Source organism: Gossypium hirsutum, chromosome A02, assembly GCF_007990345.1.
Source record: "Gossypium hirsutum isolate 1008001.06 chromosome A02, Gossypium_hirsutum_v2.1, whole genome shotgun sequence".
NCBI classification, from domain to species: Eukaryota; Viridiplantae; Streptophyta; class Magnoliopsida; order Malvales; family Malvaceae; genus Gossypium; species Gossypium hirsutum.
In genome coordinates this window covers 107,619,569-108,141,443 of record NC_053425.1, presented here as the reverse complement: position 1 = coordinate 108,141,443, position 521,875 = coordinate 107,619,569, and the positions used below count along the sequence as shown (strand labels likewise).

Here is a 521,875-nt window from a genome sequence, read left to right as displayed (position 1 = left end):
ACCAACAACACCCCAAACCCACACAGCTAAACACACCACACTCCAAACCAGAGATGAAAAAAGCAAAAAGCAAAAAGACAAATGTTGAAGCAGATTCATACCTGAAATCAGTCTCCCATGAAGCAGGGGTTAAAAAAATCGGAACAAAGAAACGGCAGAGAAATGAACCCACTGAAATAGAAGTAAAAAAACATTGATTGGAAAACAAAATAGAAATCAAAAGGCAAAGACAGACAAAGTCAAAGTTAAGGATTCATACCCCAAAATCAGTCCCCGATGAAGCAGTCGGTTTCAAAAACCACAAAAAACAGTGTAGGGTGTGTTTTTTTTTTTTTGGCCTTTTGTTACCCAAAGCTAAAAAAATGAGAGGAAAGAAATTGAAAAGTGACCGAGAGAGAGAACCGGTAAAGAAATGGGAAGAGATTTGGATTGAAGAGATATATTTGAGGATTTGTTATGAAAACAGAATAAATGAGGAAGAAAAAGAAAACAAAAGAGGGAGACCAAGAGACAGAGAGAGAAAGAAACGGATAATAAATGTGCATAGATTGAAGAGATATTTAATAAACGGCTAATAAATCAGTTTTGGGCCATTTTAACGGTCACTTAGTATTTTATTTTGATTCCCTCTTTAAGATATTAAAAACATTTAAGTCACCTGTTTGACTTCGGGGAAAATGCAGGATGAACAGAATTTGCCAACTCACACCGAACCGGGGTACTAAAAAAACCCGAACCGGGGTCCTAAAAAACCGGAACCGGGATATCAGAAGAATGGGATATCCCTGGGTAATACTGAACCGGGATATCCCTAGAATGGGATATCCCCGGCCGGAATAAGCATGACAGGTAGACCGGTTCAGACAGGAAAAAAAAGCTGAACCGGCCACTAAATCACTTAAACCGGGGGCCAAAATCTCTAAAACCGGAATAAGAACTGGTAGGATATCCTTGCAATACCTTATTCCGAGACGGAATATGACAGGGATAAAACTGGAATAGAATAAGACACAGAATTAACTACAGCAGAACACTTAAAAATCTGACAGGACAGAAAATTCTTAACGACAAAACGGAAAAATCCAAAGCATAGTTTTCAAATAACATAAAAGCAGGTTAGGATAACGAATTAATATATATATAAAATTAGATTGGTGTCAACGGTAACATTTATGGTGATTAAGATGTCAACGGTAACATTTATTGTGATTAAAACATTCTTTAAATCAATAAAATTGTTTTTGGGAAATTAACAGATACAGAAGGCAATTCGAAGCTTCTATCAAGGGATCAACTAAAATTTGTTCAATATTACAGTAAGAGTACAAAATTTTCGAAATAAAGAACATTGAACTCTCCTGTTTGGCTTCCGGGAAAATGCAGGATGAACAAAATTTGCCAACTCAAAGGTGGATTTCAAAAACCACAAAAAACAGTGTAGGGTGTGTGTTTTTTTTTTTGGCCTTTTGTTACCCAAAGCTAAAAAAATGAGAGGAAAGAAATTGAAAAGTGACCGAGAGAGAGAACCCGTAAAGAAATGGGAAGAGATTTGGATTGAAGAGATATATTTGAGGATTTGTTATGAAAACAGAATAAATGAGGAAGAAAAAGAAAACAAAAGAGGGAGACCAAGAGACAGCGAGAGAAAGAAACGGATAATAAATGTGCATAGATTGAAGAGATATTTAATAAACAGCTAATAAATCAGTTTTGGGCCATTTTAACGGTCACTTAAATGTTTTTTAATTTTGATTCCCCCTTTAAGATATTAAAAACATTTAAGTCTCCTGTTTGACTTCCGGGAAAATGCAGGATGAACAGAATTTGCCAACTCACAGGTGAATCAGAAATTTCCCTCGATTTTCCTCGATCAGAAACCAAACAGAATAAAAACAGATGAAGAAAAAACAAGATTTTTTTTAAAGAATCAAAATTTATACCATAAAAGAAAGGCTAGCACTACCTCGACTCACTCATTCGGAAAAAGCTACCGCTGATCATGAATTCAAACCTTTTCTTTTCCTTTTTCGAGAGAGAGAAAGAAGCTAATGACAATGGATCTTGATTTAACGGAGAGAAACTTTGGGTTTTTATTTTATAACATAACAATATTATAATATTTTTATTTTATTTTCATCGGTAAAATAAAAATATTTAGAGGGTAGAGAAATGTAGATCCCTTTTCATGAATGTCAAGACAATGAGAGAACAGTGAAGGATATAACAAACCTGGTTGGCGTAACAGATACCCATGTTTGCCCAAGCACGCACATAGTTTGGCTTCAAATCTAGTGCCTAAAGATCCAGACATAGACCAAAAGACTAAATTCAATAGTGCTGAAAATATGGCCACCACAGGTAAAGGGAAGTTTATCATCAAATAATTTTAAATGGACAATCTCAGTAACAGAGGCTAAACAAATCAAACTGCATATGCAATATCTGAAAGCATTAAAAAGGGCATTTTGAAAGAGATGATCAAGGGTACATGTAAATTGAGGAAGTGCATAATCAAATCATCTAAATTAACAAATAGCTTCAACAAATCAAATAACTAATTACATGGAGCACATTCCCCTCTTTATTGATGCTTGCACAAGCAAAAGTTTATCATTGGGCAATAATCAGCATATTGTCTATGCATAATAACATAATTAATTTAAATATTCTGTTATTGTTTTTAAGCTGCAAAAAAGTTCAGAAAATGAATGGAGAAGCAAGCATACAAATATTTGGTCAACAACTTTTTTTCTCTTTGCGAATCAGATAGTGAACTCAAAACTTTCCCTTCAATGAGATTAGGCTCCAAAGTGTCCACATCTGACGGTAGTATCCCACGTACTCTAAAGCAATTGCCTTCACTGTTTTAAGATTGTCACGTACCACCTATGGCACACAGATGGAAAACAAAAGTCTCTAATTGATCGTATTACGACAAATATTCAACCTCCAACAACATAGACCACAAAGAGACCAATTGTTCCAGTGTGAGCAAATTGAAAAGAAAGCAAAACAAAGCAGAATACCGCAAGCAAAAATCATCTTCAAGCATCATTAAAAATTAGGACAACATGAACCTTTCAAATGAGACCGAACTACCTTCCTGCTACAGCACTCTTTCAGCAAAGTTCTTGCAATACTAAAATGCAAAAGCAATAACTCAATTAAGTTTTATGAACCCTCAAAAACAGTCCAGTTTAGAAATCAGATCAGGGCTTAGGCAAATTAGATTTTAATTGCTAAATAAGCAAAGATCCCAAAAATATAGAGATGCGAAATGCTTTATCCTACAAGAGCACTCACTAATAATGAGCTTAAATCCCTCTCTTATAACAAATGAAACTAAACCGTACTAAAATGCCCCTATAGAAAAATGAGCCTAAGTCAAAATTAAAGTGCAAAAGTGAGACGCATAAAAGCAAAATAATTAAAAGAAAACAGATGGTACTCGCAACAACAAAATACACACAAACACAAAGGTCATATGCATTGGAGCCTCTGGTAGTGTAAATAAAATCATAAATTCATAAAATTTCAGGCAAAATATGGAGATAACATAATTGGAGGGATATCCATTCATCAATTTTATTAGGCATAACACACAATTTTATTACCATAACAAATTGTACAAAAGAAAAAAAATCAAAGTCATTCACCATTATAGAGCCCCAAACCCGAGCCAGATTTCACTGTGTCGATGGGGTTGGAGGTTTCCATGTGGTAGTCAGGAAAACCATCTACCATGATCTCACAGATATTATCAATCTCCTTACTCCGACATGGTTGCTTAGGACTCAAGGCAGAAGAGTAGCAATGAAGGCTAGTTCCTTTTTCTGATTCAGCCAGTAAGACATTTTGACAGTCCCTCGTATCATGTAATCTTGAAGGAGGATGTCAGACGAGTTTTTCCCACATTGATGAAAACGAATTAGCAGTCCCGGCCAAGGTGCTGCCAGACATAACTTGAGCTGTATTTAGCATCTCATGAGACTGATTCTGCTGTTTTTCCACTCTCTGGAACATTGATTCTGTAGCTCCAGCATGGTGAAGTTAGTTAGTCACTAATAATTGGGTATATAATACTTGTATGTAAGCATCACAGCTAGGGTCAGCATTCATCATTCAAATCAGGACAAATAAGTATTTAATGGTCCATGTTACAAATGATCGGGTGGGAGCATCAGATTCAGCATGGGGAAGGGAGGGGAGGCAGGGTTATAGATCCCAAAATCTATAAAATTACAAGTTAATTCATGGTGAAATTATAGTTTGACCCTCAAAATAATGAAATTTTGATTTAATCATTCTAAAAAATATAAAGTTATAAACTAATATATTTTAGCTCATACAAAAATGTGTAACTTAGTCTCGATCCCAAAAAAATTCTGGTTTCACCCCTACGATCCAGAAATGTGTCCATTATAGATATGTTAAATCATTTTCAAGTTTAGAAACTACCCGACTTATTGCCAAAAGAATTGTCACAATCCTCACAGTGGCATCCTTAGCCTAAAAATAAATGAAGAATGTTTGTGCAGTCGGATTGATTAGAGGTAATTAAGTTCATACACTATATCATCTTAACAAGTTGACTTTTCATCCAAAAAGGAAATAAGATGACAACCATATATTAAACACAAACTTGAGTATTGTCAGTTTATGTCTAACACTGATTTGTTCAATAATTTAAAGAGTTTATTTATACACTTGGAGAGTCATATAACATATCTATATCCAGGTGTATATTACACATGGATCTTGAATACAAGTTCTTAAAAATAAAAAAGGAAATTGGGAGCAACATAAGTAACATGGAGCTACCAAGTTAAAACATACCCGATAGCACTCGCAAACTATTTTAGGCATTTTGACTTCGTGTATTTGCATCCGCTTTTGTGCCTGGCTGATGGAGTGTTCATCAAGTTTTCATATTTTCTCATGTCAAACACTTAAGAAATTACACAAATTTAAAGGGAAAAAAAAATGTAAGATTATAAAGTTATAATTACAGTAACATTAGGGGAATCATTAGGTGGGTTAACAATAGAAATGCGAGAGGGTTACGCAATTCAATTTGATGTCGAATATCAAGCACAATATCCTCATAATCTGGCGTGTTCAAACAGTTATCACATGCACAACAATCCTTGCAGTAAATCCCTGCTGCAAAGCACTCACAATAACTGCTGATCACAACAAACAACAAAACTCAACAGATGTTCCAAACATCTTCTAAACATCTTCACTTTTTTTGAGCACCCTCTGAACATTCGGGGTATCATATTCCAAACATCTTCTAAATACATGAAGAAAACTTAAAAGAAAACTAAAGATAGCGATCTCGGGTATATACTTAAACCAAGTCCGAGTAACAAAGTACTTAAGTGAAATGTTCTGTCTAGCATGTGAACTTACAGTGTCAAACATCTGGATCTTCTACAGTTGCAGCGTTTACAGGCTAAAGTCTCATCTGGGAATGTTTCTCTATTCCTGAATTCAATAAATCCCACAGCTAAGAAATCAATGTGAAAATCATTCAAGTAAAAAAGATTATGTAAACTTGCCTCTCCCCTTTGGAGCTATCTTGGGATTTGGAATCTATTAACAATCAAGTCATTACTGGAATCCTCGTCAAAAAGATCTGAGAATAGTAGGAGGTAGGGAGAAGCCATGCTGCAATTAAAGCATGGAAAGTTGAAAATCCCCTGTACAAGATAAGGCTATCTAGATCAATGTTGCAAAGAAATTTAGGAAAGAAAGTTATATTTTGAACAATTTTTTATACAAGAAAAAGGAAAAGAAGAAAAGAACATAGGACAAAATTGCACCGATTGTTCCATTCCACTTTTTCTTTATCACTTAGTTTTCCATATCCTTTGAAACAAAAAGGGCTGATAAAACCTGTTATATCATAGACCTGCAAGAATAATATCGAACATATTTAGAACTTAAATAGAGGGAGAGAGACTATCTCAAAACAGTATTAAAAGGCTGTTACTTAGAATCGAGGGTTAGTGTCAGATATAATATAAGGATGCGTCTAACATGGGTATACTAAACCTTTTAAAGTTCTTCCATATATTTAGATCATCATACTTTAGAAAAAAAAAAAAAAAAGAAGAGTCTAGGTAACATAGTTTAAAAAGACAGATAATAAGTTGCATTAATCTCGAAAACATTTCAACTATCAAAAATTCCAACAAATAGACCCAGAAAGAGAAGTGAAATTACCTTTACCATATAAAAAGGAAATTCTTATGCAGCTACTCAATTTACTTCTAAAGCTAAAGCCAACTTATGATATTTAATGATAGAATTGCATTATGTTTCCAATGCATGATTCTTTTGTTTGGAAAGTTCAAATACTCCCAATGTAAGAATATCTAAATATGAGTATCAGAAATTAGATAAATATGTACATTCTGTACTCTAAAAGTGAAATGTGAATTCCGATGTATTGATGACAAATCTAATACTGCAGTTCTAGGCAGTCCTAAATAGATTAACCTAAGATCAAGTGGTTTAAATCTAATCTTCAGGGGGTTTCGATAATTTCCCTAAATAGTCCACAAACTTGGCAATTTAGAACAAACCTAATAAACTACTCCAACTTGGGCATGGACAGCAAATGTAGATATGGACAACTTTGACCCAAAATTCAAAGATACATGTCCAAAAGTGGAACCACTACCAAGGTCTTTTAGTCGTCAGTGTGGAGCTGTCTTATCCTAAGTTTCCCAAACCCTTTTATGCTTCATTTGAGGTTAGAATCTCGGGAAGGCAGGTCTTTTATGAGTGTTAGCACAATTTAGTTGCATCATTGTTGGTGCCAAACCATTTTTTTCTCAACCAACCTATTCTTCCTCTCTGTTTTAAGGTACTATTCACGGTCATTCTCTTTTTCTTAATTGCCAATTTCAAAGCCTATTCCTAAATTTTGGACAAAAATAAATGGTAGAAACTGGCCGAATATGATTCTAAGCAATTTTATACTACCATAACTATTACCATTCCCAGAAAAGAAAAAAAGCTACCTATGGAGCTAATCTATCAACAAGATTTAGGAACAAATTTTAAGTAACACGAACTAGATAAGGCAAAGGATGGTTTACTGAGTGCCAAGATTAGAGTGAATTGAATTTATAAAAGATGGAAATGAAAAAGAAGATTAATAAAAGCCATTGAATTTGACCGAAATCTACAAAGAAGAGAGAGCTGAAAAAAGTTCCAATCCACCAAAAATGTCGTTGATGAAAGCAAAAGCATATTGGACTACTTACTAGTTTGCAGGTGATGATGTCCCAAAAGCATGATGCGAGCCAATTAAATTCTTTAGCTGAAAATGAGCGCAAATCCGCCATACTGCTGGTAGAGAAAGACAGTGTAAGACGAAATTGAATCAAAGACATGCGCAAACCTATCTGCCAGAAAACAACAGTTGCAAAGTCCTGTTCAAATCAAATAATTACCATAGGATATATATAAGAACATCATACTAGTAACTCAACCAAGTAAATTGAACAACGGTTTAGCAACAAGCATAAGAAATGGATGAGAAAATGGAAATTAAAAAGAAATATCCAACAATGTCCTTAAAATTTTTCCATAAAAGAGATGAAAACGGTAACAGAGACTTTGAAAAGAAAAAGAAAGGCAGGCAACACAGAATGCAAATTGCTAGCAGAAAGAGACGGCCTTACCTTTACAAACAAATCCAAAGGTAAATTGAGAAGATACTTGGTTATTTACAGAGAAAGGAAAGGTGAGGAAAAGTGGGGATGTTGGCGGGGAGGTCAGAGAAGAGAGGAGAAGACTTTATTATTGATGTTGGGTGTCTCTCCTAACCGAGATAGGTGTTGCTCAGTTTTTAATAAATCGTCTCTAGTAATACATTTTAAAAAGTTATCATATTCCTCGTCAGTAGTTGATGGTTTCTCTTTTACTGATGGTTGTGGATCTTCATCAGCTTCCACAGCATATTTAAACCGCATGCCCCTCAAAGACTCCTTCCCAGCAATGCTCATATCTGCACATTCAGCAGCATTTACCATGGTGAGGCCAGTAGCAATTGAGGTTGCCTTGCTAGGAGGGGGATGAATGAAAACTAGTGACTCTACATTACCTACTCCAAGATTGGATGACTTCCTTGGTTTTCTTGTCCCATATTCTTCAATGTGTTCAGATTGTTCATGACAAGCCTCATGAATGATGCTATGCAAATTATCTGCTGAAACAATAACAGCTTCATTTGGATATGTTTCTGGAACAGTTTCACATGTATCACTGACGTCGTCATATTCATCCAAGTTATCACAATCATCTTTGTATTCAAACTCATTTGGTTCAGTATAGCAGGGGAGCTCATCCATTGGTGAAACTTTAACTTTCATCTGCTCTGGCAAGCTTGGGCAACTAGCAGAAGGATTTGTGTATTTGGTTGAGAAGTAGTTTACCGTGATGTTCAAGCTGATCAAACAACAATATAACACATTGGTTAACCAACTATTGACCTAAACAAAACAGGATTTATCAGGGATAAAAGGCAAGTATATACCTCTGCCAGGCAGGGAGGGCGAGCATCGTATATGCAAGTTTTATCTTATTGGTGAAACCAGAGAAGGATTTAAATGTTGCAGCTGCTTGCCTCACAGCCGCTGATTCTTGAGGATGCTGCCAGGCCCACTCAAACTGCAGGCATCAACCCATCAGAAAACATTTATATATCAGTAATAAGCCATGAGTCAGAACAGTTAGTGGAAGTATTACATATAATAAAATCAATTAGCTCAGAAATTTTAAATTTTGGAAGCATTCTTCACCAATCAAGAATGTCTCTTCGAGTGTCAAAAAGCTGCCTTTTCGGCATTTAAAAAAAAATCCGGCATTCTCTATCTCTTGTTGCCTTATGGCTCAATTTAACATACACATTTATATGTAGCACTTCATCAACTAAGCATGGACAACATAAGACAATTAAATTTCACAATAAAGTAGATAAGAACCCAAAAAATCCCCTAAACTAAAGGTTTCCTGCCACAGCCAAATCTCATCTAGAGTGAGAAGATATTCATCTGCAGTCGCTGGAATAAGTTAACCAAATACCATAAGAATAAAAAAGATGATACAAATGCATGAAAACTGAAGGTAGAATATAGCGGTTAAGCCCAACAAAATTCCTTGTTACAACAAGCAAGCTAGGATACTGAGCGCATGTATACAAGAAATCCTGGATTAGCACCTAAAATAAACAAAACAAACAATGTTTGAATTTTGAAGGTCTCCAGGAAAAGAAATGGGATTTGATTAAGTTGTTGATATTAACACACCATGATGACAACAAATTAATCTACATGTATGAGAATGACATTTCATGAAACTAAGTTCTGAGTAGTGATTATCTCCACAAAACTCATCGTGAAGCAACATATCAAGCATGCAAAAGTAAAACATGTTTCTTTGCCCAAGCTTTAAAATCATAAAGGCCCTCACTTGGTTAGATATAACCAAAAGCATTTGTTTTTAAAAGAAATGGTAGCTGTTAAAAGCCTTCATGAAGGTTCTTAAAAAAATGTTACTAGATATTGAAGCTCGTAACATAAGCGCCTATGAAAAGGGAACATGAATGAGATTCAAATGTTAAAGCAGACTATTCACTAGGAAAATGAAACATTAAAAGACGACTTTCCTATTAAATCTTCTGAAAAACTTCAAATAAGCATATATCTAAAGATAAACATCAAACACAACTTTCGAATTTTTAGATCACCAGAAAACTTTCAGTTAATGAACAAAGTACTTACTGGATCTTCCCAGGTGATTCTGGCTTGACATTGGGGGTCACTGCATTGTCAGTGGACTCTGGCTTTACACTAGTTGTTACAGCACTATCGATGGACCCTCAATTCACACCGTGGATTCCTGCATTATTCACAAACTTGCATTAGTTCTTAAATTTGGCCATTTTGGAACCACAGAGCAAAGGTCAACTTCAGCTAGAAAACATAGGTAAAACCACTTAGCTCTGTTATTTTCTGTTGACCTGAACTTGAGTGGAAATACACATTGGTTAAATTCGCAGTGGGTTTCCAATGACATAAAGCTCAGTATGGATTACTGAACAGACCAGAAAAGCAGTGTCAATACTGCTTATATTACTGAAACAAAAACAGAATTCCAAATTTATCAAACCGCACTTGTACAAGGAAAGTGGCCTTAAATATATCAACTGTAGATTAAATGAAAACAGCCAAGTGTTCAAGTAATTGAAAACTATTCCCTGACCTTAAATATATATAAACTGTAGATTAAAGGAAATCGACCTCATTTAACACTCAAGATTAAATTTATCTTTACTTGTTAAACTTACCAGTAAACAGAGAGTAGGCTTCCCGTAACATACCTAAAACTTGATAGTCCAGAAAATTAGAACATAAGTTTTTCACATTGTCCTAATCAAATTTTCACATCAACCATTAACTCACTAATTCGGAAAATTTTGAATTAACCCCAAAACTCCACAAGAAGATTTTTCAAAGAATCAAATTCATGCAAACTAATACGATGAAAACCGAAGTCATTAACCAATGGCTTAAAAAAGGAAAAGTGACCTCAATTTTGTTAGTTCCTTCTCCTTGGCAGGAGCCCCTCTCTTAAGTTTGGCTGCTTGTACAAATGTAGCCGGCCTATGAATTAAGTAGATCTATTTATCATGCAGTTCTAACTGCTAATCCCATTAAATAGAACTGAAAAGGCAAAAGACAAAGTTAAGATTCATACTTGAAAATCAGTCAACGATGAAACAGGAGATTTCGAAAATCACATAAAAACAGAAACGACTCAGAAAACTTAGGTTTATCTCTCTCACGAAAACTGTTTCCCTACTGTAGCGGGTATGTGTTTTTTTTTTTTGGCCTCTCGTAACCCAAAACTTAAAAATAAAGAGAAAAAAGTTGAAGAGAGAGAATCGAGAAACAAATGGGGGATGTTTGTTTGGCCTCTGGTTACCCGAAGGTAAAAAAGAATGAAAACAATAATTTGAAAAGAGAGCGAGAGAGAGAATCAGGGAAGAAAAGGGGAACTCTGGAATGAAATGATGGGGAAGGAAAGGGATTAGAAAAGACTGAGGACAACGGTCATCTTCTTCTCGGAAGACTTTATAAATCTCCGATGTATATTTAAGGCTTTTTTAAATTTTCACTTTTACACCCTGAATTTATGAATTGACATGTAGAAAAATTTCTATTTCTCTACATATTTGTTGGCCTTTGTTTTATGTATTTTATACTTAATATATAAATTTTCAATATATACACTCTTTAAAAATTATTATATTCTTAATATAATATTATTTTTTTTATATTTTATATTCTTAGCCACGACTTCATAACTTCAAAACGCCTCAATGCATAACTTTAAAATTTCTCTAAAAATTTCTAATCTTTCAATTATCAAATTCAATTTTAAAAATTTCTTTCAAATATAATTATCAATTTGAGTTTTAAAATACTCAATTACTAAATTTACTTCCACCTGATTTTTAGATTCTTGAGATTGATTGGCATAAGAGCTTAATTTATTTCCCCTCGCTTCCACCCGATCGTTGGGATCGATTAGTATTAGTATTGAGAAGTACTTATGGGAATTGGTTTTAAGATAACTCCAGTACTAGTAGCTGTGGTCAATAAAAATTAAAGAAGGGATTCTCAGATTCTGTTTTGTTGTGTTGCTCTCTGTGGATACACAAGATAATTAGGGTTTAATTAGATTTGGATTCAAGATTCCTTCTTCATCGTCATTTTCCTAAGGAAGCTACGGAGCAGGCAAGTCATTCTTTCTTCTTCGTTGCACTTTTTCTATTTAATATTTGCATTATCTTTATGCCATTGCAATAAAATTGTAAAGATTGTTCTTTGTTTTGGGGACTTTTTTTCCGGCTCATACTTTTGTTAAATTTTAAGAGATTCTAACCTACCTGCTAAACTTGGGGCCTTCTTCTTTTCCCCTTTCATTTTAGCTGTCATTCTGATTTCCCATTCGCTTTCATCTTCTTACCTTTCTTCCTTTACCTCATCTGGATGTTGTGGTTTTCTAATTTACTGATTCGCTTCCTTGAGAAAGAGGACTGCTCAGTTGTTAATTCACAACTATTTTGTCCTTTCTTCATGTTTATAAAAAAAGAAAAGGAAAAGAAATCTAAATAATATATGGATGTGTAGGAGGAGTTTTCAACCTTTCATTAATGGAATTCGAGATAACTGACACCAAGGAAAATGAAAACAAGGAGCGCGAACTAGTTGTTCCAGTATTAGGTGCTTCTAACTTGAACGATGGAGATCGTCCTGTTAGTCCACCGCTTCAGCAACATCCTTCCTCTCCTTCCCCCTCCCCTTCCCCCGTGCCCATGGCGGCTAACTCCATAACCTATCACACAGGGCATGCCAATGCTGATAGCAACATACAACCACATTCTACTCCAGCTCACCACTCAACGTGCTTACTTCGTGTATCCAATGATCAATCGTCACTGAAGCCTGATATAGAAACCACAAGCAATGTGAAATCTGAATCGTCTTTTATTTTTCATTTCAAGACCCACACTGATTCTACCTCCGATCATATTCAGGCTGCTGAAGCTACAACTGATGTCAAAACCGAAACCTCTTCTGTCTCACCTCCTAAACTCACAGAAAATGCCAAAACTGAAACTTCTTCTGCATTAACTCAAAGCAAAACGAATTATGATTGTAACCCCATACCAACTTGCCTTGATGAACCTGAGCCACTTACCCCTTCTCCATTATTTTCTGATATGGAACTACTGAAGGAGAAAGTGGAAGATTTGAAGAATGGGGATAATAAAACGGAGTTGCCTACAACCCCTGTTAATGGGAACAACAATTCTGAGCTCTCATTTTTTTTGGATGACATTCATTTTTCCGATGGCAATGAGTCAGGAACAGAAGAGGAGCAATCAGTCTTCATGAAGCAACTGGAAATTTTCTTCAAAGAGAGAGGCATGGAATTTAAGCCTCCTAAATTTTATGGGGAAGGGCTGAATTGCCTTAAGTAAGTTTATTGGTAATTGCATTACTGTTTTCATTTTGCAATTGCGATATGTTGGGAAGTTTCTATTCGACTGACATTTATACACCTTTATGGGGATAAGGTTGTGGAGAGCTGTTACTAAATTGGGTGGCTATGACAAGGTATGTGTGTTTTGCCTTGATTTACTTTTAAATTTATAAATTTAACATGCTGTGTACCATTTTACTTCAATGAATTGTATATGGTTTTAGGGTGCCAAGTTAAGGAATGCGCTATGATTAGACTCAAGTGGAATAATTTTAATTTACCTTGTGCTTGAAATATTCAGTCTTGGCTCCAATTCATTTCCTCCAGCAAATTTCTTTTATATTTGGATCTTGTTTAGCATTTTGTATACAAACTGTTTGGAAGGTACATATTGTTTTGACAATTTGCTGTTTCAGTGGAATCTTAGTCCAAAATCTTCTTTTTGCTATTTTATGTGGGTTAAATTCTACTCCAGAGAATTGTTCTCTTGCAAGTTATGCAAGGTCTTTGTTTATATTAGATGAGTCATTGGCAAATGCTACATTTCTACTTATATAAGCCATACTTTTTTGAGAACTTAGATCAGGAAAGTGCATACAAAATTCAGCATGGTTTATTGTACAAAATATTCATTCTGAACTCAGTCCTCTTGGGAAACACACGCGCGAACACACACGCAAATGCACCTACCCACCCACACCCACACACATGCACTCACTCACATGCACACACACGCACTCGCTCACATATACACACGCAAACACAGACACACTCACTCACATGCACACATGCATGCACATGCTCATTTTTAAAGAACTTCTCTTAAACTGTATGCTATGTATATCATGCAACTGTTTGTTGTGCGGAACTGTGGACTTCTTAGGTAACAACACTCTATAAATTTAACTCTTCTTACGTATTATTTTTCTGTTGCAAATGTGGATTAAACAACTTTTTGCCTTTGGATAGGTAACTTCATGTAAATTGTGGCGGCAAGTTGGAGAATCTTTCAAGCCCCCAAAGTAAGGGGCAAGATGAAAAGTTATTTTTAGTCTTGTGTAAATATCCGTATTTAAGAGATTGATAATGTGGTTAAATCAATTACTTATAAAATCATTTATGAACTGTAGTTCTTAAAAATATTGCTCATTAAGTAGTGAAGATGTTGAATTTGCTATATTGAGTTCTCCCCCTTCCCCCCAACCTAACCCCGAGTATCAATATTTATATCTTTTCTGTTTCCATTTATGCAGGACCTGTACTACTGTTTCATGGACATTTCGTGGTTTCTATGAGAAGGTATTTACATTGCAAATCATGCATGCTTGGGCAAACAGTTTTACTTCTCATCTTTTGTTTGTTTACGTTCCCTAATGGGTCTACACCTTTAGCTATACTGCTCTCTGTACTATGCAAATCATGTTATATGGAATAAAAGAAAAAAAGGGGGGGGGGAGGCAGGAACTTCCTTTCAGTATCTTCCTGCTCCATTACTGGCAAATCGAATGGAGGGCCTTTTTGGTGACATATCTTGGCATGGTATGCCATGTTATGAGCAGCTTTGTGACATCATAATTTACTTTGTGACTCACATATATTCTATGCAGGATTGAGTTTTAAGCCTTGTTCCCTTCATATAATTTAGACAGGTCTATGCCTTGTTTTAATGCTTGTTCAGGCACTCCTTGATTATGAAAGGCATAAGACTCGTGGGGGTGAGCTTAATATACCTATTTCATCGCAATCAGAGGCTATGAATGTTGATAATCAGGTAATATGAACAATCTTGTCATCTCAATCAGAGTATATGGATGTTGAGAATCAGGTAACATGAACTTTCTTTCACCTTCATATTATTATTTCATTAAAAATAAAGAATTTAGATTGTGGTAACTATATGTGAAATTTGTATGGTGATATTCTATGCTATCCAAAATTTATTACAAACTGCATCCCCATTTAGAATAAGTTTTATGAGGTTTATCTTTCTTAAGTATTCCTTTCAACAATCTTTTTGGTGCTCTTTGTAATTAGGCTTCAGGGTCTGGTAGAGCACGAAGGGATGCAGCAGCACGTGCTATGAGGGGTTGGCACTCACGTCATTTTCGTAATGGTGAAGTCTGTGAACCAATAACTAAGGTGTGTATGAAAATGTGGTGAGTAATCCAAACCCCCCCCCCCCCACACACACACACACACCCACACCCACCCTATTTATCCTTATAGTCGGAAAAAGATGAAAAGAAGAGCTGTGCTTCTATTTCTGTGCGTTTTCATGTGTAATCTTTTGATGATATATATTGCAATTTATCTTTTTCTTGTAGGATAAGAATTTTATTTCTCAACAAAAGCGTGAGAAACAGCTTAAAAGCCTGGGTATATCATTTAAGTCCTTTAAACTGATTTTTCTTTCTGGCTGTTTTAAAGCTGGATTCTTGCATATTAATGCAGGCCTGCTTAAACGCAAGAAACCGTCGTATTTGGACTGTGCTGTCAAGGCTTCATGTACTAAAGTATTGAAGGCACAGTTAAGATCCATGTTATGTTTTATGGGTTTTTACTTTCTACCACGGGCATTAACAATTGTTTGAGGTGAAACAATTTTGTGTAGCTTCTTTGAATGCAACATGTTGATTATATTTCTTAATTGGCTAGTGTGGAGACAGCAGTGGTTGATATTGGATCCCCAGCAGATTGGGTTAAGATCAATGTGCAGAAAACTGTAAGTTTCTATGCCCCTGGTCTCCAGAAGTGGTATGGTTTCTGGTTTTTTAAAAGTTTAACTTGTTTTGGTTATGCAGAAAGATTGTTTTGAGGTCTATGCTTTAGTTCCAGGCCTTCTTCGTGAGGAGGTCAGTGAACAAACTCGTAAAACTATGTAATTTTCATTTTCTTCTTGTGCACATGATATGAACCAATTCTACACAAAAATGTCTTGCATTGAAACAATCGCCATTCAAAGATTGGCCTTAAAATGCAGCTTTACTAAGCATTTGGCTTTATGGAGCATGTGAATGTGATGGTGCTGCTTTGGGACTTATATTTCATGGTAGTAGCTAATACCATTTTCTAGGCAATGAAGCTAATGCTAAATTTCTGCACTGCCTAAGGAAGTTCTTATGTGGTTATCTTGCAATTTCAGGTGCGTGTTCAATCTGATCCTGCAGGACGCCTGGTAATAAGCGGTGAACCTGAGCATCCAGATAATCCTTGGGGTGTCACACCATTCAAAAAGGTGTGTTCAAGAAGCTAAAAGAAAATAACGTATTCTAAGAATATTGTTACAATTGCTTTACTGACTGAATAAACTTTCCTTTGCATCGTTATCTAGATTTTCATTATCATGAATACATCAGCATGCAATGTTTTGTTCTCTTCTTTTAGTTTCACATCCTTGATACTGAATTTTCTCTAAATAATAATTATATGAATGAAAAGACTTTAAAGTTGATTGATACCATTTATTTCATATAAAAGAACATTTTTAAGGTATCCTTGTTTCCTGTCTGCTTGTTCAGTCTAGTATTCATCAAAATTGATTAAACTTGAAATGCCTCTAATACAATGACCTTTCAAACTTCCCGACAGCTATTTTATTTTGATTCATCTGCATAGGTATCTTTATTTCATTAATTAAGCTTTTATTTGAAATAATTTGATTATATGTTCAGCTTCTAAAGTGCCATTTAAGAAATCAATCACTATGTTCATTTATATGACCAGTCAGACTCAAAGCTGCTATTATAGCAAATGTTAGGTTAGGGACAATCTAGAACTTTTTTTCCAAATTCTTTATTGAACTCAAATTTTATAGTGGCCACAATGCACTAATTCATTACTGCTGTTAGTCCACCATTGTAACTTGCATCAAACCAGCACCTAAGTTTTTGTTATTTTACCATTGTTACTTTAGAATTTTTGTTAGAAGTAGCTGCCGAAACGGAAGCTAGCACCTAAATGTTTCATGTCTGCACATCTGCTTTCACTTTATTTGTTTATTTGCCTCATTTTAAGGGTTTTCTTTTTTTTTTTTCTTTGTGGTGTTAGGTTGTCAACTTGCCCTCGAGGATTGATCCACATCAGACATCAGCGGTTGTAACCCTTCATGGACAGTTGTTTGTACGTGTTCCATTTGAGCAAAGCTGAGTAGTGGGGGTAAGGTGTGGATGATTGAAAGCCAGTGGCTTATTTGTGCGTCCGTCCATGTAGTGTTTATTCTCGTTTTCAAAGTAGTGTAGTTTCACTTGTGTCGTCATTTAGTTGAAGCCCTCTTTATAGTTTCCATTATATGAGATACAGATATTATGATCTTAGGGGCCTCTGAGTCACGGAATTTGAGACGTCTGTTGAGAATAGGATTAACCCCTCATTGACAAAATTCCATTGTCAAATTGACATGACGCTCCTATGTGTTTGATTGTAATGGACAAGTAACCACGGTATATCTATAACAAGAGGTAATCTATATAAAAAAATATAAGTAATTTATCTTTAAAAGGATATAATTTTTTTTCTGGGTTACTTTTGATTTAAAAAATAATTTAGCAAAATTTAATTGATTAAATTTACTTTTTACTAATAGTGAAAATTTTAACAATAGTGATTATTTCTCACGATTATCTTATTTAAAGTAACTAAATTTTTAAAAAAATTTAAAGTAACCTAATACAAATTCTAGTTTAAAGTGACCATGATGTAGTTTATTCAATTTTTTTTCGGACCATGAAATTGGGACTGATGTTTTCATGTTGGTTTATAATGTAATTGAGATTATATTTTATTTTAATTTTTTTGTGACGAGGGTGAACCATGGTTTAAACGTGAATGAGAACTTCCATTTTTATAATGAAAGAAAGCGGACACAACAATATGAATATGGTGATTCTACAAAAGATCTATAATGGAGTTGCAACAATACAAGCTGAACATGATATATCTGACATGTGGAGGTGAAGAATAAGTGTGCGTAAAATTCGATTTTATTTAAAAAATTTAATTTGAAGTTAATCGAATTGAGTTATTTAAGTCAACTTAAATATAATTCGAGTTTTAAGTTTTAGTCGAGTTTAATTTTATAATTTGAATAACTAAAATAATTTGAATAATAGATTGATATAAATCTCATTTAATTCTTGTTAATTTTAAAAATAAACAAATTGATCTCTCTCAACAAAAATTATAAAAAGAAATTCAAAATAATTTTTAAAATTCAAAATTTTTTATAAAAATTTCAAAATTTATATTTTTTTGAAGAAATATAAAAATTAAAAAATTATAAACAATATAAAGTTAAAATTCTAAAATTTTTCTAAATTTTCTAAAATAATTTTTCTAAAGAATATGAAATTATTTATACTTATTTTAATTCGACAAATTTTAAATTTTTTTAATTTAACTCAAATAATTTTATTTATTTTAACTCTACTTAAATTTCATCCCACTTTATACTGGTTCTGAAAATTTTCAAATCAAGTATAAAATATGATCAGTTAACTTAATTAACTTAAAATACCAATAATGGTGAGGAAGTGTTTTTTGAACCTATATACCTCATTGTTGGTTTTGTTCCGTGAAACTGGAAGGAGGTGGCTAGCTGGTGAGCAATTGTGGACCAGAGAGGAGGAGAGCAGTAGCAGTACGAGGCAAAGTTAAAAAGTTAAAACACAAGGAAGGTAACAGGAAGGAGGGCTTGAATCTCTTAGAACGGGAAGGATCGATGAAGATAAAATATTGCATTGCTTTGGTTTGTTAAGATTTTGGATGGTTGGTCCAAAGTCAGGGACATGGACACCTGAATGTACTGTAAGAAGATGCTTCATACTTGTGCCACTGCCCACTGGGCCACACCAACTGGTAACTCCTTTCTCTTTCCCTCTTACCTACTTTATCGTTTCTTGTTTCTGATATGCTTCATACTTGTGCCACTGCCCACTGGGCCACACCAACTGGTAACTCCTTTCTCTTTCCCTCTTACCTACTTTATCGTTTCTTGTTTCTGATTCTAACTTATTCAAATCATCCAAAAATGTTTTATCAACCCACTTACTGTCGCTCTGAATCCGATACTTTCATGTTTAAGCAGCTTAAGCCAATATAAATGCTTCAAAAGGTCGGCAAATATTTGTCTATACTATGCTAAATACACCCTCCAGCCCCGCTCTGTTCACCACTTCACCTTCAAACTTGTTAATTTTATTTTCATTCCAAAGTCCACCCGTTATTTCTTCTTTTTAAATATTGTTTCTTCATCCCCAAGCCTCTTATTGTCTCCCATAAAACAATGGGGGGGTGAAGAAGAAAGGTGTGGTGGGTGGAATTCGCGCTTTTCTTCTTGCATTATCCACTTTTCCATCTGTTTACGGCCACATTATATCAATCGGTACGAGGCATTTCACAAATTTTGGTCCAATATAGATAAATTCAGAGCAGCATTTAACTATGACCACTTATCTCTGCTTCTCTTGTACTTTTCAATGGATGTTGGTGATAAGAACAAGGGTTACAGTATTCCTATTCTATTACAAAAGAAAAAAAAAACTTTAACTCTTGTGTTAAAGCCTCAGAGGTGTGTGTCTACCGCCATAATTTCTAATATTAGATCGATGTGCATTACTGACTGTGATCCTGAGAACATATACAATTAACAATTCATTAAGGTCTAGGTCTCAGGGATACCTCGAGGTACCCTCATGTAAATCAAGAAAAGTACAAGTAGTATCCTAGCTCCAAAAGATGGTGGGGGTGCCTCATGGGCTTAGCTTAGTTGTTACATTGAATGTGCATTGTTAGGGTAAATGACCACTTCGGTTAATGGGCTAGAAAGGGCCACACTTGTGATGCAAGCGCCCCCTTAGAGGAAAAAAAAAGGGTTATTTTATTGTAGGATCCTTTCCCGGTTTGCTTAATTATGTATAAGGCTTTGTTTAGGTGTGCAAATTTACATGTAGCATAATTTAAGTAAATTAAAATTTTCATGTAGCATAATTTAAGTAAATTAAAATTTTCATCCTTGAGCAGGAGTAGTGGCTTGTTTTTGAAAAATTTAGAAGAGTCGATACGATGAGGATTCTAGATTTGTTTGTCGTTGCTTCTATGCCAATTATGAAGGTGCTCATGCTGACAGCACTTGGTTCATTTCTTGCCTTGGATCGTGTAGATGTTATGGGGGAGAGTGCAAGGAAGCAACTGAATAATGTAAGTGAAAATGTATTTGCTTTAAGATTTCCGTTGTATGTGTAAGATTTGTCACCGAATATGTGATGGGAAAAGTTCAAAATGATTTGTTAATCTGAGGAACTTTAAAACCAAGAACCACGCTTTTGTCTTCGATGATCAGGTTGTTTTTTTCGTGTTTAATCCTGCATTGGTCTCTAGCAGCTTGGCCAAAACGGTTACCTTTGAGAGCATTGTATTGTTGTGAGTACATCTATATTTATTTATAGGGTAGTAACTATTTGCTTCCGGTGTTGGATAATTTTTCTTCTTCCGATTCAATTTGTAAAGCGCAGGTGGTTCATGCCATTCAATATCCTGCTTACATTTATTATTGGCACAGCAATTGGATGGTTACTAGTAAAAATTACAAAAGCTCCTCAACATCTAAGAGGTCTTATTCTGAGTTGCTGTGCAGCAGGTATGTAATATACATACAAAGTCATACAAACAGCATATATATATATTATCTACTTGATTTTAGATATACATGTTGAAGCTGACTGACACTCTAAACTGATTGACAAATATGTAATGGCCAAGGCGTCGTGTGCATGGGTTTCCTACAGAAATCATGTGTCGGTTTTATCTTAGGTTGTTTTTGTTAGTATCGCCTTTTTTTCACACTGCACAGATGACACTGGAGGGAGAATTCAGGGAAAAACAACGCTTCAGAATCAGTTATTAGACACATTAATTTATACCTTCCATGCACAATTAGACCTGAATCACGTTCTATTATTAATTTTACTTCCTTCACATAAACCCTAGTAGTTACATTTTGGGTTAATTTTAAATTGAACAGGAAACGTGGGACACTTGCCCTTAATTGTCGTTCCAGCAATCTGTAGGGAGAAAGGCAGTCCCTTTGGAGCTCCTGACATTTGCCATACGTATGGAACGGCTTATGCTTCACTTTCCATGGCGGTATAATGATTATTCATTTATGGGTAAACTACCAAAATAGTCACTGTTTTTTCCCTCAAGTTACATTTTAATCACTTATGTTTAAAACGTTACGTTCTAGTCACTTTCGTTAATGTGTTGTAATATTTTAGTTACTGAGCCATTAATTGCTATTAACGGTATAACAGTAAGCTGAAGTAGCACATTAAACTATCATTTCGAACAAAAATTTTAGATTAAATTATACAAGTTATCCCCACATTTTTTCATTTTGAGCATTTTTTTTCTTTTATGCGCTTTTAACTTTCCTTTTTTTTTCTTTATTTTCCATTCTCTTTTACTTCTTACTCTATTTTCCTCTCTTCTCTATCTCTTTTCATGTAAAAAAAAAATTAAATTGTTCAAAATGAAAAAGAATTAGAGACCGATTGTTTAATTTATTAGAGACCAATTGTTTAATTTAACCTAAAATTTTCGTTTGAAATGATGATTTAATGTGTCATGTTAGTTTACTGTTACACCATTAACGGAAATGAATGATCAGTGACTAAAATGTTATAACACAATAACATAAGTGACTAAAACGTAATATTTCAAACATAAACGACTAAAATGTAACCTGAGGAAAATAAAAGTGACTATTTTGATAGTTTACCCTTCATTTATCTATATCTAATTATCTGCTTTTATTACTTGCTTTTGTTAATTCGGCCATAGCCAAAGCCATTAATTGTCTCAAACAGCAGTTATCTGCGTGCTGGAACTGAGTAGTTAATTGGCGTGCATGTGCGGTGTGCCTACCTTACTGATGTCTCACTGCTCCCAATTCCACCACCAGACTACCGCTAGAAATTAATAGAAAGAAACACCAATTTATTAAGTTCCTTTATTTCTTTTTATATTAGTTCTTTCTGATACTTCCAGATTGGAGCCATTTACTTGTGGTCAGTCGTGTACAACGTTGTCCGAGTTTCCTCAGCAAAGGTCAACAAAGAAGTTAACGGAGATGATTCAACTAGAGTTATGAAGTCTACTGGCACAGGAGGCATGCCATCGCCAACCTTACCTGATCAACAGAATTACACCGAACCTCTTCTTCCTTCTAAAAATTGCTCCATCTCTGTGTGTACACATGAATTGTCGTTTTCATGCGCCAAATCAAAGGGAACTGTCAAGGTTACTTGCTAGCTCCTATCTATCTATCTGTCTATCTATCTATCTATCTATCTATCTTTATATTCTCTAGCGTTATCCGTTTCTATCGTTAAGATGCTTTTTTTCTTTTTCTTTTTTGGCTCATCATTCTCCATATATATATAGTCACTGATAATGATATCAAATCCTACGTAATCTGTTCATGAAACCAATTACAATGTTCTCTTACCACCCAACCATGTTTGAAATCTATTTTTCAAGATATGACAAGTGACGAGTGTGGATGCGGAATACATACATGCATTGACATGTATATATGTGCTAGAAAAATCACGGAATGGGGATAAAATTAACCGAAATATGTGATAGAAAAAACAGAGAATGCATAACCATGCATGTTGTTTACACCATGAACTTGACCATCAACTATGATATTATTCTTTTCTTGATAAACCAGTAAAAGAGAATTAGGAACAACTGTTGATACCATTACCAGAATGCATGCTAGAAATTTGAAAGTGATGCTATTTGAAGGTACCGAATCTTTTACATTCGGATGTATAATCTTGTACCAAAACATTCATGCAATACCTATTCATGCACTGCACGGCACTGAAAGAGAGTCGAATTTGAAATCCTACGACATGACAGACTACGGCACTCTGTTCATTTAATATCTGGAAGATCTCCCGTGCTGTACGTTGTCAGTTGAGGAGTTTCATTTTTATCTATCTGGATCACAATTTGATTTCTTGTAATATTTTGTTGCAGGTATCGGATTTCGACAAGATCTGGCAGTATTTAAGGATAATTTCTCGAAAACTCAATTTGAAGGCTATATTTGCACCTTCAACTACTGCTGCGGTATCTTATTGAACGCTTTATTAGTTCCAGTATATTTTCTGTAATCGCCTGTTCTTTCTAGTTGCAACTAATATAACAAACATAAATATTACTCAAGTAAGATATTCTCCTATATATCCGATTCTAGTCCATGCAATTCATGGCTCTAGCTAGCTAGGGACTACTTTGTTTCATTAGATCCGGAACATGGAGAAAAGGTTGACAAGTTGTTGATTGAATCTAGCAAGGAGGTAAATATAAGATAGCAACTTTCTTGGTTTGGAGTCACCTGTAAATAGCTATGATGACTAACGCTTTCCTTAGCTGAACAACTTTAATTTGATTTGATGCATATTGGCCATCATATATATACTTAGTTGTATGGGAAAAATAGTATTATATTTGATGTATACAATGATTTACTATTTCCTTGATATATCATGTGAAGGAATCTTGTGACTCGCTGACTTCCTGGCGTTGTTGTTTCCTTGCGCAGTTTATTGGGTTCACTATAGGTCTAGTTCCCCAAATTCGAAATCTAATAATTAGTGGTAACGCTCCCTTCCATGTGGTTCAAGACTCTGCTTTGCTGTTGGGGTATGCGTTATCTATAACTTCCATCATTTACTAAGCTGATTATATTACATCATCATTATGAAAAATGTCAGTCTTGTCAAGCTTGTAGAAAAACCTTGTCTTGTTTGATTTGTATTTTGATGCTGTCAATCTCTAAATGCAGAATTTTTTCCCACTTAAATTTCATTTCTCGACCTTAACTCACTCCCTTCTTTTTCGCTTTGAACGTTTGATTTGCAGGGATGCAGCCATCCCGATCGTGACCCTGATAGTGGGAGGAAACCTTCTAAGAGGCAAGTGGTAGTTCGATCACATGATGATATATTATAGTTGTATTGTGTTGGTCAACCATATCCATATTCGTACCAATCGACCCGCATATATGCATGTTAGTCTGTTTGTAGGACTGGTCCCAATTTAACTTGAATTTTTGAGTGATACTGATCAGGTTTGAAAGGACCAGCTGGTATTTGCATGTCACTGGTAATTGGAGTAATTGCTGTTCGGTATGTTTTGCTCCCCTTGTTGGGCATTGTCATCATAAAGACTGCAGTCCGGTTTGGTTTGGTGCACTCCGATCCATTATATCAGTTCATTCTTCTGCTACACTACGCACTTCCACCAGCAATGAATATAGGTAGGTAGGGAAGCAGATCAGTTCAATTGGCTGGAGTTGATTTGATCTATATAAGTAATACAAAATTAATTTTGAACGAATATATTATTAAGAGGATAATTAGTGTGCAACCACATGCAGGCACAATTACCCAATTATTTAGAGCCGGAGAGAGCGAATGCTCTGTGATAATGCTGTGGACATACGGGTTAGCCTCAATTTCACTTACGCTCTGGTCGACTGCGTTCCTATGGTTAGTGAGTTGATTAAATTGGTAGTTGTTCTCAAAGTACCCAATTATTTTGGAGTTGTAAGCTTGTTATTGCTACCTAGCTAATTACATTTGCTTGAAATCTGCGACGTATCGTTATCTTTACGACTTATTATGACTATCTATCCTCCAATTCTGATGCCAAACTCCAAGCTCTATCCTAAACAGTGGCGTCTTTTATGCATTTAATACATGTTATTTCTACTTTAATGTTTCATTAGAAAATAAACTAAAATGGTAAAAATATTGTAGAGATTGCATTCCATTTTAACTCCTATTGAAAATATGGACAAATCCATCTTTATATGTTAGATGAAAGAGCAAAATAATCCTACAATTAAACTCCTCCACAGCAAAATAATCCTACAATTAAACTCCTCCACAACCCTTAAATGGTAGGATAAACGTATTTTAGCACACTCGAATCATATCTTCCTGCATTGATAACAATGTCAAAATCGATCAAGGTAAGGCTCAATTAATTTTATAATTAAATGTTTATTTTGATATTTTATATATAAAGTATAATAACTAATGCTTGACCTTTACGTTTTTATTTAAATTAGTCCTTTTAACTTTACTCTTTTATTTGAGTAAATTGGTGTTTTATACATGATCAACAACTCCGAAAAAATACAGTTCAATCAAAATGGTTATTTACATTTTAGTCCATTATTTTATTTTTTGTTTTTCATAAAATTTTTAGTTTAACTTTTCAGAAACACCGAGTTTATATATTAAATAAAAAATGAATTTATTATTTTCTACAGAATAAATATATGAAATTTATTTTCCTATAACTTTAAAAAAATTCTATATGATAATTAAAGACATTTTTATCATAAAATTAGTATTAAATTATAAAAATAAATATCACATGAATAATATTAAAATTCATTAGTAAAATAATTATTTAATATGTAATTTTAATAAAATTTAATTAATTATTAATTGTATAAATATCAAATAAATTGAATTTTTTATTATATGCATAGATTTTAATTAAAATAATAAATAATCTAAATTGATTATATAATTAATTAAAATATTTATAATGAAATATCAGAAGATATATTTTAATATTTTATTAAAGAAAAATAAAATAAATACAAAATTTATTATTATATGTTCTATTTCTATGCATTTAGCTTTCAATTGGAGGAGTTTCATTATAGACGACCTCTTAGCAAGGTGGAGGTATGTATAACAAATCTATCCATTTGGGTAATGGATAAATATCTTTGAATAATTGTATTGTTTGCATGCTTTTGGTTCCATTTGGTGATGTATAAAATATCTTTGAATAATTGGAGCTTTTTCTAGTATGAATGATGTATAACAAATACATTTATTTGATTTTTGAAGCATGGACGGCAGCGGCAAAAAATGGAAATGAATTTGTTTTCTATTGGCCGTTAAACAATTTTTTACTTACATCCCATTTTCTATCTATATAATCTATAATTTTTCCATATTATATATAAAAATAAATATTTTTTTTTAGGAAATTGGATTTTTAATTTGTTTAAATATACTTTTGCTAGTTTTTTTTACAAGCTTATTTAAATTTTTATATACTATATCAATTCTAAAAAATTTGAAATATAACTTTTTGCATGTATTTTTTCTTTTTTTCTTATTGTTTTCGTATTGTATTATATATTACTTTGAGTATTATCTTTCATGTTTTATTGTTTCATATAACCATATAGTCTAAAAAGTTACCAAATTATAATTCATCCCAAAATATTTCTAAATAATTTTATTAGGAAATTTGTTATTTACGTTATAATTAAGTTATTTAAGTCAAGTAATTGAATAAAATATTTCTCTATATTCACATCCTTTTCATTTTGTTTTAATAATTAAATCATGGATAGTGTATTTATTTTCTCAATCAAATATGAAAAGGTTTTTTTTTAACGTGCCACGGTGTACGAACGTTGAGCAGAGAATCAACATAAAATTATCAAAATTTAAAGCGGCTTATCCGTAAATGTGACAAGCTAATTGAAATATTTATATTACAACTAAAGTTGTCCATTGTTCGGGTTGGGCCCTAACAAAATTTTAGGCTCAATTGATAGGCTCGGGTTTGGCCCAAAATATAGCCCTAAATTATTGCACAAGTCTAGTCTGAACAAAAATGCTAAAACTCGAGCTCGACCCAGTTCAACCATATTAATTTAAAAAAAAATCATATAATTTTTTAAACAAAATACAATACACTAAAAATATTAAAATAAATGTTTACCAACAATTTTAAAAAAAAAATTTAAAAAGTCTTTATACTTAAATAACACTAAGATAAATGCAACTTAATAAGCAAATGGTTCTAAATTAATAGCAAAATTTACAATAAAGCAAGTGTTACAAAATATTCAAATATTAACAACAAAATAGTAATAACATAATTGTGAAATGATAACAAAACAACGGCAAAAAGTGGAAAATAGCAACAAAACTATGAAAAAAATAACAGCAAAACAACAAGTTTTTTTTTTTGCAAATTTGAGCCAAGTCAGGCAAGGCCTTGGCTAAAAAAAACTTACTTGAGGCTCGACCCGTTTTCTAAATTAGTCTTATTTTTTTGTCCAATCCCATTTTTTTACTTATATTTTTGCTCAAACTCTTCCATTTTTCGGGCGAACCAGCTTGACCTATAGATAACTTTAGTTACAACGAAATATGAAGTATTCCATGGTCCCACTGCAACAATTAAATAAAGTAAATTATTATGTAACATAAAATAATTATAATTATGCAAAATTTTAATACATAGAAGCATAAATTTGCATACTTTACTAAATCATGCCCATTTTCTCAATATAAACAAAATTCACCCAATTAAATATCAAATATTCGATATTAACATAATTTTTTCAGTAAAAAAGGTGCCAAAAATAACTATAAAAAATCTATATAATTTAAAGTTTAGAGATAGAAGCTCAAATGGTTAAAACGTCACTTCTTCCCCTTTTTAGCACAGGATTGATGAGTTTATCTGAATTATCAATATTCTGTATTACTAATTAATTGTGATTTATTCTATAATTTGATATTTTGCATGACTTGTCTTGTTTGCATTGGTTTCATTATGAGAGAACTCACACTGAGCTTCATAGCTCACTCCTCCTTTTATTTCCATATTTACAGATAACTCACCAGGTTAGGATGTAGACGCAACATACAGAGGGCTCAAAAACATTTCATTTTTATGAAAGTATTATTAGGCTTATTTTTATGATATCTATTATTTTGGAATTGTACTATTTTATTTATGTTGTGGCATGAGACTTGTAATTAGGATTTAAAAATTGGTTTTTATTTGACTAATGTATGAAATATAGTTTTATTAAAACCAAGTAAAAATTACTTTTTTGGTACCAAATTAAAAATAAAAATTGTGAATAATAAATACATGAAAAATTAACTAAACTTTTATTAAAGAAGTCATGGTTACTTAGGAAAGTTAAACTTAAACGTTTTGTTTATAACTCACCAACTTGTTTGAATATAGACTAAATTTTCTTCTAAAAAAAATAAATGTTTTAGATTGACTATTTTATAAACTTCGATTGTACTAGGTTCTCTCAGTGGTCGATGCAATTTCTTGAATTTGAGTCTAACGTCTAAGTTGGGTTGGGGAGGCTACAAACTCTAAGTTATTTCCGAGTAAATAGAAAGATTATTATTTTATATCATGATATATTAGTAAGATATAAATAACGTTAAATTATATGTCCTATCACGTGAGTTTCTTCAAATGAATAAATTCTAAAGAGTTTATGAAAATAACGAAAAAATTGACACTTATTTATAGGGTGTGAGCTATGAGAGTATCTTCTAATTAACATAGGATTAAAAATAATTTTTAATTTCTTAAAGTATATCTAAAAGTTTGTATCCTTTTAGTTTATTAAATTATTTTTAAATAAAAAATTATATTGAAGACATAATAATTTTTTATTTAAGAAAAAGTAATACTAAATGATTGGATTTTAAGTTTACTCGTAAATCATTATGAGCTAATGAGTTAACCATGATAACTGCGTAGGTGCAAATGTTAGGAAAATTGGTTGGGAAAGTTGGAAGTAATTTCCAAATCAATAAAATAATATTATTTTCATCTTTCATATAATATAATATATTATATATATAATAATTTTAAACTATAAAATCAAATGAAGAAATTCAAAAAAGCTATAAAGAAAGACTTTTCATATTATATATATTATTACATATCAATAATATGTTAATAACTTTAAACTATAAAAATTTTCTCATAAAATTATTTAAATGAAGAAACTCTAAAAAATTATGAAAATAATAAAGAAGTTAACAACTATTTATAGGATAAGTGTGACTTATGAGAATGTTTTCTAGTTGATTTGAGATTAAAATTAAATTTTACATTTGTTAACATGTATTTATTCTATTAATTTATTTGTAAAATAAAAAAAAATTATTGAGGATAAATGGCATAATAAATTTTTTTTTTAAGGAAAAGGATAATGGGGTAAAAATTATTATTTTTGTAATATAATTAATATATATGGTTTAAATATGAATAAGCATTATTCACCAAAACAAATGAATAAAGGTTAATATTAGGGATATTAATATGGAAATACCGTTTTAAATTTGGTTTAAATTTGGGAAAATTTTAACGCTGACAAATGTCAAAAGTCTGTAATGTGAATTTAATTTTTTTAACTACTTTTAGGAAGTTAAAAGTTTTTTTTTTCAAAATTATCTTTAATTTATTTCTTTATTCTATAATATAATTAAATGATTTAATAATTCAATAATCGTTTCCCTGAAAACAAACTATTCTAAAATTAGAAAATGTATTATGCTAATTTCATCCCAATTAGATAAATCGATTTTGAATTTAATTTGATTATTTGATAAAATTTGAATTTACTTTTAAGTAATAATGTTGCTATGTGATTCTAAATTAGAAAAAATAATTAAAAATAAATATAAATAATTTTTAATATTAAAACTAAAAGTTTTGAATTTATTGTTTTAACATTAAATTTAAAAGTTAATAGTTAATTTAATGATTTAAATACATTGAAACCATAATTAACATGGTGGTACACATCTAAATTGGATTAAACTGAAATTTAAGATATTTATATAAAATTTTAAAGTAATCCGATTTCACTTTTATTATAATTTAAATTATTCCATTTAATTAATGAGCAATATTTTATTGTTTTAAATTAAGAATAAAAACACAAAAAAATTGTAGTATACAAAGATATGTTAGCATAAAGCAAAAAGATATGAAACATTTTGTTATTATAAAGCAAAGAGGTATGAAATATTTATTTTATAACTAAAATAATAATATTATTTAATACATTGATAATATCATTAAGATTAAAAATACTAGAACTGAATAATAAAAAATATAAATTTGCAATACATTCATCTTTGTTATTATAAAGCAATGAAACATTTATTTTATAAATAAAAATAAAATAAAAATATTTAATATGTAGATAATTTCATTAATTTTTAAAAATATTAAAACTGAATAAAAAAAGTATAATTGCAATACATTCATCTTTTAAATATATATATAAATACTTAATTATGATTTTTATTTTGACTATTATATGTTAATGATGATTATCAAATAAAAATAATTTATTAAACAAAATACATTCATTTGAATTTTGATTTTTTGAAATCCGGACGGCAGCGGCAAAGATGAAAATGAGTTGTGTTTCTACAATACACTCATTCAAAGTGGTTGATGGTTATGATATTTACGGCCGTATTTATTTAGTTATTTATTCATTTATTCATTTATTTTATATATTATTGTCCATTTATAACACTCTCGTGACTCTCACCATTGTCTTCCCTTTTCGTTTTTCCATTTCCTTCAGCTTCGGCCACCCCCGCTCAGGCCCAGCTCAATACTCACCCATAGATCTCTCTTAACTGTTTTCTGCGCCTTGGCCCTTGGGTTGCAATGCAGTGCCATTGCCAGGTACCCTCCTTTATATTCTCTCTACTCCACCCATTTTTATCACTTCGATGATTCTGATTTCTGTCATCTATCCTCCTTTCTTTTTCAATCTCTTAGCAAATTTGCGTGATCGATCCAAGAATTCTTTGCCCTGTTTAAACAATAAAATTAGTGCAGTAGCAATTTGCAGATTGCCCCTATTATCACCCCCATTTCTATGCACTTCTTTTGAGTTGATCTCCGTTTTTGTTTTTGTTTTATCTTTTAATTCTTTTTCTCGCTGTTCTCGTTTTACTGTAGACTGTAGTTGATTTGGGTAAATATTATGGTTAGGCTTGAGTAGTGCAATCCCTACTCAGAAATCAACATTTTCCTGTAGTCCTTATATAATTGAGGGGCAGAAAGGAACGAGCAGAGCATCCTTGGTTTTAGTCTTGCAGATTCCCGTCAAATGCCCATTGACACGCTGCCCTCCATGACCCAAAGTATGAGAGCAAGTAGGTCTTCCTTTAGCTCTAGCAATGGGCATGAAGAAGTTCCTTTTCACAGTGCTGCTTCTGTTTCAAATGGGGACGATTACGATAGTGATGGCTCCAGCTTTGCACCTTCGTAAGTTCCCCTCATATATACCTCTCTCTTTAGTATTTTATACCGAACTGTATTTTAGAATTGAGCCATTTCTGGGGTTAGCTTGTGACCTTTTATATCTTCCATATTTGTCGTATCAGTTTATCTTATACTTCATTTCACACATGAAAGTAAGTCGCCAACTTCAACAACATGTTGTATTTATTTCTCTGCTCCCCACTAACTTCTACTCCCTTGAGAACTGAAAGGAGGAAGAATCAGAGATATTCCTTTGTTGTTTACCACACACTCGTACATAATTATATGTGTATTCTTCGCTTATTGAGAATATTTTTATTTTCCCCTTCTAACTGTTTGCATTCTGTTTCTTGTTTAAAACAGTACACCAAGTGCATTGTCCATGGCAGTTCCTGCAGAACTTGCTGGTGCAATACCCTTGATTGATAGGTTTCAGGTGGGCAACTACATCTTCTAGCTTTAAGCATTTTCTGCAAATGAAAAGGCATCACCTTCTTTTGATTATGCTTGAAAAACATGACCAGAATTCATGTCAGGATTATAATTCATTTTGGATAAGTGCTTCTTGAAATTCTGATTTAATGTCAATTGCATAGGTGGAAGCATTCTTAAGAATGATGCAGAAACAGATTAATTCTTCTGGAAAGCGTAGTTTTTTCTCTAAAAAGTCTGTAGGCACTCAAGTTAGAGAAAAGTTCACATTCGAGGATATGTTGTGTTTCCAAAAGGTAATAATTCGCTCTTTTTCAGCAGAATATTTCTGTAGACCAAGGGGAACATCTAAGTTAAAGGAATTTGCTATTACAGGATCCTATTCCAACTTCACTACTTAAAATTAATAGTGACCTGGTAAGCCGAGCAACGAAAATGTTCCATATGATTTTGAAGTACATGGGAGTTGATTCATCTGAACGAGTAACTTCAGTAGGCTTTGATGAACGGGTTGAGCTTGTTTTGAAACTATATAAGCAAACTTTGAAGCGTGCAGAGCTTCGAGATGAATTATTTGTTCAGATTTCCAAACAAACAAGGAACAATCCTGATAGGTATCCTTATCCTTTCTAAGATATTCCTTTCTCTGTATGTGCCTTCCTTTTGGCTTGCTTGATGCCAGCTATCATCATCGGTTTGGTTGTTCCAGGCAAAACTTGATCAAAGCATGGGAACTGATGTATTTATGTGCATCTTCCATGCCTCCTAGCAAAGACATTGGTGGATATTTATCTGAGTATGTTCACAATGTCGCCCACAGTGCCAATGATTCTGAGGTCCAAACACTTGCATTAAATACGTTAAATGCTTTGAAGCGGTCTGTCAAAGCTGGCCCCCGCAATACAATACCAGGACGGGAAGAAATTGAAGCCATTTTAACTAATCGAAAGCTGACAACTATTGTGTTTTTCTTGGATGAAACTTTTGAAGAAATAACATATGACATGACTACAACTGTGTCTGATGCTGTTGAGGTACTCATGTCCGTATTATAACATTTTTCGGTCAACCCTTTATTGCGTGTAGAGGTACTAAAGTCCCTATCATCAGTATAGGTGTAATTTTGTTATAGGAAAATAAATTATCACATTTTCACTCGACTCCTATTGTGTATAAAGGCCAAGACTATGCTGTCATCCTCTGAATACATTACTTAAACTCAGGACAAATAGATATGCTTTATTATAGAATATTTATTGAGCTAAAGAGTGATAAAGATGAAAAAGAACTCATTTTCTTTCTATTTTTAGTGGAAATGGAATTCATTTTAATTGTTTTACAAATTAAAGACAAGTACATTGCTGTTTTTTTTGTACAGTGGTTGGAATGAGCGTTGTGTTTCTACTAGCTGATGGAATAAACTGAATCTGTTTGGTTAAGGTTTAGTTGTATGAATTTTATGGTTGGATGGGAGGTTCACTTACTAAATCTTGCTACCTGTGCATTTGCCCTACTTAGAATTTAGATTTAAGTTGATGAATGATATGGTAATCTCTTGCTGGCTGCATTGAATCCGTGAAACTTAAATTGTGTTTTATTCCTTGGATTGCTGGTAATTTTCTTAAGCAGGTTTCTTGAGCTGATGTGGTTGATGGGAATGGTTTCTTTTTTTCTTTTCAGGAGCTAGCAAATATAATTAAACTATCAGCTTATTCTAGCTTCAGCCTGTTTGAATGTCGTAAAGTTGTTAATGGTTCCAAGTCTGCTGATCTTGGGAATGGTATCTATTCTACTTCTTGATAATTTTTCTACATAAAGATTAGTTGACATTATCATCTAATGCTTACCTACTGCCGCATAGAGGAATACATTGGGTTAGATGATAATAAGTATATTGGTGACCTGCTGGCGGAAATCAAGGCAGCCAAGGAACGAAGTAAAGGGGAAATATTACAATGTAAACTCATATTTAAAAAGAAGCTCTTTCGGGAGTCCGATGAAGCTGTGACGGATCCAATGTTTGTACAACTTTCCTATTTTCAAGTATGTAATCTGGTTTGAATTGTCCTCGACAGCTTTAACAAAATTGGTGTATATTTAACTTTTATGCTTTATGCAGTTACAACATGATTACATTTTGGGCAATTATCCTGTTGGAAGAGATGATGCTGTGCAGTTGTCTGCATTACAGATCTTGGCTGAGATTGGGTTTGTTTGTAGCCCTGAATCGTGCACGTAAGTTTTCTTATGTGGGCTTCTTTTTGTTTAACATTTTGACCTTCCAATGATTCATAACTTTTTGATCTCTTAATGTTTTTGGTTTCATAAACATTGGAGAACTTTTGTTTTTTTTTTTTGAGTGGATTTGAGTTATAGAAAATTTTGCTGATTAATGTAAATATCATCTTAGTGACTGGAATACTCTCCTAGAAAGATTCCTTCCTAGACAAATTGCACTTACTCGAGCAAGACGAGAATGGGAATTGGATATTCTTTCTCGTTACCGTTCCATGGTCAGAATCTCAAATTTTAAATTCTTATTCATGATTTTATTTAGTTTTCAAATCCATGTTGCTGTGGAAAAAATTTGGTCTGATTATAAATTATTCTGTCAAATCATCAAGGAACATCTTACAAAAGATGATGCAAGACAACAATTTCTTCGAATATTGAGGACACTTCCTTATGGGAGTTCAATTTTCTTCAGTGTTCGCAAAATTGATGATCCAATTGGACTTTTGCCTGGACGGATAGTTTTGGGTATCAACAAGCGTGGGGTAAGTTTTGACATTTAAAAAAAAAGAACTTTTTTCAGAAATTCAAAAAGTTCAGTTGTTTCTGTTATTACAATTCAATTTTCTATAGCAAAACATTAATCGATTCCCTCATTCATGTAGGTTCACTTTTTCCGTCCTGTTCCCAAGGAGTATTTACATTCAGCTGAATTAAGAGACATAATGCAGTTTGGCAGCAGCAATACTGCTGTATTTTTCAAGATGCGAGTTGCTGGTGTTCTTCACATATTTCAGTTTGAAACTAAACAGGTTTAGACAACTCTTTCATCTTCCTCCTGTGTATTTCTTTTCTGTTTTTAGACAAATTCAATTAATATTCCATCAACTAGATTAATAATATGTGGTCCAAGTCTTTAAGTAGGCACTATAATGGTTAAATCTTGAGGTGTTGAACTTGTAGATCTTAGGTTCAAACTTAGGGTGGTTATGAGTTTAGAGATGAGTATCACTCATTTTGTATTTTTGCAAAGAAATGTGAAATAGGAGGTTCTAAGACACGTTCATCTTTTATTTTTAGTTTTATATTTTTTGGTGAAAAGTGAATCTTTTTATTTTGTGCAGGGGGAAGAAATCTGTGTTGCTCTTCAAACACACATAAATGATGTCATGTTACGTCGTTACTCAAAAGCTCGATCTGTTGCTAATGGCTCTGTAAATGGAGATGTTTCTAACAATTTTAAGCCTCCTAGTCTAGAAGTGTATGAGAAGCGTGTTCAGGATTTATCAAAAGCTGTTGAAGAATCTCAAAAGAACACTAATCAAGTAAGCTTGAAAAGAGAATTATTAATTGATATTGATTCCATATTTTCCTCATCACATTCTGTAGTGCTTATTACATCTTTCTTTTTCTTGCAAACTTCATTGGAATTAATGAGTTACGTACTTGAATTTAGTTGTTGGGAGAATTGCATGAGAAGCAAAAGCAGGAGTTGAAAACACAAGAAGAATTGGAGTGTCTTAAAAATGCCTTGAGGAAAGAGAAGGAAGACTTAATGGAGGTTATGTTGGACCGTGATAGAATTAGATCATTATGTGAAGAAAAGGATACTGCTCTTCAGGCTAGTCTTATATTTAATCTTTAAAACTGGTGTTTAATTATTGTTATATTTTTTTCTTGTACCTTACATGCTTTTACATTTGAATATTGTAGGCTGCTCTGTTAGAGAAGAAGACGGTGGAAGTTAGGTTGGCTAAGTTAGGTAATCTAGCTTTAGAGAACAATGCCAAAGGGAACATGGCTGTAACAGTAAATGAGGTAGGACTTGTACAGAGAAGTATGGTGCCAGTAAATAACTCTCTTTCTCATCTTTTTGATTTTACATGTGATAATTATATATTTGTTTACTTGGTTTGTAATTGATGAACCCTTTTTCACTACGCTTTATTTTACAGCCGCTGCACAAGCTCCAAGACAAATTGAAACTTCGTAATGAGGAGTTGCATATGGCTGTGGAAAAGACAAAAAGACTAACAAATGAGAAGGTCATTTTGGAACAGAGAATTACTGAACTAGAAAGGAAGAAAGATGAAGAGGTAGTATTGTATGAGTAGGAATAAGCGGTTGATTTTACATAGTAATGGGATTCGTGAATTGACTATTGAGTGGTGCTCAAAATGTAGGTGAAAATTCTGAAGAAGAGCTATGAGCAAGAATGCAGATCCTTAAAGTTTCAGATGTCTGAACTTGGAATGAAGTTGGAAAGGGTTACCAATGAGTTGGCTGTTTCAGAGTCAACCCTTGCAGTTAGAAATGCAGATTTTTCTGCCCTGCAGAATAACTTAAAAGAATTAGAGGAACTGAGGGAAATGAGAGAGGTACATGTCCTTTTTAGTCTTAGAATATTTCCTATGTGAGTGGGAGTTGGATATAAATTTGCCAAAATCCTAGAAGGAAATGTAAAATTTATATCCTCATGGCACAGAATTTCATTTATTGAATGCATTTCTACCCGTTAAGTTTTGTTTTACTTTCAGGATATTGATAGAAAGAATGAGCAAACTGCTGCCATCTTGAAGATGCAAGGGGCTCAACTTGCTGAATTAGAAGTGCTTTATAAGGAAGAACAAATTTTAAGAAAGCGATATTTTAATACTATAGAAGGTTGGAATGAACTGATAAATTCTTCAGTTAATTTTGAAATTATCAAGTTGAAGCTGTTTTAGGACATTGTATGTCACAATATATGGCACATAGCTCCAGTCTATTTTATTTTAAATGATAAATACATGATTAACCATTGTTTAAACTACAGACATGAAAGGCAAGGTTAGAGTGTTTTGCCGCTTAAGGCCTTTAAATGAGAAAGAGATGCTTGAAAAGGAAAGAAAAGTGCTAATGGGCTTGGATGAATTCACTGTCGAACATCCATGGAAGGATGATAAAGCAAAACAACACATGTATGATCGTGTCTTTGATGACAGTGCCACCCAAGAAGATATCTTTGAGGATACAAGGGTAAGCTACTGGTTAGTTTATTTTAAACTAACTAGTCATATGACATTTAAATTTTGTAGTTGTTTTAAGTTACTATATCTCCTTCAGCCTTTCCTTTCATGGTTTGATGCAGTACTTGGTTCAATCAGCTGTAGATGGGTACAATGTCTGCATATTTGCTTATGGTCAAACTGGTTCTGGAAAGACATTTACAATATATGGATCAGATAACAATCCTGGATTGACACCTCGAGCTATTGCAGAACTTTTCAAAATTTTAAGGCGTGATAGCAACAAATTCTCATTTTCATTGAAGGTAATTATTTTGATTGTATATTGATATGCATATTGCATAACAGTTTTTCTTTTCCCAAATAATTTGGGTACTAAACATGTAATTCGCAAGCCTTTGTACTTGCTCTTATGAGTGTGGATGACTTATCTGAATCTGATATTATATTCAATCCATATAGTTTAAAACTGTAAGGTTGATCTCACAATTCTTTCAAGGCGACAAGATCTTTTGTTTGTCCTAAATTGACAATGATCCTGCTAATAAATTTTGAAAATCAAATTTTGTATCCTATCTCCTAACTATTAACATTCATCATGACATGACAGGCATATATGGTGGAGTTGTACCAGGATACACTTGTAGACTTGTTATTACCAAAGAATGCTAAGCGTCTGAAGCTTGATATAAAGAAAGACTCGAAGGTATTATTGCTTAAAGTGGATAGGTTGTGGGTTTTAATTTTAGTGATAATGCTTATTGAAAAATTTATTTATCTTATTCAATTTTTTTGCTATATTATATTCTCCGATTATTGGGTCTCTAGCTTAGTGTAAACATGTGCTTAATATGATGTCTGTTTTATAATTTTCAGGGCATGGTTGCTGTAGAAAATGCAACGGTTATTCCTATCTCTACTTTTGAGGAGTTAAAAAGCATTATTCAGAGAGGATCAGAACGAAGGCACATTTCTGGGACACAGATGAATGAGGAAAGTTCAAGATCTCATCTAATACTTTCAGTTGTCATTGAGAGTACCAATCTTCAAACGCAGTCTGTTGCCAGGGGAAAGGTATAACAACTTTTTTAGTATATAATGAGTTGACACCTATTTGAATTATACGAAGTAATATGTACCTTGCCTAGTTTAAGTTTTTCGGTATTGACACTAGTAACAACTCTTTTTTCATTTTTCAAATAAAAAAAAAGAACACCCCCTCCCCCCCCCCCCAAAAAAAAAAAAAAAACATTTGCACTTGCATGATTGTAAATACAGTATAATCTAATGATCTGATGTGCAGCTAAGTTTTGTGGACCTTGCTGGTTCTGAGAGAGTGAAAAAGTCTGGTTCTGTCGGTGATCAACTTAAAGAAGCACAGAGTATCAACAAGTCACTTTCTGCTCTTGGGGATGTCATTAGTGCTTTATCTTCTGGCAGCCAACATATTCCTTACAGGAATCACAAGCTAACAATGTTAATGAGCGATTCACTCGGTGGTAATGCGAAAACACTCATGTTTGTTAATGTCTCTCCAGCTGAATCAAATTTGGATGAGACCTACAACTCTCTAACGTATGATTTCTTTACAACTCTACATAAAAGTACTTGAGTTTCCAAGTATTTCTATGATATTTATACTGAAATAGTTAACATACAACTGCGTGGTTCAAAATTAGAGAATATTCACTTGTTTGGATACGTTTGTTAAGAGTAGTTACTGTTTGAGATGATTATACTATTGAGTTTCTTTTGGAAGTGTAAGATTTTCTTACTGGATGTTCAGTATGAGCTTTGCGCACAAATTTCTGGTCTACATACATGTCCGTTTTTCAATTGGAGGGTCAAAGTTTAGTTTATGTTTTACTACGGGTAGGTTGAAATAATATTGTTAGCAAGTTGTTCTAATTATACCAGTGGTGAACTTGATTCAAATGATTTTCTTTGTCGAATCTGATATTATAAATGCATATGTACTTGGGATAATTAAATTGGCTATATTGCTGTTAAGGATAGTGTGCCTTTTCCAAGTCTGTAATGTCATCTTTATTTATTTTTGTTTTCCTTGTTACTTTAGATATGCATCAAGAGTTCGGTCCATTGTGAATGATGCAAGCAAAAACATTAGCTCAAAAGAGGTGGTTCGATTGAAAAAGTTGGTTGCATATTGGAAGGAGCAAGCTGGTAGGAGGGGAGATGAGGAGGATTATGAAGATATTCAAGAGGAGCAAACAAGAAAAGACAGGACAGATGGTCGTCACTCAATGTAGAGTCCATGCCTTGTGAATTGGATTAAACTAGAATCTTCTTAAATACAATATTTGAATTTGTTGTACAAGAGCTTGGCATTGAATTTGATTAGCAACATCTGTTCACTAACTGTTACCTTTCTATATTTGTAGATGGATCAAAAGAGTTTTCTTGGTAGCTTTGTATTTGAACTATATATGTATTTAGTCTAAATACAACTTAATTAAACATAAATTCGCAAGATTAACGCGTATATTTTTGATCTAATATTTAAATAAGCCCATTTTCATACATGAAATGCGGTGTACTTAATTTCCATCAATAATTTTAATGGCTCCCATCCAAAAATTTGGCACCTCCCCCTACTGTAGGAGGGGGGATGGTGGGGAAGATGGGGAGGGGGAGGGGGAGGGGGAGAGCGAGAGAGAACCAGAGTAGGGGAGGGATGGTGGCGAATGGTGGCGAAGAGGGAAAACAGTGATAGGGGATAAAAAATGGTAGTTCCATTAAGTATGTTAAGTATGTAATGGAAAATGGTAGTTTTGTTATGTTTGTAAAGGAAAATGGTTGGTGGAGATTATTTTGTTATATTTCAAAAGTTGATTTAATTGAAATTTGAGGGACTGTTTTATATATTTAATTAAATTGATGACATAATATTCATCAAAATAATAAAATAAGATTAAAAAGTTGAAGAGAGTATAAAGTGGTGGATATTAATTTTGAAATACTTTATTATACCTCATGTTTGCTCAATTTATTTGCCTTTGGATATGATGATGATTGTCAAGTGTTTTTACTGGCTTTGCTGGTAACAGTTGGTTTTCTTGAATTCGTATTTATATGATTATTTAAATTTCTGACTGAATTAGTTTCACAAGTGAATCGGGAGAAATTGTGGAAGTATTTTTCCTTAATTAAAATAAATTAGCACTGTCTTTCGCTCTGGGCTTCTCTCGCTCGCTCTCTGCATTCTTTCAAAGCTCACATATCCTTTATCTTGAAGCTCAAATCATTCCTCGACAAAAGGTATTCTGATCTCATCTAATTGGTCTCCTTTTGATTCTTATAGTCATAGTATTTGATTGATAGGCTAATTACCCCAAAGATCGTGCCTTTCAGTTTAATTTGTTTTCTTGAATCTGTTATATATCTTCATCTTTATAAAAGGGTTTTCGGGTTTTCCTTTTTTGTTTAACTGGTTTATATATATATATATTTCCTTTTTCTTTCTAATCAATGCCTTGTTTGATTTTAGATGTAAAGAACTATGTATATGCTTTCAATCTTTAAGAGAATTGTCTTTTCAGTGATGGGTTTGTTTGCTTACTCGCTTTAGTTTTATAACTCGGGAATTGCTTGAAACTTGTTATTATAATATTGAAAAGTTCAGCAGTGAGCATTCTTATAGAAATTATTAAATTACTGTTAACACAAACATTACTTGGACTAATAAACTAGCTTTATGGTTAAAAGGGTGTGTTCCTTACATCTCTAAGTGTTCTTGTTTTCTTTATGTGAGTTCAAAGTTGTTTGGAGAATCCCATGTCTTCCAAGAGGGCACCTTACCTGCAAAAAAATGGTTTGTCATTTTCCGTTAACAAGCAACTGGTTTTCTCGGACTTTGTGTAATTCATATTTTAAGCAGCTTTTGGAAGATGCTGCTTCCTTTTTGCAGTAAGTGATTTAAGTAACATTGAATTCTATTGAATTAGCTTAGCAGTCAGAACTGCATGATAAATAAATCTACTTAATCGATAGGCTGTCTACATTTGCCAAGCAGGGAGGGCTGCTGCCAAGGAGAAGGAACTAACAAATTGAGGCCACTTTTTCTTTTTAAGCCATAGGTTAATGACTTGGTTTTTCATAGTATTAGCTTACATGAATTTGATTCTTTGAACAATCTTCTTTTGATGTTTTGGGTTTAATTCAAATTTGTGCCAAGTGGATTAATGGTTGATGTGGAGGTTTGATTAGGACTATGTGAAAAAGTTTATGTTCTAATTTTCTGGACTATCAGGTTTTAGGTATGTTAGGGGAAGCGTACTCTCTGTTTACTGGTAAGTTTAACAGGATAACCTTAATCTTGAGTGTTAAATGAGGTCGATTTCATTTTCTACAGTTTATAAATATGTAAGGTCAGCGAATAGCTGTTTTAAATTACTTGAACTTTTATTAGGTTCTTTCTTGTTTTTCATTTATTGTTCATATGTTTTTCTCTTTCAAGAAAGAGAGCATCATCTCATAAACACCCAAACCTTGTTTACTACACTCTAGTTAGTTTGATTTTTCAGCCCTTAAGTTGTTTCTGGATCACCTGTACTGATAGAAGAAACGCTTGGATGTGATCAGGCATAATGACCAAGAGTTAAAGCTGTCTTATGATTTGTTGTCTGCTTGTGTATGCTAATTCTGGTTCTGGAACAAACACACCCTTCTCTTTAGGGTCATTTCTCTGTATTTCTTTTACTTGTTTGTTCCATTTCCTAGTTGTTTTGTCATTGAATTGAACTGAAGCTAGCTTTTTGTTCTGCTCTTATGTAAGTATCAATCCAGTTTGCCCTTCTTTACCATCGAAACCTTTATCACTCGATTTTTATTAAGTCCTTTTATTGGGAATCTTTATTTTGGCTTTTTATAAATATAAATAGTACTGATAGTAATGGAAAGGCCAAGACAAAGGCAGTTAATTTGGATTCAAGATTTGAAATGGGGAGAATGAAAATTTCAAATTAGGGTTTGTCATGTATAACTCTTATGTGCACAACAGATGGAAGAAAACAAGGAAGGATCCTCAAAATTGGAAGCCCAGGATGAGACTAGGAAGCGACCGTCCATTTTCATCATTGGATGTCCCAATGTTGGCAAGCGCACCCTGATCTCCCGTAACTCTCATTTCCTCTTCCAATTCAATTGTTCTTTACTGTTATCATCATTGTTTTTTAACTAAAAAAAATCTACCAAATACTACTGACTGTTATTTTGTTGGAAAAACATGAGTCATGGTTGCTATGCCTTTATCAAAAGTTCTGGATATTTGATCAGTTTTATTTTAAAAAAATGCAGGGCTTGCCACTGTGGAGTTCGAAGAAGAAGAAGAAGATAGCTCCCAAGTGGTTGTCCGTCGGTCTGAACGCATTCTTTATATTCACTTTTAACATGGTTGTTTGTTTTAGTTAATTATACAATGCACGGGCCTTTTTTTACCAATCTCTGATGACTGATAACTCTACCATCAACAGCTGGACTATGAATACCAAATACTACACTGCTGATGTTTCTCTGTGTATGGCTCATCTTCAAGATGGATTTTCAGCTCGAACCCTCCCTATATTTAACCATTCAACTGCCTTGGTCATGGTTTTTGATATGTCTAATGTAATCATCTTACTTTTCCGAGTTCTTGTTCAGTTCTTTCTATTTCTGTTGCAATAACTTTTGCGACATATTTATAACTCAAGTACTATTTCTATATAAACACACACATATATATTGTTCTATACCCTCACCTTCCTTTTTTGACTTTTTTTCTTTCTCTCTCTTGCAGTTGTCAACTCTTTCTGCTCTTTGGGATTGGGTATCTTACACTGATATCCAAAACTTTGAGATTTTACTCTGCATTGGAAACAAAGTTGATCGAATTCCAGGTCATCCTGTCCATGCTGAATACACAAAACGCCTACACAAACTTGATGATTCCTCTACTCATCCTTCATCTGACTTCACTCAATATGGAATTTCTGAAGCTGAAGGAAGCAGTCTATTGGGAAATGAAGACCCATCCTCCAACATTCGCAAGAAATGCTTGGAATGGTGCATTGACCACAACATTGAGTTCATTGAAGCCTGTGCTTCTAATGCTGAATTTGACAAATGTAAGCCCATGTTTAGCTTCTGCATCATCATATCCACTTCACTTTGTTTCTACACTGTCTATACACTGAATTACTGATATGGAATAACATGCTTTGATGTGACATTTCCAATATACGATCATGGTAAATTGTATTAATCATGACATCCTGCTCAGAAAAATGTATTTTGCCTAAAAAAAATAAAAAAAGATGTGCACATGTATAATTGTGAAGTTTTACTTGATATCTCCACCATGATCTAGCAAATTTTTACTTTCCTAATGGAAAGGGTATCAATGCTGTGACAATCAAAACTCACAATAATGAATGTTAAATAAAGGTTATGTACAGGTTGGATATTGGTATGCTTATTATTGCTAATGTGAAAAAGAAACTGGTCCTGGCAGGTTTGTCGGTTGATGGTGATTTACAAGGAGTTGAACGACTTTATGGTGCTATTTCTGCTCATATGTGGCCTGGAATGGTTCTGAAATCTGGTGATATGATAACTGAACCTTCACTACCTGAGAAAGAAGGTTATATGTGATACCTTGGTTTTTCTAATAAAAGTTCTTCCTGATTAATTAATTGCTAAGTGTCATTATTGTCCCTGTCCAGATTCATCGGAAGAAGAACCTGATTATCAGTTTGAATATGAAGTGCTATCTGCTGGTTCAGCTGAACTAGGGAATGACATGGTTGAAGAATGGGTTTCTGCAAGTCCAGCTAACACATTCCTGGATATAGCGAAATCAGTTGATGCGGGAAATTCTGTTACAGAGTGTGCTCCAGGGAACATAACCGTTACAGAGTGTGCTCCAGGGAACATAGCTGGATGCAAAAAAGAAGAGTCGCATGCTTTTCTGACATATTCTGGTTTAGGGGAGAAAATTGACAGAATGGAACCCAATGCTGAAGAAGCTGGTCTAGCTTCAGCTTCAGAAGTAGATGATGGCCCACATTATGATTTTGAGGATTTGGAACAGTTGATGTCTGAGATTGGAAATATTCGCAGCAACTTGAGGTTAATGCCTGATTTTCAAAGGAGGGAGATGGCCGCCAAGCTGGCTATTAAAATGGCTGCCATGTTTGGAGGTGACAGTGATGATGAAGACGAGATATGAGTTACTAATATGGGTATTACTCGATCATAAGAACTTTTAGATTGATCATGGTTCATTCCTTAATCCCGACTGTTGAGAATTTCGGAAGTCACTGACATGTAGCTTAAATACAAAGTTAACTAAAAAAAGGAGCCTTCATGGAAAATGTTTGGTTAATGTTTAGTTTTATACTCCATTAGCTACAGCTTGCCAATTCTTTTGACCGCCGCTTTCTATTTGCCTAGTTGGAGAAGGCCTGATGCTGCCAGTGCCAGCCAATATGTACGCAATGAATGAATCAGATGCAAGTATAACGCGTCTTTTTTTTTAGGGTAAATAAGTTAAAATTAACGAATTTTGTATTTTATTTAAAGTAATTTCATCAATATTTCCTACGATTTTGACATCAAAGAGTCTTGAGTCAAAAAACTTAATTACGGATAAATACATTAATTTATTTTACAAGTAACTTGACACTCATGTTGAGGTCTGTCAGTTAATAATTGCATAATAGTTATACAGATTCTAATAGATGATGAAAATTTAACATAATTAACAAAATTTTACATCTATAAATATTGAAATACTCTTAAAAAGTATATTCTAAAAACCAACTTTTCCATAAATTCAATTTTGATAAATAATAAAACATCCCACGACCACAATATTGTTATTTCATTTTTTTTGTACAAAGAAACCTAATTAATCTAATTTCCTAAACCTACCATGCATCAATCCTATTATTCTTCAAATTTCCTAAACTACAATCATAGTCTAAGGTGCTCTCGCTAATTTGACCCAACTTTATGCTAAATTATATTGTGTTGCCCAGCATAATGAAATCTTAATAATTTCTAAAAAAATTCCAAGAAAGACTCTTGAAAGACAAAAGAAATTTATATTCTTCCATATTAGTCATACTAGCAACCTAAAGAGGGTTGATCATGGGACCCCATTCCTTAATCTCCCTCATGAATTCCAATTTGTCTAAAATATTTTTTAGAAAAATTATGCTAGGTGATTCCTTCGTACGATGTTGAAATCAATAAATGAAATGTTTTACTAATCCAAATTAAAGAAATTCCATTAATCATTTGAAATCTTAATGACATAAGAATTTTCAATTTTTTTATTAAAAATAAAATTAGATAAAAAAAAGTATTATTGCTTCAAAAGAAGTTACATATATATTTAGATAAATACCGTTAACTAAGTAGATTAATTTCATTAGTTTTGTCTCGTAGCTAGCTGCCGTAACAAATATTTCTCATAGTGTTTGTGTTTGATTTTGCATCTAGTTGTAGTTGGCGTTGAAAGTAGAAGAAAATTCCAAATTGTGATGTAAGGGATTCCATCAGCACCAGATTATTATCATTATAATTGCAAATTGCAAGTAAAAGTTGTATTCCTGCTTATAGTACGTAATAGATGGATGAATTAGACGCGGAGACCTGCAAATTGTTCCAACCTTAATCTTTAAAATAAATCATAACCCAGGTTAGCTCATCTGATGATGCTTCCACCTATTATATATTCACCTCACCTTAACTTTGGTAAAAGGTGAAGTGAATAATAATAAAGAAATGCGAGTCAGCAGCTTGTCCCCGTTGACCATTGTCCGCAGCCGCCATCTTGAGTTTTGTAATCAAAGTAACACTAATCTACTCACATGATTCATGTTTGTTTTGAGTTGTTCTCTGGCTTACCATTTCGCTTGGTTTTTTTTTTCGATAATGGCTGCTACTTTCATGTCTTAATGGCTTGGAACCCTGCACATGTACACCAAAAACTCTTGCCCTTATTATTTTTGTGGGAGGATTGGAATGCAATTTGAGAGGGTGAACATGATTTTCGTTAATTTTTAATTTTTTTGAGATGCGTGAAATAAATAAAAAATTTTGAGTTAAGGGTAAGTTTAAATTAATATAAACTTTTAGGGTAATTTTATTTTGAAAGATATATAAACTTTAAAATGGGTTGAAGAAATAATAATATACAGCTCCTAATGCTGCTAGTTAGAGGTAGGGTTTGAGAGAAATTAAACTAGTTTGGAGGAAAAAGAAACCCGGTAAATAACATGCACATGCATTGATATGGGAGGGCAATGTTAGGTTTCTTTGGTGTCTTTGCCTCTGACCTGGTCATTCTCAAGATTTGGACTTTTTACATTAATCATAGGCAAGGCAAGGGCATCCCGCAAGCCATGACCAAAACTGTCTCACTTCCCTTTTCTCAAGTAATCCAATCATCACTTTTCGACGGTGTAAATAGAAAGAAAGCAAGAGACAGGGTGGCCCACTCGTTACATATTTTACATGCATGTATATTCTAAGCTAGGCCTACCTTCGCCTTTCTTTCCTCCTCCTCATATTTATATTCTTTCACATATCTCTTTGGAATTTCAATCTCCTCTTTTTAATCACATGTTCCTGTCCTTTTTAAATCTTGGCACTCGCTCCCACTTCCCAGGATCTTGATTAATTTCCTCTTCTCTTTAGCCTTGGATACACATTCCTGCACAGTGATCATCAACATACTTGAGACGCCAATTTTATATTTCTGTGTATCCAAAAAACAAGAAAAGGTATATCTAGCTAGCTAGCTAGCTAGCTCTAAAACATGGGTTTCTGGACATTGTTTGAGGTGGCTTCCATGCCAATTTTACAAGTGCTTATAATAAGTTTGCTGGGCGCTTTCATGGCAACTGATTACTGCAAACTTCTCCCAGTAGACATCCGGAGATCCTTGAATAGGGTACTCGTTAACAGTTTTCATTTTGTGTACTCTTATATGTTAATGTTGCTAAAAATCTAATATTTACATATATGCATGTTTAATATTAATCTCTAAGATTCGTTGCATTTATCATGTTGTTTATTAACCCGTTGGTAGGTAGTCATTCTTATTTATCCGTCTTAAATTCAGTCCACTATGAAAACATCGATTTATGTTCTGTAACTAACGCAGATCGTGTTCGTCGTGTTTACCCCCTCGCTCATGTTTGCAAGTCTTGCCAAGACTGTCACGCTTCAAGACATCATTTCATGGTGAGATACAATACTTCTTTCTCTCTCTCTGTATATATATATATATGTGTGTGCATGCGTTCTCACTTTAATTACCATACAAAGTTGAAATTAAAAAAAAAAAAACTGAAAAAGTACTCGTTAAGTATTGATATGAGAGATGCATCATATAAAGTTCTCTCTGTATCTATTGATGCAAAGGCTAATTTTTGAACCCTCCACTAAAGGCAAAAGTGCCGATTAAGCAGAGAAAAAACACATATACTAATGAAAACTTTTGTATCAATGTGGCTTCGTTTGAATCTGATCATTAAATTGACAGGTGGTTTATGCCTGTAAACATCGGGCTCACCTTTCTAGTGGGAATAATTCTTGGGTGGATCGTGGTTAAGATACTGAAACCAAAACCCTATCTGGAGGGTCTTATCATTGCTACATGTTCATCTGGTAAGGTTGACGCACACACCTTTAGTTTTGTTAAAGCCCCCTTCAAGCTACTCTATACTTAAAAAATAAATTCTTGTTTGAATTAGGGAACTTGGGAAATCTTCTCCTTATAGTTGTCCCTGCAATCTGTAATGAGGATGGAAGCCCATTTGGGGATACTACTGTTTGCACCAGAATTGGACTTTCATATGCATCTTTCTCCATGGCGGTAATGTGATATCATATTTTTTTATGTACAGTAAGCGTTCTGCTGCAGGAATTAGTTGTTTAATCGTTTTGATCAATCATATTCATATATATGCTTTGGATGCAGCTTGGTGGTTTCTACCTCTGGACTATCACTTTCCACATGATAAGAGCTTCATCTTTGAAATTGAGAGATGATGAAGCAGCTGAGGATTTCAGTTCAAAACAACCCAACAAGAACTTGGATGCTACACCCCAAAGTCAGCTTCTGAAAGGAGAAAGTGAAGAGCAAGTGGCCATATTGGTGGTAAGTATTACTAACTACCAAAGTGTGTTGAAGATCCTCGGAACCCAACAGAACAATTTCTGTTCTGGTTCTGGTATAAGCTAGAGACACAGGATAGGATATAGTAAAGCACCACTAGATTACTGACCTTCTTGGCCTTTGAAATAACTCCAATCGCAGAAGGCACCCCAAGACACTAGCCCAAAGGCAAAAGGGAATGCACCGTTGTGGCGTCAGGTAGTGGGATTTCTTCATCAGATTTTGGAAGAGCTCATGGCACCGCCAACACTTGGTGCAGTAAGTTTTTTAGATGAATATAACGTTTCATCTGTTATTTTCTCCTCCAATTTCTATATGTTAACAAAGTTCGTTACTTGATTAATCAGATTTTCGGTTTCACCTTTGGAGCGATCGACTGGCTGAGAAACCTTGTAATTGGTCCGGGGGCTCCACTACGGGTAGTCCAAGACTCGATTAAACTGTTAGGGTACGCTACTTCTCACTTAATAATTTTCTCATAAAATATAAACATTTGGTCCGTTGGTAACTGATTAGTAAAAGCATCTGCATGCATGCAGGGATGCAACGATCCCCTGTATCACCCTCATACTAGGAGCCAACTTGACTCAAGGCTTGCGTTCGTCAACAATTAAGCCGATGGTTATCATGGGAGTGGTGTGTGTTCGGTACATTATACTACCGGTTGTTGGTATTTTTATTGTTAAAGCAGCTGGGGACCTTGGGTTCCTACCGCCCGACCCTTTGTTCCGCTACGTGCTCATGGTTCAGTTTACTCTGCCACCAGCCATGAATATTGGTAAGTAACCAAACCGCTTCAGTTCATTACATTACTTAATACTATACGGGCTCTTAAAAATGCATAATAATTGCGCTCAGGTACCATGGCCCAGCTGTTTGATGTGGGTCAAGACGAGTGCTCGGTCCTCTTCCTGTGGACATACTTGGCTGCTGCTTTAGCACTCACGTCTTGGTCAACAGTCTTCATGTGGATCTTGACCTAATGAAGATACTACTCCGCTCTTTCCAGTTGCTCAAAAAACCCTTCTATTCATATCAAATAGTTGAACTCGGGAATCGATTTTTTGTACCCTCTTATTCTTTTATATAACACATACATGCTTGTGAAGTGAGAGATGAGCGATTAGACAAGAATTAGGAAGATCTTTTGTCAAGTAAAGAAAGAAGCCTTGTTTATGTTGTGTTTCTGGGTTCTGGCCCTGCGGGAGGAGCAAGTACATTTCGCATGGAATTTGAATGTAAAATTAATGTAATAGCTACAGTTGTGTGGTATTCATTTCAATATCATCCTAGTTGGATTCTTTCATTTTTGGTCCTTCTTTCGACAATTCGGGATTGAATTTTTTTTTTCAGAATACCTTACCCATAGGAATCAGGATGAGGACCCTGCTTATTGCTGGGGACCTCTGCTTTTTGTCACATAGCTGGCTCTTCTCGTACCATCTCTCTTAACAATACCAGAAAATGACCAAATCATGCTAAATTTCTCTAAAAAAAAAAAAGGTTACAATATGCGGGGTTCGTCCACAGTTGAAGAATTTGTTAAAAGTGACACCATCATATTCTAGTGTAAAGCAAGAACAATCATTAGGCCATGTTAGGCATGCCGAAACAATGATATTGAATAATAAGTGACATTTTTAGCAAGATTAGATTGGTCCTAAGAGTCGTACCCACATACATTTAAACACAGCAAAGATGAGCATGAGATGGGGAATTTGATTGATTATAGCTGGTTGACCGGGCATGATGTTGGGAATAGAGTTTTTGCAGTTTAGGTAGAAGGACCAATGCTGAAGATGCTTTACCATGCCTATCTAGCTACTGCTACATGAGCAGCAGTTCTCACTATCTCCTTAAGCTGAAGCTTCCAAGCCATTAGCTCTAAAAGAAGTTTTCCAAGTTTAAACTCTTTAAGAATTGCCCCCGTCATATCCTTAATTTGAGCTTTTCAATTTCAACACGTTCGTTTACCCTTTCAAATTCTAATCAGGAAACTCCAGACCGTCAGCTATCAACCACCACAAGAAACGGTATGAAGTAGTATTCTCCTGCGCAAAGAACAGATTTGAGGGAATTAATTCTCTAGGAGAAAGATGAAAACAATTTTCAGTGTTAGTAAGAGAAGCTTAATTATACTAGAAAGTAAAGTTTGAAAATTAGCTAATTTGTGAAAAGTAAGGAGGATAGAAATTTAGAATAAAAGAATCAAAAGGCAAGACTTTTACAGTTCAAAAAAGAAAACCCCTAAAAGCAAACCAAAAAAACCAGCCACTCGGAATCCTTGAATTGCGGATCTTTCTGAGCAAAACAACTCTTTGTCTTGTCTTGTCTTGTCTTGTCTTGGCTTGTCTTGTCTTGGTCTTTAAGTAACCTAATCTAGCCGCCTACAAAAATAAAATTCCTCAACCAAGTCCGTTTAATATCTCAGAAATGAGGCTGCTTTTTTTCTGTTTCTTGATTCTCCTATCCTCTGCTTTCTCCACGCCCATCGCAATTCATGTGCCGGACGCCCAGAGCACCGGAATCCTGAGAGCCGGGGGGAGATCGCTCTTGTCTCTCTCGTGAGTTTTCTTTTCTTTTCTTTCTCAGAGTAATTTGTTTGTTATATTCCAATCAGACAATCATCATGGACTACAAGGATTGTTTAAATGCTTTGCTACTTATTCATAATATAGTAATAATCATAATTATAATGAATCGAGCTTTAGAATATGGGTTTAGAATTGTGGCAGTAGAATTTTCGTTTTTTTTTATTTTATTTAAATCTTTGATTTCGCTATTTTTGGACTGCCTGTTCAAGGTAGTTGCCCGCCTCGTCTTTTTCTCAGCTAATAACTTAAACCTGTGTTTCATCAGTATTCGTATGAATGATGGCCTGTGATAAGATAATTATGATATATATGCATGTACTTCATCGTTTTACAATCGCATTGTTATATGCTACATATTAGCATTGTATTTCTAAAGTATTACTACAGCTGCTCAATACTTGCTACGGCTGAAACAGTGAGCAAGAAACAGAATTAGCTGCTAGAACGGATGGTACCATTGTTTTAAGGACTATAAACTCAAAGAGAGTAATCTGGTCATTTGCCTCCGGGTCTCCCATTTACTCTTCCTATCAGGCTCCTCCGACATTGGATAATGGCAATGAAGCTGCCTCCCGACCAATCACTGCTTTCTTCATTGATTGTGGAGATGATTGGGAACTCTACGCGCATGCAACCCATTCTAATAAAATGGTATGTGCTAGCTTTTTGCTTCAGTCTTTTTTCCTGATGTACATGTAGGTTTTGCCTCTCAAAATTTCTGTAACATTGAACCATGTTTTGAGCTTTTCATAATATTACTCTTTCTTTTGCCATTGCTCAGAGTCAGAGCTATCTTAATCTTTATCTTGTTGTTGGACTTGCAGAAACTTCCTGTAACTGTTGAAGAATTTGTCAAACACATGCCCCATGTATCCGAGGAAGGGGCAATCACTGTTGGCTCTAAGAGGACAACTGTGTATGTGGTAGATGCTATGACTGGAAAGCTACTGCATGTTTATAGGTCACCTGATTCTCCATCTGCGCTGGAGCCCGACAAAGAGGGGACTCCTTTATCGGATAACGGTAATGGTAATAAGGAGCTGTTGAATTCTGCTGCTTCTAGTATTGCTCAGCGGTGATTTCACATCACAAGGACTGATTACACACTGCAGTCTTTTCATCCTAACTCAGACAAGGTTTCATGGAGTCTAATGGTTTCAGAAATTGGGGCTGCTTTACTTTGCCAGGATGTTAAATATACTGTGAATTCAAGTTATGAATTTCCTGAAATTGGCAATGACTTTGTTTTGCCATTTCCATGTCAATCAAAAGGTATTGTTATTCGAGAGCATAATACGACAGAATATACAAGCACTTCTCATCATGATGATCCGATGCTCCCATTGTCTTCTTCTAATGCACCTACTTCACTGGCCAAGCCTGATAGCACATCAGATGACCGTCATAATAGGAAAATGCTTCTAGTGGCAGCTCCAGAATCAAAGCTTCAATTGCCACACAAAGTTGATAGATTATTGAACTTGTCTCAAGACAATGAAAATGAAACAAGTGTCCCTCAGCCTCCTTTGGAGAATAGTGATTCTAGAATGTTTGGTGTACATGATCTGAGAACACCTCATGCTGATGGGCATGGCAAGGCCATTTTTTCCAAATATCCAGTAGTATTTTCCTTTATATTTTTCATAATTTTGGTGGGCTTTGTCATCAACCACGTTCTTTTGGCTAAAAGGCTTTCTGCGTTAAAAGACCAGCCTGTTGCTAATATAAACATTGGATCCTCCAACAGAAAGAAATCCCGAAGATCAGGGAAGATTAATGGTTCTATTGAGAAAAAGGATCAGCACACATCATCTGGAAGCGAGGATGAATTTTCACCTGTTGGTGCTGACAACGAAAAATTGCTGGACCTTAATAAATTAGTTGGTAGCTTTGATGGACGTAGAATAGGTAAGCTAATTGTATTAAGCAAAGAAATTGCAAAAGGAAGCAATGGTACAATTGTCCTTGAGGGATTCTATGAAGGCCGAGCAGTTGCTGTGAAACGTCTTGTCCAAGCTCATCATGATGTTGCTTTCAAAGAAATTCAAAATCTCATTGTGTCTGACCAGCATCCGAATATTGTTAGATGGTATGGTGTGGAGTATGATCAAGATTTTGTGTATCTTGCTCTGGAGCGTTGCACTTGCAGTTTAGATGATTTGATTCAAATTTACTCAGATACACCTGGAAACTCAGTCCTCAGCAAGGACCCAGCAACACGTGCAATGGTTGAGCATAAAATTCACCTGGATTTGGTGAAAGGTGCCATGCAGGATCTTAATTTGTGGAAAGCAAATGGCCATCCGTCACCGCTCTTCCTAAAACTGATGAGGTTAGTGTGGGCTACAGTTAACTGTTAAATGATGAGGATTGTTCATTTACTTTCGGATTGATAATTTACTGGGTGGACTTTATCGTAATCTCCTACCTTGGTAACTTTCAGATTTGATCTAGTCCAACTTCTTCTTCATCCTCCATTGTTGTATCTGTACACAGGGATGTGGTTTCAGGTCTTGCTCATTTGCATGATCTGGGAATAATTCATCGAGACATAAAGCCTCAAAATGTGCTAATAATTAAGGAAAAAACAGTGTGTGCAAAGCTTTCTGATATGGGCATTAGCAAGCGCCTTCTTGAGGATAGGTCTTCCTTGGGTCACCATGCTACTGGTAAGCATCTTTAATGTTTACTTTATTCATTATTCTCATAATTTATCTTCATTTCTTGAAATATATGCTTCCTAGTGGTACATATATTCCCCCAGGGTTAGAATTTAAGTTTTTCCAAATATTTTATTGGGTCATTCTGGAATTTGTAACCAATGAAATTCAGCTTATGATTTCTTAATGTGCTCTGCTGCCTATTTTAAAAGTTTGACTGTAGAACTTTTAACTAGTTATTTGTGCTAAAGTACTGTTTGATGATATATAAAAATTTTATTGCAGGCTGTGGTAGTTCAGGTTGGCAAGCACCGGAACAACTTCTTCTTGGTCGCCAAACACGTGCAGTTGATTTATTTAGTTTGGGTTGTGTCCTTTTCTTCTGCATCACTCGGGGTAAGCACCCGTTTGGCAATCATCTTGAACGTGATATCAATGTTGTGAACAACCGAGTGAACCTTTTTCTAGTGGAGCATATCCCTGAAGCTGTGGATCTAATATCTTGTTTATTGAATCCTGAGCCTGAATTGAGGTATAATGATTGTTTTCTTACCGTCAAGTTCAGAAAATTTTCTGAAAGTGCAATAAACTTGATATTTGCTGTGCAGTAAACTTCTCTTTTTAATGTTCACAAGTATTTCTAATTTACTGCCAGACCAAGCGCATTGGAGGTGTTGCGTCATCCTTTATTTTGGAGTTGTGAGATGAAACTGTTTTTTCTTCAAGAGACAAGTGATAGGGTTGAATTAGAAGATAGGAAGGTTGACTCTGACATCTTGAAAGCATTGGAGAGTGTTGCACCAATGGCTCTTGGTGGAAAATGGAATGAGAAAATGGAGCATGCATTCATTGCCAACATTGGGTATTACCGTCGTTATAAGTTTGACAGTGTTCGAGATCTGTTGCGAGTCATGAGGAACAAATCACATCACTATAGAGAGCTTCCCATAGAAATTCAGGTTTGAATCTAAATCTAGCAGTTGCTCATTAGAATATGCTTGTTAATTGAGTTTGGTTGAATAAATGAAAGGTATCTGTGATATAGTGTGGCAATGAGTTGTGTCAGGTATTAGATATATAAAAATTTTACAATGAAAAGGGAACCTGATTGTTTAAGATGGTCATTATCTTGAACTCAATTAGTAAAGGTATTCGTTCCTTTAAGATATTTAAATATTTTACATTGAGGCATTCGTTCTTCTGTTTATCTTTTCCTCTGAATTAATTTTTGAAGCTGTGTTTTTACTGAATGATACAAAAACTACGTTATTCCAATAATCATAATGATTTATATTGGATAAAAAAGCAATCTGGCACGTTTGGAGTGACATGGGAGATGCAAAGTTACCTCTTAAGAACATGAATGAAGTGCCCTGAACATTTATTGCTTGTGGTTAAGAAATTTTCCTTTGCTACTGATTGCAGGAACTAGTAGGGTCGGTTCCAGAAGGGTTTTATGGTTATTTTGCCAGTCGATTCCCGAGACTCTTTATTGAAGTATACAAAGTTGTTAGCAGCCGCTGCAGGGAAGAGGAATGCTTCCAGAAATACTTTTAAAGCAATGTTATGGTGTTTAAAGAGGTCTTTCAAAAAGTGCTACTTATAGCTGGCAGGGCCGACAATGTTTCTAATATCTCATTTCCCGGTAGTGTATATATAATTATGTAAATAATAGCAATAATATGTAATTTGTATCTTTGTTAGTTGATCTTTCTTTCTTTCATTTGCAATTTGTTAGTGGAGCTAATGAATTTTTACTAAAGACCCTATGAATAAATTGGAACCTTTTGATTGGTAGAGTAGGTAACACCCCATATCTGACCCGGTCGCTGAATCAAAGTATGAGGATGTCATATTTATTGCCAAAGTAACTACTAAAAATTTCAAATCAATTTATTATATTATTTAATTAATGTAGATCATTAACTAAATTTTAGTAATAATTGAATTTACGATACAATTAATTATGAGTTGAGTTCATTAAAATATCCAGAATTGATTAAAGGACAAATTGTAAAGCTTATAAAGATTTTTGAACTGTCCTCGTGACGGTAGGGTTTCCACGTTGTGACATGGCGTATTTGTCATCGTGACGTCGTTTCTATTTTCTTATAAGTTTCACGCTTTATTTTTATTTATTTATTTATTTTATATCATTACCTAAACTGTATTCAGATGTTATCATCACCACATCATTTTACATACCATCCACTTACATCTATTTCTAAGCTCAAGTCCTCATAAAAACATGATATTCAATCAAAGGTAACAAAATTTATAAAATTAACACAAATATTAAAGTTTTACAAATAAGACCATTGGAGGACTTGCACTTGCAAAATTAACTTACCCATTTATGTATATTTCATATTTATTTCTAAATTGTGTCAATCAATTTAATTCTTCATAAAAATTTAACAAATAATTCAATATCACATCAATTAATAATTATTTACTTATTATTTTATCAATTCGTTTAAAACATACTTACATGGATTAATCATTCCATCACCTATAACCATTACAAAATATTTCAAATTCATCTACTATATATATATTCATATATTTTTCCTCCTCCTCCTCTCCATTCCACATCTTTTATGTATATATTTGTTAGAATCTTTAGCTTTTAGTGTATAACATGCTTATATATAACATTATCTATAATTCTACTATTTACTTATGTCTTTATATCAAAGCTGTCCACTTGAGTCATAGTTACTAAATTATTTATATTTTGAGCTAAAGAATTCAAAATTCTAAGAATTTATAATTTAACCAATAAGTATAGTAAATTCTTCAAATTTGTCTCTATTTTGCTATTTGACAGCTTCGACCTTTCTTTACTAAAAATTAATTATCTTTTGGTACGAGGTTTAGATGATGTTTCCATTTGTTTCTTTTAAAAATAAGCTCCCATTTGTTCCCTTAATCATTTTTTTACAATTTTTTATGATTTTTCAAAATCAGAATAGGTGAACTAAAATCAATATGAGATTGTCTCACAAAAATTCATATATCTCATAATATGAAATTCTTTTACTTATATCGTTTTTTTCTATGTAAAACTAAACTCAATAGGCTTTAATTTCATACTTTAATTAATCTCTAATTCAATTTCTACATTTTTTGGTGAATTTTTAAAGTTAGACTACTGTTGCTGTCCAAAACTATTTTAGTACAAAATGTTGATAACCAAGTCTATAACACATTTCTTTCCTTTTTCTACAATATTTCTCATCACTCCCTCTTAGTTCTCTTCACTAACATATTAAGAATATAAAACTTTATATAAGAAAACTCTAATTTAACATCAATTTCATACTTTTTCAATAATATCAAATTTAAAAATATATTGAAATATTGATGTTCTTACCTTGTGCTATTGATTTCAAACTTTAACTTGATTTTCTCTCTCTTCTAACTTTTATTTTTTTGAATCCAAGGTGATTTTATTATTCTCCATAATCTCCTTATCACTTTTCTCTCTTGGTGATTATGAAAATTCTTTGGAATTCTAGGTGAAAATGGTGAATTTTTAGTAGGAGGATCAAATTGTAAAGACAACAAAGTTTTCTTCTTCTCTCCCCCTCACTCATGTTGGAAAGATGGAGGATCCTCTCTCTTTTGTTTTTCCTTCATCTTTCTCTCCTTTTACTAGCTATTTATAATAAAATATTAGTAAAATATCTTTAGCATTATTATTGCATTTTAGAGTTCTTTCTTTTTCTAATTGACCATTTTTCTCTTTATAATTTTTTAAAATTTTATCATTAAATCATCACTTAATTTAGTAAAATTACAATTTAGTACATTATACTTTTTTTACTTATTCAATTTGTTCCTTTTTAATCCATTTTCCTTAATTTCTAGATCTTCCTACCTTTAAGATATTTGCACTATTGACCTTTCACTTCAACTTTTTTATATTTATAATTATGCCACAAAATTTTTCACATATTTATAATTTAATCTATTCCTTAATTTAATACATTATATCTTACTTCTTGATTTAACTTTCTTTTGATATCTTACAACTTTCGTTTTCATTGATCTTATAATTATTTTTTCAATAAGATTTTATCTCGTATTATTTACTACAAAGAGGATTTTGAGGATGTTACAGAGCAATGAAAAATTTAATAACCCACCTTAAAAGTCAAATTTATGAAGAAAAAAAAGGAAAAAGAAGCCTATACAAGCAGGACATATACCCTTAGCCTTTATGTGCTGAGGCTGATTGATTCTTACATAATATGCCTCCACTGCTTCTCTAAATTGATTTCCTTTTTTCAATATCTATTTTTTTAAAAATAAAATCATGCGGGGGGAACAAACATTACCTAGACTTCACCCGTATTAGTGGTAGCTCCAAGGCTTTTGTTTGAAGCAAATTCACTATTTCTTCTGATGGAGTAGCTAGTGCTAGAGTAGCTAGTGCTATTTGATCCATCATCAGTCCGATTAGAGGCTCTCTCCATTTGCCTTCTCTTGGACCGACTTTTAACCTCCTCTTCCTTTTCATCAACGAAGGAAAGGAATGTCTGAATGCGTGCAGATCGAGAGCTTTGGCCTGAAAGATCGGATTCCTCAGCGTAGTGACGGCTGAACTGCCTTACCATTTTCAAGAAATACAGAAAGAGAGCTATCAAGCAAGCTAATCCACATATGAGAAATAGGCCCCAAAAGCTTCTAAGCTGAAGCCTGTCCACTTCCATCTTTGCACCTTGATAACTACATGCACGTCTTAACAGCCATTTGTCATGGATCCTTTGGAGATCTCCATTCTCTGAAAGTTTGAGAATGGCAGTTGACATGTCCACTGCTAGAGGAGAGTCCCGTGGAAAGGCCTGCCACATCAATACCATTAATTTTGTGTGTAAAACATACAATTACCAACAATATTAGTGCATTACAAGCACCACCACTTACAAATCCCCATCCATTTTGGTGAACTCTTGGCCTACGATACTGAATTCACATCTGGTGGAGAGAAAGAGCTCTATATAAGCACGGTCATCCACCATTGCAGCCACACCACCCTTGTGGGGCCCATCTTTCAAAGCTTTAGCACATTCTTCCGGGGAATTAAGTGCAACCAGCCGTGATGCATCGATTTTTAGGTCGTCAATTAAATAATTTCGGGCAAATGATCCCTGCTGGTAGCCAATGGGATCCTTGCTTGATACCAAAGTTTCAATGCCCTTGATGGGAGAACTAAGTTGTTGCACTGTAAGGATTGAGGTAAGGCTGGCCGTGTAGCTAGAGTTGATTATGAGAACCACAAATAGCCAGATGATAAGAATTATGCGACCAAGTACACTGACAGTATTTTCTCCTGAAGATAACAGAACAAAACCAAGTAGCATAAACTTTTGCAAGTTCAATATATGGTACATCAATGGCTATTATGTATAGCAAAAACTGATTACGGTTACGTATAGTGTCACTTACTGTGGGCGAAGAACCAAGTTGAAAAACTAAACCTGCAAAAGGAGTTTCAAATACAAAGTTACTGAGTAACTCAGAAGAAGAAGAAGAAGAAGAAGAAGAAGAAGCAATCCCCCTCATGGCTTATTCATTTCAAAACAAAATGCAACCAAAATCAGATAGCACTAACCATAAAATAGTAACTACTTGTCTTCTTGGGGGGCCTCTGAACTCATCATTCATCCTATGCTCCAAAATCCAAACTACTGTTCCCACTAGCAGGAAAAAGATAGCTGTCACTGCCCACATCCTTCCTGTGAACGGCCTCAGAAAGGCAAAAGCATTAGAATTCTTCCTCCAAACTGGGGCTACCACAACTAATCCAGACTCAATATATGGCTGTGTGAAATCTGCCATCTTTGTTCTGTTAGTGATGATTGCAATGTCGCCTATTGCCGCATCGAATACCTGAATCATGATAAGAAGATCAGAACTTGATGATTACAAATGAAAGGAACCAACCAACCACTTTAAAAGATTTGGTTCATGGAACTTACACCTGCTGTGATCAAACGCACCAGCTCAGTGCCACTTGGGTTGGTACGGCCGTCCCCGAAGGGAATTAATTTGTATGGGACAGCATAGGGCAACAAATTGAGAGCAGCAGTGAATACATCAATGCAGTATCCTGTAATTACATCAGGGCCTCTTACTGACACAAATTCACGGTAACTAACACGATGAGGAACTCCAATCTTCAAATGTCTTCCACTGTTTGGAAACACCCATCCACGGGGTTTTTGCGTCGTTTGTCCTGGCCAAACAACGCCGTGTAACATTTGGCTTGTGCTAGAACGGTTAGGCGGTTTTTCCCAAAGGGTTTCTGGAAGTGCGGTTGATAAGCCAGAATGATTGGACCAGTATCCTACTCTTCTATAGCCAGTACCAATCACATTAATGATTTCAAATGCAGGATGAATGAGATTCCGATCACTAGTAAACCTGAAATCCCCTGTAACACCCTTCATATTGACGTTCAAAATGTTGTCAAGTAACAAGTTCCCTCCTTGAAACACGCTCAAAGCATCAAGATGTAAGTTCCCTTCACTCAGCTCCGATGCTCTAGAATTATTTAAAAAAGAAATGTTTCCTCCCTGATTGAAGAATTCATTGATTGCATGAGCTAGCAACCAGACTGTGTCATAGGCGTACAGACTGTAAGTGTTGAGTCCAATTGGCTTTCCTCTGGTTAAGTTGCTCCACCTTGAAACAAATCTCCTCTTGAGTTGTGAATCTGGAGTGTACATCCGCAGCGTAACAACACCTTGAATATCATCCATAGCATCTTGAGATAAGGGGGAGTTGGTTTCCAGGACGGTAGATAGCCAATTAGTAGCAATCCAAACATAGCCAGTTCCAAGCATTCCTAGATACTGAGCCACACTGAACACTTTCAGACCCCAGCTACCAGGAACATGTACAACCAGAATCCTAGACTCCCTCAAAGCCACCTTCACCAACACGTCAGTGATTTCATCCCGGGTGGGTTCTGGGCTTAAACGCGCTTTGTAGGAGATCCTGCATCGTCTTTCGGCCAGTTTATCCCCCAAAGCAGCAATCCCATTTCTGCCATGATCGTCATCCTCGTAGATTGCTATGACCTCTCTCCATTCATAATGGTCTATGATTTCAGCAATGGCAGACATCTGATACAAATCGTTCTGAGCAGTCCTCACAAAGAATGGGAACTGAATTGGAGACAGGGTAGGATCTGTGGATGAGAATGACAATAGAGGGACTCGCAGGACATTGGCAATATGGGAAATCACATGAGCCGTCACAGAAGATTGGGGACCAATTATGGCTACAGTGTCTCTCTCCATGAACAGTAAAGCTGCAATTCAATCAACGATGAATCCATAGAGAAGGAGAAATTCTAGAGCATGCAACTGTTAGTCTTCATGATAACAATAAACAAAAAGGACGTACCTTCCACTACTGCCATAAACCCACTGTAATTGGAGTCCTTCATCTGTAGTATTAATTTAGTTCCTGGAAGGATATCTGGGTTTGAATTTACATCTTCTATGGCTGTTTCGATTGCAATTTTTGCAGCTTTTCCGATAACAGTTTTGAATGAAAAAATAGCACCAATATTCACAACTGCAGGCCTTCCAGAAACGTTTGCGTTCAGTGGAAGACCATTGCACACGATCATAGACGCCAGAAGCCATAGGATGATATTCATGGTAAATTGCTGCTGCTGCTTCATTAGAGTTGCTCCGACTCTGATAAAAATAGATCAGCAGAAAATGATACGTTGACTAAAGCTAAACCACGACAAGGCAATCAAACAATAGAATTAATAACAGCGGATCTGAAATAAGAAATCAGGATGAGGAAAACATAAGATCTTGTGCTCCGCTAATTTGCAAAACGCAAGAAAGGACCCAAGAAGGGGAATAAATAAATAAAACTAAAACTGACAAAGCAAGTGCCAGGCAATCTATCAAATCAAATAGTTGTAGCAGTAGTTAACATGAAAAAAAGAGGTTTAATTCACGTGACAAGATTGTAGAAGAAGCTTGGTACAAATATGAAAAGCAAAAACGACTTTTGGACCATAACTCACAGTGGCAGAGTAGGTGTAGCGTAGCAGCCATGAATTTTAAGTAAGAGACCCTGTCTGTTGTGATGATTTTAATGAAGGTAAGACTAGTGCAAACAAAAAAAGAAGAAGATAACAATTGGCATACATTTAACATGTGCTGAAACAACTGGGTTGCACTTTGAGATTGGAGCCATTACTGAGCTTCATGAAAGGTGGACAGAAGCAACTAAAAGGATAACATGCGTAAGTTGGCGCCTAGTGTGAATTCCTGAGGATGAAAATTAATTTGATAAGGAAAGAGGCAGGAATGATAAAATGACGCGGTGGAGAAACATATCATTTTGAAGTTGAAATGACTACGAGTGGTCCCTTAGTGGTGGTCCAGTACTGTCAAAAATTCAGCAGCATGAATGATTATTAGTATCTTAATATGCACTATGGTAATGCTAAAGCTGGATCTGTGGTATTTCTACTCAACCAATGGAAGAATAGGTCAACTCACGCCATAGTCGAACACTCCATTCTTCCAAAGAGTAGACACCCAACCTAAACCTAGTATAGAAAAGTGAACACAGACCCCACCCCTTTTTGTAAGTGGCCTATGCTATCAAGTGCTTCTTCCACCTCATTAGCATAATTTGTGCATTTCTTATATCATCCATGCGTTTGCAATTGCATGCTTATTACATTACTTGCTGCCTAGACTAGAGTGCCATTGGTGGATGATACGTCTACAACTTTCAGGTTAATTACCACTGCTTCTAGCTCCTTAAACTATGTCGTACCATATTCACCACTTTACTTTCGAAATGGTCATAAGTTCATACATTCTCTTCAATGTTTTCTATAATATATATCATACAAGTTGGTAAGGCTTTTCAGTCTGGCCCTCCTAATGAAGCAAGTGATGGATACGTCTACCTAACACTATACAAGCTCTAAATGAATGTACCGATTATGTAGATGTAGCAGACTCTTAAAAATATGATTATATTACTAAACAAATTAAAGGAGACAAAAGCAATGGCTCAGCTCTTCCTTGCATATATGTTCAGACACTATCCAATTTTATATATGATCATGCAGCACTACTTTTATGACTTGCAGCTGTGGGGAATATATGCCTAATTGATTACTCCCCCGCCCTGCTAAGTCCATATTCCTTTTCTTTTCTTTTCTTTTATGGGTGAGATATATTTGTTGCTTTGTCTAGTGTGGACTTAACTTATTATATCAAAGGATTCAAATATTCTTTCTTATCTCTAAACCTTCAAGCAATGCTCATTGAAAGAACCTAAGGTAAACCTAAGGAATATTAAGAATAAACTCATATATTGAATTCTCAAAAGCTTCCTCTCTTTAAGGAATACAAAAGTATTTATAGAAGATCACTACTGACTGTACTCCTGACCACTCTCATTAGCGTAACTACTTATTTGCACCAGACTAACAACTTATAACAACTCATAACAAACTAACTACTCTAACATGCATCCATCGTCTCAATCGGTAAGACCCGAAGGAACTGGCGAAACCGAGTAAAAACTGTATGCGAAAGAGGCTTGGTGAGAATATCAGCTACTTCATCACAGGCAGGTACTTCACCAACAATAATAGTACCAGCGGCAACCCTCTCACGGACAAAAAACAGATCAAGTTCCACATGCTTGAACTTGGAGTGAAGAACAGGATTGGCAGCAACTGCAACGGCACTTGAACTATCACACCAAATAGTTGGAGTATCAATAGATGAGACTTGTAACTCTTGAAGCAAAGAGAGCAACCAAGTAACGTCACTAGTAGCCGCAGCAAGACTACGATATTCAGCCTCAGCGGTAGAGTAAGAGACCACGTGCTGCTTTTTGGAGCACCACGAGACTGGTGACTGACCAAAATATACACAGTAACCAGACGTGGACCGGCGATCATCGAAATTCAACCCCCAGTTAGCATCAGCATACCCCACAAGCGACAACCGGGAAGAAGGACAAAACACAATACCATAATCAAGAGTACCACATAAATATCGCAATATGCGTTTCAAAGCAATCATATGAAGAGTAGTAGGGCTGTGCATAAATTGACAAATACGGTTAACAGCATATGCAATATCAGGCCGGGTAAGAACAACATACTGCAAGGCCCCAGCAAGACTCCGATATTCAGTCGGATCACTCAGCAAATCGCCATCATTTTTGGACAACCGATGTGAACTAATCATAGGTGTATGAACTGGTTTTGCATTAGAAAGGGAGCTACGAACAAGAAGATCACGAACATATTTCTTCTGACATAAGTGAAGACACCGAGTAGACGAGCGTGTAACCTCAAGCCCAAGAAAGTAATGCAGATCACCCATATCTTTGAGAGCAAACTTAGCATTCAACTGATCAACAAACCTGGCTATAACAGCTGAATCATTACCAGTTATGATTATATCATCAACATATACCAGAATATATAACACAACCTCGGTTGTATTTCTAATGAAAAGAGAGGCATCAGACTTAGAGGTGATAAACCCAATAGACACCAGAAACTGCTTGAGTTTATCGAACCAAGCCCTAGGGGCTTGGCGAAGCCCATACAAAGCCTTCTTCAGCCGACACACAAGTGGCTGCCCAACCGAATCAAACTGTACAAAACCGGGCGGCTGATGCATGAACACCTTATTACCCAAATCTCCATTAAGAAAAGCATTATTCACATCAACCTGACGAAGAGGCCATCGCCTTGCCACCGCAATAGACAGAATGACACGAATAGTAGCCGGTTTAACCACAGGGCTAAAAGTTTCTGTAAAATCACAACCTGCTACTTGCGAACACCCTTTAGCAACCAACCGAGCCTTTCGGCGACTAACAGACCCGTCAGGGTTCCTCTTAATCTTGAACAACCATTTACACCCTATCACTTTTCGTCCAGAAGGAGCAGGCACAAGTTCCCAGGTCGAATTGGCCAGGAGTGCATCAAATTCAGCTTGAGTAGCAACTTTCCAATCTGGGTGAGCAAGCGCCTCATCAATAAAACTTAGCTCAAAATCAACAGCTTCGGCGGTCAACGCCTTTGGTTTGAAAATGCCTGCTTTTGACCGTGTAACCATAGCATGTATATTTCCCAAAGACACACATGGCACTTGACCCTATATCAGATGCTTAGAGGAGAGTAGAGGAGCAGATTCACTGTCACGAAAAGCTCCTGAAACATCAGTGTCAGGCGAGGCGGTCACATCTGCTGGTGACACGCAAGTGTCAGACGCCTTTGGTTTGAAAATGCCTGCTTTTGACCGTGTAACCATAGTATGTATATTTCCCAAAGACACACACGGCACTTGACCCTATATCAGATGCTCAGAGGAGAGTAGAGGAGCAGATTCACTGTCACGAAAAGCTCCTGAAACATCAGTGTCAGGCGAGGCGGTCACCTCTGCTGGTGACACGCAAGTGTCAGACGAAGAATCAACCCCAGAGTTAACAGCAGCACATGCAGAATCAGAGACAGGAGAGGGTGTGGAAGCAACATGTAGAGGAGGAGTCTGCGAATTTAGTGAACGAGAAGGAAAAACTTGAACAACAGGAACATACGTAGCAGATTGCCGAGAATAATCACCATGATCTGATAACGGAGACAAAGATAAAAACCGATGCTCATCAAAAACAACATGACGAGAAACAATGACCCGCCTGTCTGGTGTAAGACAAAAATAACCCTTATGTTGAGACCTGTAACCTAAAAACGTACATGGTTGAGGTCGAAAATCCAGTTTATGACCAACGAACAGGCGCAGATATGGAAAACAACAGCAGCCAAAAACTCGGAGGTGACTATATTGTGGGACACACCCATATAACTTTTGATACGGTGACTGACCTTGAAGGACAGGAGTAGGCAGTCTATTTATAAGATGAACAGCGCTACTAAACGCATAACCCCAGTGTTTCATAGAGAGATTTGCCTGAGCAAGCAACGTGAGCCCCGTTTCCACTATATGCCAATGCTTCCGTTCAGCGACCCCATTTTGCTCAGAAGTATGAGGGCACGAGAGGCGATGAATAATCCCTTGTTCAGCAAGAACAGAAGCAAAAGCATGAAACTCTCTGCCCCAGTCGCTTTGAAACTTCTTAATATGCTTCCCAAACTGAGTAGCTATCAAGTTCTGAAACTGACGAAAGCAATCTATGGCTTGAGATTTCCGTTTAATCAAGTAGATCCAAGTAAATCGACTACCCATGTCCACAAAGGAAACATAGTACAAATTCCCTTCACATGCCACAGAGGCAGGACCCCACAAGTCAGAAACGACTAACTCAAACAACTCCACATACTCAGTACTCGAACTAGGAAACGGCAGTTTATGGGGCTTGCCCTTCTGACATGCAACACAAATATTAGAAAGATTCTTATTATTAGACACAATTCCACATTTATTTAAAACATCAGTAACAATCCTAGCTGACGGATGACCTAGTCGATTATGCCATAGTGTGAAGTCATCAGGAACCAACTGAGAAGCTTGAAAACCAATATTATGAACCTGAGCCACCTTAGTTGACGACCCGGGTGATGCAACGGAGAAGTGATACAGTCCATCACGAACTTGGCCCCGCAACAAGATTTCCTGCGTCTAGATATCCTTTATGACACAGTAAGACGGGTGAAATTCAAAAAACACACTGTTGTCCTTAGCAAACTGAGACACAGACAACAGGTTCTTCCGTATACTTGGCACACACAACACATTAGTCAACTGTAACAACTTTGAATTTGTAGAAATAACTGTATCACCAACAGACAAAATTTTAGTAGGAAATCCATTCCCCATTAAGAGTTCAGATGTACCTGAATAAGGAGTAGTAGTATTTAAATCCGCAGCGTTCTGGCATACATGATGCGATGCTCCAAAATAGGGATATCAGGACGAAGACCCACCTTGTGTAGGCACATGACTCGAGTCAAATTGAGACGAGTCCGAAAAATTAGAGGCACAAAAATCTGGAATACGAGGCAAACCAATATTTTGAGAATTATCAACATCAAAAACTCGAGCACGTAGTTTGGTACGCCACGGGGCCTTAGGTGGAGCAGTCGGGACACCCACAAAATTCGCTACAGGTGAACCAGGAGACTGTTGGGACACGTACTGAGTACCATGAGTCAGCCCATTTTGCTGATCAATTTGGCCAAGCATGTGATCTGTCACATTCGGCCTAGGAGCAGCAGTATAAAACTGAGCTTCTGGGACCACAACAGGCCTGCTAGGATGAGCATAGGCCCTAGGCGCATAAGCACGAGGCGCTGACATACGGGGTGCATGAAATGCACCAATCGGTCCAGTTGACAGACCAACCCAATTGGGCTGTGGATAATCACGCACAACAGGTGGGTGCTGCCATACCCACTGCCCACCTTCAGGACGTGGCAGTGACTGATAACCACGCGCACGAGCAGCTCCACCACCGGCCACAGCAGCCGCATCAGAAGCACCATAATCTCTGTCAAATCTATAGTAGCACCGCTGTGCAACATGTCCCAGACGATTACAGATCTGGCACTGAACTCTCGTTCGAAATCCACGACCGCCACGAGCTCCAGTCGACGATCTCCCACCATGCACACCTCGCAAATCAAAATCAGCAGGAGTTTCGACGACATGCGCAACCATAGGAACATCATGCACAACCCTCGTTTTCCGACTCTCAAATGCCATCAACACATCCACTAGCTTTTGAAACGGCAAAGACTCCGACGAGATCGAAACTAACATGAAAACTGAATCAAACTCAGGAGGAAGACCACCTAGGAGAACCTCCACTTTCTCTGCCTCAGAAACTTCAGATCCCGAAGCCTCAAGTAGCACACAAAGAGTTTTAATCTTTGAAACATACTCTTTAACTGTAGATCCACCTTTCCGAACGGCATGAAGGTCATGCCAGATCTGAGCCACTTTCTCAACAGAAGACGCTGCAACCAAATGACTAGCAGCACTCCAGATATCACATGCAGTTTTAGTGGAAATAAAGTAAGAGAGAAGAGAGGAGTTAACCGTGGATAGAAGCCACGATGCAAGCAACCGAACCTGCTATGTGAACAGAGCCGTATCTGAATTCGGTGCAAGAGTACCGTTGGTCATCGTCACAACCTTCGGCGGACTAGGAATGGAGCCATCCAATAAACCTTGAAGGTCATAGCCTTCAACAATTAGTCGAATCTGAAATTGCCATTGAACGAAGTTCGATTCGTCGAGCTTAACAGTGTCATGACGCGAGAAGCTATGGATCAGCCGAGACTTGGAGAAAGAAGCATGAGCAGCAGCACCAGTCGGAGATTCAACAGTCGAATCCATGCAGACGGAGCGAAGACAACCACCAGGATCTAGGCGAATGATACCATGAAAGAACCTAAGGTAAACCTAAGGAATATTAAGAATAAACTCATATATTGAATTCTCAAAAGCTTCCTCTCTTTAAGGAATACAGAAGTATTTATAGAAGATCACTACTGACTATACTACTGACCACTCTCATTAGCGTAACTACTTATTTGCACCAGACTAACAACTTATAACAACTCATAACAAACTAACTACTCTAACACTCATTGTTATACAATTTTAATTCCATTTGCATTTATGTATGTTTGTATGTTGTACATATGTTTTTTCTTTCCTTTTAAGAGTATGTGCTGCAAATGATTCCTTGGGGACAGACAGCTGCATTATGGAGTTTAGTTAATTTTATTTTTAAGGTTAATATTCAATGAAATATTTTAAGTTCACCATTAGAGTTCAAATATTGTAATATTTTCTTTTCTTTCTTAGATTTTTTATTTTTTTATCATATCATGTGTCACTCTTAAAATCTTACTACTAAAGTCTAAAAATTCAATTGGATCACTTGCGATGTGATTTAGAATTTACAACCAATCAATTATAAAAAAATTTAAACCGTTAATTTTAATTTAATATAAAATTATTTATTTAAAAGGTTTCATCCACACATTAATTTCTAATATAATTATTGTTATACATAGATAATAAATTAATTTAATGTTTGGTATGTATATGGATAATAAATTTGTTTCCAATCAATATAATTTTTTAAAAACGTTAAGTATTGACATACAGTCAAAAAAATATTTTTTATTTTTATTTTTAAATGAAATATCTAAAATGATTGGTTTAAATAAATAATAATTGAATAATTATAAAATTACTTAAATAAAAAAAATGAAAATCCCCCGGCATGGCGGGGGGAGACAATGAATAGCAGTTGCAATTATAACTGTAAAAGTGGTTGAAGCGTGTGTAGGGAAGGCTGCTTTAGCTTTGAAGATGGTAGGTTTTGGTTGGATGAGTGATAGGTGATAGAGAGACGTTGATTGAAATCCAAACCAAGGGAAAGGTCAACGATGAGGAAGTGAAACACGTGTCAATAACCCAATCCCCTTTCAAGCTTTACCTATAATGTAGTGCGCAAAACTTGGAATCCCATAAACATATAATAACAGACTTCCGTTCCTTCTCTCTCTAAACGGTCTACTTCCATGCTTTGGTTTTGCATTTCTTCTTCTTCCTCTTTTAATACTATTTTCTTCTTCTCTTTTACGTCCTAAGTTTTGTTTGTTTTCTTGGACCTTCATAATTACACACATATAGGGTGTACCCAACCTGGCAATGGGGCTGCTTTTAGTTCCTCACACCAACCAATAAATTTTCCAACTTGCAAAAGAAAAAAAAAAAAGAAGACACGCTTTTCATACCATACGTCTGGGGTGGAGTGCATCTTGAAGAAATTTAGGTAAACTAATGAAATAAAATGTGTTTTCAATCTGAAATTATTCTTGTTAAGCTGTTCAATACAGTGTTAAATGTACATATTTATAGAAGCAGATAACCACCTTCCTTAACAGATTAGCTAATTCCTCAGCTCATTCTAACTACCTCTCTAACTGACTATTATTTCTAACATGCATCCACCTTCTCCACTGAAAAGACTCGAAGAAAATTTCTGAATCGAGAAAAACACGAAACTGAAAGAGGCTTAGTTAAGACATCGGCAACTTGATCGGACGCAGGTACTTCCCCGACCAAAATAGAACCATCGGCAACCCTCTCACGCACAAAGAATAAATCTAACTCCACATGTTTAAATTTGGAGTGTAGAACAGGATTGGCAGCAACTGCAACTGCACTGGAACTATCACACCAAATATTAGGCGGAGAAACAGGCACAATATGCAACTCCTGTAGTAACGAAATCAACCATAAAACATCACTAGTGACAGCAGCAAGACTACGGTATTCAGCCTCAGCCGTAGATCGAGACACCACTTGCTGCTTCTTCGATGACCAAGATACAGGATTAGACCCAAAAAATATGCAATATCCCGTAGTAGATCGCTGATCATCGAAGTCCAACCCCCAGTTCGCATCCGAAAATCCAACCAGAGACAAACAATCAGATTGACGAAAGATAATGCCAAAATTGAGAGTACCAGACAAATACCGTAATATCCTCTTAAGAGCAACCATATGAACTGTGGTCGGACAATGCATGAACTGACAAACCCTATTAACCGCATATGCAATATCAGGTCTGGTAAGAACCACATACTGTAACGCACCAGCCAGGTTCCTATATTCAGTTGGATTCGACAAAGGATCCTCGTCATTCTTAGAAATATGTGACGAGCTAATCATGGGCGTATGAACACTTTTAGCATTTGCCAACCCACTACGTTTCAACATATCCCGAATGTACTTATTCTGACATAGATGAAGACTCCCAGAAGAGGATCGGGTAACCTCAATACCCAAAAAATAATGCAACTCACCCATGTCTTTCAACGATAACTTATTATTCAACAGCTGTACAAACCAGTCAATAGACGATGACAGATCCCCAGTAATAATTATGTCATCAACATAGACAAGAACATAGAGAATAGACCCTGAGTGAAATCGAACAAACAGAGAGGCATCTGACCTCGAACCAACAAACCCAACTGTTAGAAGAAACGTTCTCAACTTCTCAAACCAAGCTCGTGGAGCCTGACGCAAACCATATAAAGCCTTCTTTAAGCGACAAACCAATGGTCTCCCATCAAACCCAAGCTGAACATATCCCGGAGGTTTCTGCATAAACACTTCACTATCCACATCACCATTTAAGAAGGCATTGTTGACATCAACTTGTCGAAGCGACCATCCTTTAGTAATCGCGATCGACAAGATAACCCTTATAGTAGCAGGTTTTACAACAGGACTAAATGTTTCTTGAAAGTCACAACCTGGGACTTGCGAGTAGCCTTTTGCAACCAAACGAGCTTTATACCGGTCAACTGTACCATCCGGATTTTTCTTGACTTTAAACAGCCACTTGCAACCAATAACCTTGCGACCTGATAGCATAGGGACAAGTTCCCATGTACCATTACGAATCAGGGCATCATACTCAGTTTGAGCCGCAGTCTGCCACTCCGGGCTAGTGAGAGCTTCTTCAATCGTAGACGGTTCAACAACTTCAATAGCAAGAACCTTGGGTTTAAAAATTCCAACTTTTGACCGAGTGGTCATGGGATGAACATTCGTGGTAGGCACAGAAATTTCTGGCTCTGTAGAAACAGACGGAATCGTAACAACATGTGTGGGACCCTGATTTCCAGAGTGCACTAAACCACTATGAGAACTACCTACTCCATCACGAGGAACCATAGACACATCCAAAGTCGGAGTATTATGACAGTTAGAATTTGTAGGAGTAGCCCCTACTTCATTCTGAGGATTCAGAGTCCCAGTCACAGTATGCGGACAAATAGGATCAGCAACTGAGTTCCCTTGACAAGAAGACTTTTTCTCAACAACAGGAAAACAAGGAGATACAGTACTCACCTCCCGAGTGGACCGTGACAGAGACATCGGAGACAAAAATTGGGATTCATCAAACTCCACATGACGAGATACAACAACACGACCATCAGGCAAAAGACATTGATACCCTTTGTGACAAGGACTGTAACCCAAGAATGTGCAAGGTTGAGAACGAAACTCTAACTTGTGACGCTGAAACGGGCGCAGATACGGATAGCAGCAACATCCAAAAACACGTAAATGATCATACGTAGGTTCACACCCATAAAGGACACTATACGGAGTCTTACCATCTAACATTGGCGTGGGAAGTCGATTTATTAAGTGAACTGCACTTGTAAACGCATATGCCCAAAATTCCATTGACAGTCCGGCTTGAGCTAGAAGAGTAAGGCCCATTTCCACAATGTGACGATGTTTACGCTCGGCGACGCCATTTTGTTCAGAAGTATGCGGGCACGAAAAATGATGGACAATGCCTTGAGAAGCTAAAATTGATGCCAAAGCTCGATATTCCCCACCACCATCACTCTGAATCTGCTTTATGGTCTTGCCAAACTGAGTGTGAACAAGTTTCTGAAACTGAGTAAAACACGTGACAACCTGAGATTTTTGCCGAATTAAATACACCCAAGTAAACCGAGAACTCATCTCAATGAACGACACATAGTACCAATTGTTACTAGAGGCAACTGACGCAGGTCCCCATACATCCGATACAACCAACGAGAAAGAATCAGTATATTCAGTAGTGGAAACCGTAAACGGCAACTTATGAAACTTGCCCTTTTTACAAGCAGTACAAACATCACTAAAGGCAGTTTTATTCATACGAAATTGACATTTATTTAAAACATTCTTAACAACATTCGACGACGGATGACCAAGTCGCTTATGCCATAGCGAAAACACTTGACTTTCATCATGTTGAGTAGAATATTCTACTTGAGCAGCAGACGGATGAGACATACGAGGAATAGAACCATCAGGCAGAGAAAACTGATAGAGTCCATTATGAATACGCCCCTTCATCAAAATCTCCTGAGTCACGTTGTCCTTAATCACACAGTACGTAGAATGAAATTCAAAAAATACCCCATTATCAGTTGCAAATTGTGAGACTGACAATAAATTTTTTCGAATGGATGGAGCACACAAAACATTAGATAACCGAAGCAACCTAGACCTTGTCGGTAACACACCTTGACCAATAGACGATATCATAGCAGGCGTACCATCGCCCATTAAAATAGAAGACGTACCTGAGTAAGGAACGACATTATGCAGGGCTGAAGAATCGCGACACACATGATTGCTGGCACCAGAGTCGAGATACCAGGATGACGTCCCAACCGTTCCAGGAACCGGCGAGTCAGACTCATCCCCACTCACTCCATATTGAGTAGAATTTATGTGCGAACCCGAAATGGACGGATCAGAAGAGTCAGACGCATGAAGATCGCCCAACCGAGGAAGCCCAAAACATGGATTTAACGCTGAAAACACCCGAGCACGCGGCTTAGTGCGCCATGGAACTGCAGCATTGCCGGTCGGTGTAGATGAACCAAGCTGCACATGATTCAACATAGGATTAGTGGGCCTAATAGGAGCATTCGGTCCAAGGGGAGCATTTGGCCCAATATCAGTGGGACCAAAACTGCCATTAATTCCATCAGGTGACCCAACATCATGCGGCCCATTAGTAGGTGGTCTAAACTCACGACTACCTGGCCTGAGCCATCCATGTAGCCCAACATTCGGTCCTGCACAATTATAGCCATCAGCACACACATTTTGACCAGAAACACAATTAGTTTGACCACCCCTAAATCAATTTTGACCAACATTATTTCCTGCACGTTGTTCCAGAAAACCATTATAGCCATCAGCACACACATTTTGACCAGAAACACCATTATTTTGACCAACCCCAAAACAATTTTGACCAACATTATTTCCATAATAATTTTGACCAAGGTTGGAAATCCTAGGTCTTGTATTCGGTTGTGAAGACCAGCCACCATCTCCAGAACCACGAGGGTTCGGCAATTGAACCTGCATCGACGATGAATCATCACGGTGGTACCGATAATAGCACCTCTGAGCGACGTGACCAAAATGGGAGCAGATCTGACATTGGAGACGCGGCCGAAAGTTCCTCCCACGGCCACGCAGCCCCGAACGACCTCCTCGTGTAGAACCTTCCATGGACGCATCTTCCACCAGGTTAGCAACGTACACCACCTCTTGAGTTGTTTGAACATGCCGATTCTCACACTCAATCAAGGCTTCCATCAAACGCTGAAACGGCAAAGGAGTAGAGGACAACGAGGCCGAAGATACAACACCTTCAAATTCAGACGCAAGGCCCGCAAGTAACACTGCCGTCCGCTCCGCCACCGAGATGGTGGTTCCAGACGACTCCAAGAGAGCACACAAACTTTTTAGTTTTGCCACATAGTCGCGGATCGACAAGCTCCCTTTCTTGAGAGAGTGAAGATCATGACGCAATCTGGACTGTCGTTGATCTGTATCGGCCGCGAACATCGCCAACGCTGTGTTCCATACATCAGATGCCGATTGAATATCCATAAAGGAAGACACAATAGTCGAACTTATGGTTGAGAGGAGCCACGAAGTAAGAAGATTATCTTGTTGTTGAAAAACAGATGCCGCCGGATTGAGCACAAGAGCACCATCCGATGCTTGCACAAATCTCGGCGGCGCAGAAGTAGATCCATCAAGAAATCCAAACAACTCATAGCCATTAGTAATAAACCTAACCTGTTGCTTCCATTGAAGAAAAGTTCCTTCATCAAGCTTCACTACTTCATGCCGAGGAAGCGAATTCACCACCCGATCCGCACCAAAAACAGAGCCATTCACTTCAACCGAGTCAGAAGCAGCAGAATTTGTTGTTGCCATGCTCAAGAACGCCTAGCGACTGATACCATGAAGAAATTTAGGTAAACTAATGAAATAAAATGTGTTTTCAATCTGAAATTATTCTTGTTAAGCTGTTCAATACAGTGTTAAATGTACATATTTATAGAAGCAGATAACCACCTTCCTTAACAGATTAGCTAACTCCTCAGCTCATTCTAACTACCTCTCTAACTGACTATTATTTCTAACACATCTCAATTGAATCTTTGGATCAGGTGCTTCACCTTTTGGGCAGTTGATTCATGCAAAAACATGGGCTGCCTGTTACCCAATCTGACAGGCACCTTTTTTTTCCCCTTTGAAATGATGGGTTAGTGTTATTTGTGTTTTTTTCATTTTTTGTGGGTTGTGGAGGGGGATCAATGGCTCCAGCGACAGATGTATCTCCACATGCAACAAAACTAGAAGATGGAAGCTTCAAAAGTGGTTTCAATTCAATGGAGGATGAAAATGAAGACACATTGGGGAATATGACCCAAGCCAGCGCTGCCAAACCTCCAAGAAGCCTCTCTGCTATGCGCCATTGCTCAAGCTCTGCGTGGCTAATCGAACATGTTTGTCTTATCTGCCTTTTCTTTCTTCTTTAAAGTCCTCGGTTGCCTTTATGCTCTTGAGTTAGATTTCCAATAATTCAGCTGCATGATCAAATTTAACCTGTACATGTGTATTTACATTAGCATAAACTTGGGGTGAAATTTTCTTTTGAAGAACCAAAACATAAACTTCCTTTGGTAAACTACATTTTGGATTGAACTAAGCTCACCAACTCATGCTAAGAATTATATTGTTGTTATTTTCAGTCTATGTAAAAGCTTTATAACGATTTCAGATTTCACCTAAATTGTTGCTTTTGTTTCATGGGATTCATTGTGAATTATTAGCCTCCTTTTTGATGTTCCCCTCGTTTACATTGTCACTCGAGTTGATGCCTGCTGCATAAGTTTTAAAACAAATTTCATGTAAAATAGTTCTTTTTTGGGTTGATGTAGGAATCAGTTATGGGTGCTGCGGGCTTGAAGTCACCACCATCACGTGAAGATTCTTGCTTTCTACCTGTATTCCGTTCAGGAAGCTGTTCTGAGAAAGGACCAAAACAATATATGGAAGATGAGTTTATATGTATTGATGATCTGTTTCAGCATCTTGGCCCGGCTGCAAGCTGTCCTTGCCTAGGAGCATTCTATGGGGTGTGTAACTTTTGTTAGGTTAGATTACTTAAATTCAGGACACTGTTTTTGTAATTTCAGCGTATGGAACAATTCCTTTAGTCACCAGCCACCTTAGTACGCCTGTTTCGTAAAGCTTTGCACAATTATCAGATTTATCTAGCTTTTGATTATATATATAATGTAGAACTAAGGTTCTGCCTTTTTTTCCTATAGGTATTTGATGGGCATGGTGGTCTAGATGCAGCATCCTTCACCAGAAAGAACATTCTCAACTTCATTGTTGAAGACGCTAATTTTGCAACTGGAACAAAAAAGGCAGTTAAGCGTGCTTACGTGAAAGCTGATCATGCACTTGCAGATGCTAAATCTCTTGATAGGTCCTCTGGCACCACTGCTTTGACTGCTCTCATTTTGGAAAGGTAAGAAATCTGATGCTAAACATTTACTTTTTTAAAACATATGCATTGTGCCGTTGGACGTTGATATCGTAAGGTATGGCAGTGTGACATGATTTAACTATGGTTGTTTCTGTCAGAACCATGATCATTGCTAATGCTGGGGACTCTCGAGCTGTATTGGGTAAACGAGGAAGAGCAATCGAGTTGTCTAAAGACCACAAACCCAACTGTACATCTGAAAGATTAAGAATCGAGGAACTAGGTGGTGTGATATATGATGGCTACCTGAATGGCCAGCTTTCTGTAGCACGTGCTCTTGGAGACTGGCATATTAAGGGCGCTAAAGGTTCGAAGAGTCCCTTAAGCTGTGAGCCAGAGTTGGAAGAAATTTTGCTGACAGAAGAAGATGAGTTTCTGATAATGGGGTGTGATGGGCTTTGGGATGTGATGAGTAGCCAATGTGCTGTGACAATGGTGAGGAAGGAGTTGATGCAGCATAATGATCCTGAGAAGTGCTCAAGAGCACTTGTGAAGGAAGCATTACAACGCAACACATGTGATAATCTAACTGTTGTTGTAGTCTGCTTCTCGCCAGACCCACCTCCGAAGATTGAAATTCCGAGATCGTATAAAAGGAGGAGCATATCAGCAGAAGGGCTGGATCTCCTCAAGGGTGTTTTGAACAACGAATGACCGAGTGATAAGAATTGTCTGTATCTTGTACAAAAAAGAAGAAAACAATGGAATTTAAACCAATCGGAGAGCCATTTTTCTGAATAACAACTGGTCCCTCCCACTTGCTGTGACGTGGATAGAAATAGTTGATGATTTCTTGAATCCTGGATGGTGTCCGGTGTATACATTTTTTTTTCATTTTTTATTAGTATATTTTTTGAATTTGAGTTGGTAACATTTGAGTTACAATCTGAAACTGGTAATAAGTTGCCTGGGGCAACCTCAGCAAGTTTGATGTTAGTTGCAGGGATTTTTTTTCAGGGGCAATTAAGCTCCAAGTATGAGGTAGCACTACAAAGTTATCTTATATTTTAATTGTAACAATTTATTTACTATTAGACACATGAAAAACATCTTACTCCAGAGAAAGTAGAGCTTATAAAATTTGAGATTGAGATTGTTAATTTTTAATTACTTGCAATTACCTATGTTGCTCGGAATCTCTATCTTCTTAAAGTCCAGAGGCCATGTAATATCATATAGCATCTACGTTGATAATGCTCTATCCATGTGTAGTTTGGCAACGGCATCCAACATGGACCAAACTTTTAACCTTAAACCCAAATCAGTGAAGCCCTATATTAAGTTTAAGCCTACAAATACAATGGACTGGAGTACACTATATTGATCGAGCATAGCCCATTGGGAATTGCATCATTAAGTTTATATACCAGCGAAAATGCTTGTGCGTATCTATGGCCTATAGATGATTTCGTTAACAGAGAATTGCACCAAAAATCATCACTCACTGCTCGCTCTGCTAGAAACAAACAAACTAACTAAAAGAAAGGAGGAATATGTATGTATGTATGTATGATCCAGGTTCTTGTGTTGGTCTCTTCAAGTATTCATGCCACGGTACAGAACACACAGGGGAAAACCAAACCCAAAAACAAAATAATAAAGTCAGCACAGGCCAAGAGCCAAAAAAATCTTACTTATATCTACGATATTTCTTCGTATCTTATCCAAAAGAAGTGAAGAAATAGTTGAAGGGGGTGGCAGTGAAATTATGATTTGAATTTGGATGGGAGGGAGGGACAGTTTGGCAAACACAGAAAGATAATGTGGTCTCAATCAAACGGCCCACAAAAGATTATGGAGAATCATACGTCAAAGCTAATAATGGGGCCTTGCTTAAGCGGCAAACCGACAGTGGCTGCTGAATGATAGCCTTGCTGGCTTTTATCTTTTTCTTTATTCTCATCTGCTTTGCGTGTTTAACTTCAACTTGTCTACCCACTTCAACTGTTGAAGATTTTTTTTAGATAGGTTGCTCGGCTTATCCCATCTGCCCCTCCGAACATTCATCTCACCACATGTGCATTTGAGTTGGTTGTCTGTTTGTACTTTATTACTTCAAGTAAACGACAAAAGAATCGAAAAGGATCATTAAAAAAATCTTAACGTGCCCCATCCCCTACATTATTTTACAAATTCTGCTCCTCCTTTTGCAGAATGCATATTGTAAAGTGGTATTTTCTGCTCCCATTTAGATCTCTCAAACGCCAACAACTTGCACTCGTCTGTCTGTCTTTATCTAATAACAAGTGAAGTGAAACAACATTCCCATCTATTCTCATCTCCTCCGTCTAAGAATTAAAACATCCTAAGTGCCCAACCAATCTACTCTTGTTTTTCTTCAAAATCTTACACTCATCACTCTTTTGGTCTAGATATGGGGTTTGATAAGGAAGCAAGCTCATCCTCGCATGTGCTGCAAGTGCCACCTCTCCCAAGAGAAGATACCCCCTTGTTGGGCCAACCACGTCGCCTGTCTTCCCAGTCAAAGACCTTTGCAAACGTCTTTATAGCTATAGTTGGAGCAGGCGTCCTCGGCCTTCCTTACACCTTCAAGAAAACTGGCTGGCTTATGGGCTCCCTCATGCTCTTCTCTGTTGCTCTCCTAGCCTATCACTGCATGATGCTTTTGGTTTTTACTCGCCGCAAGCTGGAGTCTATCCATGGCTTCTCCAAGATCAACTCCTTCGGTGATCTTGGCTTCGAGGTTTGTGGCCCCCTTGGTCGCTTTGCGGTAGATATAATGATAGTTCTTGCCCAAGCTGGTTTCTGCATTAGTTACCTCATTTTTATTGCCAACACTTTAGCCTATGTCTTTAATGCTGACAATCAGGCAAGTATTCTTGGGCTCAGTTCCAAGACTGTGTATCTGTGGGCTTGTTTTCCATTCCAGTTAGGTTTGAATTCAATTGCAACGTTGACTCATTTGGCTCCTTTGAGTATCTTTGCGGATGTGGTAGATCTTGCAGCTGTGGGAGTGGTGATGGTAGAGGATGTATTGGTTTTCTTGAAGAATAGACCCGAGTTGAAGGCTTTCGGTGGTTTCTCTGTATTTTTTTATGGCCTGGGGGTGGCTGTTTATTCTTTTGAAGGAATAGGGATGATACTGCCATTGGAATTAGAGGCTAAATACAAAGATAAGTTTGGGAAAGTATTGGCCTTATGCATGGCATTCATTTCTCTGCTGTATGGAGCATTTGGGATATTGGGATACATGGCTTTTGGTGAAGAAACCAAAGATATAATCACTACCAACCTGGGAGCAGGGTTAATAAGCACTCTGGTGCAACTGGGTCTATGTGTGAACCTGTTTATAACATTCCCGTTGATGATGAACCCAGTTTACGAGGTGGTGGAGAGGCGGTTGTGTGATTCTAGATACTGCTTATGGCTAAGGTGGGTAGTTGTTTTGGGGGTAAGTTTAGTGGCACTGCTGGTCCCAAATTTTGCAGATTTCTTGTCTCTAGTGGGCAGTAGTGTCTGCTGTGCTCTGGGGTTTGTGTTGCCTGCTGCTTTTCATTTGATGGTATTCAAGAAGGAATTAGGGTGGGATGGATTGATTTTGGATGCCATCATTGTGGTTCTGGGTGTGATTATGGGAGTCTCAGGAACCTGGTCTTCGCTCTTGGAGATATTTGCGTCCAAGGCCTAATGATCTCCTTTCTTTTTTCCTCTCTTTAGGTGAGGTGATCATATGAACGACTGTTAATTCCAATGATTAGACATACAACTTGACCATGTACGATGCCCATTTAATTCCTCGAGAAATTGATGTATTTTCATAACAGTTCAATCTTTGTGTTTGTGTACATTTTTCTTTCTCCGTGCTGCTTCTATTGTCAAATCATAGCAAATTGCAACTTGTAATCGGCAGGGTGAACGAAATAATACTATTCGGCAAAAGGAATACACCAGCAAGTTGCACTGCATGAAAAACGAGTTTATATACAATTTTATATTACATATCAAATGCTAATCACCTACGACCAGACTCCAATAAAATATATAATGATTAATCACACGAACACCCGAATTAATTGCATTTGTTTTTTTCGCTTTCACTAAAAAGCACTCCGGTAATCAGAATCTTCCCTCGGGACTCTGGCTCTCCTCTGACGTCTTAAATGGCCCAGTACAATGGTAACTCATGACCATGATCAAATCCTCTACTGCTTCGTGTGGAACCAAACCTTGCTAGCGAATGTTGTGCATCAAACCAATCATACCCATAACCAATATCAAGCGAGGAGAATTGAAAGAGTCCATTTTCTTGAATGCAGAATGAATCACACCCAGAGCTACTATCAAATGACTAATCTTCCCATCCTTCACAAAACTTCTGGGAGCTCCCATAATGATAAGCAGGGGTACCCGGAACAGAATCAACAAAAATAGACGAGCTTTGCCCCTTGAACAACTTATCCGCATAGACAGGAGAGCTTGGAATATATTCTGCAAATATGGCCGAATTCTTCCCCATGAACATGTTATCTGCATAGGCAGGAGTGCTAGGAACAGAATCTGCAAAAATAGATGAGCTTTTCCCCTTGAAGATTGTTTTTATAAGCAGGGCTGCTTGGAATAGAATCCGCAAAAATAGACGAGCTTTTCCCATGGAACATGTCACCTATGTAGGCAGGGGTTCTCGGAACAGAATACTCAAAAGTGAACGGGCCTTTCCCTGGGAACAAGTTTTCTGTTTGGGAGGACTGCGATCTTATGGGCTTTATGTTGAAGTCACCAAGACAAAATATAGAGTTATTATCATGCTCATCAGGATCCATTGTCTCCTGCAAGGACGTATTCTTTAGACCATTTGTGGTTTTCATTACAATTCTGACAAATCTTCTCATCAAACAAACAACATCCATTCGGGAAAAGATTAAATGAAGACAAAATACTAGAATTTTGATATCCACAGAAAGTGATTAAAAGAATATAAGGCTTCCTTTGATAAAAAGACAGCACCACTACTGTTTGTCACATAAGAATCCTGGAATTCTTGAGATCGCTTATCTTCTGTACTACTTATAGCTGGACTTCCAGAGGGACTTTCTGCCAGGCTATCCTCTCTTTGCTCATTTGCCAAGTCTCTCTCATGGATCCATTCGCTTGTATTAAGAATCTTACATGTGTTAGCGCCAGCAGCCGTTTCCTTTTGAACTTGTAAAACTTTTGGTTTTGGAGGGGCTATGACATTTTGTATATCACGAGTGAGCTCCTTTACAAATGTGAATTCTAAAAGGAGAGTTAGTGACAGTTCATCAGAATTGTATTAAGATTACAGAATAGTCAGAAGAAAGTACCATGTTAATTTGATACATTACAATCAACATTATGTTAGGGACATGCAAAGTCCATTACTAAATGCGGTTCAGCAAGCACTCTAGTTTGGACAACAAAAGATAAAAATGCCCTAAAGGTACATACTTGTGTCTTCAAACTTGTCACAATTTTCATACCAATCAGCTGCGAGGTTTGCAAAAGAGTTCTTTCATTGTGCGAGGTTCGGAGGTCAGTTACACGATGGCAATAAGAATTGCATTGGGCTATTGAGAAATTTAAAGGGAAGATATTGTTGATTGCTATTCTTAAGGTTCCATGGAATGTGCACATTTACTTGATATGCGAGAAAGAGAAAATAAATTGTTGAAACATTTTCCACATATATAGTGTTTGTTTTTATCCCATGTGCCAACATAATCAGAAAATAAACTGTATTGAGAGTAATTGATCAGTTAAATAGTAAAATAGAATCTCATCTTTACACGTATAGGTAGTTTATAAGATGACCAATAGCTGTTCAAAATGCAACTTAGTGATCCACCAGTTATATCCATGCAGATATTGCATGACCAACATGATATTTCAAGGACAAAAAATATTTTAACCAGCATAATTGAGCTAGCAGTAGATAAACCAGAAACTGACAATCAACCAATCATAGACTACCTCTAAGGAGCCTCCAGCTTAAGAACAGATGGCATGACTGATCACCGGTAATTGTTCCATCTCTATCAGTGTCAACTTGTACAAATACTTTTGTGTACTTCTGTAAATCAGATTGTGTTATCTTATGCAATGGGGGCTGAGACTGAGTTGATTCTCTAGAAGCCAAGTTCCCAGGTCCAGCAGGAAATCCAGTTGACCCAGAGACGGCATTGGTTTGGACTGTAACCTGCTTGTTCAGTTTACTTGTTGGATGACCTGTATGATACTGACCACCCACAGGTTGTTGAGAAAGTGTACTCAGCAAATACTCGGTTGGCCTTGGCTTTAGAGAAGTACGGGCCCTGGTGCTGGAATGGAGGTCATTGAGACAGTTGAGCTAGTTGCAGGTGATGCGGCCGCCAAAGAAGTTGCTTTGACTGCAATGAAGTTGCAGAGAAGTCACCAAGAAAGGAATCAGAGACAAACCCCTTTCCCGAAGCCACCAATTCTTTGGGATCCTTTTCTGTTAACTGGCTGGATGGCATATCTTGCCTTTTTCAGTAGTAGAGGATATCTGCCCAGGAGCTGATAGCGGTCTTGGTTGCATAAAAAGTGTCAAACCCAAAGATGTCTGTCCAAATCCATCTTGGCTCGTAGAAGGACCAAAACCTTGGCTATGAACTTGGTTATTAGCACCACCTATAAGACCACCCCGAGTTTCTACTTTGCCAATTAGTTGAGGAGTTTGAAGTTGGAAGACGAGGAGCCACAATGTTACCTCCCATCAGCATGCCTTGTGCAGCAAGAACTTGTTCTGTCTGTGATGAAATGCTGGAAGGCATTGCTTGGGTTGGCCTCATAACCTGGTTTTGCTGTGATTGGAGATGCTGATGATTTACACCTACATTACCAAGGCCAGGTGTCCCTAGTGTTGCTAGATTGGACTGTGGTGTAGGTACAGTTGCAAGGTTTATCTGGGGAGCAGGAATTTTAGCTGAAGCAGGGCCGTACAGTGCAGTATTTATCATATCTGGAGTCAAATCTCGCTTAATTTGTGCCACAGTATAAAGTTTAAGGGCATTATAAAATTCTTGTCTACCAAGATAACCTAGTTTCTGCTGGTCAGCATCCATCAAAACCTACAAATAGAAACATCAATTGAGTGCGACAAAAGGAATAAACCAAACAGATACATGAATTCTCCACAAGGAGAAGAGATGTAAAACAATCTACCGAACCCCTAGAAGTATTAGGTACCAGTTCTTTCCGAGCATTGCACTGCTAAACAACATTTAGATGTTCTCCATATGATATTTGAACAAAAAATGATACTTAAGAAAAATAATAAAAGCACGTCAGTAGTGGCTCATACATAATATCGCTACAAATTAAAGAAGAAATAACTTGCTAAGCTGAGTGAAAACCATATAACAATTATGTGTTGTCGTTCTCCTTTTATCTCAACCAAAACCAACGAATGGGAAAAAGAAGTCAAACTAACCCCAAAAGAAAAAAAAAAAAACCCACTGAGCAAAGAAGAAAGGTTCAGTATGATTTGTAGGAGAAACAAAAAGGCAAGAGGGAAATGACCTGAGAGAGAACGTTCTGGGACAAAATTGGAGCCTTGAAAAAAGGCAACAGCCTCGGCTCCACTAATCTGGCGTTCCTAGAATAAGCAACGAACAGATCGGTATTGTTAGGAATATCCCGCCACCGCCAAGCTGGAATTTAAAATTCCAGGATTGGAAGAAACGTCAAGGAATAGAAAATCAGATGGGAAATGGATACATAACATAACCATAAATCATCCAATTCCACAGACGAAATGTTAAACAAGACTAAACTGATTGCTTGCACCCGACGAAATCAGAAATTAGAAAACTTCAAAAGGCCACCTACGATGTTGATTGGCTTACTTAGGCGGGAAGCGACGTCGTTTGTTTTATTGACCGAGTCGCACACAAATTACATACTGCAACTTGCGGCCTCAGTCAGTGTTATAAAAGGGATTATAACACTACTGGTATTAATACTTGGGAAAAAAAGTAATGATACTATAGTTGAGCAAAAAAAAGCAATCATGTAATTAGCGATGATGCATTAGATCTCATCAGAAACCAAAAAGGGCAGGTGGCAGATGAAACTAAGTCATCGCTCAAACCTAAGACAAACATCACCCCACCTACTTACCTACTAGGTCGCTAATGAGCCAGGTGAGGATCATTATATGGGCTTCCGGGATCATGAAAACCAAATGCAAATTGCCCAAAGCCCAAGCCAACATGTCGAGGGGGCAAGCAAAAGAGCCTTATGTTCAAATGAGGATGACGCAGCAGGGAGGGCGGCACCATAAAGCGAACATGGGACGGGACACCTGTTGCATTATTTTGCACCGTTTCTATTCAAAGCCACACACAAAATTAACACACCCCCCCGCCCAAAAATAGCAAACCATAAAAAAAGCACCCGGCCACAACAAAAGGGAAAGTAAAAAAAAAGGATAATAAAGCAAACAAATCGCCAAATATATAAACAAAAAACTAAACCAACAATCAACGAAAAAACAAATTCCGTTTTTTCGTTAATTTCCTCCCAACGCTGATCCGATCACAGTTGCCGACATGTCTTGTTCTTCATCATCGGGTTCGGAGGAAGATGACGAGGGAATCGACTCTTACAGGAAAGGAGGATATCATGCCGTCCGGATCGGCGATCCATTCGCCGCTGGTCGTTACATCGCTCAGAGGAAGCTGGGTTGGGGTCAGTTTTCCACTGTTTGGCTCGCTTACGATACCCAATCCTCTGTATGTCCCTCCTGTTCCTTCACCTTAGATTTTCTTCTGCTTTTCTTATGATCTGGGTCTTATTTCATTTTGCGCCTTTTTTTTTTTAACTTTTGTTTGTTCTGGGTCTTATGGGCTCTGCTTTCCGTTTAACCGTTATTGTCAGTATCCCCTTTCCCGCAAGTATTCATTTTTGGCTTTTTCTATAAAGAATCTCTACGACATTATTATCCGTTTCGTTTCTTATTACTCTTTTTTGGGATCGGCGATTGATGCCTAGATATTTTGCTATAAGTATATGGTCAGATGTATGCAATAATAATCAGGTTGATTAAACTTTTTAAAGGAAAAAAGAAAACCTGATCTGAAATCTGAATAGTATTTCTTGTATGAGTTGTCAAATTCTTTGCTTTTTGTAATCCTATGCTGCCTCTTGATAAAAGATGTTGATTTTTGGAAATTTTCTTGAAAAAAAAGAAGAGAGGGTATCCCTTGATTTTTATTGATTAGCATCATTGTATTATCTAAACCATTTCTCTTTTGAACCAGAAATATGTTGCTCTAAAGATCCAGAAAAGCGCACAACAATTTGCACAAGCTGCACTTCATGAAATTGATGTCCTTTCATCTATTGCTGACGGAGACCCCTCAAACTCGAAGTGTGTGGTGCGCCTGATTGACCACTTTAAGCACAGTGGTCCAAATGGCCAACATCTATGCATGGTCCTCGAATTCCTCGGTGATAGCCTACTTCAATTAATCAGGTTTAACCGTTACAAAGGGCTTGAATTGAATAAAGTTAGGGAGATCTGCAAATGCATTTTGATAGCCCTGGATTACTTGCATAGGGAGGTTGGTATAATCCACACGGATTTAAAGCCTGAAAATATTCTTGTCTTTTCCACTATTGATCCAGCCAAGGATCCAGTTAGATCTGGTCTTACTCCAATTCTTGAAAGGCCTGAGGGGGGCACCCTAAATGGTGGATCTACCATGAACATCATTGAGAAAAAATTGAAACGGAGGGCCAGAAGAGCAGTTGCTAATATAGGTGTTAGAAGAGATTCAATGGGAGTAGAAGCTCCAAAATCTGCAAGATGTCTTGATGGGATTGATATGAGGTGCAAGGTTGTGGACTTTGGAAACGCATGTTGGGCTGACAAACGATTTGCAGAAGAAATTCAAACAAGGCAGTATAGAGCTCCTGAGGTCATACTTCTATCTGGGTATACCTTTTCCGTTGATATGTGGTCATTTGCTTGCATAGCCTTTGAGCTCGCTACTGGTGACATGATGTTTGCTCCCAAAACGGGACAAGGCTTCAGCGAAGACGAGGTATGACTGTTCTATGCATCACACTTTGGAAATGGTTTTCCTTGTCCTTTTTTTGCGGGATATGTGTTTAGAAAATAGGAATAGGGAGTAGCTCAAGGAAAACAGTATTTTCTATTTGTCTGGCATGATGCCAGATTAGGATCATCTTTGTTCTTCACCTATTATATATTTAGTTATTCTACTTGCATTGCAGCTGTCATATTACCATTTTTTTCATCCTTCCCCTCTGATCCTGCCATTATAGTGTGATCTGGTTTCTTTTCTTATAGGTATCATACCAGAAAAGAGCTATAAAAAATAACTGTGCTGAGTAGAAGGCAGGCCTGCATCATAGTAATCATGTTTATATTTAAGTCAAATCAAATTAGTTTTTTCATATACACATGTGAAGTGTCTCATGGTTTTAACAGCGGCACTAGCTACGGAGATTTAGTTATTGTCTTTGATTAGCATATTATTATGAATTTATTTATATGCCTACTATTTTTTGTTTGTTTGTTTGTTTGTTTATGGGTCATAATAATAAAAAATAATAACCCTATAGATAAATGGAGGAAAGGACCACTGGGAATAATATTATTCATTTGGTTGCTTCCAGGATCACCTTGCTCTCATGATGGAACTTCTTGGAAAGATGCCTCGGAAGGTAAAATTATTTCTATATTAATGTCCTTTCCTTGTTATAAAATTGTTGTGATAGAAATGTTAATATATGCATGTGTAAGCAGATTGCTGTTGGAGGAGCTCGATCAAAGGATTTTTTTGACAGGCATGGGGATCTGAAGAGGATTCGGAGACTGAAGTTCCTGCCACTGGATCGATTGTTGGTGACTAAATATAAATTCTCCGAGACTGATGCACGTGAGTTTTTGGAGTTTCTTTCTCCTCTTCTTGATTTTTCCCCAGAGAAGCGACCAACTGCCCAGCAGTGTCTGCAACACCCATGGCTGAACCTGAGGAGCTCAGATGGTCAATCTAACACTGGAATGAGCAAACTTAAGATTTAAGGTGGGCAAGAGAAGAAGGGATTAAAGATTCCTCCCTCCACCTGTACGACTATTGATTGTGTTTGTTTTAATTGTTTTAATTTTTTGGGCTTGTGGCATTTTCAATAAGATTCTTTTTCTTCTTTTTCTTCTTCTTCTTCTTCTTCTTCTTATTTTTGATTAATGGTTAACAAAGTATAAAGTAATAACTATTGTGAGGAAATGACAAGGGAGTTTTAACTGCGATAACTGAATGTGTTGTTCACATTGTTTTCAAGTTAATTATATACCAGTTGCATATTATGGTTGGAACACCATTACCATCCAGCTATTCTACTCCAAGTTTTCTTCAGTAATGATTATGAATCACACGTCTATGTGTTAGATAGTGTTGAATGAATCCTCTTTTTTGTCATCATGTCATGATTTGGATCAACCACTTTGGTCATCAGTTATTGATTCTTCTTCTTGTAGAAAAAAGGGGTTGTTATATAGGTTTCCAAGAGCAATAGGTGTAGTAGATAAGAGTGCTGATTTCAACATTATTTCTATAGATGGGATTTTAAAATTGACAAAAAAGTGCTCACATTTAGCTATTGAGAGAGTAAAGAGAGAGTGTTGCACATATAATTGTGCGCCTCCCTTTTTCTCCTCTCTATACACAACCAAATATCCTTATCCAATTTTTGGTATAACTTGGGAGAGCCGATCGCAAACGAAAAAAAAAAAAAAGGCACAACATTACTACACTTTAGCAACTGTCAGCAGGTCCTAGATGAATTCATCAATATTTACAGCAAGACATTGAGAGAAAAAAAATGCGTTCACGAATGCCAAGATCTATCATAGTCTTTAAAAGAAACGCCATGGTTAGATGATGGATTGCTAGGTCAAGGTGTAAATATGTTTCAGCAACCTCAACTTCACTGGTATCCTTCATTAAACTCGTTAGATTATGAACGTGTTTCTGTATCCATCAATCATGCATCTCATAAACAACACAAATGCATTTTATACGGCCATAATTAAAAATAAAGGAGAACCACCCCAAATTGAGGGAGAAGAAAATAATGAATCAACTGCTGAAATAACAATACCAAGGGCAGTAAAGTTTCAGTACATCTAGCATCATCCAAGAATGCGGGATGAATATGCAACAAAACAAAAACATCTAAATTTATTGCATTCCTCTTTATCTCAAATCCAAATATTGCTATCATTCTATGCAGCAAGCACTATTAGTAAAGTGTAGAGGCAAGCAATTGAACATTCAAATATACATTCTGTCAATTCAACTTCCTTACAAAACCAGTAACGAGCAAAGAGATAAATGGAGTAAAGTCGTTCCTAATTTCCTATAAAAGAAAATTATGAATCCTACCTCAGCTATTAACTTCAACCCTTGAAGCAACCTGTTACAAGAACAGGATTTGAATATTATGATTGCACGACTTTGTTTTGTTTGATACATGCAGGGGCCTTGAAATCCTGGCATTTCCGCATACCTTCGATTGAAATAACACCATCATCAGAGGGCTCCAAAGAATAAAAGGTCTTAACAGCAGCGGTAGAATTATCCATGTTCTTTTCAGTCAATGGAGAGCTCTTAGTAATCATATCTTCCTTGGGATTCACTCGATCCCTAAAGGAACAAATGCTTAAGGGCAGCCTCTTTAACTTCATTCTTCCCCTCTTTTTACTAGGAGTTACATCGTCACAAGCTTTTTCCTTCAAATGGCTTGATTCTGCTTCACCATTATCCAACTCTGATTGCCCAGATTTATCATATTTAGCACCCTTTGCCTCTGCTTTAACTGATTCTTCCATTGAGTCCCCAGAATCAATTTCATCTGCTATAGTACCTCCATTGCATGTAGAAGATGGGCTTCCTCCCAATACAATACCCCCATTGGAAGCTTTTGTTTTCTCAAGAGTTGGCATGATCTTAGGCCTTTTATGTTTATGACCTCTCCATTCAGAAGTTGGTGAATTCTTTGAGATTCTTGGGGAACTGTTGATTGCTCGGTGCAACTTCCGGGCTAACTCTTCATCTGTCCTAGGACTCTCAATTGGTTCGTGTTTCTTGTACAAGAGTTGAACAGGGACATGTTTCTTGAGCTTATTCTTTTTTAGGTGTCTTTCCTTATTAATCGAGTCTTCAGAAAATTTTGCTACCATGTCCAATGCATTCTTAGCTGCAGCAACAGCTTTAGCTGCAATTGCTGCCTTCTCCTCTGCAGCAGCTCTGGCAGCCTCAGCAGCTTTAGCAGCAGAGGTAGCTGCTGCTCTTGAGGCCTCCAAAATCTCCTCAGGAGAAAGATTTGGGTTATATAAATGGGAACTCATCAATAAATTTTTTAGATGGTCATTAACATCACTTGAAGAAGCAGAAGGCGAGTGTGAGGGTGAGGGTGAGGGTGAGGGTGAGGGTGAAGGTGAAGGTGAAGGTGAAGGAGGAGATGAAGAGGAAGAAGCCACTGCAGGCTGATCTGAAGCATCATTGGCATTGGATGCCTGTTTCTTAAATCCTGCAAGCAGACGCTTCCGAGGAGGCAGGAGGACATCCGCATCCAAGTGATTGATGTCACAAATGTTAGCCTCCATTAATATCCCTTCTCCGATTTATTAAAATCTGAAACACCAAAGCACAAGTAATTTGTCTACATAGATAGTCTAGCCGCTCGAATCACATCCACGTTAAAACATCAATAATCATAGATTCCCGATGTTAAATTGTAAACAAAACCCAAAACAAAATCTGAATTCTCATCACAGTAATAGTAACAGCAAAAACCCATCAAATTTGGAAAAAGAAGATGAGCAGATTTGGAAAGCAGCATAAATTCAAGCGGTTCTAATAGATAAATCGGAACTGAAAGACGTTTCACGTGTTGTAAATGACATAAACAACGTAAATTTGAAAACCCTACCGGCATATTCGGTTACACAAGAGCTTCCCGTAAAACCAAAAGAATAATAAAGACAGAAAGTCAACAAAAAGATCATCATGCAATGGAAATGAATAGCCAAGTTAAAGATTATATCGGAACAGGTAACATGAAAGAAAGAAACAAAATTAAAACGTAAAATAGGTTGATTGATAGAAGAAAAATGGAAAATTACAGGAAAGCAAACGCAACGTGAAGCGAAAATGCGAATCAACAAGCTCTGATCGAATGAAATTATGAGATGTAACTGAAATTAGAGTGAATTAAAAGAAAAAAAGGGATGAATTTTGATTCAATACCTGATCATTTATGCAGGGGGGGTTTGCTGCTTGGTTGGTTGGTGTCACAGATAAAGAGAGAGTTTTTGTTTGTTTGGATTGCAGGAAAAGAGAGATGATTTAAGAGATTTGAGAAGAAGGAAATTAGGGTTTTTTGTTTATTTATGTCATATTATTATATAGGGTACACATTTGTGTTAGTTTTGAAGATGAGAGGGAGCGAGCGAGAGGGTCCAGTGTAGGGAATAAGGAAAAGGAAAAACGAAGATCTTATGTCGTGTTACCAATTACTATACTAATGAAATTTAATTATTTAGGATTATTTAGCTAATGCTAATACTAATACTAATGCTGTTGTAACCCAGCCCAGCCCACGAAAGTACCAAACTGAAAAAGTGAATTGCGAAACGAGGGAAAAAAAAACTGAAATGCGCGAAACCAATGCTGTAAACCCTAAACCTTATTTGTTTTCTCCGTAATAAAAAAATTTTCTTAAGAAAAGGCTTTCCCAATCCTAATTTGTTGCTAATTACTCGTTTTCCCCCGGAGTACTCTTTTTTCTTTTTGGTGTATTTAAAGCGGATTGGTTTTGATGCGTATGTTTGTTTAATTTTCTACATGAGCTAGGTTAGGCTTGTAATGGGGAGTATTAAGCCCTTGCCAGATGCTGTTCGTAGTACAGTGCGTTCTGCCACTATCTTGTTTGACCTCACTAGGGTTGTGGAGGAGCTCATTTTCAACAGCCTCGATGCTGCTGCGACAAAGGTCGTAAATTTCAACAACTAACTCGTAAATAATTTCTACGAAGGGAACTCTGTGTTAAGAGTCGCCGTTTCTTTATTGTTTCAGGTGTCAGTCTTTCTAAGTGTTGGGAGCAGCTATGTCAAAGTGGTGGATGATGGTAAAAGCTATCATGCCTTTCGTTGCTAACACCTTTAGTCAATTGTCACGTCCATCCAGGTTTCATGTTTGATTTTTTTATTTATTTGTTGCTTATATGCTTTCAGGGTCTGGTATATCTCGGGATGGATTGGTGCTACTGGGAGAAAGATATGGTTAGCTTCGTAATATACTTGTCGATGATGCCTTTTATTTCCTGATTTTCTGTAATGCCTTCAATTTGTTTTCTCACTAACTCACAGTGCTCGCTTCATTTCTCTTTATGCCAGTAACGTCCAAACTTAACCATCTTAGTGATTTGGATGCTGCTGGCAGTAGCTTTGGCTTTCGGGGAGAAGCTCTAGCTTCTATATCTGATGTAGCTTTGGTAGAAATAGTAACAAAAGCTTATGGAAGACCAAATGGATACCGCAAGGTGATAAAGGTATCTGCAGTGGCTATTTTGTTATAAGCTTCTTTTTTCTTTGCTAATCATTTTGATATTGGCTGCAATTAAATTTCTCTTGGTTCTTTCTTTCCAGGGGTCCAAGTGTTTGTATCTTGGAATTGATGATGATAGGAAAGATATGGGCACAACAGGTAAGGCGTTATCTGGCCACTGCATTTGTTGTTAGCTCACTGGTATTATTGCTTGACTTGAAGATCTGTTCTTGTCCATTTAATGTTGAAATTCCTTTGCGTGTTAGACCAATCTTTTTGCCACATTTTCTCAAAGCTTTTGGTGTTTAGCCTGAAGAGAGCAGATGTTATTCTAGCTTTGAAGTTATATATAAAAAAGAGTACAGCTAGGTAACCTTAAGTATTAGGAGAAGACTCAAATCGGTGAGAAATCACTTAAAATAATAGGAAAAGAAGGCCTGTTTTTCTTTCAATTTTTTCTTTTCTTCATTGACTAATGTCTTGATTCCATACAGTTGTTGTGCGTGATTTATTTTGCAATCAACCTGTTCGGAAGAAACAAATGCAATCAAGGTTTGTCTTTTTAATCTCCAATTTCTTGTTTCCCTTATAGTTAAGCATAGTTTATGAAACTAGCTCTTGGTTGCACCTTGTGAAATCTCTACCATTACACTGAATCGACGCACCTGTGATTTGTAATGCTGAATTTGAAGCCCGAAGAAGGTGTTGCAGTCTGTTAAAAAGTGTGTATTCAGAATTGCTCTTGTTCACCCAATGGTTTACTTCAATCTTATTGATATTGAGAGGTATGTTCTTGTCAAATTTCATTGTTGGAACTGTGTCATTCATGTTCCTTTTCCATTTCTTTTTTTTTTTTTTAACTTTATTGTTTGTTGAATTAAGTGAGGATGAGCTTCTCTCTGTGAATCCTTCCTCTTCCCCTTTGCCTCTTCTGATGAGTGGTCTTGGAATTGAGGATTGTGCCTGTCTGCAGAAGCTGAATGCTAGTGATGGTTCCCTCAAGCTTTCAGGCTACATATCTGGACCTTGTGATGATTTTACTTCTAAGGTAGAATAATTATTTTGATTAACTGCATAAGTGTCTTCATAATTTTTATATTCTAGATTCCTCCTTATGATATTTTTTTTCTTTTCTGGCAGGCCTTTCAATATGTCTGTATCCGCTGAATATCTGAGACCACTATATGGCTAGTCAATATGAAAACATTGTTTATCATCAATTTCGTTTTGGACCTTGACAATGTCAGATATCAATTCAAGACTTGTCTGCAAGGGTCCCATTCATAAGTTGCTGAACAACTTGTCTACTAGTTTCGAGTCTTTACATCCAGAGAAGGCTAATAACTGGACCAAGAACGGAAAAAGGAGTAGATCTCAAGTGGTTCCATCATACATAATTAACATTAGCTGCCCACCATCTTTCTATGATTTAACCTTTGAACCATCAAAGACATATGTCGAATTCAAGGTAATATGCAGTCTAATTGAGAACCATGATTTAGTTTGCATTTGTATTGGTTAAAACATTTTCTTTTCGAGAAGGAACCTTAGTATCTGGTTCAAAATAATGTTTGTTCAAAACATTTGAAGACTACTTTGAACTTTTTTCATTTTCTTATAACAAACGTGGAATTGCTTGCTTCTATTGCATAGAAGTATGGCCAGAATACTCAATGCTGCTTTCTATGATAGTGAAGTGTCACCTTTGGCCTTTGTATGTCATTGTGTTTTGTCGCCAGCTCCTTGTACATTGTGGAACCTTTCAATGTGGTAAAGTACCTCTAAAATGTGTAATGTAGTATATGTACTATCATTCTGTGTGAAAATCTAGCACCCTGTGGTTAACAATGTTAACTAAAACAGCTGACGTGACCTCCATCCGATCACATGTTGATGCATGAGAAATAATGCCAATTTTTTCTACTTTCTCTCCCGTCCCCCTTTTCTCCTCCAATCTATCAACTTTCTTATGAAGCCTAGCTAGTCACTGGCTAGATCTAGCCTGAGGGTCAAATTTGCAGTGAAACTGGCCTGTTTCAAGCCTATTTCAACCTGCCAATACTGGTTCCGGCCTCCTGTGCCTATGGTTTGCTGGATTTGGTCTGAAAGTTGGGAATAATGTCATCCACCTTAACGGTGTTAACCCCTAGTGCCATTTTAATAGACTAATGGTAGTATAGATGCCATATTACACACTTTTAAAGTACATATGCCACATTGAAAATTTTCTTGAAGCACAATGGAATATGACATTATTCCTTCAATAATAAATGACAGTGTGTATGATGATCAGATGGACTTTGCACATAAGTTGGACATACTTTACCTTTTTTCCCTTTGGGTATACACTTTATTCATTAATTGTAGGATTAAAACATTATCAATTTGTGTGGTTACCTTTAAAAGTCATCTGCCAAATGTCGTAATTCAACTCTTCATTCGTTTAATCCTCAGTGGTGAGTTTATTTTTTCCTTTTTCGAAAAACAAGAAATTTTGGGCCCTTAGGGTTATTAGGAACTTCAGAAAGTTGTTAATTCAACCTCAAATCTCTCTCTCTTTCTGTTTCTTTCTTGCCAGGATTGGAAACCTGTATGTACCTTAATTGAGACAGCAGTTCAACACCTCTGGAGGAAAAATATTAGTTATGGTATGCTCTCAGCCATACAGAACAAAGTGCTTATTATGGTTGTTTTTGTAATGACTCCTGAAACTATCAAGTTATAATTGGTTTCTTATCTAGTCCTTTAACTCATGCAGTTGATGGATTAGGACAAGCAGAAACCCTGAAGGAAGATGTAAATATTTTAAATGTTGCAGAAGGTGCCCTTCGATATGTTATTGGCCAAACATTTTCTTTGGACATGATGTGAATGAATATCCAATCATGCTTTCACAGAAAGTTATTGCTTTCTGCAATGCTATCTCTCTTGCATGCTTCATTTGTTTTTTCAACGTTTGTTCTGTAGATTTTTTTGATGGATCATCAGTGGACTTGGAATTTGCAACGAGGAAGAGGACTAAAAAGTATCAACCATCTTCTTCATTGGACAAGCTAACCATAGATAATTTGTTTCATATGGACCGTGAAGATACGCCATTTGAGGAGTGCAATGGGAATACTGCACAATTTAAAGATCAGCAGAATGATATGAAGTTTGTTCATTGGACTGACTATTCTTTTCAAAGTTTGGGTGATTCCCTTTCCAAAGGTGGCTCCGTAGTAAACCAAAGGAGTGATTGGCATCTTTGGTCATCTGATAACAATATTTTAGCAGAAGATCACTTCTTGGAAAATAGATTTATTGCTTCAGGAAGACCAAACTATCATGTGAACAACAATAATATAAGTTCAAAGTTAGGTAATGAATCCCTCAAGTTTGAGAGTTGTGTGACCAATGAAACAGTTAGGAGTGTTTTTCCTTTTGATAGTCGTGAAGTTTGCAATGACATGCAGTTTAGGAAAAATATCAGCAAACCTTTTATGCAAAGTTGCTCCTTCCAAAGAAACCAGCCACTTGACAGGGAGTTGGTTGAAAGTGACGTAGGAGTTGACTCACCAATTGATAGCCTTAAGACAAAAAGGAAGTGGGTCTGCTCAAATGATGGCTTCAATATGATGGAAGTTGATTTCAGTGACCAGACATTTGATCACCTTTCAAAGACCGCATGGCAGGATGGACCCAAGCTTGTAGGAACAGATAACATTCCTATGGATTGTGATGTTTTAAGAGGAGCTTCTGCAAAGTTGTTTCTGTCATGTGGAGATGTTTCTGTTGAAGAAAATGGCCTAGTATCTGGTTCAGTCATGCTAGCTGAAAACTTTGCCTCTAGTCATCAGTTCTTAAGTTTGGGATTGCGTTCGGGAACCTCAAACCTCTTTGCACAATTTAGTTATAAGAATGCAATAGAAGGGAGTTTCAGATCTGAGAAAAGGACTAACTTTGGTCATTTCTCTGATGGTGAAGACAAGGACAACCAATTTGGTTTTGATCTAATCTCAAGGGGCTCCAGCCAAGAAAAATGCATCCATGATTTCCCAAACACTGAACAAGGAATTGACTATGCTGAATCCAGTAGGGAATTCTCTGAGCACCTTCAACAAGACAATCTAAAACATAAATTTTCTCCAGAACAATTCAACGTAGTAATTGAAGACGGAGATTGGCCTTGTTCAGACTCAAGTATTAATGAACATAAAAGGAAAAGAGATTGCTTTCGTTATCAAGATTTTGGAAAAAACTTTAGTCCTAAAGAAAGATCAAGAAGAAGCCAGTCAGCTCCTCCTTTTTACATCCGGAAGAGGAGGTTTATCTCCTTACATCATTGTTTGCAGACGTCGGAGGAATCTACTTCTAATGAAGTCCGTGGTCCATACACCTTTTTAGGTGATTATGTGATGTACATCTCAGTTTAAAGGATTGGTTAATGATGTACCATATTAATATAAATGAATTTTGCAGAGACTGGTGATAAGAAGCCTCCACAACATTCTTCTGGTTTGCACAATCGATGCTTTGAACCTAATTTTGGGAAGAATAGGTATGAGCAATTTTGTTATCTCCTTACAGAATTGACTTTGATTTTGCTGCTGAAACTTGAATTTTCTCTCTTTCTTGGTTGTTCACTTTGGCTAAATACAGATCAAATATGAATAACAAACCAGACAAGGTGCATGGTCCCATAGTTCAAAAATGTGATAAGATTGAACAACCTTATTGCCGAGAGGATCCTGAACTTGTTCCAGTGCAAGGTATTTCTGTTCTTTCACCAGAAGAAATACTTGTATTTAAGCGTAAGTTCTTACAAAACAATTGATATTGATTTGGTATTGGGTGAACTTGAAGAGGATGAGAGTTTATCAACATTACAGTAGAGTAATAGACATGGAATGCAAAATCCTTTTTTTTCTCCTTAAATTTACTTAGTTGCCAAAGAAGGAAAAACTTTAACTACATATCAACAGATTAACAGCTCTTGTTTGTTCTCTCATCTTTCAGTATTTCCCTCATATGGAAATCAGGATCCCCTAATTTCTGGAACCAAATGGAGAAAAACAGTTGGGTATTTTGCAATTTTAATAAACCGTATTTGCTGCTTCTGAGTTTTCAGCTCCAGATGCATTCACTAGTGGTCAATAGTATTTACTGTATTGTTAATGCAGAGGAATAACAAATTATATGATGCTGACAATGAAGATACTTTACTTGATATCGCTTCTGGATTCCTTAACCTTGCTGCTGAATCATTGGTTCCTAAATCAATTATTAAGAAGTGTCTCACAGAGGCCAAGGTTCTGCAGCAGGTGGATAAGAAATTCATCCCAATTGTAGCTGGTGGAAAACTTGCTATCATTGACCAGGTCCATTACTGGCTTAAATTTCTATAGCATTACCCTTTTCTTGTCATGCATTTTCTGCTCTAATTATTGCAGTGTAAGTTTTCAGCTGAAAATGGTACCTTAAGTTTATGTATGTACTATGAATTGCACATATACGGGGTCTTGGATATACCACTTGTCAGATGTTGGTCTTCAAAAGATATAGTGATTCCTTTAATAACAGCTGACTGACTAAAAAGAGAGGTTAATTAGTCATGGTGAAGGTCATCAGAAATTCTGATCTTAGAAGACAGATTACACATGACAACAGTTGGATGAATAGTTGATGAGAAATGAGGAGAAAACATTAGTTGCAATGATCGTTCAAATATGTCAAGTATACCATAATTCATACATATCCTAATCCATGGATTTGATGCCTATACAACAGCCTTGTATGCTGATTTGGACATACAAATGATTACATTAGCATACATCCTCACATAAATGCTATAGAAATTTTGGCAGTATGATTAACTCTAGTTATTGTTATCTTCTGCAGCATGCTGCAGATGAAAGAATTCAACTAGAAGAACTTCGTCGCAAGGTAAAACTATTCTCTAGTTCAAATTTGTCGAAGTAGTGATTTTTGCTACTAATTTGACATGTCAAAAAAACTAGGTCTTATCTGGTGAAGGGAAGTCAGTCGCCTATTTGGATACAGAGAAAGAGCTGGTATGTACAGTTTAATGTATGAAGCTTTATCCTGGAGCTTTGGCAATGATGTTTTTTTTTTTCTTTGTGAATCTAGGTTTAACTTATTACTTGTTAAATAACAGATCCTGCCAGAGATGGGATATCAGTTGCTGCACAATTTTTCTGAACAAATAAGACATTGGGGTTGGATCTGTGACTTTCACACGCAAGATTCAAGATCCTTCAAGAAGTAATTTGTTTTTTTCCTTGGTTTGAAAATATTACGCTCATATAGTTTGCTGTGTGATAAATAATCCTGAATGTGGATTTGGAGGCAAAAACATTGTTCAAAGGTGCATATCTCTTACCTATAAAGATGTTAGCAGGAGTTTCACCATTTTGTGTTTCATTCCTTAATGTTCCATTCATTGTCTTCTGATATTCATTGCTATTAATCTTATTATATATCCTGATTTTGCTTCTTAATTTTAATTACTATCCAGGAATTTGAACCTTATTCAGCGTAAGCCAGCTGTTGTCATACTTCTTGCAGTTAAGCTCCATTTCACTTCTGTTTATATTGATGGAAGCTAAACCACCGCCCTTACATCTTTTGCTTGAGCATTACTTACTGCTTTTTCGTAAGTTCAATGAGGTTGGGTCAAAATTACCTGTTTTATCATATTTTGAAGGAAATTTTGGAAGCTTATCCCTGAAATACTGTGTCCTTGTTTGCTTATCATGCAAATTCAAGTTTGCCATTTCTGTTCTGTTAAAACTTCAATGTCAACAACATTTTATGGATAACATGCAGGTACCTTGCATTTTAGGTGTCAATTTATCTGATGTTGATCTATTGGAATTTCTTCACCAGGTAATACATGGTTTGTTGCTTATCAGAACATTTATTTCCTACTTCTCCTTTCCCTTTTACTTATTGGTAAAGGTTTAATTTCTGACTCTCAGTTTGTATTTATAATACGTAGCTTGCTGATACGGACGGATCATCAACAATGCCCCCATCTGTTAGTCGCATTCTTAATTCCAAAGCATGCCGAGGTATGTCTAATCTCACATGGTTATGGCAACTGGACGAATCAAATTCAAATATGTGGAAGTTTTATGATTTATCTAATACTTAATTAGAGTGGTTAGTGCAATAATTATCTGAGCAAATAATATATATGCATAGGTCAAGTGAGACTTCTTCACTGTGGCTGTTAAGATATCTTTTGTCTCTTTTCTCTCTTACGTCTATTTATAGTTCCAACTCTGCTACTTCCATAACCTTCGTTAATATGTTGATAATATCTTGTCCTTCATTGCAAGTTCTCCAACTTTGTGTAACTTCCTGTCATGCTTTCATCATTAAGGTGCAATTATGTTCGGAGACTCCTTGCTTCCTTCAGAATGTTCCTTAATTGTTGAAGAGCTAAAGCAGACCTCGCTGTGCTTCCAAGTGAGTTGAACATATACCACACCAAGAATTCTTTTTGCAGATTCGACTGCTGACATTTTATGAATGTATGCATTCATTTGCACGTGTGTGTGAGAGAGGGAGATTCTTATGCTGCCTTAATAAATGTGAAAATGATAACATGCAGTGTGCTCATGGGCGACCAACCACTGCCCCGCTTGTGAATTTGGAGGCATTGCATGGGCAGATAGCTAAGATGCAAGTGAGGGATGATGAAGGCAGGGAGTTATGGCATGGGCTATGCCGACAAGGAGTGAGCCTTGAAAGGGCCAGCTTGCGGTTAAGAGCAGCTGCTGATGAAAAACCAAGCTAACGTGTTAAGCTGAAACCACGTCATAGTGTGATTGTCTAAAGGTGACTGGACCCATTGTTGGATTGATTTTACCTGATCTCAGCCTGCGAGAAGTTGGGCTTTCAGGGAACCAAAGCATTATCCAAGATGGGTAATTGACATTCTTTTTCACCCCATAATAATAATTGGGTGCTACGAGATGTGTTATTTTTCTTCCCTCTATGATGTATTCTCAACTCATAGGGTGATGGTAGTAAACTGAATTTACGGCAAATTGAACATAAAAGTATATTGCAAACATTGTACTACATTTGTATTTCTCCGTGCATTAATTCTTGGTTGTTTGCTCTCTTCCCCATCTCCCCAATTAGCAAGTAGAATCATTTCCTTGGTATAAGCTTAAGGGTTCAGGCCTCTTGTTTAACCAGTGTGGTAATCAATTACGCTAGCACACCCTTGACATTTCACAGCCCGATAGCAGCATATGATCGCATGGCATACTGAAAATTAAGTAAAATGCATTCCATCGACCTTAATGGCGGAATGTTTATTTGTTTCTAGTTGAATTCTCAATACCCTTGCCTTGTTCGCAAAAGTCGCAATTTAGATCCTCACATCTGAGCATTATCATTCTAACTCGTATCCCATACATTGGGTGAAAATGATGCAACATTTGATTTACTTTTTTTTCCTCACATACAACTGAGTCAAATCCCAACCCAGTTTAACTGTATACCATTTCGATATCAAATGAAACCAACAAAAGAAAAGAAAAGAAAAAGAAAAACATACTAAAAAAGTGAACAGACCAACAAATATGCATATTGTATCTTGGTTAATTGAGTTGGAAAGCTCATCCATTGTTTGTTTCCTTTAGCAACAGACAGCTTGCTGATAATCTCTAATGCTCATCCTCTTCTACAAAAAAGGACTAAATTGTTTTTACTCTGACGAGAATGCATTTTACCCCTATCTCTTCTCTACGCTTGCAGCAAGCAATCCACATACGTTTTCTTTGCTAATTGATGTGTTTTCATATATTCCTCTTTCTACTTTCACGGCCTTGACATCAGCCACCTTCACCTTCCCCACATGTGTCTGGACCTTCTTTGTTGTCAATGCTAGCACACAAGGCCTTCCATATGGGAAGCAACATCTTCATTGGAGGGTGTAGCTCCTTCACACATAGACCAAGTTTCACGCCTCAATTAAACCCAATACTACTTACTATATTAACTTATAATGACAGCACATGCATATACACTCTCCTATTGTTACTTGATATCTTCAAAGTAAGGGATTGACCATCCTGTTTAAGATATACGGCAGTATATCTCCCCCCATATGTTCTTAAGCAAATAACAGAGATTGAAATTCAGTTGTCTTACCTTGAACACCAACACTAGCTCTTCCTTCCCACGCACAAGTAAAGAGAGGCTCCAGTAACAAGTTACGGGGGTAACACATTCTAATAATACAGGTTTCAAAATCTCACCGGCAGGAATGAATCTGCGGATGATTCTTCCACTACAACAAAAGTAAACAAACAAAACCAGATGAAATAATAACATTGGTTATAGTGCTAGTACAACTACTTATTTGTAAAAGCTCGTGACTAAAAAATCTAAAGGATTTATTTATGAAAATTGATTAAGCTGCTTCTCTAATAGTGAGCATGTCTATAGAAGAAAAGCTAGAAAGGATTGAGAACCACTTGCAAATCCAAGACAATGCAATGCGAAATGCAAAAAACTGGATGGAAGAACAACTAAACCCTAATACTGATTAATAACCTAGAACATCAAATTTTGATAGAGTGACAACAGAAGTTTCCCCTTCTTAGACAGTCTTATTTTAAAAGTAAAAGAGGAATTTTGAAAATCAAATCAGGAAAATTATCCGACCATCAACTTGCAGAACTTATAGTATAGAAGAAAAACAAAAACATAAGCTATGTTTTTGCATATTCATGGTATACCATAAAACATGTACCTACATAGATATTTAACACTCATTCTCAAGAATTAGAGGTTTTAGTAAGTTACCTCGTATAGTGGGTTTCAAGCTGAACTCCAAAGGCTGGCATTATGATGACAGACTCTGAAAGCTTAAAAATAGAAAACTTGAGAAAAAGGATTAAAACAATATATCTAGCAATCACATTGTACTTGTTCGAAATTGAAAAAAATAGCACATCAAATAACAAAGGCAACCGGCTGAAGAAGCTCTTACCTTTGTGAACAGGGTTCCAAAGCAATAATAATAATATGACAAGAAGTCCACTTAGCTGAAATCTCCACAAAATAAGAGTGGCTGAAATTTCCTGTTATATCATTTACGCATTGTATGAGATGCTAAAAGCAAACAAGGAGTTAATTTCCAGAGGATTTCTATTCAAGCAAAAAAAAAAAATCCCATTTTAACACTAGAACTAGAAAATTATTTAGGTTCCCAAAAATCATGATTAGTCATACTTACTTCCCCATCTCAGTCATGGTACAAAAGGTAGTCAATTGATTCCTAAACAGAAGAACATATCACTAAAGGAATTACAGAAAGATAAAAGAGACGAGTATAAGGACCATACCTTGAGAGATAGGAAAATGCAGGCAAATGGTATAAGGAGAATAGCTACAAAGACAGCCTTTCGAAGACTCTTTTGGATGATGTGAATATCAACTGACCCAGGAGGCCATTTACCCTCATGTATATAAGCTATTGAGATCCTCCCCATCCGTTTTCTTTTTCCTTTTTTTCTTTCTTTCTTTTTTTTGGTTTTTTTTTTTCTAAAATAAGATTCTAACTCGAAACTTAAAAGGTTACCAATTAAATCAATTCTTCAGACTGGAATTAGGTCCGATGATACATCAACAATCAGCTGGCGGCGGAGATGGGAGGAAAGGCAGTGGTGCTGGCTGGAGGAGCCAAGACCTTAGAGCGGTGGTTAAAAAAATAATAATAAAGATCAGAAACACCAAAGCACAAGTAATTGTCTAAGTAGATAGTCTAGCCGCTCGATTCACATCCACGTTAAAACATCAATAATCATAGATTTCCGATGTTAAATTGTTAACAAAACCCAAAACAAAATCTGAATTCTCATCACAGTAATAGTAACAACAAAAACCCATCAAATTTGGAAAAAGAAGATGTGCATATTTGGAAAGCAGCATAAATTCAAGCGGATTCAAGCGGTTCTAGTAGATAAATCGGAATTGAAAGACGTTTCACTTGTTGTAAATGACATAAACACGTAAATTTGAAAACCCTACAGGCATATTCGGTTATACAAGAGCTTCCCGTAAAACCAAAAGAATATTAAAGACAGAAAGTCAACAAAAAGATCATCATGCAATGAAAATGAATAGCCAAGTTAAAGATTATATTGGAATAGGTAACATGAAAGAAAGAAACATAATTAAAACGTAAAATAGGTTGATTGATAGAAGAAAAATGGAAAATTACAGGAAAGCAAACGCAATGTGAAGTGAAAATGCGAATCAACAAGCTCTGATCGAATGAAATTATGAGATGTAAATGAAAACATAGTGAATTAAAAAAAAAGGGGATGAATTTTGATTCAATACCTGATCATTTATGCAGGGGGGGGGGGGTTGCTGCTTGGTTGGTTGGTGTCACAGATAAAGAGAGAGGTTTTGTTTGTTTGGATTGCAGGAAAAGGGTGATGATTTAAGAGAATTGAGAAGGAAATTAGGGGTTATTTATTTATATGTAATATTATTAAATAGGGTATACATTTGTGTTAGCTTTGAAGATGAGAGGGTCCAGTGTAGGGAACAAGGAAAAGGAAAACCGAAGATCTTGCGTCGTGTTACTAATTACTATACTAATGAAATTTAATTATTTAGCTAATGCTGTAGTAGCCCAGGCCACGAAAGTTACCAAACTTAAGAGCAAATCAACTGCTTGGTTGAATGTAATGGAATAGAGGCGTAATAGTAAAACTGTGTTTGGTTGAATGTAATAGAGGTGTAATAGCATAATGGAGAAAACTAAAATGACCAGAATACCCTTAGCATAAATTTGTTTTGGTAAATGATTATTGTTATTGTTATTTAAATTTTAATAAGATTATTTATTATCAAAATAAATAATTTAATCATATTTAAACATAATTATTATTTAATATATTTTAATTAAAATATATAATTTAATAAAATGGTTAATAATTAGCAGAAATTTGTTTTGGTAAATTATTTTATTTAAATTTTAATAAGATTAATATCAATAATAAATAATTTAATCATATTTAAACATAATTATTATTAAATATATTTTAATTAAAATATATAATTTAATAAAATTCTTAATAATTAATATTCTTATATGAATTTACTCAAACCATAATATATGATACTGTAAAATATAAATTAACATAATTATTATTAAATATATTATAACTATATTTGCTGCAACATCATAGAAATTCAATACCGTAAATCACTCCAATTTTCCTATTTAAACTCTATAACTATATTTGCTGCAACATCATAGAAATTCAATGGAAGCAAACTAGACTAAAAGCAGATAATAGCCAAATGTTTCCATTTTTTCTTTTTCATGTTTTTAAGATGCAGGCATACATTGAAAGCAGATATGCACACTTCAGGCACAGTATTCATCATACAATTTGAAGAAAAACACTGCTACAAACAACGGCTTTTAGATAAACTTTACAAAGGTAAACACATCATTAGCACAAATTCATAGCGGCCACCTGTTGGAGAGATCTTGGCTGATGATCCGATGACCCAGAACCAAGCTATGACTGATCCTGATGCCAGACCAACTACTAGAAATAACACCATAACGATGCCAGAAGTCTCTGCGTGTTGTATCTGGACAGATTTGGGAGCCATGATCATTAACACACTTGTCAAGTAGCCATTAGTTAGACCTAGATTTGCCATTTCAAACTAAAACAAAATCCCATGATTTGCCACAAGTTAAAGACCAAGTCTCTCAATAAGTGCCACTTCAAGATCTCATTTTCTTTTGACATAACTCTTAAAATTCATTTTTACTATGCTTTTCCTTTCAAAACAAACTTTAACATGTTTCTGCATTCCTATTTGTTTAAAAGAAAGATCCATGCAATTTCCTTATTAAAAATAATTCAGCTTCGCAAAACACTGGTTCTCATGCAATTGATCAAAAACATGATTTACAGTGACCTGCAATAGGTCAATCCAAAATGCATTTAAGGTTAGCAACCTGCCTGCAGTAGCAAATGACCATTTACATGCAAAACTATGGCATATCAGAGTAGATATTCAATGGCAAGAAAATGAAAAGTTTCTAACAATAACCAGTACGAGAACACACCCTAAAACCATCGGTGTGAGTATATATAAATAACATTAGAAAGCAGCAAATACAGGAACCATCACAAGTGGATGTGCATTGTGCATAGTGTAGAGACTGGAAACAATGACTAACAGTCTAAAACAATCAACTACAATGTTGTCTGTTGTATTGAGACAGTATTGGAGTTATCCAACATAAGACTCGATTATTGCGAAGTAAAATCTTACAAACTGCTTAAAGAACCAATTTCATGAAGAAATACGGGATTATGAACCCAAAGTACATCAAAGATTTGATATGTGCCCTCAACTATACAAAATTTAACAATTAAGTGCCCACAATAGACATGGATACTTCCTCGAGCTCTTTTAAGTAAGGAACAACGTATTTCTCTCTGAACTTCTTGTCAGGCATCTTATAAATTGTAGTCATGCTAACTTTCCTTCTTAGCGAATTCTTACTTTCCAGAGTCTCAATAACCAGTAACCGAGGCTTCAGCCTACGCTCAAGGCTGCAAATAAGCACCATTGGGTGGCTTATTATAAATGAAATACCTACATTCGTTCTATTAAGCAAAAAGTCAGTGACTTGCTTAATCTTCCTTTCAGATACAGCAAACACCTGTGGTGTCCTCCTAAAAGTAGACATGATATCATCTTCAGAGAAACCCAATTTCCTAAAAAGCTTCAATTTGAGTTCCCAATTCTCTTCACTCATTGAACTCAACATCCTAATAGCAGCAAGAAACATATTTGACTTCCTATCGAACCCCAAGGCATCCGCCCTTTCAACAAACTGCTTAATGCTCTCAGGTTTAAGCAAGAAAAATCTAGGAAAGCTGAACACATATAAAACAATTTGCGATGAACAAATCCCGCAATTTCTCAAGAACTCTATATTAGGCATCATAGTCTTTTGCAAATCAGATTTGAGAAACCAAGCAGAAGTTTTCAATAACTTAACAACATCATCATTCGATCCTAAAACAGTCTTTAAATCGGAAATAGAAGGTGCAATCCTATCATCCACGCTTCTAGTCAAAATCCAGGGATCACTAGCTACAATATCAGCAACATTATGTGTTGAAAATCCTAAATCCTGGAAAATCTTGAACTTGGGTTTAATGGTTTTCTCAAGACTAGAATATAGAAGGTTAGGCTTTCTTTTGACCACTGCTTCAATATGGGATTTAGAGAAACCGCTTTCTTTCAAGAAGGAAATTATAGTATCACACTTACGAGGATCCTTCACATAGGTTAGGGAAGATGCAGTCTTGACGGCAAGTTCAGGGGAAAAGCTGTGTTTCTCAACCAAAAATGGAGTTAGACCTGGGTCAACTCTGGAGTTAGCCGAGGCCCTTGTTGGTACCGGAAACCGGAGGTCACAGACCAGAACAATACTAAACAGCTAAATTTCTGAGCCTTCAAATAATGAAGAACAAGTTCCTTAGAAATAGACCAATGACTCCTTTAAGTACCAATCTAATAAACTTCACCAACTTTCAAGAATTCATGGATCAACAAAATTAAATTAACATCCATATCTACAGTTAGTCAAAAAGTTGGTCGTTAAATTACCAGAACCGCCGGATCTCGCAACGATAGCCTGCATGTAGCGTTCAGGCAATTCCCCAGCCACTCCAATGAGCCCACCTTGAACAAGCGCATCGCCTATACCCGCCAGAGCGAGAAGACCGACCGTGACGTAGAATTTGTCATACAATCCGACCTGACCCTTAATATAAACCGCATCCATAACAGGCACGACGAGCAGGGAAACCACGAAAATGCCCAAACCAACATTGATCCGCATGTAAGCTTTACTCTTGTGAGCATAAAATACAATGACCAAGAGGCAAGCGAGGCCGACGACCATGTAAACGACGGCGAAAACACGGTGGACGGAAGCTTCCGGGTAGAGGTAGGAAAAGTAATCGACGGCAGTGATGAAGCTATTCCATGGGAGGAGAAAGCCAACGCCCAAAGTGAAGTAGATGATGTAGCCCAAATTGAATTTATCTTCTGGTTATAGGAATGTGCGGAGGAGGAGGGCAGATTCAGAGTCGGGTTTCGGGCCTCCGCCGATTGCGGATGCATCGGGGAAACCCATTTCTGTTTTTGTTTGGTTTTGTTTTGTTTTTTTCCACCAAAATGCAACTAGGAGGAGAAATTATGAGGATAGAAGAGGAGAGGGTCGGGTAGGGAGGGAGGGTAAAACAGAGAGTTGGGGAGGGAAGCCAGACGTAATACCTATTACTCGATTTGGGAAGGGATTAGAAAAGCAGGGAATTTGGGGATTAGGTCGGGATTGTATTACGCCCGTAATACCTATTACAGCGAACCAAACGCCGGATTAGGGGCGTAATGTAATAGGCGCGTAATCGGTCAGTAATGGATTACCTAATACATTGAACCAAACACAGCGTAAGTGAATTGCGAAAACGAGGGGAAAAAAACTTAAATAATGCCAACTTTTTCTACTTTCTCTCCCCTCCTCCTTTTCTCCCCCAATCTATCAACTTTCTTGCCGAGCCTGGCTAGTCACTGGCTGGATCTAGCCTGAGGTTTAAATTTGCAGTGAAACTGGCCCGTTTCAAGCCTATTTCAACCTGCCAATACTAGTCCGGCCTCCTGTGCCCTGTGGTTTGCTGGATTTGGTTTGAAAGGTAGCAATAGTGTCATCCACATTAATGGTGTTAACCCCTATTGCCATTGTAATAGGCTAATGATAATATAGAAAGTTGAAAAAAGTATAGCATTATATTGTGAGATATATCCGAGGTATTGACTAAATTATAAAAAAGTGAAAAGTGATGAGGTTAAAGTGTGAATATTTTAAAGTTTAAGGTTTAAAATGTAAATTTAAAAAGTTAAATGACTAAAAGTGAAAATAATCAAAAGTAGAAATGACATAAATGGAAATATAAAATTTGATTGAGGACAAAATGGTTATTTAGCAAGAAAGATAATTTTGATAAAATTACTAAAATGCCTTGCATGTGTGGATGAATTGTGGACATTAGATTTGTTTAGCCTAGTATAAAATATGGGCCTTTAGATTGTAATTTTATATTATTTGATTAGTTAATTATTATTTTAATAATATTCTATATTATTTTCTATTTAAAAAAGCTAAATTTTAATTCGATTGTCATGAATATTATTATTAGTATAAAAGAATATGAATTTGAGTATGTTGAAGTAGATTACACACAACAAATACCAATAAATTTAATGGAGCCTAAAGAGTTTGAGTAGCAAAACCTTGAATTACCCAAAAAGACAACAATTGGGGATTATGGTAGGAATTAAACATAATCATTAGTGGTGGGCTCTGAATACTTATTAGTGGAAATAGTAGTAACTTTGAAGGCTGGAATGTTGTGGGTGATATGGCTATGCCAGCATTGGGTTAAAACCACCACCTACTTCATCCTACCTGCGATTTTAATCACATAACATAATATAGTTTTCATGTGATTGATTGCAATGATTGGATTTGGAGGAATACACCAACCCACATATACTTAATATTATATTAATATGTTCACAGTTTACCATCAAACATTCCAAATCAAGCACTCTCTTAATTTCATCAAAAACCTGCCCAAGCACATTCCTTTCACTTCTTCATATTAACAAATATTAATCAAAAACAAAAGAAAGCCAAAAGCCTAAAGGGCAGTGTAAGATTCAAAGCTTATGTATTAGCTTTACTATGTCAAAGCATGCATGCTATGTAGTTTCTTTGCCTCACTCATTCACTCACTCACCCTGCCATGCTTGGTCATAAATGTGGTAGCTTCCCCCCATTCTTTTAGCAGACATATGGTCATCTCCTACACCCAAGAAATGCAGTTGAGAAGTTATCTCTGGGTTCTGAAAGCACACATCATGATGTTGACCTTGACCCTCTGATACAAGCAGAAGATTCTCTGGTTTTGTCTTTGGTGACTCAACTTCTGTCTCTACCTCTGATTCACCTGCATTATTATGATTATTGTTGTTATTACTGGAGGATGCAACCATTACTTGTTTCCTTTTAGACCTAGCTCGTCTGTTTTGAAACCAGTTATACACATTGGTTTCAGAAATGGGGCCATGCTGGCTTAGTTCTGAGGTTATCTCTTTGATCTTTTGCTTGCTTGGAGTTCCAGTTCCTTCATCAAATATACGTTCCAGTATTTGAAGTTGCACAGCGGTTGGTGTCCATCGTTGTCTCGCACTTATTTTGTGCCCACCCGATGTCATTAATGGGTCACAATACAGATTTCCCAGTCTCCCACCTGCCATCCATTCATATTAGCATTTTTCAGTAGCCAATATTGACAATGACAAACTGCTAGTCAGTCCACACTTATATTTCAACCCTAATCTACTCTACAACATTATCAGTTTAATTTCAGAATCTGAACATTAATGGCTTCCACCTATATTGCTTGACAAATTATTCTTTCTGGTTTTGTCTAAAGTTAGGTGGATTTCTTACAAACAAGAAAAATATACCGTCGTTGATAATGGGAAGAAAAACAGATAAGCATCAATGATCAGTTGGTTCTTATTTTAACTTATTTTGCAATAAAGAAAAATATAGGTTAAGCTAAGAAGAACACAAGTGAATGAGCCAAATCGACCACCCAAATGAACCCAACACGAAGCGCAGCACAACAGTGTTAATTTGTATACAAAGATTTTCCTCATCCTTTTGTTCAACCATAGACAGAAAAATGATTTTTCCAAAAGCTAAAACAGCGGGAATTCACTAGTTTCAAGTCCACCAACACTTGACTCAGACTGAGAGGGTAGATCCAAGGTAGACGATGATGGATCAGGGGCAATACATATTTAAATATCAGAAATAACAGGCAAGCAATAGGTGAAACAAAAAAAGAATCCCATTAGATGAGCATGAACAGAAAGTGGAGGAGCATAATATACAAGTGCGGGTGGGGGATAGAAGGTCGACCTACCTGTAAGATCTTGCTGGGCAGTGAGATTCTTGTGCATCTCAACAAGTTGCTCACAGATAGAGGCATAAACGGCAATCTGCTTCCGGAGAGTCTCCAACTGCTCATCTGTCATCACCTTCACATACATTACTCCATTGTTCACATTGAGATTCACACTATCTTCTCTCTGGTTTTGGCTTTGATTCTCTTGCTGTTGATCCCATTCCATTATCATCATCTTACTTAATTTTCACTCATTTCCTACCCCTTATCTTAAATTCTTTGGAAGACAGAGAGAGAAAGAGAAGAAGTTTGAAAAAGTAGTAAGGAAATGGACAAACCGACAGCTAAAGTGTAGAGGCGTGGAATATGGGACTAAACAAAAACAAAAACTATTAAATATTAAATATGGAATTGGATGTTAAATAATTCATTATGCTGTTGGGTAATACTTACTAATGCAGGAAGGCAGGCAGCCAGGGTGCATAGTGGGCTTCCATGCGCATGTTAGCAACAACACGCGCCTCGTGGCTTGGGCTAATTTGTATTAAATTTAAATTAGTCTTGTTTGTTTGTATGAGAACCGACCCTGTTGGACTTTTTCTTAATTATATAATAATGCATTCCCATTGTGCAAATGCATGTACTGTTAATATTGATGAAATAGAAATCCATGTTCAAAACTAGTTTGGTAACAGTTACAGGTAGCATGATAGTAAAAACTAAAGACACCAAACCACTAACTGCGGGGACTGACAGTGAGGTTGGTGCTGTCGGTAGTATAGGTAACCGGTTAACTGCTACATATAACATTCTGAAACTCAAATGAATGTCGTTTAGTACGTAAGATGGAACTGGCAGTTGCTTTTCACTCCACCAACCAAATAGTCGTTTAGTATTTCTTCCAAATTTACTTTGGGTAGTGTTTAACTTGTTTGTTTACGAAACTAATGATAGATATCTCTCACTCTGACTCCACAAATATCGTAAGCAACTCATGTACATGTATCTAAGTATATGACAATGAAGTTATTTGTACTGTAGGAATGGCATGTGCATCTCCCCGCTAATTCAGGCGATAGATGGGAGTCAAACAAAAGTGGGTTCCATTCATTACCGTGTAATGTATGTTTTTGGTCAATATTTTTACATTCTTGATAAATACGGTGACTTAAAAGTTGAAGTACAAACATCAAAGAATCACCCTCTTCCTTGCTTTAAATGCCAACAGGTATATTATTCACCCAATACAGATGAATGCAGCAGTAGTAGTAATGAAAATACTTGGATATCACAGCTTTTGGTTTTTCTTTGATTGGACAATACTATTTTGTTCGGTGTACCTAACAAAGATTTCCACAAATGAACAGTCAACACGCACATGATGTCAGTGGGGACTCTTCCTTTGAATTTATGTCTTCCTTTCTTCACCCTTTACTTGCGCTTTTACCTACTTTTTTCGTGGTAAAAACAGGAAACTTATCCCCCTTCAAATCAATTATTTGCTGACCTTACTTTTCTAAGTTGGAATATTTAGTATTTAGGTGATGTTAACTGTTGTTCTTAGTATCAGCCCGATTTAAGAAATGTCAATACCATATTAAACTCCAACAGACCATGTCTCACCCCTTCATTCGTGAAAAAAATAATTTTAGGGGTGAAATAGTAAAAATATAAATTTTAAAATATTAAATTAAAATATTATTAATTTTAAGAGTTAAAAATTAATTTTACTTTTATTAATTTAAAATTTAAAAATTTTAAAAGATCAAAATAAAAAAAAAATTTATTTTAGTATTTGCACCTAACAGTTGTGCTTCGCAATAGATTTTCATTTAGTTGAAATTAACAAGGTAACCCCTTATTAAGAGTTAAATTATATTTTATTCTTTTTATTTAAAAAATAAATAAATTAGACTCTATACGTTAGATCAAACAGTAAATTGATCATTTCTATAAACTGACGTGACTATTAGAATAACCAAATAGTTACATATGACGTGCTACATATACCTCATGCTGAAGTACATGGACCGATTTTTAATAGTAGAAATTGATGAAATTTTTAACAGAAAAACCTATTTACTTTTTGATCTTATGTACAGAGACTAATTTGCTCATTCTTTTAGCAAATAGGAGGGAATATAATTTGACTCCAATAATAAAGTTCTCTATAATACTTTTATAAAAAATATTAGCGTACTCACAGAAAAATATGATAAAAATACCAAAGAAGAAAAGAAAAACCAATAATATATGCTCTCATTAGCAATCATATCAGTTTCAATGCCAAAACAGGCAACTGAATCAGAACCAAAAAGTTACATTTATTAGTTTCTCTCCATTGTAAATAAAAATTCTAATAATACAACCAATCAATCATGTACAGTATGTATAAACCTGATCAAACTTAACCTATACGTTGCAAACCCACCCGGCAAAGAATATGTACATGGACGGGGAATCTCCCACCAATATTCACCTTTACAAGCAAAGCAGGGTTATCTCCATGTGTATGCCACTTCCCTACATTAGATTTAATAACCAGCAGCCAAAACCTCGTTAATGTATGCACCATCATTAATGCATGTCCTTCACAATTTCCTCAACCAGGTTGCCTATAATGTAGCATTCCACCTCTCTTACCAAAACATTAGTTTCTTCATCCATCAAGCTAAACCAAGGGGTTGAACCAAGATCCCGGGCCACCATGCTATCGAGCGAGTAGTAGCATCTATCATTTGGAGGATATAAATTGGTTTGGATAATTCCCCACACTGAATTCAATAACTTCCTTCCTCGTGGATGCGGCAATATGGAGGAACCAACAAGCTTTCTCCTGAACCGAGAAAGGGTCACTGGGGGCCCAAGTATGGTTGAGAGTGCTTCATTCAACAAATCGAGCAACACCTTTCGATCTACCTTCTTATCATTCTCATCATTTTCCTTGCCCAACTTTCTATATGATTCTTCCACTTGTTCAAAGACAGCATCACCAATAGGCTTCGCTAACGGGTCCCATCTAGATAAGGATTTGTCACATGATCCACCATATAAACCAGAAGCAACAAGCAGGTCCCTAACATAGCCTTCTGCTTGGTCCTCTATATCCCCTATTTCTGATTCAGTAGACTCCTCTTCAATTGATACGTCATCCACTCCATCAGACTCGAGTTCATTAAGTTGCCTCCTCAACTCTGGTAATCAATCAATAAATAAGAAGATTGTCATATATTGCATTAATATCAAAAGGTAGTTGTTCATTATGTGGACAGTAGCAACATTGGACTGGAATGATCAGGTGCCAGATCTAGACAGAGATTATGCTGACAGCTATCCATTATATTAACAATAATATCACTCACGTGTATGCAAAACAAAAGTGCTCCTATACAGCAATTTACATCTTTGAACTGTCTCTCCTTTCCACGTGAACAAAAAAGAAAGTGACAAACAGGTTGGGATTTTGTTTAAGTAGTACAATAATTTTAACAATAATCCAAAGAAAACAAGAGCAAAATGCTAGTGATCAAGGAATGTAGTTATGTCATATTCATTACACTGTAATATATGTCATATTCAATACAAGAAATGTAGTTATGTGATCAAGGAATAGAGAGCACAATCCTTTTTGTAATTTTTCATAGACCAAAGTTTGCAATTAAAGGGAAAGTTGCATACCATTCAAATTAGAACTGATCTCTTTGAAAACCTGTTGTACTGCATTTTCTTCTCCTAAAGTCACATCAGGTGTTGATATCGGGCTGGGATAATCCACTTGCCTCCAAAATTCTTCATTTGTGCTGCTGCAAACAGATGCTGGGCTGGGAGGCACCTCAGTAGAATTCTCCTAAGACAACAAAGATATATTAATTACAAAACAAAATGGGAAATGTATCTAAACGAGCTCTTAATTTATAAACAAGAAACGGGAAAAGTGCCCTTACATGCCTCTCGCTGAAGTTTATAACTGTTGGTCCACTCAATATATCTTTTACAGGACCATCATAGGCACCATATGTGTCCACCATTGACTGAATCTTCCTGCCAAATAGCCTCGGTCGAAGTGTCAAACCATACTTGATATTAGAAACTTTCTCTTTCAAATTGAACTTTTCTCTCTTCCTTTTTTCAACATCCACTTGTACATTCTCAATGCCTTCATGCTTCCTCCTAATCTGACCACCAGTTAAAATATGGCGGTCCTCTAAAAGCAGCTTCCCAAATGATGTTCCTGAGACTGGTGCTGACAAAGACCTAATCAGATTTCTTGTGGACGATTCCCTATTTTGCAACCCAACATCATCTCCATGCCTGAAAGATCTGGTTTGCATTTCTTGTTCATCTTTAACAATTTCCCAGTAGCTCTGGTCATTTCCAGACTTAGGGAAATCTTCTATTTGCTTTAGCCTGTCCCTTCCATTCTCAAACACAGGCAATCTACATCTGCCAGTGGAAACAATTGGTATATCCAACTGTGTTTCTTGCCTTTGAACATTCTTTAGTCTCTCTGACAAGAATGTTCTTGTATCTTTGTTGATGAACTCTGGGGAGCCTGGTCCATTGAACTGAACTGAACTTCTATATGATTTAGTTGATTCTGATCGAACTAAATTCATTTTAAGATCCTTACTAACATTTTCCCTGACCTGTTCTGCTATGTGCTTAGCAATTTGTCTTGGATCAGATGGCTTTTCATTGAAAGTGGTTTCGATTCCACTTCCTCTGATCACAGAACTCTTTTTAAGAGTTTTACCTTGCAGTTCTAGTTTTAGTCGTTCCCTTACCTCCTCAAGGAAATCTTCTATACTAGCTCTTTCATCAAAAGTCCCAGAGGAACTGGTCCATGATTCTTCATGGTCATATATCCTATCAGGACCAGGCTTTAAGATCACTATCCTTGTTGGAGCAGCATCGACTTTCTCATTATAATGTATCATAGGAGGTAGCTGAAAATCCTTATTTGTGCATCGGCTTCTTGATTCTTTTTGCTCAGCTGTAAAAGGTTCTGATTTATGTCTGCGATGCAAACCCATCTCATACGTATTTTCTTTTACTGCAAACCTCTTAGATTCCAAAGGCTTCTCATGCTTTGCTCTTTCAGAACCTGCATAATGTGCCATCTTTTCCTTGCTCAGTTTCTCTTGAGCCATAGAAATGCTTCCAACATCAACAACCTTTGAACATTCTCTAAGCCTGGCTGCTTGCCATGCCTCAAATTCTTTCTTAAATTTTTGCAATTCTTCCTCCTGAGGATGTTCACGAGGCCTTGGCTTTCCAAACTCCTGGCCGGTGCTCCATCTCTCTGCATCTCTGTCTCGACTACCATAAATTGAGTCAACATCCATTTTCTTCGAGTAATTTGAGTTAGAAGATAAATAGACATCTGAACCCTTTGCATTTTTTTCCCTTTGCTGACGATCATTGTTTTTCTCAACTGATGGAACTACTATAGGTTTTGAATCAAATGGCAATGCATCCATTCCCATAAGCCGGGCAACAATACTAGGTGTATTTTGTCTGGTGTTAGATTGTTTGGACATCTCCTCATTAATCAGTTTCTTCATTGAAGCCTCAGTTCGACAATAGTTCTTTGCTGCCCAGTCTTCTTCTGCTTGATAAGAGCACTGAAATTCACATAAAATGCCTTTAGCGGGGAGAGAGAGAGAGATGCCTAAGAAATATTTAGATGATAATGTTATTTCAGTTTGAGTTAATACTCATTGTAGCATTAGTCTGACCCCAACTATATAGGAAATTAATGAAGGATGATCAAAGATTTTAACCAAAAACAAATGTTCAAAACATCGAAAGCTAGAATACTGGGAAAAGGAAAACCAAAATCAAACTGAAAAATACATATAACTGCACACTTGGACAAGACTCGGCACCGCTTAATGGTGAAGTTCTTCACAATCACTCTCAAGACAACCCAGTTAGACACTATCATCAGACCAGAGTCATGCAATACAAAGAACATAGTAACATGGTATCAGATGTTTAAAAAAAAATATTATGTGTCTTACATCTACGATGAGAAGTTTGATGGAAAAATTACCGGCAGATCATCTACAGCGCAGTAGTTCTGAGAATTTTCTAGTTGCAGCTCCAAGCTATTTCGCGGTGCTTCTAGACCTGCAAAGTGGCAAAATGAACTGCATTACTGAATTGCATTGTAGAAACTAAAACTAGAAAGAAATGGAAAGTTATCATGCCATTCCCATTTTAGGAGGAATTAACATTCTTGGTACATACCCTCTTACCACTTAAGAATATGATAATCTACAAAAATGACCCTAGCAATGCTTAAAAGTTAGTATACTAGCTCAACCATGAACAAAAACATTTTTGCTGACAAGAATCTCGTGAGTTTCTTCTTGCATTACTTCCTGGCAACGTTATTACTGATATAGTTTGTAAAATTGGAATGGAAATATAACTAACAGATGCAAGTGTATCTTCAATCACGAGAAGGATCACCAAAAGATATCTAAATTCTGAATCCAAAGCAATTTACTAAAGAACTTTTCCAATGAATTTAAAAAAAAAAAAAAAGAAAAGAACAATATTTACCACCAACGTGTCTCTTGTGTGCAAGTATTTTTCTGGCCATGTTGCTATGGTTGAGCTCAAAAAAGTGAAATAAGCCTCCCATGGAGCCAATGGATCTACCAAATCATTTGCATTTACTTCTTATCACTCCCTACATTGAAGAAAATCACGCACTTGGATAATTTCCTGTAAAGCCAACAAGAAACTTATTGCCAAGAAATCAATGAAGACATTGATTATACTACCTCAACAAATATGGCTGAACAAAAAGCTTATCACATATAAGAAGAATGGACTCCAATCCATAGTATTAGTGCATTACCCTTTTTGTTTTAATGGGGTATGCAGAGATTTCACAGAATTTAGCCCAGTTTAATCAATTTCTCATAAATCATAAGAGCTAATAGCCATGGAAAGAAGGAAAGAGGAAGATGTACACAACTCATGACAGCTGAGCATAAAGACAATCATGGAAAAGACAGAAAATTAACACCCTTCTTTTACTAAAGCTTAAGCTAGCACAATTCATTAGGATGAACAAGGCAACAGTTCTGCCTAAATTAAGGAGAGCTTTTTGTTTTTGTTTTTTCAAGTTTGAACAAAGCTCTGCCAAAAGATTAGATAACATCATCGAGTCAAGACCACAAAACCCAGTATTTTCCCATTGTTTAAGACTCCATAAAGCTAAAAACTGGAACCAGCTTCTCGATTCATTCCCCATGAAACCGGAAGCAATTCAAAGCTTCCATTTTTCAGAAAGAAGCATCTGAAACGAAGCAAACTGAACTAAAAAAAAAAACGTACCCTTTGTTTTTCAGAGAGAAGGGATTAATATGAGAGAGCGAGCAGAAGCCATTGTTGAATGCTAAGGAAGAAGTGGAGTAAAATGAAGAGCAATACCATGGAAACGGTGTCGGGTGGATGATGGAGATGGAAATGAGGAAGGAAGCTACACAGAGGGACAAAGGGAATTGAATAAGAGCTGGAAATGAAAGCTAAGGTTTGAATGATAATTGATCATGGCAGAGGCAGAAACAGAGGCGAAGACTTAATAATCAAAATTGATAATGATGATGATGATGGTACAGGAAAAGTTGTGGCAACTGTTTTTTTTATCATTTTATTAATAAAAAGTATTATTCCTTAATGATAAATAAATAAAGGGAAGACGGCATTTAAATGCATTATTCATTAATGATAATAATCACTCATTTTTCTTTTCTTTCAATGCCTGTGGGCTATGCCTAAGGGTGGAGGATAGAAAAGAAAGACCCAAAGTACTCCAATTATTAATACCCATTGCTGTCAATTGCAGAGTATTTTTTTTTACAGAGACATTCAGACATGTTTGCTTGGTTGCTTCTAACTAAATTCTGATTCTATAACATCGCAAGTTCTAACTATCAAGTTTTCATCTTTTAAGGAATACTTAAAATTCCCTGTAATAAATAAAAGAGATGAGATCTAATCTGGTATATATTTAATGATTGAGAACTAAATGGCGAATCTCATCTCCCTAACAGCTCATAAACACCACACAATGCTTGCTGACCTCACCAAATTAGTACGTACAACCTGCTCACCCAACTAAACCTTTCAGTATTTCCTTTAAATTTTATTTTGGATATATAATCAGCTTTCTAATTTTGTAGACAGTTGAAGGGTAATGTTTACATCATACACCATACAAATCTATCTTTTTCCCTCTAATTTTTTATGATAAAATAAAAGAATGGTTAAATTAATTATTGTAAGAATAAATTGCTTCTTTTATTAAAAAAATTAGTTGAAAGTTTCCCACTCTTGACCCATTATCCTAACTAGAAATTGAAAGGTAGAAGAAGAGTTGGTTTGAGTATATTATAGTACTCACATCACATGAATATGTAAAGAGATGATAGCAATGCCTTTCGGCTACCCTTTTATTCCTCATGACCATTTATCTTGGTTAATTACATAAATAAAGAAAGTTGTCAGTCACCACATTCCGTTTCATAATGAATCAACCTTTTTTTTTAAAATAAAATAAAATAAAATAAAAAGAGGAGGAAGCAAGGAATGGGTGATAAAGGCAGAAGCCTTACAACTCAAAGAAGATGATGACATAGAGTTGTGTTGTCTACTTATCTAATCATTCCATGCATCAGTTTGAAACCAAAAGCTTAATTAAGTCTCGTTGGGCCAAGACACGTGTTTTTCGTTTATTATTATTTTCATCTTTTGGGGGTGGGATAGGGAAATGGGAATGGACTAGTACTCATTTTACTTCAGCTGCTGTGGGCCACTGCATCTCTATCATCCACCATTTTATGTTTAAGTATGCTTCGTTTAATAAACATATAAAACTTCTCTCCATTTAGTGACACATTTTTCTATTTTGATGCTTAATCTTTTTATTTAAATTTTTTTATCTAATTTGGTATATAAATTTATCAAATGTGATACAAATTTTTGTGAGAACACTAATAATATTTTTTTTACGAGAACACAAAAAATAACTAATGTATGACTAATATGTGGCAAAATAATTTGTCAAATTCGAGTATCACATTAGACAAAAAAAATTTAAATATCAAATTAGGAAAAATTATCTGTACTAAATATTAAATTAAGCGTTTGGGCCATAGTTTACAGAGGTGAAGGTCAGGAGGAGTTCCATCTGCAGTGCAGGCCACCTCACTAGGGCATGGGCATTCAAGACCCAACAATCAGAATCTACGAGGCTACAATGGGCTTTAGCTGTTAATAAAATCAAGAGCCCATCCCATTGACAAATTTGGAAAGGAGTTTTTAGGTAAAATAATTAAGAGGAGAATAAACGTTATGATCGGTATGCATATAAATAATTAAAGAGTAATAGAATAGATAGAGAGTTATTTTTGTGTTAAGAAATTATCTTTATTTGCTCCACTTAACCAAAATGACATGCATTCTTCTCTTTTGGATATTGCAAAATTATTTATTTAAATAGCAGACGTAGTTTTGGTTTGAGTATGGGCAGTCTCATATTAACAACCCCATAGTGATTGCACCACGTGTAGTAGGAAGTCAAAGACAAAAAGACGATCCCCCGCCATTAATTTACTGTCCAAAAACAAAAATTGAGAGAAGCTAATCAACCTCCTCCACCTAGCTAACGTTAATAATAAAAAAAGAAACAAAACTCGTCTTGATTTGTCCGCTTTAAAGAAACTGTAATCAACCGTCCCTCCCCTCACCTGACCTCATCAATCACCTTTCTTGGAAGCCTTTAAAAGTCGGTTATCTCAAAGGAGAATTTGGAGTTACATACACTTTACTTCTGCAATTGGCCTTGGGATTCAAACGCTGTTGTTGGATTAGGAAGGAGCAAGCAGGGGAATCCATGTTTGTTAATGTGAAGAAGCTGCTAGTGGAGAAGGCTTCTATTTCCAAGAAGGTAATAGCTTCACTCAATCTCTCCTCTCTTTCTTTCTTCACGCACCCAGATGGAAAGAAAGAAAATCAGTAGGATTTCTTTGCTTCTCTTCTCTTCATCCTCGGCCTTTTTCTTAATCCTACTTATCACTCAATAATTTTCGACATTGTGCTGCCCTCTTCTTTTCTGATAGTATGTGTTTTCAGTTTTCTTTTTAGATTCCATAGTTTTCGATTCTCCATTTTTCTTTCTTTTTTCTGAAATAAAAACTATAGTTTAAGCTACTGAGATTTCGATTCTGAGTGTTCTTTTTATAGTTTAAACTAATTGCAAATCAGCTATAGTTACAAGAACTAGATGCACTACTGTTTTTAGTATATTTTTTGTCATAGTAGAAATTTGAGAAAGTTAAAGACGTCGGGTCCCCCCCGCCCCCTTTTTAGTCCATCCTCCCCAATCCCATGTTAAGAGCTTTGATGAAGATTCCTTGCTAAATGTTAGATCCCCATGTCAAATCCACAAAAATTGCTCGTAATAATATAAGTATACAACAAAAGAAAGCTTGTCCTAAAACGTTTGGTGCCATGTCTTTAGCTGCTGGGGCTTTGGATTTAGGCTTCTCTCGTTTCTATCCGAATGGATACTTAGAGTAACCAAGTAATTAACAAAACTTAGGATACTTATCTTTGATTTGGTGGGTGATAGTTAAAGAAATAAGCAGTCAAACCTGTCCATGTGATGGGCGGTGCTGTCTTTATTGCAAGTAAGATCTGATGGGGCCTCCATCCCATTCATTTTAATCTTAATTTACTTTGTTTTGTCTGCTAGGGACCCACTCAAAAGCAACTTTATTTATTTATTTACAACAAAATTGGATGAGATTAGTGGCTGATAGAGCTTGGGTCAAGATGACTGTCTTATAACTTCATGTCGTTGCAGAACTACTGAATTATCCGTTCGTTTAACAGTTAGCAAGTGTGACTAGCTTATGACTCTATGACTGTTTCTATTGCAGCCTGGAGTGAATTCTGATGGTTTGAAAGCTAGTGATGTGGACCCGCATTTGGTATTTCATTACGGGATCCCATTGGGTTGTTGCATGTTTGCTTATGATTCCATTCAAAAGATACTTGCAATATCTACTACGTAAGCCTCTTTTCCCTCTCTTGAATGGCACCAAAGAATTGCTTGCTTCATAAGTAATACACATTTTCATGAAGTCACTTTTCACTTCATCAAAAGGGTAATGCTTGGATATCCTTTCTCATTGAGCAATACTGATGTATCTGAAATCTGATTGTATGGAAATAACGATATCCTACAAGTTTATTTTATTTTAAACAAATTTTCATTTTTCAGGGAAGGCAGAATTAAACTCTTTGGGAAAGATAACTCTCAAGCTCTACTTGAATCTGATGACACAGTTCCAAGCAAGTTTTTGGAGGTCTTTTGTGACATTCAATTGTGGTTCTTCTGATACACATCTAATTATCCTTAATAATGCTATATCAGTATTTCGTTTTGCCTTGTAAAACCTATTTTCATTTTAAATCAAGTTACCCAGAGTTACTAATATGAATCATACTTTGTCTTCAGTTCGTCCAGAATCAAGGCATCCTTCTAAATGTAAATCTCAAGAACCATATCGAGGCAAGTTACTTGCTGAGTCTAGTCAGCTTAGTTATGACAGTAGTCTACAGTAGTCTAATCAGTATTGACTACGTTTGCTTGCTCTATATTTTTCCTATAAATATGTTTTCTTCCCCCTATGGGGATTCATTTTTCTTTGGAAACTGCAATGTAGGTTTGGGACTTGGAAAGGAGGCTCTTGTCTCATGTACATGTCTTTAAAGAAGAAATTACTTCTTTCACAGTTATGCAAGCTGGTCCCTACATGTAAGCCTATTTTAGGCTCTTAGCTCTACTGAAGGTTTTTTCAACTTTAAGATATGCAAATGCACCGTTTGAATATATCTGAATTTGCAGGTATGTTGGAGATTCTGAAGGAAACATCAAGGTTTTTAAGATTGAACAAGAAGTCTGCCATGTTATGCAAATGAAATACACTATACCTTTCTCAGCTTCTCATGGTAAAGAGTACTACATATCTGCTTAAGATTTGAAGTGTGTTGTTAAGCATAATGGTGCGGCATAATCTTTTAACAAATAAACTTGACTAGGTTCAAGTGTTACCTTTGAGATGTTCTTGTTTACTCTCTGCAAGGCTTGGGTGATAGTGACATCATTATGATGTCCCTGATAACAAAACACTCTGGAAGGAATAAAGCATGCTACTTGATGCACTTGGAATTTACTAATGGGTCCTTTCCTAGCTACCTAAAAGAAAGCTCTCTATCCTCAATATCGACCCTCTCTAATTACAGGACATACTTTTTGATGTCTTAGTTCTGTTGCTATTGAACGTTGTTTGCAGCTATTCTGAGAATTCTGAAAGTTTACTTTGTGGTATCTTGTCTTACATTAGTGGTTTAGTTTAACTTGATTAACCATCTTGTTTAGGAAATCCAACGGAAGTTTTAGCTGATAGGGCTGCTATCTCCATACTTCCTCAGCCAACAGCTGAAAGCAAAAGGTACTTTTACTTTCTGATTCTGTTAATTTTCGTTTATAACTTAAGTTCTTGTGAGATGCCAATTTTCAAGTACCGTTGACTCCTATAGTGAGGATTTCCCGCCTCTAAATGCATTTGTGTTTCTATACTTCATTTCTTTACCTTTTGTTCAAACTTTAATGTGTTATGTTAGCAGTCAGTATTTTCTCATGTGTGGCTCAATTCTATACAGAATTCTTATAATATTTAAAGACGGCTTTATGACTTTGTGGGAAATTAGAGAATGCAAATCTATTTTGGTTACTGGTGGAAGTATGTTCCAATCAGTGCATAATGAAGCAAAACATGTGACTTCTGCATGCTGGGTGTGCCCTTTTGGTAGTAAAGTTGCTGTTGGTTATGATAATGGAGAAGTTCTCATATGGAGCATTCCTACCTCAAAGCAATCTGAAATTGGTATTCAAAATACTCCCATTTGTAAACTCATTCTTGGATTTAAATCAGAAAAAACACCAATAGCATCTTTAAAATGGGCTTATGCTGATGCAAAAGCCACTCGACTGTATGTCATGGGTGCCTCTGATGTAGCCTCCACAAGCCTGCTGCAGGTACTTAGATGTTTTGTTATCGTTATCTATGGATGGCAATACACTTTATTCTTTTAATAGTTTGCTTGAACTTTTAGCCCAGTTAAGCTATCCAGTCATTTTAACTTGAAAAACCTTAACTCTATTATTGGATGTAATTTTTGACTAGGTAATCTTATTGAACGAGCATACTGAAACTCGCACAACTAAACTTGGGCTTCATTTGTCTGAGCCTTGTTTGGACATGATGATCACTTTAAGTACTACTGAGCAAAGCAAAGTTAAACAAGATCTTCTCCTTCTGATTGGCAAATCAGGAAATATTTATATGTATGATGATTGCTCAATTGAGAAGTATCTTCTGCAATGCCAATCAAGGTCTCCACCCTCCCTCCCAAAGGAGGTAATGGTAAATATGCCATTTGTAGATTCAAGCATCACCGTAGCAAAACTTATCACTGACAACCCTTATGCATTAAGTTCGGATGAGGTAAGTTAATTAGAATATTCGTTTTCTGTTCTGCTGCCATTGTCATTTCTCTCTTTTAAAGGCAACTTTTCTAAATTTGGTTGCTGCTACATATGCATTTTCTCGGGTCTTGCAGGATTACATTCTAGTTGTCAAGGATATTCCATCACTTGTTCCCTTGGAGACAAAGTCAAAAGATGGAGGTCATTCAAACTCGTACCAATTTAGTGGATTTGGGAAGATAAAAAATCTGTACATAACTGGACACAGTGATGGAGCCATCAACTTTTGGGATATATCATGCCACTTTCCCATACCAATTCTGTCATTAAAGCAACAGGTAATATTGATTTCTAGTTTCCATGCTGCATTAAGCTTGCAAGCTTGCAGATGGATTGTTTTAATTAAAAATATTGATTTCTAGATTATTGCCAATTGGTTACGTGGTGTTTTTGCTTGTTTTTATTTTACCTTTTTTCTTAATGCAGAGCGAAGATGATTTTTCTTTAAGTGGTATACCAGTGACCGCACTATGTTTTGATGGAAACTCTAGGATTATCATTTCTGGTGACCAGAGTGGAACGGTAAAATCAACTGGGGATAGTTTCATTGAAGTAAATGATTTCTTCTGTTATCTAACTATTTTTTTCTCCTATTATGAGTACTTCAGGTCCGCTTCTTTAAGTTTAAGCCAGAGCCATATACAGCAGAAAACAGTTTCATCTCTTTCCAAGGTATAGTTAAGTATACCTTTGGACTGAAAGGTTTTGAAGTTGGGTTTAGCTGTTGTTTTTGGATACATGGGTCATCTTCCTGCTTTTTTTCTTCATCTGTATGAGCAACAAACTAATCTTTTCCTTTCTTTTTTCTTTGATCTTGAAACATAAGTATGAATGAGAAGTAGTTTAGTCATTTATGAGAAATGTCGTTCAGATGTTCTATCAAGTTTTAGATCTCCATAGCTAACTTATTTTCTGCAATTAATATTTCCTAAAAGTGAGCACCATGATATGTCTCTTTTTTTTCTCTCTGTTCAATCTTTTCTGGTTCAGGAAGCACAAAGAAAAGGAATAATCATATCCAGAGTGTAAAGGTCATTAAGGTTAATGGTTCTGTACTCTCTTTAGCCATATGGCAGAACACAAGACATGTTGCCATTGGAAATGACCATGGAGATGTAAGCTTATTTTCTTTCGATTCTTAGTTGTTTTAAAACTTTTGGACGTTCAGCTGATATTGGATGAAATAACAGTGGCGTGTTAGTGTAATAATTTTAACTTTGAACTCTTATAAACAGGTTTCACTTGTTGACACTGAAGGTCTCAATATCATATTTCAAAGTCATATTGCAAGTGATATCAGTCCTGGCATCATCTCGATGCAGTTTAAAACCTGCAGTCTGCAAAATTTTGAGAAGAATGTTTTGGTGGTTGCAACAAAGGATTCATCAGTTTTGGCCTTCGATAGTGATTCTGGGAACATGCTGAGTGCTAGCATGGTTCAACCCAAGAAACCCTCAAGAGCACTATTTATGCATATATTGGGTATGTGCTACTTTCAGTTTGCTTCCTAAAATAAGTACTAGATGGCATAATCCATTTAGTTCTGTATTTTTTTGTTTTTTTTTTGTCAAACGTCATAGAACTTGGTGAAAAAGTAATTCTTATTTACATTCTGCAGATTGGCAGGATATAGCAGTTAGAGGAGCAAATATATCGACTGGTAGTCCTATTGAGGAAGGCATACCAAAGCAATCTTTCATACTCGTATGCTCTGAGAAGGCTGCATATGTCTATTCCTTGACTCATACCATTCAGGTAATCAGCACATTATTTTTATACGTACTCGTCATTTTTGCCCAGCCTCACCCTGCCCTTCAAAACAAAATGGGGTATACTTAACACCTTTCTCTTTGACTCAGGGTGTCAAAAAAGTTCACTACAAGAAGAAGTTTCATTCCACTTCTTGCTGCTGGGCATCAAGATTTTATACTGCTTCTGATGTTGGCCTTATGCTCCTTTTCACTAGTGGAAAAGTTGAAATAAGGTGATGGTCATATATTAGTCTGGGTTTTTATGAACCGATTTATGCCAAATAAAATAAGGTATTTTTTGCAAATTTATTTCTGGATTTGGTCTCATGCATGTCAACATTGTGCTGTGTAATATAAGATCCTTGCCAGAATTATCCTTGTTCAAGGAAACTTCAATCAGAGGTTTCAGATATTCTGCACCAAAACCAAATTCATTATCTGATAGCTCAATGTGCTCTTCAAATTCTGGAGATTTTGTAATGGTACAACATAACTAATAATTTTACTACTACATGTTCATATAATTTTAACTTTGAGGATATAGTTTTGTTTTACTCTTTTACTCCCTTTAACAGGTGAATGGTGATCAAGAATTCTTCATTCTCTCAGTTCTGCTCCAGAGGGAAACTTTTAGGTATATGTTCCTTTTAGTAGTCTATGCGATTATCTTATCTTTGTAACCATTTTTTTCTGCTATTTACTGACAAAAGGCTATCCCTACACCCTACTCGGAAGGAGAACACTCTTATTCCATAGCTTTCATAGGAAATTTAAACATGCAAATAGAGCCACTGTTATCATATTATTTTCCATTAAAAAAATCGTCATTTTCTTCATGTTATGCTTTCTATTCGTCTAAATGTTTATGAAACTAAAAATGGGGTTCAAAAAGACTCTTAAGCTTCCCCTTTTTCTTGTCTTATGTATCTGCATTAGCATTATGACAAGGATATAATTCAGTATTAATTTGTTTCATAGGAATTTGGACTTTATCAGCCGTGTCTATAGGAAAGATCTAATGCTTACTCAGGAAGTGCCTGCCTCTGGAGCCACAGTTCAGAAGGAAAAGAAAAAGGTAGATTATAGATTGCACTGCTTGGTCTCTGCATTCTAGACAACCTTCTGAAACTGAAGATTGTCCCCAAATTGTTACTTATTTGGCATGTCAGGGACTTTTTGGCTCTGTTCTCAAAGACATAACTGGCAGTAAAAAGCATGCACCTGAAATGGAAACAGAAGATACTAAAGAAAGTATTGGAGAGCTTTCTACCATCTTTTCGACAACTAATTTTCCATGCGAGGTTGAGAACAAAGATAACCAGGCTGTGGATGAGGATGAAATAGACTTAAACATAGGTAAATGATATATTGCATACTGTATGAGTTGGCTATGCGTATGGTGATTGACAAGTTCTTGCATCAGCTTAATCAATTCTTTTTTCACTTTTTGGTTTCCCTTCTTTGAAGATGATATTGACCTTGATGATCCTGGAGAGAAACCCAAAGAACAGAATATCCTAGCAACTCTTAATAAGCATAAACTTAAATTTCAGGCTTTCACAGCAGGTCAGTGTCATTTTATGTTCGTGAATCAACAAACCCCCATCAGTGTATTCGCTTGACGATAAATTATTTCATATTTTTCAGGTAAGCTGAAGCAGATGAAGGTTAAAAATGAGAAACCCATCACCAAAGAAGAGCAGCAGCAAGATGAGAAGTCCAGTGCTGTTGATCAAATAAAGAAAAAATATGGGTTTTCTTTGCAAGGTGTAAGTATTTGCTAAATGCAAACATCCTGAATGTGTTTGATTCGTTAGTTTCCACAACGTCTATAGGTTAGCTTGAGTTTTGATGTGCTATCGTTGTAAAACATAGTCTTCAAGTCACCTTGGATGTAGTACCTGTGTTAAAACAAGATAACCATGATTGTCCTTTTATCCATGGGTGCAGGAATCAAGTGCAGCCAAAATGGCAGAAAGCAAGCTGCAGGAAAATTTGAGAAAGTTGCAGGTACTGTTTTTGTGTAATGATGAAGTTTTTGAGGAGCATAATTGATTGATATTAGTGATTTATTCATGACTTCAAATGGATGAAAAATGTAATGAAATGTTGTAACATGGGTTGGGCAGGGAATCAGCTTGAAGACTACAGAGATGCAAGATAATGCAAAATCATTCTCTTCCATGGCAAGAGAACTGCTGCGCACTAAAGAAAAAGAAGATAAATGATATCTCCTATATAGCCTATAATATTGTTTTGGATTAAAAAGGTTTGATTTTTTACATATATGTCCATGTTTGTATAGCAGTGAAAATCAAGAGTACTTGACTGAAGTGAAATATTCTCTTCTCTTTTCTTTTGTTGGGTATTCATTTTGTTCATAGGATACACTTTAAAACTTCAAAGGAATGTATTTGTGCACTTTTTCCTTTCCTTATTTATTTTTTTAATTTTTGACTAAATTTGAAATTGAGTTAACTTTTAAATGGGTGTCAAAGCTTTCTTGAATTGTTTTTTCCATTCACAACATTTAAATTTATTATCTTATTTTAACATAATCAAATTTGTTACCATTCGACCCTTTAAGTCACTAAAAGAAAATTATTTTTAATTTGTGTATCTTATAATTAACCTTATTAATAGTAGAAAAAATTTAGGAGGAAGTTCGGTTAGATTTGATAGTTTTTGGTATTCATTCAACCAGATAATTAAGTTGAATTGTTTTTTTTCTCAAGTTTTGGCTTTTTAATTTATTTTGAAAAAATAAATTTCGTTTTCATAATTATTTCTAAGAAAATAAGTTTTCATAAATATATTCTATATAAAAAAATTTCATCATAAAAAATTAAAATAAATTATTAAATAAATAAATAAAAACTCAACAATCGGGACAGGCCTGGCCTTGCCTAAGCCGAATCCGAATGGAGGATGTGGGCTGGAGCCACTTAAAGAAAGAAACCCATGTTGGATGGATTAGGCCATACCAACAACCCATCAACTTTACTTTCAAAAAAAGAATACCAACCCATCAACATTGAATCCCGCCATCTCTAAAGTGTGTGTCCTCTCCGGCGCTCTTTTTTATTTTCTTTTTTCACGGTCAGAAATCTTTTTTGGTTGACTTACCGGTGATTTTGATGGGGCATGAGACCGAAGACCTATTGATATTGATTTTTTGAACGAAAATGATTTACAATTTTTGCTTGAAAAGAAAAAAAGCCTAAATTTTCACGTGAGTTGTTTTTAGCTTCATTAATTTCCATTGTCCATTGATTCCCTTTTCCTGTATAAATGGTCTTCCATCACTTATTTCCATTTTCATGACTGTTTCCTAATGCTATACCCATGGTTGTTCTTAGATGGAACTGATGTATGGTTTTATTATTTAGGTGTTCAAAATCTCCTTGGAACTAAAAATTTGGGGATTTAATGCTGGTTTGTAACAACTCATGAACATGAATGATCCATGAAAGCCAGAAAGTAAAAAAGGAAAAAATATCATTTAAAATTAAGTTTATGTAGGGAGTTAAAGTAAGATTTCATCTACCTTGAGTTGCCTTTTGAAACAAAGCTGACAAAGTTTATTGTTAGTAAATCACATGCTTTTGTTAAGAGGAAGAATAAATGCTTAGTTCTGCAACTGAACAAATACCTGTAGTTAGACTTGAATAATGGGAGAAGGAGAAATCCTAGAAGAAAGATGATTCCAGGCAGCTCCTCTCATTTTATTCCTTGTCATCATCTTCCAATTTGCCACCAAATGGCTACATTTAAAGAAGGCACCTAAATCCCCTCGAAGATTTGTAGATTATGTTGCAGATTTTCAAATTGTTGATTAGATTTTCATTTTACATGGTTAGGGAGCATCCAAGACTGACAATGAAATCCAACTTTGTGGAGAGATTAAGCAGCTTTTAAAAGATGCTGCTTCCTTTTCGCAGTAAGTGATTTAACATTGAATTTTATTTATTCAGCTTAGCAGTCACAATTGCATGATGAACAAATCTATTCAAATTCATAGGCCGTCTACATTTGCACAATCAGCCAAACTTAAGAGGATGGCAGCTGAATGAACTTGCAAATTGTTTTGCATAGCCATTGGTAAATGACTTATTGATTTTCTCTTCATATTAGCTAATATGAATTTGATTCTTTGAACAATCTTTTTGTGGTGTTTTGGGTTTCATCCAAATTTTGTGCCTATCAAAGGATAGATTGTTGATACAGAGATTTGATTAGGATTTAGGCTATGGAACAAAGCTTATGTTCTAGTTTTGTGGACTATCAGGTTGTTTTAGGTGTATTAGGGGAAACCTACTCTCTGTTTATTGGTAAGTTTAACAATCAAGGACAAATTTAATCCTGAGTATTGAATGAGGTCGGTTTCATTTGCTGTACAGTGTGTATATATATATTAAGGTCAGAGCGTAACTGTTTTCAATTACTTGAACTTTTATTAGATATTGTTTCTTGTTTGTTTATGGTTCATATATTTGTTATTTTCTCTTTCAAGAAAGAGCATCATTTCATAAACACTAAAACCTCGTTTGCTATACTCTAGTTATTTTGCCCCCCCCCCCGGCGGCCCCTCAAGTTGTTTCTATATCACCTGTACTGACGGAAGAAACACTTGGATGTCCAGATCAGGCAGAACGCAGCCAAGAGTTGAAGCTGTCCTATATTTGTATCTGAAAGTTTTGTTCATCTTGAAGGTGGTTCTGTATTTAATGGAACAGTCTAGAAATTGTGTATGCTTGTTTGCTAAATTAGTGTCCTAAGAGTTTTGTTGTCTGCTTGTGTAGGTCATAACTAATGTTGTGCTAATCTTCTGGTTTTGGAGGTCTACTGTTGCTTCCATATCTCAAAAATTTGTGCAACCAATTGGTAATGAACTACAACGATTGTGGCAAATTCTTGTGTTATATTTTACCTCTTTTTCCTCTCACTGGTTAATAACAATTTGTCCAAGCATGCATGGGTCATTCCATCATATACCTATCAAGTTTGGTAGGGCTGTAGACATGCTTCTTAGTGACATACTCCAGAAATTAAAGTTTTTCCTTGAGGTCTGAAATGATCAAATTAAATAAGAACATCAAGAGTTGACAAGAAGCAATTGGATTGGAGGATAACACAAAATTTAAGAAAACCAGTTGTGTATTAACTGAATATGACAAACAACCTTTTTGCAGGTAAGGTCTATCCTGGAAGACACGGGATTCTTTAAACAACAATATCCTGGTAAAAAATATCTTGAACTCTAATTAAAATTTTAATTTCGATCTCATGTGATAGAATCAGGAATTGAATTCTCCTCCGGGTTTTGTTTTTCTTATTTCGGTTGTTTATAATGGGGCCTATCTCCAGGGTCAAATTTGCCCATTACTTGTATGGGATAATTGGATACAATAATGGAAGGATAGATTTTGATGAGTTTTGATTGGTTTTCTGATTAAACCTCCAAAATTGCAGGTTGGAATCATATCCTGGTTGATATTGTGTACCAAGGTTAGCAAGTTTGTTGGTCGACTGGTCTAGAAGAACCAAGGGCTTATCCAGCAAAATAGTTTTGTATGCACTGCCTCTTCACTTCAGGAACTTTGGAATATCATGTATTGTAGAATTCATTCATTTTATTTGTCAAGAGACAAAAGTGATAAAATTTGATGTGTGTTTTTTTTTTTTTTTTTTACTTTGCTTGATTATTCTTTTTCCTTTGGATACCAATTTGGCAGTTATTTTAGTAGATTAACATGCCCTTCCTCCTTGGAGAACCGTGAGAATGATGGTGGGTGAATGCAATTGTTCTCTCTACTTATTGGAGCATATCCATCAAACAATCATGGATTGTTTTTCCAACATTGTGCTTAAGTGATTGGAGGATGCTGCTGTGATATCTAGTAATCATCTATTTGTACTTGTAGTGATGAAGAACAAGGCAAAAGACCCAAGGGGGCATGCAATTCCAAAATATGGACACATGGCAGGGAAGCTAAGAATTTTCTTGTGTAGGATATGGTATTTACAATAGCATACTTTTTATTTACTTGATAGAGAGGATGCATTTGTTAAGACAAAATTGACTGTATGACTGACACAAGTCTCTATTGTTAGTTTGAGCCTTTAAGGATTATTATTATTATTATTTTCTTTTGGTCTAAAGGAAAAAGAATGAATAAGAAAAGAAGGAAGGTTGTTAAAGGTTACTTAAAAGCGGGGCCCAATTCTAACTACCTATGCCACTTCTCAGACATGCGGCCAAGGTAAATTAAATACCTTCGTTGATTTAAAGTGGCGAAAGCAGAGATTGGTTGGTCATTGCCGCCCCCTCGTCCTAGCCTTCTCCATCCTCCAACACAAGAAAGAGTTGGGTCATCTCATCTCTTACGTAAATTTTGGCCCGTGGGGGGGGGGGGAGTGTGTTGTTAATGGTGTTATGGTAATTTTACACAACATATAACATCATCAAAACTCTAAAGGATATTCACCATGTATTTACTATTCAGATGCTTTTACATTATTATTATTATTATTATTATTATTATTATTAATTATACAGTCCAACAAATAATAATAAAATAGAACGTAAAACCATGGTCCAAGACTGACTGGGAGACTGTCATGCAAACTTGTCCATCTTGACCGTAGACCTTCGGTTCTGTCTGCCTGCCTGCCTGTCCTTTTCTATTTCTTCTACATCATCCCACATCTGATTCATGTTCTCTTCTTCTTCTTCTTCTTCTTCTTCATGGACTTGTCACAGGGCCCTTGCCTGACAACTCTCGTAGTCTTTGAAAATACCATCAACAAAGGTAATTAATCCCATACCCTCATCAAACCAAACCAATGCTGCTTTATGATTAAATAATTGGTTTTTTGTTAGATTTTCTTTTCTGTGCTTGGTTAAAGCCTCTCTTGGATTCTTTTGGTGTTGTTTGCAGAGTTGATCAGAAGCTTGCATGTATACCGATTGGAGAATGGAGAGGAAAATGAGGTTGAGAGAGAGTTTGTGTTCAGAAAAGATGGCCCCTACGTGGAAACTGCAGCAGCCCCTCTTCTTCTATTGCAGGGGGTACCGGCCCACGAGCTTTTCGAAGGCAGAGTTATCGGTTTGTGGCTCTGCTCTTTTGCTTTTCATATCCACCGTCTTCCACGTTTCTTCTTCATTCCTTCTTTACTCTCCATTTCCAGGTACGCCGTTTCCACATTTTCTCTTTTCAGCTACTCATTTGCTCGACTGATTGGTTCTATGAATTGGGATCAATTTTATTTCTATGCCTGGATGATTGATTCGTCTATCACACGTGCATGCAAAGTCCGGTTTTTTATTTGATCATTTCAGTGCAAGACAAAGCTGTTTAATTATTTGGAATTTTAGAAGAGAAATGTTGATTAAACATCAGAATAAAAAATCAGAAGAACCAGATTTCGTGCTCAGATGCACATTTTTTGCATCCACATTGCATTTATTGTCACATCATTGTTGAGCCTTCTCATCAACTATCATGTTTCACTTTGATTGAGAAAATGTCTCTTGAAACCATTGTTCTGCAATAGTTGAGGCATCTTAGCATTGGTTATTTTCATTTTCCTTGTTCTGCTAGGGGCATTGTTTTGTCATATTGATGTCTAACTATATTAAGAATTAGATAGAGATATTATTTTTCTTCCTTTGCTTACAAACTTTTAATGGAGCTATTTTGTTCTGAGTGTCATTTATGTGAATTTTGTTGTTCCAATAGGGTCGGAAGCGTGTAAATTATTGTACTAAAAAATCACACAAAGTTCAATTCTCAGGGAAGAGAGGTGGATCACATGAATCTCTTAAATACCAAGTCTTTCCTTAGACAGAATATCCCTTCTATAGTAATTTAATAGCACAATTAAATACTACTATTATACCCTCAAATATTGAAAGAAAAATAGGACAAGAAAGAACACAAGAGATTTAACGAGGTTCGGTAAATTATACCTACGTCCTCGGGCACTAACACCAGATGATAACTTTACTATCTCCAAAGTATTACAAACAAATAGAATTCCTTAAGAATTCTCAAATGGGAGAAGAGAGAAAACTAAGAGAGAAAGATTGGTTGGGATGAATTGAAATGAGAAATGAGAAGGCCTATTTATAGTTGAGGTTTAAGGACCAAACAATAAATAGCCCATTATCTCAAGGACCAAAAAAAATTATCCCATGCCACTTTTTCAAAGTCAACTTTAGGGTGCTAAACTTGCACCACTTTGTATTGTTTGTCATTAATGTTGTCTCCCATTAATGTTAACAATCTCCACCTTGAAGATTTGATTAGGATAATCACATCTTCACACACTTCCTTCAACTCCCCAAATTCGATAAAGTTATCTTTTGTAGTGCCTACAAATGCACTCTCGAGCGCCATACACCTGAAGGTGCTCAAATTCTCAGGATGTTAATCAAGTTCAAACAATGATTAAACTTGATTGTTGTTACCACCTTGGTCATCATATCTGCGGGATTATCTGCTGTCGGAATCTTCTGAAGTAGAATTTTTCCTTTTTCAAAGACTTCCCGCACAAAGTGATATCTTACGTCGATATGTTTGGTTCTTGAATGATAGACTTGATTTTTTGCTAAATGAATAGCGCTTTGACTGTCACAATATAAACTTATGTGACTTTGAACAACTCCTAAGTCTTTCAACAATCCATTAAGCCAAATAGCCTCCTTAACAGCTTCTGTAATTGCCATATATTCTGCCTCTGTAGTAGACACAGCTACTGTAGACTGTAAGGTAGACTTCCAACTCACTGGGGCTTTCGCAAGAGTAAAGAGATACCCCGTAGTTGAACGACGTTTATCTAAATCACCAGCAAAGTCGGAATCAACATATCCAACTACAAACTGACCAAGTGCTTCATCCTGTTCAAAAATTAAACCAACATCTATGGTTTTTCGAAGATACCGTAGAATCTATTTCACAGCTTGCCAATGTCCTTTTCCAGGATCATGCATATACCTGCTCACAACTCCAACAGCTTGTGAAATGTCAGGCCTCGTACACACCATCGCATACATCAAACTCCCAACTGCATTAGCATATGGAACTTTTGCCATATATTCTCTTTCTTCTTCAGTTTTCGGAGATAATTGAGCACTAAGTTTCAAATGAGAAGCAAGTGGGGTACTTACATGTTTTGTGTTTTCATTTACACCAAAACATTGTAATACCTTTTTCAGATATTGCTTCTGATTCAAACAAAGCTTGCCTCTCTGTCTATCTCTACTTATCTCCATGCTGAGAATCTTCTTGGCCTCACCTAGATCTTTCATCTCGAACTCTTGATTCAACTGGGCCTTCAGCTTATCTATCTCTTTTTGGCTCTTCGAAGCGATTAACATATCATCAACATACAAGAGTAGATAAATGAAAGATCCGTCATGCAGCTTCTGCAAATACACACAATTGTCATATTTGCTTCTTGTGTACTTCTGCCTTCTCATAAAGCTATCAAATCGCTTGTACCACTGCCTCGAGGATTGCTTCAATCCATATAGCGATTTGTTTAGCTTACAAACCCAATTTCTACCACCAGCATCTGTGTATCCTTCGGGCTGAGTCATATAGATCTCCTCTTCTAACTCACCATGCAAGAAAGCCGTTTTAACATCAAGTTGAGCTAGGTCCAAATTCAACTGTGCTACTAAGGCCAACAAAATTCTAATGGAGGAATGCTTCACAATAGGGGAAAATACATCATTGTAGTCAATTTCCTCCTTCTGAGCATAGCCTTTAGCTACCAATCTTGCCTTGTAGCGAATATCCTTCTTGCTAGGAGATCCATCTTTCTTTGCGAATACCCACTTGCATCCGATTGCCCTTTTACCTTTCGGTAATTGCGCCAACTCCCAAGTATTGTTCTTCCGGAGAGACTGCATTTCTTCATTCATGGCGCTTTTCCATTTATCACTTTCTAAGCTTTGCATTGCTTCTTGATAAGTGATAGAAATATCATCAACAACGGGAAGGGCGTAGGCCACCATATCAGTAAATCGAGCAGGTTTACGAATTTCTCTCCGTGGCCTTGCAACTGCAACTGGTTCTGGTATACTTAGTGGTTCTTGGGTCAGAACCTCTTCAACCTCTAATTCTTCCATTGTGGCTGGAGAATTAGACTTATTAACTGGGCAAATCCCCATCTGCTCAAACTCCACCTGTTTTGGAGTACACTCCACCTGCTGTGGAGTATTGCTCGTCTGAATATCTTTATCTGCTACCTTTTCAATGTGGCAGATTCATCAAAGGTAACATCTCTGCTACAGATCATTTTCTTTGTGCTTAAGCACCAAAGACGAAATCCCTTCACTCCAGAAGTGATTCCCATAAAGAGAGCTTTCTTTGCCCTCGGATCTAACTTTGACTCCTTCACATGGTAATATGCAGTGGTTCCAAACACATGTAAGGAATCATAATCTGTAGCCGGTTTTCCAGACCATACCTCCATAGGAGTTTTTCTTTCTAATGCAGATGATGGCAAACGATTAACAAGATGGCCAGCGTATGTCACAGCCTCAGCCCAAAATTGCTTGCCCAACCCAGCATTGGACAACATACATCGAACTTTCTCCAGCAATGTTCGATTCATACGCTCTGCCACTCCATTCTGTTGTGGTGTATCCCTAACTGTGAAGTGTCGAACAATACCATACTCTTGGCACACATCGAAGAACGAATCACTTTTATATTCCCCTCCATTGTCCGTCCTAAGCCGCTTGATTTTCTTGCCAGTCTGGTTTTCGATCATAGTTTTCCATTTAAGAAAAACTCCAAGCACTTCATCTTTATTTTTCATGGTATACACCCAAACTCTTCTGGAAAAGTCATCAACAAAAGTAACAAAGTAGTGTTTTCCTCCCAATGAAGGTGTCTTGGAAGGCCCCCACACATCTGAGTGAACATATTCCAAAATACCTTTTGTATTATGGATAGCAGTACCGAATTTCACTCTCTTTTGCTTTCCCAGAACACAATGCTCGCAAAATTTTAATTTGCAAGCCTTTGCACCTTTCAACAATCCTTGCTTTGCCAGAATTTGCAAGGATTTTTCACTGGCATGTCCCAACTTCATATGCCACAACTGTATTGAGTCCAATTCTTTGTTGCCGGAAGCTGCAGCGACTGCTCCAATAACTGTACTACCTTGGTAGTAATACAAGTTATTTTTCCTGATGCCCTTCAATATCACAAATGCGCCAGATGTCACTTTCAAAACCCCATCTCTCATAGTAACAACTGAACCATTGGATTCCAAGGCTCCCAATGAGATGAGATTTTTCTTCAAACTGGGCACGTACCGAACATCAGTCAGAACTCTGGTTGATCCATCTTGATTCTTTAATTGGATTGAACCTATCCCAACAGTTTTACAGGCATTGTCATTGCCCATATAAACAACTCCTCCATTTAGTTCTACTAAATCAGAGAACCACTCCCGGTTAGGGGACATATGATAGGTACAACCCGAATCCAATATCCACTCATCTGAATGGAACGACGATGATGATGCAACCAGTGATAGTTCAGAGTCACTAGTATCATGCTTTGCAACACAAGCATCTACAGCAGCTTTTCCCTTATTCTTCAGCTTTGGACAATTTTTCTTCCATTGGCCTTTCTCATGACAAAAAGCACATTCATCTTTCCCGAGTCTGGACTTTAACTTTGATCTCCCCTTTTGAGTTTTCTTCCGAGTGTATGAACGACCTCGGACTACTAAAGCTTCTGTATCTCTGATTGAGTTTTTCTGTTTGTCCTTCTTTCTCTGTTCATAACTGTATAAGGCCGCACAGACTTCGCTCAGAGATATATCACTCCTGCCATGAAGTAGAGTAGTTTCTAGGAACTCAAACTCCTCAGGAAGTGACCCCAACAGCATCAAAGCCAAATCTTCATCTTTGAATGTCTCATCCATATTCAGCAAATCAGTGACTAACTAATTAAATTTGGTGATGTGATCATTCATTGTGGTACTTGGGACGTATGTGAAGCGAAACAGTCTTTTCTTCAAGTGGAGCTTATTTTGACTGTTTTTCTTCAAAAAATTTTCTTCAAGTGCCACCCACAACTTATTTGCAGAAGTCTCCTTTGAAAAAGCATACCTCTGTTCTCGAGAAAGGCATGATCGAATTGTGCCACATGCCAACCGATTGATCGCCTTCCAATCTTTCTCCTGTACATCATCTGGTTTCTCTTCATCAATGGCAATGTCTAGACCCTGCTGAAAAAGGGCATCTAGAACCTCACTTTGCCACATACCAAAATGGCCCGTGCCATCAAAGATCTCCACGGCCAATCTTGCATTTGCAATTGTCGGTCTTGTCCACATGGACGATGTTGAAGCTCCTACACCGACCGTTTTCTCCATAATCTTTCAATATACCTAAGGAAATCTTTTCTGATGTGGAAGATCAGTTTAAACTGCAACCACAGAGCATACTACGATTAACCTTCGGCTCTTGATACCACTTGTTGTTCCAATAGGGTCGGAAACGTGTAAATTATTGTACTAAAAAATCACACAAAGTTCAATTCCCAAGGAAGAGAGGTGGATCACATGGATCTCTTAAATACCAAGTCTTTCCTTAGACAGAATATCCCTTCTATAGTAATTTAATAGCACAATTAAATACTACTATTATACCCTCAAATATTGAAAGAAAAATAGGACAAGAAAGAACACAAGAGATTTAACGAGGTTCGGTAAATTATACCTACGTCCTCGGGCACTAACACCAGATGATAACTTTACTATCTCCAAAGTATTACAAACAAATAGAATTCCTTAAGAATTCTCAAATGGGAGAAGAGAGAAAACTAAGAGAGAAAGATTGGTTGGGATGAATTGAAATGAGAAATGAGAAGGCCTATTTATAGTTAAGGTTTAAGGACCAAACAATAAATAGCCCATTATCTCAAGGACCAAAAAAAAATTATCCCATGCCACTTTTTCAAAGTCAACTTTAGGGTTCTAAACTTGCACCACTTTGTATTGTTTGTCATTAATGTTGTCTCCCATTAATGTTAACAAATTTATCAAGAGACTTCTGCCTATCAAAACCAGGTAGGCAAAATCAAGGTAAACCCTTCATTACCAATAGCATATTGTCCATATGTCATACTTTGATTTTTCTGTCCCTCTGGGGACATCCGATAAAATTGGATCGATGCTTTGATTTTTCTTAGTTGGACTTTTTCTCACCTGGGTTTTCACTGTTAAAGACTATTAATGTGAGAACAAGGTCCAGTCTACACTCCCAATCTGGCCCATGCTTGAGTAGGAAGTGCAAATGTCTTTAACTTCTTCCATTTTTTTCCATGTCTTTTCGAGCAAGTTTTGACATTCTTTGATTGACTTCTATTTTGCTTTAATGATGCTTTAATGACTTGAGTCATCATGCAGAAACCCGAAGTTGAAGTCTATCCCGACACTTACAAATGATCTTCAATTGATTTTCCAGAGGGGATGTGGCACCGAAGATAGAGGACCATCTAGGGAGTTATCTAAGGAAACTTGTACGAGGGATGGAGATAATCATTACCACTTGAAAAGAAGTCTTCTTGTACTTGATCAGGATCTTAATTGCCTCCCTAATTCAAGCGCTACTTCTGAGTTATTGAAATCTCGACAAACCGAACAAAATGCAACAGGTTCTTTTAGAGCTTCTTTTTTTTGGTAAATGCACATGAATAAGAAGTCGTATGTTCTGTGAACAAGGATTTGGTTTGTATTTGTTATCTTCATAATTGCATATACCAAATTTCTCTGGACTCTGAATTGGATTAATGTTGACCTATAAACACGCAGTTTATTGTTAATATGTACGAACATGTGTGGAAAACAGGTTTTTCATTTATATGTCCCTAAAAAATGTGAAAAGGTATTCCATATGCCTTTATTTCCCCATGACTTGTCATTCTCAGATTCATTAGTTGAAGACTAGCAGCTATTCACATTGATGAATAATGGCTGATATATTTGTTCTGCATTTTTCTAGCAGATTAGCTCCTTTTGTGTGCATTCTTTTCTAAGATCTGAATTTGTCTGCTATTTATGAAGCATAATGTCTTCAAAATTGAGGGAAAACTGCAGGTGTTGCAGTGAAAAAGAAAAAAGAGCTGATTCTAAGGATGTAGCCAGAATTGCTCTTGAAGATCTTGCAAAATACTTCGATCTTCCTATAGTGGAAGCTTCTAGAAATTTGAACGTTGGTCTCATTGTCCTAAAAAGGAAATGCAGAGAATTTGGTATTCCTCGCTGGCCTCACAGGAAGATCAAGTCCCTTGATGGTCTAATTCGTGATCTCCTTTCTCTTTCCCTTTTGCTGTCATTTTGCCTCAAAAATATATATTTACCGAGGGAAGGGCGTTTGGTACTATCGTATACCATCCTGATGGTTGAATTCAGCTCTCATTTTTATTTGGCTGCAATTTTCTTTGAAAGAAAACGACTGAAGACACAAATTATGCAGGAAGAGGCAGAGCAGCGGCAGCAAGACGAGGCTGCAGCCTATGCTGTAGCAAAGAGGCGAATGATGTTGGAGACAGAGAAAGAAAGTATAGAGAAGGAACCTTTCATTGAATTAAAGAGCGAGACGAAGCGGTGTAGGCAGGACATTTTCAAGCGAAGACATAAAGCTAGAGCTCTTAAAAATTAGCACCTATCAGTTTTCAGTGATCAACTTTCTGAACTAGATGATTAATATATTTCTTACTTCACCAAGTCCTACTTAAGGACTCTAGTGAGATAAACACTTCCTTATGTATTGGAACCCACCATTGTTTGAAAAGTCAAATGGGGTGGGCACCGAAAGTAGAAAGTAATATTGGTTGGCAAGTTGGGTTAAAAGTTGGCATGGGATAATTGCAATTTTGGTCCCTAATTGTATAGGGACATTGCAAGTTGATCCTTGAACCTCAACTATAAATAGGCCTAACCATTGCTTACTTTCTTCATCCCATAATTGCCATTCTCTATTTAAGGCATTATTCTCTCTCTCTATTTGTAAATTTCATTTGTAATTTTTGGAGTGAAATATATTTGGTAGTGCCCGAGGACGTAGGCAAAATTTGCTGAACCTCGTTAAAATTCTGGTGTTCTTTATTATTTGTTTTGCATATTTTGTAAATGTGATTGTAGTGATTTATTGTGCTATTAAATTACGATAGAGGGATATTCTGGCTAGGAAAGACTTGGTATTTAAGTAATCTTCGTGATCTACCTCTCTTTCCTGGGAATTGAACTTAGTGTGATTTTTCAGTACAATAATTTTACTCTTTCACACGCTTCCGCGCAATAATTGGTACCAGAGCCAGGTTCGTACTTGGGGAATATGACCGTTTACGGTACTATTCACGTATACGGTACTATTCATGTATACGGTACTATTCACGTATACAGCACTATTCACGTATACGGTACTGTTCACGTATACAGTAGTTGAGATTGAGGAGAAAAATGGTAGCAGCATCGTCATCAGCAAGGACTACTGTGACAAATACAAAATTTAAAGTAGAGAAATTTGACGGTACCAATAATTTTGGTATGTGGCAATGTGAGATCCTGGATGTCTTATGTCAGCAAGAGCTAGATATAGCCCTTGAAGAAAAACCTGACAAGATGGATGACAATGAGTGGGCCAAGATCAATAGACATGCGTGTGGTACAATCCGCCTATATTTGGCCAAAGAGCAGAAGTACTCTGTCATGAGGGAGACATCAGCGAAGAAGTTATGGGATACACTGGAAGAAAAGTTTCTAACGAAAAGTCTTGAAAATAGGCTTTATATGAAAAAAAAACTTTATCGATTCACGTATGCACCCGGTATGTCGATGAATGACCATGTGAACTCATTCAATAAAATTTTAGCAGACTTGCTAAATTTGGATGAGAAATTTGAAGATGAAGACAATGCATTATTGTTGTTGAATTCCCTTCCTGATGAATATGATCATCTTACCACCACATTGCTTCATGGAAAGGACACGATCACATTTGATGCAGTCTGTAGTGCGTTGTATAGATCTGAGACTCGAAAGAAAGATAAAAGAGATCACAAAGATACAACCGCAGAAGTCTTAACAGTAAGAGGTCGTTCACACAGCAGTAAATCTGGTAGAAGGGGAAAGTCCAAAGGGAGACCCGCCAAAGATGAATGTGCCTTTTGCCGTGAAAAAGGGCATTGGAAAAAGAATTGTCCTAAGCTACAAAAGGGCAAGGCTATTTCTAATGCATGTGTAGCGGAGCATGATGAGGAGTCAGGCTTTAGCTTGGTTGGCATGGCAATGGCATGTCAAACGGATGAGTGGATTTTGGATTCAGGATGTACTTACCATATGTGTCCTAATAAGGACTGGTTTTCTAGTCTTAAAGAGCTAGAAGGTGGAATTGTTCTTATGGGCAATGATAGTGCTTGTAAGACAATGGGAGTGGGTACAGTCCAATTGAAGAATCACGACAGCTCAATCCAAGTCTTGACAGATGTTCGCTACGTACCTAGCCTGAAGAAAAATCTCATCTCATTAGGTGCCCTAGAATCTAAAGGGCTCACAATCACTTTGAGAGATGGATTACTAAAAGTAGTAGCTGGGCAACTGACGGTGATGAAAGGCACAAGAAGAAATAACTTGTATTTTTTAAATGGAAGTACAGTTATTGGATCAACATCAACAGTTTCTACAAAAGATGTAGATTCAGAGGCTACCAGATTATGGCATATGCGATTGGGACATGCTGGTGAAAAAGCTTTGCAGACATTGGTGAAGCAAGGCTTATTGAAAGGTGCAAATTCTTGCAAAATGGAATTCTGTGAACATTGTGTTCTGGGCAAACAGAAGAGGGTAAAATTTGGTCCAGCAATTCACAATACGAAAGGAATTCTGGACTACGTTCACAGTGATGTGTGGGGACCTACCAAAGTAGCTTTTTTGGGAGGTATGCACTATTTTGTTACTTTTGTTGATGATTATTCAAGAAAAGTATGGGTGTATCTAATGAAAAGAAAAAATGAAGTTTTGGATGCATTTCTGAAATGGAAGAAGATGGTGGAGACTCAGACTGGTCGAAAGGTCAAACGACTTCGATCAGATAATGGTACTGAGTACAAAATGATCCATTTCTACAAGGATGCCAAGATGAGGGCATTGTGCGACACTTCACTGTTCGGGATACACCACAGCAAAATGGGGTGGCAGAACGAATGAATCGAACTATACTGGAGAAAGTTCGATGTATGTTGTCCAATACTGGATTGGGCAAAGAATTTTGGGCTGAGGCAGTTACATATGCGTGCCATCTAATTAACCGTTTGCCATCAGCTGCAATAAATGGAAAAACTCCTATGGAGATGTGGACTGGTAAATCTGCTACTGATTATGATTCTTTGCATGTATTTGGTTCCACTGCATATTATCATGTAAAAGAATCTAAGTTAGACCCAAGAGCAAAGAAAGCATTATTCTTGGGTATAACTGATGGAGTAAAAGGATATCGTCTCTGGTGTCCTGATACAAGGAAGATTGTTTTCAGTAGAGATGTGACTTTTGATGAATCAATCATGTTGAAGTACAAGGATTCACAAAAGGATGACAAAACCAGTAGTACTTTGCAGCAGGTGGAGCTTGAAAAGGTTAACGATGATCCAGCTAATATTGAAGGGACAAATGATGAAGAGGTTCCTACCCAAGAACCTCTACAGCAACAAGATTCAATTGCATATAGAAGGCTAAGAAGAGAGATTCGTAAGCCTGCTCGTTTTGATGATATAGTGGCCTATGCACTTCCAATTATAGATGATGATGTTCCTTCTACTTACACAGAAGTAATAAGTAACCCTGATGGTGTAAAGTGGAAGCAAGCAATGAATGAAGAAATGCAGTCTCTTCATAAAAATAAAGACCTGGGAGTTGGTGACACTACCCAAGGGAAAGAAGGCAATTGGATGCAAATGGGTATATGCAAAGAAGGAAAGATTTCCTGATAAAAATGAAATTCGATACAAGGCTAGATTAGTAGCAAAGGGTTACGCTCAGAAAGAAGGAATAGACTACAATGAAGTGTTTTCTCCAGTTGTGAAGCATTCGTCTATTCGGATTTTGCTAGCCTTGGTTGCGCAATATGATCTTGAACTAGTTCAGCTTGATGTGAAGACCGCGTTTTTACACGGTGATTTGGAAGAGGAAATCTATATGACTCAGCCAGATGGATTCAAGGTTGCTGGAAAAGAAAATTGGGTTTGCAAACTGACAAAGTCGCTTTATGGATTGAAGCAATCTTCGAGGCAGTGGTACAAGCGATTTGATCAGTTCCTGAAAAGGCAAAGGTACACAAGAAGTAAATTTGATCATTGCGTGTATTTTCAGAAGCTACAAGAAGGAACTTTCATATACTTACTCTTATATGTTGATGATATGCTAATAGCATCTAAGAGCAAAGTTGAGATTGAAAGATTGAAGACTCAACTAAATCTCGAGTTTGAGATAAAAGATCTAGGAGAAGCTAAAAAGATTCTCGGCATGGAAATATGGAGAGATAGAGCTCATGATAGAGTTAGCTTGTCTCAGAAGCAGTATTTGAAAAAGGTACTACAGCAGTTTGGCATGAACGAGCAAACAAAACATGTAAGTACCCCGTTGGCTTCTCATTTCAAGCTTTCTGTACAACTATCTCCTTCGACGAATACGGAACGAGAATACATGTTGCAAGTTCCGTATTCTAATGCAGTGGGTAGCTTGATGTATGCAATGGTGTGTACAAGACCCGACATTTCACAGACAGTTAGTATAGTGAGCAGGTATATGCATAATCCTGGAAAAGGACATTGGCAAGCTGTGAAATGGATTCTACGGTATATTCAGAAGACCGTGGATGTTGGATTACTGTTCAAGCAGGATAATACACTTGGTAAATGTGTTATTGGGTACGTTGATTCTGACTATGCCGGTGATTTGGACAAGCGAAGATCAACCACCGGTTATGTGTTTACACTTGCTGGAGGACCAATAAGTTAGAAGTCTACACTACAGTCTACAGTTGCATTGTCAACCACAGAAGCCGAGTACATGGCTGTAACAGAGGCTGTAAAGGAGGCTATTTGGTTACAAGGTATGGCTAAAACCTTGGGGTTGGTTCAGGAGCATATTAATGTGTATTGTGATAGTCAAAGTGCTATTCATTTAGCAAAGAATCAAGTCTATCATGCACGTACAAAACATATCGACGTACGATTCCATTTTGTGCGGGAAATTATTGAAGAGGGGAAAATTTGTCTTCAGAAGATCAAGACTGCAGATAATCCCGCAGATATGATGACCAAGGTGGTAACAGCAACCAAGTTCGAACATTGTTTGAACTTGATTAATATCCTGCAAGTTTAACAGTTGAAGAAGGCACTATCAAGTATTGTTGTCAAAAGCAGAAAGAATTGTGTGAAGATAAGATTATCGTAATCAAATCTTCAAGGTGGAGATTATTGGAACCCACCATTGTTTGAAAAGTCAAATGGGGTGGGCACCGAAAGTAGAAAGTAATATTGGCTGGCAAGTTGGGTTAAAAGTTGGCATGGGATAATTGCAAGTTGATCCTTGAACCTCAACTATAAATAGGCCTAACCATTGCTTACTTTTTTCATCCCATAATTGCCATTCTCTACTTAAGGCATTATTCTCTCTCTCTATTTGTAAATTTCACTTGTAATTTTTGGAGTGAAATATATTTGGTAGTGCCCGAGGACGTAGGCAAAATTTGCTGAACCTCGTTAAAATTCTGGTGTTCTTTATTATTTGTTTTGCATATTTTGTGAATGTGATTGTAGTGATTTATTGTGCTATTAAATTACGATAGAGGGATATTCTGGCTAGGAAAGACTTGGTATTTAAGTGATCTTCGTGATCTACCTCTCTTTCCTGGGAATTGAACTTAGTGTGATTTTTCAGTACAATAATTTTACTCTTTCACACGCTTCCGCGTAACATTATGTGAACTTTTTGCCTGGCCAATATAGTCACTAGTCACTATGCTCTAGGACTATGAGCAAATGCATTGTAAAGTTCTCGTTACAGGCTTCATATATGTATGGGTCCTTTAAGTGGTGCTTATTTAAAACTTGTAAATGATCTTTTTTACTTTCATTTTAAAACAGTTTTCATATTTAATATATTACTAGGCATTGATTAACATTTTCAGTTATGTATCAAATATTGAGTCTTAGGTAGTGTTCACTTTACCTTCATGATGCTTAATTGTTCCTTGAGTAATCATCCTTAGAGGTAAAAATACTATGGAAGCCCCTATGGTAGAAGTTAAATTACATTTTCTCTTATACTAAAAAATTGACAATAAAAAATTTACAATTTAGGCTTGTATGTTAAATCAAAAAGTAAATTGGTACTTTCTGGTAAAACTTGTAATTAATGGAATAAAAAAAACACGTTGTGAGCCACATATACCTCAAGTTGGCATATAAGAATTAGTTTTTAATAGTAGAATTTGATGAAATTTTTAACAAAAAAATTAATTTTCTCTTTGATCTGACATATAAGTACTAACTTACTCATTATTTAAATAAAAAGGATATAATGTAATTCAACATTTAGTATGCAAGTTTCAGTGTGCTTTTACCCATACTCGGACAATGTAGCTTGAAAGAATAGTTAGCTTAGATGTTATTATACATATAAAGTACACACGTATAGATATGAAGCGTCTGCTAGAACCGAGGTTGAAATTTCATAGCTTTTTGTTCCCTCAGTGGATTTCAGTTTCATAGGTCCCATTTTCATCTTTTTATTTTTTAAAGCCCCTCTCTCTGATAGGCTTTTATGTTTTTCACTTTTGGAAACCATCACATGAGGCAGCGTAGGAATTTAATAATAATAAAAAAGGGTCATCCAATGAGACAATGGTCATAAAAACCGAGTATGAGTAGGAATGTTATTATGTTATTAAATATAAGAGAGGAGTGATGGGTTTCATTTTTTTATAAGTGCTGCTCTATGCGTTTCCACTTATTTTTGACCACACATTGTCCTACTACGTGCCCTCGTTAATTCCATTCCCATTCTGAATTCAACCAACCAATTATTCATGTTCATATAACCACTACCTTCTGCATTAACTATAAATAAACAAAAAGAAACTTATTCATGAATAATGAGATGATGATGTTATTCATTATCATCATCTTTTCATTCAGAAAGTTGACGTTACTTAAGTTCCCATCTCCACCTATATGTTACAATCAAAGTAAAAACAGCAGTCCAGAGGGTGCTGCCATTGCAATATTCAAGTCAACTTTGGGTAAATTACATGGTTATTTGATTTCAAAAATAATTATTCAAAAGTTTTTATTTAAATCATTAAACTATTTAAAAAATTTTATTTAAGATACTGAGTTATTAATTTTTTTTAAAAGTTCAACTAACATGTTTTAAGCGATGATTTGATAATTAATATAATAGATCAATGCACATCAACAAGTAAAATAACAGAAGACAATATAGCAACAGTATAAATAACTCAATGAATTAACCAAAAACTTTCAAACACTCAAATGTGAATTTTGTAATTTTTTAAAATTAAATTAACATTTAGTCAACTTTATTACCCATATTAATTAATTAATCTATTGCTACGTCATGGTTAGTTATCACGCGCCTATACTCAGCTTCCATGGTTGGTGAAGCTATAGTGTTTTAGTAAACGACAATATTAAGAGCAGAACTGTAGCAAAAATATTATTACATAAGTCACGTTTTTTCCTATCCATTATTTTTATATTCAACCAAGCAAGAAAATTTGATTCTTTTTCTGCCAAGGAAACTGGAAAGTTGATTCCTTGCAACAGCCAGGAAAGCAAGGGGGCCATTCTAAAAGCATAGAACAAAACACATACATACACACAAAAGAAAAAAAGCTTGAAAACCCCACCTTTTTCCACTACCTTTGATTTATTATATAAATATCCAAATGCGTTTTTATCTACAACTTTAACAGTTCTAAATTGTATTGCAAAGGATGCTGTTTTTGTTCCCCATACAAGGCTTTTGATAAGAGAGACTTAGCAGAATTTGTTGCATATATCAATATGGGTAATTGCTGGGGATCTGGTTCTTCCGATAGAGATGCTACTAGTCATGTTTACAGCTCCACCAATCTTCCTACTACCCCAGGTTAATTACTTGTTCTTACCTTAACTGTGTTGTGTTGTGTTTATGCTAGTTTTCTTTTAGTCAACGGGCTTGTTTCTCTGCAACAGGTACATCAAATAACTGCAGCAACAACATGGAATCTTCAGTAACCAGTAGTATTAGCAACAGCAGGAGTCAATTCTCGGTATCAGTAAGTGAAATAGTGGAGGAGGAAGTACCAGATGGGCAAATCCTGGAAACATCAAACTTGAAAGTCTTCACTTTTGCAGAGCTAAAGGCTGCAACTAAGAGCTTCAATACACTGTTGGGCGAAGGGGGATTTGGTAAAGTTTACAAAGGTTGGTTGGATGAGAGAACTTTAACACCTTCCAAGGTTGGCTTTGGAATGATTGTTGCCATTAAGAAATTGAAGCAAGAAAGTGTTCAAGGCTTTGAAGAGTGGCAGGTAAATGCATAAATTTCTCATGTTAGTGTTTATCTTCAATTTCATCTTTATCTTGTCCTTCAAGAAACGAATACCGGAATAACAAAAGGCCTTAATAATTTAGCGGTCGGCCGGCCGGTAGATTCATGGGAAAAAAAGAAGAAAAAGCAAGATGCTTTTAGCTTTGTCAAATTAAACCTTTATTTCTTAACCCCACCAAAGAAATTTTCTAACTACATGATGGCAATGCGGGTTCCACGTCTCATGTCTGACCTATTTTCTCATAGAACCATTGACTATGATCTGCAGCTCTAATGACTTATTATGTTTCTGTATGATGACCGTCACTTTCTTCTAGCTGTATTTTTTGGCAATTCCTTGAATTTAACAGCTTTGAATAGTCATATAAATTCAAGACTCCGTCTATCAGTGCCAGCAATTAGTGTTGGTGCAAGAGGCAGCAGCAAGCTGTTTCTGGCCTTGCTTGAGTAGTAAGCCTCGAGGCTTGGTGAAGAAGCAAACTCGGAAGCAACAACAAAAAGATGAAGCTAGCAAGTGAAAAACAAAAAAGAGAGAAAAGATTGAATGAAAATGAGCTGATAACTTTCATTAATTTTCAACAAGGCATTAAGCCATTACATATATCAGTCAACTAGTAAATCAAACAAGTAATCACCTAATCAACTACCTAACTCCACTAATTTGCATTGAAACTTACAAGATTAGCTTGTACAACTTGCATTGCTGACTTTTCAGTCAATCAATATCAAAACATTTACCTACTTAGTTCAACATGAACTAGATTACAAAAAGAAAACGAAATGAAACTAAAACAGCAAATAGATTGGCAGCTTCAAACTTCAGTTGCTGCACACCATGGCTCCACTGCTTGCTGCGATTCCAGAAGCTTGACCACCTTTGCATGTCGTGTATGGCCACCTTTGCATGGGAACTAAACTTAACACTCCTCCTTAGTTTCCATGCTTGTAACACCTAATTCCCTTTTGAATTTAACAAATTTAGACACATTGAGTGCCTTTGTGAAGATATCAGCAATTTGCACTTCTGAGTTGCAATGAATCAGCTCGATTTCATGAGCTTGTTCCATCTCCCTTATAACATGCAACTTAATATTGAAGTGCTTGGTTCTGCCATGAAAAATGGGATTTTTTGCAATTGCAACAGCAGATTTGTTGTCACAATAAATCTCTGTTGCCTCCTTTTGGTTTTGGTTTAAATCAGTCAAGATTTTTCTAAGCCATATGGCTTGGTTCACAGCAGATGCAGCAGCAACATATTCAGCTTCTGCTGTTGATTGTGCCACCAGACTTTGTTTCTTAGAACTCCAGCAAAACATGCCTGAGCCAAGACTGAATGCATAACCGGATGTGCTTCTCATGTCATCACTTGATCCAGCCCAGCCACTATCAACATAGCCTATTAGCTTCATGCTTTCAGCCCTTTTGAACAATACACCATGACCAATGGTGCCTTTGATGTATCTCAGCACTCTTTTAGCTGCTCGAAAGTGCTGATCATTGCAGCAATTCATGTATCTTGATAGCATACTAACAGCAAACATGATATCGGGCCTTGTGGCAGTCAAATACAACAGACTGCCAATGAGACTCTTGTACATGGTCTCACAAATTGGTTCACCACTTCCTTGCCTTGAAAGCTTCACTCCAACAGCCATTGGTGTGCTTGTTGGCTTGCAGTTCTTCATAGAGAACTTATCCAGGATCTTCATAGTAAAAGAACTTTGACAAAGAAAGATTCCCTTTTCTGTTTGGTTCACTTCCATTCCAAGGAAGTAGTTCATTCTGCCTAAATCAGACATTTCAAACATTTCCTTCATTTTTCTTTTGAAATCTTCCAGCATTCTTCCATCTCCTCCAGTTATCAGTAGATCATCAACATAGAGTGACAGAATAAGCTGAGTTTGAGCTTGGTTCTTCTTCACATACAGTGTTGGTTCACTGGGACTTCTCTCAAATTCCAAACTGAGCAAGTAAGAGTCAATTCGAGCATACCAGGCTCGAGGAGCCTGTTTCAGGCCATATAAAGCCTTTTTCAGTCTGTACACCATGTGTTCTTTGCCAGTGATCACAAATCCTTGAGGCTGCTCGATGTAGATCTCTTCTTCCAGGAAGCCATTGAGAAATGCAGACTTAACATCAAGTTGATGAATGGTCCACTGATGTTGAGCAGCCAAGGCAACTATCATTCTAACTGTGTCAAGCCTGGCTACTGGTGCAAATGTCTCCAGATAGTCCAGACCATACCTTTGGCTAAATCCTTTGACAACAAGCCTGGCTTTTAGCTTGTTCAGACTGCCATCTGCATTCTATTTTACTCGATAGACCCATTTTACCCCAATGGTCTTCTTTCCAGCAGGTTTATCAACAAGTTCCCATGTCTGGTTCTTTTCAATCATGTTGATTTCATTGACCATAGCTAGTTTCCAGCCTTCATCTGCCTCAGCCTCTTCAAAACTGCTAGGTTCTGCTATTGCAACCTGTGCCCTTTCATAAATATCATCAAGGGGCCTTGTGCCTCTCACAGGCACATCATCAACATCCATTTCAGGTTCTAGCTGCTCAAGTTCAGCTTGATTAGGCACTAGGTTTTCTGAAACTGCTTCTGGCTCATTTTTCTCCCAATTCCAGTAGGCTTTTTCATCAAAGATGACATCTCTGCTCACTTGGACTTTGTTTATCAAGGGATTCAGAACCCTGTAGCCTTTCTTGACTGAGCTGTAGCCTACTAGAACACCTGGTTGAGCCCTTTTAGAGAGCTTGTCTCTCTTTGCTGCTGGTATTTGTGCATAACACAGGCAACCAAACACCTTCAGATGTGCCAAGGAAGGTTTGAAACCAGACCAAGCCTCGAAAGGTGTCTCGGATGCAAGAGCTTTAGTAGGAAGCCTGTTCTGAAGGTAAGCAGCAGTGTTTACTGCCTCAGCCCACATGGTCTTGGGCAGTTTCTTCTCAAACAGCAGACATCTGGCCATATCCATCAGACTTCTATTCTTTCTTTCAGCTACCCCATTCTGCTGAGGTGTGTAGACATTTGTAAGCTGATGTTTGATACCAGCATCATTGCAAATGGCTTGAAACTGAGCTGAAGTGTACTCAGTGCCATTATCAGTCCTTATCGATTTCAGCTTGCAACCTGTTTCTGTTTCTACAGCATTTTTAAACTTCACAAACACTTGAGCTACCTCAGACTTGTGTTTTAAAAAGAAAATCCAGCAAAACCTTGTAAGGTCATCAATAAAGAGGATGAAATACCTGTTTTTGCTGAGTGATTCAGTCCTCATCGGGCCACATACATCAGAGTGCACCAGCTGCAGTCTTTCAGTAGCTCTCCAGGTTGAATTTGTAGGAAATGGCAGTCTTGCCTGTTTCCCCATTTGGCAAACTTCACACACATCATCATGCTCCACTAAGCTGATGAAGTTCTCTGCCAAGCCCTCTTTGGCCAATCGAGCCATTGATCTGAAGTTGGCATGTCCAAGCCTTTGATGCCAAAGCTTGGAGTCTTCAACAGAGGCTGTGTATGCTGAGTTTGAGTCATTTGCCCAGTAAACCTCAAAGCATTTATCAGTCATTGTGACTGTCATAAGACTTGATCCACTTGGATCAGTAATATGGCATTGTTTATCCTTGAACACAACAGAATAACCTTTCTCGAGCAGTTGAGCTATGCTGAGAAGGTTTCTGTCAATCTGTGGTACCAACAGCACATTTGGAATGATCTTGTTGCCTGTGGGAGTACATATCAGCACTTCTCCTCTTCCTTCAGCCCTTATAAACTGACCATTTCCAACCTTGACCTTGGTTTTATAACTTTTGTCCAAGGTTTTAAACAAGGAGGCATCTGGTGACATGTGGTTAGTGCAACCACTGTCTAGCAACCAGCTTTTAGAGCATTTCTTTTCAGAAGCTACACAGGAAACAGCAAAGACCTGTTCTTCTTGGTCACTACTGTCCTCAGCTACTCGAGCTTCAACCTTTGACTGCTGAAATTGATTCTGCCTTGGCTTACTTCTGTTTTTGCAGACCCTTTCAACATGGCCCTTCTTCTTGCAGTGTTGGCATACTGCATCTGGCCTAAACCAGCATCTGTCTTCTGGATGGCCAGGCTTCTTGCAATATCTGCAGGGCTGGTCATTGCTCCTTGCAGCATCAGGCTTAGGCCTGTTTTTCCAGGGCCTTTTGCCTCTTTGAGCATTAGTGCTCGAGGTTTCTCTGGCCTTGGCTTGAAATGCACCTTCTTGGTGATCTTCAGCTCTGCTAGCTCTTCTTTGTTCCTGAGCATAAAAGGTGTTGATTAGCTCAGTCAAAGAGATGCTAGCAAGGTCTCTTGAGTCCTCTAGAGAGGATATCTTGGCCTCATATCTCTCAGGCAAAGTGGAGAGGACTTTCTCCACAATTCTTGCCTCATCAAAGTGCTCACCTAGGAGCCTTATGCTGTTAACCACTGCCATAATTCTATCTGAGTACTGCTTCACTGTTTCTTCTTCCTTCATCTTCAAATTCTCGAAGTCCCTTCTCAAGTTTAGCAGCTGCTGTTGCCTTGTTCTCTCAGTGCCTTGAAACTCCTCCTTGAGCTTATCCCAGGCCTGTTTTGGAGTCTCACAGGCCATGATTCTGGTGAAGATGACATCTGACACACAGTTCTGGATGCAGGACATGGCTTTGTGCCTTTTGGTCCTCTCATCAGCATGTTGCCTAATCTGAGCTACTGTGGGATTAGCCCTCAGTGGTGCTGGCTCAGTATCTGTGTTGACAACTTCCCACAGATCGAAGGCCTGTAGGTAAGTCTTCATCTTGACCAGCCATATGTGAAAGCCTTCTCCATTGAAGACTGGTGGGGCTGCTGGTGAAAATCCTGAAGAAGCCATCAAGTTCTTTGTTTTGAAGCAACAGGTCCACTAAGACAAGAGCTCTCGATACCAATTGTTGGTGCAAGAGGCAGCAGCAAGCTGTTTCTGGCCTTGCTTGAGTAGTAAGCCTCGAGGCTTGGTGAAGAAGCAAACTCGGAAGCAACAACAGAAAGATGAAGCTAGCAAGTGAAAAACAAAAAAGAGAGAAAAGATTGAATGAAAATGAGCTGATAACTTTCATTAATTTTTCAACAAGGCATTAAGCCATTACATATATCAGTCAACTAGTAAATCAAACAAGTAATCACCTAATCAACTACCTAACTCCACTAATTTGCATTGAAACTTACAAGATTAGCTTGTACAACTTGCATTGCTGACTTTTCAGTCAATCAATATCAAAACATTTACCTACTTAGTTCAACATGAACTAGATTACAAAAAGAAAACGAAATGAAACTAAAACAGCAAATAGATTGGCAGCTTCAAACTTCAGTTGCTGCACACCATGGCTCCACTGCTTGCTGCGATTCCAGAAGCTTGACCACCTTTGCATGTCGTGTATGGCCACCTTTGCATGGGAACTAAACTTAACAATTAGTATGGCCTTTTTGTTTTTTCCGCATTTAATTCGTTAATTTTTTGCAGTCAGAGGTGAACTTTCTAGGAAGGTTATCTCACCCCAATTTGGTTAAGCTGTTGGGATATTGTTGGGAAGATAAAGAGCTGCTCCTTGTGTATGAGTTCATGCAGAAAGGAAGCTTGGAAAATCATCTATTTAGAAGTAAGCTTAAGACTTTCGAATATAAACAAGAAAAAAAATTTCATCTCCATGGATTTGCTTGAAATCTCTAAAAAAATCATCTATTCATGTTTGATTTGCTTGATTATTTGTTTATGCAGGAAATCCATCAGTTGAACCTTTATCTTGGGAAACCAGGCTTAAAATCATCATCGGAGCTGCTCGAGGTCTAGCGTTTCTACACTTTTCTGAGAAGGTCATTTTTAGAGATTTCAAGGCCTCTAATATATTGCTTGATGGGGTTAGTCCTTATTTGCCTCATTATGCTCCACTAGATTTCAATGGATATATAGCATTTGAAGTAGACTGATAGAGCTAAAATTCAGTGATCATTCAATAGAACAAATGAATATTTGCCTGTCTTGCTACATTTATAATAAAGGAATCCATAATGTTACTTTTCAATCATAAAGTAATATCCCCATTCCGAGAGCAACACATAATGGTTTTGATTCTACAGCACTACAATGCAAAAATATCAGATTTTGGCTTGGCTAAATTGGGGCCCTCTGGTGGAGACTCGCATGTAACTACCAGGGTTATGGGAACATATGGTTATGCTGCACCTGAATACATTGCAACAGGTAATATGATGATACGCCATTCCATTCTTGATATATTGTTCGACAACTGCTAAACATGAGGCTACTCATTCAAATAGCATTTCACATGTGTGCAACAATACTTACTTGTGCAGTTGCTAATGTTAACGTTCCGATAATATGCCAACAGGACACTTATATGTGAAGAGCGATGTGTATGGATTCGGTGCGTTGTTGCTTGAGATAATGACAGGCTTGAGAGCATTGGATACAAAACGACCAGATGGACAGCAAAATTTGGTGGATTGGCTTAAACCAACACTATCCCATAAAAGGAAGTTCAAAACCTTTATGGATGCTCGGATTGAGGGCCAGTATTCATCCAAGGCAGCAACACAAACAGCCGAGCTCACTCTGAAATGTCTAGAGCATGATCCTAAAAATCGTCCATCGATGAAACAAGTTGTGGAAGCATTAGAAAGGATCGAATCACTAAACAAAGAAAAACCAAAGGAGTCCTCTAAATCCGGTTCCATTCATTCCTCAACTACAGCTAGGCATAGACAACAATCTAGTAATCAGCGTCCCCAGTTTCATTCAAGGCAACATGGCGTTGAGCAGCAGTTCCTCCAACAGTACTAAAACTTGGGCTCAGGATCCTGCATTGTATTATGGGTATTTGTGTTTTGCATAATTGTGTTTTCCCCTGTTTTTTTTAAAAATTAAAATGACGGGATTATCATGATTATTCTTTTAGAGATTTCTCCATGTATTATAATTTAACAAATTTTGAAGTCTTCTTAGTTCATACATATGTTTTGTTTTGTTTTGTTATGGTGACGACAATATATTTGTAAATGGAGAAGATTGTTGAATGTCTTAAATTTGCTGCAATTAATGTTATTGCTTCATCATCTATACTAAATGTTTTGATCTGGTTTGTTAATCGTAGGCTAAATCAAAGGTAAAAGAGATGTAGATGAGATCTTGATAAACAGTCTTCATTATGCTTTTTTTTCTTTTCCAAACAAGCCTTTCATGATCATACTATTATATATATGTATATATATATATGAGAATTTGACAAGCTTCTTGAATCAAGTATAAATAGCTAGCAAACATTTATGTTGATGTTTATGTTTATCAGTTAATGTATGCCTAACATTCTTAATTTCTTTTTAATTATCAGCTTTCAAAGTAATGGTTTTTTATTTGTTGTAAAGAAGAAAAAGACAGTTTTTTAACATGAACCGTATATTTAATTTGATAAAGAAGCCCACATCCATAAGTGCCCAATTACCGAACAACAATTTTGGAAAACAAAATTTCCATTTTTGTTCTTAGTTCCTTTCAATCAGTTCCTGCCACAGCTGTCGTGTCGCTGAAAATGAATGCAAGTTGGTTCTAATTACCAATAACCATCCATTCAAAATCCAAATTCGTCCACTTCAGTTCACAAATTTCAATCTTGATTTGTTTTTTTTTATTCAATTTAGTTCTACTTTGTATAGTCTATAGGCTTTTTCAGTTCAATTAATTGATGTATTTTCCACGTTCGTCTCATGTCCTTTCAACCACCATTTCTAATCTAATTTCTCTGCTCTTTTTTTTGGTATTTTCCTTTTTCTAATATAATTCTTTGGTTCTTGATTTCTCATTGTTCTTTTCATTCATTCAAAGTCCTTTTTTTGTAATTATTTTTGGGTTCCTCAATGCTTAATTTTTGTTCAGACAACAAAAAATTTTGTTTGTTTCTTTTAAGGTTGATTTGGGTGGAGACATATTGGTCTCATTAGAGTCTAAATTAAAAAAAAAAAATTGGATACTGTTTTCAATAATCGAGATTTATTTATGTGCTATATAGGTGTTTGTAAGAATACTGAAACTGACCTTTTTTTTTTTTGCTGAATTTCAACTGAAATTTGCTTATTTATAGAGTAACAATAATATAATTTTCTCTATTGAAGGAGGTCAATAATGGTGACATCTGTTCCAAATAAAGTGGGAAACTATAGTAGCACTGGCAATGGTGTGCATAAGCTGTTTTTTGACGACATAACTAATTTTCTGAGGAGATGTTTATTTCGTGTCCTGTCCGTTGGTCCTATCCCCACTCACCTTGCTTTCATCATGGATGGAAATCGAGGGTATGCAAAGAAGCAGAATCTGAAAGAAGGAGAAGGCCACAAAGCTGGCTATCTGGCTTAAATGTCTCTGCTTCGTTACTGCTATGAACTAGGAATCAAGTATGTTACTATATACGCTTTCAGCATTGAGAATTTTAAGAGGCGACCCGACGAGGTTCAAAGCTTGATGGATCTGATGCTAGAGAAGATGGAGGTTTTGCTTATGGAAGAAAGCATTGTGAATCAGTATGGTATCAGGGTGTGTTTCATTGGTAATTTGAGACTCTTGAGTGAGCCTGTCAGGGTTGCAGCGGAAAAGGTAATGAAGGTCACATCTAACAACAGTAAGGCCATGCTTTTTGTCTGCGTGGCCTATACTGCATCCAATGAAATCGTGCATGCTGTGGAAGGATCCTGTAAAGAAAAAGGAAAGGAGTTTCGACTGTGCAATTTGAACAATGAAGCGATGGATGATGTTAAAGAGGGTGAGAAGATTAATGGTATGGTTGTGCATGATATTCAAGACTTTTACGAGGATACATCAGTCGAATTTCAAGGATTAAAGCAGGGTAAAGGTTGCAATGGGGCACCATATCATGCCTGTGAATCTTTTGAGTCTAACTGGGACCAAGTTCTAACTTCCAAGGCAAGTAAAAGTGGTGAATTTTCTGAAGGTTGTCGAAATTTGAGACAGGAGGATCCTGTGATAAAACTGGTAGATATTGAGAAACACATGTATATGGCAGTTGCACCTGATCCCGACATGCTAATTCGAAGCTCTGGTGAGAGCCGCTTAAGCAATTTTCTACTTTGGCAAACTTGTAACTGCCAATTGTATTCTCCTGCAGCATTGTGGCCTGAGATAGGTTTGTCACAACTGGTGTGGGCGATATTAAAATTCCAACAATCCCATTCCTATCTGGAGAAAAAGAAGAAGCAGTTATAGCACTTATCATGCTAACGCAAATTTGTATTTGCTAGTATAATTTATTGTCATATTACCTTGCCCTTAACATTCAAGGCAGATGAAGAAACCGAATTCGCCAACCTTAATACACAAGGCAGTCCACTTTTAGTTGCAGAAAGATTTGGTTTAGGACTGCATATTTTCTTATATTTGTTGACATGAGAGTCTTGTCGAGTAATGTGATTCTCTTGGTTCACAAATTCCACATATGAATTGAAAATGAATGTGTTCTATCATGCTCTATCTTGCATTATTGGTCTACTGCTTGAAAAAGAGGGTTCAATTCCAGTGGTTCACCTAAACTAGGACTTGTTTTCGAACGACAAAAATGTCATGATTAGTTAAAACTTTATGGTTAACACACAGACAGCAAAAGTCATTAATAGTCAACATAAGTTGTCATTATATGATTTCATAATTCCAATGAAGAAATGGACTGTGATACAAGGCACGAGGTGAAATAACATTTATAAGTAACAAATGGAGGAAAAATATACTGTTTGTAGTTTAATGTTTTGATAATGGCAAAATAAAAATATAATCGAGGTATTGAAACTAAATGGACTACAAAAATATGTATGAAAGAATAACTATGATTCAGCAAGATGGAAGTTTTTTTATTTGTCATAGCATTTCAGAATATGCTATGTATATAATCAACGTCGTGGTTTATGCAAACGAGGACGGTTGCAGAAAATCCTGCCATTAGCCTTCACAACTGTAGCAATACCAATGCTTATGGTAGCCCACAAAGCTGAGAAAAATAAGTGTCGAAGATCGTATCGAGCTGCAGATGGCGAAAACAAACATTATGTCAAATTATCTTTTGCGGTAATGAAGCTATACGTCATCACTGGATTAAGAAGTCAACTAACCTTGACTCAGTGACAATATTGTGAAGAATAACCCTAGTGAGACCAAACAAAAAGCTGCTGGGAAGTGCTGCAGAAAGAAAAAAAATGTTGAACTTAAGGACTATTAGGACAGCTAAAAGTATTAAATACAGATAAGGAACATATACAATAAAGTCACAAACAAAGGCATAGTGTGTGCGTGTATCTCTTTATGCTATACTTACAGCTACAGCCTCAAGGCCTCCTTTTTGTGATGGAGGTATCATATCCCGGCTGACAGAAACAATGTAATGTCCTTGCAGGAGATCGATCGCATCCTTCATGCACATCACCAATAGAGGAAGTCAGTTTCCATATTGAATACCATTCCATATTGAATACCATTGTAGAAAAGATGGTCATCCCTTTACAACTGGTGGTCACTTATGAATATAAAAGGATTAGCTAGCATTAGAATTAGGGTAAGAAAAACGACTAAAAGATCATGTTACCTACCCTAATCCCACCCCATGCATTCAGACAGCTAAGAAAAGGTGACGGTAAACACAAATAGTTTGACATATTAACCTATTTCCTAATTATTGTGAGTACCACTGAAACAAAGTATTCATACCTGTTTTGTTCCATCAGAAAAGTTATTAAAATAATATCGACCAAGGGCATTATAAAAATCATTTAGGATCCCTTGAACAGTTCGCTTACCATACCTACAGATCACATGAAACAGACAGGTCAGACCCCATTGATCAATCCCAAAAGGGCACATAAAATATAGGGTTCAATGATGAACAAAAAGAGGTCAAAATAGTCATATTTTCAGAGATGCACACAAAGCAATAACTGATCATATTCAAAGTGTCCCAAGGCTAATCAAATATCAGTTCTAGATTTCACTATGGTTCTAAGGTCAAATGCCTTTTAACATGTTCTTAATATGATTAAGAACAAGATCAAATTACAAAAAGAATTCAAATGCCTTATTTTAACTTCAAAATCCAGATGCCATAATTTCTTAAAACAACATGAAATCATTCTAAAGAGAACTAATAAGGGTCACTAACAACTATGCTTTTGAGATCTTTTCAGCTTAAAGAACAAACTCATAGAGCAAAAAATTAGTGTCCATTCGAATTTAATATTAATGGCAGTATTCTCATACAATGATGGATATAGCAACTAACATTTTTTTAACTTTTCATCAGGATTTGGATGTGAGCTAATTGTACAAAGATGCGGATTAACACTCAATCGGTAAAATAAAGATGCAGATGTACCGGACAAAATCTCCTTTCAGTGCAGGAGTGCCAGAATATTGTATGCTTACGTCATCCCCATGATTAGCCCACACTGAACATGTGCAAACATTTAAAAGCAAGTTTAGTTCAGGAAATCAATTTTATACACAATATCAATTTATCCAAAAACAAATAAGCAAATTTATATATGATAGAAAGAGCCAATAGTAATAAGCAAACTATTAAAAGAATAAAATGGAAATACTTACATATTTTATACTTTTCATCAAGATTTGTGTGTGAGCTAATGGTTTCTTCAGCAGCAAAAACACCAATTCTCCTAAGCTGGAGTTCCAACATTTTCCTACCTATCATGCTCTGCAAACATAGATTAGCATGGTTATGGAAAAGAAAAACACTAAAAATACGGGAAACAAGAATAAAAGGTAACTACATGCATGTATGTGTACACACACCTCTCCTTGAGTGTGTGCCAGTGTCTGTGTCTCCGAGAGAGAGCTTTACATTGCAACTTAACAACGAAAGAAACAAATATGCTAAGAGATAGCCCTCATACATCGAATTCAAAACTTTAAGAGTTGTCGGTTTAGTTACAGGAAGCACTATCAAAGGTCGGAAACATCCATCTATGTATATTTTATAGTAATAGTTGGCATTCATTGTAGTACTTAATACACCTCCTGTGAAATATCTTGTATTACTCTCATAACTAACAACCATACAGAAAGAACAGCATTCAAAAAACAAAGGTTATCTGTAGAGGTTTGAACAGGGCCTGAAATTGTCACAGCAGGGAAGCACAAGTTTGCTATCCGAAAAGACATCAGCCGCATGTATGTTGTGTCACGATAGAAAAAGCCAAGATCAGAAGTATCTCTTCAATTTAAGTGGACTTACCTGTGTAACATTGGTGCGGTCTAAGCAATCAATACAATTAGTCCTTACAACTCCAAGTTGCTCTTTCATTTTCTCACCCTTGTCGTTCAACAAGAGGTACCTATTAGTTTTGGACAAACAGAACCCAACATTAATCACTATATTTCACTTCTACAAACTTCTACTAAGGGAACAGTATACAAAAACCTGTCCTTGCAAAATCAATCAAATCAAAAGTGCACCAGGAACAGTTACCAAATTGTAATTCAATTATCCAAACGTACCCATTTTTGTCAAGAAAATCTGCAATTTGATCATAGAGGATCGAAAGGCGCTCAAAATGAACATGTCCACAGATCTTATGGAAATCAAAGTGAATATATCTGCAAGATCACAGGTCTTCGAATAAAACATAACTGAAAAAAATAATAATAATAATAAGAACAAGAAAGATTTAGATAAACAAAAAACTGTACCTTAAATCGTCACTAAGTATAGGTTGCACTGCACTTGCAAACTTTTCACTTAAGCGTCCCTCACCTCCAGTCTGGTAAGAGATATAGAGGCACATGATCAAACATTTGAAATAATCAATGTATCTTGTCCAAATGCAAACAACTCACTCTTTGCAAGGACAAAATCAGCATATTGTCAAAAGGTGTTCTCTATGCATTTCAAGAGGATTTGAGGATGTTTACTATAATAAATTACAATTACATACTGCACACCGATAGTCAACCAATGCTCACCGTGTTGACAAGATCGATAGCTAGTACAGATCCATATTTTTTCCTTAGATCCAGAAAATGCCTCTCAGCTACTCGTGGCTGCATAATATGCCATAATACCAGAAAAGTCGGTGACGTTAGAAGAAATTCATGTGTGCAATGAAATAGTGGTGATAAATTAACGCACTTACAGCTTCTTCAGGTTTTACAATCTCAAACTTAGGCTTATAAGTCAAATCAACAATTTGCTCCCAAAGAAACGGCATTGACCCCCGAACCTGTAAGAGGCAAATCAGGGAGCGAGTTTAAAACATTCTGATCCAATAAGTCACACAACATGAGAAATATGGCCCTCATAACTTGGACAGTAAATATTTGCGTACACCCTTATTTAAGCTTTCCAAGAATTATAAATACAGTCTCTTTGGACTTAGTTCAACTTTATTTCACACTAAAATAATGTATAATACCACTTCATGTAGTGAACTTTTCAAGCCCCTAATGGAGTTGTTAGGATGCATATTCAGCGTTGTGATTCAGAATCACTAGACAGACTCCTTTCTTCCTCTTTCATATAACCATTCAAATATTGCAAGGGTAGGAGTAAGCAAGGAACATATCTGAACTTTTACAAGTAATCTTCTCCTTTAGCATTACGGACTATATACTTGTGATTGGTACTGATCTAAAAAAATGTAAGGACTGGAAAGGAAGCCAAAATTCGTAACATATTGGTTTTATACATAGAGATTAAAATAGTAATGACTGTTACCTGAACAAATGACGCAGTAAAACCATTCATCTGCACAATTTGCTCTGTTTCCACAAAATTTGCAACATATCCATCAGGATCAGCTCCTCTTCTCCACATTCGGGTTCCTTTCAAACGATGTAAATAGTAATCAATGAGACTAACTTGTCTAATAAGGCCTAAAATATTTGAATTTAAGAAAATGTACCGGGATTTTAAATCATTTATCTATCATAAATCCATTTCCTATTTTTCTCCCAAGCTCAAAATGGGTGGGAAAACCTTCTGAATAATATTTCATACAAATGATGAAATTTAGAGTACAAGCATGATATAGAACTTACGAAAGGTATATATTTCATCTTAAAAAGGAGAATCTATAATATAACTAATCTACTAGATTTCCATTGCTTTTGCATCATCCAAAAATTGAAACCCTTCCCTCCCACAGAAGAAATTTGAAAAAATAAATTGCAGACAAAATAAGCCAGGCTAAAAAAATATTAAAGAGGCATTTCTAGCTTTGACTACCATTTCTCCGGGTACATCTCCTAGCAATCAATGTAATATCAACAATTTCTTTTCCGATGGCTGCTTGGAAGTTATGAAAACCTGATTAACAGTTAAGGGCATGCTTCAAATAGGAAGGCATAAAACTCAACACCAATAATGAATTAGTTAAAAACGGAATAAGAACTTCTCATGCCAAAAAGTTCTGAAATTAATAGTTTCGCCAAGGATACTCCCTTGGACAACCGGAAGCAAATACGGATCAAGCTGCAGCCATAGAAACCAAAAGTAGTTAGCTTGTTAAAATGAAAATGAAGGAAATTAGTGCACAAAACTGCAAAGCTACTCAAGAAAAAGACTTGCCTTGTTGTCTATAAGTACTTCCAACATATAATTGTTCCAAAGAAATCTGGGTTCTGCCTGTGGCAAACATTTGGGAACATAATGAAAAGCCTCTTAGTAACTTAGAGGCATCAAAGAATCACATAGAAATTTTGATGAATATTGAACACTGCACTAATAAAAACTACCATAAAATCAAAACAGTTTGAAGTTAGTGGCAGATCATCTAATAATCTCATAAATAGAAAACAAAGGGAGCAATCCATGTATTAGTTACTTAAATTTTGAACAATTTACCTGTCTCCAAAGAGGAAGCAATTTAGATTCATCTCCCAGATCATTTAATCGCTGAGCACTGTTGAATAACAAATCTATAATGGTTACTTTCACCATAAATAAAATATTTAAAGAAAATATAACAACTTATAAAAATGAAAAATTGAAAGTTACATAATTGTTAATAATTCCAAAAGTACCTAGCTTAACGGATATCTATAGGAATTTGCAAGCTGTTTGATCATATACTATTGCCCTTCGTTAACAAATTAAAATCTTGATGATTATACTGGAACAACTTAATGGTTGATAGTTAACTTTAACATTTTAAAGGCCCAGTTTCCTGCTTTGTCTTGCAACATGCTATGTTGTCATGAATGTGCTTCCTATGTGATATCTCAAATCTACAGAACAAAGTCATATATAAAATCGATTCATTTGCTAGTGTGTCTAAAGGGAAATTACAAACCCCTCCTAGGATAGCTAAATATAAACTGCTTCGGTTGGAAGTTTTCCAAACAGTTTTTGCTCAACGTGTGACTGTTTTGAGATAGAAAATTGCTCTTAGTAGGCATATATACAAGGCCTAAGTTTAGACAGTAGTTCACCTCAGCGTTAAATTGGTGTCATAAGAGAAAAAGAGACCACATGTCTTCTCTGCAACTTTGAGCAGCCCAGCAAATTCACTCTCCACCTTTTTCTGCCAAATATAAAAGGTTCTTGTGTTAATCAATCAATTGAATCACCCTTGCGAGAAGAAAAAGTGAGGAAATAGCTTATGTACCTGTTCTGGAGAAGAGGTTTTAAGAGAATGATCACATGGAAGAATTCTCAAGGACATGACTTTGAATATAGGATGCCCCAAGTAAGATCCAACACATTCGCGCTCCGTTATAACAATTAAATATGATCCTAAACACATAAATTCAACGCATCAAATTGATTGGAGAGAAACCACCAGCTCAATTCTGAGAAGATAATCAAAACAACAAAAGAAAAAAGAAACCAATTCTGGTCTCATTGGATCTTGCAGATCCATATGCCCTAATGATCCAATCAGGCACTATATTTTCACTGCAATTAGGTCCCTTTCTGAAGGTTTTCCATTATGATTTAACCAAACCAATAGAATCAAAATTTTCATAGCAACGTATTATACCTGCAACAAGCTTTAGCATTCCAACTACTCCAAAAATTGTCTGAATCTTAGGAACACGAACAGAGCTGCATTCTGGAATAGCATCTATAGAACAGACAAATGCATCCAGTCAAACATCTAGCACTTAACGTAGGCATAAGCATAGCAAATAAGTAAGTAAAAAAAAAACAAAACAAAAACAAAAAACCCACCAATGAGCTTCATTGAGGCATCAGCACGATTAATTTTCAAAGACGAAGCAGAAGAGCCATCGGTGGGTTCAATCACATACTCATCAGGAAATTCCCATAACCGCAGTCTTGTATATAGCTTTTGGCATGACTCTGCCCTCTCCATCATTATTGGAATTCTATTCCACTACAAAATTATATAAAAGGAGGAAAAAAAAACAAACTTTGATGTAGAGTTGGATCAAGCTGAAGGGAATAATCGAAAATTGCAGGTTTCAAAAGCAAACCAAGAGAGGAAATAGACGAAAAAGAAAAGGGTACCCGGTAAAAAGTTGAATAAAGGCAAAAACTTTTAGTGGAGAGTGAGATCTGAGTTCCCTGGTCGAATAACAACTAAAGAGAAAGAGAGCCTTCTTTTTTTTTTTTTTTGTTCTTCTTCAAGTGCAGCGTGTCTTCCAAAAAAAAGTAAAGAAACTATAACGAGAAACAGGCAAAAACAAAGCCTGATTGATTAACGTTGTAGAATGATGTTTATGTGTTTTTTTTTTCTTTTTCTTTTTATTCTCTTCCTCTTCTGTTATGTTTCGTTGAGGGGAGGAATTCAAACAATAATTGGCTAATAAAAGGAAAAGAAATAAGGGCTGGACGACTATTATCATGCCTATGTCTGGGGTTTGTATCAACTAATTATATGCTAACGTGGGTTCCATTCGATGCTTCCAATCCTTACCCACTAACGGGGCATCATTGGACATGGTCAATATCTATTGCTAACAATAGTATTCTTTTATTCCCTTCCTCCATTCTCCCACAAATTAAAGCCCTCCATCCATATAACTTATAACTATATATATATGTATTTTATTATTAACTTGCCTCTGAAAATGGTTAAGACTGTGCAGAATGCAGATGAAGTTGATGCCTTTGATTTCTAAATGCTACATTTGTTGGATTTTCTTTCTAAATATGGGAAACCTTTAGTTTAAATTTATATTTTATCTAATCAACTGAATCATAAGTGAAATAACAAAAGATTTGTATTAATCCATAGATAAAATTGTCAATTATTTAGTAGACCAAACTGTTCCATTTTCAAAACCAAAACACTTATATTATATAATTAGAAATATAAACACATCATTAGCTTTAGCTGTCGAGGAAATTAAGTACGCGAGAAAGCCATGGCCCATAAACAGCAAAGCTCCAGTGCAAACAGAGTGGGATTGTTAGGCATAAAATGTCATTGCACATGAGTCATGACATGAAAGGCTCGCAATCTTTTAGTTAGAGATACTTGCTAATACAGAAGAACTAGAGAGAAGTTGGCATTAAAAAGTAGAGGAATTGAATATTTCAAAACGTACACATAAAACAAAATAGTAACACATCTTGTTACAGACGTTTTGAGTCATAGAATTGGTATAGTACATGATCTTATTTGATTGCAGAATGCAAGTATTCAGAACAATATAACTAGTATATCGGCACAACCGCGCAAGGAAGCACTTTTCTCCATCTGAAAGAGCTGGGATTCCATCAATATCATCGATCAAATGCTTGGTCTAACATTGAGGCGAGAAGCAATCTTTTGACCCAAAGATTTGTCAGCCTGAAATCACACAAGACAATGATATTATTAAGCACTGCATTTCTTTACATTTTTTCTTCTTCGGCATTACAACAGCGCGATTATAAGCTACAATGTGATCATACAAGCAACCAAAGACATTAAAAAGCTCATTCTTTTCACATTGTTTATGGTTAAATAACCATGCATTCCAAACATAATTAAATTAGCAATGAAAGATCAAAGAATGAGAATCCGACCTGAGACCAGTATGAGATCCAAATGCTGCGGATCTCGTGTGTGACCCTTGGATCAGACAAGGCATCAATCCAGCGATTAATAAACCGTTCTTGCCTGAGAGACAGATAGACAAACAGCCAATATAGAATGTTTTAAGTAAATGTTTCTAGCAATTTCTTGTCCAAATTATCCCTAACAAAGTAAAGAAAAAAAACCTGTCAGCTGAAAAGGACCGGTATCGTTCCCCAGGCTGCTTAAAGTTGTTCTCCTTCCCAATAATGCACTGTGAGACAATAGTTAAGAAATCATAAACTGAAGGCCTTTGAGATTCAAGCTTACAAATTAAACTAGTTGAAATAAAATATTCGGAAACAAGTAACCTTCTCTCTTTTGCCGCTCAAAACGGTGCTAGGAATAGGGTGCTTCTCAGCATGGCGAACAGGATCGTACCTCGAAGGGAAGTAGTTCACCTAATATATATATTCATCAATATAAATAAGTAACCAGCTCATCAATGTATGCTTATGTGCACAACAGGAAAACAAAGAGAAAAAGAGAGAACATATATACCTCCTCATCTCTATGCATAAAATTCATAAAACCTTCATGGTGATTATTGTGATGAGCACATTTGGGAGCATTAGCTGGAAGCTGCAGATAATTTGGTCCAAGACGGTGCCTTTGAGTGTCAGAATAGGAGAAGATTCTAGTTTGAAGCAACTTATCATCTGAATAATAGATGCCAGGGACAATGAGGGAAGGGCAGAAGGCTAATTGCTCGTTCTCAGCAAAGAAGTTATCGATGTTCTTGTTTAACACCATTCGACCCACCGGCTGCAATGGGAAGATGTCCTCTGGCCATGTCTTGGTTACATCAAGTGGGTCAAAATCAAACCTATCCTCATGAAGAGGATCCATTATTTGAATGAACAGTTTCCATTCAGGGTAGTTTCCGGCTGCAATCGAGTCATAAAGATCTTGTGTGGCATGACTGTGATTCGCACCACCTACTCTTATGGCTTCATCCTCCAACAAAGATTTTACACCACAAGTGGGTTTCCAATGGAATTTCACATAGTGTGACTTCCCAGCCTTGTTGATTAGTGTGTAGGTATGAACACCAGAGCCATCCATGTGCCTATAATCCTGTGGAACACCGATGTCATCAAACAGGAAGGTGAACATGTGCAAGCTTTCGGGATGGTGCGAAAAGAAGTCCAGAATCCTCCAGTTTTCCTGAATGTGGGACTTCGGGTTTGGTTTAAGAGCATGGACCATATCAGGGAACTTCATTCCGTCACGGATGAAAAACACAGGGAAATTGTTCCCCACGAGATCAAAATTTCCCTGGTTCAATAACAAGGAATCCAAAATAGCAAACAATTAACTTCACTTCTGATATATGGTATGTCTAACTCAAATACATAAACATATGAACATATATATGATGATACTTTCTCTGTATATGCAGTTAGCATGTATATAGACACATACCTCTCGAGTGTAAAATTTCACAGCGAAACCTCGGGGGTCTCTCAAAGTTTCAGGACTACCACGTTCATGAATAACCGTGGAGAATCTAACAATGAGCGGGGTCTGCACTCCAGGGGCACGAAGGAAATCAGCACATGTGAGCTGAGATATATCATGAGTGACCTCAAAGAACCCTTTCGCACTGGCTCCTCTAGCATGAACAACACGTTCAGGTATGCGTTCTCTGTCGAAATTAGCTAGCTTCTCCACCAAATGATAGTCTTCAAGGAGAATTGGACCTGTCATATAACATAACCGTTATTCAACCTCTTGATTTTATCATTTCATGTATCTGTTGCTTTTGCTTATGCTTTGACATGGGGCTAGCCCTCCCCAAATCATATAGAACCAACTGAAGAACTTCACTAGCAATACTGGCTGGCATGACATATCTTCAACTTCATATTTTAATGCACTAAATAGAAACTTTTAGAATCAACTTGAACTTTGAAAAAACAAATTCATTACTTTCCACACAAACCATAGATTGATGTTAAAATATTGACAAAATCAACACCTTAATAAGGCTAAAAGCAGTACATGTAAACTCCATACTTACCTATGAAAAAAACACTACAAGGAATAAACATGGTAAAGGCACACCATGGATCATATATAATTACCTCTTGCTCCCACAGTAAGTGATGAGTTATTGTTCCAAACTGGAGCACCAGAATTGGTAGTCCAGAACGGGGAATCAAAGGAACTAGAAGGACGAAACTGCATCCAAAAATAGCTCCATTAAGAAGTAAAAATAAAGAGGTACAGTCACAAGATAAAGAGGGAAAAAAAATAAACCATTTAATTAAAGCATTAAAAGTAGACACTGGAATTACATAACTTGACATTGATAATAGTAATACAAGCTCGAAAAGACAAATACCCTGCTTGGTAGCTAAGAAAATATAGGAAAATGGAGAAGAACTTAAAAAGTTTATCCATTCTTCAGAGCAACAGCAAACAAGAATCTTTGAAGATATAACTTTCTGAAATTTATGTAAAAGTTTCAACCATTATCATAGTGTATCTGCTTAAAGTTTCCCACCAAACAATTAAAAAAACCCAACAATAATCAGCTAAGCAATGAAGAAGAACTGCTTTTTATTTCAGAATTGCTACATATAAACCATCTCAAAACTGAAACTGAGGAAACAACTGAAGCTTAAGACCGCAATGATGTCGGTATTTGGTAATTGGTACCTTGTAAGGATCCATGGTAAGAGAAGAGAAAGAAGATAATTTAGTAACGTATGAAGGGAGCTCTCTGTTTCTCTTCTTATATATATATATATATACACATATATATATATATCTGTTTTTAATGCTATAATTGCCAACAATAATATTCTATTTTATAATTTATGCATTTTTATATACCTCCCAATATTGCTTGTTAGAATAGTTTTCTTGTGTAAATAATATATGACTTCTTATTAATTTGAAAGCACTTTTGCAATATTCTAATTGGTTATTTAGTCAATCGAAATTTTTAATAATAAATTTAACATCAGTTCAAAACTTGCGATACTGATATTGAATCTGAAGCAATTGGAGTTTTACTTTTAAAATATGAGCTTAATTCAACATGAAAAAGTAAAATTTCTCATCGATTTATATTCATTCCATGCTCAATTTCAAATTTCGAGCTAGCTTGTTTCCACTTTAAAACAACCCCAACTTGATATTGAAATTCATTTGAGAACTCGATTTGCTCAAAAATTCTAAACATTAAAATTCAAATTCAGTTCAACAATGATTAAATTAATTTTTTTTAATTGAATTGGAATAATACAGCGGCATATGCTTGAGAAGAAGAAAAAAACAATGAAAATTATTATTATGTGATTAAAGATAATACAGAAAAATAATATGAGGACGTCATAGATTGAAATTTTAAGGCTACAAGGCCTTATCCTGTTTTCGTGGTCCTAGGGAACCCTGAGTCACCAATGGGCAGAAAACGAAGTTGGGTTCCTTGAAAACTGCGTTTATGGAAGTATTTTGGTGTTTAATGAAAAAATTCATCCAATTTTAACCAAAGGGAAAAAGCTCATGAAACAGCTGGTGCATCTATATGATAGGAATGGGCCAAGGAGAAGAAGAATTGATTTCAATGGCTGGCAACGCAATGCAAATATCATCTCTTTATAGTATTTTGTTTTTGCTCATTCAGATTTGTGGCTGACAAAACACACTCAGCGAAGGGTGGACTATAGTGAAAACATACACACATTGACTCATAGCCTTACCTCCTTCAAGGAAAATGGACCTATGAAACCAAACACATTTCACAACCCGAATTCATTTACACCATTTTTCATAATCTAAGCTAATTCCTTCCTCACATTTGACTTTCAGAAACATTCTACACATGTTCAAACTTCGAACTCTCAGTTTTCTACATTAACTAGATGTTGGTAATAGGTTACTGACCAGGATTTCCCAGTAACCGTTCCACCGCACCATGAACATTTCCTGCACTGGCTATTAATGCCTGAATATTTTCTCGAGTGTCAATGAAACCCATTTCTTGAAGTTGGGACAACTGGGTGGCGTATAGTTGCTCTGGAGGTACTGATATAAATGGAATATTTGTTGATTAGTGGGGTGGTAAACAAAAGTAAATTGGCCAAACAGAAAAACTTGTAGACACTAACCATCTAATCTATTAGGAACACCCAAGCTGCCAGTTCCAAGTCCGCTAAACATGGTCATCAGTGCTTCCAAACCCATGTTGAGCGTTCCTGAAAATATTTTAAGATTATAAAAGTACTCCCGTTTAACAAATCGTTTCTAGTAAAATAAAATTTGTTTCTTGTCTTCCCCCCTTCTATTGAATTGGAACAAGCAAAGTGAGCATAGATGAGCTATCAAAATCTGGAAGACATCCTTCATGAGGACGGAATGAAATGTCGCTTCAATAAACAATATAGTAGTATAGTTATCGCTAATAAGAACAAGTGTGAATGGTGAAGGCAAAGACTAAAATGATTTTTCGATAAATGATGTCTGTACCTGCACCTCCACCAGTCTGGGCAGGCTCCCTGCAAGAGAGGACCAGATTTAGAAAAAAACCATAACCAATAACAAATTTCTTAGATAATATCACTTCATTCTCAAGCATTTGGCTTTTTCCCCTCTTCTAGCTACTTTCCTTTGTTTATTATTTGGTGGTTTCAAAAATTAATTTTATAAAATATAAAACATTATAAGAAATAACACAGATACTTACAAGAAAACAATATTCATATGTCCTGTTCAAAATCAGGTTTCTGAATATTGTATCTTCTAAATAGTAATCTAAAATTGCTTTTCATCTCAAAATGTGCCGATATCATTCAAACTTTTTGGGGGAATAATGAAAATGATTCAAAGCATTAATAAAATTACATTGAAAACTAGGCTAGATAGAAATTGAGGGATGCAATTTGAATTGTTCCATAGAAACATTAATTCAAAAGGAAACAAGGGAAACAATCATGCAACTCACTGGGTTGACTGTGGCCGACTAAGTTGTGAAAAAAGAGTCTGCTGCAAAGTCAATAGTTGCTGCAATAGGAAAAACCAGAATGGTGACTAACCTTCCTTTTGCAAACAATTTATTTTATATCCTAATTTTAACAACATTCCTAAACAGAAAGTTTCACATGAAAAAGATAACTACGGCCAAGTGGAAAAGCAAATAAGGTTATGCAACAAAAAACTTCAAATTTTACTTTTGCATGCAGATCAGCTTGTTGGCAGATAGAAACACACTTCAATATATTTTCATGCATGAGAAAGAGAAGGTTGAACTGCAGATTGGATACAATTACCTGCATCATCTCAGGAGAAGTCAACTGACGAAGAAATTGAGAGTTCTGCATCGTTTCTCTTGGTTGAGAATTAGATCCAAGCATGTTTTGAAGTTGAGGACTGAGACTAAGAACCTGCCACTGGCAATGTCAGAAAACAAGAAATTTTTCTCAAACCCCATGTATGTAGGAGAATATAATATAAGATAACACCTGGTTCAAGTACTGAGGACTGGACAGGAGGCTTCGCATCATTTGTGAAATAGCTGGATTTTGCATCAACTGATTCAGTGAATTAGAATCCTGCATAGCACCAAACAAGCCTTCAAACGCTGGAAGACCCGGACCACCTAAACCAGCAGGTGCCTGTGGCCTAGCATCCGCACCGGGATCTGACCTTCTTGTGTTAGTTTGGGAACCTCCAGCTGCAAGATTCCATTCCATCAATAGTTTCTTGGTAAATTCTCTTCCATTTTCTAAAAATGGAACTATAACTCATAACGATCTTCAGAAAGTAAATCAACAGAACTAAAGCCCAGATAACTGCTTCAAAGACAAAACATTTTGAAGAATGATTTGAAATGAGAAGGAAAGAAGTTGCAAGAAAACAAGAGCTTGCCTTCAGAAGAAGACCAAGGGTTTGGCAGTGGATTGGCATTGGGAGTCGTTCCAGAATCAGAGGTGGAATGGTTAGTTGACCCATCTCTGGCTTGGTTTCCCCCTTGAGTTCCCAGGAGGGAAGAAAACAGGTTTGAACCACCATTTCCAGTAGTCCCAGTCATGGTAGTTGCATTCAGGAGAGGCTCTTGAACAGTTTCATACATACGGCGAAGCATGTTAAATCCTTCAGGTGATGATTCAATATTGCTCATTGCTCTGTCCGTATTCCTCATCACTTCACGCATGAGCTCAGGGTTTCTTGCAGCTTCAAATGTTTGACGGAGAACACTTGGATCATTAAGTATGTGTGCAAGCTCAGGATTTCGGTCAATTATCTCTCGCGTTTGAGGATTGTTCATGATCAAGTTATACAGTATCTCAGGATTATTCATCAAATTCTGAACAGCAGGAATGTTCGATATTTCCCTCATAATGTTGGGGTTTCGAGTCAATTGCTGTTGTAATTGTTCAAAATTTGGGAGCCCAGCTCCAAATAAACCAGCACTGTCACCAAGTCCAGGAAACAGTGAAGCACCTAGACCAGCCCCTCCGGCTCCCAATGCCCCAGCATCATCTAAGTCAACAGCTGTTGTATTTGTTTGAGAAGTGTTCAAAGCACCGGAACCAATTGACCCAGCTGCATTGGTTGTCGGCGGTGGCGCTCTTGGTGCAACAGAACGAACCAAGTGGACAGTGTGATCTGCCTCCAAACCTGAAGTACAAAACTAAATATACCATCAAACTTCAAGAAGGCGTAACAACTAGAGGAAGTAACATCTGTCTACTCCAATATACGGATTAACTCAACCACATGAAGCGTAGCAAAATATCTGAGGGAATTAGCTTCAAAACATTCAATTCAGAATACTATGTTAAAATTCGGGATCAACAATGAATTCAGTAGCTTTATCCATTTATGCGTCCAATTACATCAATAAACGTAGAAGCAAGTAAAGTTCTCTGTTTTGTTTAGCTCATAAACAAAATTTTACTTTAAGAAAACTATAATGAATTCCAATTAAGGAAGAAATGAGAAAAAAAAAACGAAACAGAGAATGAGTTGATTGTACCGTAGCTTCGAAGGGTTTGATCGTCCTTCAAGATCCGACCTTTATAAATCAAACGCTGTTGATCGGCGGGAACACCGCAGTTTCGCGCCAGAAGTGCCTTAAAAGAATCGACGGTGGAATCCAGGTTGGTCTGAACGGAGAATTTGGAGCCGGATGAACAACTGATACTGACGGTGACAGCATCACCGACGTCTTTGCTGGCCGCTTCCTTAGAAGCATTAATATCACCTCCTCCCATAGTGACCTGTCCCTCACTTAAAAACCTCCCAACTTCAGCCACAAGCCTAAGCAGGGAAAATAGAAATGAATCAGTTGCAGAAGAATTAGTATTAAATGCAGTAGCAGTAAAGAGAAATGAAAGTTACAAACCCAATTCCAAAGCAACCAATGTAGATTCTAAGAGACAAAACTGATTCGTTTAAAGTAAGAAAAACAGGATGAACAACAAAGACTGTTACAAATGGTTTAAAGTAGATGATATAGCGATCCATTATTTTCGTAGCCGACTTCACGGGGTTAGGGCCTTAGCCCAACCAGCATCCTCAAATCAAACCCAATATAGGCTTTTACAATATTATCATAAAATTTTCATTTTATAAATCTTTTTTTACTAGTCTCCTCCGACCTTTAAATAGGAATAAGAGAAAAATACACTTCAATATACTTGAAGTCATGTCATTTTATACTGACAATAATATCAATATTAATAGAACGAAAGCTCAATTGACATAAATTATATAATAATTAAATTAAATATTTTGTTAGGATTTAGGTACCATCAGCCCAAGTGACTGATAGGATCTGGATCTCCGACCTGAAAGAAGAATGTTGGCCTACAGGCATAGTCAGTTGAGGACGTTGCTGGAAGGTTAGATGTTCGCAAGCATAACTCGCGCAAGAAGCTAGCAAGAGAAGCTTATGTAAGCCTCATAGAAATAAGGTCGCAAGAAGAGAGCTCGCATAAGCCTTACAGGGATAAGATCGCGAGTTTTGTCCATGATAGGGTCATGAGCCCTGCAACGATCCCTACTCGTGACTGGTAGGTGCGAGGTTCGTTGGGGGAGTCAGTCCTAGGATCAGAAAGGACCACGTGCTCTGCAGGTAGAAGTCTAATAAGCCAAATGATGCCAACAGAATGTCAGCAATGGGGACAAGAAATGTTAGTGTCATCGGCCAAAAGTCGAGTCAAAACAGTGAGCTCTATTATGAGTTGTAATAATAGCAATAAGAACATATATAAATACCCCTATATTTCTCTTAATGATATACGGAAAAAAATATTACTTAACATATTTAAATTAATTTTAACTCAATTCAATTAAATTTTTAATTAATTTTCGATTATTTTCGGCTAAATCAATGATCGGATCATTTGAAATGAATAAGTTAGTTATCAGAAGAGGAGGCACATCGGCTGAGCACAAACTTTAAAGCAATCAAATCAATGGAAGTAGTCGTATTTACTTCATTCAGTTTGGTTTTCCACACATAATATATTTTTTTTTAAAAAGCCTATTTATTCGAGTCTTATAATAATAATATAATAATATCCCAAAAAGAGCCCACAGTGGCAGTGGGAGAGCGCCTAGGAAGCGCCTACTCCGAACAAATCAAACTTCAAACCTTTTTATTCTTTCTTCTTTCTATAAATAACAAAAAGAATACATCTTATCAATTAACTAATTTTTTACGTCTTTTTTAAGTAAACAACAAAACATAAAAAAAAATTTAATTAGTCCTCAAACGTAAAATTATTCGTTATATCAAACAAGTCTTTCTGTTAACTTATTTATTATTTTTAGTATTAAATTTTAATTGAAGTTATTGTGAAGTATATTTAAAATAAATGAATAGTAATTTTAACATATTTTGTATCATCTAAGTCATTAATGTGATAAGTGAACACGGGTTTAAATTTTGGTTTGTGTTTTAATGCTTAAGCTAACAAAAAGGTTAAATTTAATACTAGATTCATATTTTAATAAGGTTCGGTTTAAGTAACCTATTTAATTCCTTATTTTTATTTTAAAGAATTTAGTCCTTCGCTCGTGTTAGTGTATGAATCGAAAAATTTTAAAGTAGAAAAGAGATTAAATTATAAAAATATAGGTTGTTGTAGGAAATTAAAAAAAAGAAGAAGGGTGTGTTTAGTTTTTGAAATCACATGCGGCAGGCAGGGTGAGACAGGCACGTCACACAAGTCACAACCCAGATGACCGTTGTTAGGACAAAAACTCGTATTATCATCTAACGGTCACTTTTCAATAATTAGCCGTTGCCCTTTTTTTAAAATACTCCTCTATTCCCCCTTTCTTACAACCCCCCTCCCTTTCTCTATCTACCTGTCTGTATTTGTAGATCTCCACTTCCATAGACACTAAAGCCCTTTTTCTTTTTTAAAACTTCTTTAAATGCTCATTCTCTACCTATTTTAAAGAGGTTCCTTTACATTACATTCTTCTTATTTCATTCCCTTCTTCTTCTTTTGGAACCGGTGGGGTTCTTGTTTTGTTCTCTTTCAGACACACACAAAACAATCAACAATGGAACGTATATCTGATGAGAACAATCCTAATCTCACCAAACCCACAAATTTTCAAGGTATTCTTCCTTTATTCCAAAAATGGGTTTCAACTTTCAAATCTTTACACTTAAACCCCCATGATCTAACATGGTTGTGGTACAACAGGTTGCAGAAAATTTGGACAAGAGATCAAACACAACAGGAGAGCTTTAAGTGTGATTAATCACAACTTAGTAGGAGCTAAAGCATACCCTTGTGTTGTTAATAAGAGAGGCTTATCACAGTATACATCTCTCAATCTCATTCACTTTGATTCATTTACATCTTTGATTATTTCTCAATGATGAGTTTGTTTCTTCTTTTTTTTCAGAAGAAATGAATGTATTGAAAACAAGCAGCTTGATCCTGTTCATAGACCTATTACCAGGTTAGAGTTTTTAAATTTTTGAAAAATTTAAATTTTTAATCCCCCCTTTTTTTTCACTTTTGCTTTCCAGCTTTGCTTACCAAATGAGTAAAGCTACAAAAGGAAAGAAAGTTCAAATTTTGGATCTTAGAACTCAGTCAATTCAAAATACCATAACAAGCTTTTATTTTTTATTTTTTGCTTCATTTTGACATTTCAGGAAGTTTGCTGCTCAAATTTCCAGTACCAGTCAACGGCATTGCCCCGAGGTACCAGTCAATTTTTTTTTTTATTTTTTACAAGAGCATTGATTATTTTCTTACATACTGATGGCTTTTTGTCCTTTGTAACAGGAAACTAAGAAGCTGAAACCATCAGTTCCAAGCTCAAATGAGTTTGGTGATTGTATATTCATAGATGTGGAAGAAAACAAGACATCCTTAGACCAACCAGTACCTATGTTCTTAGAAGAAACAGAAGTGGCATCGGAAGTGGAAATGGAAGATATAATAATTGAAGAACCAATTGTTGATATCGATGGTTGTGATAGAAAGAATCCGTTCGCAGTTGTTGAATATGTTGAAGATTTGCATGCTTATTACAAAAACATGGAGGTAACATAATACTAGAATGTATTAGTACCCCTTTATTCATTGAGATTTTATTACTTACCATGAAACATGTTCTAAAACCAGTTTCATTTGTAATGCAGAAATTTAGTTGTGTTTCACCTAATTACATGGACCAACAATCTGATGTTAACGAGAAAATGAGGGCTATTTTGATTGACTGGCTTATTGAGGTAAATAGCAGAATTGTTCCTTACTGAACCAATGCCATAAATGGTGAATAGTTGGTTTCTGGTTCATAATTGGGTTGTAAAAATGAACAGGTGCACGACAAATTTGACCTCATGGGGGAGACATTATTTCTTACAGTTAATCTCATAGACAGATTTTTGTCTCAACAAACAGTGATGAGAAAAAAGCTTCAACTGGTTGGATTAGTTGCTATGCTCTTAGCATGCAAGTACGAGGAGGTTTCTGTTCCTGTTGTAGGAGATTTAATCCTTATATCTGATAAAGCTTATTCTAGGAAAGAAGTTCTCGAAATGGTATGGTACTATATCCTTCTGTTCTGCCATTTATGTTCAATGGAGCAGCTTTAATGGTTAACACACGTTATTACAGGAGAGATTAATGCTCAACACATTACAATTCAACATGTCTTTCCCAACACCATATGTTTTCATGAAGAGGTTCCTTAAGGCAGCTCAATCCGACAAGAAGCTTGAACTTCTGTCTTTCTTTTTAATTGAACTTGCCTTAGTGGAATATGAAATGCTTAAATTCCAACCATCACTACTAGCAGCGGCGGCAATCTACACTGCTCAATGCAGTCTAAATGGGTACAAACAATGGAGCAAGACATGCGAGTGGCATAGCAGCTACACAGAAGATCAACTACTGTAAGTTGTTGCTTCACATCTTTTAATTTTCTTGCCAAACAAACAAGTTATTGAGATGTTTTCTTTTTTGCAGAGAATGTTCAAGGTTGATGGTTGGTTTCCATGAAAAAGCAGCAACAGGGAAACTAACAGGGGTACATAGAAAGTACTGTACATCCAAGTTCGGATACACAGCAAAATGTGAAGCTGCAAAATTTTTATTACAGACCCAACAACAACCATAGCAACATCAAGCTATTGACTTTTATACTTGATTAGTGAGGGGGACAGCTAATGTAATAAATTGAGCAACTTTGGGTTGCGTGCACTTAGGGATTTTTAAAGCAAATTTGAAAAATGTACATCCAAGTTCGGATACACAGCAAAATGTGAAGCTGCAAAATTTTTATTACAGACCCAACAACAACCATAGCAACATCAAGCTATTGACTTTTATACTTGATTAGTGAGGGGGACAGCTAATGTAATAAATTGAGCAACTTTGGGTTGCGTGCACTTAGGGATTTTTAAAGCAAATTTGAAAAATTTTAAGCAGCATATCCGGTGTTGTTGTTGTGGTTGTTTACAGCTATGGTTATTGACTTTATGTGTATGCATGTTCAAATTGAACATGATTAATTTTCTTACTGTAATTTTATGTATTTTCCGCCATACAATCAATTAATAAATCAAACACCATTCTTTCTTCAATGTTTCTTCTTTTTCAATTTGATGGAATCTTGTTATGGTTTCCATGTATAACCCAAATATCACTATTTTTTTTTACCTTATTATAACTCAAATTCATGCTAAAAAGTTACAAAATAATCACTAAATTATTCGTAAGTTTTTTATTTAAGTTATTGAGTTGTTAAGTTTTTTCAACAATCAGTATAATGTATTAATATGTATCGATGAGTAGAAAAACATACATTAGATCCAAGTTAATATGACAATCAATATTAGAAATTAGAAAATAAAACTGTTTGAATTTTGATTTGTAGACTTGTGATATTTAAAGCCATTCGTTGAAAAAGTTGAACTATAGAAGAGGAGAACAAGAGTTTTTGATTTATGCAAACGATGCAAGTAAAGAAAGCTTGATTAGTGTTTAAATTATACATTATTTCATGGTTGATTACTCTTTTATTAGCTATTTTGAGTTGCTAACTTGACATTTTTCATTCCTTTTTTATTCAGGACATTGAATTGCAGAAATTGAGCTTAAGTCGACGAAATTGAGCAACTTTAGAGGCCGAATTACTGGGCGTGACTTGGGGCATGATGTCATTGATGTGGCGTCCAGTCAGCAATTTCTAGAAAGTCTAATCAGCAATTTCTAAAAGACATTTGGCATGGAAAAAGAGACTTAACCACCCATTTAAATTCAAATTAGGATTAAGATTTATATTTATTTGTTTATTTAGGATTTTTTCTCTTAATTTTAAATGCTACATTTTAGGATTTTTGACTATAAATACCCCATTGGGGTAAGCCTCAAGGGGGATGGATCCATGAGCATTCTTCACTTTGCATTTATTAAACTCTTTGTTTCTTTTTAGTTTTAATAAATTTCTCTTTTTGATTTAGTATTTACTTTATTTTCTTAAAATTCTAAGTATGGTCTCTACCATGCTTAGCTAAGTTTTCCATAGCCAAAGGCTAAAGCGATGACTCGGTTCTAAATCGTGAGAATCGAAAAGCACTTCATACCCTCGAGGGTTACATTTTCAGTTTTTGGGAATTAAGGATTGGTAATCGACCATCCTTTTATAATCAAATCGGTTTGATTTCAAAAAGTGCACGTTGGAATAAAATTCGGTTTCGATTAACAGTTGGGAGGAAGGATCAACCTGTGGCACTTCGACTTCCTGTGAACACGCTTAGCGGCGGTCCGCTAAGGGAAACTGAAATCGGGTTAGATTCTTATTTGAGACGATAGAATCCGAGTCGGGTTTTTCCAAATTTTCAAAGCATTGAATTAATAAGCGATTGACGTTATTAGCTCATAAAGAATTAAGATCTAAAAATTGATTTTAGATTCTCGATTCACTTGAGAGAACAACAAGTTATAGGGGTTGGGCCCTATAGGCTGTAAACGGCATGTGCCTAGAGGTAAAATCCCATTCGAGGATCGATTTAAATCGAGGCAAGGTCTTTAGCCCAAGGTTGACTTTCATCTCTTGATTTCAATTTCAATCTTTTTAATTTACTTGTTTAATTTCAATCATTTACTTCACTTCAAACAAACCCCCCTTCTACTCCTCCCTTTACTCATCACGCCTAAACAAAGTTAAAAGCAAGAAAATCATCAAACTCCTAGTTCCTGTGGAATCGACCCTTACTTCCCTATTCTACTTATTCCAATCATTTTATCGAGATTAAGGCTATTTATTTTTGACATCATAACGACAGCATGTCAAAGCTATATAGTAACAATTTTAACATTATAAACTTTTGAATAGTTTAAAGATCATTTTATAACTTTTTAAAATTAAATGACCAAAACGTAAATTTATTAATAATTTAATGACTTTTATAAATAGGTGTTTACGATCTTATATATAGTTTAGAGCTAAATCCCCTTATACTAAATCTTTAAAAACTTGATTAAAAAAAATCTTTAAAAACTGAATTAGGATATTTTAATTTTTTATACTAATTAAAATAACATAATAATTAATTTAACTTCTAATATTTACCCTTTTTTATTGAAATATTAAAATTTTAATGAGCTTACATGGTAGTCCATTGACACATTTTTTTTAAATTATGATTTTTTTAAATTTTATTTTATATATATTTATCTTTTTTATAAAATATATACAAATTGTCACGTGAGTTAACATATTATTGCTTAACACTTTCTTCGTAAGAAAAAAAAAGACTTTATCAATAGAGCCTAGAGGGTATCTTTACTAAGAAATGAACAAATTAATTTTTATATATTAGATCAAAGAGTAAACAGATTTTTTATTAAAAATTTATCCACTTTTATTATTAAAAACTAATATAACTAACAGAATTACTAAACAATAACACATGCTACGCCAAAATAACATAGCTAACAAAATAAATAAACATTAACATGTTACGCAAATGTACTTTATACTAACTTATAGGCATTAACTTTTTATTGTAGAAATGAATAATAATAAAAATAAAAAGACCAATTTATTCTTTAATCTAACGTATAATTATTTATTTTTTTAATAGAGTAAAAAAAAATAAAACCGACTCATAATGCAAGTAATTTCATGATACTTTTATTTTTTTTTTGTTACTTTATATTGCTATTATAAAGTAACACTAGCAGGGACACATGTAGGGCATTACATTGAAGCAAAGAATTAGAAAGTATATAATGTAGCATTGAAATGAAGAATGTGGGAGTTAGTTTATTAAAGAAAGAATAAACTCTTGCTTAGGGCATTACATGACAAATAAACATAACCCCAAGACAAGAAAAACAAAAACCCTTTCACGTTTGTCTCGTCTTGTTAGTGGCAGCTACATTAGGAGGGGCAATAAATTAGCAATTGACCCACATGCCTATATTACATTAATTTTTATAGGTAAAAGTACTATCAACTATAAAAGCTAATATATTAAAAGTTAAATTGTATTTTACCTTCTTTACTAAAATAAATAAATAAATTAGTCATTTCTATTAAAACTTTCATCCATTTTTATAGTTAAAAATTGGCATGATTGATAAATAATCAAACAATGACACATTACGTGCCACGTGTATCTCATGCTTACGTACAGAAACTAATTTTTAACAGCAAAAATGAATGAAATTTTTAACGGAATGACCAGTTTACTCTTTAATCTAACTCCTAAGGATTAATTTGCCTTTTTTTTTAGTAGAAGGGGCAAAATGCAATGCAACTCCTAGTATAAGGGCTTCCATGGTACTTTCACCATTCTAGTCTTATTTTTCTTTACATACAGCTGCAACTGGCGGAGGATATTGATATGTCCACCATCCTTGTTTTCCTCATCATTCCTTGGCTCTGAAAAAATAAGGTTAAATGAATTAGAGTTTCTATAATCAAAGCAAAGCGCTATGGTAATATTTTCTTTAAAAATATGGAGACAAGACAGCAAGTAAAGGATGCTTACTATTTGGATCTTCCATCTCTAAAACTAACAGCTACATGTTTGAAGAACTCTTTGGTAGCATCTGCATGTTCATCATAACAAGTATAGCAATTAGGACAGAGATATAGTACCGGGTAATGAAACTAACATAAGCAAGGATGGCATTCACTTAAACCATCGAAGTTATAACAATACTTCAGGCCATGAGTTCTAAATAGTTTAGTCATTTTTACATATTCTAATGGAACTAATCCGCCATTTTATGCAGATTTCGGTAGATATATAACCTTAACCAAGATGATACAAGTTAAAGCCGAATCTGATTGGCAGATAAAACATCTCCCAACACATGATTCAAGTTCAGGAAACTAATGCAAGTTCCATCCTAGACGAGTCCAATATATTTGACAGGGTTAAATACTCTCTTATAGTGTTTTAACATTCATGCACAAGACCTACCATGATTCATTGTCAAAGATGGATCTTGCTCATCTATGGATCCAATTACTTGTGCCGGTGTACCTGCTACCATACTTCAAAACACCCCGAGAAGGCATATCAAACATTTAGGATTTAGTCATAATTTTTAATGAAGTGCAATCGTGATATTTGGGAAAGTTTCTATATACCTATGAGGAGGAACATGTTTTAGTACAAGGGAACCAGCAGCAATCATTGCACCTTCACCTATTTTTATATTCCCAAGTACGGTCACACATGCACCGAGTAGTGCAAGATCACCAACTTTTGGGTGGCGATCACCGGTTTCTTTCCCAGTCCCACCCAAGGTCACACCCTGAAAGAGAGCATTATATAAGGTTTTTTCTAATTTCCAATGAATTGCACTAAATTCTGTTTTCTTTTATTTTATTGGATTATTAACAATAAACACGGTGGAATTTGATAAAGAGAGAAGGAAAACAGAATCGGTTTTCATAAGATAATCATAAATGAATGACAACAAAGTAGCTTACATGCATCAATGAAACACGATTTCCTACAACTGCTGTTTCACCAATAACAACACCAGTCCCATGATCCAATAATATACCGTCTCCGATTTTTGCAGCTGCATTAAATTGTGTCATTAGCAAACCTTTATTATCTTCGCAGAGACTGAACTGAATAAGCAAAAAATCACCATGTAAACCGTCAAATAGAAAGATAGATATTATAAGCTGTTTCATGCAACAAAAGCACATAGCTCTTTTCCCCTTTTTATAAGAGGAAGATGTCATATAACTCGCATGGAACTTAATAACAAGAAGCATGAGAAACATTGTAAGATTAAAGTAAGAAACAAATAAACCTGGATGTATGTCAACTCCAAAAACCTGAAAAGTATGTAAAAGAAATACTAAATGGCATATGAAAAAGGGTATACACCTAATCAAATGACTAGATGTGAAACTTATACCTCACTAATCCGGCTTTGCAATGCCAGTGCCAACACATTTCGCCCTTGCTTCCACAAGGCATGAGCTACTCGATATGATTGCAGAGAATGGTATCCCTGAAAAAGGATGGAACTTGTAAGGACAGTCAGAGACAGAATTCGATGCCCAATTGTTGCTAACAGCCTTATATGTCTTATATCTTAACATATCTTCTCTTTATATCTGAAACCATAATAAATCAACTAGCTTTTCACCATTAGGAATACGCCAACCAAAACAAGGGCTGCAATGTAACAGTTTGGGGTAAAAGTTAAGACATTATGCATACACGAGCAAGTATCCGAGAAAAGTATAAATTACCTTAAGGTATAGTAACGCTGAACTATACGATAAACAAGCAGGATCTCTATCTATGAATGCCTGCAGAATAAAGCATTTCCAAATGCAAAAATACGGTTAAAATGATTGTTCGGTAAGAACTTCTACAATCAAACATCAATTCTATATCGTCTTTTCTAAAGATTACCTGCACATCCAGGCGTATTGATCGTTGAATATCTCTATCATGCATCATAACATTAGAAAATATATCCATAAGTTGAGTTGCCAAGAGAGTAGGATTCTGTAGACGATTGGCAAGAACAAAAGCCAATGCTTGTTCTAAACAATCATGTGCTAAGATACTTGCATACAAGAAGCTACTTAAAATAGGTTCCTTTTCTGCCTGCACCAAGTAGCAGCATATTTATCAACTAATCTCACACGATCATCAAGAATAAAAGGCAAATTAAGAGCTGCCATAGGGGACATCAGTTGATCCTTCCATCAGTACTAATAAACAGCCAGTATTTCAATTTAACGTGCATATGATAATAGAAAAACTGAAGCCAGGTTAAGAGACAAGACCATGTAATTAGCAACAAACTCCCAACACTCCATGAAAATATCATCAAAGATAGTCAAATAACCATGAGATCCATCAACTATCAACTTGTTTCTGATTATAAATCTTCAATAATCAAAATCCCATCACAAACAAATCAACAAACACCTTGCAAGCAATATCCCAAGAAAAATAAAATTAAAAAAAAAAGAGAGGAGAAAATAAGTATGAAAATTGGGCACCTCCAGCTTGGCCTCCTCTCGTACAGCTTCCCAAATTGGGTCACGACCCGAATTAAGAATGGAGTCAGTGTCAGGCTTAGAAAGGCTCATTGCATAAACTGGAAACACCTTCTCAAAAGGGAACTTAGCATTAAATTTAGCTTCTTTCTCTTCATCTTGTGTTTCTTTTAGGGATAGCCCAGCGGAGAACATATCGGGAAACGACTCCCAACGCTTATCACTAACACAACCCATTGAAAGAAATATATCGAAAGGGAAAAAAAAAATAAAAGCTAGGGATTGTTTAGAAATGAAAAAAGCTCTCCCTATTCATGAATATGAGCAAAAGATAGGAATCTAAAGATAGGAAAACGTGGAGGACAAGTGGTGCAGTGAAGAAGAGACCTTGTTTTGCTTTTTCTTTTTTTCTTTTTTTTTTTCCTCTGTGTGTTATTGTGTTAATTGAAGTCTGTTTCTTGCTGTTTTAGGCTATTAGGAGGGGGAGCGGTCTGAAAGATAACGTGTTGTTTTTTGTTTTGTTTTTTTTCGGCTTCTTGTTATGTATGGCTCACATCACATGTCTCTGTTTTTCACCATGGTTTGGACTTTTTGAGCTTTGTGGGTTGGGTTAAGGTCTTTGGGGAACCAATAATGGCTTTGTACTTTTATTTATTTACCTCGTCTTTTTCCTCCTTTACTTTTTGGGTAAAAACAGACCCCAATAATACTAATGTTTCTTTTTGGGTAATTTTCACTTTTGGTCATTTAATTATTAGTAAATTTATATTCTCATTATCTAATCATAAAAAATTACAATTTAATTATTCAACTATTCAAAATCAATCATTTAAGTCTCATCTTCATTAACTTGTAATCTAAAAGGCACCACTAAGTCACCTCATTATTAGAAAATTTTCATTTTAACCACTCAACTATGAAAATCTACAAAATAATCATTAACGAATCGATAATATGATACATTAATTGATAAGCTTAAGAAATAATTCGGTCCCTTAACTATAACTAAAATATTGATTTGGTCTCTAAACTATAGTAACCAAAATATCTCAAATTTTTCATACTACCAAAATGTAAACTTACTGATATTTGAATAACCATAAATATAGTTGACTCTTTTTTTTTCTTGGTCAAACTTATTTATTTTTCTCAATCAATGGCATTTACAATATGCACTTTTTTCTCCTTTTTTTTTTTACAATATTTACTTCTATTCACAACCTAAAAAACTTAAAAGCAAAAGAGAAATGCTCTTGAAAGCCACCCATAACCCCAAAATGACCTAAAATGGAAGAAACATGCATTTGGAATTACGTTCTTGTTACTGGTACAATAACAATGATACCAATTAAGTTAAGTTCAATCAACATATTTAGCATTCTTAATTCTTACAAAAATCAATTAAATGAGTACTAGGAATGTAACGTAAAGTTTACAAAATTAGAACAGTGGTGAATCGATCAGACAATTGGTTCGTCAGTCTATCTAGTTTGACTAAATAAATCATTAAAAATTAAAAAAAATCGATTCAATTGATCTATACCAATTTTCAAACCAATTAATCTAATATCTTTTTTCTGAACCGATACCGAATTAATTTTCCATCAAACCCATCTTATTGAAAATAATATAAACTAACAATATTTTTACCTACAAACTATTTGGGTATTGATATAAACACATAAAATCTAAACAAATCAGCACAAATGAAACAATTGTCCCTATTGTTAGCAAACCTCTTTAATTAACTATCACACTACTTGCAGTGCATTATTGCCATTTGATGTGACATATTTCAGCAATTGACATCCATAAAATCTTCATCATGAAAAATACAATATCATTTTCATAGACCCACACATTGGGTATTTTGTTGAATTTTAAGTATTTTCTATAACAATATTTTATTATAATAATTAATTTTATTATGAAAAATAAAATAAAAAGTGACCTTGTCTCCTAAAATGGTATAATTGTTTCAAACTCCTTTAAAATGATATAATGGTAAACTACATTTTGACCCTAAACATTTATAGTCTTACTTTTTGGCCCCCAAAACTCTGTAATTGTAACTTTGGAAATTACTGACTGCTGATTTAAAGTCAAAAGAAAAATGACAAAGCAATAAAAAGAAAAAGGGGGGGTTCATTGTCCATATCTGCAGTTTTGCAGTTCCTAAACAAAGCAGAGCTTCCCACTCACCATTTGTATATGACCATGTTAACGTCCAGAAACATTCTGCACTTTTTTTTATTCTATTAGTTTATGTTAAATTTATATAAAGCACACTCTTTAATTGGCTGACTGATGTGGGATTATATAATTCATCACTGAATCAATTTTATATCTAACATGATTGATTTTTATATAAACACTAACAGCCTTATGAATCTTTTTTTAGTATATATCATGTTTTTCCTTTGCTGGATGTAATAATGTTCTAACAGCCAGACATAAACTATTCAGCCCTTCACGTTCTAACAATATCACATCCACCCCATCCGCCACGTCCAGCCGGCGGCGCTCGACAGATATCGTGGAGCAAGTGACGGTGGCGATGCAGGTGCTTCCAGCGGTTGTCTTGCTGCTGCGAGCCTCTCACAAGGTTAACATAGCGAATGTTTAGTGAATTTAAACTTTATTTTTATTTTTAGAAATTCAATTTATATAATTTTTGGATTTAAAAATATAAATTATAATGGTTAAAATTTTTTATTAATTTTTTTTTGATTTCATGGTTATTAAATTAATTTTTTTATTTATTTTAAAATATCACACCAATAAATTTTACATAATAGTTTAACTATTTTAACAAATAAACTTAAAAATTTAAATTTGAAAAATAGAATGAATAAAATAAGAAGAATATAAAAAGTTGGAGCATTTTTTTTATCATCGATTAATTGAATTAGGTTAAGTATGATTTTTATCTTTTTTTATAAAAATTGAGATGTTAATTTTCATAATTTTTCAGAATTTAATCCCTATACTTTATGAAAATTGAGAAACTAATCCAATTAGGTAATTTGTTAAGCCTTTTTGCTAAATTGTTGAATTGAAAATTAATAGTTTAGCAATTTCTACCTAATTAATTAGGAAAATTTAGTAGTTTAACCATTTATATGAAACAACTTAACAAAAATCAAGAATTCAAGTTCATGTGTTTAGCAACAGTTGGACTACCTTACTGGTTTTCATAAAGTACGAGGACTGAATTCTAATAAATTAAAATAGATGGATTAACTTCTCAATTTTCATAAAAATAGGAGATAGAAATTCAAAATCAAACCATTAAATTACCTAAATATTACTATTAGTCATTGTTCTATGTGTATGTTGTGATTTAGTCGATGTATTTTAATTTGACCATTTTTAATTATTGTACTTTTTTAATTTTAAAATTTTGATACCGATTAAATGGTAGGCGTTAAAATTAAGAAGTTAAGTTATATTATCTCCAAGCTTTTATGTGACAAACATATTATCAAATGTAAATTTTGAACAATATATAGACCATGATTGATCAAATTGAAGAATATAGAAATATAGAAATATATATATATATGAATTAAATCCATGACTTATACATAATATACACGGTTAATAGTTTGCAACGTTATTGATCTATTTATATCCCATAAAGTTCAAAATAAATAATATAAAACAATATATTATGAATAATTAAATAGGCCTATTGGGTTAAGCTCAATAGGCTTTTATATTTTATGTAATAAAGATAGGCAGTTGGATTTACACTTATGTGAATAATTTATTTTGATCAATAGTTAAATATTATTTATGTTTATTTGAAAATATATATTTTTTATAATTATATTTTTAAAAATAAAAATAAAATTTATTATCAATATAATAATATTAAAATTGACTTAAATTAATTTTTATATAAAAATAAAATTATCTAAAAAATGACTTGTGCTATGCAAAAGAGTAAGTTATTTTATAGAAAAATGACTTATTTTATATAGTTATTTTTTTGTTGACAAAATTACTTTCTGTAAAACAAATATAAAAAATATAAAAAAAAATTGTAAAACTTTTACATGTATACAATACAACGGGACACAACTTTTTAATAATGTAATAAGAAGAACAATAATATAGTAGTAAAATTTTGGATTATAAATAACATAGAAGAAATTGGTTTTAGCAACCAATAAATACAAAGGACCCAATTGAAAAACAACCGACCCAAGGTATCTAAAACAAAAAAGATGGCAGAATTTGTAGTTATCTAGTTGGTAAATTCTTGGTACCATTGCTGCAACATTGGAGTGTCAGTTCCCTTTCCATAGGATGCTTTATTCTTATTATTATTATTATCATTCTCCACTTCTTGGTCTGACTGCACCACCTTCCTCCGCCGCAAATTATGTCCGGCCAACCGATCCCGGCAACTCCTTTTGGTACCATCAAACTTTGATATTTCATGAAATCTGCTCCAAGTTGCACACATAATTGAACTGTTAGTTACTAGGAGAAACATGAAAAAGAAAAAAAAAAACACAGCAAAATCTTTGTCTGAAACAGAACAAGGAGGCATAAATTTGGACATTTTAATTAAACCTGCTACACTGCTGGCAAAACCTTTGGCGAATGCCTTTGACCAAAACGAAAGCATCCTTGGCATGTGGCTCACAGACTTTATGCCGCCGATGATATTGCTTTGCATCTTTCAAATCGGCACCACAATCATCAGCTTGACAACCACCACCGCCGCCGGATATGGCAGCAGAGTTAGAGTAGTGTATGAAAGTATTCATCCTCTCATACCTCTCTCGAGGCACTACCCTTATCTTCACCATCCTCTCTTCTCTCTGCTCCTCCTCCTCCTCATCATCAACCCAATTTACCGTCGTTTTACATGCCCTTTTAGCCATTTGCATAATAATAATAAAATGAAAGTGAAAAAGCACCTTTCCGAAGGGACTAAACTAAAACGAAAGTGAATGTTTAGGGGTTTTGTTAATATGAGAGGAGAAAGAAACCAACAAAACCAAGGGATTAATAATGAAAGAGACAAAGACAGTGAGTGACAGTGACCCACCATATATTGAAAAAAAAGAAGAAAAAAGTGCCAAAATGTGTGTCATATATCATGTAGTCGGCAACATAGAAAAGTAATGGAGTTTTAAGTTTAAGGATGATATTATTTAGTTCATTTTTTTTCTTTATCATCTTTTTTTTGACATTTTTTCACCATGGGTTTCTACCTTTGTGAACGCCGGCCATAAAAAGAAAACACAAAAAAGGGGTTTTAAACGGTTGAGAATCCAGAGAGAAACGTAAACATGTTCACGTTTGTTCTATGACAAGACAATGACAAATACAGGTAAATAAGAGCAACCCAACTTGGATGACACTTGCTGGAGATATCTCTTTCTGGGTTTTCCTTGTTTTGTTTTATGATTAGCTGGATGAGAACATCATCATGTTATTGGCTTATTACATGAAATATATGATGTTTGTTGGGTTGGGTCATATCGTATGTAGGTGCTGCTGGACATTGCTTACTTTATGTTATGTGTTTAGCCGAAACTGCAAAATGAGGGAGTGGGGAGAGTTTCAATGGGCTAAGGATCCATGTTTATTTTTCCTTTTCCTTTTAATCTATATTTATATTTTTGAAAGTTTTTATTTAACTTATTGATTTATTCAAAAGTTTTCATTTACGTCATTGGGCTATATTAATTTTTTTTAAGGTTTGGCTAGCGAGCTCCAGACGTTGATTCGATGAACAATACGATGGATTAATACCCATCGATAATCAGTGTAAGAGATTGGAGAAGAAAGTTATTTGAATTTTGGTTTGTAGATTTGTGACTTAAAAAGTCGTCTCATTAAAAAACTAAATTTTGTAGAAGAGAAGAGGAATGAGAGCTTTCAATTGGTACAAATGATGCGAACTGAAAAGGTCGTACAACAATGGTTTTAATAACCTAGTGACTTAAATGGAAATTTTTAAATAAGTCAATAATCATTTTGTTGATACAATGATACAACATAAAACTGGTACAAAGGAGAGACTGTATGGAGAACGATTCATCTAGTCGAGGTGGAGAGTCGAAGGGTATGGAGAGTGGAAGTGAAGAGAGTATTCAGGTTGAGAGTTGGAGATAGGTTGATAGAATATAGGCTTGATGCTCTTGGAGGGTCGATCCCTTCTTCCTCATTGGGGGTATTTGTAGGCAAGGGTTTCGTGTAAGGTTATGTTAGCATGTTGGACTTGCCATTAAGTCATCATTATGGAACGTGTAGAGTGAATGTCTTCGATGGAACGAGAATGTCTGTGATGGGATAGATTTTTTCATTTATTTTGACTTGACAATAAGGAGGAGTTGAGCCCACGTGATATTTGGTGACCAACAAGTTCATGTGTCCTATGAAGTCTTTTAGATCCAGACAACAGATGCCCTACATTTTTCCGGATGGTTATCTCGGAAGGAAAAACTCACAGGTGACCTTTCAATTTGCTAGTGGCAGGCTTGCTATTTGGGTGCCTATCTGGCTTGCCAAGTGCCTTGACGTGGATGGGGGGTATAACAATAACTTTTTAAAGTTGGATGACCAAAATGTAAATTTACTAATAATTTAACAACCTTGAGTATAGTTTACACCGTAAACTTTTCACTCACATAATAATTTAATATATATAAATGACTTTATTTTCCCAACAACCACTTAGCTTTGTGGCAAGAGTACTATGTTATAGGCATAAAAACTTGAATCGATCCCAAGCAACCCCATTTCCCATCCTCAAATGAATTTATTCTCATTTATAACCTTGTGTATATTTACCATAATGCATAAATATCCAATATTCTCAAGAATCTACTCTAATGCATGAATCTCTAATATTCATATATACCTCAGCTCAAAATAATTTAGGGTTCGTATTCATATTTTTTTTTTACATTGGGACATAAATTTTTTGGTTCAAGTTAAGTTCTGAATTTGACACTTATTCTCATACTAAGGTTTGAATTATTTTTGTTCAAGTTAATCCTTGAAAACATAAATCTCATGTCTCAATATGGGAACAATTGTCCAGATCAGGGATTAATTTGGCCAAAACAATTTTAAGCCATAATGTGAGAACAATTGCCAAGATCAAAACCTAACTTGGATAAAAAAAGTTCATGCCCAATAATGATATAACCCAAAAATTTATATATTTAAGGGGATTCGATTTCTTAAGTACTCATATTTGAGTTTTATTATACGTGGTATGTGGGTCTTCATGTCTAGAGGTGTGCATGGGCCGGGCTACCCGGCCCGGCCCGAAGGCTCGCCCGAAAAATGAGAGGGTTCGGGTAAAAATATAGGCCCGAAATATGGTTTTGGACAAAAAAAGAGGCCCGTTTAGAAAATGGGCTGGGCTCGGGTAAAATTTTTTGGCCTGGGCCCGGCCCGAATTATATAATATATATATTTTAATCATATTTATATTTTAATTTTAATTTTAATATAATCAATTTTTATTATATTTTTCAATTTGTGTATTGTTTTAAGAATTGTTTTAATATATTTTTTATTTTGTTTCTTGTTTTAATATTTGTTTTAAATGTATTTGATTATTTAATATATTTTAAAAAAAATTTTAATGAAATAAGTTAAAAAAATTTAATATGGGCCGGGCCGGGCTTAATAATTTTATTTCGAGTCGAACTTGGACAAATTTTTAGGCCCATATTTCGGGCCGGGCTGGGCCCGGACCTGAAATTTTAGGTGGGCCTGACCCGAACCCGGCCCGGCCATGCACACCTCTATTCATGTCATCATGTATGAGTTTTGTTTGACTTTTTGTTTTTTATTCTCATTTATAACCTTGTGTGTATTTACCGCACATTAGTTTGGTGCCAGCTTCCTAGAATGTAACAATTATAGGAAATGAGAAGCTATCGATAAAAGGAATGGCGAGAGCCACACAACCCAACAAGACGATAAATAAAATCCAAAATAAGTATAATGGGACAACTGAGAGTGGCACGCTATATTTCCACTACTACCTAATGAAGACAAGACTTGTGTTGGACCACCGGTGAGAGTAATTGAAAGAATCTACCCTAATGCATGAATCCTCAATATTTAGCTCAAAATAATTTAGGGTTCGTATTCGTAAATTTTTTACATTGGGACATAAATTTTTTTGTTCAAGTTAAGTTCTGAATTTGACAATTATTCACACATTAAGACTTGAATTATTTTTGTTCAAGTTAATCCCTAAAAAAATAAAGCTCAGACCTCAATATGAGAATAATTGTCCAGTTCAGAGATTAATTTGGATAATTTTTTTAAAGCCATAACGTGAGAACAATTGTCAAGTTTGAAGCTTAACTTAGACAAAAAAAAGTTCAAGCCCCAATAATGATATAACCCAAAAATTTATATATTTAAGCGGAGTCGAACTCTTAAATACTCATATTCGAGTTTCATTAAACATAATGAGTGGGTCTTCATGTTTGTTTGACTTTTTGTTTTATTTTTCTTCGTCCATTGTGCTTTATGTTAATTTGATTCTACTTATAGTTGATCTAATAAATATACTTATGACGTACACGTGAATGCACTGTATTCACATATATTATTGTTTGTAAGTTATGTATTTAGTTTTGGTACTTTACTTTGGTCAATTTTAATCTATGTACATTTCAAATTTTAAAATTTCGATTCTAACACGTAGATTATTTCGTTTTAGTCTATGTGTTTTTCGAATTTTAAAATTTTAATCATGACCAAACAGTAGCTGTAATCACATGAGTAATACCATATCAACTTGCTATTTTCACATAATTCTCACAAAAAGTCAATTAATGATTTAATGACTGCCATCTGAGTCGAACTAAAATTTTAAATTTCAAAAAAATATAGAAATTAAAAATAATTAAATTAGAGAACATAGATTCATTCAACAATTTTGAATAATAAAATATTAACAATAGCAGGGGTGAAGCCAGAAAATTTTTTTTTTGTGGGGGCCGAATGAAATTTTAATTTTTTATAGTCTATATATTTATAATTTTTAAAGGATTAAATTGAATTTTTATAATTTTAGGGAGGCTAAAATGTAATTTTACCTTTACTAATTTAAAATTTAAAAAAAAATCTAAAGGGCCTAAATGAAAATTTCCCATTTTAGGGGGGCCGGGGCCCATGCCTTCCCCCCTCCCAGGTTTCACCCCTGAACAATAGGATTTAATCAAATGGATTTAACTGCTACCATTTTGTTCAAGACTCAAATTTCATAATTCAAAAAAATATAAATACTAAATTTAATCAATTCAAAAATATAAGAACTAAATCCGTAATTTACTAATATTTTACTCATTTTTTTTTGTACAACAATGATTACATGTTGAAAGTTTTTTTCCCTTTTTGATAATGACACCATCTTTTATATAGACAGAAAAGTTTACCCAATCTTCCATGCCTTATCCTCATTAAACAATTGCTTTCTCTTTTTATTACGTCATTTTCATATTCGTTACATCAAATAGTAAATTAATTATTTTATTCAAAATTTCATCAATAAGAACCAAAATTTAATTATAAATTTTCACGAGATTAAAATATAAAGCTCATTATGTATTAATTTATAATTTCATCAATTTTGAAGGTATAAAACAATTTTTTTCATTTTTACTAGGAATTAAAGTGAAATTTTACTATCTATTAATTTATAATTTCTTTATTTATAAAATTATTGAATTGAAAGCTTTTTTTCAGGGGCTAAGCCCTTGCTAACTCCTCAGATTCATCTCTACTTGTTTAGTTATTTTGTTAGTCATGCCAGTTTTTCACAATAGAACTGGATGGAATTTAATAGAGATGACTAATTTTCTTTTTAATCTAATGTATAGTTTTATTCAGGGATAGAGCCAGAAAAGTGTTACTTTAGGAGGGGTCGAAGTTAATTTTTAATTTTTAATAATTTATATCTTTATAATTTTTAAAAAATTAAATTAAATTTTTATCATTTTTAAATAGGACTAAAATATAATTTTATTTTTATTAAATTAAAATTTTAAAAATATTAAAAAATTAAATAGATAATTTTTTATTTTAAGAAGTACCAACTTACTTTATTCATGGACTGATTTTAAATTTTTATGTCAACTCCTCACATTCCTCAATTTTTTGTAGTTTAAACCTTTTTTTATTCAGTAATTAACTTAAACTAATAAAATCTTATCGTGTAAATCAGACTGTCCAAACATATCATAATCATATATGATATGGAGATATGCACGTGAACAGCAAGATTCAACCTCTCCCCACGACGAACGGGGTAACGTGTCCGTTACATTTCTGTTCGATTATAAGAACACACAAACAACCAATCAGTTTGTTTTGTTGCGGAAGCGACGATAATATTAATAACAATATTATCAGAAATATTTAGATAATTATTATGCCAACAATTATACTAAGAAAATTCCCAGTTAAATTGGAGGGGTCACAATGGTCCCGCTTAAAACCCAACAACTAGACAGAACTCACTTAGATATTTATAGCAATAATAACTAAATAAATATAACCAACATAAAGCTATTAAATAAAAGCAAACAAATAAGAAATAAAATACCAGAGTTTTAACGAGGTTCGGCCAATTTAGCTTACGTCCTCGGACACTACCAAATTAATATTTCCTCTAGAAATATTACAAAGGAGAAGATTTTGGGATGATACAACCAAAGGGGGAGGGGTTCTATATATAACAAACCAAACCCCCTCCCTTTCTATCTTTTCCTAATGTGGGATATTGCCAATATTCAACAAATCTCCACCTTGGCGATATTCCACATCTTCGAACATCTTCTCATAACACTAACTTCAATAGTGTCTTCAAATTTGCAACCAATCGCCTTCTTCCCTTTTGGTAGTTGTGCCAGCTTCCACGTCTTGTTTTTCTCTAGAGATTGCATTTCCTCTTCCATTGCACCTAACCATCTATTATTCTCTAAACTCTGAATGGCTTTGGTGTAAGTGGATGGAATATTATCAACAACTGGAAGTGCATAAGCTACCATGTCAGTGAAACGAGCTGGTTTCTGAATTTCTCGTCTCTGCCTTCTGACTGCAATTGGCTCTGATTGCTGTTGAGGTTCTTGGGTAGAAACCTCTTCCTCATCTGACTCTGCATCTGCCAATGAAGAATCACTAGTGGTACCTTCTGCTGGAATTACCACACTCTGCTCAAACTCCACCTGCTGCGGAGTACACTCCACCTGCTGCGAAGTACTACTCACTCCTTCTGGATTTACCTTATTCAACATGGCAGATTCATGAAAGGTAACATCCCTACTGATTATCGTCTTCTTTGCCTCTAGACACCACAAACGATATCCCTTAACACCAGCATTGAAGCCCATGAATAGAGCCTTCTTTGCTCTTGGATCTAACTTTGATTCTTTCACATGATAATATGCAATAGAACCAAAAATGCGCAAGGTGTCATAATCAGTAGCAGGTTTTCCATACCATTTCTCCAAAGGAGTCTCGCCATTTATAGCAGATGATGGCAAATGATTGATGAGATGTTGAGCGTACATCACAGCCTCAGTCCAAAACTTTCTATCTAATCCAGCATTAGATAACATACATCGAACTTTCTCCACAAGCGTTCGATTCATACGCTCTGCCACCCCATTCTGTTGCGGTGTTCCACCTACGGTGAAGTGCCTTACTATGCCACAATCTTGGCATATCTTCAGGAAAGGATCGCTTTTATATTCTCCACCGTTGTCTGATCGGAGAACCTTAATCTTCCTTCCTGTCTGATTTTCAACTTTAGTTTTCCACTTAAGGAAAACTTCAAGCACCTCATCTTTGTTCTTCATAGGAAACACCCAAACTCGTCTGGAAAAATCATCAATAAAGGTGACAAAATAACGTCTTCCTCCAAGTGATGGAGTCTTGGACGGTCCCCATACATCAGAATGCACATAATCCAGAATACCTTTAGTATTGTGAATCCCAGTGCCAAATTTCACCCTTCGTTGTTTTCCCAGAACACAATGCTCGCAAAATTCAAGTTTGCAAGTCTTTGTACCTTTCAATAATCCTTGCTTGGCTAGAGTTTGCAAGGATTTTTCACCAGCATGGCCCAAACGCATATGCCACAGCTGTGTTGCCTCAGCGTCCTTCTTGGTACTCGAAATTGCTGCTGCTGTTGTCCCGACCACTGTACTACCTTGGTAGTAATACAGATTGTTCTTTCTTATGCCTTTCAACATCACCAATGCTCCTGAAGTTGCTTTAAGAACTCCATCTCGTATTGTCACAACTAGGCCTTTAGATTCTAACGACCCCAAAGAGATGAGATTCTTCTTCAACTTTGGGACATATCGTACATCCCGCAAAATTCTAGTAGATCCATCATGACTCCTCAGTTTAATTGAACCTATCCCGGCTATTTTACACGTGTTATCATTACCCATGTAAACAACCCCTCCATCTAGTTTTTGAAATTCAAAAAACCATTCCCAAATGGGACACATATGATAGGAACAACCAGAATCCATGATCCACTCATCTGCATGTGATGTTGAAGATGTCATACTAAGAGAAAAGTCTGACTCTGCTTCACTATTGCATTCTGCAACATTTGCATCTTGCGGAGTCTTCCCTTTTTTCTTCAATTTTGGACAATCTTTCTTCCAATGTCCTTTTTCTTTGCAAAAGGAACATTCATCTTTGGCAACAGCTCGACCTTTGGACTTTCTACTCTTCCCCTTAGACTGACTTTGCTGACGACCTCTTGTTACCAATGCTTCCACTGCTGCTTCACCTGAACCTTTCAACTTATCCTTTCGGCGTAGTTCATAGCTATACAATGCAGCAGTTACTTCATTGAAAGTTACTTCCGATTTTCCATGAAGTAGAGTAGTTTCAAGGTACTCAAACTCCTCAGGAAGCGATCCCAACAACATTAACGCCAAGTCTTCGTCTTCAAAAGTCACATCCAAATTCAACAAATCAGCCACCAGCTGATTAAAATTGGTAATGTGCTCGTTCATCGTGGTACCAGGAACATAACTGAAACGAAACAGTCTTTTCTTCATATGTAACTTATTTTGACTGTTCTTCTTCAGAAATTTCTCCTCCAATGCTTTCCACAATTTACTTGCAGAAGTCTCTTTACTGAATGTATACTTCTGCTCTCTGGAAAGACATGATCGAATTGTACCACATGCCAATCGGTTGATGGTCTTCCATTCTTTATCATCAACCCCTTCTGGTTTTTCTTCCTCAATGGCAATATCTAGACCCTGTTGAAAGAGGGCATCTAGAAGCTCACTTTGCCACATGCCGAAATGACCTGTTCCATCAAAAATTTCCACTACAAATCTCGTATTTGCAGTTCCAATCCTCGGCAAAATGTACGAAGTGGAAGTTGTTGATATGGATGGTTTTTCTTCTGTCATTTTTGCCATAGCTTCTACTTAATAGCCACCAAATGCAGAATACCCACAAGCTTTAGGAAATGTTTCTGATGTGTAAGATCAGACTAAGCTGCAAACACAGAGCATACTACAAAACCTTGGCTCTGATACCAATTGTTGCGGAAGCGACGATAATATTAATAACAATATTATCAGAAATATTTAGATAATTATTATGCCAACAATTATACTAAGAAAATTCCCAGTTAAATTGGAGGGGTCACAATGGTCCCGCTTAAAACCCAACAACTAGACAGAACTCAGTTAGATATTTATAGCAATAATAACTAAATAAATATAACCAACATAAAGCTATTAAATAAAAGCAAACAAATAAGAAATAAAATACCAGAGTTTTAACGAGGTTCGGCCAATTTAGCTTACGTCCTCGGACACTACCAAATTAATATTTCCTCTAGAAATATTACAAAGGAGAAGATTTTGGGATGATACAACCAAAGGGGGAGGGGTTCTATATATAACAAACCAAACCCCCTCCCTTTCTATCTTTTCCTAATGTGGGATATTGCCAATATTCAACATGTTTGAGTATCGTTTTCACCTAATCTTCACTTTCCATCTCTGAGTTTCTTCTCCGGCGAGACCATGCACCGTTTTTTACAATCTTCAATCACTCGATCGGTCACCACCCGCACTTACCTTCTCCACTCCTTTGTTTTTCCAAGTTATCGCTATTTTTCTCTCTTTGCAGCCGAAGGTGACGTTGATGATGGTGGTGATGCTCCTCAAGCATGGAAATCAGTGGAGGGTCTTCGCCGGTGCTCAGCTAATCACGTGCCTTTGTCTCCCATTACCTTCCTGGAAAGAGCAGCAAAGGTTTACAGAGACAGAACATCGCTTGTTTATGGTTGTCGTAACTTCACATGGAATCAAACGCATCAACGTTGTCTTAAGCTCGCTTCTGCTTTGTCTCAGATCGGGATTTCCCGTGGTGATGTGGTTCGTTTCTTTTCAAGCATCTACCTCTTTTCTTTTCTTTTTTCTTTTGGGTTCATCTGCATCTTCGCCATAGCTCTGTAAATTGGATTTTTTTTTCACAATTTGATGCTGGTCGAAATGAAAAAAAAAATCTATTTTTAGGATATATACTAGTTTATTTTTGATAACTTCATGATTTTTACTCACATAGGACCTCTATAATTGATCTGTCATCAACATGCAGAACCAAACTGGTTTTATGTTCTGTCACTCGGATGCTTTTGTGCAGAGTATTGGTGTGTTTTTCGTGGAATTTTTATCCAGTTGTTACATATAACAATATATCATGCAGGTGCCATGTTGAACTATAGAATCAAATTGGAAATTTTCCATTTTCAGTTCTCTAATAAATTGTATTAAGCAGGTTTCAACTCTGGCTCCCAATGTTCCAGCAATGTACGAGCTGCATTTCGCGGTTCCTATGGCCGGAGCTGTTCTTTGTACGCTTAATTCCCGGCTCGACTCGGCCATGGTTTCAGTCCTACTGGCACATTCAGAAGCTAAGATCCTATTCGTGGACCAAGGATTACTCGAAATCGCTCGCGGAGCACTCGATCTTCTTGCTAAAACTAACACAAAACCACCAATCTTAGTTTTGATTTCTGAAGGGGATGACGATCCATCTCCAACCAGCATTGTGCCTTATGAATATGAAAGTTTTTTAGAAACTGGGCAAATTGAATTTGAGATAAAAAGACCAAAGAGTGAATGGGATCCTATAAGTGTGAATTATACCTCTGGTACAACATCTAGGCCTAAAGGAGTTGTTTATAGTCACAGGGGAGCCTACCTCAATACTATTGCGACGCTTTTCCTTCACGGAATGCAGTCGATGCCGGTTTATTTGTGGACTGTGCCCATGTTTCATTGTAACGGTTGGTGCCTCACTTGGGGTGTTGCGGCACAGGGTGGTACAAACATATGCATGAAGAACGTTTCCCCGAGTAAAATATTTGAGAACATAGCTTTACATAATGTGACACACATGGGAGGAGCTCCAACCGTCCTAAATATGATTGTGAATTCATCTGTTAGAGAGCAAAAGCCGATTTCCCACAAGGTCGTGATATGCACCGGTGGCTCACCACCGCCTCCACAGATCTTGCTTAAGATGGAAGAGTTGGGTTTTAGTGTGACTCACTTGTATGGCCTTACTGAAACTTACGGTCCTGGTACATTCTGTGTGTTGAAACCCGAATGGGAATCCTTGCCTCCCGAGGAACAATCAAAGTTGAAAGCTCGGCAAGGAATGCAACATCTCGGTTTGCAAGACGTTGACATATTAGATCCCGTCACGATGGAGAAAGTACCAGCTGATGGTAAAACCATGGGTGAAGTCATGTTTAGAGGAAACACTGTGATGAGTGGATACTTCAAAGACTCGAAAGCAACTGAGGAAGCATTTAAAGGTGGATGGTTTCACAGCGGTGATCTCGCCGTGAAACATCCAGACGGGTATATAGAAGTAAAGGACCGGCTGAAAGATATCATAATTTCTGGGGGAGAGAATATAAGCACGATACAAGTTGAGACAGTTTTGTACAGTCACCCAGCAGTTCTCGAAGCTGCAGTTGTTGCACGGCCTGATAATCATTGGGGACAGACCCCTTGTGCATTCGTGAAGCTAAAAGAAGGATTCAACATTGATTCTCAAGAACTAATCCTGTTTTGCCGGGGTCACTTGCCGCATTATATGGCTCCCAAAACCGTGATCTTTGAGGAATTACCAAGGACATCAACTGGAAAGATACAAAAATATATATTGAGAGAAAAAGCAAAGGCCCTTGGGAGCCTCTCTTAAGCAACAAATGATAATGTACTAACCCCAAAGATACAAAGTTTCTCAAAAGTTTTTTTCATTATTATTCAATGGCTCATTGCATTGTGATAGTAGAAGAAAGCCACAAATTTTCTTTTGCCAGGTCAAGTTTGAGAATATGCGGGTGCCGAACGGAACCACAGTAAACCCGATTTCCGATTTTCATTCCGCTTGTAATCATAGATAATCTATGATCATGGTAGTGAGCAACCGGCTTCCCTTCCAAATCAACTACCAAGACACCCGCATCTTTCTCCGTAGGTAATCGTCCGATATACTTCATCGCGATCGCCATAACCTTTCGAATGAAAGGATACCTAAACGCAATATCCAAAGGAACAGAATTTGCCTGCCGAAATTCGTAGAATAATGCTTGAATCATCAGAAAAATTATCAACAAACATAAACAAAACGTTTAAATGGATATCAACAGATTAGTGTTACCGATGGTAATGCAATCCAGTAATGCCCATCACCATCATATTTAATATTATCAGGAAAGCCTGGTAAATCATCAATAAATGTCTCCAGGCCTCCCTGTTTGCTCCCCTTTATGTAATACTTTCTGCACCTTCTCCTGCAATTGAATGTTGTTCAAGCATTAAAAAGGATTTGCAAATTGCAGCAATGGAAACCATACATACATACATAACGGTTTCACAGAAGATTGCATGATCTTGATTAGGTGACACTGCGACTCCATTAGCAAAGTATAGATGACTGACTAGCACATCGGTTTTTCTCGTAACCGGATCGAAGCTCATAAATCGACCATGAGGTTTGCCTTCCAAGATATCCCATATATCTTCATTTAAGTTATATTTGTAAGAAGCGTCTGTGAAATATATCATTCCATTATCTGCAATATCTACACCATCTGTAAGCTTGAATTTATGGCCATCAGCTTCATCTGTTAGCAGCTCCACTTCACCATCCTTGCTTATATTCAGTAGTCCCTGATGCATTCATTATCCTATAGTTTTCATTCACTGTATAATGATGGTTTAACTTTAGGGTAAATTTACTATTTAGGGCCTGAACTTTTGTTTACAAGTTAGGGCATGAACTTGGCAAATTTTATCATATTGGAGCTTGAACTTTTTTTTATCCAAGTTAATACCTTAATTAGGCAATTGTTCCCACATTAAGGTTTAAAATTGGCAATTGTTCCTACATTGAGACCTGAATTTTAGGCTTTCAAGAATTAACTTGAACAAAAAAGAAGTTCAAATCCCAAAATAGAAACAATTATTAAATTCAGAGATGAGACTTGAATAAAAAAATTCAGGCTCTAATATAAAAAAAAAAATTCAAGTCTCAATCCGAAAAAACATTACAAGTTGAGATTCCAAAAACTGATTAAACCCCGAAGTTTAATAGTCTTTAATTTGATTTGACATAAAGGAAGCAGGTACCTTGGCTCGCTTGCTTAAGTAGACTTATAACAGTTTTAGCCCCTTCTAGTTGTTAAGCATTTAAATTAAGTCCTTTTAGATTTTTTTTAAAATTTTTGGCCCTCCGAAATAAAAAATTTTATTTCCACCTCAATACTGAATTTCTTTATTCGGCTTTGATTTTTTCCTCTACTTTTATAATGTTTTTAATAGGTTGATGTTGATAGTATTGTTAATTACTATAGAGTGATAACATGCATATCCACCAATGTGTTAACACTTTAACAACAACTATTATCAATTTAGATGGTTAATAATACTATCATTAAACTTAATGTTTGTAAATAGCATAATAATTTATTTGGTCCTTCTGTATTTATTTTTTGCATCTTCTAACTCTTAAATTTACGATCTTTGTCAAATCACCTCAATATGATGAAAAAGATACACATGAATTGGACTGACTAATAACAAGATAAAAGCAGAGGGACCAAAATTAAAATGAAAAAAATATTAAACCTTAAATTTTAAAAAGTATGGGACAAAAACTAGAATTAGACCCTTTCAACAAAAAACTGTGTAGCAATTTTTCCAAACTTAGTCCCTGAATTTTTTGGTCCACTAAACGTGATAAATTCTCATTTATATGAGACTTTAAGATTATGTCAAATGGCACACTCTCAATGATGTTATCAAAAGGACTATAAATGAGACAAAATTCAAGTTCTAAGAAAAGAAGTTCACAGACCAAGTTGAAAAAATTTGCAATCTTTAGGTACTAATCCGAAAAACTAACCTTATATGCATCAGCAACGATTATTTCCTTGTTGTGACCAAGAGCGAGACCTAGAGGTCTACCATGGGTGTTAACAAAATTTTCCACGACCGAGTCACTCAACCTGACTCGCTTGATCCACCCATCGTGACAACCCGTGTAAACGACGTTCGCCGTGGGATCATACGCGATATCTTCTGGTCCTTGTAACTCCCCAACTCCCAACAACTCCGCGCCTTGGAGCATGCGATCATTGCGCAACGAGACGACCACGGGTGCCTGACCCAGCTCGTGGATAGGTAGTGGAGCAGGATCGAAAGAATCGAGCTGGTACACAAGCATAGCCGCCACTACGGGGAACATCGTGAATAAAACAGTAATGAAAGGGCGCCATAATCTCTTCCTCGGTTGATGGCCGGCGCTAGACGCCTGTGATTGAGAAACTGTTTGTGATCTTGAGTCCGCCATTGCAAAACCGTCACCAAGTTGTTGACAGATTCTGGTTTCTTATGGAGATTGAAAAACGTCAAAATGGTTACCTGCTTCACATTGTCCACTCATAGTCCTACATGACTACGAAACCGACAATTAATTTTTATAATATGCCGTTGCCGGCCATACTTCTTCCAACATGTCACGTTGGGATGTGTGTCAGTCTCATAGTGATTTAAGAATTGGCTTTTTTATAAAAATAACCCAAAAAATTTAATTAATTATCAAAATGATCATTTTTAATTAAATACGAAAATAACTTAAAATCTACAGTAAAAATTGGTAGAGTCAAATGGTTTGGCGCCACTAACATGCCACATCAACAACTAGGATAAAAAAATTAATTTTTTGGTGGAGCTATGTAGAATGACTCCACCTGTATAAATATAAAAAAAATTATAATTTCTAAAAAAATACGAGGACTTTAAAAATAATTTTTTATTTCTAGAGGAGCTAATTTAATTTGCACCACCAGATTTCGATGGCTGACACCCTGCTTGATTTTTTTTTAACTTCGTTTGTTTGTTGTTTTTTTTTATTACTTTTTTAACTTTTGTCCTATTTTTCTTTTTTAAGTTTTATTTTTTTCTTATTTATTTATTTATTTTATTATTAATTTTAAAAAATTGAAAATGTATATTTGAAATGTTTTATAATATATATTTTTAAATTTTACATATATATTTTTGAAAATATTTTTTAAATTTTAAATATTATTTTTAAATTTTAAATATTATTTTTAAATATTAAATATATTTTTTAATAATATAAAATATTTAAATATTTTAAAGATATGACTTTTCAAATTTATTATTATTTTTATAATATTTTAAATATTTTTAATTTGTTTTATAATATTTTAAAGATATCACTAATAATAAATTTGAAAGGTTATATCTTCAAAATATTTAAATGTTTTATATTATTAAAAAATATACTTAATATTTAAAAAATAATATTTACAATTTAAAAAAATAATATTTAAAATTTAAAAAATATTTTCAAAAATATATATTTAAAATTTTTAAAAATATATATTATAAAAAATTTCAGATATACATTTCAAGGTTTTTAAAATTAATATAAATAAAATAAATAAATAAGAAAAAATATAAAACTTAAAAAAAATAGGACAAAAGTTAAAAAAAAAGTAAAAAAAGAAACAAACAAAGTAAATAAAAAACAAGCAGGGTGTGCCAGCTAGAGGTGTGCATGGGCCGGGCTACCCAGCCAGGCCCGAAGGCCCGCCCGAAATGTGGGAGGGTTTGGGCAAAAATATAGGCCCGAAAAATGGGCTTGGACAAAAAATAAGGTCCGTTTAAAAAATGGGCCGGGCCTCGGGTAAGATATTTTTAGCCTGACCCCGGCCCGGCCCGGCCCGGTCCGAATTCACTAAAGGACAAAAAAAATCTGCATATTTTTTTTATTTTTGAATGTTATTTTCTTATTGTTTTCTCAATATTTTGCTACCATTTTACTATTATGTTGCTATTATTTTGTTGTTATTGTTTGAATAATGTATAAAATTTATTTTATTGTTAATTTTCTTATTATTTTAAAGGCATTTGTTAATTATTATTATTATTTTAGAAGCAATTGCTTGTTAAGTTGCATTTATCTTAGTGTTATTTAAGTCTACATATTTTCAAAATTTATTTTCAATTTATTGGGAAATATTTATTTTGATATTTTTAGTATTTTTGATGTATTATATATATTTAAAAAATAATAAAATAATATAAAAAATTAATACGGGCGGGCTGGGCCAGCCGGGTTCGAGTTTTAGTATTTTTATCCGGGTCGGGCTTGGGTAAAATTTTAGGCCCATTTTTTGGGCCCGGCCTGAGCCCAATAAATGGGCATGATTTTTTAGTTCAGCCAGACCCGAAATCGGCCCGGCCCGGCCCATGAACACCTCTAGTGCCAGCCATCGAAATCTGGTGGTGCCAATTAAATTGGCTTCACTAGAAAATGAAAAATTGTTTTTAAAGTTTTCTATTTTTAAGAAATTGTATTATTTTTATTGTATTTATACATGTGGCGCCATTCTACATGATTCCACCAAAAAATTAATTTTTTATCCCGGAAGCTGACATGACATGTTGGTGGCGTCAAACCATTTAACTTCACCAACTTTTACTATAGATTTTAAGTTATTTTCGTGTTTAATTAAAAAATAAGTTATTTTAATAATTAATTAAATTTTTTAGGTTATTTTTATAAAAAAACCTTTAAGAATTTGTTTGTTTACAGCCAAGAGTGATGAAAGTATTCAACAAAGGTATTAAATTAGCAATCAATTTATTGGGCGCATACTACCAATAAAGGACCATTTTTAAAATTATTTATGGAAATGGACCATTTTTAAAAATAATTACGGGTAAAGATCATTTCTTTGTCTCAGGCAAAAGTACACTAACGTGGTTATACTTCTGCCAATGCATGGAGTAAATTTTTTAAAAATATTATTATTTTTTAAATATTATTTTTAGTTTGACATCTAAACCAAACAACATAATATATTCCATAAATATTTAACACGAGTGTTCTACTGAAAGAAGCATAGGTACTTAATCGAAAAAAAATACTCCTGATTTTTGTTACGAACTTTTGTTTATGGTACAAGAAGATCGAAAACAGAACAATAATAATAACAGTAAAATATGATACATAAAAAACACTTTTGAACAACAATAACAAGACTAAAGTACTTGTAAGTGTAAAAGTTAAAGAGTTACTACTGACTGTGCCGAGCTGGGTGTTGGTCGAGATCGATGCGAATAATATAAGGGAGGATAAAAGACCCGATATATAAATGATTTTTTAGCTTAAACCCAGATGTAACCATAGTTAATTCAACATCCCTATAATGTGCAACGGGTTTCCCATTAATGTCGACCACCAGCATCCCACCATTTTTCTCCGATTTGATTCGACCTATCCAACCTATCCACCGATCAACCATAGCCGCTGCCTTTCGAACCATTGGATATCTCATTGCTATATCCCAAAACATTGTATTTCCCTAATGTGATATCACCAAATGTTATTTCATATTAAAGGAATTTGAGACTTATTGGTAATTTAGTTATTCGCTTTTTAATCTTTCTACTTTTAAAATAATTAAATAATGGAAATTAAAGCTAATAATTATCCGTCATAACATTATCTTACCGTAGGCAATGCAATCCAATAATGGCCATCTCCATCATATTTGATGTTATCAGGCATCCCTGGTAAATTATCAATGAACTTTTCGACATGTCCCTTCTTATGGCCCTCAATGTAATACTTTCTGCACCTCCTCCTGCATATCCACATTAATCCTTTATCAACTCATATATATAATGAAAGAGATGAATTTTATTTTGGGGTTGTATGTATGTAAAAAAACATACATGGGGGTTTCACAGAAGATGACACAATCTTGATGAGGTGACACAGCAATTCCATTAGCAAAGTAAAGATCGGTGAGCAGCACATTGGGTCGTTTTGAAATGGGGTCGAAGCTAATAAGCCGACCACGAGGCCTACCCTCCATTATGTCTTGAAAGAATTCGTGCAAGTTGTACTTGTAGGAAGCATCGGTGAAATACACCGTGCCGTCCTTTGCTACATCGACACCATCCGTCAACTTAAATTTCAAAGCTTCGGCTTCGTCTGCTAGCACCTCGATAGCACCATCTCTACTTATATTCAATAGTCCCTATATATATACATATATATAGAAATGTTACAAATATTGTGTATGCAAAACGTTTTTCTTAAATTAATTATTGATTGTTGATAAGGTTTTGAGAGATGGAGTAATATTTGACCATGTTTAGATAGATTACTTCAACCAAAAAGATATATGATTATAACTTTACTTGTTAATCGTTCGGGTCGGGCTGGAACCAGGTGGGATGTGGGAATATTTGATCATGTTTAGATAGATGAATTGGATGAATAAATTTTGTGACAAGTTTTAGGTATGTTTAGATTCATTTGGTTAAGGTTTAGGACACTTAAATGTGAAGGATTTTGACCATTTGGTCATTGAGTCTCAAGACTGAAAAAACATGTCTTGATACCATTAGAACAAGTCTTATTTAATTTTTGGCATTCAATAATTTGAGGTCTCGAGACATATTTGTATATTATCAAGACAATTGTTAATAGATCTCGAGACAAACGATCTTTGTCTCGAAACAGAAGAACATTGAAGGTAAATAAGTTTTGCCTTGCTTTAGGTTTCGAGACATAAAGGACCTTGCCTCGAGACACAATGTGCAGTGTCTCGAGATATTTTTACTTTGAAACTAAAAATTCTAAAGTAATTTATATAACCTGTCTCGACGCATAAAGACCCATTGTCTCGATACATATAGTTGAAATTTGATTGAGTTTAGATTCAAGTTCTAACTCTGAAAATTAATTCTTATAATCCCATAAATTAATGAAAAGAAATCAATGAGTGTATAATTACATGTATATAAACTATTTTGATGAGTAGATTAATTTTATTTGCATTATAGTAACTTGAGTTGCTTCAACAACCTAACGTAACATCACACATAGATCCAATAATCTTGTCAGTCGAGTATGAAATGTTACATGCATAAATATTTAACGTAGTTTAGCCAAATTGTTAATTTTGATTTTTAAGCATAATAGTTGTTGCACTAATGAACTACATGGCCATATGGACCATGTTTAAAGGAGTTGTGTGTGTGTATAATATCATAAAATAAAAAAATCAGACCTTGTAAGCGTCAGCAACGATGACTTCTTGGTTGAGCCCCAAAGCGAGTCCAAGCGGTCTACCACCGGTGTTGGCCCAGTCTTCAACAAACGTGTCACTACCCGAGTCGTTCACCCACACTCGCCTTATCCATCCATCTACCGTGCCCGTGTAGATTACTTGAGATCTGGAATCATACGCAAAATCTTCCGGTCCCGGAAGCTTACCGGCACCCAAAAACTCCGCCCCTTGTAGCATACGGTCGTTATGTAACAAGGGCGGCTCGAAGGGGACACTCAACTCGTGGAGGGGCATAGGGGCTGCGTCGAACGAGTCAAGCTGGTAAACAACTATAGCTGCAACCACCGGCAGCAGAATTGCGGATAAAATAAGAGGCAGCAACGGCCATGGCCGTGTTCTTGAATTAAGAGGAGACTTGGGTGAGGAAGGTGAGCTTTTTGACTCGGGCATTGTATGAATAAACTATTCCAACGGAAGGCTTGAAGAGTGTTGTAAAATATATAGGATAAACCATATTTTAGCAAATTCGCGTTCTGTTACTTAATTTTAAATAGTTACGAAAAAGTTATTGAACGAAAATTTTCATTTAAGTTACAGGATTGTTAAAATTATTATTGTATAATCTTCTATGTTTACATTACATTCATCAATTGAAAACTCTCATTCACCTTTTATTCTATAGTTTAGTTTTTTGTTTCATAAAACAGTTTTAAGGTCATGAATCTGTAAACTAAAATTCAAATAGTTTTCTTTACCAATTTTTGACACTGATAATCAGATTGACTTGAATTTAAAGTATACTCTTCCACTTGTTAATGAGTATTATCCACTATACTAATTGTCAAATCATTGTTTCTTTTAAATAGTTTAATAATTATTTTGTAATTTTTTAAAATTAAATGACTAACTCGTAACTTATCAATAATTTAATGACTTTTGGTATAATTTACTATATATATGAGGAAGAAACAGGGGAGGTATTAAAATTGTTAATTTTGAAAAACTCTCGTCCTTAGATTTGGTGATGAGTTAGACTCAGTGAGTTTGCGTCCCACGGACCACGTTAATCGGCCTCGATAAGTGTTCACATATTAGGTAGCGAAAATTAGTGTCTTTTGACATTTTTTGTTATTTTATTATAAGTCGAGAAATATTTACTTTTAGGAAATTATAACTCAACTATAAATAATATATTCGATTAAATTTAAAATTAAATAAATTTAGATAAATGTAATTTAAATTTTTAATAATCTTAGAAACAATTCAGACATGACATTTACTTGTAATAAAATTCAGATGATATTGTTAAGAAAAACAATCATGAACCTCAAATATTTTAAAGTTGACTTTAGTTTATTTTTCAAAATAAAAAATTATAATTCAATCTATTAATAAATGATATAATTATAAATTAATATAAGGTAAAATTATTCTTTGGCTTGGTAAAAATGAAAACTTTTTTTGTTTAATCCTTTTAAACATGATCAAATAAAAAATTAATACACGATAGATAAATACATTAAGAGTAAACTATACCTAAAGTTATTAAATTATTAGTAAGTTCATATTTTAGTCACTTAATTTTAAAAAAGTCACAAAATGGTCATTGAGCTACTCGAGAGTTTTCATTTAAGTAATTGAACTATTTGAAAGTTTTTATTTAAATGACTAAGTTGTTATGTTTCTTTTTAAAAGTCTGACTAGTGAGCTCCAAGTGACAATTCAACGACCAATACAATTGATCAATACCTATTAGCGAGTAAAAGAATATATATATATTAGATCCAAGCTGATCTGACAATCTAAGAAGAAAGCTATTTGGATTTCGTTTTCTAAATTCATGACCTTTAAAATTGTTTTATAAAAAAATTGAATTAGAAGAAAAGTTCTCGATTGATGCAAGTAGTGTAAATTGTATAGCGATTTTAACATCTCGATAACTTAAATGAAAACTTTCAAATAATTTAATGACTATTTTATAACTTTTTTAAAATCAAATGACCAAACCACAAACTTAATAATAATTTAGCTTTCTTTTGGTGGGGTATATATTGGCAACCAACCAATTTTATGATCAAAATTTTGAAGATTCTTTTGGATAATTTTACACGACTTTTCTACTAATTTTATGGACGCACTTGTCTATTCACAAAAATAAATTATAATAAGAGGATATTTTTCTATATTTTAGTAAAATCCATAAAAAATTAACATAATTAATAAGACGACTAATATTATTTTAAGGTATTTATCTTTTTATATTTTGATAAGTTTAGACATAGTAACAATGATGGGATTTCAACATAATATATCTCTAGAGATGGATTTAGGCGACTGGTAGGGGCGACTCCTTAAAATAGAAATTTTATCATTTTGGTCCTTTGAATTTTTAAAAATTTTAAATTAATAAAGGTAAAATTACACTTTGACTCTCCTAAAAATGATAAAAATTTGATTTAACCTTTTAAAAAATTATAAAGATAAAAATTTAATTTCGGTCCCCTAAAATTTTTTCTTCGCTTCGCCTCTGAATATATCTTATATCCACCATCTTAATTTTACCATTTCAATTAAAGTCAATTTTAATTTTAGATAAATTTCTATAAATTTATTATATAATTTTTTCACTCGTGTCATATATGTGCCGTAATCTAATATATATATATATATATATAAATGTGGTGGTATTTTAGGGTGGTCTTCAGAATTTATTAGTAATTAAATTTTCAGAAATAATATAACATCTCAAAGGTAAGTATAAATTAAATGACTAAATTAATAGAGGCTGCCTTGTGATTTAGGGAAATTGCTAGCCCAAATATTTAAGACATTTGATTTTAAATTACTTTTTAAGTTTTAATCAATTAATGATATATGTGATGTTTTTCTATTTTTTAAATTTTAAATTTTAAATTCAAATTCTTATCACTATTATTATTATTTAAATTATTTTGAAATTAAAAACACATGTACTTAATTGATAATCATGTAATAATGAAAGCAGCTTTGAAAATACTAATATGATTTTTTTTTAAAAAAAGCTAAACTCGTTATAATAAAATAAAATTTTTGTTGGAATAAATGTTCTTAAGAAAAATTGATGTCAGCATTTTGATTGAAATAGTTGACAATATTGACAATTTAGATAAACTAATGACATTATAAAAGTAGAGAAACCAAATTATGTCAAAAATTAAAATATATAGATTAAATCTCAAGTTTCAGGATAATATGTTGGTACTGTCTCTATCGCCTATGCAATAATGTTAAAAAGGAATTAGTTGTGATATGAAAATTGAATAGAAATATGTTTTATGATATGACAATACATGTATATTGATAATGAATTGGGTATGAAATTATATATGTATTGGATCGTAAAATGTAATTGACATTGGTACCCTATTAACTATAATTGAGTTGAGCCGGATATTGTTGATATATCATAGGGTTGGATTGTGTATAAGTTTATGTGCTTCATGCGCGATGATGCACTTTGTGTAAGATTATGATATTGAGTGTTCAAGTGGCTTATAGATAAATATTTAGCAAAGTAATTTGAATTGGTGATTTATTTTTTATTGTTGTATGCTTATGAATAATTTGAGGATTTTTTTTTAAAATTTTGAGTTAAGATTAAGATAAAAGTGAGATTTGAATTGATGAAACCAATATTTTTATACAAAAAGCATGGTATCATGGATGTGAAGGAACCTAACCAAGAGAAAAGCTCTCCTAGTCATAAACTGCATCATCCTTGCAATAGGCAACTGCGGTGGTCCACTTATCGCTCGCCTCTACTTCATCAATGGTGGCAACCGAATCTGGTTCTCGAGCTGGCTCGAGACCGCGGGCTGCCCCATCATCTTGCTCCCCATCGCTTGTGCTTACATGCATCGTTCCAGGACGGTCGATCCCACATCGGAAAACAAGTTTTTCTACATGGAACGACCGTTGTTCCTCGCCGCTGTAGTCCTTGGGATCATCACAGGCCTCGATAACTACCTCTACGCCTATGGCTTATCTCGTCTCCCCGTTTCGACTGCTTCTTTGATCATCGCGTCGCAGTTGGCTTTCACGGCAGTGTTTGCTTTCCTGTTGGTGAAACAAAAGTTCACTGCCTACTCCATAAATGCCGTGTTTTTATTGAGCATAGGGGCTGGCCTTTTGGCTTTGCATTCGAGCAGCGACCGGCCTGCGAATGAACCCAACAGGGAATATATTTTGGGGTTCGTAATGACCTTGGCTGCAGCGGTTTTCTATGCATTTATAATGCCATTGGTGGAACTAACGTTCAAGAAGGCAAAGCAAGAGATCAGCTATGCCCTTGTGATGGAGATTCAGTTGGTGATGTGTTTCGTTGCTACAGTCGTTTGCACCGTCGGGATGCTAGCCAACAACGATTTCAATGTTTGTTTTTTGGTCTCTTCTTACAGGACAGGTGAGTGATTTTTTAAAATTTATTAATGAAAGGTTATTTCTATTTGCAGGTGATTAGAAGGGAAGCAAGGGAATTCGAGTTGGGAGAAACAAAATAATACGTGATTGTGATTTGTAATGCAATAGTATGGCAAGGTTCTATTACCAATAACAGAAATTCTAGCAGTAATTGTTTTTAATGATTTTTAATGAAAAGTTTCAAGCCGAGAAGGGTGTTTCGTTTGCTCTCTCGCTCTGAGTTTTTTTTCCTACTTCTATGGTGAAGTCTAGTAAAGCAAAAAGAAGAAACCAGATCCTGAAATCGAGATGGCCTCATCTCTGCCTCCCAAAACTCTCGAAAGCAATGTTTAAGTGTTAGTCATCATCTTCATCCCCACCAAATTCCTAAATAAGCTTCTAAGTCATTTGATGTAATTGCTACAAATTAGTGTTATATTCTCCTATAAAAGTTTCAATTGAGGTAGTTTTATATAAGATAAGCCCACCATTCTCCTATATATATATATATATATATAATTTTAAGGGTTATTGTGTATTTTAGAGTGTTGTTCGCAATTTATTAATAATTAAAAATTAATTCGATTAGTTTTAGACATTGTGTAAAAAAAAAACTCAAATATGATAAGAACTTAATTTGGGTGGACCAAATATTTGAAATATTTTAATAACAAAATCAAATTACACTAGATTTAGATTTGAGTTAAAATTAGTGGTATATGAAAATATCTCTTACTCTCTCTCTTTCTTAAATTTAAAATTTTAAATCAACTTCTTATCATCATTAAAATTACTACTTACATTTTAAATTTAATATATATATTTACTTGATAATCATGTAACAATAAAAAGTAACTTTAAAAATACTAAATGGATTTAAAAAGAGAAAGAAAACTTCATTTGAACTCGAGAGACCATATTATGTCAAAAATTTAAAAATATAAGCTCATTACATTAAAAAAAATGATATTGGGAATTAATTCCCAATAAATAAGAAATAATTGAGCGTGAGAGCAAAATGAATCGAAAGGTTCATATTTGTTTCGGGAAAGGATCATGGAATTTTTGAAATAAAAAAAATGAATGGAAAGATAATCTACTTTCATTAAGTGATTTATTAGATAATCGAAAAGAGAGGATCTTGAATACTATTCGAAATTTAGAAGAACTACGCGGGGGGGGGGGCTATTTAACGGTTGGAAAAGGCTCGGGCCCCGCTTACAGAAAGTAGAAATGGAGGCGGATCGGTTTTGAGTGAATGGATACTCTGAGATAGAACGAGGAAAATTGAATTTGATTAATTCAACTTATAAGATTTTGGAACAATTTGAAAATTACAAAAATGAAACCATTTATTTTGAACAACAAGGAGCGATTAATCAAGTCCGACAACGAGTTTTCCAACAAGCTTGAATCCTTTCTCATGCTTAACTAAATTTGCACCTATTCGATGTAGGTTGAAAATGGGAGAAAAGGAGATTTGTCTTTTGCTATCCATTTGTCACTATCTTCTTTGTGATTACAATTAGTGGGGAATCAAGGGTTTGGTATGGCCCGACATCCTTAAAATGTAAAATTGTTATTTAGGTATTTAATTAGTAAAGGTAAATTATATTTTTGCCCCTTTAAATTTATAAAAATTCGATTTAACCTTTAAAAATTACGAAGATATAGATTATAAAAAAATTAAAATTTCATCTAGCCTCCTCTAAAAAATTGTTCTAGCTTTGCCACTGATTACAATACACTATAGTTATAGGTACAATACATAACACACAAACCAAAAATCGAAAAGAAACAAATAAAACTGATACATAGACACACATGAAGTAAAACAAAGATTCACACATATGGTGAGACTCAAACCTAAGTTACAAAGACTCAAGACCTCCGCTTTAACCAATAAATCAAGACCTTATTGACAATAATCTTTTTTTAACATGCACTCTCAAAAAAAAAGCATATTTTTTTACAATTAATAGTAATAGTAAAAATAATAGGTAAAACTATCATAAAAGCTCCCATATTAGAAGTTAGAATTGTATTTTACTCTGTTTATCGAAAAATGAATAAATTAGTCTATGTATGTTAAATCAAAGAATAAACTAGTTATTTTCATTAAAATTTCATTGGTTTTTACAGTTAAAAATTGGAATGGTTAACAAAATAACTAGACCACATGTATCTTATGTTGATGTATAAAGACATGTTTTTAACAGTAAAATTTGATGAAAATTTTAATAGAATAACTAATTTACTGTTTGATCTAACATACAATGACTAATTTACGTAAGTACGTGATATAAACAAAAGATGAGATGAACTTTGAGAATAAAATTGCTTTTGTTTTAAACGTGTTTATTGCCTAGTAGCTTAGACATAGTACTATTAATGTTCAACCACATGATATAAACCCAAATAAGTAATAATTTGAGTAAAAAATGTAAACAAATAATATATTTTCACTATATATATAATAAAAAAACTTTCTATGATCTTTAGCTAGAGGTGTTCATGGGCCGGGCTAGGTTTGGGTCGGATTCAATTAAAAATTTAGGCCTATTTATTAAGTTTGGACCCGACCAGACCCAAAAAAATGAGCCTAAAATTTTGTCCAAGCCCGACTCGAATAAAAATGCTAAAATCCAAGCCCAATCTGGCCCACCCGTAGTAATTTTTATATAATTTTTAAATATATATAATATATCAAAAATACTAAAAATATCAAAATAAATATTTCCCAATAAATTGAAAAAATAAAAAATATGTAGTTAAATAACACTAAGATAAATGCAACTTAACAAGCAAATGCCTCCAAAATAATAACAAAATTAACAAATGCCTTTAAAATAATAACAAAATTAACAACAAAATAAGTTTTATACAATATCCAAACAATAACAACAAAATAGTAGTAACATAATAGTAAAATGGTAGCAAAATAGGGAGAAAACAGCAAGAAAATAATATTTAAAAACAAAAAAAAAAGAGCAGATTTTTTTTTTGCCCTTTAGTGAATTCGGTCTTGGCTGAGCCAGGTCCAGGCCAAAAATACCTTACCCGAGGCTCGGCCCTTTTTTTAAACAGACCTTATTTTTTATTCAAGCCTATTTTTCAGGCCTATACTTTTTCTCAAACCTTCCCACATCTCGGGTAGTTCTATATTTGACACCCATTTTTATGACCAATATTGCTATGCATGCCATTAGCTTTCACCCTTAGCGTAAACTTTTGCACCTTCCCCGTCGAGTTCACCGGCAATTCACCGAACACCACGGTTCGAGGAACCATAAAATCCGGCAGCCGTTCCTCGCAAAATTCAAGAATCTCTTGGCAACTCATTGCACCATAATAGTACTCTTCCTTCAATTTCACATAAGCACAAGGGGTTTCTTTGGAATAATCGTCTCGTTTTCCAACCACGGCGGCTTCCGACACCTTGGGGTGGCTTAAAAGTACAGCTTCCACTTCCAATGTGCTTATAATTTCCCCTCCTGTAAAAATGATATCTTTTGCCCGGTCCTTCAATTGTATGACACCGTTAGGGTGAATAGCACCAAGGTCCTTGGTCCTATACCATCCATCTTTAAATGCTTCTTGTGTTGCTTTTGGATCTTTAAGGTACCCTAACATCAATGTGTTCCCTTTAAACATGATTTCTCCGATCGTCTTCCCGTCATGACGTACGCTCGCCATCGTTTCGGGTTCCTTCACGTCGACATTTTCGACCACAATGTTATCCTTTTTATGTTCATTGGTTGATCTCCATGGCTTAACAATAGCAGGACCAAGTACTTCGGTCATTCCATATGCATGGCTAACAGTATATCCCAATCCTTCAACTTTCATCACTCGGGACATCGGTAACACGCCGGCAACGATAAGTCGAACCTTAAAAGGAACCGTAAGCGACGCATCGGCGATCAAGTTCAAAATGGCCGGCCCGCCGCACAAGTGAGTCACATTGTGAAGAACAATGGAGTCGAAGATGACCTTTGCTGATACATTTCTTAAGCAGATGTTGGTGCCACCGACAGCCGCCATGGTCCAAGTACAACACCAACCATTGCAACGAAACATGTCCACTGTCCATAAAAACACCGGCGCAACCCCCATGTCATACAACCGAACCGATGCTAAAGATTTGAGATAGGCAGCTTTATGGCTATATAATACCCCTTTAGGTTCACCAGTTGAACCGGAAGTAAAATTCACCGAAATCGGATCACCTTCATCCTTCGGTTTAACTATTTCAAAATCAGATTCCCCCATTGCAATAAGATCATCATACTTGATTTTATTACCACCAACAGAGACCAAATCAGGTCCCTGGTCGTGTTCCTCGATTAACACAAAAAAAGGGTGCTTGGTCATGTTCTGTGACATTATTTCAAGTGCTTTCACAATAACATCAACATATTCATAATCGATAAACATGAATTTAGCCTCCAGTTTTTCTAGTATAACTGCTAAACTGGCTGCATCGAGCTTGGTATTAAGTGCAGACAAAACAGCACCCGCCATTGGTACGGCGAAATGCAGATCGTATAATGCCGGAATATTTGGCGCCATAGCTGCAACCTAATGAATAAGAAAGAAAAAGTCAACTACAAAGGCAATTCTAGGTTATTTCAAAGAAGCTGATGGCAGCCCATGCATGTCTTCCATGTCAGAACCTATTAAAATCGTTTGTCTTGTTCATTAATTGATAGATATTATTGCTGACATGAATCTTCCATGAAAAAGACAGGAATGTATGATACATATATTCATTAATTAAACCATGAAGTCACCTCCATAGCTCTTATTTATATGAAAACAAGCCGACGCTAATAAGAAAAATACATGCACGTATTACTTTATTCACTTTTGCATTTCTTTTACTTAATGCAACCATAATTATTAATTAAATTAACTTGACTTGACTTTATGGAAGACTTTGAACGTAAATATCTTATTTTCATGAGAAGACTTGCACAAACCATAATGCAACTTGACTTTGCAAATCGCATCATCATATTTGACTAAAAAAAATTAAATAGAAAATGACTAGACTTTTCATACAGGACCACTAACGTGTTATACGTTTTTTTAAAAAAGTACAAAAAATTTATTTATAATATATATTATAATGGGTTTGCTGGATTTTTAAGAATGATTTAATAGTTTTTTTTTTGGCATTTTTTTGTATTCCATTGATTGAATTTAAGAATAAATAATTTAATGACTATGTTAATTTTTTATATATAAATATTATCATACTGCTAAGATTGTCCTGTTTTTATAAATATGTATATAAATAGTAAGTATTATTGATGTTGAAATTAATAGAGGAATCGTCCATAACTGAGGAAGGTACAAGGACAAATATTACTAATTAATTAATATTTATTTGAGGTGAATGCGCATGTCCTAACCACATCAAATTTGTCCTATTATTAAATTTATTAATTTAGTAATTATACCATTAAAAATATTTAATAAAAAATTTAACAAAAGAAAAAAAAAATTCAAAGACCAAAAATAAATCTAATGGCATTGTCGTGCATCACCTTCCTGCATGAATCCATATGTAGCTTGGTTGAGATGTTGATGTTGACCTTGACTCTTTGTATTGTTTTATAGTAATAAAGTACATTGCTCTTGTTTATCACAATATTTTTTTTGGTATTTTTAATTACTATAATATTGCTTAAATAGTAAACATATTTTTGAGTTTTAAAAAAAATTAAAAATGAGAATTATTTTCTAAATATAAAAAAAAAATTTCAAAAGCCCATTGGAGTCAATGTGGTGTACATGTATTTTGAGAAATGAAAATTATTTTTTATACCACTATATATGAATTTTTATGTACAATTTTTTTTAAAAAAATAATATTTATTAATCCTTAAAGAATTATAAAAATTTAATATTTATCCTATGCATTTAGTTAAGATTATTTATTTAAAATCTCATAAAAAAATCTTATTGTTTGAAAACATAATTGATTTGAGCTGGGTATAAGAGAAGAGTAAATACGATTAATATGACTCGAACTTAGGCAATATATGGAAGGATGAATACCCTAATTCTCGTAGGTTAATATATATAATTCTCATCGTCTTCCTTAAAGAAGAAGGACTGGTCTTACAAGTTACAACCACTAAGTACTCTGCTTGTCATTGGAAAGAATTATATCATGTCCTAAAAAAACCATTCATTCATATTCAGCTACGTTGTTCGTAAGAAAATATATAAAATGCATGATTTAGTGCATTAAACATGAGATAAACAAAGAACCAAAAGAAAAAAAAAAAAGGGACTTACAGTATCGCCTGATGAAATCCCGAGTTGAGTCAAACCGGAAGCGAGTCGTAAACATCTTTGATGAGTTTCCCTCCACGTGAACGAAACGGTGCCGTAAACGATGGAAACCTTATCTCCATAAACAAGGGCAGCTCGCTCTAAGAAACTCACTGGCAATAAAGGTGATGAATTGTTATGAAGGTGATGATCCTCCATATTTCCAAAAATAAGCTCAGCTGAGATAGAGTGGGATTTTAATAGGTTAAATGGCTGAGTCAGACCACTGACTAAAAACTATATATTATAGTGTTATGTGTATATGTATGTGTGAATATATATATATATAATTTTGTGGGATGTGATGAGGTAGAAGATAAGGACGGTGCGTCTTCTATGGTTTTATATTAATCTCATATATATAATTTTTATTTCCCAGCAAATGGGGCAAATTCACCCGGTCGTCACTCTACATTTCATCATTATGAATCCGACATTATAGCATCAGATTTCGGTTTATGATGTTATATATATATATATATTTGTTGTATAGTGATATTTTCTTTGAATCTTATATGTTTACGTGGGACCTAAACTCAATTATGAAAGGTGTTAGAGCCTCAACTCGAATCGATTTCTCATTAGTAAGGTTGAGCAAGAAAAACCAAGAAATCAAAAATTGATTCAAACCGAGAGATTTTGACGGTTTATAAAATATAAATAAAAAACCGTGGTTATTCAAATCGAATTAGATTCTATTTTCAAGGGTGAATTTAGTAAATTTTTTTAGCAGTAGTTATAATTCAATTATAATTTTTCCATAGATTAAAATATAAGTTTATTATGTATTAATTTATAATTTTATCATTTTTGAAGGGACTAAATAATTTTTTTTTTATTTTTAGAGGGGTTAAAGTGAAATTTTACTATATATATTAATTTATAATTTCTTTATTTATAAGAGGATTGAATTGACAATTTTTCATTTTGAAGGGTTAAAGTGCAATTTCACTATATATTACTTAATAGTTTCTCTATTTATAAGATGGCTTAATTGAAATTTTTTTCATTTTTAGGGAGGCCAAATCCTTGATTCGCCATTGTCTATTTTTTATTTAATTTATAATTAATTTAATTTTTTATAATGTAAAAATAATATATTTAAAATGATGAAAATAACTTAAAAAGTCGGACAATGACTCTTTCTCTATGACAGCCCATTTGTCTACTCAAATTTTGTTGTTATACACCTATAACAACATGCTGTTATATAGAGATAATTGTTATAAACTTTCCATAAATATGAATTTTTATCAAATAAAGAAAGTGAAAATTATATTAAAAAAATAAAATAAAGTGAGAATCAAATTAACAAACTTATAATACAAAAAAAAAACAACAACATTAAAAGACGTATAACATGTGCATGTATTATTGTTTTTATGCATATTTTTTTTACACATAATTAATTATAAAGTTCATAAATCCAACAAGTTCAATTAATCAATTTGAGTTATCGAATTAAATTTATTAATTTATTATGAGTTACTAAATTAAAGTAATCAATTTATAAGTTCATGATGTTCCAAATTCATGGTAAAATATTTAATTAGAGAATTTAATAGTTTATTGAATTAATGTACTTAATTTCACTCGTCGAAAAATAATTTTAATTAAGACAATTTTCATTTAATAAATAATAATTAATAGACTTGCTTATATGAAATGACTATAATTTTTCTTACAAATTTAGATCACATGTTGTTATAAGAACTAATTTAATAAAGTACGTATTTCATAACTATTGGTGTTGCTGTTATAAGTGAAAAACTTGTATTAAAATAAAAACATTAAAAAAAAATCAATTCTTCTAGAAATTTGATTGTTATAACAAAATGTTGTTATAATGGGTGGTTGTTATAGAGATGGTTGACTGTATATAAAATACTTTTTTTTTCAAAAGATTTCATATAATTACGCAGATCTATTTTATAGATATCTTTGTTGTCTTCACGACGGTGCCTGTTGTTCGCTAAAACTCCATTGGCCACCAGTAGTTTTTCTGGAAAGCGGGTGGCTCTTCGTCAACTTCTTAATTTGTTTTTGGTTTGAGAGTATTTCAAAATAATAAATGATTTCAGGTGTCGATTTGGACCCGTGTTGTCTTAAGTTTTATATGTTTTTTGTTTGTTTTTCCATTGTTTTAATAAGTCTTTGATTTTAGAAGTTTTTGTTTGCTTTTATAATACGTTTTTTAGTCTTGATTATGCATGTAATCTTAGTTTTACAAGTGATTTTAGGGATGATTTTATTGTCGTCCTCTTTAGTTTGGTGAATGCTCGATTCTTTTGTCGACTTTTACTCACCGCTTTGGACCATTCAGGCTGATTTTCTTATCGTATTAAGTGCTTACAATCAATTCAGATATGTCGTGTTTGAGTTGTGACAAAGCCAATTGTCAACGTGTCATAATATTATATTGATGATGCTAAGGCTAAAGTCTTTGTTGCGTTGATAGAGCTTATCATTCACCATCTATAACAACTGTTTGCTATTTTTTTCTCTCTAAATTGTATAGCTCTATTCATTGAATGAATTAATGAATTTACCTTTAAAAAAAGAAAAAGTTAATTTCATATCAAATGTTGCTAAATTATAGTTGGGATTTTAAATATGCTTCATTTCCGATTTGAGTTTCCATTTAATGTTTAAATTAATAATTAAGTTAATAGAATGAATCATCTGATATAATATCGATACCTAAAGAACTCAATTAAAATGTTTTTAAAATTTTAAGACGAGTTTAGAATTTAAATAATAGTTTGGGGACTACTTATTGAATTAACCCAAATCATAATGTAATAACATGATCAACATGTGGCAACAAGAGTCCATCATCGAACGTGCAGAGCATCATCGTAATAATATGCTAACTAAATTTTCTCTTCGTCTTTTTTTGGGATTTTGCATGCCAAGTCATTAGCCATAATAATAGGATTAATTCAACTAGAAGTCCCAAAATTGTTGGTCAAAATTTGATTTTATCCCATAATTTCAAAATATTCTAATTAAATCCTCAAATTTTATTCCTATCAAATCTTTTTTTGTCAATCTAATGACCTACTTTGGCATTAGATACCATATTGGATCTGACACAATTTATTTTTAAACAATTAGGGATTCATAAATATTATTTAAACAATTGAAATGATATTTTAGTTTTGGGATCAAATTGGGATGTTTGGAAGTTTGTGGACCAATTTAAAATTTGACCATGATTTGGGGATGTTTACCCTTAATGATAAATAGAAAATTTATCAAGAAAAAGAAGAAAATTGTTAAGATATGCTACAAGTCCCTATAGTCTTCATACATTTGAAATTTAGTCCTCTTTTATTTCAATGAATTTAACATTCTACTTTTCAGATTAAAAAAAGCAAGTCTGGTTGTTAATACTGTTAAATTCAAGTTAATTACAACGTTAATTTTTTATCGCATGATTACTAAGTGAATATTTATTATTATTATTTTAAAACATTGCGCCAGTGAATTCAATAGAAGAATTTTAACTGTTTGAACAATTAGACTTAAATTTTGAAATATAAATAAATAGAAAGATTAAATTTGAAAAATATAAAAAGTATAAGAAGTTGAAGCAAAATTTAACCAAAAAAATCAAACAACAAAACTCCAAGGATAGAGCTAGAAAGTAGAAGGATCTAATTAATTTCTTAGCTTGTCCGCATAATCCGCATAACATTCACACGGCTGCAACACAAATGATTGGTATAAGCTTGGAATTAGTTACAAGTCCAGTGCATAGCCCAAAACAGATTACAGTTTTGGTGTTCATCCATTCCACCCTTTATAAAATAACACAAATTAATCCACTTTATTTACTAATCGGAGCATCGACATGGCTGCATCGGAGGAGAGAGAGAGGACTCTACCGAAATTTGGGGAATGGGACGTGAACGATCCGGCTACGTCCGAAGGATTCACGGTGATTTTCGCAAAGGCGAGCGACGAGAAGAAAGCGGCGAAGATGACCGGGAGTATACCTTCGAAGAAGAGGTCTCAAAATTCGAATTCGACTAAGCAACCCGAAAAGAAGAAATGGTTTTGTTGCATGTCTGCATGATGATGTCCATTTTTCCCTCTGTACTGTGTGCCCCCATGTATATGGCATTGCTAACTAATATTGTATACAATGTCATTGCTCAAAGATTGTATATGTCATAATTGGTATATACTTGATGGGTCTAAATTGAAATATCTAATGTTGTAAGAAACCAGAAAAAAAATAACATAAATTAATTGCTCATTAATTTCTTTGTCAAATAGTCTACCATATATTATGATGAAATTAATGCGTTGGGCTTAGCCCTTTCTCTTGTTTTTTTCCCTCTCCGGCAACCCCCTTTGTTTGGTGCTACTATCTCTTTGGCCCCCATCAGATGGAGCTGGATGGAGGTTTCGTTGCACCAGCCTATTTGATTGGTGGTTGAAGTCGTTATGATAGGCTCGTGGACTCTTCCTCCGTTGCCAGCTCCATTGTGACTGACATTACTTTTTGTTGTTGTGGCATGGTCTCCTTCCGGGAGCGTCACATGGCAACGACGAGTATATCCGTCGCCTTCGCTTTTGACTTTCCCGATATTTCCTGACACTCTCGTGATGGCAGCGATAATGTTTTAGAAGCTAGGGGTTTTGTTGAGGCTGCGCTTCCTTAAGCCCACGTGCTTTCTTATGTTTTTGTTTCCTCTTGATCCCTTTTTATTGTTGCCTATTTTGTTTATGTTCATAGGTTCTTCTTTGACCTAAACAATAATATAGTAATATCATGTCTTTTCTTTTGAAAAATAATAGGTGTTTTCGACCCAAAACAGCACATGATTTTTGTCTTTTCTTACTTTACAACATACCTTTAATTATGGCGAAAATTTTAGTGGAGATAGATAGATGTCATGTCCCAATACATGCTTCTAAAGGGATGTAATAATAAAATTTTATGGGGAGTTAAAACTGGACAAGAACAGGTCACAATAAACTTAACTACAGCCATTATATATCTTTATTATACTACTATGCACTGCCTGATATTCCAAAATATTACTTCACCAATCATCACATTGCATGAGATCTAATTAATGTCCATAATGAGTAAAACATTCAGTCATCGTGGTCCATGCAGAGTACGAGGAAGGGCCATGTTCATCACTATCAGCTTCCACCATGTCTGTTCCATAATCATGGTGTTGCAGGGGCAATGGCATGGTAATGTTATTATTTTGAGCAACGTATGAGGAAAGGGCATGTTCTTCAGCTCTTTGTTCCAACACTCTTAACGATGTTGCCTTTCTATAAATCTTACAAAGTACTATGTCCTCCTGGTTTCAGACAAAAGTACATATATAAATACATATTTGTATATATGTATGTTTGTTTGTGAACTGTGTTATGACATAAGTAAATTAGTTAATTCAGTTGATAAACAGATTGTTTGTACCCTAAGAATGGAGGTGTCGGAGAGCCTGTACTCGTTCATGACCCAATCGGTTCTGTTCCCATTCGGTGCTTTCCCTGTGTAGAAGACCAAAGTTTTTCTAAGACCCATGATGATTTTAGGCTCAGTGAGACGCCTGATTTGACGGTCGGAACCAGTTGCCTTCCAATACCCTCTCTCGGTGGTCCTGTTGGGCTTTTTACCACCATGACCACTCCTTGTGTCTCTTTGCACAAAAAAGTACCACTCTCTCTCCCCTATCTTTGCCATACCTGCTCACCACACACCCCACAATCCCAAAACAAAAGTAAGTACTTGTAATATTTTTGGTACAATAAAGGGGAAATGCTTTTTGAAGAAATGAGTTGATAAGGTTGAAGTTTTGGGTTTGTCGAGAGGAGCTGCGTATTGCATCCTCAAATAATGGAGATATTTCAACGGAGTGTATATACTTGGTTTTATTTTCAAGTTTTGTTTCCTAATTTTGAAGAGAGCTCAAATGATTTCATGGAATTTAAGTAGTTTGAGCGTCCAAGACCAACTTCTCCTCAACAAGGTTCTTAAGTGTTTGTGTTTGAGTTTCACTCTCTCTAAACGATATGTGGGTCTAGAGTTATTTTGATCTAAATTATGTTTAACTTATGCTTTGTAATGATCAATTTTACTTAAAACAATTCAGCTTGTGAATTAATTTGATTGCACTAGCACCTCTTTTGAAAAAGTAATTTTGAATGTAATTACTCAAGACAACTACGAAAAATGATTTTAAAAAGTATCTCGTCCAAATTTAATTATATCGAGACTATCTCGAAATGCTTGCATATGATACATTTGATCCAAAAAATAATAATATTACATAGAAGGCCCTCAAAAATGATAAAATTATACTTAAACTCTTTTAAAAATTATAACATTATAAATTAGTATAATTCGAGAAACTTTATAATTTAATTTTAATAACCCTTTAAAATAATTTTTTAGCTTCACTTTTTTACAAGTGTAACAAGAAAAAATATAACAAATATAATTAGATATAGAACTAAGAAATGTTACTAATAATATAGTAAACATACAATTAAGTGAATCATGGTAAGGACAGTTCCAAGGGAGCCCTTGGTTTTAACATAGCTTATTTGTGTTCTTTGTATCAGCTTTAAAGAATATTTTGATTCAGTCTTAGTATTGTTATTAATAGATTTGAGTGTGTTGAACTGTACTGTTCTCCTTTTTATAGGTATTGTTATTAATACATTTGAGTGTGTTGAACTGTACTGTTCTCCTTTTTATAGGTTAAGGTGAGATTATAAATAATTTTAGTTATTGTTTGAAAAAAATATACTTATAAAAAAGACATGACAGAACAAATTTAAGACAGAAAATGTAGCGTGTTTAGTTACCTGGCAAATCCCAAGGGTAATGATTATAAATATTAAGAAAACCGATGATGTCGCAATACAGGTTTTTACCCAGAGCTGTTTCCTTGAGGTAATAATTGACAAGCTCTTCTTCAGTAGGGTGGAATCGAAATCCTGGTAATCTGATCTCTGGAGAAATTATGGCTTCCATATTGAAAACAAGTAAGAGCACTCAAAAGCTCAGGTTTCTTCGATGGTATTTATAGCCGGACAGGGTTGAATCATAGACCCAATCTTCCAAATTCAATGGAATATTTTGAACCAGTAAAATGGTTTCCAGCTGTGGTTTTTGATGTCGATGGTAAACGCTGACAAAAAAAGATGCCTGCTTGATTTTTGTCGTGGCTTAACATAATTTCCAGGTTCTTACATGTAGTTTTAGAGTACAATTATGTGTGCACGTTGGTGATGGTTAAATTGTCTGGGAGTATATTGGAAATATAGGATCTTGGACCACATCTGGTCTAAAATGAACATGATTCCTGTTTATTTTCTTAGTGAATACAACAAGTTTTCATTTTCACTTTAATTAATAGATATCACCTGCCCCAATTGGTGCCTCATTCAATGCCCCTTTTGTGGATATGTTTAATGATCAGATTGTCTTGCTAATATTCAAGAAGGTTCGAATAGAAGTATTGGTCTTGGAAAATAGATTTAGATAAAATTAGGGTAATTTATATTTTGGTCATTGAATTATTCAAATGTTTTCATTTAAGTTACTATGTTATTAAAATGTATATTGTATGGCCTTTTCTGTTTGCATCACATGCACCAATCTAAAGCTCTCTTTCCTATTCGAGTTTGGACATCACGAGTTTACTAATCAAAATCCAAACAATTTTCTTCTATGATATTCGACACTGACCATCTGATTGACTTAAATTTAAGATATGTTCTTCTACTTGTTGATGTCTATTGACCCATCGTACCGAACGTCAAATCGTCACTTGGAGCTTGCTAGCTGGACTTTAAAAAAACAATTAACAACCTAATGACTTAAATAAAAACTTTTGAATAGTTCAATGACTTGGATGAAAACTTTCTAATAGTTTAGTGACCATTTTGTAACTTTTTGAAGTTGAGGTGCCAGAACATAAACTTACTAATAGTTTAATGACATACAATGTAATTTACCCTTTAAATTATGAGTTATACTTGGGTTTCAATAACTTAAGTTTGAGCTTGAACCTATCCCGACTCATTTTCAGGCTTCTAATGTGATATTTTTTTAATGTATTATTAATTTATATCATATAAAAATTAATGAGATGGACTCACTTACATAGTGTAAAAACTAAAGTTATTTTACACACTTCCGTAATTATTTACATGATTAATATTTTAACGATCCAACCATTGAAATTATCAATACAATTATACTTGTCCTGCATGTAAAGTTTTTGAACCAATCTGATATCTCTATCAATGGTTGAACTTTTTTTACATAAACAAATAATTAGAAGTTTTAAATTTATATCAAATTTGACATGCATGATCTACATGAATACACTAAGAAAATAGTTAATTAAGTTGATAGGAGAACGTGGGTTCGAGCGCGTTTATCCTCTTATTTAAGAGTTGAGAGTGATTATGGGTAGTTCTAGACTTTATAAAAAAAATTAAAAAATATATTGTTTATATAAAACTATTAAATGTTAAACAAAAATATATAATTAAAAAAACTTAAAATAATATAATTCAACACTTATAAATATAAACCGAGTTTAAACAAAATTTTAACAACTATATTTTAAACTGGTCAAAGTTAAAAACAGCCATATCTACTATCAATGTCATTCATCTACCCACTCATCAATTATTCTCGTAAACTTTAATTCTTTTGACCAAAATTCGTCAATTGAGTTTTAGCTCAGTCGGTCACTTGATATCAATACTATTGTCAGTGCAGGAAGAAGTGAGTTTGAATGTGCTGACGCACGCACATTATCTTCCTATTTACGGGTTAAAGAAAAGATAAAAAATAAAAATATTATCAACAATGTAAAATTTTAATGCAACGTGGCAGGTGTAGATGAGGGGGGGCAACACGAATCTTCTTCAACATTAGAAAACAGAACAAGTCCAACAGAAGTGTCTCAAGTGGTATGCAGTATGCAGCACTTAATCACATTTCTTTTTTTAAAGTGTTGGGGGTCCTTTTTTCTTTTGCTTTTTATCTTACATTAATTTCATATCAACTTTGCTTACATAAAAGCCATCATAAATTATTGCAGACAATGGGTTGAAGAAAAAAAAATCGAAAATGGTAGTTAGATAATTTTTAAATTATAAGCTACAAAATCGTAATTTCATTTTTACTTTATTTAAAATAGTGAAAATAACGAATCTTAATATTTAACTTATTAGTTAAGAGTATTCATCGTATCCTCAAAATCGTAAAATTAATCTACAGAACGTACTTCTGTAATCAAATGCATGTGTGAGTGAATTTAAGGTTTTATTGTATAAAAATAAAAGTTGTGAAAATAAATCTCCGAACTCAAAATTAATATTAAAAAATAAAAAACAAAACTATTATAAACAATCTGAAAAATTCAAAAACATCCACTCAAACCCACTCTTACTTGGGGATATAATTGCAAGGTAGGTATTATTTCCCCTATCATTTATTAATTTTATTTTCAAGAAAGATGAGTGCATATAATTAATAAAGTTCACACACGGTTCATAAATTTTGTATACCATTAATAAATGATAAAATAACACGTCAGCATTATATAATGAGAAATTATTTTATGGACATTTTTCACTATGTCATTTATGGTCCTTTTTAAATTATTTAATGATATTTTAACAATTTTTTCCAAGTCATTGATACATAATTTTGGTAATTTTTTACCCCGAACCTCAAACAAAAAACCTAAAACCCTAACCTCAAACCTTAAACTCTAAATCCTAAACCTGAACTCAAATCATGAACCTAAAACCTCAATCTTGAACCATGTACCTTTTTCAAGATTTAGGATCGGGGTTTGAGGTTCAAGGTTTAGGTTTAGAGTTCAAGGTTTAAAGTTCAGGTCGGGGTTTAGGGTTTAGGGTTCAAGATTCAAGATTCAAGATAAAAATTTACCAAAATTATATATTAGTGACATGAAAAAACTTACTGAAATATTTTTAAACGATTAGAAAAGAACCATAAATGATGTGGTGAGAAAGATCCATAAAATAATTTAAACTAACAAATGAGTTAAAAATATAAACAATTAACTTTAATTAAATATAATTAACTATTTATTGTAATTATTATACCTATATCATGATTGGAAGATATTGGCTTTAGGTTTTTCTAAATTATAGAAAAAGAAAAAGGGGAATTATCTTAAACCAAAGTTACTTTTCTTGATTTTTATTAATATTTGTGTAATTAAATTTTATTAGAAATTAAATTTAGAGGTACGATTTTTGTATGTTGTATAATTATGAGTTTTGGACAATTTAGGACTGATTTGAAATCTCCCATTTTTGGCTTATACTAAAAAGTATTATGCTTTGCTCTTAGCTGCCCGCAGCCGTGCTCAAGAATTTATTTATAGGTCCTCTAATTTTTTATTTATAGGTCCTCTAATTTTTTTTTTGTTTCTCGATTTTAGAGAGTTTGAACAAGTTCACAAAAAGATTTTATTGAGAGCTTAAATATTTGAACAGACGGAGAATGCGTAAAGTGAGAGTGACTTGTAAGGTATTTGACAAGGCAAGGCAAACTCGAGCCTATATCGTATAACATATAGAAATTTTACGCACAATTACACCATGTTTCACTTTTTGAAGAACTTTAAAAGGTGGTTATGTGTAAATCCATTGCTTGTTTTAGGCACTAAAACTTTCAATAAATTCACTTTGTAAATCGACTCGAGTTCTCAATAGACTTGAATTGTAGGAACCCACCGAAAACAAATCAAAACATGTCATAAATCGTTGTATTTTTTGAAATTTTAAAATTTAGTTTCTCTACTTTTTAAATTTCAAAATTTAAATTCATTCAAGACTTCATTTTTTAATTTACATTATTATCAAACGGATATTTTTTTTTTCAAAATATTACACTAATTATTTTAATAAAAAATTAACAATAGTAAATAATTAAATTTAAATTTTAGACAAGATATATTCGTTTTTGCTTTTTGTCCCCCTTGTGATGAGAACACACGTAAATGATTTTTTGTTTTGTTTTTTAATCAAGCACATTTAAATATTGACTAGAAATAGTTGGTCTTTCCAAATTGGCAGTATCCTTCTTCTTCATTGACTACAACTTTTCTGCTTCCACGTTAATGACTTCACTGAATTGGACTAGTTGATGATGGTACATACATTCCTACAATAATAACAATAATAACAATAATATATAATTTTCTTGATACTCGAATTTTGACACTTTTTATTACAATAATAATAAATTTAGTGTTAATTATAAATTTATATAAATTTATATTTAATTTGTCAAATGTAATTTAATAAATTTAGTTTAATTTTAATTTTAGAATTGATTTGATAATATATTTTAAATACTTTATTACTTTACTTTTTATTAATCTTCGAGTAAAATATGATGTCTTATTTATTTAAGAAATAAATGCAAAAAATTTGAAGAGTACAAGTGAGTCACGGCTCAAAACCACCGTGCCCCAACACCAAGTCTAGATAGCACCCCAGCATCACTCCACCACGGTCCTTCATTTTTATTTAAGAAATAAATAAAAATCTACGTGGATTCAATTTTACTAATTGTTATTTACAGGTTTATTTTTAAGCACGACAACAGTAAAAATTAAAATTACAATTATAGACCTTACTTGTTGACTGGTCTCCATGGGCTGAAAAGACAATAGATCCTTTTCTTACAAAATATGTTCTGTTGTAAATTAAATGGATGTCATAACTCTCTTTAAGCATATTAAAGTAATGAGATAAAACTCTTTACTTAATTTATAATCAAGAGATTATTAAATAGAATAATTAAGAAACTTTAATTCATTAAATGTAATACCTTTATTAATTGAATGTAAATGAACTTATAAATAGCACATTATAAGTGAAAATAAAATAATGAAATTCTCTCGTATTTTCATCCTTTTTTATTTATTGTTTTATTAATTTTTCTATAACATGTTCTGAATTTTCCTTATTTTTTTCATTGCATATTGTTATTTTATTATTTTTCGAGAAATAAAGAGTCACTATCGAAGAGAAATAATTCACGTGGATTTTATTTATTTATTTGGAGTAACAGTAGAGGTAATTATGGGTTAGGTCGGGTCTTAATAAAATTTTATTTAAATTTAGTCTAGATAAAAATATTAAAATCTGAGTTTGGTTCGACCCGTTTATATTAATTTTTTATATTATTATTTTTATATAAAAAATTTAAAAATATAATACATTAAAAACATTAAAATAAATATTTCTCAACAAATTGAAAATAAATTAAAAAAATATTTATATTTAAATAACACCAAAATATGTACAACTTAGCAAGTAAATATCTCTAAAATAGTAGCAAAATTAACAATAAAATAAGAGTTATACAATATCTAAATAATAACAACAAAATAGTAACAATATAATAATGAAACGACACCAAAATAGCAGCAAAAAGCAGCATGTTCTTTTCTTCTTTTTTTTTTTTTGAAAATTCGGGTTGGGCTAAGCCCTGGCCAAAAAAAGCTTACCCGAGGCTTGACTCATTTAGAAAATGGGCCTCATTTGATCCATCAACCTAGATTTTAAGTTATACAATATCTCAATTTATTGTTTAGATTTTAAGTTAGTCCTCAAACTTTAAAGTGTTCTGATTGCACATCAAAGTATCAGTTAGGACTTCTGTCAACCTAGCCATTAATTTTGTATCAATCACATGGACAATTTGGATCTAGCCTGTTAAAACAAATAAATGTCCCTCCTAAATTTTAGTGACGTTATTTCTTAACACATCAAATCCAAATTGTCTATATAGTAGATATACATATATTTAAAATTTGATCCATGTATTTTAAATATACTCAACATAATATCTGAGTTGGCATTTAGCGCTAACTAGATTGATGGGAAGGATATGATTGATACGACATTTATACTTGTAGGATTCAATTAAAACGTTTTAGGGACCAGTTGAAAATCTGGGCATAATGTGAGGGCATCTGGAAAAATTAACCAAAAAAAATAAAAGTTTGCTTTATAATTGAACCCTGAAATGAAATCCTTTCCGCAGATATAAAACACAATTGGGCCCTAAAATGAAATTGGATTTAAACATTACGAAACCCACTGCACTGCGCTTCATATTCATTTTCTTCTTCCTCCTTTCGGCTTTTAATCTTAAAAACTCTGCAAAACCCTAATTCACCAAATCCCACTCGAAGAAGAAGAAAAAAATATGGGGAAATCCACCTTCGTTTCGTCCACAATATCATCACTCCTTTAGAGCCCTAACCTCAATCCCCATCAGTCTCCCGAGAAAACCACGAAGAAAAAACCACCCCAACATCCTAAGAAACCCCAAGCTTCCGGCGAAGCCGAAGCCTTATTCAAATCTCCAGACCTTTCTTCCGCCAAGAAAGTCTTCAATTACATCGTTGCCACAACGAAATCTTCACCCGATCTTCGTTTCCACAACACGCTCTTACAATCCTACGCTTCAATCTCCACCCTCAATGATTCAATTTCCCTTCTTCACCACATGATCAAAACCCAACCTTCGTTTTCACCTGACCGATCAACTTACCACGTCTTGCTCTCACAATCTTGCAAAGCACCGGATTCCTCCCTCTCCGCCGTTAACCAAATCCTCAACCTAATGGTCAATAACGGGCTAAAACCTAATCAGGTCACCACCGATATTGCTATCCGGTCGCTTTGTGAAGTTGGGCGTATTGATCATGCTGTTGAATTGGTAAAAGAACTTTCTTTAAAACAATCTCCGCCTGATAATTATACGTTCAATTTGCTTGTTAAGAATTTATGCAAGTGTAGAACTTTAAGTACGGTTTACAGTTTTATTGATGATATGAAGAGTTCTTTTGGTATAAAACCTGATCTTGTTACTTATACTATATTGATTGATAATGTTTGTAATTCAAAGAATTTACGTGAGGCAATGAGATTGGTTGGTGTGCTTAATGATTCAGGGTTTAAACCAGATTGTTTTGTTTATAATACTATTATGAAAGGGTATTGTATGTTGAGTAAAGGGAGTGAAGCAATAGAGGTTTATAAGAAAATGAAAGAAGAAGGCATCGAACCCGATCTCGTGACATATAACACTTTGATTTTCGGGTTATCTAAATCCGGGAGAGTAAAAGAAGCTAAGAAGTATTTAGATATTTTAGTCGAATCGGGTCATTTCCCGGATGCCGTTACATACACTTCACTGATGAATGGTATGTGTAGAGAAGGGAATGCATTAGGTGCAATGGTTTTGTTGGAGGAGATGGAAAGAAAGGGCTGTACACCGAATTCATGCACTTACAATACGCTGCTTCACGGGTTATGCAAGTGTAGATTGATGGAGAAAGGAATGGACTTGTATGAGGCAATGAAATCTGCTGGGATGAAGCTCGAGACTGCTTCGTATGCTACTCTTGTGAGAGCGCTTTGTCGTGAAGGCAGGGTTGCAGAGGCATACGAAGTGTTTGATTATGCCGTTGAGAGTAAGAGTTTAACTGATGTTGCTGCTTACTCAACATTAGAGGTTACCCTTAAGTGGCTAAAGAAAGCTAGAGAACAAGGGCTAGCTGTTTGACTGGTATCTCCTTTATTTGTATATCAGTCTCTCTAATTTGTAGTTCTTGTTGATCATTACAATTTTGATGCCTATTTTATGAATAAAATGAGCCTATTTTTTATATGGCAAAATTAGCTTGTGACTTCATAGGGTAAATACTTATTTTGGTATCTGAACTTGTCTTCAAGGTTCATTTTGGTACCTAATCTTTTTTTTTTTTGGGTCCAATTAGGTACCTAAACTTGGCCTCAAGGTTCAATTTGATACTTAAACTTGGTCCAAGTAGGTACCTGAACTTGGCTTTATAGTTCAGATATGCCATTTGAACCAAGCAGCCAGGTTGAACCCAAAAAAAAAAAAAAGTTTAGGTACTAATTGAACCTTGAAGCAAGTTCAAGTCTAAAAAATGCATATTTACTCGACATCATAATATCTATCACTGCAAGTGCATTGTTGTTTGTATGGTTCACCATTTGTCAAAGTAGGTCCTGTTTTTATTCACCATTTTGTCTAATTTCATATGTAATTCATCTTCTTCCATGTTATTCATGCTGTGTTCCTTCAATGGGAGGATGAATATATATATATATATGCTTTTGTCATATTATTTGATCGTATGAACCAGGATCATGCATCAACAAGCAATTATCATGTTCTATATTTTGTTAAACCCGTACGTATTGCTAGGTACATTTATTTGTAATCTTTGACCAATAAAACATACTGACAAAATTGAAGACCAAAAAAGTAAAAAAGAGAGAATATAATTAGACATCTGTGGATTTGGTAATCTTCAGGCACATGGGGAGCTTGTGCCTTGTTGCGGTATATGTTGGCCATACATTTAAGGTTGTTCACCTACATCAAAATGTACACTAGCTTGATGTCCTATGCTATTGAACATTTTACAGGGAAGACGAGATTTTGCTTAAATAAATTATTGAACCCGGGGGGGGGGGAGGCAGTACAATGCATTTGGTAACTAATGTGGCATTAATTTATGGCTAGGATACGGGAAGTAAAGGGGGACAAGGAGAATAACGGCCTTTCCCCCGGCCATGAATCGAGCATGTGATTTATTCTATTTAAATTTGTTTCTTCTTTCAAGTTAAATGGAGGATGTGCTTCATGGTTAATTGTAAATAATTTTGATTGATATAATCATTGTACATATTTTGTCTAGTTTTATTATATATAAGCTGAAGTTTTTTTATATATTCCTTTTGATTTTTTTATTTTCTATTTATTTTTTTGAATCAAGACTAAATAGACAGAGTATATTAATATTGAGAGCTTAATTTATTGTTATAACAATCAAAGTCATGTATAATTGACAGAAAACATAAATACCGTAATTAAATGTCTATAGTTGATCACTTTTAAAATGGATTCGATTTTTTGAAGAGGGACCAAATTGGTCAAAATCAAAACTTAACAACCTACAAGCAGTCTAGTGCCTTCTTCAACAAGCAGTCTCTGTTTCACCTTAACAACCTACAAGTTGAGTAGCCTTCAAATTTCATTGCACGTCTAGTGCCGCTCTAGATTCTTTTGCCTTAGGGAATCACCTCCCACAATTCCTCCTGTTTCTTATTCTAATATAAATCCCGTATCGTTTGCCTGCCTTGAATGTTCTTAAACTAATTTTAAAGGACCATAAACAAAACTCTGGTCGGAAAACAAGGCTAATATCACACTAATGATTGAACAGGCAATACAACAAACGGTTCACACCCCTTGTACCACTTGTTTACATTACAATCACTTGAAACTTAACATTAAAATAAAACATAAATGGTTACAGGTTGTAGGCTACATATGCTACAAGGATCTTCTAATTGCAGGCTAATCCCTGTCTCCATCACATGGCCAATGATTAGACTTTGGCCACATATTACTTTCTTTATAAATATATAGAAGAATCATGTGTGTTTAGAGCACCTTCTCCTGTGAAAAAACATGGCAAACTTGTCTGTAATTCATGGTGTGAATGTTCCTGTTAGATCCATTAGTTTGCCATCCAGGTTGCAGCTTAATTCGATCGAAACTGAGCTGAATGAGCTTAAAACGTTCGGTGTATTGCCGGGTTTACAACCAAGTCACGGCAGTGGCAAGACGGGTTTCACTAGGCTTGCAAAGTTGTATACCAACATTGTGGAAATCATTCAATCTCCACTCACTCACAAAGCACTTCACCATCAGCAAAACGTGGTAAAACTGATAGAGGAAGCACTCGACGACTCGGTCGGACTACTAGATGCATGTAGCACCGCCAAAGACTTAATTACGACGATGAAACAACAAGTACAAGACCTTCAATCAGCTTTACGTCGGAAAGGCCGTGATTCGAGTATCGGAACCGATATCCTTGCTTATATCAACTTCAGAAAGAAATTCAAAAAGAGCATTGGTAAAAGCCTTAGAGCACTAAAGAGATTAGAATGCAACAATGTCAATGGTACAACATTTCATTGCCATGTAGTAAAGCTGTTAAACTCATTGAAACAGTCCAATGCTGTTACGATATCGATGTTCGAGTCGATGTTGTCGTTTCTTTTGATGCCGGTAATGAAAACGAAGGCTGGTGGTTGGTCTTTGATTTCGAAATTGATATCGGATGGTAGAAATCAAAAGGGTTTTAATGAAGTGGGGATTGTGGACTTTACTTTGTATAGACTCCATGGACGAGTTCGAAAAAACAATGCGAAGATCGATACACAGGTAGAATTAAGGAGATTAGAGACACTTTGTGCAACTATTGAAGGTCTTGAAGATGGTTTAGATATCTTGTTTAGATGTTTAATTAAAATTAGAGTTTCTTTACTTAACATACTTACACCTTGAAGATTACTATTGTATTTCATTGTTCATGGCATCTATAGTGTACATGTTCATGAACTAGATTTTGTAAGAGAATTGTATAAAGTAAATCCACACAAGCGATCCATGTATGTATGTATGTATGTATGTATGCATGCATGCATGCATGGAAAATGATGTGAAAATCATAGTGGATTCTCCATGGTTACAAAATCATGCTAATTAATGAGATTTTTTTTACAAATATTTTGGTAAACACATTTAAAAAACAATATATTTTTATTCATTTTTTGAATTTAGGTCGGGTTTGGATGGGTTGATTAGTGAATTTAGGGTTTGACTTTTATTCATTTTATATTTTTTAAAATTTTAATTTTTTGTATTTGGGCTTTGGGTTTATTGATTAGTGGATTTAGGGTTTGGCTTTTTTTATTTGAGTCAAGAATTTTGGCCTCAAAACATAAAAGACCAAATTTATTGTTTTGTTTTATTGATTTAACATGTTTTCGATATGTAGTTCAATCGCAATTCAAAATAGTTCATAGTTCAATTGATCTAATTTCTCTCTCCAAATCAATACCCCAATTGATCTGATCTGATTTAAATAATCATGGTTTCCACTCTTCAATAATTTCAATAGGTGCTTTTAGTGTCACAAGCCACGAATCAAAGCCTGTGGCGAATGCACATAGAACCTCCCATAAAGGTCAATCGGTTAAATGAGGCTTATTTGACCCACTTGAATTGACCATATTCATGAAACATATATAAGACGAGACACTCCAGTAGAACTAGAGTTACCAACATAATTATTGTAAATTTTAAGAAATAAAGATGTATATAGTTCAAATCCTTTAGAACTCTTATCTTGTAGATAAAACTAATCTTAACCGTCGATATAATTCGATTTGAACCATTGGATCAAGAAGAGCTCAACTATAACTAAAGGCCTTCCCCATCATTTGTAATCATCAATTATATTCTATTCTTGAGTTAACAAATATATTACTTTCATTACTCGTTTTCTCTTTCGAATTTGCTTCCGTTTTGTTTCGGTACTTTAGATAATTTCTACGAAAATTCTCATTCTTCAATAGACGTAAAACTAACTTTAACGAATTTAAACACAAAAAAATTACTAAAACAGCACGATTTGCTAAATCAAAGTTGTCCCAAGACACTAGGCTTTGTCCTCTTTACCTTATCAACGTGACATACTACAACACTTAATTAACAACGACATTGACTGAGAATTAGTACTGTGATGGCTGTTTTTAATTGTCTACCATCTTAATTAAACATCAAAAAAGGGAAAAATCTTTATTATAATTTTCAAAGACTCAAGTCAAGAAGAAAACTATGAAGAAAAAAAAAACCTTTCTCGCTAAGAAAAAACCCCATATGTCATGGTCAACAAAGTAACAAACTTTATAAAAAAATAAAAATAAAAATAAACAACCAAAGTTACAAACTTTATTTTTTTAATCTTATCTTATCTTATCTATAATTAAAGTTACAAAATTGAAAGGTTTAGTCATACTATCTTTACTTGGTTACCATATTTGTATAGCACCTGTCCTTATAAGAGAGCAATACGTGTTGCCTCCAACATCTAAACAAGTTGATTCATATAAAAAGCACTCGTGCGTGTGACCAATTATTGCTATAATCAAAACTTATAGATTTATATAATTTTAATCTAACAGATCTGGATTGCAATCTCAAGAAATAATAATTTTGTGTTAGACAAACCAGGTAAGCCAATATATTTATATAGTGAGGCAGCTGAAGTTGAAAAAACTATTGTTTAGGGTTTTGGATAATGTGGCAGCTAAGGAGGCAAGACAGGTGATGACTCTTTGGGGTCTATGCATAACCAAACACACATATACGACAAAGTAACAACACAGCTCATTCGTATTTGATGTTCCAACCATATATTGGGATAAAAAGATGTTATAATATTTGAGCCATGCCGGTGAATGATGTGACAAGTTATCCGTATTACGAGGGGAATCCCGTTGTGGTTCACATGATGGTGACATTACCCATTATGTATCTATTTAAACCATATCAAGTTGAAGCTTTGAAAACAGATCAAAAAATGGCTACCAAATACCATGTTAGATCAATTAGCTTGCCTTCAAGGTCACATCCCACCACTCTTAGAATAGAAGATGAGCTCAAAAGGCTCAAAACATCGGAACCATCGGCTTTGTCGGCGACCGAGTCAATATCTGCAGGTCTTTCGGGACTGGGAGACTTGTATCAATGCATGGATGAGCTTCTCAACATGTCTTCAACACAACAAGTACTGTCCATGTACCAACATGAGAAATGTATAGATGAGTTGTTGGATGGATATGTAAAGCTTTTGGACATTTGTGGTATTGCAAGGGATTACATGTTTCAAATCAAGGAACATGTTCATGCTCTTCAATCTGCACTTAGAAGAAGGAAAGGAGATTCAAGTATTGAAAATAGCATCTCTCAGTACACTCATTTGAGAAAAGAAATGAAGAAAAAAGCAAAGAAATTGATCATGGAATTGAAGCAAATGGACAATGACGACAACAACAACAACAAACTCGAAACGTCGTCATTGTTGGACCGTGATCATCATTTCTTCTCCGTGATTCGAGTTTTAAGACAAGTTAGTGTAATGAGTTCATCTTTGTTCCAATCCTTGTTCACCTATTTGTCAGCACCAGTTCCCTCAAGATGGTCTCTAGTGGCAAAATGGATGCATAAAGGTACAATATCATGCGAAGAGAAGCAAGACATTGTTAATAACGAACTCGAAAGCGTGGATGCCGCGATTTGTCGACGTATTTTCGATGTTCAAATCACACATAAAAGATTGATGGCTTTGGAGAGTAGCATCGAAGGCGTCGAGAACCGTCTCGAATGTGTTTTTAGGCACATAATTAAAGCAAGAGCCTCTCTTTTGAACATCATTTCACAATGAGTTATCTCTATAATGTCAAACCACTCAAGCATCCAAGTTTTAGTTGATCCAATTTCAATCCATGAATTTATACATCATACAAAAATCTGTATAGTTATAAATGAAATATAAATTTTTATTGATATTTTTCATGTTTATTTTAACGATTATATTTAAAATTCGTAATTAGCGCTTTTAAAAGATAAGATGTGATGATATATGCATTGGTCCACAAATTTTGGCTTTGACAGCTATGACAAAATCATGAACTAATTATATGTGCAAATCCAAATAGAATAATACTATTATAACAATGGATGCTCAATTATTTCACAAGAAACCTATAACCCTTTTTCTCTTTTTCTGTCATACACTTTTACTATATTCAAGTAAAGGGGTATTGGCATTGAGTGCAGTACCACCACGTGTCGAGAAAAGACATTAATTAACACGTGTCACAAGGATACTAGGATTTACAAGTTCTATATATGCTTTATGTTGATTACCTTTTACTCAAACTGTCCAAGGCTCTTTATTCTATAAGATATGGCATATCAGTTTAGATCATAAAACACTCACTGCCCTTTTCTCAAAAGAAAAAAAAGTAAACCCTTTTAATAAAGTATAATATTGTAATTTATTTGGGTTTTTTTCGGAGTTAGAGGGAAAATTCCGGAAAAACCCCGAGTTAAAACCGAACATAAAACTCTTAATAGACTAAACTTAAAAGATTTGTGTCGAAAGAAAGTCGATCCCTCAACAAATATGTGTTTTTATTTCTAACAAGTTAGATATGTGAATGTAGTAGTTATCTAACAAGTTAGATATGTGAATGTAGTAGGATTCATGAACATATTATCTGTACAAAACATTATAATATATGAAGTAGAAGACTCATGTCTTACTCTGGCAAGTACCATCTAGCAAAGCCTGGTAGGGAACATAAAAAGATGAGGTACATCAATTATTTAAAAACCACCTTCCATTAATATGCTTTTTAAGTAGCTTCGGAGTTTGGATGGATGGCCATATTTTTCCTTTAAAAATCAAGGTCGGCGCTTGATGGTGGTGATGGTGCATTATTAGATGATGGACAAATGCATAGGGGTATGCAAAAAAACAAAATCCAAAAGTCAGATACACCGTATCCAAATCAATAAACTCTGGGATTTTATTAAATATGACAAGTTTATCATTGTAAGTCATTCCTAATTCCCATATTATCTTCACATGCCTTCCACATTGGTACATGGACCTACTGTGATTACTTCCATCACCAAAGTTGGTATAAATATATGATAATGGATTATTGAACTTACCTTTCATCTTTGTTTGAGTCTTGAATGAAAAAGAGTGACAATGGCTGCTTTCTCCACGAAGTTAGCGAAAAAACACGGTCTCCGGTCCTTCAGCTTCCCTGCTAGCTCACATCCGAGCACACTTAGATTGGAAGAGGAGCTGAATAAGCGTCGGTGTCGGCACGGTGCTTCATCGTCCAACGGTGAAACACTTTGCACTGGTTTATTTGGTCTAGCAGAGTTGTATATATGCATAGAGGATCTTTTAAATTTGCCACTCACTCAACAAGCTTTAGCTCAACATCACAATGAACAATGGCAAAATGCATTGCTAGATTGTTCATTAAAGCAATTGGATCTATGCAGTAACACGAAGGATGCCGTTTCTTCAATGAAACAAAGTGTTCGAGAGCTTCAATCGGCTCTCCGACGAAGCAAAGCCGGAGAGCAAAGCATTGAAACCAATATTAATAGTTACATTACCACTAGGAAGATTATGAAAAAAGAAATCGCGAATTCACTTGCATCATTGAAGCAAATGGACAACATATTCGGAGATTTTCCTCGGTTAGAACAACACCATCATCTCGCCGCGGTCATTAGTTTGCTTCGAGAAGCAACCGTGATCACCGCTTCCGTTTTCCACGCCCTTCTTTCATTCCTTTCTCCTTCGTCGTTGAAACCAAAGTCTTCGAAATGGTCATTGGTTTCAAAGTTAGTCCAGAAGGGTTCGACAACATGCAAAGACGAGCGGGAAATGAATGAGTTAGACAGAGCTGACATCGTGGTTAGCAACATATTACTGCAGAGCTCGAAAGAAGATTCCGAGGAAACGAAAATCGAATCCGCAATGGTAAATTTGGAATCTTTGGATGCTATTTTTGAAAATCTTGAAGATGGCTTAGAGTGTTTGTTTAGGAGCTTGCTTCATAGTAGAGTTTCTTTCCTAAATATACTTTCTCATTAACAAAACATCATATATATATATCCTCCAATCTATTGAGATTTGAGAGGTGGATCAACAACATTGAAATGTATTCTTCACTTATGGGACAATATGTACAGTTCTTATTAGTATTTAGGATGGATTTGTACATTTTGTGAGTTCCATTATTAATTCAAGCACTATTTTGTACTTTTATGCCAATCGATTTAATATATGTTGTGTGAAAAGTTTGATCCATTCAAACATATGCCAAATTTTTGGATCACACTTTAGCTTCTGCACAAGAAAATAAAATATGCACTATTTCTCTTTAAGTTTTGTTTCTTCTCACCTAGTTATCTTTTTTTATTATCAAAAATATATTAATCTATTATTTTTATCCCATTTTACTTGAAAATTTGTATGGACGATTTTATTCATTGATATCATATTTTGGGGTCAAATGAGATTAAATTAATAGTTTAGGTGTCACTTTTGATAATAAAAAAAGTATAAATGTAAAATTGACCCTCAAATTATACCAATTTTATCACTTAAGTACTGAAAAAAAAAATTTTTGTCAAGAATGGTATATAAACAATTAATTCCTTCTACTAGATGTCATAAATTTTTTGTGTAAAATGAGACAAAATTAATAATTTAAATATTAATTTTTACTAGTAAAAATTTTAGATACTTAAATGGAAAAATAAATATAATTTAGACACAGGACCTGAACCCCATTTTAGTCCTTTTAAAATCCAAAGAGTTATAAATTTATATATAATAAAATTTCATCTTTGACTCAAATAATAAAATTGTGATTTAATCTTTCTTAAAATTATAAAGTATTAAGCTTGAAATTAAAAAATTAGGAAATTTTGAATTTAATTGTGGATTTTGAGGTATAGGGACATTGGGGATTGGGATTGAGTGGGGTGCATTAGTTGCGCCTAGGGTTCCTGTTTATGCCTGAACCTGGTATTAAAGTGAGTTTCTTTAAACCTCGAGAATGTCAATAAGCACATGTATGTATGCATGTATGAGCAAAGAGTGTAAAAAGTTCGCTTTTCTAATGTATTAGCCGCTCAGTAAGAGCACATGCTGTGAGACAGCATTGTACCACATGTTCTAAAGCTTATTTTCAACATTTGAACAACCAAGGTTCGGAAAATCCCAAACAATGCATTGAAAAATCTCATACTCCAATGGCTGTTTCTGGCATGTTTTTTTTTTTGTATGCTTATGGTTGACAAAAATTCCCAACTCCTTAAAACACAGCAAAACAAGACAAAAAAAGGAATCACAAACTAATCACAAGCAACTCAACCTCCAGCGAACCACGAGCAAACGATTCTGCACTCACGAACGAAATGATTGCTTCTAGACACACTCACTTCAAAAAAAATTTCGAGTTAAAATCACAGTTGTTTTTGGCTAAAATGATACACTATCCTAAAAAATCAGCAGCAACGACACGTTAAAATGTCTAAGCAAGTGTAAGGCCTTGCCTTTTCTTCAAGTTCTTGAGACGAGGGCAAAGGTTCCAAACTGTAAATACTGCTTCGAACACAGCAAAAGTTGTATAAATTCCTGCAAATTCCTTTACTAAAAGGATATACTCGTTCAGGAATCCGCCTGCATATGTAATGAAAATGAGCAATTATGTAAGCTGTGAACACATGGTCGATCGCTTAATAGCTATCTGTGATGAAGAAAATGTCATATTAATGCGTTCTATCAAAATCCAATCATGATAAGTCTTTCAATCTTATGACATGGTATTGTACCTTAGATATGGGATACGCCGGCGCCTAACGAGTTCGTAAGTCGTCTGATTTGTCAGAACAAGATAACTGCACGAAAAATAAAGGTTAATAAACCAGTGTCCACGGTACATAACGTTAAAGCTAATCATCAATACCTGAAATGCAAACAAAAGTTACCTGTGAAAAAGCAGCAGCAATAGGAGAAAAATTATGGAAATCGACAAGGCGATCAATAGCAGAATCATAATGGCATCCTTCCACCTTTCAACAATATTTTTCAATGTCAAATTTTCAGATCTAGGTAAATACAAAAGATCCAAATGAAAAAATAAAAGCCAAACAATAGATATTTAACCACCCCATTGTCACACTATAGAGGTACTTTGTAATATAACATACCAAGGCCTCGAAATGTTGGCTTTCAGGTACATAATATACAAGATGCCAGTCCAAAGACACAATGCTGTCTCTTCACAAATATACCACCTGAATTTAAAAATTGTGACAGGAGAGACCGATGAGTTCCAAATTAGGAAACAATATTTAAATGATCGAATTTTAGCATGCATGCAAAATCAAAATGAACATATGTTGGACGTATTTATATACCATGTCAAATATGATATAGACTCACCAAAATTTGCAATGATTGTCCTGGCCAACACATGATCCGAGCCATACACAATGATGATCAAACTGAAGAACACATTTATCACAATCATGACAGTGCTTTGCTCGTGGAGGCTGCAGTTGTACACAAACAAACATAAGTAACAATCACAAGCTATCTAAGGTACTAATTGCACATTTAAGTAACATTGAAAAGGATAGCTGAATAAACACAAGCGGTTCTTCAGAGTTCTTACATTGAACATCCAATCAAAGCTACAATATGACTAAAGTTAACATGTTTTTTCCGAGTACACTGACCTCCATGCTCACTGACAAAGCTACAAATATTCACACATGCATCTTTTTAGTTCTAGACATTATACAAAGTCAACAATAAAGATCCTCTGTCTAGGTAAGCAACACATATAAACAGAGATAACCAAGAAGTCAGAGACGGCACCAAGGCCCCCCCCCTCCCCTCCAAAGATGAAATTTTTTTTGTTTAATCCCTTTAAAATTCTAAAATAACAAGCATATACAAAGATAAAATTGTCCTTTGACCCCTTTAAAATTTTATAATTTAATTTTGGTCCCCCAAGATAAATTTCTGGCTTCGTCCCTGCAAGAAGTGTTGATTCAAAGAAAATAAGTTTATTGCATGAAAGACGTAAAAAATTAAATATAGGTACCTGCTCAACATTACAATAGGAGCAAGTGCAAGACCTGCAAAATCCAAAAGAAAGTCAGTAGCTTTCTTGGTAGTTTGCATGACAAGACTCAGATTAAACTCAAGCTTATGGGGTTAAAACACGCAAAACATCAAGATTCATATGCCATATGTTTAGTAAATATAAAGGCAAACTTGTGTAAGATTTATAAAACGGAAGAGCAGCAAGTGATATACGACAGAAAGTACCGTGATTGCTTAACTTAGCTCGCACTTAGTGCCCATGCAGATCCATAAACATGAATTCACAAAGTCAATAGTGTTTTTACATACCTAATGGATGTTCCAGGGGGATACATGTCCATAACCAACTTTGTCCAAGACGAAGGATTACTCCCTTGGAAATTTCTACCCGATTGACTCCCCTCTATGACAACATTCAAGCTTCCATTTTGGCTTGAAGCAGGCTGTCTTTGCTTAAACATTATAAGAACACGATAAATAGTAAGATTCCAAGCATAGACCCCACTTCTAAAGAAATGGAAGAGACAATGAATGGAACAATAAAAGAAAAGAAAATGCTTACTTTGAGGCCATTGACGACTTCTGATATATCACATTCGTCTCATTAACAGCCCTCATTACATCAACAACATAACTAAAAGCCGAAAAAAGGACATAAAAACATTAACAGTAAAAACACAATCAGTAATTTACACAGTTTCAAAACTTCGATGATCTATAGAGTAAAAAACCACACTGATATTTACCCAGGAGAAGAACCAGAAGTAATAAAGTATTGTACCAATGTAGCAAGAAGCAACAACAAATATAAAGCAGTGTACCTGAGAAAATGAAAAAAAAAAGAGAGGAAGAATTAAACACACATTAAAAGAAAGATGCTTTATTTATGGATGTTCTTATACAACTAAATTAATCAAAAAGAATCCAAATTTATAAACTTTCATTGAAAAAAAAAAAAAAGAAGGTAAAGCTAGTTGCAATGAATGAACTATGAAGTGTAATCGACTCATTACCAGGGTTCTTTTTTGGTTTTCTCAATTAAGTCGCCATCGAAAACAAAGAGAATGCCAACGAAAATCAGATGTAGCATCACTAATGTCACTTTCAAACCCCATGATGATCTTCGAGCTAAAGAACCCATAAAATTTTCCAAATTAATTATAATAAAAAACCGCTAAAAAAACCCATGAAATTCGACAAAACCCAACAAAATGGAAAGCAAAATAAACTAAATTATCCACAACTCAACTGAATTATAAGAAACAAAACATACTTAAAAAAAAAGCTTCTTGTTCTTGGTCATGAGATAAACATAAAAAGAAAATTGTACCAGGATCGGAGAGACAAGGGAAACAGTGAAAGAACCGGGCGAAAGCTCGATCGCGAAAGGACCGGCATATACCCATCACCGTCGTCATCAAACAAACCACCCAACACAACAAAATTTCCAATTTCAAAAATCAAATCATTAAACGACAAGATAAGTGTAAAAAAAAAAGTCAATATTTTTTGGCCCTTTTTCAAGCAAGGCTTTCCCTTTTTTCTCTTCTTTCAATTTCGAAAGAAGAAAAAAAGTTAACAGCAGATATGAAATTTGTGAAACAAAAAAAAAATCAAACTCTTTTAACAAGAAATGGAAAAAACTCAGTTCGTGGAAGATTGCATTTTTTGCAGTTTTTATCATATTGAGAATAAGAATGTCAGCTGTCGGTTAGATAATGTAGGGTTTTTTTTAATCAAAATAATAAAAAAATTAATTAATAAATTATAATTAATTATGAAAATATAATTTTCTCAACGAAAAAAAAACAAATTTTATTGTAAAATACTCTATTTTCGTAATTAATTTACAATTTATCTTATTTTTATAATTATTTTTTTAATATTATTTTGATAAAAAAACCAATAAGTTGGTATTTTAATTTGCAGTGCAGACCCATTATCATGTTTTTATTTGCAGGTTTCTATGGAAGTCATCTATTCCTTTGCTATTAATTATTGTTGGTCTAATGCTGGTTCTAGTCCCTTTACTATGATGAAAGTTGAGATTTAATCTCGTCATTTTAATTTGTCATAGTTTGGTCCCTTTATTTTTATATTGTACAATCGGTAACACTATTAATTGTTGTCATTGTAGTGATTACATGAATTTTTTTAATTGTCTTTTAGTTATACAATCAAAACCACATGAAAATCTAGTCTATCATGTTCAATTAATAATAAATTTACGTGTCAATTGAATGGTTAAGATTTTTTTCAAGAAAAGAATTTCACTTCATCACCTTAATGATAGCAACTAACAATTTTATCAATTGGGACATATAATAATGAAAAGTAGATAATCAATTCATGCCAAAGTAAATAGAAGGATTAAATTTTAATATAGTATAGGGACTAAAATCAAAATAAACCATTTTGTTGATTTCTTTGATTACTTTGCTGTTGATCTTCCACGCAAACCCAATAAAAAGTTTCATAAATTTCAATGGTTTAAAGATCCATTAGACTACAAAATTCATCCTCAAATTATACCATATTTTCCATTTACGTATTTAATTTTTTTGTTGTAAAAACTATACTTAAATTATTAATCTCATGTCATTTTACCCTTAATTTATTAATTTCATCCCATTTTATCCTCAAAATCTACTTATCAATAACAATATGTCACGTTTCACATTTTTATTGATATTGAATTTTTAAATACCAATTTTGATATATATATATATATATATATAGAAAATAAGGGTGAATTTTACATTTAGTTCTTAAAAAATGGAGGCATTGCAGCTCACCTACTTTGCTACCTAGAAGTCATAGGAAGACTTATAGATAGTAATGTTTACACAAAGGGATTTATTAAGGATTAGTTGTCCCTGTCAAAGAATAAAAAGGAAACAAATGCAAGCAGATGATCGGAGGAAACTTCATTGTTTACGTAAAATAAGTATTTGGAGGCATGCAAGAAATGGGAGAAAATTGTGAGGAAGATGAAACTGACTGCCACTGTTTTCTAGTTTCTTCCAAAGAAAAGACAACCCTGCCAACATCGAGATTTTAACGTCGGATTTGGAACATCCAGCTTAGACATGTCGCCACGCCACGTAAATTTTCTCACCAATCATCCTCTCCCAAAACCTACATAATTTTCCCCTGCAGATTCTTGTAGATTCTTTTTTACAGTATACACCGCCTGCAGAATCGTTGTCTTGACAGCTTGTAAACAAGGAACCCTTTTAGCTTTACTTCTAATTCACGTTACATTTATAAATACTCAATAATCACCTCCCATGTTTTAGTTTTATATAATTAATAATAAGTTGGAATCCAGGGTCGAATAGCCACGGTCACATGGCAAAGACATGTTTTCATGGTGTTTTTGTGTCAATTGCGGTAACTTCACTGCTACTTCTCCAGGCTGGGGCACCACCACCACCACCACCGGCCGTCTATATATTTGGGGACTCTACCCTCGACGTCGGTACCAACAACTTCATACCCGAGTGCGCCGCAAGGGCAGATTTCTATTTCAATGGTATCGATTTCCCTTACTCGAAGCCAACAGGGAGGTTCAGCAATGGCCTTAACACTGCTGATCAGATAGGTATATAGAAACATAACATTGGTTTCTTCATTGCTAGCACAACACAATCCCCATGCATTTCCATAATTTCCTCTATATACTGACTGGTATCAATGATCACTTGTTTGGTTTTTGTTTAGTGAGACTGTTGGGTCTAAAGAAGAGTCCACCACCATTTTTGTACCTTGTCAATGATCCATCCAATTTCCAGAAGAATATACTGCAAGGTGCCAACTTTGCCTCTGGAGGATCCGGTGTTTTAAGAGATACTGGAAAGGCAGTAAGTGTTTTTCAACAATATCCCTTTGAGGACTCGATTAAAACGTTTTAAAATTTGTACACTAATTTAGAATCTAAGCTATAGTTTTGAGGTTTCCCAGTGAAATTAATCCTTTTTTAAATTCTGAAACTAGGCTTAAAGTATATACGTATTACATATGCAGAAAAGGGTGATCCCATTGGAGGAGCAGATCCAACATTTTTCAACCATTCGTTCAAACATAACAAACATGACAGGGAGTGAAGAAGCAACCGATAAAATCCTGTCGAAAGCATTCATTCTTATCAGCATTGGAAGCAACGACATGTTTGAATATCTGCTTAACCTCAGCAAACCAATGTCCTTAGCGGAGTTCAATGCGACCCTTATATCCACATACGAATACCATATAAAGGTTCCGAATTGATTTGGCCTTGTTTTATAATTTGTTTCACTACTTAAAACCTGTTTTTAAATTTCTTTTACATATATATGTCAGACTCTATACGAGCTTGGAGCACGAACGTTCGGCATTTTAACGGTTCCACCAATCGGGTGTACCCCATTTGCTCGAGCTGTCTTCACCGGTAACAACAGCTGCTTCGAACCAGCTCAAGCGATGGCAGTACAATTCTATTTCGACGTTGGGAGCTCATTAGAACAGTTCAGCTCCACTGTCCAAGACATGAAGTATTCGGTGGGGAATACGTTTTTGATGACCGGTGTTTTGACGGGGGACATGTTGGCCTTTGGTTTGAAGAACATTGCAGCTGCATGCTGTGGGAATGGGACTTACGGTTGCAATCAAACGGCAAGCTTTTGTTCGAACCGTGACGAGTACTTGTTTTGGGACCAGTTTCATCCGACACAAAGGGCTTCGGAGTTGGTTGCCTTGACTCTGTTTGGTGCAGCAGAGCCAATTATGGTTCCCATGAATTTCAGTCAGTTGCTGGGGGTTAACATTTAGGATCCCCACTTTGTTTTTAACACCCAAAGAAAAAACAGAATCTGGGATGTTCTGTCCTTTTAATCCAAGCATGGAATCAAATAAACATGATTATATAAGTTCAAACCTTTTTTCTATTCAATAATGGCAGAGAATCCTATGTATTTTGTAGCAATGAGGTGCCTGCCACCCTATTTTGTCGTGTAACTACAAGTTTGACTATTTAAGCTTGATTCATTGTTAATCATTACATATTCAATATATATACACACTAAATAATCTATATGTGAATAATGTTATATATAATATATTGATGCATATACTAAAGTATTATTTATAAAAGATATATACTCAATTAAGTCTTAATTTAGTTGATATTGTTATTATTACAACAATTAAGAGTATATGTGTTCAAATGTTCTTAAACACGTATTTTCTTTTAACTTGATTGGAGGTATAAATATTAGTAGAGGTGTGATCGAGTTAAGCCAAGCCTACTGGAAAGCTTGAGCTCAAGTAGCTCGATAACATCTCTAGTTGGTCTCAAACTTAAGAAGTAAATGTTTGATTGAGTTTCAAATTTCTGAGTTAAGCTTTTATGTACCAACAGCAATGGCATTGGCGTTTTCGACTTGGTCGATGGAAGCATCGGCAAGATATTATCTTTTCCTGATTGCTCTTATTTACTTTGGCCTCCTCCATCATGGTTCACCGCAAATTATTATGGACCATGACATTAGCAGGGTGTTCATAAGGCATCATTATGGTATCTTCTTTATGAACAAATCTGTTTAAGTTAAAAAGGGTTAAATTACTTTTTGGGACCTAAATTTGACAATTATTTCTAAATTGGGGTTTGAACTTTTTTTTTCAAGTTAGGCCTTGAACTTGGCAATTGTTCCTACATTATTGCCTGATTTTTTTTGTTCAAGTTAGATTTTAAACTTAGCAATTTCCCCATATCGAAGCTTGAACTTTTATTTGTCCAAATTAATCCTTGATATTTCCTTAAAAACCATCAAGTCTCAATTCGGAAACAATTGCCAAGTTTAATGATTAACTTGGACATAAAGAAAAGTTTCAACCCTAATATGAGAATAGTTGCATAATTCAGACTTTAATGTAGGAATAGTTATTAACTTCAAGATCTAACTTAGGTTAAAAAAATTCAGCTAATCATAATGTGAAAATAATTATCTCGTTTATGCCCCAAATAATAATTTAACTTAAAGTTAAATTATTGATATAAAGCTGTCATGTTTGGATTTTACTTAGCTATATCCAATCGTAATGTATGTTGTACAAAGTGTTAAAACCTTGTTTAATGAGATAGTTGCCGCCCTATTTTGTCTTGTAACATGTTTGTATGAGTATTTAAGTTTCTTAATGAAAAATTAGATTTTATTTTTACTTTTTTTTTAAATTTATAAAATAAGTAAATTAGTCCATGAATGTTATATCAAAAGGCAAATCAATTATTTTGTTAAAAATTTATCTGTTTCTACTATTAAAAAATTATACATGCACACAGAAGAGAAACCAAAAAATTCTTTTAGGAGGACCAAAATGAAATTTTAATTTTCAATAATCTGTATCTTTATAATTTTTAAAAGATTAAATCAAATTTTTAAAATTTTAGGGGGTCAAAATAAAATTTTCCCTTTATTAATTTAAAATTTTAAAAATTTCATACCACTTTTACCATTCGCCCCTATATTATTGGCCTCTATTGCTCCGTTAGTTTCTTAAATCTTACGAAACTGCTGCAGTTCCAGTTATAGAAAAGGGATTTTTAGTTTTCGCTTCGCACCATCAGCAACTCCGTCCAGTTTGAGGATTTTCAAGAAACAAGTGTTGTGTGAATGGGTAGAAGAGATTGGTCCGGTCTCCCCGACGAACTGTTAACAAAGATCGGTCAATATGTCAGCGGTCACTTCGATATGATCCGATTTCGCAGCGTATGTAGGCGATGGCGATATTCATTGCCCCTTTCTCACACAAATAATTGGCATCTCCAACTCCAAATTACCCTCCTTAAAGAACCCAAACCCGATTACCGTATTCGAATCCCTTTACCGTTCTATGAATCATACGATCCTGAATTAGAAGCTGAATCATCACCTTACCATACAGTGCCTTCATCTATTGTTAAAACTACTGTGTGTATCATCAATCAATCTTCATTGCTTAAGCTTGAAGAAACCCAACAAGAAGGTAAGTTTCGTATCATAAATCCCATTTCAGATATCCCGCTTAAGGAATTCCCCAAAGTTTTAAACTTGCTGGATTACCCAATAATGGAAGTAACCCGAGGGTATATTTGCAAAATTAGTCATTCAAATGTATTAAAAGCTGTTGTTTTGCCAGAGTATGATGACAAGGTTTGTATGGTTCTTGTTCTTTGTGACCATGGAAGGTTGCTTTTATGGAGAAATGGGGATGAACATATGAAGGAAATAAGTAACAAGTTTCGTTATGATGATATTGCAGTTTATAAAGGACAATTTATTGCCATAGACAGATGGGGAACTGTTTCATTTGTTGATTCTTCTTCTTTAAAGGTGATACAATACACTCCTCCTGTTTTAAGTGGTGGTAAAAAGAAAAATTTAGTGGTATGTTCTGAACTACTTTATGTAGCTGATAGATACTTTGATCGAGCTAGAACAAGTCAAAATCCTTATGGTAAATGGGATCCAAGTGTGGTTGATTTTAAGATTTATAAGTTGGATGAAGATTGGGGAAGATGGATTGAGATTACGAGTCTAAATGATCAGATTTTGTTCTTGGGAAAGGTATTAAATTTCTTTGTTCCAATTAAGGAAGTTAGTGGATGTAATAAAGGGAATTGTATTTATTTCAAGGGTGATGAATTTATAGGATCAAAAAGTCATGGTGTTTCTGTCTTCGACTTGGCTGATCGAAGGATTGGGAGCATATTATCTTTCCCTGGTTGCTCTGATATGCTTTGTCCTCCATCATGGTTCACTGCAAATTAATATGGAACATGACATTAGATGTAACTATGATTTCAGGTCTTGTGTTCATAAGGTATCATTATGGTATCTTCTTTATATCAACTTTCCTCATTGCTTGTTTCTAAAGGTGAACAAATCTGTTTAAAGTTAGTTTGCAGCAAGCAAGTAATGTTCTTGATTTGTCTTGTTTGATCATTATGTGGAAAATAAGTGCTTGACTGATGTTTGTGAAGAATTGTCTTATCACACAATAACTAAAAAACCAGACAGACATTGTAAGATTGCAATCATTTTTAAGCTTAGGTTACTGTTCCCTTGTATTGGCATAGACATTTTCAGTTGTTTCTCATGTGGATTGTTAGCTCATTTATCCTAGACATGCATTGATGGACTGCAAAGCATAGATTTTTCTGTTTATTGGATAGTTATGTTTTAGAACAGTGTGCAGATTAAGCTTTAATTAAGCTTTTTAAAGCATTTCAACTATTGAATTTGGTAGGGTAATTGATATATCATGTTCCAGGCTCTGCAAAAGTTTTTAACTTGTACTAGATTTCTGTTCAATTTTTATGCCTCTTGTACTAGGTTTAGTACCATGTGCTCCTTCTCCGCCCTTTTCTTCTCTTCTCTTTTTAGGCTATGTTTTTATGTTTTTATTATGCTTTTCTTTGTTGGTGCTCTCCTGTTTCTTCTTTAGTGGACTGCATCCCGGTGAGGCCAAGGTTTGGTTTGTGCCATTGCTTGGCTAGAGACGAATATGTCGTCGTCTCTCTGATTTTGAAGGGTTGGGGATCTTTCAGATAGTTGATTCCTGCCACCCTCTAGTGCTTCGAGTTTGCAAAGCAGTAGGTTTATGTGATTTGCTAATGCCATCATATATATCTGTAAATAGAAATATTTTACTAAGAATGAGGCTCTTAAGGTTCAAAGGTTTCAATTTCTCGAGTCAACCAAACATTCTAAGTAGCTATATGAATCCATATACATAGAGTTGCTACACATGTTTCAGAACAGCATTGGCAGACTGATGAGCAAAATATTTTTGCCTAAGTTGAACATAAGGATAACCGATAAACGACAGAAAGTGAGCAGGCTTCGAGAAGGAAAGTACTTCATACCACACTTGATCGTTCTCGTCCAGCTCGATCGTAAACCGTTCTTCCCCAGCCTGATTTCCAGTAAAAAACAATGTTTCCAGTAAAAAACAATGTCCAATACCTTGTTATCAAAGGTTATCATCAATCACGGGTAAAAGTATCCCTTGTATTAGGAGTTAAATTGCGTTTTTCTCCTTTTACTCAAACAATGAGTAAATTAATTCTTATATGTTAGCTCAAAGAGCAAATTGATCATTTCTGCAAAAATTTTCATCCAATTATATTGGTAATAACTGATATGACTAATTGAATAACTAGATAGTGACACGTCACATGCCATGTGTATGACATGTGTACTTCATGCTAGCATACAAATAACAGTTTTTAAAGGTAGAAATGAATGAAATTTTTAACAAAATGACCAAAATTTGCTCTACGATCTAATGTGTAGGGACTAACTTACCCAATTTTTGTTTGAGTGAAGGAGGCAAAATTCAATCTTACTCCTAATATAGAGCATGCATGGGCTATCTAATATGCAGCAATAAGCAACAATGGAAACAAAAAAAAAAAAGCACTTCATACTGATCATTAGCCATTACAAACCAAAAAAAAAATAGTACTAACCAGTAGGTGACCTTGTAATGTGCCACTGCCAAAACCAAAAGAGGCTAAACTCTTCTTAGTTTTAGCCCTAGTGTTTTCGTTCACATACACCACTTGGAGAGGCATAATGACCCATGGTAAAAATTCCTTGAGACAAACACAGAATTTAACCCCATTTTGAATTGGAGTTTTGGGATCAACAAATGCCCAATCTAATCCAAAATGCCTGCAAAAAACCAATAGCAATTTACATTACATATATATATATGCCTGCCTCTCTCAATATATACCAAAACATAATATACAAGAAAAAGACACAAACTTCCAATTCTGCAATGCTGTTTTGCCCTTTTCATAGGTCTCAAAACCAGAACCGATCAAAACCCTTGCATGGTTTATTAAATAACCATCTTTGGAAAGCTCCTTGTCTTCTTTGATACAAGACACAGGCTTTGAAGTAGCTCCTTTATATTTGGTGTCATAATTGAATGCGCCTGACCTGGTGATAATTTTTAAACATGAAAATGAGCAAATTACCATACAGAAAAATAAAGAAAATATACCCAGTTTTGAATTTAGAAAATCAACTAATAGCATGCTTTTTAGTACTTGCTAATACAAGATTTCTGTTGCTCGGGTGAAGGTCGAGCCCAGCACAAGAAAACCATTTCCTGTCAAAAAAAACCATGAAACAGTGAAAACTAAACTCAATGACTGTTTCTAAAGATTTTCCAAAAATATGAAATTTTAAAGTTTACCTGCTATCCAAGCACAGGGCAATTTCAAAGCTGTGCTTTCGAAAGTAAATTGGCCGACGACAGTTCACTGTTGAAGCGATATTGTACAGGGACTTAAAATGGAGCCATAGGGACGGAGAAGAAGAGGTTGAAAATGGCCGATGTGTCCATTTCCTTGTTGACCCAATTTTGTTAACAATGTAGCTGAACTGGGCCTCTAACTCAAATTACACTGGGCTTATGAGGGAGGTAATGGTAAAAGTACAATGGAGCTCCTTATACTAAGAATCAGATTGTATTTTATCCTATTTACTCAAAAAATAAACAAATTACTCCTATACTTAAATCATCAAAGAGCAAACTGGTCTTTTTTTATTAAAATTTTTATTTATTTCTACTATTAAAAACTGAACATGATTAACAGAATAATCAACACGTGTACCTCATTCTAACATATTGAAACCAATTTTTAAAAGTAAAATTAGATTGGAAATTTAACAGAATAATGTATAGGACTAAACATGTCAAATTAAATCTTGTTACAGTATAATTAATTCCATGTCAAAATATATAAATTTAGAATCATATATATTATATATTTAAAAATTATTTATAATTATTTTAATTTTTAAAAATTATTTTAAATTACTTAAAAGATTAATTTAATTTTAAATTACTTAAAAGATTAATTTACTCATTTTTAAAATTTTCAATATTTGACAGTGACCAATAGATATTTATATTAATCTATTATGCAAAATAGACTTAAATTCAACTTATTTCAACACTCTATTTGTGTCTCTTTCAAAAAAAAAAAGTATACGATATACGATATCATATGCTTTACTATTTACATATCTCTCTGATATACGATATACGATATCATATGCTTTACTATTTACATATCTCTCTGTTGGCATCAATGTAAGGTTGGTAACAATCTCATGTTTGAAGGTTCGTCTTCGAGCTTCGATGGTGAGATCTTCTCAATAGCAAATGCCATTAAATTGAACCGCGATGCTTCCTTCAACCCTATCTTTGGTATCGGCGTTGTTTAGCCGGAATCATATCGAAATTCTTATGTTTGATGTAATAATCTAATAATAATGAACTAAAGTTGCAAAAAAAAAGAGCTTATCATATCATACGCCTGCTAATTTATAATTAATTACAATTTGTCTCTATGAGATGCATCTCATGGAGTAGATAGAAGCAGAAGGTGAATCAACCGCGACTGCCGGTGCGGCGTAGACCCTAGGGTGAGGATCATCACTATCCAAACCGTACTCCATCATCATCGGACGGTACTCCAAATCTTCATCGTGATCATACACGAAATCAGGGACCTCAATCTCGTTTCTCCTTACGTGCTCCCATAGGTAATCCACCCTGCTAAGGTATCTCAATTTCCCGTACAACCTAACCATTATAGCACTCCATGGTTAAAAAATCGTGTCGGTAATACTTAACAATTGGATTAAATACTAAATCCTAAATTTCAACATAGTTAGAAGGACTAAATCCAGAATTTGACATTATGTTAATATTACCCGTCGCCAAAGAAAAGGCGGCCGAAAGTCGCAAGGAAGAGCCGAGACTGGAGGCCAGGGTGCAGAAAATAAACGGATTGGAGATTATCTTTGACGGTGACCGGAATAGCATCATAGATTGATCGGAGGGCTGAGATTCCCGGAAAGTTGTCGGTCCTTTGAACTCCGGTATGCATGTACAACACCGAAAACGGCTTCTTTGAAAGCCTTGGAAATATATACTCATCTAAATACTCCTTCAAAACATCAACGCTCAAAAACCGAGCTGATAAAAAAAAATAGTAATCAGAATCAGAAACCTAATTGAAATCGAATTACAATAAAAGATAATAAAAAACTTTACCGGGGAACGATTTTCCGGTAATGCGAAGAATCTTGTGGCCGCGTTTATCTTTGCCTTGGATCTTGAAAATGTCGAGTTTGTGAAGGAGATCGGACTCTGAAATTTGAGATGCCATTGTTATTCTGTGTAAGCAGCAATTTTGAATCATTAAAGGATAAAGATTGAAATTATATTTATAGAGGAAACCTTGGATGGGGTTTCAAGGGATAAAGTCAATTGTCATTTCATGTTTGAATAATATGGGGAATATTCTAAAGCATCTTCCATTGTGGAGCCAGGGTCATGAGCTTGACTGGGTCCCTTCTTTTGAAGGCTTTTTCGGCTTAAATTATGGTTTTAGTCCTTCTATTATGCTAAATTTTGTGATTTATTTTTTTGTATTTTAGTTTCACATAATTTAATCCCTCAACTGTTTTTTAATTCCATTAATTAATTAAATGATTAATGTATCTATACAAAAAGTTCATATGTGCATAATGAGTTAAAAGGGATTTTTTTTTCAACAGGTTTAATTGTGAACTACATCCCACTACTCTATAAAAATTGAAAATTTAATCTCTTTATTTTAATTTTTTGTGAAAACTAAGAAATTAATTTAATTATAAACATATGAACTTGAGCCGTTAAATAGTATTACACAATTAGACCAAATTTTCAATTTTTGTAAAAAAATACGAATCAAATTCTGACATTTTAAAATGAAATGATTAACTTCTCAATTTTCTTTCATAAAAGATGAAATTCATAATTAAACTTTCTAAGAAACAATCCACATCAAACTAAGCAATTTCATTATAATAGTAAAAGATCAAAATATGTCAAATTAATATATGGATTAAATCTCGAATTTAAACATAATTGAAGGACCAAAACCACAATTTGACATTTTTTCCTTCCTTAATCTATCATGAAAAGGGTTGAGAAACTTGATTTTAAGTTTAAAGTAGAAGATTAAGGATTGAATCAAAATCAAACATCAATGTAATATATTGCTGCAAATAATAATAATAACAATAATTTATTCATCACTCACCAAAACAAAACTCCATTCTAGTTGATCTAATACTACATTGTAACATGCAATAGTACATTTAAAAGAGTTGGTTGTCTTGTCTATGTCAAATAAAAAAAGCCAGTTTCATTGATCTTTTACTAGGATTTTTTTTCTTATCCTTCCTAAAACCACCTAGGTCCCATAACCAAATTGAAGAAAATGGATTAAACAACATTCGAAACATCTCATATCAAACTGTTGTGACCTTGTGGGGGACCATGTGGTCCATGTCCTAGAAAATAGTTCACAATAACACCAAGAAGAAAATTTGGCATTTTAGCCGTTCATGGCAAGCAAATAAGTAACATTTTAATAATCATAATTAAGGTGACAGCTCCGCTCAAAGTACACCAAAGGTTTCATACATGGATTATATAAGAGGGGATTGAAATATCTACCATTTTCATACCTTTGTGCTTCCTACATTTGTTATATAGATCAAATCCTACGTGACCGAGAGAAACAGACTTTCCATCTTTTGAAATCTAAGCCAGGGCGAGCAAATCTTCTGTAAACTGTACAAATGCCAGTGTAGATTATAGTCTACTTATTCATTGAATTGGAACCCGGATACCTCGGCAAGTTTTTCCAATTCCATCTCTCCACTCAAAACCTGGAAAATGGTATAGTCGTAGATGCTTATATGAGAATATAGACTATTCTGATACGACATTTAAGCAAAAGATACCTGTATTATGAACACATATGGTCTAAAGATGAGGAGAATTACGAAATGGAAAGGCTTCCTCACCTGACCATTAATAACCCAAGTTGGGAATCCTTCTAAATTTGCATCTGCGCATGCCTTGATCATTTTTGTTCCCGTCTTATATCCATCGGGAAAGCATTCAATGTAGTCCAACAACTTTGCTGCCTCACGTCCAAACATCTGTTTGCATTGGTAAGAGAAATAAATGCCGATGAATGCCATACTTATAAACGAATCAAAGGCACAGGTATTCCCATAAAATAAGTAAAGGGAAACAGATGATCAGTGCAAAAAGCAGGTGATTATATATATATTTAACACGGCTATTCTTAGAGAAAGAAAGCATTAGACTCGTCTTCCTAATCAAATCTAATATGAGAAGCCAAGTATCATGGCGAAACCAATATTAGGAGGTACCTAGCAATTCCTATAAGTTCTAGATGCTCGAAGGAGTAATGTTATTCCTATGGGGATTGCTGAACATATCCAGCTCTTGACTGACATACCAAATAATTTGGTGTTAATATGAAAATGGACAAGAATTCCAAAGATACTCATTGACTTCACATTACTTAATTCATTTAAAGAGACCACTTTCATTTTGGAAGTCAAAACACAACATCACTGACACCAAGCATTTGTTACAACTGCAACACCTATGGTCCGTTTTCTTTTCTGGCCAAATCCTAAGTGAATTCTTAGAACTTTGACATGACAATAATAATCGGTGAACGTATCTCAAAGTGCATTATTTCTTGACAATTAGCAAAACTTCATAAATACCCTGTATTCATCAGAGAATTCGAAGGGTACCTTACAGTTAAGTTAGAACCGCTAAGAGAGAACTAAAAGCAAAAAAGGCACCTCTTTTTGTTCTAGACAGTGAGAACACCAAAAAGCCCCATACATCTTAGCTCCTATAGAATGTAGATGCCTTGCAAGAGAAAGCGCGAAAGGACTTGATTCCTTTGTTATCTCAGTCGTAAAATATGGAAGATCAATATTAGCTTGGCTGTGAAGGCAAAGATAAAATGGAGAAATAAGTATAGCAGCCATATCTTTAGAGAAAGAATTGAAGATAAAAGACAGCTGAAAAAAAGATATCCATCCAAATAACAAAAGAGATGCTATAAGCAATGTACATCCACTCACCTTGAAGGAGCAGATGGTAAATTGCTATATGATGTACTTAACGTGGCAAATACCAAGCTTGCAATGCATACTTGTAAACCCACCACTTTCTGTACCTCTTGTAACCCAACATCCTACAATAGAATGGAAACCCGAGTATACCAGGTTATAAGCATAAACCCGGCAAAAGCTATATCATCTAACAAATTGATACTAACCTTTAGGCTAATGAAAAATAAACTAAACGATAATAAAGCCGACGCTAGACAGTAGGAGCAAGAAGTTCCAGCAAATTTTGTACTCAGTATGTACAAAAAGTATGCACTAGCAGTAGCCATGGAGGTACTGCTCCCAAGCAATAGCAAGCGACCCGTCGTTTCGTTGATCCCAAAAGGTAAGTTCTTCGCGCTCAACTGCAAGCTGAGTGTCGTAACAAATCCATAAGCAATCAGTCCAAGTAACGGAAGAGGAACGCCTGATAAATGCATAAGCACAAATAATTATTATTACGATTATTATCCACTTTCAAACATGCTACCTCAGAAAACATTTTTGGGGTTTCCACAATCAAATTGAAATTTTATGCCTAGGCTAAGATTATGACATTAAAGCATGTAGTAACACAATTGAAAATTACGAATACAGGTTCGTTTCCACATTCAACCCAACAACTTTATATATAGATAAATAAATAAATCTTAAAAAAAAAAGAGAAATTAAATACCAAAAAAGAAGGCGTAATCACTGTTGAGGACATCACCACAACTACCACCACCAAGAGGGCAAAAGGCATCGGAACCGGAGAGCTTGAGGTAAGTCAAGTAAGCAGTTTCAATGATCCCAACGGCACCAATCCCAGCACGCCAATTATACGTGGAATTGCTCGAAGCCAATGAACTAGGAAAAGAAGAAGAAGATGGAACTGACGTCGTTTCAGCTTCTGACTCAGTATCTTGACTCGGCCCTGAAGATGAACACTTAATAGGAAGCACAAGCAATCTCCGAACCGGCGCTTGCTTCTTCAAAAACACAAAAAACCCAGAATTAGTAATGATTAGAATCAAACAAGGAAAGAGAGAAAGAAAGCAATGGGGGCAAAGAAATGTACTTTTAAATGAACTGAAGATGAAATGAAGGCAGGAGAAGAGATAGGGAGAGAGAAGCGATACAAGAATTGACTTTGAGAAGCTGATAAACCAACGAAACTGGCCATTTTCTTTAATACCCAGATTGCACAAAGAAGCAACAAGCTCAATTCAAGAGTCCATTTCTTAAAAGAATAAAAAAATCTGAAAGTCAAGTTCGTAGATATCAGCCACACTCGTGACAGTCGTGATGCTATCGCTAGTTGCTGAAAGCTCAAAAAAGTTGATGAGAAATGGGGACAATTTTACCTTCAAAAAGCCCATATTGGTTCATTGGGCTCACTATAATGAGATGAGTGAATGAATTTACCCAAAAAAGTATACCTTGGCCCTAATAAATGACAAACGTCAAGCTAGATTCGGGCTTAGCCACGTCATCCACATAGGAGTCTAAAACAATTTATTCGGAATTGATGCTCAAGTTAGACCATTACAGTTAAGAACTTTTTCAGATTATGGTCGATTCAAGTTATTTTGATATCGAGCCAATTTGAGTTTGATCAAATTAACTTTAATTGAGTTTGGGGCCTGATTGATTGAATCTGAAAGATTCGAGTCCTTGTGTCAGAAAATTCCATACATTAAACATTGACTTCACCTTTCTTCTTAGCTTGTTTCGGTCCACTGCAATCAATTTATCTCTCTCAAGTTATTACCTTAATTTATTCTTCAGCTAATTTATCTCTAAAGTTACCCTCTTTCAAGCAAAATCGGGACATCAACCCGGTGTTGCAAAGGTAGTAGCTAGCTTTACTTCTAGTCTAAGGTTGCTTACTGTTCGTAGGCACTTGCATAATGTCGGTGACAGAGCATTGATTGAATGGAGCTTTGGCAATTTACAGTTGCCCTTAGCTATGTTTTAATTCTAAAAAAATTGTTTATGCTTTCAGGACTGACAAAGAACTATTATTATCTGCTCTGAAAATGAACTGAAACCTTTTCTTATAAAACACCCCCCCCTCCTTCCCTTTTTTCTATGGTCCCTTTGAAGTTTTAGAATTGCCTGTCGATGCAAAGTTGGCTACTTTGGAAAAGGTCACTAATGCCAGCCACCGATCTTTTAGCTATTGTAAGCACATAATTTACCATCCTTCAACCAATCATCGGATAATTGTTATCATTATAATATCCACTAATCAGTGCATTGAAGCTAGCTAAACATGTAAATTCCGTCTTGGTCCTGAAAACTCGATCTAGTCAATCTAAATTTAATTATAAAAAGTCAACTAATCAAAGCCGTCAACTCAAGTCCAAATTGGCCCAAATGCAATTAAGCCGAACATGAAATGGCGGAACAAGTCACTCGAAGTGACCTAAAGTTGAAGTAATTGAAAATTGAAATGACCCAAAACTATATTGATAAAATCCTAAAAATAGAATCATCAAACCCAAAAAACCTGAACCTAAAACAACCCAACATGGCCCTCAAATCGACTTTATACTAAGTTACTCAAAAATTAATCCAACACAAAATTATCCAAAACCACTGAAGCTAGCTAAAGCCTAAAGGTGGGTTGGGATTGTGTTAGCCGGCGTGGTAGAATGCTTCAAACCTGCACACAGTGGTGGGGATGGATAAATAATATATCCATCGTGCCACGTTCTCAGTCTGACAAGCATTATTTGACAAGAAAGATTAAAACCATACTATACCCTCACAAAATATGGTGCGCACGGCACAACTCCTTCCTTTAAAAGCGGCCCCTTCTTGGTGCTGCGAAGGTGAGGACATCATATCAGATAGGAAAACATAGAAAAAAAAAACTGATAGACATTGCAAAGATGGGCACTGCTAGAAACTGGTTCAACACAGTTAGAAAGAAGTTCATCAAATCATCCCACCAAAGAGATATCGTCATCCCTCATAGCGAAAATCTCAGCCAGCAGTCAATGATCAAAGAAGTTAGAGACTTCCCCAACATTTCACCTTCATCGAGATCATCATTTCAGACAAAAAATTTAACCAGAGAGGATATTGCAGCAATTAAGATCCAATCAGTTTTCAGGGGTCATCTTGTAACTACGATAACTTATATTTCTTTTTCAAACACTTTAGATGTAAACTAACCATTTCGTGTTCTCGAATGATGGACAGGCAAGACGAGCATATAGAGCATTGAGAAGCCTGGTTAAGCTGCAAGCAGTGGCCCGAGGGGCGTATGTAAGGAAACAAGTACAAATAGCAATGAATTGCATGCATGCACTTGTCAGGTTACAGGTCAAGGTTCGTGCCCGCCAACTCCTCGCAGGTACAGTGAGTGACCGCCGATGCAGCTAGCCAGTGTCGCCTTCATTTTTTACTGACCATGAACACTGTTTGCTCTAGTTTTAGGTCATAACCTTTTCCATCGCAAAGTTTCCAATACAAAAACGATACGTGTACTCTTTTCACAAGATTGTAAGCAACAAGAAAAATTTAAAGTCATCATCCAGGAATGTGATCATGATGAACAGAATTCTTTAGAGGATCCATGTTACAGATTGCAAAAACAGAAGAAATGAGAAGTCAAAGTATTAGGGTTTTCACATAACAGCTTACAGAAAAAAAGAAAATTAGGAACCAAAGAGAGCAATTGGAACTTAAATACTGCTAAAAACTGAATCACTCTCCACATGCACATCACTGTACTGAATAGTTCATCATTGCTATATATAATATGATGAAATACGGACCATGTATTCAGACAATCATACATGTAGTTCACAGAATCCTCTTTACTATTGGAGTTAATGGTGTCCCTTCAACATTGATGAGAAAAAGCCGCCAGATGACTTGCTCATGCGGCGATCTTCCCCCTTATCTGCAACCTGTTTCAATAGTACCATGCTTAGAATTGTTTAATGAGATAAAACAAAAAGCAAGCCATATGAATACTGTACCTCTTTATCTATTTGCTGAAGGATTTCTATAATTTCAGAGAAGTTAGGCCTTTGAGTTGGGTCCTGTTGCCAGCATCTCTCAAGCAGTTCTCCCAGTCTTGGGTGTGTATTCTTTGGGATTGTAGGACGTAGACTCTGAAAAGACCATTAGATTGTTATAAACAAAATACCCTTATTAAAACAGAACGAAATTTCCGTATTTTCATATTTATACAAAAATATACGTACCTTTTGCACCACACCAACTGCTGCTTGTAATGGAGTCAAGAGAGAATAGGGAATCTAGCAGTTGCAATGTAAGAATAAATCAGTCATAAAGATATCAAATCTCAAATAATCGTACTTGTAGATGAAAGAAAGTTTGCCATAGACAAGTATGCACAATCAAAAACCAATATTCTTACTCATAAAATAATGACTTACTTCTCCTGTCAGTAGCTCCCAGAGTGCTATTCCAAAGCTAAAAACATCTGCCTTGTGATCATATGGTTTGTGCTCAATAACCTATATTAATTTAGATTGAGGAATGTAATATTAGATTAGAGCCCCTTTCTAGAATTCAAATTCTTGTTTGCGTCAAGTGATAAGTCTACAGTACAAGGTGGTGGATCAAATAACAAAAAGAGATTAATCATCTGGAATACAATGGGATAAAATTACATGGTCCTGACATGGGAATTAGTTTGAACACCATAACAAGTGTTTTATGATCGTGAACAGAAGATAGCAAAGTGAATTACAAAATCATCAGGACTAGCTAAACTACTATCATGTAAAGAACACAAAGTAGAAACAAAATGTATAAGAAAAATGCATACCTCAGGAGCCATCCATCGGTATGTTCCAGTTTCTGCTGTCATTACTCCTGATTGAGCTTGCACTCTGGCAACTCCAAAATCGGCAACTTTAACAACCTGTAAAGGACAGACCAATAATTTTAGGACAAAAATCACAATCTATTATAGAATTTACAGCATAACATAATCCCAGTTGAAATTCATAAGGAAAAAAACAAAACAATAGCTTTTAATAGAAAATTAATCAATCAATGACTGGATTAACAAAGTATCTTACTTGATTTTCATCCATCAAAAGATTGGCAGTTTTCAGGTCCCTGTGGATAATGTTGTTTTGATGCAAATAGTTCATTCCCTTGGAAACATCAAGGGCTACTTTGAGTAGAGATGGCAACTTAAAAACTACCCTTTGCTGATGCAAATAGTCATATAAGCTACCTCTGGCCATGAATTCTGATAAAGCACAAATATCACTATCAAAAATTGGCTATCTATAAAATGAAAAGAAATGTTTCTATTTTGATAAAGTCACAGAGTTTATCATCATAGAATTAAAGGGATAAAAAGGCATACGCATCAGAATTTTTAAATTTTGGTATACAGATGGGAATTCAGACACTAAATTTGTAATGGTAGGTTTTGTGTCAATCTCTCAGTTTGCACTCCAAAGCCAGAATTGTTCCCTTCTAGCAACATAATTATAGATAATATCTGGTAAAGATGAAAAACAGCAACACTTAACAGCACCATTTTAGAAGAAAAAGTTTCAAAATTTTATGCACTGAAGGAAAAAAATTTGTAGAGCATGATAAATCATAACTGGAAACTTCTTTAGATTATACCAGTTACAATGCAGGGATTTGGAGCTCTTGTACATGCACCTATGAATTGAACAACATTCTTATGCCGAATTTTCCTACAAACAGGAAAAAAAAAGGTTGAAATTCCACTGCATGTGAGTCAGCATTGCAGATAACTACCAATATGTCTCAGCCTCCTAGGAACCAATACAATGATTAGAATATTAATGCATTCAAGAACTAGATGTTATTAAATTCAACTATAATATGTGAGGAACCGTGAGATATTCTAATGAGATCTGCCACAGCTTATCTCGTAATAGTCACCCCCAATATAAACACCAGTATATATATGGACACATGGTATCATTTAGTTCTACAGGAGGCTATAGGAAAATGATGGAGTTCAGACTTCATTACAACTACCACTCAAACCAAAATTGGTGTAATACCAAGTGCTTTTCAAGAGAACTGAAACAGCAATGTGCATGGAAAATAGATGATATGCAGACTGCAATCTAAAAGGTGGCCTGTTTCAGAGCTATGTCCCTCAAACATTCTAACCCTCGTTCCAGTGCTGACTCTCCTATTTTCAAAAATAAGCAGCAACTGTAGTTATCTTCTTTCTACTTTTAAGTACCAAGTGCCCAATATTCCCCAGCATTTTATTCATTGAAATTTCACCATAATACTTAGAACTTACAGCAGATAATAATTAAGAAAATCTAGAGGGATAGGAAAGGAGGCGTGTAGCAAAATGTTTCAACCAAGATCGGGCAGTGCACTGGACTAATTGTGTACCCAATTCCATGCAGAGATGGGTTTGGTCAAGAAAAATTACGAACAGAACTGGGCAAAATGATTGAGCAGATGCTGCTTAAAATCTAGGTGGTGTTGGTAAGAAGCCTACCTATCTGGTAGAAATGGAATCATCTGAGACACATAAGAAACCAGCCACTTGGTCTAGTGTATCAAAAGATTCTGGTAACCCAGGGACATTGCTGGTAATCCAAGAACCTGGCTCTGATACACTGATGCACGCGAACAGATAATTCCAGAAAATAGAGAGATGATAGGGAAGACAGAAAAGAAGAGCAGCAATTGGAATTGCTTGGAGAAACACGAGAGAATCCAATAATTTTTTATTAAGAGTTTATAGGATTTGGCTTGAATTTGCATTGTGAAACATCTAACTACAGGACACATTGAAAATGCTTATCAGAAGAAGCAACTGGTTCCCTTCAAAATAATTAGCATGTACCAGCACTTCAACGAACCTCATAATAAAAACTTCCTGAGAAAACTCTCTCAGCAATTCCCCTGTAACCCGCTCAGGCTTGAGGACTTTAATAGCCACTTCTTGACTATAATATGTGCCTCTGTATCTGAAGATGTTAAATGAGATTATGAGTTAGAATCGGTAGTCTCCCTTATGTCAAAAGGAGAAAAAAGCCTGCTTGAAGCTGACAAAACTTACAGATCGCCATAGGACCCAGATGCAATCTTGTGTTCAATTTTGAGCTGCCTGGAATCAATTTCCCACGCATCAGTTCCATCGGTCGGGATTTCAACACAATTGGGTAAAGAAACGGCCTCTTCTTTGACAAGCCCGGTCATAGCAGATATTGAACTCTTTCTCACACAAGATTGCTCCTGCAGCCAATTATAGGAAGCAGAAGAATAAATAGGCTATAGCAATCCATAATCAACATGATTGCTACCATGGTCTTACAAGTCATCATCAAGTATAGGGAGTTGGGTTGATCTACTGAAAAGCAGTCAGTATGCATCTGTTTGGAGGACAAGCACTAGAAAACTAAGAACTCTAAAGCTTAAAAGTGGAAACCAAAATTGACCTTTCACCTTCTGATAAGTTATATTTAGCATATAACCTATTTTAACTAAGAAGAATTAAGTGTCAAAGCTTCAATTTGGATATATATATATAAGGAAATACTATGCCAACAAAAAGGAAGATTGCTAGCCATATTCGGCATCATCTGCAGCACTAATAGCAGTGATAAGGCTTGATTCAGCACTAATAGCAAAAGATAAATATGAGGTCATTCACGGCCATCACAATTGAAGTAGTGAAACATGAGTAACATGGAGGAAATGGTACCTTAGACTTTAAAATTTCCTTCTCCAGTGCATCTTTGAGCTCCTTGGTTTCCTAAAAGATTAATGAGTGAAACATTGCTTTTCCAGACTTAGCAACAAGAACTTGATCTAGTGTTCACAAATATAAGAGCATACCTCAAAGGGCCAACCATCAACAACAAAAACATCCAAAGAGTACCCATCAACAGTGGAAAAAGCATGAGCTTCCTGAATGTTCAATCCAAGCTCCGCAAGTAAAGAAGTCAACTGAAAAAATAATCATCAATATCTATCATTCATCACAAGAAAAAGTTTCAACAAAAAGTGTACCAAATGGGATCTTCCCGCTAGAAGAACATAGTAAAACATAATATGACATTGGCATCCATCGTACCAGTGCATTTTGTGTTTCTTTCACCTATGATGATGCAGAGGCAGTAAAGCAGAGATGAGAATTTCTATTGAACAAAAGCTAGTGCAAACATAAAGAGCTGTATCCATGGAATCTATTTCAAATCATCAGTAAATGAAGTGTTAAAATTTTATCTTTACTTTTTTTGTGAAACTCAGTGATTAAAAATGCCAATAATGCTGTGTTAGATAAGCAATGAAACTACAGCATCTTTCTGTCGCCGATATCTTTCTGAAATTTACGAGAACACACAATGGCACACATCACCACGACAGGAGAAGAGGAAGCATCAACTACCTGACTCAGGAGTTTTGGCTTGTCAACTGTAGAAAAGGTGATCTCATGCATAGGCCTACAAGATTCCGCATTAGAGAATATTATTTATGTAAAATCAAGTTATGCAACCATTAACAAAAAGCAGCAGATTAGTTAAAGATAAAATGCAAGCAAAATAGCTAAGGGCTCCAGTGTCAAATAATAACCAGAAAAGAAAGATAAGCCACTTTGTAGTACAAAACTTAAACTTAAAAGAGACTCTGCACAATTTATCAAAATCCTTACCGAAGACCTGATGTTGAATTCACAGCACTGTCTCTATCTTCACTTGCTTGAAGATAAAAGGCTTCAAGATTAGGTGATGAACCAAAGGTAGGTGGTGGGTGGATGCTGAAGAAAGACACAAAAGGAACAGCAAGCACACCAATAAAGAAAAAAGCATAGTTAAGTTTGGGTCTAGAAGGAAGAAGAGTCCAAAAAAATCAAAGGAAATAATAACTTTAACTACAATGAGGCTTACCCCTGTCTATTTAAATGATAAGCACTTTCTGCATCTGCTTTTACAGAAGAATCAGAATGAACAGAGTCAACAGAATTTGAGGCAGAAACAGGATAAACCTATAGAAGATACCAGAATTTAATAAAATTATATCAGTCAATACTAATTGTCAAAGCTAAGCTACATTCAATCTCCAGGATTTTGAAAATGATAATGAGGTATACCATAGTCAAAGAGAAACATCAAATAGAAACCTTTATTATTAAGGTATAAACAATAGAAGTGGCAGAAATGTACACCTGCACGATGCGAACATCAAAAACAGGAAGATTAGCAGGGTCCTCTGCCAGATGCAATAATCTTTTATGTGTAAGCACATCTTCTGCCCGCTCCACATTCACATCTAATGCGTATCTATCAAAAGCAACAGAAATCTCAAAACATGGAGCAGAGCAACTCATAATTTGGTATAAGGTCAAGTATTAAACTCTTCAGGAAAAAAGCACCAATAATTTCCAACTTCATTAACTATACTAATGTGGAAGGATAATGAAAAAGATGAAAAGAGACAAACAAGGCTGTTTCTCTTATTTGATATGAATTCTTTTTTTTTTTTTCCTTTCTCGTTTGTTAACGACAAAACGAATTCTTTAAAAGGAAAGGAAAAGGATCATAGTAAGATTCATGAATCTTATATCTAAGCAACACTTCCAAATCATCAGCAAGACAACAACAAAAACAATCGTCATACGAATTTTAAAATGAAAAAGCTGCAGAATCAAGGAAAAGCAGAAATCTAGGGTTAGAGTTAGTACCGAGCAGGGAGTCGATTGAAATGAAGCCATAGCTGATCATCGAAGCCAGGCAGATTAGCTTCTTCATAATTAGACTCCTGGATACGCTTAAGCACCTCGTTATAAACGTCCAGCTTTTGCCTGTGATGTCGAGGATTCACATGGACCAGCGAGTCCACGGCTCTACTCCCGCAGCTCTCAGTGTCCTCTTCAATCGCCATTGGAGAGTCTCGCAACAACCACTATACACTAACCAAAACAGATTCACAGCAAAATCGAGCACTCAAAGATTCATTTAAAGAAATTAGAAAACGAAACTGAAAAAGAAACGGGCTAAATTTATTATTATATTTGATCCAATTGAGAAAAATCGGAGAGCAACACGAAAAAGGAGAGTGACGAGACAAAAGCTCCGACTATCAAATATAATTATTAATTAATTAATTTTATAAGTGAAACACATTCCTTTTTTAAAACTCATAATCAATACCGACCAATTTAAAGGTTTTGGGTTAAAATTCCACCTATCCTTCCTATACTATTAATTACATTCTAAATTAATCCTTAAATTTTAAAATATTTTATTGCATGAATCCAACCTATCTGTTGAATATTTAAAACATAATAATCAAATTGTAAATATGTATACTTTATCACATGTATAATCTAGATCTAACGTATTAAAAAAAATTAACACGTTAAATTCAAACTATTCATATTGTCTGTACATGAATGTTTATAATTTGACCCGTATGTTTTTGTATGCTCCAAACCATATTTGAGCCGACATTTAATGCCCAAACTAATAGCTAGATTGATGAAAAGATTTAATTGATAGATCAAATTCTACGATTAGTCATTACATTATGCACAAGTTGTGGATTTAATCATTGTACTTTAATTTGATCAAATATGGTCCTACTTTTCGATTTGATCAATTTCAGTTCTTTTACTTTTTAATTTTTAAAACTTCAAGCATGACCTAAATGGTAACTATTAATTTAATAATTATATTATTAGTCGTTTACTATATATAAAGTTGTAAATTTAATATATGTTCTATAATTTTATCATATTTAGTACTTACCATTTTTCGAATTTTGAAATTCAATTAAAACATGAAACTTACATATTTGGTTTAATCTTGGGTTGAGAGAAGTTTAGGTCAAAGAATAATAAAGAGTTTACAGAACAAAGGGATAACTATGAGGTGTTGGAGGTAATGCTTCGAAACACTTTCCAATGCTTAAGTCAATGACGGAATAATGATTAAAATCATCAAGTGGGATGAGAGTAAAGCATTAGTTTTTGCCCTCAAAGTGAAAATGCCTTTGTCATGTTGCAATAATCTCAATTGCATTGGAGTGCGAGAAGACGTATAAGACATAACCATTATTTATCGTTGATCTTTTCAAGTTTATGCCATTGCTTGGCAAAGGTGTTCGTATCGTTTTACACCTTGTTCCTACTTTCTGATTCTTTGCTAGGTGTTATTGTTGACGTTGTTGGGAATTTGTCAAAACTTCAATAAATGTATTATGGAAGTTTTTATATTAGAAGTTAGATTGTAATTTATCTCTTTTACTAAAAAAATAGGTAAATTAATCTCTATATATTAGATAAAAAAGAAAATTAGTCATTTTTGTTAAAAGTTTCATCCACTTCTACTGTTTAAAACTGTGTGGCTGATTAAAATAAACTAACAGTTACACGAGATGTGTTACATGTACCTCATGATAACGTATAGGGACCATATTTTAACAACAAAAATAGACAGAAATTTTAATAAAAAAACCAGTTTGTTCATTGATCTAAAGGACTATTTTACTCATTTTTAAGTAAAAAAATAAAATACAATCAAACTCTTAGTAAAATATCATTCGTGACAACTTTTATAGTAAAACTTCACAACAACATATGTCTATCTTTTACTCTTGGGCTAATCCATTTATACCAGCTTTATCACTTAATTTTTGGGCTTATACACTATGATTTAACAAGACTTATAGCAAAGAAATAATTGTCTTTGAGCCAGCCCATCACCGATCCACAATAGATGTAGGAATACTTATGGTCATATTTTGTTATTAGTCCCTTTACTATGCGCAAGTTACAAATTTAGCATTTGTACTCTAATTTAGTCAATTTTAGTCTCAACACTTTTTCAATTTCAAAATTTCAATCTTATCCCGTAAAAACTAAATTTATTATGTCAATATTGAAATTCTAGTATTGATGTCATACTATGTGTATGTTGTAGATTCAATCTTTGTTCCTTGATTTGATCGTTTTTAGTGTTGTACTTTTTAAATAATGAAATTTCAACATAGACTCAAATGCTAGCAGTGAAATCAATTAATTCACATAACATAGTTTTTGCGAATATTATGTGGAAATAATAAGTTGAGATAGCATTAATGACTTTAATTGCTACCATTTAGGTCAAGATTAAAATTTTAAAATTAGAAAAATCATAAGGACTAATAGCAAAAATTGACCAAAACTTACCATTAGGCAGTTGGAAATCTTCGAAGAATTAAAATTGAGGTAAATATATAAAGGTTAAAATATGCTTGAAGCCCTTATATTACTTTTGCATTTGGACTTCAGTCCAATTTCTCTACTTTCTAGATTTAAAAATTCAGATACAATTCTTTGTCATTCTTTTGCTAGTCATGTAACAAAATAAATGACATTATAATATATTTATATTTAACTGAAGAAATTTAATAATATTAATAATTAAAATTATATTTTAAAATATAAAAAAGTAAAGAGATTAAATTCTAAAATATACAAAAAGTTAAAGGGCTTGAAATACAATTTAACGTACATAAATTTTACATAAATAATATTAAATGAGTATAGATGAGATCATAAATGCGAAAGCTATTCACCCATGTGAAAAACCTACTATTTCCCTTTTTTACCTGAAGAGAGTAGTCACTATCAAAACAATGTTTTTTAATCTCCAAAAATAACATCCCATGGTAAAAGTAATATCAAAATCATACTAACAGTTAAATTATATTTTTTTTATTTAAAAAATAAATTAATTAATTTTTATATATTAAATTAAAAAATAAATTAGTTATTTTATTAAAAATTTTATCTACATTTTCTATTAAAATTAGTCTATATATATCAGTATGAGGCATACATGACGTATGACATGTCATCATTTAGTTACTTTGTTATTAATGCTAATTTTTAACGAAAAAAATTAATAAAATTTTTAATAAAAAAAAATCTTTACTCTTTAATTTATTCTATAGAAATTAATTTACGCATTTTTAAATAAAATAGACAAAATATAATATAATAACTAATATAAAAACCTCCATAATATTTTCGCTCGTCTATTTCTATTCTCTAATACTATTCGGTATATGTAGTGATTTCTGTTTTCACTTTCTCGTATTCATAGCTTTGGCTGCCCAACATTCATATATATATATGTATGTATGTATGTATGAATGATTTAAGAAGCAGTTGTTACGGAATATAAAACCCTAGCTCTTCTGTGTGTATGTATGTATGTAGGGTATCAAAGGTCTCTTAACAACTCCGTTAGCTTGCAACTAAAACAGTACTTGCAAAGTCCTTTTTTTATATACAATAATCGTGAGTGACGTAGGACTTGAATTTTTACTATGATGGCAACTAATAATAATTTTGTCGGTTTGGTAGGTTATAGGGGCTTAGTCAAGGCGACCGGTAGAGACCTTAGGCCCCTTCCTTAAAATGGGAAATTTATTTTTTCAACTCCTCTCAAATATTAAATCATTCTATTTAAACTATTTAGTTTTTAATTGAATGAAAAATAATAATGATACAATTTAATCCTTTTTAATTTTGACCCCTCCAAGAATTTAAAATTTTATCTCGACACAATATAGGTCACCCTATAGTATTTTCTTTGTTTCATCATCTAACTATAAAAAGTTATAAAACTATTTTGTAACTTTTGACTAATTTACGGAAAAAGAAAAAAAGAACTATATTTGAGGGACTCCATAAAAAAAACCCACTTTTCTATCTCTACATACACACTAATAAAAAGAACCCCAATGCATGGTAAGAACATATATATATAATGTAAATAATACAACTAGTTTATATCATAAGCTTAATATATATATAATGGGGTTATGTAGTTGATAATGTAGGAGAACAAAGAACAAACCTTTGTGGTGGCAAGATATGGTGACTTTTTTACAAAGTATATAAAAAGCTTGGACATATATGAAAGAGCACTAAGATATTGGCACGGCTCAATCAGACCAAAATAATAATAAAAAAGAGAGAAAGTGTCTTTTATGTTTCATGTCTGAGTGAACCAGGCCAATATCAAAGTCACTATTTCATGTCATATTACACCATATAATATAAAAAACCATCCATGGATGGTTCCTCTTCTAACATGCCCTACATGCAGTTTGTCCCATAAGGAACTGCAAATCAATGAAGAATATCAAACAAGTTAAAGAAGAAGACAGAAAGAGAAAAATAAAAACGAGGAAGAAGGTATTGTGTTGTGTTGTTGTAAGAATGTCTGGGGGGTGTAGGGGGGGGGGAAGGGGGAGAATTTAAGAGAGTAAGAGAGGGTTTACTTTTCTGCAATACGAGCATTTAAAACCCTCTACTACCAAAGCAGAAACTTGGGGCCACTGCATTTATATTCAATATTATTCTCCCCCTTCCCCTCCCCACAGTCCCATCCATGTTTTTCTTTTTCTATGAATCATTAAGCCAGCCTTAAATTCTATGTATACTTCTCTTTTTAGTGACATGGGGCACCCCATCACGGATAGTATGGGTTAGAAGATTCCCTCCCTATTTCAGAGGATTTATATAAAAATATTACGTAAAAAAAATTTTAAGTTGATTTAAAATATGGATGGAGTTTGAGTTTAAACATTTAAAACTTAAAAATGATTCGATTCTCTTATTTTGATTTCTTGAACCAAGAGATCCATGAATCAGGATCCTAATGTATATAGATACAAATGGTCCAATAGGAACAAGAATTTCCATTCATTTCTAAGTAGAAGAGCCGTTTTCAAGTAGTGTTTGATCGATTACACATTAATTAATATTCGATTGATTGGTCTGAGGTTATCGACAAAAAATATTTGTCTAACTCACTTCACTTTTTCTTTGTGAGTTCGGAAACTCGACCCAACCCATTTTAAATTTATAATAATTTATAACACATAAAATAATAAATCTATATTAAATATATAATACTACTCTAATGTAAATATTAGAAAAATGTTAAGATGACTATATACAAAATTTTAATAAATAAAAAATGGGATAAATCCCGAAACTATATATGAAATATGGTTTAATGTGCAAAATTTTATACATGAAATTTTTATTTGATTCAATTCTTGTAAATTATCAACACAATTATTTATATAACATCATTTGAACCACAATTAGAGTTTCATGTGTATAATTGCACTAAATTAGAGTTCATGTGTACAATTGCACATTAAATCGAAGTTCATGTATAATTTTGAGATTTATCCCAATAAAAATATATGAAATTATTAAATATTAAATTAAATTAAATTAATGTTAATATTTAGAAAAAATTTTAAAAAAATAATATGGTGGGCCTAACACGGGTTTGGGTTAGCCTTTTACAAATATGGATAGGCTCAGGCAAAATTTTAAGCTCATATTTTGGGTCGGGGCTGGGGCAAGCATAAATTGTATTAATATTATGCTTAAGCCTGACCTGAACCTGGCTCAACCCGACCCATGAATAGTTCTACACCCCATCTTCCACAACTAATATTAATGGTAAAAATACATCTTAGTTTGTCAATTTCAATATCAAGTAAATTAGTTCCTTTTAAAAAAATTAGAATAATTTAATCATGTCAAATTCGAAAGTGAGATGATGACAACATTAATGTCTTTTCATCACTTGTAATCATTTCTATTGATATAATAATAAATTTAGTCCTCGATGTTTATGTATTATGTGTAAATACTGTGGGCTAAACTTGTTAAATAAATAACAAATTGACAAACTGTGTAAACTTTGAGTGCTAAATTTGTTACTATACCAGTAAAAAAATGGTTAAAATATGCCATAAGTCTATGCACTCTTCATCTATTTTGTGTAGATAGTACAAGCTAAATTTGTTAAATTAATAACAATTTGACAAAATGTGTAAACTTTGAGTGCTAAATTCGCTATTATACTAATAAAAATGGGTTAAATATGATATAAGTTCTTGTACTATTCGTAAATTTGAAATTAAAAATCCCTTTATTTTTATTTTTAGTAATTTAGTTCCACTAATTTTCAGATTTTAAAATTCAAGTCTAATTGTTAAACCTTTTAAAATTATTTTGTTAAATTCAGATTTATTACAATGTAATTTTTTAGTTATATTGTTATCAAGTGGTTTTTTTTTTGTTTTTTTTATTTCAACCATTTTAACAACAACAAAAAAAATAATGTTATCAATTGGACTTGAATTTGGAAATTTAAAAAATAGTTAAACTAAATCTTGAGAAATAAATTTTTAAATCTATAAAGAGTACAGGGACCTATGGCACATTTTAACCATAAAAAATATACAATTGATGAAAAACTTTTAACTTTGTGAGTAACTGTCCTTAGTCGCTTACATTCAAAACTAAAAGGGATTAAATTGCTCTCTTTTTTTTTTCTAGAGACCATTTTACTCAATATCAAAATTAAAAGGGACTAAAAAAGTCATTTTACCAATATTAATACATGTTTCAATAGCTAGACATTGCATGCATGGACTCCCTTCAAGAGAGAACAATAAGCAAAGCAGTATTTCTACTATGAAACTGAGTTGGTCTGAAGTAAAATATGGTCTGTCTGTTGGAGGGGTCAACTGAAATCCAATTCTTTGCACAAATGGCTAAACCAAAGTTCCAAAAGTAAAGAAAAAATAATATATACATATATACATATAAATATGAAGGATTAAAATGAAAATATTTTTATTATAAAGACAAGCACATGGGGGTTGGTCATAGTTATAAAAGTGAAGCAAGAATTCAAAAAAGAAAGTGTGTGCCCCAATAGAAAGAAAGGGAGACAATGGCCATGTCCATGATCGTGATACTCTCACTGCATTGCCGAACCAGAAAGACCACCACCATTAATGAAGGAATCTCTCTCTCTGGGATAGACAGTCAGCAATATTAATAGCCAAGGGGGTAACTAGTCAGACCTGTTTTTAGAAATTGGATGTGTTATTCAATCCTATTTGGATTCGAATTCACCAACTTGATTAATTTGAATTTGAGTTTGTCTTCACTCGATTTAGTCGTAGAAAGATTAATAATTTTAATTTATCTAATACGAACGTGAAACCACATTAAACAAAAAATAGTTTCAAATTCAAAATGACTTAAATTTGAAATAACATGAAGAAATAATCAGAGATTATATTAACTCGGTACTAGTACACGCCATTAAGTATTGGGAGGGCCTACTTAAAATTTTCAAAATAATCAAGGGGTGTAATTAGATTTTTCAAAATTCCGAGGCTTAATAAGAAGTTCTAAAAAATTTGAGATTTAATTAAAAAATTTTAAAAAAATTCTAATGAGAATTTTCAGAAAAGAAAGTATTGGAGAACACAATCAAAATCATTAAAAATTTTGAAAGAGGTTAATTAAAATTTTTAAAAAATTTAAAAAGCATAATGAAAATTTTCAAAACTTAGATAGGGGGTTTGGCGCGAATGACGCTCTTTAACCAGAAAATTTGACAGATAAACCTAAATAACTGGAATCTAAAATAAGTTGAAACCAAAACCAAAATAGTTGGAAGACCTTACTCCTCTAATTTGCAAGAGTTAAAAAATAAGAAATAACATAGAAGGCCTCATATTTGTTATAATAATTTGGATTCCCGCTTATCCATATGCACATAGTCATGACGCATACAACTATTTGATTTTTGCTCACGTGATACAGGAGGATGAATTAATATATATATATATGTATATGGGACCAATATGTAGGTACTAATATCGATGTGTTTCAGATTTATCAAATATTATAATTTATACCTTAATTACGGAAATGCCATTAATCATTCCTCTCTCTACATATTCCATTTTTCGAATAAATTACTCAAAAATGCCCTACTTTTTCCAAAAAAACAAAATGAGTAGACCAATTTTTGACATATCTGTTAGAATAAATAAATTTTAGAGAGAAAAAGTGAAAATGCGTTTAACTGAAATTTGTGAATATCGATAGGATCGATACTTTCTTAAGGTTATCAATATTTTTTACTACACAATAAAAAACGTATCCCACTGGGCACGTTTTCTTACAAAATAAACTAAAAACACATTCAGCTATCCAAAATTAATCTATTTCGATAAATATAACAAAAATCGACCTATTCACTAAATTTTTCTAAAAAACGGCATTTTTGACTAATTTAGCCCAAATTTCCCATTAGTTTCACTTTATAAATAAATATATGTATAATAAAATCAAATTATTATTTAGAATACCCAAAGATGAAAAAGGTGCAAACCGTGTATTGCGTCATTGATAATAAATCAAAGAAATAAATATAGCAAAGCAACATAAATAAATAAATTCGAAAAACAAGAAACAATTAGATATTTACATTCTATGAAAAAACCATAATATATGGTCTTCTGCTATACATCATAGTTTGCATAATCATAAAATACAAACAACTTCATGTGTGAACTTTGAATATATAACCTTCATTATCATGGCTATATCTCATTGTTGAAGTTAATCCAAACTTAACCCTAATTATGGTCCAACATGTCAAAATGTTATATCTATACATGGCCTACGTTGCTCCTTTGCCCGAACATGAGTACGAGGATATGACCCTCTAAACATCCTCTAAAAACATGAAAAATAAAAAGCCACTTTAAGAAAGATAGATTGTACCTGTACACGAGACTCATTCGTACATACCATCTTCTGTAAAGCAGGATTATGCATTATTCTATGTTAAGAGGTTAGCATAGGCATCTTCCTGAAGCATTCCGGTGAAACTCGGAAACCAGAAGGTATACCCTTTGGCTTGTAATAGTAAAATCGAAAATGAATTATAGCTCACAAGTAGGCCAACCAACAAGCATACAAGCATGGTTACAATCAAAACATGTTACTGATCATGACTCGAGTTGCGTAGCTTCATTAGTTTGTCTCTTAACATTGCTGCAAGAAGTCGATTCATAATGTAAGACGCTAAGGGGATGCTTGACAGAATGGAAAAGTGGACAGATGGAAAGAGAGTGAAAAAGTGAAAAGAAAATCGATTTTGAGTGTGATCATTAGGAAAGAAAATAGAAATCACAATCATTTTCCATCCCATGAATAAATAAATAAAATCATTCCAATTTGGAACGAGAAGAGTGGATAAAACGTGAGATGTAAGTTAAATGTACAAAATTATGAATTTCATTTTCTTTCCTCTCGTTTTTCAACTCTACTGAGTATTGAATGGAAGAAAAAGAATACTTTTTTCTTTCCATTTTCCAACTTTCCCATCGAGCAAATCAATATAAAGAAAAAATATATATATATTTCTAGGTTTTCTACTTTTCCACTCCAATTTTCCATACTTTCAATTCTTTTTCCGCCTAGCAAAGCCTAAGATGAAACAAAAATATATAATTGAACAAAGAAGGTAGATTCTATAATCTTTATTTTGGTTGGAAGATTATATTTTATGTTCTTATTACCTGCATCATTGTACCTTTCTTCTTCAACAGCTAAATTCATATTCCTCACCAGATGAAGCTCCTCTGTTAATAAATCCGGACCCTCCATAGCGCTGGAAATACACAACCATGCTTAGAGTTAATATAAACCAACCGGATTTTACGGAAAACACCAAATGTAGCACATACAACATACCTGTCAAGCACTACATCGTAAGTAGGCGTTGTATCGCGCACTCTGCCCATCCCAAAGCCAATTCTAATAGCATCTTCCAAGACAATTTGTTTACTTACATAGATTGGAGCCTGCATATAGAAAATGCCAATTAGAAGCTGCAGAGAAGCAAACAGTTGAAGTGACATAAAGAGACAGATTGCAAATTGAAAATACCGGAGCAACCTACTTAAATTGAAACAGCAGTAGGAATCACAACAGAATAAGACCAAAATGCAAGCAATTGTCCTTTTGTATTGCAAAAGATCAGTTCATAGTAATTTCCAAGTACATACCTTGCATCTATGAGCCACATTGATGGCGTCCGAGGGCCGTGCATCTACACTTATCACATCATTTTCTCCCGGCTATAAACACAAAAATAATAACTGAATCAGGCTCCTTTATCGAATGAATAAAGAACGATAATGCGATCTTTTAAGTTCTAATCACCTTGCTAAAATACAACTTTGCAAAGTAAGTATTGACTACTCTTTCTGTAATTCTCACCATTTTAACCTGAAATGAAACACAATGTATAAATCAACGAAAAGAGACATTACACAGTAACATCACTAAGTTTGTAAGAGAAACTAGTAATTGGTTCACGATAGAGAACATTGAAGCGTCTCGAAACCATTTGACTCGATTATACCCTTTCTTATTTTACAAAATTTCTTACTTATTTCCACTAAATCCAACCATTCAAAAGAGTTTTTTAATAGACATTATACGTAAAGAAACAATTAAACCAAGAAACTGATAAAATCTAGGAAAATTTCAGCATGAAAAAAAAAAAACCAACTTCCTACTTCATATCCAAGCTTCTCCACAACATTTTTAACAAGATGGAACTGATCTGGACATTCCTGCAAAAAACCCAAATTTATTTCAAGAAATTAACATAAAGATAACAAAAATCAGATGTTAAAAAAAAAAACAGTAACAAGCTAAGAAATATTACCCCCTTATCATCTCCCGAAAAGGAAGCTATAAGTTTTTCAACAGCAAATTCCCCTAGCATCAGCAGATTAATAAGTACTATTAAACAAAACAACAGATCCAAAATAAAGTGAGAAATGTTGTTGATTTTCTTTTACATATATACCTACAATAATGGGTAACAAGAAATCCCCATCACAAGAAATCTTGAGAAAAATAGTTGGAGTAGGGAAACGACTAAGAAAAGATTGTCCAATAGAAGCAATTTTAGCCCTCGACATAGGATGCTGTTCTCTTCTCGATGATTGCCATTTTATTTCTTCTTTAATTCCTTGCCTTAACATCCGATAGTGCGAAACAGTTTCTACACCAAATTCAACAAAAATTTTCCCCCAAAATTATTAAAATTCAACCAAATTCAAAACACTATGTATATATATATATATAACAAAAACAAAAACGAGTCGGAACCTGAAACGAGAAGAGAAGCTTCGAGGAACTGAAGATCTTTATCATCGTCTTCGTTGAATTGGGGATCGAAGCTACCACTACGGATCGAGTGGCAAGAAACCGGCCGGAGTTTCGCCGTGAAATGTAAACGGATTGAAGAGGAACGAATCGACGGGAAAGAAAATGCAGGGATGGTGGGACAAGTAGTAGCATTTGATTTATGGGAGAAAACCCAGAAAGTGGAGAATGTACGGTAGCAAAGTTGAACTCCGAGCATTGTATTCGAGAGATAAAAGGGAAAGGAACTGTTTTGGCTTTGGATTTGGAGTTTAATTTGAAGAACAAGTTAACCAATGAAAATGAAATAAAAAAAATAAAAGAAAAAAGTTAGTTGGAATTCGGAGAACAGAGTGGGGAAACACCGACCCGACAACTTATGTACACGTGTTCAATTTATCTTAAGCTTTGACGTGGAAAGCTAAGCTTTAAGATTGTTTTAACTTTGGTTTTTATCTACCCTTGTTGTTCATTCTAGTTTTTAATTTAATCCCTCGTGTTTGCCATGGAAGCTGTTTAGGACGACGTTTGATAGAGAAATGTCATTTTGTTCTTTTGGGGTGAAAACAACATCATTAATGATATGGGAGATATCGAATAAATACTTTATAAAAATAATTTTTGGGTCATTAATTTTATATTTTTGTCCTCTAACTTTAAAAAGTTTCAAAATTGTCACTAAACTATTTGAAAGTTTTCATTTTAAGTCACTGGGTTGATAATTTTTTTTTAAGTTCGTCTAGTAAGCTCTAAATAACAATTTAACGATCAATAGGGTAAATCAGTACCTATCAACGAGTAAAAGAACATACCTTAGATCCAAGTTGATTTGATGGTTAATGTTGAAGATTGGAGAAAAAAATTGTTTAGGTTTTGGTTTGTAGATTTGCAACATTCAAAAGTTGTTTCATGAACAAAAGCAGTGTAAACAAAGAATGCCATACAATAACGATTTTAAATGCAACGATTTCGAATAGTTTAGTTAATATTTTGTAACATTTTTAAGCTGAATGACTAAAATGTAAACTTATAATAAATTAATGACATAGGATGTATTTTATCCATAAGATTTTTATCTATGTTTTCTAAGTGCAACTTAAAATATGAACATGCCACCTTTTTAACAAGTAGATATTATCTTCAATTGAGATTTTATCTTCATATTTTTATAAGAATTTAGGTGTTTAACATGACAAGTTCACATCATGAGATTGAACCATTCGTGGTGTACAATTACTTAGGGTAGTCAAATATACATTTCCTATGGTTGCATTTTAACCTATGCCACTTAAATGGTAACAATGAACACTTGATCAATTTGATCTAAGCTAAATTAAGTGGTACCATGCTCCCCTATAAGTTATAAACACTTGATCAAGTTGATCTAAGCTAAATTAAGTGGTACCAAACTCCCCTATAAGTTATAGGGGTTCAAACTTCACCATAAAAGATAAGTGACCGTGCACCATGCAGAATTTATCTCGACAAGACATTCCTCTTTGAATCCACCACTATAAGAATTTGAGCTATCTGCAAAATCGAGAGACAAAATTTCAACTAAAGACAATATCAACTCATTGAAGGATCCATCAGTTCCCAATCAAATAATACTTCAAAAACTTCTCTAAAAGAGTCAACCTCCCCTCAACAAGACTCAAGAAATGTATAAATCTATGACATCTTAATCACTTGGTTTGTCCATGTTAGCTCGTTTACCAATCAAAGAAACAAACCACCTAGCAAAGCACATAGCTATCAAGACTTGACAACTAGACAGAAAACGACCCCGAAAAAACAACAAACTGGTCATTGAGCAAATCAAATAAACCAACATAACATGACGAGCAACCCGAAACGACAATCTCCAGCACTCTCAAAGCTCACAATGTCTCCAAGCTCTATCCATCACCAAAAAAACATCAACAAAATGTATATATAACATGGTGTATACTTTTAGAGAAATGGAAAATGACAAAATGTATATATTAATCATTGATTTGATAAATTTTCTTAATAATATAATTACATGTGACAAGCTGATCAATATGTAGCAATTGGGTGCAAGAAGCAAACAAAAACATTCTTCTTATAAGTGAACTACCGGTTGTATCATCAGCACCTAGTTTCACAACAACCTGAATGAATGCAGTTAAATTGATCATCTTTCATTGCTTCTTGGCTTGGGAAGCTGCTTCAATATCTTGATCAATTCATATGTTCTCATGTCTCGACCCAAGTAAAGGCAAAGATCGAGCGGTGTTAAACCATCCTGAAACATGTAAAAGAATAGATGCATCAACAGAACAGCGAAGGAAAAATTAAGACAAATAATATGAAGGGACAGCAGTCTAAAATTACAGTATCACTCTATACCTTGTTTTTTAGCATCTTATTTGCCCCCCTAATTAGTAAAAGCTTCACCACATCGGTTCTTCTAGCTTGAACAGCGAGATGTAATGGCGTCCAACCATCCTAGACAAGCCAAAAGTTGAAACAAGTTCATTGCCAAAACAGAAAAGAATATCAAAAACAAACTCATAAAACAACAAACTAGGAAAAGTTAACCATACATTGTCTTGAAGGTTTATATCAACATTGTATAACAGAAGAAGTTTAATAGTAGGAGTCGATGCGGCATTAACAGCATAATGCATCAAGGTGGCTCCATCCTGTTTGCAGCACAAAACGAGTATGTTAATATTTACACAAAGCCACTCTCAGTCAGTAAAATAAGGTATACTGTCAAATTATCTCAAGCCCCCATCTCCCTTTCTTTCCTAACATGAACACATCAACAATGAATTGAAAAAATAGAAAATAATCACAATACAGTAGCAAATAATGTTGTCACTGGGGAACCATTTAATAAACTAAAATTCCCATAAATTTCTAGAGTTTGCATATCTTACCTCATCACGAACAAATGGATTTGCCGATTCTCTTAAAAGATAGTTGGTAATGGCCTGCTTTTTCCCGATAATTGCCTTGTGAATTGCAGTGAAACCATTCTGCAACGAACATCAACAAACTCAAAAATCATGAAAAATTGGTAAAGATGTGAAGAAAGTCTCCCTATCTAATAGCATGTAATAGTTTACACAAGAGAGCAAAAGAAATAATTTACACAAGAATATAAAAGAGACCAAGATTTATTCTGTCAGCTTGAGAACATTTTAATACCTTGTCCACCGCATTGATGTCAACATTGTGTTTCAACAAAGCATCAACGAGGTAGAACTCTCCCGATGCGGCAAGAGTGTGAAGAGGCAACCATTTTCCCTATAGAAAGTTTCGGCAATATGACAAGGAAAATAGTCATTTCTCAAAAGTAAACATATATAATAATAGATACATTCATCCTTCATAGCAAATGAGATATTCTGGGTGAGCTAGGTATCAACAACATTTTGTCATGGAATCTAGCATGTACAATGAGAAACCTTTTGGTTGTTGGTTCCCTATGGATAGCATGGGTGCAACCATATATGGTTAAAATGTCAAGACCTATGGCAGCTTCCTATTGCTTTGGGCAATAGTTGGAACACCTTCTACTGGCAGCAGAGAGTACCAGCTGTTTGGAATGCTATCAGTCCAAGAGCTGACAAGGTGATATGGCACAAATTGGTCTGGTTTCATTTCAATGTTCCTAGGCACTCAAAAGGAGTCCAGGGACCAATTATGGTGATGTTCTTGGATTATGTCAGGTCCACAGACAGGTTGCATGGGCACATTCTATAATTTTATGCATAGCAGAATTTTCGGAACATCAGAAGCTCAAGGTGAGTGATGTACCATAGAAGATCAAGGAGACAGTTGCAGTGCACAGGGGCGAATATAAGGGGGGGAATGAAAATCCTGCAATTTAGTCCCTTAATGAATAAAGAAAATTTAAGTTATAAAATTGCACTCCCCCCCCCCAAAAAAAAAAAGAAAAAAAATTATGTTTAATCCCTTCGGAAATTATGAAATCTGAAATTAATAAATACAATTATATTTTGACCTCTTAAAATTTTATAATTCAATTCCAACCCACTAAAAAATTTCTGGATTCGGCCATGGCAATGCATTTATGCACTCACAACAAAGTTAAAGTTGCTAATATGAATACTGTCCTATGTTCAAAAGGAGAACTTTACTGTTTGAATTATAGCAGCTAGTTCGCTTATTTGGATAAATAGAATTACTACTTATCTTAAAAAAAGGTACTTGCCCCATGTCAACAGGAAAATGCATGATACAAGAGAATAATCCAATAAGACGAGAACAGAATTTGCTTAAACAATGAACTAAAGAAAGCCAAATTTAATCAATAATCAAGAGCTCAAAAAAACTTACAGAAGTAGCAGCTGCTAAATCAGGTACACGCCTATTCAACATAAGCTTTTCTTCCTTTGTAAACAATTTACGTGAGCCTATATATATATATATACATATTCAAGCACATAAAGATTAATAAGAACATTATAAAGAAACCAAAAAGAAAAAAAGACTAATTCACTAAATTACCTTGAGTATTTTTCTCGGCTAGCTGATAATTTCCACTGTTGAAAAACTCAGCAACATCATCGAACCCTTTACTGTAAACTGCCCACCTAGGATTCTTTGGAGCTACGCGCTCACTCGAAGATGGGTTATTCACTGTATCCTCCATTGAATCTTCTTCGTTTTCCTTCTTGGGAAATGTCGATGGATTATCGAGAACCACGGGGTTCAACTGAGCTAATTTAGCTTCTTTATACTTCAAGTATTCTTGCGAATTCATGGTTCTAATAGGGACTAAACCTTGCTTCTTCTTCTCAACTCTACGCCCAAATTCCAACTGTTGCGCCATTTTTCGTCTTTCCTTCTTGGTTATATTCATCTCTTCTACCACATGGTTCCATTGCTCTGGAACTAAATTCTCAGCTTCAATTTCTTGTTTGTTCTTTTTTGGCTTCGTTTTAGCAAATCTTGTGGTGGTATTGGGATTGTCAAACATGGAGTCAGGTTGGAGATAAGGGTCTTCGAATGCACCGTCTTCGAAGACGAGACAATCACCGATGACGTGTTCTTCGTCATCACCGACGGCGGGGTTGTCTTGGGCTACGTAAGAAGAGAGAAAGGAAGGGGAAACGGAATGTAATTTTCGAGGGAAATACAAGTTGTAATGGCGGGAAAGCTTGGAAGGAGGTGTAGAAAGAGAGAGAAATGAAGTGGAGGAAATTTTGGGGGTTGGGGGTTTTAGCAATGAGGAAGGAGAAGGCAGTGACATAGCTTTTTGCTCTTTAGCTTAAAATCACCAATAAATTCAATTTTGTTTACACGAAGCTTATCGGGAAGTGAGGCTAAAGAGACGATAATGATGATGGTCGATGATGGTGGATCGATCGGCTTCCTAGTTGGCCCATTAAACTATGCTTTTTAGATGATGATTCAGCCGGAAAGCCCATGCAATGCAAACCCAAACAACTCAGCCGCCCATCAGCCCAGACCAAAGGGCCGACATAAAATTCTAAAATTTTGAGGAGGTTGAAGCTAAATATTTTATTTTACTGGGGCTTAAATTATATAATTAATATCTAAAAGGGATCAAAATTACAAATCTTTCATTTATTTAAAAGACTTCAAGTAAATAATTAATTCTTAAGAGGGACTCCTGATGATATTTTCCCATTTTGTCAAGGGGTCAAAATCCTTGCCTATGGAACACTCCAAAAGCATAAGTCACACCCCAAACAAGGTGGTTATTAGGGATATGCTTACAAGTTATTCGAGTTCAATTTGATTCAATAATTATCGAGATAAGTTAGAGCTCAAGCTATTCTAACTATAAGTCGAGATGAATTTGATCTTAGTCTTGGCTCAAACAGTTTGTGTGCCTTATTGAAATTTTCATTTTTAATATATATTTTGAATTTTTTATTACAAATTACGTTATTATCTTCAATATATATTATTAATTTTACATTTAATTATCAAGTTATTATGAAAAAATAATTATCGAGTTCAAGCTTCAATACGTACGAACTTAATCGAGCTTGAACTAAGCTCAAAAATAAATATTTGATTACACCCGAGTGAGTATTGAACTCTGTTCTTTTTTCAATTAAGTTTTATCTCAATTGGCGCTATTACTATTATAATAAAAAATATATATTCAATTTAAAGATTACGAAAAAGTTTTAAATAAATTATACATCGTATAAAAATATCCGTTGTTTTAATATTAAAATATGTTACATATAAAAGATTGAAACTTCAAAGATGATTTTTCCCATAAAATTCAACGTATTTTTCTTTCAAAGTATGCTACACGTATTGCAATATTAGTAGATTAAGTAAAAGGATAAGAATTTTCAAGTAAAAAACAGAATTTTTTAAATAAATATTTAAAATAAATTACACTCAAAATTATTAAACTATAATTAAGTTTATTATCTGATCACTCAAATTTAAAAAGTTAAATAATATTATCTATGAACGTATTAAACAATATAATCAAGAAATAAAGATAGTAAATATTGGTATTGTACTTCAAGCAACGATATTACTCGTATTCATGGTCTTGATGAAATAATAGCTGATGAATTAGTAGAATATGAAGAAGGTACTATAGGCATTACCCTAAATTTAAAATCAAATAATATTGATGTTGTATTAATCCTAAATTTAAAATCAAATAATATTGATGTTGTATTAATGAGTAATGATTTGATAATACAAGAATGAAGTTCTGCAAAAACAACAGGAGATATTGCTCGGATTTTATTGAACTTTTAAAATTTTCATTTAAATCATCTGACTATTAAACTTACTTATTGTTATATGATATTTTCTGTTCATATCATTGACCCTCAAATTAACTCAACTTTAAGACCAATTCATCTATTTGTCAAAAAATACTAATACATCTTAACGAAAACTCAATACAAACTTTCGAAAAAAATACTTTAACTCAATACCCATAATTTTTTTAAAATTGAATGACCAAAATGTAAATCTCAAAACTATACATATAGCAATCTTGAATATAATTTACCCTCAATATTTAGAAGCAGCTTACCGTGAGAAAGGAGAGAAAGTAAAATGACAGTTGAGAAATCAGATTCATAATTTCCATACAAAAACAAAAAATGGTTCGCAATCAGGTGATAGCTTAAAGCCTAATAATATCTAACCGAAGTTTAATAATAGTGTTACCATACAAGGTACCCCTACATGCTTAAAGAGATATAAGAACACTGCAAACATTAACTTTGAAGCTCCGTCCAAACTAGAGAATACATCAACATTCAACACTGACGAGACTAAAGCAAATCTCTCATCTTTCCCCTTCGACCCAAAACACTTCTTCACCTAGATCCGCGAGAATATGGTGGTGAATAAGAGCGCTCCCTCCTTGATCTTCCACCATGAGGAGAATACCTTGGAGAGTAATCACGACCTCGATATGGTGAGCGCCTGGGAGATCGACGATACCCGTAGTCATCACGACCACCACCACGGTACCTGCCACGCTCACCACGACCTTTTCCCCAATACAAGAACAACCATCAACAAAAATATTAATCTCGAGTCTCAATGCTACTCAAAATCATATCGGTAAAAGTATCACGAAAACTATTGTATTAAAAGTCAAATTTGCATTTTGCCCCCTTTACTTAAAAAATGGACAAATTAATCTATGTACGTTAAATCAAAAAGTAAACTGATTCTTTCTGTTAAAAAATTCATCCATTTTTACTATTAAAAACTAATGTAGATAACATACAGATAAATTTTTAACCGTAAAAATGGGTAGAATTTTTTAATAGAAGAATCAAGTTGTTCTTTAATCTAATATATAGAGACTAATTTGCCCATTTTTTAATAAAGAGGACAAAATACAATCCAACTCTTAATACAAAAGCCTCCATAATACTTTTACCTTGTAACATCATGTTTTCTAACAAATAAATTTATTTCAAATTTCAAACTTACCATAGTCTCTGGTATTTTTTAGTCCAAGGTAATGGCCTGGTGTTGGAGTCCTAGGCCGTTTCCTACGCGACTGAAAAGTAGAAAAAAACAGCTTAATATTCAACTAGGCAAATATTGGGTTAGCCTCATCAAAATGGTTTAGGATCTACAGCATCATGCACCTTTGACCAAAACCATATCGTTAGAAAAAATTAACATGTTACACTGCAAGGGAAGAAACAAAAAAATTCATTTGGAAGATCACCTGGAAGGTGAAAAAATGGCCATTGAAAGAAAGGGAAGACAAAAAGCAAGATACACATCCGACACAATTATTTCCTATCATATAAATGTCATATGTGAATACCATAAAAGCCTGATTATAAAGTTGTTGTATTGGCCGTTGATTAGTTGAGAGTTGAAAGTTGAAAGTGAATGCTGAGGTTGTATAGTTGTTGGGCAAACTAGTTGCTAATTTAGTTGATCACATGTATTTTCAAGCTGTTTTAGCTGTGGCCATTGATCAAGCTTGTTTGACTTAAGTTGAGATGGATGATCTCATCATCTTTGATTGCTGCCAACATAGCTGACACAATACTGTTCTGAATATAGCCAGAAAACCTCCAGGTTAAGGATGATAAACGCACAAATCTATGAAGTCTAAGCAACAAGGATAGAATCGGATTACCCTCTCCACGGTTATAAATCGACCTTCTAAAATTGATTGGTTGAGATACTTGATGCAGCGGCTCGCATCCTCAACACTGTCCATAGTAACAAAAGCAAAACCACGAGATATGCGAGTACGAGGTTCAACAACCAGGAAACACGATGCCACCTTTAAAATATTGGGTTAGGACATTAGTAATAAAATAGTGAAAGAGAAAAACGCCAGAATTTTGAGTCCATAACAGAAAACAAACCTTCCCCTCCTTGGAGAAATGCTCTTCAAGGTCCCTCTCAGTGACCCTTTGAGATAGACCGGTCACATAAAGTGTGTTGCCAGGATTTCCAGCGTCAACCCTGCGACATCAATCCAAAAGAATATTAAAACAAACAAACAAACAAACAAACTAGAGCATTTGAGCCTCCAACATTCACATCCTTGAAAAGGGAAGTAAAGCTAAAATCAAAACTAACCTGCCTCGACTTCTTGACCTTGACCTGGTTCAAAAGAAAAAAGAAAAACATAAGCAATCCACCACAAAACATATTGTGGAACTGAAATCAAGCAGGTGGACAACAAACCTGCCGCGACTATGTGACCTGGACCTATGCCTTGGCCTCGACCAGGAGCGGGATCTTGACCTAGACCTAGACCTAGGTCTAGATCTGGATCGTGACCTTGACTGTTCTCTCCATGGGGAGGGAGACTGAGAATTCCTGATACAAGAAGCAATTTATTAGATGAAAACGGAGATTGATGCAACCATAACCAAAAAACAGGCTTCCCAAAAATGCGGAGCGCACAATATAAAATAAATCCTCCAAATCCTAATTGAAAAGAAAAAAAAAGGGAACGTAATTTGCAGCAAAGAAATTGATATTGATTGAATCTCTCACAATGAAGCTCATCAAATCCCTAAACCATCCCGAATTATTTAATCTAGGGTTTCCCAATAACTAATCTTGAAACAAATAACCAACAAAACAAGCAATAAATCCACAGATCAAATGCCAAAATGCACCGAAGAGATATGAAGCTAACCTTTTACGAGGAGAATCCGCCTGTTACATAATAAAAACGCATTTAAAATTTAAATCAAAGAATTCTACACCGGCTAAATGAAACACAAACATGATAGCAAATAAGCAAAATATGTGAACAAAAGAGAGAAAGATCTTACCATCTTGGCGAAGAGAAAGAGAACCCTAGAACGCGAGAAGGGAAATTTGAAATTTTAGGGTTTATACGCACAGGGAATAATAGCAAAGGTCAATTAAATGTCGGCTTCATTATAATAAGAAAGTTGTGGGTTATTTGGATAAAATGAAGGATATTTTAGGGGGAGAGATTCAATGCGGTTAACTTAAAATAGATCTTCTGTATACCACCACAGTTTAAAAGAATTTTAAAAAATGGCTAAAATCTGCTCTAAATCCCTATACTCTTTGAAATTTTAAATGTAGTCCTTATAGTTTTCTGATTTAAAAATTAAATTTCAATTATCATGAATTTTTATTAAATTTAAATACATAATATTTTAATATTTAAAAATAAAATAAACTAATAACACATTTAAATTTAACAATAGTTTATTAATAATGTTATCAAGTAGAATAAATTTCAAAAATTTGAAAAATACAGAAACTCGATAAAAATATAAGCTTCAAAAAATAGACTTGAACAAGAAAATTAAATTCATTTTAAATATGTGTCGAACTTAAATTCTAATATTCAGAGTCTAACTCATACATTTTTAATTATAGAATTTACTATTTATTTTAGTTTTATATATCATGCAATTTTTATCACATAAAATTAATATTATAATGTGAACATTAAAAATATATCCATTTATTTATGTTTAAAATTTTAATAAAAAATATATATGTTAGATTTTGTGTGACCTGAATCCCGTCATTTGTTGAAGAAATAAATGCAGTGACAAAATACAGAGATCTATAGGAGTGAGAGGTTAAGGGTTGAACCGCACAAGTTGAGACTGTGTAGAACTATACTTCTATTATTTGACTTTGATTAGAACAAAATTTTTCAATTGGTAAATATATGTAGTCATAACTCTTCTTATAATTATCAACTTTTATTAGAACAATATAAAATTATTATTAAATGTTGTTATTAAATGTTGAACTAAAATAGTATATTTTCTTAAGAAAATGGATAAGCCTAAAACTAAGTACACAATGAAGAAATGGATGGCAAGAGTAAAATCAAACATACCCTTTATTCATTTGGTTATGTTCAAGCTCTAAGAATCTGCAATCACATTGATGCCAACTGAACTAGCCACATGATGCACACTTCACACACATGTACACACTTGCACAGACATACATACATACATACATACATACATACATACATACATACATACATACATACAACGACGCACATTTTTTGCAAACTAATGCCTCAACAAAGAACTAAGAACAGAAGAAATCTGCAATTGATACACATGGTGATTTACGTCGTAAGAATGTCTGGAAGCTTAACCGAGTGAGTTCCGATTACTTTGCCACCAACATCCGGGAAATTTTCATATCCAGGGAGTGGTTTCACTTTCCCGTCAATATCTACTTCCAAAGGATACCTCATAAGATGGCCCTGCAATGCCGAATAATCGGTATCTGTAAATTTTCTTCCAGTTATCTTCGGCAATTGTGTTTACTGTCTTCACACATTCTAGAGTTTCTGGTTCCTTGAAACACTTATTTAGCTCACCAAGATGCTCTGCCCATAGGGACATTCTATACCCGTATACCTGCAAAGTCTCGAGGCAGTGTTTTCGAGTCATGTTTCGTTTTACATGTAAATCGATCCAAAAACGAAATGTGGAGCATGTTTTTCATGTTGCAAAAGGTTCCTATATTAGCAGGGTAGTATGCCACACTAATGTTATGAATACATTCCGGTTTCAAGACTCGAAATTGATGCCTTTTTCTTACTACGTATGAACAACAGCAATGAAAAATGGTTCGAGGATTAGTTTTCTTACCTGACCACGTGGATGTTTTTTCTTTTCAGCCCATGTGTAATGTGGTTGATATGCAGCCATAGCTAGCTCACTGTCTTTTGTACCAGCCATGGATCTTTGGTTAATATTTGCTGACCCTACAATCACATACTCATCATCTATGACCATTCCCTTTGCATGCACGTATATCATGAACCGACCGAACTTTGCAGAGTCAGAGACCTATGAAAAACATAAGCACGGGATACTTAACAGTCAAGAATCTCCCCACTGTTAATCATATCCAAAACTAGTTAACTTTAAGTAATTACCGAAGTTCCGTTTCCACCGAGCATTTCCGGGGTGACCTCTTCCCTCTTACCAAGACAATAGAAATTGAGGTAATCTTGAGGATGCGAGTCCGTAATCTGCATGCTTTTGAGTTCTCGTGCGACAATATCATACATCATTTGCATTGTTTGAGACTGGAAATATACGGACCACAATAAAGATTATGTCAAAAAAGTAAACCCCAAACCGAAAACCGAACAGAAATAACAAAAAAAAGAACACGACTAAGTACTAGAAACAATATTTTCTTAAAGTATGCTAAAGGTCTCCCATTACATATCAAGTCTAAGTTCAGAACCATGGACTAGCAAGGAAGCTATATATCAGCACAAGCATATGATTACAATTAATACGAACCTGCCAGTATAGAATTTCCTGTACAGAAAGAGATTTTGTATCACCCTCGGGCCACAAAGGAATAACGACATATACTGCAAATCTCTCTCTTGCTCGGATTTTACTAGCGACCTTTAATGCCAGCTCCATTGGGATCAGATGATCGGCCCCTGCATCTTTATACGATGGCCAAGCATACGAAGATCCCAGAAAATACTGATTTTCGATATATATGTAATGCTGAGCGGATCTTATTGCCTGTATATAAGCTGTTTGAATGCTTTTTTCTATGACCACATTTTTTGAAACTAAAAGATTCTGCAAAGAATCAAAATAGGCGATTAAAGATTTAGAACATAGCCAATGTGTTACATAGTAGGGTTCTTCATGTCAAGGAAAAACCTGATTCTCGGGTTTTCTCATTGGTCTTGGAAATCCTTTCACTGATCCCGAGTCAATGGAGCGGAAAATCTGCGGAAGTAAAAAAAAATTGAACCGACATTACTATTAAAGAACAACATCAAAAGTGCAGTTAATAGCAGGAAAATTTTACACAACCTGAACATCCCAGTTGTCACGATCATCGATGCTAAGAACATGTAATTTGGGGTCATCTTCTGGAATTATTGTAGTGCCGTGGTCTGTTACAGCTAAGGGAGGACTTAGTATCCAAGAGATTCGTTCTATCCTAATCAAAGCATCATCATTCGATGGCATTTTTCCTGCACAAAGTAGACAGAAATCCTTCCATTTGGTCGATTCCCTCCACCGCTGCTCGAAGTTGATAAGAACATCATATGCGGCAGGCCCTTCAATTCTGGTGTGTAAATCATGCCATGGTTGCCTAGGAGCCTTGATTCCAGCCTTTAAAATATAGAGAAAAGTGGAAACAAGATGAAGGAAGATAAGAAAGTGCTAACTCCCAGCGCGCTTGAACCCACGTCCTCTTGTACCAACAAGAATATCAATGCCCACTGAACTAAGACCCAGTCAACATCTTGTTGGTGCTTTTAGTGGCAGCTTAAATGACACTTAAATGACCATAAAATGATAACATGATACTTGTGGGGTGAGATCATGTCCATTACTTTTTCATTCATTAATTTCTAATATATAAGCATTAACATTCAAATGTGTAATATTGAATAGTAATGGATACAAAAGTAATGGAGGAGAGCCAAATCCTATAAGCACAGACTCCCCGGTAGTGAACAAAACCCTTACTAGTCGGATTTGGGGATGTTTAAAACTTTTCTCATCCCACTATCCAGTGTCATATTCTTCATAAGATGCTCTATAGGAAAGTGATACATGGTTTTAGTAATTGCAATTAACATACACAAAAGAACATCCGAACAGAAGAAATTATTAAGATAAAAACCGAGCAATCACTTACAGAAAAAGTAGGATTATGAAAATCATCCTTGAAGATGGTGTCAAGATCATGAAGTATTCGATGTTCAGGTGTATCATAGCGACCATCACAGAGATCGATGCCTCCAACAAATGCAGTAATCTTTCGATTATTACCGGCTGCCTGTGTATCAACAAGAGCGAACTTTTGATGATGCGTAAACATGCTTCCAACAACCTGATCAAAACCATTGCAAAAACCAACCTCAGCAGCATTATATATGAACACTCACGACAGGATAAAAGTACTATGGAAGCTCTTATATTAAGAGTTATATTGCATTTTACTCCTACTCAGAAAATAGGCAAATTAGTCCCCATACATTAAATTAAAGAGCAAATTAGTCATTCTATTAAAAATTTCATCCATTTCTATTATTAAAAACTGATCTTTATTCATCAGAATGAGACACACATGGCACACCATGTATAATTGTCTGGTTATTCTCTCAATTATAACAGTTTTTAATAGAAGAAAGGATGAAATTCTTAACTAAAAGGACTAATTTTCTCTTTGATCTAATGTATAATAACTAATTTCTATATTTTTTGAGTAAAGGGGTAAAAATATAATCTGACTCCTAGTAAAAGGGCCATCATGATACTTTTACCCTCACAACATATACATTAAAAATATTTAATGGAAAAAGTACCATAAAGACCCTTATAGAATTGCATTTTGCCCTTATATTAATTTTTAAAAGTAGAAATGAATGGAATTTTTAACAGTATAACTAGTTTGCTATTTGATTTAGCCTGTAAGGACTCTTAGTGCAAGTGCCATGATACTTTTACCCATGTTAACTCATCAAAGAACAAGAATGCACAATAAAACCCTTGCCTTTTGTTTGAAATAACCCAGCTTACTAGCAGCATATCGACCAGCTAGCACACACATAACAGATGAATGCTTGAAAAACTTCAAAGTTTCTTCATCATGTGTCTTCATTACTCCCACCTGCAACACCCCGTGGACATGAATCAACATTAATGCCATAGAGTCATAGTTGAAACAGTAAAAAGAACATGCTGGGAAACTTGTTACCTTTCTAATACCAAATTTATCTGAAGTTTTATCATCCCAAACCAACAACAACACCCTAACCCCTTCTTCAGATTTATATTTAAGCAATTCACCAAGGTTTAAATCCCCACCTCGAGGTAATGGCCTAGTTGGTTCTCTAACAAGCTTAACCTTATGAAAAACAGACCAACCAGCAATGTATATCATATGGTGAGCTTCAGATATGGCATAACAAAGATCCTCCCAACACTTTCCTTGGTTAAATACTTTACCATCGTCTAGTTCTATTTTGGGTAACATACCGTCCGGCACATGAGCGTCTTGGTAAAGCGTCACTTTGTTCCCTTTCCTCATCGGGAAATACGTGTGCCTCACGCCGCCTTGCTCCGGGTCGCTGGCGAGGCTCTGTTTATACAAAGGGTTTTCCTCACAGGGCGTGAATTTCATGTCGATGTATATTGCCGTAGTCGGCTTAGGAGGCTTCCCCGATGAGCCAATGAGTGGGAACCACCCAGTTATACGCTCTCCGGTGGCGATTTTTTTGGCGAGGAATTTGGTAGTGCCGATGACTTCAACGCCTAACAGGTCGTCGTCTTTGACGTTAATTTCTAGCTCAGTTAAAGGATGAGCCATGGGGATTATGAACCTCTCGTTCCATTTCGGGTTCTCAGCGCTCTTCAACACGCGTGTACGAGCTAAAGTTGATTGTGGCACCGTAACGGTGACGTAAGGGTCGCTGGTCATGATTTTATGGTGGTGATGGACTTTACCAACTTCCCCTGGTTCTGGAGCAGCTGCTGCTTGTGATGGAGTTTTACAGGTCTCACAAGTTAAGCATTTACGAAGATGATTAGACACTAAATCCATGTTAGGTAGCTTCCGAGCTTCAATAATGGTTAAATCCAAATCACCGTAAAGGTAAATCACCTGCTTCGACCCTTCTTCCTCCATTTTCAAAGCGCGCACACACACACACACAAAAAAAAACAGAACCGGAGAGAAGAACAGAGGACAAAAAGAAAGGTCCGGCGACGGTGAGAGATTTGGGTATTAAACGAAAATCCAAGACATCGTTGATTTCAGTGAATTAAAAACTGGGTTGAGCTTGGTTTAAGCTTTCATGAAGTTTAAGAACATGAAAAATGGCAACCATGCAAAGCCTGCAAAGCTGCAAGCCTGCGACTGCAGTTACAGAGACGACAACTAAGCTACTAAAGGCTAAAGCTTTGCTTGCTTTTGCTGATTAAACAAATGGGATTCCCTTAGTTAAAGCTTATAACAATCGTTTATGAAAATTATCAAGTAATTTAAGTCTTTTAATTCATCAAATTATGGAAGATACAATCCCCAATAAAATGCTTGAATGAATGATTATGTCTTCTATAGAAAAATCAAAGAATTTTTAGATTACTATAAGTTTGATGTGACCGGAAACCATTTTTTATTCTATTTTCTATGTTAGTACCAAACAATTTTCTCGTGGCTCTCAGTGGGCACTCACCCATACTGCTCAATTTTGGGTATTTTTAGTGCAGCAACTGCGTTCATACTTAAAATGTCAAATTCTGCTATTAGTGTTTATACTATGCGAATATTATAAATTTAGTCCTTTTTCTTTAAAATTTATTATGACTAAAAAATATAAATTCTATACTATAAAAAAATCCAAATTAAGTAAATTTTAAATATACTTTTATTAAATTTAATTATTTAAAATAATTTAATTCAAACTTTATATAATTGACCCCAAAATTATTTGCTACAACTTTATTGGGCAAGTCCTTGAATTTTATATGAATGACACATATTTACTAACATCAATACATATCCAAATATGTCTCAATCCCTATCAAACACTAATTTTTCCATTAAAAAATATCCATTTAAGATTCAAGCCTTTATTAAATACAATAAATTATTTTATGGAAAATATGTCTCAATCCCTATCAAACACTTATTGAATCTCTACTAAATACAATAAATTATTTTATAGACATTTTCCATCATATTATTCATCATCCGTTTATAACTTAAACCTTAAACCTAAATCAATTCAGGGTTTAAGGTTCGAGGTTTGAAGTTCAGGGTTTGAGATTCAAGGTTTATATCTGTATTCAAGTTCGGGATTCAGAGTAAAAAAATTACCAAAATTATGTATCAATGATATGAAAATTTTGTCGAAATGTCATTAAATAATTGGAAAAGAATTATGAATTATGTGGTAAGAATAGTTCATAAAATAATTTTTCGATTCTTTTATATTAAGCTCAAAATCAGTTTTGATGAGCGGTAAGATTAATTTTAATAAAATTAAATGTTAAAATTAAAAAATTAATTATTCAATTTATTATTAAATTAATAATTAATAATCTGATAAAATGGATGAGGATAAATAAAGCTAGTGTTGAAGCAATGATGAAAAGTGGTGGGAGATGAGGGTTCACTATCATGAATTTATTTAGTAGTCTTCCACCAATTAATAACTTGGCTTAAAGACAACTAAGAAATTATCAGAATTTTGTGGTCACTACAAAATATCTGCTAGGTTTTGTGCTCAGAATTTTTATAAAGATTCTTTTACCATACTTTTGTCTCTTTCATTATTTTATCTCTACATTGGGCTTCAACTTTTTTTTTATTCAATTTAGTCCTTAATTTTTTTTGAAAATTCTAAAGTTCATACTCCAATGTCTCAATATGATAATAATTGTTAATTTTAGAGACTAACTTAGATAAAAAAAAATCAAATCCCAATGTTGGAATAGTTGCCTTGTTTAGCCCTAATGTGGAAATAATTAATAAGTTCATAATCTAACTTAGACTGAAAAAATTTAGTGAATCTAGAAACTGTTTTAGTAGTGTTAAAATTAAGTTATAAATTTTTATGAGGTTAAAATATAATTTATTGTGTATTAATTTATAATTTTATGATTTAAAAAATTAAACATAAAGGGATAAAATAAAATTTTTCTGTATTTATATTAACTTAAAATATTATCATTTGTATAAGGATTAAAATGTAGTCTTTTTAATTTTAAGGAACTAAAGTCCTTGGTTGCCTCACATTGCATTCACCCTTAAAATGATATCGAAGAGAGGCTGAGAGTGGGTTTGGATGGGCGGTGCGTTTACTTGCGGTTCGTGTAAAAACATTGGTGGCAATGAAATTAGATATTGTAGAGACGCTATAGCGTGAAACAAAAAGTAAGCTAAATACACTGTACCGCACCTCATCACTCATCCAAACCCACCCTGAACCAAAATTTTCACAATTTCTTTTAAAATGGGAGAAAAGAAAAAAGAGGACATTGATACATAGCATTTAAATAAATAAATATCTAATATCTAATTTTAAATTGATTTCATACTTCAAATTATTATTTTTTTTGGTGAATTTACAATAAGAGGGTAAAGCCTTAACAATAACACGACTAGTGCGTTTCAAACCCAAGTCATACTTAGGGCTGTGAACACTCTGGTCATCAGGCCAATACATGGGGTACATAATTCAGATTATTTTAATTGAGTATTTAAAATATTATTATCATATCAATCGAATATTTTCATCAGTGTAATCATTAAATTAGACATTAAATGTCCACTTAAAATTGATATTGAGAATATTTAAAGCAAATGGGGCAAAATGTAAATATGTATGTGAACAATTTAAATTTGACGTGTTAAAAAAAATCCTCCCAACACGACATTTTTTTTGGTTACACGTCAAATTCAAAATGTTCATACTATACACATATTTACAAATTGATCCACTATTATAAATATGCTCTACATCATATTAGTGCTAATATTTAATGTCAAATCTAATGATTAAACTAACAAAATGATATAATCGATACAATACTAATGTTTTCAAAATTCAATTAAAATATTTTGAAGTTTGATACTAATTTAGAACTTGGGTGATAGTTTAGAACTATTGTTGGAATTAACCCTAAAAATATTGGGTATTGCCGTAAAAAAACTAGAATAGCAGCCACGGAGTTATTGGTTTTTGGAGGGATAAATGCAAGATTTAGTCCCTGAATTTAGCAATTTTTCACACCTTGGTTTATTCATATCAATTCTAAAACTTGGCAGTTTTTTTCAAATTGTTCTCTGAATTTGAATTCTGTTAAGGTATGATAACATGGCACTATAAGATTGCGACACACCGTCACTAGGAATTTTTAAAAAATTAAATACTTTTTTTTAAAACTGTTTTAAAATAATCCAAATTTAGGGATCAAATTGAAAAACTTTTCCCGGGACAAAAGAAAGGGATCAAATTAAAGAAAACTGACAAATTCAGGGACTAAATATTATTTTACCCCTTTCTTCAACTACTCCAGACCACCCTTCATAAATCCCCCTAATGGCTTCAACTTCTCTTCCTTTTAACACCCTTTTCTTCACTTGTCGTCCAATCAAAATCCGATAAAGTGCTACGTACGTTATTAAATCGTCTCATTTGCAGAAGCGAAGGAGCTGATCTTTCATCATCATCATCTTCTTCAACCACTGAAACTTCATAATCATCAATTAACGTATGATGATTATTAGGGCAAAGTTTTATCCTTTTTAAAACTTTGCTTTTGATTTGCTCTGCAAATGCTTGTGAAGGCCTTGAAGAAGAAGAAGAAGAAGAAGAAGAAGAAAAAGAACCTTGTTTGAGTTTCTTCAAGCTACGTATTTTCTTCTTCTTTATAATTTGACCCATGCATGAAACTTTCGGTGACACAGGTTCACGTAATTCGAAACTCGCATTCCTGGGTATTAAAGGTACCATATGACCGGAAATTCCTTTACCGCCGGTGATAACCGGTGGGCTTAACCGAAATGTGAGAATGATTTTGCTCCTGTGTTTCACCGGTTTCACCATTGGGATTGTAAATCGTCACCGTCGGAATATGAGTAGGAAACAACGGTTTGTTGATCTAAGAAAAATGAAATGATTTTATGGCTTTGAACATAGCTTCATTGCCGGCCATAACTTCGCCATATTTCTTGATTGGCCGTCACTGTCGGTCGGCCGTTCATTTGATATTGTATTTTCATGTATTACACTTGTAGGATGGAATTAATTTTAGATAGATTTAATTTAAATTGGATTTTTTTTTAGTTTTCAATTTTGTTTAATTTTAGATACTCTTAACTTAAATCAGATTCATTTTTCGAAAAATTCATTAATAAGCAAAACAAAAATTCAGAATTATGTATTTTCAAGAAGAAAAAAAGAAAGTTCCAAAGAAAAGATAAATATTGAAAAAAAAGACTTCGATAGTAGACAATATTGGATCACGAAATCAAACTCGGACAAATTACAGTTACATGAGAAGCTCGCAAGGTTGACAACCTAAGTTTTTCGTCTTTGTCATTTGTGCCAAGGCTTCATCGGTAATTGAATCTATTTTAGTTTTAAAATTTATGATAATTCTAGTTTGTCATTTTAAGATTCAAGTTTTCAAGTTGATTTATTATTGTTATACATCGGTTGAGACACATGGCAACAAGAAGTGACTTTAGAGAGACCCACAGATAACTCTCCATATTGTACCATCCAACTCCATTTTGTACTGTTTAGCTAGTTACACATAACCGACAACTTGTTGAACTATCCATAAGGCCATCCTCTTTTAACAGTTGGCCTATATCCTTTAAAAGGAGATCATCAAGGCATAACTACCTCAGCTAATAAAATGTCAAAATAGTAATACCTCATGAGCGGACCACCATCTTTATTGACGGTAACATGACACTACCCCAATATAAGGGGGATCTCCCTTAAACCCTTTACCTACATAAACACTCAATTGCCTTGTCTCTCCCTCCAGTCTCCCCTAATTGATCTCCGACGTCTACAACTATAAATAATTTCGAATGTTGGCCACTTGTTCATATAATGTGATTCTTATTTCAAATTCCAATCATTTCGACGAAATTCGAGTTCAAATTCATAAATCTTTTTTTATTCATCATCGAATCAAATCAAGATAATCAAGTCTGATCTTTATTAACGAGATTGATATAACAATAAAATATGCTTAAAATTAACGTTGAAAATTATAAGTAAATTCCCGTGCTTACAACCTGCGAATATGCTTTACAAAATGTCAATTTTATTAGCTAACTACTACCACAAAGAACAATTTAACCTTAAAAAATGGAAAAAAAAGTTAAAGAAATTATAAAATTACTGTCTTTTTTCCAATATATCTTTTTACTAAGAGATTCACCATATGTTGTTGATTGTTTCGGCTAACAAAGAAAAAGTATTTGCCACATTCCACCTGCAAACTCAAGAAAATGCAAAGTCAACCATCATTTATTTATATCATTACATTACATGCCGATACATCTCTTCATGGGCCGCATCATCCAAAACAAAATATCCATTTGAAATATGAGAATTAGGACAAAATTACAGAAAAACGAGAAAACTATGAGCCTGAGCTTGGGCTTCAACATTCATGACCCAAGCTTAGCTCAACCCAGCCCATTTTATATTTTTATTTTATTTTTATAATTAAAATCAGACAAAATTAAATATATCATAATACAATACTATATAAACATTAAAAAATATGTTTTTTTTATTTAAATTAACATCAGCTGGCCAAACCGGGCTTAGGCAAAATCTTAAGTTCATATCTCATGTCGGACTGAACTTGGGCAAACATAAAATGTACTAATATCATATATAAGCCAGCTTATGAACACTTTTACATGCTGACACCTATATGAACACAATGCTCAAGAAAATAAAAATCTTCTCACCATTTTCACCCAAGACTGTTGCATAAATACCCAGACTATGTTCGGAGGTGTGATTGATTCAAATATTTGCGTAATAAAGAAAAATGGCTCGAAGGTGACCCTCTCCCTGAGATTTTTAAAATCTTTTGGAAATTCAAAGAGAAGCCTAATGGAAACCGATAAAATAGAAGAGTCGTTACTGCAATTCTAAAACAAACTGCAATAAATTTATGAGTTAAAGACGAAACCAACCTTGGTTTTCTCGAGCTTTTCAAAAACGGCGTGCCTTATCATTAACTCCTGTCATGTTTTCCGTCTTTAGCTGCCTGATCATCCTTGTTGCTTGGAGTGTACTGACCAGTTGAGGATGGCGAATACCCTGGAGCACTAGGGGAGTACCCAGCACTTGGACTGTATGGAAGATTGGAAATATGAAAACACGAAAATAGAGTAATTTTTTTAGATTCAACATTTGAGTCTCTGCTTACCTGTACTGTGGCGAACTTGGGCTGTAGTCAGGATTGCCTCCAGAATTATATGGGCTGGTTTCATACATACAAAATAGATAGCAGATTAAAAGTCGCTTATAACAAATTCGGTACGTAAGTACTGCAGGTGGAAGCTTTAAGATGACAAGTTACCTGCTAGGACTATAGGTTGGGTTTGAAGGGGAATAAGATGGAGAAGTAGGCGAATGAGATGGCGACGTCGGGCTGTAATACAAAAAATATATATTGAAATGAAACCAAAGTTACTCAGCATGAGTACAAATTAACTGAAACTGAGAAGAGGATACAAACAACAATAGCAGTGCAGTCACACAATCCAAGAGTTCTAAGCAACAAACAGATAAGTGATTTAGTCTATCATGGTTTACCTATAATTCGGTGATGTTGGACTGTAAGGACTGGAAGGAGACAACCTTGGACTGCTTGGTGAGTATGCTAGAGATGGACTGTACTTGGCTGATTGCGGATTGTAACTTGGAGAGGTAGGGCTATAGCTAGGTGACGTGGGACCATAACTTGGTGAGGTCGGACTGTACCCGGGAGAAGTGGGGCTATATGCTGGGGAAGTAGGGCTGTATGATGGAGATGTAGGGCTATAGGAGGGTGAGGTTGGGCTGTAAGAAGGAGATGTCGGACTGTATGATGGCGATGTTGGGCTGTATGATGGAGAAGTGGGGCTGTATGCAGGTGAAGTTGGGCTATATGCCGGTGAAGTAGGGCTGTAGCTTGGTGAAGTTGGACTATAGCTGGGAGATGTGGGACTATAACTTGGTGAAGTAGGACTGTAACTTGGAGACGTAGGGCTGTAGCTTGGAGAGGTAGGGCTATAGCTTGGTGAGGTTGGAGAATAAGAGGGACTTGTAGGAGAGTAGGCTGGACTTGTTGGGCTGTAACCTGGTGAACTAGGACTGTAAGTAGGTGATGTGGGGCTGTAACCAGGCGAGGTAGGACTGTAGCCAGGAGATGTAGGGCTGTAACCAGGCGAGGTAGGACTGTAGCCAGGAGATGAAGGACTGTAGCCAGGAGATGATGGGCTGTAACCAGGGGATGAAGTGGGAGAGAATGCCATCCCGCCAACATAAGGTGAGAACTGAGCATCCGAAATGGGAGAGAGACGGAGATTTGGGCTCAGCAAGTAATTTGGAGACATCATGCCCTCATGATATGGAGTTCCTGATACTGGAGATCGAGCAGGTGTCATGCCAAATTCCAGACCTTCCATGTAACTAGGTAGCTGAAGTTCAATGGCATTCTTCAACATCTCATCATTGAGATACAAGGCACACTCTCCTGTACCAATTGGTGCAAGCTGACCCAGCATTATATTCTCTGTCACACCCCTCAAATAATCTGACTCAGCATAAACAGCAGCATCAAGGAGGATATCTACAGTTTCTTCAAATGAGCACCTCATCATAGGTCCCGTATCATTCCGGTTGATGCCATGACGAGTGATGGCCATCAAGTGACCACGATATGTCATTGTATCGCAGAGGATAGCTAGATGTCGATAATTCACATAAGACCCGTCAAATGATATCACAACCCGCAATTCATCCAACAAGGACCGCCGAACTGCTTCAATTCCCAGAACTTCAATCACTTCAATCAAGTGATTGCTTGTTGTTCTCCTTGCATCAACATCTTCATGGCACATGACAGCCAAGAGATTGACACCTTCCGTATCTAGAACCCATTCCTCTCCGGTCTTATAACCATCAGCCTCATCAAACTTGCTTGCTTTACCATGTTTAATGAACACCTTGTTGATGTCCGGGATACCTCGAAGGGCCATTTCAGTCAGCATGTTGCTTTCAATCTTCTTCAAGAATACATCATCTTCGGCAGACTCGTCAGTTAATTCACCCTTTGGAGCTTCATCGTTCATGATTCTGATACGTAGGATCAACTTTTCTGCATTGTCATCATTGAATATGCAAGTCAAATCATCATCAAATTCCTGGTTGATCTTCTCAGCTATGTCAGCCATACTCAACTTCTTATCAACCATCATCTCACGATTCAACTCTATGCGAAGCAGCCAAGGGGATATCTTATCTGGGGAAATCTCTTCATCTGGCATTTCATAATACGACTTAACAAAATCCATATCCTCCTCAATGAGCGTGCTCATTGGATCTGGATCGTACCATACTTCAGTAGCATGAGTAACACTCCGCAGAGTAGTGTATTCTAAAGCACATTGGACATTCTTGGCCTTCTCCTTTGTCTTTCTAGCTTCAGCAGAGAGGTAAACTGAGAGAGAAGGTGTTTTGATTTTCTTAGCTACATTGATAATTTCCCTCAGCCGGGGCACACCAAGTGTAACATTCTTTGCACTAACACCAGCATAGTGAAAGGTGTTAAGAGTCATTTGAGTAGCAGGCTCACCAATTGATTGTGCAGCAACACAACCTATCATCTCACCAGCTGCTACCAAAGACTGCAAGAATCGTGACTCTATTTCACCAATAACCCACTCAAATGCTTCTTTTGTCAGTCTATATTCCTCCAACACCCTTTTACTGGCCAAAGTACTGCGAAGCAAAATGCAAAAAAAGAGGGTAGCATTTTTCTGGGCTTCCACACTCAAAGGATCTGTACCTGGAACAACCTTTAACCTTTCCTGGAGCTTATCAACAGAATCTACAATTTCCACAGGATGCAAATCTGACACCCTTCTAAAATCAACTTTAAAAGTCTTCTGTGCATTCCAGATCAGCCTCTTCAAGTTAACAGGCAAAGGCCAATTACTATCACCCGTGACTGCAATTTCTGTTCCAAGTTGGCATCTATCAGCTTCAAGTTTATTAACTTCGGCATCAAATACATCCCGCAATTCTTGGATAGTTCTCAAATCTTCAATATGTTCTGGCAACATGTAAGAAGTTGGATTCCAGTTTTCATCATCTATTTTATACCTGAAGACCCTATCAAATTCAGTTTTCTTCATCTTCAAAGAATCCAGCTTCTGAGATTCTATCAATACAGCATCCATACCATCTTCACCATAGAGGAACTGAATAACATCCCCCAATGAGTTCCTCACAGTTCCATCATATTTAACCATGATATCCTCCATTGCCTTCACAAGTCGCCTCTGTATATACCCAGTTTCAGAAGTCTTAACTGCAGTATCTATGAGACCTTCTCTACCTCCCATGGCATGGAAAAAGAATTCTTGTGGGGTCAACCCACGCAGATAAGAGTTCTCCACAAAACCACGACTCTCAGGGCCAAAATCATCCTTTGTAAAATGGGGCAAAGTACGATCTACGAATCCATATGGGATTCGCTTTCCCTCAACGTTCTGCTGACCGACACAAGCTGTCATTTGGGATATGTTAATGAAACTTCCCTTTGATCCTGCAGTAACCATTGCCTTAAGGTTATTGCTTTCTGACAAACTTTTTTGTGCACTGTTTCCTGCATCGTCACGAGCTTTATTCAACACCTGAAGTAACAAACCATATTAGCATGCAAGTGTAGCAGAAGGATGCCAAATAAAAAATAAAAAAAACAGAGCTTGATCAATTTAACTTCAGGTACCTGGTTAACTTTATTTTCGAAGGAATCCATCATAGTTCTTCCAGGTTCAGGCTCTAAATCCTTGTTTTGGGCTTTAATAATGAGCTGTTTCACATCCTCTTTAGCTTTAGAAATAGTTTCATTAATTTTCTCCATTGTCGCTGCATCAGCAATTGTATCTCCAATACCCATACTAAAGGCATTCTGCAGCAGCCAATAATTTACAAGCCATTGTGTATGTCCCAAAAATTTCCGGGCTGCATCTGGACCAACCTCTTCCCTATAACGAAAAGATGTTACCAAACCTTTTTTTTTTTTTTGAAAGAGAATAACCGATTATTTAAAAATATTAATGGCATGAAGTATAAATCCAAATGCACATGAAGAAGCCAAATTTCAAATGGAGAAGAAAGCATGATATTTTGAAGACAGTTTAACTAAACCAAATCATCACCCGCTCAAGTGAAAACCAATTCAACAGTAATTTTTCACAAACTTAGTTTATGATCAGGATTCACAACTTCATTTGATAGAGAATATTTAGAAGAGGAAAATCAGATATCATATCAAAAACCTAGTAAGATTTAGAGCTTATCAAGCTTCTTCCATGCTCTCCTAAAATATAGAAGTTATACGAACAAATTTTGCTAAAAGACATACCAAATTACATGTATAAGACTTCCAGCAGATGATCCAAGTGCCTTCTTGCAAAGAGTGCCAGACAACACTTCCCCTTTTTCTATTCGAACTTGAGTATCTCCAGGGGTGATAAACCCAGTCTCACTTTCCGAATGCCAGGCAGATGTTCTCATCAGATTTATCTGCTTTGGTATAATCAGATTAAAAACCTGCTTCCCTGTCCAAAGTGGCCGAGGCTTTAGAATTGTAGGAGCTGGAACCTTTCCATCAAAGTCCTCCCACCACATCAATATATTCATGAAAACGTCCTTCAAAAACCCATATAAATTAGACTCACATCACACTAACAAGAAATGTTTAGCATTTAAGTAGTCATATCAAATGAATGTGACTAGCATCCTCTTCACCTTTTCTATGAAAGTATCCCTTTTGGTGATTTTACGGCATCCTAAAAGTGTATCCTGGACAATCCCCATCACCGGTCTATTTGATTGAGGGGACACAATGCACTTAGGCACCATCATGAGCTCTGCTACCTCTGCTCTTGTCTCAAATGATTGAGGAACATGCATATTCATTTCATCACCGTCAAAATCAGCATTGTATGGTGAAGTAACAGACAAATTTAGACGAAATGTAGAGTATGGCATAATTCGGATTCTATGGCCCATGATTGACATTTTATGGAGACTAGGTTGACGATTAAAAAGAACATAATCTCCATCATTTAAATGTCGCTCCACCTGCAGCCATAAATTGGGATAGTTACAACACAGGGAACAACAAAGCAATGTCCAAGTAAAATGTTTTGAGAAAAAAAATGTGCCTTATAACCAAGCTCTAGGTGATGATCACTGCTTTTCTTCAGGTAACGAAGATCAAGTCTTTGTCCATCATCTCTTATGATATACTTTGCACCAGTCTTTCCAGGTGGAGGATGTGGCCCATATTCCACCAGTTCTTTCAACCTGTTTCAATGAAAACTTTGATCCTCATAATTGGCCAAATGTGGAAGAAAATTAAAAACTCTAAGAAGCTACTTACCTCTCAATGTTATATGGTGTCACAGTTTCAGGATATGTGAGATTTAAAGCAATACTCCAAGGCACTCCAAGTTGATCAATGTTGATATTAGGATCTGGTGTAATTACGGTTCGAGCTGAGAAGTCAACCCTTTTCCCCATCAAGTTACCCCTAATGCGGCCTTCTTTTGCCTTAAGTCTACTACAAATAGATTTAATAGGTCTCCCAGATCTCTGTGTAGCCTACACAAGAAAAAGAAGTGTTAAGTTTAAAAATACACTCATATGGAAATGTGGACCTCAATAATACAGAACTTCAAAAAAGCAGATGTAAGCGCTATACCCTTGGAAGTCCAGGTAATTCATTGTCAAAGTATGTTGCTACATGAAACTGTAACAACTGAGCAAATTCGGATATGATATGTGCAGGTGATCCATTTCTCTCCTGCCTCCTCAAGTTCTCATTGTGCCGAATGATCATAGCTAACGCGTGAGTTAAGTCATCCTGGATTCAGCGAACATGAGAATCCAGATTTGATTTAATAGAATCATAAATCATAAATGGAATAACTTCAAAGACCTTAATATAAAAGCAACATAAAAGAAGCTTGCCTCACTCCTAGAGGAAGTGTCCATCATCACAGACGGTCTCACTGGGGGTGGAGGGATCGGAAGTACTTGAAGAATCATCCAATCCGGACGAGCATATTTAGGATTCAAGCCTAATAATTGGCAGTCCTCGTCACTTATCCTCTTCAAGACACTGAGAACCTAGAAAACACAGCAGAACATGAATATGAATTTCTTTGAAATAAACAGCAATATATGCACAAATAGTTACCCGTTCAGCAGTAAGAGTCTGTTTTCTTTCCACAGGTTCAGGAAGTTGTTCCTGATCATCATTCTTCTTCCTTTGGGCCTTGTACTCAGCAATCATCTTCATACCATCAATACTCAGCTTTGGCTGTTGAGCACCACAGCCACCCCGACTCTTTTTTATTGGTTCTTCTGTATCTTGACCTTGGACATCAATTTCATCACCACCCTCACATTTAGTTTTGTTCTTGCATGCATCTAAGATCTTTTTTAACCTGTTTTTTGGATTCTTTATCTTCAATGCTTGCTTAAATTTATGGTCTTCCTGAAAAAGCAACAATTATATTAGAGAATGGGGCATCATGCGAAAATACAACGTGCAAGTTACTCATACTCCTGCAAACGTATTTATGTTCCTGCACTAGATAGCAGCCAATACAAAAAACACTAACATTATGCATCCAACAGTTACAACAAGTTCCCAATACGCTAAAACTGCATTTAGCTCTAATTCAAATAAGAAAATGCCCTAATCAAGCCTAGTAATACCTCATCAGCAAGAACTTTTGAGCAATTAAAGCAGACACATCTCATTATACTGAGCACAGTTTTTATGAATCCAATATGGAACATGGGCTTGGCAAGCTCCAAGTGCCCAAAATGCCCCGGACACTCAGCCATGTTTGCTGTACAAGTCTCGCACTTCATCTTCCGATCAATTGTACCCAACCGGGTGTCACTTAAACCGCCCACTTTAGGCTTTCCCCTCTCCGTCGTTTCACTGTGCTCAATATGCACAACCGACATTTGCCTCTGCATAAACCGAGGAAACCGAGGAAATTAAAAAAAAATCATAATTTCCCAATCACAAAAGTTCTTGAACGTAGCAGCAACTTAGTAGTTGCCAGTTCAATACACAAATTCTACAGTTCCTTTCCAGCTTTTCTTCTCATTTTACGTATAATTTCTTGGCAATAAAACAAATAACTAATAAGAAAAGAGAACATACAAAAATAATAGAGTTGAGAAAGCGAAATTTACTATTTCATCGGGACTGAGGATGCCGAACTGGACCATGCGGACCTTGGCGACCTCCGCCGGAGAGAATGGGAATCGCAAATCCATGGCGATCCGATTTGATCCAAAAAGAAACCCGGTAACCTTAAATTCTCACTATAGTAAAGAATGAAGTAAAATTGTTAAAATTCGAAATCAGAATTTTTTTGTTTGCTTAAATGTATTTAAATTTAGATTTGCTGTTTTTTTTCTTTTTTCTTTTTTTGCCGGCTTAAATTGAGAGATCGAAAATTTGTGTATTACAAAGGGACTCTCCTCAAAGAGAGACACTCAGAACAGACGGATTTCAACGCCCTAAGGGCTTATTTATAGACAAACTTGAGCAGCCCTAATGACTATCCGAGACCGGATGCGTATTGCGCACCATACAATCAAATTGTTTTGGTTTAATTGCAAGATATTACTCAAACTATAACTTGTATTACAAATTGGACTCTGAATTTTAAAAACATTCTAATTTAATCCTCAAAATATCAATACCGTATGAGTTGCCGAAGGCAAATGGGATAGGAAGTCACCTTGGCCCCCAAAAAAGTGGTAGATTTGTCATTTAGTCTCTTAAGTTTTTATGAAATTACATATTAATATAATGGTAAAATTACTTTGATCTTCAAAAATTATACTTCATCTTAGACTTTTAAAACAAATTTATAGCTTCTCCATGATGCTAACTCAATTTTGACCAAAGAGAGAACCAAAAGTATTACAAAGGGTGATTGAGAATAATAGCAAGTAATTGAGTAATTCGACCAATTCAATCAAAAAACGAAAAACAACTTATAACTTGGATCTTAATTATCCTAATTGAATTGATTTAACATCGGCCGTTTCGATTGATTAAAGGTGAGTTTAGATGAGCAGTGCGGTGCGTTTAGCTTACTTTTTATCTCATATTACAATATCACTATAATATCTAATCTTACCGCTACCGCTATTTTTACACTAACTGTAAGTAAATGCACTGTCCATCCAAACCCATCCTAAGTAAATCAAAACAATATTTTTCATATATTTTTCTCACTCTTTAACTATGATTTTCATATCTTTTGAAAACAAACCTCAATATTACACATAAATATTAGTATAATGTATAATGTGATACATCAATTTGAATTTTATGTAATTATACATATGAAACTTGAGTTCGAATGTTTTCTAAAAACATGGAAATTGCAGATTTGGTCCTTCGTAGTTCGTAGTTTGTTTGGTTTAAGCCTTGTTGTTCTTTACTTCAATTATTTGTTTTTAATATGTACATTATGTCAAAAATTTAATTTCTTTTTATGGTGCATGAATTGTTATTAATGTCTTTGCATGACTATTTTAGTTTCTTGTATGATTAATTCGGCTGATTGTTCATTTTGTAAAATGGGCTTTAGTCAAAATGAAGGTAAAAAGACCCAAAGCATTTTAGATAAAGGGTAAACTGCACCCAAAGTCCTTAACTATTAATGAGTTTACGTTTTGGTCATTCAACGTAAAAAAGTTACAAAATGATCATTGAACTATTAGGAAATTTTCATTTAAGTCACTAGGTTGTTAAAATTGTTGCTATATAAAATTTTTCTATTCACATTGCCTACACTAATCGAAAGCTCTCATTTCCTGTTCTTTTATAGTTTAGTTTTTTTTTTATGAAACAACTTTGAACATCACAAATTTAAGAACCAACCAAATCAACTTGGATCAAATATACGTTTTTCTACTTGTTGATGGATATTGATCCACCATGCCGATCATCGAATCATCAGTTGTAGCTCACTAGCCGGGCTTTAAAAAATAAACTTAACAAACTAGTCACTTAAATAAAAACTTTTGGATAATTCAATGACTTAAATAAAAGCTTGCGAATAATTTAACGACTATTTTATAACTTTTGAAATTAAATAACAAAAACATAAATTTAATAATAATTTAGAGACATTGGATGTAGTTCACCCAAATTATAAAATCGGCACAAAAATAAATAGTCCCAAATCACTCATCAACTACATGTACTATTACGATGTTAAGTTAAAAATAATATATTCAAATCATTATAATTAGAATTAATTTTTATTATCAATTTAAAACATAATATATACGCTACACATTTAAACTTTCATTCAACCTTGACTTGATTGTGGATGGGTATTATTGTCAAAACGAGAGAACATGAGTTCAAGTACACTGAAGTGCATTACCCTCTTATTTATAGACTAGGGAAAAGTTATGGATAATTCAGATATTATCAAAACATATAATATAATAATAATGGTCTTAACAAAACATAAAAAGGAAATTTAGTCATCAACGTTTACCCTGTTAGTTATTTTGTAATTACTATTTTTTTGAACAATAAATTTTAATTAAACTGTTTTTTCCCAATTGAAAAAGTAAAATAACTTTAGTGGAGTTGACGTGACAATTCGTATGTGTTAAGCCCAATTTCTGCTCGGGCCCAATCAAACCAGTCCAAATTAAACACCCCACTAAACCGACCACTAACTCCATCACCCTACTAAACCACCCACTACCTCCATCACCCCCACACCCTACTAAACCATCCACTACCTCCATCACCTCCACTAACTCCATCACCCTACTTGTTATAAGTTGTAAAATTTGGCTATAAAAGCCATGGAAAAACTATTGTAAGGGGGGAATTTTTTTTAGAGAATACACATACAAAATCAAAGAGAATACAAATCAAATTTTTAAGGTAACTTTTTATATTATTCAATTTTGTTTACTTTGGCGTTCACATTTTTTCTTTACACAAACAAAAGAAGGGAAAAGAGAGGGAGTTTACCTCTGATTTTATTTCTTTTCTGATTTGGCCCTAAAATTTTCATTTTTAATTCAATTTAACCCCTTTTTATTTTTGTTATTTTACTGTTAAATTAATTAATTTGAGCTTTATTCTCATTATTTTTATATTTATTTTTTATTATTTTCTATTAATTTAATTAATTTGAGTTATGTTTCTTATTATATATTTATTATGTAAATATATATATTTAAGCGAAGTTAATTATTTTAAATATAAATTTCTATTATACATAGACTTATTATATTTTTTTTATACCATTGTTTATTATCGGTTACCATTTTTATATCAAATTATTATTATTTACTATTTCTCACTATTACTAATTTAACATTGTTATTCCAATTTTTTTTTACTATTATCCCCCATATTTAATGTTATCATCAACATATTTTTTGTTATTATCATCATGTTTTTAATGTTATTATTAATACTATTAGCACAATGTTTATTACATTATTGTATTTATTATTACTGTTGTTTTATTAATTATTTCTATTAATTACTATTATTATTATTTTTTATTATTTATATATGGTTAGCATTATTCTCGTATTATTATTTTCACGTTGTCTATTATCATTATTTTTTAAAAAATCTATGTCCTTAATTCATTTATCCATTGATCTTCTCTCAAAATTTTTCAAAATAAAGGCAATGTTCTGTATTTAAAGAATTCAAAGAATCGTGCCCTAACGTACTGGGTTTCGCTTTCTTTGTTTGTCTTGAATATTCGAATATCCTCTTACCAGTTCACTCTCAAAAATTTTCAAAATAAAGGCAATGTTCGGTATTTAAAGAATTCGAAAAATCGTGCCTTAACGTACTGGGTTTCACTTTCTTTGTTTGTTTTGAATATTCGAATATCCTCTTAAGGCTAAAACGCACGTTTTAAAGGCAAGCTCACAATTGAGGGTCAAAAATGTTGTGTCCTAACGTACTGGATGTAATGTTTTACCTTGAGGTAAGATGGTCTTTAATACACATTTGACTTACCTAAATGTTTTAAAAGCCACTAAAATGAGGATCGCGTTTTGAACTCTGTCCAAATCTTTAATTTTCGACATTAAGACACTAAATAATCAATCAAGTACCAATTTTGGGCGTGTCAAGGGTGCTAATCCTTCCTCGTACGTAACTGACTCTTGAACCGGTTTTCTATTTTCGCAGACCAAAATCGTCGTTTTGAAAAATTTATTTATTTATTAAAAACGACCGTGTTTTGAGGTGATCCAATCACACCCTATTAAAAACGATTGGTGGCGACTCCCAACTTTTCGTTTTCAAAAGTCGATTTCCCGTTTTAAAAAAAATGGTTTCGTCAGTATGTCTATCCACGCATACTTCATAAAAAAATAAATTTCAAATTGTTCGTAAAAATTCTTAAAATATAGTCTACGTAGCAATGAAATTCATATATGTAACACCCCCACGCCTGAAACTGTCACCGGAGTCAAGCTTGAGGTGTTACTAAACTTATCTTACCTTTTAAACAACTCTAAACCACTTATTTTAATTTTCATATTAATTTGTTTTTCTGCGTCATGGTTGCTTAAAAATTCATTTCTCGAGTTTTAAAACTCAAAATTAAGATCCGTAAATTTTTCTTGAACCTAGACTCATATATCTATCTACTAATTTTTTTCTAGAATTTTTGAATTGGCCAATTAGTACAGTTAATTAGTTAAAGTTTCCTCTGTTTCAAAACTCGACTGCACTGACCTCTTCTTACTACGAACCATGTTTCTTCCTGTACAAAATTCATATGACTAAGCCGTTTGTTTCTATTAAAACGAGATTCAACAAGGATTCTAACCATATAAAGTAAACCTTATAATTAGTTTTTTACAATTTATGGTGAATTTCCAAAGTTGAAACAGGGGATCCAGAAATCTCTCTGACCCTGTTTCACTAAAACTAAGATATCTCATAAAATATAATACCTTTACCTTTTTTGCTTATTCCATAAGAAAATATACATAATAAGCTTTAATTTCATATATTATTCATCTTCAAACTATGTTTCTACAATTTGTAGTGATTTTTCAAAGTTACGTCATTTCTGTTACTTGAATCTGTTTTTAGGTTACTTTCACATTTTTCATAATTTTCATGTGATAATCACCATTCAATCATACATATTAATAAACATGTATATCATCGGCTATTTTATTAGCTAATCACTAGCAAGTATTTACACATCATTCATTGTTCATATTATACCAAAAGTAGCTAAGTTTCTATACATGCCATACCCAAAACAAAACGTCTAATTATACCGAGTTATTTCTTTGATAGTGTGATCGGCCTCCGACGTTTCCTTCGATCCCCGAGTGACTAGATAAGTACTATAAGAAGAAGAAAATAAAGAGATTAAGCACTAGGCTTAGTAAGCTTACAAGCAAATAAATCACAACATTCAACATAATGGATAATTATGCATAATATCATCTAACATCATAAATTTCTTTACTTCTCAATTTCTATCTTCTTCTTTATTTCCTTACCTTCTTTCTTACCTGACCTTCCTTCTTCATAAGTATAATCTACTTTTCCTTTGCTGTTAATTCACTGTAATTTAACTCGTATCCTGACCCGTTGAACCACTTGGAATACTAAGGATACTAGGGTCGTTCCTGTCTATCAATATCCTGCCAATGCCATGTCTTTGACATGGACTTACATGAGTTATTCCTGTCTCCAATGCCATATATAATATGGACTTACATGGATCAATCCTGTCTCCAAAGCCATATTTCTAATATGGACTTACATGGCTCATTTCTGTTCTGTCCTGTCAACCCTAATATCCTAACATTCCTAGGGTTCAACCGGGGCTTTCTAACACTTTTCCTCTGTCATTTCACCTTAAATTCGACTTTAAATATTTTCATAACATAAATATATAAATGCTGGAAGTTGACAATAATAATGTAAAATAAAAGAATATTGCATTTATTTACTGTAACTTACCTTGATACAAAATGTGACTAAACTTTACAATTTAGTCCTTTACTTTTTCTTTTCCCCGATCTACTCCCGAATTTCGTTCTTCTTGATCTATGATAGCAAATTTAACTTATTTAATATTCACATTTATTAAAACAGTCCTTGACCCAAACTTTGGAAAAATTATATTTTTACCCCTAAACTTTCACATATTTGCACTTTTGCCCCAAGGCTCGTAAATTAAACTTCATCCTATTTTCTTATGTTTTATGACATGCTGATCATTTTTCCCTTCTATGGAAATATCAAAATCACACTCTAACATATACTTATGACTATTGATATTTTTTTTCCAATTTAAGCCATTTTACTCGTTTTCACTTAAAACCGAGTAGCATAAGTTGTTTAACATAATTTAAAACCTCGTATTCTATCATAAAACACCAAAATACACAAATTTCAGCCATGGGTATTTTTCCAAATATGAATCCTAGGTTGAATTATTGCTAGAATAAGCTTAATCAAGTTACCGGGACTCAAAAAACGTAAAGATCATTAAAAACGGGACTTGGAATCACTTACTATGAAGCTTGAAAGTTGAAGAAACCCCAGCTATGGAGGAGAGCAAAAATCGGCAGAAACTAATTGAGAAGATGACCATTTTTGTGTTATTTTTCCCTTTTTAATTCATTTAATATCCAAATGACCAAATTACCCCTCATTACTAAACTTTCAAAAATTCCTTCCATGTCCTAATTTTTGTCCATGAACTTAAAATTGGTTAAATTATTATTTAAACCCTCCTAATTAATATTCCAAAGTAATTTCATACTAAAAACTTCTAGAATGCAAGTTTTGTAAATTATTCGATTTAGTCCCTAACCTCAACTTAAGCTCTTTATGCATAGAATTTCATCACGAAATTTTCACACAATCATGCAATCATACCATGAACCTCAAAATAATAATAAAATAAATTTTTCTACCTCGAATTTGTGGTTTCGCAACCACTATTCCGTTTAGACCCTATTTCGGGATGTTACAATATAGACTACTATATCCATGCCATTAAGTTGTAGTTTGACTAAATTTTAAAGACTGAAGACCAAAGTAACAAAATGAGGCTAATTTTATTTTTATACCAATTTAAAACCTTAGATATCAAAATAATATTTTAAAAAATAAAATATTAAAATATGTCATAAGTCCCTGTACTCTTCGTAAATTTAGAATTTAATCATTGTACTTTTATTTTTAAAAATTTAGTCCCTTTATTTTTCAAATTTCAAAATCCAGATCTAACTTTAACACTATTATTATTTTTGGTTAAGTCTAGGTTTGTTACAAACGCCATCTTTTTAATTACATTGCTATCAAGTGAGTTTTTTTTATTATTTCAAAATGTTACGCCAACAAATTTAACAAAAAAATCAACAATGTTAATGATTGAACTTGAATTTAGAAATTTAAATAATTTAAGGACTAAATTCTAAAAAATAAAAGTACAAAGAAAAAATTTTAAATAAAAAATTATAAAAACTAAATTTCAAAATTTTAAAGAGCAGAAGGACTTATGTCATATTTTAACCTTAAAAAAAAAGCAAAATATCCAGAAATTGAGAACCTGATGTCATTGACCCCGTCATAAAATTCGGGGGGGGGGGGGAGTACAGAGGGAAAATCAGCTATTAATTAGGTAACAATCAATGAATTTTCTAAAACAAATAACGCGGTTTTGAAAATCTTTCGTCAATTCCCCAAACCCTATAAAATCTCAAATTCTCCTTCAATCACCCGTCCCCAATTTTTTTTTTTTTAAAACACCTTAAAATTCAAAACAAAAATGGCTTCCATCTACTGCTGCAAAGAATGCGGAACCAACCTTAACCTACGATCAACTTATTTATTCCCTCCAGATTTCTATTTCGAAGCGGGAAACAAAGGTACCCTTTCTTTCGCCATGATCGATGCTACCAAGTTCAATTTCGAGAAAGAAGATAAGTTTAGGCCTTTTTTTGAGACTCTTGATTATTGGGGGATTCAACGGAATAGGATCAAGATGAAGTGTACAAGCTGTGGGAAACTTGTGGGTTATGTTTATGATGATGGTCCTCCATTAACGGAGAGTGCCGGTCAATTTCATATGGGACCTAGTCAAGTGATACCTAGATGTCCTAGATATCGGTTCAAGATCAAAGCACTTACGATCTCATCTGAAACTTGAGGAAATTAAAGAAATTGAATAATTTCTTTTCTGGGTTTTTGTGTGGTTGGTTTGAATTTGGGTTTTTATTTTTTTTTGGGGGGGGGGTTGTTTTACGTGTATATCTGTGATGATATTGTGAATCAGGTAACACTAGCAATTGAATTGAATTATACTTATTAAGAACTTTTGTTTCTGTTAAACGAATAGAAGAAGATTACTTAAGAGCGATTTTCTTTTTAGTATTATCCTTCGCTTGTATGATAAAAAAATATCGAATTTTGATGTGAATGGAAAATACATTATCGTGCTTGTTGGTCTTATATGGGTTCTTTTGTAAGAGATCCCATACAAGTCCCAATGTGAGAAAGATTAATTAGTATAACCTTAAAATTAAACATCTATTTAGTAATTTAATAGATCTTGTTATATTTGAGAAAAAGCTGAAGTGTCGGAACCATGCTCTAGGTAAGGTGTTAAAGCGGAAGTTTTGGTGGATTTCAGGATTTCATGGCGGAACCATTATTCATTCGTTCTCAACAATTGAGTTATGAAAGGCTTTTAACACGACTGGAGGATGCCTTGTACATACATGGTGGTCTAGTGCAGGTTGTCCTGTCAAGAGATTGGTAAAAAAGACAATGGAGGCTTTTATATTTGTTCCTTCTATTCAAAAAATTGACAAATTAATCCTAATTTGTTAGGTAAAAAGCAACTTGATTATTCTGTTATAAATTCCATCAAATTCTACTATTAAAAATTAATTCCTGTACTTCAGAATAAATTACACATGGCAAATCAATTTTTAATAGCAGAAAATACAATTTTTAACAAAAAAATCAGTTTTCTTTTTTAATTTAACCCTTAAGGACCAATTGATTTTTTCTAGTAAAGAGGACAAAATTTAATTCAACTCGTAATACAAGGACCTCTACGAGTCTTTTACCTCAAGAGATCCCATACAAGTCCCATCGTGATTGACAAAATAAGTGTATCCATGCATCAAATACCTTGTTGTCCTAAAAAGGATTAACTAAGCATAATCCTTTAACTAGATTTTTAGTTGAAGTTGCTGGTAGGTACATGTTTGATCGAAACAAATCCATTCTGGCATATGGATTATTTAAATCTTACTTGTCTTCACTTGTCAGTTATAAACTTTGAAACTGTACCTACCAGTCAAAAACATTTTTAGTTGCATTCATCACTTCACATCCATGGCCTTGCATGCATGCCGGTAAGAAACCATTTAAGAACTTCCACTCAAATTACTCACAGTTGAAAGTTAGGTTAGATCAGTAGCTCTTTACGGGGCGGAAGGGTGGGGGGGGGGGTTGTTCCATGAATGTTGGCTTTCCATGTATTCAATATATTCATCCATCCTCTAATATTTTGGTCCATCTGATCATCTAAAACCTTTAGAGTTAAGCAAACGTGAGAGTATTATATTCAATTGCAAAAAGTTTTAGAACTATGAAGCAAATGAAGTTGGAACCTGACATTGTAGTTGATAAACCTAAACAAGCAACCCTGCCGCCTCCGCCGCCACTTCCACGATTCTGGGCGAGGAAGACTAGTGCAGACAGTGTAACAAACCGAGAGATTGCTAAGTTCTGGAGGCAGAAGCATGCCGAGGAAGAGGATCACCTCCTAGCTGCCATCAAAGCTGCAGCACGCAAAAGGGCCTGCAATCTTTCGGTAAAGATAATTACTCATTTAGCTTCAACACAGGGTTTGTCACAGACAACAGTTATAACCCTAAACATTTTGGTTAAACTTGTTTAAGATCGATATTGTGTAATGTGTAGGAGGAAGACTACAAATGTTTCATGGAGTCACTAAGTGATGAAGATTATGAAACTAAGCAGAATATCACAGCCCCAACAAATCATAGCAATGGCAATGAAATTCGTGTGGGTATAAAGGACTGGTTAGTATGTTTTCTCTTCGAAACTTCGGTTACTCTAATCATGATGAGGATAAACGTATATGGGAAATCATACTGAAATCGACTTACCCGAATCAATTTAGCAATGCCAAAGTGCAGGTTCAAACCCAATATTAGCACCAAATCTCTATGTCATACAGTTTTCTTAAGGCACATATTAAATTGCAGAAAACAGCACCAAATCCAGCAGAGATCTAATACATTTAGGAGTACTTGCAAAGCCATGTTATTCGGACTTTTCATTTTCCTTAAAATACTTGTATGTTCATCACGTGTGTTACATATGAGGGTTAGATTCTCCAAATAATATAACAAGTGAACAGCTTTAAGAAAAGTTAAACAAAATCATGCTGGGACATATCTGTATGCAACACTCAGTTCGAGTTCATAACAAAGTCATAGCTATTAGCTTACAGTAATTGATAAAATCCTTGAACGAGTTTGACTTGACTCTAACATCTGCTTTTCAAACATCATGTGCAGGTGGACAAAGAGCAAGTATGCATACCTAAACCAACCAGCCATTGAGTCTACAGACAAACCAAGGCGACGAGCATCCACTTATATACCAAACTTTCTCAATTATAAACCTGCTCCTTTATATCCTACATCACTTGGTGTCTTTTAGACCACTGAGATCGAGGAGCTTTTTCAACTTCCAATTGATTGCATTACCTCCATATCAGGGCAATATATTGATACGCATTTACTTTAAAGTGTCATTGAAACCTCTGTTCATTCATTTCAGTTTGGTTGCAAATAAGTGTGGTTAGTATCACTCTAATCTGTCATGAAAAAGTTTCATTGTAGATCTAACAGTTTGGCTATCCATATCATATTATGAATTTGATCATGTTTATGTTAATTTATTTATATATAGAATATGATATGCTAATAATCCATATTTGTGTATATTATTATCAGATCTAAATGTCTGTTCTAAGAAGTATTTTGTACTGTTATCTGCTTTTTTGGTTAACTACTTTAGTGTTGCACATTTCATCATCTAGCAGTTATAGTAGTAAAGACTTCACATGCAATTTATGTATTTATAGTACTTTGTGTAATTATCATTGTTTAAAATGTTATATATTTATATAAATTCAGACATTTAGATATTTGTTTCATATTTTACTAATTTTTATTCATATGAAATGTTGAATAACTACTAACTTAACATGTGCATAAAAACATATGTCAGTATATTTATAGTCTAAAACATGCCTTGAAACCCAAAACCCACTTTTCCTACCCTTTGCCACAATTATACTTGACAAGCGAAGCAATTAAATTTGCAAACCTGGCAAGGAAGAAATGTTGTAAAAGATGCATATCCTTCTTTCTAGACAAATAATCCGTTGTCAAGTCATTGTTTTGATCCAATCAAGTTCCTGATGACGTACTGTAAAATGCCGCCATGGTTGAAATAAGCCAGTTCCACCTACATTTAAGAAAACAAAGCCTCAGCTGGGCAGGAAATTCCAGGAGCTGCTGAGAGCTCTTATAAGAATAACTGAACAAGGCGAGAATTGACTAAATTGTGTTTTATTACTTCTGTATCAAACCGTACAGTACAGCTGAATGACTTGCTGGTGTCTGTAGCCACAGTGACATCTTGACCAGGTCTAATTTCACTAACGCTGTTGGGAAGATTGATAGTATAGCGCTCATGGCCTGTCAACCCAAGTGTATCAGCATCGTCTCCAGGTTTGAAGCATAGTGGAATGATGCCCATGCCCACCAAATTACTACGGTGAATTTGCTCAAAGCTCTTAGCAATGACTGCTTTTATACCCTGAGTACAACATCACTAAAGGCATTATCGAGAGAGGCCTGAAAACATACAGAAATTAAGGAGACATTTTTGTCACTCAACTGACAAAAATGGTTCAAAAAAGCATCTTTGAATCTTACATATTCGTTAGTCAAGCCAAGAACCAGTGACTTGTAACACAAAAGTAATAATAGCATACCAGCATCATTGGACCTTTTGCAGCCCAGTCTCGAGAACTTCCACTTCCATATTCCGCACCAGCCAAAATTATGGTATCCTGTCCTGCAGTATTGTATCTCTGTTTAAAAAAAACGAATATTATTACAATAATGCTCATAAAAGGTCATTAAGGCAGTGAAGATCAGAAGCAGTATTTTTATCTTTCAGAAGATGATTTCCATTATAAAAAAAGCATTAACCTGATCAATTTCTCAAGCACAATAGATGAATGTTAGTCATACTAACACGTCAAATGTATTGTGAATTAAGAGTAATAATTTACCATGGCAGCATCATAAACGGATAACTTCTCTCCAGTAGGAATATGAATTGTTTTTGGCCCAACTTCTCCTTCCAATAGTTTATTTACTAGTCGGATATTTGCAAAAGTTCCCCTGGCCATAACCTCATCATTACCACGACGACTTCCATAGGAGTTGAAATCTCTTCTGTCCACCCCATGTTCCAAGAGAAATTTGGCTGCAGGGCTATCTTTGTGGATGCTACCAGCTGGGGAGACGTGATCAGTTGTGATACTATCTCCAAAGTTAAGCAAGCAGTAAGCATCTTTCACCCTATGCGGACCAGGAGGCGACATGGTCATGTCTTTAAAGTAAGGTGGCTCGTGGTTGTAAGTTGATGTTGAATCCCAGGCATAAAGGTTACTGGAAGGTACAGATAATTCGTTCCACATGGGATTTCCTTTGGTGATTGCTTGATATGTAGCTTTAAACATGTCAGGGAGCAAGCTTGATTGCACAACCTGAAAGACAATATAATAATGAAAAACAATACTGGTTTTAAGCCCAGGAACCCGAGTAAAGCTGGCTGAGTAACTCACGTTAGCTACTTCTTCACTAGAAGGCCAAATATCCCTGAAAAAGATCTCTTTTCCATCTTTCCCCTTACCAATAGGCTCCTTCTCAAAATCAATATCTACCTGCAATGTTGCTTGTAATGAGAGAGAAGCTTGATATTCAGAAGATAAAAAAGTATATGAAGAAAGAAAGGAAGAAAGAGGTCCAAAAAATAAGCTTCCAAATATGATAAACAAGAAGAAATCATATTTGCAGTGATCCAGATAGTGATATGAAGCCACATACAGTGCCAGCTAGAGAATAAGCAACCACGAGTGGAGGAGAAGCAAGATAATTAGCCCTTGTCAAAGGATGAACACGTCCTTCAAAGTTTCTATTTCCTGATAACACAGCTGCAGCAACCATATCTGGAAGCATGTACAAAGCAGTAAAAAGTCAGCTTCAAACATTCTCATGGAAAGACGACAATGTATATTCTCATAAAAGAATTTACCATTTTCAGAGATCGCCGATGCCACAGATTCATCTATATCTCCTGAATTCCCAATGCATGTAGTGCATCCATACCCAACTATATGGAACCCTAATTGATTCAAGTACTTCTGCAAGCCACTGAAGTGCATTCCTCAGTTAGCAATATGAAATAAAGAAGAATGTTTATCGTATGGCGTCTATACATATTATGAAAATCACCTCTTCTGCAAGTATCTGGTTACAACCCCAGAGCCTGGAGCTAGACTTGTCTTAATCCACGGCTTGACCTGTCAAAAGTAAAATCCAAAAATATGACAACAAAGCTTATTGCTCAGAAGATAATACTGATATGATTATTCAGGCAAGAGAAACAAACATCCAGAAAATCCAGGTTGATGTATCAATTTAAGTATAGCAAAAGAAAATTTCATCTTTTTCCATCAAATGATTTGCTATGTTAGAGGGAATAACATAAAAGATAAACTGCTAGCCTTTTGACCAAACAAGAATAGGAATCATATCAAATGTATAATTGTTGCATGACACTTTCAAGAGGTTTTCATACCCATAGTGTTCACACACATAAACAGACAGTCTAAGTGGCAATAAACAAAGAAACAACATTGCAACAAATCAAGGGCCACTTTACTAGTTGATCTATACATTTAACTTTCTCATTATCAATTAGTTCACTGGTGAGAAGATTCATATGCAGACATAGAAGGTGAAGGAGGGAGAGCCTACCTCCAATCCTAATTCACAAGCCTTCTTTGCAGCCACAGCTGCTCCAAGCATTACACTAGGATTTGACGTATTTGTGCAACTAGTAATAGCTGCTATAACCACATCTCCATGCCTCAGCTCTGCAGGAGTCCCATGGAATGAAAACTTTGCAACCTTGTTCTGAGATTCCTTTGGTATAGCAAATCCCTGTAATGAGAGAATGTAGGTCATGTGAACATAGGGAAGAGAAAAGGAGGGGACAAATACAGGTTATTTAACAGTTCTGAGTTCACAAACTGAAAGAAACTGCATAGAAAATTTCTTATTCAGTAATATATATAAATCCTAAGCCATTTCATATTATGTAAGTTCATTGTCACTAATCAGCACATATTATCTTTAACATCAAAATGTTAGCATGTCCACAGAAGCAACTAAACAGAAGTATATTACAGAGTCTAACCTAAATTATAGAGATCATACCTTGAATCCAACTCTGTTGTCTAAGCAAGCATGCCAATCTGCTTTCATTTCTTGCAAAGGAACTCGATCATGCGGCCCGCAATACAGTAGTCAAATTCAGACATGCCACATTTGGAATATTAGAAATAAGACAGTTTTTCATGTTACAAAAGGTTCCAATTTTTATGTCTAGAAAACTTTTACCTCTTGGGCCCTGATATACAGGGTTCAACATCCTCAAGTTTCAGTTCCAAGTAAGAAGAGTACACTTTCTCAATCTGAGGCTGAGGTCAGAGAAAAATTCTCAGTAAGTAACTGAATGCTGAACATTTTTGAACAAACTATAGAAGAAAGAACATATGGTGTATACTTCCTCGTTGTAGTCTACAAACATCTTAGTAGTCCGTAAATAGTCCGTAAATAGGATTCTATCATAGCAATCTACATTTTTGCAATAAGTCTGTAAATCAAGGGTCAATAGATCAATTGAAACAAAGATACACACCAAGGACTTACAGTCTCATCACTTCTACCAGTCAATTGTAGATATTGCAGAGTGAGATGATCCACAGGGAAAAATCCCATGGTTGCACCATAGTCAGGAGACATGTTGGCAATAGTGGCACGGTCAGCTAATGACAATTCACCCATGCCTTCTCCTGTATATAGAAGTGGAAGGAAATATCTACGTTAAGCAGCACAGAAACAATGAATCTGTATTAAAATAGAGGCTGAATTGAAGACTCTACCATAGAATTCCACAAACTTGCCAACAACCCCATGCTTCCTTAGCATTTGAGTAACTGTCAACACCAAATCAGTAGCCGTCACATCATCTCTCAGTTTTCCTAATAGTTTAAACCCAACAACACCTGGCAAGACCATGCTCATGGGCTGCATTCAAAACCACAAGCATTCAATCATTAACTAAGGGGTTTTCTGGCAAACTAGTAATTTCCAAATTAAAAGTTCACCCTTCCAGCTACGTCAAGAGAAAGAAGAAACTAATTAATCCCAATTGGACAATTAGCCACACATATAGCTCCTCAGTGTTTTCTCTTTTTCTCCCTTTGTATCCTGCACCTACTTTTGTAACAGAGGAACCTAACAGTAAGTAAATTACCTGGCCAAGCATGGCAGCTTCCGCTTCTATACCACCAACACCCCAGCCAGCAACACCCAATCCATCGATCATAGTTGTATGCAAATCTGTTCCAACAACACTATCAGGGTAAAGGATGCCATTTCTGTTGAAAACGACTCTTCCAAGATATTCTAAATTGAACTGTAAATCAAGATTACAGAAACTTGGTTTGAGAACACAAAGATGCCTGGCAAATACATGTATTCTGTGTCCATGCTAAACCAAGCTCGTCATCAGTAACAGTATGTGATTCCTTCTCCCTTCCTTGAAACTATAATTGATTATATGCAAGAATAAAGGCATTTATTTTATTACAGGCACTCAATAACGAATTATGTCCTCGTCACGTAATGTAAAAACTGTCTGTTACCTGATGTACTATTCCCAATCCAGGAGGAACAACAAGCATGTTATCAAATGCATTTGAACCCCACTTGAGAAAAGCAAATCTTTCTTTGTTTCTTTGAAATTCAAGTTCCATGTTTGCCTGCACTGCATCTTCGGATCCTGCTACATCAACCTGAACTGAGTGGTCGATAACAAGATCTACAGGAACCTGCACAAATAATAATTTTCATCATATACAATTAAAACAGTGTTAAAGGTATTTACAAAATGAACAACTCAATAAGAAACATAGATTTGATCAGTCTGATAGCACCCAGAAGGATAAGAATATAACTAACCAACGGATTAATTTTGTTAGAATCACCCCCAAGCTTGTTCATAGCATCTCGCATGCAGGCAAGATCAACAACAGCGGGAACACCAGTAGCATCCTGACATAAAGAGAAAAATATTACAAACTTGCTTGGGAATCTCAACTATCATTAAACAAAGTCACCACTGTAAAATTCCAGATTCAGAGCAGACCTGAAGCAGCACTCGAGCTGGCATAAACGGAATCTCAACTTGCTTGGGAGATGTGTTCTCCCAGTCAATGATCTTCTCAACATCCTTACTCTTAACTTGAAACTCATCGCAGTTGCGTATTGCAGATTCAAGCAGTATTTTAATACAGTAAGGAAGTTTATCTGTGCCATCAATAAAAAATCAACCAAAATCTAAAACAGGCCTTGTTTGGTTAAAGTCTTAAAGAGAAAACACGAGAAAACAATCAAAACAGAGAACAGAGCTATAGATTTCCATCAAACAATTCTTCTACTTAATAAAATAAGCTGACAAAATTGAATTATCAGTGAACAACCTACAGAGTAACTTAAAAACACATTGATCCATTTCATTTAATTTGTTCTCTTATCGTTTATCGACAACCAAACAAAACAAGCGAAATTCAAAATCTGAAAACAGACAGAACCAAAAAAATAAAAAGGAACTGACCGATCCTTGGATCATTGAGAGCAGGTAAACAATAGTATTTTCCAAATTCACCGCCATCTGGCTTCTCCAATGTCTTCAAAATGGTATTGAACGCATTTTGAGCAGCTAAAAATTAAATTTCACATTAAAAAATTATATAAAAAGAAATGCAAAATAGAAGTAAAATCAGGAGATTGAGCAAAAATAACTAACAACCGGTACATTTTCAAATCATATAAAAAGCGAAAATATGAAACAATGAATTTAGAAATGAAAGCAGGTATTCTTATAGTACCCATTATCCAAGGAAATGTTTTATTGATGAAATCAAAATCGAAAGAGAGTCCTTCTTTAGAGGGGTTTTGATATTAGCAGGTGATACTTCCGTTTTTTCTATGAGATATAAATATAATTCTCTTTATATGGAAATAAAACGGTAAACTGTATTCAATATTCACTAATTTAGTACCTGAACTTAACACTTTTTTTAATTTGGTACCTAATCTTTTTGGGCCAAATTTGATACTTGAATTTGGTTTTTTTTTCTTAATTTAGTACCAAAATTTATTAAATGTTATACAAATTATGCAAATCACTAACAATGTTAATTTTTTTTTGGTATGCTACAAAAATATTGTCAGTATTAGAAGAAATTCATGTTTAAAAAAATAGATATTGAGCTATGCTCAACAAATTAATATTAAATAAGGAAAAAGTATTTTTAAAACCCATAATTAAAAGAAATTTATTATTTTCAATTAATAAAATAAATAAATAAATAAATAAAACTAAAAGTAATTGAACATATAAAACATAAAAAATATCATATCATCTGTCACATATTGGTCATATATTGATTATTTTTGCTACCTCATAAAAAGATATAACATTGTTAGTATTTAGTATATGGGAGTAATTTGTAAAATGTTTGACAAGTACCAAATAAAAAAAAAGATTAAGTACCAAATTAGAAAAAAGAGTTAAGTTCAGTATCAAATTGGACCCTAAAAAGTTTAAGTACCAAATTGGACAAAGAAAAAATTTAAGTACCAAATTAGAAAGACTTGTTAAGTTTAGGTACTAAATATTATATTAAGCCTAATGATGTTTTGATGCGGTACGTACTATTTTCTTATTATTAATTTTTTATTACAATTTTTTATTTTTAATATTTTAAAGAAAATTTTGCTCAAGCGGTGGGTTCGTGTTTGGCTTATGGCTGGCTGGCAGCCTGCTACTTCGGCCTTATCCGTTTAACTTCGTTTAATGCTAAAAATATAGGCAAATATATTATTATTGAAAATTAATACTACAGATAAATTAAACTTTTAATTTTTATATTTTTTATCTATTTTATTTTATATTAAATCTAGTTCTAGAATTTTAAAAATTTCGAATTTGATCAACGTTAAAAAATTCAATTTAATGTTTTCTAATGAAAATATAATTTAAAATTTAAAATATTAAATATTAAAATCGCATGGTGTTAATTTTTTGAATTTTTATGAAATTTATATGTATATATATTTTAAATATTTAAATATTTTAATTTTATATATAAATATTCAAATTACTTATTACAATATTAAAAACGTAATTATAAACAGATTAAATTAAGTAAAAAATAGTATTTTAGAAATGGTTGCCTGAAACTATAAGTAAGTCAAATTTAAAATTTATATATTTTTATAAACATTTTTTACCAATTAATATTATATTTAAATTCAAATTAAGGACGGATTCAAGGGCTGGTACGGGTCAGTCTCTCTAAAATAATTTTTTTTATTTAGATCTCTTTATAATTTAAAATTGATAATAATAAAATTAGACTTTAAATCTCTAAAAATAAAAAAATTAAATTTAATCATTTAAATGATAAAAATATAAACTATTAAAATTATAAAATTATATTTTTACGACTGCACAAATATATAATTTAATTTTAACCCTTTTTAAAATTGAAAACTATGTCAACAATGTGAAAATTTAATGGTAAAATGAATAAATAAACAAAAAAAAGGAACTAAATTAAAAAGAGGTTTGACTTTGATTAGTTGAAATTCAGACAGAGATTTTTTGTTATTTGAACGGATCTGTGTCTGAAGGAGAAGTTGTTGTTTTCGGACAGAAAATTTAACCAAAAAAGCAAAAGTGAAATATTAATGATAATTAAACTAATATTTATTATTATAAATACAGTTAAAATCATACGTAAATTAGATTAGACTCGATGATGAAATGAAAGACCCTTTACATAAATAATATTTTTGATTGGCCAAAAAATAATATTTTTCATAATAAATTTATTAATTATTATTGAATTAATTTCCAAGTTATGTCAAAATTCCCTTTATCGTCATCCATAAAAAAAAGTAGATTTCCAATTCTTAAACCCTGTAATTTTTGTGGGTCAGAGGAACCTTTTTTCCATCCCAATTTTCAACTCAACAATTTTTATACCCTAAACCAAGGAAAAAGGGGAACAAAAAACATAAAGGAATGGATTTTTATGGGCACCCATATCGTTTTTCTTTGTCTTCATTTTCATTGTTAAGTGATTTCATTGAAAAAGTGAAAGATTTTTTCAATTTCGCTGTCTCTGCCATCATTGGAAACATTTTCTCTGCGATCTTAACTTTCTTCTTTGCATTAGGTTTGCTTTCTTTTCTCTATTTCGCTTCAATTTTTCCTTCAAATATTTTCTTGGAATTTTAATTTTCTCGATTCTTGATCTATTTACGACTCTTGATTTCGTTGTTTTGCTATGAATTTAATCTGGGGTTCTTTTGTATCTTTTAATTTTCTATTTCGAATATAAACATCATGTTCATGTTGGTGTTCTAATTTTGTTCGAAATACATGTTTGGTTTCTTAGAATTTAATGTGTAAAAAAACATTTTGATGCCTGAGATTAAACCTGTTATGCTTGAATTTAGATCAAACAGATTAACAATTTTGTCTTACAGTTGGTACATTGTTAGGAGCCATGACTGGGGCTTTGATAGGACAAGAAACCGAGAGTGGTTTCGTTCGAGGGGCTGCGGTCGGGGCTATATCCGGAGCCGTTTTCTCCATCGAAGTCTTCGAATCATCTCTTCTTCTTTGGCAATCTGACGAATCCGGGATCTTATGTTTGCTTTACTTGGTGAGCAAGTTTCATTTATTCCCTGGTTTTTCAGTCGATCCTTGTAGGCAAATCTAACTTGTTTTATTGCAATTTTGCAGATTGATGTCATTGCAAGCCTTTTAAGTGGAAGGCTTGTTCGAGAACGTATCGGTCCAGCAATGCTGAGTGCCGTTCAAAGTCAGGTAACGGTCTTACTTTTCATGCTCGAAAAACTATGGTTCCATCGAATCGCAATTTGTTTATGATTTTGGTTTCTTGTTATCAGATGGGAGCTGCTGAAACAACTTTCGAGAATGTCCAAAACATATTTGATACTGGTAGTGTTAGAGGTTTGGCTGGAGATTTAGTTGAAAAAATCCCTAAGATAACAATCCGAAGCAATGACAACGTAGATGCTTCCGGGGAGAAAGTTTCATGTTCAGTTTGCCTTCAGGTTCGACTAGACCATTACTTTTTTTTTCTTAAAACCAAGTTACACAACAAACCTATTCTATTGACATTTAGAGTTCTCCCTTACAGGACTTTCAGTCCGGAGAAACAGTTCGAAGCTTGCCGCAATGTCATCACATGTTTCACTTGCCTTGTATAGATAAGTGGCTTCTTAGTCATGGTTCTTGTCCATTATGCAGAAGGGATCTATTTTTGTAAATTATACGATTTATACGTAGCTATTTATATATTTTATTTATACCGTTGGTTCGTGTAATTGCTAATCGAATGTTTTCCTACTTTGTCTCTCTAACTATTCCACATTCATTGTGGGATTGAACATTGTACTTAATTTAACTCTTGTGTAAAAGTTCCAATTTACAGTTCCAAAACTTCGACTTACCTATCTGGCTATGTTGACTCCTCTTTTCTGCAAATGATGGTATTGGTATTTTAGTTCACAATAGGTTTCATCTTGGATCGATTCCTCCATTGTTCTGATTGTATCGAGTCTGCGAAATGCTGCTTCCATTTATATGTGAAGGTCGTAGGCATATTTTTGCGTCTAACTGGTTTAGCTAAGAATTATATTGATTCTATCGTTGCTGTAAGTCCATCAGAGGAATTTTCTGATTTCGTTCCTGGGTTCAACTTTGTTCAGTTCTCAATCAGAAGTTGTGGAAACACAAGCAGCCAGCCAGCTACCACATTAAAAACTTTATTTACATTTATAATTGGAAGCAAATGTCAATGGTATCCCAGCAAAGACTGTCTAGTTGCTGATATTATGATACTACTATGTGTTGGTTTTCACCTACTTTATCCAATGCATTCATTTGTGCTTTGGATGCATCCACCATGAAGAAATTGCATCATTTCGGGGTCGGATACTAACGTATTAAATAAAGTTCGGGGCGAGGGCGAGGAGTGTTCAGGTTGGGATTGGGATTTAAACTTCCTTGGTAGGACTAGAGATTTTGGCACAAAGGACAAGCCAAGATCAATAAAACCTCCAAAAACTGATAATGAAATCAAAGATCAAAACAACCACAATAAGACATCAAATGGCTTAATCAAACTTATTTTCAATCTTAATCCCACAATTAAGAAAACATTATGATAAACTAATTTCCTTCAGTGACGGTAACTTGTTCATTGGAATCCAGCACTGAAAATCATAAGAAAACAAAGTTGTGATGCAAGCAACAGCACAGACCTGGTGTCTTTTGCTGATTTTTCTATTTTCGTATGCCAGTTTTTGAACTTAAGACCATGTAGATTCTAACAATGCCATAAAAATTTTGGTGTACTGTTTGGCCTATGTGCCGTCTCAAAATGAAGACCAAGTCCAAAATAACATGCAAAAGTTCAGGCAACAACCACACACACACACACACACACACACACAATATGTGTCTCTATATATATTATGCTGGTGTTTGAAAATAAGTTTTGCTGGCAACAGATTGGTCTTTAGGGCAACAACTGGTCTATTTTGCTTGCCTTGTTTTATCCTATGTTCATCTCTGCCTGTAGCTATTTGGTCAAGGAATATGTTCATATAGCATAAGAAAACTTTACATGCATGGCCATGAGATTTTTGCTAGAGGATTCTCAAACGCATGACCATTCTCATAATCATAAGCAACAAATATGGCTGATTCTTATCATTGTCATTTTAATTGCCTTGCTGGGATTTTCCGTGTTCTTCTTCTTTTGCAGAAGAAAGCTTAACCGAAACCGGAGCCATAACGGTAAAGTTCGAATTCACTTAGACCCTATCTATCTATCTATAAAAGCAGCTAAACATTGAATTGTTTGCTCCTTGTTTCACTAATTAGGAGGTCTAAAGGCTGAGAAATTGAAGCTGAGGTATTTCAAATTGGAGGAGCTAGAGAAGGCTACAGAAAACTTTAGTGCAGACTGTTTGTTGGGGTCTGGTGCATTTGGCAATGTGTATAAAGGTTCCTTTGAAGGTGAAGGTACCTTAGCAATCAAGCGAGCTCATGTCGAATCATACCAAACCACTGAAGAATTTAGAAATGGTGAATAGCCTTTAGTTATGCATGCTTTAGTTTAATCACAGCTCAAGTTGACAGGATTTTACTGGTTTCTTGGAACAGAAGTTAGGCTTCTTTCGACAGTAAACCATCCGAATCTCGTAGCTTTGGTAGGGTTTTCCGAAGAATCTGGTACGTATATTGAGCCTCAAATGATTGATTAATGATTCAATTGTCCAAGGTAGTGCTAAGAACCTAAAACAGAAAAAAAAATTACTTTATTTGAAACAGGACCAAAAGGAGCAAAAATATTGGTGTATGAATATGTACCACATGGTTCTTTGCGTGAGTATATCATAGGTAAGTTTCTACTTGAAACACCCTTCACAGAGACAAGACATCAATTAAAACAAAAACCCGACAAAACAAAACAAAACAAAACTCATTTCTGTTCATGTTTGGAGTGTAGGAAGAGGTGGAAGAAACTTCACATGGAGGCAAAGAGTAAACATAGCCATTGGAGCCGCTAAAGGTAAATTTTTCCCACAGAAAATTGGTTTAAATTTTAAGCTAAAAATTAAGGTTTTTTTTTTTTGGCAGGAATAGCTCACTTGCATGATGGGATTAAGCCTAGCATAATTCACAGAGATATTAAACCTAGCAATATTTTAATTGGAGAAAGGTTTGAAGCCAAGGTCTCAGATTTTGGACTTGTGAAAATGGGACCTATTGGGGATCAATCACATGTTAGTAGCCAAGTTAAAGGAACACCAGGGTACCTTGACCCTGCATATTGTACAAGTTTCCATTTAAGTCCTTTTAGTGATGTTTATAGCTTCGGTGTTATACTTCTGCAACTCGTTTCTGGCCGGCCGGCCGTGGATACAACTAGGAATCACATCATTGATTGGGTTAGTATATTCATTAATTTATAATTTTACCAATAAAAATACAACAGAGCCTTATATATTAAGAGTCAGATTACATTTTGCCCTCTTTACTCAAAAAATGGACAAATTAATTTCTATATGTTAGATTAAAAAGTAAATTGATACTTTCTATTAAAAATTTCATCCATTTCTATTGTTAAGAAATGACATAGCTAATAGAATAGTCAAACAATAGAAATGGATGGAATTTTAGCAGAAGGACTAGTTTTCTCTTTGATGTAACTTACAAAAACTAATTTACCTATTTTTTAAGTAGAAGAAGTAAAATACAATCTAACTTTTAGTACAATAGCCTCCATTAGTTTTTTACCTAACTTTGCCTTTCTGTTGTTAGCAACCTGCAAACTTAGACCAAACATGTGCTGAGGTAGCTGTTGAAAAATGCAGGCAAGGCCGAGTATCGAGAGGGGCAACATTGAAGAAATCCTCGATACAACTCTTTTATCCAAACCATGCAATATGGAAATGATGCTGAAAATGGGTGAACTCGGTCTAAGATGCGTGGCAAAAACGCCTAAAGACCGTCCTACGATGACTCAGGTTTGGCAAGAATTGGAGAACACATTCAACGAACATCCTTCGTTAAGTTCAAAAACAACAACAACAACCAAGTTTCCTCAATCGAACGAACAAGGCATATCATTCGAACAAGATTGTTCCCAAAGCTTCGTGAGCATAGATGGTGTCGGGTTTCAAAAGTTCCATATCGAATTAGATAGCATTTCATCACAAAGTAACAGCTTAAGATGTTTTGAGATCAACAGTGCAAGTATCGATATTGATAAGGAGAATCTAAAATATTAATCAAAAAAGTAAATTGTATGTTTTCAAGCTGTAGGAACCAGCATTATGTTGATCTATTTGTTACAAAACATAGGGTTCCTTATGTTTAGGTGTCTGAAACAGGTAAATGTAAGGCAAACCAGATGCTGTATATTAGGATGTAAGGAACAATAACCAGTCAATAAATAAAATCAAACAGTCACAATTTGTAGAAATTTTTAACTCTTTAGCATCAAACTTAATACTTACAATAGCTTTCCACAAATATGATTCCGAAACAAGCTGTTTCGGAGACTTATTTCCTTGATCAGCTGCTTCAACCCCATAGATAAGAGCTCATTTCTTCTACATAACTCGGTTCATCTTCGTCTTCCTTCTTGGGTACCTTCGTAGTTTCACAATAAGTCACTAGGTCGGCATACATTTTTATGGAAGCCTTTGAAAACTCAACCAAGGATCCAAAAACCGAATAAAATCCAGTTTGAAATCCTTTCACAGTTATCTGCTGTGTCTGTTCCATGACTGTGATGTGTTTTAACTTCTCAGCATCGATTCTTTTCCTCAACATATCCAACATGGTTTTTCTTTCAGCCAAATATTCAATCCGGTTCCGAACATTTACTTCTATATCTTTCTCAGATAATTTCGAACCGAGAATCCTGCTTTCTGTTCTTTGAAATGCCAAGACTTTCCTCTCAAGTTCTTTGGCAAGTCCATCAACCTTCCTCTTCTGTTTTTGCTCTTCACCTTGTTGAACCCAAAGCGCACGCATATCCTTTCCAAAGCTTTTTAATGCACAACTTACAGCTTCTTTTGGCAACTTCTCTAAGGTAGCCAACCATTCATGACAAGTTGCCAATAACGGTGGTCCATTGACTCTTAACGTAGGGGCCGAAGACCTCTTCTTGGAGCATAATTCTACTTCGGGTGCAACGAACTTCGCAAGCCATCCACTAAGAGCTTCAATGTATGACTTTTGTGAACATAAATACGCAACAAAGCAAGAACGCCAATTATGAAGTTCTGCCACGAGCTGAAGAGTGGCAAGACGGTGAGAGTCGTTGCAAAACTTTCCGTAAGTGGGACAGTTGAAAGACTTTACTTCAAACATGATTCGGTTTTGAGTTTCGTGTGATTCCAACATTATCTTCCAGTTCCTCATTAGTCTACAGAAGGAGAAAGAAATGAAAGATTATCACAATGATAAATGTAATATATCTGAAATATCGTTTTGGTCGTTTGCTTTCGTACCCGTGTAGCAGCTCAGTAAATTGTGGCTGCAACTCTTCATCCCTCAGTTTTTCAATTCTTTCGGAGATTGTTTCTGCACTTCGTATTGCAACCAAGATTCTGCTATGCAAGTCTTTTACTTCAGCTCGAGTTTTGTCACCAGAGTAGAGGCCATCTCGTTTAGTGTTGCGGTTTCTCATTTGAGAACATTTTTGTTCATAGGTTTTCCTGGTCTGCTCTGCTGCCTGATTATACGAATTATATGATGTTAGGAAGCTTTGGCAAATGCTCACAAAAAAACATGAATTTTAAATGAACTTGGGCATACAAAAAGTGATTGTTTAGACCCGAATGCAACATTTCAAAACTATAAAAAAAGATGGAATATAGTAGAATTACCACTGAGGTCCTTACACTAGAATTCGGATTGCATTTTGCTCCCTTTACTCAAAAAATTGACAAATTAGTTTTTGTATGTTAGATCAAGGAGCAAACTCGTTCTTACTGTTAAAAATTTCATCTATTTCTACTATTAAAAATTAATGTAACTGACAGAATAACCAGAAAATTACATGTAGTGTGCCATGAATACCTCATTCTGACATACAGGGGCCAGATTTTAACCATATAAATGGATGGAATTTTTAACAGGACAAGTTTGTCTTTTGATCTAATGTATAGGGACTAGTTTGCCTATTTTTTAAGTAAAAAAAGCAAAATGCAATCAAACTCCTAGTACAAGTAACTCCATGGTAAGATTACTGATGGAATATACATAATATGTTTAGTTCTATCCTACTGTTGCTTGCAACAAAAGCATCTCATATCACATGAATGATTAAACATTTGTATAACAGACCATCCACATGACATGGAAAACAATTTTACTGGAAACATACAAGGTTTATTCATAGAACATGAAGATTTTGCACCACATTGGACTATGTTCTTGATTGAATGATCAAGGGAAATGAAGATTTTATACCCCATTACACTGTATGGTAACGGTACGAACCTTTGGTTGTTAATAATGCAAGAGTATATATGTGGTTCAAGCAAATCAACAATATGAAAGGGAATCATTTGCATCGGTGAGTACTCTAAGAAAGAATGAGAGACGGTTCCGATTCATGTTTTTATAATACCTTCACTTCCTCGTAGAGTTTCTTCTCCCAAGCATACAACCTTCCTAAGGTCAGTGAGTGACTTCCAGATTCCATTCCTCCATAATCATCAAATATATCAGTCTTTAATTCTGTCCATGTAGAAGAACTTCTGGAACTACATGAAGCAAGGCTTTTGCAAGATGAAGATCGGGATAACTGAGACCGGCTCCATGTAATTGACCGGATAAGTTTATTCGAGCTCTCTGCAGCCATGCAGCATGTTAAAAAAATCACCAAAATTCTCATTTTTAGCCTCATTTGCAACAACAACAACAACATAATATACCTATCAAATTTCACTTTGCAAGAGGACAACCACATGAAAATTAGAAATATTTTCAAGAAATAGAAAATGATAAAGAGAAAACAACATCAGTCACCTTTGAGTTCCTCCAAACCAGACTGCAAGTGAACTCTGTTGGCTTCTAACATTCTACACACATCTAGACCAGATTCATAAGCTCTAATAAAGTGGTCCTCAACATCCTTCAAAGCTTCCAATAACTCTCTTTCATTACTGGCTGTCGGTGTATTAATCATTCTGATACTGTTTTTTTCACTTTGGCTCATATTTATATCATGGTCATCCCCATTTCTCATATCTGTATTCTTATTCTCACTCTTCCCACCACCATCACCAGCATTAGTTACATTTTCAACTCTTCTCTCACTCCTAACCCTCTCACCATCTTCTTCCAAGTCAGGGATTCCCTCTTTTTCTCTCACCACTCTCAATTCCTCTTGTGAACTACCACTAAAGCTGCTGCTTACCACCTCTTCCCTCCTCACCTCATCAAAAGGGTTAAAGAAATCCCAAGCAAACTCTTCCGGTGATGGCATTGCTGGTGGTGGAGCCTTTTCACCATAAAAATGCTCACAAATAACCTCATCTTCTTCCCCTTCACTCTCTTGTTCCCCTTCTGAGGATCCAACACAACCCTCATCACTACCTCCTTGTACTTGTCCCTCATTTCCTCTCTTCACAAAAACTGTAGACATAGATGCTTGACAAGGAATGGTTTCATGGGTGGGTTCACTTAGTCTTTGCTTGAAAAACATAGGATTAGCCAAAGGGGTTTCAACAGCCTCATTAGTGGAACCAACTGGGAATGTGATTAAAAAAGGAGAAGAAGGAGATGAATGCCTTGCTACAAACAACCTTATGGCAGCTGCAACCGCATAAAGAGACTGATTATACTTACATTGAGCATCCGCAAGAGAATATCTACGTTCCACAGCTAACTTCAACAGCCGTTTCCTCTCTTTACACAGTGACACAACACCATCTTCTTCCTCTTTCTTTGAAGTAGCACAACCCATTCGAAAACCCCAAACTTTTTTGTTGTTGTTAAACTTGAAATTGGGTTCAAAAAGCTTAGGTTTTTGGTTATGCCAGAAAGGTGTTCTAGGAAATGTAGCAGATAATCATATCTGATAATGGAGGGTACTTTGTGTTTACAAGTAGAGGTTTAACTTAAAAAACAACGGTGATTAAACCATTAGGACAATGAAGATGACTAGGTATATCAGAGGATAAGACAAAGTGACAAAGCTTGTTTCTTTTTACTGCATTTTTTGTGTTTTAGAGCTTGAGAGAGTTGAAACCTGCAAACCATTGCCAATTGCTCTGTTTCGCAAATAATAATAGATGAATATTACTTTCTTTGGTGTTTGTTTCCCGCAAATTGCTAATTTCTCTTACTTTTTCTTCAATTGCTGTCAATGATACCTTTTAAGGACAAATGCTGGAAACCAATACATGAAGTGAGAGAAGAAGAAAAAAGACACTTCGAGTCAAAGCCTAACAGTGAGAGAGAGCTCTGTTTAATGTTACCGCTTTGTTTACTGTCGCAAGCGAGAAAAGAACGGTCAAATTCCAGTTTTAGTCCTTATATTATGTTTAAATTTGGATTTTTTTGGGTAAACCACACTTAAGGTCACTAAACTATTAGCAAGTTTATATTTTGGTCACATAACTTTAAAAAGTTACAAAGTGATCACTGAACTATCCGAAAGTTTTCATTTAAGTCACTCGGTTGTTAAAATCGTTGTTATATGGCATTCTCTACTCACGTCACCTACACCAGGTGAAAGCTCTACTTCCTCTTTTCTTCTATAGTTTAAATTTTTTTCATGAAATAATTTTAAACACCAAGAATCTACGAATCAAAATTCAAACAAATTTTTTTTAAATAACGACACAATGATTTAAATAAAAAATTTTAAATAGTTAAGTAGCTAAAATGAAAGCTTTTGAATAGTTTAATGATTATTTTTATAATTTTTTATAGTTAAGTGACCAAAACATAAATTTTCTAATAGTTTCTTAAATATAGTTTATCTTTTTTGTTATTGGTGTGCAAAGTTGACTCGTTGTTAGCTCTTACACATTGTACTAAGTTAAGCTAGCTTGTGCTAGATTATTATTTCAACATCATTAATATATTTTATTCCTTTAATATTCTAAGACAATAATTATAAAAATAAAATTTAAAAGTATACCAAATTAAAATATAATGATTAAATTAAAATTTTAAAATAGTATAGGGATCAAAATGGAAATTTAACCAAAGGAAATCAAGCCACACTTTTACCATAGTGTGAAAATCATCACTATCAAATTCATGTCGTAGGAACATAGAAAGATAGTGACAAACGTACGGTGGCAATGCCTTATAGGCCTACCAAAGGGCAGGGTACCCTTCATAAAAGGATAAGATGATATAAATAAAATTTAGTCTCTGTAAGCTATACATTTAATCAATTTTAGTCCTTATAATTTTCTAATGGAAAATTATAACAAATAGATAAAATTTCTAATGGAAATGATCAATTTATTCATTGATTTAGCGTATAAAGATTAATTTGTCACTTTTTTTAGTAAAGGAGGTAAATTGCAATATGACTCCTGATACAGGGGCCTCCATGATATTTTCTCCCATATTTTCTAATTTCATATTCTTAGTCTTTATTATTCTTGATGCAAACGATAACCATTAAATCCAATAACTAATTTTTTTCGTTATTTCATGAAAAATAGGTGAAAGTAATAAATTAAAATAGCGTTATATATATGTACTAATATATTTATTAAATAAGATATTGGAAAATAACAACACTTAATAATCTTAACAGCTACGACAGGTTTCAACTTATATAAAACTCAAAAAATATTAGACTAAACATATCAAACTAAAACCATAAGGACTAAATACAAACCCAATATATAATACAAGGATCAATAGTAGAATTTAACCAATAAATATAATTGTAACAAGGGAAATAAGTAACTGAACTAAAGGAAGATATTTGTCTAATTCAGTTTCCCTAGGAAAAGCCATTATTACACTTCTTTTACAGTTACGCATATAACTTCACCACCAGTCGTTGGATCAGATTCTTTACGAGATCACAGCCGTTGATTTCGACAGTATCATCACTCTGAAAATGATGCAAAAAAGGAAAAAAGCAAATCCAAGTGCTGACATGAGAGACCTCAAATCTTGATGGTACAAAATTATGTAATAAAATGTACCAATAAAAGTATATAATAAAAGTATATTCTTTTACAATCTTTTTATTGTTACAGAGACAATAAGATATGGGCAAAGAACAAATCTGACTATATTATTAATATACGAGAATGTGAGTTTGAATATATCGAAACATCTTATTTTTTTATTCGAGAATTAGGATAAAAAAATAAGAATCTATAATGAAAAATATAAAAAAAAGTTAATTTTTTATTTTATTTTTTTAGTAAAAGCAATTATTATTATATTTATTTAGCCATACCATGCATAAATTTTTTGGCTTTGGACTCAAATAATTACATAAATGATTGAATAATCACATGTAGATTCACATGTTTGTAAACTTTTTACTTTAGCCATCTTTAGCTACATAGGTTTTGAAAATGTCACTTTTTTATATTTTAATTTGATTAAATTAAATTTTATTATTTTCTTAATTTTACGTTATATGTATATTATCATTTGTATAATGTAATTCTAATTTTCTTTTATATAACACAAAAAGTTAGGTTATTTTAATTAATAGATTTAACAGTTATTGTATGTATTAGGATTTAATTTTTAAAAAGTACAAGGATTAAAAATATCAAATTAAAGAATCATATTAAATTTACAATTTACGAACGATACAAGACTAATAATATAATTTGACTTAATGAATTTAACTGCAGCATTTTTGGGTCAAGATTAGAAATTTAAAATTCAAAAAGTACAAATATTAAAACTGATCGGATTAGAATATAAAGACTAAATTTAATTACAACATTTTTACTCTTTCTACTTAAAAAAATACATATCATTCTGTACAAATTTCATGATTCTATCCATTTTTACTATTGAAAAACACGTGATCTATCTAATTACTCTATTAATTATTTCAAATTTTAACTATAAAAATAGATAAATAATTTTAAATACTTTTTTAATTTAACATAAAAAGATAATTTTTTTCATTTAAAATACAACAGAATTGAAACTTGTTTTTTTTGCTTTTTGAGTATATATTCAAAATGAATAGGGGCATTGGATGGGATGAGCACATTAGGAGCAGGAGGAATTGACTAAATATGTTGTGAAAAAACAGTGGATGAATGTTTTTGGAATTTTTTTTCTTTGGGTGTAAAGCATTGAGAATTGTGCAATTAAAAAAGTGGTAGGAGAAAGGACAACTTAGGGGGAGGAGTAGTGGGGGCCTTTTCCTTTGAAAAATGCAGTATGCTAACAGGTAAGGACAGAAATGGCAGCTCAAGTTTGATGCTATTCTAATTATAATGATAAACCCATATATGGTCCACATAATTAAACACACCTCAACCTAAAAAGTAGACATTTATTGATATTTTGATTAGAGGTAGGACTCATCCTTATAGGGTTTTCTTTTCCCTAAGTTCAAATGTTTGTCTAAAAAATAAAAGAGATTTGAGTAAAAATGTAGATTTAAAAAAATAAATTTAAATAAAAATAAGATTTATTTTTAAATAAGTCGAGTTTTGAGTAGGATTTTTTTGTTCAATCCCGACATGAAATAATTATTTTGTTGTCATTTTATTATAATTTGCTATTATACTGCTATTATTTTTTTGTAATTATTTGGATATTGTATAACTTTTATTTTATTGTTAATTTTGTTACTATTTTAGAGATATTTATTTGCTAAGTTACAACTATCTTAATGTTATTTAAATATAAACACCTTCTTTTAATGTATTTTCAAGTTGTCTTATTTTAATGTTTTGAATGTATTTGGTCTATTATATTTAAAAAAATAGTAATCTAAAAAATTAATACGAACAGATCAGGCTCAGGTTTAGCTTTTTTAATCTAGATAGGAATTGAGCAGTAATTTAGACCCATTTTTCGGGTCAGGCCAAAAGATAGAAAATAGACCTAAAATTTTGCATCGGTCCAACTCGTTAATAGGTCTAATTAAATATTGTATTTGTTCGTTTTGGTCGAATTTTTAAAAATTTTTTAAATCGTCCATTATAATTCGATTCAGTTCATTTTTTGTTTTTCTATATTAATTTTTTATTATGATTTTTTAGACTTATTTTAGTAAAATAAGCTTTGTTTTTTGGGTTTCGAATATTATTTGATAAATTTTTAATTTTTTTCATAAATGTTTATAAAGAAACAATGATTTTTAAAGAATTTTAAATTATTTTCACTATTTTAAATATATAAAATATTTATTTTTATATCATAAAGAATTAAAATTAATTATATATTAAAAAAATAGGATTCGGTTCGATTTCAAGTAATCACGATTTTCGAACATTCATTCTATAAACCATTCAAATATTTAAGTTCGGTTTAGTCAAAAAAAAATTTTTTTTGCTCAATGCTAATTTTGATGCCTTTCTCATTGTAAAGTATCATGGAGTCTATTTATTAAAAGTCAAATTTTATTTTGTCTTCCCTACTTAAAAAATGGACAAATTAGTTATTATACATTAGATCATGGAGCAAACGGATCCTTTTGTTAACAAAATATTCATTTCTACAGTTAAAAACTAGTCTTTGTATGTCAACATATGGTGCACATAGCATTCCATGTGTAATTGTTTGGTTATTTCGTCAACCACGTTAGTTTTTATCAATAGAAATAGATGAAATTTTTAACAGAATAAATAAATTTTCTTTTTGATCTAACATGCAGGGACTAATTTGCTTATTTTTTGGGGTAAAATGTAACCCAACTCCTAATACAAAGGTAAGTTCAAATTTTGTTATTGTCAATCTTTTCTTTCAATTTGTATTTTTATTAAAAATAAATACATTAAAAATAAAAAATAATATGAATGTAGTTAAATAAGTTTAGGTTAACAATTTATAAATACGAATAAATTTGACTGAAATTTGATATCTGTATCTCGAACATACTCGAGCTTGGATAGTTATGTATGTATATTTATTATTAATGTCATGTTTGACCCCTAAACACATTTACTTAAATATTTTTCGAGTTAATAATAACTTTTGTTACTAATAAAGTGTTGAATGTAATAATAATGCTCGATATATAAAAAATAATTTAAATAATTACAAATTTCAAATGAGTTAATTTTTTTAAAATATGAAATAATAATGGTCTATTTTTTCTTCTGACATCCTCATTTTCTGAACTTTGTAACCAGCAAAGCAGAATCTCTCTTATCTCTTCTTCTTGTTCTTCAAGTTTATCAATGATGTCCTTTTTTAAGTTGGCTAAATCATCTTTGAGGGGTCATTTTGATAAATTGTCAAAAAAAAAGTAGAAGAGAAGAAAGGCAAATTGAATGGACATCACATAAAAAGATACTTTTGCTGCACTCTTCTTTGCTGGACCCTAAAATAATTTAAACCAAAAAATAAAAAATAAAAATATTAAAACTCAAATTTATTCGACTCGAAATTAATTTAATCCATATAATTAACACATCGATTATTTTGTTATTATATACGGATAAATTAACATTTAGTCATTTAAACTAAACATCTTTTTTTCTAATTTTACCTCTAAACTTTTTGTCCATATTAGTTTTGAGATTTGATAACATTTCTTTAAGATTGTGCCACATTGTCGCCTAATTTTTTAAATATTTTTATATAAAATCTAAAAAATAATATTATATACAAGTTATATACTTTTTTTTAATTTTTAAGTGATCACATGGCATAATCTCATAGTATCAAATCATTATACTTTAACGAAATCCAAGTTTAGGGACTAAATTGACTATACCTGTTAAGTTCTAAGATTAATGTGGACAAAAAAAATCATGGGCTAAAGTGAAAAAATTTCCAAGTTTGGAGACTAAATGTTGATTTATCCCTTATAATATTAATTATTTGTTTTAGTTTGCGGTAAAACTACCATAAAAATCTCTGTACTAGTAATCAGATTGCATTTTGCCCCATTTACTAAAAAAATAGATAAATTAGTCATATATGTTAGATCAAAAAGTAAATTGATACTTTGGCCAAATATTTCATCCATTTATACTATTAAAAACTAATCTATACACGTCAATATAATGTACACATGATCAATTACACTTATTTTTAGCCGTACAAACACATAGAATTTTTAAAAGAAAATATTTTTTAAATAAATTGGTAAATCAAACATGTTTCAATAGTCGAACACCATGCATTGTTGCAAAATGTTGCATAAAATAATTGTATGCTTGTGTTTGCGTTTCCTTGCACGCTAAGCTAAAGTTGTTTACGGTTGTAGGTTGTATGTAAGGGCAAAGTCAAAAGTTTTTTTAAATGATTGGAATTAAATTATATATTTTTTATGATAATAAAAAAGTAATTTCATCATTTTAATAGTCCATATTTTTTTAAATTTTAAATATTGAATTAATTTTTTTATTGTTTTTGAGATCCAAAGAACAATTTTACTATCACTATTTAAAATTTTATCAATTATAAAGAATCTAAATAAAAAAATTTTATTTTAAGAGACGTCGGGACCTATCAACTGCCCTGACTCCGACCCTAGTTGCACGAACACCATTAATTGAAGGGATGATGATGTAAGACCATTCATTCTTCATGCAACTGTAAGTATTTTGCTTCAGCTTCTTCAACTTGGAAAACCATTGGTTTTCAATAGCCAAGGATGCATATGGTAAGTATTTTTGGTTCATTGATTAAATTGCACGTTATTTTCACACACATTCAACATGTTACATTTTTTAGCAAAGATATTCATTAATTTTGTTTTTATTATGTCGAAGTTATTCAATTTTGTTACGGTATAATCATGTGTATGCTTATCCCTTTTACAAATTAAGATTAATTTTATTAGGAACGATAATTGCATTTAAGTACAAATTTGTATTGAAATAAAGTACTAATTCATGTTAGGTTCAAAATTGAATAACCCCTTCACGTGTATCATTAAAGATTCATAAGTTATTGGGTAAAGAGACCTTTTTGGTCATTTCAAATTTGATATTGTGCAAATTAATCCCTCTAAAATAACAAGGTAATTTAGTTATTGTCGATTTCAAAAGTTAGCAACTAGGTCATTAATCAATTAATGACGGTATGTATTATTTTTTCCGTCAATTTATCTTACTTTTAATCGTTATAATAATAAATTTTTAGAATCGAGATTAAATTAATAAAATGTATGTAAATTAAAGACTAAACTATAGGATGCCAAACGGTTGTAAATTATGATGTATTGGGTAAATGATCTTCTTGATATGTGTAGTGTAGACCCAATGGATCCAAACACCATGACCCAGCAACTGTTTCCGTATTCTATAAGGCCAAAATATCTATCAAAAATGGTAAAAATCCCTCTTTGGTCCCTCCCAATTTTTATATTTTGCAAATCAATATATCTAAAAGTAGAGGCAAATTTAATTTTTGTCAATTTGAAAAGTCAACAATTAAAGGTAATTAATCACAGCACTTAATTTTCCCATCAATTTATCCTAGTTGTTAACCTTCACCATTCACAAATTCTATGATTTTAGTGTTGATTCTAAAAAAATTCAATAAATTTAGTGCTCATTGGATATCAACAAATTTAAAATCAGGACCAAATTAATAAAATGTAGGAATATTAAAGACTAAATTTATTAATTTTTTAAAATTAAGATAAAATTAACAAAATAGTAAACATTGAGGACTATTATAATAATAAAAAATAAAATAAATAATTGATGAAAGGAGCTAACATGATGATTTATTGGTTGGATTAAATTTAAAATTCAGTTAAATCAAATCTGTTTTGAAAGACAATATTTATTTGAACAATTTTATTATAGGTTTCGATCATATCAATTTTTTAACACAATACATAAAATTATCTATCAGCGTATAAATAAGAGGATAATGCATTTCAACGCACTCGTGCGTAGGTCATCCCACATTAACAATAATACCTATGCCAATCGAGCTGAGACTCAGGGTGGGTATGTCCACTTGTGATTAGTGTAAAAATAGCAGTAATGGTGAAATTAGAAAATATAGTGTAAGACAAAAAGGAAACTAAATACACTACATTGCAATCTGTTCATCTAAATCTACCTTAATAGAGTTTTACTATATTATTTTTAAGTATCAAAGTAATTAAATCTAAGACTTTGCTTTAGAATCATGCAACTATATTCCTTTTTCGAATGATCATTGTATTCCCTTATATTTTTCGATGATTCTAAAGCAAAAATCTTTAATTTAAAAAATCAAACATCTAAAAATTGTAGCTGTTGAACATTGAAAAAAAGAAAAAACGAACAAAAGTAGGCCCTTCAAATGCCAACCCATCAGTCCACATGCAAAAGCTACAGTTTTTTTCACCTACACTGTATAACGCCAAGAACACAAGAAAGCAATACCTTTTCTTCAGATCCTTCTGAAAATCACCAGTCATTCACTGAAAATAACCCCCAAAGATCCAAAACCCAATATTCCTTTTTCATTGTTCTTCCCATTTTCAGTTTTTCAAATGCAAAAAAATGTTAAAGACTGTAATTTTCTTTTTTATACTAAACTGGGTTTTAACCTTTAAGCTCATTAATGGCCGCATCTTCACTTTCGAAATGCACCACCGGTTCTCTGAACCAGTAAAGAATTGGTCTAACTCCACCGGAAAACTCTCTCATTGGCCTTTAAAAGATTCTTTTGAATACTACGCCGTTTTAGCTCACCGGGATCGTCTCCTACGTGGCCGTAAACTCTCCGGTGCTAATACAACCCTTTCTTTCGCTGATGGCAACTTCACTTTCCAAATCAACTCTTTGGGATTGTAAGGATCTTTGGTCTCCCCTTTCTCTGTATTTTTTTTGGATTTTTTTTTTTTTTGTAAATCTTGTTTGGGATTTTTGCAGTTTACATTATACAACAGTTCAATTAGGCACCCCAGGGGTGAAATTCATGGTGGCACTTGACACTGGAAGTGATCTTTTCTGGGTTCCTTGTGATTGTACCAAATGTGCTCCAACTGAAGGCACTGCCTATGCTTCTGTATGTTACCTTATTTTCCTTTCTTAGCTATGTTACCAAAGGTGGATCTCGGGACTAAGTTTTGGGAAATTTTCAAAAACTTTAGGGGTTTAATGATATTTTTTCCAAAAAATTAGGGGTCTAATTAAATTTTTTAGAAGTTTTGCGAGGTTAATGAGAATTTCAAAAAAATTAAAAATTAGAAGAGCTTAATTACCAATTCGAAAATCGCTAGGCATATAAGGATTTTTTTTTATGTTTTTTTCTTCCTGCATTTGAAAGTTGAATAACTAAGGAAGTACTTCAACTTGTCCCCCATAAATGCAGTTTCTATTTGGAATTTGTCCGTTTATAGCAAAATTTTACACTCATATCACTCTTTGTTCATTTCTACAAGTCAAATATGTACTACAGAGAAGCATAGTAGAGCATTTAAGAGTGGGGAAACTGTACCTCATTTTGTTTAAATTGCTTGGTAAAAGTATAGTGGAGGCCCTTATATTAGGAAACATATTGCATTTTGCTCCATTTACTAAAATAAATGAGCAAATTAATTTCTGTAGTTATATTAATGAGCAAACTGGTCTTTCTATTAACAATTTAATCCAATTTTACTGTTAAAAATTTATCTTTAGACGTCAACATAAGGTGCACGTGGCATGCTATGTGTAACTGTAGAAATTGATGAAATTTTAATATAAAGGACTAGTTTGCTCTTTGATCTAATATATAGAGACTAATTTGCACATTTTTTGAGTAAATGGGATAAAATACAATCCGACTCCTAGTAAAAGGGATTGCCCCTAAAGGTAGCCTATAAATGAACCTAGCTTGAACAAAAGGACCTTATTTATTTTTAAGCTTGTTCGTGTTTGTTTGTTTAAGTTGAATAATTTTCATGATTAATAAATAAACATCTATCTTTTTTTTAGATATAAAATAATCAAATATAAGTATAAATAATTTTATCGATGTATCATAAATGAGTTTTAAATAAATTATTGAATGAGCTTTAAATGAACAAGAACAAAGCTTGTTCTTGTTCAGTTCAATAAACGAGCTTTAAAATCTTGCTCGTGTTAACGAATAGAAATTGAACTGTTTATCGAACACTTTGTTCATTTACAGTCAACTTTTGCACTACATGGGGACGGTGAAGTGGGTAAATTGTATGAATGGGGCTTCTAATTAACCAACTTGGTCTGTTGATCACTTGTAGTCCTTGTATTGATATTAAACTGTGCATAATTTTCGGTGGCAAGGATTTTGAGCTTAGTATATATGACCCGAAAGGATCATCGACCAGCAAGAAGGTCACCTGCAGCAGCAGCTTGTGCGCACAACGTAACCAATGTCTCGGAACATTCAGTAATTGTCCTTACATGGTATCTTACATGTCAGCTCAGACTTCTACTTCCGGGATTCTAGTGGAGGATGTTCTTCACTTAACAACCGAAGACGGTCACCCAGATTCTGTTGAGGCATATGTCACATTCGGGTAAGTTCTCTTTATATGCAGCTCAACCAGTTCGAATGCCTTATTTTGGCATTCTTTGTTTATAATTTCGTTTTTCCTGATATTGCGCAGCTGTGGGCAGGTACAAAGTGGTTCGTTCCTCGATGTTGCTGCTCCCAACGGTTTATTCGGGCTTGGCATGGAGAAAATAGCTGTTCCTAGTATTTTATCTCAAGAAGGTTTAACGGCTGATTCTTTCTCCATGTGTTTCGGAGACGATGGAACCGGAAGGATCAGTTTTGGAGACAAAGGTAGCCCCGACCAGGAAGAGACCCCATTTAATCTTAACCCATCACAGTAAGTGGTAAATTTCTCGTTTACTCGATGCTGATTGATGTGAATTTAGATCGATGCATTTGCTTATGGAAACGTATGCAGTCCGACGTATAATGTTACTGTAACTCAAATCCGGGTGGGGACAACTTTAATCGATGGTGGCTTTACAGCTCTTTTTGATTCCGGGACCTCGTTTACATACTTGGTTGACCCAACATATTCAAATCTCGCCGTGAATGTAAGCACTTCATATCTCGATCCTCCATTTACTCGATGTTTCCACTTAGTAACTTATGCTCTTTTACAGTTCCATTCTCAGACACGAGATAGTCGCCGTCCACCCGATTCTAGGATCCCTTTTGAGTACTGTTATGATATGAGGTCGATTGTTTAGTCTTGTTTCATATCTTCTTTTTCACCGCTTAAGTCATGTTCTGTTCGTTTTTATGATTTTGCTTTGTGGCATGCAGCCCTGATGCAAATGCAAGTTTAATACCTAGTATGAGTTTAACCATGAAAGGCGGAAGTCACTTTCCCGTGTATGATCCGATAATCGTCATTTCGACTCAGGTAGCCGCCTGCTCCTTGACTTTTCTTTCTTTTTCGGTTTTATTGCATTAAACGATTTTACCTCTAATGATTTTGCAGAGTAAGCTTGTATATTGTTTAGCCGTCGTCAAGAGTACCGAACTGAATATTATCGGACGTAAGTCTTGCATGTCAAATGCAATTAATTGATGCTTTCGCTATGTTATCAACATGAATGAATCTAGTTCCTTCATTGCATGACTTTAACGAGTCTCATTTTATTTGCTGTTCTTTCCTCGAAACAGAAAACTTTATGACTGGCTACCGCGTGGTGTTCGACCGAGAAAGATTTGTCTTAGGCTGGAAGAAGTTTGATTGTAAGACGATGCTTCCATTCATACACATTTTCCCATTATGCTCTAGTATGCCAACTCCTGTTACCTACCAAATCCATTTGCTTTCTTACAGGTTACGACATCGAGGAAACTAACACGTCCGAAGAAGAACAACATCCTGTCTCTGCACCTCCTGCTGTTGCTGCCGGAATCCGTAATTATTCCACCCCAGAATCAACAAAAGATGTAAAAAATAACAATTCACTCACTTCGGTCACCTTGCGGTCTTGCCATCTCCATGCTTCTTTTCCATTTTTCTTCGGACTCGTCTCTATATTGACTCTATTGTCGTAGGATATTCATGGTCAACTTTCTCGAGCTGTATGATCGTTTAACCTTCGTAGAAACAACAATGAGAATACCGTTAAAGGATTGATTGCATCCCTACATGATTTTGTTGTATTTTAGGCCCTCCACATACTATTGTACCATTGCTTCTTGTCAATTCCTTTTATCATTTTAGCAAAGGTCATAGGTATTTTTGTTCATTATTGTTGTATTTTCTTTTTTATGTATAGCCACAATACAAATTTTACTACATTTTTGGTGGAATTTCTCCCTAGTATTAATCAATGACCGATTTAGTTCTTTTATTATGCTCAAATTTTAGATTCAATTCAATTGATATATTTTAATTTGATATAATTTGATTTTTTTTAATTTCTATATTATGACCCACGTTTTAATTTGGTCCTTAATTGTTAAAATGTTCTAATTGCATCTCTAAATTTTGGAGATTATATCAATTATCACTAAATTTTGAAGAATATATCAACTAAGTCTTTCTATTACTAAAACCATTAATTTTACTATTAAGTGACATCAAATCTTACATAGAATAATTTAAATTTAAAAAAAATAAAATTTATTAACCAAAATGAGTGTACACGTTAATCAAACGTTCTATCAATGGTCATTGTATCAGCTGGATCTTATCATCAAGGTTTGCATGACACGTTAGCTAGATGATTAGAACATAGAAAAATATAATTATCATAATAAATTGTACAAATATTCCATTTGTTGTAACCACCTTGCTAACATAATCATGCAAAATTTGGTGACAAAATCCAGCTCATTTAATAGCCATTGATGGAACGTTTAGCTAGTATCAACACTCATTTTGATTAATAAAATTTAAAAAAAAAGTTAAATAAAAAAAAAGCAAAATTTTGAATGGTTTGAGAATCGAATCTAAATCCGATTCTACTCATGAATATTTTATAGCCTAATTTCAACTTCTTTATTTTTTTGTCAAATATGTAATTAAATGTGTTTCAAAATCCAAATGTGCATTGCATTGCAGCTCCCACCTTGACTATTATTGTATATTTTATGGTCCTACTTAAGTAAACGGATGATTTAAGCAATCAACAAATTTTTTCCACCTTTCACATGCAAGGACTTTAATTTAGACGTTACCATTACAAGGCAAACGGTGTCACTTTGCTTGCCTACGTCACAGTTTCTTTTTAAACAAATTTCGAGTTGAAGAGTCCTATTTTATTTATTTAGGACTTAAATTTATTATTTTAAAATTTTTTTAATTTTTTAAGCTTCTTTATATATTCTTTATAATTTTTTTAAAAAATATATAAATTTTTAAAATTATAAATTTCAAAATTTTTATAAATATTTTGAAATTTAAAAATTATTTTTTAAATTTATTTTGAGAGAGAATATTTTTTTTTTCAAAATTGACAAAGATCAAATAGTTATTTACACCAATTTTTTATTCAAATTATTCGAGTTATTTGAATAATAAAATTTAACTCAACTCGAACTCAAAACTAGAATTTTAAATTTTCAAAATTCATAATAATTCGAATTATTCGAATTATTTAAATACTTTTTTTAATAATTCATAATAATTCGTTTGCAGTTTTTATATTAATTTTAAATTTTAAATTTCCACTTTTCGGATTTTTTTAGTAAAATAACTTTTTTTATGACTTTGAGATATTATTAATAAAGTTTTAAAACGTTTTTAGTAAATAACTTTTATGTTTTTTAAAAATAAATATTAAATAATTCTTATATATTATTATTAAAATATAGCATTTTAAAAAGAGTAAAAATTAATTATAAATTAAATAAAAAATAAAATAGAATTTTATTCTAATAATCACAATTTTTTATTTTGTGAAAAAAAAAGAAGCCATGTGTATGTCTCGTGGAAGTTGCGGTTCCCTCTCGCTTTTCATTTTGTCTCTAATTTCTTCACATTATTGAATCAAAGTTTGAAACGGTGAAACCTTTAAAACTACGTTACGGAGACAATTAAAACTATATTAAATGATTGCGACTTTAGTTTTCTTTTATCAAACTTAACAATTAGACTCACTGTGGTACCATATTTTTATTTTTCACTTTGACACTTGAATTTAACAACTAGGTCCATTTTAGTCTCTGAACTTCACAAATGTAAAAGTTCGATTATGTGGTACTCTAAAATTGTCACATAATTACTTGAAAATTAAAAAAAAATTATAAATTTTTAGGTGAATTGGATTGGTAGTTGAATATGTCAAACCATTGGTCATCGATTCAACCAGTTCAATTATTGGACTAGCAATAATTAATAAATAATTTAAAAAATTGTTTATAAGTAATCTCACGATCCATCAACCAAACATATGAATCTTACATTCCAACCAAATGAACCAATAAGATAATCTCACATTCCACTCATATAATTTTATTACGGAACGTAATCTAATATTCGACAAACCAAATGCCCCCTTAACATTTACTCATTTTATCATTTTAATCATTAAGCTTTTAAATTTAACCGAATTATTTTTTCATAAAAGTTGATTGAACTGTTAAAATTTTAATAATATTAATGTCATAAGATACATGATTATCTACGTGTGTTTTATTATTTATGTGAATAATTTTTTGTTTTATTTTTATTTTTATCAAATATATGGACTTCCATGGTGCAATAAAAAAAATTAATAGTCCAACCAATATTTTTCGTCTAAAAATTAATCACTAAATTTTAAAAGTTGAAAATTAAAATAATAATAAAATTAGGCCGAAAGTGGAAATAAATAAATTTTAGGGATTAAATATTTCATTATTCCGGAAAAAGCTTAATTGAATGTCTTTAATTACTTTTAGTTATTTATTTGTGATAAATAATTGACATGAAAAAAAAAACCACGAAGTCGTAATGGAGTCCGTACACTTCAGCGACAAGCGCCGACCTTCTCCGGTCGACGTGGATATAATTGCGGCCAAACGGTTGAAAGTGTTCCACGTGTTTGAAAACTTAAGGTAAAGATTGAAAGTGAAAAATGAAGAAATTTCTAGCAACTTTCACACCAAAATTGAAAATAAAATATCACTCTCGGTCTCATTAAAAATATTATTTTTCTTGCTATAATTATTTTAAAAAGTCGAATTATTATATTTTTCAATAAATATATTTACTAATAAAAATTTTATTTTTATGAATATTTTTATATTTTTAAATTATTTATTGACGCAATATATAAAATAAAATAATATGTATGAAATATATCGTTAAAAGTATTTATATTTAAGTCCTTTTGTTAATATAAAGGTTTAATATAGTTTTTAGTTTATGAACTTGTTAATTAAGTCCAGTTTAGTATTTATAATTTCTTTTATCTATTTTGGTATTTAAATTTACCAATGGCCTTAGCCCCCAAAATATAAAATTGCCTATCAGTCCCTTTATATTTTAGAAAATTACAAGTTAATATAATGGTAAAATTGCACTTTACCCTAAATTTTTTCAGTCATTTCTAGTCCTCTGGAGAATAATTTTTTGGCTTTGCCCCTGAGATCTACTTTGGTATTTGAATTTAGATTCTGTAAAATTATAATAAAAGTGACACAATCTTTAAGTGTCATATTATCACACTTTTACGAAATTTAAATTCAAAGATTAAAATGGACAAATTTACCAAAGTTCAAATACTAAAGTGGACCCAAAAAAGTACAAGTACCGAAATAAATTTAGTTACTAAATCTAGGGACCAAAAAATATATTAACCCTGTTATAAAATGATAGCATAAATTAAGGAAGTGGGGAGAGTCCAAGAGGTAGACCAAATAGTCAAAAATATTCTACACGTGGCGACTCTTCATTGTGTTGTTATTTTCTTCCGCCAATCATGGATGACTCTTTTACTTTCACCAATGACCGCCACCAGTTGTTTTTATTTTTTTTAAATTCTTTATTCATGTAGCACATGCTCTGTTTTATTTTATTATTTTGCAAAAATGGTCTTCTTTTATTTTATTATTTCTTTTAATTCCCCTTTTATTGTTGCCTTTTCCCCTAAATTTTAACTAAGGGTGATTTTTTTTTTTGCTCTTCATGTCTATTTTACGGTTCATGTTCAGGGTTCGTGGTTGCCCGTCCTAACAATGTCGTCTCCAAGGTTCAAACCTGGGTCTTCTCTTTGAGAATGTAATGTGCCTTACCATTATACTTAACCACTTGTTAGTAAGGGTGAATATTTGATGTACTGCCAATATATGAGTTTCGTGTACGATAAATAAATAATCACATGACACCTCGTCATTAATAAAATAATAGATGATTTATATACAAATATTAATAACTTTATTTGAATATACACTCAAAACTTGATATAAACTCTAAACCCTAAATCTTAAGCAATAAATTCTAAATTCAAAACTCCAAACTATGTATATTTAATTATGTTTAAATTAAGTTGTTAATATTTATTTATAAGTCCTCTGTTATTTTTTGTTTTACTCAATAATGATGTGTCGTGTTGTTATTTATCGATGGTGCATGAAACTCATCAACTAACGATGCACCAAATATTATTGCTTTAATTAATACTAATTTTCATGACACATAATAAGGTTATCGTTTTCGTTATGATATAAATACATATAAGTACTCGTTAAAAAAACATATGTATTAAACTATCTATATTTATCATTTCAAAATTATCGATAATTTAATAATAAATTATATGTATTTTATAATCTAAATTCTCAGTGAAATAAACATTAATACAAATAAATATACTTTAATTATACACATAAAATATGTTCATATACAAATATACAAATATACTTAATTTAGTGATTATAATTTATTATTTAATGTAATTATAAAAATATAAATTTTGGTTAAGACAAATAAAAATATTTAAAATATCAAAACATTGTATCAATTGGTCGACAGGCATCAACATATACATTAGTATTAGATGAAACGGATCAAAATACACTGAAATAAAATTGAAACACTCCCGAGAATTTTTATTAAATTAAAATTTAAAATTATTTTATACCAATTTAAAATTAAATACTCATATTTAAAACGTATAATTATTAAAAATTAATATATATATAGGGTTATTATTTGATACATTATGATTTAAGTTAGGGGGAAATACAAATATAAGGAGTTAAAAATTATATTTATATTTATGGGTAGACTAAAGGTGTAATCGAGTCAAATTGAACTCTAACAGTGATAAGCTCAAACTCAAATTCGACTCAAAATTCAAGATTTGATACTTGACTTGAGCTTGAGGCTCGATGCTTAATCTAGTCGAGAGTAGCTTTGGCTCTTTCATATTCAAACATTAGCTTATTCGTTAAGCACTTTTTATATGATAAGAGTAAAGATGTAATTTCATAATATAAAATTATAAAACAAAAAGCTTAATTAAACTCGCTAGTTGTTTGAACCGAGTATTACAGAGCTTAAATTTGGCTTGATTGATAACTCGACCTTGGTTCAATAATTACCATATTGAATTCGAGTTGTTCTTTTTTTCAAATCAAACTTGAATATGTTACAAGCATTAAAGATGGTGGAAGGGGGCAAACATGGCCTTTCCCCAAAACCAAATGGAATTGAATTTTGATGTTTTAAAATGTACAAAATTATAAATATAATATTTTAATTTATTTCTTTAAAAATTATAAAGATATTAGTTAATATAACGGTGAAATTCCATTTTTAACACTTATTCAAATTTTTTTAACTTAATTCCACCCAAAAATTTTCTGGCTTAGCCATTGACGAGCATCAATGTCTCATTTACATAACAAAAAATATTTATATTTTTATTAGCTCGCAATTTGTGAAGTAATCCAATATTTAGGTGCCGGTTTAAAAAAATCATAAATTTCTAGGTATTGGATATTAAAAGGGTAAAACAATCAGGTGCAAAAACGAAAATTCTCCAAAATATAAGGGGTATCCCGCCAAAAAGAAAAAAAAAGGTTGTAATAAAATAATAACATATTATAATTTTTTATAAAAAAAATTCATTTTCGCGGGACCCACGCTCCGACCAGAGTTGGGGTCACACTCGCACCGCGTTTTCGTTTTTCGTTTCGCTTTCTAATTTGTTTTTTTCCCTTATAAACTCACAACGAAACCCATTATCTCTTCAACATTTGTTTTTTTTTTCAGCTAAAAATTTATTTTTCTCAAATTATTTTTTTCCTTTTTTTTTGAGTGACGAATTCAAGCATGAGTGAGTTCACTCGTTATAGTCGTGTATTACTGTTAATGGTATTAGGATTAAGCGCGGGAGCCTGTTACGGTTTCGGTACTTTCGGATTCGAATTCCATCACAGATACTCGGATCCCGTTAAACAAATCCTGGCCGTCGATGAATTGCCGGCGAAAGGAAGTCCGGAATATTACAGTGCTATGATCCACCGCGATAAAATAATCAAGGGCCGTCGATTGGCGGCAGAGAACGATCAGACGCCGGTTACTTTTCTCGAAGGAAACGCAACTTATCGATTGAGTTCCTTGGGATAGTATGGTTTTCTTCTTACCTCCTCTCTCTCAATACTCCTTTTTTTTAAAAGAAGAAGAAGATATTCTTACTGTATAAGTGTTTCTTTTTCTGTTTGTTTGGCGAGAAAAAAGAAGTGGTGTACGATATTCTTTAATCTTTGGATTTTTATTTTTGGAATTTACAGTTTGCATTACGCCAATGTGACGGTGGGGACACCAGCTTTGTGGTTTTTGGTAGCATTAGACACCGGCAGCGATCTCTTTTGGCTGCCATGCGATTGTTCCAGTTGTGTCCAAGCCATAGAATCACCCGGTGGCCCGGTAATTTAAATTTAAATTCTTAATGATTTAATATTTCTTTTATTCTTTCTGGCCATTTTATTTCTTTTATTCACTAAGAATAAAATATGCTGTCGAAGAATACGGTAGGTCTCTCTATTATTATTTGGTATAATTAACCTATAATTTATGTTCATCTTAACGTCCATAAAGAACTTTTCGAGGTTTGTGATTTCACTTTTCAAAATACTATTTTTCGATTTTTTTTTCTAAAAGTATGATATGGCTTAGATAGAGATGGGACAATTTTTTATCCATTTCAACCCGACCCACTTCAATGAGAAATTATTTTATAGATTATTTCAACCACAATCTTTCTAATTAAAAAAAGAACATATTATATTTGATTTGAAAATTTAATCCAAATGTACATATGATTTGGAAGTTTTTCTTCTTTTAATTAAACAGAACCATAAATGATGTGCTGAAAAAGCTCCATACAATAATAATATAAAATGTTAATTAAATGTTAATTTACATGTGAATTTTCATAAATTTAATTTTTTATATTTTATTAAAATAAAATAATAAATTTTTATCTTTTTACTATTTTTAATGATATTTTTAAATATTTTATAGGTATAGTTATATAAAGTAAATATTAATAAAAAATTTATTAGTATATATAGAAATTAATATTATATATAAAAGCATTTTGGTCATCATCTCAAGGCTAGGAGGAGCGATTTTTTTTCTAAACTCAACCTTGACCCGACCAACTAATTAGAAAATTAAACCTGTCAACCCGATTCAAATCTTAATTTTTAAATAAAAATTCGACCCGATTAAGTTTAAACTCATCAGATTCAATTTTTTTTATCATCCCTAACTTTATTCAACTCAATACTTATTAGTAAATCTCTCTATTATAGATTTTTTATTTATTTAAACATATTAGTTGAATCCTATACTATCCAATCATATTGAATTGAGGAGTATGTGCAACACACTCATTTATATGCTAGAACTTCTTCTTTTTTCTTTTTCTTTTTTTATGGAATTAATGCAATTTACTTTTCTTTTCTTTTCTTTTTTAACATTTGGCTTAACATTCTCTTCTACTTAATCTCGTTACGCTTTTGTCACAATTTCTTCATTAATTTTGCCTGCCCAACTTATAAAACTTTGGCATTGATTTTCGGTTGGTCCACTTTACTTACTCCATCCATTGAAGCGCTCAATGTGAAATTGAACAATTACGAATTACTCTGATATTAATTTTTATAATTTTTTTGAATATATATTGTGTTTAATTTCAATCAAGTAAGCACTTTACTTATTTTTTTTAGACCATTTGGCTTAACATTCTCTTCTACATAATCTTGTGACGCTTTTGTCATGGTTTCTTCAATTTTGCCTGCTCAACTTATAAAACTTTAGCATTGATTTTTTGTTGGTCCGCTTTACTTACTCCACCCATTGAAGCGCTCAATGTGAAATTGAGCTCTGATACTAATTTTTACAATTTTTTAAAATATATATTATATTTAATTTCAATCAAGTAGGCGCTTTACCTATTTTTTTAGAATATTTGGCTTAACATTTTCTTCTACGTAATCTTGTGACGCTTTTGTTACAGCTTCTTCATCAATTTTGCATGCTCAACTTATAAAAATTAGGCATTAATTTTCGGTTGGTCCATTTTACTTACTCTACCCCTTGAAGCGCTCGATGTGAAATCGAGCAATTACGAATTACTCTGATACCAATTTTTATAATTTTTTTTGATTATATATTATGTTTAATTTCAATTAAGTAATTTTTATGACTTACGAGAAACTTGCTTTCATATTGACTACTTTATAATTTAAATAAAAATTTTTAAAGCATTAAGATTTTTTTTTGTTTGATTCAATAAAATTTGATAGAAAAAATTAATAGTTTAAAATAAGAGGATTTCATATTTAATTTCAATCTTTGACAAAATTCTATTTGCTGTAAAATTTGCGTTTCAGAGGATAGATTTTAACATCTACAGCCCTAATACATCATCTACAAGCTCAACGGTTCCTTGTAGCAGTGACAAGTGCGAACAACATAGAAAATGTTCTTCACCTTCAAGTAATTGTCCTTATCAAGTTATCTATCTATCCAATGGCACCTCGTCGATCGGGGTTTTGGTGGAAGATGTCTTGCGCTTGACTACGGACGACGATAAAACAAACAAACCCGTCGACGCCAAGATTACTTTCGGGTTTGTATCTTTTGCTTCCTTTGTCCTGAAATCTCCCCGTGCTGTTGTCGAAAATAGCATTGGTCTGTCATCAACAAGACATGCATCGTTAGTCTTTTGTGTCCGTAAATGATTATGATTATGCATTGCTTCACATTGTTACCGGCGATTACTTTCGGCAATGATTAACTCGTGTGCGTTACTCAATTGCAGTTGCGGGAAGATTCAGACTGGATCGTTCTTAAACGGTGCAGCTCCTAATGGTCTTTTCGGGCTTGGTATGGACAATATATCAGTTCCCAGCATATTAGCAAAAGAAAATGTTACATCGAATTCGTTCTCTATGTGTTTTCGATCTGATGGGATCGGAAGAATAACTTTCGGTGATAAGGGCAGCTCAGACCAAGGAGAAACACCGATTAATCTCAGGCAATCACGGTATTGACTATAATACCAAATTTGTTCGATATGCGAATGCTCCTATTTTGTCGGGTGTTACTGATCCTTCTCGATTTTCATTTTCAGCCCTACTTACAATATTAGTATCACTCAAATAAACGTGGGAGGAAACACCGGCGATCTCGAGTTCGATGCCGTTTTCGACTCTGGTACCTCGTTTACATATTTGAATGACCCGGCTTATACGCTTATTTCCGAGACTGTAAGTAGTTTAAGTCACAAATTTCATGTCCCCCCCCCCGGGTTTCCATTTTCTCCCATACGCGTATTTATAGTGATTTTGTTCGGCAGTTCAACAATTTGGCCTTAGACAAGCGGCATACATCGAAGTCTACCGATGACCTTCCCTTTGAATATTGTTATGAGCTAAGGTAATCTATTCATTTCGCCTTTCGGACCATCGAAAAGTCGTATATTTTATTGTTTCTCGCCTAACGGCCTCAGGCACTGAGTTCTTTTACCTTACAGCGCCAATCAAACGAGCTTGAAGTACCCCGTAGTGAATCTGACAATGAAAGGCGGAGATCAGCTTTTGGTTAATGATCCAATAGCAGTGCTCCCCATGCAGGGTGGAGCTATATATTGCTTGGCAGTCGTGAAAAGCGACAGCGTGAATATCATCGGACGTAAGTCTCTCTGGATCCAATTTACAAACACTGAACTCATAATCAATATGATGTTTGTAAAGATCCTTATCTACAAATGATCAAACATTCCATTAGAAGTTTTTAGGTATTTCGAGTTGGAAAATCTCCAATTGCTACTTACATTTTTTTTATTAAATCCGATCCAGAAAACTTCATGACCGGTTATCGTATAGTCTTCGATCGAGAAAAGATGGTAGTTGGCTGGAAAGCATCCGATTGTAAGTAACTTCTCTTCAATCTCCTCCACTAGTTCATCTCGTAAATCTTTTTAACAATCCAATTTCCACAGGTTACAATATCGAGAGTTCAAACACTTTACCGGTGATACCACCATCAGCGGTCCCTCCGGCTACTGCCGTTAAACCGGAAGCAACGGCCAGAAACAGCAGTAATGCTGGAGCTCCAGGGTCATATCCACCACCTATGACAAATAAATCAACCCAACTTAAAGCTTTTTCTTATGTATTCACAATTGCTCTGGTCCTATATTTTGCTCTAATTTAATTTTTTTTAATTGCAAAGTGCCCCTCACCTAGACCCTGTACCATAGGGTATGTTATTGTTTTAGGATTATACAATGGGGGAAACATTTTTTAACTTACTATAGTTTTGTTTTTTCATGTTAGTGGCATAATTACACAGGTTTGTAAATATGTTTTGATTTTGATAAATGAGTATTATTTTTACAGCATTTACTTACATTTCTAAGTTATAAAATTTTGGTGTTTCCGGCTTTTTTTTCTTTAAATTTATAATTTCCGATAAAAACTATATAATACATCAAAATTTTGTGTAGATATATAATACTTTCAACATCATGGTAAAAAATAGATATATAATACTTTCAACATTATGGTAAAAAAAGCCTAATTAGCCATTAAATTTGTTAATTATGTTACTTCCAAAATTTTACGAGAAAAAAATATTATCGTATAGATAATGTCATGTCATTTTGTTATTTTTAGATGAACTAAATTCATAATTTACGTAAATTTTAATCTAACGGATTTAACTATTACTATTTAATTCATGACTGAAATTTCAAAAAATAAAAATACAGAGATTAAAATGGACTAAATTGGAGCAAGAGATTAATTTCAGAACTTATGCATAGCATAGGGACTAATAGAAGAATTTGACCTAATATAATATACAAATATAATAGATACACGAATTGACTCATCTTATATAACTTGATGTCCTCACCAATTGACAAAGCTAAATGCAATGATACGATGTAAATACTCTAGCAATTTTGAAAATAAAAGACGAAAACAAATAATAAAATATGATACCAAAAGAATAATGTAAACAAAAAATGAATATATGAATATGACAAATTATATAACATGAATTATTAATACGTAAAAGGTTATATCAAATGTAAAAATACAAATATATCTAACAAAAGAAAATATAAATGGACTAATCTGCTTACATTAGACATAAACATGGGTTAAAGCTAAGTTTCTAAAGCTCAATTCGATATTTGGTAGACATTTAAAAAAATAAATATGTGAAGGTTTAATCAAAGTCTCAATCATTAATTTACAAATATGATAGAAAAATCTAGATAGAATTTGATATTCATATTTCATATTGAATTGATCTTAAGTTTAAGTGCGTATCTATGATGTTAATACTATACTGGTGAGGGATTTTTTATTTTTTTTAGAGAAGTTTGTAAAGTGTCATTTGTTTAGAGCTAGTGGACCCCTCAATAAGTTCGATATGTCTCGGGTGGTAATTTTGTCTCCCAACTCTGTTGAAAGTGCGAGTCCTTGTAAAGATGGTTTAAGTGCGAGTCCTTGTAAAGATGGTTTAAAGAGACACTAAAATTTTTAACAAAGTTGAGAGACAAAACTGTTACCAAGACAATACTAAATTTATTTACGAGTCCACCAATTTCAGGACAAACAACTCAACATATACTTTTATTTAACCTGGACCCGTGAACACCTTTTGCAAAGTATAATACAAAAGAGCAAAAAGGTTAGCCTTAATTTGATGAAGTTAAGAGACTTAGAGAACAAGCTTTATAAGCACAAATAACTACTCTGATTGTTACACCCTAACCTCTTCCCTTTTGAACAAACGAGAATCTATCTTTTTCCTGTTGTTGTATCAAACATTAGCAATGGCTACAAGCCTCAGCCTAATCCCCATTATAGATAAATTTCATAAAATTACCCAACTTAAAAATAAATGAATAAATAAATATTAGAGAATTAGCCAACTCAAATTTTAACTAAATATATCGATTTAATTACATGCTATTTACATGTAAAAAATTAGTAAATTAATCCTAACAAACCATAGTTACAAATATCACACAAGCAAAAAAGGAAAAAAAAAAGAAAAAGAAAAAAAATTGGATTATTTTCAATATGGATATGAAAATGACAAAGATCAGTTGCATGGGGATTTTGTGGTAGGATGAAGCATGCTTAATAAACACTACATCATAATTTTTTCTTCAAGCATTTCATTACCATATGCAATGGGGCCACCTATAGGTGACCTTTGTTACTAGCACATCCTTTGGCTCACTATAAATAATCTCTATGAATCTCTAAACTTTCCCATACAAAACGAGCTAAAAGCTACTTTGAATTTGATAAAAGAAGACAAAGTGGTTTTTAAAATGGCTTTACTCATAGCAGTACTGACCTTAGTTTTGCTCGTGTCTGCGTCGACTTCACCAGCCATTGCTCTTAGCTTGAATCATTATGAGAAAACCTGTCCTGATGTTGAGTCGATAGTTGCAAAAGCTGTCGAGCGTGCCACCATGAAGGATAAGACGGTCCCTGCAGCCCTTCTTCGAATGCATTTTCATGATTGTTTTATAAGGGTAATTTGGTGTAGATTTTAGGGATGTCGGATTCAAAGTTGGGTTTAGATATTGATTTGGGCTTTTTCTTTTCAGGGTTGTGATGCTTCTGTGCTGTTGTACTCAAAGGGAAACAATAAAGCTGAAAAAGATGGGCCTGCAAATCTTTCTTTGCATGGATTTTATGTTATAGAAAATGCAAAGAAAAAAGTCGAAGCAGCGTGTCCTGGTGTAGTCTCGTGTGCTGATATTTTGGCTTTTGCCGCAAGGGATGCTGTCGTGCTCGTAAGACGACAACTTTCTTTAGTGTGGATTCTGTATGTGCATTGAATATATGCATGCATAATGATTGATCTAATGGTGTCTATTTGATCAAATTCATGATAGTCTGGAGGTCCTACATGGGAAGTGCCTAAGGGAAGAAAAGATGGTAGAACATCAAAGGCTAGCGAAACTATACAATTGCCGGCTCCGACTTTCAACATATCTCAACTGCAACAAAGCTTCTCTCAAAGAGGCCTATCCATGGATGACCTCGTAGCTCTTTCAGGTTAACCGAAATGATAAACTTTATATGTTTTAATTCAACATTATTTAACTAAAGCAAAAAGGGATTAACTTGTTACTTACACATGATGCTGTTGCAGGAGGCCACACTATCGGATTTTCCCACTGCTCATCCTTCCAGAATAGAATCCGCAACTTCAACGCAACGCACGACATAGACCCAACAATGCATCCTTCATTTGCAGCAAGCTTAAGGAACGTTTGTCCGATCAAGAACAAGGCAAAGAATGCCGGAGCAACAATGGATCCTTCTTCAACAGCTTTCGATAACACCTACTTCAAGTTGATCCTTCAAGGCAAAACCCTGTTTTCTTCTGACCAAGCCCTGCTCACGAATCCGAAAACCAAAGGTTTGGTATACAAGTTTGCCAGTTCGAAACAGAGTTTCGAGAAAGCTTTCGTAAACTCTATGATCAAAATGAGCAGTCTCAATGGAGGTCAAGAAATTAGGAAAGATTGTCGTGTTGTAAACTAAGGAAAGATTGTCGTGTTGTAAACTAAGGATTTCATAGATTAATTATTAAATTCTAAAATCTAAACTATGAGAGCTAGGTAGTTCATCAATGGACTACTACTTTTCCTATTTTCATTGTAGCCTATTAGCCTAATAACTGTCAATTGAGAGAATTTATAGCTGAATAAGCACAGCTACACTACTGTAATAAACTGAGATATTATGAATATCTTAAGAAACTAGCTTTAATCATAAGAACATACCGATCATCCTGTACAAAAAAAAATTCACATTTGAGCTTCAAAGAGTGAAAAATGCAGAAAGCAATTTCGCCCATATCGAAGATCAAAATATAACTGTTCTTGCATCTCTAAGCCTATCATAATTCTAAAATAAAAAATGCAAATCAAGAAAAGGATGAAAAATAGCTTATCTTCAAGGTAGGATCTCCATTGATGAACATAGATCAATACAAGCAAGCAAACTCCATCCATATCGAATCCAAAATTTAAACCGGCATATGCATCGATAACTAGAATACCACGAGAAAAACCTATTAGCTACAATTGGCAAGCCATTCTCAGCAATTGACTATACAAAATATTGAAATTGTTAACCGAATAATATTCAAAGTAAGAATGCACATCAGAAATTACTGAAGTGAAGACAGTTTACTGTAAAATGCACGTCAAAAATCTTAAAATGAATTGCAGTGGCTTAAAAAAAAAGTAAAAGATCGGCAGTCTCTGCCGCCGTTGCCGCCATGATCGTCGTCGTGGCCGCCTCTTATATCGCCCCTGGTTATGTTTATTCAACGACACTGGAGTTTTTCAAGATTGTCAAAACGCTGCATTTTTGAACGGGCCAAACCGCTGCGAGGTAAACTGATTAACGGTCGTGATTAAGAAAGCGCCTAAAATGAACTCACTGATTTTAATCCACGTTGCACGCATGTAATCATTATCTGTTCTCTCCTTATCCGAATTTTATTTATATTATTATTGTTATGGGTTAATTTCATTAAAAGTCCTTAAACTATGATCCAGATTTTATCCAGAGGTCCTTCAAAACTTTAAATTGATTTCCAAACTTCAAAATATTTTAATTAAATTCTCAAAATATTGTAATAAATATAAATCAATTCATACCTTCAAGCTAACCATTTTTTATGGTAAAAGTACAATGGAGGCCTTTGTATTAATAGTTAGATTGCATTTTGCCTCTCTATTAAAAAATAGGTAATTTAGTCCCTATACATTAGATCAAAGAGTAAATTGATCTTTTCTGTTAAAAATTTCTTCCTTTTGTACTACTAAAAACTGGTCTATATATGGGATGGAATTTGATATGATGAAATTTTTAACAGCCCGAACAACAAATACATCTTGAATTCAGGTCACACCTGAGGCAGTTAACACCTTGACAATTAGGCTATCACACAGGGATCATATTTCATCAAATTTGAGCAACCATTTTGATACTGAGGGTGGATTTGGATAGACAATGCGTTTATCTACAGATAGTATAAAAATAACAGTGATAGTAAAATTAAATGCTGTAACGATACCAAAACATGAGACAATAAGTAAACTAAATACAACGCATCGCACCCGATCCTAACCTACCCTAAGTTGAAAGAATTATCTCCATTCAATAAAAAAATTGAAAGAATGATCTAATTGAAAATTTGGGGACTAATTTAAAATTTAAGTCATAATTTGAGGATGATTAGTGCAATCAACCCTAACCGTATTGATAATTTATATCACTTTCAAGTTGCTTATTTCTAGTTTCTCGAATCGTCGTGATCATCATCAACTCAGTGCTGTAATATCTGTTTCTCAGCTCACTGAATCTAATGGCTTTCGCTCATTATTTGTTTGCAGTTCCAATGGACACTTCAATTCACCCCAAAATTTCAATTCCCCCTTCGTTTTGTTCCATTGAATCCCCATCTTCCTTACCCTTCCCATCTTTTTCTTCCCCTTTTCCTACATTGTCTAAAGCTCGAACCAGAATCAACAGAGTGGGACACAAAGGTATCTTCTTTTATCATCATTGTTTTTGATTAATTTTAATGGGAATCATTTTTTTATTACTTTTTTAAGCTGACAATCGTTGATTCGTTCAATTTTTTTTGAGTGAACAGCAAAAGCTGAGCCTCGAGAATCTGAAGTGAATATAGAAGCTGATGCGTTTTCTCATTTCAAGCATTTGCTGCTTCCAATAACTGATAGAAATCCTTATCTTTCTGAAGGAACTAGACAGGTTAATTTCTTAAAGACAATTTTTTTTTGAACTCTTCACAATTTCAGAGCATCGATTTTCAATTCTTTCGAACAAAAAATGGGTAAAAATCTTCATTTGCTTTTGGGTCCTCATTCTTTGGTTAAAAATGTTTAAAAGTTTTGAGCAGGCTGCTGCAACTACTGCTGCTTTGGCAAAGAAGAATGGAGCTGACATTACTGTTGTGGGTATGTATGTATGTATGTAGATATTATTATGATGTAAATTTTAAATTAGTATCGAAACTTCGAAATAGTCTGATTCAGTTCTCAAAGTATCAGCATCTATTAGCGTAGTCGTCGGCTCTAATATGAAGCATATTTGAAACCTGTGATATAGCTACTGACTGGACAACTTGTATCTAACTTGTTAAAAGAACTTACAGTCTTACTAAAATTTAAGAGGTTTATTTTGTTAATATGTCGTATTCATAGGTCTTTAAATAAGTTCAATGTTAGATTCAACCTACCATTTAGCATCTGAGCTTTAGAAATTCAGGTTTTCACCATTTTTTACGTAAAAGTACCCTGTACTAGGATTTAGATTGTATTTTGCCACCTTTACTCAGAAATGAGTAAATTAGTCTTTGTACATTAGATCAAAGAGCAAACTAGCCATTTTGTTAAAAAATCTATCCATTTCTACTATTAAAAACTGGTTCATGTACGTCAGCATGAAATACATGTGGCACGTCATGTGTCACTATTTGGTTATGTCGTCAGCCATGTATGTTTAAAACAGTATAAATGGATGAAATTTTAACAGAAATGACTGATTTGCTCTTTGATTTAACTTGACTCTAGTATAGGGGCCTCCATGGTACTTTTACCCCATATTGTACTGTGTAAACTGGGTTTGAACTTGTAGTTACTCTTCTGTCTAAAAAATTCCTAGGGCCTCTTTAAATTGAACCAAGAGAAAACAAAGAGAGAAACAAAAATGAAAATAACAAAGCTCAGCTGGTTTTCCTGTTTTCATTTGGCACACTAATTCCTACCCTGTGAGGTGGTAGTGGTAATATTGTCAAATTTGACGACATCTGGAAGCAACGTGCCCAAACAGGCATGGAAGAAGGCCCTGGCAGCATACGAACTAAGCCCAGAAAATGTCACCAGTAACCTCAATTACAATGTTAACAAGTAAATCTTATTTATAGCTTTTAATGTTTGAACCTAGGACTTGGCCTATTTGGTTTTTGCAGCTACTCTTAGGAACTGGAGTGTGCATTCAGCTGGGGTGGAATTCCAGCAACCACAACCATTTCTCGATACCTGTCTGCTTATTATTTAAAGTACTAAGAAATTTATATATGTTCTTTGCTTGCAGTTATCGATGAAAAGCAGAAAGAGTCATTACCGGAGCATGAAACTCAATTGGCAAGTGTTCGCTGGCATCTCTCTGAAAGTATGTAGTGTATCTATGCAGTCTTAAATGTTGGTAAAAATCATTGTAGAAAATTCAGAATACCTAACATACTTGCTTACATTTATGTGTCTAATACTGCTGTTGAAACAACATAATGCTTCAGCCACTGCCTTAAGGCCAATTTAAATTGACCATGCATATGCATGTACTATAATTTAAGTTTTAAACCTTAGGATAGATGTCTAGGATGGCTTATACATAAATGGTCTTGTGGTCATTTTCTAGATCTTCTCCCTGAAATGTTAATAGAAAATCAGTTGTTATTTGGGACAATATGTTAACTATTGGGTAAACTACACTAGTAGTCACCCAACTATTAGTAAAATTTTTTGTCACCCAATTATTCAATTTTATCTTATTTGATCACCATTTGGCCAATGGTGGTAGCTTTTAAGATTGGCATAATAATAGCTTTAGCCCTCAATATTTACACATTGTGTAATTTGGTTTTTTTTGTAGTTTTGATTTTCTTTCAACCCTTTCACCTGAAAAGCTAACAAAGCAAACTTATTAGCTAAATTTGATTGAAAATGTACAAAAAATGGAAACACTCAAAAATCCCAAATAATAATTTTCATATTTTCTTATTCTTTTAAAATTAACCTTCAATGTCACAAAGAAAAACAAAAAAAAAAACTATATCATGTGTAAATATTGAGGGTTAATTTTTTTTAGAATCAAGACTAAATTGATATAATTTATAGATGTTGAGGGTTAAAGTTGTTATTATGTCAATTTTAAAAGCTAACACCGATTAGTCCACTGGTGATCAAAAAGGACAAAATTGAACAGTTGATGACCATTTTGTAACTTTTCATAGTTGAGTGACCAAAAAAATAAATTTACTAATAGTTAGGTGATCGTTTTGTAACTTTTTTTAATTGGGTGACCAAAAAAGAATTCAATGATAGTTGGGTGACTACTTACTGTAGCTTACCCTATGTTTAACTATATTATTTGTGTATCATCCTATATACCTCCGTGATTGGTAACTAAACAAAAGTACAGTATATGCATCTTTGTGCTAACTGATGTGGGGAAAAAAAAACAAACCAGGTGGATTTAAGGAATTCAAGTTGTTGGAGCGACTCGGGGAAGGATCCAAGCCTACTGCTATCATCGGTGAAGTTGCCGATGACCTGAATTTGGATCTCGTGGTAATGAGCATGGAAGCCATTCATTCCAAGCACGTCGATGCAAACCTATTGGCCGAGTTCATCCCGTGCCCGGTCTTGCTTTTACCATTGTAAGATCCTATGATTGAAATTGAACTCAAATATGTGTTGCAAATGCCAGTTTTTCTCCTAGGCTTTTGTGATCTTCATGTAATTTGTTCAAACTTTGCTAATTGATTAGCTGATTCTGGTAGTACTAGTCTTTACAAGAGCTTGGGAAATGACAGATTTAGCATTATCTATAAATGGTTGAGCTTTTTTAGCATAATATGAGGTTTTCTAAACTTATGAGCAGTGCCTTATGGTTTAAATATGCCATACGTAATTGGACTTTTATTTTTAGGAATTTAGTCCCTCTACTTTTTATATTTTAAAATTCAAGTCCAATAATTAACTATGTAAGTTTCTTTTGTTGTCATGACATTTTAAAATAAAAAATCTCACTTGATTACAATATAATTTTAAAAAAAATGACGTTATAATAAATTTGAATTTAATAAAATAATTTTAACATGAACTTGAAATTTGATGAATTTTAAAATTTGAAACTAGAATTAAAAATACAGTGATTAAATTTTAAATTTACAAGAAAGATGTGTACTTATGGCATAATTTAACCGTGCATTATTCATGTGCCTTATTCATGTAGATAGAATGTTGAATCTTTGTCACCATTGAAGCAAATGAGTACACGACACTTCTTCAACGTAGCAACAAATGAGAATAATTGAGAATTGCCAAGTGCTTATCAATTTGATTCGAGTTTTAAAATTTTGGAATTATTTTAATTTAGATCAATATCTAGTTAGATTATTCAAATTTGAGGTTTAAGCTATTACATGTTTGAATCATGTCGGGTTTTGTTCGTTTCGTGTTTTTACTTATTTTAAGTTTAGATTATTTTAAAGTTCAAGCTATTTTTATTCTGATAAATTTAAGTTTGGGTTAGTCAAATTTAAATTGTTGATATTTTATAATGAAATTGGATTTAATTGATTTGAACACGAGTCAATCGATCAAATTTTCATATTTCACCGTTAATTCTATTACTATACCTTAAGTTGAGTTTGGATAAAGATTTTTATGTATTCATTTTACTTAAGCTGAGTTTGGATAATAATTTTTATTTCTTTCATTTAATTTTAAATTAAATAAAAATTTAAAATTTAATTATAAAAATATCCAAAATGTTAATATAAAATTGTAAATTTTAATTTTCTTTAAATAGTAATATAATCTTTTCAGATAAGTTGAGTTAAGCTCGAGCTTGAAATCATTTACAAAATCAGATATTGATCGATAAACACCTCTACCATTTTGAAATCTAATCGAATCACTCAATTAATATTTTTCACAACATTTTCTCTATTTATAAAATTTAAACTCAAAACCATCAAATGTTGGTTTCGAGAAAAAGCTATTGACAACAAATTGCAGTTCAAGCAAGTGCTTCTTGTCTAAATGTGCTCATGCGTCGGGTTCAGGCCAGGTTTAAGCATAATATTAATATACTTTATGTTTATTTAAGCTTGACTCGGTTCAAGATCTGTGCTGAAAATTTTATCCAAACCTTCCAAAAAGATTAACCTAAGCCTATTTTATGCCCGTGCATGTTATTTTTTAAATTTTTTTAAAAATAATTATATTTTTTTATTTCAATATTTGGTACATTTTTTATACAATTATCTTAACATCATTTTAATATGTTCTAAACTACATAATATATAAAAATAACATAATATAAAGTATTATAAACTTAAAAACGGGTCAAGTAGGGCTCGGACTTTGAATATTCAAGTCCGAACCCAACCCATATTTTAAACGGGCATAATTTTTTTGCCCAAACCTTCTCAAATGTTAGACGGGTCTTCGTACATAAACGAATAACCCGCTCTATGAACAAGTCTAAATTTAATCTTTTCAGATAAATTAAATCAAGCTCGAGTTTAAAATCATTAATAAAATCAAATCTCGATAAAGAAACACCTCTACCAAAAGTCATATTTGACTTAAATTTTTTTTGAGTTTTTTTTCTTACAACATTTTGTCTATTTATAAAATTCAAACCCAAAAGTGTCCATCAAATTCTTCTATAAACAACAAATTGCAGTTCAAGCAAATGCCTCATGTCCAATTGTATATCAAATTATTGTGTCTAATACCAGGAATGGAATCTAATTAAGCACTAACTCAATGCTCTTTTCCCATTACAATAATATTAAATAAAGTTATTGTCAAGATGAAGCAATCAAAAAATTCCAAATGAAAGCTCCCCACCTTCCAAAATATCTTTGGATTCACACTCTTTCTAAACTTTCCCCTTCTGGTATTAGATTTATCATTTTCTTTATTTTATTCCAAAAATAATAATTTAAATATTGAAATGAAATAAAACAAATTACATAGGCTTAATATATTATTTGGTACTTGAACTTTATATTTTTTATTATCTTGGTATCTAATTTTTTTTGACTCAATTTAGTATCTAAACTTTTTTTGGCCCAATTTAGCATCAAAACTTGGCATTTTTTTTCTAATTTGGTACGTAAGCTTTTTTTAGGTTCAATTTGATGTCTAAATTTATTAAATGTTACGCAAACCACTAATGGCGTTAAATTTTTTTTATGTTACAAAAATATTGTCAGTATTAGAGGAAATTCATGTTAAAGAAATAGGTATTAAGTTATGCATAAAAAATAATATTAAATAAGAAAAATATTTTTAAAACCCCAAATTAAAATAAATTAATTATTTTCAATTAATAAATAATTAAATAAAACTAAAAGTAAATAAACATATAAAATAAAAAAAATATTATATTATCTATCACATGTAGTTCATACATTGATTATTTTTGCTATTTCATAAAAAAATAACATTGTTAGTAATTGGAGTCATTTGTAAAATGTTTGACAAGTACCAAATTGAACAAAAAAAAGATTAGGTACTAAATTAGGAAAAAAAATTGTCTAATTTAGATACTAACTTAGACAAAAAAAAAGGTACTAAATTGAAAAAAGTATCAAATTCATATACCAAATGTTATATTAAGCAAACTATGTATAAAAAGAGATTAATTTAATAGCTAAACGACACATTAAAAATTAATTTCATTTTCAATTTTTCATCCATAAAAAGTAAAATGCATTGCGCACTTAGTTTTGTGCTTCCCTTTGCCTTAGAAGTGGAATTTGATTCTCAATTGAATATATATATTGTAGTGTCAATAATAAAAATAATGTTGTTTTAGTTGAATTAATTTTTACTGGTAAATTTATTGATAATCCTGTTATGGAAATACGGATCATTCATGAATTGTTATAAAGTAATTAGAAAATTTGTATTTGTTATATTCTTAAATATTATAATGCAGTTGTGGATTTCATGGCCAAACAAGTTGGTATAAATTTCACCGGTCTACAGGTGTTTTTTGAACCTCCTCAAGCTGTGCAGGAATTAATCCAAAATGATATTATGAGATTTTGATTCACTGTTTATTTCTGCAATCGCTTAATATTGTTTCTATCTATCAAAATAATAATAGTAATCTTGATTCAATCTTGTCACAATTTAATTAGTTATCGACCCACTTGTATATATGTTAAAAAAATTTGTAAGTATAATAATAGTTGGAATTAAAATATATTCGGATTTAAATAATGTAATAACTCGAATTTTACTGTTACCGAAACAGTGTATTTTCGGGTCTCCATTTCTGAAAAACGGATTTGTAAATATTTATTAAAAATATTTACGAAGTAAAATGAGTGGTTAATTAGAGTTTAATTAAGTAAATTTAACTTAATTAAGAGTAATTAGGAAAAATGACTAAATTGAATAAAGGATGAAAGTTGAATTGTAGATTAAAAGAAAATGAAGAGGACCAAAATGGAAATTATGCCATTTGTCCTAAGTGAGGCGGCATAAACATAAAAATCTGCGATTTTTATGTGTTAAAATATATATTAAATTATTATTATTATTTATTATAGTTTTATATTTAATTATTATTGTTATTGTTATTATTATTTAAATTGATATTATATTATAAAATGAACAAAAGTAAAACAAGTGTGTGGTAAAAAAAATAATTTATATGTGTACCAATGATATACATACACTTGTAATACACATATATGTTTGCTTATTATATAAGTGTATTATATATTATTATTAAAAGTAAAGTAAATAAAAAGGAAATAAAGGAAAGAAACAGAATGAAAAGAAACAGAATGTGGAAACGAAACAGAGAAGAAACAGGGGAGAAAGAAAGAAAGAAAAAGAAAAAAAGGAAAATTTGAGGTTTCAAGGTTTAAAGTTAATTGGGTAAGGCAATTTAGCCCCTTTTTCTTGTAAATTTTGAGTTTATGGAATCCTAGAGATAAATACTACTTGATTTAAGTGAAAATTTTGAAAGTTGTTAGATTTTTAGATATTGTTCTTTTTGAATAAAAAGATGAATTAAGGGCTAAATTGATAGAAATTCAAGTTAGAAATGAAATAAGGATTAAATTGTAAAGTGATTCATAGGTTTTATGCTTTAAGGACTAAATTGAAAGAATTTCGAAATTATGGTTTTATTATGAAAAATAGATAATTATGTCTAAGTTTGGTTAAAAATTGAATAGAAATGAAGTATGAATTGAGATAGAAAAAGTAAGTGAATCTAGTTAAGATTAAATTGAAATTAAAGTAGAAATTGAATAAAAATTGTAATAATTAGATATAAATTAGTTGTGAATTAACGAATATGAATTGTTTTAATTCTCGTAGCTAATGTTGTTTCAAGAAGTTTCGGCTAAGTAAGGAAATAGCAAAGTCGACGAGGAAAAGCTTGGAAAAGCTCGGAAAAGCTCGGAAAATACGGTTTGTATTTTTATAATCCGAACTCAGTCATTATTTGTTATATTTATATACATATGACAATTGTTAGTGTTAGAATTATGATGTTTTACTACTGAAATGGATTGATTTTGGTATGTGATGAATTTATCAAATTTATTTTGATTGAAATCATTTTGATTGAATTTATATTGATTGAAATTATAATATATATATATGATCTATGTAAAAATTTGAATTATGAATGAATGTTATATTGAAAAATTATATTGATTGGAAATATGAGGGAATTGATATGAATATATGAGATCTGTGATAATTGAATATTTGATGTTGAAAAGTGAATTGAGTTATATTGGATTATGAATTAATGTGAATAATTGAAATATATTGTTGAATTTAATGAAATTGTATGAATTGTGAAAATTGGTGAATATATGTGATTATCAGAATTGTATATTGATGAAAGAATTATTAAATTGAGAAAGTGAATGAAATACCCTATTAACTAGTCGGGCTGAGTCGGATATAATTGGCATGCCATAGGATCTGGAAGTGTACGGGATTTGCCGGCTTTATCAATCAGGCACTTTATGTGTCGTATTTCAGGCACCTCGTGTGTCGTTTTAGGCACTTTATGTGTCGTACTCTGATCAGGTACTATGTACCGTTTTAGGCACAATGTGCCGTACTGGTGTGTTTAGGTTGGAATCCGTGTATCCGTCAAAGTCCGGGTTTATTAATAGGGGTAAATAAGTGAAAGATAAATCGAGTGAATTTGATTGATTGAGCTATTGGAATGAAACGAGAAATTGAATTGAGAATTGAAATTGAGATATGAGATTGAAATATGAACCAAAAGGTTCATGAAATGAGTGAAGTTCAAATGGATGATGATTGATGTTAGAATGAATTAAAATGGTATATTGTTAAGAAGTAAAGTGTGAATACAAGTAATTTGTGAATATATTGTATAGAATTTATACGGTAAGTAAATGAAAAGAATTGAACAAATATGTTATTGTGTTTGTTATATGACTTGTATAGAATTTATATGGTAAGTAATTGAAACTTATCTATAAAATAAATAAATGAATGATTATATTTATCATTGTGATTTTAAGTTTAATTGTTATATTATCAAGTGTTCAGATTATAGAAATACCACTGAGTATACCATACTCAGCGTACGGTTTGTTTCCGTGCGCAGGTTTAGTAAAGATAGAACGTTGAATCAGCATCCCAATTCGATCCCGAATTCATTAAGGTAAAGTGTGTTAATTATTGGTAATGGCATGTACCTAGAATGTCTTATGTGTGTGTCATTTTGAAATTGTAAATTTAAGGATGAAATGATATTGTATGGATTTAGTGAATAATAGTGGTGAATGAATAAATATGGCCTTGGTAGTTTTGGGTTACTGCAGTAGTGTAAATTTTGAAATTCACCATAAATTGTGGAAATTGAATTAAGGGCTGAATAAAATATGAGATTAAAGCCTGATGAGTCTAGTTTCATATAGAGGAAACGGTGCATGCAATTGGATTTTATGTTATGAGATATTTAAATTGTTGTGAGACAGAGTCTGAATGACTTAGAGATCATCTGTTCTGATTTTAGAAAATCATTAGAAATTATACAAAAATAATTATGAGTTTTAATTTATATAGTTAAAATCCTTATCGAGTCTATTTTCAAGAGGAATAGACAGGAACATCATCCGAGTCCCGAATTATGAGATAAATAATTTTTAGTGAAGAGAGGTCAGAACTGTTGGACAGCAAAACAGGGGAAACTTTTAGAAATAAACTGTACTAATTGACTAAACCAAAAATTCTGAAAATTTTATGAAAAAAGGTATATGAGTCTAGTTTTAAGGAAAATTAACGGAACTTAATTTGGAGTTTCGTAGCTCCAAATATAAATATTTTAGTGACTGTTGCTCAAGAAGACAGTTTTGACATGAGCATAAGAAAGTAATGGAATTGTGTGTAATTATTCTGTAAACTCCGGTAATGCTCCATAACCCTCTTCCGGGATGGTTTGGGGTTAGGTGGTGTTACAAATAAAATAAATTTGGACAAAATTCATAGGTGATAGGAAAAGTTATGATAAATCTAGAGAGAATTGATACGCAATTTACGATACATTACGAGAGTTTAAAATGGACTCGAAATTCTAAAAGTTTTGGCATTGTCATCTGAGTTCTTATAATTTTTTTATTTCACATTAATCTTGAAACTTTCCGAGTTTTCTCAATTTGATCCATGATTTGAATTTTGATAAGGTAAGGTGACATGACACTCTGAGTTTATACCACATCATCATCACTTGATTTTTTAAAATATATATATATTTACATTTTTTAAATTTTGGTTTTTAAACTTTTATATAAATATTTTAATTTTTTAGGTGATGACATAACACAATTTTTAAGTATCGCATCATCTTATCTTAATAGAATCTAGATTTAATGACAAATTTGAGAAAACTTATCAAATTTAGTGAATAATATGAAAAAGAAAAATCAAGGATCAAATTAAAAAATCGTAAAATTCATGAAACTAAATATTAATTTATCCCAATTTGAAGAAAAAAAAAACCATGTTTTGACAAGCATGAAAATAGACTATTTTGGCCAATTTCCATATATTTAACCAAACTAATAGTCAATAATTCTATCCTAAAAAGAAAAAAAGAAAAGAAAAGAGAATAACTCTAAGATAAAAATAGGTTATTTTTCCATATATTGATGGTCCCAATCTCAACATCATATGATGTTCTTTCTTCATTTTCACATTTATCACACCAGATTTAATTGAAACCTTTGCATTTATTATTGGAATAAAAAAAACTAAAATTTCCATTTTTTAAATATATAAAATTATCATGAAAGCTAAGTCAACAACCACCTCCATGAAAAAGCTACATCTTTGAAATTTTTCCTTAAATACAATTAAGAAAATAATTAAAGAAACCGATTGAGTATTAGCTTGATTGACACTGATATTACTGTCAGCGCAGTAGGACATGGGTTCGAGTGCGTTGAAGCAAATTATCCTCCTATTAAGAGTTATGAGAGATTATAGTTAGTTTTAGACATTGTATAAAAAATAACATATTCGAATATTAAAAATGATAAACTATATATAATTAATTTTAAAAATATATAATTATTAAATTTTTTGTTAATTTTAAAAATTAAATTTACCCATTATTTTAAATATATATTTTAGTTGAATGTGAACACTTAATATTTTTACTCCATCACCGTAAAAGAATAAATTAACTATATTAAGCTTATATTTTAAATTAATTGTTTAATTTTTTTTAAATATATAAATCCTAAATCAATTAGTGCATAACCAAATAATTTAAATATATAATTTGAAAATAAAGAAAATATATAATATGTAAATAAATATATAAATAATTCAAGAAATTAGAAAATGAAAAAATATAGCAATATTAAAATAAAATTAACTTAAGATGACCGCGACAAATTGTTTTGCTAAGGGAAGACAACTTGCTTTAGGAAGTCTTTCAATTAGGGTGTTTATGCTTAGTTTTATTTTCGGGTTTTGTCTTCTAATTCTACAAAGAGTTCTAGAGAAGTCTATATAGTGAGAGCGTCTCGCTCACTAAAGAAATGTGAGTATTTGACATTGGTAGTGTTGAAACCCATACCTTTACATGATATTAGTGAGTATAAATGGTACCATTTGTCATCCATCAGTTTCCAACAGACAATATTTTAAAGACTTCTCTCAGAGCGAGTCTAACATTCCCTCTATATATTTAAATATTTTTATATATAATTTAATGTCTTAAAAAACAAAAATTTTTTATTCACCATAAACGAAGAAAAAAAAGAATGCATTTTTGTATTTTTAAAATCGTGTTAAATTTTTTATGTTTAAATTTATAAATCATATGAATTCGTTTTTGGTATTTATCATGTCTATTTTACAAACCATATTCAAGGTTCATAGCTATTATTCTCAATAAAATCGTCTTCAATATTAAAACTTGTGTTACTCCTTAGAAATATTACGTGTCTTACCATTACATCTAACGATTTTTGAGAATTTATATGAAATTTTTATGTGTAAATAATTCGTTTTATATATATTTTATCATATTCATGTACTCGTGTTTTAATTATTACCATATGTAGCTCATTGTATTTTTTTATTTTACATAATTTATCATTATTATTCAGGTTTAATTCTAAACTTATTTATATAAATTAGTAAAATTAAATATTTAATATAATAAACTTAAATTTAGTTACAATTATTTATTTAATTTTCTAATATAATATTCAAGTATTTTATTATTTAATAAAACTAATTTTTTATAATGCAAAGTTTTGTATATTATCCTAAAATACCATGGCAAACCAAAATATTAGTCAATATCAAGTTCAGAATATTAAAACGAGTAAAATGAATGCAAGCTATGACTAAAGGAAAAATGACGTCGTATTGAATATGTAACAGGGTTAGTATATTATTTGGTACATGAGTTTGGTTTTAATGTTTAGTTTAGTACTTAAGTTTCTTTTTTGTTTCAATTTAGTACTAGGGTTTGGCTAAAATTTCGATTTCATACCTAGACCAGACAACATCATATGGCGTAATGAATATTTAACATGTGTGCTCTAGAATAAAAGAATTTAGGTATTTAATTGGGATAGAAAAAACTCAAGAACCAAACTGAAAATTGAAGCCAAACTCGTGTACTTAAATGAGTCAAAGAAAAGAGTATCAAATTGAAACAAAAAAAAAACTCATGTACCAAACTGAATATTGATGCTAAATTCAAGTACCGATCTAAATATTAAAGTCAAACTCGTGTACCAAATTAAGAAAAGACCATTGAGACATGAATTAAAAAAAAGTTCAAATATGCTCTTTGCACTTTTCAATATTTGAAATTTAGTTTCTCAACTTTTTTGTTTTTAAAAATTTAGTCCCTTTACTTTTAAATTATAAAATCCAAGTTCAATTGTTGATATTGTTCAGATTATTCTATTAAAGTTATCAATAATGCTTTAAAATAATAATAAAAATCACTTGATAGTCCCGTAAAAAGAAAATATTGTAATGAAATGAATTAAACAAAAGAACTTTAATTGTATTAATAATTAGAATTACATTTTTAAATTTAAAAAATAGAGGGACTAATTTGATCAAAATAAAAGTAAAATGATTAAAATGCAAATATATGAAAATTTTAGGGGATTGAAACACATTTTAACCATTAAAGAATTACATAACAGAATTTTACAACGAATCAAATTAGGAAAGCAAAGTGCAAACAAACCCTAATTAGGTTTTTACAGCAGTAAAATTACTTGGTTCCAACAATAAAAAACCCCTGAATCGAGGGCAATATGGTAATTCAGAATAATACAACCCAAAGCCAAAAAACCGAATAGTTGGAAGCCTCCAATTTAAAACTCTCTCACTTATTTCCGTCTCCAAATTTTGTTTCAAATTTTTATTTTATTTTGTTGGTTTTTAATCAAATTTTTGTTCTCCGTTTTCCGGTGTTTTTCTCCGTCGCCGATCAACTCGTCGATAGGGAAAAAGGAGGGGGGGTGGATACGATTTTGTTTTTAATTTGGGAGGCGGGGTTTGTTATGGCTGCAAATATTAATACGGTTAATTTCAATACCTCCGTTGCAGTGGCAGCTGTTGATCACTCTGCTAGCAGCCCTAACCAATCACATCGTGCCACGACAGACGACTCTCCGCCCTGGTCTGAAATCGTCCTCCGCGGGGAATCCGACCCGACTGCGGGTAGTCCATTAACGCATTCGTCCTCTTCGTCGCCTCCACCGTCAGCGTCGGTGGTAGAGCCGTATGTTGCGGCGGAGTTTGGAGAGGGAGGTGTCGATAATGCGGGTGCTGGGTCAAACGGCAATGCTGGTAAGAGGACCGCTTGGAACAAACCTTCTAACGGCGGTACCGAGATTGGGGTCGTTATGGGGGCCGACACGTGGCCTGCTTTGTCTCCGTCAGCAGCTAGGGTTCCTCCCAAATCTTCTTCAGATTCACCCAGAGCTTCATTGGATGGATCATCGTCTTCTCCTTCAGTTGTCTCCGTTTCTCAGGTTTTTTACCAGAAATTTAAGCTCTTCTTTATTAATTTCTATTTAATAGTTACCATTTCAAGTGTATTTATTACCAACTGTTAGATTAGCTGAAATAGATTAAATTAACTGTTTGATAAGCAAGATATTAAATGCTAAAATTGTGAATTGCCCAGAAATGCAAAGAATCTTGAATTTTCGTTCTAGCTGTATGATTTACTTGAATTATGTTTCATTTGATGGAATCTGTATAGTGGACGTTGTATGAAACTATGAGTATAGGAAGTATTTAGAGATTCACTTGCTCAGAGATGTACATGATGTAAATTTGTTTTTGGAGGTTACATTTCTTGATGGTTTTGCTATGTTTACCTAATTGTAGGGGAGTGGAAGTGCACCGCCATTATCGGCTTCGCAGAAACCAGTCAGCAACAGCACAAAGTCAAATTCAAATTCGACTCCGAACCATAACACTCCTGCACGACAGAGGTCAATGAAACGAAATAGTAATAACTCAGCATCTAATGGTGGTCTCTCACAGGCACCGCCTCAAGGTCCTGTGGTTGAATCACCTGTTAATAGCCCTTCTTCTAGGGATCACGTACAGAGAAGTAGTTTTGTATCACAGTCTCATACTAGTGGTAATGATCAGCCACACCCACGGAATTCATTTAGACAACGTAATGGTGGTCCACATCCACGAGGAGATGGTTCTCACCATCAGAATTTTGGAGGAAGGCGCAATCAAGATCATGGAAATCATGAGTGGAATGGTCGAAGTTTTAATAACAGGGATGGTCACATGCAGCCAAGAGTTGCTCTTAGGTTAATGAGGCATCCGCCACCACCTCCATTGCCTAATACTTTACCTTTTATTGCACATACTCCTATGCGGCCTTTTGGCACCCCAATGGGGTATCCTGGTAAGCCGTACTTTCGCTATTGTTGCTCTTTTGGGTTAAGGATGAGTGACCTTCCTAATCTCTTTACCTCCTTTCAGATATGACATCTCTTTATGTTGTCCCGGCTGCTCCTCCAGAGTCACTTAGAGGTTTGCCATTTGTTGCACCGATGCCCCCAATGTTTTTCCCACCCCCAGAGCCTCTTGACAATCAGTTGCATGCTAGAATAGTGAATCAGATAGATTATTATTTCAGGTATGAATTGTTTGCATGGTGGCTTAGGTCAACTTAGTTAATTCAGTGGCCATATCTTGGTATTTGAGTTCACTCACACTGTTAACTACCTGTTTCGTTGTTGCAGTAATGAAAATCTAATTAAGGATACCTACTTGAGGCAAAACATGGATGACCAGGGCTGGGTTCCTGTTAAATTAATAGCCGGCTTCAAAAAGGTGAGTATTTTTGTGAATTTGGAGCTAGTTTCTTATGTCTGATTGTGAAGTTCTTATGTTTAGAGCATTTTCATGAAGATTGCTTTGCATTATGCAAGTTCATAACACCTATGCGTACTGGACTCATCTGTAATTCTATTGTGACAAGTTTATGTGGTCACCATTAAAAAGAAACCTATTTTAATTGAAGATTTCGGAAGAAGAAAAAATATAAATATGTACGTTAATACACTAGTTTAGTAATAATAGAAAACACATGATGATTGCTATGTAAAATCCGTTACTTAAGATTGTCAGAGAGGAGCTTTTTCTGAAACAGAAAGGAATGAGGGGGAAAAGAAAGATACCAGAATAGTAAAGCCAGCACCTGCATTCACTATAGCACAGATGTGACTGAGATATTTTCTTGGGGGTTCATACACCGTAAAATAGTTGAAACAGTTGAAACCTCTGGATTTTTGCTTTGTTGAAATTAAAATTTGAGAAACACTCTACTACTAGATTTTCAAGCTATTTTTCTATTTCCGAGAAAATAAATGAAATTCCCATGAATCCAGAAACCCGGTCTTCACTTTCACACTTAGTTGAGCTAGTATAAGGATGGTTCTTGTACTTCTAACATAAGCATTCCTACGCGTTAATAAAACACTGTTGGAAACTTTAAGGTATGGATTTGCTTGACAATTATTTAAGAGAAATGTTATTGGTTATTGCTTTTTTTGGCAAGACAATTCCAATGGACAGAAACTTGTCTTGCTGGAATTGTCGACACAATTTTAATTAACATTTTTGTGTTCGTGTGTTTGTTTGTTAATTATTTTTCCTATAATTGCTGTTATTTTTCATGGGCTCTATCTTTGTTTCGGTCTTGGCTGTTTTTGTTCTATTATGTTGTACTTTTCTTGTGGTCATAAAGAAAACGTAGTTCCAATGAATTTACATAGCGACTAAATCATTTTGTCTAAGTCTTGGTGCTATGTTCCTGCAACTTGCATTCTGGATGTACTTCTAAATTTTGAGACTTATAACCCTTTTGTTGTATAGCATGTTAGGTCTCCATCATTAACTATTTACATGCCTCAATGCTGAAGAAATTGCTATTTCTCATACCATCATATTGTTTGTATATTTATAGAACAGATTAGCATGCTATGAATGCATGTTCATATAATTATTTGTATTTGTATGTATGGATATCCTCCTGCTGATTTACACACACTCCCCAATCCCAATGGTATCTGGTTGAAGTAGTTTATCCCTTTTTAGAGATATTTAACTTATATGCATCTGCATGTATTACTTATGGTGAGGTGCATTGTAGTACTTCCATTTGCTTGTTCTTCAAGTGGTATGGTATAAGTTCCTTTTTTTCACTCTTTAATTATTATTGTTATTGAAGAACTGGGGATAATACTAAGCTCTCTACTTTCAATATTTATGTACTCTACAACAGACATAGGACAAGGAGAAAATCATGCATGACCAACTTAATTAAAAGAAGATTTTGCATTTTTTGTAGATTTCCTAGATCAATCTTTGTGTTTATTATCATAACTTAAAAAGGGTAAGCTTATTTTACACTCATACAAAATAGCACACACTTCACTCAGCAAAGTGCTTTTTTGTACATTGTGCCTCAGGCAATATAAGGGTTCACAAGTGTCTAGAGTGCTACTTGCACCCTTGGCAACATTGGTTCAGTACGTTCGTGTTCGTGCTTCTCGTAAAGCATTTTTTTAAAAAGCTTGTTGTGGATAGGCAACATATTCTATGGCTCCTCCTTTTCAGGTTTCACTTTTGACTGATAATATTCAGCTTATAACGGATGCTCTGCAGAGGTCAACGGTTGTGGAAGTGCAGGTACCTTTTATATAATGAAAATCTGGGGATATATGTCCAATTTTTTTTTTTTTATCAATAATGAAATGCTAGTCTTATCAAACACCAAGACATACATGCCTCTTATTGTTCATGCATGCTGGTATGGTTTGCTTTGATCACCTTTCGTTTAACATTTTAGGGTGACAAAGTGAGGAAGCGGATCGATTGGATGCGATGGATAATGCCACCTTCTGTTCAGTTCCCTACCATTTCTGGTCAGGATACGTTGGCTGCTCGTGTTCAGAAGATTTCATTGGAGCAGAGAACCTCAAACCAGAGTGGTACAAGTAACCAAGAAGATACTAATGCCAGTGGACTGTCAGGTAGAGCATCGTCGGGAGACTTCAATAATCAGTCACAGCAACTCAACACTGAAGGAACAGCTGTCAGTGCTCAGGCTGGTCCGGCAAGTAATTCAACTTAAGCTACACTTGCCGTTGCTTGCTGAAAAAGTTCCTGGAAAGATAGTGCAGAGAATGATTTTGACACCATGGGTTATTATTTTGCCTTGCTTGAAGATGTTGGCTTTTTACATGTTGTGACGGAATACGGTTTTTTTCGTGACTTGTTGCGACGAAATATGCTTTTTCTCGTGACTTGTTGTGAAATGAAATACGATTTTCTGGGAAATTAGAGGAAACTTTACGAGAAGAAAACGAAAACACCATTTGGAAAAAAAGAAAAAGAAAAAAAAGGAAAACCTTTGGATTCGAGCTAGTAGGACAAAATTTTCGTGGCTTTAATGAATTGTTTTTTTTTTTTTTTTCTTTCTTTCTTTCCCTCATGGGAATGTTGGATTTTGCTTTATTTGGTGTGTTTGGTGTTTAAATATGGTGAATTTTTATTTTTCATTTGAAAAAAAAAAATTGGGGTTTTGATAGCTCTCCAATTGCAAGGGTGAAAGCAAAAAATGAATACAAATTTGGATACAAGGAAAGTGCTTTTTATTGAATTAATGTCCGCATTCCACAATTATGGTTTGCAAGTTGATGAAAAGAGAATTGTGCTTTACATTATATATTTACTCACATTGGTTTTCTTTCAAAACTGGTATTTAAACATTTAATTTTATTCCAATTTATGAAAAAATATTTTTTTAAAATAATTTAGATCGGTTTTACAGTTTTTTCATAAATATTTTTAAATATAATTTTTAAGTAAATAAAAAATAAACTAATTACAGAATGATCAGTAGGAAATCCAATTAGTTCATAATTTAATTAATGTGCTTTAAATGCATTCCACTTTAAATCTAAAATTAACATTTAACTTGCAAGTTGAATAAAAGATTGATTGATATAAGATTTTATACTTTTAGAAACCAATTAAAAATATTATAAATCAAGAATAACTCTGAGAGTTCAATCCTCATATTCGGTATAAAACAATTTTAATTCAATCCTCATTTTCGGTATAAAACAGTTTTAAAATTCATTGTCAATATGTAACCTTTAATGTTGTTACTAAATACGCAAGATTAAATACTGAATTCGTTTCTGTAAATACATTGAAAAATCCAATATATATATAATATTTTAAAGACATTTTTTAATGAAGTATGTTAAAATCAATTTTATTTTCCATAATAAAAATCATTTACAAAGGACAAAAAAATGGTGAAAGAATCGTGTAAGTATTTGTGCTTATAGTTAAATTACTTTTTTTATTAAAAAAAGAGTAAATTAATTATTGTACATTAAATTAAAGAGTAAATTAATTTTTTAGTTAAAATTTTTGTCTATTTCTATCATAAAAAAATATGGTTGACAAAATAATCAAATAGTTACACATAACGTCTTACGTATATCTCACGTCGATGTACAGGGATTAGTTTTTAAAAATAGAATTAAATGAAAATTTTAATAGAATCTAACATATTGGAATTGATTTGCTCATTTTCTAAAGTAGAAAGCGTAAAATACAATACAACTCTTAGTATAAGGTTCTCTATAGTATTTTTACCAAATAATTTATATTATACATTGGAAAAAACGATTTATTCTCATCATTACGTGTCTTATTTCTATTGGATTAAAACCAAGGGTGGCCCTGAATTAAGAAACTACGTAACTGAATTTTACCGCCAGTCAAACGAGGAAGCCAAGTGAAAAACCCTAATTAGATTTGTACAGCAGTAAATTATTCTATTTCAGCATCGAATTGACCAAAACAACCCCTGAATAGAGGGCAATATAGTAAAATCGTAAGAGTATACCAAGCCAAAAATGAAAAAAACCCAACAGTTAAGCAAGGACCTGGATGAAATAACATTAAAATAAAAAAAATACGCACAAAAAATATATTTAAAAAAGAAAAAAAGTGAGAAAGAAAAAACAGAAAGAAAGAGAGAAGCTGAGGTTACAGCGCCTCCATCGCTGCTCTTCTTCTTCGATCGAATTATCGAATCCCTAATTTTTTATTTTTGGAAAAAAATTCCTAAATTTTTGCAATTTTGGAGCATCGAATACTTCAACTCTCACTCTTTCACGTCTCGAATTTTGTTTGATTTCTTTTTTTGAAATTTTTGGATCAAAATTTTGTTCGATTTTTTTCAGCGATTTTCTCCGTCGATCAACTCATCGATAAAGGGAGAGAAAAAGGGGAAAATCCGATTTTTGTTTTAATTGGGGTTTTGCTATGGCTGCAAATATTAATACGGCTAATTTCAATACCTCTTCCGCTTCAGTGACAACTGTTAATCACTCTCCCAGTAGCCCTAAACAATCACATCGCGCTACGAGGGCGGGTTCTTCGACTAGGACTGGAATCGGTCGTCGAGAACCCGACCCGATCGCCGGTGTTCCGTTATCGCCTTCGTCTTCTTCGTCGTCGCCACCGCCATTAATAGCTGCGACTGAGCAGCCACCTGTTGTGGCGGTGGTTGAGGAGGAAGGCGGGGAGAATGCGGGTTCTGGGTCTAATGGAAATGCGGGTAAGAGGCCCGCTTGGAACAAACCTTCTAACGGTGATGCCGAGATTGCGGCCGTCATGGGGACCCATAGGTGGCCTGCTTTGTCTGATTCCGCTAAGGCTTCTCCCAAATCCTCTTCAGATTCACCCAGAGCTTCATTGGATGGATCATCATCTTCTCCTCCTGTTGTCCCCGTTTCTCAGGTTTGTTTTCCTAAATTTAAGACCTTTTTAAAAAAAAAAATCAATTTAATCGCTACCATTTCTAGTTTATTTATTACCAACTGTTAAAATAGCTGAAATTAACTGTTTTAACTGAACCAAATTAATTAACCAAAGGATCAAAAGAATCTTGAATTGTATTTCATTTTATGGAATCTGCATAATGTTCTTTGCATGAATATAGGAAGTATTTAGAGATTCATTTGCTCAAATTTATATATGATGTAATTTTGTTTTCTTGGAGGTTACTTATCTGGATGGTTTTGTTATACTTAGCAATCTGTAATTTGTAGGGGAGTGGAAGTGCGTCATCATCTTCCGCTTTGCAGAAACCAGTCAGCAACAGTGCAAACTCAAATTTGAATTTGACTCCAAACCATGCTCCTACACGCCAGAAGTCAATGAAACGCAATAGTAATAACCCGGCAGCTAATGGCAGTATCTCACAGCCTCCACCTCAAGGTCCTATTGTTGAATTACCTGTTAATAGCCCTTCTTCAAGGGACCAGACACAGAGAAGTGGATTTGCATCACAGTCTCATGCTGGTAGTAATGATCACCAACACCCACGGAATTCATTCAGACAACGTAATGATGGTCCACATCCACGAGGAGAGGGTTCTCACCATCAGAATTTTGGAGGAAGGCGCAATCAAGATCATGGAAATCATGAGTGGAATGGTCGAAATTTTAATAACAGGGATGGTCACATGCAGCCAAGAGTTGCTCCTAGGTTAATGAGGCATCCCCCCCCACCTCCTCTGCCTAATACTTTACCATTTATTGCTCACACTCCTATGCGGCCTTTTGGCACCCCAATGGGGTATCCTGGTAAGCTGTTCTTTCACTATTGTTGTTGCTTTTTTTTGGTTAAGGATGAGTGACATTCTGAATTTACTGTAATCTCTCTGCCTCCTTTCAGAATTGGCATCTCTTTATATGGTCCCAGCTGCTCCTCCAGAGTCACTTAGAGGTTTGCCATTTGTTGCCTCAATGTCCCCAATGTTTTTCCCATCCCCTGAGCCTCATGACAATCAGTTGCATGCTAGTATAGTGAATCAGATAGATTATTATTTCAGGTAATGCTTTGTTTGCATGGTAACTTAGGTCAACTTCGTTAATTCAGTGGGCATATCTTGGTATTGATGTCACCCACAAAGCTAACTGCCTGATTCTTTGTTGCAGTAATGAAAATCTAATTAAGGATACCTACTTGAGGCAGAACATGGATGACCAGGGCTGGGTTCCTATTAAATTAATAGCCGGCTTCAAAAAGGTGAGTTTTTTTTCAGAATGTGGAGCTAGCTTCATGCCTGATTGTGTAGTTCCTGTGCTCAGAGCTAGTTTCATCTGTTAGCGTTATGCATGTTTATAACATCTGCACCTGCGGACTTATCTGTTATATTTTTGAGGCAAGTTATGTGGTTATTATTAAAAGCAAACCTATTTTAATTGAAGTTTATGCTGTTGTCATTTGTGTGTTTTAAGAGAATTTCAAAACTGTGAAAACCTGTGGAATTTTGCACTTTAGGTATTGTCAAAATTTTCTAGAAATTAAAATTCGAGAAACACACAACTACTGGATTTTCAAGCTATTCTTCTATTTCCAAGAACATAAACTAAAATTCAAAGAATTGAGAAACCTAGTCTTCAGTTTCGCACCTGCTGCTAGTTGTACTATTTCATGAATATTTTTTGATACTTTTAGCATAACGTTCCTACTCATTAATAAAATAATCTTTGAAACCTTAAGATACATTTATTGACGATTATTTGTGAGAACTGTTATTGGCACTTGCATTTTTGGCAAGATAATTCCAATGGACATATACTCATCTAAATGCAATTGTCTATACAATAGTAAATGTCTTTTTTTGTGTTTTATTTTGTGCTAGATATGTTTCCTACAATTATTGTTATTGCTAGCTCAATCTTTTTTATTTGGTCTTGGCTGTTCTTGTTTTATTATGTTTTCCTTTTCTTGTGGTCATAAAGAAAATCTATTTCCAAAGAATTTATATTCAGTTACCAGATTACTTTGTCTAAGCTTTTCTATATGGATTTGTGTTATTTTCTTGCAACTTGCTTTCTAGATGTTCTTTTAAACTTTGGTACTTATAACCCTTTTGTTTAAGGTGCAAAACAATACTTTGGCATGTTATGTATCCTTCACTAACTCTCTATAGGCCCACGATGCTGAAGAAATCTTTATCTCTTATTCTATATTCTTTTGGTATACTTATAGATTAATTGGTATGCTATCAGTGCATGATCATACAGTTAGTGGATTAATATCTATGTTGCTATACCCTTCTGATGTATGCACGCATACGTCCACCCATTAGATCCTGGTTGAAGATTATCCTCTTAAGAGATATTTAACCTTTAAGCATCTGCCTGTATACTTAAGTTGAGGTACACTATAGTCCTTCCGTTTGCTTCTTCTCCAACTTGTTCAAATGGTAAGGTATACGTTCATAAGTTCTTTTTAACTATTATTGTTGATATAAGCTGGTACAAGCTCAAAGTGCAATGAACTTGTGCTTTTAATTTTTGTGTAATAATGGGTATTGATAAATAGCATACTCTTTTAACTTTTCTTTTGGAAACTTACCCATCTCATCATTCCAGTAAGGTTCTTTTAAATTTAATGCTATAGGATGATAATATCCCATCCCATCCTGTATAGGAGCTATCCCAAATTAGGATGATCATATCATCAAACCACCACAAAAGATAATATCCCACTCTTTCCTCCCTGATCTTACTACAAATCCTTCTTAATATTTGTATATCATCTGCACTTATCTCTTTTTTATGCATGTTGCTTGTTGTTAGCCAACATTACGAATCGTATAGCAAACTAGTTGTGGTAGTCTCCTATTGCATTTTTCACTTTAAGCAACCCAACCTTTGTCCTATGAGTAACATTTAGTGTAATAAATTCTTGAATGCCGTTCCTTATCTTATGAAATGTACAGTCTGTATGCTTGGTTGAAAATCTGTGCAATCTACATCCAGACCTTTAGTGTTTGTCTCAACGACTCTGATATGATATTAACCACTTTAGTTTTGTCAGCCAATACACACCGTCTGCTGGTAACATACACAAATGCATTTTCATCTTGAATTTCTTTTGATGTCTCATCCATTACTCTGGCAAAAAGAAAAGGAATCAACCTGGTATTTGATGAACCCATTTTGTAATCTGTACTTCATCTTTTAATCAACAACAATTCTTATGTTTATAATTGCTCCATTAATACCTCTTTACACTAGCATATTTGACTGTGTTCTTGTTTGGAACACATCAAAGAATGTCTCTAGGTACTCTGTCATATGCTTTCTCTAAATCAACAAGTTCTTTTGTTTGTAATCACTCCATGCATATCACAGTATATTGGCATATTTGAGAGGGATTGTGTTCTTGTCTAAAGCCCATCAAAGTTCATTGCCTTGGGGGCATGAATTCAAACTAATTTTCCACAATCTTAGCATGTTGTCGTAAATGTTACTCGAAGACTTTTTCCCAGTATTTCATATTATGACTCATAAGTTTTATTGGAATAATCTTATCACATTTGAACCTTTTGCCTAAGGTATAACACAGTGCATGTTAGGAGATCTGATTATGATTTTCTTGAGATTTGCGTCTGATTTTTATTTCTTAAAATTCCCTTGTTAGTTTAAATAAACTTTCCTTATAAATTAGTATACTTAGCTTTCTTATCTTCTTTTTCTTGGTGGAACATGAAATTGTGGTTTTGCATCTTGTTTTTTAAATTGTAAACCTTTACTTAAGAGGAATGTTATTAATGAATAAAATGAGTCGAAAGTTTCAGTAAATCCATTCCAACGTATGCAACTCCCTTAGAGTTCCACAACCATAGGCAAAATTTGGAATTGAAATACGGGAAAAATCTTTCTTCAAATCTTAGTTCTCTATTAATTGTATGGTGGTTTGATCCCAGACTTGGAACATAACAGTGCACCAACTGTCATCTTCTGGATGTTAGTCCTATATATAGTAGTGATCTATCATCATCCTCTGGAAATTGAGCTTTTATGATTATGTCATTTCTTTCCAGATCAGGTAGTGAGCATCATTTTCTTGGTTTTGTGCCTTTGTGTCGAATAACAAAGAGCATCAAACCTGAAAAAACATAGAGCGTCAAGTCCCTATAACCAAGACCATTTGATGAGGCACTCGCTTGATGCACCTAGGCATGCTGTTTTGTTAGGCAATATTCAAAAAAAATGTCTACATGGTTGAAATTCTCTTTGCTAGTAAAAATGGGGACAATATCAACTTCTCTACTTCTCAGTATTTGAGTATTCTACAAGAAGCATGGGCTAGGCGATAATAGTGCATATTGACCTACATGATTAAAAGAAAAAGATTTCATGTTTTGTAGATATACCAAATCAATTTTGTGTTTTTTAATCATAATTATACATCTTAAGCTTATTTTACAGGCATCCCACATAAACGTGCTTTTTTTTTTTGCACTTTGTGCATCTTGTGCCCTTAACAACATTGGTTTAGAAATTTGTTGTTGGATAAGCTTGTAGTGATTTTGCTTACCCAAAGCAATTTTCTTTTCTAAATTTTAATGCTTGCTGTACAAATGCGGCATATTTTCTATGGCTTCTCCTTTTCAGGTTTCACTTTTGACTGATAATATTCAGCTGATAACGGATGCTCTGCAAAGTTCAACAGTTGTGGAAGTGCAGGTACTTTCTATATTTGATAATCTTGGGATGTATGTTTTATCAATATTGAAATGCCTGGTCTTATCAACCATCAAGACTTGCATGCCTCTTATTTTTTATGCTTAATTAATGGTTTTGTTAGAACATAGGACTAAAAAAATGTGGTATGGTTTGCTTTGATCACTTTTGCTTTCACATTTTAGGGTGACAAAGTAAGGAAGCGGATTGATTGGATGCGATGGATAATGCCGCCTTCTGTTCATTTCCCTACCATGTCTGGTCAGGATACACTAGCAGCTCGTGTTCAGAATATTTCATTGGATCAGAGAACTGCAAACCAGAGTGGTGCAAGTAACCCTGAAGATTCTGATGCTGGTAGACCATCATATGGGGACTTCAGTAATCAGTCTCAGCTATTCAACAATGAGGGATCAACCGCCGGTGCTCATGGTGGGCCAGCAAGTAATTGAAACGAAGCAAAATCTGTTGATGTACGTTTTCCTTGCTAAAAATTCCTGGAAGATAAAGAATAGAGAATGATTTTGACGCCATGGGTTATTATTTGCCTCTCTTGAAGGTACTGGTTTTTGAACTTTGCTACGATGAATCACGATCTCTCGTACAGCAAATTTACCGAATTGTTTTCCTTTGTTCTTTTCCTTTTTACAAATGGGGATGTTGGATTTTCTTTTACTATTTGTTATTGGTGATGTTGGTGTTTAAATCTGGGGAATTTCGATTTTTATTTTCGAAAAAACATAAAAGAAAATCTTTGGAGGGCTTTGATAGCCTCTGGTTGCAGGGGTGAAAAAAAAAAAGAAAACATACTTGGATTGAGGTCTATGGAGAAAATGGCTCCTGCAGCTGTCGCTGCAACAGCTACTACTGCTATTATTCATGCCTACAAAAGCTTCTTTTTTTGTTACCTTTCGAGGCTTATATCATTTACCAAGAATTGCACTTTATATTATTTATTTATGTACTTATTTATACACTATTATTATATTTGCTACTTGCTTCTGCTTCATAATAGTTTGCCCTTCGTTTGTGGGACAATCCTTTGAAAACAACCATATCTTACAACTGGTTCTTGTTGTATGGTTTTAAGTTTTGGAGCTTGTGGTACTTTTGACTGACTCAGAATAATTTTTATTTATTATTTGTGGTATTAATATTATATTCTTTTTCATTTAGATGAGAATAATAGGGTACTATTAATACACATACCTATAACTTTTTAGGTCTAAGTAGCTCCATGCTTGAGTAACGTTTAGGTTTTAAGTCTCGTGGATGGAGAAAACAATTTTAGTAGAGTATAGGGTTTTGATTTGGTTTAATTTTGGATTTAGTTGGGGTTTTCTATGATCAAATTATTGAAAGAGGTAATGGAAAATGATAGTTTGAAGTACCATAGAATTTTTTATGATAGAAGTTAAATTGCATTTTGCCTTCCTATTAAAAAAAAGGGCAAAATAGTTTCTATATGTTATACCTTCCATTGTTCTTTACTGTTAAAAGGTTTTATCTATTTTTACTTTTAAAAATTGATATGGTTGACAAAATGATCATAGAATTACATATAGCATGCCTTGTGCACTTCATATGGATTAGCTTTTTAATAATAATAATAAATTGAGGTTTTATAAGAATGATGTAACGTATAATGATTTATTTGTTCAATCTTTTTAAGTAGAAGTTAAATACAATCTGAAACGAAAAGGATGACATTCAAATATAGCCTGATTGTGTTTAAAGTAAGTTGAGGCATGGTAGTAGTTTCACATTTATTCCATGGGCACTTGTGTAAGTAATAGTATCATTTTATTTGCTAAAAGAAAACTTTCTTTAATAATAATAGAAGTGACACACGACATACTAAGCTTGGGGAATGGTTCATTTTATAGTCCAAAATTTACCCGATTTGTATTAGGATATAACATATATAGCAAAAAAAACAAAGAGTAGCACAAACAATTTAGGGTACATGCATATATGTTTAATTGGTGAAAGAACATAAAACAACACCACCACGCACCCCTATTGATATGGGGAAAAAATGTTATTTATGTTGGTTCCCATTCAAAGGGGTCCTTTCCTTTAGGGTTGTTTTTGTTTTTCAAGGTACGCCTCTTCCCACTTGATTATCATGTCTCGTTGTATGAGCCCTTTATGGGGTTTCAATGCTAACATCCAATGGCTAAACACGCCATTCACTAATGCTGAAAGAATAAGAATCAGAATATGATTGATAACGTTTCTCTGTTGTTTCTGTGGGAAACTCAAAATATTATATATAGAGAAAGCAGTCGAGTCTCAATCAAATCAGGGTCCCCCCTATACTATACAACACCACCCCATGTTTAAGAGAGGTTCAATCATAGTAAGTATACAGTAAATTGGGAGATTGAATGCAGACAAAGTTGTTGATGAGAGAGGAATGCAATAGTTTGGTGCTAGCGGCTCAAACAAGCGCGCCGTGATGCTATCTATGACGTGTGGCTAACTATGAAACTGAATATTTTATGCTCAGTTCACAGTTAATAATTTAGGGTCTCGTTAGATGAACATATATTTTTAATATAGTATATTTAATTTTTTATCTCATTTTACAATATATTATTACTATTATTGAATGCACCGTCAATCCAAAACGATTCTTAATCACTATGTAATCAATAGTGAATAACTAATTATGAAATAAAAAAGGATGGTGATTGTGGTGGTGGAGTGGAACCTGCAGTTGGTTGATCGCAGGCAGCCAAACCGGTCAGTGGCAGTACTACTGACTTTTCTGTTCTAATAACTTTTCAAAGAGTTGAAAAGAGATTTGGAATAGTGAAGATGTTGCAGGGTTGACAGCTGTTCACTTAAATGCCACTTCCCCCTTCTATTCCTAACCTTTGTGAGAGTTTCAAATTAGTCTAATCTTTTACCTCTCTTGACTCCTCCCAATTCACTTTAATTCCCACTTTTTCAACATTTCCATTCATTTTTTTAGTATAATTAGAAAAATGGATAAATATCTTAAATTAAAAAGTAAATTAATATTTTTATTAAAAAAATTATTCATTCTTATTATTAAAATTGGGTTCGTATACGTTAACATGAGATTACATGTGATGCGTTATATGTAATCGTTTAATTGTTTTGTCAACTACTTCAATTTTTATTAGTAAAAATAAATAAAATTTTAACGAAAATATCAATTTACTCTTTAATTTAACGTATATATATTAATTTGTTTATATTTTAAGTAAATAAAACAAACTATATTCTTACTCCTAATATCGCGATGCATCAAAATTTTATGACTTACTTTTATATCTGAATTTGGTAAATTCACTTATTTTAGCAGTTAAATTTAAATACAATAAAAGTTTAACGATGTATTGAATAATTTCAAAATACCAACTCAACGTATTTAATATCAAGATCAATGTATTGAATATTCTTTTACAAGCTAATGGTATTCAAGTTTAAATTATATCATTAATTTGTAAAAAAGTTAAATTTTTTGAAATTTTTTTTTTGTATTTTCTGAAATTTAGGAATTTAGTTTTTGGATTTTATTTTATGAAATTTAGTTTTTCTGTTTTTTAGATTTCAAATTTTAAGTTCAATTGTTAAAACTATTATTTTTTTTGTTAAATTTGTTGCTGCGACATTTTTTAAATTAAAAAAATACTTACATGGTAGCCGTGTAATTAAGAAAATGACTTTGTAGTTAACTTGGATTTAACAAAAAAATGATTTAACAGTGTTAACAGTTGGATCTGAATTTTGAGATCTGAAAAGTAAAATGATTAAATTCTATGAAATAAAAATGTAGGATTAAATTCCCAATTTTCAAAAAGTACAAGGACTTTTAGCACATTTTACCCTTTGTAAAAGCATTACAGAGGCTTGTATATTTGGAGTTGAATTGTATTTTTCTTTCTCGGCTGAAATATATATATAAATTAGTTTTTATAGCTAGACCAATTTTAAATAGCAAACTGATCATTTTTTGTAAAAAATTCATCTATTTATACTATAAAATCCTGATCTGCCACTATGTAATTATTTTATCAGCTAGATAATTTTTAACCGTATAAATAAATAATTTTTTTAAGTAAACATAAAAAAAATCACTTCTACTTTCCATAATACTTTTATTACCATTAATTTTAAAATAGAGTAAAAGTAATATTTATAAATTTTTTCATCAAATGAGACTTTTTTTTATTTACCTCCTTTCACACGAGTGTAATATTATGATTCCTAACCTTTACTTTTTGATACAATATTCATAGTCTCTCTTCAACCATTATTTAAGAGGATAATACGTGTCAATTCTTTTTACAACTGACAACGATATCAATATTAATTGAGTTAAGATTCAGTCGGCGTAAGACCGTATAGTTAAACACAATAAATTAAAAATGGGGTAGCTTAAGCAATGAATGTTGGGTGGTGTAAGGATAATTTAGAGTCAATTTTACCATCTATTCTGGCAATGAAATCCTACGTATCTTACTTCCTACCGTAAGGAAACTTTTGATCAGAAATCAGAAAATGGGCATTAAAATTTATATTTCTTAAAAATTTAAAGTCATATCAGATTGGACCCACAAAGGTAGACTCTGAGAACAAGTCATTTCGTTTTCCTTCAAGCTCTGAGCTTTTGCAGATAATGATGGGATGGGACCATTTTCCTTTCCCTTTTTAATAAAATTATTTTTTTAAATTTTAATTTAAAATTATACTATTTATTAAAATTTAAATTAATTTTATAATTCAAATAACTCGAATTATAAATTAATATAAATATTTTTAAAGTTTATGATAGTTTTAAAAATGTAAAATTTAGTAAATGTATATAAAAAATTAATAAAATATTTTAAAATATTAATTTTAGAGATTTAAACAAATAAATTATAAAATTAAATTATCATATTAATTATCTTTTTTTTCTCTAAATATAGATAATTTTTTATTTAATTTGAATAAATTTAAATTTTATTTGAAAAAATTAAATTAAATGATAAAATGCTTACCCTAAATAAGAATAATAATGGAAGATGCGGTTTAAATCCCCAAGGAAAGTAAGTAAAGGGACAGCAAGTGGAAGAGGGAAGAAGAAGAAGGGGGGGATAGCAGCATATTATCCTATGAACAAAACAGGTGTCCATATCTCAGAGAGTTAAGAGAATCTCTTCAGAAACTGATGTTGATGATGTTGGTCATGAATCACCATCATTTCTTAACCTATTCTTTCATGCCTCTAATATACGTAGGAATATCTTACTTTCGTAAATTTTGAACCGTTAAAATTATTATTGTATATTTATCTAATCTCTTCTAAAGTTTAGTTTTTTTTTGAACGTTAGAAAACTATGAACGAAAATTTAAATAATTTTATTCTTCGATTTTTAACACTAACTGTCATATCGACTTGAATCTTTAGTATGTTATTATATTCATCAATGGGTATTGATATATCGCACCGGTCATCGAATTGTCGCTTAAAGATTTCTAACTGAATTTTTTTTAAAATTGAGTGACCAAAATGTAAATTTATTAATAATTCGTAACTCTTGATTACTAATTAATTTTTATATTAAATAAACAAAAAATTTAACAAATAATATGTAAAAATAGGGTTAATTTTTTCGAGGGTATTTTTATATAAAATCTAAAAAGATATATAAAAATGATGAGAATCAAACTCGAAACATAGTGACTTGTATTGTATCTATTTTTACTATTTCAACAAAAAATTATTTTTTAATTCTTACATACAAAATCCTAACAAATAATAATATATAAAATTGCATAAAATATAAAATTTTTTATAAAACGAAGGAAATAAAAATGATAATTTACCCAAATTCCTTAAATTATTAATAAGTTTACTTTTTGATCACTCAATTTTAAAAATTACAAAATATCACAGAATTATTTGAAATTTTTCATTTTAGTCATTAAGTTGTTAAAATGATTATTGCATGGCCTTCTCCATTTGCGCCTCTTGCACCAATCGAAAACTCTTCTCCCATTTTCTTCTATAGTTCAGTTTTTCTTTCATGAAACAATTTTGAATGTCACGAATCTATGAATCAAAACCCAAATAACTTTTTTATCCAATTACCAACAGTAACCGCCAGGTCGACTTTGATCTAAGGTATGCTTTTCTACTTATCAAGGGACACTAATCTATCGTATCAATCTTCTAATTATCGTTTGGAGCTTACTAGTCAGACTTAAAAAAAAAACTTAACCAACTAATGACTCGAATAAAAACTTTCGAACAACTTAATAACTTAGATGAAAACTTTTAAATAATTCAATAATAAATTTATAACTTTTCAAAATCGAGTGATTAAAACGTAAAACAGTTGATATAGTTTACTCAATTATAAAACTATTTGTATTTACCTCTCTTTGTATCTACCTCTCTTTCTAGTGTATGAATATATATAATATCAATCCACATTAGTCCTTCAACAGCAGAAACTTCCAATGGCCAAAGCTGATATTAAACAGTCCCTTCCCGTATGGCGCGTGGATCAAATGTACTCTACCCTTTCCCCTATGAATAATCACCACCATTAAAACACACCCAAAAACCAACCATCACCATTGCCATCACCAGTAAAGCTTACCTCTCTTACAGTATTATATCACCTTTGTCACCACCACCAATGTTATCACCATCCAATAAACCCCAAATAACTCCATTAAAACCATCTTCTCCTCCACCTCCCCATAGACCTAAAACCATGGAAGAAGTATGGAACGACATTACCCTCGCTTCATTACACGACCACCACTCTTCTTCTTCTTCTTCAAGAGAACCCTTTTCATCCAATCCTCATCTCATTCTTCAAGATTTTCTCGCCGCCAGGTCTGATCCACCACCATCGCAGCAGCAGACCAATGGTGGTGGTGATACCAATACTATGCTTTACGGTTCACCTTTACCACCTCCAGCTACTGTTTTAAGCTTAAATTCGGGTCCAGGCTTTGATTTCCTCGATAACCCCCGTTTACAAAGCAGTCCTATTTCAACTTTGCCTACTTTCAATTCCCCATTCGAAGCTCTGGCCTCGTCGACCACCTTAGCCACCTTTGGTAAAAAAAGGACCCAAGATTCCGATAACAATTCCGGTGATCGCCGGCATAAGCGTATGATTAAGAACCGTGAATCCGCTGCTCGATCAAGAGCTAGAAAACAGGTACTGTCATTTCATTACATTACATTACATTTATTTCCCCTATTTTTTGTCTGAAAATTCCTTTTTTTTTTGTTTTTGCAGGCTTACACAAATGAGCTAGAACTTGAAGTTGCTCATCTTATGGAAGAAAACGCAAAACTCAGAAGAGAACAAGAACAGGTAAAAAAAAAACAACAACATTTAAAAACATGTTTAGAACTCGTATATGCTTGTTTTTTAGTCCCTTTAAGAACTAAAACATGTTTTCTTGGGGTTTCTTTTTTCATCTTTCATGTTCATGCAGTTACAAGTAGCAGCTACTGCTCAACTTTCCAGAAATCGAATGCTTCAACGAACATCAACAGCTCCATTTTAAGCTAAAAAAAAAAAAAACAAATCCAAGGACCAATCTCTTTGCTTTGTTTTTTAACCAAAGTCCCCTCTTTTTCAGTAGCCAGGGGAAGGGGGTGTATGTGGCTTAAGCTAGAAAAGGAATGAATTTGTATAGGGTTTTTTTGGGAGGGTTGAAATGGCTATATTTCAAAGTGTTATGGCTAACAAATGCAAAAAAAGATGGTATATTTAAGGTAATATGTAAAAGAACTTTGATGCTGGTGGTGGGTCTTTTTGTTTTGTTTGTATCCTTTCTTAAATTAAGACTTTCATCTTTTTTGTACATCTTCTCATGCAAAAATTTGTGTTGTGGGGACTTGTTTGTTTAAATTTGGTGATTTAACCCCAAATATAAATGCCTACTACTAGTAGTAAAACAATTATCACTCAATGGGGGACCCAAAAAGAAGTAAAAGTTATCAACTTTGTGACCTCTCATTAAAATTCCTATTCCTTATATGGACCTCTCTACACTACTTTTTTTCTTCAATAAAGTAAGGGTTTTTTAGGTTCAAATGTACTCTACATTTTTATCTTTTACTACATTTTCTTTTATTTTAAGAAATTGACTTTTTACTTCTCAAATTTTTCAATTTAAATTAATTGTTAAATTCTTTTATTCCTTTTTAATAATAAAAGGGTAAAATATAAAAAGTTATTTTTGTTTTTTTTATATTACATTTTAGTTATTTTTGTTTAAAATGTTACGTTTTAATTAATTATATTATTATATTGTAATATTTTAGTCACTAAGTGTTAATTGTCGTTAACATTAAGTTGACGTGACATGTTAAATTATTATTTCAAACGAAAATTTTGGGTTAAATTATACAATTAGTCATTATATTTTTTTTCGTTTTAAGCAATTTAATTTTTGTTCTTTTATGTTAAAAGCGATGGAGGAAAATAAAGGGAGAATAGAAAAAAAATAAAGGGAAAGTTGAAAAATATAAAAGAAAAAAAATTAAAACGAAAAGATAGAAGGATCAATTGTATAATTTAACTTAAATTTTTTGATTGAAATGATGATTTAACGTGCTACGTTTGGTTAAAAATGTTACAACATATTAATTAAGTGACTAAAACGTAATATTTCAAAAAAATGACTATTTTGATAATTCATCCATAATAAAAATATTAATTTGATATTCATGTAGCTAAAACATTGATATTATAATGAGTTTTGAGTTTAACAAAATAAATTTTAATTATGTTAATATATATAAAAAGTAAAAAAAATGGATGATAATCATATTAAATCTCGATTAAATTAGATATTTTTTATTTTTATCTTATAAGGAATGACAACTTTAATATTCATGTGGGTATAGTTTGAGGATTGTTATCTCTTTTGTGAATCAATTATCATGCCATATCTTTTTCATAGTACATTACTTAAACAGTGACCAAATCTTGGGTTTCTTGTGGCAAGATATGGTCCTTGGAATCAAATGTTTTGTGTACATTTATCATACAAAACATTGAATTTTTGTCTTTCTACTTTTCTTTTGAGATTAGAAAATAGTTAGAGTGAGAAAGGTTATATCGATTTAGGGTTAGAACATTTCATGGATTTTATAGAGAGTTAAAAAAGTAGTATTTATAAATCATTCAACAAATGAGGCTTGAATCTTATTATTTATCAAACAGTTAATAAATACATATTTAATCAAATTAGATCATGTTGGTTATTAGCAGCGAGGTCGACATCAATAGGTGGGGGGGGGGGGCAAGAGTCCCCTCCATGAATGACAAAATATCATTCTAGTCCTTTTATATCTCTAAAATTTTAAGTTATTTCAATAGTAAAACTATATTTTTATCCTCTCAAATAAATTTTCGGTTTTGACCCCCTAGAATAAATTTATGACTTCATCCCTGGCTACAATTGTTAGAAATAAAAAGTATTTCATATCATTTAGATGAGCCTCTAGATTTTTATTTATAAGTCATAATTAATTATTAGGTTTATTAGAGTTAATAAAAAAAAGGAAGGGTTTGTGCACGGCTCCGGTCTTTTTTAAAATAGAAAATTTTTTATTTAGGTCTTTTAAAATTTTAAATTAGTAAAAGTAAAATTATATTTTAGTCCCTTTAAAATAATAAAAATTTAATTTAATCCTTTAAAAATTATAAACATATAGACTATTAAAATAGTAAGATTATAAATTTACTATTGTAAAAATTGGCACAAGAGAAATTTTGACCAATACTTCCTAAATTGTCCCAAACATTATTTTTTCCATCTCTAAACTCTATAAATATGTATGTATTTGGCAATATATATATATATGCTACATAAAACCTAACCTGTAAGGGTGTTGGAATATGGCTATTTTTGGGATTGTCATTGACTCAATGTAGACCTATACATTTCCCCCTTTTTTAAGTCCAAAAATAGGGGGGAAGGCATTGGTAATTGGGGAGCTTTCCCTTCCATTGCATGCTAAAGTTATTACAAAATTGATTCACTTTAGGTGGCCTAGGAAGTAGCAACTAGGTTTATGTGAAGATGGGTTATGCTGTGTTGTGTATGTCTCCAATGTATTTTTAATTAGGTTAGTCCAAAAATTGGAGAATTAATTGTCATATACATATATATATTTCATCAATTTCCACTTGGGGGGAGAAGAGTTGACCAAAAGTAACGTACATTATAAGTTTATTACTATTTCTAAACATGTAATTGTCTTGTACAAGACATTGGATGAAAGGTAGGAGCCTAGAGAAAGAGGTAAGCAATGGCATTGGTGTCCACTAAAATGGTTAAAATATTTATAAATTAATAAAATGATATAATTCTCTTTTGGCCCTTTAAGGGTTTATAATTCATTTTTGGCCCTCTAAAATTAAAGGGCAAATTAAATTTATACTCAACAATTGGTAAACTTTTTTTTTTATCTAACTATGAAAAGTTACGTATGGTCGCTTAATTATTTGGTTTTTTCTTTTGTAACCAGCCATTAAATAACTGATAGAAAGATGACGTGATAGCTTTTAAAATTGGCATAATAACAATTTTAATCAATATTTATACATTGTGTCAATTTAATTTTAATTCAAAAAAATAACCCTTAATGTTTAAATATTGTGTAATTTGGTCTCTCTTTTTTCAATTTTGCTTTTCTTTGTGACTCTTTTACCTAAAAAGCTAAAAAAAATCTATCAACTAAATTTGGTCGAAAATATACCAAAAATAGAAACACTAAGAAATCCAAGATAATTAATTTTTATCTTTTCTCATTCTTTAAATTAACCCTTAATGTCATAAAAAAGTAAAATTGAAAAGAAAAAGACCAAATTACACAATGTATAACTATTGAGGGTTAATTTTTTTGAAATAGAGACTAAATTGACAAAATATGAAAATACTGAGGATTAAATTTGTAATTATGTTAATTTTAAAAACTATCAAGTTATCTTTTAGTTAGTAATTTAATGACTAGTAACTAAAAAAAAACTTCAAATAGTTAAGTGATTATTTTATAACTTTTAATACACAAGTGTCAAAAAAATAATAATAATTGAGTGAGTACCAGTATAATTTACCAAATTATTTTTTGCCTTCACCTTTGATGAAAGATCGGCTTTATTAAGCATGCTACAATCTTGGTATAAATTATCAAGATCGATCAGCTCACCCTCACTCAAAGAGAGCTCAGCACCAATTGACTTAAACATCATAACTAAATCTAATCATGGATCGGTTCTCTATGCAAAATTTTAGATCCACTTTTTAGGTCCAACTAGGCTCAAAAGATAAGTCTAAAATTTTGTCCAAGTCTGATTGAGATTAAAAATGCTAAACTCAAACTCAATCTGGCCTGTTCGTATTAATTTTTTTTTAGATTTTTCATATAAAAAATATATAATATATCAAATACACTAAAAATATTAAAATAAATGTTTCTCAACAAATTGAAAATACATTAAAAAAAGTATTTATATTTAAATAACATTAAGATAGTTACAACTTAGCAATCAAATATCTCTAAAATAGTAACAAAATTAACAATAAAACAAGATTTATGCAATATCCTAACCAATAACAACAAAATAGTAGCAATATAATAACAAAATGATGGCAAAACAACTTATTCGCGTCGAGTCAAGCTTAGGCAAAAAATCCAACCCAAGGCATGACTCATTTAGAAAATGGGTCTTATTTTTTGTCCAAACCCATATTTTAAACCTATATTTTTACCCAAACTCTTTTCAAACAAACATTCAGACCTAAACAGATAATCCGGCCATAATAAAATCTAATCAAAACACACTTAAAAAATGATTATTTATGACTCATCTTTTTCTCTCTTTAGGGCCCCAAAACCACCTGAAACTAGACCTACCTCCAACCACTAATTGTAATTACAGTCAACAATCTTTTATAGCCCCCAAAAAAGAACTTCATTTCACTTCTTTAGAGCTTTATTTATCCACTCATTTCCTACTACTTTCCTCAATTTTCTCTTATTCCTCTTTCCATATACTAACCTTTTCCTTACTTCCTATTCAATAATATTCTACTCTTTATACCGATCATTTTATAATTTTTTTTAAAAAAAATTTATACTCCCAGTAAGAAAAAAAAGGTAAATTCGAACTGTAATAACGATATTATTGGGAAAGATGAAAGAATAAAAAAAAGAGGTTGAGCAAATATGCATTGAAACGAAATTTTATACAAAACAATAAAAACATTTCAACATCAAATTTTAACAGTAATTTCATTTTCGTCTGGTGCATATTTGGCTTTCAGAAGAGCCGGGTTTAATTCCTGGCAATTTCCGGCTAGAATCCGGCTATATGAAAAGATGAAAACCATATCATCATCTCTTCAGTGAAAGCTTCCCTTCTATGAAACATAAACCTATCTTCTTCCCCCATTGAAAACCTGCATATTGGACAATTCTTCTGACATGTATTCACCCACTTATCCACACAAACCCTATGAAATTCATGGAAACATGGCAACACCCTTGTTTCTTCCCCTTCTTCCATGCTTGATAAACATACACAACATGTTTCTCCTTCTGTTGATCCCTGCAAGTAGCTGCTGCTGCTGCTGCCCATTGCTGTTCCCTCCATCACCACCACATAGCCAGCCGCCGTGGGTGGTGGTGGTGTTGCTTCTTTTGTTCTTTTCCCTTCATCACTTACTGATCTTCTTACACCAACAATGGTGTAAATGAAGGCTACCAGCTTGTTGAGACTCATTTTGGTTTTGTATTTTTTGGCAGCAATGGGGGGGGGGGGTTCAGGTTATCCGTATACCATGTTTATGAGTTGCCTTCCTCTTAGGTTGATCATCATCGGTTGTTTTGTTTGCTTGGTTTGAAAGGGTTGTTAGATTTGGGATGAACCGATTTTGAGGGTTTAACCCCAAGCGGTTGCACCTAAACCAAGAGTGTTACATATGACCTTTTATTCTTTATTGTTTATTTTATTTTATTTTTACTTGCTATTACAATAAAATTCATACATGTTATACGGTTGAGTCTTTACTCGATTAATATAAGTATTATTGTCAATATAGAAGGACATGAATTTGAGTGTGTTGAAGTGCATTATACTCTTATTTATAGGTTAGGGATAGATAATTTAATGTATTATCTAAAAAAAACGTATATGTTACAACAACTCTATTTAGACATGGATAGGGTTAACTTAAAAAAATGTTAAGAAATTTTTGCCCAATTTTTAAATTTTATGCTTCACAAAAAATAGTAAAATTTTCTTTTAATTCCCTTAAAAGTTTGTAAAATTTTAAATTAAAAAAGAATAAAATTATACTTTGACCTCCACCTAAAATTCATAATTCAATTATAGTCCTACCAAAACAATTTTCAGGTTTTACTACTCTTTAAAATTGAAAACGTACAATTATCAAAATATCAATATTGAATCAATGAGGTCTTTACATTAGCTTAGCCATTCAATTTAGGTGTTAAAATATCAGCTTGAATCAGTCGTGAAGCATGTTTAAAACGTGTACCTAACGCATAGATAATTTGAATATGAGTTTTAAGGAAAAATAGTAGAAAGTAACTTTAAAATTTACAAAAATTATATATATATATATTTTTTAATTCTTAATAGATCGTATTCAAGTTATTTTAACAATGATATACATATATTTACGATACGATCCGTGTATTTTAAATATGTTGAACATCATATTGAATTGGCATTTAATTTTCAAGCTAATGCCTAAGCCGATGGAAAGACTTGAAAGATACAATATCAAAACTTCAAAGGATTCAATTAAAAAATTTTAAAATTTATAAATCAATTTAGATTTGGAGTATAATTTGAGAACTTTTACTACAATTAACTTTTTTATGTAATATATATAAGACTCATAAAAATTAATTTTTTCAAGATAAGTAATTGTCCCTCTCGATAATATCATGACTAGTATTCGAACTAGTGTTAATGGAAGGCTATGGATTAGGTAATGAGAAAAATATCCCCAATTTACATCGTTGTAAAGTGGATTGGGGGCATGCATGCTTCGAAGGAAAGCAATTAAATGATGGGAAAGTAATTGACCATTGACGGTACGAATCTTTGCTGATGGTTACCTAATGTTGAAGAAACCTGGTATATTTACTCTTTTCTGAAAGTACGTATGTTCAAAGAGTGGGTTGTTAACCATATGCTAGTTCTCGTTAATTAAGTAGGGAAACAGACAATACCTTCTGCTGTTAAGGGGTTCAACCAACTTTGTTGGTGGATAATACTTCGAAATTTATCTTGTGTTTCTCTCAATAATAAAAGACACATTGACTCTTTTGAAAGAAGTCTTTGACGTATTATCAGTTAAACTCTTAATAACTCAATGCATTATCCCTAAGACAGACTCCTAAATTAAAAAATCTAAATTTATAAATAATTTAAATCAAAATTATCTAAACTCGAAATAACCCAAATCTAAAATGATTAAAGTAACTTGCAAACTCGAATAATCTAATAAAAAAAACCCGAACTCAAAATATTACAAAATTCGAAATAACCGAACCCTAAAAAAACGAGAATCTAAAATTTAGACGAATTTACTTTCTGGTTTTAATGGAGCAGGTTCGGCCTGTCGTTTTGTTTTCTGGGCCTTGAACAATGGTGTATTTTTCAGTGGTTGTTCTTGGGCTTATGGGTCTTATATTACATACCTTTTCACTTTCCCTGCTTGCTGACTTTTGGAAAATCAATCTCCCAATTTCGGGCTTTTCAGCTAAATGATCCCTAATTTGCTAAAACCGAAAGGATCAAAGCAACCATTTCTGAACAACATGTCCCCCACTCCATTCCGCGCTACAAACTAGAAAGCCAGGAGGCTTTTCTCCTTTTTCAAGCCTTCAATAACATGCTTCAATGGCGGTAATCAAATTGAGTTGGAGAAGAAGGTATCAAAACAAAGTCCCAAATGAATGGCAACGATGTCCATTCGTGAACTCCTTCGTTTTCGATCCACCATCTTCATTAAACCCAACCGATTTCACTCGCCGTTTTATTCAACTGAGTCCAAAGCGCTCACTTCGATCCTCGATTCGTGTCGTGATATAAAGGAACTGTTTCAAATCCAAGCTCGATTGATTACTTCGGGTCTCTTCCAAAACCCATTTTGGGTCGACAGGGTTTTGATCCATTCTTCCAAGTTCAGCAACATTGATTACACCGTTTCGATTCTACGATGCATTGAAAATCCCGGTACTTTCCGTGTTAATTCAGTTATCAGAGCTTACTGTTTTAGTTCTTTACACCATCAAGCTCTGGTTTTTTACTTTAAAATGCGAGCTAATGGGTGCTTTGTTCCTAATAGCTATACTTTTGTGCCACTTTTAAGCTCTTGTTCGAAATTGGGTTGCTCTAAATCTGCAAGGAAGTGTCACGGCCAAACAATTAAATTTGGGGTAGTCAATAGATTGCCAATACAGAACTCTTTGATTCATATGTATGGTTGTTGTGGGGTTTTTGAGTTTGCCATCAATGTGTTAGTTGAAATGTCTCAAAGAGATATTGCCTCATGGAACTCTTTTATTAATGTGTGTGTTAAAGTTTGGAATTTGGGTTTGGCTCACCAACTGTTCGATAAAATGCCTAAGAAGAATGTGATTTCTTGGAATATTATGATTAAAGGGTATTTAAAATCTGGGAATCCGGGTTGTGCGTTGAAGTTGTTTAGGGAGATGGTGAAAACGGGATTAATGGGGAACGAGAAGACTGTGGCTAGTGTACTTAGTGCTTGTTCTAAGTCAGCTAGATTAAAGGAAGGAAGATCAGTTCATGGATTTTTAATCAAGAACAGCATGAAGTCTAATATAATAATAGATACAGCTTTGGTTAATTTGTATTGTAACTGCCAGAAAGTAGGATTAGCTCGTAGGATGTTCGACAAGATCAGAAATAGGAACCGAGTTTGTTGGAATGCAATGATTTTAGGGCATTGCATTCATGGAAATCCCAAAGATGGACTAAAATTGTTCACCGATATGGTGGAAGAAACGATCATTTCTCCTGACGAAATCACTTTTGTCGGCATTCTATGTGCTTGTGCTCGTGCAGGATCGGTACCAGATGGCAGAAACTATTTCCACCAAATGATCAACAAATTCGGTATAAAACCGAACTTTGCTCATCATTGGTGCATGGCAAATCTTTACGTTGGCGTTCAACTTTTCCAAGAGGCAGAAGACATCCTAAGGCAAATGCCGGATAGTGCCAAGGACATATCATCTGATTCGGTTCTTTGGGCTAACTTGCTCAGCTCATGTCGGTTTAGCGAGGGCGTAACTGTTGGGGAAAGAATAGCAACATCATTGATTGCAAAAGAGCCTAAAAACTTCACATATTATCAGTTATTGTTGAATGTGTATGCTGTGGCAGGTCAATGGGAGGATGTTACTAAAGTGAAACAGATAATGAAGGAAAAAGGGATTGAAAGAGTTGCAGGGTGTAATCTTTTAGATTTAAAGAACATTGTTCATAATTTAAAAGTGAGTGAACAATGGAGGGAGGGTATGGATCAAAGGGATGTTAAGCTTGCTGAAAGCTAGTTTTACACTATTGGTTGAGAATATGAATCAATGTTTTTGACGGGGGATTTTGTGTAAACTTTTTTTTCTTCACAATTGGATTTACTTGAAATAATTGATTTTTCATCGATACAAATACAATCAATCTCTTGATTAGGTGGAAAAGTGAAGGAATGAGAAGAAAGAAAAAAAAAAAGTGGAAAGAAAATGAATTTTGAGGAGAAAAAAGTAAGGAAAGAAAAAAGGAAGATCATTTTACATCCTAATGAATACAAATCCGTCCTTCCAAAGAAAAGAAAAAAAATGAGAGAGATGTATATTAGTTCAAAATTATCCATTCATTTTTCACCATTACCAAAATAATGGACGAAAAGAATATTATTCATTATATCTATTTTTTTTCTCTCCTATCAAGCACATTATGGAAAGAAAACTTACCTTTTCCACCCTTCAAATTTTTTATTTTTTCATTTTACCAAGTTCAAAAGCTTCTCTTTACAAGTCTACAAAAGGTACCTCATGATAATTACATTGTAATTTAGTTTTTAAACTTATATTTTTAAGAATTAAATTACTTTACTTTTTAAATTTCAAACAAAAATAAAGTTAAAATTCATTTTAATTTATTCTTTTAGTTATTTGCTACCATGGCACTTTAAAAATGTTGTAATAAATTCTTGAAAATAAAAATATAAGTAGAATAAATTTCAAATTTGAGAAAAATAGAAAAACCTTTGAGATATTTTAACTAACATGAAATCCCTGTTAAAATAAAAGTTATGTGAACTCGATTAAATGGTCTTAAGAGATTAAAATAATCTAAAGGCAGTCAAATATCAATTATGAATTTTCATAACCAACCAAAATGGGTAGCCTTGACAGACTTGAGACACTTCCATTCATGTTTTATTTCCCATGCTAAGATGACAACGAGAAGAAGTAAAATCAATTTCATCAACTTAGCCTATTGATCGGTTAATTAAAACTAGGGGCATACAACAATAGATGGATAGTAAATGGCAAGCATAATTTAGACAACCATTCTCATTCATATCACAGACCACGATTAAAGGACATTACTTGGATACAACAGACTGGTTTTTAGTGAAGACAGGCAAAGAACATAGAAGAAGACACTTTGAAGAGTTTCAAAAGAGCTCACAGAATATCCAAGAGTACAAATGAAAAGTCAGAGCAACAAACTACATTTTTATATATAGATGAGTTTGATACAATTGAACCGGCACTCGAAATTGACCCTTCATTCGAATGCCCACTGGTTCTCCCGACGAACCTCTTCTTCCTCTTCCGGGGTGAAGTCATTCTTGATATTGAAAGTCTTCCTGATCTCTTCTGGGGTCTTTCCCTTGATCATGTCAGCAACAGTTTGGCAAGTGAGATCCAGCAAGCCCTTGATGTTCAAATAGTTCGCTGCCTGCAAATAGTATGTTATAAAGCTCACGTGTAATTTTCAAGGGTTTTTTCAACAAAATGGCTAGTGAAATTTAGACACAAGTAGGCATGTAATTTAACATTGGTGCTTGCAAGCTACTCGAGTTCAACTTGAAAAAAACTCAAACAATATTAAGTAATTATCGAGCCAAGGAGCTCGAGCTCTCAATAGAACCAAATTCAAACTTGGTAATAATTGGCTCAAACAGCTCCAAGCCTTATCAAGCTCAAGCATGAATACATATAAGCTTAATCAAACTCAGGCTCAAGCTCAGCCTCAAGCTCAAGTAGGAATGCATATGAAACAATGGTGCTCCCAAGCTACTTGAGTTGGTCGCAAACAAAATTCTAACTCAATTAGGTAATTATCAGGCCGAGGAGCTCGAGCAATCAATCGAACCAAATTCGAGCTCAGTAACACTCAGCTCGAACAACTCAAAAGTCTCATCAAGCTTTTCATTTTAAATATTTTTATATTACCAAATTTTAGTTGTTGCACTTAATATATATTATTAACCCTCAATTTAGTTATTGAGCCGAGCTCAAGCTTCAATACATACAAGCTTAATCGAGCTCGAGTATGAGCTTGGGTACAAAAATTGATATATGACGAGCTCAAATAGCTTGATTATATATTGAACCGAGCTCGAGCTAGACTGTATTAGGACCCAGCTCAGCTTGATTACACCCACATGAGCAACAATTATTCATTAGTTCTGCAATGCAACAAGCAGGCATCACCTACATAGCAATTCTCTCGTTGGTAATTGCAAACATATGCATAATCTCAAACACAGTTGCATTGAAAACATCAATCTTCATGCAGGGGCTTCTTGCTTATTGCTATTTGTTAAGCAAGGCATCATCAAAGAATCAATCTTTTTCATCTTAATGAAAATAAAAAACTAGGCTTTTGCTTGTCAAGTGAAACAAGACCTATAAACCAAGAGAGAACAAAGCCAAAAAAAAAAAAGGAACATGATAATTATACCAGGGCCACAAGCTTTACTTTACTTATGCAATGGCTTGTTTCTTCAAATTTACGACATATCTACGACTTGATAAACGATGCTACATTCTTAACCATCAACGAAATAAAAAAAACCAACAAATCCCCAAAAATTGAACACATTGAAACGAAATTATGCATTATATACCCAAAACCAACCCGAAATTTTCAAATTTCCCCTACCCCCAAATTCAAAACCCTAGACTAACCAAGAAGAAAACATAAGCATATAATTGAAACAACAAAAACAAAGGGAAAAGGAGAATAAGAGATACTGACCAGAATGAGATCAAAGAGAGTAGCTTGATCGACCTTGACAAAGTCAGCGTCCCAACTCTTGAGCTCGTCATCGGCGGATCGATCGTCTGTCTTAGGAGCCTCGACGTGTTTCTTGCAGTACTCGATCACCTTCGCTAAGATCTTGCTCGTAACATTAGGCAACGGTATCCCGTTATCAGCGCAATCGTCCTCGATCATATGCTTAATCGTCTGCGACTCCAACGCCACCGCTTCATCAACCTCGAATGATTCGCCGTCTGAGCTCTTAAGGGTGATCTTCCTCCCCGACGACGACATTTTTCGCTACCGATTTCTCAAAAAAGATTGGAAAACGGGAATTAAATAATCAAGGGGTTTTTTTTTTTCTTATTGACAATAAATTAGGGATTTTTATAGAGGATCAGTGAGGGGTGGCATTGGGATTGGGTTCGGTTTTTTTTATGGAACGGTTGTGATTGGAGACGTGGCGTAAAGTTGTTGTTTTGGATTCTCATCGGACCATTACATTGTAGACACGTGTAACACAATAGAAAAGGTATTTTCAAGTTTTAATTTGGGTTAATTTCATTAAGCATCCCAAAAGTTTTTCTCCTATTCTAGATTGGTGTTCTCCAAACTTCGAATCATTTTCATTGAGTTCTTAATTTATATCAGTATTGTCAATTTAGTATTAAATGCGAGTTTGATTCTGATAGAATATATTTAAAATAGAGAAATCAATTTGTAAATATGTGTATATTTATTGTATAGGTAATTTGGATTTGACTTATTTAAAAATTAGAAAAAATAAAGATTAAATTGCAATTTGGCCCTTGAACTATATTTTTTTTCTCATTTGGTACATAAATATTTTTTTACTACATCGCTTAAGTAATTGAACAATCATTCTCCTCTTAGTTTAACCCCCTTTGGTACATTCTCATCAAAAGTCAATAATTTTTGGAGTAAAATGAGATGAAATTGATACTTCATGTACTAAAGTAAGACAAAAAAAGTTATCAAAATAAGAAGCCATATATAGTTCAAATGCTAAATCATGAAAAAAAAAACTTGAAAAATGGGTACATCCAAAGTTTTAAAAAAATTTATTTAAGCACGTTAAATTTAAATTATTCATATAACTTACGTCTTTTAAATATACTTCACTTCAAATTTAAACTAGATTTTGATGACTAAATTTATGAAAGTATCTAATTACTGATTTTTTAGCATTCAATTAAAATATTTTGAAGTTTAGAACTCAGTTCATTTAAATTAAAAATGAATTATATTTTGTACACAAATTAAAGGTGATTATTGTCGATTGAGTCTTAACATGATTGGTGTCAGAAGGACGTAAGTTTAAGTGCACTAAAACGCATTATCCTCCTATTTATATTTATATTAAGCTCATGACTAAACTAATAACACGAGTAAACCTATTCACGGGTCGAGCTACTCACCCACTCCTGAAAGCCCGTCCAAAATTTGAAAAGTTTTGGACAAAAATATTATACTTGAAAAATGGGTTTAGGTAAAAAAAATTAGACATATTTAAAATATGAAATGGGCTTGGGCTTAACACTCAAAACTCGAGCCCAACTCAACCTGACCCACTTTTTAAGTTTATAATAGTTTATATTAGGTCATTTTTGTTATAAATACTATTAAATGAATAGTCATTATAATCAACCTTTCATCTTTATCTCATTGTAACCTCTTTCCTATTTATATATTAAAAAATTAGAGTCTAATCTCCCTATATACACACACGAGCATACTACTTGTAACGATGATGAAAAAGAAATAGAAATCTCTCTAACCATTTACAAATATGAGTCCGATCTAACTCAACTGAATCGGGTACCACCTCAATTAACAAATTTCTTTTCAACTGACCATATTTCTTTTCGATTAATAATATATTGTCCTCTCAAAATTTGATCCAACTTTTCAACTGAAATTAAGAACTTTAGGAGTTATAAGAACTATGCCCATTAAACCTTAATAGTTCTTTCCTTCTTACCTGGAAAAATTATACAGCAATAATATTTGCTTCATATAAAAAAATGAAATTCTTCTTGTACAGATGGGTTTCAAGTATTTCTACTTTCTTTCATGCCTTTTGGTTTTGCATTATGTTGTTTATAAAGAAGTGCAAATGTTGAAACAGTAGAGGCTAAAGCAGCAAATTGATCTTTCTTCTGAAAATTAGATTATCCCAGTCAAAGATAAGCTATAGTTGAAGCTACCTACTTCAATCATTACCTTGAAATTTCCCATCTGTTAAAGCAACATTCTACAGCAAACAAATGAAGAGATAAGTGGATATGGAGGAAGAAAAGCAATTCCTCAGTTAATTAGTTTATCCGGCAGGCACAAACGTGGTGCAGAGGAATGTGTCATAATTTTAATGGATAGCAATATCCATTAAAACAGAGAAGGCCTTGTCAAGGAAGGTACCATTTAGCATTTAGAATTGGATATATGTTATTTTCTACTAGAGGTGGAGAGTGTTTAAAAATCCAATCAGGAGCTCAGTGGACATTTTAAACAAGACTTCATTTCAACAGAATCACTTTGCCATTACAAAAAGAAAAGCTTGATTCTTGTTCAACTGCACTACTTTCAGTTCATCAATTTGTTCTTTCATCTCTAAACAAAAACAACACAAAACTTTATCCAAAAACCACTATACTAAATGAAAATCAGTTTCTCATACAACAACAACATATGTTCAATCTCCATTAATAATCTCACTAATTTACATACAAATACAATATATATGTGTATGTAGGTTCAAAGAGAAAAGCAATCTTTTAGTACAGGTTCAATTTAATAAGTGGCAACTAGAGTTACCTTCTATGTTCAGCTTTTATACAAACCTCCCAAGAAAATGTCTCTTCAGTACTTTTTTCACTCATGATTCCATGAACTGTGATGGTGGAGGACTTGTTTTAGTCTTCTCAGGACCTGCAAATTCATATGATTGGTTTAAGGTTATGACATGAAGAAGCCGTACCGCAAAAATCACATGCATCGTGGAGTGATCGAGTTTTAAGAGGGGAAAGTGCGATGATAGAGTTTTTAGAAGGGAAAAATGTGATTTTCGCGTGATTGTTAGGTTCTTAGTACGATATATAGGAGACGTACCGTAAATCCCACGAATCTCTACCTCTCGCCATTCTTGAACGAGGGCACAACAACAGCACATCAAATGAGAGAGGAAATCATCGACAAACCCGCCCTGCCAAAGGAAGAATAGTGTAAACATTTCAAGGGTGCTGAATTTTGAGTGACATTGAGATTTATTGTGGAGTGTGAACAATAGGAAGTAAAGATAAATGGCGAGGATCACATGATGTTAGCAAGTAAAAGTACCATAGAAGCCCTTGTACTAGGAGCTAGATTGCATTTTGCTCTTTATTAAAAAAAATGGGCAAACTAGTCCCTATATGTTACATCAAAGAACAAACTAGTCTTGTTAAAACTTTCATCCATTTCTCTCGTTAAAAATTGGTCCTTGTACATGATGAGGTACAAGTGATGTGTCACGTGTAATTGTCTGATTATTTTGTCAACTACACCAACTTTTAACAGTAGAAATAGATGAAATTTTTAACAAAAAGAATCATTTGCTTTTTAACCTAACGTACAATGACTAATTTGTCCATCTTTTAAGTAAATTGAGCAAAATGCAATTTGACTCCTAGTATAAAGAAGGCCTCCTTGATACTTTTACCGATGTTAGTATGTTTTTGTCATTATATTGATTTATGGATACGGCTAGCCATATACTTCTGATAACTTCAACTAACAGAAGATGACATATGGCTTAATCACGGGTAGATCGTATGATAAGTAATGGGGCCAAGGTAACAGAACCGAACCATATTCGTCCATGGAATATAAAAATAGCAGAAAACTTGCGATTCAAGGTTTTATATTTTAAACAAGTAGATTACTCTTTTAATGGCAGAGAGAATACCGTAATGTTCAATGCCTTGCGAAGCTTCCTTCTAACACAGCAAGTGTAGCAACAGCACGACAATATCAATGAATACGCCATTAATTCGTTGCATGCTTCAGCAGAAGCTGCAGGAAGTTTCAGTGTAAGTTTTGAAAACCAAAGCAATACCAAAAGCCAAAAATAGAATTTTAAAGGTGTTGCAATCAATATAAGGTTTGCAAATAACAAGCTACACGGGAGAAAGGTAAAATCCTAAGGAAAAGCTGAATTCTCGTAGTAAATTATGCACGGGCGCTAAGCAATATAGATCAAATTCGTGTACAAATGAAAATAATTATGGACAAGACAGATTATCAACCGAGCTATGCTGACACAACCGAGTAATAAAATATGATCCGGAAATACTTACACATATGCCTGTTTGTCGCAACGGTAGCAATCTTTGAAAATGTACCACAAGGATAAAAGAATGTCTTTATACCTGCAATGAGAAAGGTGGCTTAGTAGACCAGACGATCAGAAAAACAGCAAGGTCAGTTCCACAGATATCTGTCCTAGAAATCTTACAAAAGATCGTTCCGAGAATAGAAAGAAAACATTTAACACATAACAGGGCAGCAATGACATAAAAAAGGACTTACACAGAGATGGTTCTGAGAAACAACCAAGCAAATCAGCATTCCATTCTTCATACCGATGTGATCCTCTATCAGAGAGTAGATCATGTCCCGATGAAACTGAAGAAGTGTTTCTGAAAACATATGACAAAAACTTTAGAAACTGCACTCAGCTTCAAGTACACGAAATGCATAAACTATGAATGCATATTCTAAGGGACGAAAACCAAAATAAATGCCAACTACATTGTACAAGGAAAAACAACCTTGAAGTCAAGCGAGAATCAGGTTTCTTAGGAGAGTTATCATTGTACGAATGACCTTTTTCATTATCCACATCTGAGTAATTACGCTCCACTTTCTTAGACACTTTTGGGGATGAACTCTTATCGGGAATAGAAGCTGCAACTTCCGTTACATCAAGCAAATGCTGGATTACTTCACACTGCTTCACATCATAATTAGCTTGCGAACGTTGTAGCTCCAATCGAAGCTTTTCATTTTCCTTTTGCAGTGCTTCATTAAAACGTATGTTTGGGTATGAACAAGAAAGAGTTTTTTTCAAGATCATGGTATCATTTTCCGAGGGTTCGGGTTTCATTATCACATCTTGCACCCTTCTATCCTCTTCATCTAATGTGTATTCATGTTGATCTTTCTCGATAACTTCAAGTCTCTCCTGCATGATAAACATTCAAATAAATATGCCAAATACCAACTACTCATAGCACTTCATTGAAGTTACTCAAGCCATGTATATATATATGGATAAACTTATTAACACATTTTCGAGATTAGTCGATGCCCTGACTCATTAAACTTCGAGTCTCTCCTGCAGGTTAAACATTCAAAATAAATATGGCAAATATCAACTTCTCATAGCACTTCATTGAAGTTAATCAAGCCATATATAATGCATATATATGCATAAACTTATTAACATATATGCCCTGACTCGAAGTCTGCAGGTTAAACATTCAAATAAATATGGCAAATACCGACTACTCGTATCACTTCATTGAAGTTAATCAAGCTATGTATATATATATGCATAAACTTATTTAACATATTTTCGAGATTAGTCGATACCCTGACTCGAGCATTATCAACGAGAGTGATAAGAGGAACGATCTTCAAATACCGGTCGATTTCGCTCTGTGCCTTCCTAAACTGATAAACAATGTTCCATCCCATGGCCAAAACATACAAATAGCTTCTCTCTTGACAACTATTCACCAAAATGTAAGACCTCCTCAATGCATCCTCGAGCTGCTCCAAAGGCTCCCTCGTCTCAGGGTACTTCTTAAGCTCCGAGATCTTGAGCTGCTCCAACAAGTTACCGATCAACTTAAGATGCTGAGCGAATTGCCGGCAACTCTTCTTATGCATTCGAGCCGTGCTTGCCGCTTTAACTATCATGGCTATTAACCGCACCGCATCAAAGCCTGCGAGCTGTGCTACGTTCGCAATTTCTCCGAAATGTTCCCACGATGCCATCTTTTCTTCTCAAACTTAAAATCTGCATTAAATATTATATCATTACAGAGTCAAAATTGAGCTTAATGAACAGTAATTTAAGACCCCAAAAAGAAAAAACCATGAAAGAAGTTTTATCAGGGAGATTTTTTCTATTGTTTTTTCACCTGCTTTAAGCTAAAAACTTCAGTGTTTCACCATTAACAAGAGCTTTAACGTTTCCTTTTGGTTTCACCACTTGCATTGCCGACAAAAACCCAGAGCCGATTTGTTAATGGAAAGTGACGACTACGTTGATGAAACTTGAGAAGAAATAGATTCTAAGGGTTTCAAGCAGGAACCAAAAGCTTCTTCACAGGATCTATACAGAAAATTAAATAATCACTCAAGATCCTCCACTTTTTAAAAGCTTAAAACAGCTCAAAAAATAAAATAAGAACTCAGTTTGCAACTAGAAGATTACCCATCAAGCTTCTTCAACAAGAAAAAAGAGACAAAACCCAAAAAAGAAAAAGAAAAAGAAAATCCCAAAATGCAAATAACATTTATTTGAGAGAATCTCTGAGTGAGAGCTCTTTTACAGCAAATAACAAAAAGAAAATGCACTAATGGTAGTGAGACACTCACCTACTCTTCAGAAATTTTTTTCTCTTAGTTCTATGCTTAAAGTGATTCTTCTTTTCTTTTTTTAACCTTTTTTGTTTACAATCTTCGAGAAAGTTTTTTCAACAGGAGAGCATTGAATTCAGAAATTTAAGGGGCATTGCTTTGCGCAAAACGAAGAACTTCACCACTCTTCTTCTTCATCGTCTTCTTTAGTGAGCAAAGCTCGAAAAATGATAGTTTATTTCTCTTTGTTACAATCTTTTTTATGGTGGGTTTTTTTTACAGTATTCGGTGTTGTTTGTTTGTGGTGCAGAGAGAGTCTCCACCATTGGCGATGACAGCACGAGCTTTGAGTTTTGTTACTTTGCAACGAAGGACAGGTGGTGTTAAAAAATTTTAAAGTGCGAAAATGTCCCTCGTTCTTTTTCTTTATTTACGGAAAATGCCAGCGATTTTCACGGACGGTAAAGTCCGCAGTAAATATTGATTTTTTTAAGGTTGACTCTCACTTATTTAACAGTTGGTGGTGATTGTCGGCAGTAAATAATGGATATGGTTTAAATGTATAGACGAAATTCGTCGATTAAAATTTGAATTTATTTGTACTATTAAAAATTACCATAATTTATAGAATAATCAAACAATGATATATGACGTACTTCATATTGACTTACAAGAGTTAATTTTAACAATAGAAATGGATAAAATTTGTAAAAAAAAGAATTAATTTTCTCTTTAATCTAACATACAGTGACTAATATACCTACTTTTTAAGTATACGAGATAAAATATAATCTGGCTCACAGTCCAGCGGTCTTCATTGGCTTTTACCGTTTTTATATTGGATGAATTTTTTTAAGAAAAAATATTAGATGAATATTATTATTTGTGTATACAATATGTATATAAAATAATATTATTGTCAATAATGGTATTAAGTACTTATGATACTTGAATTAAACCAACATGTCTTGTATAAAATTATATAAAATCAAGCAGATTGAGTCTTGATTCGATTGGCATAAACATTGTTATTAATATAAGAAGACATGAGTTTCGATACGCAGAAGCGTATTATCTTTTTATTTATGAATTAATAAGAGACCATAAATAATTTTAGATATTATATAAAGAAAAAATAGATATTATCGTATGATTTTTTAATAGAATTTATACTAAATCAAATTTTCAGACATTCTACTTGGAAAGATAACGGCTTTACACTGTAACACGAGGTGAAATAATTAAAGGACACCAACTCCAGCTGGTAATCATGGACCGCTTCCTCGCTCTTGTTTTTTCGGTTCACCTAAACACATGCCCTCATAGTCCATACCCTTAATTTGCTTTTATTGCCTTAATTAACAACAGCCGCCCCTAGTTCAACCCAAAATTAGTTTCAATTCTAGTTATTTTAAATATTAAAATCTCTAATTTTTTTTAAAAATATTTAAAACTAATAATTGTTCGGACTCTATACAAAAAGTGAAAGAATTTAGATAAAAATATAAGTTTGAAAAATGAGTTTAAACAAAAAAATAATGCTTATTTTCTAAACGAGTTGGGCCTCGAGTAAGCTTTTTTTTACTCTGGGTCGAAAATTTGCAAAAAAAAATTGTTATTGTTCTGCTATAATTTTATTATTATATTACTATTATTTTGTTGTTATTATTTGAATATTATATAACTCTTATTTTATTGTTAATTTTATTATTATTTTAAATGTATTTAATTGTTAAATTACACTTATACCTATATTAGTATTATTTAAGTATAAATTTAAAAAACATTTATTTTAACATACTTAATATATTATATTTTTAAATTTTATTTTTATATAAAAATTTTAATACTAACTAACTGAACTTTTTAAACTTTAACCTTAACCAAATTCGAACTTGGCCCGATCTATCATCTACCCTAAAAGTTATCTAAGTTATCAAAGATGGGAAGGTTTTTCTTTATTTGGGTCGTTAGGTAGGGACGTTTATCGAAATTTAGTTAGTCGTTAGTAGCAGCCTAGTGGTTTGTTTTGGGTTTTTTTTTTAAATAAATGTTATTATTTTTTAATGTAAAATATAAAAATAAAGGGCTTTTTTTTTAAATATCGAAAGGGATAATAGCGTAATTAGAGCTTTAACTAAAAAAAATTTGGGGAAGAGGCATGCATTTCTAGAATGAACAACCATTCTTGTCACTGCCAAATCCCATGTGGACCCATTAATGGTACGACACTGACAGTGCCTCACATGCCCTCCATTTGCACATGTCTTCCTTTCCCCTCTTATGCTAGTCGCTATCCTCTCCCTTGTTTTGCTTTTTTTTCTTTCATGTTAGCTCCATTTTTAAACAACATTTCATTATGGTTTTGAAATTAGGGTCTAACTAAACCTGCTAATAATTCGGGTCACCCATCGAAAATTGGTCCGAAAAATGAAGTTAAATAAAATTTAAGGTTATTTTTTTTATGGAAGGAAATTAAAATTTAATCCGACTCAAATATATTATGTTATAAAAATATTATATTAATTATTTATGTTAAATAATAATTATATCGGTTCAAAACTCAAAAAAGAAATTTACCCAACTAAATTTATGATAGTGTTTTTTTTAATATAAATATGTATTTTTAATGTGATAGAAAACTAATTTTAAAAAATCAAATATTGACGGGCCTGACCTACTTTTCTTAAAATAGGTCGAGCTTGGAGAAAAAAGTAAGTCTATTCTTCAAGACGAACCGAGCCCAAGCTTGAAATTTTTATCTAAATACCTTGCATGAATCCAACTCGAATCCGGTTTGGTCTAGGTCATGAGCAGCTCTAGACCGAACATAATGGATGGATTTTCTTTTAAAAAAGTGTTTAAATAACAATTTTTTATGCATTTAATCTCAGTTTGCGTATAATTTTTGGTGAATGTTGCGTATAAATGGTATTATTTTAAAAGGTAAACTACATTTAATTTTATAAATTATTAGTAAAATTATGTTTTGATTACTCAACTTTAAAAAGTTACGAAATAGTCATTGAATTATTTGAAAGTTTTTACTTACTTCATTAGGCTTTTTTTTAAAAAAAATTAGATAAGTGCGCTTCAAGCAATGATTCAACGATCAGTATGGTGGATCAGTACATCGACGATTATAATAACATACCTTAAATCCAAGTTAGTCTGATGGTTAGTATCAAAAATAGAAGAAGAAAGCTAATTAGTTTTTTGTATGCATATTCGTGAAATTCAAAGATCTCGCTATATTTCAATTTTTAATTTAGCGTATTTTATTTTTAATTAATTATAATTATAATTGAATGGTGATATATAATATTTTATTATTTGTATTTGTGTTTTTACCTGCAAATCTACTTGTAGTATCCTTTAAAAAAACTTTTTTCCTGATTATTTGGCTACACGATCAATTTCACGTAAAAATATAATTAATAATTAATAATTAATGAAATTATATATCAACCGAATATTTAAAATTAAAAAAAATAACCCATGTATCGTTACGAGTTTTTACTTAAAAATCTATCAATACGAGCTTTTTAAGAATAGCATAAAATAAATTTTCATCAAAATAAAATAATAAATTAAATATCAGGTTTCAATAAAATAAATTAATTAAATCATAATTAAACATAATTAAAAACTCGCGAGGTAAAGCAAAATGATTTTTTTATACAAAACCAATTTAAATTATATATTTAAATAGTTTATTTGAATTTAAAATTCAACAAATTAAATTTTAAATAATTATTGAAATTGAAATTTTATTTTTTTAACAGTAACCAAACATCATAGCCTATTTAAGGTCATTATTTTTTGTATGCACAAAAACCAAAAGGGGGAAAAGGAGAATAGAAACCATAAAGGTTTTTTTTTTAATTATAATTTCTGCCCATAAATTGACAAAAACATGAATATGATGGCACTGTTTTTTGTTTCTTTTTTTGCTGAATTATAGGACAATGTATTGTCAGGTTGTTGGGATGAGTCGTAGATAGTTCTAAAGATTGTATCAAAAAGAAACAGATAAAGAGGAGTGAGGTCATAATAGAGTAATTATTCTGTCAATTAATCTAGAGACAGTTAAAATCATTTGTGATCATAATTTAGATATCTCAAATATCTCTCTAGTTAGGAGAACTCAACATATTTTATTCCAATAAGAAAGGTGGTTCATATGTCACATTCGTAGAGAGGATAATCAGGTAGCGGATACTCTAGCTAAAATGGCATTTGTAAACAAGGAAGATCTATGCTTATTTGAAGACTCACCGTTAGAGATTCAAGAAACTTTAGAAGATGATATTGCTAGGGGTTCTTTATTCCCTCGTTCTACTTTGTAATATCTAGATTTTATTTTAGATTATCTTTTCACAAAAAAGAATAAGAATATATAATCAGAACCTATAATGAGATTGTTAAAAAAATTATAAATATGATTTGTCTATTTTCCAAGCAATCACAATCAATTACAAACATAGTTAACATTACAAAGTATGAAATTAATAATTGAAATATATTTAGATAAAACTGATGCATGAAAAATTTTAAACTAGAATAAATATAAACTTAGGGGGCATAATTAAAATTATAAATTTTGAGTGGGGTAAAATGTAATTTTTTAATTTTTTTAAATGATTAATACTGAAATTTTAACTTTTGGAAGGGTCAAGGCGCATTCCTTAATCTCTAGGAGAAGTTATTTTATGAATCTTTCCCACTACATTATCATTGGTCCGTTTCTAATTATTTAAAGACATTTCAACAAATTCTTCATGTCATTGATATATAATTTTAGTAACTTTATTTACCTTGAACTCTAAACCCAAGTTCGGATTCAAGGTTCAAGTTCGGGGTTTACAGTTCAGGCTTGGGTTCGAGGTAAAAAATTACCAAAATTATGTATTAATTACATGAAAAAATTACCTAACATGCCATTAAATAACTGGAAATGAACCATAAATGATGTGGTGAGGATGGTTCATAAAATAATTTCTCCCTAACACTACCTCTAATTGTAGTTAAAGTTCCGATGAAACTTGAATCTAGGATTTTAAAAAGTTAAATTCTATTGTTAGTTTTTATATTATGTGTAAGTTGCGCATATAGTATTAGTATTTTATTTTTGTCATTTGTAGTCCATGTACTCGTGACATTTTAAAATTCCAATATTGGCTAAATGATAACTGTTAAATACTATTATTTTCAAAATTTAATGTTGTAATCATATTGTCACATGTGTATTGTCATATTAAATTGTTATTTCCACATAGTACTCACAGAAAAAATCATGTTATTTTAGTTAAAAAATTAAACAACTATTGTTTAAGTTAGAATTAAAGTTTCAAAATTCAAAAAGCACAGGGACTAAAAATGATCAAATTAAATAACAAATTCTAACTTTATAACTCACGAGACTGATAGCAAAATTTAACCTAAAAAATGATATTATTTGGTTCATGACTTGAAATTAGAAATTTAAAATGACTAATTTTGACCATTTCAAAAAAGTTCATAGGACAAAAAATTAATCAAATTAAAATACAATAATTAAATCTACAATTTACATATAATACAAGGACTAATAACAAAAAATTACCATTTTAAAGAATTAAACCAAAACCCTGTTCCGTGGCCCCTATTTCTGAACTATTAAATTTATATATTAATTTGAAAGCTTCTTCAATAAAATATTTGTCTTTTTTCTAAGCACCTAACATAGGTATCATATTCGAAACTAATTAGCAGTTCACGTGTAATTAAGATTGCAACTCATTTTTTTTGTCTTTTTTAGTGTTATTTATTTATTTATTTTAATTTAAACAATTAAATTATTTTTTTATAATTTTTGAAACTAAGATGTAATTTTATTATTAAATTTATTTTTTTTAAATATAAATAAAATTAAACTAAAGGTGTAGTTATTAGGGTAGTATTGGAGAGAAGATTAGAGTAGGAGATAATTGTGAGCTTTTTTTTAGGAATAGAATGTGTATTGGTCGCCCTGTCAACTTTAAGAGTGTTCTTTCTAGTCGTTTTGTTGCTCATATATTGGTTTCGGACTCTCTCCAAGTTGATTAATTTACAAGTGTCTTGTTGTCATAAATTGTCTTAAGCAGGTCTCTTTTATGAGTTGTTATGTTTAAAGAATAAATATATGTGACATGTGAACGATAGACATTCTATTTATATAATGAAAGCGACTCTAGTAATTTAATGTCGTGAAATCTGTTGAAAGTTGTCATTTTTTTCAATAAAATTGCATATATTTCACAAAACTCCCGAGTGTAATAGCTCAATTCAATTCGAGTAACTTAATTTTCCTCTTTATGTGTGATACAAGGTCCGATTTACTTTTTTAAATATTTTGTTAACGGAATCAAATCTTTTCAAACATATCAATTATTTTTTAACTGTTGTATTTTCTCTCTTTACTTTTCTGTTTTTAATTTTCTTTTGTGATATGATTGTAGCTAGAGTTGTTTATGGACTGGGTCAGATTGGGTTTTAAAACGGGTTTAAAAATTTGTCTAATTCCAACATAAATTATAGTGCTAAACTTGGCCTCGTATTAATTTTTTTTAAATTGTTTTATTTTATAAAATAAAATTAAAAAATATAATATATTAAATACACTAAAAACATTCAAACAAATATTTCCCAACAAATTGAAAATACATAATAAAATCGATATAAATATTTCCCAACAAATTTTAAAAAGACATGTATCTGGCCCGAGTCCGAGCAAAAAAAAGCTTACCCGAGACCCGACCCGTTTAGAAAATGGACATTGTGTGTTTTTTTTAATTAATATTTCAAGTCTATATTTTTGTTTAAACCCTCCCATTTTTCAGACAAACCTCCGAACTTTGTCAAATGACTCAACCAATTCTATTTGTGACTCCCATCTATTTTTTTGGGCTTATATTATCATGTTTTATATCTCACTGTGACAATTGATTAAACATAATAGTACGAACGTATACATAAATAAACAACTAAATAATGCAACGAGGCCAAATCTCAAGTGTTTTTTTTGTTTAAAAATTTTATTATATCTTCGGGTTATATATGTTATTTTTGACACAATGTTTAAAACTATTCATAACTTGTAACACTCCTAACCCGTATCCGTCGCCGCAATAAGATTATGAGGTATTACTTGACTGAACAAAACTTCTATAAGGTCAAAGATACTTACCAGACATAAATTATCAACAATGTAAACATGTCTCGTTGATTTTCCATAGGAGCTCTTATAAATTTCCAAAATGTCTCACTAACAAAACATAACCGAATATCTAATAACAATTTAAATACTATCAAGTTATAACTAAAACATTTCACCACATTAGTTCAATTATAAGGCTTCTCTAAACAAAATGAGCAAGCCATCTTTGCATGGCTATAATGTATACAAGTCGAAATATCATTCTACCTATAGTCTATCCTATACATGCCTTAAACCATGATGATACACAATCTTCTCAACTCACATAATGACTCGATAGTGTGATGATATCTCCGGCCCTTCCAACTCGAGCTAAAGTATAAACCTATAAGAAATGGAAAAAAGAACACGGAGTAAGCTTCAATGCTTAGTAAGTTTTAAGCAATGCAAACAATTAATTTACTTATAGATCGATTATTCAAATTTTCAAGAAATCATTCCTAGATAATTTCTATTTTGGCCAAGTATCCATGAACATAATGCATATGTAGCAAATTCACCTCACTTGAATCTGAACTGAATTAAAACCAAATATTGAATTAAAAAATAAGATCATAAGAACTCGAAAAGCATCTCATTAACAAGTTTTAACCATGTTTGCAACAAAATCACAAATTCACTACAAGCTGTCTTCCCGAGTAACAGTCACTAAATTATTTATAACTGTAGCTAAGAAACTCCAAATCAAGTGCCGTTAATTTTACCTGAAAATAGACTCATATATCTTCCATCCATCAAATTTTCAGAATTTTTGTTTTGACCAATCAATACCATATTTTTCTTGAAGTTTTCCCCTGTTTCACTGTTTGACTATTCTGACAACTCTTCACTACGAATCAAATTTCTCATTATACAGAATTCAAAACATGTTATCGTTTATTTCATTTGAAACTAGACTCATTAAGGAGTCTAAGAATATAAATTTTATCTTATAACCATTTTTGTACCATTTATAACGATTTTCTGAAAACAGAACAAGGGACCTCGAAGTCATTTTGACTCTATTCCATGCCACTTCAAATATCTCATTATTGGCAATTCTTTTGCTTACACGGTTTCTTTTATAAGAAACTAGACTCATTAAGATTTCATGACATAATTTATTCAGCCTCTAACTCAACTCCCACAATTTATGGTGATTTTCCGAAATCACGTTACTGCTGCTGTCCCAAGCAGATTTATTACACATTCTTTGCATTCATATTATTTAACATGTATATCACCAAATCAATCTCATGTAACCTTTCACCATAACCGAATACACACATACACATATGAGATTTTCACATATACTTCTCAATTCGCATTCATGATTCAATTCCGATCAATCATATAAGAGTATATAATACATACCTGACCAACTTAATGCATTGAACATATTCAATGGTAGTTTACTACGAACATTCGAAATCATAATCTTACTCGAATCATCGGCATTAAGTCTGCTAGGTTTAAAACCCAAATCCAATCACCACCACAAAGCATGCGGGACTTTAAGCCCGGATATAATACCAGCACAAAGCCTGCGGGACTTTAGCCCAGATATAACACCAGCACGAATGCCTTCGGGGCTTAGCCCTAACACCAGCACGAATGCCTTTAGGACTTCGCCCGGATATAACACCAGCACGAATGCCTTCGGGACTTAGCCCGGATATAACACCAGCACGAATGCCTTCAGGGCTTAGCCCGAATATAACACCAGCACGAATGCCTTCAGGACTTAGCCCGAATATAACACCAACACGAATGCCTTTGGGACTTCGCCCGGATATAACACCAGCACGAATGCCTTCGGGACTTAGCCCAGATATAACACCAGCACGAATGCCTTCAGGACTTAGCCCGAATATAACACCAGCACGAATGCCTTCGGGACTTAGCCCGGATATAACACCATTATAAAGTCGTCTCATAAACAATTCATATAATATAGCATGTATACCTGTTCACTTTGCTCTATTTAATCATTCAATATTTTGCACACTAAGTGTCATTCTCAATATCTCGCACATTAAGTGCCATTCTCAATATTTCGTACACTGAGTACCATATTTGATTGCCCCGCACACTAAGTACCACATTTTGTCGATATGGCGTCAGACATTAAAATATTCACGTATATACAATTTATACGATATCAAAGCATTAGAAACATGAATTTAACAATGCTTATTGCATACGAACTTACCTGGCTAAATTGTAGAGATGCCAAAGTTCAGGGGTATTTTGGTAATTTTCTCATTTTCCTCGATTTTCCACCCGATCTTGATCTAAATTAACAATTTCATTCAATATATTAATTTAGACAGTAAAACACCTCATTTCATACAATTTGGTCATTTTTGTTATTTTTACAAAATTACCCCTAAAGTTTTACTTTTATTCATTTTAGTCCCCTGAGCTCAAAACATGCAAATTAACCATTTTAACCATAATTAAGCTTAGCCAAATGTTCATGGTATCAAAACAGTCCATAATTCACTTTATGGAAAAATTATAGTTTTGCCCTTAATATTTCAACTTCTTTACAATTTAGTCCCTATATCATAAAAATGCAAATTCATGAAATTGAGTAAAATTCTACTATAGAAGAATATCACTAGTGTCTCTAGCAGCCCACACATTTCATTTATTTAACATTTTAACCATAAAGTTTTCACATTTATCAATTTAGCCCTTAATTGTCAATTTCACAAAAATTCACTTAACAAAAAGTGTTTAACTATCAACAAGGACTCATATTCTTCCATTAAACTTCAAAACCCTATTATACTCATCAATGGCAAATATCAAACTATTCAATGGTTTTACAAAATAGCCCACTCATTAGATAGATTAAGCAACAACGATCCCGAAAATATAAAAATAATTAAAAACGGGACTAGAAATGCCTACCATGCATTAGCCGAAAGTTGGAAGCTTCTTCCATGGCTTCTCAAGCTTCATATTCGGCTGGTAAAAAGAGAAAGAAAAATATGACACCTTTATTCTTTTATTTTATTCATTTTATTATTATTTTTAACCAATTTACAATATTAACCTTTATACACTTTATTTATTACACCAAATGCCAAGTCATCATATCCCACTATCTCTTTAACGGGCTAATTACCAAACAAGGACTTTCACTTTTAAGTTCTATATCTATTTAATACCTTTAGCTTATAGAATAGAACTTTTGCACTTTACGCAATTTAGTCCTTTTTGCTTAATTATCTATCGAAACGATAAAATTTTTCAACGAAACTTTAATACCATCTTATTGCCACTACGTAAATATTTATAAAAATATTTATGACTCAGTTTATAGAAACAAGGCCCGATAACTCATTTTCTAAACCCACTTGACTTTAGGGTCATACCACTTGAATTTAATAAATCGCTTATAAAACAAAAATCACAATATCAAAAATATTTTTTTTTTTAAATCACAATTAGCTCGTAAATATTAAATATAATATTTGCAAACCTACTCGTCGGATTTGGTGGCCCCGAAACCACTGTTCCGATTAACCCTAAAAACGGGCTGTTACATAACTCCTCATTAAACCATAAATAGAAAAATAATGCGCTTTAATGTATTCGAATCGACATCCTCTTACATTGATAACAATGTCCATACTAATTAAACTAAGACTTAATCGACCCAAGTGTTATTTTTTTAATATTAATTCAACAAATAAAACTTATTTTTTTTCTAAATATTGGATAAAAAGATAATGTAGAAGTTAAAAAATGTTGGCACATATAAAATGGGGTACACAAATTCAGCAGTAGCGTTATTGCCAAACCACGTCAAGTCGTGTCTCGTGGGTGGTATAATTTTGGAATTGTTGTCCATCAACAAAGCTGTCTTTGTCGTTGCATCTATCGCAATTTGTCTTTCAAACACCTATTTTTCGATTCTTTTAAGAGCAACAAATCAATGTACCCGTGTTGTTATGTTGTGTTCATCAAATTAGACAGGTGGGATTAATTTTGTATTGGGTTTTTTTTTTTGGGTGTTTTAAGGATGGTTTTTGGATTTTTTTTGAATTATTTGAAATTAAAGTTATTATATGTTTGAGGGTTCGAAGAGTCACTAGTTGTTGGGATATAGAGGGAGGGTGAGTGTTTGATCGAATTAAGTGAGAAAATTTTAAATTAATTGAGTTGACGAATATTGTTTTATCATCCTAATTTAATTTGAAAATTTTTCGAATCGAGTGAAATTGTTCGAGTTAAATTAAAAAAATTAAAGATGTCAAATTAAAATATTGTTATAGTATAAATATTTTTATACGTGTTTTAGAATTTTTATAAATATTTTGAACTATTTTTTTAATTTTGATCAATTTTGCTCATTTTTAAAATTAACAGATACCAAAAAGGTATTTATACTAATTTGTTATTCGAACTATTTGAGTTATTCGATTGTAAAATTCAATTTGATTTTTTCTCGATTTTTTCAAATCAAATCAATTTTGTTCACCTCTAACTAGTAGGCTTGATGGGTTATGGTAAAAGGCAAATGCCGAAAACAGTTATTGAATTATAAATTTTTTGAGGGATTAAATATAATTTTATAAATTTCGAATGAACCTTAAAAGTAATTTTAGCATTTTAAGAGGTTAAAACTTCTGCCTTCCCTTGCATTCTCCCTTGATTATGGTATCTCTCAGACAAGTGCCTTTTATGACTATGAATGGTGATGTCTATAGGTTGGCTTGAGTAAACTAAGAGCAAAATAAATGTACCTAGAATGGTAGGTTACATTTATCAATTGGATGGGTCAAATTAATTAAACGTACCTACAATGTGAACAGTGGCCGATATTTTGGGTTATTTTACATAACTTCATTGGGCTATTCATGAAGATTTGGACCGATAAAACAGAGAGACCAAAGCACGGCTTGTGAAAAGAAAAGCAGGCCCATTAAAATTATATCTACTCGCGATGCAATCGAGCCTAGCTGAACTAGTAGCAAGCTCGAGTTTGAGTTTGACTAGAAGTTTGGGGTTTAATCTTTGTTATGATACTCATTATTACCGATTTGTAACCCAATTAGGTTTGAGTTGGGTTATCCGTGGTTTGCACTTCAAGTTTGCATGACGCTATGAGTTTGCATGTAAGGAACTCACACCCTTACATAAGACTGCACGATGTGGGTTCGCACACCATCACATAAGCAAACCTACATTGTATAAACATTGTTAAACCTAGAGTAAGGTACATGTCGACATGCATGGAACTTACCTTACCTACGACATCACATTTATAAACAATAATCATATTATATAAATACACAGCTTCACCATTTAAATGACACACAGAAAACACTCAACAATACTTGAATTGAGCTTAATAGAACATCTGTGACAAATTTAAGTTACTTGGGATTGATTGGACTCGTTTGTCAATATTTGTACTCAGACTTGATTAAGCTCATCTTTACTTCTTTATATATAACAATGGTAGAAATGTAATTTCACAGTATAAGAAAATATAAAAAATGAAAATCCGACCAGGCTTGTGGATTGTTCAAATCATATATAATTATACTTGAGTTCAACTCAACTAGTAACTCAAACTTGGCCCGATAATTGTCGAATGAAATTTGAGTTTATTTGAGTCAAGCTCAATTAAATTTCAATAAGTATTTCAATAAGTAACATTGATTTTAAATATTCGATTTCCATTAATATATGGGTTTTTTAAAGTTTATTTCGGTTTAATATTTATCATATGCGAGTACTATTCATATTTATTTTGATTTAAGTTGATATATATTTTAATTTTTAATTTTATTGTATATTATAATAATTTATTTTAATTATAATTATTTGAATGAATGGATTGTAGTTATAATTTTTTTTAATATGCATTTTTTTATTTATATTTTGGTTTTTGAATATTTGATTTGAAAATTGAAAAATAACTTACATTAGCCGCTCACGTGCTGGAAATGATAGGAGTTACCCGCGGCCTTCGGCACCTATTAAATAACTAAGCATTGGATTCCATTTTAATGGAAGAAAAAATGGGTTTATTAAATAATAGTCACAAATTGACTAAAAAAAGGCTTTATTTACAATTTCAATCCCTAAAGTTTATCCATTTCTCGATTCAATACTACAATGTTGTTTTTTCTCAATTTGATTTTTTTTAAATAATGCAATAAATGCAACATTTTATTAAGCAATCAAATCGTGCCTTTTTTAGAATATTACAATTACAAATACAATATGATCATAAGTATAATATAAGTCAAAATATATGTTAATATAAAGCACAGTAAATGAAGAATCAGAAAATAGGACCAAGTCGATATGTGGCATGTACACAAAGTGAAATAGAGATTCATACATCGCAATTGTATATGGTGAGATTATAATCAGAGTCTTAAAGATTTGGGACATTCGTCTTAACAATCTAGCCAAAGCCTCATTGGTATGATTTTTCTTATTCTCCACCCGAATGATAAAATTAAAATGCAGTAGGTAACACCGTTACATCTTGTTATTAAATTGTTGGCATAAAAATTAGCAATTCAATAAATTATATACACAATATTAACAAATATTAGCATATTAACAATTTATATACGATAAATTTACAAACGCGGCAGTTTAAGTCCATGTATTTATCAACAAATGAACTAGCTTCTCAATTTTTTGTAAAGTACGAGAATTAAATTATGATAAATTAAAGTAAAAGGATTAATTTATCAATTGTTATAAATTAGAGGGATGAAATTTAAATTTGACATTTCTAAATTTATAAACTGTTCTTGAAAAACTTGGCGGGAAATTAAGAGAATTTCAAATAAAGAGCAAACCCTAGCGGCCCCATCTCTTCCCTCTAACTCGTAGTTTCTCTCTCTAAAAGCACGCTTAGACCTACTCTCACACTAAAATTTCAACATTTATGAAATTTCGCTCTCTCAAAATTTTTTGTTCCTATTTTTTCACACGGAAATATCAGCTAATTTAAGATCGGTGAGTTTATCTGTTTGCTTTATTTTTTAATTTTTTTGAACATTTAGGAAGTTTTCCCTTCGATGTCATTTTCTTGATGAAGTTCTTACTGTTTTTCGTTTTGTTGTTTATTCGGTTTTTTTGGAATTTGCAGTGGAGATCAATTGAGCACGATTTGGAAATAATCATGTGAGTTCTGTTTATTTAGCAATTTTTTTTAAAAAAATATTTAGGCTTCGTCTTCTTATTTTTTTATTGATGAAGTTCTTACTGCTTTTCTTTTGGCTGATTTGTTTCCAGTTTTGGAGTTTGCATCGGTGATCAATTGAGCAAGATTTGGAAATAATCATGTGAGTTTTGTTTTATTTAGCTACTTTATCTTTTTTTTTTCAATATTTAGGATTTTTTTCACCTTCGGCTTCGTTTTCTTATTTTTGATTGATGAAGTTCTTACTGTTTTTCTTTCGGCTGATTTATTTCTAGTTTTGGAATTGCAGCGGAGATCAATCGAGGACGATTTCAACATAATCATGTGAGTTTTGTTTACTTAGAAAATTGGAGCTTTTTTGTTTCTGATACTTTTCTTAAGCCTTATTTTGCATCTGTGATTTTTCTGAGTCGAAATAAAAGAACTAGGTTCTGTTATATTATGAATGGAGAATTATGATTTTTCTTTCATTTGAATGTCAGGTTTTAGAATTTCAATTCATGGCCCTTCGTTACAACGTGTGATTACTCAAACACTAGGTTTACATCAGCGGGAAAAAAATAGTATATAGTTGAGGGACAGCTTAGAATACAAGGAAAAGAAAAAGAGTGAAAAAAAAAAGTATGGGAAAAGAGTCTCCGATCGATAGGGAATCGAAAACAGCAAGAAAGAACAAGCGATTAAGGAGCTCGAGCTGTAAGTATCTGAAACCAGGTACTCTTGCTCATCTTCGATACAATAAAGCTTCGGCCTCCAAGTTTTGTACCGATCTTGGGAAGAAAAGGGTTGCAGTGGATACCAAGAAAGCAGAGGATGATAATGTTTTGATGGAAAATAAGGTTATTGAGGAAAGCCCTTTGATGTTATCGCCAGTGAATTTTCATAAGCAGAATGGTTTGGTGCGGACTCCGAAGACGCCTCGCCCTGAAAACTTTGAATCAGAGTCAAGGCTCGAGTCTCTTCCTATGGATTTACTGGTATTTATTTGCTCCCTTTTGTTAATCTGTTTGTATAATATGGCCTTAAAATGCTTTACAGCTTCTTCATTCTATATAGTGATGATTATGGTTGTATATAGATTCTATTTAACATTACAAGGTTAAAATTGTTTAGGCCATTGGTTTAGATGCTGCAGAATTCACCAAATTATTGCTTTATATTCATCTTGGACATAACTATGATCTTTATTTGTCGGTGGCATACATGATGGGCATCCTTCACGAATCATGTTGCATGTTAATAACTTTTTGTTGGCTTTGCTTCCATTCCTTTACCTAGTGATACCTGTTATTCATTGTTATAATATGCATGATAGAAAGCGGACTTTAACAGAAGCAGAATTCCTTTAATCACATAAGTTTTCTATTTAATCTTTAATCTTCTTTTGAAGTTCTTTTTCCTTTATACAATCAGCCCTCTCTATAATAGCCACCCCTACAGTAGTATTTCGTTATAATTGTCAGTTTTCTAGTAGAATCGATTTTTTATGTTTTATTTTAATCCTTTATAACAACTTTTTACTTATAAAAGCAACAGCCATAGTTATAAAGAACATTCTTTAATAAATTAGTTCTCCATAATAGCATATTGTTTAAAATTTTAAGTAAAATTATAGCTATTTCATATAAACAAGCATATTAATTATAATTTATTATATAAAAATTATTTTAATTAAAATATTATTTCAATTAAATGTCTAAATTTCATATGAAAAATTTATTAATTATGTTTTATTAAATGAAAATCATCTTCAACGAGTGGAATTAAAGATATCAATTGTATAACTTATTAAATTTCCTAATTAAATATTCTATTTTGAATTTTGAACTTCATATAAACTTATAAATTGATTACTTGAATTTAATAACTCAAGATAAATAAATTAATTAAATTTGATAACTCATTTTGATTAATTGAACTTGTTAGATTTATGAACTTTATAATTAGTTATTTGAAATTTTGTAAAATCAAAGATGCATAAAAGCAATAACACATATACTTGCTATACGTTTTTTATCTTTGTTTATTTTATGTCCACATTCTTTTTTGAACATAATTCTCATGAAAATTCATGGTACGAATTCTATGGTAGGTTTACAACAATTATCATGTTATTATAGGTGTATAACAACCACCTCTTTATAACAGACAAAATCTTGGCAGATAAATGGGATTGTTATAGAGAGAGTTGACTGTATTATATTTTTTGATATGTGCTTTGAAAACCAATCTTCTGGGTATATGATAAATGGAAAAATATTGTTTGCTTACATGGACATAAATTGAGGTTAATCTGCATGTTTTTCGATATGCTGTTGCGCTTATTGTTCATGGTTGACTGTGATATGATATCTGTAAAAGACACAATGGATGCATGTTTATATAGCTTCTGCACGAAGGAACATTGCAACCAAAATCTTGATTTTCTGGTGTGAAATTATTTTATATGCATCCCTCTTTTACTTTGCAAGATTGAAACTGCGTGCTTTCTATTATATAGAGATCTGCCCTTTTCCCCCTGAAAACTGATTCCAATCTTTTTCTTTTTGGAAATATTAAGGTTAAAATACTTTGTCACTTGCACCATGACCAGCTGAGGGCTGTTTTTCATGTTTCTCAAAGGATAAGAAAAGCTGTAAGATATCTCTCTTCCTTTGAATGCATGTTCGTTTTAGGATTAGTTCAACATTGCTGTTATGGTTGAAAAGTTCTTTTGAAAAGCACCTCTCAGCCATTGGATGGCAGAAGGTTTTTGTTCAACGTTGCTTTTGCTTCAAAAAGTTCTTTTGGACCGTCAAAAGCAATGCTAAAGGCACTTTTAGCATACGAATCATATTATATAACCATTAATGTTCATTGGTTTCAGGTTTCCCTGGCAAGACAATTTCACTTCAATTACACAACACCTGATCGTTCAAGGCAAGAGGTGCTTAGCACAATGACACCAAGGCCTACCGATCACTGGCCCTTTACGAGGTAAGCGTCTATAATGTTTAAGCCCTCAACAAAAGATTCCATAAAACTCGAAAGATAAGCTTTAAAACATCTCACCCCCTATGTTCTTTTTAGGATTAGTTTAGCATTAGTGTAACGGTTGAAAAGTGCTTTTGAAACGCACGTAGCAGCCAAAAGTCCTTTGGATGGCAAAAGCCTTTTGCTTAACATTGCTTTTGCTGTCAAAAAAGTGTCAATCCTGGACACACCATTAGTGCATGAATCATATTATATAACCATTTATGTTTCTTGACGTTTTGGGTGTTGTTTCCAGCAAGGGAGAAGGCAAAGGTATTATTTTAAAAAGCCCACACACTCCAAAAGCTCCACGACACGGTCCACGGCCACCTTCTCGTGTTAAAGTGACCGAGTTGAGGCAAATCGCTGCAGTGCTCTTTCAAGATTCTGCATTCCCTTCGAGATGCATGGTACCCTCTACTCTCCCTAAACCATTATGCAAATCTTTGGCTTCGAATCGAGTTTTATTTTACGAAGATGAGTTATGCCAAGCTGTTGCTCAAAATAAGCTTCGTTGATATATTCCCCAGTGTTAGAAAATATCATAAAGCTGGATTCCACTTGTATATAGTTATATTTTTTTGCCCATTTCTATATAGGAGATTATAGTTAATAGAGTCAGAAGTATCAGATATGAGGTTTTGTAGGCTTTGCTTGGGGAGTATTAGGTTATATATATGAAACTTTATATGAATCTTATATGCATTAAGGGTTTGAAGATTTTAGAGGATAAATGTGGTTTTCTTTCACAATAATAGGCCATGTACTGATTGCTTGTATATCTTATATATATATATGCTTTGAAAGTTGAAAGTATTATTGGTTGCCATTTTTGTGTTAGATTTGTTGTCGACAGTCCTCCACTGATAATAAAGGAAGACTGACATCGGATATTTGCTATTAGTGGCAAAGGGTTATTGTAATTTTTTGTTCATTTTACTATTTGAATTTGAAAGTTTTTTCATTTTGGTACGGATTCCATAAAACTGCACACTTTAAAAGGTAAAAGTACCATGGTAGACTTCATATTAAGAATCAGATTGTATTTTTTTTTACTAAAAAATTAGGTAAATTAGTTATTATATGTTAGATAAAAATGGAAACTGATTCATTTGTTAAAAAATTAATCAATTTATATAATTAAAAATTAGTCTTTGTACCTCAAAACGAGGGGCACGTGTTACATCATGTGTAGTTGTCTATTTATTTTGTTAGTTATGTTAATTTTTAATCGTAAAAATAAATGAAATTTTTAACAAAAAAAATTAATTTACTCTTTGATATAATGTAAAATGACTAATTTACTTATTTTTAGAATTAAATGAGTAAAATATAATTTAACTCTATTTTTACTCACTTTTAAATTGTCATATGTTATTTACTTGAAAATTTTTAAATATATATTTTTATGTTAAAGATTTATATAAATTTTTATTTTTAATAATAATGTACAATTCTAAAATGTAATATTTTTACGCTTTTTACAGAATTTAAGTACGATAAAAACAAGTATAGGTATTAAGGTGGATTTACTTATAGCAACATTTACATTAACCTTAAAAATAGAAAACTGAGTTGATGATGTATACAGTGAAAGTAAACTTATTAATTTTAGCTCCAATTTGACTCAATTTTATTTTATCTGACAATTCTAATTTGAAATAAATAAAACTAAAAATATTTAAAATTAAAATGGATTCAATTCTAGAATATTTCAAACTCAAAATTAATTAAAATTAAAATATTTTAAAATTTTAAAATTTAAATTTATCTAACTAAATTTGATTTTTTTTAAAAAATTGCAATCTTAAACTAAATTCACTCAAATTTAAAACAATCGGATCTCAAATTCTTACTTAACCAATTGGTGTTGCTAAGTATGATAAATAGCTTTGTCGGAGTAGCATTTACCGTTGGCTTAGCTGATAGCTCAATACACGTGTCTCAATGTAATGGCATTGATTGTTAGTTTGTTGATTACTCATTGTACCTTTTTATACATTATGATAAATGAATTACAGTCTGTTTCTTCTTAAATGTTTTGAGTTTAATAATTGTTCTTATATTAAAACTCGAATTTAACAGTCGTAAGTTTTAAAGTGTTCAAAAATTCAAATCCAACAGTCTTGAGTTTTAACGTGTTTAAAAAAATATTAAGGACTAATTTGATTAAAAAATTTAAACTTAATTATAAAGTTTAAGGTTTAACTTGAATAAAAAGTAATTTAAACCTCGATATAAAAATAATTATTAAATTTAAGTTTTAATTTTTTTGAATATTAATTTTATTCTAAATTCTTTATAATATCAATTCTTTTTTATACAATATACAGAATTACGTTTTAATACACTCAAACTTATATATTCTTACATCGATAATAATATTAATACCAATATTCAACCGAAAAATTTAAAATTTGATTTAAATGGACTCCACTAAAATTAACATAATCCAAGAAAACTCAATCCAGCTCACCCCATTTGCAGTTGTATGGTCCACCAAGCTTGAAAACGTGATTTGATGATGTAGTAGAGACTTAATAGGACGGCGGTGGAAGACTTTTATTTTTGGACCAACTCTCCCATCTTCCAATCAACCCTTTATTGAATAACAATCAAGCCTCATCTATTATTGACTCATGTTTTAGTATTGTCACGGGGGATAAATAGAATTCTTCATTAATTGAATCGGGTCAAGTTGAAGTTAAATTTCAAAAGTATAACAATATTTTTATTTTAAAATAATAAAATGGGTCGAGTCAAGTCGAATCAATTTAAATTTAAAAAATATAAATTTAAGTCAATTCATAAACATTGCTAGTAATGAGAATACTATTTACTCGTTCACGGACAAAATCTGTTCAAATTATTAATAGATTATTAATAAATTCAACTCTTTATCGATAACACAAGGGAGTAATGGTTAAGTTCTTTGTTGACACTCGAAATATCATAGTTCAGATTTTATTATTGTCATCTTCGCTCTTAATTTGTTTTCTATCAATTGGTCTCTAAATTTATTTATTTTTACCTAGTAGTTCCCTGAATTTGTATTCAGCCACTAAATTGGTACCTCTACACTAACACCATTAGTTTTTGGTGATGTGGCACTACTAGCCAATCTAATTGTGTCATGTCAGTAGAAACTAATGATGTTAGTAACTTGATTGACGAAATACAAATTTAGGGACCAACTAAGTATAAACGAACAAATTTAGGGGTCAAATTATATATTATCCCTTAAACTAGCATACAAGTAATGAAAAGTCAAAGAAATTGAATACTCCAAAATGTTGGGCCCCTCCATAGGGAATTAAACCTAATGGTACGACTTGAGGTGATGGGTAGAAGGATAATGTACAGACATGGTAGCTCTACTTGTAAATTCTAATGAAAGTAGTTATATTTCAATGTCGAATTCAATGAAATAATAAATACACAAGACACAATCAAAATAGGATAATGTTGTTTACACTTTTTTTTTATATGAAAATATCTTATACCATCGATTTCCCATATTTTCCTCAAATTTATCGGTCAATTTCGTATTAGTATCGGTCGTATCAATCAGTACATCTCATTCCGATAATAAATTAAAATCTTAATTTATATTTTTCATTTCGGTTTGCACCAATTATATCAGTGTTTTTTAAGAAGTCAAAAAATTTGAAATGATACATTAAAATATATCGATACCAAAACGCATCAATACTAGTGGAAAAAATGATATATTGATCGAAATTCATCGAAATTAAACTCTAAACTCAACTTGAACTTAGTAGCAATATAATTGACTCGATTAAACTTTGAATTTAACGCCAATCAACTTGAATTTTTTAATATCTCCTAAATTACATTTCAATTTGTTTTATTTTTCTTAATGGTGAAATCAAAAAAATTCATTGAGATGTGTATTGATTATGATTGGTACAAGTATCTTGTAAGCCTTCTCAGATGGATGGTAACCATCCCAAAAAACATATTTTGAGGCATCTGGGCATGAAAGAGGGATGCTTGTAGGGTTGCAAAAAATACTAGCTTCTATTAGTCCAGTGCCACAGCATCCTTTTGTTGCTACTTCAAAACCTGAATTCAATGGACAACATATTACTATATATCAAGCAAAAAAAAAAAAAAAACTCGGGTTTTTTTTATATTATCCTTTTCCTTTTTTTTTTAATAAGTTAGATCCAAGTTACTAATCTACGTGCTTTAAATATGTTATACTTAGGGATGGCAATGGAACGGGGCGGGGTGGATATTACTAAATCCACCACCGCTTCACAATTAGCACGCTCTGCTCCATCACCTAGTACACTCGACTATAGATGTATAATCTTGAAAACTACTATTTACTCCATTGATGTTGAATTAATCCATCCCTACTTTGCTCACCCCATCCCACCCCACTTTAATTTAATTTTTTAAAATTTATTTTTATTGTTTTTAATTTTTTAAAGACAAGTAAATATTTGAACATAAAATATATGAAATTTTTTTCCTATAAATCCACCCGCCTCGCCATGCATCTAATTTTCAAAAAAAAAATCCACTCCATTTAAAGTAGATCAATTTAGAATTTATTGAGCAGTTTGAGTTTTGTTTTCCCTAATTTTATATTCTGAGATAGTATTTAACACTAAAACTAAGAATTAGGCTGACAGAATGACACAACACCCTTAAGATACTTCGAAGATTAAATTAGAATATTTTAAAGTTGGAATCTAATTTAAAACTCAAACCAAGAGATCAAGTGAAAAAACCTTTTATTAAATGATAGGAATGAGAGAGAAATTTTACCATATTTTGCAGGGTTTTGGATGAGGGAAAGAAGAGGATAGTAAATGTCAAGAAAGATGAGCTTTGTGTCAGGCAAAGTGTAAACAGCTTTAAGAGAATCTATCACACCAGAGAGCTTGGCATTGTAGGCAATTGCCAATTGGTTCTCAGCCTCATAGCAATCCCTGTTTTTGCCTCCACCTATGGTTCTTTGAGATGGCACACACCCTATTGGTGGCAACCCCAACAACCCTATTCTTCTTGCTCCTAATCCATATAAGTCCTGCAACATAAACCACCCATGGTTTTAGCTTCAAATTTTTGGCCCCCAGCTCATACAATCAAAGCTTAAAACTTCATGTATGTATGTAGGTATGCATGTATGTATGTATGTAGGTCTTGCATATGCAGGTCCTGCAAGATTTTCCCACGGTTTTAGCTTCACATTTAATGCCTCTGGCTCATACAATCAAAGCTTAAAACTTCATATGTATGTATGTATGTATGTATGTATGTATGTATGTATGTATGTATGTACCTGCAAGAACTGATTAGCATAGCGGGCGTTGAACTCTGCATAACCATTGATATCATAATGAGGTCTCCTAAACGGAGTAGAAAAATAAGTATTTGAAATATCATTACTGCCAGTACACACTATATATATAGCTTCTGAAATTATAGTTGCAGCTCTCTCTTCACCCACTCCTCCTTTTATCTTCTTTATACATTCCTTGAACAGCTCTAACTGACCCGACATCGGTATTACATTCTGCAAACATCAAAAAACAATGAGATACATACGTATACGTATATGTATACATATACGAACACGCACATGTACGTGTATGTGTGTATGTATATACCGCGGTTTTTGCAGTGAGAGGATCATATCCTGCAGCACCAGAGGCAAAACTAACACCAGTAAGGAGATCTTGTAGCTGTGTTTTTGGATCAAGATAAGCAGGTACCAATCCCTTAACACCAAATTCTTCAGCTGCAAATAGAAATATTATTTTTTAGTCCCTGACAATTGTAAACACTAAGCTGTTAAAGTACCATGGAGGCAGGGGTTTGATTGAATTTTGCCTCATCTACTCAAAAGATGGGCAAATTAATTCTTGTAAATTAGAATAAAGAGTAAATTGGTTATTTTGTTAAAAATTCTATCTATTTTTACTGCTATAAACTGGTCCATGTATGTAATCACATGTAATAATCTAATTATTCCGTCAGTCATGCCAGTTTTAAACAGTAGAAATAGATGCAATTTTTAACAGAAATGATCAATTTGCTCTTTAATCTAATACACAGGGACTACTTTGCTCTTTTTTTGAATAAAGGGGCAAAATGTGAATTGATTCCTAGTACAAGGACCTCTATGATACTTTTTCCAACACTAAACACATACATATGCAAATCAGGGTATTATTTGGATACTCTTCAGGGTTGGTCGGTTTCTTCGAAGTGTCGTTCGTTACACTACTCATTCTAACTCCTCAACAATTGAAGATATTGTCTCTTGGGGAGGGTTTTGTCTTCACTATGGTTCTCGGCATAGCATGGGAGACAAAACCCTCCCCTGGGAACAATAACTTCAGTCGTTGGAGGTCAAGCCATTTGTCCAATTGATGACATTTCAGAGACTTCTCTCAAAGAAACCGATCAACCCTCAACAAATATACTTGTTTTTACCTATAAGATCAGAAGGAACTCTGCCATTCGAGAACCGTCCAGTCGGTCCATCCTTGAAATCTCGACCGTAAGGTAAGAAATTGCCTTTAGCTATAGTTGGGAGATTGTTGTTGTTACCTGGATCAACAATTGAATCACCAAACACAAAAACTGCAGTTACAGTTACATTCTTAGGCAATACCAAAGCTGCTTCATTTACATGACAATTTAGAACCATAAAAAGGAACAAGATGATGGTCCAAAAACATGTTTGAAATTGAGATAAAAAAACCATTGTTTTTTTCTATTTCGTGGTTACATAATCTCATTTCTAAATTTATAGAGGCAATTTCTTGGCTTGCTTATATGCTGTCATGGTGGTTGTGGATAATAATGTGATATCATTTATTATATAGCTGCACATCATCATTATCTATTGGGCCTCAATAAAATTTTAGGTTTGTTTTTTAAGCATGGGCCTGATTCGGTCCAAAAAATAGGACTAAAATTTTGTTAAATTCGACATAGATAAAAATACTAAAATCCGAGTCCGGTCCTACCGTATTAATTTTTTTATGTAAAATAAATTTAAAAAATATAATAAATCAAATACACTAAAATATTAAAATAAATGTTTCCAAACAAATTGAAAATAAATTTAAAAAATTATTTATACTTAAATAATAGCAAAATTAACAATAAAATAAGATTTATTCAATATCTAAACAATAACAAAAAAAATAGTAGCAATATAATAGCAAAATGACACAAAAACAACAACAAAAACAGTGAAAGCAACAAATTTTTTTTTTTTGCAAATTTAGATTGGGCCCAAGCAAAAAAAAAGCTTACCTAAGGCCTGTCCCATTTAGAAAATGGGTCTATATTTTTGTCTCAACCCTTCTACTTTTTAATCGGACTTTCGGTCCGAATCGGGTGACTCGACCCATAATTAAGTCTAATTATAATAGATTCATAGAGCAATTAACAAATAATTCCACTAAGTTCTAAGCTTGGGTTTAAGTGTTACAAGGCCGAAGTTAAAAATTTACTTTAATAAGAGCCAAAAATGAATCATAAATTTTACGGAGATCAAAAAACAATTTTATTATCATATTAATTTATAATTTCATAAAATTTAAAGAGATTAAAAGACATATTTACCATCTTGGGGAAGCCAAGACCATTGCTTGTTCCTTTATCTACGCCCATGCATATGAGCATGCATGTGGCAGGATTATGGAGCAAGGGACTGGCCAACCTAAAGTTTGACCCATTAAATTTTATAAGGTTATTTGTTAGTATAACATAAAATTTTTTGCCCCTAATTTTTTAAAAACTTTTTTAAGAACTATAATCCAATAAAATAGTGAAATTCTATTTTAACTTTCATAAAATCATGTAATTTAATTTTGGCCCTAATTTCACTATTGGTATAGAAGATTTATAAAGATTATATCTCTTATCTGTGCTTTTGATCAGAGGGGGCTGGCAGAGGACCCGACCTCATTAAAATGAAAAAGTGTTGTTTAGGTCCTTTAGAAATTTTTAAAATTTTAATTTAGTAAATGTGAAATTACACTTTGGCTCTTTTAAAATTATAAAAAATTAATTTAATTCTTTAAAAACTATAAAGATATAGACTATTAAAAATTAAAATTTCATTTCAGCCACTGAAAAAAGTTTCTAACTTCACCCCTACATCTAACATGGATATTAAAAAAAAAAAAAGAGAGTTGGAATGACATAGTGAGTATTATGGTGAAGTAGGGACAGGGGGTTATTTGTCAATGTCTAAATGCCAACTTTATATTAATTTAGGAACATGTTAACCAATAATAATAGCGGAAATTTATTGAAATCAAATCAGCGATGAATCTAGAGGGACAAAAGTTAATATATGATAAAATTATATATTAACTCTTCAAAAAATGAAAAATATTTTATTTAATCCCTTCAAAAAAAATGATAAAATTATAAATTAATAGAAAATAAAATTATACATCCACCTCACAAATTTTTTTATTTAATAATAAATATACTAAGTTTACCCATGCCTATAATAAGATGATAAATTGCTAAATGTATTTTAATTTGAAGGTTCAAATTGAGTGTAATTATTGATTTTATTGATTTCAATATATATATTTAATAATTTAATTATAAATTGTATCATATCTGCTCTTTTTGACATAATGTTTAGAATTATTCAAAATTCCTCCTCAACCCATAAATAGGAAGATAATGTGCTTTAGCGCACTCGAATCCACGTCCTCTTGTATTGCCAAAAATGTACATGTCAATCGAGTTATGACTCAATCGGCATTTTATATATATATTAATTGAATATAATTATAGTTAATTATAATCTTGAATAAAACTATCTTTATTGATCATTACATCATAATTAGTATTTAATAAAATCATAAATATAAAAGTACACCCCTCACCTAACTTTATTTTGGACTAAATTGTAGAAAAGATCAACATTAATGTAATAAAAAGAATTAAATAAGCCTAAATTGTAATAAAATTAACATTTATTGTATAACAATGTCTTGAAATTTTTTTTTTCAATTCTAGTTCAATTCCGAACAAAATGTTTTATTTATAGTACCATGAAAATTTTAAAAAATATTAATTTTGTTAAACAATAAATGGCTTTTTTCAAACAATAATTGTTAATTCTATTTCAACTGGGTCTTATTTAGTTCTTTTTAATAGCATAAGGACTAAATTGATCTATTTAATAATAGAGAGAATAATTTGATTAAATCTTATAATAAAGAGACCTCTCATATACATTCACCTTTTATTATACCTTAATAATGGACATTGAGTCGAATGTTGAGAAGCTTGATACCATTAAGCAAAATCTCGAGTTCGAGTTATATAGATGAAGAAAACAATATTAAGAGAATTTATCTCAATTACAAATTTGACTTAATTCGATTCTAAATTTAATCGGATTCAATGTTATAACTAAATATTAGAAGACGTGACTAATATATATCCTAATTGGACCTTGAATCCATTAACTTTTTTCCTATTAGTATTACTCAAAACCCAACCCATTCATAGAAGCACCATACCAAAAATTTAGATGAGATTTTGTCTCGATATTCAACTTGATCAATCATTAATTTTTAAGCTTGAGACATAATGAAAATACTCAAAGGTGATTAAGCTCATTGATCAAATTTTATACTTAAACTCGATTGTATTCAAGTTCAAGTTTATTCATACTTTAAGTTCTTTAGGTTTTTTTTTCATTGAAATAATATAAAAAATTAATTAATTACGAAAATAGTATAGGACCTAAATTATTTTAAAAATGGAATGTTTTCTACAGTAATATTGGGTGCCGCCAACTTGTCAGTAGAGGTGTGCATGGGCAGGGTTGGACCCAGGCAAAATTTTAGGCACGTTTTCTAGGCTCGAGTCCAGCCCAGCCTGAAATATGAGTCTAAAAATTTGTCCAAGCCCGACCCGAAATAATATTTTTAAGCCCGAGCCCTGCCCGAGCCTATATTAATTTTTTTTAGCTTATTTCATTAAATAAAAAATTTTAAAATATAATAAATCAAATATATTTAAAAACATAAAAACTAACATTAAAACAAGAAACAAATAAAAAATGAGACTAAAACAATTCTTAAAATAATATACAAATTGAAAATATAATAAAAAGTGGTTATATTAAAATTTAAAATAAAATATAAATATGATTAAAAATAAAAATATATATATTTAGTATATAATTCGGGTCGGGCCTCACCCGGGCCAAAAAAGGTTTACCAGAGGCTTGGCCTGTTTTTCAAACGGGCCTCATTTTTTTGCCTAAACCCATATTTCGGGCCTATATTTTTACCCGAACCCTCTCATTTTTAGGGCGGGCCTTCGGGCCTAGCCAGGTAGCCCGGCTCATGCGTACCTCTACTTGTCAAGCAGCACCACCCTAAATTCAACCCAATCATATGCCAATTATTCTCGAAGGAGGATAAAAATAATTTTTAAATGGTGTCACTTGACATATTGGCAGCATCAGTATGAATTTTTTTTAAAATATATGTATTTTTAATTTTATACATAATAAAAAAACACACATTACAAAAAAAATCGTGGTGCCATCTGATATACTAACGGTATTGGTTTGATTTTTATAAAAACAATAAAATTCTACCCCGTAAAAGAAAAGCTAAAAAACAGGTCAAACCCTCTTTTTCTCTCTTTTGGGTTTGGAGTTACAGGGAATTACAACAGATGATGTTTAAAAAAATCAAATTGGTATCACTAAAATGTCAGGTGATACCATAAATTTTTTTTATCATGTATTTTTAAAAAAAATTATATTGGTGCTGTTAATGTGTCTGGAGACACCACATAAAAGATTATTTTTTTGTCTCTGAGAATGATCGACATATGATTGAGTTGAATTTAAGGTGGTACCACATGATAGGTTGATCATACTCGATATTATTGCAAAAAAACACTTCAATCTTCGTAAATAATTTAGATCCTATACTATTTTCGTAATTAATTATTTTTTTATATTAGGCTAATCAAATAAGAACAAACTCTGTATACATACTATTTCTCAGTCCATAATTCTAACTGAGAACTTTACCCAAAAATAAACATCTACTTCATTCAATAATTGTAAGTAAAGCTAAGCAGTTCATATTGTTAAACTAGAAAGTTCCAAATCTGCCGATCAAGTTTACAGACTCCTGTGGCAAAACTTTTATATATATAATAACATGGTGGCTCTAAAGGCAATCGAAGTAACCAGAAGATCCCAGGTTCATCTTTCTTCTCATAATCAATCATAAGCCCCAGATTCCATTAAAAACCTCAAGAAAACGATTTCTTCCACCATATCTTTCACTACAAATATAAGCACACGTCGTAAATTTTTAGCATTCAAATGCTTTAATGGGTTTCCTTGATTCTGTCTTTGAATTCTTCGACTGTGATTGGCCAAGCCATAAAAAGCTCAAAAAGAAGCCACTTCGGGTCTGCAATGGCGATTCAACTTCAACTTTCTACTTCTTCTTTTTAAATTTTTTTTGTTAAAATATTCGTTTTTATTTTTTGCAGACAGTGGAGATAAAAGTGAAGCTGGACTGCGAAGGATGCGAAAGGAAGGTGAAAAAATCAGTGCAAGGCATGAAAGGGGTGACGCAAGTGGAGGTGAACCCTAAACAAAGCAAGCTCACGGTGGTGGGTTACGTGGATCCCGATAAGGTATTAGACCGGGTCAGGCATCGGACGGGGAAGAAGGTGGAGTTTTGGCCTTACGTGCCTTACGATGTGGTGCCGCACCCTTACGCACCGGGGGCGTATGATAAGAAAGCGCCGCCTGGGTATGTGCGGAATGTGGTAGGAGATCCTCAGGCCGGTGAGTTGGCCAGGGCTACCTCCTTTGAAGTGAAGTACACTACCGCGTTTAGCGATGAGAACCCAAATGCCTGTGTCATCATATGAAATATTATGAACCTCACCATTGTATATGGTTGTGCTTTTTTTAATCTTACTTTTTGGACGAGTTTTTATTTATTTATTTAATCTTTGTACATTATTATTAGCGTGCTTTTGTTAGGAAAATGTTGGATCCCGCTTTGCATTTTGTATATTATATTAGAAAACGAAAATATATTTTTGGTATATTTTATTATTATCGATACCATGTTGGAATTGTGGTGGTTTGTGATGGTTTATATAATGGATGAGGAGTCGTAAAAGATAGTATATTCGGGTTTTCTAATAGGTTTGAGCACGAGAAGTGAGAAAGTGATGTTTGAGGGTATGAGTATAGATAAAGATTCATTTTCTTGGTCTCGAATAGGGATAGCAATGGAATGAGACGAATAATACTAAATCCATCATTTTCTATATTAGATTTTTATCTTTTTAATAGTTTATATATATAAGGATAAAATGATAATTTCATATAGTGAAACAGGTTAAGATAGGGCAAACAACATGTTAAGACAATAGATAAATGTAATGTACGGATGACAGATATTTATCCTTGACACGAGTGTAGTCCCACAGTACGTGTTTGTCATGTTATAGGTTTACAAGGTAAAGGACTTGCAAAATCTTGGCCTCACAACTTCTTTACTAGCTTCTACCTCGCAAGCCTATAACATGGATTAGTAACATCTAAAAATAGAGAAATAACATTATGTCAAATTAAAGTATAAAAATTAAATACCAAATTTGAGCATAGTAAAATAACCATACCGTATTTGGACCTTTGATTTTGTATACAACTTGTTATATTAACAAGTTGTTACAATACAACAAATGAAAAGTTTGGACCCACAAGATCCAAAACACTCGGCATAACCAATTGTATACAAGAGAACAAATCAATTAGTAAGGCAAGCAGTTGTCAACTGCATTAGTAGAAGGTGTTCTGTTGCTCAACCAACAAACTGATCACTAGTTAGATCAATGAACCAACAATATCAATCAAACACACAGACAAACAACAACAACAAAAATCGAACATTCTAAAATATCATAAATATCTTAAGTACACCTTCCTCTCTTTAAACTTCTCACTCATTGCATTTAAGCTTAATTTCCTTGCTTTTATCTTCTACCACATATGTGCAAAATTAATTATTGTCTAGAAACATAAATTTTCACACATTATTATGTACTTATTATGAAAGAACATAGTTAAACTAAGTTTGGTCCAGTAAACACAACTAAAACATAATATAAAATAATATAGATAAATAATAGGGCATTTTAAAATTTATATATATATAAATTATTTAAAAAATTATAATATGAAAATAATATAAATATATGATGTATTTTATCTAAGTTGGTGCAAAGAGGAACAAGAAATCTTATCCATAAGACGGTTCAATTACGGTAGTCAATAAGAATAGTATCTCTCTTGTTCCCAAACAACCTCCTAAAACGCTTTACATAAAAACGCCGTCGTTTCACCGCTAATTTCCCTAAAGAAGGGGTCAAATTCCCTATAAATACCCCTCTTGGCCATTTCCTTCACGTTTTGGATCCAAAAAGCCTCTCCTTCTCTCTTCGATTAGATCTAGAAAAGAGCGTCTTCTCTCTTCAAACCCTAATCTGTGAATCGTCCCTCTTTTAATTAGCTTTTTTCTTTTTCAAATATTTTTCGGGTTTTGGCGGGATAAATTCGGGGTTTTCATTAATATCGCCCAAAGATTTTAGAGTTAAAAATTATTAATTTTTTTTCCGTTTCTTGATCCGATCCCGATCTTATTCGAGCTAGGGTTACGTTTTTCCGTTTATTGTTGTTGTTGGTGAATCAACAGATGTCTCGGTGTTTTCCGTATCCTCCACCGGGGTACGTAAAGAACGGAATCCGCGATGAGGCACTAATTGAATCGATTAAGGTTTGTTGAGCAAAATCCCTCAATCGGGTTCAATGTATTGTTGGGTTTTTTTACCCCTTTTTGCTCGACTACTACTGCTGTGTAATTCGATTCCCTCGGTAGCTTTGCTTTTTGATTGTATAGCGAAAGGACCAGAAAGTTTGTATCAGAGAGTTCTAAATTCTGATTAAGATGTTTACTGTTATGTTATGGATATGAAAGCTGTAAAAAGATTTATAAATGATCGAGAGAAATTTCTTATGTAACCGTTCCCTTAGCGCACTGGCTGTGTGTTGGTTTTCTGGGTTTCTTGTAAAATAAACGGAGATCTTTTAGTGAGTTAAGGTTTAACTATTGAGAAAATGAACCCAAATTATTCAAGAAACAAAGTGATGCTGATTGTTTATTATTAGTTCAGTATCAATAAAGGAACTCTGTGAATGTGTAATGAAGTATATTTATATTTGGGTGTGCAATTGTATGGAAGTTCTACTGAAGCTTAAATTTGAAACTGTGAAGATATAAGCTAGAATTTTGTGAAATTGTGTTTTGCACATGGTGGAATGTTGCTTGAAAATGAAACCTAGCTTGTGCTAAAGCTGCATGTAAATTTTAACTGGAGACTGGAACAAAAAATCATGCAAGTTATATAATGGGAATCATTTAACAGATTATGAAGCTTATATCTTCAATGAGTTTTTTATTCATTAGTAACAGTGAAAGAGTCCCTCTTTCACTTCGATTTGTTCTTGCTGCACATTGGTTCTAGGCCTGCTTGTGTTCTTTCACTACAGTTTAGCTTCTTCCTTTGTATTAGCTAGAATCTAGTGAAATTGCATTTTGCCCATGGTGAAATGTTGCTTGAACATGAAACCTAACTTGTACCAAAGCTGCATGTAAATTTACTCTGGAGAATGGAACAAAGAATCATGCAAGTTATATAATAGGAAATATCATTTAATGGATCATGAAGCTTACATCTTCTGACTTTCTTTTTAATTAGTAACATTGAAAGAGGGACACTTTAACTTCAATTTGTTCTTGCTGCACACTGGTTCTAGGTCTGCTTGTGTTCTTTCACTAGTGGTTAGCTTCTTTGTATTGGCTTCCCCTGTGTGCTCATAAACTAACACTTGCTCTTGTAATTTGAAAATGAAACCTAGCTTGTACTAAAGCTGCATGTTAATTGCACTGGAGAATTGAACAAAGAATCATGCAAGTTATATAATGGAATCATTTAATATACTGTGAAGCTTACATCTTTGATGAGTGTATTTTTTAGTAACAGTGAAGGAGGGACAACCTCACTTGTATTTGTTCTTGTTGCACATTTGTTCTCTGCCTGCTTGTGTTCTTTTGCTACTGTTTAGCTTCTTTGTATTGGCTTCCCCTTTGTGTTCATAAACTGACACTTTGTCTTGTAATTTGAAGATTAAGAGAGAAGAAGAGAAGGCCAAGAAGGAAAGGAAGAAAGAAAAGAAGGAGAAGAAAGAGAAAAAACGGGAGAAGAAAGAAAGAGATAAGTCTCGGGACAGTGGTGAAGCTGAAAGTAAAAAGCGTGGTCATAAGAAAAGGCATAAAGACGAGAGGAGCAAAGAAGATCAAAAAGGAGGAGACCGTCAAAAGAAAAGAGAGAATGAAGTGGAATGTTTTGAGAAGAGTACGCTTACTGAAGAACATGGTCAGGCGGTTGGACCACAGAACTCTTCCGATAGCACCCTTAACAGCAGTAAAAGACAGAAGCTGAGCTCGCCTCCAGACAGTGGGCAAAATCCTGGTGAGTGTGTTTGTATCTCTTCCTTTCCTGAGGGAGGCTGTTTACTTGTTGGGTTTGTTTGCTTCACATGGGCACTGATGTTGTGTATTCAAATTGTTATTATTAATGTGAAGGAAGCATTATCCGGATCCGATTGCCTTCCCAAAGGCATAAAGATCCTGAAGTGCTACCCAGCAAGGAACAGCCTTGCTCTACCTCAGGAAACACTGATGAGGCCTTTGTTCAACGGGTGCATGAGCATGCTCCTAGACCAGGCAAAGAACTGGAAGAACAACCTTGGTCGACTTCAGATATTAAACGCCCGGAGCTAACTTTCAAGCTCGGCAAAGAAAAAGCTTGCTCCTCTTCTCGCACATCAGAAACTCTTGCTCATAATGCCAAGGTGCCAACGCTGTCAAACTTGTGTACCACTTGCCCTACGAAATTAGCTTTACAATTCAAAAACCTTGTGGAGGATTGGGTTATGCCTACACTGCAAAGCGAGTCAACCAGTTCTGGCGATGATGACTGGCTGGTTCAGAAGAAGCAAAACCTCAACACTGAGGTTAAAACCCACAAAGATGGAAATCTTAACTCTAACCAAATGAGCTCGGCAACTTGGCCACGTGCTTGCTTCTTGCCCGAGGCCGATATATACGCATTACCATTCACGGTACCGTTCTGAACTATATTTTGCATAGGAGAAAAAGGCATGCAAAGTGTGAGAAACTAGAAAAAAAATAGTGGTTAATTTTAGTTCATGGTGCTGAAAGTGTGAAGGGTTTGTTGCCAGCATTTCAGCTCCTTAATTTCGTTTCAATGTTGGGAATTAGGACCCCCAATTTGAGGAGAGGATAAATTTTGTGCGGCGACCCCTTAGAAAAAAGAAAAAAAAGATGGCTACTGAGGGCTTTTTCTTTTTAAACCATTATTGGTGAAAAAAGAGAAAGAGGTTATTGATGTATTACAAAATTCAATTCTTTCTAGTAATATGGGTATCGCTCTTTGTTCATATGATCATGTTGAACTTAATTTCCTATTTTCTTGCAATTCATCGGGGCTTTTGTGCTTATGGTGAATATGATGCTAGTGAAATTGAATAGTTTTTTTTTATTAATATGACTAAATTAGTGTTATTTTATTTTGAAATTAAAATAAAAATTCATGTTTTAAATTGTGTATTAAAACAAAGAATAAAAATTTTAAATATCGATTTAATAAAAAAAAAGGATCATTTCTTGTTCACATTAGTTTTTAGTTTTTGATAATTTTCTAAAATACTTAGGATTGTTACAAGTTAATATATATGTATATAATTCAAAAACTAAAATAAATCTAATTGCCAAATTAAATTAATCCTAACAAAAGAAATTAGGTTTACGAAATATGCAATATGAAAATGGCTTACACGAAAAGGATGATTAAAAAGAGGCATCAAAACAATCATACAACACACTGGTACTGGTGCCTGATAATTGTGCTTATAAATAGGCATAAACAGATCATATATATGCAGCAGATGAAAGGGACTTGTTTCAATCCAAAACGAACGATTTACAATAAACTGAGAACAGAAAAACGAAAAACACGAACATAAATCGATACAAAACGATCAAATTAAAGACTGCCCGAGCAGTTCCCTAACTAACATCGATCTATTTCATTTCGAACAATTAGAGATGACAAAGGAGTTGCAATAACATAATATACTACTGAACCATAAGATGCTTCGCGATGATCCTTGGTTGTGTCGGTTTGGGAGATCAAAATCCGGGGTACTTCTAATTACTTCGAGTGCAAGAAAAGAAAGGGAAAGAACGGGGTTCTACATTTTCTGTTTATACTCACATTATCGAGCATGGTTTATTCTTCTTTTTCTTCTGTTTAGGAGGTTGAAGAATGATTTTAATGGCTGAATCGAAAACCGACTTCACATTCTGTAGTAAAATTGATAAATACCGTTAGTATAAAGCGTATTCTGTTATATGTACAGTTTATGAAAACAATAGATACCTGCTGTGACTTTGCACTGCATTCGATATAAGCGGGTGCATCAATCTGCTTCCTCAGTTCCTCTCCCTTGCGGATTCGGGAAGAAAAAAGGGTTAGTTTTAACAGAATATTTCTGGAAAAGTACGGTAAAAATACCATGGAGACCTTTATATTAGGGGTTGAATTACATTTTGCCCCTTTTACTCAAAAAATGGACAAATTAGTCCTTATACAATAGATCAAAGAACAAACTGACTTTATTCCATTCATTTTTACACGTGAACTGCCTGGAAAAAATGCAATTTGACTCCTACTGCAGGGAACTCCGTGTTATTTTTACCGGAAAAAAATGGATTAATACGAAGATTGTTACCTGAGCTGCAGAAATCGGCACAGCTCCAGGATGATCATTAAGGTACTGCTTATCGTTCCGGAGATCTAGTTTGTTCGGAAACAAAAATAAAAAAAAGAATGAACACTACAACGCACGTATAAACATGAGTATTCATGGACCATTACTCAACAATTCACTAAAATTTGCAGCACAAAACTATCGAGAACCATTATAAGACTAATATCCTTCCTGTTGGTAAAAGTACCATAGAGGCCGTTGTACTAGGAGTCATTGCATTTTACCTCCTCTACTAAAAAAAGGATAAATTAATCCCTATACCTTAGATTAAAAAGCAAGCTAGTCCTTTCTATTAAAAATTTCATCTATTTTTATTATTAAAAACTAATGTAACTAATAGAATAACCAAATAGTTAAACATGACATGCCACGTGTACCTCATGCTGTCGTATAATGACTAGTTTTAATAATAGAAATGAATGAAATTTTTAACAAAATCACCGGTTTGCTCTTTGATTGAACCTAAAGGGACTAAATTGCTATTTTTTTGGTGGGGAGACAAAATGCAATCAAACTCTTAATATAAGAGTCTTTACCCCTTCCTGTTGCACGACCTTCAGAAGCGAGCTAAAGTGCACTTAATGTTTTCACCTACCAAGCTTAGTTCCAACAAGAACAATCGGAACGCCGGGGGCGTAATGGTTTAACTCCGGAATCCACTGCAAAGAAAACCAAGAAGACAATTATCAGGGAACAATAAATCGAAAGTCAGTATCCAAAAGCACTCCTCTTTGTTTGAAATTTTATATATCTGCATTGCCTTGTAGCCTAACCTTTTTAGAAACATTTTCGTAACTCGCCTTACTAATGAGGGAAAACGCCAATATGAACACATCAGCCCCACGATAACTCAAGGGTCTTAATCGGTTATAATCCTCTTGTCCTGTTGTCCGGAATTACAAACCGAGAATCACGGAATAGGACTGAAAATCTCCACAATGGTTCTAATAACGAAAAAAGTGCAAAGTACCTGCAGTATCCCACAACCCGAGATTAACAGTACTCCCGTTGACAACAACATTCGCACTGAAATTGTCGAAAACGGTTGGCACATAATCCTGTTTTACACCATAACGAAGAAATGTAAGAAAAAGGGTAAACATATCCTTGGTATATCACAGAAAAATCTTATAACAGATTATGAATCAAAACTATAAAAAAGAGAGAACATTCATATTGTTTACTATCAAAGATCCGAATTCAGTACACTGTAAAGCTGAAAAAGTTTGACAAGGTTTTCTCAAACCGAATTCACTAATAAAATCAGCTCAACAAACATATCTTTTGGCCTAAGACCCCTCTATCCGGTAGCTACATTGGACTTGACCTAAACCCGGAGTTTAGCCGAATTAGACCCTTAAAGGGCAAGCTCTCCTAATGGTATTTTCTGCACTCGAATATCCTCATTTAGTCCAAAAATCAGACAACAAAACATTACCTTTCAAGACCCCCTATCCGGTAGCTACATTGGTCTTAATAAACCCGAAGTTTAGCCAAATTAGACCCTTACGAAAGCAAGCTCTCCTAGTGGTATTTTCAATCAAGACTCCCTCTATCTGGTAGCTACATTGAACTTACCTAAACCCGGAGTTTAGCCGAATTAGACCCTTAAGAAAGCAAGCTCTCCTACCAGTATTTTCTCCACTCAAAAATCGAAATCCTTTTCATTCAATCCAATAAGTTTAGGGAGCTCAACAAATATTTACAACACAACAATTGCATACGAAAAACCAATCTTTAATCCTCATTTAATCCAAAATCTGACAACAAAACATCACCTTTCAAGACCACCACTAAACCCGAAGTTTAGCCGAATTAGATCCTTAAGAAAACAAGCTCTCCTAGGGTTATTTTCTCTGCTCGAAAATCGAAATCCTTTTCACTCGATCCAACAGGTCTTGGGAACTAAACAAACATATCTTTTGGTCTAAGACTCGCCTATCCGGTAGCTACTTTGGACTTGACTAAACCCGGAGTTTAGCCAAATCAAACCCTTAAGAAAACAAGCTCTCCTAGCGTTATTTTCTCCTCAAAAATCGATTTTTTTTCACTCTATCCATCAAGTATTGAGAGCTCAACAAACGTTTACAACACAAGACTTGCATAGACACACACACAGAAACTTCAATCATAGAATCCTCATTCAATCCAAAATAAAACAACAAATAGAAAATTCCTACCCAATTCATTGAAACTAGTTCATCATACTAAAAACCCAAACTATAATTTTTCTTAAAATAACATAGTAACAATTAAAAAGAACAAAACATTAAATTACCAAAAAAAAGGGAAAAAAAATACCGTGGGAAACTGTTGCTGGTGTAGGAAATCAGCAAACAAGTTTTACCAACAGCACCATCACCAACAGTCACGCATTTTATAAACCTTGCAGCGCTGCCACTCATTTTCTTCTTCTTTTTTTATTTTTAATGTTTTTTTTTTTAATTTTTAATGAAAAGATTAGCCTCAGATCTTAACACCTGAGGACCAAATTTCGAAATCCCTAATAAAATTATTCCTTTTTTTTCTTTAATTAAGAAACGGCATTGCATATTCTTTTCACCGATTAACAGTAAAGGGAAGGAAAAAAAATGTTGAAGGAAACCCTAAAGGTGAAAAATTAGAGAGAAAGGGGCAAAATTTTCGTTTTTGATTTTGATTATTTAGGACCGGGAAAAACATGCCGTTTGAATCGTTCATGGAGCTAACCAATCTTCTCCAACTAATTTCACTTTTTCCCCTGAATTTGTTTGGGTTAAATTGCAGAAGAAGTCCTCAATTTATGGTTAATTTTATTTCAAAATGTTCTAATTAAAGGTTTTTCTTTTTTATATATAAAAAATTCTTAAATCTCTTTGGACTTTTAGAAAAATTGTAATTTTAAACCCTCAAAAATTTTTTTTTTCAACTTGTAAACAAAATTTCCCACTAGATATGGATTTGCTTGTCACGATTCTAGATTTAATCAGAGCTTAATGTAATTACTGAATGCCGAAGGTGGCATAAAAGAAAACATTGTATTTCACTGAGAGAAACCATATAAACACATCCACATATAAAAAAGAAGATTTCGAGAAGGAGCCAAGCTTAGATCTCTCAAAAGCAAGCATAGCCCTTTTTCTGTAAAAAAGAGAACGAAGGCGGAAGCAAAGACGGAGGAGGAAAAGAATAAACACGAGAAGTCGCCGGCGAGTGTAACACGAGCAATGACAAAAATTTCAAAGCATTTCACACTTTTTCCTAAAAGAAAACAAGGTATACAATTCTACCTTCCTAATTGAATGCCATCTCGAAGCCCTAACACTACACCATTGCCTCTTTAAAAATGTCATTTAGAAGAGTTTGAATAAAGCTATACACAAAAACAGGTTCGTAATAGCATCGTTTTCCGCCTCGGTTTTTAAGGGAGAATTCTCTTGACATCGTGCTCTTGTTCAATACTCTTGGCTTGGTTGTATACGGATTCAAACGCTTGCATGCATACGCTCGAAAACCCTACCATTGCTTGAAACACATGCGGAAACCCCATTTGAAGGTTGTTCAAAGTCATTGCTCGTGTTACGCTCACCGACTTCTCATGCTTACTCTTCTCTTCCTCCGCTTTGGCTCTCGATAAGTCCACTTTTGTTTTCTTTTCTGCAATGGGGTCTTTGTTTGTTTCCAGTACAGAAAAAGGGCTGTACTTACTTTCGAGTGATCTAAGTTCAGCTGCCTTCTTCTCTAAGTCTTTAAACGCAGAATCTGCCTTCTTCTTTTGCTTATACTCCTCGGCTTGTTGAACTACGATGGCGTGGATTACCATCAAGAAGCTCTTGATTCCCTCAGACGCTACTTTATCCGGAATCCTATCGACTGCAAGATGCCACTCTTCGCAAAAAGAGTAAATTTTCGATTCTTGACTGTTTCTTAAAAGCGGGTTTTTGCTGAACTGGAAAAGGCTAAGCCGAAGCCAACCAGCAAGGGACTGAATGTAGTCTCGTTGAGCTTTGACTAAGTTGCAGAAAGACAAATGCCATTGCTGGACTTCGAGTTCGAGCTGGAGAGTTGATTGCCGGTGAATCTCGGATGTCGGCTCGTTAGAAGGGATGAAATTAAGGTACTTGAGTTGTTGAACTATGTGTGTGTGAACTTGGTGGATCTCATACATGCTTCTCCACATGCACATCAATCTGCATAACAAGCAAATAACATAGCATTATGCTTTGCAAAAGCACTTTTCAACAGCAAGGCTAAACTAGCAATAGCCAAATTCTTAGTTTTGAAAATTTGCAGTAAAACTACCTCTCCAGTCCCTCTCAATTTCAATATTGAGCAAATTGGTCCTTCTCAAAAAAATCAAAGCAATTAAGGACAATTAGTCTTGAGGTTAATGTTTTTTCTTGTCAATTGTACATAATTTCAATTAATTTAATAACAAATTTAGCTCTCAAAGTTTAGACATTTTATCAATGCGGTCCTGATTTAACAAATTTAGCCAGCAACATTTATATAAATGTGTAAATGTTGAGATTAAATTGGTTGAACTTCTTAAAATCAAGAACAAATTGACAAAACATGTAAACATTAAAGACTAAATTTATTGTTATACTAATCAAAATTATGTACAATTAATGAAATACATTAACATTATAACTAATTGTCCTTAGTTGCTCACTTTCAAATTGACAAGGACTAAATAGCTCTGATTTTTTTTTAAAAAAGGACCAATTTGCTCAATTTCAAAATTGACAGGGACCGGAAAATTTTTTTTGCTACAAACTGTGCACATTTAGGACCATAGGATTCCCTTCAAAGAACCTAAAAAATAAAGGAATCAACAAAAGATTAAGGTTTAACTCTGCATTAGAGACCCCACTAGCCTATATAAGGATAAATGGTCCATTATCCCCTCAACCTCAAAACACAAGCAAAAGACAATAAGCAGCAGTAAAAGCAGTCAAAAGTAAATTCCATGTTAAGGCCATTTTAGCAAGCATTAGGCTTTGACTTTTTAGGCTCTTTTTTTTTTTTTTTATCTTTACTGCCATTGATAGTAACCATCCAAACTTTTGCACTGAATCCTGAATCTGCATTGCAAATGCCTTAACAGTACAGTCCAAAACAAAACCCCATGTGATTCAAAGTGAAACAGCATAGCATGCCTATGGGTCCCAAATGTGCCACAAGCTTATGTCTTCAACTAGCAAAAAAAAAATGCAATGCAACACAGTCACATGGGAAGGAAGGAAGACTGTAAAAGTATTACGGAAGTCCTTGTACTAGAAATCGAATTTCATTTTGCTTCCTCTATTCAAAAAATATGAGCAAATTAGTCCCTATCAAAGAACAAGCTAGTCCTATTTTTAATAATAGAAATGGATTAAATTTTTAACAGTCTTTGACTTACAGAGATAAAACGCAATTTGACTCCTAGCGCAGGGGCTTCCAAATGTATCTTTCACCTATACCCCCATGAAATGCAAAAGGAAGACAGTAAAAGTACCATGAAGGGACGGTAGATCAATTTTAGCAATAGAAATGGATGAATTTTTTACAGAAAAATGCAGTTTGCTCTATGAACTATCGTACATTCACTAATTTGCTCATTTTTTCGTAAAGGGGGTAAATGCAATTTGACTTCTAGTACAAGGACCAACATAATAATTTAACCAAAGAAAGACTAAGTGACTAACCCCTTTACAAGCTCAAGTAATTGAGGGTAAAGCTCAGATTCTCTGAGTTTAATGATTTCAGCTGATGTAGTTTCAATAGCTTGTGAAGCAACCATCATTTGGGATTCTAATTTTTCAACTTCTTTCTTTGTTTTCTCAGTTTTCATATACTCAGCTCTCTTCACTTCAAGTTTCCTCATATGTGCCACTTTCTTCTCATGTTCTATCTTTATAGCCTCAGCATTCTAAAACCAAAGAAAAGGCCAATAAATTTGAAGAGGGCGTAATTGAAAAAAAAACTAAAACTTGCATGCACTTAAAAAAAATTGAGTACCTTGACTTCCTGGTATAGTTTCTTCTCCCAAGCATATAACCTCTCTATGGTGGAACAATGGCTAGTATTTCCTGTATGTCCAACAATGGTGTTTTCCACTATTTTGGGGCTCCAATTCCATGTCCATGTTGTTGGGGTTAAGTTACAGGCATAGTTATTATACCCTTTGCCTATAACGGACCAAATTGTTAAAAGTATAAAACAGTGAGGCAATGAAGCAAAGATCTGTATATTTCTATACCTGAAAGATTGGGATTTGAAGCTTCTAACAGTAATGAAAGATGGCTACCGGCATCAGCAGCTTTAAGGAAATATTCATCAACTTCTTTAACAATCTCCACTAGTTCTTTACTGTTCCTACAAACAACCATGGCTAGCTCACTACCACTCGAAGGCGGCGTTACCGCTTTTGCAGCTCCAGTAACGGCGGTGACAGCCGTTTCGGATGTAGAAGTAGCAGCTTCCCACTCTTCTTCAGTGACTGAACGAGAAGCAGTAGTGGCTGCTTGTGCGAATGGATCCCAAAAATCCCAGCTACTAGATGGTGGTGGTGGTGGAGGAGGAGGAAGAGCAGGGGAAGCAGTGGTGGTTGTACCCGATGTCCAAGTGTCTGAACCAGGACTCATCGGCGGCTGCTGTGGCGGCGGAGGCGGTGGTGGTGCCGGCACCGGAGGTGGACGGTGTAAAGTGGTTTCATTGCTTGAAAATTGAACCAGAGCTGAACCAGTACCTCGTAAAGAACGAAGATACATCGAATGTGAAGCTGATAATGCTTGTCTGGCTATAACTAGTTGTTTTATATATCTCTTCCTTGCTTTACAACGGGAAACAGATTCTTCTCTATCAATCCTTGAATACCAACACCCCATTTTTTTTCTTCTTTCCTTCAAAATCTAAAATTTTCCAGGAAAATTTAAACCAAACAGCTAAAAAAGGAAACTGCTTTACAAAAAGAGAAAAGAAAAATGGGGTTTCAATGTTGTTTCTTTTTTACTTTGTCAAAAGCTTTGCTGCTTTCATTAATGGCAGAGGATTCTTTCATCTTCAAAGAAACAATCTTTGACAGCAAAAATTTGCAGTTTTTTTTTTAAACAAAGACAAAAAAAAACCAGCATTGAACAAAGAGCCATGAAAATGCATATTGTATTGCAGTTTAATGACGAAATTACCCTCTTGAAATGTACTTTTAATTGTTTTTCTTATTAAATACCACCTTGAACATGCAGCAGAGAGCACAAAGCTGCAAACAATTCTGATAATTATTATTTATTTAGTATAATTGGCTAGTTGATGATGTACGGGCATGGATGCTAGATTTGGAAACTTATGAGGGTGTTTATGTCATTTAACTACTTTCAACGGCCACAGAGTAGCTTGAGTTGGACATGGGAAAACTTAAAAAAGGATTTAAATCACATATAAAACTAGGACAGGGCGAAGCATAAAATTTTTAAAACACCACAAATTAAATTGTAATTTTTATATTTTTTAAAATATTAAATTAAATTTTTATTATTTTTAAAAAGGTTAAAGTGTAATTTTATTTTTATTAATTTAAAATTTTAAAAAATTTTAATTGTCTAAATGAATTTTTTTTTATTTTAAGGGGGTCGAGGCTCCTGTCAATCTCCTAACTACGCCCATGAGCTAGTATAATTTTTCAGCCACGCTTTAGTTTAATTAATTTTGGATTAAATAATTAAAATTTAAAGATTATAATATTGTCTATTTAAAATTTAATTTCCACTTTTTTTTAAAAAATAATTTCTCTATTTTTTGAATTTAAAAATTTAAGTTCAATTATTAATACTATTAAAATTTTTCTGTTAAAGTTATTGGCGTGGCATTCTAAATTAAAAAAATTAATCACTCGATAATCATGTCACAAAAAAATTAATAATGTTAGTTGTTCTTTAAATTTATGTCAACATTTTAATTAAAATAAAATATTTAGATTAACTAATGATATAATAGACATTGAAGGACCAAATTATATAAAAAATTCAATTATAAAGATCAAATCTCAAATCTTAACATAGTATAGGGACCAAAATTGGAATCAGACTATTTTATATAATTAGAAGGTAGAGGAACCAAAGTTAAAAATTAACCATTATTGTTTAAGAATCTATACTACTGCATATAAAAGGATGTAGTGGTATAGATAAAAGTAGAGGGACCGAAATTGAATATTGACCATTATTGTTAAGAATATATATATATATATAAAAGCAAGCTAGGTGTCAAAGAAGGAATATGTAATAGTATAGATAGTGGTAGTAAATTTTAGGTTAAATATTCTCCAAGTACATGTACTTTTAATATATTGGGAATTTAGTCCTTTTAATTTTTTAAAATTTCAAATTCAAGTCTAATTGTCGACAATATTAAAATTTATTGTCAAATTTACCAGTGTGATATTTTGAAATAGAAAAGAATACTCATTTGATAGCCGTGTAATAAAAATTGACTTGTAATGAATATGAATTTAATAGAAGAATTTTAGCGATATTCACAATTGGACTTTAAATTTTGAAAATTAAAAGCAAAAAAAACTAAAATTCTTAAAATAAAAAATAAAAGAATAAAATTTCAAAAATAAGAAGAATATATAGATTTTGAGCATGTTTTAACTTAACATGAATTTATTTGATCATAAGATTCAATCTCGAAACGAGAGATCAAACTTTAATGAATTGTTAAAACATTTAATCCATTTACTTTTATTTCAAGAAATTTAGATTTTGATCAATAAGTCATTAAAATTTGATCTCTCGTTTCGAGATTCAATCTGGTGATTGAAGAAATTCATATTGGAATAACTTGCTCTTAAAACGGGCTTAACCTGACTTGATTCCATTTACATTTTAGATAAACAACGCTCAAAGTTCTAAACTATTAATAAGTTTATGCTTTGTGTCACTTAATTTTAAAAAGTTACAAAATGGTCAATGAATTATTTGAAAGTTTCTATTTAAGTCACTAAGTTGTTAAGTATTTAAACGTCACGTTTAAAGTTGTTTCTTAAATAATAAAAAAAACTAAATTGTAAAATAAAAAGGGAATAAAAGTTTTCTATTGGTGTAAGTAGTGCAAACATAAAACATCACACAACAATAATTTTAACAACCCGAGAATTTAAACAAAAACTTTTAAATAGTTTAATAGTATTTTGTAGCATTTTGAATTTAGATGACTAAAACGTAAATTTACTAATAATTTAATGACTATGGATATAATTTATCTTTATATTTTCAGGGTAAACTATGTTTGTAATCACTCAACTATACTTTTTTTAGTCACCCAACTAATTTTTTAATATTTTTATTTTTATATTAAACAACCAATGATTTAAAAAATAAAATAAAATAAATTTTTTATAATTTTTCATAATTAAATAATAAAAAAATAAACCACATTTTTAATACCATAAAATCCAAACATACACATATTTACATAACCAAAGCAGATTTTCAAATTTAAACAAGCAATGAAAAAAACCCAAGATTCTAGAAAAGGCATTAAAATGGTAGAATTATTTAAATAGTTTTAGTAGTGTTTTTTTAGGGAAATGTGACAGTGGAATTAAGTGGAATGAAGACAAGCAGAGAGGAGAACATAAAACATTACATGTCAATGTCAGAATCAAGCTAACTGGTAAAGAAAGAATATCATACTCTTGGGACAACATTGCCCTTGTCATCGTTTCAGAATTACCGAGAAAAGAAGGGCAAAGACAGGCAAGTTGTATTCTAAACTGTAAAGTGAATAGTACTATATAAAGAAGTAGGTGTACCAGGGTTGAGTTAGTCATTTCCACCATACACATGGGTCTTCACAGTTCACACTCTTATCAAACCAATCCATATCTTTCTTGGGTTACTACTAATTTCTATGTGCAGCGATTCAACGGCTGACCAAACTCTACTTTTTTTTTTTAGTTTTTATATTATGAATATTAATCTCGGATTTTATAGTTGTCCCTTTCAATAATATTACTTTTAAATTTTAAATTTATTTTTTTGCATTGAAAATGTTATGTGTCTTACAATTATACTCAATCACTTGATACCAAATTCCACTTTATTCATTCTAACTTATCTATTATATATGAATAAAAGATAATATTTGATAAAATTAAATGATAACATTTCAATAAATATATTTTGAATTGATTTTTTTTATTATTTTATAAAGTGAGTGTAAGATGAGAATAGTTCTGATAATGGGCCGAGTCAATTGTCTAGATTTGAATGTCCGTTCAAAAAGTGTAACGGTTTAAATAAAAATATAGGCCCAAAAAATAAGGTTTGTTTTTTATATAGGTTGGGCCTCAGGTAGGATTTTCTTGGTCTGGGCACAACCTGGACCTGACCGAATCAGCCTAATTTTTTTTTTGTTAGCATTTCGCTATTATATTGCTACTATTGTTATTGTTTGGAACTATTGTTTTATTGTTAATTTTGCTACTATTTTAGAGGCATTTGCTTATTAAGTTACAACTATATTATTTTTATTTAAGTATAATGACTTTTTTTAATGTATTTTCAATTTGTTGGGGACATTTATCTTAATATTTTTAGTGTATTTGATATATTATATTTTTTAATATTTATTTTATATAAAAAACAATCTAATTTTTTTAATACGGACGAACTAGGTCGAGTTCAGGTTTAGTATTTTTAATTAGCGTCAGGCTTAGGCAAAATTTGAAGCCCATTTTAACATACCTATAATTTTACATTAGCTTGACCCATGATTAAAACTAGATAGGAAGGAATTAGAATGAATATTTTTAATGACGGGTATGAAATAGTTGTTATAATTCATCTCATGAATTGAATTAGGCCTAAACATGATTATTAATACACTTTATACTTGCTTAACCTTGGTTCGATCAGGAATATGAGGAAAAAATTTGCCCAGGCTCACCGATATATATATATTATTTATTAACATCTTATTTTGATGTTTAAATTAGAGTAGCATTATACAGGGTGAACTGCACCAAATGTCTTTAAACTATTAGTAAGTTTACATATCAGTTACTTAACTTCAAAAAGTTATAAAATGGTCACTAAACTATTTGAAAGTTTTCATTTAAGTCACTGAACTATTTAAAAATTTTTATTTTTAAGTCACTGGGTTGTTATTTTTTTAAATCCAACTAGTAAGCTCCAAGTAACGATTTGCCAATCGGTATGGTAGATTGGTACTCATCAATGAGTAGAAGAACATATATTGGATCCAAATTGTTTTGAAGATCAGCGTTGGTGATTAAAGAAGAAAGCTGTTTGTATTTTTATTATTTGCAGATTCATTATGTTTAAAGCTATTTCATAAAATAAAAAAAACGAATCGTAGAAAAGAAATAGGAAAGCTTTTGATTTGGGCAGACCTAGGAACAAATAAGGCATACCACAACAATTTTGATAGCCCATTGACTTAAATGAAAACTTTTAAATTGTTCAGTGACCATTTTGTAATATTTTGAAGTTGAGTGACCAAAATATTAACTTACTAATAGTTTAGTAATCTTGAGTGTAGTTTACCCTATTATATATTACTATAGGTTTAACTCTTATGTGTTATAAATTACATAATATATAAAATTAGTATAATATAAAATATTAAAAATTTAAAAAATAGATCAGTTGAGCTCATGCATTGAATGTTCAAGCTCGAGCCTGACTCATATTTTAAATGTATCTAATCTTTCGCCTAAACTCACTTTTTGAGCATAATATTTTTTTCTCAAACCCTCAAAAATTTCGAATAAGCCTTTGAGTTTGGATAGATAGCCCGACTCATGAATAGGTCTACTTGACTTATCCCGCTAAATAAAATTATCATTTTACCCGTGCACATAATTATTAAAAATGGAAAAAAATGTAATAATATATTATATAAAAACTCGTTTAATTTTTTGAAAAATATTAAAAATAACTAAGAAAATTTAAATTGAAAGGAAACAAATATAAACAATTATTTTACAGAAATAACTCGCAACACAAACAAATTCTAACAAATTAAGATAGAAGGATTAACTCTTCAATTTTTTTAAAGTACAAGGATGACATCCAAATTATACCTTTATTTTTTCTTTCTGAAAAAAAAAGTACCTAGTACCTTACTTAGCCTTTTCCCCCAGATTCTTTCCTTAGCTTACAAAAAACCAACTCCTCAATCCATCCTTTAATTTTGATTCTTTCTTAACATAATCCCTTCCACTTACTTTGTATATAAAAACCCAAACCCAAACCTCTATTTTCCTCACCAATCTCCTTTTAGCTTGCCAAACATCTTCTTCTTCTGAGATATATATATATATAAGCTTTGCTACAATGGCTGCCCCAGTAATGGACCCACAATACTTGAAAGAGATCGAAAAGGCTCGTCGAGACCTTCGTGCTCTTATCTCTAGCAACCAATGCGCCCCCATTATGCTTCGCTTGGCGTATGTTATTATATATATGCTTGTGTATTCATTTTTGGGGGTTGGTGTTAACTGTTATTGTTTTTTGAAGGTGGCACGATGCTGGAACTTACGATGCTAAAACCAAGACAGGGGGACCTAATGGTTCTATCAGACATGGTGATGAGTTACAACATGCTGCAAACAGTGGTCTCAAAAAAGCTGTTGATCTTTGTGGTTGGATTTTTTTGATATAATTTTAACTGCTTTGGTTTTTTTTTTTTGATCTTTCTTGTCTTCTAACTGTATGTATATATGACAAGCAGAACAAGTAAAGGAAAGGCATCCTCAAATTACATACGCAGACCTTTACCAGGTATGTTTTAGTTATGTTCTCTTTTTTTTCTTTAATCATGTTTTAACATACACAAACACACTTTAGCTTTTAAGATCAATTTTTTTTTGCATTTACAGCTTGCTGGAGTGGTTGCTGTTGAGGTCACCGGAGGTCCTACTATTGACTTTGTTCCAGGCAGGAAGGTATGTATGTATGTATGTATGTATGTATGTATGTGGTCATGACTTGAGCTCCGAAAACCAACTCTAATTATCATATGTTAGGTAAATTAGTAACATGTTTCATTTTTGTGAATATGTCAGGATTCAATGGCATCTCCTGAAGAAGGGCGCCTGCCTGATGCCAATCAAGGTTTTTCTTATTCCATTGCTTCTAATTTAGTTTTGAGATTTTCTTCATTTCATCCTTGTATAAATCATGCAAGTTCGCACCCGTGTAAGTAAGAAAAAATCATGACCATGCATTAGCATTAATAACTTAGCTGTCCAAAGGTTCTAACTTCCAAATTTATGGGGGAGCTAACATATATATAATAAATACAGACACACAGTTGCCCTTTTTTGAATGAGTTTAGTTTGTTGCAGGTGCAAAACATCTAAGGGACATCTTCTATAGGATGGGCCTGTCTGACAAGGACATTGTGGCACTTTCTGGGGGACATTCATTGGTACCTTGTCTATATAGTTGAACATAGTAATTACGGGATCGGATTATATTTTACTTTCTCTATTTAAAAATTGGGTAAATTAATCTCTATACGTCAGATCAAAAAAGTAAATTGGTTCTTCTGTTAAAAATTTCATCAATTTCTATTGTTAAAAACTAGTCCACAGCATGAGCTGCACATGGCACGCTACGTATTATTGCCTAGTTATTCCGTTAGCCACAACAGTTTTTAACAGTATAAATTGATGAAGTTTTTAACAAAAATGACCAATTTGCTCTTATAGTTAATGTGAAAGGATTAATTTACCTATTTTTTAATAGAAGAAACAAAATACAATATAACTCCTAGTAGAATCTTGATAGTACTTTTACCTAATTACTTGTTTAAAAATAAAAAATTTGTGTTCTGGATTTTGTAGGGAAGAGCACATCCTGAAAGATCAGGTTTTAAGGGTGCTTGGACAAAGGAACCTTTGAAGTTTGACAATTCATACTACAAGTAAGTAATTAATACTTGGCTTCAACTTTCAAGTGAATAGATATGGTGAATGTATTTATCATCATGACTTGATTAAATCAATTCTCTATACTATTAAATGAATCAATTTAATTTTTGTATTATTAAAAAGAATAAAATCTAATTAAATTAGGTAAAAGTATCATAGAGGTTTTTGTATTAGAAGTCAGATTATATTTGCTTTCTCTACTTCTAAAATAGATATATTAGTCTCTATATGTTAGATTAAAGAGCAAATTGGTCCTTTTGTTAACAATTTCATCTATTTTTACTGTTAAAAACCGGTCCCTATATGCCAGCATGAGGTACACGAGACCACGTGTCAGTGTTTGGATATTCTATTAGCCACGCCAATTTTTAACAGTACAAATGGGTGACATTTTTAACAGAAAGGACTAGATTGCTCTTTAGTCTAACGCACGGAGACTAATTTGTCCATTTTTTTAGTAGAGGGGACAAAATGTAATATGACTCCTATGACAAGGGCCTCCATGGTGCTTTTACCGGTCAAATTGGAATAGAATTTATATTTATTGTTTAAAAAATATCATTTATTGTTTAACAAGGTAAAAGTTTTTATAATTTTATAAATAAAATCTTTTGTTTAGAATTAAACTGCAATTGAAAAAATAATTTTCAAGACAATTTTTATACAATAGATGTTAAATCTATTACAATTTGAATTTATTTGATTGTTTTTAATAGTAGATTAATTTGATCCAAACCCTAAAATATAATAATCTAATATTATCTGTAACAAGGGAACTACTGAACAACGAGTCGGATCCCGAATTGTTAAAACTTCGAACAGACAAGGCTCTTGTGGAAGATCCCAAGTTCAAGCGCTACGTGGAGCTCTACGCGAAGGTAAGTCGGCAATTCAATTGCTTTATATCTTACTTGTTTCACGAGAAACTTAAAGTGTTGTTTTTAAATGACAGGATGAGGATGCTTTTTTTAGAGATTATGCAGCCTCGCATAAGAAATTATCTGAATTAGGGTTCATTTCACCACCATCAAAGCTATCTTTGAAGGTAGCTTTGGTATTTGTTATTGCAATTGTGGCAATTCTCAGTCACTACTATGAAGGTCACTTCTCATGGAATGAATTGAGTTCACAGTTCCAAAAGAGGTTCAATTTGACTGATTTGGCCTCAAAATTTCAAAAGAGAATGTAGATAAAATATCCTTCAATTATATGGAATAAAAGCACAAATTTGTTGTGCCTAAAAGAAACAATTGGTTTTTTCAATTGTGGAAGATGCATAAGAAATAAATAAAATGGGAATAAATATTATAATTTGAGTTCATTTTTATTTTTATTTAAGTTATTCTTCTGTTTTTATGTTATTTTTATTTTATTCAATGATGATATATCATATTATTATTCATCAATGATGATGCATGAAACTTAAATCGTAATAAAAGAGGCCAAATTCCTCTTTTTAACCTTAAAACCTTTTTGCAAGATTCATATTTGCATATTATCTGAATGTGATTGATACCTGCTTAAACTGAAACAACTAAAAAGCAAATAAAATGCCAACAATGGCAAATGAAACTTCAATTTCAGAAATTAAGCAGTCAGACCAGAAAAGAAAAAAGAAAGAAACAAATGATAGCTTAAACAGTTGATGCTTCATCATTTTTCCTTTGGAGGGGCCTTCTTTGCAGCCTCGGCTGCTTCCTTCTCTGCCTCGATCTCGGCTGCAATGGCATCGATTTCAGCTTCTTCAAGCTGCCGAAGACCATGTTCCTTCGTCATCACAGCAACTTCGATGTTCTTTCCCCCACTCTCAACAACCTACAAGGATGAGAAACACGTAAAGACAACCGGACATTGTTTTCTCGTATAACATACACCCTTTTAACGCATTAGCTAGCCATAATCAACTGCAGGTAAATCTGATGTTGGAACGTATTATTTGACGGTAAAACTACCGTGGAGGCTACTGTACTAAAAGTCAGATTGCATTTTGCCCCCTCTACTCGAAAAATGAACAAATTAATTCCTATACGTTAAATTAAAGAGAAAGTTGGTCATTTAAAAATTTCATCCATTTATAATTAATTAAAACTAATTTGATTAATAGAATAATCAGATAGTGACAATTGATATACCACGTTTTTATAGTAAAAATGGATGAATTTTTAATAGAAGAATCAGTTTGCTCTTTGATCTAATGTATAAGGACTAATTTGCCTATTTTCTAAATAGAGAGGGCAAAATGTAATCTAAATTCTAATATAAGGGCCTCCATGGTACTTATACCATTACTTGACCTATGCAGACAAGTGTATGATTTCACCATGGAAGTCCTTATTGCAATCATGCCTTCGAGTAGCAAGGCAATGGAAGAAACAATTACTACATAATATCACACAAACAATATGCAAAAATATTTTACCATCGGTGTTTGAAATAAAGAACTAACACAATATATACTTTATCTGAAAACATAAATATAATCAATGTTCGAATTGCAAGTTCTTTTTTTTTTTGCTCCGCTTCAAGATGCACAGGTCGTTAAGCTGTATCATCTCTGCAAAGGTTAAGAGTCCATGCAAGGAAAAGTTTACAAGTTAAAAGATAGATTTAATTTGGTAAAAGTATCATGAAGGCTCCTGTACTAAGGGTTGAATTGCACTTTATCCCCTCTACTAAAAAAATGGGTAAATTAGTAACTATATGGTAGATCAAGCAAACTGATTATTTTGTTAAAAGTTCCGTCTATTTCTAATATTAAAAACTGATTCCTATTCGCTAGCATGAGGGACACGAGGCACGCCACATGTCACATTTGGTTATAAAGCCACGCCAATTTTTAATCATATAAATCGATAGAATTTTTAACAAAAAGGACCAATAGGAATTTATTTGACCATTTTTTAAGTAGAGGAAGTAAAATTACTTTTACCATTTAATTCATATTTCTTTGGATTCAACAAGACAAATAAATACCGGACGGCAAACAATGGAAAACAAAATAAAATTTACACACATGAAGAACCAACAAATGGAACTTACCTCAAGCAATGCACGAATTGCAAGCTTAATGGTTTCTTGCCCAGAAGTTTCCTTATAGTTCTTCTCTAGAAACTCTCGTATCGAGTTCGAGTTTCTCCCAGTTGCATTAGCTTTCCAAGCTGAAAATGTCCCTGATGGATCAGTTTGATATAGTGCCGGTACACCGCTATATGGATCAAAGCCAACGATCAGAGTTGAGAGACCAAATGGTCTAACACCTCCACTTTGAGTATACTTCTGCTGAAGACCCGCAATGTAACGAGTAATATACTCAACGGTAACCGGATCTTCAACAGTCAGCCTATGGCTTTGACATTCGATCCGAGCCCTGTTGATGAGGACACGAGCATCGGCTTTGAGTCCAGCACATGCCAATGCAATATGATCATCCAAATTCACAATCTTCTTAACCGATCTACACAATAGCAAGCAGTAAAATGAGTAAAAAAAGCCCATTTTGAGGAAATTCAAAACCTCTAGTGTTCTCATTGCATGATTTTAGCATAAAATTCCTAAAAAAACAGTGTTCATAAATAACCCAATATAATCTATTAGTTCCGAATCCAAATCATAGAACCCTAACCCTAAATTTCAACTTGAACAAAAATTAAGCAGAAAGGACCAATTTTTAAGAGATAAAAAGGGAAAAATGAAATAGAAGGGGTAATAAAGCAAAGAGATGAATATAACCGTGAGTCCTGGAGTTTGGCGGCGGATTTTTTCTCGACGCCTAGAACGACGATGTCGGTGCCCCGTACGCCAACGGCGGCGTTACCTTTACGAACGGCTTCGAGGGCGTATTCCACCTGGAATAAATGGCCGTCCGGCGAGAACACGGTAATCGCTCTGTCGTATCTTGCCATTTTTCTTCTATTCCTTAGGATTTGCTTCTGCTATTACTGAGTCTGATGAAGCTTTTTGCTCTTTGAGCGTCAACTTAAGCTAAAGCCCAACAACTAATAAAGGTTAATTTCACTAAATATCCTCAAACTATGACTTAAGTTTTAAATTGGTCCCAAATCTCAAAACTTTGAAATTGAATTGTTAAAATAATAGTTAGATTATTTAATTAAATATCAATTTAAAATTTGAGCCCTAATTTGAGAATAATATTTTTTTTTTTGAAAAAGTGAACAAAAGGTTTCTAAAGGAAACACAAATAAAAATTATTTTTGATATATTATTGATATACCTAAATTTATGAGTTCATTTAATCATTTATGATCCGATAAGTCTACACTTCTGATTAATTAGACACCTTAAGAGTTAAGATGTTTGCGAGTATAAGACCTCATGAGCTCAAACTGATAGAATCACATACTTGACACAGATAGATATTTGCTATTATTACGTCACACATATTCGTTCTTCAAACATGATAGCCCATATCTATGACGACAAGATATTATTAAGTCGACTAAATTTGAGGGAGTTCGAAACTAATGTACTGGCAACACGTGACACATTAGGAACTATCAAAAATGGCCCCCAGCACCGAATTAAAAACCTAAGATTCTCATTTCTCTAGCACTCTCAACTCTTTCTTATCCTCTCCAATTCCTTTCCAATTCCAATGTCCCAATCATCTTAATTTTTTTTTACGTCTTTCGACTCATCGAGTGAATCGTTAGATATTTACAATCTTCTCCTTATATTAATAATTAATGCGGTAAACATATATTTGGTCCGAATCTCCAAAGTGAACCCAAAATAATCGTATTATTCTTATTAGCCTTTGGGCTTTAATATATACAGTTATCACATTAACTAAGAACAAACTAAGCCGAAAGTTAGACTATGAATTAAAAATAAAAAATAAAAATAAAACCAGTTCCAAACTGAAGATTTTAAACAACAAAACTGGTTATAATCCTATGTATAGCAGACATTATTAAAACTTCTTGTTCTTGTTGTGTTTTCTTTTTCCTCAAGAAACTGCCATGGCATGCATAAACATTCAAGGTGATGACTGTTTAGTAAGTGAAAGAATGGTGGACACCATCAACTTGTAATCAATTGGCTTTGTTAAATAAGCATCCATGCCTACTTTCAAGCATTTTTCTTTATCTGATGACATAGCATGAGCCGTCAAAGCAACGATCGGAATATGCCAACCCGTTCTTTCTTCCAATTTTCTTATCGCTTTTGTCGCCTCGTATCCGTCCATCATTGGCATCTGTAAAAGAAAAGACAGAACATGATTGAATGTTATGCAGATTGATTTGAAAAATGAAGCATTTTTTTTTCTTACTTGGCAATCCATTAAGATCAAATCATATGGTGGAGAATCACATATCTCTGTTTCCACTTGGTTGTTTCTATGTTCGTTGTCATTATCGAGCACGGAATTGAGGGCTTCGACCGCTTGTACTCCATCTCCTACCGCGATTACTACAGCTCCCATTTTTTCGAGCATGATGGTTGCTACTCTTTGGAGAACTGGTGTATCTTCCGCTAGGAGTATCCGTAAACCTTGGAGAGATTTGGGTTCGTTTGTTATTCTGTCTTTAGCATTGCTTCTTACCGAAGGTTGTTCTGGGGAATCGGGATTTTCGGGTTTGATGTCTTCGGTGTTATGCAACTTTGGTCTGGTATTGCATTGATCTAAGCCTAATCGCGTGAACTCGACTAGGCAGTTCCTAAGTGTCGATGGACTGGATTTTAGTATGGTTCCTTCTCTCGATTCCTCTCTGATATGGACCGAACTTATAGAGCTAGCACCAGCTGTTTCATCGGAATCATCAGAGCTGCATGTCTCGAACTGAGTTGAATCGATTTCAAGACATTCGTGAGAATCACCTTCTTTTGATGTACCTTTCGTTCCATTCGGACTTCGGTTTTGAGGCTCAACATAGCTTTCTTTTATGACAGCTTCCAAAATATGTAGCATTTTTGCCTTATATAATGGCTTATTAACCATCAATATATGTCCTTTCCTACGGAGTTCCATCTTTATAGCATTGGACGTATCGTGATTCAGCATCCACGCGAATTTCACAAGGCCGGAGAATTTATCGAGGAAATTAAGCTGTTCTTTCCATATGTTGGTGCTCAAATCGAGCAACCCGAGATCGACAACTATGATGTAAACCGAGTTCTTCATCTCTTGTAAGCTTTGTACTTTGGACCTCATAGGTTCAGCCAGTGAATAATGAGTGTCGAAACCAGAATCAAGAGTTCGGGCATGGAATAGTTCATGGAGGATTTGTGTTAGTTCATTCCATTCCGATGCTTCCAATGTCGGGACTCCGTTTTTCGATAGCCATTTCAACATTGTCATTCTACCCATGCTACCATGTAATGCAAGGATTACCTGCATTCATATTTGCTTCGATCTCAAGCCGATTTTCGAGCACTTTATGATAAAAAAAAAAACTCTATGTACTAACGTAAAAGCTGTAAAGTCGAGTACTGAGATAATCAAACTTTACTCACAGCTACACTGTGCTTCGAGAAATCGATTCGTCCTTGTTGTTCTACGCCATCTGCAGGGGTACTAAGGAGCAAAAATAGTCTCATTAGAGTTCCGGGACCGTTCTTTTTAACAACCTTGATTTCTCCTCCCATTTTGTTAACCTGTCATCGATAATACGAGTGAAAGAACGATGTCAAATGGTAATGAAAATTTGTAATGGAATACGAAACTTGTTTGTCAAGGAACTTCATTTACCAAGGTTCTCACGATGCACAGTCCGAGACCGGTGCCACCATGCCTGAAAAGACCAAAAGTGCATTACATTTCTTAATCAGCTCGTTAAAATACTATTTTTTTCTCAAAGTACTTACGTTCGAGTTGTTGAAGGATCAGCTTGCTCAAAGCTTTCGAACACCGATTCCCATTTGCTCCGGTCAATTCCTGCAGATCATGGAGGATAAATTAGTTCAAGCTAAGCTACGTCGAAATTGAACCCTTTTTCCCTTTTCACCAAAGAATCATACCACAGCCCGTGTCATCGACTTCGAACCAAAGAATCATTTTGTTGTCTTTCTTGCCAGCCTTCTTCGTATGGTTTCCGTGTTGTTTCAACTTTGTCTTTAATGCAGACAACGGTTTCTTCTGATCAGGAGAAAACTTCCCGGAATCACTACACACATTCGGGTTCTCACACCATCCGCGGAGTACGATATGTCCCGCTGCAAACCATTCGAAAACAGTTAAGTTCTGCTCAAGTGTAACAGTTTCATCATCGAAATAAATGTTCATCTTACATGTTGTGAACTTGATGGAATTGCTTATTAAGTTAGCAAAAACTTGAACAACTCTAGCCGAATCTCCTCGAACTACTTTCGGAATATCATCTGTTTACGAAATTTTAATGTAACATAATTTGTATAAACATAAACCGATAATCATACATTTCGTTTTAGGTCATACCAGAGAGATCCAGAACTGTTTCCACATTATGGTTAATGCATTGAACAGAGAACATGTCAACAAGTCCTTCGAGTTCCCGTCCCAAATCGAACTCAGCTTCTTCCAACACCAATTTTCCCGATTCAACCTACAAAATGTAAACATCGTCCTCAATTTTACGAACTTTTTAAGCTTATATTCTTATTAGTTTGTCTTTGAATCTTACCTTGCTTAGATCCAATATGTTGTTAAGAAGCCGGAGTAAAGCCGTTGAGCATTTACGAATCTGAGTAACCATTGCGTATTGCTCGTTCGTAAGGCAATCATCGCAGATAAGAATGTCCAACAATCCGATGACAGCAGCCATAGGCGTTCTTAATTCATGACTGTTAAAACACAAAAGATACATTAACATGCATGCAAGGCAACAATGTCAAATGAACTGAAAAACCGAAATCAGTTACCTCATGTTCGCGAGGAATTGGCTTTTGTAATTACTCGAAGCTTCAGCTCTTCTTCTTGCATCGAGATGACTTATTAACTCAGCTCGGAGTTTCATTTCTTTGGAAACTCCATTCGTAAGTATCAAAATGCAAACACATCCAATAACTAAGATACATACAGATGCTGATATCAATATAACCAATGTTTTCAATGCCCTTTCATCAACTTTCCCCATTATATACTTTCTCGGAATTATAATAACCCCGACCTGCACCGGCAACATAAACGGTTAGTTTCGATGTTCGGGTTAATCGGAAAAGACGGGATAGTTTCGGAACTTACCATAGGTAACCTTGTTAAGTTGAGAAAAAACGAATCAATGTAATAATGTTGACCCCCAAGGTTAGCTTTTTCAACATGAACCACATGGCCAGGTGGGAACTTATTGCCATAAGCTTCTTGCAACCATTGAGCTCCCATTCGTATCACACGGTCGTCGGAGTCGACGGCCATCATTAGTTTCGGCCCTTTCGTCGTGTTTTTTAACAAAGGAGCATTAGTTGATGTCGCTAACAAGTAACCTTGTTGTGAAGTCAAATATATATACCCACTATGTACTTCAACCAGTTCTTTCATCAACTGTCCTACACTAAAAAGAGCGGTCGTAACACCGACAACAGCCACGATATTCGTATTCGTAGCGTCCCAAACCGGCAAAGCAGCCGAAAGCAACGGTGAATCGGTGTATTTACTAACCGAGACATGCCATGAAGCTACCCCATCAGGCACTTGAGACGGGCCTGCTATGTTGATAAGATCATCCGGTGGGATTTGTGAAGGCTTTCCTTTCTTTTCACCCGTAACAGGATCGAGCGGTTGGCGGTACCATATCGCCGAGACATTTCCGTGGATGAATTGATCGTTCCAACCTTTTCGGGACGATAACATCTCGTTATGGTACGATTCGGTGGAGCTGATCGAATAGTTTGCGAGATCGGAATAGATGTAGAATGTGTTGTTGCTTCTATGGTCCCTATGGAATGCTTGTACAAATCCATTTTTGTAGTTTATGGTTATGGCATTTAGAGCTTTACGGCTTGCAAATAGTGCCCATGTTATGTCTTTCATCATTTCATACAGCTGCTAAGATTGCAATAAATCAACACAAACAAAACAAAAAATGGTTAAATTTTTTTTCATGAACAATGTTTATAATGAAGAAAATGAAGTTTTGGTCAAATTCTAAACAAGGTCCCTATATATGTAATTTTAGCGGATTTAGTCTCTCTATTATGGTTTGATCATTTCTAGTGTATTTTCAGTCCTGAAATTAACTTTTTTTTTTGGTTGATTTTGTGAAATAATTTGATTTGGATTATTTTTTAAGCATTAATTGAGGTGATATATAAAAAAAAATGTATATATCACGTCATCATATGCTGGGGCAGATGGTGATAGGAGCCCAGGGGCGTTTGCTCTCCAAAAGTTTTGAAAATTTTCATTAGAGCTCTTAATTTTTTAAAAATTCCATTTAAACCCCCAAAAGTTTTGAAACTTTTTATTAAGCCTTCCAAAATTTTAAGTAGACCCTTCAAAATTTTGGTGAATTTTCATTAAGCTCCAAAATTTTTAAAATTTTAAGTAGACCTACCAGAATTTTTAAAAAAATCTCAAAATCCCCCAACTTAAAAAAATTAATTAGACCCCTTTAAAATTTTGTAAATTCTCATTAACCCTCCAAAAGTTTCAAAAGTTTTAAAAAGTTCTCATAAAATCTTCTTCCAAAGTTTTTGAAAATTGTAATCAGCTCCCCTCCCCCTCCCCAAAACTTAATACCAAAATTTGCAAAACTTAATACCATGCGTCAAACTACTAAAAAAAACTAAGGAAAAAAAAAAGTTGATCTCAGGACCGAAAACCACATTTCGAAAAGTAAAAACTATAACAGAAGGACTAAATTTGCAAAAAAAAAAGGTATAATAGGAGGAGCTTTTATAGAATTTGACCATTGAAGTTTTATAAGGATGAACCTCAACTTGTTCTGCCTGGTTGGTGGGTTTACTGTAGCGCCTAATTACATATTCAGACAACTTGACTTGAGCTGTAGTAATTTCCGAGGTAGAATTCAAGATGTTCCACATCCTTAAGATTGGTCTTTGAAGAAGCTCATAACGAAGACCAAATGCCAATGTGTTTAATGATTTTGTTGTGTAAACCTTTGTGAAATGCCAGGTTAGAACTGTTAGCAGCCCAATCAAAATAGCTAGCATCACCTGGAAAAAAAAACATTTAATAGAGGGATTAAACCCATAATTTGACCCTTAGTTTTGGGCACGGGTGAGCTGAAAAGAAGCCATATTTGTTCCATAAAGAAAGCTTCAATGAGCCAAGTAATAAATGAACTATGTTTTGATTAACTTATAAAAGTAGAAGAAATGACTTTTGTCAAATTATAGGACTACATCTCAAATTAGAGTATATCAGAGGGACCAAAACCAAATTTAACCCCTGGTTTTAGCTATGGGTGAGCTTGAAGAAAAGCAATATTTGTTAAAATAAAACTTCAATCTAATGAGTAAGACACTAAAGGGATAAACTAATGATATTATAAAAGTAGAAAAACTAAATTATGCTAAATTATAGACACTAAATTAAAGATACTAAAGGGATTAACTAATGAAATTATAAAGGTAGAGGAAAAGAATTATTGCAAATTAGAGGGACTAATTCCAAAATTAGAGCATAATAGAAGGGCCAAAATCAAAATTTGGTTTTAACCATGGATGAGCAAACTACTATTTGATTGGAATTCTAACGATATTTTGATTAACTAAAGGAAAAGAATCATGCCAAATTATAAACACTGATTAACTAAAGGAAAAGAATCATGCCAAATTATAAACACAATCCCAAATTTGAGCATAACAGAGGGACCAAAATCAGAATTTGACCCTCTAGTTTCAGCCATGGATGAGCAAAATACTATTTGATTGGAATTCTAACGATATTTTGATCAACTAAAGGAAAAGAATCATGCCAAATTATAAGCACAACCCCAAATTTGAGCATAACAGAGGGACCAAAATCAGAATTTGACCTCTAGTTTCAGCCATGGATGAGCTGAGAAAAAGAAGCCATTTTTGTTCAAAAAAAAAAAACTTAAATCCAAACAAAATGACTGAAATTCTCAACTGAATAACGACAAGGGAGAGTTTCATGTTCATGTTCACTAACCATGATAGCAAGCCGAGCAACAAAAACACTGTAATAAGACGACAAGCAATGACCACCACCACCGCCACCACCGCTACCACCACCACCGTACTGAAACTCTTCCCTTTCAACATCCCTATGTAAAATCCTACGACCACGTGTGGCGGCTGTTTTTTTCCCACACGTTGAAGAAGAAACAACAAACTCTGAAATCCCATGTAATAGTTTCCTCAATGGCGTAGTGTCCATTGATGAAGCTAAAAGAATCGGTGAACTTTCAGAACTACTACTGCTTTCAAATGGTTTTTCTGCCATTTACTTTTCATGGAGTTTTATGCACATATACAGCAAGATCTTATGTTCTTGATTGTGTGTGAATGTGTTTTTGTAATGTGTGTTGGCACTTGTGTTTGTGTTTTATTCTTGGTTTAATTATGGATTCGATCCCTGTACTATTTTTGGAGTTTTTCGAAATTAGTTCATTCATTTGTCTGATTTAAAATGGTTAAAATTTGCCATAAGCCTCTATATTTTTATTTTTAGGAATTCGGTCATTCTAGTTTTTAGATTTTGAAATTCAATTCTAATTGTCAACACCGTTAAAATCATTCTATTAAAAAAGAGCAAATATGATCAAAACTTATAATAAAATTATTCGAAAAAAAAAATTTCTTGAAAGGCTCAAATTAAAAGTAGAGGATAAAATGTCAAAAATCCTAAGAGCATAGGGACTGAGAGAACAATTGAAACTTTATTTGTTGGAAGTGGGTGTGTGTTTTTAATGCACTGCTTAATTGTGTCATTTCCCACTTTTTCAAGGCATTGCACGAAGACAATGCAATTTTTCCTAAGTGGAGCTTTGTGGTGTGTTTTTATTCCTCATCCAAGAACATATTTGCCACATTTTTTTTCAACTCTTTTTTGAGATTAATTTTGTCATATCCGAGGTCGGACTCGATATAATAAAAGGAAATCCTAAATTTCAAAATGAGGGGTTCCTTCTTCAGCCTCCAATTTTTCTTTAAAACAAAAAGATATTGTTTTTCTCTTACTTTTAGAGCTCAATTTTTTACTTATTCGATAAGATAGGAACAAATTATTATATAATTAATAAAATAAAAACAATTCGATCTGAAATTCAACTCGATATAATAAAAGGAAACCCTAAACTTCAAAGTGAGGGAGCTCCTTCTTCAACCTCCAATTTTTCTCTAAAACAAGAGGATATCATTTTTCTTTGATTTTTGGGACCTCTATTTTTACTCCGTTAATTCTTTGTAACAATAAATTCTATTATCTTAAGATGATTTTCAAAATTAAAACTCATGCAAATAGTTTTTTTTTATCAAATAATTTTTTAAAAACGATGGATTATATTCCGATTTTTTTATCTGTTTGTGCTTTGTATTTACATATATTTATAATTTTATTGTATTTGTAAGAGTTAATTGCACCAAATATTTCCAAAATATAATTCTCATTCTAAATTGACTCTTAAATTTTAAAGCATTTTAATTACATCTTCAATCTTGTTCTGTGATGTGTGAGTTGACAATAATTTGCTTCTGTTAGGAGTGTGTAAGTCAATTATAAATATATCAAAAAATTTCTTGAAAAAATACGGATACAAAAATACAATGTTTTAAAAATTTTAAAGATATATTTATGTTTGTCACTGACACCAAAATTCAAATAATATATGTTTGAGTCAATTGTAAATGTGTTAAAAAAATTCTAATTTCATTCCTTTCAAAGTTGATCATGGGCTGGGTCGAGTTGAGGAAAAAATTTAGGTCTATTTTTTAGGCTCGGGCCCAACTTGGCTCAAAAAATAAGCCTAATTCTTTTTCCAAACCTAACCCAGATGAAAATGTTAAACTTGAGGCCAGCCGGACCCGCTCGTATTTTTTTTTAAAAACAAAATTAAAAAATACAATACATCAAATATAGTAAAATTATTAAAATAAATATTTTCTAATAAATTAAAAAAATCTTTATACTTAAATAATATTAAGATAAGTGCAACTTAGCGAACAAATGCATCTAAAATAATAATAGAATTAATATTAAAACAAGAGTTATACAACATCTAAACAATAACACCAAAATATTAATAATATAATAGCAAAACAACATTTTTTTTATAAAATCGAGACAGTTCGAGCTTTTTTTTAGTCAAAATTCATTTTATAGACTTATATTTTTATTCAGATCTTTTCATTTTTCGAGCAGGCCTCATAAACGCATGATAAGTCTAACTGTTCATACCTCACTGACGGGGTCGGGTGACAAGTAATTAGTCAATTGTTGGAAAATTGGGACCATGAATTTCATGATTAATTGGAGAGTGACTGGGGTTTCAAAATTAGGCCTTTCGGTGGTGGTGATATGATTAGGCTAGCTAGGAAAGAACCATAAGAATAGAACCTAATTAAGGGGGTTGACTAAATATATATATATAATAAAAATGGATTAAGTAATATTTAGTTCTTAAAGTTAGCAAGTTTTTTCAATTTGGTTGTAGAAATTTTTTTAAATCTATGTTAGTTTTGGAATTTAACAAAATTTTCTAATTTGATCTTTGAACTTGGATATCATTAAAGTGTAATGATGTGATAGAAATTGTGTTATGCAATTACTTAAAATTTTAAAAGATTTATATAAAATAAAAAAAATATAAAAAAATAAAGTGATTATATGATGCAATTTCATAGTATGAAAAATTCAAATTTAGGAACTAAATTAAAAAAAATTATAAAGTTACTTGCCAAATTCAAAATCTAAATATTAGTTAAACCCTAAAAAAGTAATTTCATCATTTTAATTCACATCATCATACATTTTTTATATGAAAAAAAAATCATACCAACATGCATGAACCTATGAAGTGTGAACAAATATTTGCAATTTATTCATTTTTTTTACTAAATAAAGAATTTCGTAATCATGTTTATAAAACAAATTTGTGAGTGAAAATGCAATATTTTATTTATTTTTGGTCACATTATGCAAATAATCCCTACCCTATGTGTTTGTTATGGATTTTTAAATCTTTGTATTCTTATTTGTTTAATTTTAATATTTGTGTCTCTCGAATTCTGAAATTTCAATTGTGATCCTAATGGCAACAAGATAAAATAATCTAACATTTTTGCGAATATTTTATGAAAGTAACAAGTTTGACATGTATTGAGATTTTCACATAATACCCAAAAAATGTCACATCATTTTATTTAACATTTTTAATAATAGCCACTAGGGTTAGGATCACAATTTTAGAATTAAAAAATTAAAATTAACCAAATCGGAGTATAAAGATTAAATCCGTAATAAACACGTAATATTTAATGGTGTCAATTATTTAGATTAACTAAACATTATAAAGTATAGAATCAAATTATACCAAATTAGAGCATTACAAGTTTGTCACGGATTTAATCTGCATACTTTAATTTAGTCAATTTTAATCATTGTACAATTTAAATTTTAAATTCTCTATCATGACCTTAATAACAACCGTTAGTGACATTTTTTATAAGGATAATGTGAAAACAAACAAGATTTTCACATAATACCCACTAAAATATCAATAAATTTTTTTAATCATTTTTAACTATCGCCATTAAGATCAATGTTCAGATTTCAAAACTTGAAAAAAGTATAGATACTAAAATTAATCCAATTAATGTATAAACATTAAATACACAACAAACACATAGTACAAAGCAAAAACGAATATGAGGTGGGTAAGCAAGAGCCCTAACTCCCCTCAAATGAAAATTTACTATTTAAGTCCCCTAAAAGATGATTAGAATATTAAAAATTAATTTATAGTATAATGACATTTTGATCCCTTAAAATGACGAAGATAATAAATTAATACATTATAAAATTATGTTTCGATCTCTCAAAATCTTATTATTTAATTCCGATTCTCTAAAAAATTCTAGATTTACCCCTATACAAAATATAACAACTATTGACACATTTTTATATAAAAGAATGGGAAATTGAATCTATTGAATACCATTTAAAAAAATATTACTTATTCAAACCAATTGAGTTAAACCTGAATTCATCATATATAATACTTTAAAGACAAAGTTGGGGTAGGTGATCCTTTACCCATTTGTCATTAATCCATTGAAGATTAAAAGACTTAAAATTTTGAAGGGGCCGCTTAAAAGTTAGTAATATAAACCCTAAAAGAAAACAAAAAAAAAAAGGGGGGTATGGGCGTGCAAATGCTTTTGAATTTGCTTGATTGGGAAGGGTTTTATCAATTATCATCCTCTAGAACTCATGCATTGTGACTCCACCTCACTAATCCATCATCCCAATTAAACATAAAAATATTTGGCTAACTTCATTTTTCACCTTTAAAGCAACATATCTATTGGTGTATGTGCCAATAAGTCTCCAACACTGTTCTTTATATTGCCTTAGCTAAAAGGATAAACACAAGCAGCTAAAAATAACAATATATATATATACACACACATATGCATTATCATCTTTTCAATTTCCCTAAACCTTTTATTAAAATCGAGAAGTTAGTTCCTTCAATTTGTTAGAATTTGATTATCATAGTTTATGAAAAATGAAAAACTAGTGTTCACTTGTTAGTAAACAAGTGAACTATTTGTTGTTTTTTTTGCATATAAAATATTAAACTGTTGACCTCTAGAACAGTGATTTAATGACAAGTTCTAACATTATCAAGGGTGGAGGGACTCCCAATGGAAAATTTCTCTATTAGCCTTTCTAATTTTTAAAAAATTATAATTTAATATAATGGTAAAATTACACTATGTCCCTTAAAATTCTTTTATTAGTTTTTACTCCTAAAACAATTTTCTGACTTTGCTCTTGAACATTAATACTCAATTGGACTAATTTCTCAAATATTATAAAATATAAAAATAATATTTTAACAAATAAAACTAACTTGTTAATTTTCGTAAAAGGATAAGAATTTATAAATACACCCATATAGGTTTGAGGCAACGTAAGGAAGCACCTTGTTCTTTTCATATATAATAGTTGATTACTATTTATTATACTAAATTTTTTAGGGTACTAGCATCTTTTTATTCTACTATGGTCTCTATTTTCCTATGGTCACCCTTTTCATATACTATAGAGAAGAGGGGAAAAAAAGATGGATTTTATTAAATAATATCCAAGATAATCATTTTTCTATGCACAAAAAGAAGATATAGTTTAACTAAAGTAAAATCCTTTTATGTCTTTATATTCTTTAATCACTTTAAAAGCTTATAGAAGAGATAGACATGGTTTGGCCATATTTTGATAGGTATTATACAATGGGTTTGAAGTCTCCAAAGAATCAATTGGAGATTGAAATATCTTTTGGGTAAGATTGTGATGCTAACAGCTCTGGAAGCATTTACAATATAGAGGGTCATTTCACTATTTTTTGATACAGTTTCAGTGTTTATACATTGTCAGTACATTAAATATTTTTATTTTATTTTATTTTATAATAAAGTAAATGCATATGTTGTGAAGAATCAGACAAAGAATCAACTAGCTATGTTTTGCACTAAAAAGATGGGATTGGGGGAGTAATTATAAAGGCAATTGAGGATTGGCTGGTTTCAACAATAGAAGAGTATTTGATTCGTTTACTTGGACTTGGAAACAAAGCTTAATGGCACCATATGAAAAGTTAGTGGAATAGATTTAAAGCAGAAGATTAAACAAAATACTTTCTTCAAATTCACAATTCAAAACCTTCCACGTGGGTTAGGGCCACACTGTCAATACATTCTTTATTAAAGATATAAATAAAGAATCGGTACTCACAAGTTATTTGACTTTATCTCAAAAAGATTTCAAATTCAATTCATTAATTATTAAGATTCTATCGATTAAGCTGAATTTGAGTACCATAATGCTTGATTCGAAAAACTCGTGAACCTAATTAAACTTTTTATTTTAATATATTTTTATATTATGAAATTATATTTCTACTTTTATAATATAAAGACAGTCTAAATTTAATTAAATTTAAATTAAAAAAATTGATAAATAAACTTAATTGAATTTAAATTCAAACTTAAACTTAAAACAAAAATACTTAATCAAGCTCTAACTTGCCACTACTCGAAAATTGACTTCACTCACCACTCATCAAACCACACTTTCCACGAACCAAAAACCAAAAGGATAATATAGGCATTTGAATTATAGTAAATAGCAAGGAACGGGACGTATTTTCCCAAGTGGACCAAATGTGGTGTGCGCATGGCTGGCTTTTGGGGTCCACCATTCACATTTGTGTAGTTGGATGTGGCCCTCTCTCATTATGGATTTGGGGTCCAGGATTGGGAAGCATTTGGTGTCTCACAATGGAAGCTACATCTGTCAAAATTCTATATGAACTCGAAAATTTTCAATCGACATATTTGACAGGTGGTATATTGAATCAAATTAATTCATTTATAATTAAATGAATTAATTTAATTCATGCAGTATTAAAAAAATTAAATAATATTAAAATTTAAAAGAGTTAATTTTATGGTTTTGTTTGAATCTTTTAAATAGCATGTAGATTAATCTGATTTATTTAATAAATAAAGAATTAATTTAATTTAATTTTTATAAGAGAAAATTGAAGACGTACTCTCACTAAAAGTTTTCATTCATTCGTATAAATTTGATTAAAGTGTAAAAGTATTTTAATTTCAATAAAAAAATTATAAATTAATAAATGAAACTTAACTATCAAACTTAAAAATAACTTAGATAAAAAATTGCAATACTTAATATGACACGAGTTTATTTGACTTTACCCCAAAACCAATTAAATCAGACATCCAATTTAAAGGAGTTTATTTGACACGAGTTTATTATTTCTTAAATGGTAATTGGATGGTATAGTTGAAACCAAAGAAGGGGAGATGAGAGTTGAGAGTTGAGACTATAATTGTTAATTAAGTGGGTGAATTTAAATAATGTTAATATAGGTTTTAAATTTTTTTAATTATTCAAGGTTGAGGAACATGTTTTTTGAGTTGTGTCATTATAAGTTTGGATGATTTCGTGTTACTTGTTCAAGTCATTTCGAGTTCAAGTTGTTCTAAGTGAGTTCAAATCATTTTGATTTAAGTCAATTTAAGTACGAAGTGTTGACTTTTAGAATCAAATTGAGATAAAACGTGTTTGAATTTGGGTTGAATAGGTAAAATTTAGAATTCAAGTTAATTGAACTGAATTTTCAAGTTCGGGTTAAAATTGAAAACTATACATATATAGTCTCCATGGTACATGTAAAATACAGGAATCAGAATAATAAAGCAAGATAAGCATTCTTTAGTAAATGGTGTTCTTTTTCTGACTGATGCAACAACGAATGGTCTTTTCATACCTATATACCTAACTATATTATATATATAGTGCAGATATTTTCCTTTACCATCAAAACCAAACACCAGCAAAAAGGTTGAAGGAAACCTAGGATAGAGATAATGATGTTTAACTAAATTGCATTGCCTGTAGGCATATGTAATTGACAAAAGAAATCCACAGAAAACAAATATCACTATCACACTATCATTGAAGAGAGATTATAACCAAAGACTAGCTATGGCACATGATAATGCCTAGAAGATCCTAATAAATTGGGTTCATCTCTAACCTAATGCATTCAAGGGTGAATCTGATGATTTTTCAAATCTTCATAACTTATCATTACTACAGCCAGACTAAAGCCTTCTAATTCTTGCCACTAATAGAGAAAATATGTACAAATATTATAAATAAGCAACAACAGGTATTGATAATATGTGAAGCTTAGGGAGATAGGGATTATAGCCAGTTTTCTTGTTAACTTACAAATTTGAAGAATGGGTATTTGAAAGCAATTACTTCTTTCCCTTTGCCTTTGCCTCTTCAACGGTAGCCTTAGCAGCAGCCTTGGCTAGCACGGTAGCTTTAAAAGAATTTTTGGGATTTAGTGCCTTTCGGATTTTAAATGCAGCCCATGCTGTTCCCACAGCATGCCCTGCAGCATCAAGCCCTTCGCTAGCTGCCTCAGCTGCTTTTTCTCCATACCTGCAGAGAGGATAAGCTCTAAATTCGTGTCTCTTTCTTAATTGGCAAGAGAGTTCAGTGTAAGAGAAGAGACTTTGTATAAAATTGTCCTTAAAGCAAGGGCATAGCTCCCTGTGTGTGGGAGTGTTTGAGTGCATGGACCTATGCGTTAGGCATAATGAGCAGAGTAGAACTCCTATTGTTATTGCCAATAAAAAACTTAAGTAAATTCTCAGAGGCAAATGGATGACAGCACTCTTTGAACCAGGTTTACATCCAAATACAAACTTCTGTTGCTTGTCCATTAATCCATTAATATACGTTATGAACTTACTTTTGGTTGACAAATTCAGTCGTCACAGTGGAAGATGTTGACATCACGTTTTTCCCAGCTGCTTCAACAGCATCACAAATTTTATCTGCTCACAAGGAAATAGTACTACAAATTAATAGGAGGGATCTGAATACTGCTTGAAATTGGCCACATAGAGGTCACATATCTACCAATCAGAAGCATTGCATTTGCTCCCCAAATACCCAAAATTTGATGCCACAAAAGTTGCTAGTTTAATAAGATAATCAGCAAATCTAACCCAGATAGGAATGGCATGAAATGGCAATAAATTTGTTCACCATGGAGTGATAACAGAGTCATAAAGTAGCTCACCAAGAAGGAAACTCAAAACAAATTCCATCATTCAAAGGCAACAGGGACTTAATTCATCAGCATATAAAGAAGCTCAATCACCTATATGGTATCTGAGAGGCCTCTAAAGATCATAATGTGGTTCTGGGGGTACAAACTCGTTAGTAACCCAACCAACCCAACAAATTATCAACCTCACCGTTCAATTCAAACACACAAACACAAAGATATACGAACACAAGTTTCTGTCATATTCCTCTAGGTATGGTCCAAACAAGCACATTTAATCACCCACATAAACAAAACAGATATAGCATTGACCCTACAATGAACAAATGGTTAAAAAGTTAGCTCATAAGATATTTGACGTAAAGGAAATGCAAATTTCATGAATAGATAATACAATACAAATTAGGGTGCAAAGGGACAGGAACCCCAACGCATTTGGATATCTCAAGCCTAAGTGGTATGGTTAATTGGAGTCTGGACCTATAGGTAACAGCCTATGGAGCCTGAGATCAAATTATTCTATACCATCCAGTGCATTCAACTCCACCTGAAGACAAGAAATCATAAAAACAGATATCCTTAAGCTTGTATCACATACCGCACGCCTAGAAACACCAACCTAGCAATCTACTTTCCATTTTCTCGACATCAGTTACTACAAAGGAGCAGTAGTGCTTTTGGGACATAAAAATCTAACACAGCCGTAGAAGAACCTAAATTGCAATCCAGCTGCCATCTTTATTAATTAAACTCCATGCATAAGCACACAAATCAAATATTCATTATACTTTAGTAAATTGCACAAGGATGAATAGCATTCTAAAATGATGCAGCTCCGCATGGAAAATAAGGTGAAGACAGGTGAATGACATACCAAATCCATCCAGGGTAGCAATAACCATTTCTCCGGGTAGGAGCTTAAAAATTTTCTTTCCCAATTTTGAGTTTGCAACTGAGCTCGAGAAATATCCAGAAACTTTCACAGCCCCGGACAGAAGCCCTTTAGCTACTTTGTGTGTCACTGTTGTCACCTTCTTAACCCTGTATGTATAGTTAAACAAAATTATCAAGCAGTGTTTGCTACAGAATTAGACCTAAAAGCCAAAGAAAAAGAACTAACTGGTACCATTATTATCCATGCTACTCGGTTAAATCACAAGAAAAACTTATGAAGTAAAATTCTTCTGAACAAATTTGTATTTCAGTTCCATTTCCATTAGAAAATTCCATTTCTTTCAAGCATAGAACTTGAAAGAGAAAACGCGCAAGGGGTCATCACTCATCACCTAGTTTTATACAAATGGTACGAAAGAATTTCCACTTTTGCCTTCCCGTCTTAAGGAGCAGAACACAGCAGTTTCAACTTTCTATCAACACTAATGTCATTGTTGTGCTCTGTTTCCTAAACACACACATAATGCAAATGTAATTATATGCCAAATTTATCAATAACCTTTATCTTGCTAACATATTGGGAGCATAAATATATACTACCCATGCAATTGAAGCCTTGTGAATATCCCAAATGCAGACAAGCTAATTGTTTCTAAATTCAATTGATATTGTTACCTCATTAGCTACTGCATTTCATAAGAATGAAAAAGAAACCAAATGCCACCCGGGCCCGTGGTATAGTGGCAAAGGACTTCCATTGAAATGAATGAAGTCCCGGTTGATAGGTTCGACCTCTAGACACCCTCTATCCCTCCCATTATCCAAAACAAAAGGAAAAAAAGAAGAAGAAGAAGAAGAGGAAGAAATGAAAACATAAAAAAGTAACATCATAAATCAAAGTCAACAGTTTCCTAACCTCTGTATCCTCTTCAATGTCTCCGGACTAATCTCAGCATCCTTCTCGGCAGGAGTCATTCTGGTCTTCAATACCTCATTCCCTCTATTCAGTCTATCTATTGTCACATCCCCACACCACAATATCCCCTTGATCAACTGCCCTGATCCAGCCGCAATCATCTTAGCCGCTTTCCCACTATATTCCTCCACATTAGGCGCCAGCGTGGTCCAATATGCCGCGCATTTCCCCTCCATCGCTTCTTTCTTGCTTCCGGAATTCAAATCCTCCGGCGACGTATTCTTCGCGGCAGACACCGCTCCATCCAAAACCTCCTCCCCTTTTTCATTTACTTTCTGCACCGTAAAAAAACTATAACATTGCAATATAACATCGAACTGCGACAACAAATCTTCCTGTCCTTTCGAAGCTATCGTCAAACCGTAACTAAGCAAATCAGAGCCATCGTCATCGGATTTCTTAACCTTCCTATCACCGTCCTCAATTGAATCCGCTTCCTTAGGAAACTGAAGCGAGAAGAAATAATGAGAATCATCAAGTTTAACCGACGTTCCCTGTTTCGTTATCGGCCATTGGATTTCATCAGCCACGCGCGCGAGTACAGCTACGATTTCGTTATCCTGCCAGAGACGGATCACGCTGAACTCGCCGCAAGCAAGCTCGACGCTGTACGATTTGTCGATCAAATGCACGATGGCGCCAGGGATTTTGATTAAAACTTCCTCCACAGCTTCAGGTGGAGCCGTTGGCGCTAAAGGAGGAGAAGGATCTGAGTAACCGTTATGGCCGCTAACGGAATATTCAAAAGACGGTGCCGTTGGCGCAAAAGACGGATCTGAGTAACCGTTATGGTGACTAACGGAATATTGAAAAGACTCAGCCGTTGGTGCAAACGACGGAGCTGAGTGGTCGTTACGGTGTCTAACGGAATATTGAGGATAGTCCGGGAAAAGGTTATCGACGAAATCATGCTTGTCGATGGTAGGGTAAAGATTATTGGAAGAAGAAGAAGAGTATTGAGGGATACCGGGGTTTGTTTGGATCACTTCCGGGTAAAGGGAGCTTCTCCGGGTCGGGTATTGAGAATCCATTTTCCTTTCTGTTTGGGAAGAGAGAAGATGAGAGGGAATTTTTGGGAGGGAATAAATGAAGAAGAAATAAATGTATATAGGATAATTAGACACGTGGCGATCATTGATTAGTGATTTTGACAGTTAAATTGTGTCTGATATCCCGCGCAAGTATACGAATATTAAGATTTAGATTTACTTTTGGTATAATTATGGTTTTAGTCCCTCTATAATGTTTGTATTTTCATAAAGCATTGGAAGTTTTCACCACATTGAAAAATAAAATTTTCAAAATTTAAACGTGTTTCGTATTTGTTTTAAATGTTGAATAACAAAAATAGATTAAAAATTAAAATTATTATATTCAAATTTTATCCAAATTATTTTCAATATTTATAAATTCAAATTATACGATTATCAAATGATATAATTATATTCCATACTTCAAAAAAATATATTTAAAAAAATATTCAATGAAAAATTTGCTAATAAATTTTTATACAATACAACGATTCAAGAAAATAAAGCTTAAGCTCAAAGTAATTAATATTCAAGCTTTATGAATATTCAACTCACACATAACGTTTGAGTAATAAGTAACTATTAATCTCAATAACGGTACGTGACATAAGTCAAAAGGTAAGATTAACAAAAATGCTAGAGGTATCTACTCTCCTATCAATCACATGTAAGAGACAAATTGACCCTCATGCACAAGGGGTGGCGGCAAGAAAGGTTGGAAGGGGCCTTGCCCTTAAAATGGTAAATTTATGTTTTGACATTTTAAAATTTATAAAGTTTTAGTTAATATATTGTAAAATTGTACTATGTCCCAAAACGATAAATTTTGATTTAATTTTTAAAAAAAATTATAAAGATATAAGCTATTAAAATAGAGAAATTACATTTTAACTCTCATAAAATTATACGACTTAATTTCATCTCCTCCCTGAAAAATTTTCTAACTTCACCCCTAGCACAAACCACAATCTCTAAATATGCTTATATCAATACATCTACATGCTTCCCTTTATAATTTTCATTGCAACCATTTTCAACAATCTTTTTATCTTACACGAGATTCGAACGCTTGAAGCTCAAGACACAACATTTAACTAATTCTTATTTTAAAAATCTAAAAAGTTAATTGATTATATCGATATTGTTGCTAATGCTGGAAAATGTGGTTTCGAGTGCGTTTAAACGCATTACTCTCTTATTTAAGGGTTGTGGAGGGGTTATGGGTAAATCTAAACATTATATTAAAAATAGCAGATACGATAAGAGCCTATAATGAGATTAATGTTAATTTATTGAAAATTTTTATTTGAAAGTGATGAATGCATATATGCTTATTAAAATTTCAATAAGAAAGAACGGATTTCCATAGGACCAAGCTCCACAATGAGAGTTGAAGTATTAACAGGGCCTCCTCTAATAGGAGAAGAAGGTTGTTTTCCATTGTCACCTTCTACTTTCCATGATAATTTCTTCATCTCTGATTTCACTTGATTTGTTGTTAAGCTCATTTCTTGTACTTCCTTTATCTGAAAAAGTAAATAAATAAACCCAATATAAAGCTCAAATTATGTTAGTTCAAAAATGGTTATATAGAGAGAGGAGTGAAGTCGGAAAATTATTTTAGGACGTCAAAAATGAATTATAAATTATTAGAGGTGAATATTGCAGTTTTACCGCTATTTTAATTTGAATTTCATAAAATTTAAAGGGATTGAAAGGTAGTTTTACTATTTTGGGGGCCAAGGCACCTATTTGCTTTTGTCTATACACTTAATGGTGGAGCCAAAAATTTTTGTTGAGAGGTCGAAATTAAATTGTATATTTTTATGATAGTAAAAATACAATTTCATCATTTTAGTAGTTTATATCTTTATATTTTTAAAGGGTTAAATCAAATTTTTATTATTTTTGGGAGCCAAAGTGTACTTTTACTATTACTAATTTAAAATTTTATAAATTGTAAAGGGCTTAAATTAAAATTTTACCATTTTAAGGGGTTTGATCTCTACTAAGCTTCACCACTATACTCCTATACGGGCAGAGGCCCTCCCAATATGATAAATTTGCTCCTTCTAACTCTTTTAAAATTTATTAAATTATAAATAAATATAATGGTAAAATTATACTTTACCTCCTCAAAAGTTTATTATTTAATTTTGGCTCCTTTAAATAATATTTTAGCTTGGCCTTGGTGTGTGTGAGAGAGAAAATTTTCAAAAAGTTCTAGTGAAGATTGAGTCCTCAAAGTATTAATATTATACAAATCAAGTCTTTTTGTCAATCTAACCAACTTAGATGTTAAATATTAGCTCAAATTGACATCGAGCATATTTAAAACACATGAAATCAATTGTAAATACATGCATTTACTGCATAGACAACTTAGATATGACATGTTAAAATGAAATCACTCCTAAATTTTATTGGCACTTATCTGTTTTCCTTTTAACACGTCAAATTTTAGCTACATAGGCAGTAGATACACACGTATTTATAATTTGATCCACATGTTTTAAATATACTCAACGTTAGATTTGAACGAACATTTAATCTCCAAGTTGATGGTTATGTTGACAAAATGACTTATTAATACGATATTGATACTTCGAGAACTTAATTAAGATATTTTAAAGTTTAAAAGTGAAATCATAATTTGTGGATATATGATATAATTAACCCTAAGAGTATATGTACATGTGTGTGTATATGAAGCTTTACATACCGTTCTTCCATTGAACATCTTCTTTAGCTCAACTTTTGCTAGTTGTGAATATGTAGAATCTTCAGCCTCCTAATAAAAAACATTCACAATAATCACAAGAAATAGCCATATAGTCAATATATTTCTTGTAATTTCACATTTTCTTTAGTAAAAACCCGATTTAAAAAATGTTCGGGTGAAGAATTTTAAAAAATCGGATCGAGATATTCGAGTTACTTACTTCGTATAAATGTGCTAAACGAAGGAGTGCAGTTCCATCACTCAATTCCTGCAAAAACAGAAAAGAAAAAGCTATTTTTAGAGGGAAGAAAAAAGAGCTGTTTCAAGTAGAGAATTACATGTTAAAAAAGGGGTGAAAGTGTCTAATAGGTCCCTCTATTATTGAGATTTTATCAATTTAGTCCTTATACTAATAAATATGTCAATTTAATCCTTGTCCTATTAAAAAGAAAATCAAAAAGCACAAATTTTGATAAAGTTAACATTTTACTATTTAAAATTATAATTTGTTATTCAACAAAGTTAGTATTTTTAAAGTTTTTATTATTCTATAAATGAAATCATTTGTTTGGAATTGAATTGCAAATAAAAAATCAAATATTCTCATTTGATTCTTTTTTTATTAGTACAAAGATTAAATTGATCTATTTAATTAACGTTATAAAAATCGGACCGATAATCAAACCGATTAGTTTATTGGTTCCTGATCCAATTGTTATAAACTAAAAAATTTCAAAAAATTCTGAAAAAAATAAAAAAAATATTTAAATAAATAATAATGTAAATATAAGCATTCATTTTATAAATTATAGCAATAAAATTAAATATTTAAACTAGCTTAAATCTAGTCAAATGACTTTTTAATTGGGTTTATTACCCAGTTCAATCGGTTCTGCATCGGCTCACTCCTCCTTTGGTTTTATAGTACCGGTTGAACCACTGATTTCCGGTTCAACTGGTTGATTTAGTTCGATTCTAACAACCATGCATTTAATAATAAAAGATCTAATTTAATTATATCTCTGTAATAGAGAGGCCTATCATGGACTTTCACCTTAAAAAAGGGTTCGAAAAACTGTCACCTGAAGAGTGATTAAAGCAACATTGAGTGGCAAAGTATAGCCTGGATCCATGGCAGTTGCTTTTGTCAAATGGGATGATTTCCAGGTCTCCATGTTCTAAATGATCAATCATTTGTATACACAGTTATGGTTTTTCCTAGACATCTATTTGTGACACATTCAAGTTACAATGTTACCTCATATGTGAAGGCTAAAAGGACCGGCGAGTAAACTTCTTGACCAGTCGTACGACGCCAACGTGCGCCTTCCCCTTTCCGGTCGATACTAACGTAGTAATTCCCTCGAATCTGAGCCAAAGACAGGATATCATATCATTCAAGTATGGATTTTCATTAGAAACGATATGAACTAGCATTGCAGTTACAGTTAAGAAGTGTACCGTAAGTCCCTCGCATGTGTTGCCTACACATACGCTTTCGTCAAGGGCTTCGCCTACCCCTCGGGAATCGTCGTAGAGCATCCGCCTAAAGCAAAGTGTGTTCAGCAGGTTCACATTGCCATACATGGATATGTGTTGGATACAAATATCGATTACGGGTATTTTAAGAAGCTAAATGTAAAGGAAACCTGTGAAGCATTAGTTCTATTTCTCCGTCTTTAATACTCGATCCTCCTGTGGCACGATCAACCAACACGGATAGTTCCGATTTCTTATCCACAGTGTAAATTCCGAGGTTAATCTAGAAAAAAAGTGCTTCAAGACATCAATATGTACCATGAAAACCTATAAATACACATATAACGGTATACGCTACGAACTCTTAAAGACGACGAGTTCTCAAACTCCTCAATGATGTGCAGAATTTTTGGAATCGTAAACTAGAACCAAGAAAATTACCGGATAATAGTTCCCTGCTATAGGTTGAGTAACCGTTAAGTTCCAATCTTCTCTGAAATCTCGAACCTGAAATGGAACTGTGATGTTTTACATTTCGAGTTGGTACTATAATAGCCATAAGACTAAGTGCTTAAATTGGAGCTCAACCTTTTAGAGGTTGCTCACATAAGGATCAAACTATTCAAAATGGTCATATAGAGGCTTAACTTTCACAAAAGTGTTAACAAGAAAACAAAATCTTTTAAAATGGTCAAATAAGAGTCAAGTGTTTTCGAACATACTCAAATAAAGGCCAAACCTTTCAAAAGTGCTCATAGAAGGGCTTCTCAAATATCGTATAACAGATTTCAAATTATGTTTTTATTTCTTTATTTTCTTTTCAAGCAATATATATACGAGCTTCTTAAATGTCTTATATCAAGTTTCAAATTATGTCTTTATTACTTTCTTTTATTTTCAAGCAATATCTGATTCAACTATTATGTATTTTATTCTAAACAGGTTAACATTTTCCTAATTTTACCATAAGTTATTTTACCATAAACTAACTTGAAGTGCGTGAAAAGCCCTTAGTTGAACACTTTTGTAAATGTTAAGTCCTTATATGACAATTTTAAAAGGTTTGACTCTTACGTGAGCAAGTATTAAAAGGTTGAACCCTAATTTGAGCATTTAGCCTAGCCATAATGCAAGTAGAAACATCAATATATAAGAACGGCACAACGTGTCCGAGATTAAAACCGAACCAACATCAAGAAACATTATGATTTGTTGATATCTATACTATGCTAACTTGACATTGAAGCTAACTCTAACTTCATGTATCTTCAAAGAGAAGGAATGTTTCAGAAATTACCCGTTTTAGAAAGTCTCTGCCATTCGAATCAGTATAAAACTCTTTGTTCGTAACCATATTTGCTGTCAGCTGAGTAATAATTTCTTTTCCGACACCATCATCTAAGGGGATCGGACCAATCTTCAAACACACACACACACACACGTTCACCAGAGCCATTGATAACACAGTTCGAGGAAAAAAGAGAACATATAGGTAATTAAGATTCGACTTCGTTTTAGATTTGCCTTACGGTGAATTCGATTTCAGCATGCTCTTTGTCTTTGTAAAGCCTGGTGACCTGGTAGATCCATTCATTAAATTGTTGGTAAACCTCGTCGACTAGAGGTCCACGAGTGACATTCAATGACACCTGCAGGGGAACAAGGTTTTGATGAGAGGCTTGTTATATGCTCGGAAGATGACAATGTTCAACGAGAGACTTACCGATCGTGAAATAACAGTTGGAGATTCTCCGTCAGGCCGGAATATGTATGCACCGGAAGCCTGTAACATTTAAGCAGGCTCTTACAAGTTACGACCTCGTTGTGATCACACTTATATACGAAATCCAAGTGCTGTGATTGCTTACCTGAAAATCAGAACCACCCGAACTCGAACCATACCATAGGTAACTTTGCTGTAGTGGTACATCTACCTGGTGAAATTGGAAAACAAAGATTAAAACATACCCAAAACTGGGACTTAAATGATCATTGTTTGGAAATTACAAACAACTTACTCCAGTTCGAGAATTATACATCCGTTGGAGTTGGCCGGAACTTGTAGAAAAAGACATCTTGAGATTTCCCTGTCCAATTTCAATTGTCCCTTCTTGTGGCATTGCCGAGACCATTCCAACCGTGCCTCGTCCTACACCGTAAAAGGATCAAACATATCGAATACAAATTTTCCTTCGTATATAAGCTTTGAGACTTCAACAAGGGTCCAGTACCTTTTTTGGTTCCTTTAGAAATGAAGTAAGTATTCCAGCCGAGTGCCGGTATAGATACTTGAAAAAGAAGCCAGTACTTCGGAACCGAATCCGACGACAGTCCCAAGTAAGCCTTTGTGTAGAACTCCCTTACATCTATTGTAACATTATCCAAAGCTATATATTGTGTATCAATGTTATTACCAGAGGAATCTTGGACAACAAGATTCGTGTCGTTAACCTGTAAATGGTTTGAGACAGGACCTAAAAGTTACACCATATACTAAATCAACAAAAACCCGAAAGACATCAAATGTTAGCTAGCTCACTGGTATTCTAACGATATCGGTACGGTTCCATGCAAGAGAATTATATACCACCACCACCTGAAAGTGACCATTTCCGAATGGTGAACGAAAATTAAAAAAAAAAATCGTAACGGAAACGAAAAATACACAAAAATTACCAAGCTTTTCCCTTGTGGAATGTCCTGTTCTGTTGGTGGACAGTAACTGATGTTGACCAATTGGCACTGTTAGAAATGGTGTCAGACCAACAAGGATATGCACAATATAAGGAGACATTAACAGCTCTTAATGGCTTACTTGGCTAAATATATTTCCCGATTCTTCGCATTTATCTCCGGAATTGTTCTTTGTTAAGCACGAGAGAGCAGAAGATACAACAGTTTCGGCCTGTGAATGCAACAAATTTTTCGATTTTCAATGATAAAACCCGGAAATCTCCTAAAACGGGTTGAAGTATAGAGGAAGTTGGCTGTCAACCTCAGTTACTCCTATCGCAAGGCGTTTTGAGTAGTCATTAGTTGTGTGTTGTTTAGCAGTACCGGTGATGGCATCATGGTGTTGTGCAATACCTAAAGCATCTCCCAAACTAAAAGTATTGGAACCATTGGATCTCCTTCCTACTGAGAATTCGAGTTGTCTCGCTGCCTGTTCTAAGAATACAGAAAAATCAGCTCGATTTTACCATTAACTACAGGTTGTTCAGTTTTTCATCTCGTTAGTTTGATGACAATACCAAATAATATCCACTAAGCTTACGAACAAATCGTTTAAAGGCCGGCCGACTTGTGAAATATCCAGTCCAATAAGCATTTTGACTGTCTGCATAACTGCCATGCATCATCAAACAAGCGTACGTGTATTAGATCAGCCTAAGCAAACTCGAAAACAAATGGTCAAGCAAATGAAGTGCTTACGGGAAATAGTCATCAGTTTTAAGCGGCCACGTTTCGTTTGCGGCATTTTTTGCATCGGTATATATGGATGGTGTAGAATACAATGCGTTCACTCTGCCATCCTAAGAAAAGGAAGCACAAATGAATAGTATTGTACACATTGAGGGTAAATTCGAGCTCACAAGCTACAATTTCAAAATAAAATTAGCAATTAAAAATCGATTTCATCGTGTGAAACTACCTTGTTAACATAGTGAATAAATTTGTCCATCTGTCTGAACCATGTTTCAGCATATTGATATTGGAAATCATCTCCCATTGTCCACATTATATGGTTCGTCCTCGTCACGTTGGCCTAATCGGAAAGAACGAAAAATAAAAACTGATAGTCAAGCTCCTAACTTGAGAAACAAGACACCCGAAAAACGGAACGAACAGTTTACTTGGATCATTGCAGCATTAATGAAGTCGTTAACCCGCTGTTCAACATTGTAATCGAATAGAAGAGGATTGTCCTGCAGGCATAGAAAATAATACACAACAAACACGAACAACGGTCAATACAAAGACCACATAACTCTTTGTTAAACATTATCGTACCTGGACAGGCGCAGAATCATCATCCACTTCGAAATGGAAACCGGTCGGAGGACTATAATGAATGGGAAAAGCATTCGCGAAAATCTGCAGGGTGACCAACAAGTTAATACAACAAGTAAAATGTTATAACTACAGGATTTTCGATTCCGAACCTGAGATGAAGAACCGAATGTATTGGACCCTTGCCATATAACCTCGAGAGACTTATCGTTCTTCCGTTGAGCTCTATCTTGATAATCAATCCTTGCAAAATGCATTGAATCAAAGCCAACCTGTAGGAAACAATGTACCAAAATGTGCCATTTATTCAAATTAAACTCAGTTTTGAGTCGGTTAAATTGATTGAATTATGCACCTCAGCACCGAGTAGGTAACTTTGCACAGCAGAATGACCAAAAGGATCGATTTGCCATCCGGCACGAGGAACATTGTTGAATTGCTCCTTTATCGCACGATGGCCTAAAGTCGTTTGATCGATCATGTCTATATAATGTGTTGCAGCTTCATCATGCATACACCAACCACCATTACTGCATATACAATCCCCAATAAGCCAGTTTCTGTATATATGCAATAATCAAACCTTAGAAGACATCAAGTTGCTCGGTAACCAAACATACACGAATTCCAGTCGACCAGCATCCACAAGTTCTTTCACTTGTTCTTGTATTTCTGAACTTTGTTCCGTCCACCATCGTTGGAAAAATGCCTGTATAAATTCATATCGGACTTTATTATTACACGAACATGAACATGACTGGACTCAAGACTAGAAAAATGACCATTTACCATCTCGGCAAACACAAATTTCCTATTCGGATCACGAAGCAATGCATCGACGACCGAATCGAGCACATTCTGTACACAAGCACCCTGCATACACAAATCACTTAAAAAAAACCATCAAACATAACAGAGCTCATTGTCATTAAGTAATATTAACATAAACATGGTGAGAACCGAACCTGAATGCTGTTGTTTGATCCAACATAATACTGATCAATAGTCTTTAACCAGCCAACATCATCATGCGAATGCGGGACCAAATGAACGTTTAGTTTCCCCGGAACAATCCTGGCTCCAGTATCGTACTTCGCGTACACCGTTCCGGCATTAAAACAAACAACAACGACAACAGCAAGAACAACATAAACTGTAAAAATCTCATGTTTTCTCATTGTTATCACTGGTAATAATAATAACCCAGTTTTGTCGATTGTTGTTATTGTTCCATTTATAAACCTTCAACAGACAATACCAAGGATATCATAAATGGCAGTAATAAAAGGACAAACAAACTATGTTCTGGCATGTTGGTGGCTGGCGGGCCGGCCAACGCTCAATATTTGTATTTTTGGGAAGTTTTTTAATGGGGATTAAAGTAAATGGATTTTTTAACTATAAACTGATGCCACACTACACGATATTAATATTAGCGTAAATTACACTCAAAATCATTAAATTAGTAAATTTATGTTTTAGTCACGTAACTTTAAAAAATTATAAACTGTCACTAAATTATTCGAAAATTTTCATTTAAATTATTAAACTATTTAAAAAATTTTATCTCAATAATTGGGTTATTAATTCTTTTTTTTTTAAAGTTCACCTAGCGAGCTCCAAACGAAGATTAAATAATTGATACGATAGATCAATACTCATCGATAAGTAGAAGAACAAATCTTAGAACTAAGTCAATCTGACGATCGATGTTAGAGATTAGAGAAAAAAGTTATTTAAATTTTAATTCGTAGATTCGTGATATTCAAAATTGTTTCATGAAAAAAAACTGAACTATAGAACAGAAGGGGAAGAAGAGCTTTCGACTGGTACAGGCGGTGCGAACAGATAAGGTCGTACAATAACAATTTTAACAACTTAATGATTTAAATAAAAATTTTTAAATAATTCAATAATTATTTTATAATTTTTTTAAAATTAAGTGACTAAAACTTAAATTTATTAATTGTTTAGTGATTTAAGGGGAGTTTAATTTTACTTTTTAACTACAACTATGATCCACACAGTACACAATATTTATATTAAATAGCGGATTCCGAGGATAATGGCGTGTCTGTCACTGAAGACCCTGGCCGTTGAATGTTATCATATATGTAAATCCAAGGGTTGGAAATGGAAGAAGACTAAGCACAACAATGAGTAGGGGTGCAAGCATATGAGCTAGAAGAACCTAAGTATAATCCGTGAATGTTTGAAGGTTAAAATATCTTTAAATCCTTGTAGTCTTTGTAAATTTAAAGTTTAGTCCTTTTACTTTTATTTTTAGAGATTTAGTCAATATATTTTTTAGATTTCAAAATTCAAATCTAATCGTTAACTCCAAATTAAAATTCTTCCTCAAATTCATTACTCACTTTGTGGCAATTTAAAAATAATAATAAAGTTGTATTGTAGATGAATTTAATATAAAAATTTTAACGATACTAACAATTGGATTCGTGTTTTTTATTCTTTTTATAAGATAAAATTATAGTTTAACTGCACAAAAAATTTATAATTCAATTCTAACAACCTAAAAAGATTTTTTAAATTTGCTCGTGCGTAAACCCGGTATATGAACACCTCTACCTCAATTAATTTAGTAAACCTAATTAAAAAATTCTATCAAATTTAATGTAGTCGTCATCTTTGAAAGCTTAAACGACAAATGGAGCAACGCCTCTCTCTTGTCAATTTATGTACGTAAGAAACATCGACACCAAGGATAAGATTTAAGGGTCTTATTTAAAAAAAAAAACCTAAGGGTAAAAAAAAAACTAAAATTAAATTAATTTTTTTTTATTTACTTTTTTTCGTTTGAGTGTAACGTCACGATTTCTAGTTTTTATTTTTTTGATATAATACCTAAAACTACTTATAACCTCTTCTCAATCTTTAAATAAGAGAATAATACGCTTCAATACCCTCGAATTTATATCCTCTGACAAGAATACTTTTACGAATTAAACTAAGAGTCAATGAACAAAATCATTAATATTTTGCTTTTTATGATTATTTTTTATTGCATTATGATTTGGTTTGGAGGTTTAACCAATTGGAAAAGTGTGAGATTTGGATAAGGAATCACTGCATAATCGTGAGATTGTTTGTGTCAAGCAGTCAACGCATGTATCACTCGATTTCTTAATAAGCTTGGTTTGCTTCAGCACTATGATTTCTTAATAATCAAGGGATTGAGGGTTTCTGGAAATTTTGGATTTTAGATTGTTCAGCCTTTGGGGGGATTTTTTTTTCTAAATTTAACATAACATCATTGGTTTCCATATAAAATAACATAACACCCAGAAAAATGTTGATTTCACTGCAAATAAGTTGTATGATAATATAGTAAAATCTGTACTAGAACAATATATATATATAATTACTGGAAACATGAATGAGATGCATTTCAATGAAAATAACATATGTTTTTACAAAGGCCTTCAAAACGAAATAATAACCATCAACATCCATCCCGGTGGTAACCATGAAGAGCTTCCATATCTGCACAACAAATCTAATTATATATATAAAAATAAAACAATTAAATCTAGCATGTATTGATAACCGCTATGTATCATGAACCATGCAAAATCGAATTATAGCACAACCTGAAAGAAAAACGAATCCAAACAAACATCACTTCTTGTCTTCCTCCTTTGGTGCCTTATCCTCATCTTGCTTCTGCCGGGGCTGAAAGGGTAGTAGCATAAACATCAACAGAAAGTAATGAGAAACAATTTTGATATAAAATGCGCACATTGGTGTATCGGTTAGATATCTGATAAGGCCAATGAGGCCTTGGCATTATAGGCAACGGCTAAATAACTGGGACTTTGAAGCCCAGGTTCGACTACCGCATTGTGTAAATCATGTGTGGATATTAGTTTGATTGCACTCTTTAAAGCTTGATAGACAAGAAATATCTTGAGAACCTTATTGTTCAATCTAATGGTAAGGCTATACACAAATGGGGTAGTCCCCGAACACCTAAAATACCGACGCTAGTTTGAAGGGGTATGAATTCCGAGGAGCAAAGTATTAAATACAACCATGAACCACCATGAACTGCAAAAATAATCCTCCGATCCCTACTATAAATCATTTTAATATTTTATCCTGCTACTAAGTTCAATGAGCTCACCTCAGATTGGCTTTGCATGGAAGCAAGCACCTCCTTAACTGAAGGATTGTTTGGATCTACCCCAGGAAGCTGCACAAGGAATAATTTAGCATTAAACGATCTTTTATTTTCTGAACTCAGAACTTGGGTGTAAGGACGAAAGAAGATAAACAGAAAATGCAGCAGACATACCGATGCAAGGATGGAGGATACAAATGACTGGTCTGCCAATAACTTACTCATGTCTGCCTGACTAGATGAATCTTTTGCACTGTCTTGCACGGATAATTGAAGAGCTGAGAGAATTGGAAATACATAGAATTAAATCAGCATTCATGGCGAAAGGAATTAATACAGACATATCTCAGGTCTGACTTGCATCAACAAGTTTCTGAGATGAAAAACAACTACTTTTGGAGGGTGATTTAACTTGCATAGAAAGCTACAAATAGTATGAACTTGTAACTCGTAATCATTCAAACAACCTAAAGTGACCTGAGGACATGCTTTGGTCATCGTTGACCATCAACTGCAATCAGCAAAATATGCATACAAATAATTTTTTCCTAACACCTTTATGTCTGGTTTTTCTCATAAAGAAAGGAATAGTTGTTACAAATATGCAACGACTTGGTACACTTACCTAATGCCAGCTCTGGATCCTCAGCAGCTGCATCTGACATCTCAGTATCCTGTAAATCCTGGCTAGAGGCAGGCTCATCCATCGACATTGCAAGAGCCTGCTGTAGTAACGTATTGTCATCATCCGGTAACAGACTTGAGGTCAGTTGTATCTCGACATGAAAGAGCAAGGGTCAATCATGTCTTTTTATGGAATAATTGTCCCACCCGAAGCCACTATCCTATTGAACCAAGTAATAACGAGACACAAAACAATACTACCCTTCTATAAAAACATCCACTCACAAAAAGAACAGCAAAATTAAATGGGAATAAAACCATACTAACCAAAAATTCATTTTTCTTATTATCGGCTTCTGAAGCTCCCTCACTAGCACGTTCTGTCATCGTCGCATCCTGTTCTTCCCCACCCTTTTCTTGTTTCGATGACTCTTCTGCCGCCTTTTTAGCAGCAGCTTCTTGCCTGGCTCTCTCCTCTTCCATTGAAACTCTGAGAGCAAGGGCCAGTTCAGGATCAAGGTTGGGATCCACACCGAACTCAAAACCGGAGATGCCACCAGCTGCAGCTGCTGCTGCCGAAGCTGCAAAACCACTTCCACCTTCCCCATCCCCAGTGAAGATGGGTGTACTGCCATGGATACAGTAAATATCCAGCTTCAGCAAAAACATCACAATTACGAGTAATTAGCACGCTGGAAAGACAAAAAATCACCTAAATCACTAACCTTAGAAGTACATCGGAAAGAGCATTAGGACCAGCAGGAATATGAACAATGTGACTAGTATCATTATTGTTAACAGCAGCAAGAAGCGCTTCGAGCTTCTCTGTCTTCCCTTCATCATCTTCACCGAAATTTACAATATCAAGCGTTACACTGTTCTTTTTCAACTTCTTTCCAATCATCTCCAATGTCTTCTTCTCATGTTTGACAGGGCTGCAGGAAAAAAAACCATACCTCATTTTTTACAACCAAAATATTGAAAAAAAAAAATTCTCTGTTAATGTAAAAAATGGCAATAACAAAAAAAAACAAAACAATACAAAAAAAACCTTCCAGCAAAGACAATAATCCTTTGCTGCTGCTTTTTATTTTGCCGATGCTTAAGCGCCAATTGAGCCACTTGAATCCCAGCTGCCAAGTTCATTTCACCACCTATTTCTAAGCCTAGATTATGATAAGAAAAAGCTCCAATTTAGCAACTTTTATGACAATACAATGTTAACAAAACTATAATATATATATATCGGGGAGGAATCCACTTACACACAATTTCATAACTCTTGATATGATTAATATTTTAACAATCCTACTCAAGGGCGAAGCCAGAAAATTACCTTCGGGGGGCCAAAGTGCAATTTTACCATTATACTAATTAGTAATTTCATAAATTTCAAAGGGATTAAAAGGCATATTTACCATTTTTGGGGCAGCCAAGGCCACTGCCTGCCCCCCTTATCTATGCTCCTGATCCTACTGTTTAATTTATCAAAATAATTATACTTGTTATGCATGTAATTTTAAGATCGATATGATAACTCTATTATATCTATCTAGAATATTATCTTTATTAATATATTAATTTACTCAAAATTAGACATGCATGATCTACGGGAATGAAATATAAAATATGAGAATTAGATTGTTAAAATATTAATACTACAAAGGTGTACAGATCCTCCCTATTTATATATATATATTATGGCTAAAGCAAGCTAAGAAACGAACCGTGCATGCAAGCTAAGATTTTGCCAAGATCACTTGTGGGAGTGACCAAAACACGAACACCTTTGCCTGCCATTGTTAAAACTCCCACTGTATTCTCTGGATTAGACTGTTAAAAACCCTCTAATTCAATAAAAGCTCAAACCTTTTTTTTCTTCCATAATCAACTAAAACCCTAAATTTCACATGCAATAAACAAATCAACATACATTTTTTTAGCACAATTCAAATTGATTCCTTTTTTTTTAAATCCGGTCTACCTGAGTTTTAGCTCCACAAATAAGGTTAACAGCATCGGCCTGAGCCTGAAATCGAGAAGGACCGTAATCACCATTCCGCATCCACTCTGAATTATCAATACAGATCATCGTTGCCTGCGAATGCACAAAAATTAAGATAAAGAAAAGCAATTTTAATCGAAAGAAAAATTGGAAGAATTGAAATTTGGGAAGAGAAATGGAAATTGGGATTTTAGGGGGTTTACCTCGAGCACCATGGTGAAAATGGAGGAGGGATCGAGAGAGAAAGAGAAAAATTTTGGGTTTACAAGTTTGGTACTTTACTTGAATTGAAGGAGATGGATGATTAGAAAACGACAAAGTATTGATCTGAATGAACAATTGCTGTTTGTATATATATATATATATATCGGCTACGAGAAGGTAGAGTATAGAAGAGGTAAGCTTACAATGAAGCATTGACACGAGTAATGTAAGCAATTCCTAAAGAAAATTGAGACGAGTCAGGAATTCAGATTTAGATCATTTTCAGTTTGAGGTTAAATTCTTTCTGAAATGGTTTAGGTTTTTAACTAATTAAGATTTTAATTCTTGCACGGAGTCTTTTCGAATTTAAATCGGTTTAACATGTATAAATTAGAAATGAAAACCATTTATGCTAATTCATGGTTTTCAATTAGGGTATCAATCGAACTTAATTTGAACATTATAATACTCGAATAACTTTTGAACCTAATCGGTTTTTTCATTTGAATATATTTTTATATTATAAAATTATATTTTACCCTTATTATACTTAATTAAAGCTCGAATTCAAATTTAAGTATGAAAATCAATAAACGAATTCAAACTGAAAAATTAATGTTCGATTAACCTCAAGATGAACCGAACTCGAGCTTGCAACTATTTGAGTTGTATTACACCCCTACTTTGAATTCCTAGCAAGCATATCTTTAAATTTTGGCAATAATGAACCATTGAATTGATTGATTGCATCTTTATTGTTTCATGCTTTACATGGAAATGACTATTTTGCTACAACACTAGTATCAATACATCATCCAACCAGGGAACTTTTCTTCATAAATCACCCATTTTGGACCAAACGAGAAAGTAACCATGTACGAGAACATCATTCATACAGGGAAGACTGTTCGGTTTTTGACCCTTTCGGTTGAAAATTATACACCACAATGCCAGCGAATCAATTTGATGCCGGAGAGCAAATACAATGGCCAGACATTAAACGGCTGCATCAGCGTTTCCCAAATGTTTTGTGCATGATTTTGAAGAGACCAAGGGTGCAGAAACACACTTCTGATAGGGATGGCCATTGCAAGGAGAAAGCGGCACACTGAAACATTAACATTAGGAAGAAAACAAAATAGAAATTAGACCTACGTGTGAGTTTTATAGATTTCAAATGATCCATTTGAGAGATGTTTGCTTCATACCCAAATTTGAAGACCAAGCCAAAAGATCATGTTCGATTATTGAATCTACACTCGGCTGCCCCGCTTGATCTGTCAAATGAAGATAAAGAGATTTCAGTGGCAATAAGGTACGTCGGTTCAAGGTTCTTATTTTTGTAATAAAGGTGAGAAATGTAGACAAAACGGCCATTCGAGTCATGTTTTCCATCACCAAATGCCATCATGTCACAATAAGGCCTAGTTCTAGCAAAGTAAACAATAAGGTAAGCCAGGGCTTATCTTTGCAATAAAGGAGAGAAATGTAGCCAAAATATGTCTTCATTAGATGCTACAAGGATAATAAGACCAGCCATTCGAGTGATGTTTTTCACCACCAATGGCACGTCAGAATAGGCCTAGTTCTAGCGAAGTAAAAAATAAGGTACGGTATGTCGGGTCAAGATCCTTATCTTTGCAACAAAGGAGAGAAATGTAGACAAAATATGTCTTCATGATATGGTACAAAGGCAATAAGACTGGCCATTCTAGTATCGTTTGCCACCACCAAAATGCCATCATGTCACGATTAGCCCAAGTAAACATTAACAGGGAAATTTAATCTCATTGCTATTAATATCTCTCAACTGCTAGATTAAGAAGCAAAGTCGGACTTTCTACTATCTCGTATTGCTAAGAATGAATCACCTAAACCAAAACACAAAGGCGTACTGCAGGCTGGCCTTGTGATGCTTTTAGCAGAATGTAGGGATTGCCATGCTTTTATCATTTATATGTACTTTCACCATACGGAAATTTGCAAAGTTCTCTAATGCGTGACAAGCTATTGAGATTTGTGCAAATGTCATTACTAGTAATTACCCTAACGGATTTCTGAAAATAAATAAACTATTCCCCTAACCTTCATTGGAAACTTCTACTCGTATGATTAGTTAATTGAATGCTCACAGGCCTTAGTATGACCGTGAAATCCGAGAGAATAACCAAGAATCCAACATAGAAGTTACCAATCATCATATCTCAGTATTACGACAAAAAATGGTAATATGTGCAACGGGTCAGTTCCTTTTGATCTAACAAGAACCACTATATAAGTTCTTACAGTAGCTTAAAGCTCAGCTTACACTAAAAATAGAAGCATGCCTGTTATGCTGTAACTCTACAAATCAAATACGAACTCAGAAATAATGCCTTTGATCACTAACCTCGGAAAATGCAAATTTGGTTGTCATATCGAGTTTGCATACAGGGCAAAACGTCCCCCACTTAGTCAGCCATGACTCCACACAGCTTGAATGAAAATCTGCAGCAAAATTCATGATCATTAACTAATATCTACAAACAACAAGATCTTGAATAGAAATGATCGGGGAAACAAGCTTTGAATATTGTGTTCATTTATCTGTAAAGTGCAAACAACAACATCATCTCTCTTTCCGGACTCGTAAAACTTTGGAGTCAAATCAAGTTCCGACTAAAATGATCAAATAAGTACATGGGTTCAGAACAAGGGTGCCTTTAAACAACTAATGATCCAAGCTTAATGTGCTAAACAATTTCATCAAGCTAAGTCTTTTCCATATATCAAATTTGTAAAAATTTCGTAGTTCCTAGGCTAAAAGTCATATATATCCTCCACTTTCTACATTTAAAACACTTACTTTCCGATCTCACAAAAATCAAGCTACAATGTAATATAAAAGGCTCGATATTGATCCAAAGGCGAAAAAAGTCCTACCATGTTGACAAGGAAGCACTTTAAGAAGCTCCCCGTCATTATAATCCTCGAGGCAAATCGCACAAGTTTCACCGGCAATACCCGAACGAGCCGAGCCAAACATAAAACGGGGAAGAGCTTCAACCATTTTACTATCCACACTTCTCACTAAACTCCTTCGTTGCCAATTCGACAAGCTTCTAGGAGCAACAAAGGCAATCACCAAGAAAGCTGCTATAACAACAAGTGATAGGAAACAAATAGAAAAAACAGTCCATGCTTTCCCATTCAATGGTGGGTAAATACAGCATTCCCCATTTTCACCTTTAGCCTGATCTTTTAAAAATTCACCAGCAGATTTAGAAACAAAAACAGCTAGCACTTTGATTCCTTTAGGGTTCACCATCACTTCAAAACAACAAACAAAAATCCCCAATTTAATAATCTTCTAAAAGTTCACTAAAACAACTTAAATTCAATTCAATTCAATTCAAACCCAAAGAGGAAATTTACTTACTGTATACTAAATTGTTACTATATTTATCATCGTAAACAATTGCAGCAGAAAAACCCTTATTTTGAGCGTTTCGGATTTTCTCCTCGAAAGAACAATCCCCTCTAATTATCAAAGCAAGTCTTATAGAATCACTTTGATTAGATCCGAATCCGTTTCGGAGCGGACTACAAGCATCCAATGGATCCGCCACTTCAAGAGCACCGCAAACGCCCGTGTTATTCCCAATAGCTAAACACCAAAAAAAAAAAGCTTATTAAAGTTCGATTTTTTGCAAAGTTTAAGCTTTTGTGAAGTTTTCCCGCAGTTTCCCGGTAAACAAACAGTATAAGGAAGAAGGAAAGTTACCGAATTTGGCGGGAAGGTCCGGCAAGGAAATTGATAAGGGCTTAAAAACAATGGTAGATGAAGCTAATTCACTGAAATAAGCAATAAATAACAATGAAAAAATCCCAAACAAAGCTTCTCTCATCGCTAATTGCTATCCCCCCCCCCTTCTTTTTTTTTTTTTGAAGCTTTTAATTTTCAGATTTTCTGATAACACAGTGAAGTAATAATAAAAAATAAGAGTCTTGTGGAAGGTACTATCCTTGGGTAACAAACGCCGTCGTTTTATCAACAGATGTGACGGCTAAAAAAAGGGGTTTATATAAAAATATACATATATACAGTTCCTTTAAGGCCCTCTTCACGAACTTGTTTGATTCAATAATGGAGGATCCTTCAAAATCGCCATTGCCCGAAGCTTTCCTTAGCTTTCTTCAAGCAAATGGGATCGACCCATCAATTTATATAGCCTCTGATTCAACCCCTCGTTACCTAAGGCAAGTTTCATAAACTTATTTCATCTTTTTGGCTGGAGTTTGTGGGTTGTTTTTGAATTTCATTTGTTTTTTATTGTGTAAAAAAAGATTGAAACCAGGGAGTGAGGCTGAAATTGAAGGAATTGAAGCTGAGATAAAGTGTAAGCTTGAGAAAGTGAATTGGTTACCTGGTTTTTATTCTCTTCCACCTGATATTTTGATTGCCAATTCAAAATCATACTTGGATGGGAAGGTGAGGAATTTAGTAATTTACGTTAAATACTTGTGCTGATATTTTTAGCTTAAAGTTCCATTGATTGATTGAACCTTGACATCTGTTTCTTCCTTTTTATTCTGAAAATGTTGATAAGGCCTGGAATTTTTGTCTCTTGTTTTAAACGATGGTGTTTATGTATTCCTTCTTATCCTAGAGAAACTGTTTTAAAAGATGGTTGTAGCTTATAATTTGAAGTTTGGGTCTTTAGGGTGTGTTTGGTAGAGTAGAAAAAAAGGGAAAGATAGAAAAATAGAGAGAAGTGGAGAGAAAATAAATTTTGAATGTGTTTGGTAGGTAAGAAAAGTGAGAAGGAAAATAGAAGAGATGGTTATTTTCTATCCTAATACATTAAAACAGATCATTCCAAATTAGGTAAAAGTATCATGGAGGCCCTAGGAATCAAATTGCATTTTGCCCCTTCTACTAAAAAAATGGTAAATCAAACAGCAAAACAATAGAAATGGGGAGAATTTTTAACAAAAAGACCAATTTGCTCTTTGATATAATGTACAGTGGCTAATTTGCTCTTTTTTTTTAGTAGAGGGAGCAAAATGCAATTTGACTCTTAGTATAGAGCCTCCATGGTACTTTTAGCTTCCAAATTGTGATGATAAGAGGAGAGAAAATGAGGGATGCACTTAAGTTAGTTTCAATATGATGCATTTTTCAAGAATTTCTTTTTTTTGCCTCTCATTTCTTTCAACTCTATCAAGTAATAAATCTAAAGAAAATTATCTTTCAATTTCTCTGATTTTTTTTACTAAGCACGCCTATGAAAAGAAAATTTTTGTTTGTTCTTTATGTTAATTTTAGGCATGTTGTTCGGATTATGAAGCATTTACTCTTTCATATCTTTCGATATTCATTTTTTGTTTCGATTTGCTTTTTTGGTGTTTCAGATTTATGGAATTGATGCTGCTTCTGGTGCTGCTGTGTCAGTCTTGAATATTTCACCAGGGGACCATGTGCTCGATCTCTGTGCTGCTCCCGGTAATCAATCATTTCTTCCTGTTATTATGTATAATCAACTGGTCCAGCACATGCGTTCATATACACCTCTAGTGTAAGAGGAATGGTAAGGTTGATAAAGTCCTGATCAAACCGTAAAATGCAATCTATTCTCAAAGGGATCATCCTGATATCAAGTCTTGGATGAGATTTATATCTGTATTACTGTTCACAGTTCTTAGATTGCTCGTTTGAATGTTACTGAAAATTATATGTATTTTGCCAGGATCGAATTCTTGATTGATTTCACTGATTCAGCTTTGTATAGAGAGTTTTTGCCGAACTTATTTCTTGTGTATGTCCTTCAGGTGCTAAACTTTGTATGATGTTGGATCTTCTCGGTGATTCGGGTTCTGTAACTGGTGTTGATGTTGCACGACATCGGTTAGCAGCTTGTCGAACGATGTTGCAAAAATATTCCTTGGGTGATCGGTGCCGACTATTTGTTGCTGATGGGACAACATTTTCTCTTGCTCCTTTGAGGGTTGATTCCCGTTCTAGATCATGTAATAAATCTGCTAATTTTTTTCGAGAACTCGACATACATGTCTGTCTGCTTTGACGTGTTCCTCGAACAGGCGAATCTTCGTTCGAGGAAAAGGATGAAAGATTTAGGGAATGGACTTCTAGGAGACCATGGAAAGAAAGGAAAAGAGCTGCAAAAGCACGGGAAACCATGTCTTTACAATCGGTTACAATGAGTGAAAACCCTGAACTTATCTTTTACGGACGGCATTCCGGAGTAGTCGGTCTCAGTAAAAACAAACTGTATAAAACCGTGTCCGATCTTGAAGTTTCAAGCTGCGGTTATGACAAGGTGAAGTCGTATTTAATTTTAAATCATCTCAGAAATCGACTTTTCTTCTTTTATGTTTTATCTGATGCGAAGGCAAACTAATCGGTGCCGTGCTTACAATGTATCAGGTACTCGTGGATGCAGAATGTACGCATGATGGATCGGTTAAACATATCCAAAAGTTTGAAAATTGGGGATGGACAACTCTTCAACGCCGTGTATTGGATGCCGTGAGAACAGATAGCTTAACTCTACTTCAGGCAATGCCATTTTTCCATCATGATTTATATACATATATATATTGTTCGCACAGTTTTGTTTCTTCATGTAGTTCCTTTACCGTTTTGCGGTTCTCTAAATATTTTCGCCTTTGTTTTTGGTCTTTTTTATTTGTTTTCTCACAGTTAAAACTTCTAAGGAATGGTTTTAGACTGCTGAAAGTCGGGGGGTTGCTGGTTTACAGCACTTGCAGGTGTGTTTCGTTGACATCTCTTGCGTCGTGTAAACATATAGCACACACACTCACATAAAAAGATGCACAGCAATGTTCTGATTACCTCTTTTTACCTTTTTCCATTAATTAGTTTGACAGTTGCTCAGAACGAAGACATAGTAGAGCAGTTCTTGAAGGAAAACACTTCTGCAGGTAGTATAAACTCTCCTACAAGACAAAAAAGTGTCGTTTAAATTCTTATTATTGATGTTTAAATGAGCCTTTTGTCATATTTCTCCTTCATTCTCACGTTCTAAGAGATATATATTGCCTTCGGGTTGATTAGAACTACAGGAAATAAACGAAGCAGAAGAGTGGCCCTGTAAAAGTGGGAGGATACCAAAGACATTACGATTCGATCCCTTGACATCACAAACTAGTGGACTTTTTGTAGCTAAGTTCACAAAACTCGCCGCTTAATTAAGGTTTGTTCATTTTAGGTCTCTAAAAGATGGAAGTAGCCGCATTTTTGCCGGATAATTGTAGCTTACGTTGCATTACTTACAGATTTACATTCTGGGGTGCAGAGAATCGTCTCTTCGTTGCTGCACTTCAACCTCAGATCTCGGCTGTTGCCTGTTTCACTACTTTTGGTAACACTGGTTTTTTTATTGATGATCAAAAAATTTTGTAATTTTGATTGTTTGTTTTAGTGTAGTTATAAAAATGATCCCAATTTAATTATAGAATTTATCGTTACTACCTTTCTTTACCTCATTGCAAGCATGTTGGATTCCATCTTGTAGATGTTATATACATATGCAATTCTCTACATTTATTAGTGAGTACTCGAAACTTCTTCATCACACGAGTATGACAGACACTTTAGCTCCAGTATCATGTGGCCTTAGGCTCAACGTCCTTATGTCAACTTATGTCTAAGTTATATGTATAAGCAACTTTTTCTAATGTGTAACGTTGATTTTCTTACATTTATTGATGAGTACTCGAAACTTGTTGGTTACATGAGCATGACAGAGACTTTAGCTCCGGTATCATGTGGCCTTAAGCTCAAAACTTCCGTCCTTACATCAACGAATGTCTAAGTTTTATGTATATGCAACTTTTTCTAATGTGTAACACTGATTTTCTTACATTTATTGACGAGTACTCGAAACTTGTCCGTTACATGAGCATGACAGAGACTTTAGCTCCGGTATCATGTGGCCTTAGGCTCAAAACTTCCATCCTTACGTCAAGGTATGTCTAAGTTATATGTACATGCAACTTTTTCTAATGTGTAACGCTGACTTTCCTACCTTTATTAAAGAGTACCCGAAACTTGTCCGTCCGTTGCATGAGGATGGAAGAGATTTTAGCTCCGGCATCTTGCCGTCCTAGACTCAAAACTTACGTCTTTACATCAACATATGTCTAAGTTGTCAACGTTATGACTCTTCTTGATTAAGTGTTTACTCATGCAAAAGCACTACATGAGTATTTTGAAACTGTGCCTATGCCTCTTGGTTTAATTCAAATTGTGGATTCGGATTTTGAAATTACAATCCGATACGGATTAGAACAAATTCGGATAGATATTCTAAGTATTCATTATCTAAATCCGCATTACTTATTTAAGTAATGTTTCTGAATTTGAATTCGGATATCTATTATCCAAAATGCTTATAATTTTGACTTCATATATATATAAAAAGAATTTCAGTGTTTTTGAATTCGAATTTTTACAAATTTGAATATCGTAAAATTTTAATTTAAATAATTAAAAAAATGAAGATACTCAAGTAGTTGATATTCCTATATTGGAAACCGCAGTCAACCTTCATATTTGATTTGCTTTCGGCTGCTTTGCTTTAAGATAGTATTAAGTGAAATGGACGCTCATCGATGTGGGATTGGATCGCCAGACCAATTTGCTTTCTATTCTTATCAACATTTTGGGGCCTGATTTTGACATGCCAAATTTTTTATTCATCTAACTTGAATCAGCGGCTACCATAGAATACTTGTAGGTCTAATTTGGTTTTAGACCCTCTACTATGTTGAAATTTAGAATCTAATCTCTCTATTTTAATTATAAAATAATATTTTTAATAGGTTTAAATTGAAAACACATGGTTAAATGGTTTAACTTCCTTTTTAGCCCTTAATTCTATTTAATCTTTTTTAGTTCCTTGATTAAATAATTTTTTTACATTTTTGGCCCTTCCAAAAATTCATTTTAAGCCATTTTAACAAATAAATTTTAATATTTCTCTCTCCCCCCAATTTTTTAATTTTATCTTGGCCCAGTATAGAATTCTTAACAATTTTCATGTCAATCGAGTGTCTTAAGACTATTTACAAAAAGAAAATAAAAAGAAATTATTTCATCATTTTCGAAGTAGCATCTAATGTCAATGAAGCCTTGACATTACGAGCAAAAATTAAGACTCTAGATCTTGAGTACAGAAATATAAGTCCCACCATGTGAGTTTTAATTCGGATCATTTTTTATTTCGTCTGTCTATTAAAACGAATTGATTTTACTTTATAGTTTGCTTGAGTATGTATTTGTGTTTACACATTTTTTTGGTACTTGTAGAAGTCCTTTATTACAAAAAGAAAAGAATAGAAGCTAATCAATTTGAACCTTCTAATAACATTACAAAATTAGAGAAATCAATTTATGTCCGATTAAAGTAGAAATATTAAATCTCAAAATTCTACATAATATAGGGACTAAAATCGGAATTAGACCAATAATTATATATTGTATATTAGCAATTTACATAAGCTGGCGGCTTCGTTTTTTCGCTTTTAAATTTGGATGCTTAAAACAGGGGCGGATCCGCCGTAATATGCGCCGGTGGCCCCCAAAATTTCTGAAATTTTCACTAGGCCCCTAAAAATTTTGAAACTTTTCAATTAAGCTCCTTCAGATTTCTTTTTAGTAAAATTCTCATTATGCTGTCAATTTAAAAAAAAAAACTAATTAGATTCCTCAATTTTTTTAAGCTCTCATTAAACTCAATTAATTTTTGGATAAATTAAACAAGTAATTACCCAACTATAAAAAGTTTAAAAATAGTCACCCAACTATCATTCCAATTTAAAAAGCTACCGCCGTTAGCCACCTGGTGACCAAAAAAGGCAAAATTGAATAGTTTGGTGATTAAAAAAAAATTAACTAATAGTTAGGTGATCATTTTGTAACTTTTCATAATTTGATGATCAAAAAAAATTTACTAATAATTGAGTGACTATTAATGTAGTTTACCCTCAACTTTTAGAAATTTTAAATAGGTTCCTTCAAAAATTAATACAAAATCCACGCTGATAATGAAGCGTCCTGGCTCCAATGGTGGGATTTTAAAACCAAGGTATAAACAGCAGCCGCCTGTTTCATAATCAAGCTATAACAAAAACTATATATATACATACATATATATATACAGCAATGGTCAAATACCAATATTATTTCCATAAAACTCATCTACATCAATATTTTTTTCGTATCTATTACTTTCTTTGTAATTTCTTTCACAAATGGGTCCTTTCTTTTCACTTTCCGGTGCCGGAAAATGGCTTGGACTGGTGGCTGCTATTTGGGTTCAGGCCATTTGCGGCAACAACTATACATTTGCCAATTACTCCGATGCATTGAAATCGCTTATGTCCCTTACTCAGCTGCAGCTCAACAACCTTTCTGTCGCTAAAGATGTCGGCAAGGCTTTTGGGGTCGTTGCCGGGTTTGCTTCCGATTGTTTACCGACGTCGGTTTTACTTATTATCGGATCGGTCGAAGGGTTCATAGGATATGGAGCTCAATGGCTTGTTGTTAGCCGGCGAATTCATCCACTTCCATACTGGCAGGTAAGGTTCATTTGATATACAATGCTTACGTTATAAACGTAAATGAGATATTTGTATTTGCATGATATTCGAATTTGATTAGATTAAATTGGGTAATTATTAAGTGGAGTTTGAATTTTTGAATTGGATTTTAATATTTTATTTGAATGGTTTACGAGCTTAATTGATTTTTTTATTTTATTATATTTTTATATTATGAAATTATATTTTTATTATTATTATCTTAAAAGAGCTTAAATATAAATGAATGTAATTTAGTTAATTTAAATTTGAGTACAAAATCAATAAATAAGCTCGATTATGTCTCGAGTCAAACTTAAACTTAAAAATTGATATTCAATCAAGCTCGAATTGAATATTGAATTCTGAATTTCGAGTAGAGCTCAAGTTGGATTATCTTGATTACACCCGTTAATGTTACATATTCTTGAAAGGGTTAACATATATATAAAGTTAATTGCATTAGGGTCCTCAAACTATGGTTTAAATTTTAAATTAATCTCCAAACTTTAGAACATTATAATTGAGTTCTCAAAGTATCAGTATTGTATATAATATGTTATTTTACCAACCTAGTCATTAGCTTGAGCATTAAATGTTAGTTTAATTTTTGTATGATAAAAAAATATATAGCTCTCAAAGATAGACAAAGTGAGAAATTTTTCGGGGTGTTAGATTTGAATTATAAATTTTCAAGAGAGCTAAAATGTAATTTTATCTCTTAATGTGAAATTTTACAATTTCTTGATGGATTAAACTATACACGTTTCATTTTTGAAGGGGTCAAATTTGAATTTTAAAATTTAGTGGGGTTAAAATGAAAAATTACCTTTTGATTAACTTAAAGTTTTGCAATTTTTAAAGGAAGTAAAGGAATAAATTTACCATGCCCCTATTGTTCTTTTTTTTTTCTTTAACATATCATGTCCAAACTGACCATACAACAATATGCACATTTTTGTAATTTGATCCACGTGCTTTAAATATAATTATCGTCATATCCTGCTACTTTTTAATGCTAAAATAGATTGCTATGCTAACAGAAAACCTGATTGATGCAATATTGATATCTTGAGGACTTAATTAGAAAAAAAATTTAAGTTCATGGATTAATTTAGAATTTGATCAGTAGTTTAGGGATGCTTTATGAAATTAACTCGATTTTAACACATATGAGCTTATATGGTCAATTTGCAGATGTGTGTGTTTCTATGTATGGGAGGCAATAGCACTACATGGATGAACACTGCAGTTCTGGTTACTTGTATGCGAAACTTCCCGAAAAATCGAGGCCCGGTCTCGGGGATCCTTAAGGGCTATGTCGGACTCAGTACCGCAATCTTCACGGATATATGCACAGCTCTGTTTTCTTCGGACCCTTCAACGTTTCTCTTCATTCTTGCCGTTGTTCCGGCCATCGTTTGTCTTACCGCTACATTTTTCCTCCACGAAATCCCAACCCCGACTTCCAACCCGAGCGAACTCCGGCAAGAAACGCTGTATTTCCACGTCTTCAATGGCATTGCTATCATATTAGCCGTCTATTTATTGGCCTTTGATATCACCGGCAATCACGGCCGGGTTTTATCGTTGGCATTTGCGGTAGGACTCCTTGTCCTACTAGCAACTCCATTGAGTGTACCATTGTATTCGTTCATATCTAAACCATTGTCCGATTCAGATATCGAGCGGCCGATGAAAGTGTCGTTGTTAGCGGACCAACCAAAGACGACGACAACAACAACAACAGGTGTTGAGCTGCAGTATCTCGAACGAAAACGACCGCCGATCGGGGAAGATCATACGATCGTCGAGATGATACGAACATTTGATTTTTGGGTATTGTTCGTCTCGTTTCTTTGCGGTGTCGGAACCGGGATGTGTGTGATGAACAACATGGGACAAATGGGGATAGCTCTTGGCTACTTGGATATCTCCATTTTCATCTCTCTTACAAGCATTTGGGGTTTCTTCGGACGCATTGCTTCGGGTTTAATATCAGAATACTATATCTGGTAATAAATTTTCTTTTCTCTCCTTAATTTGGCAAAATTAAACTTATTATATAATTTTTTTATTTCTATAAAAACTTATTATATATTTTAATTCTATAAATATTTTTTATTTAGTTTGCTACAATATCTTAATTTTATAAGATTTTATTTTATATTTGATTTAAAGAACAATTTTTTTTGTCACTCAATTCTTTAATTTTGTTATCTTTCTTTATTATTGGCTGACTAACATAATAACTTTTAAAATTAATATAATAGTAATTTTAATTTTTAATATTTATATATTATATCAATTTATTCTCTATGCAAAATATAATATAATTTTTTTTTGACATTAAAAATTTATAATTTTATCTGGATGACTGAATAAAACAAATTTGATTTATTTTTTCCCTTATTGTATAGGAAATTTGGAACACCAAGGCCACTATGGAACGCAGCATCACAAGTTCTAATGGCGATCGGCTATATCGCCATGGCCTTAGCCCTACCCGGCTCACTATACATCGGCTCTATCCTGGTCGGAATATGCTATGGGGTTCGCCTGACAATTACAGTTCCAGTTGCCTCAGAGCTGTTTGGTCTGAAGTACTATGGTCTTTTGTACAACATCCTTATCCTCAACCTTCCTTTAGGTTCCTTCCTTTTCTCTGGTTTGCTTGCTGGGTATTTATATGATGCACAAGCCACCGTCGTTGACGGCGGAGGTAACACTTGTGTTGGGGCTCAATGTTATTGCCTTGTGTTTGTGATTATGGCTTTAACATGTGTTGTTGGGTTGGGATTGGATGTTTTGCTGGCTGTTAGGACAAGAAATGTTTATGTTAGGATTCATGAAAGTAAACGAGCCATTGCTGTATCTGCAACAGATTGTTCTTCAGCAAAATATTGATTGAATCTTGGGTTATTTATTTATTTGGGACTTGAATCTTAAAATATATTTTAAGGTTTTGTATATTTAGTATATTTAAATTTTATTTCATGTAATTTTATTTTTAAAAATTTATTTTTTATTTTTGATTTAAAAAATTAAATTCGGTTGTTATTAAAAAAAACTTAGTAGTAATATAAAAAAAAATAAAGATGAAAACACCGATTAAAACTTCTCATGCAGGGGTGCGCGGGACGGGGGCTGACTCCCCTAAATTCGGAAATTAAACTTTTGGTCCTTTAAATTTTATAAAATTTTAAGTTAGTACACAATAAAATTACACTTTGATCCTCAAAATATAAAATTTTGATATAACCATTTAAAAAATTATAAATGTATAAGCTATTAAAATGGTAAAATTACACTTGAACATCATAACATTATACAACTTAATTCTAGATTCCCAAAAAATTTCTCTCTTCATGATAAAATAATTTTTTTATTTTGGAATAGTGTTTTTACAAAAAGTTGATATAAGTATTTTTTTTAAATCGAACTAGTTAATATTATTAACTATTTAAATTAACTAATGACATTATAAAAGTAAAGAAACCAAATTTATAAAAGTTATAAAATTTCAGGACCAAGTTGAAAAAAATATCAAGCTGAGGGACTAAATATTGCTATATTGCATGGTTTAATTAATAACCAAAAGGTCGATCAATTACACTCGTTGGTGAATAATATATTAATCTATTTTTGTTTTGGTCACTCATATTTTAAAAACTTTCAATTTTATCACTAACATAGAAGGTTTTGGCCACTCCTTTGTTAAATTGTTAATGGTAAACTACGCTTAAAATCACTAAATTTATAATAAGTTTATATTTTAGTCACTTAATTTTAAAAAGTTACGAAATGATCATTAAACTATTTGAAAGTTTTCATTTAAGTCACTAGGCTATTAAAATTACTATTGTATGGCCTTCACTATTCGCACCACTTACATCAATCGAAATTTCCCGTTATCCTTCTCTTTTAAAATTTAATTTTTTCATAAAATAACTTTAAATATCACAAATTTATCAACAAAAATCTAAACAACTTTTTCTCCGATCTCGTCACTTACCATTAAATCAGAAATCACTAACCATACTTTTTTTAAAAGAACAAATATAACAGCTCACTTAAATGAAATGCCTCTTTCTTAATTAGCATAATAGATAATTTAATCCTCAGTTTTTAACCATTTTATCATTTTGGTCCTTATTTGACCGAACCCAATCTCAAACCATCTGTCACCAGAATCTAATCTGCTTTTCCCTCAAAGGCCGTCTCTCAGGCTTTACCGAGGAGATCAAATTGAACGAAGTTTAATGGAAACGAACAGTAACAGTGCAAGTTCAAAGCCTTCAGCTTCTTCATTAAGATGGAGAATCCTTAGTCGAGCTGTTCTTCATCGTGCCAAAAATCCAGGTACCCTTTTCAATCCACTGATCTCAAATTGTTTATAATGGCATTGTTTTAGCTTTGTTCACTGATTTTAATCATCGTGTAGAAGATGAATCGCAATTGGGCATGAAGCTCATTTCCAGAAAAGCAGCAAAAGGATTCAACTTGATACCGTGTCAGCTGCTAAATCATGATCACGAGTCTAGAGATGCCCAGTTTTGCTACACCTTGCCCACTCAAGGATGTCCCAAGCTTGTTTTAACGTGAGTTTTCATAGACTCGATACCCTTTTTGTTTTTCTAGTTTCTTTTCGACATTTCTTCGAACACTTGGTGGAATGAGCAGTCAATGGTTTTGGTTTCATAAAAACCAATTTTATCTTTAGTTAAAAAGTGGAGCATTTTTGTTTCCTGACTTGCTTAGTATTGATGCTCAAGCTTCAATGGAAGTGTTGTAACATTAATCCTGTTTGTTGTCTTTGGAACTTAATGCAGTCAAAGATTGAATAATAATGCAGACCTCACTGACTTTGAGATTTGTAATAGACATAACATTGACAATACTGGGATTGTCTGTAAGTTACTTTTACCCATTGTTTATCAATTTCAAGTTTTTTCCTCTGATGTTTGTTTCCATGTCTTGTTGAGGGTTAGTTGGCTCCTTCAGGAGAAGTATTCGAAATGTCATCTGCCAGACAGTCGACTGGACCCCCAACAACAGAAGTTATTATCCTTCAGGAAAGGTTTTGTCTCCTGTGCTCTGTCGGGAGCCAACATGCCGTGAGCGGCTGCCTTGAGGGCCTAGTTCACAGAGTTAGGAGCGCTCTCGACCATACGTGGATATACAACCACCCACCATGGTGACGTGAGCGTCTCGCCCTTGATGGGGTTCATACTTGGCATATAGGTCACTTATTGAGGAATATGGTACCACTTGAGACACTCATGTCCCCTTGGTGTTTGGCCGTACATCCACATACAACCGAGGGCACTCCTGGCTCTGTGAATCAAGCCCTCAGGGCAATCGCTTACCGCACACTGACTCCCGGTAGAGCATGGGAGACAAAACCTTCCCCAGAGGACAATACTTTCAATTGTTGGGGGACCAATTCGGCTAGCTGGCAGAACGACACTTCGAAGACTTCTCCCGAAGGAGTCGACCCCCCTTCAACATGTCTATCTTTATCGAGTAAGATTTGTGTCTGGTTCGCTGCAAGGTGGATTGATACTTTCTAACTTATTGAAACCAACAGAACTTCTTAAACAAATTTCACTATGTCTGTTATTATGGCCATGAGTTAATTTCTTATTGTAACTCTGATTGTATGTTATGTATCTTATTAGTCACTAATATGTATCTTATAAGTTAATTTCAAGTAGTAGTTGTCTTTCTTAATTAAACTGTTTCTTTTCTCATTTGAAATGTTCTTATACAGGTCAGTGGCCATCTGAAGATGTCCTTGCCTATTATTGCTTATCACATGCAGACATGTTCAGGTTCGTAAGTAGGGTTAATCTCCTTTAATAAAATTGCTCGAGCTTGAGAACCAGGATAGTACCATGATTTGGCTGCTTCTGCTGATCTGCGAGCTATTCCGTATTCCTTTTCACTTGGATGATGTTTCTGCATTCTAATTCTAATATGCCAGGTCTAAAAGAGTTATTGAGCTCGGATCAGGTTATGGCTTAGCTGGCTTAACCATTGCAGCAACCACAGAGGCATTAGAAGTAGTAATTTCAGATGGAAATCCTCAAGTGGTCGATTGTATCCTTTTGACTTCATCATATATACCTTGTTATATATGGAGGAAACAGCTTTCCCTGCAATTCCTTTTCTTTCATTCCTATTCACTTTGAATATATGTCTTGAGGTTCCTTAACATGAAGATATTCTGCATAATATTAACACAAACTCTGGAGCATTTGGTGAAACAAGAGTGAAGCCCATGAAATTGCACTGGAATGAGAAAGAAGTTTCAAATCTCTCACACACTTTCGACGTCATCGTTGCAAGTGATTGGTAAGGCCTATTACTGGCTCATGTTATGAATAACAAATGCATCAGCAAAAATACCATAGAGGCCCCTGTACTAGGAATTATGACTTGATTTTATAATTGATCTAGTGTTGTGGACGATGTAAGCAGTCAATCAATTGAGACTACTTATAGTCCGCTAACTAGGGGAAAGAAAAGCCTCTGTTATGAGTTGAAGGCAAAAAGGTTAGGTTCGTTCGGACGGGAGCAAACCTCACACGAACCTATTCTTGTGACCTCAATCTTGAGGCTGAAAGAAACCTAGCAGGGACAGGTTATGGAATATCTGGACCATTAGAGGCATGTAGTATTGCAAATTTCTCACTTTAATGGTGCGCTTATCTTCTGCCTTATTCTTAGCTTAATATCTGATTTTCAACAGCACCTTTTTCAAGGAATTCCACAAAGATCTTGCTCAAGTAACAGAGCTCTTGTTGAAAAAACCAGGACCCTCTGAAGCTATATTTTTCAGCCCAAAAAGAGGTAACTCATTAGATAAGTTTCTGGAGGAAATCAAGGACAATGGCTTGCTTTTCAGCATAACAGAGATCTACGACACGGAAATATGGAATCGTCATCAACAGTTCATGAATGGAGATGAGTCATGGCCTGGATATGAAAAAGATCATTGTTACCCATTGTTAATAAGAATTACGAGATAAACTACAACTGGCATTCATCCCATGATCATCTGCCCACTGTTCTTGGGAATCTTTCCTTGCTGGTTGACCCATGTCATGTGCAGGTATGAGTAGTATAGTTGTTATCTTTTAAGACAGCAAGATTCACATGTACATGCACTTTCCATATCAACTTCAACTGCTATTTTTGCCATTTTATTATGTTGGGAATGGAAAGAACATGGTGATGTTTTAATTTTTTAATTTATCCTTATCATAGTGACTTCCCTTTTAAATGAAGCATGGATGAATGCACCGAAACTCTGCATGGAATATTCCTTATCTCTGAGCAATAAAGTTAAGGATAAACTCCATTATTAGTCACTTAATTATTAGTAAATTTTTTTTGTCACTTAACTATTAAAAGTTATAAAATAGTTACTAAACTGATGTTAGTAAATATCTTTTTTGGTCACCAAACTATAAAAAGTTACAAAATAATTATTCTGTCTTTTATGAAAAGTTACAAAAATGATCACCCAACTGTTCAATTTTGTCTTTTCTGGTCACTAGTACTAACGTTGACTATTTTTAAAATTGACGTAATAACAACTTTAACCCTTAACAACTTTAAAATTGACTATTTCTAAAAAATCTAACTTTCAACATTTACACATTGTGAAATTTGGTCTTTTGTAGGTTTTTTTACCATTTCACTTAAAAAGCTAAAAGAAATAAATTTATTAACAAAATTTGATTGAAAATATACAAAACATATCTAAAAATTCAATATAATGATTTTCATCTTTTCTCTTTCTTTCAAAATTAACCCTCAATTTCACAAAAAAAGAAATTACGAAACAGAGATCAAATTACATAATGTGTAAATGTTGAGCATTAAATTTTATTAGAATCAAGACTAAGTTCACATAATTTATAAATATTGAGAGTTAAAAATTGTCATAAGCCAATTTTAAAAGTTGCTACCATTAGCTTGCAGCTAGTGACAAAAAAAACAAAATTAAATAATTGGGTAATCAAAAAATAAATTCACTAATAGTTGGGTAATTATTAGTGTACTTTTACCCATATAAATTTTATTCTCTAGACTTGATAATTAGGTCCATTTTGGTACATACACTTTTTTTTATACTTAAACGATTAAGTCTATTTTGATCCCTAAACTTGATAAATATAAAAATGGGTAAACTACAAAAAGTTACTTTTGTTTACCTCTGATTATATTTTAGTCACTTACGTTATCGTTTTGTTACGAAGTGGTCACTGTACCGTTAAATTCCGTTACTTCCCTAGCGGCAATCCTTTAAATGCCAACTTAAATATCT

General features: G+C 33.7%; 79 protein-coding genes, 6 long non-coding RNA genes and 4 pseudogenes across 185 annotated transcripts; 43 read left to right on the top strand and 46 right to left on the bottom strand.

Moving 5' to 3' along the window:
• Positions 1-5,563: 5,563 nt before the first annotated feature.
• On the bottom strand, positions 5,564-11,221 carry LOC107939596 (uncharacterized). 21 transcript variants are annotated; one of them, XR_005905030.1, is made up of 10 exons: positions 10,777-11,151; positions 10,608-10,682; positions 10,367-10,448; positions 9,801-10,154; positions 8,555-8,688; positions 8,123-8,466; positions 7,701-8,026; positions 7,281-7,448; positions 5,829-5,917; positions 5,564-5,705 (listed from the first exon to the last, which is right to left on the bottom strand). It is a non-coding gene; the product is annotated as an uncharacterized lncRNA (long non-coding RNA). The 21 variants fall into 21 exon arrangements; XR_005905042.1 differs by having other exon boundaries at positions 9,801-9,918; positions 10,777-11,146; XR_005905031.1 differs by lacking the exon at positions 10,367-10,448 and having other exon boundaries at positions 9,801-9,918; positions 10,040-10,154; positions 10,777-11,146.
• A 43-nt stretch (positions 11,222-11,264) lies between these two features.
• On the top strand, positions 11,265-17,568 carry LOC107939604 (AT-rich interactive domain-containing protein 6). 6 transcript variants are annotated; one of them, XM_016872947.2, is made up of 13 exons: positions 11,265-11,819; positions 12,216-13,065; positions 13,166-13,205; positions 14,041-14,093; positions 14,325-14,370; positions 14,750-14,842; positions 15,106-15,210; positions 15,396-15,447; positions 15,523-15,598; positions 15,727-15,793; positions 15,873-15,923; positions 16,214-16,306; positions 17,119-17,568. In XM_016872947.2, exons 2-13 carry the CDS (start codon positions 12,239-12,241, stop codon positions 17,215-17,217), a joined length of 1,602 nt encoding a protein of 533 aa, XP_016728436.1. In that variant the 5' UTR covers positions 11,265-11,819; positions 12,216-12,238; the 3' UTR covers positions 17,218-17,568. The 6 variants fall into 6 exon arrangements, 4 of the variants coding, with proteins under 4 accessions (XP_016728436.1, XP_040937663.1, XP_040937664.1 ...); XM_041081729.1 differs by lacking the exon at positions 17,119-17,568 and adding an exon at positions 16,052-16,120 and having other exon boundaries at positions 11,394-11,819; positions 15,873-15,949; positions 16,214-16,308; XR_001695191.2 differs by lacking the exon at positions 17,119-17,568 and adding an exon at positions 16,052-16,120 and having other exon boundaries at positions 11,395-11,819; positions 16,214-16,305.
• Positions 17,569-18,647: 1,079 nt separating this feature from the next.
• LOC107939575 (protein PIN-LIKES 3) lies at positions 18,648-27,946 on the top strand. 8 transcript variants are annotated; one of them, XM_041081717.1, is made up of 12 exons: positions 19,107-19,450; positions 20,089-20,265; positions 20,408-20,487; positions 20,580-20,704; positions 21,089-21,210; positions 22,114-22,365; positions 23,116-23,208; positions 23,684-23,784; positions 24,004-24,056; positions 24,212-24,400; positions 24,521-24,632; positions 27,807-27,946. In XM_041081717.1, coding segments are annotated over exons 2-12 (1,263 nt in total). In that variant the 5' UTR covers positions 19,107-19,450; positions 20,089-20,130; the 3' UTR covers positions 27,808-27,946. The 8 variants fall into 8 exon arrangements, with proteins under 8 accessions (XP_040937642.1, XP_040937654.1, XP_040937651.1 ...); XM_041081708.1 differs by lacking the exons at positions 19,107-19,450; positions 27,807-27,946 and adding an exon at positions 18,648-18,924 and having other exon boundaries at positions 24,521-24,834; XM_041081721.1 differs by lacking the exon at positions 27,807-27,946 and having other exon boundaries at positions 19,109-19,450; positions 20,228-20,265; positions 24,521-24,834.
• Positions 27,947-30,503: 2,557 nt separating this feature from the next.
• LOC107939602 (kinesin-like protein KIN-14E) lies at positions 30,504-39,408 on the top strand. 4 transcript variants are annotated; one of them, XM_016872943.2, is made up of 24 exons: positions 30,504-30,660; positions 30,973-31,248; positions 31,609-31,681; positions 31,842-31,973; positions 32,053-32,291; positions 32,387-32,711; positions 33,358-33,457; positions 33,539-33,720; positions 33,797-33,912; positions 34,088-34,190; positions 34,302-34,454; positions 34,575-34,721; positions 35,034-35,234; positions 35,366-35,530; positions 35,623-35,727; positions 35,865-36,005; positions 36,093-36,287; positions 36,447-36,573; positions 36,725-36,927; positions 37,040-37,222; positions 37,528-37,623; positions 37,794-37,991; positions 38,221-38,492; positions 38,995-39,408. In XM_016872943.2, exons 2-24 carry the CDS (start codon positions 31,091-31,093, stop codon positions 39,185-39,187), a joined length of 3,807 nt encoding a protein of 1,268 aa, XP_016728432.1. In that variant the 5' UTR covers positions 30,504-30,660; positions 30,973-31,090; the 3' UTR covers positions 39,188-39,408. The 4 variants fall into 4 exon arrangements, with proteins under 4 accessions (XP_016728432.1, XP_016728434.1, XP_016728433.1 ...); XM_016872945.2 differs by having other exon boundaries at positions 30,513-30,660; positions 31,019-31,248; XM_016872944.2 differs by having other exon boundaries at positions 30,515-30,660; positions 30,940-31,248.
• Positions 39,409-39,473: 65 nt separating this feature from the next.
• LOC107939610 (uncharacterized) lies at positions 39,474-44,290 on the top strand. Its single transcript, XM_016872954.2, has 7 exons — positions 39,474-40,196; positions 41,938-42,052; positions 42,234-42,294; positions 42,410-42,545; positions 42,715-43,042; positions 43,429-43,557; positions 43,640-44,290. Exons 2-7 carry the CDS (start codon positions 41,938-41,940, stop codon positions 44,143-44,145), a joined length of 1,275 nt encoding a protein of 424 aa, XP_016728443.1. The 5' UTR covers positions 39,474-40,196; the 3' UTR covers positions 44,146-44,290.
• A 2,223-nt stretch (positions 44,291-46,513) lies between these two features.
• Positions 46,514-49,414, top strand: LOC107939605 (protein PIN-LIKES 7). Its single transcript, XM_016872949.2, has 9 exons — positions 46,514-46,878; positions 47,092-47,171; positions 47,473-47,597; positions 47,684-47,805; positions 47,911-48,090; positions 48,250-48,366; positions 48,456-48,556; positions 48,648-48,886; positions 48,967-49,414. The coding sequence occupies exons 1-9, from the start codon at positions 46,744-46,746 to the stop codon at positions 49,089-49,091; spliced, it is 1,224 nt and encodes a 407-aa protein (XP_016728438.1). The 5' UTR covers positions 46,514-46,743; the 3' UTR covers positions 49,092-49,414.
• Positions 49,415-49,670: 256 nt separating this feature from the next.
• LOC121209864 (uncharacterized) lies at positions 49,671-50,537 on the bottom strand. Its single transcript, XR_005905013.1, has 2 exons — positions 50,337-50,537; positions 49,671-50,159 (listed from the first exon to the last, which is right to left on the bottom strand). It is a non-coding gene; the product is annotated as an uncharacterized lncRNA (long non-coding RNA).
• On the top strand, positions 50,538-55,159 carry LOC107939606 (serine/threonine-protein kinase/endoribonuclease IRE1a-like; annotated as a pseudogene).
• Positions 55,160-57,480: 2,321 nt separating this feature from the next.
• On the bottom strand, positions 57,481-61,710 carry LOC107939601 (glutamate receptor 3.6). Its single transcript, XM_016872942.2, is given in 8 exon segments — positions 57,481-58,212; positions 58,295-58,308; positions 58,311-58,700; positions 58,817-58,848; positions 58,983-59,260; positions 59,350-60,686; positions 60,782-61,080; positions 61,549-61,710. Coding segments are annotated over 7 exon segments (2,841 nt in total). The 5' UTR covers positions 61,065-61,080; positions 61,549-61,710; the 3' UTR covers positions 57,481-57,705.
• Positions 61,711-64,740: 3,030 nt separating this feature from the next.
• On the bottom strand, positions 64,741-67,927 carry LOC107939584 (retrovirus-related Pol polyprotein from transposon RE1). The gene is made up of 5 exons (XM_016872921.2): positions 67,919-67,927; positions 67,543-67,812; positions 66,333-67,479; positions 66,076-66,242; positions 64,741-66,027 (listed from the first exon to the last, which is right to left on the bottom strand). The coding sequence occupies exons 1-5, from the start codon at positions 67,925-67,927 to the stop codon at positions 64,741-64,743; spliced, it is 2,880 nt and encodes a 959-aa protein (XP_016728410.2).
• Positions 67,928-73,995: 6,068 nt separating this feature from the next.
• Positions 73,996-76,930, top strand: LOC107939590 (probable protein phosphatase 2C 47). The gene is made up of 5 exons (XM_016872930.2): positions 73,996-74,237; positions 74,433-74,771; positions 75,207-75,404; positions 75,600-75,805; positions 75,922-76,930. Exons 2-5 carry the CDS (start codon positions 74,580-74,582, stop codon positions 76,475-76,477), a joined length of 1,152 nt encoding a protein of 383 aa, XP_016728419.2. The 5' UTR covers positions 73,996-74,237; positions 74,433-74,579; the 3' UTR covers positions 76,478-76,930.
• Positions 76,931-77,946: 1,016 nt separating this feature from the next.
• LOC107939588 (amino acid transporter AVT3C) lies at positions 77,947-79,613 on the top strand. The gene has a single exon (XM_016872928.2). It carries the CDS (start codon positions 78,198-78,200, stop codon positions 79,470-79,472), a length of 1,275 nt encoding a protein of 424 aa, XP_016728417.1. The 5' UTR covers positions 77,947-78,197; the 3' UTR covers positions 79,473-79,613.
• Positions 79,614-79,699: 86 nt separating this feature from the next.
• On the bottom strand, positions 79,700-84,035 carry LOC107939583 (uncharacterized; annotated as a pseudogene).
• LOC107939587 (SRSF protein kinase 1) lies at positions 82,750-87,002 on the top strand. Its single transcript, XM_016872927.2, has 4 exons — positions 82,750-84,555; positions 85,084-85,869; positions 86,468-86,515; positions 86,598-87,002. Exons 1-4 carry the CDS (start codon positions 84,373-84,375, stop codon positions 86,874-86,876), a joined length of 1,296 nt encoding a protein of 431 aa, XP_016728416.1. The 5' UTR covers positions 82,750-84,372; the 3' UTR covers positions 86,877-87,002.
• Positions 87,003-87,923: 921 nt separating this feature from the next.
• LOC107939589 (putative uncharacterized protein DDB_G0290521) lies at positions 87,924-90,387 on the bottom strand. Its single transcript, XM_016872929.2, has 2 exons — positions 90,103-90,387; positions 87,924-89,487 (listed from the first exon to the last, which is right to left on the bottom strand). Exon 2 carries the CDS (start codon positions 89,457-89,459, stop codon positions 88,293-88,295), a length of 1,167 nt encoding a protein of 388 aa, XP_016728418.1. The 5' UTR covers positions 89,460-89,487; positions 90,103-90,387; the 3' UTR covers positions 87,924-88,292.
• A 66-nt stretch (positions 90,388-90,453) lies between these two features.
• LOC107939586 (DNA mismatch repair protein MLH3) lies at positions 90,454-99,534 on the top strand. 15 transcript variants are annotated; one of them, XM_041081613.1, is made up of 26 exons: positions 90,467-90,527; positions 90,709-90,846; positions 90,931-90,982; positions 91,089-91,136; positions 91,251-91,405; positions 91,503-91,560; positions 91,896-91,953; positions 92,094-92,186; positions 92,284-92,449; positions 92,542-92,557; positions 92,649-92,869; positions 93,980-94,049; positions 94,160-94,222; positions 94,369-95,787; positions 95,863-95,941; positions 96,043-96,194; positions 96,400-96,458; positions 96,564-96,761; positions 97,282-97,326; positions 97,401-97,454; positions 97,559-97,665; positions 97,919-97,967; positions 98,230-98,289; positions 98,402-98,474; positions 98,789-98,874; positions 99,020-99,534. In XM_041081613.1, exons 1-26 carry the CDS (start codon positions 90,510-90,512, stop codon positions 99,203-99,205), a joined length of 3,723 nt encoding a protein of 1,240 aa, XP_040937547.1. In that variant the 5' UTR covers positions 90,467-90,509; the 3' UTR covers positions 99,206-99,534. The 15 variants fall into 15 exon arrangements, 5 of the variants coding, with proteins under 5 accessions (XP_040937555.1, XP_040937554.1, XP_040937547.1 ...); XM_041081615.1 differs by having other exon boundaries at positions 90,468-90,527; positions 96,043-96,152; XR_005904968.1 differs by lacking the exon at positions 99,020-99,534 and having other exon boundaries at positions 90,455-90,527; positions 97,919-98,056.
• Positions 99,535-99,887: 353 nt separating this feature from the next.
• LOC107939591 (uncharacterized) lies at positions 99,888-103,008 on the bottom strand. 4 transcript variants are annotated; one of them, XM_016872931.2, is made up of 6 exons: positions 102,772-103,008; positions 101,772-102,115; positions 101,417-101,507; positions 101,230-101,284; positions 100,573-100,711; positions 99,888-100,361 (listed from the first exon to the last, which is right to left on the bottom strand). In XM_016872931.2, exons 2-6 carry the CDS (start codon positions 101,916-101,918, stop codon positions 100,254-100,256), a joined length of 540 nt encoding a protein of 179 aa, XP_016728420.1. In that variant the 5' UTR covers positions 101,919-102,115; positions 102,772-103,008; the 3' UTR covers positions 99,888-100,253. The 4 variants fall into 4 exon arrangements, with proteins under 4 accessions (XP_016728420.1, XP_016728421.1, XP_040937600.1 ...); XM_016872932.2 differs by having other exon boundaries at positions 101,772-102,099; positions 102,772-102,994; XM_041081666.1 differs by lacking the exon at positions 102,772-103,008 and adding an exon at positions 102,650-102,668.
• A 4,983-nt stretch (positions 103,009-107,991) lies between these two features.
• LOC107939611 (WUSCHEL-related homeobox 13) lies at positions 107,992-110,058 on the bottom strand. The gene is made up of 2 exons (XM_016872955.2): positions 109,482-110,058; positions 107,992-108,797 (listed from the first exon to the last, which is right to left on the bottom strand). Exons 1-2 carry the CDS (start codon positions 109,696-109,698, stop codon positions 108,277-108,279), a joined length of 738 nt encoding a protein of 245 aa, XP_016728444.1. The 5' UTR covers positions 109,699-110,058; the 3' UTR covers positions 107,992-108,276.
• Positions 110,059-111,695: 1,637 nt separating this feature from the next.
• On the bottom strand, positions 111,696-117,610 carry LOC107939607 (uncharacterized). Of its 3 annotated transcripts, none has more exons than XM_016872950.2 (6): positions 116,817-117,610; positions 116,034-116,198; positions 115,519-115,595; positions 113,408-115,087; positions 113,142-113,310; positions 111,696-112,657 (listed from the first exon to the last, which is right to left on the bottom strand). In XM_016872950.2, exons 2-6 carry the CDS (start codon positions 116,113-116,115, stop codon positions 112,041-112,043), a joined length of 2,625 nt encoding a protein of 874 aa, XP_016728439.1. In that variant the 5' UTR covers positions 116,116-116,198; positions 116,817-117,610; the 3' UTR covers positions 111,696-112,040. The 3 variants fall into 3 exon arrangements, with proteins under 3 accessions (XP_016728439.1, XP_016728440.1, XP_016728441.1); XM_016872951.2 differs by having other exon boundaries at positions 116,034-116,163; positions 116,817-117,407; XM_016872952.2 differs by lacking the exons at positions 116,034-116,198; positions 116,817-117,610 and having other exon boundaries at positions 115,487-115,560.
• Positions 117,611-119,006: 1,396 nt separating this feature from the next.
• On the top strand, positions 119,007-127,287 carry LOC107939609 (uncharacterized). Its single transcript, XM_016872953.2, has 24 exons — positions 119,007-119,430; positions 120,425-120,555; positions 120,769-120,853; positions 121,006-121,059; positions 121,214-121,305; positions 121,396-121,499; positions 121,930-122,002; positions 122,214-122,589; positions 122,738-123,058; positions 123,174-123,377; positions 123,526-123,621; positions 123,708-123,771; positions 124,090-124,214; positions 124,335-124,581; positions 124,718-124,854; positions 124,959-125,083; positions 125,209-125,332; positions 125,426-125,484; positions 125,829-125,925; positions 126,020-126,206; positions 126,318-126,416; positions 126,498-126,619; positions 126,801-126,860; positions 126,980-127,287. Exons 1-24 carry the CDS (start codon positions 119,377-119,379, stop codon positions 127,076-127,078), a joined length of 3,135 nt encoding a protein of 1,044 aa, XP_016728442.1. The 5' UTR covers positions 119,007-119,376; the 3' UTR covers positions 127,079-127,287.
• A 4,124-nt stretch (positions 127,288-131,411) lies between these two features.
• On the top strand, positions 131,412-139,738 carry LOC107939576 (protein RKD5). 4 transcript variants are annotated; one of them, XM_041081573.1, is made up of 3 exons: positions 131,412-131,662; positions 131,792-132,041; positions 138,349-139,738. In XM_041081573.1, exon 3 carries the CDS (start codon positions 138,952-138,954, stop codon positions 139,543-139,545), a length of 594 nt encoding a protein of 197 aa, XP_040937507.1. In that variant the 5' UTR covers positions 131,412-131,662; positions 131,792-132,041; positions 138,349-138,951; the 3' UTR covers positions 139,546-139,738. The 4 variants fall into 4 exon arrangements, with proteins under 4 accessions (XP_040937507.1, XP_040937506.1, XP_016728406.1 ...); XM_041081572.1 differs by having other exon boundaries at positions 138,291-139,738; XM_016872917.2 differs by having other exon boundaries at positions 131,431-131,662; positions 138,291-138,790.
• A 6,927-nt stretch (positions 139,739-146,665) lies between these two features.
• LOC107943732 (probable serine/threonine-protein kinase PIX13) lies at positions 146,666-154,610 on the top strand. Its single transcript, XM_041081531.1, has 6 exons — positions 146,666-147,056; positions 147,143-147,480; positions 152,999-153,134; positions 153,254-153,393; positions 153,613-153,736; positions 153,885-154,610. Exons 1-6 carry the CDS (start codon positions 146,972-146,974, stop codon positions 154,334-154,336), a joined length of 1,275 nt encoding a protein of 424 aa, XP_040937465.1. The 5' UTR covers positions 146,666-146,971; the 3' UTR covers positions 154,337-154,610.
• A 643-nt stretch (positions 154,611-155,253) lies between these two features.
• On the top strand, positions 155,254-157,023 carry LOC107943731 (rubber cis-polyprenyltransferase HRT2-like; annotated as a pseudogene).
• A 201-nt stretch (positions 157,024-157,224) lies between these two features.
• On the bottom strand, positions 157,225-164,463 carry LOC107943730 (phosphoinositide phosphatase SAC7). Its single transcript, XM_016877519.2, has 21 exons — positions 164,031-164,463; positions 163,731-163,896; positions 163,540-163,623; positions 163,165-163,292; positions 162,989-163,080; positions 162,402-162,459; positions 162,126-162,182; positions 161,996-162,029; positions 161,784-161,864; positions 161,274-161,380; positions 160,693-160,779; positions 160,523-160,600; positions 160,250-160,320; positions 160,058-160,156; positions 159,795-159,894; positions 159,146-159,254; positions 158,916-158,988; positions 158,255-158,348; positions 157,866-157,958; positions 157,663-157,729; positions 157,225-157,574 (listed from the first exon to the last, which is right to left on the bottom strand). Exons 2-21 carry the CDS (start codon positions 163,876-163,878, stop codon positions 157,444-157,446), a joined length of 1,791 nt encoding a protein of 596 aa, XP_016733008.1. The 5' UTR covers positions 163,879-163,896; positions 164,031-164,463; the 3' UTR covers positions 157,225-157,443.
• Positions 164,464-165,007: 544 nt separating this feature from the next.
• LOC107943729 (catalase isozyme 2) lies at positions 165,008-168,320 on the bottom strand. Its single transcript, NM_001327472.2, has 8 exons — positions 168,250-168,320; positions 167,673-167,769; positions 167,011-167,288; positions 166,087-166,863; positions 165,897-165,986; positions 165,732-165,799; positions 165,537-165,630; positions 165,008-165,318 (listed from the first exon to the last, which is right to left on the bottom strand). Exons 1-8 carry the CDS (start codon positions 168,262-168,264, stop codon positions 165,259-165,261), a joined length of 1,479 nt encoding a protein of 492 aa, NP_001314401.2. The 5' UTR covers positions 168,265-168,320; the 3' UTR covers positions 165,008-165,258.
• An 837-nt stretch (positions 168,321-169,157) lies between these two features.
• Positions 169,158-173,176, bottom strand: LOC107943728 (ubiquitin domain-containing protein DSK2b). Of its 2 annotated transcripts, XM_016877515.2 has the most exons (9): positions 172,943-173,176; positions 172,574-172,857; positions 171,463-172,215; positions 171,057-171,268; positions 170,865-170,978; positions 170,540-170,598; positions 170,065-170,093; positions 169,707-169,793; positions 169,158-169,623 (listed from the first exon to the last, which is right to left on the bottom strand). In XM_016877515.2, exons 1-9 carry the CDS (start codon positions 173,062-173,064, stop codon positions 169,475-169,477), a joined length of 1,809 nt encoding a protein of 602 aa, XP_016733004.2. In that variant the 5' UTR covers positions 173,065-173,176; the 3' UTR covers positions 169,158-169,474. The 2 variants fall into 2 exon arrangements, with proteins under 2 accessions (XP_016733004.2, XP_016733005.2); XM_016877516.2 differs by lacking the exon at positions 169,158-169,623 and having other exon boundaries at positions 169,770-169,964; positions 172,943-173,094.
• A 1,709-nt stretch (positions 173,177-174,885) lies between these two features.
• On the top strand, positions 174,886-177,661 carry LOC107943725 (G2/mitotic-specific cyclin-2). Of its 2 annotated transcripts, XM_016877513.2 has the most exons (10): positions 174,886-175,174; positions 175,263-175,380; positions 175,468-175,524; positions 175,724-175,772; positions 175,857-176,117; positions 176,216-176,305; positions 176,396-176,617; positions 176,694-176,971; positions 177,045-177,125; positions 177,314-177,661. In XM_016877513.2, the coding sequence occupies exons 1-10, from the start codon at positions 175,117-175,119 to the stop codon at positions 177,381-177,383; spliced, it is 1,284 nt and encodes a 427-aa protein (XP_016733002.1). In that variant the 5' UTR covers positions 174,886-175,116; the 3' UTR covers positions 177,384-177,661. The 2 variants fall into 2 exon arrangements, with proteins under 2 accessions (XP_016733002.1, XP_016733001.1); XM_016877512.2 differs by having other exon boundaries at positions 174,887-175,174; positions 177,045-177,661.
• Positions 177,662-180,328: 2,667 nt separating this feature from the next.
• LOC107943733 (serine acetyltransferase 4) lies at positions 180,329-184,086 on the bottom strand. 3 transcript variants are annotated; one of them, XM_016877523.2, is made up of 10 exons: positions 183,580-184,082; positions 182,981-183,178; positions 182,815-182,874; positions 182,475-182,570; positions 182,367-182,391; positions 182,032-182,126; positions 181,687-181,853; positions 181,517-181,590; positions 181,079-181,139; positions 180,329-180,969 (listed from the first exon to the last, which is right to left on the bottom strand). In XM_016877523.2, coding segments are annotated over exons 1-10 (1,011 nt in total). In that variant the 5' UTR covers positions 183,814-184,082; the 3' UTR covers positions 180,329-180,968. The 3 variants fall into 3 exon arrangements, with proteins under 3 accessions (XP_016733012.1, XP_016733010.1, XP_016733011.1); XM_016877521.2 differs by having other exon boundaries at positions 182,032-182,391; positions 183,580-184,086; XM_016877522.2 differs by lacking the exon at positions 182,367-182,391 and having other exon boundaries at positions 182,032-182,178; positions 183,580-184,083.
• A 3,609-nt stretch (positions 184,087-187,695) lies between these two features.
• Positions 187,696-188,821, bottom strand: LOC107943727 (squamosa promoter-binding-like protein 3). The gene is made up of 2 exons (XM_016877514.2): positions 188,161-188,821; positions 187,696-188,030 (listed from the first exon to the last, which is right to left on the bottom strand). The coding sequence occupies exons 1-2, from the start codon at positions 188,478-188,480 to the stop codon at positions 187,829-187,831; spliced, it is 522 nt and encodes a 173-aa protein (XP_016733003.1). The 5' UTR covers positions 188,481-188,821; the 3' UTR covers positions 187,696-187,828.
• Positions 188,822-197,520: 8,699 nt separating this feature from the next.
• Positions 197,521-199,901, top strand: LOC107918423 (probable acyl-activating enzyme 2). Of its 2 annotated transcripts, none has more exons than XM_016848016.2 (2): positions 197,521-197,999; positions 198,403-199,901. In XM_016848016.2, exons 1-2 carry the CDS (start codon positions 197,646-197,648, stop codon positions 199,837-199,839), a joined length of 1,791 nt encoding a protein of 596 aa, XP_016703505.1. In that variant the 5' UTR covers positions 197,521-197,645; the 3' UTR covers positions 199,840-199,901. The 2 variants fall into 2 exon arrangements, with proteins under 2 accessions (XP_016703505.1, XP_040937456.1); XM_041081522.1 differs by having other exon boundaries at positions 197,578-198,330.
• On the bottom strand, positions 199,779-202,684 carry LOC107918507 (protein STRICTOSIDINE SYNTHASE-LIKE 5). The gene is made up of 4 exons (XM_016848113.2): positions 202,048-202,684; positions 200,506-200,813; positions 200,302-200,434; positions 199,779-200,206 (listed from the first exon to the last, which is right to left on the bottom strand). Exons 1-4 carry the CDS (start codon positions 202,492-202,494, stop codon positions 199,913-199,915), a joined length of 1,182 nt encoding a protein of 393 aa, XP_016703602.1. The 5' UTR covers positions 202,495-202,684; the 3' UTR covers positions 199,779-199,912.
• Positions 202,685-205,088: 2,404 nt separating this feature from the next.
• LOC107918343 (protein STRICTOSIDINE SYNTHASE-LIKE 5) lies at positions 205,089-207,845 on the bottom strand. The gene is made up of 4 exons (XM_016847914.2): positions 207,263-207,845; positions 205,917-206,224; positions 205,693-205,825; positions 205,089-205,543 (listed from the first exon to the last, which is right to left on the bottom strand). Exons 1-4 carry the CDS (start codon positions 207,710-207,712, stop codon positions 205,256-205,258), a joined length of 1,179 nt encoding a protein of 392 aa, XP_016703403.1. The 5' UTR covers positions 207,713-207,845; the 3' UTR covers positions 205,089-205,255.
• A 2,903-nt stretch (positions 207,846-210,748) lies between these two features.
• On the top strand, positions 210,749-212,176 carry LOC107945173 (purine permease 1-like). Its single transcript, XM_016879082.2, has 2 exons — positions 210,749-210,762; positions 210,973-212,176. The coding sequence occupies exons 1-2, from the start codon at positions 210,749-210,751 to the stop codon at positions 211,709-211,711; spliced, it is 753 nt and encodes a 250-aa protein (XP_016734571.1). The 3' UTR covers positions 211,712-212,176.
• Positions 212,177-214,586: 2,410 nt separating this feature from the next.
• LOC107918265 (probable acyl-activating enzyme 1, peroxisomal) lies at positions 214,587-218,331 on the bottom strand. Its single transcript, XM_016847820.2, has 2 exons — positions 218,009-218,331; positions 214,587-216,280 (listed from the first exon to the last, which is right to left on the bottom strand). Exons 1-2 carry the CDS (start codon positions 218,201-218,203, stop codon positions 214,859-214,861), a joined length of 1,617 nt encoding a protein of 538 aa, XP_016703309.1. The 5' UTR covers positions 218,204-218,331; the 3' UTR covers positions 214,587-214,858.
• Positions 218,332-222,266: 3,935 nt separating this feature from the next.
• On the bottom strand, positions 222,267-225,163 carry LOC107918096 (NAC domain-containing protein 6). The gene is made up of 3 exons (XM_016847645.2): positions 224,888-225,163; positions 223,494-223,762; positions 222,267-223,374 (listed from the first exon to the last, which is right to left on the bottom strand). Exons 1-3 carry the CDS (start codon positions 225,054-225,056, stop codon positions 223,132-223,134), a joined length of 681 nt encoding a protein of 226 aa, XP_016703134.1. The 5' UTR covers positions 225,057-225,163; the 3' UTR covers positions 222,267-223,131.
• Positions 225,164-231,174: 6,011 nt separating this feature from the next.
• On the top strand, positions 231,175-232,770 carry LOC107918017 (pentatricopeptide repeat-containing protein At2g17670). Its single transcript, XM_016847542.2, has one exon. It carries the CDS (start codon positions 231,606-231,608, stop codon positions 232,665-232,667), a length of 1,062 nt encoding a protein of 353 aa, XP_016703031.2. The 5' UTR covers positions 231,175-231,605; the 3' UTR covers positions 232,668-232,770.
• Positions 232,771-234,608: 1,838 nt separating this feature from the next.
• LOC107952779 (uncharacterized) lies at positions 234,609-235,493 on the top strand. The gene has a single exon (XM_016887952.2). It carries the CDS (start codon positions 234,609-234,611, stop codon positions 235,491-235,493), a length of 885 nt encoding a protein of 294 aa, XP_016743441.1.
• A 1,933-nt stretch (positions 235,494-237,426) lies between these two features.
• On the top strand, positions 237,427-238,555 carry LOC107952771 (uncharacterized). The gene has a single exon (XM_016887944.2). The coding sequence runs from the start codon at positions 237,442-237,444 to the stop codon at positions 238,435-238,437; it is 996 nt and encodes a 331-aa protein (XP_016743433.2). The 5' UTR covers positions 237,427-237,441; the 3' UTR covers positions 238,438-238,555.
• Positions 238,556-239,599: 1,044 nt separating this feature from the next.
• Positions 239,600-240,849, top strand: LOC107945083 (uncharacterized). Its single transcript, XM_016878969.2, has one exon. It carries the CDS (start codon positions 239,776-239,778, stop codon positions 240,679-240,681), a length of 906 nt encoding a protein of 301 aa, XP_016734458.1. The 5' UTR covers positions 239,600-239,775; the 3' UTR covers positions 240,682-240,849.
• A 955-nt stretch (positions 240,850-241,804) lies between these two features.
• Positions 241,805-245,533, bottom strand: LOC107917903 (protein S-acyltransferase 10). 2 transcript variants are annotated; one of them, XM_016847424.2, is made up of 12 exons: positions 245,042-245,422; positions 244,725-244,839; positions 244,458-244,532; positions 244,274-244,345; positions 244,021-244,158; positions 243,710-243,743; positions 243,043-243,152; positions 242,808-242,894; positions 242,586-242,669; positions 242,430-242,495; positions 242,151-242,277; positions 241,805-242,035 (listed from the first exon to the last, which is right to left on the bottom strand). In XM_016847424.2, the coding sequence occupies exons 1-12, from the start codon at positions 245,127-245,129 to the stop codon at positions 242,033-242,035; spliced, it is 999 nt and encodes a 332-aa protein (XP_016702913.2). In that variant the 5' UTR covers positions 245,130-245,422; the 3' UTR covers positions 241,805-242,032. The 2 variants fall into 2 exon arrangements, with proteins under 2 accessions (XP_016702913.2, XP_016702835.2); XM_016847346.2 differs by having other exon boundaries at positions 241,805-242,277; positions 245,042-245,533.
• A 1,076-nt stretch (positions 245,534-246,609) lies between these two features.
• On the top strand, positions 246,610-248,746 carry LOC107917790 (GDSL esterase/lipase At5g33370). Of its 3 annotated transcripts, none has more exons than XM_016847229.2 (5): positions 246,610-246,815; positions 247,129-247,315; positions 247,435-247,574; positions 247,738-247,968; positions 248,053-248,746. In XM_016847229.2, the coding sequence occupies exons 1-5, from the start codon at positions 246,801-246,803 to the stop codon at positions 248,518-248,520; spliced, it is 1,041 nt and encodes a 346-aa protein (XP_016702718.2). In that variant the 5' UTR covers positions 246,610-246,800; the 3' UTR covers positions 248,521-248,746. The 3 variants fall into 3 exon arrangements, with proteins under 3 accessions (XP_016702718.2, XP_040937415.1, XP_016702635.2); XM_041081481.1 differs by having other exon boundaries at positions 247,043-247,315; XM_016847146.2 differs by having other exon boundaries at positions 246,610-247,315.
• A 1,615-nt stretch (positions 248,747-250,361) lies between these two features.
• Positions 250,362-251,461, top strand: LOC107944986 (F-box protein SKIP23). Its single transcript, XM_041084559.1, has 2 exons — positions 250,362-251,294; positions 251,426-251,461. The coding sequence occupies exons 1-2, from the start codon at positions 250,362-250,364 to the stop codon at positions 251,459-251,461; spliced, it is 969 nt and encodes a 322-aa protein (XP_040940493.1).
• LOC107917716 (UPF0548 protein At2g17695) lies at positions 251,228-254,134 on the bottom strand. 3 transcript variants are annotated; one of them, XM_041081470.1, is made up of 6 exons: positions 253,939-254,128; positions 253,790-253,851; positions 253,503-253,679; positions 253,202-253,406; positions 252,596-252,645; positions 251,228-251,487 (listed from the first exon to the last, which is right to left on the bottom strand). In XM_041081470.1, exons 2-6 carry the CDS (start codon positions 253,846-253,848, stop codon positions 251,478-251,480), a joined length of 501 nt encoding a protein of 166 aa, XP_040937404.1. In that variant the 5' UTR covers positions 253,849-253,851; positions 253,939-254,128; the 3' UTR covers positions 251,228-251,477. The 3 variants fall into 3 exon arrangements, with proteins under 3 accessions (XP_040937404.1, XP_040937396.1, XP_016702520.1); XM_041081462.1 differs by lacking the exon at positions 251,228-251,487 and having other exon boundaries at positions 252,357-252,695; positions 253,939-254,134; XM_016847031.2 differs by lacking the exon at positions 251,228-251,487 and having other exon boundaries at positions 252,357-252,645.
• Positions 254,135-254,682: 548 nt separating this feature from the next.
• Positions 254,683-256,031, bottom strand: LOC107917617 (protein GDAP2 homolog). The gene is made up of 3 exons (XM_016846958.2): positions 255,811-256,031; positions 255,468-255,732; positions 254,683-255,336 (listed from the first exon to the last, which is right to left on the bottom strand). The coding sequence occupies exons 1-3, from the start codon at positions 255,956-255,958 to the stop codon at positions 255,099-255,101; spliced, it is 651 nt and encodes a 216-aa protein (XP_016702447.1). The 5' UTR covers positions 255,959-256,031; the 3' UTR covers positions 254,683-255,098.
• A 1,122-nt stretch (positions 256,032-257,153) lies between these two features.
• Positions 257,154-260,072, bottom strand: LOC107917506 (thiol-disulfide oxidoreductase LTO1). The gene is made up of 7 exons (XM_016846872.2): positions 259,813-260,072; positions 259,429-259,723; positions 258,923-259,179; positions 258,726-258,838; positions 258,438-258,585; positions 257,616-257,753; positions 257,154-257,477 (listed from the first exon to the last, which is right to left on the bottom strand). The coding sequence occupies exons 1-7, from the start codon at positions 259,915-259,917 to the stop codon at positions 257,412-257,414; spliced, it is 1,122 nt and encodes a 373-aa protein (XP_016702361.1). The 5' UTR covers positions 259,918-260,072; the 3' UTR covers positions 257,154-257,411.
• A 951-nt stretch (positions 260,073-261,023) lies between these two features.
• On the bottom strand, positions 261,024-262,059 carry LOC121209816 (uncharacterized). The gene is made up of 2 exons (XR_005904946.1): positions 261,918-262,059; positions 261,024-261,563 (listed from the first exon to the last, which is right to left on the bottom strand). It is a non-coding gene; the product is annotated as an uncharacterized lncRNA (long non-coding RNA).
• Positions 261,456-262,274, top strand: LOC107917418 (protein IQ-DOMAIN 20). The gene is made up of 2 exons (XM_016846801.2): positions 261,456-261,865; positions 261,945-262,274. The coding sequence occupies exons 1-2, from the start codon at positions 261,632-261,634 to the stop codon at positions 262,125-262,127; spliced, it is 417 nt and encodes a 138-aa protein (XP_016702290.1). The 5' UTR covers positions 261,456-261,631; the 3' UTR covers positions 262,128-262,274.
• Positions 262,275-262,296: 22 nt separating this feature from the next.
• On the bottom strand, positions 262,297-268,844 carry LOC107917333 (serine/threonine-protein kinase STY8). The gene is made up of 16 exons (XM_016846716.2): positions 268,429-268,844; positions 267,913-268,027; positions 267,635-267,732; positions 267,400-267,504; positions 267,136-267,190; positions 266,583-266,693; positions 266,449-266,499; positions 265,804-265,979; positions 265,604-265,711; positions 264,369-264,442; positions 263,804-263,979; positions 263,548-263,643; positions 263,153-263,233; positions 262,958-263,011; positions 262,730-262,864; positions 262,297-262,657 (listed from the first exon to the last, which is right to left on the bottom strand). Exons 1-16 carry the CDS (start codon positions 268,626-268,628, stop codon positions 262,577-262,579), a joined length of 1,716 nt encoding a protein of 571 aa, XP_016702205.2. The 5' UTR covers positions 268,629-268,844; the 3' UTR covers positions 262,297-262,576.
• Positions 268,845-277,036: 8,192 nt separating this feature from the next.
• Positions 277,037-280,166, bottom strand: LOC107917246 (bifunctional nuclease 2). Its single transcript, XM_016846647.2, has 9 exons — positions 279,766-280,166; positions 279,461-279,658; positions 279,317-279,369; positions 279,165-279,221; positions 278,806-278,871; positions 278,649-278,720; positions 278,335-278,444; positions 278,160-278,251; positions 277,037-277,632 (listed from the first exon to the last, which is right to left on the bottom strand). The coding sequence occupies exons 1-9, from the start codon at positions 280,019-280,021 to the stop codon at positions 277,580-277,582; spliced, it is 957 nt and encodes a 318-aa protein (XP_016702136.1). The 5' UTR covers positions 280,022-280,166; the 3' UTR covers positions 277,037-277,579.
• Positions 280,167-280,923: 757 nt separating this feature from the next.
• Positions 280,924-285,176, bottom strand: LOC107917096 (ankyrin repeat domain-containing protein, chloroplastic). 2 transcript variants are annotated; one of them, XM_016846558.2, is made up of 8 exons: positions 284,308-285,115; positions 284,137-284,213; positions 282,982-283,080; positions 282,711-282,809; positions 282,372-282,470; positions 282,175-282,273; positions 281,937-282,070; positions 280,924-281,331 (listed from the first exon to the last, which is right to left on the bottom strand). In XM_016846558.2, exons 1-7 carry the CDS (start codon positions 285,050-285,052, stop codon positions 281,960-281,962), a joined length of 1,329 nt encoding a protein of 442 aa, XP_016702047.1. In that variant the 5' UTR covers positions 285,053-285,115; the 3' UTR covers positions 280,924-281,331; positions 281,937-281,959. The 2 variants fall into 2 exon arrangements, with proteins under 2 accessions (XP_016702047.1, XP_016701997.1); XM_016846508.2 differs by lacking the exon at positions 280,924-281,331 and having other exon boundaries at positions 281,771-282,070; positions 284,308-285,176.
• A 1,700-nt stretch (positions 285,177-286,876) lies between these two features.
• Positions 286,877-289,754, bottom strand: LOC107917004 (serine/arginine-rich splicing factor SR45a). The gene is made up of 8 exons (XM_016846422.2): positions 289,587-289,754; positions 289,448-289,467; positions 288,988-289,122; positions 288,880-288,903; positions 288,663-288,762; positions 288,428-288,577; positions 287,761-287,830; positions 286,877-287,308 (listed from the first exon to the last, which is right to left on the bottom strand). Exons 1-8 carry the CDS (start codon positions 289,587-289,589, stop codon positions 287,133-287,135), a joined length of 678 nt encoding a protein of 225 aa, XP_016701911.1. The 5' UTR covers positions 289,590-289,754; the 3' UTR covers positions 286,877-287,132.
• Positions 289,755-290,629: 875 nt separating this feature from the next.
• LOC107916919 (phospholipase D delta-like) lies at positions 290,630-295,910 on the bottom strand (annotated as a pseudogene). Its single transcript, XR_001689650.2, has 9 exons — positions 294,523-295,910; positions 294,319-294,435; positions 293,461-293,655; positions 292,623-292,928; positions 292,467-292,535; positions 292,086-292,382; positions 291,710-291,862; positions 291,420-291,620; positions 290,630-291,185 (listed from the first exon to the last, which is right to left on the bottom strand). The product of XR_001689650.2 is annotated as a phospholipase D delta-like (transcript).
• Positions 295,911-298,879: 2,969 nt separating this feature from the next.
• Positions 298,880-299,380, bottom strand: LOC107944208 (uncharacterized protein At1g76070). Its single transcript, XM_016878307.1, has one exon. The coding sequence runs from the start codon at positions 299,378-299,380 to the stop codon at positions 298,880-298,882; it is 501 nt and encodes a 166-aa protein (XP_016733796.1).
• A 1,159-nt stretch (positions 299,381-300,539) lies between these two features.
• On the bottom strand, positions 300,540-309,118 carry LOC107916835 (DNA-directed RNA polymerase II subunit RPB1). 4 transcript variants are annotated; one of them, XR_005904939.1, is made up of 16 exons: positions 308,810-309,118; positions 308,318-308,581; positions 307,794-308,093; positions 307,565-307,723; positions 307,296-307,457; positions 306,975-307,195; positions 306,757-306,898; positions 306,338-306,673; positions 305,952-306,238; positions 305,313-305,571; positions 302,132-305,217; positions 301,896-301,967; positions 301,743-301,796; positions 301,507-301,665; positions 301,276-301,420; positions 300,540-300,788 (listed from the first exon to the last, which is right to left on the bottom strand). XR_005904939.1 is itself a non-coding variant. In XM_016846226.2 (15 exons), exons 1-14 carry the CDS (start codon positions 308,891-308,893, stop codon positions 301,548-301,550), a joined length of 5,544 nt encoding a protein of 1,847 aa, XP_016701715.2. In that variant the 5' UTR covers positions 308,894-309,118; the 3' UTR covers positions 300,540-300,788; positions 301,507-301,547. The 4 variants fall into 4 exon arrangements, 2 of the variants coding, with proteins under 2 accessions (XP_016701715.2, XP_040937341.1); XR_005904940.1 differs by having other exon boundaries at positions 301,276-301,397; XM_016846226.2 differs by lacking the exon at positions 301,276-301,420.
• A 7,187-nt stretch (positions 309,119-316,305) lies between these two features.
• On the top strand, positions 316,306-317,031 carry LOC107916741 (uncharacterized). Its single transcript, XM_016846142.2, has one exon. The coding sequence runs from the start codon at positions 316,447-316,449 to the stop codon at positions 316,825-316,827; it is 381 nt and encodes a 126-aa protein (XP_016701631.1). The 5' UTR covers positions 316,306-316,446; the 3' UTR covers positions 316,828-317,031.
• Positions 317,032-318,230: 1,199 nt separating this feature from the next.
• On the bottom strand, positions 318,231-326,077 carry LOC107916478 (aconitate hydratase, cytoplasmic). 7 transcript variants are annotated; one of them, XM_041081375.1, is made up of 22 exons: positions 325,984-326,077; positions 325,710-325,814; positions 325,242-325,402; positions 325,055-325,147; positions 324,739-324,924; positions 324,567-324,639; positions 324,348-324,433; positions 323,974-324,118; positions 323,741-323,883; positions 323,429-323,508; positions 323,246-323,321; positions 322,784-322,969; positions 322,259-322,326; positions 322,059-322,177; positions 321,851-321,972; positions 321,589-321,687; positions 321,031-321,510; positions 320,728-320,826; positions 320,307-320,549; positions 320,055-320,195; positions 319,263-319,485; positions 318,231-318,498 (listed from the first exon to the last, which is right to left on the bottom strand). In XM_041081375.1, exons 1-20 carry the CDS (start codon positions 325,985-325,987, stop codon positions 320,121-320,123), a joined length of 2,643 nt encoding a protein of 880 aa, XP_040937309.1. In that variant the 5' UTR covers positions 325,988-326,077; the 3' UTR covers positions 318,231-318,498; positions 319,263-319,485; positions 320,055-320,120. The 7 variants fall into 7 exon arrangements, with proteins under 7 accessions (XP_040937309.1, XP_040937317.1, XP_016701272.2 ...); XM_041081383.1 differs by having other exon boundaries at positions 320,325-320,549; XM_016845783.2 differs by having other exon boundaries at positions 318,231-319,485.
• On the top strand, positions 318,238-319,666 carry LOC107916667 (uncharacterized). Its single transcript, XM_016846034.2, has 3 exons — positions 318,238-318,504; positions 318,615-318,736; positions 319,238-319,666. The coding sequence occupies exons 1-3, from the start codon at positions 318,280-318,282 to the stop codon at positions 319,380-319,382; spliced, it is 492 nt and encodes a 163-aa protein (XP_016701523.2). The 5' UTR covers positions 318,238-318,279; the 3' UTR covers positions 319,383-319,666.
• Positions 326,078-327,915: 1,838 nt separating the features above from the next.
• On the top strand, positions 327,916-329,646 carry LOC107916395 (NEP1-interacting protein-like 1). Of its 2 annotated transcripts, none has more exons than XM_016845705.2 (5): positions 327,916-328,341; positions 328,655-328,833; positions 328,914-328,997; positions 329,081-329,248; positions 329,335-329,646. In XM_016845705.2, the coding sequence occupies exons 1-5, from the start codon at positions 328,188-328,190 to the stop codon at positions 329,461-329,463; spliced, it is 714 nt and encodes a 237-aa protein (XP_016701194.2). In that variant the 5' UTR covers positions 327,916-328,187; the 3' UTR covers positions 329,464-329,646. The 2 variants fall into 2 exon arrangements, with proteins under 2 accessions (XP_016701194.2, XP_040937300.1); XM_041081366.1 differs by having other exon boundaries at positions 328,045-328,341; positions 328,670-328,833.
• A 1,046-nt stretch (positions 329,647-330,692) lies between these two features.
• LOC107943389 (probable serine/threonine-protein kinase PBL5) lies at positions 330,693-333,432 on the top strand. Of its 2 annotated transcripts, none has more exons than XM_016877455.2 (7): positions 330,693-330,998; positions 331,086-331,289; positions 331,368-331,436; positions 331,536-331,604; positions 331,714-331,776; positions 331,845-332,155; positions 332,582-333,432. In XM_016877455.2, exons 1-7 carry the CDS (start codon positions 330,830-330,832, stop codon positions 332,996-332,998), a joined length of 1,302 nt encoding a protein of 433 aa, XP_016732944.2. In that variant the 5' UTR covers positions 330,693-330,829; the 3' UTR covers positions 332,999-333,432. The 2 variants fall into 2 exon arrangements, with proteins under 2 accessions (XP_016732944.2, XP_040937294.1); XM_041081360.1 differs by having other exon boundaries at positions 332,529-333,010.
• LOC107916209 (protein ALTERED PHOSPHATE STARVATION RESPONSE 1) lies at positions 333,139-337,420 on the bottom strand. The gene is made up of 4 exons (XM_016845391.2): positions 335,754-337,420; positions 335,353-335,576; positions 334,229-334,452; positions 333,139-334,143 (listed from the first exon to the last, which is right to left on the bottom strand). Exons 1-4 carry the CDS (start codon positions 336,691-336,693, stop codon positions 333,294-333,296), a joined length of 2,238 nt encoding a protein of 745 aa, XP_016700880.2. The 5' UTR covers positions 336,694-337,420; the 3' UTR covers positions 333,139-333,293.
• Positions 337,421-345,122: 7,702 nt separating this feature from the next.
• LOC107916285 (aspartyl protease family protein 1) lies at positions 345,123-349,162 on the top strand. 2 transcript variants are annotated; one of them, XM_016845592.2, is made up of 10 exons: positions 345,123-345,657; positions 345,740-345,875; positions 347,117-347,352; positions 347,443-347,667; positions 347,749-347,884; positions 347,954-348,027; positions 348,117-348,216; positions 348,295-348,352; positions 348,480-348,551; positions 348,643-349,162. In XM_016845592.2, exons 1-10 carry the CDS (start codon positions 345,368-345,370, stop codon positions 348,861-348,863), a joined length of 1,548 nt encoding a protein of 515 aa, XP_016701081.1. In that variant the 5' UTR covers positions 345,123-345,367; the 3' UTR covers positions 348,864-349,162. The 2 variants fall into 2 exon arrangements, with proteins under 2 accessions (XP_016701081.1, XP_016700992.1); XM_016845503.2 differs by having other exon boundaries at positions 345,167-345,657; positions 347,749-348,027.
• Positions 349,163-354,937: 5,775 nt separating this feature from the next.
• On the top strand, positions 354,938-359,659 carry LOC107916048 (aspartyl protease family protein 1). Of its 2 annotated transcripts, none has more exons than XM_016845302.2 (9): positions 354,938-355,370; positions 355,536-355,671; positions 357,645-357,883; positions 358,076-358,300; positions 358,388-358,523; positions 358,613-358,692; positions 358,790-358,947; positions 359,115-359,186; positions 359,258-359,659. In XM_016845302.2, the coding sequence occupies exons 1-9, from the start codon at positions 355,075-355,077 to the stop codon at positions 359,470-359,472; spliced, it is 1,557 nt and encodes a 518-aa protein (XP_016700791.1). In that variant the 5' UTR covers positions 354,938-355,074; the 3' UTR covers positions 359,473-359,659. The 2 variants fall into 2 exon arrangements, with proteins under 2 accessions (XP_016700791.1, XP_016700740.1); XM_016845251.2 differs by having other exon boundaries at positions 354,958-355,370; positions 357,645-357,970.
• On the bottom strand, positions 356,239-358,192 carry LOC121209802 (uncharacterized). Its single transcript, XR_005904926.1, has 2 exons — positions 358,026-358,192; positions 356,239-357,947 (listed from the first exon to the last, which is right to left on the bottom strand). It is a non-coding gene; the product is annotated as an uncharacterized lncRNA (long non-coding RNA).
• On the bottom strand, positions 358,884-363,697 carry LOC121209801 (uncharacterized). Its single transcript, XR_005904925.1, has 5 exons — positions 363,495-363,697; positions 362,429-363,351; positions 361,639-362,072; positions 359,090-359,389; positions 358,884-359,017 (listed from the first exon to the last, which is right to left on the bottom strand). It is a non-coding gene; the product is annotated as an uncharacterized lncRNA (long non-coding RNA).
• On the top strand, positions 361,439-363,048 carry LOC107915945 (peroxidase 64). The gene is made up of 4 exons (XM_016845152.2): positions 361,439-361,819; positions 361,895-362,083; positions 362,186-362,348; positions 362,446-363,048. Exons 1-4 carry the CDS (start codon positions 361,613-361,615, stop codon positions 362,838-362,840), a joined length of 954 nt encoding a protein of 317 aa, XP_016700641.1. The 5' UTR covers positions 361,439-361,612; the 3' UTR covers positions 362,841-363,048.
• A 900-nt stretch (positions 363,698-364,597) lies between the features above and the next one.
• Positions 364,598-367,973, top strand: LOC107915840 (uncharacterized). Of its 2 annotated transcripts, XM_041081328.1 has the most exons (6): positions 364,598-364,858; positions 364,969-365,087; positions 365,236-365,293; positions 366,307-366,341; positions 366,432-366,509; positions 367,587-367,973. In XM_041081328.1, the coding sequence occupies exons 1-6, from the start codon at positions 364,678-364,680 to the stop codon at positions 367,671-367,673; spliced, it is 558 nt and encodes a 185-aa protein (XP_040937262.1). In that variant the 5' UTR covers positions 364,598-364,677; the 3' UTR covers positions 367,674-367,973. The 2 variants fall into 2 exon arrangements, with proteins under 2 accessions (XP_040937262.1, XP_016700559.1); XM_016845070.2 differs by lacking the exon at positions 366,307-366,341 and having other exon boundaries at positions 364,599-364,858.
• A 9,980-nt stretch (positions 367,974-377,953) lies between these two features.
• LOC107943504 (la-related protein 1C) lies at positions 377,954-382,648 on the top strand. Its single transcript, XM_016877252.2, has 6 exons — positions 377,954-378,669; positions 379,031-379,571; positions 379,649-379,805; positions 379,912-380,002; positions 381,791-381,862; positions 382,023-382,648. The coding sequence occupies exons 1-6, from the start codon at positions 378,196-378,198 to the stop codon at positions 382,305-382,307; spliced, it is 1,620 nt and encodes a 539-aa protein (XP_016732741.1). The 5' UTR covers positions 377,954-378,195; the 3' UTR covers positions 382,308-382,648.
• Positions 382,649-384,084: 1,436 nt separating this feature from the next.
• LOC107943502 (la-related protein 1C) lies at positions 384,085-390,653 on the top strand. Its single transcript, XM_016877251.2, has 6 exons — positions 384,085-384,997; positions 385,309-385,846; positions 385,938-386,094; positions 386,201-386,291; positions 389,678-389,749; positions 389,932-390,653. The coding sequence occupies exons 1-6, from the start codon at positions 384,521-384,523 to the stop codon at positions 390,196-390,198; spliced, it is 1,602 nt and encodes a 533-aa protein (XP_016732740.2). The 5' UTR covers positions 384,085-384,520; the 3' UTR covers positions 390,199-390,653.
• Positions 390,654-396,151: 5,498 nt separating this feature from the next.
• Positions 396,152-397,600, top strand: LOC107943501 (protein FD). Its single transcript, XM_016877250.2, has 3 exons — positions 396,152-396,945; positions 397,027-397,104; positions 397,229-397,600. Exons 1-3 carry the CDS (start codon positions 396,412-396,414, stop codon positions 397,298-397,300), a joined length of 684 nt encoding a protein of 227 aa, XP_016732739.1. The 5' UTR covers positions 396,152-396,411; the 3' UTR covers positions 397,301-397,600.
• A 4,355-nt stretch (positions 397,601-401,955) lies between these two features.
• Positions 401,956-402,698, bottom strand: LOC107943500 (E3 ubiquitin-protein ligase At4g11680). Its single transcript, XM_016877249.2, has one exon. It carries the CDS (start codon positions 402,532-402,534, stop codon positions 402,109-402,111), a length of 426 nt encoding a protein of 141 aa, XP_016732738.2. The 5' UTR covers positions 402,535-402,698; the 3' UTR covers positions 401,956-402,108.
• A 1,808-nt stretch (positions 402,699-404,506) lies between these two features.
• Positions 404,507-406,464, top strand: LOC107943499 (pentatricopeptide repeat-containing protein At3g51320). Its single transcript, XM_016877248.2, has one exon. The coding sequence runs from the start codon at positions 404,745-404,747 to the stop codon at positions 406,368-406,370; it is 1,626 nt and encodes a 541-aa protein (XP_016732737.1). The 5' UTR covers positions 404,507-404,744; the 3' UTR covers positions 406,371-406,464.
• Positions 406,465-407,378: 914 nt separating this feature from the next.
• On the bottom strand, positions 407,379-409,702 carry LOC107943505 (SKP1-like protein 1B). Its single transcript, XM_016877253.2, has 2 exons — positions 409,090-409,702; positions 407,379-407,784 (listed from the first exon to the last, which is right to left on the bottom strand). The coding sequence occupies exons 1-2, from the start codon at positions 409,384-409,386 to the stop codon at positions 407,611-407,613; spliced, it is 471 nt and encodes a 156-aa protein (XP_016732742.1). The 5' UTR covers positions 409,387-409,702; the 3' UTR covers positions 407,379-407,610.
• A 2,085-nt stretch (positions 409,703-411,787) lies between these two features.
• On the bottom strand, positions 411,788-416,142 carry LOC107943506 (protein MID1-COMPLEMENTING ACTIVITY 1). The gene is made up of 9 exons (XM_016877254.2): positions 415,759-416,142; positions 415,299-415,492; positions 414,745-415,174; positions 413,922-414,334; positions 413,680-413,789; positions 413,448-413,519; positions 413,057-413,163; positions 412,222-412,315; positions 411,788-412,041 (listed from the first exon to the last, which is right to left on the bottom strand). Exons 3-9 carry the CDS (start codon positions 415,150-415,152, stop codon positions 411,989-411,991), a joined length of 1,257 nt encoding a protein of 418 aa, XP_016732743.1. The 5' UTR covers positions 415,153-415,174; positions 415,299-415,492; positions 415,759-416,142; the 3' UTR covers positions 411,788-411,988.
• Positions 416,143-429,812: 13,670 nt separating this feature from the next.
• Positions 429,813-433,970, top strand: LOC107909471 (F-box protein At4g35930). 6 transcript variants are annotated; one of them, XM_016836996.2, is made up of 8 exons: positions 429,813-429,958; positions 430,092-430,126; positions 430,238-430,287; positions 430,435-430,469; positions 430,635-431,122; positions 432,706-432,780; positions 433,012-433,121; positions 433,414-433,970. In XM_016836996.2, the coding sequence occupies exons 5-8, from the start codon at positions 430,769-430,771 to the stop codon at positions 433,673-433,675; spliced, it is 801 nt and encodes a 266-aa protein (XP_016692485.2). In that variant the 5' UTR covers positions 429,813-429,958; positions 430,092-430,126; positions 430,238-430,287; positions 430,435-430,469; positions 430,635-430,768; the 3' UTR covers positions 433,676-433,970. The 6 variants fall into 6 exon arrangements, with proteins under 6 accessions (XP_016692485.2, XP_040937230.1, XP_016692483.2 ...); XM_041081296.1 differs by having other exon boundaries at positions 430,628-431,122; XM_016836994.2 differs by having other exon boundaries at positions 430,421-430,469.
• A 2,986-nt stretch (positions 433,971-436,956) lies between these two features.
• On the bottom strand, positions 436,957-439,990 carry LOC121203551 (GDSL esterase/lipase EXL3). Of its 2 annotated transcripts, none has more exons than XM_041081283.1 (5): positions 439,632-439,990; positions 438,803-438,933; positions 438,475-438,708; positions 437,958-438,219; positions 436,957-437,243 (listed from the first exon to the last, which is right to left on the bottom strand). In XM_041081283.1, exons 1-5 carry the CDS (start codon positions 439,903-439,905, stop codon positions 437,047-437,049), a joined length of 1,098 nt encoding a protein of 365 aa, XP_040937217.1. In that variant the 5' UTR covers positions 439,906-439,990; the 3' UTR covers positions 436,957-437,046. The 2 variants fall into 2 exon arrangements, with proteins under 2 accessions (XP_040937217.1, XP_040937222.1); XM_041081288.1 differs by having other exon boundaries at positions 438,595-438,708; positions 439,632-439,988.
• A 3,335-nt stretch (positions 439,991-443,325) lies between these two features.
• On the top strand, positions 443,326-445,290 carry LOC121209791 (heavy metal-associated isoprenylated plant protein 27). The gene is made up of 2 exons (XM_041081282.1): positions 443,326-444,626; positions 444,711-445,290. Exons 1-2 carry the CDS (start codon positions 444,546-444,548, stop codon positions 445,095-445,097), a joined length of 468 nt encoding a protein of 155 aa, XP_040937216.1. The 5' UTR covers positions 443,326-444,545; the 3' UTR covers positions 445,098-445,290.
• A 1,350-nt stretch (positions 445,291-446,640) lies between these two features.
• On the top strand, positions 446,641-449,760 carry LOC121209788 (splicing regulatory glutamine/lysine-rich protein 1). Its single transcript, XM_041081274.1, has 3 exons — positions 446,641-447,013; positions 448,424-448,769; positions 448,883-449,760. The coding sequence occupies exons 1-3, from the start codon at positions 446,933-446,935 to the stop codon at positions 449,431-449,433; spliced, it is 978 nt and encodes a 325-aa protein (XP_040937208.1). The 5' UTR covers positions 446,641-446,932; the 3' UTR covers positions 449,434-449,760.
• On the bottom strand, positions 447,617-448,424 carry LOC121209789 (uncharacterized). Of its 2 annotated transcripts, none has more exons than XR_005904906.1 (2): positions 447,971-448,424; positions 447,617-447,899 (listed from the first exon to the last, which is right to left on the bottom strand). It is a non-coding gene; the product is annotated as an uncharacterized lncRNA (long non-coding RNA). The 2 variants fall into 2 exon arrangements; XR_005904907.1 differs by having other exon boundaries at positions 447,617-447,866.
• Positions 449,761-450,376: 616 nt separating the features above from the next.
• LOC107936578 (protein ALTERED PHOSPHATE STARVATION RESPONSE 1) lies at positions 450,377-458,368 on the bottom strand. Its single transcript, XM_016869339.2, has 10 exons — positions 457,379-458,368; positions 457,138-457,307; positions 456,825-457,048; positions 454,574-455,321; positions 452,123-452,210; positions 451,926-452,035; positions 451,748-451,811; positions 451,114-451,178; positions 450,762-450,827; positions 450,377-450,685 (listed from the first exon to the last, which is right to left on the bottom strand). The coding sequence occupies exons 1-10, from the start codon at positions 458,004-458,006 to the stop codon at positions 450,593-450,595; spliced, it is 2,256 nt and encodes a 751-aa protein (XP_016724828.1). The 5' UTR covers positions 458,007-458,368; the 3' UTR covers positions 450,377-450,592.
• Positions 458,369-463,224: 4,856 nt separating this feature from the next.
• On the top strand, positions 463,225-466,403 carry LOC107936563 (L-ascorbate peroxidase 3). The gene is made up of 9 exons (XM_016869315.2): positions 463,225-463,594; positions 463,665-463,789; positions 463,879-463,928; positions 464,027-464,092; positions 464,213-464,261; positions 464,495-464,577; positions 464,996-465,075; positions 465,855-465,960; positions 466,035-466,403. Exons 1-9 carry the CDS (start codon positions 463,482-463,484, stop codon positions 466,269-466,271), a joined length of 909 nt encoding a protein of 302 aa, XP_016724804.1. The 5' UTR covers positions 463,225-463,481; the 3' UTR covers positions 466,272-466,403.
• Positions 466,404-466,512: 109 nt separating this feature from the next.
• LOC107936564 (proteasome subunit alpha type-7) lies at positions 466,513-469,154 on the bottom strand. Its single transcript, XM_016869316.2, has 3 exons — positions 468,812-469,154; positions 468,122-468,536; positions 466,513-466,897 (listed from the first exon to the last, which is right to left on the bottom strand). The coding sequence occupies exons 1-3, from the start codon at positions 468,982-468,984 to the stop codon at positions 466,736-466,738; spliced, it is 750 nt and encodes a 249-aa protein (XP_016724805.1). The 5' UTR covers positions 468,985-469,154; the 3' UTR covers positions 466,513-466,735.
• A 667-nt stretch (positions 469,155-469,821) lies between these two features.
• On the bottom strand, positions 469,822-476,502 carry LOC107936575 (histidine kinase 1). Of its 4 annotated transcripts, none has more exons than XM_016869332.2 (13): positions 476,154-476,502; positions 474,950-475,192; positions 473,262-474,059; positions 472,940-473,187; positions 472,702-472,861; positions 472,497-472,623; positions 472,331-472,420; positions 472,061-472,255; positions 471,908-471,977; positions 471,792-471,834; positions 471,557-471,697; positions 470,373-471,434; positions 469,822-470,297 (listed from the first exon to the last, which is right to left on the bottom strand). In XM_016869332.2, the coding sequence occupies exons 1-13, from the start codon at positions 476,445-476,447 to the stop codon at positions 470,079-470,081; spliced, it is 3,690 nt and encodes a 1,229-aa protein (XP_016724821.1). In that variant the 5' UTR covers positions 476,448-476,502; the 3' UTR covers positions 469,822-470,078. The 4 variants fall into 4 exon arrangements, with proteins under 4 accessions (XP_016724821.1, XP_016724820.1, XP_040937196.1 ...); XM_016869331.2 differs by having other exon boundaries at positions 473,262-474,062; positions 476,154-476,496; XM_041081262.1 differs by having other exon boundaries at positions 473,262-474,062; positions 474,956-475,192; positions 476,154-476,496.
• A 7,177-nt stretch (positions 476,503-483,679) lies between these two features.
• On the bottom strand, positions 483,680-487,798 carry LOC107936565 (protein EARLY-RESPONSIVE TO DEHYDRATION 7, chloroplastic). Its single transcript, XM_016869317.2, has 4 exons — positions 486,656-487,798; positions 485,720-485,886; positions 484,525-484,609; positions 483,680-484,211 (listed from the first exon to the last, which is right to left on the bottom strand). Exons 1-4 carry the CDS (start codon positions 487,744-487,746, stop codon positions 484,022-484,024), a joined length of 1,533 nt encoding a protein of 510 aa, XP_016724806.1. The 5' UTR covers positions 487,747-487,798; the 3' UTR covers positions 483,680-484,021.
• Positions 487,799-489,013: 1,215 nt separating this feature from the next.
• LOC107936527 (alpha-mannosidase) lies at positions 489,014-497,174 on the bottom strand. Of its 2 annotated transcripts, none has more exons than XM_016869277.2 (28): positions 496,924-497,174; positions 496,748-496,831; positions 496,579-496,667; positions 496,314-496,488; positions 496,111-496,230; positions 495,959-496,042; positions 495,802-495,873; positions 495,600-495,713; positions 495,380-495,480; positions 495,199-495,292; positions 494,943-495,110; positions 494,763-494,852; positions 494,624-494,689; positions 494,487-494,543; positions 494,179-494,398; positions 493,966-494,096; positions 493,816-493,881; positions 493,671-493,730; positions 493,477-493,596; positions 493,245-493,364; positions 492,389-492,454; positions 492,118-492,230; positions 491,930-492,014; positions 491,727-491,837; positions 491,551-491,646; positions 490,689-490,736; positions 490,469-490,537; positions 489,014-489,272 (listed from the first exon to the last, which is right to left on the bottom strand). In XM_016869277.2, the coding sequence occupies exons 1-28, from the start codon at positions 497,134-497,136 to the stop codon at positions 489,081-489,083; spliced, it is 3,024 nt and encodes a 1,007-aa protein (XP_016724766.1). In that variant the 5' UTR covers positions 497,137-497,174; the 3' UTR covers positions 489,014-489,080. The 2 variants fall into 2 exon arrangements, with proteins under 2 accessions (XP_016724766.1, XP_040937181.1); XM_041081247.1 differs by having other exon boundaries at positions 489,015-489,272; positions 495,226-495,292.
• Positions 497,175-499,275: 2,101 nt separating this feature from the next.
• LOC107936579 (26S proteasome non-ATPase regulatory subunit 4 homolog) lies at positions 499,276-503,287 on the bottom strand. Of its 4 annotated transcripts, none has more exons than XM_041081232.1 (11): positions 502,932-503,287; positions 502,708-502,821; positions 502,451-502,556; positions 501,775-501,889; positions 501,449-501,658; positions 501,051-501,351; positions 500,725-500,824; positions 500,274-500,377; positions 500,103-500,171; positions 499,570-499,651; positions 499,276-499,475 (listed from the first exon to the last, which is right to left on the bottom strand). In XM_041081232.1, the coding sequence occupies exons 1-10, from the start codon at positions 502,941-502,943 to the stop codon at positions 499,598-499,600; spliced, it is 1,185 nt and encodes a 394-aa protein (XP_040937166.1). In that variant the 5' UTR covers positions 502,944-503,287; the 3' UTR covers positions 499,276-499,475; positions 499,570-499,597. The 4 variants fall into 4 exon arrangements, with proteins under 4 accessions (XP_040937166.1, XP_016724829.2, XP_040937174.1 ...); XM_016869340.2 differs by having other exon boundaries at positions 499,276-499,462; XM_041081240.1 differs by having other exon boundaries at positions 500,725-500,821.
• A 369-nt stretch (positions 503,288-503,656) lies between these two features.
• LOC107936571 (receptor homology region, transmembrane domain- and RING domain-containing protein 1) lies at positions 503,657-506,841 on the bottom strand. Its single transcript, XM_016869327.2, has 6 exons — positions 506,696-506,841; positions 506,351-506,578; positions 505,855-506,241; positions 505,322-505,419; positions 504,141-504,209; positions 503,657-504,040 (listed from the first exon to the last, which is right to left on the bottom strand). Exons 1-5 carry the CDS (start codon positions 506,817-506,819, stop codon positions 504,186-504,188), a joined length of 861 nt encoding a protein of 286 aa, XP_016724816.1. The 5' UTR covers positions 506,820-506,841; the 3' UTR covers positions 503,657-504,040; positions 504,141-504,185.
• Positions 506,842-506,958: 117 nt separating this feature from the next.
• On the top strand, positions 506,959-510,496 carry LOC107936570 (rRNA (cytosine-C(5))-methyltransferase NOP2C). Of its 2 annotated transcripts, none has more exons than XM_041081217.1 (10): positions 506,959-507,171; positions 507,259-507,403; positions 508,327-508,417; positions 508,744-508,941; positions 509,014-509,252; positions 509,360-509,491; positions 509,636-509,703; positions 509,816-509,877; positions 510,011-510,149; positions 510,252-510,496. In XM_041081217.1, the coding sequence occupies exons 1-9, from the start codon at positions 507,059-507,061 to the stop codon at positions 510,142-510,144; spliced, it is 1,182 nt and encodes a 393-aa protein (XP_040937151.1). In that variant the 5' UTR covers positions 506,959-507,058; the 3' UTR covers positions 510,145-510,149; positions 510,252-510,496. The 2 variants fall into 2 exon arrangements, with proteins under 2 accessions (XP_040937151.1, XP_016724815.1); XM_016869326.2 differs by having other exon boundaries at positions 506,961-507,171; positions 510,232-510,496.
• Positions 510,497-513,080: 2,584 nt separating this feature from the next.
• Positions 513,081-516,467, top strand: LOC107936540 (protein NUCLEAR FUSION DEFECTIVE 4). Its single transcript, XM_016869288.2, has 3 exons — positions 513,081-513,537; positions 514,735-515,552; positions 515,958-516,467. Exons 1-3 carry the CDS (start codon positions 513,211-513,213, stop codon positions 516,442-516,444), a joined length of 1,632 nt encoding a protein of 543 aa, XP_016724777.1. The 5' UTR covers positions 513,081-513,210; the 3' UTR covers positions 516,445-516,467.
• A 1,208-nt stretch (positions 516,468-517,675) lies between these two features.
• Positions 517,676-520,793, top strand: LOC107936525 (calmodulin-lysine N-methyltransferase). 3 transcript variants are annotated; one of them, XM_016869272.2, is made up of 7 exons: positions 517,676-517,899; positions 517,985-518,138; positions 518,370-518,449; positions 519,311-519,371; positions 519,524-519,639; positions 519,762-519,894; positions 520,292-520,793. In XM_016869272.2, exons 1-7 carry the CDS (start codon positions 517,800-517,802, stop codon positions 520,569-520,571), a joined length of 924 nt encoding a protein of 307 aa, XP_016724761.1. In that variant the 5' UTR covers positions 517,676-517,799; the 3' UTR covers positions 520,572-520,793. The 3 variants fall into 3 exon arrangements, with proteins under 3 accessions (XP_016724761.1, XP_016724760.1, XP_016724763.1); XM_016869271.2 differs by having other exon boundaries at positions 517,982-518,138; XM_016869274.2 differs by having other exon boundaries at positions 517,982-518,138; positions 520,000-520,345.
• The last annotated feature ends 1,082 nt before the right edge of the window (positions 520,794-521,875 follow it).

Coding starts and splice junctions, on each gene's coding strand:
- LOC107936540 (XM_016869288.2), top strand. CDS start 513,211: ATGGGTCCTTTCTTTTCACTTTCCGGTGCCGGAAAATGGCTTGGACTG. Junction 513,538..514,734: donor ATCCACTTCCATACTGGCAG/GTAAGGTTCATT, acceptor GTCAATTTGCAG/ATGTGTGTGTTTCTATGTAT. Junction 515,553..515,957: donor ATATCAGAATACTATATCTG/GTAATAAATTTT, acceptor CTTATTGTATAG/GAAATTTGGAACACCAAGGC.
- LOC107952779 (XM_016887952.2), top strand. CDS start 234,609: ATGGCAAACTTGTCTGTAATTCATGGTGTGAATGTTCCTGTTAGATCC.
- LOC107939588 (XM_016872928.2), top strand. CDS start 78,198: ATGGGGTTTGATAAGGAAGCAAGCTCATCCTCGCATGTGCTGCAAGTG.
- LOC107916395 (XM_016845705.2), top strand. CDS start 328,188: ATGGATTTTTATGGGCACCCATATCGTTTTTCTTTGTCTTCATTTTCA. Junction 328,342..328,654: donor AACTTTCTTCTTTGCATTAG/GTTTGCTTTCTT, acceptor TTTGTCTTACAG/TTGGTACATTGTTAGGAGCC. Junction 328,998..329,080: donor TGAGTGCCGTTCAAAGTCAG/GTAACGGTCTTA, acceptor TCTTGTTATCAG/ATGGGAGCTGCTGAAACAAC.
- LOC107918343 (XM_016847914.2), bottom strand. CDS start 207,712: ATGCCCGAGTCAAAAAGCTCACCTTCCTCACCCAAGTCTCCTCTTAAT. Junction 206,225..207,262: donor TCGTTGCTGACGCTTACAAG/GTCTGATTTTTT, acceptor GTATATATATAG/GGACTATTGAATATAAGTAG. Junction 205,826..205,916: donor ATCTTCTGTGAAACCCCCAT/GTATGTTTTTTT, acceptor GTGGATATGCAG/GAGGAGGTGCAGAAAGTATT.
- LOC107943732 (XM_041081531.1), top strand. CDS start 146,972: ATGGGTAATTGCTGGGGATCTGGTTCTTCCGATAGAGATGCTACTAGT. Junction 147,057..147,142: donor CAATCTTCCTACTACCCCAG/GTTAATTACTTG, acceptor TCTCTGCAACAG/GTACATCAAATAACTGCAGC. Junction 153,737..153,884: donor ACCTGAATACATTGCAACAG/GTAATATGATGA, acceptor ATATGCCAACAG/GACACTTATATGTGAAGAGC.
- LOC107939576 (XM_041081573.1), top strand. CDS start 138,952: ATGTCTTCAAAATTGAGGGAAAACTGCAGGTGTTGCAGTGAAAAAGAA.
- LOC107917004 (XM_016846422.2), bottom strand. Junction 289,123..289,447: donor GCGGATTCTCCTCGTAAAAG/GTTAGCTTCATA, acceptor TTCTTGTATCAG/GAATTCTCAGTCTCCCTCCC. Junction 287,309..287,760: donor AAAAAATACCAGAGACTATG/GTAAGTTTGAAA, acceptor ATTGGGGAAAAG/GTCGTGGTGAGCGTGGCAGG.
- LOC107944208 (XM_016878307.1), bottom strand. CDS start 299,380: ATGGTGAAACCGGTGAAACACAGGAGCAAAATCATTCTCACATTTCGG.
- LOC107916285 (XM_016845503.2), top strand. CDS start 345,368: ATGTTAAAGACTGTAATTTTCTTTTTTATACTAAACTGGGTTTTAACC. Junction 348,217..348,294: donor TAATCGTCATTTCGACTCAG/GTAGCCGCCTGC, acceptor ATGATTTTGCAG/AGTAAGCTTGTATATTGTTT. Junction 348,353..348,479: donor CGAACTGAATATTATCGGAC/GTAAGTCTTGCA, acceptor TCCTCGAAACAG/AAAACTTTATGACTGGCTAC.
- LOC107939590 (XM_016872930.2), top strand. CDS start 74,580: ATGGCTCCAGCGACAGATGTATCTCCACATGCAACAAAACTAGAAGAT. Junction 74,772..75,206: donor CTGCGTGGCTAATCGAACAT/GTTTGTCTTATC, acceptor GGGTTGATGTAG/GAATCAGTTATGGGTGCTGC. Junction 75,405..75,599: donor GCCTAGGAGCATTCTATGGG/GTGTGTAACTTT, acceptor TTTTTCCTATAG/GTATTTGATGGGCATGGTGG.
- LOC107916209 (XM_016845391.2), bottom strand. CDS start 336,693: ATGGGTTGTGCTACTTCAAAGAAAGAGGAAGAAGATGGTGTTGTGTCA. Junction 335,577..335,753: donor TGGTTTGGAGGAACTCAAAG/GTGACTGATGTT, acceptor GCATGGCTGCAG/AGAGCTCGAATAAACTTATC. Junction 334,453..335,352: donor AACTCTACGAGGAAGTGAAG/GTATTATAAAAA, acceptor TCGTATAATCAG/GCAGCAGAGCAGACCAGGAA.
- LOC107943502 (XM_016877251.2), top strand. CDS start 384,521: ATGGCTGCAAATATTAATACGGCTAATTTCAATACCTCTTCCGCTTCA. Junction 384,998..385,308: donor CTGTTGTCCCCGTTTCTCAG/GTTTGTTTTCCT, acceptor TGTAATTTGTAG/GGGAGTGGAAGTGCGTCATC. Junction 386,292..389,677: donor TAATAGCCGGCTTCAAAAAG/GTGAGTTTTTTT, acceptor TCTCCTTTTCAG/GTTTCACTTTTGACTGATAA.
- LOC107939604 (XM_016872947.2), top strand. CDS start 12,239: ATGGAATTCGAGATAACTGACACCAAGGAAAATGAAAACAAGGAGCGC. Junction 15,599..15,726: donor ACTAAAGTATTGAAGGCACA/GTTAAGATCCAT, acceptor TTAATTGGCTAG/TGTGGAGACAGCAGTGGTTG. Junction 16,307..17,118: donor GTGTCACACCATTCAAAAAG/GTGTGTTCAAGA, acceptor TTGTGGTGTTAG/GTTGTCAACTTGCCCTCGAG.
- LOC107943725 (XM_016877513.2), top strand. CDS start 175,117: ATGGAACGTATATCTGATGAGAACAATCCTAATCTCACCAAACCCACA. Junction 175,773..175,856: donor GTCAACGGCATTGCCCCGAG/GTACCAGTCAAT, acceptor CCTTTGTAACAG/GAAACTAAGAAGCTGAAACC. Junction 176,306..176,395: donor TGATTGACTGGCTTATTGAG/GTAAATAGCAGA, acceptor AAAAATGAACAG/GTGCACGACAAATTTGACCT.
- LOC107936527 (XM_016869277.2), bottom strand. CDS start 497,136: ATGAGAAAACATGAGATTTTTACAGTTTATGTTGTTCTTGCTGTTGTC. Junction 496,231..496,313: donor GTTACCTACTCGGTGCTGAG/GTGCATAATTCA, acceptor TGTTTCCTACAG/GTTGGCTTTGATTCAATGCA. Junction 491,838..491,929: donor ACACATGCGAGGGACTTACG/GTACACTTCTTA, acceptor TCTTTGGCTCAG/ATTCGAGGGAATTACTACGT.
- LOC107916835 (XM_016846226.2), bottom strand. CDS start 308,893: ATGGATTTGCGATTCCCATTCTCTCCGGCGGAGGTCGCCAAGGTCCGC. Junction 307,196..307,295: donor AATTACCTGGACTTCCAAGG/GTATAGCGCTTA, acceptor TTTCTTGTGTAG/GCTACACAGAGATCTGGGAG. Junction 306,674..306,756: donor ACCTAGAGCTTGGTTATAAG/GCACATTTTTTT, acceptor TTATGGCTGCAG/GTGGAGCGACATTTAAATGA.
- LOC107936575 (XM_016869331.2), bottom strand. CDS start 476,447: ATGGCAGAAAAACCATTTGAAAGCAGTAGTAGTTCTGAAAGTTCACCG. Junction 472,421..472,496: donor AACAGTTCTGGATCTCTCTG/GTATGACCTAAA, acceptor TTTCGTAAACAG/ATGATATTCCGAAAGTAGTT. Junction 471,835..471,907: donor GATCCTTCAACAACTCGAAC/GTAAGTACTTTG, acceptor TGGTCTTTTCAG/GCATGGTGGCACCGGTCTCG.
- LOC107943728 (XM_016877515.2), bottom strand. CDS start 173,064: ATGGATCGCTATATCATCTACTTTAAACCATTTGTAACAGTCTTTGTT. Junction 170,979..171,056: donor GTCCTCAGTACTTGAACCAG/GTGTTATCTTAT, acceptor TGCCAGTGGCAG/GTTCTTAGTCTCAGTCCTCA. Junction 170,599..170,864: donor CTTCTCCTGAGATGATGCAG/GTAATTGTATCC, acceptor TTCCTATTGCAG/CAACTATTGACTTTGCAGCA.
- LOC107939587 (XM_016872927.2), top strand. CDS start 84,373: ATGTCTTGTTCTTCATCATCGGGTTCGGAGGAAGATGACGAGGGAATC. Junction 84,556..85,083: donor CTTACGATACCCAATCCTCT/GTATGTCCCTCC, acceptor CTTTTGAACCAG/AAATATGTTGCTCTAAAGAT. Junction 85,870..86,467: donor AAGGCTTCAGCGAAGACGAG/GTATGACTGTTC, acceptor GGTTGCTTCCAG/GATCACCTTGCTCTCATGAT.
- LOC107917790 (XM_041081481.1), top strand. CDS start 247,063: ATGGCAAAGACATGTTTTCATGGTGTTTTTGTGTCAATTGCGGTAACT. Junction 247,316..247,434: donor TAACACTGCTGATCAGATAG/GTATATAGAAAC, acceptor GTTTTTGTTTAG/TGAGACTGTTGGGTCTAAAG. Junction 247,575..247,737: donor TAAGAGATACTGGAAAGGCA/GTAAGTGTTTTT, acceptor TTACATATGCAG/AAAAGGGTGATCCCATTGGA.
- LOC107939575 (XM_041081708.1), top strand. CDS start 20,131: ATGAGGATTCTAGATTTGTTTGTCGTTGCTTCTATGCCAATTATGAAG. Junction 23,209..23,683: donor CACCTTCAACTACTGCTGCG/GTATCTTATTGA, acceptor TTCCTTGCGCAG/TTTATTGGGTTCACTATAGG. Junction 24,401..24,520: donor TCCACCAGCAATGAATATAG/GTAGGTAGGGAA, acceptor AACCACATGCAG/GCACAATTACCCAATTATTT.
- LOC107936565 (XM_016869317.2), bottom strand. CDS start 487,746: ATGGATTCTCAATACCCGACCCGGAGAAGCTCCCTTTACCCGGAAGTG. Junction 485,887..486,655: donor ACATTGAAGAGGATACAGAG/GTTAGGAAACTG, acceptor CTATACATACAG/GGTTAAGAAGGTGACAACAG. Junction 484,610..485,719: donor TGCTACCCTGGATGGATTTG/GTATGTCATTCA, acceptor CCTTGTGAGCAG/ATAAAATTTGTGATGCTGTT.
- LOC107939602 (XM_016872943.2), top strand. CDS start 31,091: ATGCCCATTGACACGCTGCCCTCCATGACCCAAAGTATGAGAGCAAGT. Junction 31,682..31,841: donor CCTTGATTGATAGGTTTCAG/GTGGGCAACTAC, acceptor TCAATTGCATAG/GTGGAAGCATTCTTAAGAAT. Junction 36,288..36,446: donor AACTGAGGGAAATGAGAGAG/GTACATGTCCTT, acceptor TTTTACTTTCAG/GATATTGATAGAAAGAATGA.
- LOC107918265 (XM_016847820.2), bottom strand. CDS start 218,203: ATGGAGGATCATCACCTTCATAACAATTCATCACCTTTATTGCCAGTG. Junction 216,281..218,008: donor GGATTTCATCAGGCGATACT/GTAAGTCCCTTT, acceptor CTTATTCATTAG/GTTGCAGCTATGGCGCCAAA.
- LOC107943727 (XM_016877514.2), bottom strand. CDS start 188,480: ATGCAAATGGCTAAAAGGGCATGTAAAACGACGGTAAATTGGGTTGAT. Junction 188,031..188,160: donor TTTTGCCAGCAGTGTAGCAG/GTTTAATTAAAA, acceptor AACTTGGAGCAG/ATTTCATGAAATATCAAAGT.
- LOC107915945 (XM_016845152.2), top strand. CDS start 361,613: ATGGCTTTACTCATAGCAGTACTGACCTTAGTTTTGCTCGTGTCTGCG. Junction 361,820..361,894: donor TTCATGATTGTTTTATAAGG/GTAATTTGGTGT, acceptor TTTTCTTTTCAG/GGTTGTGATGCTTCTGTGCT. Junction 362,349..362,445: donor TGACCTCGTAGCTCTTTCAG/GTTAACCGAAAT, acceptor ATGCTGTTGCAG/GAGGCCACACTATCGGATTT.
- LOC107943389 (XM_016877455.2), top strand. CDS start 330,830: ATGGCCATGAGATTTTTGCTAGAGGATTCTCAAACGCATGACCATTCT. Junction 331,605..331,713: donor TTTGCGTGAGTATATCATAG/GTAAGTTTCTAC, acceptor TTTGGAGTGTAG/GAAGAGGTGGAAGAAACTTC. Junction 332,156..332,581: donor GGAATCACATCATTGATTGG/GTTAGTATATTC, acceptor TGAAAAATGCAG/GCAAGGCCGAGTATCGAGAG.
- LOC107943733 (XM_016877521.2), bottom strand. CDS start 183,813: ATGGGTTGTGTTAGTGATAAGCGTTGGGAGTCGTTTCCCGATATGTTC. Junction 182,875..182,980: donor CAATACGCCTGGATGTGCAG/GTAATCTTTAGA, acceptor TTTATTCTGCAG/GCATTCATAGATAGAGATCC. Junction 182,571..182,814: donor CAGCGTTACTATACCTTAAG/GTAATTTATACT, acceptor ATCCTTTTTCAG/GGATACCATTCTCTGCAATC.
- LOC107918017 (XM_016847542.2), top strand. CDS start 231,606: ATGATCAAAACCCAACCTTCGTTTTCACCTGACCGATCAACTTACCAC.
- LOC107939584 (XM_016872921.2), bottom strand. Junction 66,243..66,332: donor GAGTCATGTGCCTACACAAG/GTGGGTCTTCGT, acceptor CTCCTTATTCAG/GTACATCTGAACTCTTAATG. Junction 66,028..66,075: donor AGTTTGCTAAGGACAACAGT/GTGTTTTTTGAA, acceptor AAGGATATCTAG/ACGCAGGAAATCTTGTTGCG.
- LOC107952771 (XM_016887944.2), top strand. CDS start 237,442: ATGCCGGTGAATGATGTGACAAGTTATCCGTATTACGAGGGGAATCCC.
- LOC107917246 (XM_016846647.2), bottom strand. CDS start 280,021: ATGCTCGGAGTTCAACTTTGCTACCGTACATTCTCCACTTTCTGGGTT. Junction 279,659..279,765: donor AGCTTCTCTTCTCGTTTCAG/GTTCCGACTCGT, acceptor AATTTGGTGTAG/AAACTGTTTCGCACTATCGG. Junction 278,445..278,648: donor ATGTGGCTCATAGATGCAAG/GTATGTACTTGG, acceptor TTCTATATGCAG/GCTCCAATCTATGTAAGTAA.
- LOC107939589 (XM_016872929.2), bottom strand. CDS start 89,459: ATGGAGGCTAACATTTGTGACATCAATCACTTGGATGCGGATGTCCTC.
- LOC107943729 (NM_001327472.2), bottom strand. Junction 165,987..166,086: donor TTATGCATAGAGATGAGGAG/GTATATATGTTC, acceptor TATATATATTAG/GTGAACTACTTCCCTTCGAG. Junction 165,319..165,536: donor GGATCTCATACTGGTCTCAG/GTCGGATTCTCA, acceptor GTGTGATTTCAG/GCTGACAAATCTTTGGGTCA.
- LOC107939605 (XM_016872949.2), top strand. CDS start 46,744: ATGGGTTTCTGGACATTGTTTGAGGTGGCTTCCATGCCAATTTTACAA. Junction 47,806..47,910: donor ATGCATCTTTCTCCATGGCG/GTAATGTGATAT, acceptor CTTTGGATGCAG/CTTGGTGGTTTCTACCTCTG. Junction 48,557..48,647: donor GACTCGATTAAACTGTTAGG/GTACGCTACTTC, acceptor GCATGCATGCAG/GGATGCAACGATCCCCTGTA.
- LOC107936571 (XM_016869327.2), bottom strand. CDS start 506,819: ATGAGAGAAGCTTTGTTTGGGATTTTTTCATTGTTATTTATTGCTTAT. Junction 506,579..506,695: donor GGACCTTCCCGCCAAATTCG/GTAACTTTCCTT, acceptor TTTGGTGTTTAG/CTATTGGGAATAACACGGGC. Junction 504,210..505,321: donor CCAAATTTGCATTTTCCGAG/GTTAGTGATCAA, acceptor TTCATTTGACAG/ATCAAGCGGGGCAGCCGAGT.
- LOC107916667 (XM_016846034.2), top strand. CDS start 318,280: ATGAAGCAAATGAAGTTGGAACCTGACATTGTAGTTGATAAACCTAAA. Junction 318,505..318,614: donor AAAGGGCCTGCAATCTTTCG/GTAAAGATAATT, acceptor TGTAATGTGTAG/GAGGAAGACTACAAATGTTT. Junction 318,737..319,237: donor CGTGTGGGTATAAAGGACTG/GTTAGTATGTTT, acceptor CATCATGTGCAG/GTGGACAAAGAGCAAGTATG.
- LOC107939586 (XM_041081613.1), top strand. Junction 97,327..97,400: donor TAGAAGAACTTCGTCGCAAG/GTAAAACTATTC, acceptor CAAAAAAACTAG/GTCTTATCTGGTGAAGGGAA. Junction 98,290..98,401: donor TATTGGAATTTCTTCACCAG/GTAATACATGGT, acceptor TATAATACGTAG/CTTGCTGATACGGACGGATC.
- LOC107917716 (XM_041081462.1), bottom strand. CDS start 253,848: ATGGTTTTCTTGTGCTGGGCTCGACCTTCACCCGAGCAACAGAAATCT. Junction 253,680..253,789: donor CAGAAATCTTGTATTAGCAA/GTACTAAAAAGC, acceptor AATTATCACCAG/GTCAGGCGCATTCAATTATG. Junction 253,407..253,502: donor ACAGCATTGCAGAATTGGAA/GTTTGTGTCTTT, acceptor GGTTTTTTGCAG/GCATTTTGGATTAGATTGGG.
- LOC107936578 (XM_016869339.2), bottom strand. CDS start 458,006: ATGGGGTGTTGGTATTCAAGGATTGATAGAGAAGAATCTGTTTCCCGT. Junction 452,211..454,573: donor GTATTGAACAAGAGCACGAT/GTCAAGAGAATT, acceptor GGTGTAAAACAG/GATTATGTGCCAACCGTTTT. Junction 450,686..450,761: donor GCAGTGCAAAGTCACAGCAG/GTATCTATTGTT, acceptor ATTTTACTACAG/AATGTGAAGTCGGTTTTCGA.
- LOC107917617 (XM_016846958.2), bottom strand. CDS start 255,958: ATGATTCAAAATTGCTGCTTACACAGAATAACAATGGCATCTCAAATT. Junction 255,733..255,810: donor TACCGGAAAATCGTTCCCCG/GTAAAGTTTTTT, acceptor TTTTTTTATCAG/CTCGGTTTTTGAGCGTTGAT. Junction 255,337..255,467: donor CGCCTTTTCTTTGGCGACGG/GTAATATTAACA, acceptor TATAATGGTTAG/GTTGTACGGGAAATTGAGAT.
- LOC107943501 (XM_016877250.2), top strand. CDS start 396,412: ATGTTATCACCATCCAATAAACCCCAAATAACTCCATTAAAACCATCT. Junction 396,946..397,026: donor GATCAAGAGCTAGAAAACAG/GTACTGTCATTT, acceptor TTGTTTTTGCAG/GCTTACACAAATGAGCTAGA. Junction 397,105..397,228: donor TCAGAAGAGAACAAGAACAG/GTAAAAAAAAAA, acceptor ATGTTCATGCAG/TTACAAGTAGCAGCTACTGC.
- LOC107917903 (XM_016847346.2), bottom strand. CDS start 245,129: ATGACGACGGTGATGGGTATATGCCGGTCCTTTCGCGATCGAGCTTTC. Junction 243,153..243,709: donor CCTATTGTAATGTTGAGCAG/GTACCTATATTT, acceptor GTACAACTGCAG/CCTCCACGAGCAAAGCACTG. Junction 242,496..242,585: donor TTGCTGCTGCTTTTTCACAG/GTAACTTTTGTT, acceptor TTTTTCGTGCAG/TTATCTTGTTCTGACAAATC.
- LOC107939607 (XM_016872950.2), bottom strand. CDS start 116,115: ATGGGAGGCTTATTTCACTTTTTTGAGCTCAACCATAGCAACATGGCC. Junction 115,088..115,518: donor GCGCTGTAGATGATCTGCCG/GTAATTTTTCCA, acceptor TGTGAATTTCAG/TGCTCTTATCAAGCAGAAGA. Junction 112,658..113,141: donor GATCAGTTCTAATTTGAATG/GTATGCAACTTT, acceptor ATTGATTACCAG/AGTTGAGGAGGCAACTTAAT.
- LOC107939609 (XM_016872953.2), top strand. CDS start 119,377: ATGTTTGTTAATGTGAAGAAGCTGCTAGTGGAGAAGGCTTCTATTTCC. Junction 125,084..125,208: donor AGTGGAAAAGTTGAAATAAG/GTGATGGTCATA, acceptor GTGTAATATAAG/ATCCTTGCCAGAATTATCCT. Junction 126,207..126,317: donor TGAAATAGACTTAAACATAG/GTAAATGATATA, acceptor CCTTCTTTGAAG/ATGATATTGACCTTGATGAT.
- LOC107916478 (XM_016845783.2), bottom strand. Junction 323,509..323,740: donor CTGGTAGAAGTGATGAGACT/GTAAGTCCTTGG, acceptor CTCTGACCTCAG/CCTCAGATTGAGAAAGTGTA. Junction 320,550..320,727: donor CAAAAGGTCCAATGATGCTG/GTATGCTATTAT, acceptor TGTTGTACTCAG/GGTATAAAAGCAGTCATTGC.
- LOC107918423 (XM_016848016.2), top strand. CDS start 197,646: ATGCACCGTTTTTTACAATCTTCAATCACTCGATCGGTCACCACCCGC. Junction 198,000..198,402: donor GGATTTCCCGTGGTGATGTG/GTTCGTTTCTTT, acceptor TGTATTAAGCAG/GTTTCAACTCTGGCTCCCAA.
- LOC107943505 (XM_016877253.2), bottom strand. CDS start 409,386: ATGTCGTCGTCGGGGAGGAAGATCACCCTTAAGAGCTCAGACGGCGAA. Junction 407,785..409,089: donor CTCTCTTTGATCTCATTCTG/GTCAGTATCTCT, acceptor TACTATTTGCAG/GCAGCGAACTATTTGAACAT.
- LOC107936563 (XM_016869315.2), top strand. CDS start 463,482: ATGGCTGCCCCAGTAATGGACCCACAATACTTGAAAGAGATCGAAAAG. Junction 463,595..463,664: donor CCCATTATGCTTCGCTTGGC/GTATGTTATTAT, acceptor TGTTTTTTGAAG/GTGGCACGATGCTGGAACTT. Junction 463,790..463,878: donor AAAAGCTGTTGATCTTTGTG/GTTGGATTTTTT, acceptor TATGACAAGCAG/AACAAGTAAAGGAAAGGCAT.
- LOC107939610 (XM_016872954.2), top strand. CDS start 41,938: ATGGAAGAAAACAAGGAAGGATCCTCAAAATTGGAAGCCCAGGATGAG. Junction 42,053..42,233: donor CAAGCGCACCCTGATCTCCC/GTAACTCTCATT, acceptor AAAAAAATGCAG/GGCTTGCCACTGTGGAGTTC. Junction 43,043..43,428: donor TAATGCTGAATTTGACAAAT/GTAAGCCCATGT, acceptor TGGTCCTGGCAG/GTTTGTCGGTTGATGGTGAT.
- LOC107916048 (XM_016845251.2), top strand. CDS start 355,075: ATGAGTGAGTTCACTCGTTATAGTCGTGTATTACTGTTAATGGTATTA. Junction 355,371..355,535: donor CGATTGAGTTCCTTGGGATA/GTATGGTTTTCT, acceptor TGGAATTTACAG/TTTGCATTACGCCAATGTGA. Junction 358,301..358,387: donor ATTAATCTCAGGCAATCACG/GTATTGACTATA, acceptor TTTCATTTTCAG/CCCTACTTACAATATTAGTA.
- LOC107943730 (XM_016877519.2), bottom strand. CDS start 163,878: ATGATGGAGAGGGCAGAGTCATGCCAAAAGCTATATACAAGACTGCGG. Junction 162,030..162,125: donor AAGTACTTATAGACAACAAG/GCAAGTCTTTTT, acceptor CTATGGCTGCAG/CTTGATCCGTATTTGCTTCC. Junction 157,730..157,865: donor GAGGCCTTGAGGCTGTAGCT/GTAAGTATAGCA, acceptor TTCTTTCTGCAG/CACTTCCCAGCAGCTTTTTG.
- LOC107936564 (XM_016869316.2), bottom strand. CDS start 468,984: ATGGCAAGATACGACAGAGCGATTACCGTGTTCTCGCCGGACGGCCAT. Junction 468,537..468,811: donor GCCAAACTCCAGGACTCACG/GTTATATTCATC, acceptor GCTATTGTGTAG/ATCGGTTAAGAAGATTGTGA. Junction 466,898..468,121: donor CAATTCGTGCATTGCTTGAG/GTAAGTTCCATT, acceptor TCATCCTTGTAG/GTTGTTGAGAGTGGGGGAAA.
- LOC107943500 (XM_016877249.2), bottom strand. CDS start 402,534: ATGAGTCTCAACAAGCTGGTAGCCTTCATTTACACCATTGTTGGTGTA.
- LOC107918507 (XM_016848113.2), bottom strand. CDS start 202,494: ATGGCGGACTCAAGATCACAAACAGTTTCTCAATCACAGGCGTCTAGC. Junction 200,435..200,505: donor ATCTTCTGTGAAACCGTTAT/GTATGTATGTAT, acceptor ATTCAATTGCAG/GAGAAGGTGCAGAAAGTATT. Junction 200,207..200,301: donor ACTGGATTGCATTACCATCG/GTAACACTAATC, acceptor GAATTTCGGCAG/GCAAATTCTGTTCCTTTGGA.
- LOC121203551 (XM_041081283.1), bottom strand. CDS start 439,905: ATGGTTTTTTTATCTCAATTTCAAACATGTTTTTGGACCATCATCTTG. Junction 438,934..439,631: donor AGTTCCTTCTGATCTTATAG/GTAAAAACAAGT, acceptor TTCTATTTGCAG/CTGAAGAATTTGGTGTTAAG. Junction 438,220..438,474: donor ATGCTAATCAGTTCTTGCAG/GTACATACATAC, acceptor TTTATGTTGCAG/GACTTATATGGATTAGGAGC.
- LOC107936570 (XM_041081217.1), top strand. CDS start 507,059: ATGGAGGATCCTTCAAAATCGCCATTGCCCGAAGCTTTCCTTAGCTTT. Junction 507,172..507,258: donor TCAACCCCTCGTTACCTAAG/GCAAGTTTCATA, acceptor GTGTAAAAAAAG/ATTGAAACCAGGGAGTGAGG. Junction 507,404..508,326: donor AATCATACTTGGATGGGAAG/GTGAGGAATTTA, acceptor TTGGTGTTTCAG/ATTTATGGAATTGATGCTGC.
- LOC107944986 (XM_041084559.1), top strand. CDS start 250,362: ATGGGTAGAAGAGATTGGTCCGGTCTCCCCGACGAACTGTTAACAAAG. Junction 251,295..251,425: donor AGATTTTGTTCTTGGGAAAG/GTATTAAATTTC, acceptor GGCTGATCGAAG/GATTGGGAGCATATTATCTT.
- LOC107915840 (XM_016845070.2), top strand. CDS start 364,678: ATGGCTTTCGCTCATTATTTGTTTGCAGTTCCAATGGACACTTCAATT. Junction 365,294..366,431: donor AGCTGACATTACTGTTGTGG/GTATGTATGTAT, acceptor CTTTGCTTGCAG/TTATCGATGAAAAGCAGAAA. Junction 366,510..367,586: donor TCGCTGGCATCTCTCTGAAA/GTATGTAGTGTA, acceptor AAAACAAACCAG/GTGGATTTAAGGAATTCAAG.
- LOC107936579 (XM_041081232.1), bottom strand. Junction 501,890..502,450: donor AATCTTAGCTTGCATGCACG/GTTCGTTTCTTA, acceptor ATCATAATCTAG/GCTTAGAAATAGGTGGTGAA. Junction 501,352..501,448: donor CTTTCCGATGTACTTCTAAG/GTTAGTGATTTA, acceptor TATCCATGGCAG/TACACCCATCTTCACTGGGG.
- LOC107943499 (XM_016877248.2), top strand. CDS start 404,745: ATGGCAACGATGTCCATTCGTGAACTCCTTCGTTTTCGATCCACCATC.
- LOC107943506 (XM_016877254.2), bottom strand. CDS start 415,152: ATGGCATCGTGGGAACATTTCGGAGAAATTGCGAACGTAGCACAGCTC. Junction 414,335..414,744: donor TTGATAATGCTCGAGTCAGG/GTATCGACTAAT, acceptor TTTATCATGCAG/GAGAGACTTGAAGTTATCGA. Junction 413,520..413,679: donor TTTCTCAGAACCATCTCTGT/GTAAGTCCTTTT, acceptor TTCTCATTGCAG/GTATAAAGACATTCTTTTAT.
- LOC107943504 (XM_016877252.2), top strand. CDS start 378,196: ATGGCTGCAAATATTAATACGGTTAATTTCAATACCTCCGTTGCAGTG. Junction 379,806..379,911: donor CAGATAGATTATTATTTCAG/GTATGAATTGTT, acceptor TCGTTGTTGCAG/TAATGAAAATCTAATTAAGG. Junction 381,863..382,022: donor CAACGGTTGTGGAAGTGCAG/GTACCTTTTATA, acceptor TTAACATTTTAG/GGTGACAAAGTGAGGAAGCG.
- LOC107909471 (XM_016836996.2), top strand. CDS start 430,769: ATGGGAAAAGAGTCTCCGATCGATAGGGAATCGAAAACAGCAAGAAAG. Junction 431,123..432,705: donor CTCTTCCTATGGATTTACTG/GTATTTATTTGC, acceptor GGAAATATTAAG/GTTAAAATACTTTGTCACTT. Junction 433,122..433,413: donor GATCACTGGCCCTTTACGAG/GTAAGCGTCTAT, acceptor TGTTGTTTCCAG/CAAGGGAGAAGGCAAAGGTA.
- LOC107939591 (XM_016872931.2), bottom strand. CDS start 101,918: ATGGGGAGGATCTCAATAGCTTATATACATGAGGGTAAATGGCCTCCT. Junction 101,508..101,771: donor GCATTTTCCTATCTCTCAAG/GTATGGTCCTTA, acceptor ATGATATAACAG/GAAATTTCAGCCACTCTTAT. Junction 101,285..101,416: donor TTGGAACCCTGTTCACAAAG/GTAAGAGCTTCT, acceptor TTAAGCTTTCAG/AGTCTGTCATCATAATGCCA.
- LOC107917096 (XM_016846508.2), bottom strand. CDS start 285,052: ATGTCACTGCCTTCTCCTTCCTCATTGCTAAAACCCCCAACCCCCAAA. Junction 282,471..282,710: donor ATCCATTTGTTCGTGATGAG/GTAAGATATGCA, acceptor TGCTGCAAACAG/GATGGAGCCACCTTGATGCA. Junction 282,274..282,371: donor ATATAAACCTTCAAGACAAT/GTATGGTTAACT, acceptor TGGCTTGTCTAG/GATGGTTGGACGCCATTACA.
- LOC107917418 (XM_016846801.2), top strand. CDS start 261,632: ATGGGCACTGCTAGAAACTGGTTCAACACAGTTAGAAAGAAGTTCATC. Junction 261,866..261,944: donor CAGTTTTCAGGGGTCATCTT/GTAACTACGATA, acceptor AATGATGGACAG/GCAAGACGAGCATATAGAGC.
- LOC107936525 (XM_016869271.2), top strand. CDS start 517,800: ATGGAAACGAACAGTAACAGTGCAAGTTCAAAGCCTTCAGCTTCTTCA. Junction 518,139..518,369: donor TGTCCCAAGCTTGTTTTAAC/GTGAGTTTTCAT, acceptor AACTTAATGCAG/TCAAAGATTGAATAATAATG. Junction 519,895..520,291: donor GTCATCGTTGCAAGTGATTG/GTAAGGCCTATT, acceptor GATTTTCAACAG/CACCTTTTTCAAGGAATTCC.
- LOC107945083 (XM_016878969.2), top strand. CDS start 239,776: ATGGCTGCTTTCTCCACGAAGTTAGCGAAAAAACACGGTCTCCGGTCC.
- LOC121209791 (XM_041081282.1), top strand. CDS start 444,546: ATGGGTTTCCTTGATTCTGTCTTTGAATTCTTCGACTGTGATTGGCCA. Junction 444,627..444,710: donor TCAAAAAGAAGCCACTTCGG/GTCTGCAATGGC, acceptor TATTTTTTGCAG/ACAGTGGAGATAAAAGTGAA.
- LOC107918096 (XM_016847645.2), bottom strand. CDS start 225,056: ATGGAAGCCATAATTTCTCCAGAGATCAGATTACCAGGATTTCGATTC. Junction 223,763..224,887: donor TTACCCTTGGGATTTGCCAG/GTAACTAAACAC, acceptor TGTGGTGAGCAG/GTATGGCAAAGATAGGGGAG. Junction 223,375..223,493: donor CCGACACCTCCATTCTTAGG/GTACAAACAATC, acceptor GTCTGAAACCAG/GAGGACATAGTACTTTGTAA.
- LOC107917506 (XM_016846872.2), bottom strand. CDS start 259,917: ATGGCCAGTTTCGTTGGTTTATCAGCTTCTCAAAGTCAATTCTTGTAT. Junction 259,724..259,812: donor CATCTTCAGTTCATTTAAAA/GTACATTTCTTT, acceptor GTGTTTTTGAAG/AAGCAAGCGCCGGTTCGGAG. Junction 257,478..257,615: donor CTTGGGTTATTAATGGTCAG/GTGAGGAAGCCT, acceptor ACCATTTTCCAG/GTTTTGAGTGGAGAGATGGA.
- LOC107916741 (XM_016846142.2), top strand. CDS start 316,447: ATGGCTTCCATCTACTGCTGCAAAGAATGCGGAACCAACCTTAACCTA.
- LOC107939611 (XM_016872955.2), bottom strand. CDS start 109,698: ATGATGATAATGGAATGGGATCAACAGCAAGAGAATCAAAGCCAAAAC. Junction 108,798..109,481: donor TGCCCAGCAAGATCTTACAG/GTAGGTCGACCT, acceptor AATGGATGGCAG/GTGGGAGACTGGGAAATCTG.
- LOC107917333 (XM_016846716.2), bottom strand. CDS start 268,628: ATGGCGATTGAAGAGGACACTGAGAGCTGCGGGAGTAGAGCCGTGGAC. Junction 265,712..265,803: donor TCTGGGTCCTATGGCGATCT/GTAAGTTTTGTC, acceptor TAACATCTTCAG/ATACAGAGGCACATATTATA. Junction 262,658..262,729: donor TTCAGCAAATAGATAAAGAG/GTACAGTATTCA, acceptor CTATTGAAACAG/GTTGCAGATAAGGGGGAAGA.
- LOC121209788 (XM_041081274.1), top strand. CDS start 446,933: ATGTCTCGGTGTTTTCCGTATCCTCCACCGGGGTACGTAAAGAACGGA. Junction 447,014..448,423: donor CACTAATTGAATCGATTAAG/GTTTGTTGAGCA, acceptor TGTAATTTGAAG/ATTAAGAGAGAAGAAGAGAA. Junction 448,770..448,882: donor AGACAGTGGGCAAAATCCTG/GTGAGTGTGTTT, acceptor ATTAATGTGAAG/GAAGCATTATCCGGATCCGA.